This window comes from Mastacembelus armatus, chromosome 3 (assembly GCF_900324485.2).
Source record: "Mastacembelus armatus chromosome 3, fMasArm1.2, whole genome shotgun sequence".
NCBI lineage: Eukaryota > Metazoa > Chordata > Actinopteri > Synbranchiformes > Mastacembelidae > Mastacembelus > Mastacembelus armatus.
Window position 1 is genome coordinate 19,429,543 of NC_046635.1, and position 529,142 is coordinate 19,958,684.

Sequence of the window (529,142 nt, forward strand, 5' to 3'; positions counted from 1 at the left end):
ATTAAATCTAATGTTAATTTATAATCACTTTTTCTATAAGGTTTCAGTTGATCTCATATAATAAGGTATTGCCAAACACTTGGAGAGATAAATTATTAATCATTAATTGTTAAGGGAAATTCAGGAATACAATTGTATTAAAATTCATTTGTACAAATTATTACCTTTAGTGCAATGTTTTTCATAACAAGAATATAAAAACATAAACTGTCTTTGTGGTATGCATTTTTCTGATTGTGACTTAGTTGAACATTAGCACTGAACACACACACACACACACACACACACTGCACAGAATGATTCCCCCTGCCCCCCCCCGTGCTGTGATACTTACTATTTTTGTTAGCTAGACAGATGGAGTTTTAGTTAGAATATGGGGACAGAAGAATGTATTTATGAAATGTCGTCAGATAGCAGAACAGTACAGGGAAATACTGGTTGTATCAGTACTGAGTGTGGCAGTAGTTGCCATTTAGCATTCATTGAAACATTGGTTCAAGAGAGGAAATTCACAACTCCTTCAGGGCAGAGCCTGCAGAGGTTACTTCACAAAGGCTCCAGCTAAATGGCAAATCCAAATGTTGTAAGATAAGATAGACTTTAGCAATCCCCAAAAGGTAATTTTGGAAATGAGTCAGTGAAAAGAAATGAGAGTAGTAGTATTTAGCCACCCACATTCAATTCCATTTTATGTCAAGGATTTGTTCGCATAGGCCACTGTCCAGCATCGGACCATACCTGAAGGAATTTTTGGTAAAACGTTACGCACTAGAGGCAACAACAGCATCTCACCAGCAGATGTCGACATGGTCACAGTTAGACTGATATGTATAAAAGCTTATCCTTCACTGTATTACTCTAGAAGATGCACTGGTGTATATGCAAACATACAAACAGAACATTAGCTAGTTTGATATCTTATTCTTGCTGTTCTCAGTCTAAGGCACTTACTTTTCAAACAGAGGTGTACTTGGTATACTGAGTATATGTTAGCCCCAGTCTCTCCCAACCTATCACTAAAAAGGTTTCTTTGTCAAACACCATACTTGCAGCTCTGTGAAGCACAGCAATGCTTTGGGGTAAATGTCAGCATGCAAACAAGCAAAATGACAATGGTAACATGCAGATGTTTTGCAGGCATGTTTATTCTGTTTGTCTTATTTTATATTAATTAGCACAAAGTACTTTTATTAGTAATGTTCTGAGCTCTATTTTGTCCCTCATTTCTTTACTGTGGCCATATGCCTGAGGAAAACATAGTTGCTAATAAAACAGACCCCCCCCCCCCCACACACACACACACAATGACAGACTGAAACACCACTCTCCATCATTTAAACTAGAGGACCTTTATTAAATAATTCATGGTCAATTTCCATGAGGTCTTAGTTTGATGTTCCTCATCTGAAAAAAGAACTAGTAGACCATTCCTCTGGTTTAGTGTGCATATCAAGGCTGACCTGCATGGCAGGACAGGGGGAGCTGACTGTCTTCCCCAAAACAGGATTACGAATAGCAGGACTAATGTCAATCCACTTTCAATTCAATCACTTCAAAATATAACCAGGACCTCCAAATAATGTCCTTATTTAGTTTTATTCATTTTATATTTTATTCATTTTTCTCTCTTTTTTCCTTTGGGGGTGGGGGGAGTATCTCTCTGAAATAACTGAACTGAAAGCAAAGTGAAAACAGCCCTGGCCTAAGAGTGCTGAAACTACAAACAAAAACAAAAAAAAACCCCAACTGCTGATTCTCTGCACAAACTGCTCATTCTTCATTTCATATTTGAATTGACACCTGTGAAATATCCATATCACAGAAAAAAGCACACCTTTTTAAGAATATTGCCATTGTGGGGGGTTAAAAGATTCTACAATCTTACTTTCCCCAGCTCTTCACCTTGAAGCAAATGATTTCACTCTTGTTGAAGACAGGCTTCACAGAAAAATGACAGTCTCAATGAAAAAGTGCTTTGTACTGTTCACACAGGAATTCAAAAACTAGAGCAGTATATTCACTACGTGGATAGATTATTAATGTAAAGCTAAATCATGTGAAACAAAAACGGAGGGTAAACACACTGCATGTATTTGAATAATTTGTACAGTGAGAGGGCTTTACATGCCGGCAACACTGTTTTCTCCGACATGAGACAGTAGCAACTTTGGTAGTAAGTGCCCTGGTAGGGAAAAAAAAAAAAAAAAAAAAAATCTCTATAATGTCCTGCACAAATGCAGTGAAAGATCAGTCTGTTTAAACTTTAAACTGAGAGCTGGGGAGGAACGGTAACAACAGTTAGGAAATGTTTAGTAAGAGCATCCAAACCCATGAATATGTTGTGATTATGTATCAAAAGTTCAATATACAGTGAGTAAATAGATGACATTGTGGAAGCTTAGTTGCAAATGTATCTAGCTGGCACTTTCAGTCAAAAATATAAAGTCATACACTGGTGGTGAATGACAAAAATGGCAAAATGGTAAACAAATTTCTATCACAAAGTTAACTGATGGTTCTGCATCTGCAACTTTTTCTTTTTTTTTCTTTTCAAATAACTGATACATACACACAACATACGAATTTGACTGTCCGCCAGAGAGTCTTTGAGTTGGTTAGCATTGTAATCCCACAAAAAAGATGAAGCTCCAGACAAGCGTCAACAGTTTCAGTGTCTCCTATAAGCCACAGAGCTGAAATGTTTCTTTTCAAGTGTGCCTCCTTCTTGGTCTCCCATCAGAGTCCGTCAGTTCTGGCTCTTCTGGAAGGAGGCCAAACCTAGAAGAAAACCCCTCCCCCCTAGAGTCTCCCAAAAGACTTGACAACAACTCTGTAATCTTCTAATCCTTCAAAATAAAAAAAAAACAAACGTTCTCTGATCCTTCACTCCTCAAGGTGTAGTGTAGCTGCCTGTATCCTTCCCAAAATTGTAATACTCCTCCATGTCCTCCATGTTTGCTGTAGTGAGTTTAGTGAGGTTTTGGGAACCACCATTGTCCATATTGTCTGGTGGTGTAAAGCTGAAGTTCTGTCCTTCATATTCCCCCTGGTTTTCCATTTCTGGTAGAACTTCTGAAAAATACAGAAATTATAGAAATTATTCATTTCTAGAAGCCTCTTTCTTCTTTCCACTATGTAGGCTCACCATACTGAACACAACAACATTGCCTATTAGGGCTGTCCATAGATATGAGTTATTGTTCATTCCATTGTGACTGTGCTACAAAATGTTTGACATTTGGACACACTTTCCCATGAGAAAATGTGTCCAAACACTTGACTGGTAGTCTATGGTTACACTTGCTAAAAGTTACAGCCCCTGGAAATTTCTCTTCAGTTTTAAATATTTACAGTTTAAAACGCAAGAATCACAGCTAAAGTTGTGGGGAAAAAGGAGTTTAACCCTCAGAAACTCTGCTTCATCAGAACTGCATGGGATATTTAATGAAAGGTAACTGATGGTGTCCTGGCAACATAAGCAGGTCCTGTTAACTGTCTAAAATATCCAAAAATGATACTAAACTCTAATTTTAAAAGACAGCTGTGTGTTCATGTAGGAACCAATCAAATATAGCGAGGAGATAACTAAGCTTTCAGAGCCTGTCAAGACATACCTGCATCACTCATTATCTGCCAAATACACTTTTTATGAATATAAACATGACAAAATGGTGTATTATAAAACACTGCTTAAAAATTTGTATGACAATTAAACATTACAATTATTGTTATATACTAAAATTTGTGGGAATGCAAATATGGTGTTGACGGTGGCTTCAAACTTGTTGGACTGGGCCTGGGTCGGTGGTTTATGATCACAAATGTGAATTGTGGGTTGTTGAGAGAAAATGTGCAATATTGTGCAAAGGGCAAAAAAAAAAAAAAGGTTGGACAGGGCTACCTTTGCTAGTTAATAAATCAAATATATAAATATATATATATATATACATATACACACACACATATGTGTGTGTGTGTGCGTGCAGGCACCTTGTCCTTCTGGTGAAACGTCCATTCCATGCTTGACCTTCATGTGCCTGCTGAGGTTGCCCTTCAGGTTGAACTTACTGGTGCAGTAAGGACACTTGAAGGGCTTACTGCCAGCGTGGAGGTGCATGTGGCCCAGCAAGTTGTACATTCTGTTGAAAGACTTGCCACATACCTGAAAACAACAATGTACACAACAATCACATTTATGAGCACAGACATAAACGGAAAATGCATCAAACTACAAACTAGTTAGGTGGTACAGCAGTAGTAGTTAATGAAAACATCCTGCCTGATGAAAGTTTCTTTAAGCCTCTGGGATTTTCTTTAACTATAAGAAAATGATTTTCATCACAGGAAGAAAAAAAAAAAAAAAAAAAAAAAAAAAAAAAACACACACACTGAGCTGCTTCCCATCAGCACATTTTCTCACTTGTCCTCTTCAGATAATCCTGTTATATTAAATTGAGCTGCACTTAAAATGCGTCCTCACTCTCATTTCACACCAAAATTAATGAGAAAATCTTACATACACGGAGGACATGATCTTTTTTTTTTTTTTTTTTTTTTTAAATTCAAGTACTTGCCTTGCATTTGAATGGCTTGACAGGCAGATGGACAATCATGTGGGTCTTGAGGGTCTGTTTCTGGATGAAGCTCTTGAAGCAGACATGACACTGGAAGGGTCTGACGCTGTTGTGGATGAGCATATGCCTCTTCAGGTTGGCAGACAGGGTGAACTCCCGGGAACAGACGTCACACTTGTGTCCTTTCATCCCCTGAAGATTCCAAACAGAAGCAAAGGGTTAATCATTCAAATATAGCAACTTGTACTTTTCCTTGTCACACGGTTTACTAAAAGTGTGACAGAAATAAATTTATTTATTCACAGGTTTCAAGCTGTGACGGGGAGTTGCAGGAGATTTGAAGTGAGGGTGTGGAGGGAGAGACAGGCAAAATACTGTGTGAGATGAACGCAACAGGTATGTGCTGATGTTCTCAACATTATCAGGAGTTGCAGCAGCGACAGTGGCAAATAGTGTCAAAAATCTCACTTCTCTGAGTCATAGCTCAAATCTAAACACACAGACATGATAAATATAATTTTAGATTCAATATGACTCGCACATTGCAAGAATGTCATGTTAATCTAATGCAGCTTTTCAGCTGTTATCATGCCATGTAAATGCAATGTAAAAACAACATGCTATGATGTCAAAGAAACATTTTCCCTGGATGTCAGTGACGGTTGTTTAAATCGTTTTAACTTAATGATATTCCCATCCTTCCTGTGCTCATTTCTTTGGCCATATCAAAACCCATGGCAGCCATTTTATGCGTAGGAGATCACTACACTACAACAGCAAAGGTCGTTTTTACCCATCCTTATTTTGCTCACATGGTTTTCGTAACCACATGCCACAGGAAATGCATAATCGTGGAGAAGCAGGTCACAGGAGCAGACAATTCACAACATCTACAGCCTTGAGACTTGTTTTAATGAATGTGCTGCTGCACCATACACTCCACTCTGCAGTCAGTGTCAGCAGACAAACAAAAGTGTGGCTGGATAAGTCAATTCAGGGTTATTAAGAAGAACAAATATGTATTACAGGTCACTAGTGGGTTGAGATACAGTGTTTGTATAAGCAGACAAATCTGGCAGACTGTCAGTCCACCCACTGTCTGCACAACAAACGGACAACAAATGGACTGTGGTACTGTTGTCCACCAGGGGGAGCAGTGAACAGACGGCAGGCTCGACCACAGGCCACAAAAGAGAACATTCTCTCCATATATGGCATGTGCACCTCATTTCGATGATCAGTGTGTCCGGATTTTTGTTCCCCTGAAAATAATCAAATTCGGATAAACCCCTGGGAATTTTGTATTTTGTTATGGTGTGTGATTTTAATTAGAAACTAGATAAAAATCATCTGCTCTATCAACATCTATCTAGTAAAAGTCTGGTCAATTTCAAGAATTACCTCACTGAACAGTGCGTAAAATCTGAGGAAAAGATAGATAGCCCTATGGTTATGTTAAATGAAGTGCGTTCTCTCCTTACCTGTGAACAATTTATTGCATGTACTGTATGTAGAACAGGCAGGAGCACAGGGCAATCACAGACATAATTAGAACATGAAGGTGCCTCATATTGTGGACATACAGGATCAAATCCTTATAATGGAATCTAGCACTGAACAGATCTATTCTGATTCTTATTAATTAATACATAATTATATGGGTTTAGAAGAGTTTATTGCAGTTAGCAGGAAAACGAAGACTTTTCTTGGATCTTGTAACAGATCGTTGCTGGTGTGTTAACATCAACAAACCTTGTTCAAGCCAAGCTAGAAAATTCAATTTAGTTACAGGAGATGCATCTTGGAGCTTGCTCAGTTGAACAGTGAAATTATGATTAACTGTACTCAGGGAGACAGCATGAAAAAATTGGCAGAATTACTGATCCAGACCTGTTCGCACCAGGAAAATAACATGTAGTCAAGTCTGTCCTTATTACACTGATGATCCAGTAGCTTCTTTCATTTGACTTTATCATTTAGTCTATCTAACATTTTCTGCTTATACATGTTTGCTTTCTTACTTCACAAATCACAACGTTTAAGTAACAAAAACAAAAATCTGGGATAAAGACAGAAGTATGCAGGATATTTGTCTGCCGGACTAAGTGCTCTTACCTGTCTACTTCTCCTAGATGTCAGTGAGTAAAGGATAAAAGAGACAACAGAGGTGTGGCAGCCTCTCTTTGGTGATCCAATAGTGCCTCAATTTTAGGTGTCTGCTTTTTATCTCCATTAACATTTTCTTATACATATCAACAGATACTCCCTTAAAGAGTCTAGTGATCCCTACACATAATATTTAGAGTGTGTCTGTAACTAGAGCAGTCAAGATGTCTGAGACAGTACCTTATGAGTGAGTGAGTGCTGACGCAGGTGGTGGAGCTGCACAAACTCCAGACCGCACTGGGAGCAGGTGTAAGGCCTCGGGCTCTGGTGCTTCAGGAGGTGGTTCTGGAGCTGGCTACGGTAGGCAAATGACTTGTTGCACTCGGTGCACTGGAAGGTATGGGGCCCTTGATGGCTGGTCTGGTGGCGTTTGAGGTGGGCGTAGGTGGGGAACTCCATACCGCACTGCGAGCACACATGGCAGCGACCGCGTTCGTGCTTTACTTCATGCGCTCGTAGCTCGCTAGGATAGGCAAAGCCACGGCGGCAGAAGCGGCAGCTGTAGGGCTTGACGTCCGTGTGTTGCAGCATGTGTCGCTTCAGGTGGCTGGTTTGGGTAAAGCCTTTTTTGCACACTGTGCACTTATGGGGCCGCGTACCTTGATGGGTCAGCAGGTGAGTCTGGAGATGACTGGGCTGCTTGAAGAGCTTCCCGCAATGTGGACAGGCATGTGGTTTGATGCCATTGTGGCCTAGGATGTGTGTGACCAGGTTGTATTTCGAAGTGTACGATTTTTCACACATGCGGCACTTCCAGCGCTTCAAACCATCTCCCACATCTACGCAGTACGATTCATCGATCTGGATGTTGATATCTAGCCGGTCTACTCTGCGGCCACCATGCCGGCGAGGGGGTTGGGGGTGAGGAGGCTGCTGGTGCTGGCCTCCACCACTCCCGTCTGTCCACATCATGCTCTGGCTACCATCTTCATACTCGCCCCCCATGCCCATTTCCCCTGAATCATAACTGCCCACTTCACTGGTCTGGAAGTAGCTGCTGATGGCTTCCTCCTGCTGTGTGGGTTTCATCATGTTCCCCTGGTGTTCAACCTCTTCTTCATCCTCTCGGCCGCCTCGACCATGGCCCCCCATAGGTCGCTGGGCCTGCAGTCCTCTGTGGCCCTGCTCCCCTCCTCTGTGGATCTGGCTGGGAGGAGGGTGCACATGTGTGTTAGCTTGCTGCTGGCTGGTTGCTTCCCGCTCACACTCTGCACAGTTCTTGTTGGGCCCTCTGAGGGTAGCAGGATCTACTTGTACTAAACCACCTCTGGGAGCCATATTATTAAGCATGTGGACACAGGAGGACATTGCAGAGTTCACCACTTCCCCTTTAACGTGGGAAGAGGACACATCACTGCCTTGAAGACTGTGACGATCGGGGACGACCATTTTCCCGTCCGGATGTTGCGGTGGCCCGTGCTGCCACCTCCTCTGACTACAGCTGGGTTGCATCTGACCGTCTTCTCCCAAGTTGTCTCCCAGGTAATCACCGTTGGCTCCGATAAGCTGGTCTGCGTACTCGTAGTCGACACCGTCTACTGGGGGAGCAGGAGACTCTTTGGGTTCACCAGTGTAGAAGCCGTTAGGTGCAATGGTAGCTCCAAACACTTCATTCTGGGAGATGAGACCTAGCACGGCGGCCTGGGCCAAGGACAGCACAACTACTGGATCTGTCTGTGTGCCTATGTCCGAAAGCCTGGCCATTACCTTGGGCTCACATCTACCCAGGCGCCGGCTCGCCTCCTCCTGGAACACAAAGAGAGACACACATGCACAGACAATCAAGTGATCAGCAAGACAAGGAAGCACTTAAAGATCTAGTCAGCTAACCAAATTTGTTATGACTTGTTTGACTGCATTGTATCATGGTGAAAAATGTGACTTTTTTTCCCTCTGTCATCATCTAAAGTTTTGTTGTTTCAGACAATTTCTAAGGGCTGCTCATGCACAAAAGTGACTAGGAAAACAAACGCTTATGCCTCGTAACTTCAGTAAAAACAGTCCACATTTGTCATTACAAAAAAAACTTATTCTGCAAACAAGTGGTTTACAACAATTATTGTTTTGAAGGCAGAAATATCTTCATAATAACATGGAACCAGTTGAACTACAATCAAGGACAAAACGATGCTTATGACCCAATCAGTGTTGAGAGAGAGAAGAAATAACGCTGAAGTAACATATTTATATGTATAGATTTGGATTTATTACATCACATGGAGAGATACAGGTAAACAGGAGAATGTTTTCTCCTACCAAGCTAAACCTGTTACCAAATTGCTAGTTCTTGTATAAGAAGTAAACCTGAATCAGTCCAAAAGCAAACCTTTAGCTCCAGTGACAGACACAGGAACTATGAAAGACACCATCCGAAGCCAGCATGCTAACCATGTATGGCTTGTGTGTGTGTGTGTGTGTGTGTTTTAGGGGATTAGATGGCCTGCTGATCTATACACAAACGCACACACAAGTGCAAGAGGGGGTAAAAAAGAGAAAGACAAAATGGAGCAAGATTAAGAAAAAAAAAGGGTTGAAAAGCAGGAGCGACAAAAACAGAAGAGAGCAGAAAAAGAAGGGGGGGGGGCTGAGACAGACAAGAGAAGGAGGGAGGGAGGGAATCATGAGAGAGAGCTTAGAGCAGAGTCTAGTGGAGGGGAGGGGGAGAGAGGAAAAAAGAAAAAATGAAAGGTAAAGGAAGAGTGAAGGAGAGATAAGGAGGGAGGGGAGGGGAGACAGGAGAGAAAGAGGAAGGCTGAGGGAGACAGAGAGACAAAATGACACTGGAGAGGGAGCAAAGGAGGGGAGGGCTAAGTGAAAGAGTGAGAGGGTGAGTGTGAGGCAGCAGGCAAAAGAGAGCAAGAGGAAGAAAGAGAAAGAAAGATATGTAGAGACAGGGGGAGGGAGGGAGAGGCAGTGAGCAACCAGGAGACAGAAGGAGAAAGAAAATGACAAAATGAAAGCCAGACAGGATGAAAGATAAAAATTGAGAAGTGAATCAGAACAGCGAGAGGGAAAAACAAGGAGAGAAGAGTTGAAAAAAAGCTCAAAAGGAGATAATGAGTTGCTGCCAAAGAAAATTCTTAATTCAGGAGAAATAAGAAATCCACCAAAGGTAACTTTAAAAACAAAGACACCTCCCCCAAAAAAGAAAAAATATTATCAAAGCATCTCTGGTAGCAGCTTTTTTACCTGTCTGTCATCTTCAATGTGATCAACCCATGTTGCTCACACCACATCAGTAAACTACCTCTCAACATGCTATGAGAGAGAGCCAATACACTCACCACACTCCTCCTGCTGTGAGGCTTCAGGTGCTTTAAGGATCTCATTCTTCAGTGTGAGTGTTGAGTGAGAATAGTCTATGTTCGCCTCCTACATATACGTGAGGGATGAGGGAAGGCGGGGCTCACATTGCCCGCCCCCACCCACCCTTCTTCCCCCACAACCCCTCTTCTTCTTCTTCAACACAGTTTCCGTAGTGACTTTGGTCACGGCAGCTCAAACAGAGCAGAGACAAACAAACAAACAAATATTCTTCCAGTAAACAAGCACATGGCTGGTAGGTTTGAAAACAAACGCACAGCTCGTACCTCACAAAGCTCCTTGATAGCCTGGTGATAAATGGGCTAAGTCACAAAGTCACAAGGCACAAATGCACAAAAGCAACAAAAAGAAAATCAACATCGTATCGGTCTGAAATTACGGATCCACCAGGCTGCTTCACTCACCCGCATTTCCTCCGTCTCTGTCATTCTTTTGTCTTTGTTTCTGCCTATCTCTGTCTGCCTCTCTTCCTTCATCTGTTTATTCCTGCAGCTCCATCTACTGATGAGTACTTTTCTGTATTTCATCTATGTACCTCTATCTCTCTCTTTCAGAGGCCTTTGTATCTTTCACTCTCATTTATCAAGTAAGGTTTATGAGTAGTGAAAAGTGTAGGGAGATGCACAGACACAGATGCAAGTATGTGATAGGAGTGGGGAAGGAAGGGGGAGAGAAAGAAAGAGGGAGAGAAAGAAAAGGATGGAAGGTGACTGACAAGGAGATGAGCGAATGAAAGAGCGAGAGAAGATGGAGAGAGGAGGAGGAGGAGGGAGTGGAAAGAAAGAATACGAAGGAAAAGAGGGGAGGGGGTGGAAGAGAGAGTCAGAGGGGGATGGGGAGAGTGGAGCAGAATGCGGTAAAAGAATAGGAAGAAACGCAAAATAGATAAAGAAAAAGACAAAAGAAGAGTTAGGAGAGAAAATTAAGCTATTTCACTACTCAATGATCCATCAAACACACACACACAAACACAAACACACAAATTGGGCTGCTGATTGACACCTCAGGAAACGCTGAGGTTCAAGTGTGAAGAACTTGTATCTCTCTTCACGTCATTTCGCGGCCAGCGTACCGCCACTGAAATTAGGGATGCATGGAGAGACGTGATAGCTGTGGAGTCCACAAAGGTCATGCATATCCTGCCAACGATGAAACTGAGATGACACAAAAGCTGCAAATTGCCGAGCTGCGAACTATGGATGCAAATGGGAAATGAGTAAATGACTCCCAGAAATAAAAAAAAAGAAAAAAAAACTACATGCAAAACATAAACTCAATGCATCGGTGCAAATAAACTAGGATTAACATTCATACCACTTTCTTGAGTCATAAAATGTCTATAAAATGTCTTAAAATAGTAAAATATTTTCTTAACAATCCAAAACCTTCATTCATTTCATAGAAGACTAATGAAACTAGCAAATATTTACATTTTAGTAGCTGAGACCAGTAAACATATTTTTTCTTAAAAATTACAATAATTATTGATTATCACAATAGCTGTTAATTTATTTTCCAGCAATCAACCATTCAATTATTCGACTAATTGCTTTAGCTCTAAAATCACACTAACCAACGACTCTTTATTTTTGCTGTTATTTCCTAATACGATGGGAGTCAATAGACTGGATTGTAATAGTAGAAGTTGAATTATTGCATTATTAATGAATAAACAGGCCAAAGCATAGTATGTTGAAAGTGTTTGTTTCTCTGTAACATGTTGTACAGCAGTAATTCCTGTAACACTGCCCTCTGACCAGTCATGTCACAGAACACACTGTAGGTTCATTGGAGTTAAAGACAACAATATCTAATGGTTCACAAATAAAAACTAATCACTCGAGAAGCCATGGATCTTACTGAAAGAATCTACACAATTGCTGTAAGGGATAAAAAGTTAATCCTGAGAAAGTCTCATGTAAATGTAAAAATTACAGGCTTGATTCACCAAAGGACGATAAATTAGATTTGCTCATCTAAAACTTTATCTAATCAGTCGATCAACAGAACATGCAGCAATTTTAATAAGCGATTAATTACACTGTGCACATTTTAGAGATTTAGGTATAAACTTTACACAAATAGTAAATGTACTCTGTGGTTATGTTACGACGTGTCTCTTGTCAATCACAACCCAGTCAAATATAAAACAACACAACATGCTTCCACTGAATGCTCTGTGTATCAATTAAATCACTAGTGGCTGGGTTCAATTAGTTTCTCTTGTGTAGTTCCATTTCTCTTACACTAAACTGCTGCAGTGACTTTAACGTTTACTTCATGCCTATAAAAAGTTCCTTTTTACTTGGATCGTGATATTTGCCCATACACACATAAATATTTCATTTAACAGGAAACTAAATAGATGATTTTCTAATGCAAATACACAACATCCCAGGAGGTGTGACCTAGATCTCTTTCATTTTTAAAAGGAACAATTTGCAACAATTTTCCCTTAAAGTAATGACTTTAAAATCATTATGTCATTAGATTTATAATAGTGCTGAGAACAGGGTAATGCTTTCTGGCACCATGTCACGCAATCTGTGGGCCAAAGTGACCAAAAAAAAGACATTGTCGAAGGAGAAAAAGACAGAGTGACCCAAGCAAGTTTTGCATTTTTTCCATATGCCCGAAGTCATCTTACCAGGCAAAGAAATAAATTAATCTCATGCCAGAGAGTTTGGTCAGTGTTTGTCGTTAATACAAATCACTTATTTGGCGATTTCAAAATGATAATTACAGTACGAGACTAAAGGGGGAGGCAAGCAGCAAAAAAAAAAAATTAAAAATTCTCACAAAGAGAGCATTTGAATTTTAATTCAACCAACCCAAGCTTTAAATTTGAGCACAATTTTTACTTAAAATAGAAAGAAGACAAACTAGACAGTTAGAAAATTATACATACAGTAAACAGTTGACATGGATACAATGTTTACACTGTAGTTCAGCCAGATAAACCTCAGTGCAGCTAAACAGTACAACAAGCCTCTAAAAGACTTCAAATTCATTTCTAAGAAACAGTATCTGATACAAAAAAAAAAAAAAAAACATATTTCAGACATATTTTCAAACTTTGAATGCCAAAGAACAACCATTATTTCTATTTAGGGCACAGTTGACTAGCAATAAAATCAAACGGAAGCGAGAAGTGAACTGAGAAGTGAACCAAACTGGACCTATTTTGAGCACTTTTGTTGGTAGGTAAAACAGAAAAACAGCACAGCAAATCATTATGGCATGTAATTTGTGATTTGGTATCTATATTGAAATTCCTTTACATATTATACATATATTTCCATTCTTTAAACAATATCCTCAATTTTACTTTTTACAACTATATCTGACCAGATAAGGCAACAACCCTATGAGTATGTTATGTTATTCTAAACTCCTATTTTGTCAAGGTAGATAGATAAAACTACTACAATACCCACGAGTCACTGTTTCGATGTAGTAAAAAGCCAGCAGAGGTGTGAATCAGAGTGGAAGTGAATTTAAAACACTTTGCCATTGTACAACTGTACAACAAAGCATAGCTTCATATTTGTTTAAAAAGATAAATACATTTTTACAAAAGTAACCAGATATAAGTTGTAAACTGTAAAACCCGTTTTGATGACCTTTAGCTCCTGCTTGCCGTTATCAGTGCATATGACAGAAATGTAAGGCCAATGACTGGATGTATCTTGTACTGTACTGTAACACTTTGGGAGTCACAGTTAACATCTCGTGTTACGTTTCTATGTTGTACCTCTAACATTTTTATCAAAGAACCAGTTAACACACTTCTTTTATACTGACAATTAACTACATTTTTGTGGGGGAAAAGAGTGGGAGTATTACACCTGGAACCAGGGTGCGCAAAAAAAAAAAAACTTTTTATAACTCTGTAGTACTGGAAAATGTTTCAACCCATACCTAGTTCAAGTTGTATTTTACTTGCAGCAACACCTCAGTCAACTATTAATGTGTTCAGTTTCCAGCTTTGCAGATTATAAGGCCGTCCTGTCTGTGAACCTGAGAGGGGCGGCAGTCACCTGCTTAATCTAGTTTATTTGTTGTTGTTTTGCAACCGGGCATGTTCGCCACTTGTTGAAAGCAAACATAGGCCAACCACTATCTTAAGTAAGGACAAATGGCAAGCTTGGAGGCAGATTGTCACAAGAGGCAGGCAGTTATATTTGGGTTGATGTGAATAACAGAGGCCAGTAAATGGCACCATAGATGGATGGGTTAAATAAGAAACAAATACACAATGATGTGGAGAGAAGCTTTTTGTTTGAGATAAAGATGTAAATGTAGAAATAAAACTGCTTCTACCTCCAACGTGCTTGTGACAGAAAATTGTTTTTTGAAGTTAGTATTATAAATGTCATGGGGAGAGTGGTAAACAACAGGATAGAGAGAACATGGAGGAAGGAGAAAGAAAAGAGGGAAACAGCAGAGGACAAAATGGGGGCGTAATAGAGGAAGCAGAGAGAGAGAACAGATGATTGCATGGAATGAAAGAGGGATTGAAGGGGGAGGGAGGGGAGGAGATAAAGAGAACAGGGATGGGAGGGGGAGTGAGTGAGTGAGTGAGTGAGTGAGTGAGTGAGTGAGTGAAATAAAGGAGAGAGAGAAAATAGGAGGCAGCAGTGGGGGATGGGGAGAATGTAAAGGGAGACCAAGAGAAAGAGTGAGAGAGAGAGAGAGAAGAGAGAAAGAGAGAGATGTGGCAGGGAGCAACGTGAGAGCGAAAAGAGAGGGAGGGGCACTGTGCAACGTGAGAGAGGAAGAGAGAGAGTAGAGGGAGGGGTAAAGCGTGATGGAAACCGAGAGCAAGAGAGGAAAAAAGGGAGACACAAGGAGGGAGGGAGAATGAAAGAGAGAGAGAGGAGGAGAGAAGAACACAGAGGGGGGGAGGGGAAAAGAGCTGGAGAGAGAAAAACAGAAAGAGGTAGAGAAAAAAAAAATAGGGAGCAAGTGAGGGAGAAAGAGAGCACAAAACCTCTCACTCTATTTTGTGGTTTCACAAACATGGCTGCAGCAAAAGGAAGAGAAGAAAAGCAAGAATGGTACTGTTGCTTTTTTACAAGTTCTCTCTCTAACACTCACCAACCTGTCACATTATTACTGTACCAGCATCAGTTTAATCACCCATGATAATTATTGTAGGGCGAAAACAGCTTCATTCAGGTGGAGTGTGATGTGTCCACAGCCTGATAAAAGGCCCTGGCCTTGTATTCTTCTCAGCTACGAAGGTCCTGGACGGGACAGTACAGCTGATGTATCTGATTTACCTCATCACAGATAGATTGGCGTCAGTTTTTGGCAGCAGTTTCATAATGTGAAACAGTGTCCTCCATAACCCACTTCGTTAGATTCAGCGAGTTACACTGTGGTCTACATGTTTTTAAGCCTGTAGTAGTTTACATTACGGGCAAACCAGTATGATAAAGAGTAACAGAAGTTCCTGATTGCAGTGTGGATTTACAAACCACTATCAATGGATTACTCAGACCCATCTTGGAGTCTGTGCACCAGTTCTTTATCTACATTTATCAAAAACTGACAACTACATGAGGCAAAGAGATCTCAACTGGTAACGCTGGATAACTATGTGCAATATGTGCCCACATTTGAAATGTTGGTGATATTTATACAGAAAACATAAAAGTTGAATTACCTGACACATTTGTGCCTATCATTAGGACACAGGACGTGCAGGAGAACACAGAGGATAACCTCTAAGGGCCTAAATAATTTTTGAGGGTCTGGATCATTTGTTTGGACACTAAAGCACATAGGAGGAATAGACACTTTCTGTGAAGCTGTATTTTATTTATATGTCCCAATATAACCATTATGATATTGACTCAACATTGAAACCCCAAAAGTGTGGCTCTAATGTAATGAAGAGGATTTTACTTTTGTCATTTGTTCCAGTGACCCACTGGCTAGCCTCAATGCCAACAACTCACCAAACACCAAATCTTGCATTGCAGAGTTGCACTTGAACAAGAGCAATAATATGGCTGACATCCACAGCTGTTTGAAGAATAACCAGTTACCTATCAGGTTGTTTAAACAGATGGTTAACCATGCTGAGCTCAACATCTGTATCTCAGTGAAGCTGATGTTGTGACCTGCTAACAACAGTAATTTCACCAATATTCACATAATATAAACACTTTTTCACTTTGTCCAGTTCTTGCATACACCTGCAAAAAAGCCAACTCTATTTAAGGAGGTGTGGCAGTGTCTATCAGTCACAATATTGCTAGATAGTGGTTGGGGCTAAAGTGTATTCGTGCACTATTTCTCACAAGAGTAAATATTACTACTACTTTATGAGATACTCATACACTTTGACACACACACTATATATGTCTACAACAGTGGTTTCAAATGAGAACTAATAACAGAGCCCTGATAATAAAGATGAAGTTCATACACGGAGCAAAATTAAAGAAAAAAAAAAAAAACCTTTACCACAACCACATGCAAATGCTTTTACTCACAGAGGGGTCACTGAATGATGCGATTTTATGCTAAGGCCACTCATGTTAAGAAGCACTCTCCACCAACAACTTTTTGAGGGAATATATTTTGGAGCAATGACATTCATCCCTCCAGTAGGAGTTTCAGAAAAGAAACCAATACAGATCTTGTGTCTTGGGTGGTGAGGGACCCTAGCAAAGCTCTTGAAGTCGTTTTTGTTTCTTTTATTTATCAATTTGTCACACTATCTAACTATATAAATCCAACCATATTGACTGTAGGTGGCTTCATTCAGGTTCCAGAGGCTTTGTAATTGAAATCACAGCCCACTTCTCAGATTTTGTCATTTTCAAAACAAAAGCGGCAAATATTAAGATGTACAAAAGTTTTCCCTAAGTTTCAACAGACTAGGCCATCATAAACATGGTGTTAGTAAAGGCCATCAGTAGCTTCACTAGTATCTTAGACAGTGATGATCATCCACAATAAAAGGTTCTCTCCTTTTAAGGCACAAAAATACTGCACTATAAAGTGTCTACTTTATAAACAGGTTCAATAAACATCTGCAAAGGGCCTGTAAACCTGCCTGGGCTTTGGCCTTCACTGAGTATGAATATTAAATTATATGCAAATGAACAATGGAAATTGGAAACTGCTGGCTAATATATCCACAGTGGTTTAATAAGGTTAGTAATCTTACTGCTAACAGTTTCTACACTGTAACTGAGAACAGGGTTGTCTTATTTACAGTAGGCTAACCATTTGCACTCAGCCTACTACCAGGCTACTCCACGTACACTCCATTACTCCATTACTCCACGTAATGTTAAATAATAATGTAATGTTAATAACGTAATGTTAAATAATAAATAAATAAATAAATGGAGGAAAGAAGCTTCAGTGTCCAGTTTACATCCAAAGCACATTTGCTGTTAGCAGATAAAACTTGGTTTCAGGTTTTGCACTCCACTCCGCACTGACTGTACAAACTGTTGGCGTCACAGAGTTGGTGTCTGAACCTCAGACATCTGCCACCTTCAGCAGAGGAATGTGAAAACAGACTGTTGGTGACCATCTATGTACATACACCAGTCAGTGTAATGAAGGTCAGATATATATGGGGTATAAAAATAAGAAAAAAAACTCATTTTTGAGTGGAGGATAACTTTACTGGGCTGGGTACGTTAATATCTCTATTGAAGTGTTCTGGAGAGCTTAGTATGTTGTGGAACTTAGATGCGCACATTAATCAGCACTACAAAAAAAACTCTCTTTGGACACACACAGCCAATATCAAATTTGCATTCATTTCAAAATATCATGTACTTCAGTGACCCATCAACCTCTCACTCTTTTCTTCAAGTTCCCCTAGATTAAAAAAAAATATGAAGGCAGAAGCGTCAGCCTGAAGTGCTTGCTCATTAGTCAGACATGTCTGTTTTGTTATGAGGATCAATAAAGAGAAACAATAAATGCTGATGCCTTGCATTTAAGTTTTGATCTGAAAACATTAAACTAGCATCTATAAATATGCCACCACAACTTAATAGCAGGTGACAATGGCAGAGTTATGGCAGTACATTGGCAGCACTTTAGGAAAGTATACGCTATGACGTATTTATGCATTTATTTATCTGTTCATTTACAATAATACAATAAAATACCAAGGCATGGCGCTATCAAAAACAATCAGTTTGAGTGGAATTGACAAATGACACTAAAGTTTCAATAAACGTCAGCTCTGATGTTCTGTCAAATACTGCTGTGGGACTACAAATTTGTTCCAGTGCTTTGTATCTAAGTTTCAAACTACATCACTCCTTTCTCCTCCTCTCTCCCATCACTCTTTCCTCATGTTTCCATGGTTACACCCACTCCCATTTTTTTCCTCTCCATCTTTCCCCCTTTTTTTATCACTTCCTTATCTTTTCTCTTCCAGTATCATCCCTATCGCTCCTTCACTGCTCTGTTCATTTCCCCAACCAATTTCTCTCTTACAGATTAATGCCCATGTGTGAAATATTTAGTGCATTTGCAAAGTCTTCTAAGATGAGGCTAATCCAGTTTGTACTGTCCACTAACATACTAATTGTGTCCTCCTGTCACTGAGCACAATTACATAATGTTAAATTGACTAAAGAGCTTATTTACCAATTGGAGCCAATGAATATAAACACACTGCCCTTTCACAAACAACAATTCCCAGTGAAATAATGTGTTTGCTCTCAGCCTAGATTCTAAAGAATTTTACATATGGAAACATGTTTTGGGTTACAAGTTCAATGTAATGCAAATCCATTTGTGTACAGCTGAATCTTAGCATTGTGCGCACACAGTGTACAGTTGATTACACATGATTAGTCTAATAGTTGTATTGTTAGAAAACTACTCAGTAACAATTCAGAAAATTAGCAAATTGAGTCATTTTGCAAGATAAATGCCAAAAACACTTGATGGTCTCAGGTTCCCAAATGTAAACATTAGTAGACTTTGGTCTTACATGACATTAAAGTTATTATTTTGGGGTTTTGAACTGCTGGCTGGACACACCAGGTCGTTTTATGATGTCACCTTGTGCTCCATTATATTGTGAGGGTCATTCACTGTTTTATGACTAAATATCAATTGATTTTTCAGGAAAATATTAGACATAGGAATCAATAATGAAAGTAACTGTTATTTGCTGCTCTAATACAGCATGGCATAGCAAGCCGGACTGCGATCTTCTGTATCCACTGAGGCAAGTTGTAATGATAGTAATGGGGTAAATACGGTATGTGTTTAAAAAAAATACTGCAACGTTGGACATTAGGGTTAGTTGTCAATGATATCTTTTACAATAAACAATTTATCATTATTGTATTACATGTCAAAACGTAGTAGAAAAAAAAATGAAAGCAAAAAGTAGCATAAAGTCCTTCATTGTAGCAAGTAAATCATGACAAATAGCTGAATTTCTTCACTATTTTTGCCAGATTAATAAGACAAAATGTTAATTTTGAAAACAGTTGCTGATCATTCTTTTTTCAATTGATTAACAGCCTTATTGTTCCTGCTGAAGCAAATTTACCACCAACTTCCTGATCTAATTCTCAAGTAAAACTACTTTTCACCTTTTCACAGTCAAGGTGTAAATCAGACATCACTGAGAATGACTGAGCATCACGTGTCAATCAAACCAGCACTGCAAAATGGCTGTTGTGTTGCTGACTCCCTGGAGGATCACACCATCCATCCACATAAGCGCAGCAAAGTTAAACACACATTAGTAACTGTAAAGCTACTGAGATATCATGCTGCACAACGTCATGACAAACGCATCATCCCTGACGGGTGAGGACACAGGGACACAGTGTGAAAGGACAGAATGAGACAAAAAAGATAAGTGTGTGCATAGACATACACACAATGTTTGCACACAAAACCCACACACAGCTAAAATTACAGTCAAAGGGGCCATGAACTAGGCCACTGCTCTGCACTATGCTGGAAGATGGTAGGTACTGAGGCCAAGCTAACAGAGACTTGGAAAGACCTGAAGACTAACATTGAATATGGTTACACAGTGCAAACTCTGCACTACCATGTCAGCACAAACGATTATAGTGTGATCATGTCTCGGGATGCAATGAGAAACAAAAAGCCAAAAAAGAAGGACAAGATTAACAGAGAACTGGATATTAAAACATAATTCCAGCCATAAAATAATTAAACAGATTGCACAGTACAAGTTCTATTAAACTGCAGCAAAATAAATTCAACACTGCTAATCTTTTTCATGCAGTAAATTTGGCAGGATTTCGAAGGACTGACAGGCCTGAACCTACTCAGCAGACAACTAGTAACAACTTCACACAGCAAAAGCTGGCAAAGACAGCATTTAACCAGACCAGCAGCGAGACCAAAACTGACAGGCATGACTTGCACCTAATAAGCATTACATACAGGAGCTGTCTATTAAAAAACTTACGCATACACTCCATGAAGCACACATCACAATCATAAAAAATATTTTGGATTAAAAGGGTCAATTTATAGTGGTATTTTTAAGTCCTAAGTTGTTTATCAGCAGATATTTTGCCAGTTGTCTGGATTCTCACAGGAAAAAACAAAAAGAACACAACTTTGTTTCAAGCATACCAGGACAGGACAGAGTCTAAAGCCATGTTATTGGCCCTGGCACAGCATTGAAGATGACAATACTAACACATGTTGATGTCTAGCATGTATCCGTTCATTCTGTTGGCACGAACAAAACAAACTATGCATCAGTACAAAACACAAAGTACAGCAGATGATGACGTGAAAGTCACTATTTTAATAGTGATTGTAATAATGTGTTCAACATTATTACATTTTTACCCGATGATGATGCATGGGAAAAAGTTAAAGGGGTCATCAAGTTGTTAAGTTTCATCCTGGGGGCATGGGGGTTGGGGCCATTAAATCTACACTAAAATTGATGTCAGTCTATCCAGTAGTTGTGCAGGCATTTCACTCAAAACCAGAACCTCATGGGGGTGTAGAGAAAATGTTAGGGAGTCACCAAAAGTATTAAGATTTATCATCTGGGAACCATGAATAGCTGTACAAAACATCTGTATCTCTTAATGCTGTGGAGAGTTAAATATTTCACAGAACAAGAGAGAACTTTGGCTTAGATGAGAAGTCAATGTGTAGCATGGTTTCATAACAATCCATCCAACAGTTGTCAAGATCTTTAATTTAAAAGCAAAAAATGTCAAAGATGCTAGAGGATAATTCAGAACATCATCAAAGTCATAGGGATTCGTCCTCTGGGGACTATGAATGTCACATCCAACAACTCATCTAACAGTTATGAAGATATATCAACAAAAGTCACTGCCATCTCTAGAGTCTTGCAGCCAGTTAAGCAAAATAGATTTGCTGATATTAGTTACAGGTAAAATACAGGCAGTGTAATAATTTGTTGTTATTCTTGTAGTGTCATTAATAACTGAAACAAATGAGCCAGGAATTAAATTTAGATCACATTTTCCCCAGTCTCTAAAAACCAATAATTTCTATTTCTCACATCAATTTCTCACTAACAATGAAACTGTCTGGTGAGGTTGCTACAAGTGATAATAGTTGATCAATTATGTTTGGATCACAGCCATATTTACTCTCATACTTTTTAACAGTCAGACAATATTCTGATTGTCATTTTAATTATTATTAATGAAGCAATACACAGTAAACTGTCGATTGTGTTTAAATTTAGTATTATTCTTAATGATTCAACATTGACATTTTTTGCAAATAGCCTGAGTATTGTCATGCTCAAAAAAAAAAAAACAAAAACTGCCGTTACACTTTGGAGGTTGCACAACATGGCTGTAACCAATAGGCCCCACATTACATATTAGGTCTTTGTGCTTTGAGAAATATCAGGCTCTTTTTTTTCCCCCAACCCTGCCTGCAGCACAGCCGAGCGCTGCAATGTGCTGACACCATCAACAGCTATTCTAAACCGTTTACCAATAGCTTTATTCCCACATCCAAAACAAAACAAAAAAAAAGGATGGAGAAAAGAGAAAGTCTAATTGTTGATTATTTTCATATACAAGATATGTATCTAATTCTTTTTGTCTGGTAAGGTAACTGGTTCAGTTTTTGTAAGAATATTGTGGATGCCCTGATGTGCTGTCAGTTTGGCCCCACTGGAGCTCATTCAACCCAGTCACCCTGCTGCTCATGATCCATGGACGAATGCCTTATGATCCCCTGAGTAGCATACAGATTGTGTAGCAGCAGCAGCAGCAGCAGCACCGTAATAACATATTATTGATCCAAACTTGGGGAAATTCATTCATCACTGTGCAACTGAAGCTCGCCAAGAAATAAATAACTACACACTTAAACTTGGCGGCATAAATTCTGCAGACAAACTACAAGCCTGGATCGTTGAGAATTTGCCAGGGCCTTTTGTTGAACTTGACAAATTAGCAGTGCATGATTATTAAATCAAGTTAATCCAAACAGAGTAGTCCAGTCCAAATGCCAAAGCCCAATGCATGTTTTCAGTAAGCGCAGTACATGAAAAATCACAAGGCAGAGTGAATAAAGACTGACCATTAACACAAGGTTAACGCAGAAGACAACAAATACAGCATCCAGCTGACAGACAAGTTTGCAAAGCAATTTAAACTTTGGTGAGATGCCTTCAAGCAAAAACAGATAGGAGAAGTCAAAGACAAACAAGAAATCGCGAGGGCCCCAAAACTGCATTCATTGGAAGCAAAGCACTCCAATCAGCGATGTAGTCGTGACTGGTCACCCACTAGAGCTGCTTGACAATTTACAAAAATAGGAGAGCCAAAAGACGCAGGTGGAAGTGTGTGCTACAGTGGGAAAATACCATGTCAACATCACTTGACATACACTCAAGAAAAGAAGACCAATACGACAGGAGATGCTCAGTCTAAACACTGCAATGAAATAGGCTATTCTAACAAAAGGCTAAAGTAACAATACAAAAGTGTTAAATTTGGACCGGAATTGTTGATGCCCTGCAAATCAATGGCCACTGAGAAGATAAAGTCACTGTCATTTCACAAATATATCTGAAATAGGTCACATCCAAGAATGCAAACAGTAACATCTTATGCATGAATTTAGACCTGCATGGCTCTGATGCTGCAAGTAAGACAGTGATTTGCATATTTACATCTAAATAACCATCAATGAGAAACATCACAAGAGGAGGATGCGTTTTTAATTACTCCCTGTCACTGAAGTGCACTGACACTGAACTGCATGAGATCACAGCGAAAGGCCACAGCCTGCAGACTGGCATGCACAGTATGCAGCTGCCTTGCACATTACACGATTAGACACCGCAAGGCAGGTATTCGAAGGCTGCTATTATCCATTCTGGATTTGTATTTCATTACATAAAATGACACTGAGAGCAGTCAAAACATAGGCCACATATGCGAAGCCAGAGGAGCCATACGGGACCTTCGGGTCCCTTCACCGCAAGCGTTGAGATGCACTGCCCTCATTAGTGCAGTGGGGGGGGGGGGGGGGGACTGGGGCCAATCTGAGGGTCCGATGACAAGTCAACAAACTGGTGGTCGTCCGTCCTCCAGCAGCCCGGACTACAGGTTATTTGCTGCAGTGCATCCTGTGAGTGCGGTGCAAAAAATATCCCCTCTGTGCTGAGCTGGGACCAAAATGTGGCCTTGAGTCTAAATTACACACACCGGGAGCTGACTAGGACGATGGATACTTTTGTCTGCTCAAAATAAACCAATATAACCACCTAAAATAACTCGAGCCGTTCTGTTTAAAAAAAGAAAGACCACGACAAACTTAAGAGAGAAAACTTTGTTGAAGACGGGCCTGCGCAAGACACCGTGCCCTCCGGTGTCTCGGCATGGAGAGGTGGGTTTTCGTGCGTGTGGATTAGTGATGGCTACGATGTGGCCTGGTGTAGCCCCTACTCCTTCATGCGTCTGTTTCCCCATTCTCTCCATCCCCCCCTCTCCCTCTCTGTCTCTCTCTCGACGCCATCTGTTTGTGGCATGAGAGAATGTGGAAGTAAAAAAAGAAAAGACGACATTTTGACTGTACTTGCTGACCTACATCGACCATTTGTTGTCGCCGTAGCGTGAAAAAAAACCCCGCACCGAAAGGCACCGGTACAAAACACAGAGACAGTAAAAATTACCACACACGAGGCGCATACATTTTCGAGCCTGGTCAGGAGGAATTTGATAAGTTACGGTTGAAACACTCCTCCTCCTCCTCCTCCGCCGCCTCGCCGGCCCGGACAAGTCAACGCTCCAGCTGCAGCTATATCCCCGCTATTATCGCTATTAAAGGAAGAGAAGCGTAAAAACCAGCACTCACCTGATTCCAAAATCGGTTTATGGTGGCGACGTGATTGTGGTTAATTTTAATACGGGAAAAAAAAAAAAACAGTTGCAACGGTGAGTCCCCGTTGTGTGTGGCAGGAAGGAGGGAAGGGAAAGAGGGGCTGACGTGAATGAATAAACAACTGAGCTCCTCCTCAACGCCACAAGTAAAGGCGCAATGTGGCTGACTTAGTGCAAATCACCAGCAGCTTCTCAGCAGGCTTTTTATGTCGTCGTTTTCAGGTAATATGTGATGGTTTTCCCCAGCTGCTCGGTGCTTGAGCTACAAGATGTCGGGTTGTCATTATTTTAATTGTCTTTTTAGATAATTATATATATATATATATATATATATAATTCTATAACAACATTATTTTATATTAAACAATAACAATGTATTAGTTGTTTTTTTTTTAAACTCTAAAACATAATTTGTATATTAACAAAAAACACCAGGTGGCACTATGTGTGCATCCTATCAACAGGACTGAATTTGACATGATGGACCACCTCCTTAGAAATCCCTCAGACAGAGCTAAACAAACATATAAAGCTATATTTTTTTCTGAATAATACAGTATTTGGGTACTTTATTACTACAGATTCTTCTGCCTTGTTTGCAGAAGCCACACTGTATGACTGGTTTTCAAAGGGTTAGTTGCTGAGTGCAACTGGAACAGTCCATTCTCACTGATTTGAAGGATTCAAGCCTCCAGTTATATTTGTGTGTGTTTCATGTTGGATAATGACTCCTTTTGAAAGCAGATGTGATGTCACAAAATGGTGGACGTATACGCAAACTCAGATTTAGGGTGAACACAGTAGCTTTTCCTCCTTCAGCAGATAAACGTGAAAAGAGTCTGCAGGTAGCCATCAGTCTGCACAGTGCAGGCCAAACATCCAAGTGAACAAGAAGCAACATTTTTGTATATTGGTGGGAACCAACTTTTCTTTCCTCAGAAAAGGTTTTCATAATGTCACAGCATGAACAGTTTTTCCCACAGTGTAAAAACTACAAGTACACCTGCAGACTCACAAACGACTTGCTGTATTTAATTGATATACCCTTTTCAGTGAAAATCTCTCAACTATGCATTTTAAATACCATGAAAAGGTTAGACACCAATTATGTCCACACAAATATCATTTGTTAATTTGCTCTTTTAAGTAAAAATGTATCTGAATAGATGGGGAACAGGTGGAAAAGCAAGATTTCAGGAAAAAAAATCTCGCCTCATGCACCCTCAGTATACTCTAATGAGTTTATTCCATTAAAACTGTCTCTTAATGCTGATGTTTTAATTAATGTAGATTCAGACATTATGAATTCTGATTAAATGTTTCAATATTGTGCTGCTGTGATTCATTTCCTAAGGGACTTGTACAATTCTGACACTAGAGGGCACAAACACTCCACTGAGCCCCTGTGATTGAATATGTCTCTCAGTGTCCAAGTACCTAATGTCTCACATGATTAATCAGAAAGGTCAAGGTTGTTGAGCAAACCAGCAGTTCTGGATCCACTAGTGTATTGCATTGCTTGTTATCCATGTACATCCTGTGACTATTGCAAAATAATGTGGTGACTGGTGTAGGCTGGCGTCTGGTGCTTTTATGAAAGTATAAAAAAAAATATACATTTTTGGCATTTGTAACAGGCAACATAAAATCTAGGGCAGGAAACATCAAATATATATACATATATGATTTGTAAACTCTCATTGATTGCACAGTTTTTCATATTCAATAATATGGTTCCTTAGGCTAAAACACTTGCACATAAAGCTTTTCTTCTGCTTAAATCTTACTGTAGTGATTCCTATATAAGAAAGAAATCCAAGGTTGTTTTTCCAGCTCTGTGCTAAATTCTGTATTATGTGCAGACATAGCCTACTGAGATTGTAATATATTATGTGACCAGAAGGCTGTGCTAGTGGACTGGTTAAATGTGATTTTTAGGAGGTGTAAATACATAACATAAAAGTAATGGGTCCATAACTTAGATATATTCAGGATTTTGCCACTGTAGACATATGGCTAAAACTTCAAGTTTCTTAAGGGAGTATTTTTTCAGTGGGGCTGAAAAGTATAAAGGGTTGGGAGATTGATAAGTTACTTTTAAAACATAAACAGTAAAATCTCTGTCAAGGAACCGGTGCCTTTGTCACTTTGGCTAATCCACCAGATGAATTTAGAGAAACCAAATCTCAAATCTATGTAAAACCTGACATCTACTAGTGAACAGCTGACACTGACGTGTCCACCTACTATAAGTTGCTAACCTGTAGCACATCAGTTCAATTATTGAATTTTTTTTATTCTGCTATTAAGCAAAAAAAGCAAATGTCCTGTTAATTGTTTACTTTCAAACACATAATTTATTTAAAAATTACACTCTATCTACATAACCAGAGGCCTTGTGTTCCCTTGTGTAATGCTGTTTATTCCATTCAATGCTGTTTTCTGTATCCTCAAATGAGTTGCAGCTCTGACCCTAGAGGGCACAAGCACCCCACTGAACTTGTGCGACTGAGCATTGAAACGTGTTTTTTTAAGTGATTAATGCCTCATATGAATCAGATCCTTTAATGAATTTATTTTTTGTTAATGTGCAAGAACCACAACAGATATATCCTGTTCTAAAATGCCGACTTTGTGACAGTGAGGTTCTCTGCTGAAAACATTGCATTGGAGCTTTCCTCCCTTAAATGGACTTACTTTTTTGCCATGGATCGAAATAATCCTCAATAGATCAAGTTAGTTTGTTTCTTGACAATCACAAATAATGGCAGTTTTGTGATATATTACTGTGAAGACAGAAGATGTGCTTTTGGTATTTGTGTGTGCGTTCCTGTGCTGTCAGTCTGTACAGAAGGTCATGCTGCCCCCCTGATCATCCAGTGTTATTGACAGAATATGCTCCTAAACATAATGATGCTCATATGTCCTTCAGTATTTAGAGGCCTGTCGTTACAAATGCAGTGTGAATTTAAATGTTTGTGGATTGGTGGGCTCAAACATCAGGTTAAAACTGCATCAGCAAAGTGAGATGATTTTTTTTTATTGATTGTTATTTAAAAGATCTAAGGGTAAGAAACACTGAACAGAATGTCGGAATGAAACAGTAACAGAGTTTACAGCAGACAACGTGGGGTGTTAAGGAGGCTAACAGGGTTATAATTCGTATTTGTTGGACACTGGCCACCTGAAGCTTTCTGGTATCTTCTTTTTGCAAGTGAATGAATCTGTCTTTTGGTCATCTGTCAGCAGAAAAACTGCTGTTCCCATAATGGGTAGAATATGTGGCTGTAAGCAATAGACGCTTTGATTTAAATTAAAGCATATTCACTTTTTCCGTGCCAGCATATTAATATTCTGGTCTGGTACTGTTGGTTCATCATAATGCGCTACCATGATAATTTGACTGCCTGCTTTTCGCACTGCAGAAATCTGTGCAGTGGAGTCTTTGAAAACGGCTTTAAAATGTTGTTCCTGTGGGTGGTTGATTTAACAGCAAGGCCCATCTCCTCCTCGCCTACCTCCTCTCTGCCCTGCCTGTCTAGACTGTGATTACCATCTGCTTCATCACTTTGGACAGTCCACTATTTACTGTGCTCTCCCTCGCTCTCTCTCAAACACAAACAGCCTCAAACACAATAAAACATGATACTGAATTGGATTTTTGTCTGACTGATTTGCCATTAAACCCACTTTTCTTTTATGAAAATTAAATTTATCAATAACATCTAGCATTAGAAGCTAGTGATCGTCCTGTAAGTACAAGAATGCTCTGCCGAGTTCCTGAGTTTATGACTGCGTTTGTTTCTCAGGATGAGAAACATTTTGCTCTGTGATTAATGTGAAACAGACATTCGCTTAAAGGGAAAATACTTCAGAGAGATATGCCATGTGCTACTTGTTATAGCTCCGGTTAGCTGTGACCTGTTTTGTGATTAAGTATAATTTTCTTCTAAAACTACACATAATAGACCCAGTGATGATGTCATCTGCAAGTCAGTTGTTTAATGAGCTCCTGACAGTGAATGTAAGACAGACTGTGAAAGAGGATAACAGGTATCTCAGCAATTTTACTGCAGAATACTTGAAATATAATAAACATATATTCATTTTGGCCAAAATAATAACAAGGCAGGCCACTTGTCCCTTCATTATGTAAAACATCAGAGCCTTGATTCATGTCCAGCCTCAGTATAAAGCTCTAATATTTATCAGGTTTGGTTTGTTCTCATGCTAGAGACATGGGGCTGTCAGGCAGTTGGTTGGTCTGTCTAACACCTGGATCCACAGGTTCATGCTGAAATATCTCAGTAACTACTGGATGGACTGAATGAAAGTTTAAGTATCCTACTAGAATTTGTGATCTCCAGACTTTTCCTCTAGCGCCACCATGAGCTGTGATTCTGAATTACATGTCTAAACCACTATTGGATGGATTTCCTTAAATTGTATCATAAACAGTCTGGTGAACTGTAATCAACCTGGTGATGCCACCATTACCATGAGTTATTTTGAATTTGTCCAATACTCATTGAGCCTCACGGATCCTGCTCTCAGTCTTGTTCTATAATGATTTATGAAGAACATTTCATTTAGTTAAATTAAATCCAATAATTCTTATCCATTGTTTAGGTTTTAAGGTTCTTTGGTATCTCATGTAATGAAACAGTTGGATGCGGCTCTCCTGGGACACAATTCTTATCAAACACATTGTCATATTTAATTACACAAATATGAAAGGACATAAAAATGAAAGAGTCCAGTGTGCACAGTTTGTTACACCAGTGGATTTTGTCTTTGGACTGCCATATTTTTGTTAGTCATTCAAGGCAATGTAGTACTCTTTTGTTTTCTCATTCGTTTGACAGTGTGTTTTTATTAGGGTGTAACAGTATTACCTCAGTTGTCCTCTGACAACTCGCTCCAAGCTTTCAATGCTTTGCAGGGCGTGTTGGGGCAGCTGAAGTTCACATATTCAGCCTTAAATCACATCCCCTGAGAATGCACAAGCTGTTGCATAAGACCATCTTTCTAAGACACATCCTGCATTTAAAACACTGTGGGCATCTGTGTGTGTGGGATTAGATGAGAGTTTAAACTCATTTAACACCATAAGAGACATATCATTCTTGATATATTACAATCATTGCCTCACAAAATGCTTAAATACGGTACATCAGATTAACATATTTACTCTATAAACATATGCACATGCAGACTGGGAACTGTCATGAAGGTCTACTGACCAGCCAAACTGGTCTTTCATGATTTTTACCTTATTGTTCAAAAAGTTTTTCAACACTGTATGACTGTACAATCTGTCTGATGGCTACAGTACACTCCCACCTAGTCAGAAGATGAATAACACTTGATGAGAAATATAAGAACATTCTTTTGAATACTCCACTTGATTTGATTACTTGAGTGCATGAAATACTTTATTTTTGATTCTTTAGCCAACTTTCAAATGTAGTTACATCATTCACAATGTTAGATAAATCAAATGATCTGTATGCATTGCAAAACACAGCATGTCTCAGCTGTTGAAAACACAGAAGGGAGAAGCTTAAAGGATTTAAATACAGTTTCATTGCAACCAGAAATCCCTATTACCTTCTCATTTATTTAATTTCCAACTACTTAGTATGTTTAAGAGTACATCCACAAATACCACAAACCGCAGAGTTTAGGCAAATACACTAAATAACACTAAATTGTGTTACAGGGGAATATACACAAGCAGCATAATGTCACACAGCAAATGCATGACATACAAAATAGTGCTTGAACACACCCGGAGCATTGCTTTACAACACATAGTCCCATAAAAACTACATTATATGCTGTAGAAAAACTGATATTTCAGTACCTTTAACATCCTTTTACCATTTTGAACAGCTGGCTTGACACATGTCCTGCGGGTGTATTGAGACCAAAAGCTCATGATTCTCCCATCATGCATCACCATTTGGAGTATTAGTAGATTATGAAAGAGCACTGCTCATGTACAACAACACTGACTACATTGCTGGAGCACTTTGTTCAGACACTGAGCAAATTAAACAAGCAACAACCTAATCCTTATTTGGCTCCACTATCCTCAAAACTATTTCTGTTTGACTTGATGCAAAAACATCACTCTGATAGGTTGCCTCAATTTAGATCACCCTAATTTAACACTAATTGCATAAGAAATATAACTAATTAATAATATGATTAAAGTCAGAATCCTTTAGATTTGCGACCTGGTGACTGTGGCTGCAGCAAAGGGATTTAATATCCTGAGTGACAATGATATTGCCCTTCCACAATAAAAGCCACCCTGTGCATCGCCAAGAAAACCTTTAATGAAAGTAACAGTGAATCAGCGGCAGTTGGATGTTCTGTTTGCATGGCAGTAACATTATACAATTCTGCTGAAGTGCAAAGAGGCAGTGGGGCTAGCTATCAGATAAATTGGACATGCTGTGTCATTTAATGTGAACGACTCTCTTGAAGGCAATTTAAATCCTGCAGGGGAGTCTGTCAGTAACAATGTTCTAATTCAGAGAGATATTATTGAATATAAATAAATTACATGGAATTACTGTTGCCATAAAAATGATAAACATTGAAATTATTTTAAGTGATAATTTGAATCCAAATTATGTGCTGTACTGCTTCTTGACAGACCCACAGTTTGCTGTAGTGAATTTAGCATTTCCTTTTTTTGTGTGTTGGAAATGTGTTCATGCCTGTGGAGGATATCCACATTACATGGTGTATAAAATGGCAGTGACCCATCAAGTTTCCTTGAAAACTGAAACTGCACTTTGAGTCATTGTGGGCCTGAAACCAACACTTCATTGTTCTGCTGCTTTTTTTTCCCTTTAGAGTCTACTTACCATTTACTGTTGTTTCCAATCAGGCACAATGACTCACTGCACACTTGCCTCAGCAAAACTGCTAGAAAAAATAATAATCTTAATAATAGTTTTAAACTACTTTTATAATCATAATATAAATTATACACAATATATTGATATTTATACATTTTCCCTGAACAATCATTTACACTAAACATACTTTTTTATGGCATGAAAAGTAAAAATTAAACCTTAGTAAGACGTAAATATTTTTAAAATAAAAATACAGAATTAAAATACTGCTGTCAAAATATTGTCTGTTCCTGCATAATTATACTGATCACATAAAGCCAATTACTTGTAAATGATGATCCCTTAAATGTCAATAATCAGAGCAGAAAGACATCCATGAATGTCTTTTTTTCCCCTCCTTTCACTATAGGATATTCCCTCAGTCACAAAACATGTATGATATTAACTAATGCCACGGTGTGGACCACAGTCCAGTAAAGATTTGTTTTCTTTATTTTTTGTTCTTGTTCAAATAAAAAAATATAGAGATGTATAGAGTCTTTGCACTGTGCTTGGCTTTAGTAAAACCATAAAACAATGAATGCAGGTGCAACTATTCAGTTCATCATTAGCTTACAATGTCGTGTCGAGTTTCCTCCCAGTACAACACAATAAACACATAATTATACCACATAACTGTAGGCTGTGGACCAAGTAGTCTGATCACTAGAACCACAAAAGGCTATATTAAACTCTTTTCACATACTGTATGCAGTAGTACTCTCCAATAACTTTAATTAGACTTTGATGTGTAAAATCTGTGGCGTTTGGTGAAAGTGGTAACATGAGGATCATATTTTTCAACTGCAGCAAAACCCTGAAGATTTCGCGTTTATTGTTCAGCGTAACATTTGACTGTCTCTGTGAAAGGAGACCTGCGCCTAATGTAGATTTAAAAGGCTCGTTCTAAGATTAAGAAAATGCAACAGTTGATATTTTCCAGTGGTTACACACTAATGACAATATATTCCATTTGTGCTAATAGATCACTCTAAATAATACACATTGAACCTTTTATGTAAACAAGAAGAACAGCAGTTTACTACATAAAGCTGGTCTGTGTCCACTGCAACATATAGACTAGAATAGAAAGAGTGGTGGGATCTTGCAGTAAGCAACTGAAGTGTCACAGAGGCCACATTAACCACATGGCTATAAATATGAGATGGGGCTCTGGGCTGAATAAAGCTGTGCTTCGTTCTCAGGAGAGCTCAAGTGTCTGAAGGAAATTGCACACCATGTCAGTGGTATCATTCGCTTGCTAAAAGGGGAAAACAAGAATCTATGAAGATGCATTATTACATTTTGCACATTCTAATTTGGGTAATTGACTCCCTTCAACTGCTATTGTGCCATGCTTTAGTTTTTCACGTTTCAGTATATCTGAAATAAAGGTTTCATAGTGACGGGCACTTAAAATTGAACAGACCCATGATGGCTTTAACTACCAGTTCACATCAGCAAAAATGCACAACCATTATAAGTCATTAAAGCATGACATTGGCCACATATGTCACCATGGCACATTTCACACATGCTTTTATGTATCAATTAAACTCCATCAGTCAAAGGTTATCCAGTATCTAGTGGGTCAAAAGGGGAGGTTGGGATGATGCTTCAGCACATCTTCTTAGTAGTGAGTCACTTTAACACTGAAAGGCCAATTGTATTCATGAAAGAGAAGCCAAATGCCCCAGTGGCCTTGTTGGTCACATCTCTCTGACTTTATTGTGGGCAGTGATGGCTTATTACTCTTCTCTTCTCTCAAAGGTGTGTTAAGCCTCCCACTTCACTGCGATGTTGATGTCAGAAGTTGTCAGGTCAAAGATGGTTTAAATGTCAATTTGGCTAGATTTGTGAATTTAAAGGTGCTGAAAGGTAAATCCCCGCATCTAGTAAACACTGGGAAACTACAGTTTGTTCACAAATACATAATCTTTTGGGCCTTTCAATAAAAACCGTTTGCATTTTCCTGCACAAACTGGAAGGCTGGAACTTAAAAAGCAGGTTTACATTGCAGAAAATGACATGAGAATAAAATTAATTCGTGTCTCTTTCTTTGCCTTGGAAGCTTTGAAGAAATGAAAACACTTACAAACACAGCTGAATACTTAAGGCAGAAAAGATGAAAATTTTTACCTCTACTAGCTGTGTAAAATCATATGAGACTAGAATGTAGGTGATTGTGACATTCAGTGGTATAACCAAAAGGTCCCTGGAGTTTTTACAAAACAAGCAATTTCTTTAGAGTCGCTATTTCCAGTCTTTACGTTGCATTAATAAATATCTGTTTACTTTAGCAATGGATGAGAAAACACTCTCATAAACTCATGACTCCACAAATATCACACCAATCCCAAGAATTTAACTCAGCTAAATAAATTCTTTTAGTTCCTTGTTTTGGTCCACAACTCTAATGTTTAGTGGAACTGCTCTGAAAAACCCACTATACTACCTGTCTCACATCAAACATCAGACAGGTAGTAATCATGTCAAGCTGGTGAATATAGTTGGAGCATTGATAGTCGTTGTAACACAGCTGGCTTTAAACTAAACCAGAACTAAAAAGAGAGTAAACACTGGAGTTAAATTGGTCAAGTGAAGCATGTGAAAACTGAGGTGGAAAACATGTAAAATGGTTCATCCTTATCCAGAAACCATAAGGTACCAAGGGATTGACAAAAATCAGAGTTTTGGGAATAAGTACACTTTAATTCACAGAATGACGCCAAAGTACTGAATATGAGCAGTGTTTCTGGAACATGACTGTGTTTATTGTCAGTCTTTGTCATATATTGCATCATATCCTTTTTTTTCTCTCTGGGCTAACTAGATTCATGTGTGCTGGGATAAGCTTGGCTGAAATGGACAATGATGACTCTTCTACTTCTCAACAAGGTCAGAGCTCAATGATGTTAGAGTGTGTTTGTTGTCTACTCTCTCCTGGCTCTCCTTCTGTCTGTCTTTCTTTTCAGATGTGTCAGACCTTCAATGATTGATGTCTCCCCCTAGGACTTGACTCATCTTTCACCTGCAGCCTGCATCACAGCTGTTCAGTGAGCTCACCACAGGACCACATGTATGAACGCACAGCTCTGCACAACATAACGAAAGCTCCTCCGAGGACGTGTGGTTTTTGCAGTGCTAAGACTGATGTATCATATGCCTCTGTCTCTGCGTGAACCATCTCACAGCCATTATTTCTCTCCCCACTGAGTTATTTCCTCAGCGTGTTTGTTTCTTCTTCATAGATTGGGAGGAGATTTGGGAGTGACAGATCAGTCCAGATGCTAGCTGTGCCTCTTTTTTGCAACTTGCATCTTTGTATGAGAATCAATGCTGTTATTCAATATATGTCCCACCCTTTATTGCCATTCCCAGGAGCACACAAATAAAAGCCACTTTTCAGCTGCAGAGGCTGTAATTCCATGTTGTCAGAGCCCATTGTATTGCAGAAGCTGCATCTGTTCTAGTCTTGTATTGTCTATTGATGGTGTAGGAGCGGCAGACGCCTCGATGGGCACAATTATGCAGTTTCACAAACCAGCAAAACCGCATCTCCCGACATGTGGATCAGCGTTTTCTTGAATCTAAAGGTGAGGACAGGCTGAATAAATGTGTTTATTCTCCTCGGCAGTAGACCTCAAAGCTTTATGCTAACTCTCAGCTCTTCAGCGCCCACGGTAACATATTCATGCAAATAAGTTGAGCAGGTCATACATGCAGGATACCCTCAGCACTGAGTTATCCCTGGTATCGTTTCTGTTTGTTTGGCCTTGGTTTTTGGTTTAGGGCAGAGATTATGTGTGCAGAAAGTTTTAAGCCAAAATCCTTGTTTTAATCAGGCTGGCATGTGAATACTATTGACAGCAAGCGTTTAGTTCATGTACACAATAAGCAGAGCTCAGTGATTGTTTCACAAAGCTGCTGCTTTTAACTTGTTTTAGTTGTTAGAGACAAAGCTCCAATATTACTGTTTGGAGAGTTAAGACATAACAAAGTCATACTCTGTCTAGGATGTGATCTTTTCACTAAATTTCTACTCATTCTGGATCCACACATATTACCGTCCATCTCATCCAAACTCTTCTGAAAGGGAACATGCCAGTGTGCTGCTTCAACTCCAACTTCTTAAAACAGAGGGACTAAAAAACAGTGACTTATCCTGTTACTGCAACAAAACAACAATGTTCCAAAAGCACAAAACACATGTCTGGTTGTTATAGATAGATTTGCACAAAAGCAATTAAAGATGATTCACATCCCCCACAAGAGCTGATATAAAACAGGACATCAACATCCTTATTGTTTATTCCAGCTTTCCGTTTCTGTTTGGAAAAATTCAAGGTTCAGTGACTGCACAGTCAAGACAATTATGGCAGAATAAAGTTTCCTTGACAATAACATGAAACCTACAATCGAATCACAATTGCTTCTCTGGAACTAGACAAATAAACATCAACAAGGCATGTGAATTGAATTACTGTTCTACATCACTGGTCCTGAATCAATCACTTCCTAGAAAACTGACACCGCCCTCTAGTCCAGCTGGGAAATGTGCTCTGACGGCTTTGCTCGGTCCCTGGAGACAAATAAAAGAGAAAAATAAGAGAAAACACGCATTCACATTCCTGCTGCACATGCCATTTTAAATCCTTTGTCTATTTGTTGCATTAAGTGTTTGTGTTTTATACATATTTATATGATTACTAAATGAATTTGTACATTATTCAGTGAAGAGAAATAGCACTATGACTTACTTCTTATTTACAGTGGGTACGGAAAGTATTCAGACCCCTTTAAATGTTTCACTCTTTGTGTCATTGCAGCCATTTGCCAAAATCAAAAAAGTTCATTTTATTTCTCATTAATGTACACTCAGCACCCCATCTTGACAGAAAAAAACAGAAATGTAGAAATTTTTGCAAATTTATTAAAAAAGAAAAACTGAAATATCACATGGTCATAAGTATTCAGACCCTGTGCAGTGACACTCATATTTAACTCACATGCTGTCCATTTCTTCTGATCCTCCTTGAGATAGTTCTGCTCCTTCATTGGAGTCCAGCTGTGTTTAATTAAACTGATTGGACTTGATTAGGAAAGGCACACACCTGTCTATATAAGACCTTACAGCTCACAGTGCATGTCAGAGCAAATGAGAATCATGAGGTCGAAGGAACTGCCCAAGGAGCTCAGAGACAGAATTGTGGCAAGGCTCAGATCTGGCCAAGGTTACAAAAGAATTTCTGCAGCACTCAAGGTTCCTAAGAGCACAGTGCCCTCCATAATCCTCAAATGGAAAAAGTTTGGGACGACCAGAACTCTTCCTAGACCTGGCCGTCCAGCCAAACTGAGCAATCCTGGGAGAAGAGCCTTGGTGAGAGAGGTAAAGAAGAACCCAAAGATCACTGTGGCTGAGCTCCAGAGATGCAGTAGGGAGATGGGAGAAAGTTCCACAAAGTCAACTATCACTGCAGCCCTCCACCAGTTGGGGCTTTATGGCAGAGTGGCCCGACGGAAGCCTCTCCTCAGTGCAAGACACATGAAAGCCTGCATAGAGTTTGCCAAAAAACACATGAAGGACTCCCAGACCATGAGAAATAAGATTCTCTGGTCTGATGAGACCAAGATTGAACTTTTTGGCGTTAATTCTAAGCGGTATGTGTGGAGAAAACCAGGCACTGCTCATCACCTGCCCAATACAATCCCTACAGTGAAACATGGTGGTGGGAGCATCATGTTGTGGGGGTGTTTTTCAGCAGCAGGGACAGGACGACTGGTTGCAATTGAAGGAAAGATGAATGCGACCAAGTACAGAGATATCCTGGAAGAAAACCTCTTCCAGAGTGCTCAGGACCTCAGACTGGGCCGAAGGTTCACCTTTCAACAGGACAATGACCCTAAGCACACAGCTAAAATAACAAAGGAGTGGCTTCGGAACAACTCTGTGACTGTTCTTGACTGGCCCAGCCAGAGCCCTGACCTAAACCCAATTGAGCATCTCTGGAGAGACCTGAAAATGGCTGTTCACCAACGTTGACCATCCAACCTGACAGAACTGGAGAGGATCTGCAAGGAAGAATGGCAGAGGATCCCCAAATCCAGGTGTGAAACACTTGTTGCATCATTCCCAAGAAGACTCATAGCTGTACTAGCTCAAAAGGGTGCTTCTACTCAATACTGAGCACAGGGTCTGAATACTTATGACCATGTGATATTTCAGTTTTTCTTTTTTAATAAATTCGCAAAAATTTCTACATTTCTGTTTTTTTCTGTCAAGATGGGGTGCTGAGTGTACATTAATGAGAAATAAAATGAACTTTTTTGATTTTGGCAAATGGCTGCAATGACACAAAGAGTGAAAAATTTAAAGGGGTCTGAATACTTTCCGTACCCACTGTATATCATATTTTTCTTTGCCTGTTAAAAGGATTTGAGACATTATCATCCCTCTCCTAATGGGATAAGTGTGTTTGTGTGTGATTTTAACATGTTTTCTGATCAGGTGCTTTAGGAATGTGTTTTTTTAGGTTGTTGACTTGGAGGGGCGATTCTGACATGACTTACATTTTGCTGTGAGTTTTTCCCACCCTGAAGCAAATTAAAGTAATCATTATATAATGACAAATGCACCTTTAATTACATTCTTTCCACCAGCATACACATGTTCTGACAGTGGAATGGGGGAAAGAGCCAAATCAAAATAACTCACCATGATAAATGATCACAGAGGTATTAATCTATTACATCAAAACACACTTCAAGAAATTTTATTTCCAATACAAGCAATGCAAAAACAGAAAAGTACATAGCACTACTGTGTTATTGAGAAACGTACTGCGATTGTGGTGACAGATTAACCAAGGGTTGTTCTTATACATTCTAGGTCAATTTATTACTGGTGTTTGAAACCACATATGAGAAAGGCACCTTGCTTCCATTAACAAACTAGTTAAATAAACACTTTAAGCCACATCCAGCCCCCGTTAACTCTTTGATTCCAAAATAATATTTATTTTTTGTGTGTCAAAGTAGTACTTTGTCAGATGGCTGGGGAAGCCTATCCACTACACTAATAATCCCCTGTCACACCTCAAAGAGTTTTCTCTCCTGTTTTGTGTTGTGTTTAAAGGAAGAGTATGTGTGCCTATGCATTCCTGGATTGGCCCTTGTACAAAACACTGCTGAGATGCATCAGGGGCGTCTGACTCAGGCTCTTCTTGACATCACATTAGTTACAATTAGATGATCAGTGCTGGCTTCTTGGAAGTTTAATGTCTTTAGCATTTAAACGGCTAAGCTGACATTTGCCCACGACCCTGACAGATCATATACAGCCTGTCACAGCAGGGGCGCAATGAGGGTTTTATGGTGAATTTCCAGTTGACTGAAAGATAATTTTTATATGCTCTCTTAAAAAGGGAGAGTTGTTTAAAATATATTATACTATGTTAAAATTTGTTCCAAAGAGCCAACTTCATTCATACAGGAACTAATTTACACATTAATTAATATGTTTATTCAGCCATTCATTCATTTACAGACGTTGTAATTTGTTCCTTGGTGCAATCCTGCTGAACTGTGTAAGTTCAATAACAATATTTGCCTTCACTGAAGGAAAACCTTTGGTCAGATTTTCCCCATTTGCCTTATGTTCCCACTATGTCATCAGTCTTGTAGAAGACTGACTGCCAAGGTGATTAATTGGTTGGCTGCTTTGCAACCTGACTGTGACTGTATGACTGACTAACTGTCAGACCTACAGAATAAATAATTAACCAGTTATAGAATTAGTTGGCTCTTTTGCCAACTGCTCGCTAAGATGACCAACTGGCTGGTTTACTGCCTGACTGAATGACTGATTTGACTCTTGACTTATACATTAGCAACTCAGTTTGAGGATTACATTTTTCTTGTTGTCAATATGCCTCAGGAAAAGAGCATATTGGTCTGTAGCTCAATATTTGCTTACTTCACCAACCTTTCTGCGGGCATTGTTGGTTTCTACTGAACACATACTACTGTTAAAATAGTTCAAAATGGTTAACAATTCCCTAAAACAGCTGGGCACTGTAGTTTTTAGCAGACATTCCACAGTCGTAAATAATGCATTTAGCAGTGGATAAAATAAAAATTTGATATCCTGGTGATGACAGCTTATTTTGGGCTGACCCAAACTACAGTGCTGAGGTTCATTCACCTAGTGCAGTTTTTGAGGCCCTAAAGACAGACTATTCCAATATCACTGTTTGCCTCTCGATGGTTTGAAGTCAGGAGAACTTAAAAGTTAAATAAAGTTGATTTTATATACTTTTATTTAACCACGCCCACACATTCTCAGATTAGTTGAGTTTTTTTTATGTGTATGCAAGGTTATTGAGAAAAAAACATAACATTCAATTAAGTTTTTAAGGGCCTCACTAAAATATTATGATATGTAATCTAGCCAATTACAGGTTTCCTTTGTGCAAACCATAAAAAGGAACAAGAAGGAGCCATCGGTACATCTCTGGACAAAAGGAAATGAAATAGATAATATTATGGAAGAATAAGATGTGAAACTTAGATTACCATATAAGGTATGGGATATAACTCATTTTAGGAGCTATCACTTAGCAAAACTTGGGAGTTCTCAGTTGTGATAATCTGTCATACTGATAGGAGCAGATGAAAGGTCAGGAGGGGATAGATTATCTTGATCACATAAAGCTTTTACTTCAGTCATTGTTTGTATCTATGACTGACTAATTATCTCATTAGGTTACTCTAGTGATTTGTGTCTTTCATTGCCAGTGTCAACAAAACAAACTGTTCCAGATGATCTATCCTGTCTGTCACCGAGGGCGGTCGCAGTCAGAGACTGCTCCAAGAAAACTCCATATTTGTCCCTTTTCTACTTAGCTGCCTCGTGAAAGAAGTTTAAGTGATGGCTTAGGGCTGAGAGACATCCTGTTTCTCTCTTCCTGCCTTTCTATCTCTTTCGCTCTCACGCACACTCAATCATTAACAGAAGCATCTGTTTTGACTCTTGCCGTATCTGGAAGCCAGTAAATGTCAACTATTTGCTCAGAGTATTTGCAGAGAACAGGTTTAGTACCAGTTATATGCCAGGATTACCCTTCAGTGTTTGTGTACTGTTTCCTGAAAAAGTAGGATAAGGGCTGAAATTCAAGCTGCACCTGTCTCTCTCATTCTTTGTTATCCTAAGCTCTGGGAAGTTTTTGACCAGAGAGACTCTGTGAAACTGGAAGATCTTATTAAGAACAGAACGATTTGTGCCATCAAAGGGGAGACAAAACGTACGCACACACCAACGAGGAAAAAGTTCCTTCAAGACAAAGCCAGGCAATTAAAGCTGATGAGTTACAGCTGAGGAGACAAAGTGATAACCATTATCCTGACACTTCATTAAATCACTTGAAACACAACATGGGAAAAGGCCTCTCGGTCTCTGTATTGGATTGTATGGTGTTGATGCTAAGTGAAACAGGACAACAACCGCCTTCCGGTAATTGACCTGCATCTCCTTTGTTTTACTTAAAGTGAACAGGGCTCGGATGAAAAAGAACACGTTTGGGTGTAATACAGTAGAAATCTGTGTTGTTTCTGCAAACAGTGTCAGACAAAGCCAAAACAATAGCACCTAAAGGGGGAAGGTATTTTACCTGCTAGACTTCCCAGAATCCACTGCTTAGTATCAAGAGGTTGATAATTTAGCTCAGTGTGCTAGGCTTGTTTTTTTTGTGGGGTTTTTTTGTTAACAGGAGACAGTGCATGCAGTGCATCAGTCTAAATGTGCTGCGGTTAGATCAGCAGCTAATTAGCAAGCTTGATCCCATTGATTTTTTTTTTCTTTACAAAATTAGCTTATGTCAGACTGCCCCTTTCTCTGTGATTTTCAGTGCATATATGCAATGCAGTTCTCAGTTTCTGAAAAGAGCTGGTTTTTTGTTTGTGATCATGTTAGTGTCTCAGTGGGGAGAGAAGAAAGGCACAATCATGTACCTTTTTCTCGGCACAACCTTAGCGAGTCTTTCTTCAGCTGCTCGGGGTCAAGAACAGAAGTCCCTGTGTATCCAGAGAGAGGGAGGCCTGGCTGGCCACAGGGTTGCCAAGGCAACAGTGCAGGGTGGATGAGGGGGTCTGGGCTTAGGAGGATAGCTGGAGATGCCAGGGGACACCTTTGTGCAGAGACCCTATACTCCCTTCTGAGAGGAAAAATGAGTGATGATTTTTTTTTTCAAAACCAAACTAAATTAAACTATAAATAGTGCTGGTTAGGCAGTCTCTGAAATTGAAGCGTTCAATATCAGAAAATGTACCTCACAGGCAGGCACAGAGTATTTTCCAGCTTCTAGACTAGGGTGAATGGGTACTTTGATCTATTTCTCATGCCTGCTTTATTAGATACATGGTTTGCTATCCACTGAACACGCTTGAAATTATGCTGAAATAATTCAGAACATTAGGCTAGAATACAGTAGGCTAAATTCTGTATGAATTTACCTTGATACTTGCACTAAAATGCAAATCTTAACTTTGACTCATCCTTTCCGCAGAATCACCTTTTTTTATTCCACACCAGTGACAATATTGTTGTGAATGTGTGTGTTTCCAGTGAAACACACATTTACATGAAAGACTATCAAGGGAAACTAACCACCATTTCTTATTATGTCTGTTGTGAGTGAGTCCTCCTTGTGATGTACTTGCTCCATGGTCAGTGAAATTAAGACATTATACATTATACATACTATTTGATAGACAGGACAATTTCAGCAGTTTGTATGTATTCAATTGTGTTTTATTGTCAACTTCAAAAATGTTTCCTACCTAGTTATTTCAGCTGTACAGTCACTGCACCTCCAGCATTATAGATAATGTGTTCTGGGATGCAAAAGTCCAAATGTAAATGAGCCTAGTGAAAGAGAAGAACAGCATACAGTAAAAACATTTTACTGTATGAATATTAATATTACAGGGTCTGCTTAATAGCCAACATATTAATAAAAATATAATGGTTCATGCCTGAATTTCATTTAGTGGCTTCTGTCTCATGATATGTGATACAGCTAACAATGTATGGTGTGAACATGCTACCATTTTGATTCATTACAGCTTAGTCTGTCAATCTAATGTCAGCAGTCTTAATTACTGCTTTATTTCCAGAGCCTGGGAACGCTGCCTCCATGTTGACTTTAGAAGTGGCCTCTTCCGACAGGGCATGGTTTTGTTTTTGTAAGACCAGGACAATACAGCTTCACTGGAAATTGCACATAACAAGCTGGCCCGAATGGGCAAGATATGGCCATACTTTAACGTAAGCACCTTCAGAGTGCTGTTTAATCTATCATTATTTAGCAGACTGAACCTGAAATGCTATATATTTATTTGTAGATTAGTTGTTTGATTAATGTTCTGAAAACACTGCACTGCAATGTGTATTTGTACTTTAACGATAGACATTAAATTAACTGAGAAATTTATAGTATGTTAACAAAATTTCCAGCCTTTCACAGTGGTTCCTACAATACACACCAGTATTTGAATTGTAAGCAACATGTAGTCAGATTCATAACCATCTGTTTATCTAGGTCCATTAGCTTTTGTCACATTTCATTTGGTGAGTCAGGAGAATCTCTAATGACTCATTACAAATAAAAGGTCAAGCCTATCTAAAGCAGGTTAGAAAAGAAATTAAAATATGTGATTAAAATACCTATACAGTAGATTGTTGTTGAAATTCCTGCTGCATTATTGCTTCACCTTAACAAAACCTAAAACTCAAATGAAAAACCTGCAGTATTATAGTTCCAACCACAGTACCAGTCAAATATCTTGAAGTGAGTCGAAATGAGACGCTGTTCTCTGACAGCCCATCTCACAGACCGTTGTTGACAATGCAAAGTCAGCACTTCCTGTTTGAGAGATAAGAGAACAAAGTCATAAAAGGAGATGGACAATGTTTAACCAGTTACTGATCATGGCCAAAATCAGTTTTACCTTGAAACAGCAGTAAGAATCATTAAGTGAAGGTGTGTGTGACTTATCTCATCAAATAATATTGGCAGGAAAAAAATCAAGTAGCAGCACTTCTGAGAGCCGGCAAAAAACAGCTACTGTGCCAGGAATACTGTAAACAGAAAAGGATCATCAATCATTCTCCCTGTATTTTGGGGTATGATAACTGCATCAGTGTTGCATTAACCCATGTCACTGCTGAATCATCTTGCTTGTTATCTTCCCAACAAAGGCCTGCTGCTATTTCTGTTTTATCACACATAATGAGCTTGTCTTTGGTCTGATTTCTTTAAAAGCCTGGGCAAACCGTCGGTTTTAAAACAGCAAATGTTCGCTGTGAAATCATTCATTCAGCTCATGTTTGCATGCTTAAGCAGCCAAAATTAATCGATGTCCAACACAGAGTTCAAATTTGCTGACCTCTTGGCACTCTGAATTTTGTGTCGCTGACCAACAGCAGACTGTCTTAAGAGTACTGACCTTTGAGGGAATGGTGGGCTGAAGACCTCCAAATAAATAGTTATGTTGCACCATAATTTTTATCTAAGCTCCTCTGCTCCAGAAAAGAGCAATGGTCTGTTAGCTCAGAGAATCCTATTTTTCCTCGTAAATAACGTTTTATTGAAAGAAATGGTGTGTGGTGACAAGCAAAATGCCATGAAGAGAGGCAGAACAATACAGAGAAAATAGACAACCAATCAAAAGTCTGGACACATTTTCCCATTTTGTCCATTGAGAAGGGGTATAAATTGTGTCTGTACTGTAAAATTGTGACTGAATAGGGCTAGCTTATTGATCCAGGCTAGCATGTTAATGGTTTGCTTGACAACTACAACCTTTAAAGGTGCAATGCGTAAAATGTGAAAAATGTAGCGCCATCTAAAGGTGAGATCGCAGATCACAACCTTCTGAGCCCCTGTCACACCCAAACATTTCCAGGTGTGAGGGAGGCGACTGTCACCCGTAAAGCAAAATGTGATTCGCTACCTACAGCCAGTGTTTGGTTTGTCCATTTTGGACTCCTATAGAGACATGGAGGTGCAACATGGCTGTCACCATGAAAAGAAACCTGCTCCACATGTAGATTCAAAAGGATCATTCTCAGATTAAAATGCAATGGTTGGAATTTTTCAGTAATTACACACTAATGAAAATATATTTATGAATACTATATTCCATTTTTGCTAACAAATGTCTCTAAATATTACATATTGTTCCTTTAACAATATCTGTTTTTCAGATGGACCAGTAAATTTCACTTTGTTGTGTGGCTGAAGAGGCACAGTGTGGAATATAGCCACATCCTGAATGATATGCAACGTGATATAAGTTAGACAAAGCCTGGGGGGCCAAACATAGACATAACGTGAAAATTAATGAAGAGACCTGGGAGAATAGACTCCCCTTATCTTAGTGTTATTGCCACATGCACCCTTCCTATCTTGTTTTCTGCCTGTCTTGCTCCAGAATGGTATAGTCAGAGAGCAGAGGTACAAGGATGACCCTGAGCTGTCATTGTTTTCCTACTAACGTCCTTCCTTCTAACCCTCCTTGCTGTCTCTGTGTCTTTTTAAGGATGGCACACTGCACAGAGACAGGTGATTGCTGCTGTTATAGGGCAAAATGTGTGTGGGGTTTTTTTTCTCTTCCATTTAGGAAATGCGCTGTGTCGAAGCCAGCAGAAAGTGTTTGGAATCACTCACCTGAAATGTCAGTGACTTCCTAACAGAGTGTCCATCAGTGCTTTTTCAAACTGACAAGGGAGCCATTAACTAGCTCTGAGTGTGTGTTTCCTGTGGTGAAAAGGGGTGTGGTTGAGATTTTTTTTCAGATGTCCATCTGCAGAAAACAGTATAAAATTCATGCAATACAAAAAAGGATGGGAAAATCAACATCTGGAATACATCTGTAGATAAAAGCTTTAAGAGTGGATGTTTTAAGTGCAGATGCTTTTTTATGTTCTGCTCATATGCAACATAACCAACCACAGAGAGACACCACACATACACACACACACACAGGTGCAGGCACCATGTCGACATAGCATTGTATGCAGGATGAGCACAATCTTTAATCATCCTGTGCTCCGCTGCAGAGGGAGAATACACAGTGGTATGATGCAGACACAAACACAAACACACCGATATACACACATGCATACACACTTTGCTATAACCGTAGCCAACCCCCTGCAAACCTACCATTCCCTAGTCTATGATGTAATGCCATCAGACCCCTCCTCTGCCATCTCTCCCTTCTTCCGTCTCACACACGCTCCTCTCTCTCTCTCCTTCTCCTCATTCTATTGGTGGCTCCCGCCTGCATCTGCTGTATCAGCTCTGACTCCCTACACACACACACACACACATACATACACTTTCATGCACACACTCACACACATGCACTCACACACACACACACACTTCCACGTTCCTTCTCACACACTCTTACACATACACTACCAGGGGGATTCCTCCGCCACTGCAGCCTCGGCTCGTTCCACCTGGCTCCTGTCCTCCGCCGTTGGGGGGGAAAGCACGGTGAGTCCCTCCTTTCTCTTATGACAGCAGGCGATTGTGGCTCACAGTAACACAAAAGGATAAATGAACATGGTTTTTTGTTGGTTTTTTTTTCCAGAGAGTAGCGGTCAAATACCAGGAGGCATTGCTTTCACTGCAGTCTGGGAGGAAAGGCTTGCAGCTGAGTTTGTGCTTAGAGTAATAAAGTGAGGTTCTCAGTTACTATTGATACTGGTTATCTTGACATTGGGTGGCAGTAGATTGCATTCAGTCAGGGTCTTGGTTCATTGTGGACCTGTGTCCTAGTGAGGTGCTGGAAGTCGTTGGGATTGTGCACATGTGTGTGTGTGTGTGTTTTCAGTGAGATCAGAAATCTGTTTGTATGCATATGTGTGTGTATATGCAGCCACAATTAGCAAGCCTAAATATGCTCCAGGACCTTGTGTCTTATCTGGTTTACTCTTTGAAAAATGTCTGTCACTTTGCTTTGCGATAACATAGGGAAGAAAAAAAAGAGCTGAATCACATGAATGTAAAACCAAAGCTCCTTCTGAATTAAGCCCCTCTGATTGTTTAGTTTGCTCTGACTTCTGCCAGCTGGCCTGGAATAATAAATTGGCTACAATAAAGCCCTGACAGTCTCATTATGTACATATAGATTGTTCTTGTTGTGTCACTGGCAAAAGGGTGTGTGCATCTGGTGTGAAGTCGTGTGCATGTGACATTTGGACAGTTGCAACACTCTTTCTATCTTCTCCTTACCCAGTGTGTGCACTGGGCTCTTTCAATGCTCAATGACATTGAGTCTAATAGGAAAAGTAATTCTATTATTGCCACAGCTTTTGACTGCTAAATGACACATTAATGATAATGGAAATGGGTGAATGAAGTCACTGGTGCATTTTTTCTTCCTGAGCCAAGCCTGATCCAAATTGAATTCTAACATTGCACTGCAACCTAACCTTTTTTATCCACTGTGTTGAAATGTTAATATTTTATATATGGTTGATCTACTTCACATGTGGACACTCTCATAACTAATTCATCCAGATGTTTTTCCATTTCTATATCACATGGAATTGACAAAAAAACCAGACATGATTCACTTTTTTTCCATTTCACTATAAATGCCAAAAATTGGTTCATTTTTAAGTATTTCCATCCTGTTTAATTGATTAGAACATTAGTGGGATCCATAATTCAAATCTGGAAGAACTGTAATCCATCAAATGCCACTCGCATTTGGCAGCAAACCAAACAATATATTTTCCATGCTAGATAATCTCCATGCTGTTTTTTAACCAACAAATAAATTAGCTTTGCTATGCCTTTCAGCTCACTCATTAATATCACTGATTGCAGCTATAATCATATAGAAATAAGAAACCCATGAAGATATTTTGTAAGTTAGCAAGGCTTTTACAAAGTCTCCACAAATTTGTTTGTCACAAAAAAGTTTTTTTTTTTTTTAAATCAATCATTAGAACATGAAACAGCTCTTTCTCCAGTCTGCTAATAATGCTAAGATGCTGCATGAATGCATAAATGGCATACAAAAATTAGGACGGTTGTCCAACAAAAAAAAAACGTTCCCATTGACTGTTAAAGCATTAGTTGGGTCCTTAAAAGGTTAGTGTGTGGTCACACTGAGATAGCTTATTGATTTCATACTGTTTGAATCCCATTACAGCTGAGAACAGACACTGCGTCTCCCCACAGCCTCAAAGACCTTTAAAAGTAAGACCAAGAGCTAATATTGGACCCATATACTGCACTTTGTGAACTTGGTAGAGACTCTAAATGTTAATTTTCTGCCTAAAGCAGTTCTTTAGTTAGTAGATGCTTTTCTGGTCGCAAAGATTCTCTTGTCTCACCTGTTTTGACAATAAGTCTGTGAAGTGGGGCTTAGGTTCCCTGAAAGTGTCGTACCTGCCGTCAGTGTGTGCACTGACACTAAAGTGATAGTATTTGAACTCACTCAGAATAGTGAACAACAGGCAAAAGGTGAAAAAAATCAGACATCAGTTCAATCAATAGTGCACCGAGTATGCCAGATTTGTAACAAATATGGGTTTTGAAGATTACATAGAAAGGGATTCACATACCTCTCACTTCAGGTGTGTCACTGTTTCAATGATTCTGTGTGAATGTGTCTATGCGCTGGCTTCTACGTGACCAATATCAAGCTGCAGACCTATGACAGCTGCTGAAAAAGCAACGAAAAAAAGTAAAGAGCTGTGTGTCAGCAAATGGACACAGTTTAGATCACAAGGACACCTGGTGCTGTACGCTGAGACTAAACAATGAAGTGAAGGTAAAGAGCAACAGAAATATAGAGGATGATCCATGTTCATAAGAAATTCTAGTTTTTCTGTTTATACCTATGTTATTAATCCTAAAAATCTGAATTTTTAAAACCAGATTTCATTCTGTTTTCAAGTTTTCCACAGAGTGGAGCAGGTCCAAGTTTTGATTTCCTGGTCTTTAATTTCAGGAAATGGTCACAAAAACCCTAATGGATAAACTTGCCATTAGACCTCATAATGACAAAGGCAATTTCTTACATTTAATGGTATGCCCCTTTAACGCTATGCCACATTTAATGTCAGGATTAATAAAGTTACTTGCAGTGAAAATTTCATAAAAAATCAGAAACTCATTAATTCATTCTTTGTGCCTGGAGGCTTTCTTCCACAGCCCTCCCCCCTCTCACTGTGCAGCTGTGTAGGACCTTCACCTATGGCCTCCCACTGCAGCATCCCCAGCCTCCCAGCTTCAAAACCATAAAGAAAGAACCAGACAAAAAATCTATGTATTGTGCAAACACACACCAACATCTTTATTTAGACTGTGCTGTCCTCCACTGACGTCACTTCTCCCAAGCTCTTAGGGTAAACCCAAATCAAATTAAGGTGCATTAATCTCATAACATGCTATAGAAATCATATTAATGCCACATGTCAGCCCTTCCCTTCCTTTGTGTGCACAGGACCTGTCAGCCATCAGATATTGCTTCTTATTCATGATGGACGATAAAGAGGCAACCAAACAGTTCATCTGACCCCAATGAGTGCATATGGCTGGCGTAAAGGGTTTAAGGTTATTTCAAAATTTTTGTCTTTAAGTGTATTTTTTCCTATGACCTTACTGTTTGCTGTCATGGTAAGGCACAGGCTGCTTCCCCTCCACATTTTTAGATTGAAGTACAGTTTCTTTGGTGAAGTTGTACTGTTCCAAGCAAGCAACCCCAAAGAGAAATAAAGGATATTAAAATCATGACTGTTGACTGATAATTTCAGTCTCATTTAGTTTTCAGCTCCTATTATTTTTTATGATGAGCGGTATGGGCAAGTTTGGTTGGTTAACCTCTAAGTTTTACTTATATGCAGGAACCAAAAGAGAAATTCACTCTGAGATGATTATACATGACAGGAATTACAGTCAATAGATTCAGTGGATTTTGGACACAGTGTTTTGTGCTAATTAAGAATTCCCAGCATGATAATATGCTAAACTAAGATGGTAAATGACAACTCCTTAAAAATCTACATATTGACAGTACAGAGTATGTTAACATGCGAACATTATTATTATTTAATGCATAGAACTGCTGTGCCTAACTACTGCCCACAGAGCTGCTGGCATGGTTTTATGACTTTTGGTCATAAGTGTCTTCTTTTGTTGTTGTGATTACAAAAATGAGGGCCCTTCACCTTCAATGATTTGCATCACTAGATGCTACTAGGGGTAAGTGAGTAAACATAATTCTTTGTCATTTGCATGAGTTGACGCTTCAAACTGTTGTGTGGGAAACATATGGTGAGTGGTCAGAGCCAAGAGTGCATGCAGTTTGATTTAAAGGTATTAAAACAGCCAGTCAGTCCTATCCATGATATATGACCAACTTGTCAAAACAAACCAACTCAGGAACATTTATAGAGGAGGCAAATGGGAAACTTTCAGACTGGAGCGCAATATCAGTTGACGAGTCATGAATCATCAGTGTGAAAAGAGGCAGTGTCCTCTGTGTAGAGAGAGAGAGAGGGGTGACAGAGATGTGGGGACAGTTTTGGGACTGTCAGAGTGGGACAAGGTGAGGAGAGAGATGAGTCATAGTGTTGGAAGCTGTGCAGGAGCCACCTGCAGCAGGCTGCAGCCTGTGGAGCTCATTGGTCAGGGAAAACACACCTTTTTCTGAAGGAGTCATGAGTTTGACCTTGTTACATACTTGTTTTCAGTCCCACTAACAATGACCATACGTATCATATCACATAAAGATTTTTGTGCAATGGCCTGCTGTTAATGGCACACAGTGTGATTGTCACCATTCACTTTAGTGTCTACAGCCATGCTATAAGCTTTGTCTGTTATGCACAGTGATTGTGCATCATCATGCCAACACGCAAACAATGACAATGCTGATTTTTACGTGATGTTTATAATCCTGCCCAGTCAGCATGTAAACATTTGCTTGTTAGTACTAAACACTACTTACAACTGATAAACAAAAATACTGAGCGTATTTGGTGACGCTAGAGGAAAGGTCAGCAGGATCCATCATCTTGGGACTACAGGTATTTGTACAAAATTAAATGGGAATCGATGCAATAGTAATAGAGTTCAGTCAGAACCAAGGTAGTAAACTGACCAATTGACTGATAATCCGACCCATAAAACCACACTGATAACATAATTATCATGGCTATTTTTGAAAAACTGCGGTCTTCTTAATTTTTCTTTCCTATGTGGGTAATGCTGTGCAATACACAAAATATGGCCGATATGTTTTATTAACCTGTTTTTAAAAAATAAATAAATAATGTTGGAGACATAAGTGTTTGAGAGTGTTAGCGGATGGGTGGGTCAGTCCACTAAACATTTAGGTGAGCCCCCAAATGTGGTGTTGTGTGTTACTGAAAGAGTCTGTCCCGTGCTTAACCCCAATAAAAGCTCCATGGGTGGCCATGACCTTAATATGAATGGCTGTTGTATGCTCGCCGATGCGTTCGCGTGCCGCACCAGATTAAGAGATGATGTGTTCAAAGAAATGCAGCTTTTCAGAAACTGCTTTGTGTTTTTTTCTTCTAAGACAGAAATGATTTCCTTAATGTAAAAATGCTCCAAATAAACCTACTCTGCTCATTGCTTGTACTCATCAAAGTGTTTTAAAGTTATTTTTACTTCAGTCTGATAGTATCAACTTCTGATGAACACTTGGTACTTCATTCGATTCACCTTTTTTGAGTAAGAAGTAGATATTAATTTGCAGTTGTATTTTCGTGAACTCTTCCTGGAGAACCTATTCACTGTTTTGTTCTGTAGATTTTTTTGTCATAAATCATTGCAGAGTGAACAGAAAAACAATTCTGCCCATTTTTAGAGGAATTCTTACCGATGAGTGTCCCTGCTGTGGCATGCCTGACTTTTGCATGAGTTGGATGATTTTAATCTTCTCAGAAGTAATCCTTGATTGAATTGGAGGGATTACTGAGGGTTTGGCAGATAAAAGACAACAACTTTGATTTGGCTTCTGTCTTGCTGGAGAACATATAATAGGGAGGGGCATTTGTGCAGTCAAAGCAAAAGAAAGGCAGGGGCAGAAAGGGGCTAGGGGGTGTTATTGGCCTTTGCTTTATCTGTGGCACAGTCACGCGAAACCAGGCAGAGAGTGACAACATTTCTTTAATAAAGCGACAGGACTCTGTCAGACCAGGCTCTCGGGATGCACCCTCAAGCATTCTGCCCCTTCCTTGGTGACTTTTCATCACCTTTCTTGGTGTTAACAGTCAAAATATCTGACAAATTCTCACATTGCTGGATGTCACTGCAACTAATTACTAATGGTATCTTCTCCCCTCCAGGTGTGAAGCATTGTTTGGTGCTATATTGTTTTTGTTTCTCCTTGTCAAGAAATGATAATGATCCATTTTTTCAGTTGAAATCCTGAGCAGAGCAGAAGCGACAGTCACACTGCCTGTTGTTTTGACATAGCTCTTGACAGAAAACTAGACGACTGGAGTTCACGGTTCTTTTTTACTCTCTTCTAGGAGCTAAAAGAGATTACATGAGTGGCTGAGTCTGGCTGTGTTCAGGTCTTTGCCTTTGTACATAATCCCCTGTGATTCTCTTTGTGGTGGACGCTCTGAGTTGTCCTTCATTGTTTGAAGGCTGAAGGGGAGCCCTGGTGTAAGAGAGAAAGAAGAACACTGATACCCAAGACAAAAAGCAGGAAAACTTTCTCTAGGTGTCTCAGTGAAGAAGTCATAGTGGGATTTTGTATATGTGAATATGTTGGCAATTTTGTGAATATCCATAAGCCTGGATTTATGTCTTTTTTTGTTTTGTTTTGTTTGTAAATCTTTTGCATGGTTTATGAACACTTGTAAGCTACTTTAGTCTGTTTTTTCTGTTTTTTTTTTTTGAGGAGGGTGGTGTCATTTAACCCTTTGTTTCCCACAACAATTTCAGATGATTTTGAATCAGTTTTTGACTTTTTGATTTTTCCAAGTACTAGCCTTCTAAGAAATAGTTTGAAAAGTTTGAAGACATGCAGAATCGCTTGTCTTTGCAATAAATAAGAGTTTAAAATAAGACATTTCTGCACCACTAAATGGTTAGGCGCATCATTTCCACCTTTTGCAGGATTCATGAACAGACAGACACGAGGGAAGTAAGTGGACACACAATATAACTTATATGTAGCATTTTCCTGGTGTGGTTAACGATGAGTGGCCGATGTGCACTGCAGGCTCTTTATAACCAGTTTGTGGTTGCTGACAACAGCGTCAGCTGTGGGAGGAGCTAAAGTTGGAAGCTTGAAAGCAGCCAGGCTTCAGTTTGTAGTAAAGGAGGCTCGCCCTTATACGCACGGAGGATGGACTACGCGGACGCGTTAAAGGACTCTACAATGAACCAATATAAATATACTTTGCGGATTTAAATGTTATTTTGGGCCAATTTTTCGACTGTTGTTTTTTTTTTTCTCCAAGCCACTGTGAAGACCCGAGCTAGAACCCTGAGTGAGTTTTTTTTGTGCTGCGGCTCCTGCATGGTAAGGTCTTTTTGTGCGTCCTCGGTGTCGCTTTTCAGGTTAAACACCTTTAGAACCAGGAGAGATGAGGCAGCGAAAACGAAATCTGGCTTTAAGTCCAGCAACATTTATGTTTTTATTAGAGGAAGAGTACTTTAAGGACCTGCCATATGTATTTTTTATTTTTTAAAATATTCACCTGAGGGACTATATTCTAAGACGCGATCTTTTAAAGCGTCACGAAGGGGTTTGGAGAAATTGCTTGGTGCCTTGTCTTGCGAAAGGCGACACTAAACCAGACTTTGAATGTATTTGTGGTCCTGCTCACCTCAGAGCTGCTTTGTTATTGTTTCAGTGAGATTTCCCATGCGCATTGTTGCCTGTTTTCTCCTCATATTCTATGAATCTGAATTCAAACTAATTTCTTCGCGGCCATAGCGGCGATGTGCAGCTTGTGAAAGCAGTCCAGCTGGGGAGACAGCCTGATAGATTGGCCCCTCTGGTTTCTGTTTATCCATGTGGGTAAGCAGCTGCTATTTGCATGTAACCCAAAGAAACAACAACCCGAGAAACAGTTCTGTTGATGTGGCTCTGCCTTATTTTCACCAGACTAGAGGAAACATTGGCAACTTTGCTGCTGCTATGCTCTGATGAATCATACAGGTCTGTTACACACCACGTGGAGTCCTTTGGAAGTAATGCTGTCCAGTTTAACACTTGCTTAATAACACCTCGCTTGTTTCCTGTTGTTCTCTTGCAAATACCGGCTGCTGTTATCTCTGTTGTAAAATGTGTTGACATACCTCCCCTATCACTCTGCCTTTCCATGAAACCAACACAGTTAGACCCTGGATACAGCATCCTTTTTGACTTAAGAAGGGATAATAAAATTTGTGTTTTATCCTGAACTGATGGACCAAAAGTGGAGGTTCTGATGTGTGTGTGTGTGAGAGAGCCCAGATGTGTTTTTAGATGTAGATGATAAGTTTTGTTGGAATTGGACTGGACTTACTGGGTGTAAAAGGCTTTTCCCCTTCGGGCCTCTCTTGTTCCTCTCCTCCCTTTACCAGTGTGTGATACTGTATATCAGTAACACCGCTAACATGGATGGTCTTTGGCTCTTGCTCTGTAAACGAAGCTGTAGAAACTTTTTTTTTTTTTTTTTTTCAAGAAGCACTTGAAAATGCATCTTCCAGCTCCAGCCCTCCCTCTCTCTCTTTCTCTTTTTTTTTTTTTCTCTTTTTTTTCCCCTGAAGCACACAAACACATAAGCACGGACACACTCAGACCCCCACCCACACAATCTCACACACATTCAAACACTCAAAACAAACACACAGACTCCACCCTCTGCAACAACTTCAGAGGAATGGTCAGCATGTGGAGAGGTTGTGGTTAAGGGCTGGAAGGGAAGTGGAAACCAGGGAGAGGAGACACTACTGCTTTCAACTCCCAAAAGGCTTAGCGATATCCCAAATTGTGTCCAGAGGGACTGGAAGTGATCAGTGCAAGCTGATGGGAACTTGCGTGTCCAGAGTCCCTGTGCAGCCTTCCTTGTAATACTGAGATGTGGGAAAACAGTCATTTTGCTGGGTTGAAGCCAGATTGCACTCAGGGATGGTGCAACTGAGTTGTTTGTGCCTGTGAGTTTACATGATTGTCATCCATCCCAAATAGAAAGAGCAATGTCTGAAAATTCCTTGCAGGTTTGGTTTTACTGTGGTTTTTCTGCACCTTAAGCATTTGGCAGTGAAAGGTACACAGTCAATGCAGCCTAGAGTGTGAAAAGTCACACTTTACACATGGCTGATAAGGTTTAATGGTTTATTATTTGGTTTAGCATATCCTGACTGTCGCTCTGTTTGCTGCTGTGTCTGTGCATAGTTTTTTAGATGCGAGGCCATTCATATTCAGTGTGACCTGCAGGTCCAGTTGAAAGGCTGGTCAGGCCCTGCAGGGGTTTTGGCGTTGAGCACACAGAGTGCACTGAATGCAGGTGAGGTTCCTCTGAGGTCATGCTGATAAGTCTGAAATTCATTTCCCTAATTTGACTTTTCTAACTTCTCCTGTTGGTTCCCACTCTGGCATTGCTTTCATAAACAAATCTGCCTTTTACGATAAAAACAACTGTTCCACACGCATTTGACTCATTCACATCAGACTGCTGTCATGCCTGGTCATCACACAGACCTGAATATGTAGCTGTAGGTTATGACAGAGTGAAACCAGACCTGAAACTCATACACCGCATTTGTTCAGCTCTGTTAGTGAAATGCTGTTTAGCAAAACAGCAGTGTATGCTACACTGCCTGGCCAAAAAAAAAAAAAAAAAGAAGGTTCTGTTTGGATTTAAATCAACAAATACTTGAGAGAAGTGATTGGATAATTACTACAGTGATTAATATCTTTCAGCTAAGAACAATTCTCATAACCCCCAACAGCAGCTTTTCATTTCTTCAATCGGAAGATCAGACATGCCCAGTGGTTGTGGAAAATATGTCACTGTGTTTCAGAAGGGTCAAATTATTGACAAGCAACACAACTAAAGAGACTGGTAAAATTAGTGGGAGTGGGTTAAGAACTGTCCTACACATTATTAAAACCTGGAAGGACAATAGTGAACTGTCAACTTCATGGAACAAATGTGGTTGAAAAGAATTCTTGAGTCTGATCTTTTTCAACTACGGCTGAGACTTGGTGTAGGAGACATAATTGTTGGATCAGCATATCTGCTATAAAATTAGCTTTGTGCTATAATATACATGTATTAATTATAGTTTTCTAGTGCACACACCCATATTACAGCTGGTTAGTGACAGAGTCATGTGTAATTCTGGTTGGAAGCAGCCTGAAAAACCAGGCTGGATACCAGATGTTAAATCCTTCAGGTGTGCTGTAAATGCAGGTTTATTTCACTTTGCTGCCCGAGTCTTACAAGTGTTTTAAGATTGTTTTGAAGTGCCCTATGCAGTGACTTAGACGAGGACGTGCATGTATTTGGATAGAAATAGATTATGTAACAGATTTCTCTCCAGAGAGAAATTACTGTCGTCTCCATTTTCCTTCCCTTGTTTTGAAAGAAATGTAGAGGAAAAAGATAAACTGTGACTTTGTAATGGAAAGCAGACTCTCTGTGTGCCTGGAATGTTTTTTTTTTCTTGTGAATCTACTGATAGTCATATTTTATATTTGAGCTGGAATGATATGAGTACAGTTATTGTGTTTTTAGTTTGGCCCAAGATTATCAAAATTACCAAGCTGGAACATAATATTTACCTGTAAAAACAATGGACATGCAGTCTGACATGGGAAAGGAGGTGAATCGGGCACTTGGAAATTAAAAAGAAGGGTGCTGTTTTACTTAGAGTAAAATAGATAAGCAAACCGTTTACTGAACTGTGTCAGTACATACTGTACTCCATGTGAGCAGCTTCCACTTTGCTTTCCCACTTGCTGGATGTCAGAATCAAAACCAGATAAATGAAAAGAGCAGCTCAGATGCTGCATCTGCTTTTAATACTTTAATTTCAGTTCATTTTATGTGATGTGTCAAAACAAGCTACATGCATGTGTTGATTTTAACATTAATCACTACTGAAAACCCAGTACAGAAAACCCAAGGGACTGTATGAGACTTGTTAAAGTTAGAATGGGGGGTCAGAGAAGAGGGAAGGTTTTGTCATTTATCTTTTGGTCAAAGAGGGTATATTCAGACTTTGGGCTCCTGTTAATAAAAATGTGCTTTCTTCTAACTTTATAGAAGGATCCAGAGAAAATAAAGTAAATAAAGGATAGGGGCTTTTTTTTTTTTTTTTTTTTTTTTTTTAGTCCCGTAGAAAACTAGACATTTTCTTCTCTGTTGCAGTTCCACTAGAAATCAATTCATCATAATGTCAGCAGTCTTTCTACCCATTCCCAGTTATTCCCATACTTAACTGTTACAGCTGAATAAATTCATTATGACCCCTTTCCTTATCTGTCCCATGTATCAGAAATTATCAGCTGGATTGTTGCCAGGAGGAATCATGCTGTTGACTTATTACTTCCTTTATTGGTGGCGACTGCTTACAAAGACAGACAGAGCCCCTACCTGATAGCAAACAAAGCAGAGGTGCTTCAGCTGCTCAGCTTTTGAAGTCGACATGTTTGCTGAGAGTAAACAGCCACCTGCCTTGAAGCGGCAAACCTGACAAATGACTCCGACAAACTGTCATGTTTCCACTTGGGATGAGTAATGTGAACAGTTCTGTGGTCGAGGTTTGTGGTTACAGTCGTCGACGTTCCTACCTGAAAGCGTTGATGTGATTGCAGCGTGGGTCTGACAAGGTGAAGCAGGGACCAGAAACAGAATATCGTCATCTGATACGCTTTTTAAATCCCATTGCCTTGCTTGTCAAATCGTGTAAAGAAATGAGTCGTCACATGGGTTTAAATGCAGGGATTAATCCCTCCCAACTCTATGTTGAAGTCCTGAGATGAATGGCCTACCATAGATAGCTGAGTCTTCGGTTTTGATGGTGTAATTAGCAGATGAACTTGATGCTAACGCGGCGTGGTCCAAAACTCACAAAGGTCTCTATTGTGTGATTACATGACTGTAAATCTTCAACTGTCCTTTGTCACGCCACATAGTTTGTTCACAGTTTAGACTGACATCATCATCAACCCGGCAAATGAATGAGATGTTGTGTGTTGTGGTCTTTTGCAGCTTTGATAGCCACAGTACTCCCTGATCTAGTAAGAACAGAGAAATAAATGAAATGCCTCTTTTGCCTCACAGCTGATGTCTTTGGACAATCATTAAATGACATTCTGTGAACTTGTAGAGCCCTAAGCAAGTGGAAATTTTGATTCCTCTCTTTTTTTTTTTTTCTTCTTGCGATCCTCCAACCCAAGGCAAAATGTTTCGCTGTAATCATTACAATTTTCCAATTGGTCAGTGCACTTCATTAGTCTAAATGGGTCATCAGGTTAAAAGTGTTTTTCATGCCAGAAGCACATAACAAACAAAATGAGATTAGTGTAATCTATTTTCCAGTAGGCTAAATGGCAATCAAGATGCAATAAAGTGATTTCCTCATAAATGGGTTGCGCATCTCCAAAGGTTTCCATAGTTTCTGTAACAGGGCTGTGATCAAGTGTAAGTCAGTACTCCTCCTATCACACTATCCTCTGACGGACACATACAGCTCATTGTTGACACTTTGCAAGTTTTTCAAGAACCCATCTCCTACTGTTCCTCATCAGGTTTGAATTATTTGAGGCACGGGCAAGTCCTGTATCAGAGGGAATAAGCTGTCCCCAGCTCTCTTTTAAGCACTTATCTTCTTTACCAGTCCTGCTTCACTCATTCGTTTGAAATGATAATTGCTTCTTCCTGCATGGCAATGTTGAGCAGTATGTACACTAAGGTAAAAGGGAGTCTGAATATTCCTCAGAGCCTTTTTGAGCTTAAAATCACACAATGTGGTGTCACATCTCACTCGTTCCTCTTCATTTCAGCAAAGTGTTGCTGGAAAAGTGGATATGGCATGTTGAGATAGAAAGACATGTTACTAAACTTAAAGATACTACAGAGGGATGTAAAATCTGAGTTTATCACATTTTAATAATTGTCTTTGACTGTGTGACGCAGACATGGCAGGATCAAGGAAACGGTACATGTATTATAGTTAAACACAGATCTTTTTGGTAGCTTATGCAAAGTGCCATCGTGGTTCCTGATTAAGACATAAAAAGCAGGCTTGGTGCAAACAGGTGTGCGTGTGTGTGTGTGATAAGTTGATTATAAGCAGAATAAGAAATAGTCCGGTTCTTCTCGTGGCTCACCTAAACACGACTATCACACTTGAGTGATATCTATGTAAGCATAGCTTCATTAATACATTATACTTCCAGTCAGTAACATTTAGATTTTAGCAAACTGGCTTTAGTAATGGGTCTAAAGTTTTAATTAAGGGGCTCTGAAAGCTCATCAGTGAAATGTATTTACTATTAACCTGCGGGGTGCAGATACCCTTCAAAGCATTAACTGTCAAGCCAATTATACCAACTCTCTTAACTCTGGAAGGTTCATTTCTATTATCTGCACCTTATAAATCATAAGCCACATAAATGCCATTGTTGGACTATTAACTTCATCTACGCACAGTAATCATGTTATATCTCTGCATGTAAATGTAAAATGTTAGTGTTAAAGTGATTTTATAGGTCTGAAGCAAAATGTTTGCAGCAGCAGATAGATTCTGCACATTTTCAAATTTAGATTATTGCCTTTCCATCGCTGAGTGCTCTCTAGTTTCAGTGAGTACACTTTGTCTTTTACACTGCAAGGGATCTTTGATCCAAGTTCACTTTTACCCAATGGCAGCTAGAACTGTTGGTGTGTGAGCATTTTCAGAGGGATATGACCTGAATTTTGGGGCTTCCAGTTTTCTAGTGCTAGCAGCACTTTTCTTTAGAAAAATAGAAAAGTTATGTTTTCCCATTATTTTATTGTTTGAATAATTAATAATTATTGTGTATTTGAATACTCCAGGGACAAACCACAACAGGATGCATCGTCATCAATAGAAAGTTGACTCTGTCAATAATTAATAATACATGCAGGAAAAGTCAGTATCCTTATATGATCACTCTGGGATCACACATGTTAATAAATAATTCAGTGAAGTCTGTTGATATTGATTCTGAGAGACTTCATAATGTCAGATAAACTAAGGATAACACAAGCTATTGTGTGCATGAAGCAATAACCATAAGGATTAAGGAGTTTTCAGATTTCAGGATGTATGGACACTACAACTAAAAAGCATTCACAATTTAACAAAATGAAGTCATTTTAATAAAACTGTGTTAATATTCGGTAATTTGACATTTATATTTAGAGCAAATCACACAGCGAGTCTGAAATCTGTCAGTAGATTTTGGGATTCATGACTGGCAAAAAGACAAGCACGACAGAAAGCAGTGGATGTAATAATTAATAAATCTTGTTATTTCTCATCTTCACAACTCTGAACTGAACTGATGTGCTGTCTTGCAGCTTATATCGTCAGCCACTTGCCATCATTAAGGGAAACACATTTGCATAGAGGAAACGGAGAGGGATATGTTCAATCAATGGGGACTGATTAGATCTCTCTTTTTGTGCCATTTGTACAAATTTGTCTCTTTCAAAGCAAGTTTGCCTTTAGGCATTAGGATCCCAAATCTTCAGTGTGCAGCTGTTCTGTATTATAGACCTAAAAGTTGGAGCATGGATAAAGGTTTTCATTTTATCCCGGGTTAAAATCTCTCTGTTCTTTACTGACACAGCAGCCATGGTTGGCTTCAGAGCCAAGAAAATCATGTTACCTGCAGGGTAGAAATAATATTAAGACAATATAAGAGCTTTTTTTTTTTCTCTGTGGTTATATTATATGTTTATTTTTTTTCTCCCCAAATTGTAACTTAGTAGAAAAAGTGAAAATGGAAAGAAAGCTGCTTTTGCTCATTGTTGTTGATTGTTGAAGACCTATTGATTCCTCTACTTTTGATGACATTTCAAAAATCAAAATATTAAATGAGCAATTAGGTTCTTACATGTAGGAATTTCCTCCTGTTGTGGCAAAAACCGTTGGATGAGCAATAAAGAGAGTGCAGACAGACTTTTTCAGAATATATTTCTTGCAAGAAAGGAGCAAAACAGAATAGAACACAATCGATCAGAGTCTTCCCCAGTTGTTCCCCAGTTTCTCAGCTCCTATTAGGCTGAGGCCGCTACTTATACAGACATGCAAAGTAAATGCAAATAATCCTTCATATAATCAGATAATGAAGTCTGTACTTCCCTTTTGATCTACAAAGTGATTCCCTAATAAGTCTATATTCTAAAACTCTATGTTCTCATTCGACAGTTAACCAACATCCTGGACGTGCTCTCTTATACTTGTCCCTTCCTCACACCTAGTGTCCTAAAGAACCTTCTCCCAGATATTCCTCACTAACATCCTTGAGAACACTGTGTTCCTTAGTGTCAGACTATACTAGGTCAAGAAGAACATAAACATCAGATATGATTATGAAAACACATGAGCCTTGGTGAACTCTATGAATCAACCTGTAAATGAAACCCTGTGAAACCTGAAAAACCAAGAATACAGTAACAATAATCAATCATTGAAACTCATTTTTTCATTACACTCCTAAGAAGCAAAAACAAAACACAAATTAGATAGAAGGATATTTTTCCAGGGCCTGCTTTGTGTTCAGCCTGTTATGTGTTATGAGGGTGACCATATTATAAACTACTCAGATTCAGTGACATGATATATCCTGTCTCTGAAAGACTTGTGGCCTGTAAGCTGCTTTCCAGTCCTAAGAAAACAATGAGCCATTTTACACCAGTATAGTTTTAAAATCTTACAGATCTATTCACCTGTTGCTCACTGCCTTTCAGAACCATATTCAGTCTTTTTTCCAAATACAATAGACTTTTGGATTGACAACATTAAGCAGACACAGACGTGGGCTGCTTCTCTTGTCCAGTGTGAAATGGGTGTTAGATGTGCACGACCATGGATGCTGGGATGTATCGTCATTACTCCTCATCTTCATCTAAAATCTTCATTGCTCAGCTCCCTCTTCCAAACATGCTGATTCATGCATTGACGTTGTGCAAACTCACAAAGTCAATGTGATGATGCACTTACTATGAGCTCTTTCAGCTTAGGAAACCGTTGCTGCTGCCTCGACTGCTTCACGTGGGGCTTAGAGTTTATTTTTAACTTAGTCGTGACTTATTTAGGGAGTAGTCTGCTCAGCTTAAACCTTCTGTTTTAGTCCTCATGTCTCAGTCCCAAGTGGACTGGATATGAGGAAATGTGTGCTATTTATAACAAATGCATATATGGAGGATCCTTCTTATACATAATAACAGAGTTTTGAATTGACTGATTTTCACAAAACATGTGCACCCTATAGATTTTGTGCTTCATTTCAGCTGTTTTGCAAATCTGATGGCGGATATTTAGTGCGTTCTGCCTGAGAGAAGGGGACATGCTGGCTAGCTTAGTGCAGGGACTGAAGGTGTAAACGAACTGCTATAAGTCTGAGTTATAATAATAAACACAGCAAGGAGTCTCTGCCTTGACAGTCACCTACTGAGTCCAGCCTAATATAGAGGCTCTGTGAATCTTCCTAAATAGTAATCCACACTCAAGGGGGCATGTTGGTTTTTTTTTTTTTCCTGTTTTTTCTTAAGTTCAAGCATGGAAAAAAACGTTCTCATTAATCCAAGATGAGCAGTTATTTAACCATATGAAAGCAATAAAACCTGTTGGTGCTTCTTTTCTTGCTGTGGGAAACGGTTACTGATTGGACGCAGTCTCACAAAGTCACCCTTTAACCTAGTAAAAACTGAGATAATTTCAAATTTGATTGCACCCACACAATTATACCCAATTGCTTTTATAGTTCCCCTTCACTTTGGACTTAGATGTACTCATGATACTGTTAATGGATTGGACGGTGATCTAATCTAGCCTCATGTCAAGCTCCGTGATAGCGCTCTCATCACAGACTCCTGGCTGGCTGCTGATTATCTCTCTAAGTGCCTCAGTTCATGCCAAACACTAAATGAGAGACAAGTCACTTTGCAGAGATGAGTTATTGGGAGCTGATTGTCGAGCACAATGCATGATGGTTTACACAAAGCTAGCCAAAACGGTTAGCTTTTATGCTGCTCTCTATCCAGTGAACTCGCTATGACCTGGCAGAGTGCATCGTCCAGTGCGTCTGTCACATCCTTTCCCTCTCAACAGATGCAGGTATTAATAGGTAGCCTTGAGGGAGGTTCATGAGGTTAATGAATCTGTAGCCTTAAGCAATATGGCACCAGATTCACCCTCCATAGATACAAGGAGCAACAGACCCTCTCCTAGATGAGCAGATGGGTCCTATGGCACTGAGCATAGTGGGTTGCCTGTACTGTAGATGAATGTAGCTCTAATCCTATAAGTCCTATAATTGTTGTTTCTAATAAGATCACTTTCTGTGAGCAAGTACTTGCTGTCAAGTATGATTTAATACTAATATTAATATTTAATACATTTTTTCTTCAGATCCATGCTTCATTGTTCTTCCGAATAGATTAAGACAGTACATGATTAATATTACTAAGATGCATGTACTTGTGACATGGTATCCAACCAACAGGACAAGTACAGTATTTGTTGGTTTATTAGGGCCTTGCTAAGCTTGAACTGATCTGCCTTGTGTGTAGTATCTGTGCAGTAGCCTCACATATATGAATGGTTTAGACATCACATCCATGAGTCATCTTCTGTTTCAGATTCCCCAAATACCTTAAGCGGCCCTGTCTGCGGCAGCAGCTTCTCCACACTGACACAACTCATTTATAGCTGAGCAACCCACCTTATTTGTGTCACTGTCAGTTGTTGCTGTGAGGAGGTAAAGTGTTTATAGAAGGAGCTGCAAGACATCAATCCATCCATTTTCTGTACCTCTTATCCTGGCACATCCAGGGTGGTGGCGGAGCTGGAGCCAATCCCAGCTGGCACTGGGGGAGAAGCAGGGCACATCCTTGACAGATTACCAGTCTATCATATAGCTGACACTTAGAGACAGACACTCACATTCACACCTACGGACAATTTAGAGTCAGCAATTAATCGAACCACAACCCTCATGTTTTTGGACTGTGGGAGGAAGCTGGAATACCTGGGGAAAACCCACACAGGCACAGGGAGACCATGCAAAGTCCACACAGAAAGGTCCCAGGGTCAAATGGGATTCAAACCTGGAACTTTCTTTGTGTGAGGTGACAGTACTCATTGCACCATCCTGCCATTTTTTTTTTTTCATTTTAAAACCACATTTCTAAGGTGGAGGTGCCCCCTATAGTCTGTAGGTATGATTTGATCTCCTGTAATTCACACCTGGCACTGGTGGCTCCAGATCATAAGATCATAATAGAAGCGCTACAGATCAAATCAGTAAGAACCAAATATGTGTATGGCATTTATGCAGGGCTTTTACACGCTCTAAGTTATACATCACTTACTTGGACAACATAGCTGTTAATAGTGATCCCCAAAGCATTTTTTACATGCACCAAAGACTTTTTCAGCATTGAAAGGTCAGTGAGAGAGTGTTGACATATTCTTCATGTGTTACTACCCTATGGAATTAGCCAAAAAGTTTCCTTATTTATCAGCAGGCCAAGAAAACCTCCTAACAGCACCCCCTCTTTTCATTAAAATTTAAAAGGCCTCTGGAGTTACATAAGGATTTGCCCTGGGAACACAGAGACCTGGGGTGTGTGACACGGTAGTAGTTGTAGTCTCAGTTGACATAAGAGAGACCAGCAGAGGAGGAGGAGGAACAGAAAGATGTTCTACGATTAAAGGTGGAAGTTTCAGCCTCCAATGATTCAGCTACCTTCACTGTAGCAGCAGGAACCACAGCAAGCTGGTAGTGGAGTGAAAAGTGACACAGGCAGGATGGACTGAGACACAGTTGCGACAGTGAGACTAAGATGCAGACATAAAGGAAAAAAGGGTGGGCAATACATTATTTAATACAGCCCATCGTGCCCACTGCTTTATTCAGATTGCAGTGGCAAAGGTGAACCAGATGATCTTCCATCTACCTACAAAAACGCCTGTTCCTTCTTCATTTTACAAGGCAGAATAGCCCCCAGTCACACAGACAGGGTTGTAAATTTGTCTCCGTCCTGCTTTGTGTCGCAGTTTGTAGGTTGATCAGAAGTTTAAACTCCCCAGCAGTGCCCTGTCTCACCAGACAACCAGGGGCCATGCTTTTAACCCCAGCTAGTCTTGTACTGTTGTTGAATTTATTAGCTACCATAAATATTTGAATGAGGTCCTGTGGGAGTTGTTGCAGTGATGCAAGCTCCCAAACAGAGACGCCATGTGCTCTCTGGTGTTTACTCTGTTAACGTCACCACCTATGTGGGAGCTTGGGAAACATTCTGTACTGCCAGGCAATAAGAAGTAGTGAGCTGTGCAGCATCACAGGAATAAGCTGTGTTGTGTTTACGGAACACAAGAGTGGTCTGCACTCTTCTCAGCACTGGTAAAAACCATAACAATTGGTAAAACAGTTGGCAGTCCACTTGCCAGATAATTCACCTGTATCTGTCTCCACGATCAATCCATTAATCATTAGCAGTTTGTGAAATATAGTGTTTTAAAAATCAGACTGAACTAGGAATTTGAAGAACAGAGGAAATAAACATGTAGAAAGACTTTAAAACTGCAGAGCCACTTCCTGTCAGTGACTTCACTTCACTGTGGAAAAAATATTAGATCAGACTAAGCATGTTGGACATCCAACAATCAAAACGAAGTCTCTATTTTTTCTTTAATTGAAGGTTCATGAGTAAATAAGGTTTAATATTAGTGAAATGACTTGGTTACTCAAGTCTTCCCACAGCAGGTTTTACTGGTTTTATAGAAGATAATACACTTGCTTTATCTACATCATTGGGGTGAATTGTGTGTTGTTCACTGTAGGTAATGTTAGTAGAGCAGCTGGAAACACCTGCTCAGGTAAAGATGAACAAGCCCTTTTCAGCACTTATTGGGGCCAGTAAAATGCATCAAAGCAGGAGTTATTGCTCATACAGTTGATCAGTTTTGTATTGATTATGTTAGAAGTATTTTTAGTAGTAAGGCTTGTCCCTGACATTATCAGAGATCAGAGCAGCTACAGAGGTGCTCTCTGCTGTCTGAGACTCTGGTCCTAGCCTGAGTTAGTCGAGTCTCAGACAGACTTTGTGTTTAGTAATAATGATGCCCGGAAGCAGTTCAATTGAATTCAATTCAATTTATTTGTATACCACAGAATCACCAAAAAGTCATCTCAAGGCACATTACAAAGCTCTTAGGAGCACCCTCTTGCTGATAGTGGAGTGGAAAAACTCCCTTTAACAGAAGAAACCTCCAACAGAACCAGGCTCAGTTTGGGCGGCCATCTGCCTCGACCGGTTTGGGTGAGTGGATAGAGGAGAGAGAAAGGAACGGCAACAATAAACAACAATATATATAACAAACACTGTGCAGGTTGGTTGGGGCCTGTAACGGCACATCAGCAATATACAGCTCCAGGACCAGACATGACCTGCAGAAGGTACAGAGAGAGAGAGCACAAACATGCCAAAGAAAGATGGTGACAATGGTAAAAATGATACTGGTTTCACATCAGCATTTTAGAATTGTCAGTGTGTATATTTTAGCATGTTGATGTCAGCATTTATTAGGTGCTGCTGTGCCAAACTACAGCCTCACAGATTGCCTATAATCAGTACTTTTACATTGGCTCAGATCACTATGTGTAATAGGAAAAGGTTGTTTGTACTAACAAACCCAAAGATTAAAAAAAAGACACCCGACTGCAGTTCTTCTGACCTCTACAGAGCAGTCTAGCACCTTTCAGCTTTTATTTATTTATTTATTTATTTTTAAGGTCCTTTCAAAACATAACTGTCATAAAAGAGCTACCTTAAATCCACTGTAACGTTACACTACTGCTTCAGATATCTCCCTCTAGGTATTGGTGGAGACAGAAATAGGAGTATTGAGTGTAAGTTTCCAGTAAATAAATGAATGGTAATGTAGTTTCATATCAGTTAAACGTGTAAATAGGCAGCTGTTTGCCAACAAGCTTTCAATATCAACGTTAAAGGTCAGTGTTGTACTTACAGTTTTTTTTTTTTTTTTTTTTTTCCCAATGCTCACAAGTGGCCAAAAAATGTACTGTTCCGCATTTGGGAACAATACACAGTTTTCTAGTTTATTTTTATCATGATTTGTAAAAAAAAAAAAAAAAAGATAAACAGCTTATGTCTTGTGTTTGTTTTAGCGAAGCAGGATCAATCAAATGGCAGTACTGACTTTTTCTCTCTTGCTCTCCAAGGAAGATTCACCCCTATGAAATTAAAGAAATAAATGCACAGGCTATATCTATATACAGGCGCCTTATCTGTGCAGTCACACTGAAGCCAATAAAAGTCAGAGAGCAGATGTGTTCACTGTGCTTCTTTGAGGCAAATTACAGAGTTGTTTTGGGAGTCACTGTTCTTTCATTTATTTCCCCACATAGCCGCAAAATGCGAGCCAAGCTCCCATATTATCTTCTCCATGATCTCTTACCGATTGATGACAGCATAATTAAATACAGGGATTAAAAAAAAAAAAAAAAAATCCAACAGCCGTTTTATCTTGTAGAGAAACTTTGTGGGCTGCAGTGCAAACAGCAAACATTCACTTAGACTTAAAAGTTTGTAAAACCCTTCAAGCTACCACATGTTGTGTGTGTTCGTGTTAGCTGGCCGGTGGTCTACATGATTTGTTTAGCTCGGTTTTTCTTTGACAGTGTAGTAACGGAGTAAACAGTAGAAGCATAAATAACTGTTTTTTTGTCGGCTTAAGCTGAGGCCATGTGCTACAGGGAAGTATTAAAGTCTCTGGACAAGCAAGATGAGATGGGTCACTGAGATGACACCATTGTCAGAGCTGATAAATACATCAACTTTGGGGTTTTCGATCTGGTGTTTGCAGTAAAATCCACATCATCGTCCACCAGGATGAACAACAGCCAAATGTATAAGTTTAGCTTTTGTAGTTGTTGGTTTTATTGTCAGAAAGGAGATATGGATCTGTTATTTTTGCTTGTGTTTTATCTTTTTTATCTTGGATCAAACTTAAAGACACAGCTTCTCTCTCTCTCTCTGTCTCTCTCTCTCTCTCTCTCTCTCTCTCTCTCTCTCTCTCTATCTCTTTTCTCCACAGATTCAAAATGATTTTTACTAAGTGGTCACTGGTCAGAGCTTAGCGCTGATCCACTGAAGTACACTATGAATGGATGAAAACAAGCAGTCTTCAATGCAGAAAGGATTCCTCTTCTTTGTGATAAGAGCCCACTAACTGTGTGTAAGGACCACTGGGAGTACAAGAATCAAGTCAAGGACATGTTCAGTCCCCCTCCGCCTGTAGGAGGATGGGAGTGATAGAATAAAGCTCTGCAGAGTCAAGAGGAGCTAAGTGAATTCCAAGGTATCTTAAAACCAACTGTGTGAATTTGTGTATGTCTGTGTGAGAGGATCAGGCAAACATGTGGGCATCAGCTGCGACTGTCCACTCTCTCCTGGCTGCTGCACTGCTATTGGCAAGCTACCTCCAGTCAGTGACGACAACTGAGGATGATGTCACGCCGCGCATCAGCTTCCCGTACAGTAAGTTCAGATAATCACATGATACTTTTGCTTTATTCCTGCAAGCATTTCCATGCACAGAATAATGTGAGACTTTTCTGAATGATGATCAAAAAAAAAAAAAAAAAAACAATTTGGAATTTACTAACTGAAGCACTTCCTCGCTCTTTCTTACTGTTTTCTAATAATTGACCTTTTGATAATGTTCAGCTGTGCAGCAATTTATCTTGTGAATATAAACTTGTGTGTCTCCTTGAGAATCGACTGATTGAATGGAACACCTTTTTGACTTCATCACTGCATGTAATTACTCCAAACACACTGCAGTGCTCTTATAATAATAATCAACATAATTGTGGATTAAGTATTATAATGTTTTTTTTTTGTTTGTTTGTTTGTTTTTTTGCTATTTTTTCAGCTGTCAGCTTATTGGTAATTGATGCATTATGGCAGCTTATGACAAATAAGAAGTAAGGTTTCTGTTTGGATGTGGCACACAGGGGAAATTGGCTGCTTTTTAGGCAGGTTTAGTGACACTAAACACAATAATAATATGTTGATTCCTAAAATGAGTGTCCCGTTTTTGTCCTGTTCTTGTCTGTTTTTATAAAACGGCTGATACATCCAAATAGACTGATTGAGCACCAACCAAAGTATAGGCTTATGTTAATGTGAGGGTGTGTTGGCTCCTGTAAACACTACCTGTCTGAATCTGAAGTTCCTCCCTCTGAAAACAACAGTGTGGTGCTTGTTTTCCTCAATCCTCAGCCGACTCAGAGAGGCATCATGCTGTAATTCACGTGCACCATTTCGTCGTTCATATCCGAGAACAGCCTTTCACATACTTAATCATTTAAGTTGTTTCACAAAGAACTAAATGGATTAAATTGGACCAAGGCTGGCTCCAAGCAGCTGTGTGTTTTGCAAACCACTGATTCGGTTTTTTTGTTTTTTGTTTTGTTTTGTTTTGTTTTTTTTTTAATTTTCTCTTCTTTATGCCACTCAGCATTCATAAACTAAATCACATGTATTTTGACATAGGCGGTTGAGAGTGAGGAGCATAGGTAGTGCTGTCAAACAACATGCTGTTTGGCTGATAATGCAGTGCAAAATGTCTTATTTAAATGTCACTGACACTCAGTGTAGGCTGTTCATTAGGTGCACAGCTTCGCGTGAACAGGGTCTGCACCATAACTTGCGTGCTGAACATTTCGTATATAAATTAGCCTCGATTCAACCCAGAGCATTGTTACAAAGCTTGTAAAACAACTCACCCCTTTAAACCACCATTCTGGTTTGTATAGTCTGTAAGAAAAAGCAGGATCCAGTCTATTTTCTTGAGAGAGGACCCTTGCCTCAGCACAACCTTTTTCCTGGAAAAGCGTCCCTTTTCTTTTTGTCCTCCTTCCCTCTCCTGTCACTCTTTCCCTCTCTCTTAATGAGCAGGCTAATCTCACATGTATAGTGAGTGGAGGTTTTTGTGGCTGCTGCAGTGGCAGAGCATGTCTGTTTTTCATTATGGCTCTTGTGCAGAGAGGCAGCACAAAGGATCATGGGACTCGAAGCAGTAAAACATCAGTTAGGCATGTGGCATGTATCACTTAGCTATCAGAAAGTTCTAAGGCAGGATTTTATGTGTTATATGTGATGTCTTTCTCCAGAGATGTGTGGAAGAGATTGTTTTGTTAATGTTACATTCTGATTCTGGTCCTGTTTCTTTTTTGCAGGTTATTTTAATTTGAAATATTTCATACATTTCTGCTCTTATATAATTGTTAGTGACAGTGGGACATGGGACAGAACATTTTTAGGGTTAATACTTTTGCACAGGATGCGAGTAGAACAGCAAATCCAAATGCCCCTATAAGCCGAGTTACTGAACATGCTGTGTGTGCTCAGTGTACACAGTGTCCTTTCCCATTTACGTTTGGTTTATATTTGGTGAATATTGTGCGCTTTGTCTCATGCATGCTAATCCAGTGACCTTGGCAGAGTGTGGATCGCAGTGCAGAAACAGGGCAGGGGCAGGGGGAAGGGAGGGGTGGGTGTAGGGTGGTCAGAGCAAATACTGGTGAGGTTTTAGACATGCTCCGATGCCCACCTAAAACCCTGCAAGGACACGCCCACTGATCCTGAAAGAAAAAGTGGTCTGTGGCTTCCAGCAGAGGTGGCACTCACAAGTGCCTGCATATAACGCTATAAAAACTGCGACAATGGAGCATAATTACAGCACATCACGTCTGTCTGTTTCAGACGTTTTAATGGCTTCATCGCCTGCATGCTCCAGGGAATGTACAGAAAAGTTCAGTCTATCAGATTTCGATGAGGCGAATTTGATATGAAGAAAATGGCAAGCAGCGAGAAATAATAGTGTAGATGTTAATTAAGATGGACAGAGAGGAATGTGAGGTCAAGGAGTATTATTAGGTTTCTCTGATGCAGTGTCCAAAACATCACTTGTACCAGAGTTTTTCCAGTTTTATTGTTACTGTGACACAAAAACAGCATTTGGTGACTGACTGAATTTGACTGTTTATAGCATAGTGAAGCATTAATATGATGTCTGTGGTGTTGACTGTAAATGCCTATATATGGATCTTACATTAAGACAGAGAAATATTTATTTATCACTGTCCAGTGTCTATATTGCTGCCAAAAAGGTGTTTTGGGTTTTTTTTTTCTTTCCATAACATTCACCATTAACCAAGGTGTTAAATAAATGTTCTGCTTTTATAACGGGGTGCTTTATTTTCCTATATGAAATGACTGATATTCTGCGCACACAGTCATGCATAAATCTTTATTAATCAGGTTTTGCTGGTTTAACATAAAATGGTTCACTCACTGTCATTGTTGAAACTGTGTGTGTTTTAACCATAAATGTTTAGCATAAAGCCATCTGCAGCCTCCACTGTTTACACTGTATCTGTAATTGTAAAAGTTTACATGGTCACACACACACAGAAGGATTTTAGTATTCAAAAATCTCTTGATGGAAAATATAACAAGGCAGTGCTTTTGGCTAAACTGTTACGCCTCATTATCATTGCAGATTCCCTCATCCATGAAAACCAGATTGCTAGTTGCTATATTTTTTTTTTATGCGTTTGAGACAAAAGGTGTTGAAGGGGTAATGCTGGGCTGAAATCTGGCTAATTTTATGTTTCTTTATGTTGATTTTATGTTAGTGTTTTGGTGAGTGACTGCAGTGCCCATGTTTGAGCATGAACATATCTTAAAACCAGCTTCATAGTTAGACAATGTGTAGTGAATGATTTACATTTGATGAAAACACTCGAAATAAGTCACAATGTTCAGATACCAGACTTCCTAACACAAGATCACTTGCTAATCATTGCTATAGATGTGTTGTGTGCTAGTCTCCTTTATAAGATAAGGTGAAACTTTATTAGAACCGCAATGGGGGAAATCATCAGAGAAGGAATGGAAGGAAAACCAAGTCAGACAAGACTTTATATCTAAAGATTATTTCATTTTGAAAGTTTTGTGCGCATAGCACTACAAAAATACATTGCTCTGCTCATACAGTTCATATTTAAGGAAAGGTTTAGGTTTTGCATTTCAGTAGAGGCAGAACTGGAATAGTCAAAAGCAGCCATCTCATGTATCTTTCATTAAAAATCAGAAGTTTCCTGATTCAGTTCCAGTATGTTAATACACTCCACATGCCTCTTATTCCTACGTGGGTGTGTATGTGAAAAGAGAAACGGGTGTGTGTATTCCTGGCTGACAGTACAGTATATAGGATTCAGTTAAAGTGTCTCTTTAAAAGAAATACTCTAGAAATAAAAAAAAATTATCTGCTGACTTTTGGTTTTTTGGCATCCTTTTTTTTTTTTTTATATGCTATGTTTAGTAACAATAGGTGACAGTTTGCTGCTCGCAGGTGTAGCATTCATACACATAGTCACAGGACAGGAGGCTTTTTCCATATCAGTACAAATGACACCTGTTGACAGGCATAGTTGTTGATCTTTTTTGAACAGAATAACCATCCTGAGCCAAAATATGGAGGATAGTGCAGCAGACATGGAGATCCTGAGCACATGAGGCTCCTGATAAGAATGTTATTACAAGAAATAGATATGATAGTGAAACAGCAAGAGTAAAGGTTTGCCGCTGTTTAAATTGAGAGGTGTGTGTGTGTGTGTCTGAGTGGGCAGATGTAAGTAGAAAAAAAAAATGCCAATGGCAAGGTGCTCGACCACTTCTCATCAGTTACTTTGTGGCGGTAAAGTCGAGAGCAGTAGACCTGATGCAACTCCAGCCTGCTCTTCTCATCAAGGGCTTCTGCAGACAAGCCCAAGTCAAAATTGATGAGTGTACAAACTAAAAGATGGCAGCAGAGATGGTGTGCTTTGATGAGATTCTAGCTGCATTGGAAACCTTCTGCAAGTGAGTGCACTCCATCTGGATTTTCATGCTTTAAGTGCCAACACAAATTACTTTTTTTTTCCTCTCTCTCTTGGCTAAATATCTTGTCATTCATCAAGCCAATCTTTCTTAGAGTGTGTGGGTTTTTCAGTGTGTATGAGGACACCAACTACCACAATAAAGAAACATTTGAAGTAGTGAAGAGTTCATTAGTATATGAAATGGAAGAAATCCCATTAGAGTCATAAGTCCTTAGATTTCACTGCTGGTTGAATTTAAGACCTATGGTCACTAGTGGTAACTGCAAGTGTGGTTTAATTCTGCAGCAAATACTCAAGAAGAGAAAAGTAACTAGTGTATCTTCTGAGAAAATTACAGTTTTTCTCATTTTGTAGACATGTTTGATGAATGACCGCTTTCAATGCTAACTTTGAATGTTGTGTTGGAATTAGCAGTAACATAATACAACTTGGGTACAGCAGCATTACAATTATTGTGCAGGATCACATGCATCATTTCCAGTGAAATGTATAGATGCTTCAATGCAATTTGAATCTCATGTGGGAATGACAGACTCTCCCACTAATACCTAAAACACAGGAATACTTAGAGAATGTGAACACATTGACTGACTATTGCTGAAAAAATGATGGGGTGTTTTTTAAGGATAATATCTTTACTCCAGGTATTTATAATGTGTGATAACGGAGCTACACAAATTGTGAAAATAATAGTAGGTACAGTTAAATTTACCCTTTACATTGGATGTCAGATATACCATTTGAACCCTGAAATGATGTTTTTTTTTTTTCTTGGCTTTAGTTTCACTTGAGTTTCAAATGTCACCTGCACTTGAGCACAAAACAGTCAGCCAATGGCCTAATTCTGTCTATGTATCAGGTTCCAGTGGCAGCCACTGTCTCTCGAGGGTAGGAGTAAGATAGAGAGAAAGAAAGAGGCAGAGAGACAGAGGCTGAAGAGGCAACCCACACATGACAAATACAGGGATGTCTTTTTTTTTTTTTAATTTTGAATGAGGAAATTATACCATCTATCTGTTTCTCTCTCTCCCTCTATTTCAGCCCATGTTTTAATAACTCACTCAGAGTCCATGTAGTCTGTCTCGCTGAGCTAATATGCAGGATTTGGCAAGCTTTCAGCTGTGGTAGGCCATTGCGCTCCTTCGCTCTGCTGCTTTGAGTGTTGGGTGGGCGCGTGCCAATCCAGAGTGCATCAGGATGACACCTAAGAGCCACTAATTACAGAGCAGAACATCATGTCTGTGTCAGCCCCCCTGTTCTCTGCTTTTAAAAGGTATGCAGTGTTTTATGCACTCACTTCATCCTTGGTACGTGTGTGGGGGAGATATTGTTGTTTTATCAAAGGCTGAATTTTTCAGCATTTCAGAGCATTTACAGTAGACACAGCCATCCATTGATTTCCAACAAATATTTTAGACGTTTCATGGCTCGTTTTCTTCTTGCACTGCTGTATTGCTGCACATGTGGCACCATTAACACCTTTCAGCTGCATAATCTTCACACTTGGCAAACATTGGACTCGCACATGATCAGGTTTTGGTTATCATCTGCAAGGTGCAACTGTCTCTCAGTATGATGTATACACGCTCACAAACACACACATTTGAATCGACAAAAAAATGCAGCACGTATACACACACAGAATTGCTACAAACCCACACCATCGCCCCCAGTGATGCAAACACCATACTGTATCACCTTCTATGTTCAAACAGATTCAGCTTTTTATTTACAAGCCAGTAAAGTCAGATTTTCTATGTCCCACGCTTTCGCTGTCATTCTGTGCATGAAGTTTTTGCCTGGAGTTTATTATGATTTTGCAAACCTATTGAACCTATTCCTTTTAAAAACACAGTTAAAAGTCTGCCCCATCTTCACAGTGTGCAGACAAACAGTGTTTCTGTCCTGAACAGGGTGCTCTTGGTTGCCAGTAGTCACCAACAATGAAATAACCATCACTTTGCCGAAATATCGGGGTGAGCAGTGCTGTCGTGACCTTGAAGTCACTTCTGTCTGCTTCTGTCAGGAGCTCCAGTGCTGCTATCAAGCCCGTTGTCAAATCATGTCAAACAGAGAGCCTTGAAGCTGTGCACTGTTCTGTAGCTTCAGCTGGCATAGGGCAGAGGTATGTTTTTTGTGTGTGTGTGTGTGTGTGTGTGTGTGTGTGTGTCTTGCATGTAAGATAAGCACAGCTCAGTGTGAGATCATATCAGTTCCTCTCCTTCGGGTTTTCTCTACTCAGCTGCAAACAAACCCCTTTGTCCCTGTTGCACTCTTGCCTTGTGACTTGGCTCATGCAGCTTCAGTAAATCTGGGGCATGTTTACAGTCATGGCTTTCAGGAGTGTCTTGGCATCCATATAATATAATCAATCGCCCCACCTTCAGAGTATTATTAAGCCATAGAAGAAAAAAATAAAAAGGTTGATCCTGCTTTGTTTTCTCTGAAATATGATGCCTGCCGAAGTGCTGGCATGTATTTTATTTCTCTGTGACAGGCGTCTGCAAGCTGGCACCCTCTGATGATATCTTAGTTACCTCAGTGATGCGTAAACACCCGATGTGAGAAACAAGTGAATATTAATTGACGCCTCTGCTAGTTTGGAGGTCTGGCCCCACAAATGTTAACCAAAATGTGTGTTGTAATTTTTAAAGTCAAATGTGGAAAGATTTTGTAGATGGAAAAAAGATTTTATTATCTTGATGTTATTGTCTTGCTAAATTACAGCCATTCTTACGTTCATCTCAAAGTTTTTGCTTCTGTTACAGGAATAGTTCAAACTTTTTAAGAAATGTTGGGACTTTAGATGAGTCTACACAGGAGGCATAGCGTGAGCAACAGCTTCAGTCCTCTTTTAGTGTCTATGCATGATGTATTTTGCATAACTGTAAAAAATAAAATAAAAAATATTATGTCTGTCAGGAAGAAAAACAGCTAGTATTTGAGCCAATATATTTTGAAAATATTGCAATATTCAGAATGCAACATTTGCATTATTATTAAACATCTGTTGGCAGGAAGTATTGCGTACAATACATATGGAAAGTAATTACAACAATCAGTTCATTTAAAGCACACAGAGTTAGATATTTAAATGCTTTTAAGGGCACAGAAGATAAACATCCTCTCATGTTTTTCCATTTATTTCTGGAGGTTTGTATCTGTTCATTGTGTGTGCACAGAATTAGTGTGATTCTATCACTATAAAGCAAACATTTGTGTGATCACAGAGCAGATGTTCTCTGAAATCCTGAAATATGAGTTCCTGCCATCTTTTCCTCCACTGATTTAAAACAACCAAAATGAATATGAATAATAAATAATTGCTGCGAGGTTATCTGCCAGTAGAGAAGGAATATTCAATACTTGAATGTAGTTAGACCAACACTTGTAATGTTGGCCAATTTTAGCTTCGAAACTTTCATAATAAAAAATATGCTAAGCTTGACTTCCAGACTGAAATTCAGTGAACTTGTGTTACTAACTAATTCAGCATGTTAGCAACAACAATTGTGCTGCCATATTGACGATGGGTGTGATGTGATGAGCATTAGCAGAGGTTGAGGGCCTGGCTTGGTGACAGCAAGCTGATTAAACAGCCCGGTGATGAATGGACGCAGAGCCTGGTTGTGAAATGGCCTGCAGTTGCTGCTGCCGCTGCTGCTGCTTTCGGTGGATGGCTGGCATTCTGTGTCAAAACACACAGCTGATGTGCTGCATCAGAACGTACCAAAGAACAAACCTCTGTAGATGAAATACAGAGAGAAGGCCTTGAGTGTCTGTTTGAAATCACTGCAGCTTGACACAGCTCTGACATTTGTTACTGCTTGACCTTTTGCTCTTATCAAAAATCCATCTGAGAGTGCTTTGAAAAATAACATTTTTTTCCCCCCTCCGTCTGCATGTTTCTTCATAGGTCAAACATCTCAATTCAGTCTTCCTGGTTACCCAAACTCCCACTTAGTACCTCAACCTCTGCCCCCCACCCCTCCAGCCTCCTGCTGAGTAGCCCCGGCCTGCTCTCTAAGTAAAAGTTTCATGAGTTTGCTCTGCTCTCCTCGTTATTCTATTGTCTGTCTAAGAGGATGTCACTGTGATTTATGTCAGAGAGTTTTAATATGCTGAGGGAAGACGGTTTTTGGTTCCACTGAATGGCCGAAACCCATGGGAGCCGTGACAGTCGAGCTATGATATGTCCCGCTGTTGAGAGGAGAGATGGCACTCCTTTGTCAGCCAACTGCAGGGTCCACTGCGGCAGAGTATAGCTCTCTTTATGAGCATTTAGAGCACTTTAACAGGCTTAATTTACCTTGAAATAAATGTTTTTCTCCACATGGAAAAACAGGATATTTTTCCTGTCCTGAATGACATAAGGATGACAATTGGAAGTCTTTCCCTTTTTTTCCCATTTTGTGTCCCGTCCCCTGATTTTCCTGAGATGAGACAGTCTCTTCATTGACTCAGTGTTTCAAAGAGCTGTTGAGCTGCAAAGGGTCTAAGACTTGATTTTGGACAAGATGTGGCTTGTGCAGCTGGCTTTCACACCCTCAATGGGATGATGATCATCTGCCAAAACGCCTTAAAGTGTTTGATGAACCATTTGTTTGCCAAGATATTGAAAAGTTGAAGTTGTGGGTTGTAAACATTTATTGTATTGTACTGCCTGGATTTCTATGTTGGTCCAGCGCACCACCTGGAGTGTTGTAGATAAACACACTGCTGGTGACTTTACTCACTGTCAGAAGTGTCTAAATTTGAATTCAGTTTGCTGGTTGTACAGGGGGAAAAGGCTGTAAATGGTTTAACTGCAGTGAATATTAGTGTTTACGACCCCAGATACAAGCCAGTAATCTTATTTGGACAAGCAAATGGAGTCTGTGACCCCTAGCATTTTGGCTTGGGGAGCACGCTGAGTATGTAATATGTTTGGAATGAGAGATAAAGGATAAACATTTACAAAGATGGTCAAAAACTCTATAGGATAAGAATTTTATAAACAACAGAAGCACAAATATTTGATCACATATATCAATTTTCAATGTACTCTAGAAAATTGTTTGTCATTGTTAGATATCAAATGATCAGATACAGATAAGGTCAAAACACTTGGAAGTCCATATTATAAAAATGAAAAGTGACCAGTTTTCAAAACCTCACTTTCACAGTAGAAATCTGCAAACAGCTGCCTCTGTGGAGGACCCTGAGTTATTTGATGCTGGGAGGAAAGCTGTAATAAAAAGAGCAGTGTGTACAGTGTGAATCTGTACTTCATCAGAAGAACTATTTGAGTCTTCAGGGAAGGGAGCATTGTTGGGGAAAACGCAACACGTTTGACTTATGACCCACTGCTAAAGAGATCCATTAGAAGAAACTGGCAGGCAGCACAATGAAGGAGATTTAGGTTGATGTTGAATAGAAGAGGATTTTACCCATCTGCTCAATACTCAGCAGAGCCAAGGGAGAGCTGGCCTGCACGGCAAAAGTGCTCAGCAGTGAATGTACAGTATGATATGCTTTCATGGAGCTGCAGTAGATTCTGGCTGCCATGGTGGAATAAGGACAAACAGAGAGGACAGTCTCCTCCAGGAGAGACAGTTAAAGAAATGACATCATGCCCAATCAGTGTTTCGTATCAAATCCATTTGACTGAAGCTCCCCAGTGCATGCTGTCGTTGGACATCTGTCCATATGTTTCCTGCTTAGTTTGTGGGGATTTCTAAAATCTCCAATTTTCTAATGCTGTTAAAGAGTGTTTTCTCTTATTTAATATTTAATATTTGGGCACGATGAAGTGGATTTCATTTTGTGGTGGACAGAGGTGGTTTTGGGGTTTACAACAGCATCCATGTTCAACTCCAGAGGTGAAAGGAACCACAGAAGCATCAATAGACAAGTGGAAAATGGCTGCCAAACCTGCATCAGTGACCATGTCAAAAATCCATGAGGCACCAACTCAGTGGGTTCAGAGAATTTAAAAAGAGCTACACACACTACACACACAAACAGCTCTGAATACACAAATGCCTGTTTGAACTGTGTGGATAAATGGTTAAAAGTCAAGACAAACATTTCAGAATAATGAATGAATAGGTGATCACACATTAGATGTCTGCACATTGATATGTGGACTCATAGAAAACATAAGCTGAGGTTTCTGCTGAAGTGTCTATGAGTGACATATCAAACTCCAAATAGCTCCAGATCTGTGTGTATATGTAACAATAAAAAAAAATGTAGTTCATGTGGGTCATAAGTGTCTTCCAATGTAATGAAATGTATTACAAACACTGAGAATGTTTTTTTTTTGTTAGGATTGCCAGTTGAATAGCTTACAATGCACACTGCACACACATATATACATGTGATGTTTAATCACAATCTAATCATTTTACTAGGTGTCCTGTATCGACCAACAATAATGAAATGTTGTAAATCTTTAGAATGAGAGCACTTTGGCTCCCTTGAACCCTCCTCAGCACATATTTAAAACCCTTGTGCTGTGAAAGGAAATCATTAAGAACAACATCTTTACAACTCAGCAGTAATAAATGAATGTCGTGATTTGGGACTTTTTTTTTTATGCATGTGTGTGCTTTTGAGCATCAGGAAATGTTCTTTATCAGACTGTTCTGTCCTGCTACATAATGGTAATCGTCTGTGTGTGCTTCTTCCCGCTGTTTCCCCAGATGCAAAGGAGAGGTCAGCCAAGAGATTCTCTGTGGATGGAGTCTTCAATTACACCTCTCTGCTGCTCAGCCAGGAGGACGACATGCTGTACGTCGGAGCTAGGGAGGCACTGTTCGCCCTCAGCCTCTCGGACATAAGCAAAACCAAGTTGCAGAAGAATGTGAGTGTGGTGAGGGAATCCAAACCGCAGTGAACATCCGCTTAGATTTAGAGCTGTGCTTGTTGCAATTTGCATTTTGATACTACTTTAGAAAAGAGTTAATACTGCTTTTTACATGCAAAATTTTAACAGCTAACAGCTTTCTATATATTTTAATAGGATATTGTTGAATCAATATGGTTGCCTGAATTTCTCATGATTTCTTAAGTTTCTTTTTCATCTTCAGCTGACATGGGGCACTCCTGCTGGAAAGAGAGAGGAGTGCAGCTTCAAAGGGAAGAACCTTGAGGTGAGAGACATCTTCTAAATAATGAAAATACCTCAGAAAAATATTTCTATAATGCCAGAATCGAAAGCATGAAGTTTTCCGCAAAGGGTGTTTGTTTTTGCCTTGAAAACCTCCTCTGAATTGTGTCACTATTATTTGCAAGGAGATAAAATCAGCATAACCTTTCCAGTAGTTACAAATAGATCCATCAAGTGTGCAGGCTCACTGGGGAATTGCTCTGTTTTGTGCATCGCTTCTTTCTTATGTGTGTGTTACCTAGTTATCACACCAGCTGTTGTATCCCTGGGCGACAAGCCTCGGTAATCTACTGCAGTGTACATCTCCTGATCTTCATATTGCAAAAATCACAACAGGCAAATGTTTTGTAATGCTGGGTGGTTTTTCCAACAGTGTTTGAGAAAAGGAAACATCTTTCTTTTTGCTTTTGAACACTTGTTGAAGTATTTGTGTTTTTCACCCTTGACGAGTAACTTACTTAACCTATGAACATTTCAGGTACAGATATTAAGGATCTCTCAAGAAAAAAAATACACCCAGTTTTAAAATGTGGATTCACACATTTCGCACTTTCTCCATTTGCTCCTTATCCAGACTGATTGCTTCAATTACATCAAAATTCTTCTGCGGCTCAATAGCACTCATCTCTATGTATGTGGCACCTACGCGTTCAGTCCTATATGCGCCTACATTGTAAGTAATGATTTCTCAATCTATCCTTTTAAATCATTTCGTAGAAATGATTTTTTTTTTTTTTTTCCCCCTTTCATTTCATAAAAAAAGAAAAGGTCTTGATTGATATTTCTTTCAATTCCTTTCACCAGCTAAGGTTTGAATTTTTAATATATTTTGTGTGTGTTTTGTTTGTGGAATCAAGCTTTTTTTTTTTTATATCTACCCTGTCAGTGCTGGATCTGTTGTTATTCAAGCGTAACCAAATCCTTCTGAGGCTCTTTACCCAGACAAGTCAACAGGGGGTACACAAGCTGTGTGAGTTGTAGTAAGTGGGAAGCAGTAGATCCATTTATCTAGTGGAGGAGTACATCTGGAGTAATGGTAGCAGGCAGCAGGGAGACACTGATTTCATTGATGTGGGGCAATCAAGCTTGGTGACAGGTCAGCTCTTACAGCAGGACACTAAACTCTCCTCTTTGACGTCAGAAGCTAAGACAAACATTGAATGTCTCAGGCCCTGAACTGGGATTCCAAGCAAGTCTGAGCCCAGTTCGTAATGTTGACAGGGTCCATAACTGTGTATGCATGTATGTGTGTCACCCCTTGCATTCCTCCCAGCCAGACGTACTCTGAGATACATATTACTGTAAATAAATGTTTTATTTTTATAGCTTCTCAAAAACAATTGCTGAGTATTTTACAGGCAGTATATCAGGACACTGAAGCAGAAAAAGATATACTAAACAAATCAAAATGACGTGAATTAAAACTAGATCTGAGTAAAACAGGATCTTATAAGGATGAAGCATGGGAAGATTTCCCAGGCACATTAGTGTGCCGTTTAATTAGATTAGTAAATGGAAGGGTTATGTGTTAGATAAATCTCTTCTTTTTAACTCTAAACTTGCAATACAGTCCCTCAGCTGCAGTGCAGAGAGTTCACCAAGAAAACAATGTCTGGAAATTAAAAGTCTTAGACTAAGGTTTTAAACTTTTGATGATATCCACTTGTCTAGTTGTTAATTTTAATGGAATTTGTGGACATTACAAAAATGTATTGAAAAAGTTGAGAGAAAAGGTTTGAAGTTGCTGAGATCACTTTAGGTAACTCTGGACTCTAAGCAGGATTGCACTGGTCTGTGCCTGAGAAACATGTGCTGTTCGTGTCTGTCTCCAGAACACGTCAACATTTACACTGGAGAGAGACGAGGTGGGCGAGGTTATGATGGAAGATGGGCGCAGTCGCTGCCCCTTTAATCCAGAGTACAAATCCACTGCCATCATCGTCGGTATGTAGTCATATACAGCTTTTACTTCTGAAGGTGTTATTATGAGTGACTTCCTTCTGGAAAGAGATTCTGAAAACAGGATCTGATGCTGCTTTGATGTTGGCCATGTCTTTGATTCTGTAATGAATCATGATGTGCCTGCTAATGTTGTTTGTCTGCATCAGACCCGTCTGATAAATAGCCGGACACCAACAGACACTTTGTTTGTTTTCGACTTATTTAACAAGCCATTAGTAAATAATTGAGCTGGATATGAGTGAAGGTAATGATTATTCCAATCCCTCACTCAGACTGTTGTGGTGCCAACAGCTCATTCTCACTTGTTACTGACACCATCTCTAACATGCAAAAAAATACCCCAGCTCATAATGTATTTGTAATTCATTGTGTTAATAGAAAATCAAGTTCTTAGTTTAAAATCATACAATCCTTTGTTTTATTCCAGATGGTGAATTGTACACTGGGACTGTCAGTAACTTCCAAGGAAATGAACCAGTTATTTACAAGAGTTTGGGTCAGGGACCTGCACTGAAGACAGAAAACTCTTTAAAGTGGCTGCAAGGTAAACTTCCTTTTCCCCCCCATCAGATGATAGAACATTTTTTATTTTCTCTACACATCTTCCATTATGCAACTATCATCAGCAACACACCATGTTACAGTTGAGTCTTTCTCTTTTTCACAGATCCAGTCTTTGTCGGCTCAGCTTACATTGAGGAGAGTCAGCCAGTAGGCAATCCTGTGGGCGACGACGACAAGATTTACTTCTTCTTTAGCGAGGCGGGAAAAGAATTTGACTTCTTTGACAACACCATTGTGTCGAGGATTGCTCGCGTGTGTAAGGTAAGACACCTGTGGTTAGGGTGAGGTCATGACACAAGACTGCCATGCAGAAAGTAAGAGGCACAGCAGGGCTCAAGCTTCCTCCCCCTAATCCTGATACAATTACCTCCCATCAAGGCGGGACGCTCCCATGTCAAAGCATGTTTAGTGAAATTTAACTGACATACGCTTGTGTGTGTGTGGATGCAATGGAAATATGTCAGTGGTGCATATAAGCTATTTCTGTTTGACTGTACAAACATGTTTTCAACAGATTTGGTTTCCACTTGCCTGAATCATCCTCCCCTCCCTCCCTCCCTCCCTCCCTCTCTTTTCTCTGCAATGTCATCTCTCACTCGCCTTCCATCTCCCTCACAATGTCATCTGCACATGTCCATCCCTCCAGCTCTTTGCCTTTCTCCACCAGTGCTTTGAGCTTTGCAGACATTATTAGTATTCAAGGGTGCTTGGCAGCAATATGAAAAGCTTTTCCCACTCTACTACATAGCTTGTTTTTTGTTGTAGGTAAAGCATTACAAACTGTAGCAACCACAGAATGTACTCGGATCATTCAAACCTTCGACATTTGGTCAGTCGCCCTGAATGATCAGCCACAGACTTGATCCTTTTTCACCTGTCATCAAATCAATTAAATGACTATGATGCTACCTGATATACATGCATTCAGCATCCCTCCCTGACTGATGCTTCTTGTTCATGGAGGCAGTAATGTGAGTAATCGTGGGGACAGCATGTAATCTTAAGTGACAGCTTAATGACTTAGTCCTGCTCGGCTCTGGCACTCAATGCTGCGACACCTCTCACAGCCGGCAGAGCACCTCCTGGGTTCTATATATGGAAATCATTGACAGAAAGGCCCCAGACTGTGGCAACTTGCTGCAGATGAACTGTGCAATAGAGACAAAAGAATGGCTTTCTCTGCTCTATAAAAGCACCTTTATTTCACTGGAATGCACCAGCCCACTTTTTCCTGACTGGTGTCTTTTCAGATGCTGTTCTATATGCAGTACAGTAGTTCTGCATGTCGGTTCCTCTCCAGCATACTGGGTAAACAAATCAATGATGCATAAGAATTCACTTAACTGTATAATTTGTACTAAAAGATATGCTTTTTAGCAAAGTACTTCCTAAATTGTGTTATAAATGTTAATCTCTTTCCACAAAACCCTGCACGTGTTGGCCCCCATCAATTTGTTATGCACCAGCAACTGACGCTATAAAGATCTGGGGTTGGTTTCTTAAAGAGAGCCATTGGTTATGGTTTCAGTGCACAACAAATAATAGTCCAACTTTAGATGGATTTCTAAATTCATCTGTTGCCGAAAGATGTGTGGTTCTGGACTGTTGGTAAATAGGACACATTTGCTGTGAGTTCTGGATAAAGGAAGACCTCCAGGAAAGAACAGCCACATCAAACCCCTCGGCTTTGTTCACTCTAGCTGAAAATGTTTGCCCTCTGTGGAAATTCAGCATATACAAGGACATTTTACTGTGAAAATGTAATGTATGTAACAGTACAAAAAAAAAAAAACAGATGCAGTTGCAACACAGACAACTGTCGCTTCATTACTTTGACACTAAAGAAAACCTGGCGTGGTGATCCTCAATCTGAAATTATAAACAGCTTATGGACATTTGCGCACAATGAACAGAAAATCTATTCCAGTGTCCCATGTGTCACTCACACAGAACCTAAAAATGTGTATTTTGTGCATGTCCTCAGATCTGACTGAGTGAATACTCAGAAGTAGTTGCTGCTTCTGCAAAGTGCTAATCATGATGGTCAGAAAAGTGGCTAAACTACAACACCTTGTATTTGGAACAGCCATCCACATAGGTTTAAAACACTTTGTGAAACCTGTTCAGGAATTGCTGCAGGCTACCATAAAGCACATTCACATTTTTTATTTCTCATCTCCTCCTTCAGTGAGTAGAAAACACTGAACTCAGAGTAGTGTTAGGTAACACAGAGGTATGAAGGCTCCTCCCTTAGTGGGTTCAGTATCTATATGTGCTTTTGTAGACCGACAGAAAGCACACACTCCTTTTTCTCTCTTTGTGCGTAGCCAAGTCCAAGTGTGTTTAAATGTGGTTTGATGTTAATATTTGGTACTTTTTGTGTGTTGGGCGTGTTCATCTTGGCAGATATTTTGCTACTACTGTTACAGAGACCTTCTTTCTTGTAAGACAAGATAAATGTCTTCATTTGTCTTAATTTTTTTTCATGGTGTTCTAACTACTGTTTTACTTTCATTTGCTAAGTAATTCTGCTTTTCAGTTGTTTTTTTTTCTTCCCCCCTCTTTCTGATGTGTCCCTCTCCCTAGTTTCACTCCCTCTTTCTTTTGTTTATTCAGGTGTGCACAGTGCTGGATTGTGGAAAGCAGGCAGACTATGAGCAATGTGTGGCACCGTTTTCTTAACCTATTGTTCATCTACTTCTCAGGTGTACAAATGTAAGGAATCTGAAACGTGTAGTTCGGATGTAACGTAAGGTTGAGTGGTCTGTGCACAGCAACAGCGGTGGACAACTGAGCAGGAATTGAGGTCTCTCCATTATGTGGACAGGCGATTACCACAGCCTGGTAATTGGCTTGCAGGCTGTGCACCAGTCCCATGAGGTTTCACCTCACCGTTGAGCGAGTTGATTGTTTGTGTGTTAACAGTGCTAACAGGACAAAGCGGAGATAGTTATAGTCTTGCATTGTTTTGTCCCTTCAAGGGCGATTCACTCCTTGTGCTGCTATGTAGGAGCTGTTCTGGGTTTTGTAGGCTGATGGAACAGTTTTGTATCTGAAGAAGGATAACTGTCATGAGATTGGGCGAGACCGCTTGTTTTAATCTCCTACCACCTCCTCCAGCTTGCTTTGCTATATTCAGGAGGAGTCTCTTTGGGGGTATGTTTATGGGCTCTCTGATAATTGCTAGTGCTAGCAAGGTCGTCTGATAACTGTTTGTGAGTATTTTGTGACAGCTTAAAAGAAGAGTGAATGCCTCTTATGTGGGTTGGCGGAGAAGTGAGGCGAGAACCACTGATCTGATTTCAAAGCTGTAATTAATAACTAATTATTGTTTGTTTTCCATTTCACCATCTCCTCTCCTTCAAAGATCAAGTTATATTTTATGCTAAGAAATCTTTTATGTGGAGAGCTTTTTTTTTTTCTTTTTTTTTTTTTCATCTCCCACAATTTATTGTCAAAATATCCTGGGTAATTCATTATAAAATGCAGAACACATGTGCTGCAACACAGGAAGGTACTTTAAAAAGCTGGAATTCCACCAGATCATTGAAATGCTGGTTGTTTGTGATTATTTGTCCAGCTTATTTCCTAAAAAGGGTCATAACTATCATAGCAACCACTTTTAGCTTTCCTTATTTGACCTCAGCACTACCTTGTAAATCAAAAGGGAGGAATTGCATCTGTGATGCAACACCAAGGACTCTGGAGAACTGTAGGTCTTTCTAACAGCTTGTAAATTGCAGCATATTTAAAGTCCTCCGTACAATCGAAATTGTGCTTTATTGTTACTTCACTTGAATTTTTGACCTTCACAATGACACATGTGCGGAGTTTAATGTCATGAGACAGATTTCAGATATTGCGCTGAATAATTTTAGACCAGAAAGCTGTTTTTCATTCAGGAAATGTTAAAAAAAAAAACCCTGAATAGTCAAATATAAATTGGATGTAGTTTGGAAGGCAGTCGTGCTCCGGTATTCAACAAACAGAAGTGAGATGTGGAAACATGAAGTCTCCAGTGCACAATCAGGGAGAAGGGACTTTGTAGGAGGCATCTTGTTTACAACAGTTATATATAAATACTCACATAAAAAATAAATCCATTAATTAAATGAACTTTATGTGGAAAAATCCTGGCAATCTTAATATATACATATCCCAAAACATGTGTGGAGATGATACTTAAGTTGATATGTAACCCAGGTTCGAAAACAGTTGGTCAAACTTGCTGCTAGTCCACTCCATTGCTCCACATCTGTCTTCTGAGAGTCCTGGTTTGTTGTCCAGAGGCCATGACATCATCCCTTCCACCAAAACAGCAGACTCTTGTACTGAACAACACATTTCAACCAAGCTTTACTAAACATGTAATTTCTCCTGTTGCCAATCCCTTGCTTGTGAGACTGACTGCATCGGACTTCGCCCACTCTGCGCTCCGCATCTAATTTTATCAATAGACCACCAGTGTACATCACTGTCCCTAGACATAGATCTAGTTAGATTAAAAAAAAAAAAAACATAACTTTTCTAACATGTTGTTTGCAGGGTGATAAGGGAGGTGAGCGGGTGCTGCAGAAGAAATGGACCACCTTCCTCAAGGCTCAGCTCCTGTGTTCCCTCCCTGATGACGGCTTCCCCTTCAACATCATCCAGGACATGTTTGTCCTGAAGCCTGTGGCAGACAGCTGGGAGAGCACCGTCTTTTATGGCGTCTTCACCTCACAGTGGTAGGAGACAAACTGGCACTTTAATGAATCCGAATGACACCGTTACAGTTTGTGTTTATGCACAAACACACAGACACTACAATCTCACAGCTCTCACACACCACCTAGAGCCAGTTTTTATTTAATATCTACACTCAGACATGGCAAATTGCCTTTTCTTTCTTGGCTCCCCTGAATTTAGAGCAGCTGTAATGAGCTTAAACACTAGCACAAGCTCATGCTACCCCAATGTCTAATTAATGTATCAACAAAATAAAGATTTTAATATGGAATTCACTCAAGTGCCCACTCTACAACTCTTCTCCAGTGAGAGGATGCTGCTGCTCCAGTTTACTGAATAAAATGACAAAAATAGCCATGGACTGTGTGAAATATGGTAACATGCTGTTAAAAAAAAAAAATGTGTCCAAGTGCGTGACTAAAGCTTTCAGAGTAACAACACAAAGTGTAATAGGCTCTAGTGTTGTGTTACTGATCATTTTTACTGCAATAAAGTCACAAAATTTACACAGAATGAAACAAGAAAAATACTGTACATTTTTCCTTTTTGTTTTCCAGGTATAAAGGAGCATCAGGCAGCTCAGCAGTGTGTGCATTCACCATGGCCCAGGTGGAACGAGCCTTCGGCGGGCGCTACCGAGAGGTCAACAGAGAGACCCAACAGTGGTACACCTACAACCACCCTGTACCAGAACCACGTCCAGGGGCGGTGAGTGGCGGAGACAATGTCCTGTGACAAACCAATGCACTTCAGCTTCTTCTTCTTTTTAGTCTGTGTATCTTTTCGTTCAAATCATTCAAGTATGAGTCTTTATTGTTGACAGAAGCGCGCTACAGTCACAAATAAAACACACATTAAAATAAACTGTACAAAAAAGTACCATCCCAGATATGTTATCACATGCACACAGACTATGTTAGTCTCCTACAAAACACTGAGCTACACCCATAGAATCAATTATGGGCTTTTCAGCAAGTGAACTTGATGTAAAGCAGATGTTCTCCCTTTATTTTCATTGCCTGTTTAAAGATAGAATCCAAAGGTTCTTGCTGAAGCTTTGCTTAACTCTTTATAAGTCCCTGGAGAAAAACAAATGCCTAAAGACTGAAACCTAGTAGAGATTAGCTTAAAACCCATAGTTTAAATCTTCTGTATCAGCCAGGTCAGCAGTTTCAAGGTCTGCTGTTGTATTGTAGTAGAAATTAGCTTAAGGTCCATAATTAAAACTTCTCTATCAGCTGTTTCTAATACAAGGTCTAGCATTGTTTATAGCCATTGTATTCAGTCATTATTTGCAATGATACTTCACCCTAAACTTTGTTCTTCATAAACAAAACCAGAGTCCTGGACCTGCATACAGATTATTACTGCATTTCATCTTTTTATGTTTGAATTTACTGGACTAATTCAACAATCAATTCATTTTTCTCTTTTAATTCGCTCCCATGCAGTGTGTGACCAACCATGCCAGGCAAATGGGTATCGAGTCATCCTTGCACATGCCTGACAGAGTGCTCAACTTTGTCAAGGACCATTTTCTGATGGACAGCGTGATCCGCAGCTCCCCACTGCTGCTGAAACGCAGCGTGCGGTACACGCAGATCGCCGTGCACAAGATCGAGGGCATGGAGAGGGCTTATGATGTGCTGTTCATTGGAACAGGTACAGTTGTTTTACAACAACAAACAGTAATGCAAAGTTTTTCTGCAGGTATTTTCATATTTTTTTTAGGTGGAGATCTTTAAAGGGAATACAAATGTGAAGTAAGCTCCCGCTAATTTGTAAACAGAAAGTACATTTTTGTGTCTTTGATTTGCATTTTTAAAACAGCAGAAAATGCCTTTTTTTTTTTTTTTCCTGCCTTCAGTTTAAGTCACTTGCCCTCATCTTGTCTGTCTTCCAGATGACGGAAAGCTCCATAAGGCCATCAATGCCAATGATAAGATGCACATCATAGAGGAGATGATTCTGTTTCCTGAGCCTCAACCTGTGCAACACATTGAGCTCGATCCTCAGAGGGTAAATCACAACTCTGTTGTCACTTAACTAATGCAGAAACAAGTTAAAATACATTCAATACAACTTAATACACATCTCTAATAAAATTTTAGAAGACCTAGATTTACCAGAGCACCAGCTGGCTATAGACATTTTCTTTCTGCAGGGGCCATTCCATTGAGTTTTTGTCTAAGTTATAGCACCATCTGGAACTGACTTTATGATCCCCTCTGGCATTTTACCCAGAGCTAAATTTCATTACCCTTTCTCTCTTTATTGCACAAAGGCCTCTCACCAGGCCAAAGCAGCCAAAGTGCAATCTTATCTACGATTATGTAATTCTAATAAAGTCCAAGATACTTTCTGTGAGTATATTCTTAGCTCCATTTAGGGATGTGAAACTCTCAGGCATAATCCACATGATGTCTGTCTAATATACTGGCAGATAAGATTAAGCCTAAATATAGACAGCACTTTGGGAACATACATTGCGCTGTGCATTAATATTAATTCACATTCGTGGTGAAATGCATGCAGATGTGTTAAAAATACTGCAGAGTAAATCAAATTTGAAGCCCAAGCTTTTTACCAACGTTTTTGATCATGGTTGCCATGTGTTTTAGACCACAACAAAATTACTCAGCTGGCATCAAGTAAGAGAACAGCTGGCATTAGTCATTTGTTAAGGGTATACTTCTGTTTATTTTAAGTGATTGCTTTAGTATGGGTTCCCTTTTTGAAATTAACCTTTTGTATTCTAAGACAGTAACAAATGTATCTCACAGACTCTCACAAGGTGTTTCATGTTTGCAGGGTCTGTTGTTTGTGTCGTCCTATTCTGGGTTGGTGGAGGTACCTGTGGCCAACTGCTCCAACTACCTGAGCTGTGGAGAGTGTGTGTTGTCCAGAGACCCTTACTGCGCTTGGACCGGGCGGCTGTGTCGTGACGTCAGGATGGCTCCACCTGACAGGTGAGAGCTCACGTACAAATGACCTGAGTAACAAAGTTTTTTTTTTTTTGTTTCATCTGTGTTACCTCACAGTTAATAAAACCACTAAGCAAGTAAATTAAATATTAAAACCAGCCTTTCCAGACATACTTATTAACTAATAAGTCCAAAATTAGAAAAAAAAATACAAATAACTTACTTACTAAAAATACATAAAAAGGAGTTTAAGAGTTTGCATATATGCTACCAAAGGCTAACAATAATGTAATAATTAGTCCTAGTTTTGCAGGACAGTCCATACATGGAGCATATATGTCTATTATTTTATACATTTATACTTATATTCATATATACATACATGTGATTATATAAGCATAAGCACTGTACCTGTACAATGGGGAAAGAGGAAAATGTGTTAGGTTAAGAATTCTTATGTTACCTCAATGTTTTTCACTTTAATTATATATTTATATTGTGAGAAATTGTTTTTTTTCTGTGAACATGAATCCAAATAAGCACACAAAACAGCCTGCAGCGCTCATAGTCATGTGCTTAAAATGTGCTGCAATAACAGACAGAGTAAAATGAGTAAACCCATATAAGGTTCCTCTCATTACAGCTGCTATCCCTCACCCTGCTGTTTTCTTTTGTACGCTTTGTCTCAGCCACTGGCAGCAGGATGTGGAGGAGGCCGATACATCAGCGATTTGTAACAGGACGTTTCCCAGCACCAGATCTGCCAGACCAGCAAGTTCTCGTGAGTATGTTTTTTGTGTAGTGGTCTTTAATTAAAGTGTTGTTAGTCACCTTATCTACACCGCAACAACATGCACGTAGAGCTGTCAGAAGAAGCTTGCAGTATGATGGCAGGTAGCAGTGAGTTATGTGTTAAGGAATTTGGAGCAAGTTATTACTGTTGCTCATTCATGAAGTTATAGTTTAACATAACTATGTTCAATATAATTAACCACATGAACCAGTTACTTTTCTATGAAAACTTTAAAGCTTGTAGTTCAACATCGTGGGAAGTTTGCTTATTTGTTTTTTGGCCAAGAGTTAGAATAGATGAATAAAACAATACAACTCTTGTGTAATTTCCAAAATGTTAAACTATTCCTTTAAGTTAGCCATATTCTATATACAGTACAGTAATCCTTTTATGGTATCTTTCATTGTCTTGAAGCATTATTTTCCTATTTGTTTTTAGGTGGGTCCCATTGCCAGCTCATTACAATCCCAGCCAACACATTCAGAGTCCTTCCCTGTAAGCTGCGGTCCAACCTGGCACAGAGGAGGTGGCGTTACAGTGACAGCGCCAGCCAGTTCCTTTACCCTACTCGTGAAGGAAACTTGGTAGTGGTGGCTCAGGCTGACAAAATAGAGACATACGAGTGTTGGTCAGAGGAGGAGGGTTTTCGCCAGCTGTTGGCCAACTACTGTGTGAGGGCAGAGCCCCGCCAGGAGAGCACTACTTTGATCAGCCACTCACGCACACCACACATTCAGCAAGAGGAGACCATCATCCTGCCTGGCGAGTCTCGTTCTCAGCAGGTCCACACGAAGACCTACTGGAATGAACTAATTGTGGTGTGCGCTCTGCTGGCATTCTTCCTCGTGGTGTTCTCCTTGTTCTTCATCTACAGAAACCGTGACCATATGAAGTCCATGCTGAAACAGGGCGAGTGCCCTAACATGCAGCAGAAGAAACCAAGGATAGTGGGAAAGCCTGCGGAGAGCTTACCTCTCAATGGCAACACCATCCCTGTTTCCACCTCAGATCACAAGGGCTACCAGACGTTAAATGACAACTACATCTGCAGCACTCCCACCCACGAGTCCTCGCCAGAAAGCAAGAGTTTCTCGGAGTCCTCCGACAGGCGGCCACTTAACCTGAAGGAGAGCCATGTGGAATACTCCCCAACTTGCCCTCGGCCCAGGGTGAGGCTAGGTTCGGAGATCAAAGACTCTATTGTATGAGACCACAGTATACACTGAAAGATGCCACCCTGAATTTCCATCCAAGCTACAGGCCACCCGGCAAAGGAGAGGGAGACCCTGACATACATCACAGCACATCTTTTATTTTAGTCATCTTTGTTCTGTGATTAGTACAGAGGTCATTTCATTTAATCATTTCCACTCCAAAACTAGAGGTTGGTCTGGTTTGCTGCATGAGACAGGTAGAGGAAGCAGCATGACACTGAGTTCAACCAGGATCACCGCACCATGGCAGCTGCTAAGAATAGCTATAAAACTACGGTCTGTGTCATTCTCATGGCCACATATGTGAGAGGTTGTCGGGCTGGACAATATGGAAGAAGACGACATTCCTCATGTATCAGTGTTGATCACATTGTCTCTTAGATATGCAAGATTCAGCATTAAAAGGTTTGGTTCATATCCATCACATGATATAATAAAAACCAATAGATAATAAATTATAAAGTTTTGACATTGATGTGTTGCCCAGCCCTATTGTTTGAGAATGTGTAACCTTGCACATGCTCTACAGAAGATGGCTGCCACACTTCTGTTATTATGCACACTAAAACCAAGCTACACCTTCAGTCCATGGTGACCAAGAGTTCAGGTTTAGGAGAATATAATATTAATAACTCATCATGATCCACACACATCATGAAAGCCAGTCAGAAGCAGATTTGTTCTTTCTGCTAAATAAATGTCATGACTGTATGAGGATAGTAATGAAAGATGAGGTAGGTCAGGAGAAAACACCACACTTTGGTTGAGTAGAGCCCTCTTAAACCTGTTGGAACAGCAGTTAGCAGGACTACAACTTCATAAAAGATAATAAAAAAATGGGATCCAAGATCCATGCTCCAGAGCCTACATATTGACTTTTACCTCCTGAATGTATGCTGTTTAAGCAAGGTCTGTTTCATTCACACAAAACTATACAATGAACAATTTATAGAATAACCGAAAAATCGTGCCATATCTCTGCTCATTGGAGACATAGATATTGACCTGCGGGTACCATGATGAGTAGTAAAGTGACTACCCTGTTTTTGAGACTAATATGGAAGAGGGACCTGACTAAAGAAACAGAGCCAAGAAACAGGGGGATGTCCACACCTCCACTACGTTCAGGGCATCACCAAAATCATCATGTGCACTGTGCCAAAAAAAAAAAAAAAAACAACCTTGATTGTCTTATCTAAATGCAATAGTGCCATTCTGTTATTACCACTCCCATCTTCTAATGCTTTGCGTTAACATTGAACACTGTCCAAGGGCACATGGTGACGGAACCAGAGTTTGGTTTCACAAAAGTAAAATGGCACTAGTAGTAAATGTGAAGTGGAAATGGAATCTTTGATTTCAAGACTGTTAGCTTGTAAAAACATTGAGAAATGTGTTGGGAAAGAGAAGTGACTTTCATGTTGAATCTTAACTCTGGCAAAATGATATAGCTTGGAGATACTTTCCATGTTGTTGTCAGTTGAGAAAATATTCCAGTTTTTCTTCAGCTACCCTTGAAGGAGCTCTCTGGCTCCGGTGTGTTCACACTCAAAAACATCCAGCTACAACTAGTTTCAGATAGCTGAGTCTGACAAAAGATAATAATGCAAACCGAAATGTTGTAAGTATTAATAGACCCACTCAAAATGTCAAGAGAACAGCTAATAACAGTCACTGTAGTGGAGAGCTAATATTTTAGAGGTCTCTTGTCCAGACTGCAGCTGCACTGTGTTGTAAGGTAGAGTGCTAAATAAGCTCAGTGTAACAACCACCCCACCAGGTTACTGTTCACATGGCATTCACTAGTCCGTCAAATGTCAAGGCATCATTAATGTGAAAGCACAAGTAATCAGGGTGTTAAATACTTAAAGGTTTGCACATTTCAGTAAAATTGGAACCCGTTGTAAGAGATGCAACTACTGAGAGACAGAAGGTGTGGCTGCTAAGGAAAATGATTTTTGAAATTAAGTTTTTACAGGGACCAGTGCAGCCATTGCAAACACTCTTGCACCCACATTTCCTAGAGTTCTGAGACTTAAGCAGAATTTTCCAAAGATGTAAGAAGCTGATAGTGTTGTCTAAATCCGAACAAGACCCATTTACACAGCCATAAAGGAACAATATGGTAACATATGTCTTAGAATAAATCACCAATTTACTCTATTGATCAAGTAAGCCTACAGTATATGTATGTATATGTGTGTATATATATATATATATATATATATATATATATATATATATGTATATACACATACACACACACACACACACACACACACACACACACCAGTATCATGCAAAATATAATTTTGCTCTTTCAGACCCCGAGCAGATCACGAAATGCTATGTAACTGCTACAAGTCGACAAAGTAATTGCACAGCATACAGCGTAACGGCGGTCAGTGTTTCCTTTTCTCTTTAGTTTTTGTTGTGTGTATATACAGTATCTGTGCTTAATATTGTGTGTTTTTAAGGGACATTGTGCAAGATGTGTTGTATAGATAGTTTTGAATCTAGAGAGTGAATACTGCTGATATTATTTTCCTAGTGCTTTACTGCCTACTTCAGCATTTCAACAGTAATTGCACAAAGTACAGCACATTTCTCACCACACTTTTAGTTGTCAAGCATGTCAAAGCAGAAGTCGTTATTTTCATGTCCTGCAGAATAACACGAAGAGGTTTGTTTGAAACTAAAAATGTGGAATAATTTGGATGATGATATCTTAATAATATGGATGAAATGGTAAATATGAAGCTACAGCCTGCAGTCAGCTGCTCAGCATAACACAAAGGCGGGCTGACGCATAACCCTCCTGTGAAATGACGTTTTTTTTTTTTTGGTACACTTTTTGTATGAGCTAAAACAAAAATAAATAAATTTTCATTAACACTGGTAGGGGGATTTTGTTACTTTTAGATGAGCCGGAATCTTTCCCCATATTCCCAGCCTTTGTGCTAAGCCAAGTTAACTAGCTGGTGGTTACAGAAAATAAACTCATCCAACTCAAGAGCATGTATTTCCAAAAATGTCAAAATTTTAATATTGTTTACTTACTTATAAGCTGAAACAAAATTAACTAGAGCGTTGCATTCGCCAACAGATGTGTAACAAGAAGATAATAAAAGTCTTATATAGATCTGCTAAGGCTAAGAAATTGTAAGCTACAAAGTCTTGAGGGGCTAAAATGATGTGCTTTGATATGCTTGATGGATAACTTCACATTCTCAAAATGCCTTTAGACATCAAGTTGTTCTGCCTTTTAGCCATGTGCCACATTGTACCTACACTACTCAGCAGTGACCTCACCATCACAAATGTGGTGAAAGGCGTGATTGTAGCCCTCTGTGGGCACACTTAACTCCACAACACGGGTCAACGGTACATTTACAGATTCACCCAGGCCAACGTTAACATAGCTGCAAATACCAAGACTGGGAGCTGCTCAAAATCTTGCACCTTTCTGTTTTTGCTTATGTGTGCATAGGAAACACCTGAACACTTCGATATTTAACAATAATACTGCTTCTTAACCTCTTGCAGAAAGGTTTTGAACCTAATACTGTTAAAAAAAAAAAAAAAAAGGTACATATTGTGTTATAAAGTTGTGTGTATTTATTAATGACATGCTTTTCATTAAAAAGCAAATAATCCAACCATGAATGATGCTTCATTTTGAGTGGCTCCTCAGTATGAATGAACATACTGTACTGGACATGAATGTAGCCAACTGCATCTTATTTACAGCAGTCTATTTTCCTAAACCGGAGTAAGTAGACAGTCCATTGAAACATGTTTCCAGACTTTATTTAAACAGTCATACTACAAACAAATAGCACAATAATGTCATTAATCATTAGTTGACAAATATTAGACAAATGTGGTCTTGCCTGCATGATTTTTTTTTTTTAATTTGATGTGTACAAATAACATTGTGAACTGTATTTTTTGTATCATTGAGATTGTGACTGTTGTTTTTATTATATTGTACATAAAAAGCACTTTATTTTAATTTTTGAGATAAATGAATAAAATACGTTTTGTCACATGCATGTGTGAGTTCAGCCTTTGTAGCAATTTGTTGTTTACACTCAGCTGATGTTTGAGAGTAAGAATGTGAAATGACTAGTATTAAAATGAATACTTCATTATTTAATTGCAGGGAAAAGAGTATTGAAATCTAACTGAAGATTGCTGCACATCAGTTTGGGAAGAAAGCTTACTTTTTAAAACAAACATTCATTAATCTGCTCTGAAAATAGGATAAAATATACATGTAAGACATAAGAAATGTGAAAGGGTGAAGACCTTACTTTAGAATTTAGAATATTTTACTTACAAATTGTGCACAGGGGAACATTTGATTTTTCACAGGGGGCTCTGCATCTTTTTCAGGTGCAAAAGAAAATGAGGAGTTCAGGCCCCCAAAAAATGTGTTTGACATTGACTGTAATCAGTGATTAGTGTATATGACAAGGAGTCCAGAGTGTGCAGCCTGAATAAACACACTATTTTTACTGAGTAATCTAATCAATTCATTTATTGTTGTCTTTCAACACCAATCACGCAATTTAAGCAACCAATTTAATTTACATTGAAATTATGGTCCTCAAAAAAGTATTCATTAAATCATAACCTTTGACAGTTGGTTCAGTCTTAATTGGATTTGCAACATAAGAAATGCATTAAAAATTGTATTTATTTCCTAGTGTTTTTTATTTTCTGCTATCATCCAATTCACAATTGATTTGCTATTTGCTTAAATAGAACCACTTCTTACTATTTCTTCTCTTAAATTTAAAGACATGCAGGCAAACCTTAATTGACTATCGGATACTAGAGTCTCTTTCTTACCAGGCTAGATCCCCCAACAGCCATTCATAGTATATTTGATTTTCTGCTCACTGATCATGGATACACTCAGTGGGGCAGCATCATCTAACATCAGCTTTATAAATCAATAGCTATTTTTGGACACTGTGTGTAGCAACCACCAGATAGTGATTGATGTTTACTTGGTAGGGACAGAAAGATGACACAGTGCTACTCCGTTCGATCACAGTGGAACACAGGTAAAGTCTGGGTGTGGTTTTCTCCTCAGTTCATGTCATCAGTGTCATCCGTCTATGCCGTCATTAAGCCCAAAGTGATGAGAAGATCACAATACCCCCATGTTTGTTTACTCACTAAGGCCCCTGATGACCATGACCTGTGGTTTTCCCGTCAACGCAGCATTAAGAGTATCATAGGCATCAGCAAATATCTGTGCTGACCTGTAGTACTGTTTTAACTATATGTACAAATTTTGAGAACATTTAGACACGTTTATATGCTGAGTTGTTTTCTTATTCTTGCCTACATATCACTGATCTTCTGCAGCCTTCCAGCCTGTTTAGATGATTCACATTTTACAGCATTATAATAGAGATGGGCTTTTCTGACAGACTGAAAAATGCATAGTCTGTCATTGTTGAGTAATTACAGATGTTATGTGACCACTTAAAACACCCACTCCATCAGTGACTGCAGCCTTTGAATGTAAAGTTTGACCATTGCACCTCATCAACAACAAAACTGTATCTCACTGGTGTGAAAGCGCTGCACAGAATGTGAGCAATATGATTCGTATTCTAAGTTTTACATGCAGTAAAACACAACAGGCCATCATACTTGTTTTTCTAGGACAGAAATATGTTTGTGTGTACTTTGTCCAAGTGGTTAGGTTGATATCGACGTGAAAGGGAGGAAGGATTTGAAGTATGTAAAGTCCAAAGCCTTATCAGATACAAACTGCATTTATTTTGAAGGAAGTACCATTTGTTGCTTAAAATGGTGCATCCTATTAAAAATAATGAGCTGTGGTGGGTAGTCCATGCACTACATGGACCACATACCAATATAATGAATGCCTACAGCAACTAAGTAAGTTTATCTAGCCCTACTTTTTTAAAATCTTTTTCTGCTAAAAAAAAAATGCTACAAACTTTTGTTTGTTAAGTAGTAAGTTAAATAGATCAATTTCATCAGCAGTTCATTTAATGTTACTTTGTAAAATGAACAGTATGACAATTTCATTTACTTTCTATATTACTTTCATTCTTACATTGCAAATGTAACAATTAAAAGCATCGTTTCAAGTCTGTTTCTTTATGTATCTCAAAAGCTCCGAATTTAGCTCCATTCTTTTCTCACTTGACCTGGAGCTGCTTTGTTTCACTGGGTCTGACTGTGCTGTTGGTCAGAGGATTTAAAGTCTGAGGGCATTTGATGAGGTGCAGTGGATGCCACCAGCTCTCTGTTGCAACACTGCAATTTCACATGACTGAAGAGAAAGTCAGTAGTTGCAGAGTAAAGAATGCAACTTTCCCTGGACTGACATGTTGTAAGTAAGGCTCTTGATCAGAACCTTTCATCTCCTGATTTGAGGTGTTTTGGAACAGTTTAAAGAAAGATTAATTGTGACCATTGCAGCTACTGTCACTTTTAAGAAAAGCTTTGTATCAAACTCCCAGTGCTAGTGGATGCCAGTGGACTAATTTGCATATCATTAATTTCTTCTGCTGAAATATTTCAAACACTGCACAAAAAGTAAACAGCATGATTCTTTTTTTCTCTTTTCAGATGTGTTTACCAAAGCAACAATTTTCTTCAGAGTAATAATTTTCAGCTTGCAATATGTTTGATCTTGATTTCATCTCTGATTTGTGTACAAAAAGAAAACATGCATCACAGGAAAGCGCTTGTAAATAGTACTCTATTCTATTCCACACATATCTGGGGATGACTGATGAATGGAACCATTTGATTTTGCTGCCATGGAAATTTGGATTAAAGAGAGAAAAAATTTAAATTGAGCATGGATGATACCATCTCAGATGAAGGTGGAGTAGGGGAAGATAAAGTGAATTGGTCTCTTCCAGCTTCTGATTGGCTGAACACACCTGACCCAGGTAATCAACAATGTGTAGGACAGGAATAGCTGAAATACAAGAGGACAGTGGTCCTTGAGGTACATGGGTTTCCCACCACTGGGTTAAGAGAAAAAAGTGTGTGGATTCATGGAAATACAAGGAAGACAGAGGTCTGTAACAACAACATGTAGGGGTGATAATTTAGTGGAGACATAAATTAAATTGGAATGACTAAAATAGTCACTCTATCAATATGAAATAATTATGTACAAAGGCTACAGAAAAGGTTTGTTGACAGTGTGAAAATGTAATAATTTTAAAATAATCTTCAATCCATATAAGATCTACTCATTGTGTGGAGCAGACCATCGATTTAGAGTTTATATGTCAGTGTTTCCTGCAGGTGTTAATGTCACTTTGGATCAACAAGAATATGTTTAAAACACAAAACAGAAGTAATACTAATACACACAAACAGACATATAAATATGGATTTACACACAACTGCTTTGTGATTGGACCATAGATCAAAACCTACAAAACCAGGTCAAGTTAATCACATTAAATTAGGGGGACAATTATAGAAGCAAAGACAAATAATCCTAAAACATGGGGTTTAATTATGTCTTCTAAAGATCAGTTCTGCTTCATAAGAAATCACAGAATCCCCACTCTACCTTCAGACATTCACTGATAATCCTTTTTGAAAACTTGATCTCTTTACCTCCTTTTCACAATAGTAACCAGGAATTCTAACACTATTTTTTTTTTACCGTGTGCAACATCACTCTCACTCCTGACAGTTAACAACTTCCACAGAAGTAAAACCAAGATATAATGGAATAAAAAAAAACACAAAGCATGCAAGAAAAAGTTTGTTTGGGCGCTTGAAATTACAGTTCAATTCACTTAATGCAATAATTAGGAAGTGCATTTTTATAGACATGGCAGTATTCTGCTGCGCCTCAGACCCAAAACCAGCCCCAACATTTTGCAAGAAGTCCTGCTAACACAGGACAGTGCACGATGAATAAATCCTGTTCTGACTGATGTCCAATACCACCACTACTGAGACCAAGAATAATAGTCCATGTGTGTGAAAGCTCTGATGGTTGTATGAGCTGACTGTGATTGTGCAGAGGACTCTCATCCAGCATCTTTCTATAAAACAAAAGAAAAACAAGCCTGTCTATTCTCATTTTTTCTTTCTCACACTTTCTGCCCTTATCTGCCTTTTTCCCTTTTTCCGAATCCCACATCTCAATGTAATCTCTCTTTTTTTGTTTGATGCCCTGTGACAGATACCATTTACTTTCAACACCAGCCGCTCATCTGCTGTCACCAACCATTTGATGAAGAGCAAAGACGGTAATTTTCTATTCATTATTAACAAATCGCTACGCTGTGAAGTGTGCCTTTCATTTGCAGCAGTCTTGAAAACAATTACAGTCAGCCTGCATTTCAGTTGTGATTGCATTGCATATTTCTTGGCAACGCTTCGTTGATTATGAAATTGAAAAACAGATTTAGTTTTCACAGTCAATGAAAGGAACCGGCAGATCTTTTAAATAAGTCCAGACCCAACCACTCAGGTAACGTGCCACCTCATTTCTTTTTCCAAACTGGATGTTCACATAATCATTAATACCGGTGATGCTTTTAATGTGCCGGGTAATAACCCCAAACATCTTAAGTTAGAAGGCTGCAGCTTGTACCTGTGGAGAGCTTATAGTGAAATTGTGTTCATCGTGCCTCATTATTTACAGTATCATAACTATGACGATATCTGTCTGTGAATTAATACATTTTGTATCCACTGTAGCTGTGAAGCATTCAAAACATTTTATAGCATTCACCATTCATTGCTGCAGCAATCTAAGTTGTTGCAGAATGCTAGGAAGATTTTTGTTAACTGCTGGAAAAGGTTCTTGAGCACATCTGGCCTAAGTTGGTTTGTCTTTATCATGAAGTTGGCTAAATGTTTGAAGTGCAGGTGTATAAATAAAGGGTGACTTTGCTTTACTACAAAATCTGCCTACACCCATGATTGCAGAGGGTAATTTAGTCTAAATTTAACATATTGTATGTAAGGCCAAGCAGCTACACAGCATTATAGTCCAATATCCCCCCAATTTGAACTATGACACTGGGCTATTCAACATTGTAAACAGCTTAAATGAAGCACCCTCCTTTCTGCAACCACTCTGCATTTACCCAGCCCTTCCATATCTTAACAAATTCAGCAGAGGGAGCATAAAGAGATGAGGCTTCTCGTATGAATTTAATAAGATGCGCTGTCTTTTCTTTGCATTCTGTGTCTTATTACCAGTGAGCTCCTTTCTTGGTCTGTTTTTAAAAAAACATGCCAGAAGTCATTTTGTTGGGTCTTAAGTGAGATTTACCAAGAGCTGTAAGCAGAATATCACAGATGATAACAGATAAGGTCTGAATTTTCTTGAATTTAAGCAACACGCTGATTCTGGGTTTATTCCTCATCCTTATTCAGCTACACTTTTGCTGTGTGGGATGGAAAAAAGGCTAAACTGAAGACTTAATTATACGCCCTGTAATCTGAAAACTGAGGACACAAGCTCACTGGATTTCTGCCAGCAGACACGCATCTTATTGACTATAAATAGGCTGAACTGCAGCTTACTGGCTCAGAGAACACCATAAAATATCAGCAATATGCACTTTGTGCTTATGTTGGAGGACGGAGGTCATAATTCAAAGCTCCTGCAGTGCTTCAGCAGGGCATGTGTGTGTTTGCTTCACTTCAGCAGAATGATATGTTCATCCTAAGTCTTCAAAAGATCTTAAAATGTCAAATTGTCATATGTTTTTCTGAGAAGATGTTGCAAAGACAGCACATTCTATAATGTAATCAGTTCAACATCATTTCTCTGTTCAGACAAATCGAATGTTCACCAAAGAGCATTTGTAAAAATGCTGTGGTGCATGCTTCCACCTTGTGTTCAGTATGTTACAATAGCATTATTCAATCTGTTGGCCTGCTTGGTTTAATTACAGTAAATCCGGCAGACTGCTGTTACACAACACAGACAGAGCCGCAACAGAACACAACTGTATCTTCTCTGTAACCCCAAATTATGTGGGCAGGCTGATACAGCTTGTGTAATTGAAATTAGGACTATATAAGGATTATTTTTGTATTATAATAACAGGATGTATTCATGCAGTCAGTATTATTACATATGATTATAAATACTCCTACAATGCACACCTAGCCAGTTAATATAGAAAAAAGTTATAAAGAAAAATTGCCTGTAACATGTCAGTGATCTTGCCAGTTAACTGTTTGGCATGACATGTTCTTCCTGTGGAGGACACACAAAAGTTAAAAGACCACTTGTTGCATTCTCAGCTCTGAAAAGCTGGTTAATTTTGAATGGTGTCTCACAGCCAGCCTAACCTTGATACTGGCTTTCCTTCTTGTGCATTGCAGGAGTTTGTCACGAATTAGCGTATACTACACTGGGCCCATAATAGCCTCCTGTATTTTTCTGGGATGCACACCTTGCACTGCCACTATTTATAGAAGGAGGCCATGAGCCACAAGTATAGTACTGTACCTGCTTCACAAAATAAAACCACTGTTTATCCTGTAAAGTCATGTTGATAACATTATATTACAGAGAGACTGAGAGAACATGCAGTGACAATCCTTTTTAAATGATTATGAATACTTCTTCATTTGGCTGCTTAATTTGACTGGTGGTCAACATCTAGATTCTTAAAAGATACACTACCAGTCAAAAGTTTGGACACACTTTACCATTGAGTTGAATGAGAAAGCGTGTCCGATCTTTTGACTGGTACTGTATGTAACAAAACATATCTTTCTGTTAAGCTGGTTTCAATGACCTGGGTGAAATTACAGCAACCGGGAAAAGAGACCCTTTCATTGTGTAAATCTTCATCTGATAAAACTCCACTTTTTACTCAGTCCCCCACAAATAAATGAAAAGATATTTTTAGGGGGGAAAAAAAATGAAGCAATCGAAATGAGCTTTGAAACGCTACACACACCAGCATTTGGGGAGTTTATTCCATTCTTGCTGGCAGATCTTCTCAAGTGCTATCAGATTGAATGGGAAGTGTCTGAACTGCTATCTTCAGGTCTTTCAAAATCAGGACTTTACAGGATAAACAGTCATTTCTGATGCAGGCACAGTACACCACTCATCGTTCATGACCTCCTCCTATAAATACTGGTTGTGCAATCAAAACGTGCAACCCACGAAAAGACAACTGTGGTTACAATAAAACATATATAAACTCATGTCTTTCAGTCATCCACAATAATCTGTGGATTCACAACACAATCTGTGCATAAAAATTAAAGATGATTTGAATTTTTTTTTTAAAAATCAATTTTTTGTTTGCAGAAAACATATAGTCATATTCGCAATAGTAACTTAAGCATTTCTGTCTGGTAGAAAGACAAACTCTCCACATAAAATAGGAAATGAAAGGTATTAGTTTACTGATGACTAAACACTCCCTACACCATATAAAATTCTCAATACATTTTATGACAGTCGTGCCACTAAAAAGATATTTACAAAATGTAAATAATGAAAACATTTGGCTTTTAATTAAACACAGATCATGCAAACATCTTACACCAACATTTCTGAATAACTCAAGTAGGCATGAACTAAAAAGACACACTTTATTTGAAAGCAGGGGATATTTTTGTACAAAAATACACAACTGTTACATAGATGCTTTGTGTCAAGAATTGTTCATCTTTCTCCTGCTGTTTATACCACTGATGCTCCATTGCATGCAGCGCCAACATGGGACAACCACTTATTTGCTCAGACATAATTTGACCAAGTAAAATAACAAATCCAACAAGCAATGTCATTTGCCATAGGGAAGAATGTAGGATCCTAGATTCTTTAGTCTAGACAAAAGTGACAGATCCGCTCTTATAAATATCAGGAAGAATGCTGAACATGGGATGTTCTTGAAACACTGGGCTGAATTAAACTTCAACTCCATTCTTCACTTGGACTTGGTGCTCCCTTTCCCTGCTTCATCTGCTTTTTTCTGCTTCTGTTGCATTATCTCTGCATCCCTTTGGAAAGTGAGAATATAATAGTGAGGGCAGACCCAACTTTAACACATGGCATTAGAAAATCTTCACAGGTGAAGCTAGAAAACATTTTCAGACATTTTTAAGCAAAAAGTACTATAAGGGCATTTTTTGCAGCAAGGGTAAGGAGGCATATATTGTATAAGTGCATCATGAAAAGGTTTTGATGATTTGTTTGTGCCAAAAAAACTAGAATCAAGGAATTAAATAGTCCACAGAGCTCTACAGTTAAACTATGTAACAGAGCTGGAAAAATTCACTGCTCAAGCTGTCATGCATCCTGTTTCTTAAATCTTATGCAGACTGCTGGCCTACCTCTGCTTCCGTGCAGCAGCAGACAGTCCATCATCGCCCCTCTTCCCTTTACCCTGTTCATTCGCCTTTTTGGCATTTTTCTGGCGCGCAAGCTCACGTTGGTTTCCTCCTGCATGTTGAACAAAAAGAGAAAAAGTTTGGTTCAACAAATGGCAAGTTCCTGAACAATAAATACATCAGGCCTGCAAACTGCCTCCTTGGAAACACCTCTATCGCTATGCCTTCACAACACCCGTGACATTAACAGGTGACAGCTATAATATATATAACTGTAATGACATTTGGCTTGTATAAAGCACTACTACATTACAAGTAAAATGGTGCAAAACATAGGAGCAGCCGACGTGGCAGGGAGGCGCTGTCGAGCAGCAGCTTCATGTCCAGAACAACAGCTCAAAGGGCCTGTCGAACCACATTTAAAGAAATGAATACAATTGTCACTCAACAAATCGATATTCTCTATCCTACAAAGCAGCGCAGAAAGCCAAATAACCTTTAGATTATTCGCAGCCAGGACTGGACTGGACTGGGCTGGGTTGGACTGGGCAGGGCTACAAGCTGGACAACAAACGACCCACTCGCCCGTCGATGTTTACAAATTACGGCATCGTTTACCGCTGACCATGGCACAGCTAAAAGTACGTGACACATACTACAGCAAATCCCGTCCACTACACTTAAACCTACGAAGCAAGTCGATGGGTTTATTAACCGTGGCGATAAAAACCGCCATGAAATCCGAGGAATAACGCTAAGCTTCGTCTATTTCAGCAAATAGACGGATCCCAGATCGACGGTGGCCACGGCTAACAAGCGGTATAAACAACGAGCACGCGCGACATGCATTTGAGTAAGTTAAAGTACATGAATGCCTTACAGTCCAAATATATGTCGATACCCACTGGTCATTTTATTAATCGACGCTTCTCTCGCCCGGTTCCGGATAAGCTCAGCCGAAGGGCCGCTGGCTCCCTGCTCGTCGCTCCAGTAGCTGCTGTTGCTTCGGTGGTGCCAAATATGCGCGAGACTTCCGCACGAGAACCAGAACGTTCCAGGATCACATATCACACTGCGCATGCGCCAGTCGTCTGCAAATCTTAAATCCGAGCAATCAATTCAACTTTATTACAGACTTAAGGTCCAAATAAACAAAACAAACAGGGCAACACACAAAAATAAAAGACCATACATTATAGGATCGTGCATTAAAAATTAAAAAAATATAACAATACATATATAACAACAACTATGTACTCTTGCAAAACATTAGCTTATTATTATTGTTATTTATATATATATATATATATATATATATATATATATATATATATATATATATATATATATATATGTGTGTGTGTGTGTTTGTGTCATTTAAACAGGGCCTTATTCTCAGTGGTCTATCTGGTGACTAAACCCTTTCGTCTTGTTTCCATCACTGTCCTCCTCTCTCCCTCTCTGTGCTGTCAACCAAATAGCAAACTTAACACCTAATCACAGAATCAATATAGATTATTGATAAGCAATATGATGGCAGCATGATGGATGAGTGGTTAGCACTGTTGCCTCACAGCAAGAAGGTCCTGGGTTTGCAACCCAGCCTCTCTGTGTGGAGTTTGCATGTTCTCCCCGTGCTTCGGTGGGTTTCCTCCCACAGTCCAAAAACATGCATAGGTTAGGTTGATTGGTGACTCTAAATTGCTCATAGGTGTGTGTGTGCGTGTGTGTGTGTGTGGCCCTGTCCAGGGTGTACCCCTGCCTTCCACCTGAAAGAGAGCTGGGATAGGCTCCAGCAGATCCCTGTGACCCTGGTTAAGGAATAAGTGGGTATAGAAAATGGATGGATGGATAAGCAATAGGAATTGTGATCTATACCAATTCATAACATCATTCTAATGATTAGGTTGATATGAGTAATGAATTCATTTTCTCACCTGAATCTGGTTGTTTTCTTTGGGGTAAAAAAAAAAAACCTATGCCCATCTATGGAAGAACAGTTATTGAGGGTTTGTCCAATTCACTGGTTGTTAAATTCACTGTCCATAAAGTTGTCAATAAATTCTCTGTGTAACTGCATATCCAATATGTCTAATTGCATCATAAAACTGCCTGCAACCTAGTGGTCATTTCACAATTAGCCATGTGGAGCAATGTTACCCTTATGTCTATTATAAACAAACAACAGAGTTTTCTTCAATCACAGTTTACAGCTATGGTTAAATAACTCTGTAGTAGCTTGCTACAAAAAGGCCAGCAGGTGGCAGCCTATACTAAAGTAATTAAGGAAAGGAAGGCACATGGACTACTGGAGAATCTGGTATAGCATGTAAAATGTGTGTTTTATAAAAGTAAAAACACTGAAACAGATTCCATGTTAAATACTAAAATGAATAAGCTATAAACTGTGTTCTGTATATTGTGTAGAACAGACAGATTTTTGTATAACAATCCTACAGTAGCATTCAATAATCACAACATGATTCTTCTGACAATACTACTTTCTTACCCGCCTTTACAGAAAAGTGCAAAAGGGGATCTTTTTAGTAGTACCTGGAAATGTATTTCTGTTCTATAAAAACTAAAAAAAACACACACACAATGTTTTCCTTGTATATTTGGTGTGGTGTTTTTATTGACTGTCTGGTTGTTAAATTGGTTGGATGGCTGAGTCATGTCTGCTAAAACTGAACTTGTACCCAAACATTGAAACTATGAATAGAAGAAGAGAAGCTACTGTTCACAGCTGAACTTATATGTGCCAAATGTACCATCATGGCACAGTCAAGCAGCTGCATCAGGTGTATTTTCTAAGTCAGCATATACTTTAAATTTAATTTCAAGGGAAACCTATGATTGTCTGCAGCCACATGTAATTAAATAACACAACAACTTTGGTTTAAAATATAATATTAATTCTTTAACAAATGAACTAAAATAAACATTGAAAAAATAGTTGTTTTAAGGGGAGCTGGAAACATATATCCATGGTTGGCGTTTGGAGAGTTGATAGTAACTACATAGTGTGTATATTACATTTGGAAGAAAAACTCTAAAATGTGTTCAGAGCAGTGGGAGTGAAGTGTGGGAGGAGAATGTAGACAGGGCTGGACTTCTTGTTGTAGGACGAATACTGTATTTTAAGAACGTAATTACTGTTTCACTACAATGAACCATCAAACTACTGCTGCGATCGTCTAGCCAACAGTTTATTTGGGCGAAGAATAAGGTCTTCCTTGAATATAATTATATGCTGTATGTTTGTTCTGGTCTCTCTGCATCATTTCTTGATGGATCATCAGCTAGACATTTATTTTAACCAATAAGAGTAGAGCCTAGTTTTCTTTATGTTTGTCATAAAAGCCTTGAGTTCAGAATCCTGTCTGTGCCTCCTCAACCATAATGAGCAATCATTTAAAAATGTCCTCATGACATATACTCATACATAACTGCTTGAAATATTCACATTACGAGTGAATAGAAAGGTTTATTTCTGTCCTGAGTTTCACTTCAGAGTGTGTTTATATGTTTCATGCATTCGACATGACAAAAATCAGTTCAGCTCAAACTGCAGGCAGTAGGAAGCTACAGAAGTGAACACAAACAATCAAAAAAGTGTAGTGTAGTGTAGAATTTTGACCTGACGGTGGTGCTAGACAAAAAGTTAAGATATCAAAGTCGTTTTGGATTTATCCTCTAGGAACACTGAATGTGTGTACACAACACCATGGCAATCCACAAGTCTGGGCCCATAATTCAATCATCTGATGCTGCTATTTTAACAGATCAACAAATACATTTGGTTTTTAAGATTTGGTTTGTTTAAATTACACACATACAGCCCCTATTATGAAATACTCACTCTTCAAGTTTCTTTCTGGCTGTGTAGACTTTTTAGGACATCACAATCATACATCATATTGTCGACATCATAGATTTCTGTTGCTCAAGTAACTCAATGCTCAAGTAAGATTTAGTTTTATATTATATGAGTGAAGCAGTTTATGGATGGCTACTTGAAAATTGTGTCATTTTTGATATCCCAATACAGATCCCAATAAGAAACTGACGTTAGTTCATGTTAGCAAGAAGAAATAGAGAATCAAATGGGAAAAAAAGCCATGGCTTCTTCATTCCACTTGTGTGCTGGAGCATAGATGCTTTAACAGCATGTAGAAAAACATGTCGAACACTGTGGTCAGTTTATTGGGCTGCTGGCGACAGAGCTGTACAGGATGTCTGTTTCTAACTTGTTTTCCTCACATTTACTTTCAGTGACAACATGCTGCTTTAAACAAACTATTTTTGTCTCCCAGTGATATCATAACCCCTGGTAAATTTGACAATGTTTACTACTTCTGCTTTATGAAGACTTCAAATTGTGTCCTTGTGTGACTGCTGCTGCTCTACAGCTCGCCTTTTAAATAGAGATGATGGCAAGGAAAACTTTGTTTTTCATTCATTTCATGCTATATTTAACTGAGGGATTTTATACTAAGAGCAAGAGTCCATCCTACAGCACACATTCACACTTAGCCTACTACTGAGTGACACAGCCTTTCGCATGAGCACATGCAAGTAAATAGTTCTGTCTAGGGCATACAATATGTGTGTGTGCATGTGTAGCTATTAAGGATGTGCTGTGGGACAGTTATGCCAAAATACTGACTCAAAAGCAACATGAATTGCTTTTTTTAGTGGTTTTTTTTTTTGTGTGTTTTAGTGTGTTTGCTTGTAGACTACCATAGATTTTAAAATAGAATCAGCCCAAACAGGGGATAGATAGCTCATGAAATGATCTGGGGCATATATGATGTGATGTGTCGACAGCACAACTGCTATTAGTTTCCGCTAATGTCTGATTACCCTATCTTCATACATAAACCACACTGTGTAGAGTGGCCTTAGCTAACGCTGATTATGAAGTGGTGAAGCACTGATATGTGGCAATATAAACTTGGTGTGACAAGCTGGATGTATAGTGCATTCCTCTCTGTCTCATTTCACTGCTGTCATCCATCACACCGCCAGAGTCCTGCCTTCTGTTGTGAGTGATTGATGGATCTTGCTGATCCCGTCTTCTGCATTGCCCTAATGTCCCTTGTGTCCTGATTGTTAGAGCTAATTTCAACATGAGCCTATGAAATTAATTTTGCTCATGCTGTAATGTGAACTACATGTATAGCTGATTTTCCTCTCTCCTGAAAATCCTCCATTTTCTGACAAGATTTGGAAACACTTAACAACGTAGCACACATGGACCATTACTGTAATGCACACTGTGTGTTAGTGAATCTGTTATAATGGCTTGTTGTTGTAACTTTTAACATGCACTGCGTACAGCATTATATGAGGAATCTTTCTCTCTGGAGTTTGCATGTGTCTGCACGGGTTCTCTCCAGGTACTCCAGCTACCTTGCACAGTCAACGGGGGTTAGGCTAACTGGATATTCTAAATTGCCCATCGGTGTAAATGTGACTATGAGTGTTGGACTGTCTCTCTGTGTCAGCCCTATGATGGACTGGAGAGTCAATTCAATTCAATTCAGTTTTATTTGTATAGCGCCAAATTACAATACAAATCATCTCAAGGCACTTTACAAAAACAAAAAACCCAACAATTATGAGCAAGCACTTGGCGACAGTGGAGAGGAAAAACTCCCTTTAACAGAAGAAAAAACCTCCAGCAGAACCAGGCTCAGTTTGTGCGGCCATCTGCCTCGACCGGTTGGGGTGAGTGGATAGAGGAGAGAGAAAAGAACAACAACAATAAACAACAAATAGACACTGCAGGTTGGTGGGGCCAGTAACTGCACATCAGCAATATACAGCTCCAGGACCAGGGACACCTGCAGAAGGTACAGAGAGAGAGAGAGAGAGAGGGGAGAGAGCACAAACTAGGGGAGAGAGAGAGCACAAGGTTAGTGATATTCAATGGTGGAATATACATGTGAGGTGGGAGGAGAGGAAGAGAAGGGAGGGGAAGGGAAGGGAGGGGAGGGTTAGGGGTAGGGGAGCTCGGTGCACCGATGGTCCTCGGGCAGTCTAGGCCTATAGCAGCATAACTAAGGGATGGTTCGGGGTTACCTGAAGCCAGCCCTAACTATATGCTTTGTTAAAGAGGAAGGTTTTAAGTCTAACTTTAAAAGTACAGAGAGTGTCTGCCTCCTGAACCCAGACTGGGAGCTGGTTCCACAGGAGAGGAGATCTGTCCAGGGTGTACACCCCCTCTTGCCCAATGTCAGCTGGGATTGGCTCCAGCCCACCCACAACCCTGGAAGGATAAGCAGTAGATGATGAATGGATGGATGGTCACAGATGATCTTTAGAAGATGGAGTGTATCATTCCTTTGTTATTGTATTACATGAATAATAAACATAGTGCAGTTCTTTCAGATTGACCAATCTTTCAGATTATGGGCAAATGTTGAAATTTGCTGGTTTTCAAAATAAGAGTCTCTCAGTAAGCAAAATTTCTCACATCATTTTACCAGCACCTTTGTCCTTGTTGACATCTTGACTTGAAAATAAAGCTCAAAACAATATGAACACAGTTTCCATTGTATAAATTAAAATTAACGCATGACATTGTTGAGAGGAACAGCTCAGTAGGAGTTACTAATTGCACAGAGGAAGGTCTTTAATCTTGAAATACTTCAGTTTGTTCATGAAATATACATTTACATTCACATTTTTCTAACTTTAAGATAACAAAAGCTAGAAGTGGAATAAGACATTATTTACTTTATTTTCTTCTCCTAACTTGAGTATTCATTTTATTTGAACAATAACACTCGAGTGAGTCAGAGTCAAAAAAAAAATGTAGCATCCACCTGTTTCTTAAGCAGACAATAAAGGAGGAGGAGGAGGGGCTTACTCCTGTTTTGAGGTGATGGGGTCAGACAAAAGGGTCTGCTCCCATTTCTCTTCAGCATTTCTTCCTCTCTTTCTCTTTTTTGACTCAAAGCCATTTTGATAGACCCATTGTTTCACCATGTATTTGAGGTCTAGCTAACGTGCCAGAGTGTACTTCATCAAAAGTTATTTGGGGACCACAGGAGGCTCATACGTGTCACAGTAATTGCTGTAATGTAAATGTTGGACTGGTTGACCCTCATGCTATGGAAACTCAAAGCAAAACTTAAGCTAAATTAAGTTTAAGACAAGACCATGGACTTTCTGAAAGCACAGACAAAATAAACATAAGAATCATGGGTAATTTGATGAATAATCACATAATTGCGGGTTCCTGTGAGGGTAGATGTTACCTATTTCTTCTACTCTGTGAAGAACTGCTGTCACAAACACCTTGCCTATCATAGGAGCTGTGACAAAAGTGAACATTGTGAGATTAAAAAAAAAAAAAATTGATCTGGTGTTTCACAAACTGACTTCCCTCGTGTAACTTCAGGTTATACACAACTACATAGCAGTGTGCAGCTAAATGTGAAGACCTGTCCTCTGATGCAGTTTAATTGAATGTTCTTTCACTTGGCATGGAACAATAGCAGTCATCCAAGCTGAAAATGATGGCTTTATTTTCTGAATTTACACCAGATGTACGATCTGTCTTCCAATGTGTTTGTCTTGTTTGAATTCTGGTTATTATAACCTTTCAACAAGTCCACAAACTGACTTGATTATTGAGCTTGTGTTATATAGAAAACTGAATAGACAGAATAGACAAACATCTGATGAAAAAAAGAACACAGCTCGCAGATGATTTCAAAATTGCTGTGTAATTCTCATGTTTTCCGTATGCTTAGTAAAATGGGCTTACGTCAACACTGGTCTCATAATGATAATGAAATGAAATCATGACATTGTCCAGATGATGTGGATTTGAATGGTTGCCAAGGTAACAGACATTTCTCAGTTAGTGCATTATGTCCAGAGTATATGGATGACTAGATAACAGTGGATGGTGTGCTGGATCATACCAAGTACCTCTGACAAGGTTAGATGGTCCAACATCAAATTGAAATAGGATGTTTGCACCAGAGCGACAGTACACACATCCATCTTCTAAGTTGATGTATCATTAACTTTGAGAATATGAATCATATCTTCCTTTATTTTTGCAAAAATATTTGATTGATTTTATTTTTTTAAATGTCTTCATTTCTGTCTCTTCATCCTGCTGTGCATGAGCTCACTGCCATCTCCTGGCTGACTCATCTTAGTTGGTTCCAGCTACAGACGAGCTGACTGATGGCTCCACACTCTCTGCATGTAAAGTATAGAGAATTATTCCATCTCTGTGAAATTCAGAGGACATGCAGTGCAGACTCCGTGAAAACACTATGTGTGAGATGTTACTGATTCAGCTGAGCTCTTTGGTGGTGTCTCTCATGCTCACAACATTTTTTTTGTGGCCATTATACTGAGTATACACAGTACAATGCAAACTCTTATATGACAGAATGTAATTTAACAAAAGGAGTGACATGTGCTATCCATTCCAATTCACTGTGATATCATGCATGTCACATGAAGCATAGTTTTTTCTTTGTTTTGTTTTGTCAAACCATCATTTCAGATAGAAACAAGGAAATAGCCTACTTTCTGTCGCTGCTGAAGTGGGTGTAAATGTCAGATTGTCAGTTTCAGAAAGTTACAGAATATTTGAGATGAAAATTAACATTGTTTCTCAATTTAACAATGATATTGAATATTGTTACAACTTAATTTATAAAGAACCATTTAATCCAGTTTAGATTTATATTTTTTCACTCTTGGTTTGGTATACAGATGATCATCACAGATTTGTTTGGACAAGTGGACAGTTATGGGCATATAACGTTAAAGCATTTTCCCAGCTGTATTAACAAAAATGCAGTTAATGTAAAGGAGACTGTTTAAACATCCTACTGAACATTTCTACTGTTTCTCTATGCAATATATATATATATATATATATATATACACACATATATATAAATGTTCAATACAAACCAACCAGTGTTCCCAAAAGAGTGACACTAAAAGTAGCATCCCAGATGTGGGAGTCTCCTCCATGGCAACTTGCCTTTACCAGGCCTTAATTAGCTGAGTGGCAGGACACATGGGAACCCTTTACCCATCTCTAGACCAGGCTCCCAGGACCAGAGCAGAGGGGAGTGAGTACAACAGACATGTTCTGTACAGTAAAGCCCATTATTGTTGGTCTGAGGTGAAACAAATATCCACAGTGCCTTTTCCCTGAGAGGACACGTGGAGACAAATATTATGAAGGGTGTAATTAGACGCCACGTGCTTCTTTAGTCTTGCTGCTGCTCCCAGGACTCTATAACCTATAAAAGCCAGTGTAATGTGGATAATGATGAATACTTAACAGAATCTGTGTTGCGTGGGACTTGAGTGTCATGTCTTCATATTTTTAGCATGATTATTTCAGATGTACAAAGCAGATGCTAGACCTAACTAAACACATAAGCATATCCCTCATGTTCCTGTACCACTGACAAATGTGAGTCCAACATTCAATCATTTTTAGCTCTGTTTTAGTATTTGCCAACTCCTGAGGTAAATACCTGACTACTTCAGCTGCAAAATGCTCCACTATACTCAACATCTAGTTGCTAACTTTTCCTGTCAGCAGTTTAGTACTGAGCAGGTGGCATACAATGTGCTTATAAAGCTTTTTTATGATGATGTGAGCAGTGGGATTGAAACAAAACAGCAGATTTGTGTAATACAAAATGAACTTAAGCACTCCATAGCACTAAGTAAACCTGCAGTGCTGAGTGAGAGTTCTCTTTGGGGTCATTAATACTAGCAACCACTTTTATATTACATATAATCATTAGGTCCATTGTTAATACAAAAACATTAATTATAACAGCTTTGATTTATCTAATTCACTTTACACCTATTTGAATGTACTCCCGGCCACTTGCCAAAAAAATACACCAGTGTTTTAGGTTTCTGGGACAGTTTTCAATGTTTTTATCTTGCAGAAATCCACTGTGCTATTTTACTAGTGCATAAAAATGAGCACCAATGTGCATATTATTCCATTACAATTAACATTATGTCTGCTTTTATCATTATGAAGGTTGTTCTGTCAAGGTTGATTCAAAGGTAGACTAGTATATCAAATTTGCTCTGTCAAGCTGGTATTCTTATCTGCTGTTACCATTTACAGGCCACAGCTGAACTGGTGCCAATATAATATCATAACTCAGGTGCAAATCAAGTTGACCTTAACTGCCCAGACTGTTCCAGACTGTCTGTGGCAGAAAGCGGGTTTCTAGGCAGGATAATGCAGGCTCCATCCTGGCTCAGAAATCACTAAACCCTTTAAGTTCTTTATCCATCCGTCATCAAGCTGTGCCACATGTAGCCTTGTGCTGTTTGTTGAGGTAGCCTATATTTAAAATATAGTTTCTGTATGTTTTCAAGACTTCTTCCCTGTGTAGCCATCTTTCCTTCTCTGTCATGATCTTTTTTTTCACATTCAATCTTTCTTTACTTTCCTTCCATGTTACTCCTTTTTCGGAGCCCTAAATGCTGTGCAGCTGCAGCAGTACGAAGGCACCTGCCCTGAATAAGATGACGTCTGTGGCCTGAGTGAGTCATCGAGGCCCTTAAGAGCTCCCGTGGAAAGTATAGCCGGCTGAATGACTAAACCCTCCACCTCACCCCAACACCCCCTCACCCCTATAAAGGCAGGGATGAGCCATTTCCAATCATCCAGCTGAACAACGGGCACAAAATGAGCAGTATTAAACTCTGAAAGAAGACACTGTGAAAGTCTTTTATATGTTTCGACTCCTCTGACTTTCAAGTGTGATTACCAGGTTGTAGTAAATAATACGGCTCTTGACAAGGCGAAGACTTTAATCAAGCTTCAAAAGGAACAGCATCATGTGGTGGCTACACATGCGAACAAAAACAGATCCTACTGATCTGTGTTTTTCTTGTTCATGAAAGAACGAAAAGGTGTCATCCAGTCAGAAGGCTTTGCTCAGAGGTTTTACATGAGTCAGGAGTGTCGAAATATGAGCTGCTGAGCATGCGGTGGAAAAGTATCTAATAAGTGGATATAGTCATCTCTGCATTAATCAACACACGTACAATGACTGCTGATGTGGCTTTCCTGTGAAAAGGCTTAAATCAATTTCGATTCCTTCCACTGTTTTGTGGCCCTTCTACTCTTAACATCAGTGGCATTTGTAGACACACTAGTGTCATGGCTCCATTGATGCAAGTTACTTCTTCTAAACACATGTAACTCTGTATTTAAATGAGAATTAGTTGTGGCTCACACCCTGCCTAATTAAAGGCTAAAACAGCTCAAATCTAAAGAAGTATTTTTAAAGCTATAGCCTCAGCTTAATTTGGATTTTAGTGACATTAGATTCATCCTGGTGTGAAGGTCTGGGCACTACATTACCCTGCTCGGTCAAAGCATGGACACGAAGACACAACCCTTTAGTGGTCCCTTGATATAAATGCTTCAATAGTCTGGTGTCTGACTTTTATTGGAGTGCTCTGTCACTGTGGTTATGGAAAATCAGCGCCTGCTCCCAATCCTGTCTCAGTGGCAGGCGCCGTTCATTGCTGTCTATTGCATGTGCTGGCAGAGAGCTGATTATTTCTGAGCAGACTGATATTTTATTCTGAAATTGCCAATTATGGTGTAAAAAAACACTGACATTGAATTTCCTTCCGCCATTACTGAGATTTCGTGGTAAGCACAATGGGACAGTGGTGGGACAGTGTTCATAAACAATCAGAAAAATTAACAGGAGATTCAAAAAATAAATTCGAATAGGTATATACTTGTTGTGTCCTATTGCAATGTCTTTGTGAGTGGTTATCACTGACTATGTGGAGGCATAAAGAGGCTGCACAATACCGATGTTATGAGGATGTTTTCCAGATCTTGTTTGACTGCTGTCTCTTTTCATCCGTGGAATGATCAGTCACACCTGTACAGTCATTGTAAAAGTGGTGGCTGTACAGCTGTAAAGTGAAAGGCCTGTGATAAAACACCAAACACCTGGGTCTGCCTAATAATGCTGTGTGTGTGAGATGGAGTGGGGGGGGTATTTCCAAAGACCAATTTTGGTACTTTGTTAGAAAGTTTATATCCACTTTCACTTTGGAGACAGTGAAAACAAATGTGCAAAATCTCAAACGTGAACTTAATCCAAAGACTGTGCCGAATAAGACTGCTTCTCTGAAGCTACAATAGACTATTACCAGGTCCAGATGTTTTTCTATTATTTCAACATTGTGGAGGAAGGAAGCATTTAACTTCAGAGCTAAGTCTCTGCACCTTGTTTTCATTTTCACTAGGCTACCAGAGTAGCTATGAATCTGTTTGCAACTCCTTTTCATTGCTGTAGTCTTTGGCCTTGGGCACAAATTCAGGGGGGGCATGATACATATTTTGTAATGTCTAGTAGGTTAAAGTTTCGTGAATTTCCTTGGGAAAGATAATGTTGTTCAACTTTATATCTTTGGTGTTCTGTGGCCTGTAATGGATTACAGCACTCTGACTAGTCAGGCTTTAGTGAAAGATGGAGAGGTCTTGGGTCTGTCTGCCGCCAGCATGCTTTGCATGTAACATACAGACTTGAAATTCCTCCACTTCTGAAACACAGACGCCTTTCGAATGGTTTGATGCAATGATACCAGGATCTCAAACCAATTCAAATTACTCTCAGGCTTTACCCACTTAACCAAGTATTACATTTTAAAGAATTTGAATATATTGTAGGACAAATGCATTTGCTTAATATCCTGTCCTTCTTCATACAATGCCGAATGAAATGTGGGTGGGTGCATCAAATATCTTGACACATTTGATAACATCTCATCTTAGATGGCATTTTAGCAGTTCAGAAGTGCATATTTATCTGTCTTAAGTAGATGAAACTATCTGCATTTCAGCTCATTTGCAAAAATCACCAGTGCTTCCAAGAAACTGATCTCTATTACAACTCAACCAGCAAGTAGGTCTCTTAAAGTGTGTAAACCCCATTGTGCTATATTTCACCAATTTTTTTTTTTTTTTTTTTTTTTGGGTTGGTTGGTTTTGTTTGTTTTCTGCTAGTTTTTGATGTTGGTCTGTGAGTTATACAACTAAAAAACAACCATTTTGACTTATTCAAATAAAAAAAAAAGTACATCTAAATTTTCAGCCTGTGAAAGAATTCTATAAATATGCCGTTGTGTTTGATACTGGGCGAGGTGTTAGTCTCACACAAAAGTCGTTAACGTGTCTAACCTGATACTTTGTGTGTGCATGTGTAATATTACTGTGCATATCACACAGACTCTCTCATTTTCAGCCTTTGAGTCATTTGCACTGTTTTTGTGAAAATTTCACTGGATTTCACAGCTATGGAATGTGCAGTGCTTAAAAGCATGCTGTGGGCATGCTGTGTGTGCAAGCATGTGTTTTTGCATCTATTACTAAATGTAGATAAACATATGCCATGAGCGTTTACATCCAATATGTGTGTGAAAACTGCATTTCAAGCAGAAAAAGATGACTTTCTCTTAATGATATACAAATGGACGGAAAAAAATCCACATAGAAGGCATAAAAGCTGAAAGCCTTATGTTTTTAATTAGTACATTGTTCTTATATGCAATAACATGGTGGAAAGTGATGAGAACAGCATATGTGCTGTGGCTGGAGACAGTCTTGTATTGAGAACTGCTGATCAGGTTTGTTAAATTACACCTGTTGACCATACCAGTGCTTCAATAAATTCAATAAATTTTATGTCTTTGTTCATATTACATATATTTTACCTGGTATTGAACCTATTCAATGGAGGAGACATGCTAAAGATTTGAAACAAACTGTGGCTGCATTACACTAATCTTTTAAGCTTTGGACAACTAAAATGTAGTCTGTGTAAACGTTTTATGTTTGATGTCTTAAAGGTGAAATCCACCAATTACAAACATCAAGATTTAGGTCTTGATTATTTCTACAAATGTGAAAAAAGTTCTAAAAAGACATTATATTAAAGACATCTGAAAGACATTATCTTACTACATTTCAATAGTCCCCTCCTCATTTCTGATTGAGGCCCAAGCAGCGACATTAATTACTGTTAACATAATACACCTAAATCTCTGGTTGAACACTTGCATTTTTTTGCAGTTGCACTGTGGGTAGCTAGAGTTTACCAATAAAAGAAAACGTATTTAATTTGTCCATGAGTGAGTGCAATGCTAAATCAGTGGGGTACTCTTGCAAAATAGTGATATTCTATACATTCAGAATTTATTAATCCTTTTGTGTAACTTTTACATTTTTTCTGACTACCGACAATATCAAAAAACCAAAGTAAGCACTACTGCAGACAGCAAAGCACTCTGCAAACCCTGTTCCTCTGACCAGATCTATAAAGACAAATATGAATCTAAACAAGGACTCTGTAATCTTATAAAATTCTATGCATTGTGGATTTAAAACAGACACAAACTGCAGCTTTACGCTATTTGTGTGAATAAAGCAGCGTGTAAATCACTATTAAAACTGTTTGTTATTAATTGATATACCATAAAACATGTTTTCACTTCCCAGCTGGTAATAAAGTCACCTCAGTGTACTGGATAAAATTAGTTGTTCTGTGTGGACACAAATTCCATGGCTCTACAGTTCTTAAAACAATTCATAAAACTACGCAAAGGTATTTCATTGTCCTATTAGAATTTATAAAATACTAGAGTGCACAGGCTAATGCAGATAGGACGTTCTATGTTCTGCTTTTTCCTACAGTGCAATCTCACATTAGAGCCACATGTAGGCACATATACATTTTCATGGTTCATCATGTTGCCTGTGTGTGTCTGTGATTTAATATTATTATTTAGCCTATAGTATTAATGCTACAAACAAATTACAGTCCTTTTAACACTGACTGCTCTGCACGAAAGATGAGAAACATGAGAGACAAGCTGAGCAAAATCCGCTTCTTGCCAGTTGTAGGTGTCCTGGGAGTCACTGACCTCAGGTGTGAAATGTCACTCCCAGGGGCTTGGTGCACATTAGGACTTTCCCATACGGCAGATGGCAAACTACAGACAATGAGTGGATGAGACAGATGAGCTAGGTAAAGAAGAAGGAGGGGCTGAAATGGGTTAATTTCAAACTGTGTTGAAGAGTCAATCAGTGAGTCGAGGGAAGGACTGCTCTGCTGAATTTAAGTATTACACAGTATGTAGACATCTCAGAGGATGGATTTACAATCGAAAAGTGTGCAAATAAAAACATATATTTGGGACAGAGAATTACGTGGTGATCAGAAGAAAGAAGGTTTTTCCAAATCTCAGAATCATGGAAGCAAGCTGTGAGCTTCAGCACCACCTGTTTTCTGCTGAACACCAGCAAAGCCACACCCTCCTGTTATGTACCTTCAGGGAGTAGAGTAGCAATTTACCTAATTGGATAACTTATCAGGCTCACCTGCTTTGCCAAAGCCGACCATCAATCGTTGATTTTCTCACAATTATGTAAGCACTGCTGTGAGATACAGAAACCTGAACATGTCAGTTGCCTCTAACAGGTAACAACCTACCTCATCTCTGCAGGGACCTCAGTCTTGTTGGTATTATAGAGTATATAATATCTTCCATACTGTTTCCTTTCCTATTGTTTTCACATTTCTTCTTAGTTTGCGCTAATATCATCTGTATTATTATCGTGTAGGATCTGTGTCTGCCTTCTTCATGTTAAAGCTGCACAAACACTGAAAAATAAAAACCCTGCCAGGAGATATAATGGAGACTAAGCCACCACCTATATAAATGCAAATATTTACACGTGTTTTTTTTTGTTTTTGTTTTTGTTTTTTCAGCCATTAAAATAAACTCATATACATTATGGAGCATTCTTACATGTGCCTGACAAAGGCATGTTAAAGCAGAAATCCTTTTTGTTCCTATTACACCCCCCATTCAAAACAGGATTGTTGTGCCAATTTCTCACAATGTCATTTTGTGTATAAATGGTGTAATCATTAACTGGCACTGTGCATAACAACTTTATATCAGTTTGAATGTCATAAATGTGCAGGACTATAACGAAAGCACATTCCTGCTCTCCCAATTTCATTCACCTCTGTTGTTGTACCACTATGCTTTGTATTTCTGATGCGTGTGCTGTTCTTCATGCTGAATGGCACACTAGACGTCAGGTCTCTAATAACAGGACGCAGGGATCTGTGTAAAAAGAACATAGGGGTGGTATTATGCCAGCTTTTTAATATATTCTGTTTAGTTTAGTGTAAAGAAAGAAAACTCAAAGAAAGGACTAAAGAAGGACCAGGGTATAGTGGAATCTCTAAAAATTTGTTATTGTTAGTTCTGTGGAAACATTTGAATTTATTTATCACTCCCAGTGAGAAACCTGGAAAGTGCAAAGACCTGATTCTGACGTATTCAAATACAAACACAGTAAGACATGTCACCACATTGTGCTGGCTCTGTTTGGACAATGATTTTACCGGCAGCCAAATAGATCAGGCAAGATCTAACACGCTGATCAATATTTTGTAAAAAAAAAAAAAGTGCATGTTAAATGTGCCAACTATAACAAATGTGTCAGTATGTGTGTGTTTAATGATTACACACATAACTGGATGGTTATTTGCAAATTACAAGGCTAGGCAGGGGAAGGCTAAAGAGACTGTTCATAGCTTAAAGCCACAGCAGAAGAAATGTTGCTCTCTGCTAATATTGATGGTTGATGCTTTTTCACATGATAAATGAAATGATAAAAATGTAGTGTAGGACATCTGTCTGCCACAATTTATATGTAATTTCATGATGTTTTTATGCTATGGCACTCTTGCATGTGCTTCACAATAACGTGTGCCATCGCTCAGTAAAAGGTCATTTACGAACTTGTGCCACACTGTCTGTAAACCTTAGGAAAACGCTGGCTTCTAGAAAGAATAAACACAAACCGAAACCAAACAAAGAACATTTTTATCATCTTTGAAAATCTGTCCAGATTTACTTTATTTGTTGAGGGTCAACAGGCAGTGGACAGGCTGAAAACTCAGCTGCGTAAACCTGTTACCTGTTAGAACAACTGACATGTTCAGGTTAAGTAGCCTGGTGCATGAGTTGGAAGCTTCAGTCCACGGTGCTGCTGGCGGCGTGGCCCCGCCCCCCTCTGTGACGTGTCAGGGGGCGTGAGGAGCGGACGGAGGAAAGCAGCTTTAATTGCAGGGCAAAGAGAAAAGCCAGCGATGGCTTCTCTGAGGCAGGAGCACCACTATGGGCTCTCCTGTGGAAAAAACAACAAAAACAGCCCCAACAGGACGCTGTACCATGTCAAGCTCACGGACACGGCTATCAGGGCGCTGGAGGCTTACCAAAATCTCAAGGTACTTTTTTTTTTTCTTTTCTCCCCCCTCTGTGTTTGGAGCTAAAATTAATTCTTACACTTGTTTAAACCTGTCGCATGTGTTTCTTCTGTCCTAAATGGCTTCGCTGTTTTGTTTTTTTTTTTGTTGTTGTTGCTGTTGTTCCCGTTGTTTGTTTACCTTTTTCATTTGGGGGTAACGCTTAGTCAGTTTTGTGTGGTAGGAATAAATGCGTTGGGAGAAGTTAAAACAAGTTTTCAGCTGCAAGTAACTGCGTAAAGGAGTCTGCTACGTTGCTGCAAAGCGTGCCAGGACTGTCGGGAAAGAGTCCGTTTACTGAGAAACCTTCCTCGTGCCTTCTGCAATCTGCATACTTAACTAATTGTCAAGTAGGACAGTTTGTCTCATAATTAGCTCCGCTGGAAACCATTAACATCGCACAGGTATTAACGACTGTGTAACATTAACTTACATTGAAACAGATTACAGCATAATTGTCTTTGCTACAGGGCTCTGTGAGTGCGTGCGTCAACACACACCAACAATCGGTTTATTTTTTCTCTCTTGCACTTCAGGGATCCTTACCAGGTGAACCGTCCATTTGCTTCAAAGGAAACCAGGGGGTAAGTTTGTTTTTATTTATTTCATTTTTTTTTTTTCCTAGCAGGAAATAAACGCATCACCCTGACATTTCTGACAATCACGGTGTGCACGTACCGATTTCTTCCACTTCAAAGACTCGTTTGCTCATCACGCATTGTTGTTGACTCACATGTCCCACCGTGAACCTCAGCTCCAGTTTGACATCGCTAATCGTCTCCAGGAGGCATGCGGGTTACTGGGTCAGGCTGGGGGGGACTGTGGAAAGGCTTTGTTAGGTCAGTGAGCGGTGCTGGGGAAGGACGTGCGCACGCGCACACACACACGCTCAGATACAGCAGTGGGGAGAGGAGCTGTCATAAGTCAGGCGTCATTGAGGAGCCTTCAGTCACACAGTTTATCCGCGTGCACCAAGTTGTCTTTAATAATCCATGAGATCAATAGACAGATTCGTATGTTATGAGGTTTCTGTGATGTACAGTACCTAGCCTTGGACTGTGTGTGTGTGTGTGTGTTTAGGCTACAGTCAGGAACAGCTGTGTCCTTGGGGAACATTTTACTTTGGAGTCAATGCTAATTGCATGGGGTTTTTTGGACAGAGTTGCAACCCCCTTCCTGTCATAACAATATGAGCTGACTGGTAGTGAGTTTTGGAAGGGGGCACAGGCTGGATTAAATCCATTTGTGTGTAATATGTGTGTGAGTGTGGTGCTTCTACGTTACCTGAATTTGAGGGACTGGGGTAGAAAATTAGTTTTAACTAAAAGTGTATTGCATTTGGAAAGTTTGGACATTTTTATTTTTCCCTTGAGAGAGTAAAGGCAGTAAAATGCATTTTTACTTCCTGCCTGTCATTATTATTGTAATAATCTGGTGGGTGTGGCTTTCTAAGTAGTACAGGATGTTTTCAAACTGGCTCCTACAGGCAGGACTGTCTGTCTGAAAAGCTGTTCACGATCCTCGGGGTCAGGTGTGTGGGGGCTGGGAGGCAGTTGGTCGACTGCTGTTTTTATTTTCAGGCCCTGTGGATCCAGCAAGACACAGGGACACATTGACAGAAATATGTGTCGCGTTAAGTTAGAGGAAACACTGCAAATCCAGCTCACAAATTCACTGCTCCCACACTAAGCTGCGGGACTGAGTGTGAGCTGAGTAGTAGTTCACCATAAAACCTGGCTTAGGTCCATTTTGTCAAAGAAGCTACTGTAGCTGTAAAGTGTTATTATATAGGCATGCATGAATTTGTTTACCTTAAGAAAAGTAGTTGTTTGGCTTTGTCTCTTACCAAGACAAGATAGGAATGTCAGCTTGTAGAATCCACTTTGTATTTAACTTGTATGGTTTTTTTTGATCAGCAAGGAGGAGATTTAATGTAGCAGAGTTCTGTCTTAAATACTGTGCTGAAACATGAGGACTGGTCCTGCGTCTGAGGTTTTACACCCTGATCATTCACCTCTGGACACCACCTTTGTCACCGTGAAGGCTTAGGGTGCAGAGAATTTCACACCTTTCCCTGCATATGGCACCAGAGACCTAAAGTTATTCACCAAATGAATGTTTAGAGGTAATTACGGGAGCTGTAATGCTTTTGATTATAGCTTGAAGTATCATGACTTCAGTTTGCATTAGCTTTCCCTGTCTACCTGACTCAGACATCCGTGTGTGTTTTTGTGCAGCATATGAGTGTGTGTAGCACTGGCACACTTTTGCTGCAGTAATAGCTAGTCAGATGATATGAACTCTGGCCTGCTCATTTTCCGATCTTGTTCTCTGGTTGGAGTCGTACTGTGTGCGTGTGTATAATGAGAAAGAGAGAGTACACCTTGTTTGCTGAAGTGGTGTGTGTGAGTTATATATTGTGTACTATGCATATATGTGTTAAACATAGGTGTGGATCCTCCGTGTTATTCGGATGTTGGTGTGTTTATGCTGTGTCCTGTGTGGCCTAAAAGCATGATTTATTCATGTCCCACCTCCTTTTTCCTGTCCTGCCCCCTCTGCCTATTGTGCAGCAGTCTTTAGCCTGGCAGGACCAGACTGGATCCCCTGAGGATCGTCTGTGTGTGGTGTGTGTTTGGTTGTTCTGTGTTTGAGAGAGTAAATGAAATAAATTTTGGTAACTGCTTTTTTTTTTTTTGTAAGTATTTGTGTGTTTGTGTCTGAGTGCAGATATTTTCTCATGTGTGTGTTTTAGCTGCTTATGCACAGATCCCTGACTCCTTTGATTGTGTGGTGTCTGTTCTGATTTGAATAACAATGAGTGGGGGAATGCAGGCTGTTGTGTTGTAGCCCTAATTGGATCACCCCAAATGAATTGAGTTTTTCAGGCCAATGTGTAACAGTCTGTCCAGATGTGTTGTGGTCTGCCCCCAGGGTTTGTTTGTCCCCAACATGATAGAAACTTCCCTACTGTGGATCTAATGAAGTGGAAACTAACATGGAAAACACTGCAAACATCTTTCATCATGAGCATTTAGTTATTTAACCATGACCAAAGCTTGAATTTTTGACTTTTATCTGACCTTTGTTGTTATTTTTTCCAACATGGGAAACACTAACCCTCCATTGCTGTAGAAGCTGTAATAAAAAAGACAGAGATTATTTAAATGACCACAACATGAAGCACTGTAAGAATGCACACTTAATTTATCCATAAATCATCTGAAACAGCAAATTAAAAAGTACTTAACACAGGAATGAATTGTAGGGCAATTTACACTGTAAGCACATGGATACTGTACTTTCATATTACTAAAGTGTTTTTAAGATAAGATAAGAAAAACCTTTATTTGTCCCACAGTGTGGAAATTTACATCATCACAGCAGCAAGTAAGAGAGTGCAAGAGTATTTACAATAAAAACATATTCAAAATGAAATTTATATGAAGTGTAAATGGCTAATATTGCACTCTGGTATATTGTATATTTACAAGTTTTTACAGGATTTTTACAGTCTATAGCTGATAAGGTCAGCTGGGGGGCTACTAGGAGCAGTGCTGGTTGTACAGTCTGATAGCAGCAGGGAGGAAGGACCCCATTTCAGTAATCTGTTCTCCGTACTGTATATGTTGTTTATGTCACTTGTTCTAAATGCAGGTGTTTTCTTTCAGATAATGTTAATACACTTGGTGCACCAACCAGATTACATATTCGTTTAGCGAACATGTGAATGCAAGGCAAAGACAAGCAGCCCTCTGAGATCCAGCAGCAGCTCTGGGAAAATGTGTTCTCTGTCTGATTAAGCAGCTTGGAGATGTAGAGCACATCTTGACTCCCTGAGGTCTGTGTCCCATTTAATTTCCTCATGTGAAAATCCACACCATAAGCTAATGAGGCATAAAAGGGCACTTGTTTCCCTCTGCATGTCTGGAAACATAGTGTTCTGCAGAAGATTTCACCTAGCTTGGGTGGAGGTCGGGCACAGTGACCCACAATTTGTTGAAGTTGACAGTTTGGCCCTCAGGCACCTGCCAGAGACGTATAATTCTTGGCATTGGAAGAGGAAGCCTCAGGGGGATGCTTGCGGTGCAGCTTCTCTTCTCATAGTCCTCCCTCCTTCTTCATACCCAACCTCTACTTCCCCAGAACTGGAGCTTGCAGCTCTGGCAGCAGCTCTGTCCCTCTGTGAAATTACAAATGAAAAGGAATGGAAGGTGATTACAGGCTGGGGCTTGATTACATGCACTGCCTCCCACTCAAGGCAGCCACATTAATCACCCAGTGCCAGCATGTGGAACTCAGCTAGAGAGAAGACACTGCATAGCTCCAAGCATTGACTGATCGACTATAGGATCATAAACACACGGCTACATTAAACCTGCAAAATCCCTAGTTTCTCTGTGTGTATTTACTTCTGCATCTTTGCCACCCCCACTTGCGCTGTCATCCACCGGGACAGAGACAAAGACACACATTGTGTTTTGTATCGCTGTCCTCCATTGTGGAGGGGACTTGTCTTAAATGGCATGTGTCAACTTGTGGCCCTGGGAACGATTCAGTTCTTTTGTTTGTGATGAGATGATGAGAAATAGTGTTTACTGAAGTGTGGTGAGGATGAGGGTGGTGGCTGGCTGGCTGGCTGGCTGGCTGGCTGGCTGAGTGCAGTATGTATTTGTGTCTATCTACGTGTGTGTGTCTCTAAGCCAGTGGCGGAGATGTTTGGTTGATAACTAGACTTTGGCCTTTCTCCCTCCTCAGTCTTATGAGTGGCAGTAATGCTGATTACACCCTGGTGAGAGGAGCTGGAGCTGAGCCTCTTTTTTGCTCATGCTGGATTAGCACACACACATACACACACACACACACACACACACACACACACACACACACACACACACACACACACACACACACACACACACACACAGAGTTTGCTTTAGCACCCAGCCCAGAGTGCCTTGCCTCCTGCTGATAACAGACAGCGGTGGTGGTGACAGGTTTCACTCCCTCCTCCTCCTCCAGCACCTCCTCCCTCTCCTCCTATCAACCAGAAAGGGGAAGCAGTGCCATGGCATCCCACTCTGGAGCCGAGGAGGCCAGAACAAAAGACAGCCTGTTTTCAGAAGGCCATTACTCAGGCTGCAGAGGATGTGGAAACAATAGGCTGCATGAGATCTACACCCAGACCCCACATTCAACCAAAAGTTAGCAGGAAACATAAGCCCTGTGCACTGGCAGCGGTCTCTCACAGTTTTTGTTCAATCGACTTTATAGTTTGATAAAGCCAGGAAAATGAGGCTTTTCCGTCATGTAGTTTCAGCGTGTAGAGACATTTATGACGGTTGAGATGGAACTCATTAAGATAGTGTCACCACGTATCCTGAAAGTTTTGACTTTCATTATGTCAAAACCTTAACAGATAAATGTCAAGGTGGGTATCTGTATTATTTGGTTAAGTATATTGCAGGTGAAAGTTTTCAATCTAAAACAGGTCAGCTGTGTAGGCTTGTGACTATAGACCTAACTAATTATACAGATTTACTGTTTAGGACAACTTGCACTGTTGCCTTTTCCCACAAACTTGGTATGCATGCACCACTAATAATCACGTTTTAACCATGACAGGGAAATATTTTGATTAGTGAAAGTGTCATCTCAGCAAATCGAGAATGTCTGCAAAACTAAACAACCCAATTTACCATTTAACCAGTTAAGTGACTATTTATCAGTATTTCAACTCACGTTTTATTTGTTGTGATCATGTGTTCTGTAGGTAACCACACAGCTGTCATAAACCTAGTATTTAAAGAGCTCATGCAAAGTTAGAGTGAATTGACTCATTCCCTTAATTTGTGGCAAGATTAAGATGAAATGTGAGGATTACCTTCTTAGTATCCCGTTGTTTAATCATAAAGCAATAATAAATAATATAATATAATAATACTAAAGCAATTTCAGTCGTGTGTTGGACGTCATAAATGTTTTAGAAATACAGGTCTTGGACAGATACAACACTGCTGACAGACCAAAGTGGGTTATGCTGGTTTTACTACAGATATAGAAACAATTTTTCTTTGATCATAAAGACGGTTAGAAAATAAAGCTGTTTGACTGCTTTGTTGTTTTGATCCTGTCCCCCCTGGGTCAAACACTGGTAAAGAGGTAAAAGTTAAAAAAAAAAAAAAAATTCAGCACTTTCACGACAATAGAGGCATATACTGGCATGCAGTGTTCAGGTACGCAGTGATAGATTTATGTGTGAACACACAACCACACATATCGCAGCACATTCTAGTTTTTCTGGTTTTCTCGAAAAGGGACCATTTAGAAGAGTACCAAAGGATTTCAAGTAACATCTCGCTGAACCAGAAACTGCTGCTTCTGAATTTGCTTATATAAGCTGGTGGGGTGAAAAGTTGAAATGTCTTCATTTATTCAGCCAAATTTCTAACACGATTAGTACAGCAAGATCATGAGCAAAACGTGGAGGCCTGAGGGAATGGATGTGTGCTGATATGATGGTGTGAAATGGAGGGAGCGTCATTCTCACTTTGGTTCAGTCAGTAAAGAGAGAAAAAGTAACATTCATGTGAACACTGTACAAGAAAATAGTAGCCCAAACATAATTATGTTAGTATAGTATGTTTTATATATTTCATGTTTCACATAATTAGCCTGATGAAGTCTCTTCTCAGGATTGTATTTTATTCACTGAAAATGTTTCCTTTAGGTCTTTTAAGCCTGGGAGAAATCAAAACTTTATCATTGTCATTATTGTGCTGTCACACCAGCACTAAAAGCTGTGAAATGCTTCCCCATTTAGATTTGTCATTTGCATGGATTGTTATGTGCAGCACCAATATCTACACATTTAATAGATATTTTTTCTTCCCTCTGAATCTAATATCAAAAGGAGACTGCGAAGCAAGAAGTGTTCTAAGGTTTACAGATGACAGATTACAGATATAGAGCAATTTTTCTTAAATAAATTTCCTCAGAACAGACCCTTGCTCCGAAGCGTATTCACACTTTACACGTATTTAAACTAACTGCTTGTTTTGCTGCTACAGGTTTCTTTCCGCTTCATTCAAGAATCACAACACCATAAATAAACCCACAGATTCACTGAATATTTTACTTGAAAGGAAGACCATAAATATTTCATTATTTATGGTCACTTGAATTCTTTTAGTGCTAAGTCTTTTGTAAGAGCGCCTCTCTGGGTTTGAATTGCCGTGTGCCTCTCTGGAGAATGCACCAGGCTTTGGTGTGGGCCCCAGTGACTGGGAAAGAGAGTGCTTGTTGTAGTTTGCACAGCAGGGGTCTCGAAGTCTGCCTGTGGAGATCATATGAATCAACATCAATGGATGAATGCCAGCAAGAGCTCCTGCTTGGTTTGCCTGACTGGGCATTTGAAACAGCTGGAAACCTGTGATGGCACACAGCGGTCCAATGAGCACCGAGTCCATAAATTATTAATTGTTGTTACTGTGGAGGAAGATTGGAGGAAATGTCTCCTGTCTTACTGAACGGCACAGGCTTTGTATCAAAAGTACACGTTGCCTTAATAAACATTTAAAGACTTTCTGTACTTATTTAAGATGCTTAATTTTCACCTAGAAGTGCAATACATTTGCAGCTCTTCCAGGCATCCTCAAATAGAGGTGTGTGAACTCACAGGCTTTCCAGCACAAAAACTAATGCTGCTAAAAAAAAAAAGTAAAAAAATGTGTGTGCAGTGATTTAAATCCAGAGATGATTTCAAGTTTTGCTTGAAAAAGACCAGTGTAGTTTTTTATGACTTGGAGCTTTTACATATTGCTGATTGCTTCCCATGCTACTGTAAGTGCATGTGAAGTGGCATTTGTCCAGATTACCCAGCCGTACTTTATCTTTTCTGCTGTGCTAATACTGTACTGCCCAGGAAATGCTAATCTCTCTTGATGTGAAAGTTCACTGCAAGTGGAATTCAAAACAAGCTACAAGGTTCTCCACAATCTGTGTGAGTTGTTATCAATCTGAGCAGCCTTTGCCAGGTGGACATTGAACCTTTCATTTAGGAAATTCTGCTTTCTTATCTGTTGCTCTTCATGGGCATAGTTTTGTTTTGTTTTGTTTGTTTTTATTGTTAGTGGGGCTTAAAGCTGAACCTAAAACTTATTGTTCCTATAGGCAAAGTTTTTGTCACTTAATTTGTATTTTATTTTAAGATTTGAGGGGATATTTTTGCCTTTATTAGGGCATTCAGTACAGAGAATGTGAAAAGAGAGAGAACTAAGACAGGCCCTAAAGGCTCCTGATCCAGAGGTCGCATTGTGAATACTGCAGTGTTGCTTATGGCTACCAGGCACTCCAAGATAATAAATTTAATTTCTTCGCATAGATGTTCCATTTAAAAGGATATAAAAGTATAAATAAATAAATCTTTAAATTTTTTGTTGCTTTTTTTTTGTTTTTTTCACTGGTATGGATACTGTATATTAAAAGGCTTGGCTTTGTCTTGGCTTTTTCTGTAGTTTTCTATGGTCTTTGAGAAAACAGTGGAAAGAAGAAAGGAGGGGAGATTGCGGTGCTTGTTAACAACAAATTGGCATCCTGGACGTTACTGATACAGAGTGTCTTTGCAGCTCAGATATAGCACGATTAGTTGCGAGTCTGTATCCATATCGTCTGCCGAGGGAGTTCACGTGCCGCTGTTGTCAGCTGCTGCCACCATAGGACCCAGGTGTATGTTTCTATGCAGTTAGCTGATATACCTTCCCCAGGCTGCTATAACTTGCATTTGCTAAATAGTATAACACATAATAATTATAAGTTCTACACTCACATTATATGATTTTAAAGCAATTTTAAATGATTCCTTGATTATCAAAGTTCTTTTAATGTTAATTGATTTATTGGCAAATCATTTTACCACTAGTAGGCTTTCTATCATGTCAAAACACAGTTTCCAGAGAACAGAAAATGAGCTCTTGTTTTATACAGTAAAAACAAACTACTGTGCCAGCTGTTTCAAGTTTCAGAGTCAGAAGAGTGAGAGAGATATGTATACAATGATTTGGATTGACAAAGATGAGCAAGGAGTAACATTGGTATTTATATAAGTCTTTATTTGTATTACAGTAGTAATTGTTGAAATAAGAGGGGTTTAAACTTTATTACTGTTTAATTAAAGGACATGACTAAATGGTCATTAAAAAGAAATGTACCTGTGACAGGTAATCCTTTCACTGATCCCCTCCAGTGTGATCACATGTTTATTGACCTCCGCCTCCTCCAAACAATGAACCATCTAGCATTACGCTACAGGTTATATGCATGTGTCACCGAAGGTATACCCACATATGACATCATCCAGTACAAGACACATGAAACATAAGTTATCAAATAAACTCAGGAGAGCCACCTGCACAGCTACAATGAAGTTGGTCTTTATCTTTCCGTGTTATCAGAGCTCGTTCGTATATAGTTTGTATAAATTCCTGTGGTGAAAGCCTGCATGTGAAGACATGTGCAGCAGGCTGATAAGAGGGTAAAGCCTAACGTCTCTGTTGTATCTCAAGTGACTTTTAAAGACAGCACCGAGAAGTAATGGACCACCCTGATGAGTGTGGGAGTGTAGGACCTTTCACTGAAATGTTTAAGATCAAGTTCACCACTTTCAAAACTTTAAATTATGTCATTTTAGAGTCTCATCTTCAGTGTACACAACTTCAGAAGCAGAAATTGGACTTAACCATTAAATGATTGGGGCAGAGATTAGCCTGTGGACATGTAATTTATTTTTTAATGAAATTCCAGTTAGGCAAACCAACATACTTTTAAAATGGCCTTGACTGTGGGTTGATATGGATATTCAGTATTAATCCACAGATTAAAAAAAAAAAAAGAAGAAATGCTTAACACGTGGAAGTTGTATGGTTATTAAATGGTGTTTTGACTCTAACCTAATAGTCAACACTGAATCATGACATTCTAGTTGAAAACTATACTATACTACAGTAATTATCTGTGGGTCCACGATATAGGCAGCACATATAACACATAGTAATTACATATTTTGATAATGTAAAAATATTATCAAGAAAATCCACTGAATCAAGAAAAGCCAGTGGTGTGAGGATATTATAAATAATATAAGTAAATATATATAATTATCATTTTAGACCCTTGTTCTTCCTTACTTACTAGTGAAAAATTACATCTTGTGTTATATCTTTTTGTGATATATAATTATTGCTTAAACGTACTGTAAATTGTCAATTCATGGTGATACTTCCAGCCGTGGTAGCTTCTGTGGGCACCAGTGTCACATGCCCACATACTGTGGAAAAGTAAGAAATATTCGAGTAGGCATGAGGACGTGATTAACTGAGGTGACAAACGAGTAGACAAGAGCGGTGTGGGAGCACAGGGACACAACTGGAGAAAGGGGAGGAAACCCTCCATGAAAACATAACACTTCAAGTTGGCCCTCACCCCAAAATATATGGCACGGCTGTTTGCAGCATGAAGAATGGGATTTCTGTGAATCTGCTGACACTGAGATTTACCATTTTTCTTTTACTCTCACTCGTGTGCTAAAACTCCAGTAGTAAAAAAATTGCAGAATCCTGCTTTTATAAACATACAGTGGTCTCAGTGGTCAGATCAGTGTAGCTCCTGACTCTTTTCTGGTCCTCAGTTTTTCTGGTCTGTTATTCTTTGTCTCTGTGTGCGTCCGCGTGTGCGTTCGCCTGCCCTGGAGGTCGCAGCTTTGGTTCTGCTGCACTCCACTGAGTCTGCCGGGAGATGCCTCAGAGGAGCAGACTCTTAAAAACACTATTTACCCAAGGAGGTTTATTTAAAGTTACAGAGCAGTTACAAACTCTCACGCTAGATCGTCTCTGTGTATATTACTCTTGGTATTTATGGGATATTCTGTGTTTTTACCCTGTTATTTGATACATTTCCTGTTGATCTGATTAAACTTTCCAGTTGTGCCCATGAAGTCTTTGAATGTAATGGTTAAAACAAACATTTACCAAACACATCCATGTATAAACCCGGTTTGATAAACCTGAGCTTTCCTTGCATGCCATTCTCAGCCAGGCTGTAAGCTCTGCACATAAGGTATTTTATAATATCTTACGATTTCTCATCTATTAGACTGAGGTTTCTAAAATGTCTTGATCATATTTTGTCCTATAAGCTGCTTACATTGGTTAAACAACTTTACATGTGCTTTAGGCTTCACTACACATTTATTGTCAGTTCGCTGTTCATTCCACTAAACATTTTAGTTTTTTTGGCTCTAATAAACCGTTCAACCTCCAGAGGCTCCTAACTAACCGCTTTAAGGTGAACTATTCCTTTCAGACCTACTAACTACATTGGTCAGAGTGTGGTCTTTGCGGAGGGCTAAAAGTTGTGAAAAGAGAAACTTCAGTTTCTGATTTATGTTGATTGCAAAAACCTTGACTTTGGACAGCCCTGTGTTCTTGGCTACAATGCCTTTGGCATCAGTTCGTCTCTGAAATTTTGCTGAGTTGATGATTACTTTTCCCTACAATAAAATAACAGTTTTAAAAGCAATACACAAGAAAACCTGGGATTGAAATGAGTGCATATTAGCATGCATGCATTTAATGTTTGTTTGTTGTACCATGCAGCTTTTTCAGCTATTTGCCTAGATATTTGTTGGCGTTTGCATCTCTCTTTAGGGAATTCTAACTGTTCTCTGTTTTTCTCGTTTCCTTCCTAGTATATAAAGATCCCTGCTCCAACACCAGAGTCATCTTCTGCTCTGCGTGTCTTCTCCTTCTACTTGTCCAGTGACAGCAAAGACCAGCCTCAAGCCAGCTTTGACTGCATCCATCAATATTTTTCAAGGTATGGAGTTAATCATCTGAAACTAATTTTGCATATTGTCTGCCCTTGCTTTAAGAGTCTAAAAATGACTATTGCATGTATTTCTTGTGGCTCTACTCCTTCCTGATTCGAAATTCACTTTCCAACTCCAGAGAATAACTACCAAGAAATCTTTTATTCCACATAAATCAACAAAGACTGCTGGCAAATATTTACTGCCAAAACCAATTTACTGCCAAGTTTCCAGATCTGTCACAGCAATTCACGGTGCCAGTGTTTGATATGATGTGTCGCTTGTGGCACTTGTGACCCCAGATGTTAGGTTTTTGTGATCTTTGTAGGACAGAAGTCTTGGATCACAGTTTCGTAATTCCACATCTCCTTCTGTGCCCACATCTCTTAGGTCATCAGGACAGTTAGCTCACTGTTTGCTCTACACAGGATAGGGAATTGCAATTTCCTGTATATTTCTGTGCTGACCCTCTCATTACTGAGTTGTGTGATTACTTGTTTATGTAGTGGATATACTTGGAAAGTGAAGGTTATGCTCTGTTGCGACTTCCTGCTGCCAGGTGGCTAATTAACTGTGGTCTAAGCTCAGACCTATTCTGTTTCCACTCAGCTGCTGTTATTATAGGTACAGTTTTGCTTCCTCTGTCCTCACTTGTTTGCATATTTAGAGGATGAAGAGACATATTTAATATATATAAGTATATATTTATTAAGTACATATTTGTGTCCAAATAAAAAAATTGATCTGGGAAAAGGGTTCTTATTTTTTATATGATATAAAAAATAAATTTGGCTGCACAGTGAATCTTTGATTTATTGAAAACATAAATGAAACCCAGGTTCATATATTAAATGTTTGCCCAAGATGATTCTTGTTTTGCAAGTGTGCTGGCAGGAGTCAAGCTAATCTTGGTGATTTTCCACAGGCTCTGTCCTGCTTTGAACCAAGATACTTGGCTTGCTCACATGTAGTGAACTGCAGGGCTATATCTAGCCTGTGACATAACATATAGTAACCAGACACTGGGCTTACCCATATTCCACCACAAAGCCACTTTATGCTGCCTGGAATCCTTGTTGGTATGCTGCTGTGTTAACTTATAGGACTATGATGTCTGTACAGTAAACACTGTGAAAACAGTGTGGCCTGTGGTTGAATGACTTTGTTTTTGTTTTGCAGCGATGGCGTCGAGCAGCTGGAAGGTCAGGGTGTCATCCAGGACAAGATCACTGTGTGTGCCACTGACGACTCCTACCAAATGACCCGAGAGAGGATGTCTCAGGTGGAGAAGGACAGCTGGAGCCGCTCTGCTATTGAAATCAAACCTGGAGCCACACATCCAAGTAAGAATAGACAAGAGGCCTCCATGGATCAAAAACAGAAGATGATACATCTGCAAATTTTCATGTGGAAAGATCAAACAGCTTTAAGCTTGGAGAGGGTTCAGTAAATTGGATGTGGATGCACTGATGACATATAAAAATAAAAACAGAAATATAATAGCACTAATAAAAGTAGTAGAAATATTTGCCTTAGCTGAAAAAATATTGCTTTATTCATTGCTTTTCAAAGCTGAAAACCAGTTATTTTCCTGTTGTTATGTGTAATGAAACCAGATGTGCAGGCTGCTCTTCTCACACCTGGCTTTAAAAAGAGTGTTGGCAAAATGGATGCTTGGTATGGTCAACATCAATCTGTAAACCATCGTGTTGGAGGTGGAAGGCCAATCATGAGATTCAAAGCCAGGTTTTTACCACGTATGTTACCGCAAGACACAGTTTTAGAAAAAAACACAGCTTAAGAAATAAATATTAGCCAAATTGGGCTATAAACACTTTAGATTTTGTACCAGCGACTTAATTTGCTCCAGTGTGGTGCCATACGTTTAATTTCCTCATTGATGTTATTACATACCCCTCATAATAAAAAAGTTAACCAAAATTCACCACAAAACTGAAATGCATAGATCCACATTCAGACATTCAGTCTTGTCTTTGCTCTGTGTATCTGTGTCTCTGCGTGTTTCTTAGATCTTAATCAACAGTGAATTACCACATGAGAACTTGCAGTTACTTTCTCTTTTTTCTCTCTATCTCTCTTCTCCAACCTTTGACGTGGTTGTGCAATATTGTTTCTTGCTATGATTCCAGACCCCCTTCAGTCAGTGCTGGAGTCATGGGAAACTGAAACTCTGGGTGATTCAGACCATATACTTAAACATAGAACACGAATCTGAGGCTGCATACAGTCCACACCATAATTATTCCATAAAGCAGAGTATTTCTGGCATGATTGATGACTGGTAGTAGAGTAATTATAATGCACAGAGTTATTATCTCCTGGCAGGACATACCTTTGTGGTTGAAATGAAAACCTTTCTTTCCTGTACCTCTTCTGCATTCTGACCTTCAAAGCACAGATTAACCCGTAATGGGATTAGCACAGAGAGATAGCTTTCACTGCTCTAACATGCACCATCTGTCTGCAACAGGGATGTAATCAATGCTCAGTGGAGTGTTTACATCAGAACAAATAGCTGCAGGCCAGCATGCACATTTGATCTAGAGGTCTAGAGGCTATTACAAGGTATTTTGATTATCGGTTGTCAAGATAGAGAAAAATAGTAACCTGTAGAGCAAGTGCTAAGGTTGGCTTTAACTCTTTCCTGACACGCTGCTGCTTTGGTTATTCTCAAATATAAAAATCTGATTTGCTTTTTTTTTTTTTTTTAAATCAAGAAATATTTTAACTAGTTCCACTTGAAGAGTTTTCTTACATAGATTTGACAAATCAGTTCCAGCAAGTATAGGTCTCTCTAAATGTCATTGTGTTTTGAATGATATTGTATATACAGAATATAAGAGTTACACTATATGACTGTTACTGTAAATCCTGTTCTTTTTCTGATTGTTCAGGTAAGTGTGTGAAGTTCCACAAGAGGCCAGCTGTTCCAGCTGTGTCAGACAACAGCTTCTACAAGGCATCTACCAACAACCGGAGGAATGGTGTTATGCTTCCGCCAACCCAGAAGCCTCTAAAGGAGCGCATCATCCACCTGCTGGCTCTCAAACCCTACAGAAAGCCAGAACTGCTGCTGTGGCTGGAAAGAGAAAGAGCTAGTCCCAAGGACAAGGCTGAGTTAGGTTCCATACTGGAGGAGGTAAATAATCTGTGTGTATGCATTTGTGCACACATATATAAACATTTACATTGCATGCATATATTATATGTCATGCACAAATAGTTTTTGTAGTGTTTTGTTTTTTTTGTTTGTTTTTTTTAACTTCCATATCCTAAACACTGGTGTGCATGTCTGATAATGTGTGTGCGTGTGTGCGTGCGTGCGTGCGCGCTTGTGTGCTGAAGCACATTTGACCTGTATGTTTACTTACACATAGGTACATAGTCATTTACTTTCACACATTCATAAACACATTTCTTAGTGGTCAAGGCAATCAGGCCCAGTGACATATACAAATGTTAGATTTTTCCAGCCAGGCGATAACATGTTGTAAAATAATTAAAATAGAATAATTGTTTTCACTGTTCTCAGAGAGGATGCAATGGAAATTCTTAATACAATACTAAGACCAAGGATCTGAGAAGTAAATATCTATGTTCCAGCTTGTAATGTTATTATTTTATCCTGAAATAATTAGAGGTGCTTTAATTAAACTTCTAATTCAGAAACATGCACTTAGCATAACTTTCCTTTTTTTAGAGTAATGCCTCTAAAAAAGCTGAACGTGATGGTTGAGTGTTTGTACTGACAACATTTGTGCGTGTTATCTATTTGTCTGTGTGTGTTTAGCAGCCCTTGTGCTTATTGTTGTGTGTGTGTGCATGTGTGCATGCATGTATGTGGTATTCATGCTTATGTAATTAGGTCGATGTTGTAATTGTCTCTGCAGAGATTGTGTTTGCAGTAGGGCGGGACACGTTTTCAGGAGGCATGAGAAAGATAGATGTGCTCAGAGAAAGGCAGACTGACAAGATTAAAGAGTAGGTTCAAATCACTGTGAGAAGGAAAAGCCAGCCACTCTCAGATGAAAATAGAATCAGAGGAAAAAGATTGAATGTATGTATGTGCCACTTCCAGTGCCACCTAAACTCCTGTTAGGGACACTGTTACGGCCAGTATGATTTCTACAATTACAGATATAATTTTATCCAGATAAAACAAATGTGCATCGTTGTACATGAAGGATATTTAATATATTTTCAAAATTAAAATGTGTCTTTATTGTTTTCCCTTTGATTATTTATTGTTAAAATGTCAAGACCTTTAAAAGTTAAATAAGTATTCAGACACACCTGAAGGATTAAGTTGTGATAAGCAATAGTTTAACCTGACCTAGACTGCAATCAAAATAAAGCTACTAATAGACAAATGGATTGATTGTTTTCAGAGTAGATGCCCACTTTCTTTGTAATTGGCTTAAGCTGTGTTCTCTGTGGTTTGTTGTATTTCAGGTGGCAAAAGTAAATCCCAAAGACAACAGCTACCTGCTGAAAGATGACTTCTACAAGCATGTGCAGAGGGACTGGCCAGGCTACAGCGAGGAGGAGAGACAGCTGATCAGCAGGCTCCTGGCCAGGTGGGTCAGGGACATAATCTCAGTTTATTATACCACCTGTGTACATACAGGTGTCTCTTCACTTTTCAATATGTCAGTATTCTTTATTGGCTTGTAGTAACTCCCATAGTATATATTTTTTACTGTACAGTTGTTTCACACAGCTCTGGTCATACTGTACATTGTATTTTTTTTATTGCTTCTCGTCCACATCATCTTCTCTTATACGGGTGCTAATCAAAACTCAGCAGAACTTGTCAGTACCTGCTACTCAGACAATCTATTTTATTATCATGCTCCACTTTATTAGTTTGCCTCTGAAATTCACATAACTTTGCAGCCACTACAATAAAAGTGAAATATTTCTAAATTCAATCGCAGTAAAAACTTCGTCTCATTAAGAGTGACCATGTTTTTCGGTTTCTGTTCTGTTTAACAGGAAGTTGCAGCCTCAGATTAACAACCAATCGAGGACTGTTCCAGTAAATGCGTCGACTCTGAAGACCTCATTGGATACAACACTGCATCACAGTACAGTGAAAAATCCTGCAGTGGTAAATGGCCATATTGTTTTCCCTTAACCTCTGAACATGTGAGAAACGTGCTTCTATTTTATTTATTTTATTTATTCAGAATTCTTAAATATTTGGTGTCCGTACGTGCCTCCCAGTCTTTGCCCCTGTCTTTAATCTGTGTTTTGATGACTGCTGGTTTTTGCAACGTAGAAATGAAAGCAGCCAATGTGACAGATTGACAGTTTGGTGTCAGATTGATAGGTGACGTTATACCAGCAGATCCCTGTGAGCCTAAATAGGAATAAGCAGGTATAGATAATGGATGGAAGTGACGTTACAGGTTGTTTGCATGGCTTTGTATGAAAATGTATGAGGGTATTTAGAGATAAATGCTGATTTCTCTCTCTTTTGTTTTCCTTTCCCAGAAACGCCCTGTGCCTTTTGACTTACTGGAAAAATTAGCTGCAAAGAGACAAAGATTTGCAGACCAGAGGTTGCAACAGCAGATGACTGTAAACGGACTCTTAAACAATAAAGACGGACATGACAATGCAACTCCTACCCTTAATCCCAGCCTTCACACGACGACTGATTTTCAAAGGACAAATAATCATACTGGTACCCAAAATGACATACCAGGGGGCCACAGTGGTTTTCCTCTTATCCACAAACTGTCTAGCACCTCTGACACACCTGTTTCAGAGAGCGGGGAGCAAGAACCCAAAGTAAGTGACCATCCACCACAAGGTGACTCTGAATGTCATCAGCAGATGGCCAACAGCCAGCACAGAAAGAAGAAATCGAAAAAGCACAAAGACAAGGAGAGAGAGAGGTTAAAAGACAACCAGGGCAGAGAGTGGCAGGAGACGAGTCCTGATCTCAAGCAAAACCTGGACAAACTTGACAGTAAGGCTCCTTTTACATAGAATTTTCTTTTATTGATATGATCCAGTTCTCTTCCACTGATTGATCACTGTCCTTGTGTCACTGTTTGAAACCCAGACAGTGATACAGGAGTACTATTCATTTATGTCTATTTTTATGATGCAGTGGTCTTACATCCAGTACACTCTTTAATATGTGTCTTATTTGCTGCATCGCCACTGGTGCTTTTATACAGTATTACCTCATAGGCGTGTGTGTGTGTGTTTGCTCCCTTAAGCTCATTCTCTTGAGCCCTGTGTGTTATGTGGCTGATTGACTCAACAACAGCTCGATCAGGGCTTTGGGTCTGCAAGCTGAGAAGCTGAGATGTCTCCTGATACCCACAAGCGCTTAGCTAGTCTATACAGAGGCGGGAGGGAACACACACTGACACTGTGTCTTTTTTCAAAATAAAAACATATTGCGCAACATCCAGACAGCGATGAAGTGTTATGTAGATGACTCTGTTGCCCAAACTCAAGTTAATGTCATTTTCTTTATCTGCTGATTTTTTTTTTTTTTTTAAATTTTATTTATTAATGTATTTATTTTGCAGATCCTGACATCACAAATGCTGTGGCCTTAGAGGAGAAGCCTGATTATGTGCAGTGAGTGCAGTGATTTAAAATTAAATGCTTTATTTTTTTATTGTTCCATATTTTGTCCTTCATTAGTTTCATTTAAAGTAATTTAAGATATAGTGGCTGTTTTGTTGACAGACTCTTAAGATTAAACATGTACATCTATCAATCATAGCAATCCCATGTTTACCTGTTTGTTCTTTTTTATTTCCAGTCATTAAGAAAAATGTAATCTGCCTTATTTTGGTCTTGTTATGTTATCTTAGTCAGACATCACTTTTTTCTTATATTTATTGCTATTGTTTAAATAGAAAACCAGTTCTCCTGAACGATTAGATGAAGAATTGTACTCAGAGGCAATGGGGGTACACAGCAGTGTAATGTTGCAGCCTTATTCTGCCATCTTGTGTCTCAAAGAAGGAAATGTAAATGAAAAAAAAAGTATGACTTGAGGAAAGGGCTTTTAAAAAAATTATTTATGGAAGAAGCTACTCAAATCTTATTAAGATGAAGTGACTCTAAATCTATTGCTTACTGTTTGTCTCCTCATTCTCATAGGACATATGGCACCATAACAAGTTTGGAGCAACGTCAGAGGTACCAGGAGGATTTCTGCGCAGAGTATGATGAGTACAAAGACCTCCACTCCCGGATCGCCACCATAACTCACATGTTTGTCCAGCTAGGATCCAAGATCAAGAGTCTATCCCCTGGCACACAAAAATACAAGGTATGCACTGGGTAAAACTACAGGTCATCTGATTTGTTTTGGCCACGCACAAGCACACGCACATGTAAATGGAGCTGAAACATAATTGCAATTCAATGATTAGTATTTTTTTTTTATATTTTTATGCCATTTAGATAATGGAAGACCAAATACTAGAAAAGTACAACAAGTATCGAAAGGTGAGTCATACTGTTGCTGCCATTTAAATGATGAGAAAATGTTTCACTTACCTGAAATGTAATGAAACAATTGGGAATATTATTCATACACGAGGTGTCAAATATGTGCTGGAATACACAGAATGTCAAAAGAGGTATTTTCTATATACGCACCTGAAATTGTATTTGTTGTTACTGTGTTATATTTCTCATTAGCAGGTCACATGGCAGAGGACAAATTTTTTACTCGTCTGAGAATAAGGGAATATGAAAATTGAAGTGCTTTCTCTTCTCTCCACAGAAGTTTCCAGGCTACCGGGAAGAAAAAAAACGCTGCGAGTATCTCCATGAGAAACTGTCCTACATCAAACAGCTCATCATAGACTATGACGTTTCTCAGGCTTCTTCATAGCATCCGCTCTTTCCCCTGACATATTTCCGTCAGTTTGGTTTGTTTGTTTGTTTTTATATACAGTGGGTACGGAAAGTATTCAGACCCCTTTAAATTTTTCACTCTTTGTGTCATTGCAGCCATTTGCCAAAATCAAAAAAGTTCATTTTATTTCTCATTAATGTACACTCAGCACCCCATCTTGACAGAAAAAAACAGAAATGTAGAAATTTTTGCAAATTTATTAAAAAAGAAAAACTGAAATATCACATGGTCATAAGTATTCAGACCCTTTGCAGTGACACTCATTTTTAACTCACATGCTGTCCATTTCTTCTGATCCTCCTTGAGATGGTTCTGCTCCTTCATTGGAGTCCAGCTGTGTTTGATTAAACTGATTGGACTCGATTAGGAAAGGCACACACCTGTCTATATAAGACCTTACAGCTCACAGTGCATGTCAGAGCAAATGAGAATCATGAGGTCGAAGGAACTGCCCAAGGAGCTCAGAGACAGAATTGTGGCAAGGCACAGATCTGGCCAAGGTTACAAAAGAATTTCTGCAGCACTCAAGGTTCCTAAGAGCACAGTGGCCTCCATAATCCTCAAATGGAAAAAGTTTGAGACGACCAGAACTCTTCCTAGACCTGGCCGTCCAGCCAAACTGAACAATCGTAGGAGAAGAGCCTCGGTGGGAGAGGTAAAGAAGAACCCAAAGATCACTGTGGCTGAGCCCCAGAGATGCAGTAGGGAGATGGAAGAAAGTTCCACAGAGTCAACTATCACTGCAGCCCTCCACCAGTCGGGGCTTTATGGCAGAGTGGCTCGACGGAGACCTCTCCTCAGTGCAAGACACATGAAAGCCCGCACAGAGTTTGCCAAAAAACACATGAAGGACTCCCAGACTATGAGAAATAAGATTCTCTGGTCTGATGAGACCAACATTGAACTTTTTTCCGTTAATTGTAAGCGGTATGTGTGGAGAAAACCAGGCACTGCTCATCACCTGCCCAATACAATCCCTACAGTGAAACATGGTGGTGGGAGCATCATGTTGTGGGGGTGTTTTTCAGCTGCAGGGACAGGACGACTGGTTGCAATTGAAGGAAAGATGAATGCGGCCAAGTACAGAGATATCCTGGAAGAAAACCTCTGCTCAAGACCTCAGACTGGGCCGAAGGCTCATCTTTCAACAGGACAATGACCCTAAGGACACAGCTAAAATAACAAAGGAGTGGCTTCGGAACAACTCTGTGACCGTTCTTGACTGGCCCAGCCAGAGCCCTGACCTAAACCCAACTGAGCATCTCTGGAGAGACCTGAAAATGGCTGTCCACCAACGTTCACCATCCAACCTGACAGAACTGGAGAGGATCTGCAAGGAAGAATGGCAGAGGATCCCCAAATCCAGGTGTGAAAAACTTGTTGCATCATTCCCAAGAAGACTCATGGCTGTACTAGCTCAAAAGGGTGCTTCTACTCAATACTGAGCACAGGGTCTGAATACTTATGACCATGTGATATTTCAGTTTTTCTTTTTTAATAAATTTGCAAAAATTTCTACATTTCTGTTTTTTTTCTGTCAAGATGGGGTGCTGAGTGTACATTAATGAGAAATAAAATGAACTTTTTTGATTTTGGCAAATGGCTGCAATGACACAAAGAGTGAAAAATTTAAAGGGGTCTGAATACTTTCCGTACCCACTGTATATGAAAGTGCTTTTTGCATAATCAACATAGCTGACAGCGTAGGTGTCGAAGTGTTTTTGCTTGAGAGTGGGACTCTGATTCTGGTATTCCTAAGACTGTTTTAAGTTATCATTTATTTTAAACTTTGTACTTATATGTAAGGTCCAACGGAGGGACAATATTTATGGGGTTATGAGATTTTAAATTGAACATGATCTGTGCATATCACAATGTTCTTACAGACAGTTTCTCTAATAGTTTTTGCCAGGCTTGTTGAAGCCATGTTGGAAAATTGTTGAAACTAGCAACTATCACTTAAAACACACACTTTACTCCAGGCAAGTTTCCCATTCCCTTTTTATTATAAATTTAAAGATATCAATTTGCAGTGTAAAGTGTGTATGTCTAAATTCCATATCAGAGTTCCCTCATTTATGATGATGTTTTAAGGAGCACACTGCAAACATATTTAAATAAGTCACTTCATCTCAGATTCAGCCTTCACATGTTATTATGCAAATGGATTAGGATAATTCCACTTGTGCAAGGATTTCTGAAAATCAGCTCAATCCAACAAGTGAAAATACTGGAAAACATTGCAGTAGTCGGACATGGCTGGTGATGGTCCACATAAATCTGCTGCAGTACACTACAGTGAGATATATGCTGTCATCCAAATGCAGTATTGATTTACCACACATTTACCTTTAGAATAACTAGTAAAGGAACCAAACTGTTTAGCCTTAATGGCCATTGCAATAATTGTGTTACTGACATTGTTTTTACCATGTACAAAGTCTAGTTTAAAGTCTTTTAACCTGCCGAAAAGATGCATCGTTTTTTTTTCTTTTTGTTTCTTGTTTTGTTTAGAACTACTGATATATTTATTTTAAGTCATTATCCTCTGTCTTGTGTTGTCAGATCTTGTTAGATCAAACTTTTTGTATCCAGACAGCTGGGTGAGTGAGGTGGGAGTGGAACAACGTAGATAAAGGTTTGCCTAATGTAATACATTGCATGGCATAAGCCATGTCTGAAATTGTTCACTTATTCACTATAACTGTATCACACAGAATTGGGTAAGTTGCAAAGCATGAGTGTGTATTAAGTGTTTGGTCACATCGCAGTGCACTGCTGAATTATTTGTGTTAATTAGAATAAGGCATAATTAATTTGAGAATTGAGACAAAAGTAAGATTTTTAGTGTTATACAGTGAATAATTTCAGTCAGACTTAGTTGGTCTTCAGAGAAATGTTTTACAGTAAAAAGTGATACAAATTCATGGTAAAAAGTGTACAGTTACTACATTATAACCAGTTGTGATACTCGGGTATTTAAAACACTAGCCTGGAGGAATTTATATCTGTTAGTTTCCATTTAATAATCTGTGCCTTTCAAGGTGCAGCAGGCTAGTGTAATTTCCATACAGATTGGAATTGTTCATTGTGGTTGCAGTTTTTGTACTTGTTAGCAAAAACTCAATGATATAGGTAGAAGCCTTATGTTTAAACTTTTATAGGAGGAAACACTGCCAAATTCAGCACAGAGTCATTATCCACACACATCTATTATCTGCCTTACTACTATTAGCTGATACATTTACACCTGTATTAGCCATTTCACTGTACAAATATATGCCAACAGTGGCTTTCTCACATGTTTGAATATTACTTTTTTGAAGAAATATTTCATAATGTAACTTAAAGAAATTGTTCAGTGCAGTTTATTAGCTATGAAGACATAGCTTAATCATCAGTTGCATTTGTGATCTTTCTGGTACTCTGCTTTTTTTTCATTATGGAGGAATATAACTCAGTATTCCCACTGATATCTCATTTGACTCAGCTCTGACCACAATGAACAGTTTGAAGGGTGTCTTCAGTGGTTTCTGTTGTATTTGACACAAGAAGATCCATTCTTAAAATACCAATACTCCATTATCTACTGGTTGGTGAGTTGCAGTTATTGGGAGATTTCAAGGGGCGATAAGTCTGTACTCTTCTGTGGGTACCTGAGTTTTGATGGAGACCATAGTTTTCTGTGGGGTATTGAGTGAGACGGAGGAATCACTAGTCTCAAGGACAGAACTTTTCTTAAAAAGTCACTAAGTGGATTTTATTTGTGCAATTCCTAATCACAAATGACAATAAAAGGTTCATAAATTATTTTGCTTTTGGACTGGCGCTGAGAATTTGCAAGTCACCAGTGTGTACACAGTACTACATGTGTTTTTATGTACTACATATCTGCTGAAGGAAAGGACCCATCTGAGTCGGAGAGCAGGGTATGCATCACAAACTGCATTTCCAAATGTGTACTTTCTCTTTTGCTGTTGTGCAACATTCAAAAGAATAAAAACACGAAATACATTTTACTTTGAGATTTACTGTTATTTATTGTGAAATTAACATGCAGGTAATAACTTATTAATGCTTTATAGACGTGTTATAATCAATTTATTTGACTTATTTTGGGTTGCCAGGTTGTATAAAAAATCCTCTGGCAAATGTTTATCCTTCAGTAGGGTCTTTTACCTAGCCTATTTAATTATTAGAAATGCGTTTCTGTTAAAAAATCTGACCACAAGTTATTTTATTACCAAATAAACTTGACTTAAATCACATGAAAATTCTGAAACCCAACACAAGTTATTACCAAACATACATGGCCAGAGATTTGTCGTAATCTGGCAACGAGAAGTTATTAATAATGCCTTGGGTCTATAAAACTGTCCTAAATGTCCATTAGCAATAAAGCCATAATTTTAAGTAATAAATACTTTATCAAGGAAGTATACGTTACTTTTGGATAGTGGTAGGCTACCCAAAAAACTATTCTGTCTCGTTTGGATGGTCATCATCAGCCTGATGTATATAAATAACACCAGTGATAACACCCGTTTCACATAAATGATTCTACTAAATTTATATAGTTGTAACCAGAGAATAACCTTAAATTGTGTAGATTGACCGCTAACACTGGTCAAACTCTTACAATACAGAACTGATGGTACTGACACGGAGATACTTGCTTTTGTTAAACCTCTACAGGATATTGTCCCGTGCTGCGCGGATTTTCGCGGACCTGGCAACAGTGCGTTCTTGCAGACGCTGTTGTCTTGACGACCGTGAGACGCTTCACCGCTGCTAGCATAAAGTGTGGAAAGCTAAGCTAGGTAAGTCCGCTGGTCAGTGACATGACATTCACAGACATTTAAAAGTTTTATTTTTTATTCACACCTTAATAGAAGTGGTTGCGAGTTCCTTTTGTTGTTTCTAATGCAAAGTTTGTAGTCCTTAATGTGGATTTTGTAGTTCTTAATGTTGACAGATGATGTGAATAGATGCTGTAGCTAGTTTAACAGTAACGAACTCACCTTAAGATTAGCTAGCTAGCTTAAAAACTGCTCTGCTCAAAACCAATCTAGCGTTAGTTTATATGCCTACAACTTTTTTGTCATTTTCGTGTTTGGTTTTTTTTATGTCTACGTGTCCTGCAAAAGGAATGGAAGCAGCTGGCAGAGCAGAGAAATCCAGAAATAAAACACCTACACTAAGACTGTCCCGGGCAGCACAGGTACAGATCTATGACTGAAATGTTCAATGGTAAAGACTTGACAAACCATATAGCTGAACTGCTTCTGAAGTGTATAACTGCTGTTTGTGCGAGATTGTTTGTGCTGCCCAACATTAAAAATCCCCAAAAAACTTCACAGGTACACAAAGCCTTTGATCAGTATTCTGCTAATGACAATAAGCAGAGTGTGGAATAAAAAGATAAGTGGTTCCCAAAGAAACTGGTGATTTGTTATTGTTGACTTGTCCATCAGCTTCCTCAGTGCACCAACTGCTTGGCGTGCTCTGAAGACGGCAGCTACCTCAGTCTGGGTCACTCCCATGGCTTGTCTCTGTGGTCCGCATCTTCTCTCATCTGTGTAGCAGAGTGGCTGCAGGACAAATTGGAAATTACATCTATTCAGATGACCAGAATGACTGGGACAACCTATCTACTTGGCACTATTGATGATATGGGTGGGTTGAACACCTCTGATCAGTCACTATGCTTGCCCTAACTTTCTGTTGTGTTCATTATCTTTTCTGGTATAAACCTGCGTCTTCAGGGGCCTTACTTAAAGACATTTAGAGAATACTCTCAGAAAGCTCCTATTTAGCTCAAAAACAGAAGGAAGGAGTCCTAAATTAGAAGTGATTTAGGAACATTCTCAGCAAGGAAGAAATAAAAGCTTGCCAAGTTGCCAGTTGGCATGACTCAACCTCTGCAATTGGTTAGTTGATCAAAGTCTATTGGCTAAAAAAATGTATTCTTAATGGGGATTTTATGGACAGTGGAATCGATTATTACATTTAGTTATAATTAGTTATTGTATATTCTGTTGTATATAATGAACATCTCTGTGAGAAAAAGTGAGAATATTGCTTAATTTTCATTAATTAATGTTATTGCTGGCCAGTCTATTCAAGCTGTGGCTTTGGTTGGCATGCAGACAACAAGGAATCAGTAATGAAAACAGGTAAAAGAACCGGAAAACCCAACTACCAATTTTATTATTAGCTCAATTAGTTGAAGAGCATAAAACAATGCATTTTAAGCAGAAAATTTGGCCCAGGTATCGCACAAACCAAGAGACAGGTGTGGGAGAACATTGCTTTAATGTTTAATAATAAACATTATTCCTGCCCAGACTAATCTGTAGTGTTTCATTAACTCACTGTTATTCAGAGCTTGGAAAATATTACTTTTATCTCTGTCGTTTTGCCATTTTATCCTGTGTTTTAAAATCTCATAAAAGTCCTCCTCCCTATACAGTTTATCACCTCAGGAGCTTTTAGGTCTTAAATGCTTTAGAGTAACTTTTAGCTTTACTAGGATTTAGTCTTAATTGTAAGGGGAAAATTCTTACAAAACCTAAGAAGTTTTCTTAGAATTATGTTATTATGAAAAAGCCTTTGGACTAGGCCACTTTGTGAATTCAGCCCCTGGTTTTTATATGGTGACAAACAGAACGAGACTGATTTGTACACTTCGACTGCACTTGTATACTCTTCAAGTTGGGAATTATGATGCATTGAGCTGAAGATTAAAACCAGAAACCAACCAAGACAATTTCAGGTGTAGAAACATGTTTGTTAAAATGTATTGTGATGCTGACATCAGCTGCTCTCTTCTTCCACTGCAGGTGTTGCCAGAGTCTTTGCATATCACTGTGATAAGATTCACCTCCTCAGTGTTATTAACATCATGGTGCGTATTGTCACTCACCATCATATTTTTATCGACTGTTTGAAATATGCTGTCTCATTCTACTTTGTAAAATAATCACCCACAGACAAATACATATAAAGAAACAGATTTTAAAATGCTGTCAATATTAGGAAAATATCAACAAAAGGAGCATTTGCCTGACGTTTGAACTGTCTGAAGGGGGCCACTATGGAGCTGCATCAATCATGTGTAAGTAAGGACAGTTTTCAGCTATTCCATTTAATTTTATTATTTTTATATGAAATTTTAATTAAAGACTTCACATCATATTGAAATACTCAATCCCATCAGGCAGTGGTGCTGTTTGGCTCGAAGTCTATATCTTCCCCTTAGAAGCTTGGCTGAAAGAGCTGAAGGAGGCTGGGCCACAAGAGCAGGTATAGCTCTGTAATTTCATTCTTGGACTGGCTTAAATTGTTTGGGATAATATTAGGCATTTTATTAGCAGGAAATTGGATTGTCATCAACTACCACAATGTGAATTTTCTTTTTACACAACATGGCTTGGCCTAAGGAGGAGCTTGAAATGTGTTGCAGTCCAGACTGGCTTCCAGTCCCAGTCTTTTTGTTTTCTTCATCTCATTTAATGTAGTCTTTATGCACATATTTGGCATATTCATTTGTAAAAATGTCCTCCTCCGTTTGCTTTTCCTATTACTGTAGGTTTTTTGATTCACAGTTTTATAGTAGACTATGACATGTGTCGTTTAACTTGTTCCCAGACACTACTACATGTTATTTAATCATGAATTTCATGATTAAGTTATTTGAGAAAATTATTGGATGATTCGAATGAAGAAATATTGTCCTTTCTTTATCTCCAGGATTCAAAGTCCTCTGAACAAATGCATGTGAAATGGTCTCCACCATCTGTGACAATTAAGATCAGGCCGCCCAAAATTCCAGCAGGTATCATTTCATTAACACAAAAAATGTATTATGACTGTAGTATTATCTAACACATCATGGGTGTATCTCTCAACCTTGTTTCTGCTGTTGTGCCTGGTCAGCTCTGGATGGGCCATTTCTAGATGACACACCTTTTGACACATTGTCTCTGGATACTGCTAGCAGTCAAACTGAGGTGCAGCCTTTTAACACAGATGGAGGAAGAAATAAAGAAACAAATGAAAGGTGGGATAAAGTCTACACAGATAGAACCTGCATTCACAGCTAAATTGCTATATACTGTATAAGACCAGTTTAATGTGCATTCAGTTTTGCAAGATTTATATATATATATATATATATATATTTTTTTTTTTTTTTTTTTTTTTTTTTTGCTGATTCTGTTGTGTCCACCACTTCTGAAACAGATTTTCATCCATCCAGCTTCTTGCTTTGTAAAATGTTTGGCTATGGCCATGTCAGATTAGTCACACAGACTTTTATCTGTTTCAGATGTTGCACCCACCACTTTCTACTCCCTTGTTCTCATTTTCTTGTTGACAGCAAAACAAAGTCTCATCCAGGTTTGTGAAGGAGGAGGGTTTTGAAACTATTTTAATCTATGAATTTTCTATGATAAAACATAAGGTAAAACAGCTGGCTAGTAGTTTCAGAGCCCTTCTTACTGAAAATATCTTGCACTTCGCATAATTTACCATAAACACGGTCTATGTTTAAATGAATACCAGATTGTAGTTTGTAGTCACAGGCCATGCTCCTCTTTGATGTCAGCTTTAATGTCTCATGTCTTCTCAGCAGAACTGCCTGTTGCTGTCTGTGTTTGGTGGGGTGGCCGCCATAATCTCCATCAGTATTTTCTTAGAAAAACACAAATAAAAACACCAGGTATGGGTTATTTATTTGCCCAGAGACCAATTACATGGATGCCTACTCTTGTGTCATGTGTTTTGTTGTACTAGAGCTACATACATTTGTGGTTTTGACCTTTCTGTTTTTTGTAGCAAACGTGGACCCCAAGCCAGATGTGTGGTGGCCAACCTCAAAGAAAATCCTCTGCTCTGCCGTTACTAGATGTACACGTTATGTAGCTCTTGGGCTTGATGATGCTTTGGTGTGTGTCAGGGACAGGCAAACAGGTGAGAAAATCTAAACTTCATTATAATTCTTGATTATGTTGCATAAAATCATACAAAATTTTAATTAATCAAATAATATGTGCATTCTTGCGTATGCATGGAGTATAAGGAGAATTTATGGTATAGTATAGTACCCACTGGGCAGTAAAATGCAGAAACAAGGTTTGGGGTTTTACCCCAGGGCCCTTTCTGTGTGGAGTTTGCATGTTCTCCTATTGTCTGTGACAGTTTTCTCTGAGTACTCCAGATTCCTCTCACAGTCCAAAGACATGGAAGTGTGGTTAAATGCTGACTAAGTTTTCCACTGTTGCGTGCGTGATGTCAGCTGAGATAATGGATGGATGGATGGATGGATTTTAAATGGCATAATGTGAGGGACTATTCTGTAGCTTATGTCTCTATGTAATAAGATGCCATCAATTACAAGTTCACCATTTTTTTCTTTATCTCTTCATAGCAGCTACAATCAACAAAAAGAGCACATCTCATTCTTGCAAGTCGGTTACCCTTGCATTTTTGAAAACAGTGTTATGTCTGCATTTCTTAGTGCTTCTTTGATTAAATACCTTGATAGTGGTTTTTGACATAAGCAAGTTTACATCCTGTTTGATTCTCCTTCTATGTGTTTTTCTTGTCTTTCTGTCAGGGTTTCCATCCTCTGTTGTCTCAGTGTCTGCAACAGACAGTGCCTTTGTCAGGATGCAGTTTGTGGATTATTGGCCTGTGTTTACTGACTCCCAGACTTCTACTGCATCACAAGTCCATCTTTTGGTGGTGTGTAAAAGTGGAGCAATTCATAAAGTCATCACAGAAAGGGGGAGACAAACCAGCACGCTCCTCCTCACTGAAAGGTAACCTGAGTTTTACATGTTTCCATACTTACTGAATGGATTTATATTCTATCAAAAAAATATTTGTACACATTATTTCTTGTACCTGTCCAGGCCAAAAGACAGCAAAGACCTCCCAACTGTCACTGCACCAGTGCCTTTGCTGCAGAGCTTGGTAAGAACTCTAAAGTTGTTTTAAAAACAGTAACAGTATTTTAAATTTTGTTTTACTGGATCCTGCTTTTGTCGTTCTTCCCTCATCTAGTTGCTTGTGGTACAAAGGAATGGAAAAATGTTTGTCCAAGATGTCGTCAACAAAACCACTGTGTGCTTTTTGAGGCCTCCCAGCACTCATCTCATTGCTACACCCTGCAATCCTGTTTATGCTCTCAATGCCAAACAACAAACTCTTTTTATACGAGGTATGACCAAAATCAAATTTTTTCACTAAACCAAACTCAAGTTTTGTCAGTCTGATAAAAGGAATCAGTGTTATAGAGGTTCTAGAGGTGTATGTGAATTTAGTATAGCCATAGATTTACATGAAAAGGCTAAGGGTTTTCTTGTCTAACTCAGGTGATCAGGTCCCCATGGACAGTGTCTCTTCCAATCAAGACAACCAGAGTCAGCTTTTCAGGTTCCATTTTGGAAAGTCTGACTTGTTTATGCAGTATCATATTTCACTTCCAGACTCTCCTCAACACCAAAAAACACTGAGATTTGACACTATGGAGGAAATGTGCAATCTCTACCTTCAGCAAAGGTTTGTATTCTTTGTCTCCCATGATGAGTCAGATGATATATAGATTCCTGTCCCAAGGAAAGAGTAGAGTCACTTCACATTTCAAACTTAAAGTAGTGTCTTGTGTGTTTTCATGCGAAGAGCGCTGTCTGTGGATGAAAGGAACAATGCTATAAGACAGACATGGAAGAAACTACAGGAAACTGCAGAGATTTCACATAAGAGGCAGAGCAGCAGTGCAGACAACTGAAGAACTGCGACAAATCACTTTATGCGTTTGGGTGCATGTTCATTTTATGTAGTTTTATATCAAAAGTGGTTGCATTTAGAGCAGAACATTCTATATATTTTATTTTTTTAAGTATATGCATATGCTAAATAAGAATGTACATCCTTTGTGAAAAATAGTGTCTGACTCAGACACTGCGTGGAAAATAGTTCTGATGAAGGAATTTTTTGTTAGATGACGTGTGTTGTAATTCTTAGTGTACCTGTACACGCTGTATTTCTTCCATAATGAATTTATATCATTAATATAGCAATAAATGTAAAAAATTGACAGATTTCAGACACCAATACTAAAACATCTCATCATAAAATGACAGGAACAACATTTTTTCTTGTGTTAAAATAGGCTACATTTTTTTATGTGTGGTGCTGCAAGGCCATGTGTAACATCCAATTTAAAAGGATGAGTGTATCTTACTATGTCTTGCTATGACTCGGCTGATGTCATTGCCTTTGGGACCCTTAAATGTTTTATGTGTCATGTTTTTAATGTCAGCCATCCTCTCAGGGATCCCACTGCTACACATCAGTACAGAGACAGAATTGTCTTTGCATAAGAGATCTGCACACAAAATTGCAATGGATATTTGTTTGACTAAAATTGCAGCTATTGTATATGTATGAATTGCTTCATTTCTGCAATTTTACTTCCAAAAATATGTTTCCAAAAGCCATGGATTCACAAACACTCCAAATCAGAGTGAACACATTTAATCGAAGAAGACCACAAAAACTGCAATACACAAAACACATTCAAATTCCTTCATAATAGGAAATTTTGTTGTCAGTGTAATCCAAACAGTAACTTATAAAGCTCCCTTCATATAGGAAATGCAATCTATAATTACCAACTTATGGTTTTACTTGTTATGCCCCTAGTGTTTTAGCCCATTGCCAACAATTACAAATAGTAGGATTTCAGATAGTTAGACACTGAATTAATCTGAATACATTTTTGAATAATATTATAATGAATATTGGCAATAACCCTCTTCCCTCTCCCCATATGACCCTCTCAGTGCTGGACTGCTTTGCTGTGATTTTCACTACACAGCTTCAGTTACTCCTAGGGCTCACCTCTCTTTTCAGTGGCAAAGAATTTGCAGCATAAGTAAAAGAGCCAGTTATAACTGTGTTGTTATCCAGGTCAGACACTGTGGTGGCATGCCTCCTTAACCCTTTTTGGAAATGAATGGTGAAGAGGCCATAGATGATTGGGTCCAGGCAGGCGTTGACAAGCCCAAAGATGAACAGAATGTGGGCCAGTGAGTGGGGGACCTTCCCTGCCAGATCATCAGGGAAGAACCAGTACCACAGGCCCAGCAGGTAGTATGGAGTCCAGCAGATAATGAATGACAAAACAATCACAATACTCATCTTTAGAGTTCTCATCCGGGCTCTAGGTATATTATTCTTCGAACACCGCAAATGCACTTCATTCGTGGGCACTGGGAGCAGAACAGATGACAGAAACAAAACAAAGTACAAATTAGACAAGATTTCATAAAGCAAAATTATTTAATATGTGCAAAATGTAGCACTATTTTGCTGACAGTTTTTTTCTTGTGACTTCTATGAATAGCTGAAAAATATCTGCTTAATTTAAATGTTCAGCCAATTCCAAAACGTTTCTCACTGCACTGATAGTTTACTAGGTCAGTTGTTAAGGTGAACTGCTTCTAACATTTCTGTTAAATGCACTGAAAAAAACAGTCCCTATAAATATTTCAAAACCTACAATAAAACCTAACTACCTACATACCACCAAAGGCTCTGTGTGCGTTACTGAGCAAAAAAACATTAAATCATCTGATAAACACAAGCCGGTTTTTATCAGCGTGCTTCTACTAAAAAAAAGATCAAACATGCTATGCAGGTCAGTTAATTTAAGTACCAGTCACTTACAGTTGCCCTTTCTCAATCGTTTGGAGATCTCACAGAAGATCCTGGTGTAACAGGTGATCATGATGACCAGCGGCAGCAGGAACAAGCAAGAAAACGTGAACATGTTGTAAGCCGTTTCATGCCAGCGAGTGACAAAACTTCCATGAGTTGTACACTGAGTGAAGTCCTCAGGATGGACAATGGTCACATTATGAAAAAGAAATATCTGCAGAGGGAAATGAACAAGATTCTGATGAGTTTTGTCGAGTATATGAAACAACATCCATTGCTACTCCCATATGTTTGGTAGCTTTATTATCATTGTAGTTGACACCCCCCCAAAAAAAGACTCTCGCAGGTCATGAAAAGTACAAAGTCTGACAGAAAACATATTTTCCCTCTTACATGTAGGGCTGTTTGGTTGTGCAGATGATATGTAGTTTATCTGCCCACATTTTGAGATGAATGACCCTGAGGTTTGTGCTACTGCTGTTGCTTGAGATCTGCGGACAGGAATTAGGTCAGTAGTTCCCAGCCCCTGCAGCTTATATCTTCATATAATATATTCAGGTTGCATATAAACAGTTCAAATAAAAATGGTTCTTGGTAAAACTATCCAGGTAGATTTAGAGAACAAGGACTTCATGTTCAACCAATTTATTGTTCCTTTGTTCCTGTAAAGTGCCGACAGAATGCAAAAGTTCAACTCCTTCGTTAAACAAACACACTTGATCTTTACAGAAATCAGTGAAGTTCATTTGGCTGTCTTTCATATTTTGTTTATTATGAACACTTGGCGACCAAAGCCAACTATCATTGTATCTAATGATTATTTCTTTTTTTTAGAATTGATCTGTTTGTGAAATTTCTTGAAATGAATAAACGATAATAAAGCCACCTTATCCTTTAAGGTTCCAGACACATCTGGCTTCATTCCCCATTAATTATTCTTCTTTGGTCCTTGCCTGGATAACCAGTCACACTGGTTAGCACAGTTTTATGTTCTCAAAAAGCATGTTGGAGCACTACTTCCTAACATGGTCATGATATATATGTTAACAGCTTAACCTAAAGAATTGGATTAGGAATACAGAAAGCAGCACAGTTTCTCTGTAAAATGTCATAACTTTTTGCACAGGCCACTTAAGGACTTAAGTCCTGAGCTCTGGCTAATGTCATTGACCGTAATTACCTGTTCTTACCTGAGGGACTGACAGCAAAATACTCATTCCCCAGGCCACAGTCAGCATTACTCTGTTCCTCTTTCTGGCCTTATTGATAGCCAGAGGGTTGAGGATGGCAGATTGTCTATCCAAACTGATCACCACAGTGACAAACGCACAGGAGTACATAGCTTGCAACTTAAGAAACATCAATAGCCTGCAGGCCAAGTCCCCAGCGAGCCACTGAACTGTGATGTTCCACACAGCATCCACAGGCATCACGATGAAGGTCACCAGCAGATCAGCCACTGTCAGGTTAATTATCAAAACCATGACGTGGGATTTACGTTTCCCGTTCCTTTGCACCCCCCACAGCACAGCCAGGTTGCAAAAGGCAGATATACCACAGAGAATGAAGGTAATGATCACTCTGACTTTGGCTGCTATGGTGAATGTGGGCAGCTGTAGGGCCTCACCCCCTGCTGACCAGTTGGAAGACAATATGGTGCAGTTGTAGCTGGCATTAGGTTGGTGGTTAGCCATCAGGAAACACGCAGGCTCTGCAGAGTCAGACAGAGTAGTGCTCATTTTCTGAGGCTTGCAGAGAAGAAAACTTTCTATCCATACAACATGAAGAGCAGCACAGGTAAGAGTTAACAAGAATACGTAATACACACAGCCTATATTGAGGCCTTATTCCTCATTGCAATTCAGTGGGGTGGAAAGATAAAGCTAACAAAATGTGAGGAACATGAATTGAATGAACATGATTTTAATTCAGTACATTTTCTCCACTATTATAGATGATTGGTATAGTAGAGTCTCAGTTTCATGAGTTAGTACATACTGTACTTCCCACAATTGCACTGCACGATAGTGCTGAAAACAAACAATAGACTATCAAGGCGTTAATATTTCAGAGTGATTCCTAAAAACACTAGGACACATTTGTAGCATCATTTATATATCTTTTATGAATTACTGACACACACATACACACAAACTGTTTCTTTATCTAGCAAACTATTTCTTTGTCATATGTTGACATACAGCGAAACACCAGAGGTTGTTAAATAACTAGATGCAACTGAACATTTTTTGTTTACATCAATCCTAAAGATTATATTTAAGAGAGAAACACAAGTAATCTGTTAATCTGACCAACGTTTCATATATTCTGACCACTTCACCAATACGTGGACAATTTGGGTCAGACTAATGGACTTGTTATATAAAATACATTTCCTTGCCCTGCAGCCAGCTCATCCTCAAGTATCCTCATAATTTCAGACTCTTATAGCATATGTACACAGTTCTCTGTTTTGAATGATTTGAAAATTATTTTCATGTCCTCATCAGCGAAAGAAAACTCCAGTTTCCTCTCTACTGAACCTCGAATTAGAAAGGAGAATAAAACTTACCTTCATGTACGATTAAGTAGGCTGTGGGTATCAACCGGAGCGATCTTCGAGTCACTGTGTGTGTTTTTTTTGTTTGTTTGTTTGTTTGTTTTTTCTTTTTTTAGGTGGCCTGCTGAAAGTTTATCAGTGCAGGTTAACCCACGTCTACCACATCAGTCCAGCTCTTCCTCCAGTCGGTGCGTCCTGTGCGCTTTGCAGCCACTCAACCTTTATCCGCACATCAATCAGCGCCATGGGGGGTGGGGGGAGTCTCTGAGCTCAACTGCGTATTCATAGACAAGGCCGATTTGTTAGAAATGAAAAGAAACACGTGTTGAGAGACGGTGCCACCAAGTCAAGAAACGCCATTGCTTTTCTTCACTAATTAGAGTGATAACATAACATAACATAAAGGAAAAATGTTAATCAAAATAAAAATGAGCCGATGGATGCTAAAGGTGGTGTGGGTAAACCCCCTGGGAAAGAGAAACGCTCAAACTTTTAATTTTTATAATTTTTATTTATTTATGTGTTTATTTGGTGGTGGGGAGGAGAGGAGGGGAGGGGGGCGGGACTTAATGAACATTAATATGACAACTTTTCAAATGTATTCCCCTGGTTTGTCCTCTGAGCGCATCTACTCTCGCTATAAAATGCTTTTTCAGGGAAATGATAAATAGAATATGTCTGACTATTGGGCTCTGTTTCTATGGTAATGTATCAATGAAAGCAATGTCTCAACACAGGTCAAGGCAAGGAGGAGAGGTGACAGGTATTAATTAAACCACTCTTACAACTTATCAGAGCACAGTTATCAGCGTCATATAGAATTATTTTTCTTATTTTTCCTTCCAAATGTACTTAAAATATCAATAAAATAAATTTGACTGTTTGCTGTATGGAAGTATTTTTAATTATTTGAATTTCTAAATCTGTGCAAAAAACTAATTTTGCACAGAAAAATGCACACAATCTTTTATTCATATATCCCCTTAAATACCTTTTTTTTTTTTTTTTACATCAAATGCTACTTTTCAACAAGGGTATTTTTCACTTTTCAGAGCTAGATTGTGATTTCTGTTGGATGAGTAACTGGTTATGTGCTATAAGGCTGGATGCTTTGTGCTCAGTTTACCCTCTACACTTATCTGTTATGGCAAAGTGTTTACATAACACTATGAAAAATATATATCTACCTTGTGTTGCATAAATATATTTTGCTGCTTCCCTACCTTGTCACTCATACTATTTGGTCAACTCAACATTTTCTCATTTGAGTTAAGTTTTTACATTCTTCACTGAAATTTAAAGGGTTAAGGTTGAAATGCCACATTGAGTCATTTACAGTACAGTGAGTGCTGTCTTTGGTAATCAGCATAACAATTGTTTTTATTTTTGAAATATATTGACTGCTGGAGGTGTGAAAAGGTCACTCTAATTACTTGTACTTCCTTTGTGATGTCCTTGTCTAAGTGTGTTGTAGGATCTGTTTTGTTTGACTGAGATTAATTTCCCTGGTTCCAATTTAGAAAAGATAATTATGTGGTGTTCAACTTACAGCCAGGAAGGAAGGGAACATTCTGACCCAAAACACGTTGTTATTTGTCATCATGGCCCTTAGGCTTCATTCATCACAAGCCCTTGAAGGGAAGTCACACAACTCAGTACTCTAAATTCATACTCATTGGTGTATTTTAGCTTTAAAAAAAATAAAGCAAAGCCACTGAAATATTTCTTAATTAAAGTTAGATGAAAGAAAATCAAATACACATTTAGTGATGTTTTAAATGACCATTTCTCAAGAAGAAATTTGTTTTGATTTTAAAGTTCTCTAATACTATTAATTATAATGTGACAGCTAAATACACACACACATTTAGATTTCCAACCATCTGCTGACTAGTTACCGTCCTGTTCATGTTTTTGTGCTCACAAGTTATAGAGATTACAGTCTTTCATAATAATAGCATAGAGAGACAATATGATGAGAAAGGATTGTACTTTTTTTATATATATATATATGAGGTGGTGCACTAATTTTCATGTTACTTTAACTGAAGTGTGACATGAGTTATGCCCTCTCAGACTGAAACATTTTAGCCAATTATTGTGTCTGTGTGGGTACTACAGTATATTTGCAATTTGACCATCCCTGGTACCACTGCACAAGATTTTGGTGGTACTTCAGACTCAAATGGCCCAGTGTTGGCTGATCAGTCATGTAATGGTAGGCTTGTTGCTTACATATCTGCTACATATAGCTTGAGAGCTGCGTGACTATGTTGAGTATAATGTAGTTTACTTGAGTAATAGCTTTATTTCAGTTCTGGAAATGAGCACCATCATTTGTGAAACATAGATTTGCATACAAATAGACAGCGTACAGTGCACTTCAGACTTGTTCCAGAATAGATTTAAGTAAAATATCTACGCATAGATTCATAAATATTAATGTATTAATTCAATTCAAACTGTATTGTGAGCAACATGCAAGCATTACTGAAAGCAGCAGTGTATTAGGTGTGTTGGTAGATGGTGCTTTAGTTAAAAGTGTCAGCTGGGTACTCAGGTCAGAAATATCTGCTGTGTTTATCTTAAGGGTTGATTTTGCTGTGAAGCTTCAGGGGGTGAGCCAGGCTTCATGTATGCTTGAAAAACCATCACCACATGGTTAGTTCAAGCTTTCTCCAGCATACTATGTAGATCACATTACTTTATTACAGATGCACAGATAGTGTTACAATTTCATAAAAGTGTGAGGAAAGTATTGAGATCAATCTGCGTGTGTAAGAGGAAAGGTTTATTTCTGCCCTTTACACTGAATATGTATAAACTGTACGTTTCCATGTTCTTGTTATATGGATATAGACCCATATCCCAACCCAAATGATCTGTTTATACATTTAAAGCTGTCCCTTAAAAAGACGTGAAAAAGAAGTGAAATATCTCATAAACCCATAACGTTACCCATTTATTTACAATAGAGCTTAGAAAACACATCAAATGTTAAAATTGAGAAAGTGCATTGCAGACATGGTAAGTGACTTAGTGTTCCGTACGTGTAACTGCTATGAAGTGAAACAGAAATCAGCGGGTCACGAGTGAACACAGGAAGTAGCACGCAGCTAGCGCTAGGTACAGGCGAGCTAGCCAAACAACAGCTATGAAGATACGAGAAACTTAACCTCGGCGAATAAAAGTGTCTCAGTGCCATAGAGAGGTCGGTTAACGTTGATGTTTCAGGACTGTGGGACAAACCTCGAATGATACCAACATGGACAGAGCTGTCAGGTTTATTATTTTGTCGCTCGTTTTGACGGTATCTCAGGTGAGTTTATGTGCGGTTAACAGCTGAAACTAAGCCGACTGTGGGCTAGCAATGGACGGGCCCAGTAGCCTGTGTTAGCGTCGAACAGGCCGTTTTGCTGTGACTGATGTTAACTCTTTAAATTATATCCCGAAGTTATTGTAAATACACTGTGCTAATCTGTAAATCAGAGGACCGCGTTGTCCGGGATAAAACAAAAGACCGAGCTAACGCTAGCTCAGCTGCTAACGTTAGCGTGTTCCGAGCTGTGTGTGTTTGTACTCTGTCACCTAATGACAATAACCTAGATAAACATTTCCAAAACAGATTAAATTACACTCCACTTAACGCTATACCCATTTAAACCTAATTCACAGCTAGCGTTATATAGCGTTAACTCGAGATTTGGCAGACGGTGATTTCCCGTGACGTCACGTCACCAACAAACAAATATTTACAAATATTTTCCCAAAGATGATTATTGATTAATCACAGAGCCATGTTTACAGTTGTGTGTCTGTGGAGGTGGACAGGTTACAGTTCTTGGACGCATGTATTGATCTGCAAAGGAAATAACAGGGATTTTAAAGACTATCATTTAGTCTATGACAGGTCCTAACTATACATTATAACATATAGTGAAGTTAATGATGTTAAAACAATATAAACCTCCTAAAATGTAAACTGTTTTGTGAGCTTGACCCATGTTGAAATATGTTTGTCTGTTAGCTCTAGTCTGTAATCTGTTGCTCTTTGCTCCTTTAGTATTCTTCGTATCAGGTTCATTATCTTAATCTAAAAACCATTTGTGGAGTTAAGATTTTTTTCTTTATTGGAAAATAACTTCTGCCCCCCCCCCCCCTTCCTCCTAACAGATAAATTGCCAAGAAGCAATCTTGCATGTTTCAGATGGAAAGACAGAAAGAGACTACTGCATTGTCTACAACAGTTCCTGGACGCCCCTGCCAGAAAGCCTTGATACTGCTGTATGTTTTTTAGGCACCCTTGTATTGTAAATTGTTAGTATCAGGACATGGATGTAATCCTGACTTTTAATAAATTATTTGTTCCATTTAGTTTCTGTTCCGTTAACTTAAAAATATCACTCATTACCATTTTACAGTCAGTATGTACAACCAAGAAACTACTGGTAGTGTACCCCTCTGATAAATGTGGTGACAAGAAATGTTTGACATTAATTGTATAACTTTTCCCCTGCTATCCTCATTATTAAATCATTTATGCTTTTCCAGGTGTCTTATCCACTGGTGAATTTGGCCTCCACCATGCTGTGTAATGGCTCAGGGATCAGTCCAGATGTGGTAAAGGGAAAAGCGTTGGTAGTGATGAGAGGGGGCTGTGATTTCAGCCAGAAAGCTGTGATTGCTGAGAGCCTTGGAGCTACAACTTTGCTTGTTGCCAGCAACAAATCACTGGTGGGACATGTACATTCTTCTGTGTTTTCTTTATGGATCTATTTCTTGTGTTAAATTGTTAACTGACTGTCATGGAGGACAAATTATCTTTTTATTTGGGTATAATGATAGTGTCAGGATCAACTGGTACAGCAAGTAAGAGATACATGCAGAAGTGATTCATAAATAAGGAAGTGGCATACCAGTGGTTGGGGTTTTCCATCTAAATACAGAAGCCGTCGTTTCCTGTCTTCAGATTGATGTACTGTGGCTTCTTTAACATATTTGTTTCACAGTATATCCAGAAAAAAATGACAGAAACCTCACCCAAGTCAAGAGATTCTCTCATGTCTAACCAATTTCATTTATAAAAATGACTTCTGTGCTTTTTTGGCAGATCACCCCGACAGCCAATGACTCTTTTGCAAAGGTCCACATTCCTCTGGCTCTCATGAGGTACAGGGACATTGTGGAAATCCAGCAGGTCAGAAATTCTTTACTTTTGCTGGTGATTTTGCTGCCTGTCCTTTTATAACAGTCAGTATGATCAAAAAAAAAAAAATCAAACTGGAATCAAAGTCATTCACTAAATGTAAAATGTTTGTGAATGTCCTCAGGTATTTGGTGAAGGGATGCAGGTGAAGTTGTATGCTCCACCTCAGTTAAAGATTGATCCAAGCATTGCAGTCATCCTGTTGATTTCAGTTGTCACAGTTGCATTGGGAGGCTTCTGGAGTGGGGCATGTGAGAGGTGAGATATTGCAGTTACACATACAGAGGTATGAGTTTAAAACTCATCCGTACTTGCTGACCTATAAAAACAGCAAAGATGACAGAAAAACACACAAAGTGCTATTGTATCAGATTGCATTAAAACGTAGAGTTCATCCTTAGCAGAGTGGTTCTCATGGGAGCAGGTCTGGGACAACATAACATGCATTCCAGCTTGGGAGTTTTTTTACAAGAAGCAATTGAAGGAAATCGACTGATAACAGAGCTCAAAGATATAATGAAAGGATGTTTTCTGGACTTTAAGTTGCACTATTTTTTTACTCCTCTGGCTTGTCCTGCAACTTATACGGCGAAGCGACTTATATCTGTATATTTACTGTCATTTTTTCGAGCAGTCATTAGTGTTAGATGGTACTCTTGACTCATTTGAAGATAATATTGTACTGCTGAAAAAGCAAAAACATTTATGTTCACACTAAACTACAATTCCTAGTGTAATGAAAACTACATGGATGACAGTTTAACAGACCGATTGGCTGCTAATGAAAGATGTGAAAGGGTGTTCAGCAATGTCCAACAGCAAATTAAATAAGGTACTGCACATTCCCAGCATCTTATTTGTAGGACGAGAAACCATCTGTGAGTGGAGATAGTTATATAATATGTACTATATAACATACTGTTGTTTTGAGGGTAGCCATGTGATCATGTTATTTTTTTTTCTCCAAGCACCTCCGCTTGTAAATACAATAAGCCTAGAAGGCACCCAGAAACTCTTCAAATGTTTTTCTTTTTGTGGCAGGGAACGGTTGAATAGTTGCGCGGTAGGGCGAGGAGGGGGAGAAAGCAAAGCAGAGAGTGGAGAGCTTTCCTTGTACTCTCCTCTCAAGGTTGTTATCTTTGTCCTCCTGATGTGTGGGATGCTGGTCCTCATGTACTTCTTCTACAACATCCTTGGTGAGTGAGACAAAAGCTTTTTTGTATTCATAGGAACAATGTTATCTGGTGTTTACGTGTTGTGGTTTGCCTTTTTCCCCCAGTTTACGTCATTATTGCCATATTCTGCCTGGCATCTGCCTCTGCACTTTTCAGCTGTCTTGATGCAGTGATGGAAATAATTGGTTGTGGCACTGTGAGGTACATACATCACTATACAAAGATTATATAGACCAAGAAATACACTCATGTTCCACTGTTGTGACCTCACTTTTAAAGAAATTAACATAAATAAATAAATGAATTCTGGACAGATGTGTTTATACTGTTTGAACAGATCACCATAATATATGATATAATTTGTGCAAATGTTACTTTTGTGGTTTCTGTATAAATACAGACTTTTTCCCATATAAAAACAATTGTGGTCACAGTATAATGACATGAAGCTGAGTTATGTTGCGTATTATTTCCTGCTAACTTGTCTATCTGAGTAACATTCTGGCAGAGATGTTTCAACTGCTAAAGCCTTTATTAATTTTGGTGTGTCGCTGCATTCTTTTTTTCTAGCTTCTCGGTCCGAAATTGGAACTTCTCTGTGAGATCTCTCATACTGGCCGCTGTGTGTGTTACCATTGCTGTGATCTGGGGAGTCTACAGAAATGAAGACAGGTAGTCTGGGGGCACACACAACTGAAGTGTCTGTTTCATTCACAGAGAAAATTTACCATTTAAACCCTCACTTGGGTTGAATTAGGTGAATTCTATGGACCTTTGTAGTCTTGTGTTGAATATTACCTGAAGAAGGTGGAGAGTCAAGGCAGTCCTTTTGATACCTCACTTCAGTTTTACCATGTCTTTGTTTAAGATGCAGAGCAAATTTTTGTTCTGTGAGGCAAATCATATATAAATCATCTTTATTACCCCAGCATCATATTTGGTTAAATCTAAATGATGATCTCAGCATTATTGCAGCTTGAGTGTGTTCTTTCTAGACTTTGATGAGTTTCTTTAAATAATAGAGAATACTCTCAGCCTTCCTGTCACAAAAGCTTTAACACAACTTTTATCATTTTATTCCATGGTTTCATGGTCCTTGAAGAGCCTTAAAAATTTTAAAAGCTCTTGCATTTTCCAAAGATTCAACAGTAATATAAAATTGCTCATTTTACAGCCTTCTGTGTTTTTGGTTAGATTTTGTACAAGCTGCTGCACAGGTCTTTAAAAGCACTCAGTTTGATTTTTAAAATGCGTGAAGATGTGTTATTCAGATAGTTTTGTCTGAGCTTATGAATGTCAAAGTCAGACCAATATGAAGTCAACATTTGTTGTTGATGGTATTGGCAAGTAAATATATAAACATCTGTAAAGATACTGAATCCTGATGCGTTTTGGCTGAATGAATAACTTAATGTCAAAATGTTTTACAAATCTTCATTAGCAGAGTATTCATTACTCCTAGTATTCAACTTGATGCACCCTCTTTATGTGTTGTATCTGTAAGTATAACATGACTACTCTTCATGTTGAAACACATTCTAAGGTTAAAGAACTTTTTTTTGTCCTTTAGATGGATCTGGATCTTGCAGGACCTTCTTGGCATTGCTTTCTGCCTGAACTTCATAAAGACTATTTCACTGTCCAATTTCAAGGTACCTCATAATGTGATGCACTGTCCATTGTTCTGGATCCATTTGTTTTTGCATCAGCAGGAGAGACATCTGTTATATTTACTGTTACTGGCAATAGTGGGATTCTGACAAAGCAGTGTGGTATTTAAACATATTTTTTTGTGTTGAAGCTGTGATTTGTTTTTTTTCTATTATAGATCTGTGTGATTCTGCTCAGCCTTCTGCTTGTGTATGATGTCTTCTTCGTTTTCATCACTCCTTTCTTCACCAAGGTATGAGTGTAGTTATCCTTAGTGAACAAATGACCACATGATGCACTACATAGCTAATATAGAAATAGAAAGCTAATATTATTTAAAAAGAAATGTTTTCGCAGCTGTGGGATACATTATGGGTTTATGTTAATGTATAAAGAAAAACATGCAAGAGTTGAATTTCTCTGTCAACAGAACGGAGTTAGCATTATGGTGCAGGTTGCCCTGGGCCCAGATGCATCTGGAGAGAAGGTAAGTTCCACTGCATTGCTTTCTACCTTGAAGGAGAACTCCACCAAATTGTCTCTATTGGCATTTGTCAAAATATTTGTAAGATAGTCATTTATTCATTTTGAGGGAAATGACAGTGTTGCAACAGCATGTCACAAAATCACAGAAACAACATGGTATGCAGTAGATTTGTATATAAAGAATAATATATCCAAAAACTAAATGTTTTAACTATTAAATAGAAAACACGTTTAAAAATAAAATATAAAATAAACAGAAAAGTTCCTGTCCTGATACAGAGTTACACAGGGTGAAGATTGCAGGGAGCACTTTCTATAGTATTCTTTGTCACAGCAGAGCTGAGGAAAAGCATGAATAAAAGTGTTCCCTCTGCTGTTTGACCAGCACGGGGATGTAAGAATCCTCCTCTCTACAACTGAATCCAGAAGCCCCAGAAAAAATCCCCAGCACAGAGGTGTAGGTACTAGACATCCTAGTGCAAGTTCATCCTTTCATGGTTTTTTTTTGTTTTTTTTAAATGAGTTTCAACCTATGCATATGTTTTTATATTGCTTTATGAGGAAAAAAAAGTGTTTTACTGAATGTTTTACATTTTTGCACCACCTCAGGAATATATATTATTATATATAGAGTTTCATACTATCCCTGTTTTCCAAGCTTGTAGCTCGATCTTGAAATATGAAATGTGTTTATCAGGAGACAGAATACAGAAATGCTACACAATGAATAACTAAACTAGTGGAGATGAATAAGGGAGGTATGCTGGACTTTTTAATCAACAAGCTGAAATCTAAGCTTGGTGGAATTCCCCTTCAAGTTTCTACTGGCTTTATTAACAATCGTGGCTGATCTAGGAGACTGATTGATTAACTGTGCCCTGGGGTTGGGTGGGCTCTGTCGTAGACACAAGGTAACATGGTCGAGGTCCCCGCCGAACCCCAGGCTCCCTCTGAGAAAGTAAGCTTGATTTGTTACCCATCCACTCCATTTTAATAGCAGCATCCATATGTGGGTGGGAGGGCTGAGGGTGGTAGAGCTTTTGTTCTGACACAGATTCTCATGAACAGAATGCCACTTTTATCTCCTGCTTTTATGTGATTAAAAATATGACGAAAGAATGTATTGGGCATTTTTTATATAAACTGTTGCTAACAGGAGATAAAAAAATTAAAAATGCTCCTTGAGCTCAGAAAAACATAATGTTAAACACCTGCTAATTGTGTGATTTATCAGCTGATGGGAGCCGATAATATTGTAAAATTCTCTTTATCAAAAGTTTTGGCCTTTGAGGATTTTATTTATTTTCTGTTCAGGGAAATTTGTATTTATATTACATTTGAATAAAACATGGCCATTCCATAGGAAAGTCATTTCGTGATAACTGAGGCATCTTCCAGCAGCCAAACATACGGGTTCTCTGTTTACGCTGGGAAATTATATTGTGGTAGTACATACCTGTGCACTAACAACAGTATCTGCTTTTGTTAGCATTGCATGTTGGTGAACATTTTTGTTTATGTTTGCGGTGTAATTTTGGTAGATGGTCCCATAAAAAGGAGAGTTTGTGTTGGGCAACACCTGACCCATAGAGTTAGCACAATAACATTAGAGCCTTGTTAAAGTTGGTGCAAGAACCGTCAGTGGGGGTGATCTGTTTAATTTGTATATTTTTGTAATTTTGTCAAACTAGCAAAGGGAAGCTAATTTGTGGCTGAGATGGCAACCGGGTGGAGGTTATGAGATATAGCAAGAGATTTTGAAGCAGTATAAACCAAATCCATATGTAAACAAATAAATAATTAAAAATCTGCAGTTTACCACAGCTTTGAATGTGGTCAATAGTTCTGCTATCACACTTTGTAATTTTAAACATCCAAAATGTTTTATTTTCCCAGCTACCAGTGGTGATGCGTGTCCCACGGTTCTCAGCTTGGGCTCAGAACCTGTGTGGGATGCAGTTCTCCATTCTGGGTTATGGAGATATCATTGTTCCAGGTGAGGCTGTCACCTGTCACTGTCAGTAGTTATCTAAATGGTGCCTGGTAAATACCCTGAATGCAGACATTGACTGCTGGTTTCCAGTCAGTTCACTACAGTATGTCACCACATACAGTTCTATAGTGGTTGAAAAACACAAATTAATCACATAGTGTGTACAGTTCAGAACAACAAAGGCCTCTGCTTATAGAGTGCAGCATATTACAGTAGGTCATGTAATCATACTGATCTGTTCCTTGCTGCTAAAGAATTGGTAAACCTCTGGTATTGTGTGTTACATATGCACACACAATACACTAGCTGCACTCTTTTCATCTGACAAACTGTATCAATCAGTATCTGGAAACACTAGTCCAGATGTGCTAGCCACTCAGTTAGCCTTCCATTGAAATCAACACGGAAAGAGAAAAGTAATGTAGGGCCATGTCGGCATACAGAGAATAATTTGTGTAGGATGAGGTGTGTGTAAATAAAATTTCACACACCAGAAATGAAGATGCAACAAACAGTATTTGATGCTTTTATTTTGCTTTGAAAGTTCTCAGTGGACTGTCTTTAAAATAGCCAAATGCTGGCACTCTCTCTGAGCTGAGATAGAATAAAGGAAGACAACATTTGTAGTGCAATGTGATTCTCACCCTCTACATCCACACTGGCCCAACAGGTCTCCTGGTGGCCTACTGCAGCAGGTTTGATGTTTGGATCAACAGCTGCAAGAAGATCTACTTTGTCAGCTGCTGCATCGGTATGGTGAAGCCCAACAAGCAGTTTCGCATTCATATGTTGTAACTTTGCTTTACCACAAGTAAACAGGGCGTACTAAGATTAATTTGACATGTGGGGGAAAAGGCATAAAATGAATACAAAGCTAAATATTATTTTGTAGTTTACAGTCATAAGCACAAGTTTTGTGCTGTTATTGCTACTGTAAGAAGCAATACGGTATGTCATTATGTTTTTTATTGTTTTGGATATATTGGTGTTTAAGGTTTACTCCTCCAGTGCACATATATCTTAAACATTCCCAACACTGACTGGATTTTAATTTCTGTGTGTATCTGTAAGTGTTCCAACCTTTACAGTAAGTTTACCTTGTCTCTGTCCTTCTGTGTTTGTGCTCCTCTATTTCCCTGCAGCCTATCTGCTGGGAATGATAGTGACATTTGTAGTGATGCTGCTGACAGGGATGGGTCAGCCTGCTCTGCTCTACCTGGTGCCCTTCACCCTGATAACATCTGCTGTGGTGGCTGGATGCCGGAAAGAGATGAAGCAGTTCTGGGCAGGAACCACCTATGAGGTGAGAGAACCAGAGAGAATACAAAGTGATTTTTATTTATTTATTTATTTATTTTTAAACACAGAATTTGTATGTTAGTGATACTCAACAGCTCTGGCAGTACTTCTTTAGTGATTTAGAACAGGTTCCAGTGAATTTCTGAATAATTTCACTCCTGTTTTATCTGTGACGTTAGTTTTTTACCACTATTCCCAAGACTACACAGCGAGGCTTATTGCCAAGGCTTATGCTCACTGCTAAGCACTTGGAGGATACTGGAAATATTTACTAATACGAACTAGGCTTTCATGCTTTGCTGCAAAGCTGCTTGTGCATAATGACAAAGGAGCTGCTCGTTCAGTAAAAGATACATTTCCTGGCCAGCCCTTTGGGATTGTTGCATCATGTTTTGTCTCCAAAGTAAGTGCAGTCCTGATAACTTGCTTTTTGCTTGCAGGTTTTTTTTGTAGAGAAATTTGCTCCAGGTCTGCAGTTCTTTTTACAAAACTAAAAACTTTCCCTTTTGCAGTTGCAGCTGTATATGACACCTTGTGTCTTTCCCAGTTTTATCTCTCCATGAAACTGAAAGAGCTGTTCACATTAGACACCTCAAGGTCTTGGGGAAAAATAGTTGATTTTTTTCATAGTAATATCCTTTTTGAATCCTGCCTTCATTTTATATTGCTCAATTGTGTGCAGCTAGAGACACTGAGTAAACGGTACACAGGGATTTGTCCTGAAACCACTCCAGAGTTGTCTTAGCTGTTTGCTTCAGGTCACAGCTGTACTGAAAGATGAGACATCGCCACAGTCTCAGTCATGTGCACTCTGGAGCCGACTTTCTTCTAGGATGTCACTGCATTTGGCTGCTTTCATTTTTCCTTCACTTCTAACCAGTCTGTCTCTGCTACTGTGAAGCCCCCCTCAGCATGATGCTGCCACCCTGCTTCACTGTAGGGATGGTATTACACAGGTGAAGAACAGTGTTCACCAGACATATTGCTTGGAGTTTTCTTGCCCATGAGTCCTTTAAAGGCCTGATTGATGGAAAGCTGCTGAGATGTCCATCCTGACTGGTTCTCCCATCTTGGCACAGGATGTCTAAAACAGTGTTAGAGTGATCATCAGGTTCCTGGTCACCTCCATGGCCAAGGCCATTTGTGATTTCAATTTATTGGACGGCCAACTCTAGTAAGGGATCTGGTGGCTTCAAACTTCTACCATTTCACAGCTGTTGAGGCTGCTGTGGTCCTGGGAACACTTTAGAAATGGTTTTTACCCATGCTCTGAATTCATGTCTTGGTTCCCTTATGCACTCAATACTGTATATTAGCTTATTGAAGTTTGTAGTAGTTGCGGTGGTCTTATTATTATTTTGTATTCATGTTTTATTATTTTTTGTTGCCCCCTTATGGCAATAGATATCTTGCACACTGCATCTGTTGTTTGTGTGTGTGTACGTAGCAGTGTGTCTGGGTTCACATACCCAGTTGACATGAACTGCATATTTGATGTAAGATCTGAAATGTGTTTTGGAAAATGGTCATTATTATTGTAGAGATTTGTTTCATATGTGACATGTCAAAATACACAAAATACACTGTGTGTGTGTGTGAGAGACAGAGAGAGAGAATAAGAGAGAGACTTAAAGCAGAAAAAAAAGCAAAAATTCTGACCTGGCTTCATCTTCACCAGGTCTTGGACTCATCCAGGGAACCTTTGTTGCCAGGTGTGCCTCCTTCCAACACAGACCTCTCCCCTGCATCTCTTCTGCCATTTTACATTGTTGCTCAGCCTCTCCTGCAAGCTTCTTTTAATCCACTTTTTCTTTTGGCATTTTAACTCCTGATTCCAGGGTCGTCGTGATAAAATACAAAGAATTTGGAAGACCCAAGTTTGAACATTACAGTGCTTTGTATTAACAGATCACTTTGTGCCTCTAGTTAAGTCTGAAGAGCTTTGCAGCCACAGTGTTAAAGTCGTGGCCCTGGAATTTTTCTCATATCTTTATTTATGCAGTCTGTTTCATTAGTAGTTTGTTTTTTCATGCTTTTCCTCTGCTCAGTTGTTTTTTTTTTCCAGTCAGAGGGTATTAATACTTTACAACTCCATCCTTCATGCATTACCAACATGTTCATGTTGTTCTCTGCATGTTGTCGCTTGCAGTTAACCTGTGAAAGCTGTAGCATGGATTTTGGGACTTATCTCTGTGTTTTGGTATTTGTAGAATGGACTGCCTGTCTGCTGTTGTGTATGGAGTTTGCATTGCGCATTCCAATCTCATCATTATTTCTCTGTTGGTATTTACTGAACTAAATCTGTATATTGAAAAATTACTAATTTTTTTTTCTTTCCTTTTCTCTTTAGAGGGAAGAACTGACTGCTCCGTAGAAGGAGAAAGATGCTGATTTACAGTTTTGAGCACAGAGCTAACTGCTGGAACCTTTTTTTAATACATTTTAATATTACATTTACAAAGCAAGGGAACATTATATTGATCAACAGATTCTTAAAATTTCAATGGCTTATTCTGACTGCTGTCAATGATCAGGAGCTTAATAAATGAGTAAGAAAAACAGAAATGTTTTAAGTGCCTCAAAGGCTCTTTCAGTGCCTGAAGGATTTGTTAGGTTCCTGTTCAGAAATCTGTAAAGACAATTGCAAACAGGAGAATGAGGAAGCACTTTATACTATTTAGCTTGACAGTTGTTCATCAGGGGTGGGAGTTAAAATTTCTTGTAGCTACATTATGACACATTTTGATAACTGTTTTGGGGTTTGAGTGTAACTTGTTTATATGATGTGATTTCTTTCATTGCCTTATAATAAATTAACAACTTCGATATAATGATGTGTTCATTTTTTATTTTTATTTATTTTTTTAATAACTTGAAATTTCCTCATCCATCCAAAATATTCTAGTGGATAGAATGGCATGTCTTGAAGTCTATGATCACAGTAAAAACAAGTTTTGAAAGGAACCAGTTAATGTTTTCTTGGGCATTTTGTTTATTGTATTCCATACACAGTAAATAGTAGAAAACAGACAGGAAACAGGGACACAGCGGGTCACCCAATGGGCCTAAACCACTGATGTCACAAAAAGCCCCACCCTAACCACACACCTATTGGGCTGCTCAGTTGGTATTTCTATGGAACGTGTCAATTATAAAGGGGCTGATTGGAGGTAACATAATTTAATTGGTTTAGTGGTGAAACTTTACTGACTGGTTAATCAGGCAGTGAATAAATATTAAAGCATAAATCATCATGTTAAATTAATATGTTTGAGTTTATATTGTTAGTTTGAGAAAACAAGGAATCTGAAGTTGCCACCTGGGGGGCACAAAATCATGAGGGATGTTTTCCATGGTTGAAGTTTTATATGACAACCAAGTGATAGGCAGTTTAATATCATATGTATGTAATCATTAGATATAGTCCTTGGTTACCTTTTGTCCCGAGCACGACAGCAAATAATATGTTACTCATATTAGTACTATCATTTGATCCTGATTGCACTGTATTGCTTTATTGAATTGTCATTCTTTTTTCGACCTGAAGAAGGAACTGGGGCAGAGGCCTGGGAACTGCAGGGGACTGGCAGAGACCATAGATGATTACCTGGGAGAGGAGAAAAATGACTGCTGAAGAATTACAGATGGGTAAGTAAGTCAGGTTAGATATCTATGTCTCTAGCACACTAACCTGTTTGTTTAGCAATTCATGCACAAGGTTTAAATCGAAGTTCTTAAGAGAGGTGGTAATTCGTGACTGATTCTCGGTTGCTGCTTGAACAGCATACAAACCAGAAGAGATTGCACCAAACACCTTTGAATAATTTCAAGGTTGCTGAACTGCCACAAAAATAAGTGAGCAACTCTCAATTTTTTTTGAATAATTAAAGATGAGTTGATTTGGAGCCAGTAGTCAAGTAAGATGGGTTTGTGTTTACACAGTATGTGCTTAATATATATTCTATAAAATGTATGAAGTGAGAAATTCTGTTTGTAGAAAAGGGACCATGATAGAGACCTGGTGATTAAAGGCCTTTATTGTGATTGTATCAATATTGAAATTGCAAAGCAGGAAGAAATTTAGGTTAGATAAAATGTAGTGAGGATGATGACTTTTTGAAAAATGATCTAATCCATTTGAAGAACCAAGTAGTTTTGACAAAACAAAACTGAGATCAGCACCAAAGTGCAACTGTGAACTGTGAAAAATTTGCATGTATGAAAACACAGGTTTGTATACACACAGCTCACTACAGACACAACATAAGAAGGTAGTAAGATTTTAACAAATTATGCAAATAATTATTTTTGATCATTTTTGATTTGATTTAACATTTTTAGAAATGGTATTCAGAATTACTTATTTCTATTTGATTTTAATCTGAATATCAGCAATATAATGGAACACAGTGATTCTTGATTATTGACTTGTTGCCAAAGCATTTTAAAATTATGTTTAAAACGATAGAGTTCAAAATGTATTACCCTTAGATTAGTCAACTCCCCTGAATAAAATACTTCAATCTGTTCAGCTCTTGCCTGTTAACAGTGTCGATAAGATACACTGGATTGTAATTTGCTCACAGTAGATGACGATATAGCAATAGTGCCTTTATAACATTTGTTGACACACTTTTGATACAATGCACATACACTGTTCTTTGTTGCATTGCACTCTGCCCATACGTTACCAGATTTCTGAGTTCAAGTATATCTTTTCACTGAGACAAAAGGTTGTGAAACAATTCTGTCTGAACTCGTATATTTAGAGAAGGTTAAGGTAATTTAATAAAAGATATTCAGTGTATTTTTTTGTCAAAATGATATTTATCATGATATTGATATTGTCCTTGAGATATTACACTGACAAGAATGAGTCAGACTTGAGTTCCCAGTGAATCACTTCATCCTGGAGTCCAAGTGGACATTATGCCAAAAATTCTCTCAAGGTGTTCCTGGGATAATGTGGTCACAAGAACATACATGCCAGGAGAGGTTATGGACATGAAGATTGGACCTGTGCTCGGAAGGTGGAAGGAACACTTTGAGGATCTGCTTCCCCAGGGAGGAGGCAGGGTGAAGACTTAGGGGAAGTCTGACTCATGTCTTTACCAGAAGTCCGTGAGGTAGTTGAGAAGCTCCTTAGCGACAAAGCGCTGGGTATGGATCAGATTTCTCCTGAGAAACTATCCCTGCCCTTGCAGCATCTGATTGACTGAACACACCCGATCCAAGTAATCAGCAGTGAGTACAGCAGGGATAGTGGGAAAACAAGCAGGACAGTGGCCCTTGAGGACTTGAGTTTGACACCTGTGTCCTAGATGCTGTGGGGCTGTCTTGTCATACTTGACTTCAGTGTCACATGGAGGACAGGGACGGGCAGACGAGCTGGTGGTCTGATTTTTTTCAAAAGTAGGACAATTCTAGTTCAGGGGGAGCTGAGCTGGAAGGTAAAACTTTTAGTTTACTACTCAGTCTATGTTGTGATTGAATCTCGCTGGTGGCCATGACCTTTGGGTCGTGACTGAAAGAATGAAATCATATATACAGGCGAATGAAAGGCTAGGCTGTTGAATTCAGACATTTGGAGTAGTGCCAGTTGAGATGGTTCTGGTGTCTGACTAGCATGGAACATATGTGCTCTTCATTGGAGGTTTCAAAGATAAATGGCTGAAAATTGATGAATGGATGTACAAGGTAACTTGTCAAACTTCATCATACATAAAAACCCTTATGTATTCTGCTCACTGGCTTTGACTAAAATTGATCACAGTTGACAGTGTTGTTCTATTATCATTCATTGTTTCTTGCTTTAAACTAATCACAGCATCAGCCTCATTGGTTGGCAGGACTCCCTGACACTGCCCTTTGGTTTGGGAGGATCTTCTTGTGGGAATGTCAACTTGTTGTCTGGTGTGTAGTCATTCCTCTTCAAATCTGACAGACAACATGAAAAGTTCATTACAGATTAGTATTTTATAATATGAAGCTACAAATAAAGCTGCAAATACTAATATGATCCAATCTTTAATGTTGATAGATGGTAATCTGCTGATGCAGAGTAGCTTGTACACTTTGTGTACTTAAACACAACCGAGCAGTAATTTGTAACTAAACTTCTCTCACCAGGAAGTTTGAGTTTCCGACAGCAGGAGTTGCAGTGGTGTTTTGCACGGAAGTTTCTAATGGCATCGTCCCCCAGGTTGGCAGGTCCAAATATCATATCATAAGATCTGCAGCAGTCACAGATGTGATTCAGAGCAAAATTACTAGATATGTGTAGCTGCTAAAAATGAAACTGTACTCAATATTGAATTGAGGGAAGCTAAATAAATACACAAAAAAGGTGACTGACCTGTGTGAGAAATGGAGAAAGTGAACTTACCCCTTCTCACCGCTTTTTATGACTGATGGATCTGTCAGAGTCTCCCCCACACCTACAGAGGCACACATCAAACACACAAGCTTCACTACCAAAGATATTAAATAGGAAATCCATCTACAGGACTCTGCTAAGTGAACAGGTATTTAATGGAGAGAAAACACACTTTTCATGTGGGAAACAGATGAACTGCATCACCATGTGAACCTCACAGCAACAGCTATATACTGTATGACCTTGTCTGCATTTTAAAGGATTCAGTGTGTTGGTATGTGGGTCCCATCACGTGTGGAGAGATTTTACCCTGCAGGTCCAGCACCAGCAGCTCTCCACGGGTGTACTCGTACGTCCAGTGGCTGAAGGCCAGCATGGTTTCCTCCAGGAGGTTGGTGGGGACGATCTCATCTCCATTGTTGTTGTTGAACTTCCTGAACTCCCCAGTGATACACTCTTCTATAGCAAACCACTGTCCAGCAGAGTGACAGTAGAGCAGAAACACCTCCAGGAACCTGAGCAGGGGATGGTCCGTAGGAAAGGACATTTTAAAATATAAAACTTAATTACTTAACTTAATTTTTTACCAAAAGATTCCACTGTTGACTAAAGATTTGAGTAGACTGAGAGGTGTTTTCCTTCAGTTGGCTTTGTGGGTGGATGTGTAGAATAAAATAAAAATAACTCTACACTGATGCCTTCCTGCTTGTGCCAAACAACGAGCTAAACAAACTGTGATGTGACTGTGCATAGCATTGATAATCCCACAAGGAAATGGAAGATATGAAAATAAGGTATGAAAACATTTTATGATACTGTATGTGTGCGAGAATAACTTCTGTGTCTGTGTCCAGCAAACACTCTTGAATACACACTTACCTCGGTGAATAAGGAATTGTCTTTGGCCTGACTTGGTTGAAGGCAAATGTCAGCTTCTGAGCAGCTCTTTGTTGCTGAATTTCCTGCAGTGACACAGGGAAACAGCAGTAAAATAGATTTTATATAAAGTCTCACATCAGTGTAATGTCTACTGTTATAATGCAGTGTGACAGTGACAAAGACAGGGTGGTGTATTTCTGCTTCCTACCCTGAGACAAAGGTGCAGCACAGTGTCTTCCTTGTAGATGCTCTGCCAGGTTTGGACCACCTCAGGAAGGAAAGACTTAACTATATACAGGTGTCCTGGTTTCAGGATGTCATACTCTGACCAAGTGCAGAGCACCTTGAGGGCCCGTCTGAGTCCTCCACCCATCTCCTCCTTGCTGAGGAACTCTATTTTTGCACAGAGGCCCCGCTGGGCCCAGGAAGACATGCTGTTGTTGATAGTGTTGGGGGAGCTCTCCTCCAGACGGTACACTGTCACTGGCTCTCCTGAAGAAACACAACAGGAACAGTGCTTCATTACTTCATATCAAGTCTTGTGTTTTTCCTCATGTTTCTCTGCCTTTCTCTCCTTCAGAGCCTCAAAAGAGAAACAGTGAAATACATGTTTGTAAATGCACAATGAGCCAGACTTACCTCTAGGGGGCACAGGGGTGAAGGGGATACTCTGTGACAGTCTCATCAGGTTGTTACGTTCAACAGCTACAGGAGGAAAAGTACACACAAATAAGTTAAAATGACTTCAGCAGAGAAAGAACAAGATTGAAAGTATTTTGTAGAAATATTAATTGTTCTTTGTTTTTATAACAGATGCAAAACAAAAAAAAAAAGCCATAATCCCATTTTAATTTAGTTTACGGTCTCCTCCCTGGAGTCTATGTTTACGAGTCTCACCTGAGTACTGGTAGCTCTCCATGGGCTTGAAAGGGGAGCCAATAGCTACAGAGAAAACAAAGAAAACTGTTAAACATCTCGAAAAACTTTTTATTTCATAAAAATAAAAACGGTCATCACTGGACAAAAACTTAGGCACATGAGCTAATGTCATCTACCAGTAGATGTCACTGTACTTCACAACAAGAGAAACAACCCTTCTACAAAAAGATTCAACACTAAATTTTCCACGTTGTTGTTAATTTTCCACAAAGACCAAAACCAACAATGAAGTTCATGTACTCACCATAGTGTCTATGAATCTAGCTCAATCATCAGTTTATAGTTTGGAAATAGGACTGCAACTAATTATTTTCATTATCCATTACTCTCAGGCCAAAGTGACTTTTTCTAAATACTTTTGATACAACCAACAGTTCAAAAGCAAATGATATTTAATTTACAAAGATATAAAAGAAAAAAGCAACTAATGCTCACAGTGGACAGGTTAGAACCAGTGAATATTTGCATGATATTACAGCAAAAAAAAGCTTGAAAATTAAAAAGCTGAGCATGGCAATAAAAACCTGACAGATGGGTGTGTTGTTTGGTTGGTCAGTGTGTATTACTCACAGTCCTTTCTGGCTCCTAGGTGGCTGTGGCGTGGCATGTAGAGAGAAGCTTCAGCTGTAACCAAAGAAGAAGAACAGAGTAAGGTAAATTCATGAAACATACATGAAATATTACACAGCAGTGCTCATACTGCGATTTTCCACAGACTTAAGTTAAAGTGTTTTTCTGAAGTAAATCATGATACAGCATTTTTTACTTCAACTGCAAGATGATCATCAAATGATCCCTTTGCAATTACATTTTCTTACTACCCCACATATTTCATCAATTTCTATCAGCCTTGTTTTGTCTTGGATGAACCTAAAAACTGCACAGTATTCCACGATAAAGTACCGGGACATGTACATTGTCACTGTTTTCTAAAACACAATCATGTTGATAAAAGTCAATTTACCATTAAAAACTGAAAAACTGTATTTCACGTTTTGGTGATGCCCATTACAGTAGAGACTGTATCACACACGAGCATGCATTGTACAGAGAAAAGGTCACAGGTCATTTTGCTAAGTGTCCAGTGAAACTACATTTCTTACCATTTAATGGATTAGCTTGGGCTGATCTGACCTGAACTCTTTCCTGATAAAGAAACAAGGTGTTGTTAAACAATGACAGTAATCTATATTAAAGATATAAACTATTGTTTTTAATCTTTTTTAATCTCAGTGTTCATAAAAGTACAAACATAGATACACTTGTTACCAGTACTGCAGCCTTGGGATCATGTTTGAAGATGTTTTCAGCTGACACTCGGCTCCGGTCCTTCTTTTTTAGAGCTACAGAGACATAGTGAACGATCAACATGAGTTACCACAATTACTCAACTTTTACAACATAAAAAAGTCGACAGATAAATGTGGTAATTTCAGAGCTACAGTGCATTGAGATAACCACAAAGATTTCCTGTAGAGGATCTTTCTCTGTGAACTTACTGGAGTCAGGATGGAGAAAAGCTGGGTTTCTGTCAAGGTCAGTGAAGCCAGCATAAGAATTGACTGCTCTGATAAGACCGTAAACTTCAAGTGGAGCCTGTGGCCAAAAACAGACTAAGGTGTGAAAAGGTAACCATTACTCTGAAACACTGATGAATTCTAATCTGATCAGGCTAATTTATAGAGTTGCAACAAACAAAATTATAAAGGTAGTAAACATAACACACAGAGATTCATGTCAGACTTATTAAATGTGTAAGAAAACAAGTAGTGATGACTGATCATTCTCAATCAGGTGATGTCGTGTGAGAAAAACTTGCTGCTGTACTGCAGTTCACACACCTGGCTGAACTTAGTTTGCTAAACAACAACTGGACACATGTTTTATTTCATTCTTGCAGACTGCCAGAGATGGTCTGTAAGATCTGGATATCCATCATGCACAGGTGCAGAGTCAAGATCTCATACCAACAAAGTCACATGCAATGACTGTAAAAGGGGTGGAGAAAGCAAGCTTGCTTCCGGGTTTGAAGCCATATACGAAGTAGCCGCTGGCTGCAACAAGCCCTGGCTCCCATTGATTTACAAATCAGCGCCTATTACTAAGTCCCTATTGTTGCCACAGTAATCATTGTGGCTTTGTTGTCTTTGTTTGAACACACTTTTATATTCCTAATTTTTTTATGTTGATATTTGCTGACCAATCAGGTGCCTCCTTTCATCCATGCCGCCTTGTTCCAGCCCCATGTGGGGATGATAGACCGGTTGCTTTACCCATACACATATCAGATTACGGTCGGAGCTTTTGATACGTTCAACAAGCTCACTGCTGATTGGCTCAGTGGTTGCCATGGGAATGTTTTCTAGACACTAACTTATTGTCCAAATATGGTACTTCTGGCTCCAAAAAAGCAACATGGTGATGTCCATAACGGCCGTTACTCACAGTGTGACGTCACACTGTATAGGTCCAACCCCTCTACACAATGGTCGCTACTACTGCTGAAGCTGCACATAAAAAAATTAATATAAGCAAACAACAGTGTACTATCTTGAGGGCGTGTAGCTGAGTGTGTCTTGCTCTGCTGCTAACTCGACTGTCTTATGGCATTATTACACACGACGAGATGCTCTTGCCTAGACAGCGTTACATTGTCCAGTAGTGAGCTTCGCTCTGTGTCCCCCATTCTGCACTCGCTGCCTAGTCCGGGTCAGCCATGCAACCAACTGTTATGCTCACAGTTTGCAGCTCCTGCTTGGGCACCCTCAGCTCAGAGGATGGCCATGACAGGTGTGCAGCATGCCTTGGTATAAACCATGTGAGACAGGGACTGACAAATAGCGTCTGTACTAATTGTAGTTAAACGGGCAGCTAGACTGGTTAGACTTGAAGGCAGTGATGCTGAGGCTAATTTGTTCCCCTCAGGGTCGCCTGTGTTCAGTGCTCCTGCAAGGACTAAGCGCCATGGGTCGACAAAAGCTGATGTGTCATTGAAAAACCTAAGTATGATGAGCACTTGACCCTTAAGGCTGATACTCTGATTAATGAGTTTGCCCAGATAAAAGCTTTGCTTTTGAGCCTTCAGTCCACTGGCAAGACAGCTACTGCTGTGAGTTCTGCTGTGGTTGCTGCTGCTGAGCCTCTGCCACAAGTGTTTGAAGGCAATGAGTTTTCCTCTGTGCCTTCTGCTGCTTCTCATAGTGAGGAAGATGCGATGACCATCACTGCCTTTGGGAACTTTTTAACCTTTGTTTTCGTATGTTTCACACAGCAGATGTTCTTCAAGCTATGTCAGAAGGAGACAGCGTTCATGAGCATCCATTTTAAAGATACCCACTTTCAAGTGCCAGTGGCACTCCCTCACAGGCAGTTCCTCCATTTTGCCTTCAAGGGGCAGGCGTACCAGTTCCAAGTGCTACCATTCAGACTCCCCCTTGCTCCCAGAGGACATTCTTTCCCTAGTTTCTTGAGCAGGCATGAGGTTGGCTTACAGTCAGTTTCTCCAACTATTAGGCAAACTAAGAGCAGTTTTAACAGTCTGAGGATTTTCTCATTGTGCCCCCTCCATATTTGGCTCAACAGCTTCGGCCACAATCCAAGATGACATCAGGGAAGGTTGATAACTGTCTCAGCTTGGCGCGCCCACTCTCTGAATCCGTGGAGGCCAGGGTTACTTAGGCTGGGGTGTGGCCACATGGGCTCTGTTTCATCCCATCAGGAGATAGCAACCAGCGACCCCTACCTTTTAGGATGGGGCGCTGTGTGGAACCACAGAGCAGTCAGGAGTACCTGAAGCCCCCAGCAGAGGCTCCAACACATAAATGTGCTGGCGCTTCATGCAGTATATCTTGCCCTCAGGTATTTCCTCCCTTTCCTGGAGGGCAGACATGTTCTTGTCAGATCAGACAACATGTGCACAGTTTTTCATGTGAAGCACCAGGTTGAGTCTGTCTGAGAGAGTTGCAAAGATTCCTCTGGTGGTCTCAACCCCAACTTGCCAATCTCAGGGAAACACATCTACCTGGGATGCAGAACCAGGTTGCGGCTATACTGTCGCACAAGGTCGGCATCACCATGTGCATTTTCACACTATTACAGGGTCAGTGTAACTGCCTCCCACCCGGTTAGTGCAGCTGTCTTGTCTACATCTTTGGTCTGAAATTGAGGCACGCCAAGTGCAGATATGCTGGTATTAGTCATCCAGATCTTACCAACCATCTCTGGCGGTCAGCAAGAATGAAATACAAGCGTTATGAATGTAACTGCAGTTCTATTAATGACCATCAGATTTCTGTCACTCAAAATCTTTATGAGAAGATTCTACAGGAAAGTATTTTTGGGTTGGGTGACAATCTTATTTATCGTTCCCCTATATTACCCTTTTCACATATGACTTTGTTGGTATAAGGTCTCAGCATGTACGCAATGGATTTCCAGATCTTACATACCGTCTTTGGTATTCATCCAGAATTCAGAGAACTGCAGTTACATTTTTAACTTTTAGTACACAGTCTGCATCCTGTTGAAGTTTCCTTCAATTTTTCTGCTAACCATTTCCGCAGAGAAAGCCCTGTGGTTCAAAACACACCTGCAATCTGTACTGTGTGGTCAGGCATTCCTGTCTGCTGGAGGCAGAGATGCCTTTGAGTGTGGAGTGCTGTAGGTCCAAACTGTATTTATGTCCTAAAACCAAAACAAAAAACATATGGGGCTTTTCTAGCAGCACTACTCGACTTGGCTCGACTCAACTCAGTTTTTGGGGTTTTCCATTTGAGAATAGTAGCAGGTACTTTTTTTGTACCTCTACGGCCACCGTAGTTCCAAGCAAGCCAAGCCAATACTAAAATGTGACATCAACAGACTGCAGGCCATTGATTGGACAGGGAGTGACGTCACTGGAAGAGTCATGAGCAAGATGTCCAACTGCATCCAACACAAGAACCAAACCCGCCATTTTTAAAAACTGGCAACAGTAACCTTTTTTTCCATTTTTATTGTCTTTAGCGAGGCAAATGGCTAATACTACTTGCAAAACAACACCATGGTCCTATGAGGGAGGTGCAGACGATTCTGTGCTTGGTGGCGTCACAGCAGTTTTGGGCCGCCGGCCCTGCCCACAATTATAATGGAAAATGACCAAAACCGAGTCAAGTCAGGTAGAGTAGAGCCAAGTAGTGCTAAAACTGTGTAATGGAAAAGGGGGATTAGTGGCAGCCCACATTAGACAATTTAATGATCCCGTTACATTGTCAAAATTTAAATAAATAAAATAAGATTAAAAAATAATACACATTTTTCATAGTAATTAATTTTTACCCCATGTAACAATTTTCCACTGAGACAAAGAGGAAAAAATATAGGGCAATTTGATATTGATTACTCCCACTGTGAAATTGAGAACAGAACAACACAAAGAACAGAACAACATAAAGTGATCTAGTGACATTATCAAAACACCACAATGGTAAAACAATCACAGTTCAAAAACCTGATTCTTATGAAAATCTCCTCCTTTCACCTCCACCTGTCAAACTCTTCAAATCATTGAGCTGAAAACCTCGACCAGTGAAATCCTCAGAACCACCAGGGACACAGAATAAACAAATTAAAATAAATAAGTTAAGCCAAAAGGTGCAGACAGAGCAGAGAGGGAAAAGAAAAAGCACCAGCTACATGTCCACTGGAATCTTGATCTGGACATGGACAGACCCGAACACCTCACAGCCGCAGCCCTCAACTTCAGACTGAAACTCAAACCTCTCATGTCTGGTCCAGACTGCACCTCAGGGCAGGACACTGCAGGTCCCACTTCGATCCAGCCCATCCTCCTTTGTCTGCGGGGTCTCCTGGGTACTACAGCAGGGGCCTGACCACAGTGTGGCAGGTTGCCATTTCTATGGGTGTCACTCAGTGATGATACAGCTTCAGGTGCCAGTGGGATGCCAATGTCTGTTCTGTGTCTACTTAGAGAGTCAGATCTGCCCTCGTCATCGCAGAACGCCTCATTCACGTATCCCATCACCCCCTCTGTTTCCCCCCTACCTAACCTCTTTGTGTTTTCAGGCTCTACAGCACATGCAGGCAAGCAGGCAGATGGACAAGAGTCCACAGGCGAGACAATGACAACAGTAGGATACACACTAGCATTATTTTCATTCTCCTCTTTTATCTTCTCATGAAAGCCAGACTCTTTCTGACACTTACCCTCAAAGACACCAAACTCTACAGTGGTGCTGTCTGGCTCGGGGGGCTGCTGGTTAAGTCCAGTGAGGTTGAGCTCTGGGTGGCTGGAGCCACTGGTCTGGGAAGGGGTGCTGCTGATGTTGAACTGAGCCCCAGGGGAGGGCTCACTGGGTAGACTGGTGTCCAGCCCCACTCCTGCTCCAGGCCTGGGCCTAACTCTCTGGCTACTTTCCAACCCAGTCCCAGATAGAGAATCTTCTATGTTGGCTCCCTCCTGGGGGAAAGAGGAGCCGAAGAACGCCCCCACACTACGTTTGCCCATCACAGATGACTTGGAGTGGGGGCCAGTGTCTGCTGCCACAGGGGCGATGCTGGGAGCCACATTCTTAGAGAGGCTGAGCTCTCGGGTGATCTGATGGTGGACCTTGCTGTCCTCTGACACCCTCTGAGCACTGAGTGTCTTTAGAGTGTCCACAGTCAGAGCTGAGAGGTCCTGCAGATGGCCGATCTGGGAGTCCAGCGTGTGCAATGAGCGTTTTATAAAGTTGACCTTGTTCCCAACTTCCTTCAATTGCAAACACATGGTCTCCACCCTGGAAATGACAAACATTAGCTTCAGTTACTCACAGCTCAGTTGTTGTTACCTGCAAATGTAAATGCCAAGAAAAATCTAAATATATTATACAAAGAATTGATAAATAACAAATTTTTACCAGCACTAATTTGCTAGTCATTTTTGAACAGTTTAGATGCTTTCCCCTGTCACTCTTTGAAGGATAGTCCCACCTTTTGGAGGTCAGACGTATGCGCTCTTCACTCCCTGAGTGAAACTGATCATCCTTTTCATGAAAGTATATCTCAACACATTGTTCCTCAAAGTCATGGAGCTTCTTTTGATCTTCCTCACTTAGAAACAACTCTGAAAGATAGAAGATTCAATATGTCTCAACAGAAAGAGCCATTGTTTTATTCTGTACACATAGTCCACTTGTATGTTAGTGTTTGTAGCCTATGAATGGCATCATGAATCATCTGGCAAAGTGGCTCCTCTTTTCAGAAGTTTGTGTGTAACAGACAGTGACATTAATCATATCGTACTTGGTCCATAGGTATTCTCTTTCTTCCGCTTTCGACACATACAGAAGAGGGAGTAGATGTGGCAGAGGAGGATGAAGGGCGGTGGGAGAACAGGCTTTTCATGGTAGGCCATAATGAAATGGTAACGCTGGTACTTCCACACCAAATTAGAAATGGACATCACTTGCATAAACACATTGCTGAAAACAGAGATACAGAAGTAATACTTAAGATGTGATGCCAACAATATTTTCTTTAACATATAGACCTAAGCTGCACACACTGAGACTAATGAATGCCATCAGTTCTGTACAATGAAACGTGCACTCACTTGAAGAAGGCGATGAGAAGGTTGACCATTATTATATACTGTACAAAGACATAGACTGCTTGTAGGAAAGGAATCAGCCATACTGCTGGCCCACACAGGGGATGTATATGAGGGTCACTGTTATTGGCACACACTGTGAAGAGAAGGCTATTAGCATGCATGCACACCCGCAGGTGCAGAAATGTGCTAATAATATAAACACAAATCAAATTTTCATTGACAAACATTTTTTGACAAGTTTGCACTACTTAATTAACATCTAATATTGACCACTTCTTGCACAGTCACATGATAAATCTGTGATAAACCATCCCATCAGAATGCTAACTCATGTGGTGGTGCACAGCCAGGGTTTTTGTTTCAGTGACTGCTTCTGTGTGTGAAGCATTTGTTTTGTGAAAGGTCCAATAACAAGCTTTGATAAAACTGTCTTTACCTTCATAATCTTCCCAGTCATCCCCTTCATCCTTACCATCTATTTCATAGGCATACATTTCCCCATAAATCATCCAGTACGGTTGAAAGACCACATCTTTTGCCAGCGTCCAGCTGGGCTCTTCATGTGGGTACAGAATAGCTTTTCTGGGTACACCATAGCTCAGCAGGACTATAGCCATTATTACCACAATGTAAAACATGTTGGCCACCTGCAAGAGGTGTCAAAGACAAAGAATGAATTATATGACCGAGAGTCTAAGTTTGTTAACTTTGTTTTAAACACTTCAAAAGTCCATTGACTTCTTATGAAATGTACTAAAAGAAGGGAAAAAGAAATGAAGGCTGTTCTGTTCTTTGATTCAGTCTGTTTATGACAGTTTCAAAAAAATATTCTATTCCATGTGTTGTGCAAACACATTTTATAATGCCTGTATTAAAATTCCCTAGGACAGCAACTGGTGTTGGAAAAACTGTTATGCTCTGAGTATCTAGTTTCAATTAAAGAAGGAGTTCTATGTTTTAGAAAATTTGCTTATTTGCTTTCTTGCTCAGCTGGATAAGGAGATAGGAACTGAATAAGAAGACTGATACCACTCTGATATCTTTACAAGATAAAGATAAAGAGACATCCTTCCATGTGCTCAGCATAAAGACTTGGGGAAAATAACTACCCTGGTTCTGTCGAAACGTAAAAGTCTGAGCTCACACAATATAAAACCACAGCTTACTGGTCTCACACGTTTTTGTGAATTGAACACACAAGACGTAACTAATATTAATAAACAGGTAAAAAATTTGTTTATAGGTGCAGTTTTTTTTTGTTTGTTTGGTTTTTTTTTTTGAGATGTGGACAGGACCAGTTTCTGTATATTTCACAACACTATTCATGTGTTATCTTTATAATTAGTGTAACTGGCAAGAAAGTGAATGTACTTCTAACAAAATATCAAACCAAACATATAAAATCAATTAATTTCACAGCTTATTTTATCATCACTTCAGCCAGTATTCTACTAATGGAAGAGAATCGCTTAAGATATGTAACTGTTTACTAATATACATAACTAATGGGGCTAATGTAATATAGTGTAAAAAATAGTGATGATATAGAATAATGTAGTGTGTCTGTTATGCCCCCGGGTGTCGGCGGTGCAAAAAGGAGTGGTGAGGACCCAAATGCAGGACAAACAGGCAGGCTTTATTTCTCCCTGGATCGTCCAGGGCTCAGGCAAACACAAAAGGTACCTTCCGCCACTCGGCAGGCAGGCAGGCAGACAGGCAGGCAGGCAGACAGGCAGACAGGGAAACAGAAAACTCGCGAACACGAACAAATGTGACTAAAATAGGCATCAGTAGCGTTACTAACTAATGTTCCGGCAGGGAACAAAGGAAAACCAGGAGCATATATAGACAGAACTGAAGAACCAATTAAACACAGGTGAACACAATCTAACTGATGACCAAACGAAACACAAAGCTACCTCGAACTAACAGGAAAGGAACCCAGGAAACTGACCAAAATAAAATGCAAACAGGAAACTAGGACTCGGGGCCTAACAGTGTCACAATACCCGGCACAGTATGTTCACCTCTCTGCCATACTGTCACTGTCATAAAATATAAAGTAACTAGCAAACATACAATACAATATTGTTTATAAATATATGTGAGAGGTTTTGGCTTACTACAATTTTATTGTGGGTACATCCACAGAGACGTGTATTTGGAAAAACATGAAATAACACATACTGTGTACATTCAAAACATTGATGTCTGATTTCTGTACATAAGGGTGGTGTGACTTCTTGCACCATCCACATCTCTAGCAAAAATGATCCTGGAAAGCAGTGCACTGCTACACTGCTACATTACATCCACCACACAAAAGTGCAGTAGATGTAATTCTGGCCGCCAGTATCATAAAGAAAAGTTCCTCTAGTTAAAATGTCTACTAGTTTTGTAACAGATCAGTCCGAAAATTTTTCTCCACCCACTTCACCTTGCCTGTACTCTCCTCTTTCCCTCTTTTCCAACCTGCCCATTGCTCTGAGTGATTGACCCTAAACCCTGCACCTTCTTCACCTTTACTCCTTGCAAACTGTTTCACCTGCCTCCTTTTCATTCACACACATGTATTGTCTCGCTGTGGCTGACTTTTCATTCTTTCCACCTCTCCATGTTTTCCTCCACCCGCTCCCTGCTCTAACCACAGATCACAATGTCATCTGCAAACATCATGGTCCATGGAGATCTGTCAGCCTGTCAATCACCATGGCAAACAAAAAGGGGCTCAGAGCTGATCCTGCTCTCATACATAACCTGCACCACTCTAACATACTTCTCTGCCACTCCAGACTTCCTCATACAAAACCATAGCTCCTCCCTCAGCACCCCAAGTCCACAAAGAACACAATGCAGCTCCTTCTGCCCTTCTCTGTACTTCTCCATCAGCATTCCCAGAACAAATATTGCCTCTATAGTGCTCTCTCTTGGCATGAAACCATGCTACTGCTCACAAATGCTCACTTCCTTTCTTAGCCTAGCTTCCACATCTCTTTCCCATATCTTCATTCATCAGCTTTATGCCTTTCTAGTTACTACAAGTCTACACATCACCTTTTTTCTTAAAAAAGACACCAGTACACTTCTCCTTTCCTCAGGCATCCTCTCCCACTCCAAGATTATATTGAACAGCCTAATTAAAAACTCCACTGCCATTTCTCCTAGACACCTCAATACCTCCACTGGTATGCCATCAGGCTGCTTTCCCACCCTTCATCCTCTTCAAAGCCTTCCTCACTTCATCCTTACTAATCTTTTCTACTTCCTGTTTCACAATGTTCACCTCTTCCACCCTTCTCTTCACCCTTCTCCTGTCTGTACATTTCCAGCTCTATCTTTAATCACCAACTGGTACAAGTCCTTCTCTCCTTCCTTAGTGTTCAACCTTGTATACAGCTCATCATATGCCTTTTGTTTGGCCTGCGCCACCAACCTCTTTACCTTACATTGTATCCCCTTGTATTTCTGCCTATTTTCTACAGTTCTCTCACCATCCCACTCCTTCTTAGCTGTCTCTATACTTTCCTGTACTTCCTCATTCCACCACCAAGTCTCCTGCCATTACTTTGTAGTCTCTAATCTCTTTCAGGTTACAAAGTCTACATAGAATGCAGTCCACCTGTGTGCTCCTACCTCCGCTCTTATATGTCACCCTATGTTCCTCCTTCTTTTGGAAAAAAGGTATTCACCCCAGCAATTTCCATCCTTTTTGCAAAATCCACGACCATTTGTCCTTCCAGGTTCCTTTCCTGGACGCCAAACCTGCCAATCACCTCCTCATCGCCTCTATTTCCTTCATCCACATGCCCACAGAAGTCTGCTCCAATCACCACTCTCTCACCTCTGGGAATACTCAGCATCACTTCATCCAACTCTCTCCAGAATTGCTCTTTCTCTTTCTAACTCACAACCTACTTGTGGGGCACAGTCACTAACACAACCCTCTCCATTTATCCAGGCTTGGGACTCTCAATAGAAACGACGACTAGAACTAGAACTAGAAATACAACCAGAACTAGAACTAGTTGATGGATTCCTCTACTTAAAATGTGGTGATAGTTAAAGTGTGTGCAAAGAACTCACCATTTTAGCGATCATCATGACATACAACCCAGCTTGCTGGTTGACAGCCAGGATATCCAGGAGCCGCACATACCAGAAAATAATGTTGAGACAATAAACTGTCCTCCCTGGGATAAAGGCATCACCTCCAGCCAACCTCAGGCCAAAGCCAATGAAGAAGCTCACAATGGCCAGAAAGTCAGAAATATTGAAATAGTCACCAAACCACACCTTTATCTTCTGGCTTATTTTGCCTGCCTCAGACATGAACATCTGAAAAAAAAGATTTTAATAAAAGACATCAGAGAAAAACTGGTATGAAACAATAATGCCATATGAATTACTATTTAAAAATAGTAATGCTATTACTATTTTTAAATCAAACACCCTGGAAATATGCAGTTCTGTCCAACTTACCTCTCGAATTTTCTCAATGGCATAGGTGAAGATGTAGAGGATGACCACCGACTCTTGAGGTGAAGGCCATGCAGGCATTTTCACTAGGACCACATACGTGTACAGCATCAAGAAGCCCAGGTAGAAGAGCTAAAAGTAGGGGACACAAAACAGTAAGACAAACAATTGATTTTATAAAGCACTTTTTAATATCTAAGTAAATGATTCTCAAATATGTTGTAATTTTTCCAGATACATGGATTATAAGTATGGACAAGGTAGATATACTGAGTAGAAGATATTTGTTGACAATAATTGGTCTGTATTGACATAGAGCCTCTAAATTGAGATGGTTTCATAATGGGGCTTCCTCTTTTTAAAAGATTTCAAGACAAGGTCACTTGAAGCCCTTTCAATGCGCTGAACATTATAAGTCCAGAGAAAATAGTCATTTTCAATAAAGTCTCTGAGCCACAAGGTTAGTTTGAGAAGTGTATTGGAGATACTGCTAAGGACTTGACATTACGTTTTTTTATTTTTCCTGCTGAGCAGGTTGTCACAGCTAGCAACAATATCTGTTTATTTACAGGTAAATATTTACTGCCTGGGGCAGGCTTGAGACGTATTTGTTGAGTTTGTCTGAGCATGTTGGGGATGTGGGTGCAGGCAAAGAGGGAGGTGATTCTCTGACGCTGGAACACACTGTTGGGCCTTCTTGATGCCCAACTCAACAAAACTGTTACTGAGAGGGTGCCCACCTGAGCACTCTGTAGACCTACTTGCACTTTCACACCAAACAGAAGCGCCAAACGGGTTGTAAATTAATCAGTCAATCAACCTTCAATCAATCAAACTTTATTTATATAGCACCTTACATTAACTTAAGTTGACCTTAGGTTAAACTAACCGGTGATATTAGTGAGAAAAAGATAAGATAGAATGGTATTGTGTGCCTCCCGTTTTTCAAGGTACTATAACAACCTGTGTGGCTGAACAGTGATAACAATGACAGTCATTGTAACTACAAATAAACACGTCTAGAGCTGTCCTGCTGCCGCTGAGTATAACTAACCATACCAGAGGGCCTCAGCCAGCAGGATGGTTGCCATTATATCCATTCAATAGTTTTTCCTATAAAACCATTGCATGTGTGATTTATCATAGATTATGGTTAAATAGTGGTCTTGTCACATGCACACTCACACACATATGACACCAACAGCTGACACCTTAACAAGTGTTCAACTGTTGGAAAATAAGTCATTAACATTGTCATCTGACAGCAAAGTACATCACTGCAGCTCTGACATGGCTATACTGTGTACAGTAGCCATTTCAGTGATTGGATCATTGCCTCTCAGTCTTAAACATCCTGAAAAACAGTCTCTTGTTTATAAATAAACAAAAGCGCATGTGATAAAAGCTCAGTGATAATCCTGTGCATGAATAAAAATGTAACAGTAAAGTGTATTTATAAAACTATGTTTCTGCTAGCACTGCATCTATTTTTTAAAATCTCTGTTCCTTATTGGGTGTAAGTTATATTTAAGCACAAACAGAACAATGGATTCTGCCCATGGTCCAGAACAAATACTTCTTATGAGTAATCAAGTCATTTTTACTAAACGTATGTTGTGGATGTGTAAATGTATGATCCCTGAGCTTTCCCGTGATATGTGCCTATTGTGTGATCTATTCACTTTTTATACACCTAGTTTCTGTTTGGGTGTCCGATAAGACAGGCTTGTGAGAAGTGAGAGTCTTCAGAGGGTTAAACAATCTTGAAAGGATCTTAGTGACAAGCTACTGCTTCCTAATATAAACATCCACTGATTGTAGGGTTTTTTGCCAAAAATAATTTACATACTGTATTGAACCAGAACTTCGCAATGGGAGCACGGTAGAAGGCATACATCTTCCTTCCTAAAGTCAACTTCCTGGAATGAACGTGTGTCTCTATATCATTTTTTGCCTCTGTGTGGTCAGTAGATCTGGCCTCATTGAGCACATCCTGCAGAGAAATTAAAATGGCCCAAATTAGAAAGGACAGACAGAAGTATTGATCAGCAAACATTTGGTGTGCATGACTGCCTTTTGTCTCTGTTAAGAAAAGAGCGTGTTGACAGTGAGTTGAGCACTGCTTTAACATTAACATAAAGACATTTTTTAAAATCTTTTATCAACTCCTGTGATGGATTTATGCTGTTGGACTGTCAACTGTTGTATGGGTGGGGTGATAACACAAAAAATTAAGAAAATCAAAAGGCAAAAAGAAGGAAACAAAAGGAGAAAGACTTGTTTAATCTGACCATTTGGATATCTTCAGCTGTGTGCTGGAGGTTGTGTTCGCTGTCCTCCGTAGTCATCTGATGATCGTCCTGACTCTGAGGGATGTGAGCCATCTCAGCCTTGGATTTGTACTCCAATAGTAGGATGGCAGGAGGCACCAAGATACTCAGAATCACCTAGACACACAGACACACTCATATGGGTGGATGCTGCTAAATTTATCGAGTCTTTGAATTACACACACAAATGAATGCCAAGGATTTTAATGCATATTTACAAATCTGAACTGAAGAAACAACTATGGTATAAACAGCACATATAAAGTGTAATGTGCTCATTTTGCAGGTTTTCTGGTTACCTTTCCTCAAGCTGCTCATGATGACAACTAAATTGAAAGCCTGCTGATTCAGACACTGAATCTACTACGACTACTGATCAGCCAAAACAAGTAAGTAATGAGAGCTTAATCTGTGAATCTGTTTGGTTTCATAGTTATGTCAGGAACAACACACATTTACCTTCTAGAAAGTGATGTATAAGGAGTGAAAACTGTGGTCATGAGGACACATTTTTTAGACAAATCCAACAGCCTCTCAGTTAGCCGTCGCAGTTTGGTTTCAGGGGCAGTCGTGGCCTAATGGATAGGGAGTCGGACAATTGCAGGTTCGAGTCTCAGATCTGGTAGGAATTGTCGGTGGCACAGCGTGAATAGCCACCACTCCACCTCCATTCCTCCATGACTGAGGTGAGACCCTTGGGCAAGGCACCGGACCCCCGGGTGTGTGTGTGCACTTTGGAATTGGGTTCAAATGCAGAGCACAAATTGGGTCACCATACTTGGCCATATAAGTCACTTTCACTTGTCACTCAGATACTTGTTTGGTACATGTAATTTGGAGATTGAATATTTACTTGCTGCCTAATATACCCCACAAACTGACCAGTGCCACTGTTATTCACTTTACCTGTCAGTGGTCAAAATGGCTGATTTTATATATATATATATATATATATATATACATATATATATATATATAAAGCTATGTGTTGCCTAAAGATTAAAACCCCAGCAGCCACTGCAAACTGGAAGCAAAGCACAACACTGAGATTTGTCCAGCTTTGAATTTGGTACCAAAAATAAAATCTAGATGGAACATGAACCTTGTACCAGGAGTTCTTGCGCATGTTCAGCCGTCCCATCCACATGTCTGACAGCAACATCTGGGTGCATGTATGAGCCACAAAGGGCCGTAGGTGTGACGACACAGCCAACTTCAAACAGGTGGACTTGCTCCAGTTCTTCAGCTCATATGTCAACAGCTTCATGGCCATGGTCTCATCCTGCCTGAACGACTGCTCCAGCAGGTCCACTGCTAACGTCCCAAACTCACTGAAAACATCAGCAGAATAAGCAAAGATTTTACACTGACACCTAAAGGAACTTTGAGAGAATTATAGCTGTTTGACCTTGTAGTGAAACTTACTTGGAGTACTCCTTGAGTTCGTCTGATGTGTCGTCAACCACGTCGCTCTTTTTTGCCTCGTAGGCCATAGACCTGCAGAGTTTACATGCCACCAGTGCCTTGGCCATGTTCTCTTCGCCATGCTGCCAGAAGAAGAGAGACATTTTCTGCCTCTTCATCAGCACAGCCCACACCAGCAGCTCATTGAAAGGGTAGGGAAACCGCCGTGTCTTTGGGTCATCTATGTCCACAATCTCTTGTTTGCTTTTTTTATTCTGCTCCATGGAAGAGTCCTGGTAGGAGTAGAGTGGAGGAACGGTGTGAGACAGATTTTTCCTATATAAAGTAGATCATTAAGTAAGAAGAAGAACAATCTTCTCTCTAGAGGTTTTCATTTTTTCAGGCTAAAGGAAGCATTGATCTTTATATTGAACAGGGAGAATTCACCTTAGGTTTGTACGGCTGTGCAGTCTTGATGAAGTGGTTGTGCCGCGTCTTCTCTTTCTTGTCTGCCTGCATGCTGAAAGACTCATGACTTTTCCTCAGTGGAGAACCAGTAGCTCCTGTATGGTGCCCTGACCTCTGTGGAGAACATGAAGACATGGTCAGAGTTACTTGATCATCTTCCACAAAATTTTTATGTTGTCAAGCTATAGTTAATGGATTTAGTCATTAGTACAATGAAATAAATACATAAGTTAAATACATAAGGTTAAAATCCCAGTTGTTTTGAACATTATTATAAAGATCCCAGTTCAAACTCACCCTATTGTGGCCATGGAGATTGTTGTAAATTATTCGGAAGCGCTTCTTGGTGTAGTTGCACCTGTAAGTCCCACCCATCAGGTACTCAATAACCAGGCCAACGTCAATCAAAGTGATTTTGTAATTTGGAGGGAGATGACCCTTGAGGAAGTCATAGAAACAAAATGTTGATATTAGACTAAGCAGACCATCACCAAATGATGAAAACAATATGAAGTGTATGGACTCTACCTGTTTAACATCTCTAACCAGGTGGAGGAGAGTTGGGTTGTTTGAAAGTTTCTAAAACAAAAGACTTGACAAACTTAACAAGATGCAAAAATAAATTACTAGATTTTTATTCAGTGACAGCTGCATGATTCATAATGTTACCGTGTTGTAGAGCTCCTCCAGCCGGCTGATTGTTAGGAAACGATGCATGCTCACACCATTTTCTATGAGCAACTTGACAAAATCCACCCTGTCCATCACCAGTGCATCCAGCATCGCCTGCTCCAGAGAGCTCACCTATACACACAAGGGAAGATAAACATGCTGTTATAAACCAATTTTTATAGAAAATCACAATTTTGAAATCAGATATGAAGATAGAGATCAAAACAAACAAAAACTCTAGTATAAATAAATATTATCCATACTCTCATTCATGCAAGACCCATGTGACCCCAAGTTGTAAAATAAACAAAATCACTGGGAGCAGCTTATAAAGAAGGCTATAGTGGAGTTCATGTTACAGCTAAGACGAGCACTTCATGGCAGCCTGCCCGAGTCCATTCCCCTGGCTTTTCATACTAAAGACTGAGGCCCACAGAGACTCTGGGGTCATTATGGGAACACAGACGTACCAGAAGCTGCTGTCCGTAAACAAACACATGATCCTTGGCAATATCTACACGGTCCCAGGCCAGAGTCAGGACCAGCTGATCGAAGGCAGATGCGTTTGTGCCTGAAATGTACAGGTAGAGCCAAGTGTAAATTGACAAACAAATATTAACACCCAGGCAACTAATACTTATCATTGTGTCTACTATAATACTACAGGGAGGGCAGGCAGCCATGACAACAAGACTCCCAATCATGACTATACAACAGGCTGTTTTTTTAAATCTAATACTAGGCAATATATACTAATTTGGAAATAATTATTTGCATGTGGGAGTCTCTGTCATGTGACTCTCTGTGTCTCCTCCCTGCTTCAATCTGATTAGCTTCTGACAACTCTGGCAAGAAAAGAAACAAACCCCATAATAAATGAATAATGAATTTAACCTGAGACAAACATTGTGAATACTAAAAGAAGAAGACATCATTTAAAAGGCTTGAGAGGGTCCTTTTGAAGACGGGCTCATGTTTCATATAGATGAACTTAGACCGACAATTATTTTGTATTTCAGTCACAGTTCTTTTCTTTTGAGAGTATGACATTGTTTCTTCAGGCTGTCAATCAGCTGAAGTCACTTAAAAATTCAAGGTGTTTATCTAAATTAACTGGAATGTGGATGAACAGCCAGCTTTGGAGTGTACTTGTGTGGGCTGCCATAACCCTTGTTCGAGTGAAAATTGTGTTCCATACTTGTAATACCTGTCTTCAAACAAGAGTTGGTGAGAGTTTTATCTCATGGGTATATTTATTTTCACTCAAACTGCATTCATACAAAACAGACCCTTACAGCATAACAAAAACAAGGGATGGAGTGTTTAGGTAAATGTCCAACATATTCTTTCACAGACTGGACAGAGAAAGAGAGACAAGACTTAGAAACATGCACCTCAGTGACTGACAGTATTGGAATAGAGGCCCTGTGAACGTGAGCAACATGATCTCAGAAAGAGAAGGATACACAGGGGGAACTCTGCTCTCAAAGCATATCTATATCGCAATAAAAACATTATGTCTTGAAATCTTAAGCTTCCAAGTTGAAGGGGCCATCTACTACTCAGAGAGAACTCGACTGACCTTGGAGTAAAGCTCTCAAAATGGCTACGTCAATGTCCTGGTGCTCCTCAGAGCTGATGTGAAACACAGTGATCTGTTTTCCAAGAAACAGGATAGCATTTATTATGATGTTCCCAGACATTTTCCAGATATTTAAAGAGTTCAAGAAATGTGATATACCAATTGAAGTATATCAAAGGGATTCAAACGTGATTAAAAAAATTGATTGTGCATGAATGTACCAGCTCTTTACTCTTCATGCACTCCATCACAGTCTGAAAGAGATGGATGGCATCACTCTGGCTCAAGTTGAAGGTTTTCTTGATGGTTGCAATGATGTCAGTCTCCACTCCATCAGGAAGACCACTGTAGAAGAATTACAGTACAAGGTGGTTACAGTCACACTGCTCACATTCACACTGATACAAAATGCTTTATAGATTTTAGTCCAGTATATGCCCTGTCTAAAAGGAATTCAAGAACAAAACTGAACTCTTTATTGATTGTCTGGATAAAACCTACATACCCAATTTTTCTGCTTAGAACATTTTTAGCAGTATGTGCAGACTTCAATGGCTGATTAGGTCTGTCAAATAGTTTACTTTTAATTTCATTCTGTCACAAGTTCAACTAATTTATAGGATTGCTTTGTGTTTGACTGTGTGTATCTGTCCTACCCTCCCTCCTCAGTCTGCTTGTGGACGTAGGCCAGTATGTCGGCAGCACGACCCGTCCCCTCACACACCACCACTGGGACAGGAGGGCTCTCTTGAAGGTACTCCAGCACAGTCAGGATCACGTTGGGTCCCCCCTCAAAGATCAAGGCCATGACAGGAACACCCTGACCAATACCTACAAGAAAAAAAGATAACCTTGGGTTTATGTGACATTATTGCCTTTCAGCTCCAATCTCATTCTCTTACTGTAGAACCAGTGGTTCAGATGATAATGTCCAACTCTCTTATCTCCTTGGTCCCACCAGAGAAAGACATCCTGACAACATAACGATTACACCTTGGAGTTCAGATCTATCTGAAGGGTGTGCCCCAGTACATGTATATAAAGTTGGTATTAACAAGTGAGTTATGATAGACAGAGTATTTTGTGATGGTTGCTAATGAATCATTTAATATTTTTGCCTTAACATGCTGTTTGTTTTTTTTTTTGAGAAAGTCATGAACAGGTTCTAACGTCTCAAACCTGGCACAAATTGGCAAGGGAGAAATCCATCAAGATGATCAGTTTAAAGTAGCTACTGTAATTAAACTACGGTCTGAGTAATGTGAGAATCGTTAATGTTTATCTCCATGATGGAAAAGCTGTTAGGAGTTAGCGATGAAGACAAACAGATATTTATGGCTTTTGAAGATCCCCAACCTGTTTTTGTAGATTAAAGTGATCTTGAATCCAAGCAGTTTGAACTGTTGTGAACTGTTGAGAGAAAATGTATTTGCTGCTCTTCTTACGTGCATGTATTCTTTGGAGGTTGATGTGTTTCTCCAGGTCCCGTCGCAGTTGAACCTCAGCACCGTACTTGCCCACCGTCCCATCGTCCACCAGGAGAAAGTGGGAATGCAGGCTGTTGAGAACATTTAGTTTGCTGAGAGGGTTCAGCAGCGTCTGATATGGAGCAATAATCTGCAGTTTGGAAATCAGAAGACAGGAAAAAAGAGGATATGAAGACATGAAAGTAGAGAGGAAAAAGGAATTCCAAAATAAAATAGAGAGATTATCTGGTATTTCAATATTTGCAGTAAAAGGTCTAAATGCAGTTAAAATGAGAATGAAAGCTGTGTCTCACATCTCTGCCGATGAGATCCTTCCTGTTTTCAATGACTCCCCATGGTGCGATTCCAATAGTGCAAATTTTCTTTGATGATTTCGAATAGTGTTCTTTGAGAGCATCGCCCACATGCTTTGCCACACCTTTGGGAAGGATGCAAGAATGAATCAGTAAACTGTAAATTAACATTCACATTTTTTTCATTCTCAAAGTCCGAGTAGTAATTAAATCACAAAACTGACCCCTCAATTTGTATATTTGGTTTAAACCTATGACAAGTAAAAGTCTGCTGTAGTACAGATTGCATTAACCATGACTGAGAAAAGCACTGATTCAACCAGAGCATCTCAATTCAATTCAATTCAATTCAATTCAATTCAATTCAATTCAATTTTATTTGTATAGCGCCAAATCACAATACAAATCATCTCAAGGCACTTTACAAAAACTAAAACTAAAAACCCAACAATTCCCTTATGAGCAAGCACTTGGCGACAGTGGAGAGGAAAAAACTCCCTTTAACGGAAGAAAAAAACCTCCAGCAGAACCGGGCTCAGTTTGGGCGGCCATCTGCCTCGACCGGTTGGGGTGAGTGGATAGAGGAGAGAGAAAAGAACAGCAACAATAAACAACAATAAACAAGCATCTGTAACCATAACTTGTTGGACAAGTCCACAAGTACATTAGTTTTGGAGATGGTCGTGAAGTACAATCCTCAATTACAGCAGCAGTTATAAAATGCAGATGAAAAAAAATTTTGGCATTCTCCATCTAAGGGCAAAGAAATACACATATTTATGATTTTTTTTTTTGTGAGGTCAGGTGACATAAAATTTAATTTTAGCTAAATTGCTACACCTCAAAACTCAACAACAACAGCTATAGTATACACTGGCAGGTCTACTTCTGTTGCTGCCATTACTTTTCTTTCCTACAGAGGCTGCAGGCTGGCATGTACAGAACTGCTTTCACTGTGACTAGTCAGCTCAGTGACTGATAATGCTGCATCTTGCTAAAAATGATTCTGGTTTTGTAGTAGCAGTACAAGCCAGTGTCATAAGCTCTGTCAGTATGACCCACTGCTATAGAGTTTGTTGCAAAGAGTTAAAAACATTTTTTAAAATAAATTTACCACACATTCAGTCGGTGTCTGACTAAATACCTGTGTTGACGCCTCCAGTGAGGATCCAAGCCCCAGTGGTGACTGCAGCTTTAATGAGGCCCTTGCCCACCACCTGCTTGATATGAGGGTGCAGCTCAAAGTTCTGAACTCCTCCATGGACAGAGATCAGGATCTTAGGAAGCTCCATATGCCACTCCTTCAGCATCAGCTGTAGGATGCTTTCAGGCGGCGAGTCGTAGGACAAACGTACGTACTGCCAACGTTTGCACAGACATGAGAAAAAGTGTGTTCACATTGATGCACACAAACACACAAAAACAACAATTAAAGGTGTCTCACATATCTAATGAGCCACAGAATCTGAGTTATTGAAGATTTGAACATCGCACAAGAGACAGACCGACAGACTACACTAAACAAAACACTTGACTGTGTAATATCATCTGTCCACAGTCTAGTTATCAAGACACTGCCCTCCTACCTTGGCTCTGTATGAGTGAGACCCTCCCTGGAAGTTGACAACACCATAGGCATCAGTGGGGCTCGCCTCTGTGTGTTTTTCCACCGACCACTCCTCCAGCTCTGGCATGGGCAAGTTGGGGTTTTCATCCAGCTTCGTGTCTGAGTACTTTGTGGCCAAGCTGGCTGTGAAGCCAACATGCTGCCGCATCAGCCGTCCACAGCAGCACCTTGTGAACACAATCATTTTAATTGCTAGTGCAATAACATATTTATTGAGCTATTCAAATTAGAAAATATTAGTGTAAAAATATTAACAGCTAGAATTATTTTATTGTGGTTGTATGATTCAACCAACCAACCACTATGAGATCCCCAAATCTGAAGAAATTCCTTCAAGATGTTCCTGGCATATCACAAGAATATGATGAACAAAAGGTTATGACCTTGACCTTCGCCCAACAAAATGTAATCAGTTAATCTTTGGGTCTATGTGAACATTTGTGCCAAATTTGAAGAAATTCCCTTAAGACCTTCCTAGAAATCACCTTCACAACAATGGGAGAGACATGACATCACAGTGACCTTTGACCACCAAAATCAGGTTGACCCAGAAGTCATTCCGGTCCGATGTCCCAAACTCTTATTTCTGCTCTAAGCAGCGAGGAGGCCTTGTGGAGGAGCTATAACCACGAATAAACACAAGTGCATTCTTTGTGGGAGTCTGTTTCAGATTGAAATGCCCATTTTCAGAAATCAGTTTCTGACTGCACACTACACATTAAGGATTAGAGGAAAGGGTGTCTCATGTCTCTTAAAACATGTTTCCGGGCTCCTCTTTCTTTGCGTCTTTTCCTTGCATCGTACGTGGCTGGGACTAAGTCGCAGGGAGGAGACACGTGAGGGAAACCAGGATGCATTAAGTGGACTTGAGATTTACCCCATGGACAACATCACAAATAGCCACCATGATATGAGTCTGTCTTTATGAAACTGTTAGGGATGCTAACTCCGCATTTGCTTTATTTCTTAGCTCCTATAATTACCTCAGTGGAGACTCTGCTTCCTGACAGTTTTTTTAAAGAGGTTTTGCTGTTCAGTGAAATTACAGAAAGAGATTTCAACACTTATCATATACTGCAGAACATTTCCAGCCAGCAATAATTCTCTCAGGCTAATCCTATCAGGTAATAGAATGAGTCAAACAAAGACTGTACAATTACTTACCGGACTAGCTGCTGGCATATCTGGCATCCTGGAAGGCATCTAGAAGGGATTTCACATCAATGTAGTCAAAATCAGTCCAGATCACACAAATTTGAAGCTCTTAGTAGACAAATGTTTATGGACATTAAGGAAGGTTATCTGTAAGCTGGGCAGGCAGTGCAGTTAGACTGGCCTTTAACCAACAGAGAGAAGTATGAAACCTGCAAAGGGGACACTTTGATCAAAGTCACATGCAGGGATTTGGCCTATGTTCACTAGCATCTCTAAATTATCTACAAGCAGCAGCATATGCTGAAGTTACTGGGGAAAAAAGCAGCAAGTTGGTTAGGAGGAAAAAAATGGACGTAAAATATATCACAGGAAATCCTGTTCCCTGATTTAAAGGATTCTGAGAGCATGATTTGACAAAGTGTTTAGAATTCAGTTGCAGGGATGCACAACCACATTACACCTATTCTATCTTTTAAAGGTGCAATGTGTAAAACCTCACCTAGTGTTGAGATTGTAGCCAAATGCTCAAAGTTTCTTGAAAAAAGTCTTTTATAGAGTGGACATGACCTAAGACTGGGGCATTGTTTCACATTTCAGCACAATTGTGACCTGAAGCAAACAGCCAAGCCAACACTAGACTGGTTTCTGGACAAGTCCCTGACTGTCCTTGAGTGCCCCAGCAAAAAGTCCAGGCTTCAAACCCAGAAGAAAATCTGTGGAGACACTTAAAGATGATATTTTACAGACACTTCTTATCCAATTATACAGACTTTGAGAGGATCTGCAAAGGAAAACGGGATAAGCTACTCAAATCCAGCTGTGCAAAGCTTGTAGACAATTAATCAAGAATAATGGAACTTGTAATTGCTTTTGTAGATTAGAGATATAAGTTGTAGATTTTTAATTAAATTTTCAAAAACACTGAAAAACATGTTTTGACTAAGTAATTATGGATTAGTGAGCACAAGTGAAGGGAATAAATAAAGAATTATTTTATCCATTTAAAATAAAATCTACAACACAATAAAGTGCTGAAATGTGAAAGGCTCTGAATACTCTCTGAAACAACTGTATGCCTTCCCTGTGCTGTACACAGAAAGTACAAAATAGGGGAATGCAGTCAGTAAATACTGGTGACTCACAACAATCTGTGAAGTACAACGACAGCGTAGTGATGTGTAGTGTTTACTTGGTGTCTCTAGCAACAGTTGAGTGATATACAATGAAGGTCAAATTAAAAAGGGTTTTGAAACATGATTTCCAGCCCAGTAATAAAGCATTTTACATAAGCAAATTCCAAATGCTGATTCTATTAATTCTATGAAGATATCAACTTTTCTTAAGATGCCTCAAAAATTTTGATATCACTGATAAATCCTGTGTGCTACGCAGTAAAAAATTCTATTTTAATTTTTTTAAGCCAAAACACAAAAATATTCAGACACATAGTTGACATAGTTCAAAAAAACAACAAGGTAAAAAGACATGGAAAGAAACAGGGAAAACTTGAATTACATCCCTTGAGGGTGCAACTATTATCTGGAAAAACCTCAGATGTCTGATGTCACAAGCTTTCTCTCTGAGTTTACCTGCACAACAAGACAAGCTGGAATCAATAAAAACTATGTGGCTGCATTTGGAAGGGGGGATGTTTTTTTCTTTTTCTTTTTACTGTTTTGTAAAAACAACCCAAGACCAAGAAAAAGTCACTGCAGAAAGTCTGAAAGCAAAAATCAAGTTTAGTTTACAGAACTGCAGCAAAAACAGACCATGATGCAACAAACCCAGGATGTTCCTGGATATATTTTTGGGTTAAACTGCCCAAATCCAAGTGTGTAAAGCTTGTAACTGCAGTCAAAGGGATTTCCACAAAGCAAACTACTCCATAGTGAGGCTCCGGATAATTTGCAAATGAGAGACTTCTGTTTTTTATTTTATTAAAAACATGTTTTCACTTCCTTCATTCATGCATCATCTATACCCATGTATTCCTAATTAGGGTCACAAGGATCTGGTGGAACCTATGACAGCTCTCTTTGGGTGACAGGTCACCAGTCCATCACAGGGCCACTTTATCATTATGCAAATGGTAATTCATCAATTTACAGTTAAACCAATAACACAATTAAATGTGCAAAAAGTCACTGGGTGTGAACACAGACAGACTAAACACATACCTGTGGAGGTCTTTTGACACTGGACATATGTACACACATTCCCTCTTGGTGAAAGTGCTTTCTATCCACGATTTCTGGGACTGTGAAAAAAGATAAAAAACAGTTGTGAGCATTAGCAAACAACTCCTGCGCCTTACTGTGGAGATTATGGAACAATTTTCTCTTGCACGTACTACAAACATCCTAAACGGCAAAAGTTAAAAACATGAAATGTTCAGCTACAGGTGTCTTGTAGGATTATAAGCTGCGGTAAAACAACTGTATCGTATATCAAAATTATAATTTGTTCATCACCGCAGCCCCATTATACCTCAGAGGAGCCACCAGCACTGAGCAACATTTATCACTCTCAACACAAAAAGGAAATCTGCAAACATGTTTATGTGATTTACACCAATGTTTTCCAATTAGTTTTGCTGTGACGTAAATGACAGGCTCTTATCAAATAAACATACATACAATGGAGGATATTCCACCATGTATACACTGTGTACATAACAGTCAATGCAGCAGTTCGTTGGCACCCGTGTCACTCTGACGTTCACAGCACATCTTGGGTGAATTGGTTTGTTATTATTGTTGTACCACCTGAGAAGATCTTGATAAATTTGTCTATTTAGTGATACAAATATGTATCACAGAGATATTTTTTCTTATTTATCTTATCTTCTTCTTAACAGCCTCCCCACTCTAGTTGGTATATCACAACTATAGCAGCTGAATGTTTCTCTGCATAGAGACCAATGTACAGTATTTCTCATTTTAACAAAGATTCAAGTAAAAATGGAGTCTTTTAAAAAGGATGAATGAAATGTAAAAGTTTCATCTACAATAGGTCATCATTATTAAGCACTGGACACCCATGACCCTGTCATCGGGTCACTGTTCGTCCTTAGACAACATTTGGTCAGAACACCAAACAAGACCTGCAGTTTGGGAGAGGTTCTGGCCCAGTCATCTAGCAGATCCTTACTTCCCTAAAATCACAGAGGGTCACATACCATTCTCTTCACCATTGAGACTCAGGAAGAGCTGTGTCGTGGCTTTTATCCATCTATCTGCGGTGCTCTGTGTTAGCCTTGGAAGGAAAGCCCAGTGGACGTTGCAGAGATCCGCTTCGGCTGAGGTTCCAGCGGAAGGTTGCTTTTTCATAATTGTGCGACTCAAGACTGACGCTGCGTGACAAGCCGGCTGACTCAGCCTGCACACTGTCACATGGACGAGGCGGAGCCGCGGCCACATGTGCGCTTTGTTTTACTCCGGGCTCCAGGGCACAGTCCGTATGATCGCAGCATCACTGAATGAAACAATAATTTAGGCCGGAGAATTAACTTTATCCAGAGCCAACCCGACCAGCAGACCGTTAATATTGTTGATATAATGGGTACATTACATTTGACCATTATGTTCATCTGGGAGGACTATCAACCACAGCACATACATATTTAGAGAGCCAGATACACATAAATAACAAATCAGTTTTCCTTTTTGCACTCACTGCTATGATTGTAGCACTGTCTAATTTGATAAGATAAAATAAACTTTATTATTCCCTGAAGAGAAATTTAAATAATTTTGTAGCAAAATAAGTATCAAAAGTAGTCAGGAACAGTCTAGTTCATGTATATTATATAATAATATAATCGCTCCATGAAGACATACACACTGTGTAGCCTACAGCCTGTTGTGTCACCTTATAATATGATCACAGATAGGCAACTCATCTTCCTGCAGGGCCACTATATATATAGGCAGGCAGGACCCCAGGTGCAGGCTGTTTATATACTGTGTGTATGTGTGTGTGTGTGTGTCCTTGCTGTAGATGCTGGCTGTGTGGATCAGTGAGTCGATGTGTCGCTCACTCCTGGCGTACAGCTTGATGTCATCCATGTACAGGCAACTGATGGTTGCTCCATTTCCTAGTCAGCATCCGAAGCCAGTCTTAGTGATGATCTGGCTGAGGGGGTTCAGGCCTATGCAGAACAGCAGTGGGAACAGAGCATCTTCTTGGTAGATGCTCCACTTGATGGAGACTTGTGCAATCGGCTTGAGGTTGGCCACTAGGGTTGTTTTCCACAGTCCAATTGAGTTCCTTATGAAGGTTCTTAGAGTCCTATTGATGTATAGCTCCAAGCATTCTAGGATCCATGTGTGAGGCAATGAGTCTTACAGTCTCTAGTGACTGCTTTATCTACCAGTAGTTGATGTTTTGCTCCCCTGGTGTTCTTACCCATTCCTTTCTGGGCCCTGCTCATGTATTGAGCCATGTGATTACTCATCTTAGCCGCTATGATGCCTGACAGGAGCTTCCATGTTGTGCAGAGACAGGTTATCAGGCGGTAGTTGTGTGGGACTGCTCCCTTTTGGAGGTCCTTCAGGAGCAGGACTATCCTGACTTCAGTCAGCCATTTGGGGTGAGTCCCATCCATTAGCAGCTGGTTAATTAGAGCTGCCAGGTGCTCAGGGAGTGCAGTTAGCTTCTTTAGCCAGTAGGTGTGGATCATGTCAGGTCCCAGTGCTGTCCTGTTCTTCATGCTTGAGACCCTTTCTTGGATATCTGTCATTGTGATGATTTTTGGGTCCTGTTCAGGGAGGTTGCTGTGGTCTGCTCTCAGGTCCACCAGCCACTGGGCATTGGTGTTATGTGGGCTTCTCCCATATGTTTTTCCAGTATTGTTCAGTCTCCAGCCTTGGTGGGTCTGCTCCCATGTTACTACCCTGCCACTGAGAGCACATTTTGGATGGTTTGGTGGAGAACACCCTGTATCTTTGTAACAATAAAAACTATCAGCAATATTTTAGTGAACACACTTTCAATATAATAGCTTACATTGTTCTGTAAAAGTCATTAAGTTGCAAGGTATCAATATTTTACAAGATTTCCAAAATCATATATATATATTATATAAGACACAAAAAGTTGTGATATAAGTCTTTATTCATTTATAAAAAATTGTTTCCTGCAGTGGCTAAATCCCAGCAGAGCAGCAACTTTACAAATTTCATATTAAACTCTCTGCACCTTGGATATATCCAGTTCATATAGTAGGCTATGTACATAGATATTCATAAATGTGTACAAACTATTTAAAATTCATCCACAAATGTAGTAAAAAACAAAAGGTTAAGATGGCTAGCACAATGTGGTAAAACCAGCAAAACATGACAGTCTTCATGCACTAGCTTCCACTGAAACCCAGATATGATTCTTCCAGTTGACTGGGTGCACCTTTCTGCTCACTGGCTTTGACTAAAACAGATCAGGACAGTGTCGCTTTATCATCATTCATTGCTTTAAACTGATCACAGCATCAGCCTCATTGGTTGGCAGGACTCCTTGACCGTACCCCCTGAGTTAGGAGGGTCTTCTTGTGGGGATGTCAGCTTGTCTGGTGTGTAGTCATTCCTCTTCAAATCTGACAGACAACATGAAAAGTTCATTACAGATTAGCATTTTATAATATGAAATTACAAATAAAGCTGCAAATACTAATATGATCCAATTTTTAATGTTGATAGATGGTAATCTGCTACTGCAGAGTAGCTTGTACACTTTGTGTACTCAAACAGCTGAGCAGTAATTTGTAACTAAACTTCTCTCACCAGGAAGTTTGAGTTTCCGACAGCAGGAGTTGCAGTGGTGTTTTGCACGGAAGTTTCTAATGGCATCGTCCCCCAGGTTGGCAGGTCCAAATATCATATCATAAGATCTGCAGCAGTCACAGATGTGATTCAGAGCAAAATTACTAGATATGTGTAGCTGCTAAAAATGAAACTGTACTCAATATTGAATTGAGGGAAGCTAAATAAATACACAAAAAAGGTGACTGACCTGTGTGAGAAATGGAGAAAGTGAACTTACCCCTTCTCACCGCTTTTTATGACTGATGGATCTGTCAGAGTCTCCCCCACACCTACAGAGGCACACATCAAACACACAAGCTTCACTACCAAAGATATTAAATAGGAAATCCATCAAGAGGACAGGTTGCAACAAGTAGTTAATGGAGAAAACTTTAAACACACGTCACGTGGGGAAATGGATGACCTGCATCACCATGTGAACCTCACACCAACAGCTATATACTGTATGACCTTGTCTGCATTTTACAGTGTATTGGTATGTGGGTCCCATCACGTGTAGAGAGATTTTACCCTGCAGGTCCAGCACCAGCAGCTCTCCACGGGTGTACTCGTACGTCCAGTGGCTGAAGGCCAGCATGGTTTCCTCCAGGAGGTTGGTGGGGACGATCTCATCTCCATTGTTGTTGTTGAACTTCCTGAACTCCCCAGTGATATACTCTTCTATAGCAAACCACTGTCCAGCAGAGTGACAGTAGAGCAGAAACACCTCCAGAAACCTGAGCAGGGGATGGTCCGTAGGAAAGGACATTTTAAAATATAAAACTGCACAAATTTTTACCAACAAGTTTCCACTGTTGATTAAAGATTTGAGTAGACAAAGGTGTTTTCATCCAGTTGGCTTTGTGGGTGGATGTATACAATCAAATGAAAATGACTTAGTAGACGCCTTCCGGCTCGCTGTCTTTGTCCAGCAAACACTCTTGAATACACACTTACCGTGGTGAATAAGGAATTGTCTTTGGCCTGACTTGGTTGAAGGCAAATGTCAGCTTCTGAGCAGCTCTTTGTTGCTGAATTTCCTGAGTGACACAGAGAAACAGCAGTAAAATTGATTTTATATAAAGTCTCAGTGTAATTTCTAAAATAATAATAATAATAATAATCGGTAGGTGTTTGATTTAGTATGTGTGTATATGTGTAGTTTTTTTGTGTTTTTCTTTTATTGTTAAATGTGTGCTTTCTTTTATTATAATAATGCATTATGACCTTTGGGGTGATGCATTTCATTTCAAAGTGACTAATTTATTTTTTAAAAATCAATAATAATAAAAAAATTAAAATAGTTATTTTTTGCGTAATTAGTTAAGGCAAACTATAAAAGCTGTTAAAAATGTTATAAGCTAATATGCTCAGGTATTGTTCTATGTTGTTTGGGTTTTCTCTCAAACTCGACAAACGAAGAAGAAAAAGCGTAGAAGAAGAAGAGAGAGCTCAAGCGCGGGAACGTGATGAACACTAATGGCGCTGGTCCGGAACAGCAGAGGATAGTAACAAAGACTTTTAAAATGCTTAGTGCCGGTTTTTTTTTATCACTGTGAATTGCCGCTCCATGCTTCTGAGGGCCATTGTGACGTTTCTGTACGGGGACTAAGCGAATTCTGACTTGTTTTCCGAGGAGGCTGACGAGACCTGATCTAAGCTAAACCTAGCGCCTTGGGACTGTCTTGTTGATGGCCAACCGGGAGGAGAGACGGGAAGGCGGGAAGGAGTTTCAGCTGCTGCCCTGGGACTATAGCCAGGTAGAGACTTTGTGTTGCACGTCCTCGTATTCCTGGAACCGCTTGGACCACTGGATTCTACAAACGGGTAGGATTGGCTTTTAATTTTGCGCCAAGGTAAGAGTGTCAACAAAACCTAATAACGTTAGCAAGCTATAAAGTCTTCTTAAAACAGTGTGCACCCAAAGGTGCTAAAGGTTTAAGAGACTTTATTCATTCTCGGGGATTTTGAGTTGAATGCTTTGTTTGCATTTTTCTAATGTAAAGCTAAAATGCATTTGTTCATTATTTTATTTACTGTGCTCTCATCCACAGATAGGGAGTATGCATAAAGTCCCATCCCTTTTCCATCAGTTGTGCTTGTAAATCAGTGGCAAGTTGGGACGGGTCCCGAAACCCGGTATTAAACAAGCCCCGGGGCTAAATTGTGGAAGACCGCAATATCAATAAGGTCCAGCCCTAATGGGGTTGTGATCAGTATTGAAGTAGTCATGTTAAATGTGCACATTTAGCCCACATGGTCAAATATCCGTTTATGGTGTAATATATTTTCGCTATTCGCACAGAAAACGAATGTGTCGATCGTGAACGAAACGGCTGAGAGCCGGCTCTTTGACCTGAACGACTGGAGCCGCCCTCTCTCGCTATCTGTCTCTTCAAGCCGGACTGGAAAGATAAAACAAAGTTGACAAAATGAGTGACATCAGGAAACGCAGCAAAATCTGGACACATTTCAATTACATTGACCAAATTAACGCAGAATGTAGAGTCTGCAAGACTAAAATTTCATATAGAGCTCACTTGTAAATAGTTAAACGTTTGTTTTTGCACTTTCTAGTTTATTTTTTATCATTCTGTAGAGTGTATAAATAAAGGTGTATTTATATAAGAAACATTTCATATAGTGCATGTTTTTTTACATTAGTAATTCATATTGAGCATAATTTTACATTATTGTTGGTAATAAATTAATTTAAGCACCAAAAAATCTGAAGCGCTACTTGGGAGCTGAAAGAGAAGGCTCTTTTTAGTGAGCCTAGCCAAAAGAGCCAGAATTCCGATCACTAGTCTGCACTCTGACTTCCTGCTGTCTGTAAGCAAAGGGCAGAGAGGCAGGGCTGTTGTTGCAGCAGACACATCAACACGGATTCTAGCGGAAGGATTTCGGAGAGATCTAAGCATTATAAAGATGTTCCAAAATAAAGCAATTAATGTTATAAATTTCTTTCTTCCTCTAACAGTATCGATAAGAGAACCATTAAAATACCGGATCATTAAGCAGTATCGATAAGAGTAGTGCTTAACGATACCCATCCCTAGTGGCAAGTTCACATATCTGATCAGCTACAGTATTTCTGCTGTGGAAATGTTGACATTTTGTCTGGATAGAAGATTTCGCACACTTTAATCATGCAGTGTTTCAAAAATTCTCCCTCTGTAAATGGACCGGGTCTTCTGCTACTATGAAATTAGCAGCTTCACTTTGTGATTTGGCTTTTGTGAACACAGCCTGCTGTGACACCAGAGCCTTTTTAAATTCTTGTGACTTCTGTAGCTTCTGCTCTATGTCCAAGTTATTGTACATGTCCTGGTTTTTGTTTTTTGCCGTCTGACGTTATATTCCTTAATTACAGCCACATTAGCTCCACAAACAAGGCACACAGTTTAACCTCTGATGTCGACAAATAGGTACTCTGCCTCCCACCTGCGTTGAAAGTCCCTTTTTTAAAAGTCCAGTTCTCATTTGGCCAGTTTTGGGGGGGCTGGCTTAAATGTCACTGTAAAAACGCCTACTGTTAATCGTTGAATTGATCTGTTGATCACTGATCAGTGTGTAATTAAAGCTGCGTCGGAGGGGGCGGTGGGCAGGTCATTGGCAGGCCAGCTGTTACATTGTGGGATTTATAGTATGAGTGGCAGGAGTGCTATGTACCAGCAGGCCAATAATTGACATATGAAATTATATAGCGGGCTGTATGTTTTGAGTCTGACATGTCTACACTACACAATTTTATGCCAGATTTGCCCCCTCCAGTTACCGTGGGGGCGTGGCCTGATTCCAGGATTGTCGCAACAAATATTTGTCTAAAGATGTGTGTGATGTCAACACAGTTATTTTACTGCACCTGGTCGTGGTCAGAGCCACGATCGTAAATGTCAAAACATGTTTGATATTTATGATCCTGGTCAGGGAGACTCCAACAGAATGCCCACAATAGCCAGTGAGAGCAAGTATCCTGGAAAACGGCACCAACCAGATGTTGTGTATCTTTACACCTCACAAACATGATAGCAAATCAAAACAAAAGCGGCGCCAAAAGGAGCACTGATAATGAAGAAATTTTGCCAACAACACGTGTCTTTTTAATGTATTGTGCAACACGTAACGTTACCACAATAGGGCTGACAAGAAAAAAAAAAAGGCGTGTGTCACATAGTCTCTCTTGATCCTGTGAGTTTCTCTGAAATTATGTGTGGAATCACCAATATGAAATTGTTACGACAAACAGATGGTGTGTGGTCCCCCGGTCTTGTTGAATCCTCTAGTTGGTGAAGATTTTAAAATCATCTAGTGTGTCCCCAGCCTTACTGGGACGAATACTACAAGCTGCAGTTATATTTTAATGAGCAAGCAATATTTAGCTTTTTGGGAGAGTTAACAACTGAACATATTCTGTTGGAGACTGTTTATTTGACATCTGGAATTTTGAACATAAGTGCACTGCACTCTATAAAAAGCTGCAGAGAATAATTTAAACCACAGCAATATATCCTGTGTAGGGATGATTTCATCTTTGTCACATCGTTCATATGAAGACCAAAATATGCACTTATTGTACATACACAGGTGATATATTATATATTTTTTTTTATTTGGTGTAAATCTGAAATCCCAAAAAGGGGGTGGTAAGGATGGTGCAGTGGTTTGAGTTGATTCTCAAGCAAGAAAGTTCTACATTTGAACCCCGCTCAACAAAGGGCCTTTCTGCGTAAACCGATGTGGTTTTTGTCTGGGTAGTTACAACAGTTACTACTACTGGGTAGTTTTGTCCTGTGAAAATAATTTTTAATTCTGTGACATGATTGCTTTTGGTTCACCACAGTGACTTACTGGCATCAGTAATGCCACCATTATTACTGTCAGCTTGTCAACCATGTGTTATTCAGTCTGAAGTTGAGGGTTGCCAGATCACAGTTGAGTATCCCCTATATCCCAAATGTTCACTATCATTATAACAAACATTTTGCAGGACAAAACTCAGTATAGATCTTCCTGTTAAAACTGTGCATTGAAAAGGCAAGATTGTATGACGCAAAATCTGCACTAACTCCACAGAGCAATACTGGGATGAGGTTTTCAGTCTCAGGCAGTGTGTGTACTGCTAAGGCCAATGTGAAAGTGTTAAAAACGGTGGCGTATTTTTGCTTCCTACCCTGAGACAAAGGTGCAGCACAGTGTTCTCCTTGTAGATGCTCTGCCAGGTTTGGACCACCTCAGGAAGGAAAGACTTGACTATATACAGGTGTCCTGGTTTCAGGATGTCGTACTCTGACCAAGTGCAGTGCACCTTGAGGGCCCGTCTGAGTCCTCCACCCATCTCCTCCTTGCTGAGGAACTCTATTTTTGCACAGAGGCCTTGATGAGCCCAGGAAGACATGCTGTTGTTGATAGTGTTGGGGGAGCTCTCCTCCAGACGGTACACTGTCACTGGCTCTCCTGAAGAAACACAACAGGAACAGTGCTTCATTACTTCATATCAAGTCTTGTGTTTTTCCTCATGTTTCTCTGCCTATCTCTCCTTCAGAGCCTCAAAACAAAAAGACTAGACAGTTTTGTAACCAGTGTGCAAAATGCCACTGTAGAGCTACATTGTGTTATGTGGCAAATTAAGGCCCAGGTGACAATATTGGACCTATAGTATTTTTACTGATACCCTGGTTATTGCATTCACAAAGCACAAAAATCATCAGTAATGGTTTATATATAATCAACAAAACTTGGCAAAAAATATTAACAAATATAAACTCAGCCTGGTTACCAGTTAATCAATTTAAAAAGAATAAAAAAACTACTGGGGGTGGAAAATTTTTTTCGATGCATCATAGTTCACTTTAAAATGATTCAGAATTCATGCTGAAAAGTTAATCGATTTTTACATTTGACTGAATAAAGTCAGCCACAGACACATTTTAGCACTACAAGTGCATGCACTACAAGCACGTTTAGGTTTGTATGTTCACGTGTTTGAGCTATGTAAGAAAATGGTGGAACAGACAAAACCCATACGAGCACCGCCCACTTCATTTTGCATTTTGCAGTCTGCCATCTAATCAACTTGGCTTGGTGCATTATCTATCATTTGATTTTTCTTTTTTTTTTTTTTATTGTTACACGTTTACATAAGAGCTGTTTCTAAATTATATGTAGTTGTTTTGCCGTTTTGTTTGTTGTTGTTGTGTGACAGCAAGTTTTGTCTCAGGGTTTTTTTGCCCATAAGAAAAGTTTTTGTTTAGAGATAGGTCCTTATTTATTCATTTTTTATGAATAAGAGCAGCTGTTATTGTTGCAATAAGAGTCATGTCAAAGTGTGACAAGTTTGATACAAGGATGCTGTTACTGGCACTTTTTGAAAAGCAAAGTTGCACATGTAATTGTGAAGCAGACTGCCACCTTAATAAAGTAATAGTAAAAAAAAAGAATGAATTGATTCTCATTACTGATTCCTGCAGATGTTTTAGATGTAGCAAGTATTTCATATGGATAAAGTATGTATAGAAACATTTGTTTTTGAATCGAATCGAGGGCCTCGAAGTCAAATTGGGTCCCACCCCTGCACACCACTATAAATACTAGTGAAAATATAGTCAGATTTATCGACCATAAAACTAACTGACTAACTGACTAAATGATCACAAAACTATCAATAAGTATTTGAACATTTAAACACACTTAATGATCCAGACTACTAAGTGAAAAGTATGAAGCAAAGATGTGCACAATGCACGATGAGCCAGACTTACCTCTAGGGGGCACAGGGGTGAAGGGGATACTCTGCGACAGTCTCATCAGGTTGTTACGTTCAACAGCTACAGGAGGAAAAGTGCATGCAGAAATAAATACACAGTTGTAAAAGTACTTTGTAGGAATATTCATTGCTCTTTGTTTCTATAACAGATGCAAAACAATAAAACATGCCATAATCACTTTTTAAATTTGATTTTATTTTGCAGTCTCCTCCCTGGAGTCCATGTGTACGAGTCCATGTCTCACCTGAGTACTGGTAGCTCTCCATGGGCTTGAAAGGCGAGGCAATAGCTACAGAAAAAACAAAAAACAAAACAGTTGAGCATCTTGAAAAACTTTTTTTTGTATTTTTTGATGTCATTTAATAAACATAAATGGTCATCACTGGACAAAAATTTAGGCAAATTAACAGGAATGTCCTGAGCTAATGTCATCCACCAGCAGATGTCACTGTTCTTTACAACAGAAATAGACTTGATCACATTTGCTTCAACAGTTTTACTTCCTGGAAATAGTTTATGATTGGTAAAAACAGCACAGAATTCTGCTAACATAAATTTTCCCGTGTAATCTGGACATGACGTTTGTTATGACCAGTATAATTAAAAGTCTGAATGCTACATCTATAAACAAAAGATAATCTTTAAAACATCTAAATTAATTAATTTTCCTGGATAAGGGATATTATCTATAATAAAAATAAAATAGAGCACTATTATTAAAATGGGACTATTATTTTTGTCAAATCTTAGTTTTGACTTTTTTGACAAAAGACAATAAAATCCAACCACATAATTCTCCAGTTCCAATTCCAAAAATAGTAGAAAAATGACCTCTCATGTTTAGGAGATACCTATTACTGTAGTATTACGTCATTGCATTGAATGCAAAGAAAAGGTAATTTCCCAGTGAAACATTTCTTACCATTTAATGGATCTTCCCCGGATGTTCGCCTGACATAGAGGAAGACAAACAGAGACAACAGAAAGACATTAACAAAACATCAAAGATTACATTACATTACATGCATATAGCAACAGGTCTGCGCATGGACTTGTGTAATGCATTTGGATCACAGTGCCCTGGCTTTAAACAGATGAGAGAAACAAGCACCAGATCTCAACTTAAATCACTGACTTGTTTCTGTATGAATCTTTGTAAATTTAAATAGGTAGAGGGTCTGTCGCGTGTGTGTGTGTGTGTGTGTCTGTGTGTGTAACCTGTAGGAAGATACTTACAAGCTGCTGGCTTGGGCTGATCTGGCCTGAACTCTTTCCTAAGAAACAATGTGCTGTTAAACAATGACAGTAATCTACTAATAAAACTTTTAAAAAGACAAACTATTCTTTTTTTAAACTCTAAATTCATTAAAGTACAAACATAAATACACTTGTTACCGGTACTGCAGCCTTGGGATCCTCATGTACGTAGATGTTTTCAGCTGACACTCGGCTCCGGTCCTTCTTTGTCAGAGCTACAGAGAGACAGTAAATGATCAGCCACCATGTGTTACCATACTTACTCAACTTTTATAACATTAAAAAGTCAACAGTTAAAGCTACACTATGTAGTGTTAAAATAGTAATAATAGTGTTAATAATAAGACCTTAAAATAAATAATGTCTCTAGACATTATTACAGAGACAACAATGTCTCTGGGGTAGAACAACTCTTAACTGAACAAGTTCTATTGCTGCTGCAGCCTGAGCAGGCTTGCATTGGCTGCAACAGCACTATGTAACTTTTGCGCTCGGGTAGGATCACTCATCCCCACCATCTGCTTCCAGCGGAAGAGTGCGACACAGCATACGTCACATGTTTTACTGGTAGCCTGAGTGGAGTTTGCCAACAGCTAACTATAAGTCGAAACGATCTCACATGGAATTTCAAATCCAACGCCCTGGCAGAGCGAGCAAAGAACCCAAAGAGGGTTTTGTCAGAGGAAACAAAGAAAAGAGAGAGAGAGTAATCGGACACAAGCCTGAACACAAATCAAATAGTCAACAAATTAATGTGTATTGTGCTGCCCACGGGGAAGCTTATACAGCAGCAGTATTTATGACATTGGTAACAATTGCTTCTCAACCAGATGTGGGAAACCATGAGCAAAAGTTGCATAGTGTTGCTTTAAATGTGGTAATTTCAGAGCTACAGTGCATTGAGATAACCACAAAGATTTTCTGTAGAGGATCTTTCTCTGTGAACTTACTGGAGTCAGGATGGAGAAAAGCTGGGTTTCTGTCAAGGTCAGTGAAGCCAGCATAAGAATTGACTGCTCTGATAAGACCGTGACCTTCAAGTGGAACCTGTGGCTAAAAACAGACCAAGGTGTGAAAAGGTAACCATTATTCTGAAACACTGATGAATTCTAATCTGATCAGGCTTATCTTATAGAGTTGCAACAAGCAAGATTGTAAAGGTAGTAAACATAACATAGAGAGCTTCATGTCAGACTTATTAAATGTGTGAGAAAACAAGTAGTGATGACTGATTATTCTCAATCAGGTGTTGATGTGTGAGAAACAACTTTGCTGTGCTGCAGAAAGAAAGGTTCATGCTACCAGCTTTTCTAAGAGAAAATGAAAAACAGCAATACAAGTATACAACACACCTGCAATCTGGACCGTGTGGCCAGGCTTTGCTGTCTGCTGGAGGTATCTTTGGGTGTGGAGTACTGGAGGTCCAAATTGTCTTTATGTTCTGAAACTAACAAAAGAATATATATTGTCAGTTAATATGTTGGTGATTTAAATAATGCTGTTAAATTGAACAAATAAATATTCAAGTTAAAAAATATTTTTTAAAAAATCCTAATAATTAATTTTTACCTAATGCAACAATTTCCCCCCAAAACAGAAAATATAAACATTTGGATTATTTAAGTGTGGACCACTCCCACTGTGAAATTGAAGAAGTTGTTGTATTCAGAACAACATAAAAAAAAAAAAAAACATCTAGTGACATGATCAACACCACAATGGTAAAATAATCACAGTTCAAAAACCTGATTCTTATGAAAATCTCCTCCTTTCACCTCCACCTGTCAAACACATCCAGGCATTGGGCTGAAAACCTCGACCAGTGAAATCCTCAGAACCACCAGGGACACAGAATATACGAGTTAAGCCAAAAGGTGCAGACAGAGCAGAAAAGGAAAAGAAAAAGCACCATGTCCACTGGAATCTTGATCTGGACAATGACAGACCCGAGCACCTCGCAGACGCAGCCCTTAACTTCAGACTGAAACTCAAACCTCTCATGTCTGGACCTCTTGCTCTGCAACTCTGGTGAGGGGGGAGTTCTGGTCCAGACTGCACCTCAGGGCAGGACACTGCAGGTCCCACTTCAATCGAGCCCATCCTCCTTTGCCAGTGGGGTCTCCTGGGTACCATAGCAGGGGCCTGACCACAGTGTGACAGGCTACCATTTCCATGGGTGTCACTCAGTGGTGATTCAACTTCAGGAGCCAGTGAGACTTCAGTGTCTGTGCTGTGTCTACTTAGAGAGCCAGATCTGCCCTCGTCGTCACAGAACGCCTCATTCACGTATCCCATCACCCCCTCTGCCTCCCTCCTACCTAACCTCTTTGTGCTCTCAGGCTCTACAGTACATGCAGGCAAGCAGGCAGATGGACAAGAGTCCACAGGCGAGATGACAACAGTAGGATACACACAAGCACCATTTTTATTCTCTTTTATCTTCTCATGAAAGCCAGACTCTTTCTGACACTTACCCTCAAAGGCATCAACCTCTACCGTACTGCTGTCTGGCTCCGGGGGTTGCTGGTTAAGTCCAGTAAGGTTGAGCTCTGGGTGGCTGGAGCCACTGGTCTGGGAAGGGGTGCTGCTGATGTGGAACTGAGCCCCAGGGGAGCGCTCACTGGGTAGGTTGGTGTCCAGCCCCAGTCCTGTTCCAGGGCTGGGCCTAACTCTCTGGTTACTTTCCATCCCAGTCCCAGATAGAAAATCTTCTATGTTTGTTCCCACCTGGGGGAAAGAGTAGCTGCAGAAGGCCCCCACACTATGTTTGCGCATCACAGAAGACTTGGAGAGGGGGCCAGTGTCTGCCACAGGGACGATGCTGGAAGCCACATTCTTAGAGATGCTGAGCTCCCGTGTGATCTGATGGTGGACCTTGCTGTCCTCCGACACCCTCTGAGCACTGAGTGTCTTTAGAGTGTCTACAGTCAGAGCTGAGAGGTCCTGCAGATGGCCGATCTGGGAGTCCAGTGTGTGCAATGAGCGTTTTATGAAGTTGACCTTGTTCCCAACTTCCTTCAATTGGAAACACATGGTCTCCACCCTGGAAATGACAAACATTAGCACACTGCAAACTGCATATGTTAATTCTAAGAGAAATATAAAAATATTATATAAAAAAATGATAAGGAAGTAATTTTTACCAGCACTAATTTGTTAGTCATTTAAAAAAAAAATCTTTTATTGTACTTTTATTAAGTACAGATTATGCAGTATGTTACCATTTACTTTTCAAAACTCTTTACTTCAACTCAGCTGTTGTTACCTGCAAATGTAAATGCTAAGAAAAATCTTATACAAAGAATTGATAAATAACAAATTTTTACCAGCACTAATTTGCTAGTCATTTTTGAACAGTTTAGATGCTTTCCCCTGTCACTCTTTGAATGATAATCACAGTCCCACCTTTTGGAGGTCAGACGTATGCGCTCTTCACTCCCTGAGTGAAACTGATCATCCTTTTCATGAAAGTATATCTCAACACACTGTTCCTCAAAGTCATGGAGCTTCTTTTGATCTTCCTCACTTAGAAACAACTCTGAAAGATAGAAGATTCAATATGTCTCAACAGAAAGAGCCATTTTTTTATTCTGTACACATAGTCCACTTGTGTTAGTGTTTGTAGCCTATGAATGGCATCATGAATCATCTGGCAAAGTGGCTCCTCTTTTCAGCAATTTATGTGCACTGGTGTGAAAAGTGTTGGCCCCCTTCCTGATTTCTTTTTTTTTTTGCATGTTTGTCACACTTTAATGTTTCAGATCATCAAACAAATTTAAATATTAGTCAAAGATAACACAAGTAAACACATCATGCAGTTTTTAAAAAGACAATTTTTATTATTAAGGGAAAACAAAATCCAAAACTACATGGCCCTGTGTGAAAAAGTGTTTGCCCCCTAAACCTAGTAACTGGTTGGGCCACCCTTAGCAGCAACAACTGCAATCAAGCGTTTGCGATAACTTGCAATGAGTCTGTTACAGCACTGTGGAGAAATTTTGGCCCACTCATCTTTGCAGAATTGTTGTAATTCAGCCACACTCGAGGGTTTTTCGAGCATGAACCGCCTTTTTAAGGTCATGCCACAGCATCTCAATCGGATTCAGGACAGGACTTTGACTAGGTCACTCCAAAGTCTTCATTTTGTTTTTCTTCAGCCATTCAGAGGTGGACTTGTGTGTTTTGGATCATTGTGCTGCTGCAGAACTCAAGTTCACTTCAGCTTGAGGTCATGAACAGATGGCCGGACATTCTCCTTCAGGATTTTTTGGTAGACAGCAGAATTCATGGTTCCATTTATCACAGCAAGTCTTCCAGCTCCTCAAGCAGCAAAACAGCCCCAGACCATCACACTACCACCACCATATTTTACTGTTGGTATGATGTTCTTTTTCTGAAATGTGGTGTTACTTTTACGTCAGACATAATGGGACACAGACCTTCCAAAAAGTTGAACTTTTGTCTCGTCAGTCCACAGAGTATTTTCCCCAAAGTCTTGGGGATCATCAAGTTGTTTTCTGACAAAACTGCACCGATCATTTATGTTCTTTTTGCTCAGCAGCAGTTTTCGTCTTGGAACTCTGCCATGCAGACCATTTTTGCCCAGTCTCTTTCTTATGGTGGAGTCCTGAGGCAGGTGAGCCCTGCAGTTCTTTGGATGTTGTTGTGGGGTCTTTTGTGACCTCTTGGATGAGTCGTCGCTGCGCTCTTGGGGTAATTTTGGTCAGCCGGCCACTCCTGGGAAGGTTCTCCACTGTTCCATGTTTTCGCCATTTGTAGCTTTAGAAAGCTTTAGAATTAGCTTTATAACCTTTTCCAGACTGATAGATCTCAATTACTTTCTTTCTCATTTGTTTTTAAATTTCTTTGGATCTTGTTTGTCTAGCTTTTGAGGATCTTTTGGTCTACTTCACTTTGTCAGACAGGTCCTATTTAAGTGATTTCTTGATTGTGAACAGGTGTGGCAGTAATGAGGCCTGGGTGTGGCTAGAGGAATTGAATTCAGGTGTGATAAACCACAGTAATGTTTTAACCGGGGGGGGAAACACTTTTTCACACAGGCCATGTAGTTTTGGATTTTGTTTTCCCTTAATAATAAAAACCATTTAAAAACTGTGTGATGTATTTACTTGTGTTATCTTTGACTAATATTTAAATTTGTTTGATGATCTGAAACAAAGTGTGACAAACATGCAAAAAAATAAGAAATCGGAAAGGCGGCCAACACTTTTTCACACCACTGTATAACAGTGACCGTAATCATGTCGTACTTGGTCCATAGGTATTCTCTTTCTTCCGCTTTCGACACATACAGAAGAGGGAGTAGATGTGGCAGAGGAGGATGAAGGGCGGTGGGAGAACAGGCTTTTCATGGTAGGCCATAACGAAGTGGTAACGCTGGTACTTCCACACCAGATTAGAAATGGACATCACTTCCATATACACATTACTGAAAAACAGATATACAAAGTAACACTTAAGATACTGCTGAAACAGGCAGCATTATTTTATTTAGTTTAACACATAGCCTTAAGCTGGGACAGAATGAGATTAATGAGTGCCAACATTTTTCTGTACAGTCTAGAGCTGTATTTGCCACTGAAATGTGCACTTACTTGAAGAAGGCGATGAGAAGGTTGACCATTATTATATACTGTACAAAGAGGTAGACTGCTTGTAGGAAAGGAGTCAGCCACACTGCTGGCCCACACAGGGGCTGCACATATGGGTCACTGTTATTGGCACACACTGAAGAGGAGAAGACTATTGGTATATACATATTTGTGAGTATATAAACACACTCTCAAAACATCCAGATCTCATTCATTAGCAGGTTTTGTTTTTAACATCTACTATTCACCACTTCTAGCACAAGGTCATAATTACAGTTATAAACCAACATGGCCAAGCTTCAATAAAACTGTCTTTACCCTTATAATCTCCCCTACATCATCCTAATCCTTACCATCAATTTCATAGGCATACACTTCCCCATACATCATATAGTACGGCTGAAAGACGACATCTCTGGCCAACATCCAGCTGGGCTCCTCATTTGGGTACAGAATGGCTTTCCTGGGTACACCATAGCTCAGCAAGACTACAGCCATTATTACCACAATGTAAAACATGTTGGCCACCTGCAAGACATCACACATACTGAATGAAACATTATGATTCGTTTCAAATAAAAATTTTTGTAAAGGCATTTTGCAGTATCTGTATTGAAATCCCCCAGAACAGATACAGTGATGTTGAAACAGTCAGTTATGTTCTGATAATCTCGTTTTAATTAAAGAAGGAGTTCTATGTTTTAGGAAATAGCCTTATTTGCTTTCTTGCTCAGAACTGAAAAAGAAGACCGATACCACTCTGATATCCTTACAATAAATATGAAGCGACACGTAGCCCTATGTTAGCTCAGCCTAGCATAAAGACTTGAATACGGAAAGCCTGGTTCTGTCGAAAGCTAGAAATCCCAATTAGAAGCCTAAGCTCATTAATTGGACTTCTCAGAAAGTCAGAGGCTCAAGTAGAAGTCCCACACAGTATGCCCTCTAAAACCATAGCTTACTGGTCTTTTTTTTATTAAACAAATGAGATATTAGCTGATTTTCCTAGCTTTAGACAGAACCAGCAACTACATATTTCCCATTGTTTGTCTAAAAAAAAAAAAAAAGTAATCAGTTAATTTCACAGCCTATTTTATCATCACTTCAGCCAATATTTTACTGAAGGAAGATTTTATTAAGATATATTTTTAGTAAAATACAGACAGTACATGTGAAGGATTTAGTCTGAAACTGGTGGGGCTTTTCAGGATAAAATATTATGTCACCTGTTAAAAGCACACATGGTTAAATACTTTAAATGTTAATGTTAAAAATGCTTAAACAAAAATATATTTTCTCTCACAGTATACTCTTACACTACAAATAAAGATACAAAACAGATAGGCAAACAACCTCAGCTATCTGCCATACCATTTCAGCCTTATGTGTCAAAATATAAAATCACTATCAAACATTTTATTATTATTTCTAAATGTATATGAGAGGTTTTAACATATTATAATATAATATGGGTTGCATTTATAACAATGTGTATGTATAGATCATAAAATATTCCTTTCTCACTATGTATTCTCCTGCTAGGTTTCAGGGGAATGGACCATATATTGACTAGAGAAGAAAGCCTATGGATTTTTGTAACATTTTTGGATATATGGATATTTAATCTCAATTTTAACAATACTGAGAGATTAAAGCAATATAACTAAACAAAACTGAAGAAAAGACTTTTCAAGAGCTTCTGTAAATGTAATTCTACAAAAATGCATATTCGAACTGAGGAAAAAGATAGGACAGATCTCTTTCCTGTCATGGCCTAATGGCTAGGGAGTTGGACTTGTAACCTGAAAATTGCAGGTTCGAGTCTCAGAGTCTTGCTGACAGGAATTGTTGGTGGCACAGAGTGAATAGCCAGTGCCCTGTCCACCCTCAATACCACAACTGAGGTGAGACACCGGACCCCCAACTGCTCCCCGGGCGCCGCAACATTGGCTGCCCACTGCCCCGGGTGTGTTTGCACGGTGTGAGTGTGTGTTCACTGCTGTGTGTGTGCACTTGGGTGGGTTAAATGCAGAGCACAAATTCCAAGTATGGGTCACCATACTTGGAATTTGTAAAGTCACTTGGTAATGTAAAGTCACTTTCACTAATAGCTAGTGTTACCCCCCTTTGGCTGAAATAACTGCAGTGAGATGCTTCTTGTAGCCATCCACCAGTCTCTGACATCGGTCTGAGGAAAGTTTACCCCACTCCTCAAAGCAGAGGGGGTTTCTTGCATGTACAGCCCGTTTCAAGTCACCCCACAGCATCTCAAAGGGATTAATATCTGAGCTTTGACTCGGCCATTCCAGGACTCTCCGTTTCTTAGTTTTCAGCCAGTCCTTGGTTGATTTACTGGTATGTTTTGGGTCATTGTCGTGATGCATGGTCCAGTTCCGCTTCAGCTTTAATTTTCTGACAGATTGTCTCACATGTTCCTCAAGCATCCTCTGATACACAGTAGAATTCATGGTGGATTCTATGATGGTGAGCTGACCAAGTCCTGCTGCAGCAAAGCAGCCCCAAACCATGACACTTCCACCTCCATGCTTCACAGTTGGTATGAGGTTCTTTTCCTGAAATGCTGTCTTTGGTTTACGCCAAACATGTCCTCTGTTCTGGTGTCCAAATAATTCAATTTTGGACTCATCTGTCCAAAGAACATTATTCCAGAAGTCCTGGTCTTTGTCAACATTCTCTCTGACAAACTTCAGTCTGGTCTTGATGTTTCTCTTAGAGCAAAGGTTTCCTTCTTGCACACCTCCCATGCAAGTTAAACTTGTGCAGTCTCTTTCCGATTGTAGAGACATGCACTTTCAAATCAACAGTAGCCAGAGCCTGCTGTAGGCCCCGTGATGACATTGTAGGGTTTTTGGAGAACTCTTTTAGCATCTTGTGGTCTACTCTCGGGGTGAACTTGCTGGGACGACCAGACCTGGGCATGTTGGCAGTTGTTTTGAAACTACTACTATTTTTCGGACAGTGGAATGACTGATTTCAAAATATTTTGAGATCTTTTTAAACCCCTTACCAGACTCACGCTGCTACATTTTTTTTTTTCTGAAGGTCTCAGACAGCTCCTTTGCTCTCACCGTGCTGCTCACTCTCACTTCAACAGCCAGGAGCACACCAAACTAAATGTCTGAGATTTAGAAAGAGCAAGCCTCATTCAAAATGCCGAGTAACGATCTACTAATCATGTGCACCTGGTGTAATACACGTGTGTGTTTTGAGCCATTTTAAGTGGGAATAAATGTGAGGGTGTCCTAATTTTTGCCTCAGTTAGAATATGCATTTTTACGGAATTACATTTTACAGAAGATCCCCTCTTCAGTTTTAATTGCTGAGATATATTACTTTAATCTCTCTGTATTGTTAAAATTGAGATTAAATATCCATATATCTGAAAATGTTACAAAAATACACAGGCTTTCATAGGGTGTTCTAATTTTTTCACATGACTGTACATCTAATGGCTTTCTGTAATTACTTAATGTAAATGTGGAGCCTCCTTAAGAAAAACATGGATGGAAAATGACATCTGTACACAGTGTACAAAAACATCCACATCTAAATTTCTCCACATCAGGGTGGTGTGACTTCTTGGGAGTAGTTCTGTGCTTTTGATTATTATCTGAACAGACAACAGACATCTATTGCTGTTCAGGCACATTGTAGACTAAACAGGAAACTTGGACCCAGATTTGCTAAGCCTGCTGCATCTTGTTTCAGTCACACAAGAACAATATCTGATAGACTCTCAGGCGCCTAGAGGTAGAATTTGGTTTTCACGTCAGATGCAACCTCCACATCTTAAGCAAAAATGTTCCTGGAAAGCAGCCCCAGTCCCTTATTGACTAGTTGGTAAAACAGAAGATACTACAAGTGCATTGCATGCGATTCTGGCCTCAGTGTCATAAAGAAAAATTTCTGTGCAAAATGCCAATGGTGGTAGTTAACGTGTACAAAAAAACTTACCATTTTAGCAATCATCATGACATATGGCCCAGCTTTCTGGTTAACAGTCAGGATATCCAGGAGCCTCACATACCAGAAAATAATGTTGAGACAATAAACTGTCCTCCCAGTGATGAAGGTATGCCCTCCGGCCAACCTCAGGCCAAGGCCAATGAAGAAGCTCACAATGGCCAAAAAGTCAGAAACATTGAAATAGTCGTTGAACCACACCTTTATCTTCTGGCTTATTTTACCCGCTTCAGACATGAACATCTGAAAAAAAAGAAGATGAGTTAAAAAAATTAGACAATCAATCACAGGTCTTTGGGAAAATATGTGTATTGAACAGGACTGATACCAAACAGTAATGCCATTGTCTTGCTGCCATTTGAATACAGTAAATGTATTAGTGTTACCATTTTTACATTTTTTTCCCCCCGAAACACCCTGGAAATATTCAGTTCTGCTCAACTTACCTCTCTAATTTTCTCAATGGCATAGGTGAAGATGTAGAGGATGACCACCCACTCTTGAGGAGAAGGCCATTCAGGCATTCTCACCAAGACCACATATGCATACAACATCAAGAAGCCCAGGTAGAAGAGCTAACAGTGGGAAACACACAACATTAAGTCTCAAAAAACTCAAAAAAAACAAAAAACAAAACACTTTTCCTAAGAAAGTAAATGACTGAGTTATTTTGTCATTAATCCAACTGTGTGTGTCATTATTGGTATGTGGACAGGGTAGATATAATGAATAAGGACTTTTTGGATGTAGACAATAACTGGGCTATGATTGTTCTTTAGAGAGTCAAACAATGTAATTGGACAAGCTGCTGTTCCTTAGGTATAAACATCCACTCTTTGTAGATCCTTTTCCAAATAGCTGTAAATCTCTTCCTTTTCTATCCAGATAAACCACCAGAAAATAGATGACTGAATAGATGAGTAGTCAAGTGTATGTTGTTTTCTGTAATTTCCATACTGTGTTGAACCAGAACTTCACAATAGGGGCGTGATAGAAGGCATAAATCTTCCTTCCAAAAGGCAGATTCTTGGAGCGAACATCATTTTTTGCCTCTGTGTGGATGGTGGGTCTGGCCTCCTTGAAAACATCCTGCAGAGAGATTAAACAAGGCACAGATAATCAACAAATTGTTGAGTGAAAATGAGTAAGAGAGAAAGATTTAACAGTGAACACTTTACACAAAGTGGTGAAATGAGGCAAGCATTAGGCCTACAAATTTTCAGGTTGCATAAGATAGGTGGTAGTGCTGTGATATCATAAGCACATTAGCATGAGATTACAGAGGAGGCCTGACTGGTTTGGATATTGGTTGTTTACAAAGCTTAGTAGTTTGGATCGGTTACCTGAGGTGTTCTGTTTTTTGCAAACTAGTAACAAGTGGATTAGTCTGTGTTATTAGGTCTGGTTAATTGGTTTGATTAGGGAGTGTGTTGGAGATGCTACGATATCCAAGACACCAAGCCATCTTACTTTATACAAGAAAACAAGGGGCTTGAGTTGTCCTGCTGCCACTGAGTATATTTAACGATACCACTGCCGTCTTTCTCAATAGGTTGGCTCACATTCTGTAGTGGTGCCCACTACACTGGATGTGCTTTTTATCATAGCTCAGGGATGGAGAACAGTGCTGTTTGTTGTGGGGTCCTGAACATTTATGACGGCATAGACTGATGTCTATGTGGCCCACATGATAGGTGAAGCATCATTTAATCGAGATATGGTGCTACTGTAGAAAAGCTCGCCATGCTTTGGCACATTCAGTTGTGTATTGATAACCTACTGTATATTCTTAGCAGTAAACTAACAAGAACAGAGAGACTTGATTAATCTGACCATTTGGATATCTTCAGGTGTGTGCTGGACATTGTGTTCACTGTCCTCCCTGGTCATTTGATGATCATCCTGACTCTGAGGGATGTGAGCCATCTCAGCTGTGGATTTGTACTCCAATAGTAGGATGGCAGGGGGCACCAAGATACTTAGAATCACCTAGACACAAAGGCACACTCATACAGGTGGAAATATATCAAGAATCGTTTGAATTGCACACACTAAGGAATCCCAAAGGTGTTTGGGAATATACAAATTTTAACTGAAAATTGTAGTCAACTATGGCAAAAAGAAAATATACAATATAGTGTACTGCCCTCATTTAGTAGGTTTTCACTTTATGAAATATGTAATGCTTCAGTAGTGCTGATAATGACTAGTCAAGTGTCGCCCTGAAAATGGTCTCACAATAATGCAAAGACACTGCATGTGATGCTAAATCTCCACACAAATAAAGAATTATATAAAATGTTTATGTATTAAGATGTACATCACCTGAAATTTGGAAGCAAAACACAACACTGAGATTCCTCAAGTTTTTAGTTTGATGCCAAAAATAAAATCTAGATGGAACATGAACCTTGTACCAGGAGTTCTTGCGCATGTTCAGCCGTCCCATCCACATGTCTGACAGCAACATCTGGGTGCATGTATGAGCCACAAAGGGCCGTAAGCGTGACGACACAGCCAACTTCACACAGGTGGACTTGCTCCAGTTCTTCAGCTCATATGTCAACAGCTTCATGGCCATGGTCTCATCCTGCCTGAACGACTGCTCCAGCAGGTCCACTGCTAACGTCCCAAACTCACTGAAAACATCAGCAGAATAAGCAAAGCTTTTACATTGACACCTAAAGGAACTTTGAGAGATTTGCAGCTATTTGACAGGTATCAAAGCCAGAAAAATTTACTTGGAGTACATCTTCAGGTTTTCTGATGTGTCATCCACCACATTGCACTTTTTTGCCTCATAGCCCATAGACCTGCAGAGTTTACATGCCACCAATGCCTTGGCCATGTTCTCTTCGCCATGCTGCCAGAAGAAGAGAGACATTTTCTGCCTCTTCATCAGCACAGCCCACACCAGCAGCTCATTGAAAGGGTAGGGAAACCGCTGTATTTCTGGGTCATCTATGTCCACAATCTCTTGTTTGCTTTTTTTATTCTGCTCCATGGAAGAGTCCTGGTAGTAGAGGGGATGAACGGTGAGAGACAATGATAGAGACAGATTTTTTTCCCATTTACAGTGGATCATTAAATGCAGAGACAATTTCTTTTAACCTCTAGTGGTTTTTTCATTTTTAGGCATGTTGGTTGCTCCACTCAAAAGGAAATGTTTTTTTCATTGAGCAGGGTGAGTTCACCTTAGGTTTGTATGGCTGTGCAGTCTTGATGAAGTGGTTGTGTCGTGTCTTCTCCTTCTTGTCAGCTTCCATGCTGAAAGACTCATGACTTTTTCTCAAATGAGAACCATGACTTGTGGGTCGGCCAGATCTCTGTGCAGAACATGAAGATATGGTCCAATTTACTGGAATTTCTTCTACTGACTTATTTTATATTGTGACACTTTTGTTAAAGTTTCAGTGTGCAATATTTACAGTGATCTATAAGCAGAAATGGAAGTAAATAAATATGTTGTCAGTGTGTAATCATTGGAAAATACCAACCATTGCATTTTCTTAATCTTAGAATGAGCCTTTTAATTCTACATAAGGAGCAGGTCTCCCTTCATGGAGGCAGCCATGTTGTGCCACTATGTTTATACAGTAGCCCAGAAATGACAAACCAAACACTGACTATGTTTACATGGACAGAAATAATCAGACTATTGACTTTATTCCAAGTAAGACAATATTCCGATTAAGGTGTTTACATGAGTTGCTTTGAGAATATTCCTTTCATGTTCCCGTTTTACATGTTATAGAGCATAGACCGATTGACACACATCTGTTGGCCTACATCACGTTGTCTGACATTCTTCCCTTTATAATTTCACATTGGCATTGACTATCATCATACAGTTATTTATGGTACTATATACCGTTCTGGGTATTTCTTTTTTAATTTTATGGAGGCTTCAAGTGCAGTTAGTCTTATTTACTTCTATCTTACTCTGATTAATATCGGAGTTTTGTTGTCCATGTAAACGCACTCACTGACTTTAGGTGTGTCTCTAATTGTGTTTTGTTTCACAGGTAAAGGCCATTATTCCCTGTCTTGATCCTGGAAATGGGGGGGTGGGATGTGAGGGGTACTCAGAAGATTGCATTCTGCAATCTCTCCACTAGATGATGCAAAGACTCACTTTTTACACATTGCACATTTTTACACTTTTAAAGACTTAGGTCATTACTACAATGCATGAACTGTTGCTTTTCTTTACATCTTTATGGCCTGCCAGTGCATTGTACCACTTTTAATAGCTTGTTTTAAGGCACAGAAAACTTAACACAGTAAATGTTTTTTTGCACATTATTTGCACCTTAACAGTCAAACTCACCCTACTGTTGCCATGGAGATTGTTGTAAATTATTCGGAAGCGCTTCTTAGTGTAGTTGCACCTGTAAGTCCCACCCATCAGGTACTCAATAACCAGGCCCACATCAATCAAAGTGATTTTATAATTTGGAGGCAGATGTCTCTGGAAAAAAAAACACAGAAACAAAATGTTGAAATTACACTGAGTATGTTGAAATTACACTGAGTAGACAATCATCAAATGATCAAAATAATATGAAGTGTATGGACTTTACCTTTTTAACATCTCTAACCAGGTGGAGGAGAGTTGGGTTGTTTGAAAGTTTCTAAAACAAAAGACTTGACAAACTTAACAAGATGCAAAAATAAATTACTAGATTTTTATTCAGTGACAGCTGCATGATTCATAATGTTACCGTGTTGTAGAGCTCCTCCAGCCGGCTGATTGTTAGGAAACGATGCATGCTCACACCATTTTCTATGAGCAACTTGACAAAATCCACCCTGTCCATCACCAGTGCATCCAGCATCGCCTGCTCCAGAGAGCTCACCTATACACACAAGGGAAGATAAACATGCTGTTATAACCACATTTTTTATAGCCAATCACAATTTTTAAAACCAATACTATGACAGAGATGGCCAAAAATATAGCCCAAAAAAAGCCACACATACACACACATGCAATCAAAAAAATCTAATATAAATAAATATTATTGATACTTTCATTCATCCAAGAGCCAGGATTCCCTGAATTGGAAAATAAACAAAAGCACTGAGAGTAGCATATAAAGAAGGCTATAGTGGAGTTCATGTTACAGTTAAGATGAGCATTTCATGGCAGCCTGCCCAAGTCCGGTCCCCTGGCTCTTCAGACTGAGGCCCGCAGAGACTCTGGGGTCATTATGGGCAGAGCCAGGGTTTGGAACTAATGCAGAACTAAGCAAACATCCCTGGAAGCTGCAGCTCTCACTTAAAAACAGACAAACAAACACAGATGTACCAGGAGCTGCTGTCCATAAACAAACACATGATCCTTGGCAATATCTACACGGTCCCAGGCCAGAGTCAGGACCAGCTGATCGAAGGCAGATGCATTTGTGCCTGAAATGTACAGGTAGAGCCAAGTGTAAATTGACACAAACCTCCAATTTAATATTTAGACAATTTAATAAATTACATCATAATGGAAAGCGGAAAGATCTCTGACCAGCATTCACATTATTTAAAAGGCTTGAGAGGGTCCTTTTGAAGACAGACTCATGTTTCACATACAGTATATAAACTTCTTTTTATTCAAACTTAAACACAGATGCTATAGAGCCAAATAGAAACAAAGTAAGAAATGCTTAGGTAAATGTCCAACATATTCTCTCATATAGTGGACAGAGAAGGAGGGATGAGACTGACAGACATGCACCTCAGTGACTGACAGTATTGGAATAGAGGCCCTGTGAACGTGAGCAACATGATCTCAGAAAGAGAAGGATACACAGGGGGAACTCTGCTCTCAAAGCATATCTATATCACAATAAAAACATTATGTCTTGAAATCTTAATCTTCCAAGTTGAAGGGGCCATCTACTACTCAGAGAGAACTCATTGACTGACCTTGGAGTAAAGCTCTCAAAATGGCTACGTCAATGTCCTGGTGCTCCTCAGAGCTGATGTGAAACACAGTGATCTGTTTTCCAAGAAACAGGATAGCATTTATTATGATGTTCCCAGACATTTTCCAGATATTTAAAGAGTTCAAGAAATGTGATATACCAATTGAAGTATATCAAAGGGATTCAAACGTGATTAAAAAAATTGATTGTGCATGAATGTACCAGCTCTTTACTCTTCATGCACTCCATCACAGTCTGAAAGAGATGGATGGCATCACTCTGGCTCAAGTTGAAGGTTTTCTTGATGGTTGCAATGATGTCAGTCTCCACTCCATCAGGAAGACCACTGTAGAAGAATTACAGTACAAGGTGGTTACAGTCACACTGCTCACATTCACACTGATACAAAATGCTTTATAGATTTTAGTCCAGTATATGCCCTGTCTAAAAGGAATTCAAGAACAAAACTGAACTCTTTATTGATTGTCTGGATAAAACCTACATACCCAATTTTTCTGCTTAGAACATTTTTAGCAGTATGTGCAGACTTCAATGGCTGATTAGGTCTGTCAAATAGTTTACTTTTAATTTCATTCTGTCACAAGTTCAACTAATTTATAGGATTGCTTTGTGTTTGACTGTGTGTATCTGTCCTACCCTCCCTCCTCAGTCTGCTTGTGGACGTAGGCCAGTATGTCGGCAGCACGACCCGTCCCCTCACACACCACCACTGGGACAGGAGGGCTCTCTTGAAGGTACTCCAGCACAGTCAGGATCACGTTGGGTCCCCCCTCAAAGATCAGGGCCACAACAGGAACACCCTGACCAATACCTACAAGAAAAAAAATAACCTTAGGTTTATGTGACATTATTCCCTTTCCGCTCCAATCTCATTCTCTTAATCCCATGCATCCCATGGTATAATTTACATGTTCGTACCTTAAAGCAGGCATCACGAAGGCTGGAAAGGAAGTGGCGTTCCACAAACTTAGAGGAAATTTTTCTAGCCTGGAAAAACAGTCTACTAACATATAAAAAAGCTCTCCGTAAAGCCAGAACTGCATACTATTCATCACTAATAGAGGAAAATAAGAACAATCCCAGGTTTCTTTTCAGCACTGTAGCCAGGCTGACAAAAAGTCACAGCTCCGTTGAGCCCAGTGTTCCCTTAGCTCTCAGCAGTGATGAATTTATGAGTTTCTTTACAAATAAAATCACAACTATTAGAGATAAAATTCAGCAGATGCTTCCTATACCTGCAATAAATGAATCTTTTACTACAGTAGCTCTTGAATCATCTGTAGGACCTCAGTTATGTTTAGACTGCTTCTCTCCTATAGATCTCTCTGAATTTACATCAGTAGTTGCTTCATCGAAATCATCAACGTGTCTCTTGGACCCCATCCCGACTAGACTGCTTAAAGGCACCCTGCCATTAATGAACTCATCTTTATTGGACTTGGTAAATTTATCTCTAGTATCAGGCTACGTACCACAGGCCTTTAAGACTGCAGTAATCAAACCTTTACTCAAAAAGCCTAGTCTTGATCCAGGAGTCTTGGCTAATTATAGACCAATATCCAACCTGCCATTTATTTCTAAAATCCTAGAAAAAGCTGTTGCTAAGCAGCTATCAGACCACTTACACAGGAATGAACTATTTGAAGATTTCCAATCAGGATTTAGAGCACATCATAGTACAGAAACAGCACTGTTGAAAGTTACCAACGATCTTCTCTTAGCCTCAGATAATGGACTTGTTTCGATACTTGTCCTCCTAGACCTTAGTGCAGCATTCGACACCATTGACCACAACATCTTATTACAGAGACTGGAGCATGTGATTGGTATCAGAGGAACAGCGTTAAAGTGGTTCCAATCCTATTTATCGGACAGATTCCAGTTTGTTCATGTCCATGATGAACCTTCCACACGAACAAAAGTTAGTTATGGAGTTCCACAAGGTTCTGTGCTAGGACCGATTCTGTTCACCCTGTACATGCTTCCTTTAGGATATATCATTAGGAAGCACTCTATTAATTACCACTGCTATGCGGATGACACTCAGTTATATCTATCTATTAAACCTGTTAACACAAACCAGTTAACCAGACTTCAAGCCTGTCTAACTGACATAAAGGCCTGGATGACCAGTAACTTTTTACTTTTAAACTCGGAGAAAACAGAAGTCATTATATTTGGGCCTAAAAATCTCAGAAATAACTTTTCTAAAATTATAGCTACTCTAGATGGCATAGCCCTGGCCTCCAGCACTACTGTAAAAAACCTTGGAGTTATTTTTGACCAGGACATGTCCTTTAACTCACACATAAAACAAATTTCTAGAACTGCATTCTTTCACCTGCGCAACATTTCCAAAATTAGGAACATCCTGTCTCAAAATGATGCAGAAAAACTAGTCCATGCATTTGTTTCCTCAAGGCTAGATTACTGTAACTCATTACTATCTGGATGTCCTAATATCTTAATAAAAAGCCTCCAATTAATCCAGAATGCCGCAGCCAGAGTCCTGACAGGAACTAGCAAGAGAGATCATATTTCTCCTATATTGGCTCCCTGTAAAATACAGAATAGAATTTAAAATCCTTCTTCTCACATACAAATCCCTTCATAATCAAGCTCCTTCATACCTTAAAGACCTCATAGTACCATATTATCCCAATAGACCACTTCGCTCTCAGAGTGCAGGCCTACTTGTGGTTCCCAGAGTTCTCAAAAGCAGAATGGGAGGCAGAGCCTTTAGCTATCAAGCTCCTCTCCTGTGGAACCAGCTCTCAGCCTGGGTTCAGGAGGCAGACACTCTCTGTACTTTTAAGGCTAGACTTAAAACCTTCCTCTTTGACAAAGCATATAGTTAGGGCTGGCTTCAGGCAACCCTGAACCATCCCTTAGTTAGTTATGCTGCTATAGGCCTAGACTGCCCGAGGACCATCGGTGCACTGAGCTCCCCTACCCTACCCCACCCCCCCACCCCCCCTTCTCTCCCACCTCATGTATATTCCACCATTGAATGTTACTAACCTTGTGCTCTCTCTCTCCCCTAGTTTGTGCTCTCTCCCTCCCTCTCTCTCTCTCTCTCTCTGTACCTTCTGCAGGTGTCCCTGGTCCTGGAGCTGTTTATCGCTGTGCAGTTACTGGCCCCACCAACTTGCAGTGTCTATTTGTTGTTTATTGTTGCTGTTCTTTTCTCTCTGCTCTATCCACTCACCCCAACCGGTCGAGGCAGATGGCCGCCCAAACTGAGCCCGGTTCTGCTGGAGGTTTTTTTCTTCCGTTAAAGGGAGTTTTTTCCTCTCCACTGTCGCCAAGTGCTTGCTCATAAGGGAATTGTTGGGTTTTTAGTTTTAGTTTTTGTAAAGTGCCTTGAGATGATTTGTATTGTGATTTGGCGCTATACAAATAAAATTGAATTGAATTGAATTAATGTAGCACCACCCAAGTGGTTCAGATGATAATGTCCAACTCTCTTATCTCCTTGGTCCTACCAGAGAAAGACAACCTGACCCCATAATGATTACAGTTTGGGGTTCATATCTATTTGAAGGGTGTGTCCCAGTACATGTACATAAAGCTATTTTTGTGAACTACACAACACAACTCAATCTATCACATAGGACTTAACTGGGGAAATGTCTTCACAACATTCCTATTTAGGCTTTGTGGTGATTCAGTGATCATTTTAAATGGATTTAACATCACAGGTCAAAATTTTGACACCATCAGAATTTTCCTCAACTGTTTAGCATGGGCCAAATCATGAATTAATAATATATAATAATTAATTGTCCTTGACTGTAGTAAATGATGTGTGACCAGACAAGGTCAAACAAGTGAAGAGTTATGTTCCAGCCTGTGAGTGATACAGCCTTCATGTTCACCTCTGACTGCTGGTCAATTTTTAACATTTTAGAGAACTAAAAGTGACCATATTATGATGAATGCACATAGTTAGCAAGTAATGTTTGAACTTGGAGAAAGTAAGTTTAACTTGACGGGCCAAGGTTTGTTTAAAAGGGTGAGTGTAAGGACAAATATAAAAAAATAGATGTATATAGTGATTGTGTCAGGGAACCAAAAATGCGTAGCTCTACCTGACTTTACAATTTTTTAAAAATGTTTAAAAAGCAAAGTAGTAAAAAATATATATATATATAATTGAAGTACAGTCATGTTCATGTGGGAAACATATAAAGTATTTTGTTTCTGTATTATTTTGTTTTTTTGTATTATCTGTATATCACATAAATATAGCAGTAAAAGGGTGTCATAAATTTAATGTAAAAACAGTAAACAAGTGTGCAAATGTTTTTATAGATTTTGATAATTTAACAGTTACTGAGTAGGCGTTGGCAATAAGGGGACACAGATAACTGTGGCTTTTGCAGAAAAAATTTCACTGCAATACCTTCAAAGAAACATCCCCAACCTGTTTTGTCCTTGTTCCTCAGGAATCTAAGCAATGTGCATTGTTGTGTTGAGAGAAAATGTATTTGCTGCTCTTCTTACGTGCATGTATTCTTTGGAGGTTGATGTGTTTCTCCAAGTCCCGCCGCAGTTGAACCTCAGCACCGTACTTGCCCACCGTCCCATCGTCCACCAAGAGAAAGTGGGAATGCAGGTTGTTGAGAACATTTAGTTTGCTGAGAGGGTTCAGCAGCGTCTGATATGGAGCAATAATCTGCAGTATGGAAATCAGTAGACAGGAGAGAAAAAACAGAAAGACAGTAGAATGGAGAAAACAGAAAAATTACATCTGTATATAAACAAAACAATTCAAATTATGATTCAAAATAAGTCGGTGCTGTCATAAAAATGAAATAGGAGACAGCTAAAGAGAGTTATTTCAGAAGCTGCTGAAAAAGCACAAACATCTTTCAAGATAATCTAAAAATCACAAATGAAACAAAGAGTTGATGACAGATGTGTCTTACGTCTCTGCCAATGAGATCATTCCTGTTTTCAATGACTCCCCATGGTGCGATCCCAATAGTGCAAATTTTCTTTGATGACTTGGAAAAGTGTTCTTTGAGAGCATCGCCCACATGCTTTGCCACACCTTTGGACAGGATAAAAGATTAAAAAAGTAAAAATAAAAAAAATCAATCTTAGTGAAAAGTGAAAGTTCTACACTTTATTTCAAAGCTAAAATTCTGAGTAATTAAATCATAAACCTACCTCCCTAAACTCTATATTTGGTATAAAGCTATGACCAGTAAAGGTGAGCTATACCAATTAAACATGCATGAGAAAAGAAATAGTACATCCAGATATAATCATGTTGGCATGCTCCATCAACAGCGGCAAGACGCATATTAAGGTCTGTGTTTTTGTTTGAAGAAATGGTAATTTTGCATAAAAGTAGCCAAATAATTACACCTCAACATTCACAAAAACAAATATGTATTAACAGTGTACACTGGTAGGTCTACTTCTATTGCTACCATTGCTTTACTCTCCTATGGAGACTGCAGGCTGACCTGTATAGAACTGCTTTCACTGTGACTGCAAGCCAGTCGCATGAGTTAAATTCTAGTGTGTTCTTCTAAAGAAATAAGTCTAAAATACACATATATGCCATGGCTTCAACAAAGAATTTTTTTTATTTACTGTGTCTAGAATCTGCCTCTAAATTCAATAGTATTCCTGAAGCTACACATATCCAGTCAGTTATTTCTGTAGTTTTCCCACATGATGCTACAACTAAAATAATATTTGTCTGACTAAATACCTGTGTTGACCCCTCCAGTGAGGATCCAGGCCCCAGTGGTGACTGCAGCTTTAATGAGGCCCTTGCCCACCACCTGCTTGATACGAGGGTGCAGCTCAAAGTTCTGAACTCCTCCATGGACAGAGATCAGGATCTTAGGAAGCTCCATATGCCACTCCTTCAGCATCAGCTGCAGGATGCTTTCAGGCGGCGAGTCGTAGGACAAACGTACATACTGGCCACATTTGCACAGACATGAGAAAAAGCATGTTCACACTGATGCACACAAAACAAAAATAATTGTCTTGCATATCTAATGATCCACAGAATTTGAGTTATTGATGATTTTAATTACTGCACCAGTATGATGCTCAAGAAATCGACTTTTGTCATGATTATCTTTTGGATCAGTGAACAAAGTACCCAAATACCATGCAGCATAACAGTGTCCACAGTTTAGTTATCAAGACACTGCCCTCCTACCTTGGCTCTGTATGAGTGAGACCCTCCCTGGAAGTTGACAACACCATAGGCATCAGTGGGGCTCGCCTCTGTGTGTTTTTCCACCGACCACTCCTCCAGCTCTGGCATGGGCAGGTTGGGGTTTTCATCCAGCTTCGTGTCTGAGTACTTTGTGGTCAAACTGGCTCTGCAGCCAACATGCTGCCGCACCAGCCGTCCACAGCAGCAGCTTCAAGGTGAACACAATCATTTTAATTGCTAGCATAATAGCATACTTATTAAGGTCTACAAAGCAAAAAACATTCAAAACTATGACCAAACACTAGTTTTCAACACTAATGTAGAAGACAAAACATATACGATGCCATGCCCCATGATTAAGTCTATCAGCAAACCCTACAGCTGGATCTGCAGTTCAGTGAAAACAGTCAAATCTCAAAGGAACCAAAAATGAACCTAAATGAGATAATGTAGTCAAAGCAGCCTCAGACTATCTTGTATGAAACTTATGATGTTGCTAATTTTCTTTTCCGGAATATGCATTAGCTTTAGCTTGAATTTTTTATCATATTATATCATTCAACAACTAACAATAAAAATCTGACATACATCACCTTTATTTTTACCGTGGCAACAAAGTACCGTTGCTACAGTTAATGACCAACATTAGCCTTTTTTTTTTTTTTTTTTTTTTTTTTTGTTGTTTTAGTAGAAACTCTGCATCATGACAAAAGTTAATTGTTTCCTGCAGAGGTGTTGCTGTTCAGTAGAAAATATGGCCTGCAGCCTTTCTCTGGTGTAATATAACCAGTTAAGGATTTTCTCAGGTTAATCCTGTCAGGTGACAGAATATGTCAAACAAAGACCATGCAATTACTTACCGGACTAGCTGCTGGCAAATCTGACATCCTGGAAGGCATCTGGAAGGAAATTCACACCAATGTAGTCAATCATTTATTTGAATAAACCACTTAAATGTGAAGGACATTTGCAAAGATACACAGACATTTTAAAGCAGCAACACACACTCAAGTTAATGGGGGGGGGGGGACTAGCAAAAGAAAACACAGGAAAAAGAATCACCCAATATCACTGAATTTATAAGAAGAAAGGAAGGAAGATAACCTCATGAAAATGTAGCAGAAAAAAAAATTCACAAAATAATTGGACTTATGGTTCATATCAGCTGCTGTACTTTTAATTGTGCTGTTGCAGTACATCTGCATCTCATTCAAACAAAGTACACTATGAATATGTCTAGAACCTGACTGGAGTCCACCTGTGGCAAACAGTTAAAGACACACTGCTGTATATATACGGTCACACAATTAATACTATTTGTCAGAAACCAAACCATGAGGTCCAAGGATAGACCTCCAAAGTAAAGCTGTCGCAAGGTACAGATGAGAGCAACGGTTCATAATTGACTGTAGCCAAAAGCAGAAAGTTTCTTGAAGTCAGCTCCAGACTGCACATGACTGAGACTCAGTAACTGTTTCACCTTTCAGCACAGCAGTGACCTGAACAGCCAGGGCAAAGCTGGACTGGATTCAGGACAAGTCCCTGACCGTCCTTGAGTGGCCCAACAAAAAGTCCAGGCTCAAACCCCATGAAATATCTATGGAGACACTTAAAAATGGTACTTCACAGATACGTCCCATCTAATTTGACAGAATTTAAAAAGATCTGCCAGGAAGAATTGGATAAACTGCCCAAATCCAGGTGTGCAAAGCTTGTAGAGAATGACCCCAAAAGACTCAAAGCTTTAATTGCTGCCAATTATTAATTTAAGGGTTTTAAAAAGAAGGATTTCAGTTTTTATTTTTTTGAAATACATTTTTAAAGATTTTTAAAACATTGTCAATTTGTCATTGTGAGTTTTCATTTATACAATGGCAATTTCATCCATTTATGATTACATCTACAATGTAATTGTTAAAAGGTTAAGTTAATCATGTTTTCTTAAGATATCTCGAAATGTTCGAGTTTTCTGAAATGCTGTGTCATGATGTAAAAAGACAACAGCGCCTTACTGTAGCTTGTAGCTTTTATAGTTAAAAATGTTCACGTAGTTTACATAATTTACCACACAAAGATAATACACAGTAAAAGAAGAGTGAAAATTCAAAACACATCCCTTATGGCTGTAACGCCAAACCTTGGGTGTCTGGTGCAACCAGTTTTTCTTCAGCTTACTTGCCTGACAAGATAAAAACTTGCTCTGCAAAAAGCAAATTTAGTTATCAGGGCTGCAAATACTTTGTGGACACAAAGAATCGTGCAATAAACCCCACAGGGCTGACCAAGAGATTTCAAGAAAAACACCTTAGGATCCACTTTCCAAATCCAGGTGTGCAAAGCTTGTAGAAACCTGTCCAGGAATTGAAGCCTTTGTTGCTGCTAAAGGGTCTTCTACTGAATTCAGTTGTGACTTGTTTTTTCACAAGGCACACTACAAAACATCTAAGCACATACCTGTGAGGATCCTTTGACACTGGAAGTATGTACACACATTCCCTCTTGGTGAAAGTGCTTTCTATCCAGGATTTCTGGGACTGTGAACGAAGAGAAAACGGTTGTGAACCGTGAAAAGCAACTAAATATTTTTCATCTGATTTTATTACATTTGCATCCAATTAATTCCAGTTGAACTGTTCCCTAAGGATGTAAAAAAAAAAAACAATGCTCCTTTGTATACTTTGTAAAGACAGTCCTGACATTGTACGCACTGTAGCTTCAAAAGGACAAGAAAGCAAGTGAAAGAAAATGTAGCCGTACTATCCACATGGTTAATTACTTGGTTTAGTGATATCCACACAAAAGTGCCTTTGACAATGCCAATAATCATAGGCTTAGGTTGACAATACATTGATATATTCAGAGATCTGGCACAATGTTTACACTGTGGGATCTCCTCCTTTTAATATTTCCAACTTTATGTGTCTATTGTTGCAAACGAATAAACAGGACCTATACATGGTTAAGTACCTGTATTAGATTAACATCGTATTTTCATCCTCAGTTCAAATAAAATCTGTCCATTTTATTTACAAACTAATCTAATGGAGAGTAGACTCATTTTTTCGTGTTGCGACTGGTTGCATTGTTGGAACCCTCATATTAGATCATGTGAACATTAATGAATAAGTTCAATCTGCTGCCAGTTTGTACTTTTAATCTAATGCAGGATAACATCTTTATCAAGTCTCCTGCTGAATAACATCTAAACGCGTTAGTTTCCTGACGTTTTTCTTTTTAACTTCAGTCAGTGAACACGCTCAGAGTTGACTGAACTGACTGATCTGGTAACAAACAGAAGTTTCCGATCTAAGGATTAGTCAACTCAAAGTTCAAGGTTAAGTTCAGTGTTTGTTAAAACCGCTTTAATGGAAACACCCTGCCCCCAAAAAACCCGCGGACAGTCTCGACGATCCCGAGCGTGAGTCTGACGGGACTATAAAACCCCGAGGAGGGTCACATACCATTCTCTTCACCGTTGAGACTCAGGAAGAGCTGTGTCGTGGCTTTTATCCATCTATCTGCGGTGCTCTCTGTTAGCCTTGGAAGGAAAGCCCGGTGGACGTTGGAAAGATCCGCTTCGGCTGCAGCTCCAGCGGAAGGTTGCTTTTTCATAATTGTGCGACTCCAGACTGACGCTGCGTGACGAGCCGGCTGACTCAGCCTGCACACTGTCACATGGACGAGGCGGAGCCGCGGCCACATGTGCGCTTTGTTTTACTTCCTAGTAAACACAAACAGCCCCAGATAAAGATACGATTTCTGCTTTTCCTCGTTGACCCAGCCTGGGTGATTGTTAACCTGCTGACAGAAGTGACTGTGCTCCACTTTCTAATCGCCTGCTGAAGTTTAGAAACAGTAAGAAAAAGTTAAACATTTTTTGAAAAGTTAAACATTTTGTGCTTGGTGTTTCCAGCCCTAAAAAAATACACATTTTGTACTTTGACTCCACGTCATTAGGGCGTCTTTTCCAGTGTACATTTGGGAAAAGCTTACAGAACATCTGGACCACAGTCGGGTTCTTCATTAACACCTGTCTCGTATTTTTAAATCATTTTTATTCTTCCAAAATTGAGAAAACAATACCAGATAAAGGGATTCCTTATCTCTTTTTGGCACAATTTGTTCTTATTAACCTTGTTTATGAGGAAAAAATGAACCAGATTTTTTGTTCAGAATTGTGCTACACTTGAAATCCATCTTAGTTTTCTGTTTTTCTGTACAAATTTCATTTTTCTTTAAAAGCTAAGCGATACTTGACAATAAGGAATACCATGTCTTTTTGTCTACCATGTCTTTTTGTCTAAGTTCTGTATGTAACATATATTAGAAAAAAATGCATATTCTAGAAACAACATTGAAGAAACAAATTGATTACAACAATCATATAGGCTATACAGAAACTTTGCAGCAGTAGTAAACACAAAAACACTGCATGCATGTGTACAATTAGAATTTAATACTGTAACATGAACATGTTGGTTATTCTGTATGATCATTGTTGGTTATATTTGTTTATGTTTAATTATAAGATCACTTAAATAGTTTTTGAATAAATATAATAGATATATTAGCACACTTGTAATCTGAGTGTTTTATGATGTCCATATTCTCTCGAGGTGGAGAAACTACGTTTTACTCTAAATGTAAGTTTACAAGACACAGAAATAGTGTGAAATAGTGAAATAGTTTCCAGTGCAGAATATTTTTAACTGAACTGACCTCTTTGAGCATAAGGTTTTTTACGGATACCTCAAGGATTTTGTGTATTTCTGGGATTAAGGGTGAAAATACTTTTTGGAATAAAAGATAGTACTGTTGCAGTATTCCTATGGATCCAGTCACACTGTCCTTAGGTAGTTTGCAGAACGCTATCATGATGATCTAACACAAAATGGTTTAGTGCCTCACAAAAATGCAGTCTCCTATGAGTCCTATTTGTTCTCTCTGTTCAGACTTCTTAACTGTGGATTCTTTTCCAGAGAAGCAGGTCACTGCTTGTTCAGACATGCTCTTCTATCTACTGCAAGATTTAGTTCACTAAAATATCTGTGTTTAAGTTTCAAAAATAGCTAAATAATATAAAGTGCTTTCTCATTCTGTTGTTTGCAGTCACCTTTACAGATTTCAGAACAGGAACCCAACAAATCCTTCAGGCACTGAACAAGCCTTGAGGCATTAAAAACATTTCTGTTGTTCTTACACATTTATTAAGCTCCTGATCATTGACAGCAGTCAGAATAAGCTATTCAAATTTGAAGAATCTGTTGATCAATATAATGTTCACTTGCTTTGTAAATGTAATATTAAAATGTATTAAAAAAAGGTTCCAGCAGTTAGGTCTGTGCTCAACATTGTAAATCAGCATGTTTCTCCTTCTATGGAGCAGTCAGTTCTTCCCTCTAAAGAGAAAAGGAAAGAAAAAATCTTTAATTTACTGATTTAGTTCACTAAATATCAACAAGAGGGAAATAATGATACTCCTTACATAAGAGCAGACAGGCAGTCCATTCTACAAATACCAAAACACAGATAACATGTCCCAAAATCCATGCTACAGCTTTCACAGGTTAACTGCAAGCGACAACATGCAGAGAACAACATGAACATGTTGGTAATGCATGAAGGATGGAGTGGTAGAGGAATAATAGCATGAAAAAACAAACTACTAATGACACAAACTGCATAAATAAAGATATGAGGGGAATTCCAGGGCCACGACTTTCACACTTCGCAGTGTGAAAGTCACTTCGCGTGTGAAAGCACTTCGCAGCCACGGGAAGCTCTTCAGATTTATCAGATTATTTTCAGTCAACTAGAAGCACACAGTGATCTCTTAATACAAAACACTGTAATATCCAAACTTGGGCCTGTGTATTTTATCACAATGACCCTGTAATCAGAAGTTAAAATGCCAAAAGAAAAGAAAAGAAGCTTGCAGGAGAGGCTGAGGTACTGTACTGCAGTAAGCAACAATGTAAAATGGCAGAAGAGATGCAGGGGAGAGGTCTGTGTTGGAAGAAAGCACACCTGGCAACAAACTGGATGAGTCCAAGACCATGTGAAGACAAAGCCAGGTCAGAATTTTAGCTTTTTTTCTGCTTTAACTCTCTTATTCTGTCTCTGCCTGTCTCTCTTTCATCCACACACACACAACCACACACACGTAGAAATTTCTCTTAAGGATTTAGACCTTCTGACTTAATCTTGAACCACAGGGTGAGAACTGTAAGGAACATAAATGTATGAGCATTTATTTGGCTCATGTCAGCTTGCGTTTGAAACCTGCAGGGACGTGAAACACCAGGATCCAATGTAGTGTGCTCTTAACAAGCAGCGTGGCAATTACCATAACTTTGACACATTCATTGTAATGGATTGCCAAGACATTTCAAGTCACGGCAAGTTAATTTTCACACTGTAACTATTACAATGACGTGGCTAGAAGAAAGGAAACCAACATTTGAACCTTTTAAAAATGGATTGGAAAAATTGCATGAATGAATAATGGTATGTGGTCCATAAAGATTTTTGAGCTACTGTTTATTTAAATTCATGGTCCTAGCTATTCTAATATTTCTATGCTCCAATAATATTTAAAATTTTACTCAATTAACTAGTGGTCATCTTTTTTAAATACATGTTTTTGACATCTATTCCCCCTATTAAATGTGCTTTTTAAATACATTTGAAAAAAAAAGAATGACAAAATTTTTATGATATGCTACTGTCAGGCATTCTGGGTAAGTTTCTAAGATGGTATGACTAGAAGTCTTTGAATACTTTCAGAAGCCTCTGTACAATTTCCAGAGCTATTATACGCCAACTCTTTTAAAGCGTCAGGTATGTGGTGCGACCGACCTTCCTTCAATTTACCTGCATGACTAGACAAACTGGAAATGGTGCAAACTATGTTAGCAGGTGCAATTTCATTAGAAAACGTTTTTACTGTGTTTGAGGTTTACAAGGAAAAAGCAAGTGAAGTGTTTTTGTGATAGATGTCAATGGTGTTCACTTTCTACGCTGATGCTTGCTGGCAAGTCTGACAAGAAAAACTTGTTTTTCTCCCTTCACAAATATTATGCCTCTGTAAATGTTTAAACATTTATGCAACAAAACAAACATAAAATCACCATAGAAATAAAAAAAAATGTACAAAATATGATTGGATAATTGTTTAACCAATAAAAAATATCAAAAGAAAAGGAAAAGGCAAAGTTTTAGTTTGATAACATACTTTATGCTGTGCCTCCTTGAATTAGATTAAAGAAACGTATTAGTGACCAATTCAGAATCAATGCTGAGTATTTTCTGTTGACAGGGGTGCAGAACCAGACACATGAAATATAATTACAGACAGTATCTGAAAGATGACAATATAACAGTGAGTCTTGATGACAAGCCTCACTGTGTAGTTGCCTTTGAAACAGTTCGGCTTCATAACCTGGTAGTGAAAAACCTATATCATAGATAAAACAGGAGTGAAATTATTCAGAAATACACTGGAACCTATTTAAATGAAGTACTGAGGAAGTACTGTCACAGCTGTTGAGTACCACTAATATACCAAACTTGTATAAAAAAAAAAAATTAAAAAATCTCTTTGTATTCTCTATGGTTCTCTCACCTCATAGGTGGTTCCTGCCCAGAACTGCCTTCATCACCCAGCCACCACAGCAGATGTTATCAGAGTAACGAGGGGCACCAGGTAGAGCTGAGCAGGCTGTGACACAGCAGCATCACTACAAATGTCACTATCATTGCCAGCAGATATGCTGCAGGGAAAGAGGTAAACTAAAGCTTCTAAAGAAGCTTCTAAAGTAAAAGACCAGAGACACCTAGTGGTTAGCAAGAAGAATATCAGCAATTTCATTATGTGAGTGTATTAATCAAGTCAAAGAATGGATGTGCCAAAATTTTCTCCAGCTCAATACAGACAAGACAGAAGTGAAAGGTCAAAGGTCATTGCTCACCTTGACTCCATGTCATTGAAAGCTACAAATCAAGCCAGAAACCTTGGTGTAATCATTGACTCAGACCTGAATTTTAACAACCACATAAATTACCACCTATTACCACCTGAAAAACATTGCTAGAATAAAAGGTTTTCTGTCTAAACAAGATGCAGAAAAACTTATTTATCATTTATCATTTATCTTCAGTAGGTTAGATTATTGTAATGGCTTGTTTACAGGTCTTAGCAAAAAGTCAATCAGGCAGCTGCAGCTAATCCAGAATGCTGCTGCCAGAGTCCTTACAAACACCAGGAAACACCAGTTCTTAGATCACTATATTGGCTTCCTGTTGGCCAAAGGTTAGATTTTAAAATCTTATTGCTAGTTTATAAAGCACTAAATGGTTGTGGACCAAAATATATTCAAGATGTATTAGTTCCCTATCAGGTTTCCAGACCCCTCAGGTCATCTGGGACAGGTCTACTGTGTGTTCCCAGAACCAAACAAGGTGAAGCAGCATTCTTATGCTCCTCACTTGTGGAACAAACTTCCTGAACACCTGAGGTCTTCTCAAACTGTCAGCTCATTCAAATCAGGACTGAAAACACTGTTGTTTACTGCTGCCTTCAAATAATTGTTCATCCTTGTTTTCTTTATGTGCTTTTACATCTTATTTTAATTTACTTTATTTGATTTAAATTTATTTTATGTTCAATGTCTTTGTTTTTATATGCTCTTTTCCATACTTTTAATGTAATTACATGCCTTGTGAAGCACTTTGAATTGCGAAGTGTATGAATGGTGCTATTCAAATAAATTTGCCTTGCCTTGCCTTTGAATAAAAGCTATTTAAGGGCAGGTGCAATCAAAAATCTCAACACTACAATATAGTAGACTGTGTAAATCAATTAAGTGTAAAGGTGTATGGAGTTCAGAATTTGTGCAACAGAGAAAAGCCTGGTAGAAAACTAGTAAACACTGACTGTACTTACTGTATATTTGTTCTTAGAATATTAACAGTACTATGAAACGTCTGTTTATCGAGCAGGTGCTAGTATATGACATTAGAAGCTTGACAGCTTGCATGGTTTTTCTCGCAGAAAGCTCAACTGACCTCTCCACTGCTTTTGACTGCATCCTGTATCGTATCTCTAACTCTCTCAGTGTGCCCTGGACACTAATGCTTGTCCTCTTAAACCCAGTTATTTTAATGCTCTGTAGTGGCATTGGTCTCATTTATCTGACAAGAGTGTGCTGCAGATGCCGCATCACCAACTTTCATGCTTCTACAAGTTCTTGCAAAAACGCTCAATCTGCCTTCCTCTTTATTGTAAGTTGTACAAAGGGAGTCTTTTCTAAAATTTCATGTTTTCTAAGGCCTCAGATGCTGAACTCTGCTTTCTGCCCCAACTACTATCTGTTCTGGATTCATGTCCTATCTCGTTCATGCTGTTGCACAGCCAAAGGTTTGCCAAAGTATCTCGGTGTGCTTTCTCTAACATACTCAATCCATGCTTCAGCTGTGTATAACTGTGCTGCTTGAGCCTCTCAGTGCATATCTATTTGGACTGAAAATCAAATAATTGCATCTAACTTGTCCCTCTGTTGACACAGAGCTTTAAACTCTTCTGCAGTTTTCTTTTGTTAGTTGTCTGTCTTTCCTAACATGCTCAATTCTTAAAAATTTCAGCATCAACATCCATAACAACAACCTGTCTTCTTCTGGTGCCTGTTCAATCCTGTATATTTTAAATATACCAATTTAAACATAACATTTTCAAATTACATTTAATGAGACAACAACAGTTGAAGTGCTTCAGCTCCATTATTTAAGGCCTGCTATACTTTTTAAAGGCCACCAGATGGCACTCTATGCCCACTATATTTATACCTGCGGTAATACAGATCTCAAAGCAGGTAACGATGGGCGTGTCCGTGTGTAATGATCCAACAACAGAAAACACCCACGGAGATTATAGTTATTATCGCAGAGCACTTTATAATCTCGCAGTGGTTTGGTCGGCAGGCTAACACTTAGCCAGACTAGATGAGTGAGACAGGACGATGAAAGCACAAATAATTTATAGAATAACACATTACTTCATTCGCTTCTAATTATACACACACGACAAACTGCTTTGTCAGTTTTTTTGTACTCTGTTACGTATTGGATGTTGACATTTTTAAAACCGAAAAATATGGCTCAACTTTTAAATAAAAAATCATATTGAAGAGAAAAACAGACAAACCTAAAATGGATATTAATTCGGAATAAAAATCTGGTTCATTTTCCTCTTAATTCATGCATGAAAGGGTTAATAAGAACAAGATTAAAGAATCATTTTACCTGGTTTTTCCTTTTTCCTCATTTTTGGAATCGTTATAAAAATGATTCCAAGAACAATCTTGAACGGTTTATTAACTTTTTCTTACTGTTTCTAAACTTCAGCAGGCGATTAGAAAGTGGAGCACAGTCACTTCTGTCAGCAGGTTAACAATCACCCAGGCTGGGTCAACGAGGAAAAGCAGAAATCGTATCTTTATCTGGGGCTGTTTGTGTTTACTAGGAAGTAAAACAAAGCGCACATGTGGCCGCGGCTCCGCCTCGTCCATGTGACAGTGTGCAGGCTGAGTCAGCCGGCTCGTCACGCAGCGTCAGTCTGGAGTCGCACAATTATGAAAAAGCAACCTTCCGCTGGAGCTGCAGCCGAAGCGGATCTTTCCAACGTCCACCGGGCTTTCCTTCCAAGGCTAACAGAGAGCACCGCAGATAGATGGATAAAAGCCACGACACAGCTCTTCCTGAGTCTCAACGGTGAAGAGAATGGTATGTGACCCTCCTCGGGGTTTTATAGTCCCGTCAGACTCACGCTCGGGATCGTCGAGACTGACCCGGGGCTTTTGAGTGCCAGGTCCTCCGCGCATGCTGCCTGCTGTCTGTGAGATAACCCAGCCGAGATCCCGGCGGCGGTGTTCGCTGTGTTTGTGGACTGTCTGGCTCTTCAGCTGAAAGACATGCTCAGACGTGATAAGTAAAGTGCACGCAGTAACACAAGGTCTAGGAAGAAATGGCACGAAATCACGCACGGGCGTGACGTTAGCAGGCTAACTAGCTAGCGGGCTAGCGCTGAACGTTAGGCACCTAACGGAAGCTAACTAGCTAACAGCGGCTTCTTTACCATCAGACCCCAGAGAAAGGGCTTCTCTTAGTCCTCCAGATACCGAAGAGATAAAAGACTCAATTTCAGAGCAGCTGGCACTTGTTTAAGACCCGTTCTTGCCAGCTGTCTCAGATGTCACTGCCAGTAACAAGTAACAGTTAAGTGCCACCTTGCTTGGCTGCCAAGTGCTTCAAGATGAATGCGTTTTATTCCGGGAAAAAAAAAAAAAAAGAAATCATGCTGAAATATTGCGTCTCAGTCATTATCTCAGACCTGTGGTAGACCTTTGCACGCCGAAGCGTGACTCTTTGGTGAGAGTTAAATGTTTCAGGCCTGCTGCAGACATTGCTAAATTATTTGTAACTTGTAATTTCCAAGCAAGGCCTCCTTTTTTCACAAGAATTTCCTGCCCAGTCCCCTTTCATGCGGCAGACTGAGGAGCTCAGGCTGAATGGTAAGAAAGGAGGATGATGATGACAAATCTGTGAGTCAGATCTGACCACACAGTGTGTCTTATCATAAACACACGCAGTAGCCCTACTTGGATATTAATAATGGGATGATAGTTTGGATTAGAAGTCATTAGGAAGATAATATCTTAGTTTTATATTGATATTGGTTTGGGTGATGCCAATTCAACAAGAACTTGACAAATACATGTTTAGATGCCAGCTGCATACTGTTGTCACATATCAGTCCTGCTCTTTAATTTACCACAATGGGCTCATTCACTTTGGGATATTAGAGGGAGACATGCTATCTTATGCTGTAAACCATATCCAAATCTCTGACGGATTTATACTGTCATGTTGTCAACTTAAGTTTAGATGTGCTTACTGGCAATTGAATGCAGCTATCAGCATGGTCAAAGTAAGGAATAATTAATAATGTGGATATGATAGCTACAGGCAGATTTATGTAGCATTTATTTTAGTCTGTAAGATGAGAAAAAGAGCAGCCATCATTTCCCCCTCAGTGCAAAAACTGTCTTGGGAAACCACAGTGCTGGCCTGAGCTGGTCACACGTCTCAGCCTCACCCTGAACGAGGGATTCGCGCTGTTGTGCTGCTTGTCTGAGCAGTCTGATAGTAACTGCTTGATGTGAACCAATGCTGATTCATCAGAGAAGTCGGTGTGATTTGATTTGTATCACCAATTGGTAGCAGAGCTTTATTATTGCAAGTCACAGTCTCTTACGTAATGATGGATGGTTGAAGTGGTCATCAGCTTGGGCTTTAGGGCTCTGTGAGCTGGTAGAAAATGGTCTTGCATCACTTTGTTGTGCACTAGAATAGACTCTTGCATCGACTGCTTGTGTGTGTGTGACACACACACACACACACACGTGCGTGTGTACTATGTATGTGTGTAGCTGCTTGCAATGTTTCAGCCTGCAGCGTGACTGTAGCATGCTTCTCTGAGCTCTGCTATCTCACGCTCTAATCCATTTACACCACACACACAGGTCCATTTGAAGATAACTGATGATAAGTTTTTCCACTGGCCACAGAGACTATTTTCTAAAAAGTTGGTCAGTTTGTTAATTTTATGAATGAAGCTGTCCCCACACCCTCACTACTTGTGTGTGCTTTGAACCACCCAAAGGTCACTGGAGGGGATGTCTACTTGGTGTATATTGTACTGACACAATATATGTAAAGAGAGATATGTTTGAGCATGTTTCCGTTTTTATAGCAAATTATCTTTTTATTTAAACAAATATGTAAAAGCAGTAACTTGACACTGATACAGCTGCTGGAGTTTTTCCTTGGCCTGCTTTAACCTTGGTTATCATAGGCTCACATAACCATGAGTACTAGATGTTTCATGTTTTACTTCACCATAGCTTCAGCCTTACTATAGCCGCTAGTAGCCCATGCCGTGCAGTCTTTCAGTGTTCGTGAGCTATGCCCAGGGTACAAATGTGAGAGTTGGAGAGCTGTCACACTTTGGTCTCATGACTGTATGACTGCTTTACTTCTGTTGGAAGCGTTCCAGGTATCTTATCTGAAGGTTACAATGAACTCTTTCCCTCCATTTAACGTTCTTTTATTAGACCACGATCACAGAACAACCAAGATGGGGCAAGGACTGCAAATTGATAAGGCTTGTCTGGGTTACAGTGTCTCACAGTATGTGATAAATTGTTTTTTTTATGAAGTCTATTTTAATCCGTCCTTGACCCCATCACAAAGATGCATGCTAAGAAGTTTAGCATGGACATTTTACCTGTTGTAGCGTCTGAAGCTGTAAATTAGAGAAGTGGATAGGAACCACATGTATGAAAGGCAGGTTTGTTTATATAGCACATTTAAAGTACTTTACAATTGCAAAGAAGGATTCACAGCAATAAGACACTAAGATTCAGAATGAGATTAAAATCAATTAAGATAATGTAAATTTAGATAAACTTTATTTTTTAATAAAATACATCATAAGCTCATCAGGAATTTGGTGTTCCATCTGTGCAGGATCACAGCTAAAAGCATCACCACCCTTTTTGGGTTTGATGTTCAGTTCCTCTTGCTGAATGCTTCCTAAAGCTTAAAGCCCTGCTGCCTTTGCATTCTACAATGAAGTCATATCACTGATGTGTAAACTAGATGTAGTACTGTGAAATCTATTTTGATGGTAACTGGTAGCCAGTGTGACAATTTAAGAACAGGAGTGATGTGCTCATTTCTTATTTCTGGTTCTTGTTAAAATGTGTTATATTCTGAATGAGTTTAAATTGTTCATTGTTTTTTTTTTTTTTGGAAGGGCAGAGAAAAGACATTAGTCCACCCTATAAGAGAAGATTGCATCAATGAAGACAATAATGAATGATTCTTGTCTACGATTGGGATTAGTGGATTGTCATGCATGTCATGCACTAACAACAATATCCGTATGTCCAAAAACTGGAGAAAGTTATATTAGACAGATATTACCTGTAGATTAATCACAGAAACTAAGAACTGTGTGATCTTTCTTCTTTTTTTTTTTCAAGCCTGAAAAATACACCACAAATGCAGGCGCTTTGAGCTATGCAAGATTGATTTCATGTATTGTTGCATTTTTTGTGTGTGTGTGTCACTTAAAAATCCTAACTTGACTTAAAAGTCAGCTGTAACATCAAACAGCAAGAGAAAGGTGACCCTTAATGTTAGGTTAATTTCTGCTCCAAAAAAACATGGAGATGTTCTGCACTTCAACTGGCTGTATGAGTGCTATGCTCACCAGGGAAATAATGGCCAGTCTGGTGTTCGTAATGTGAAATTATTACAATTATTTTGAGAAAGGAAGTCAGGGGCTAGTTTTGTTTGAGGATTGCATAGCTTTTCAACAGTGGAAAACAAGACACAAGCATTTTTGATGTTCCTGTTGATACTGATGTTGATATCTGAAGAAGCATTGTCTAGTTATGTATTTCAGAGTTGTAAATGAGAGGCCTTTTGTTAAAAAAATCTGAAGATAATTGAATTGAATAGATTCCTTTACGGTTTTTGTCTCTTGGATTATCAATCTGTATTTATGAATGTTAAATCACCAGTTATGACAAGATAGTCAAAGTCTGTTGAGATAACAAAGTAATTCAGTTAAGTTGTCAACAAAGTTCGCAGAGGGCCTTTGAGGTCTGTAAATTGTTAACACTTAATTTTTAGTGCAATTGTCCAAATTAGACAGCTGAGCACACACCTTAAACTTTTTGTTCCTTTTTGCTTGAGTGTGTAAAATTACCATGAGTAATTCTTGTTGCATAAATTTGCAGCATAGTACTTTTGACTTTGTACAGCTTCAGTTTAGATGTGTTGATAGGACATGCCATTGGCAATTTCAAATATAATGTTTTAAAAAATATTGTAAAGTGAAATATGACAGTTTGTATAATAACACCTAATTTGATACCTGGTCTGGCAGAAGAATGACTTGAGTTGAGATTTGACTTATATCTCCTTCATAAGAAAACCTCTCTGTTACTGGAAACATGATGTTCTGTGACGTGGATTGTGGGATTGCAACTAACTATGAAAGTCCTGAAAATCACTTGAAAATCACAATGAATTTTGTTTTGTTTTTGTCTACAAAATGTCAGAAAATATTGAAAGATGTCCTTTACAGTTTTCTTAAACCCAATTTGACATATTCAGATGTTTTGTCATGCCAATTTCTTATCATTTAAGGTCCCTGCAGACACTAAAACAAGGAGCTAGAACCAGATTAATTTGTCATTTTTGTATGAAAAAGTTCTTAAGAGTTTAATTCCTTGTCAAAATTGCTGCTGAATAACTTCTGTTGATTATCTTACGAATCTACTAGTCATTCCAGCTCTAGTTGGTTGCTACGTGTTGTCTATATCTAGAGCCATTATTAGTACCTTTGGGGATTGCGTTCCCCTGTGATATGAGTTGGTGCAAAGACACAGAGCTCAGAGGACTTCAGGTATGGGAAAACTCATGACGGGAGCCTTGGATAATTGTACCGTGGAGAATGTCTTGCTGTAGTTCTATGTACATGCCTTATAGCAGGGATGGAATTGAAGTTGTTGTGAACTACAGTAATTTGAAAAGTAAATATCAAAACGATGACGCACTTGAACCCTGCAATTATTTGCTTTTAGGTTTTATTTATTGATCCAGCCAAAAGTTCTCACTCACTTTCTCACCAGGTTTTTTTTTAATTTCTAATGTTTCTTTTGTTATAGATGATTACTGAAGATATAAATATCACACAATACAATTATGTATTGATAGAATAGTGTATAAGCAAAGTATGTTTTTGACTAGGTTGGTGAGTTCAAACTTTTTACTGCACTTTTTTATAGTGGTAGTTCCCAAACTTTGTCTACCCCCTCACCCCCTTTTTTTTTTTTTTTTTTTAAGATAAGAAAATCTTACCCCTCCCACCTCCCTCACCAACACACATGTACAAAGCAAATTTTGATGAAAAAGGGACAAAAAAAAAAAGGACATTGTTTTGAGAACTACTCTTCTGTTTGGTGACTGTATCCAATAAACTGCTGACCCCTTAGCCTCCACTTTTTCTAATGGGTAACAGAATTGCCAAGCCAGATGTTATCTCACCACGTATTATTTCAGACAGAGCCAGGGGAATGATGGGTTCACCAGTTAGCCCTGTTACATAGCCGGGGGAAGGAAGAGCTCAGTTGGCAGGTTTCCAGGCTCACAGTGTGTGTTTGTTGCTGACAGTAGGAAGAAGAAAAGCAGAGTATTTGGTCACATTTACATTTGTCCATGTGAATACCTGTTTTTTCAGATGAACATGGCCGCACAAATATGTACAGTTATCCTTAAACAAGCTCACAGCATCCTTCATTGTCATACTGGAAAGCTGCTGGGTTTGCTGCTGGAACAGAGTAATCACAAAACCTTAAAAGAATAACGTCAGAGAGGAAGAGGGAGGGAGTGAGGAAGTTAGAAGTGAGAGTGTGTGTGTTTTTGGCAGGGACTCGAAAGTGCTCTAGTCTTTTGTTGCCTGACATTCTCAGGTGCCATGGCTACAGGTTATAAGAACGCAGCCCTGCTTTATCTGCCTCATTAACACTTTGTTGGATCGAGACGACACCAGTGTTTTTTTGCTGAAGCATCCCTCCATAGCACAGCACCGAGACCTTCCTCAGGGTGTGTCCACATCTGTCACTAGATCAAGAGTCAAGAGGCAGCACAGGCTGATAACATAACTCACAAATTTGAAGCAGGCTGTAAAGTAATTTTTATGAACAATATAGAGTAGACTTCATAAACACTGCGCAACATATGGAGCTGTGCCAGTAGTCACTGTACATGTTCTGAAGAGTCACTTCAGAGAGGTGCTATAGCTTGGAAAATAGAGGTGCAGCTCCTTTGGTAAGTCTGATGTGGTTAAAAAGTGAGCATTGACAGTAATACTGTTATTAGTGGGCACAACTTAGCAAACCTACCACATTAGCAGCTTTGTTTACATGGCTGTGCCACTCTGTCATTATTAGACATTAGTACACAGTGTGCACTATGTTCAAATCCTTATATATTAGTGTTGACTGTTTGGTTAGTGTACTGTACTAGAAAGTAATGGAACGTACCATTTTGTAGACATGGCCAATGTTCATCATACTGCCAACTTTGAAAGCTTTCCGATACCGAGTTCTGAATGAGCTAAAATGATTTTGTTTTTTTGAAAGGTCAGAGTAAAGACACTTGTCCACCCTACAATGAAGGCATGAATGAGTGAATTTGGTCTGGACAGGAAACCTGTCTAGCTAAAGTCTAGCTATTTGTTTGAGATAATAAGATGCTGATTTTAAGTATAAAAAAATATTCTGTAATTATGTATTGCCAAAAATACATGAAAGAAGACCAAAATACTTGTTTTTGGTCAACATGATCTTTTCCACATCCGAAATTATTTTGTTGCTTTTTTTTTTTTTCTCTCTGCACTTAAATCTTTATTTTTAGTGTTTTTCTCAAAATTTTCTGCACTCATTTTCATTTTTAACTGTCATTTCAACACAGCTTTCAAATACAAAAGCTTAAGAGAGTAGTTCAACCCGTTTAGATAGACGCTCGTTGACTTTGTTGCCGAGTTAAATAAGAAGTTCAATAACCTTTTGGTGGCTGCCAGTTTTATATGAAGCTGGAGCCTGGAGACAGTTAGCTGAGCTCAGCATTAAGAATGGAGATTGGGGGGGGGGGGGAATACCTAGTCTAGCTCTGTCAAAAGGTTTTAGAGCTTTTGAGGTTTGTTAGGTGGATTTTAAGATAAGATAAAACAATATGAACCTTTTTGCCCTGCAGTAGGGAAATTCCAAATGTTACAGCAGCATATAGAAGTTTTGATATCTTTCTGCAGAGCAGGGCTAGCCAGTTACCTGTTTCCAGGCTTTATGCTAAAATAAGCTTAATGCCTCGTGGCTCTAGCTTCATGTTAAAGGTGCAGTTATCTTCTGACCTGGTAAAAAGTAAATAATCATATTAATCCCTTTAAAGAAAGTACAGTGCTTTTCAAAAGATGTAACTTATTTAACTTCTGACCCTTTTGTTTTCACCTCTAAATAAGTGGTTTTGATAATTGAGGGTTTTTCCCCGCTATTGTATGTGGTTAACTAAAGGCTTTAAAGAAGGGCTCAGCCAAAAAAAAAAAAAAAGTCATATTTAAAGGAATTGTAATTTCCACTGTGGAGGTGATAATTTACACCTAGAAAAACATCACATGCATCAAATGATTACCCACATCACATTTTAATTTTTGAGGCCAAAAAAAAAAAGAAAGAAAAGAAAATGCAATGAAATACCCAAGCCTGGTAGTGGGACTTATAAGCTATCCTAAACATTATTTAAAAGTTAAATTGGGATATAAATTATATTAAGAAACCTTTGTGAAATTTTGGGAAGTGTTGTGTGTGATGTGTGAACAAATTAAATGTTAAAATATTTCCATATGGGAGAAGTGGTAATTGAGATTTGCCCTAGATATATGAACCCATGTTGCCGGCTTTACCGGCCAGTCTATGAAAACATGTTTTCTTTAACATTGTATGTCTACTCTCTTGAAAAGTAGCTTCAAAATATAGGTTGCCTACTGAAGTATACTGTAAATGTGGGGTCGGACTTTTTGGGAGAAGCTTTATGTGTACTGCATGAATCACAGTTGGTGGTGTCTCTGCAATAGACAAATAGGCGTATATCATTGTGGCCTCTGCACATCCAGTAATCTTTACCCTCTCCCCCTCCTCCCTCGTCTCTTTCTCCCCAGCCAAAGTATAATATCTAGTTTGTCTCAGACACATTCATCAGCCCCCTGAGTGGCTTCTTACAGATTAACAGGGGATGGAGTTTGGAGGCAGCAACCTCTTGCTGATCGCTCAGCTTTTAACTCAGTTCGGACTTGTGTGGTAACAGCATCATTGTAGACTTTGCTGAATGGCAAACTGTGTGGAGGATTTCAAAGTCACAGAGACTGAGAGAAGTCTAGTGATTTGAAGCTTATGATCTGGGGCGGCTGTGGTGAGTGTGGTTTGTCCAGGAGATGCATGAAGGAGCCTTGGTATGTTCCTGTACAAAGCCCTTAAACACAGAGATGAAGAGGAGGACATCCAGGTACACACTCAGAGGCTCAGTGTCACTGGTCAGGTAGTGTGTGACCTATTTGTTAAGGTGTTTCTGAAAAACCACCATTTGTTGTAGACCACATGGAACCTATGGATGAGACCTCTGTGTTTACATACATGCAAATATTAAATAGTGAAGATCATGTTCAGGTAGCTCTTGTCTTCTGGTAACCAACATTTCTATGCATGTGTGTTTTAATGCTGTTGTTGGAGTTTCATGAATAGTTGAACAGCTTTGGCTTAAAGCAGGTGACAGCGTTTGCGAGTTTCACTCTTTGTGCTGGGAGGGATTAATGTTGTTAATCTCTTGTGGGTCCTTCTGAGCTGTACTGGGGGAGCAGTGAGGAATGATGTTAATTGAAAATTCCAGTGACATAAACCCTTGCTTTGATAAAATTGTGAGATACATTGAGATAGTTATTGAAGTTTATAACTGTAACCTGTAGCTGATATATATCTTCTAATATTTTCATACAGTAAAATCCAAGATTAAAGGGCTTGTAAACTACCCATTTTGTGAGTTTAGAGTTTGAAGGGAAATTTATTCACATTTTCTTTCACTTTCTTTGACTGTGTCAGACTACAGTGAATATAATGCCAGCACTGTCTGTACAAACATCCAGTTACTGTACACAGGAGCATTGTTTTTAACATCCTCATGGAACAATTTGTTTTGCAACTAATTAGTTAAATGCAGACCATAAAACCAGAACAACAAGCGTGAGGAACATGAGTTGCTTTACTGTTCTGTTCACATCTGTTTTTCCTCTTCGTTCACAGTCCCAGAAATCCTGGATAGAAAGCACTTTCACCAAGAGGGAATGTGTGTACATACTTCCAGTATCCAAGGACCCCCACAGGTATGTGCTTAGATCTTCTGTAGTGGGCCTAGTGGTGAAATGGTGTAATTGTAAGGTGTGTGTTGAAGTAGCCTCAAATGCTAACCACTACTCTGCTAAAAGTAAATGAGTCTGGTTCCACACAGTCTTTAAGTTTATGTCTATCACTATAATTATAGCATTAAAGTGGGGGGTAGACCAGTATTTAACCTGTGTAACCTATTACAGTAGCTTTAGAAAATATTCAGACAACTTTAATTTCGTTTGTTGTGTTGTAGTTTATCTCTGAATCACCACTTATCATTTAACCACCAGTCTACACATTAATTTCTTCTTTTACAAATCTATTTAGACCATTAATTCTGTACTTTGTTGGCAGAAATTACAGCTTTGAGTCTTTGGCAATTTTCTACAAACTTAGATTTGGGCGGTTCTTCCCATTTTTCCTGTCAAATTGGTCTGTGTCTGTGAACTACCATCCTCAGGTCTCTCCACAGAGTTTTATACAGTAGTTATAATCTTTTCCTTGGTACAGTGTTATTGCGGTCTTATTGTTGCGGTCTGACTTCTTGGCTTAGTTTTTGTCCTGAAATGCAGTGTGTATTGTGGGACCTTATATATACAGGTTCTCAAAAATGTCCAGTTAATTCTGTTTGCCACGGGTGGACTCTAGTCACTTTCTAGACTCACAAGGATAATTAGAGTAAATAGGATGTGTCACAGAGTGTGAACATTTCTGTAAATGAGAATCAACTCTTTTACTATATCATGGGTTATTGTGTGTACATTGATGGGCAAAATTTCTTGTAAATTGTTACTGCAATTGGAAAATAGATTTGTGTGTGTTAATGTAAATATATCGGGATTTTTATGTAGCCCTCCTGAAATCATAAGCAGCACAAAGGCATTGTATCCAGCCCACTCATTCTTAATATACTCAGAGACAAAAAAAGAAAATTTTTCTTGTAAAATGATTGCTTTGATTGTACATATGCTATGTTTAGGCACCTTCTTTGTGTGTCTTTTCTTTTGCTACTTCCTTTGTTTTTTTCTTGTAAATTCACAGTGACATTGGCTGACTCATTTTCTGTTTTCTTTTACATCCATAATTTGCCTTTTTTTTTCCCCCGGCTAACTTCAGCATGTTCTGCTGCTTGTAGATAATTTAGAGATGTTAGTGAACATAGGCCAAATCCCTGCATATGACTTTGATCAAAGTGAGAGTCCCCTTGGCAGGTTTCATAATTCTCTCTGTTGGTTAAAGGCCAGTCTAACTGCACTGCCTGCACAGCTGACAGATAACCTTGCTTAATGTCCATAAACAACTTAGTCTACTAAGAGCTTCATTCTCACTTGACGAGATCAGACCATTAAAACTGTGTGTGTTTTTTTTGCAAATGCCCGTCATTTATGTGGTTTGGATTCATATTAATGACTGACTACACTGTGTGAAATTCCTTCCAGATGCCTTCCAGGATGTCAGATTTGCCAGCAGCTCGTCCGGTAAGTAATTGTATGGTTTTTGTTTGACTCATTCTGTCACCTGACAGGATTAGCCTGAGAGAATCCATGATAACTGGTTACACTACACTAGAAAAAGGCCTTTTTTTAGTGAATTTCCACTGAATAGCAACAACTCCAAAGGAAAAAAATTAACTTCCAGGATTTGTTTGTCAGAACGCAGTCTCCACTGAGGTAATTAAAAGGAGTTGACGATACAAAATAAAAGCCAAGGTTGGTCATCAGCTGTTCTGATAATACTCTGATGGCACATTATAATAAAGCAGACCTAGTCTTGAAAGTCAGAGCTTCATGTTGTTGGGATGAAAGTCGTGTGTGTTTAGTATTATGTTGTTTATGCTTCAGTGTTCCTTATTTGACAGTAGAAGCTGCTCAAGCTTTCTTATCTCACATGACACATTTTGCAGTTAACATTGACAATACTGAGATATTTATTATTTACCAATTCTTTTGAATAATGTCCACACAAAACAAAAGTGGGCTTCTTATTTGAAGTCAGCAGCACTGTTTTGTCAGTTATTCAATAGTTCCTAGCAGATGACGCTAACTAGCCAATTCTCATTTTATTATATTATGTTATACAAAAGCAATACACTAAACCACACATACATCAGCTAATCACTGAGTCTTTTTGAATAACTTAAACTATTGTTTAGTAATAGGTTTAAAGGTATTTTGTATTTTTTTTCTATCATAATTTCTCCTTTGTAGGATTGAATAACTATACTATTATACAAGTGATTAAAATGATTGTGTTCACCCTGAAGGTGCTGCTGTGGACGGCTGGTACGGCAGCATGTTGGCTTCACAGCCAGCTTGGCCACAAAGTACTCGGATATGAAGCTGGGTGAAAACCCCAACCTGCCCATGCCTGAGCTCGAGGAGTGGTCGGTGGAAAAACACACAGAGGCCAGCCCCACTGATGCCTATGGTGTTGTCAACTTCCAGGGAGGGTCTCACTCATACAGAGCCAAGGTAGGAGGGCAGTGTCTTGATAACTAGACTGTGGACAGATGATATCACACAAAAAATAAGCAAGTAAACTGGTGATAACTTTGATTCTGTGGCTCATTAGATATGTGAGACACAATTGTTGTTTTTGTGTGTTTGTGTGCATCAATGTGAACACACTTTTTCTCATGTCTGTGCAAACGTTGGCAGTATGTACGTTTGTCCTACGACTCACCGCCTGAAAGCATCCTGCAGCTGATGCTGAAGGAGTGGCATATGGAGCTTCCTAAGATCCTGATCTCTGTCCATGGAGGAGTTCAGAACTTTGAGCTGCACCCTCGTATAAAGCAGGTGCTGGGCAAGGGCCTCATCAAAGCTGCAGTCACCACTGGGGCCTGGATCCTCACTGGAGGTGTTAACACAGGTATTTAGTCAGACAGATATTATTTAAGTTAGAGTGGCCTGTGAACAGAAAAAAAAACTTGTATTGTTCACCATCTTCAGATTTATTTAAAGGTGGTATCAACTGTGTGTCCCCACAACGTCATGGGCTTTGCTTGTAGCTCTTTAACAAACATAGAATCTTGTAGATTCATAAGTCATTGATGAAGCTGTCTAGTTACTCTGAAAGCAGTTCTCTACATGTCATCCTGCATCACCTTTAGAAAAGGAAAGTAACCTTATCACTGCATACTGTTAATATCTAATTTAAATAACAACACAGGCAGAAATCTGTCTTTCTTTGCCTGTTGATGAAGCACACAAACATTCTGTATTGCTTCATTTCTAAACTGCTGCTGGAATTATTGCCTATAGGTGCACAGATTGGCTTAAGACTGCAGGTCTTAAAATGCTGATGTTGATCTACAGTAAAGGATAGACCATTGTATTGTTTTAGGTGCTCTACATCAATAATACTTTGCATCTTTGGTTAAACTAAAAACTGCAAGGGGACCCAGGAAGGAGTTCAAGCTTAGCTCTTTGGAAGAAAATGTAATTCAACAGTTCACAAATTAATAAAAAGTCTTCTTAGTGTAATGAAAACTATCCTGAAGAAGAAAAAAATGGTGCTGACATAACTGAACACATCCAAATTACTTTTACTTTAAGGTGCTGCTTCTTTACAAATATTAATTGAAGTATCTCCTAAGAAGACACTGTTTGTTGTGTGCACAAATGCACAACAAAGATCAGTGTGATCTGCTGATGTAGCAGGAGTGGTAATATCAGGTTCTAAGCATGTCATTTGACTGTGTGTCGTGGCCAAGGTGTGTCCGCAGCCACAGCACAACGTTTAGATGGTGTGGTCTGATCATAGTGTTTAAATCATTACTCATGGGGTCAATTATCCAGAGCAGTGATTACTCTTAATGCCTCTGGCACCCTGGCCAGTTGGGATGGTCTCCTGGCTCACAAATTACTGCTGAATCCATGAGATCCATTAGCTGAGGATTGTGGTTCGCAAATATCTCCTGGACGACTGTAATTGTTGTGGACTTGTCCGACAGGCAGCATTGTGGTCAAAGATGCTCTGATGTTTCACCATTTATATTCTGTTATGGTTAATGGGATCTAAGTATCTAGCACATTTTTGTTTGTTTTGTTTTTTTTTTATCCTTCCCAAAGGTGTGGCAAAGCATGTGGGCGATGCTCTCAAAGAACACTTTTCAAAGTCATCAAAGAAAATTTGCACTATTGGAATCGCACCATGGGGAGTCATTGAAAACAGGAACGATCTCATCGGCAGAGACGTAAGACACATCTCTCAACTCTGTTTCATTTGTGATTGTAGATTATCTCAAAAGATAGTTTGTGCTTTTTCAGCAACTTCTGAAATACTGTATTTTCCTGACTATGTCACACTGTTTATTACTCCTTTAGCTTGCAGTGTGATCTATACAGCGAAGCAACTTATATGTGTTTATTTATTTTGTCATTTTGTCAAGTAGTCACTAGTGTTCAGTGGCAATCTTGACGCAATTGAAGATAATACTATACTGCCAAAAGTAAAAACAGTTATGTTCACGCTAAACTACAACACCTCGTGTAACACAAGTTAAATGTCCCCCAAAAGAAACTGTGAAGGTAAAGTTTTTAGTTGTAAAATTTGGAGCGAGAGAGCAGAAGGACACGCTGCGCTGCTCACCCCCCCCGACGTTGGCACAGTTGTTTAACCTTACTTGACACAGATGGATGAATTTTGTAATGCACTTCTGCTTGTAATGCCTGGCCTACATTCTTCATAGGCTAATTTAGACAATAATTAGAAATGTGACTTATATACCAAAGCAACATATATGTTTTTTTATGTTCAACAAAGCTGTTTTTGCTCAAGGCAACTAATACTCTGGTGCGACTTATAGTCCAGAAAATATGTTAACCAAATGCGTTTGTGAAGATTCTTAGTTGTCCAGGTGAAGTTATCTAGAGCTGCAGTTATCTAGAGGGCGAGTCATGGGAACTGGACTTCTAGTTTTTAGGTCAAAACGATTCACTACTCATCTCCATACCAGCTTTCCATCAGACAGAAGTAATTTTCTTTTTCTCCTTACTTCCTGTTTTTCTTTCCTGTCTTCTTATTTCCAAACTGCAGATTATTGCTCCATATCAGACGCTGCTGAACCCTCTCAGCAAGCTAAATGTTCTCAACAACCTGCATTCCCACTTCCTCCTGGTGGACGATGGGATGGTGGGCAAGTACGGTGCTGAGGTTCAACTGCGACGGGACCTGGAGAAACACATCAACCTCCAAAGAATACATGCACGTAAGAAGAGCAGCAAATACATTTTCTCTCAACACAACAGTGCCCATTGCTTGGATTCCTGAGAAACAAGGAGTTATAGTGTATTGATTCTATTTGGGTTCCTGGAGTTGGACATTTCAAACTGGATTTGCAGAATTAGGCTTAAAATCAGGTGGTATGAGGCTACCTACATCAAACGTTTTTGCAGTCATTCCTCATACAAATCTATAGTTATCTTGTTTTCATTGTATTGTTCTTGTTTGCTGTTAACATTTGTGAAAGAAACTGCCTCATCATTGTGAGGTTTAATATTTCTGAAAACAGCTTGGGGAGTCTGTTTACCTGATCACAGACATAAACCATGATGTCTTCTTGGGTGTTTAAACTCAATATTATGCTTTAATAATGACTTGCTAATGATGTGCCTTCATCATAATATGGCCACTTTTAATTTTCCAAGATGACCAGGAAGTCTGTATCATAACTCTTCACTTGTCTGATTTTGACTGGGCAAACATAATTTACTATGGTCAAGGCTTAATTATTATATATTATTATAGATTAATAATATATGTACAAATTCAACTCTCTTAAAATACAATGCCCTTTCAAACAGCAGATTCATTCCTTTTTGCATTTTTTCCAAATAATACATTTTCATCACAGGGTAAACATTTGAAATAGTCAGATTACTATTACTATACTAAACAGTATTTCATCTAGTTACATTAAACTGACAAACCTTCTTGCTTGTTACCGGCTTTAAGGTGTTAGGGCTTGTTCATCCCTTTCTGGAAAAAAACAAACAGAGCCTTCTCCCCCTTTATGTGTTATCCTAAAGCAAAAGATAAGGAAAATAATTCATTAGCAACCATTACAAAATATTGTATATACAGAAAACCTTAGTATTTATTGTAACTTAGTTGTTAATAGCAAGCTCCAGCCCATGCTAGACAAAAATTCTGATGTCAGGTGCAACTAGGGTCTTTAAGACTTTACAATTTTGACCCATTTAAAAATGATCATACACAAGTATATACGAAATCTAAATAGGAATAGACATTTCACCAGTTAAGTCTTATGTGATAGATTTTGAGTTGTGTTGTGTTGTGTAGTTCACATAAACAGTTTTTCATGCATATCCTGAGACACACCCTTCAGATAGATCTGAAACCCAAACTGTAATCATTATGGGGTCAGGATGTCTTTCTCTGGCAGGAATAAGGAGATAAGAGAGTTGGACATTATCATCTGAACCACTTAGGCTGTGCTACATTAATAAAATAAGATTGGAGCTGAAAGGCAATAATGTCACATAAACCTAAGGTTATCTTTTTTTCTTGTAGGTATTGGTCAGGGTGTTCCTGTTGTGGCCCTGATCTTTGAGGGGGGACCCAACGTGATCCTGACTGTGCTGGAGTACCTTCAAGAGACCCCTCCTGTCCCAGTGGTGGTGTGTGAGGGGACGGGTCGTGCTGCCGACATATTGGCCTACGTCCACAAGCAGACTGAGGAGGGAGGGTAGGACAGATACACACAGTCAAACACAAAGCAATCCTATAAATTAGTTGAACTTGTGACAGAATGAAATTAAAAGTAAACTATTTGACAGACCTAATCAGCCAGTGTTGTTCTTGAATTCCTTTTAGACAGGGCACATACTGGACTAAAATCTATAAAGCATTTTGTATCAGTGTGAATGTGAGCAGTGTGACTGTAACCATCTTGTACTGTAATTCTTCTACAGTGGTCTTCCTGATGGAGTGGAGACTGACATCATTGCAACCATCAAGAAAACCTTCAACTTGAGCCAGAGTGATGCCATCCATCTCTTTCAGACTGTGATGAAGTGCATGAAGAGTAAAGAACTGGTACATTCATGCGCATTCAATTTTTTAATTACATATTTGAATGTCTTTGATGTACTTCAGTTGATGTATCACATTTCTTGAACTCTTTAAATATCTGGAAAATGTCTGGGAACATCATAATAAATGCTATCCTGTTTCTTGGAAAACAGATCACTGTGTTTCACATCAGCTCTGAGGAGCACCAGGACATTGACGTAGCCATTTTGAGAGCTTTACTCCAAGGTCAGTCGAGTTCTCTCTGAGTAGTAGATGGCCCCTTCAACTTGGAAGCTTAAGATTTCAAGGCGTTTTAATGTTTTTATTGTGATATAGATATGCTTTGAGAGCAGAGTTCCCCCTGTGTATCCTTCTCTTTTTGAGATCATGTTGCTCACGTTCACAGGGCCTCTATTCCAATACTGTCAGTCACTGAGGTGTATGTCTCTCAGTCAGTCAGTCTTTGTGTCTGTTATGCAGTAGGTTATTTGTCACATTAGGTTATATATTGTTAGATTGAATAATAAAGTTGCCTGTGTGTGTGGGGGGAGGGGTGGGGGGTTGGGTTACTGTCACATTCCAATTTCCTAATCACTATTGACATTCTTATTTGACATCCACCAAATCAATTCTGTGTACACTGAATATGATCATTTGAGTCAGACAAATCCTGGAGGACAATAAAGAATATTAATCTGTAATAGAGTGATCGACTGAACAGAGATTTACTCTGTAAACTAATCTCCTCTGTTGCTGTTTTAGTGTGTAATTATCTGTAATTACTGCACTGCCTTGCTCTCACAGCCCTCTCTAATCATGCTAGTTGGCTAATAGGAAATACATGGTTAATAAGATTTAGTTGCCTGGGAATTAATATTTGTTTGTGTGTGTTTACACTTGGCTCTACCTGTACATTTCAGGCACAAACGCATCTGCCTTCGATCAGCTGGTCCTGACTCTGGCCTGGGACCGTGTAGATATTGCCAAGAATCATGTGTTTGTTTACGGACAGCAGCTCCTGGTACGTCTTGTTTTTTTTTGTTTGTTTGTTTGTTTTGGTTTTTTTTTGTGTGTATGTTTATAAGTGAGAGCTGCAGCTTCCAGGGATGTTTGCTTAACTCTCCATTAGTTCCAAACCCTGGGTCTGCCCATAATGACCCCAGAGTCTCTGCGGGCCTCAGTCTGAATAGCCAGAGGACTGTACTTGGCCAGGCTGCCATGAAATGCTCATCTTAACTGTAACATGAACTCCACTAGAGCCTTCTTTATAGGCTACTCTCAGTGCTTTTGTTTATTTTCAAACTCAGGGAATCCTGGCTCTAACATGAATGAGAGTATGGATAATATTTATTTATACTAGAGTTTTTGTTTGTTTTGATCTCTATCTTCATATCTGTTTTCAAAATTGTGATTTTCTATAAAAATTGGTTTATAACAGCATGTTTATCTTCCCTTGTGTGTATAGGTGAGCTCTCTGGAGCAGGCGATGCTGGATGCACTGGTGATGGACAGGGTGGATTTTGTCAAGTTGCTCATAGAAAATGGTGTGAGCATGCATCGTTTCCTAACAATCAGCCGGCTGGAGGAGCTCTACAACACGGTAACATTATGAATCATGCAGCTGTCACTGAATAAAAATCTAGTTATTTATTTTTGCATCTTGTTAAGTTTGTCAAGTCTTTTGTTTTAGAAACTTTCAAACAACCCAACTCTCCTCCACCTGGTTAGAGATGTTAAACAGGTAGAGTCCATACACTTCATATTGTTTTCATCATTTGGTGATGGTCTGCTTAGTCTAATATCAACATTTTGTTTCTATGACTTCCTCCAGGGTCATCTCCCTCCAAATTGCAAAATCACTTTGATTGATGTGGGCCTGGTTATTGAGTACCTGATGGGTGGGACTTACAGGTGCAACTACACCAGGAAGCGCTTCCGAATAATTTACAACAATCTCCATGGCCACAATAGGGTGAGTTTGAACTGGGATCTTTATAATAATGTTCAAAACAACTTTTACTGTGTTAAAATTTGGAGTTTCTGTTTTAAACTTTAATGTTGTACAGTGCACTGGATTAAAACCTGGAAGGTCAATACCAAAAAAAAAAAAACGGCAACATTTCATATGTTGTACTAGTGATTTAAGTCTTTAATTATAATTTCACCATGTAATAAAAGGCAGTGGATGAAATTCCAGTAAATTGGACCACATGTTTATGTTCTGCACAGAGATCTGGCCGCCATACAACAGGTTCTGGTTCTCATTTGAGAAAAAGTCATGAGTCTTTCAGCATGCAGGCTGACAAGAAAGAGAAGACGCGGCACAACCACTTCATCAAGACTGCACAGCCGTACAAACCTAAGGTGAACTCTCCCTATTCAATGCTTCCTTTAGCCTGAAAAAATGAAAACCTTGAGAGAGAAAAAATGTTTCCGCATCTGTTGATCTACAGTAAATGGGAAAGATCTGTCTCCTTAACCCCCTTCTTTCTGGTTCTTCTTTCTACTCCTACCAGGACTCTTCCATGGAGCAGAAAAAAAAGAGCAAAGAAGAGATTGTGGACATCGACGATCCAGAGACACGGCGGTTTCCCTACCCTTTTAATGAGCTGCTGGTGTGGGCTGTGCTGATGAAGAGGCAGAAAATGTCTCTCTTCTTCTGGCAGCATGGCGAAGAGAACATGGCCAAGGCATTGGTGGCATGTAAACTCTGCAGGTCTATGGGCTATGAGGCAAAAAAGAGCGACGTGGTTGATGACACATCAGACGAACTCAAGGAGTACTCCAAGTAAGTTTCACTATGAGGTCAAACAGCTATAATTCTCTCAAATTTCCTTTGCAAATCTTTGCTCATTCTGCTGATGTTTTCAGTGAGTTTGGGACGTTAGCAGTGGACCTGCTGGAGCAGTCGTTCAGGCAGGATGAGACCATGGCCATGAAGCTGTTGACATATGAGCTGACGAACTGGAGCAACTCCACCTGTTTGAAGTTGGCTGTGTCGTCACACCTACGGCCCTTTGTGGCTCATACGTGCACCCAGATGTTGCTGTCAGACATGTGGATGGGGCGGCTGAACATGCGCAAGAACTCCTGGTACAAGGTTCATGTTCCATCTAGATTTTATTTTTGGTACCAAATTCAAAGCTGGACAAATCTCAGTGTTGTGCTTTGCGTCCAGTTTGCAGTGGCTGCTGGGGTTCAATTTTTAGGTGATGCACGTCTCAATAAACATTTTATACGATTCCATATCTGTGTGAAGTTTTGGCAACCGGTTCAGATGTAATGGGGTTTGAACAAAGGTCTATTACCGTATCTGATCCCAGTCTGAGTTTATGAACTTATTCAAGTGTCACTTAGTTGAACAATATCTGATGAGTGTTTATTTAGGAGTAGTCCTGGTACAAAGCCTGGTACAAGGTACAGCTGCTTTTGAGTCCTCCTTCTCTTCCTGTGTACAGCTCATCCTCATGATGTATGTATTGGTTATTGATTAACATGGCTGAGAATGGAAAAGGGAGTGCTAAGTTTGATGAGACTTTCTTTGCTAATGGGCTATGTGAGAGCGAGATTACACTGGGGTCTGACTCAAAAAGATTAATTGTTCAGCAGCATTTTCTGAATTCCAGATTATAGCTTTGTACCTGTACTAATAAAACATTACTATGCTTTCAGTTTCAATGTCTCAAGTAACAAACAATTTGTGATTGAAATTAACAGATAAGTTTGGATTTGTGCATTAAAACCCTTGGCGTTTATTACTGTATACAATTCAAAGGGCTCTCTTGCTAAATCTAGCAGCATCCACCCATATGAGTGTATCTGTGTGTCTAGGTGATTCTGAGTATCTTGGTGCCTCCTGCCATCCTACTATTGGAGTACAAATCCAAGGCTGAGATGGCTCACATCCCTCAGAGTCAGGACGATCATCAGATGACTACGGAGGACAGCGAACACAACCTCCAGCACACAGCTGAAGATATCCAAATGGTCAGATTAAACAAGTCTTTCGCCTTTTCTGTTCGGTCACCTTTTTTTTATTTTTTGTTTTTGTTTTTTGTTTTTTTAATCACCATATAAATTTGTCACTCGTGTCTAAAAGATGATTCAAGTTGCTCTAAATTGGCTGTTTCTTTACTTTGTTAAAAGATTAAAGAGGATGAAGGCAAACGTTCACATAAAATGTTAGCTGGCCATTACTTCTTTCTCATTTTCTCTCAACATTGTGGCCTCATGTTGTCTAATTTGGGCCTTTTTGACCTCTTTGCAGGACGTCTTCAAAGAGGCCAGATCCACCGACCACACAGAGGCAAAAAATGACATGGAGACACACATTCGTTCCAGGAAGCTGCCTTTAGGAAGGAAAATTTATGGCTTCTATCATGCTCCCATTGTCAAATTTTGGTCCAACACGGTATGGAAATTACAGTAGACAACACACGCACATGAACTTGTCTACCCGTCTATTTTCTGGTGGTTTATCTCAGTTGAAATCTGTGTAACAAAGCCTACAAAGAGTGGATGTTTACTGTATATCCAGAAGCAGTAGCTTGTCACTGAGGTCCTTTCAGATTGTTTAACTCTCTCTGTAGACTCTCCCTTTACATTACTCCCTCAGATATGCAGATATTCCCCTGATGTTACAGAATAAAACATCCAGAAAGTGACTGTCCATCAATACCGCAAACAGGAAACAGCAAACATGTATTATCAGACACCCAAACAGAAACTAGAGACAGAGACAGAGTAATAAGAAACTGTTTCAGTATAAGTGAACAGACAATATGACACAATATGCAGTTAGTCCCACAGCATCACTCACAGTAAAATTGAGGGGATCATACAACACTTCCAACATCTTCAACATTTAGTGAAGATGCCTTAATTACTTGAAAAGTCTTTGTTCTGAACCATGGGAGAGGTGGGGGGACTGAATTTCCTCATCTGAATCTGCTCTGCAGCTAGATGCAGTCACATACATGTAAATATAAACATGACTTTTAAACACTTATTGATGGACCACAAATTATTTAAAAAAGAGACGATACTGGCAGAACATTTTCTTAAATACATATCTATACTGTCATGCTTTTATACTATAGGATTATCACTCAATTTTTCTCATGTGTTCAGGTTTATTTATATACGGACGCCTGAAAACCTTCACTCTGAGTTTTATTTTCAAAGACAGGGCTGTTTTTCAGGCTGTGCAGGACTTGAGAGGTGCTGATCCAATCACTAAAACCACTAGCACAGTGGTTTTACTATAGCCTGCGCCCAAGCTTATCTACATCTCCATACAACACATCAATGCAGTAATGACTGATCTCTCAGATAGTCATGTTAATGGCTGATTTTCCAACAGTTCACACATAGCATGTCAAGGTTGAGCAATTTGTGAAATGGTTGACCTAGTCCATGTTGTACTAGGGACTGAAAGTGTGTGTGTGACTATGAATGCACAACTAACCTGCTTACATGGATATTTTCAAACTTTCCCACAGTCTTACTGTTGATATGTGCTATAAAGAGAAAAGGCCTATATTGTACAAGGTTCAGTTGGAAGTTCATGTACCATTTGTCAAGCATTCATATATGGTTGTTTCTAAACAGTGAAACACAAAAATACAAGGTCTTTCTGTAGGTCATTTTAAGTACACATTGGTTTCCACCACAAAGTAAAAACAAATAACAGAAGTTGCTTTACAATCTCTCACCTTATTTATGTAAATTGCATTTTGAAAATGTCAGCACACATGGGATGTCTTCCTGATTTAATCTCTACCCAAAGATCATATTTATCTACACTGAGAGTTTGGTCACAGTAACTCTAACCATAAGACCTTCTGGCTAATAACTTAAAAACCACAAGCATGAATATGTGAACGATGGCAGTCCATCCAATAGATGTTGGCATTACACTGAAAGCTATATACCAACCTCTTGGTGTTGTCAAGTCATATCATTAAAGTCATTAGAGTCTGTACAAAAATTTGTAGAAATCAGTTAGTAGATATTGAGATTTTTCCTTAGAAAAAGGAAAACTTTGGCCTCCTGATGGAACTGGAGGAAAAGAATCACCAAAGTAATTCGTATTCACACAAACTGAGTTTTGCATGAGCCAGAGTACACATACCGGACAAAAAAGCAAGGACGAGGCACAACCAAAAAGCAAAAGTGGACCAAATATCTCAGAAGCTGGGAACAGCAGTGTTTTCACTGCTAGAATAAGGAATAATCAGTTTTCTTCTCCTTCTTTTCTTTTTAGCTGCTCCCTTTAAGGGTCACCACAGCGAATCATCTGCCTCCATTTAACCCTATCCTCTGTATCCTCCACACCCACACCAACTATCCTCATGTCCTCCTTAATCCATAATAATCAGTTATCATCATCACCCAAGAAAGAAAACATGACTAAACTGAACTGAATTGAATGTGCATTTACAGGCACAGTCTTTATGAAATTCGTGTCAGATAACATCTTAGCTCCACAGTAGCCAACACTGCGGATTGATATCGGGTTAAAGCCTGTGGGGTGATTAAAATTGTTTAAATGTTTTTGATGCTGGCTAGTACAGCACCTTTGTTTTGAAGCTGCAGTAATTCATTTTTGCACAACACAAGTTTTGCAACATTAAATGACTTGTTGGTTAAAAACAGTAAGACTAAGTTTAATCCTGACACTCCTGCTTTTATGAAGCAGAGTTTATAAATTTCACTGGAAGCAAAAGATGAATTTTCTCTCTCTCGCACAGATCTCATCCACAGTTTTCTGCCAGCTCAGCTCAGATGGCTTAGAAGCCTCAGTGAAAATGTGCTCTGTACTCAAAAGTGTCAGGATGAGGTTCAGCCTGTTTAGAGGGCCTCAACTGGATTTGTCTGAAAGTCTTTTAGTGAGAGGAAGCCCCAATATTAAACTCAAAACAACAACTCAAAACAGACCAGTTATGTCTACATCTAAAATATCACTTATTTAGTCAGTCTACCTTGAATTACACTGTCTTTGTTGTGTCCCTACTTTTAGCTCTTCTACCTGGGCTTCTTGATGCTGTACACGTATGTGGTCCTAGTAAGAATGCCTGGATGGCCTTCTCCTCAAGAGTGGGTGGTCATCCTCTACATCTTCACCTATGCCATTGAGAAAGTTCGAGAGGTAAGTTGGACAGAACTGCATATTTCCAGGGTGTTTGATTTAAAAATAGTAATGCTATTACATGTGTTCATATGGCATTATTGTTTCATACCAGTTTTTCTCTGTAGTCCTTTTCTATAGACAAAGACCAGAGACCTTCAACTGATTAATCAATGATTTTTTTTAAAACTCTTTTTTTTCCCCTTTTTTTTTCAGATGTTCATGTCTGAGGCAGGCAAAATAAGCCAGAAGATAAAGGTGTGGTTTGGTGACTATTTCAATGTTTCTGACTTTCTGGCCATTGTGAGCTTCTTCACTGGCTTTGGCCTGAGGTTGGCTGGAGGTGATGCCTTTACGCCAGGGAGGATAGTTTATTGTCTCAACATTATTTTCTGGTACGTGAGGCTTCTGGATATCCTGGCTGTCAACCAGCAAGCTGGGCCATATGTCATGATGATCGCTAAAATGGTGAGTTCTTTGCTATTTGAATATATATTTCAACTGTCACAACATATAAGTATTTGGACAGCAACACAATTTTCATCATGTTTGTGCTGTCTGCCATTGCAATGAATTTAGAGTGAAAGAAAGATGTGATTTAAGTGTAGGCAGTTGTGACACCCTTTGTCACAAGTTTCAATTTTTCCAGAATAATCCCATACTGGGCCACAGTCAACAGTGTGTCTCTTTCTGCCCAGGCAGTTTGCCATTCTGTGTTGTCCATGGCAGCACTGTGACCTACTTCTTTCAGAACGGTGCGGTTACACCTTGCATTGTGGGACTGATGGGTCACTATTTCCAGTTCTGCCTTCAATTCTTCCTGCTTGATTTGCCAGTTATACTCTGGCAGTCTATACGGCCTGACACACACCCATTAATTGGGGGTGTGTTTTGAAACCGAGACTCAAATATTTGTTCAAAATACTGTGTGAACCATCCAGGAATTACCATTTTTACATAACCACACAGTTTTAGGAAATGAAGACAGCTGCAGTAAAGGCATAGCACAGCTCTGTATATAAACTGGAGTTGCAGTCTTGTAGACTTGGAGGCTGATTTTGAGCAGCTCCTCTAACAGCAGCATCTGGCCAGTTTATTGTAAGAGCACGCAGTCTTTTTTTAATTACAATGTCAAATTGCTGACTGACAACATGCGCTCGTAAACTTTGGGTTTGTAGGCAAATTTCAGGTACATGTTACATGTAATTAAAGACATGTTTGTCTGCACTGTGTGTTTTGTTCATTTTTAGCTATCAGAAACAGCATCTTGTGTATTTTATTTAGTCACAATCACTGGTTCCTAAATATAAGTAATTGTACTTGTACTGAAAAATCATTGCATCCCTACTGTGACCAGGAATTGTGACATGCTAAATTATCCTGAGTAGCCCCATTAGTTTTACACTGAATCCTACTTTGTTCCAGTGGTTCATCAACAAAAGAATTGAACTTATTGAACCTATGTTGAAATAAGACTTGAAATTAGTTGATTTTATTTAGTTTAGATTTTATTTATTCAGTTTGACATTTTGGGAGAAATGCTTTGTTCACAAAATTGGCTTATTTACCATGCTGTATAAAAAGTGAAGAGACTTTTTACATCTTTTTTTTTTTTTCATCAAAAGTAAATAAAGTGGTGCAGACCTCTCAGATCTGCAGAGTAGTGTGCACTAAGACTCATCCTCATGTAAATTACAGTGTCAGTACATGGTGAAGTGAGACAACAGTGCAATAAAAATTGAAGACAGTAATGATGACGTAGATCACATTTTTCATCAATTAACTAATAACAGCTAAAAGATAATGTTAAGAATGGACAAATGAATAGGGAGTAACGCTATCTTTGTAAAAGGTCTCAAAGTCACAAACGGTAGTTCTTGATCATGAAAAATGTCTTTAAGTAGTGATCATATGGTTTTCATGTCTTGCAGGTGGCCAACATGTTTTACATTGTGGTAATAATGGCTATAGTCCTGCTGAGCTATGGTGTACCCAGAAAAGCTATTCTGTACCCAAACGAGGAGCCCAGCTGGACGCTGGCAAAAGATGTGGTCTTTCAACCGTACTGGATGATGTATGGAGAAGTGTATGCCTATGAAATTGATGGTAAGGATGGCTGGGGTGATGATTCGAGTAAGGACAGTTTTATTAAAACGTGTCATTATCCCTTTCACAAAACAAATGCTTCACAAACAGAAGCAGCCTTTGAAAAGCACCTGGGTGTACTCAACAACCCAATTAAGCATACTGGCTGGATGGTTTATCCCTGAATATAATCTACTAGAAATGCTGATCATTGAATGTTAATTAGGTAATACAAGCTTATGAAAAGAAAGGGATTAAATGCTCAAGGCCCTACGAGGTTCAATTTTTTTTAACAGTTGCCTGAAATAAAATTCCTTGTTGAAGTGGGTAACACAAGTGTACTTCAATAAGCAGCAAATTTCATCATTCATTTATCTGTTAAAATAAAGGATGCTTTATGGGTAATGTGTTGGCCGTTGACAGTACTGGCATCAGTGCTGTTACGTAATTCTCTAATTGAACCACCACAAATAATAGACCCTAAAATGAGGATTTCATTTGAAACAGAATTAGTTTTTAGTGTAAATGTGCCTTTTTCATCATTTGGTCCATATTAGAATTGACCTTTTATTTGTGAGAATTGTTTATCTCTACTGTTGTACTCTTTTACTTCTCTTTTGTCATAGGAAGTTCTATATGCATATAAACGAGAACTGGATATGTTAAGTGTGTATATTATTGGAACATTTACAGTCTGTCTCAATACCCACAGGTGTGTGTGTCTCCTAATACTCTTCTACTCTTCACAGTGTGTGCCAATAACAGTGAGCCTAATGTACAGCACCTGTGTGGGCCAGCAGTGTGGCTGACTCCTTTCCTACAAGCAGTCTACCTCTTTGTACAGTATATACTAATGGTCAACCTTCTCATCGCCTTCTTCAAGTGAGTGCACATTTCAGTGGCAAATACAGCTCGAAGAAAAATTTGGGTACTCTTTGTGGCCCAGGTTAGGGTTATGTATTAAATCTAAAGAAAATGTTTCTGGGCACCATTCTAATTGTTTGTTTTGTATTTCTGTTTTCAGCAATGTGTATATGCAAGTGAAATCCATTTCTAATCTGGTGTGGAAGTACCAGCGTTACCACTTTGTTATGGCCTACCATGAAAAGCCTGTTCTCCCACCGCCCTTCATCCTCCTCTGCCACATCTACTCCCTCTTCTGTATGTGTCGAAAGCGGAAGAAAGAGAATACCTATGGACCAAGTACGACAAGATTAATGTCACTGTCTGTTACACACAAACTTCTGAAAAGAGGAGCCACTTTGCCAGATGATTCATGATGCCATTCATGATTGTACACTAACATACAAAGGACTGATGTACTGAATAAAACTATATTAGGCTCTGCTTTCTGCTGAGACATGCACTTTGACATCCTGAGACATGCACATCATTTTTCATTCTCCTTTTTCAGAGCTATTTCTCACTGAGGAAGATCAAAAGAAGCTCCATGACTTTGAGGAACAGTGTGTTGAGACATACTTTCATGAAAAGGATGATCAGTTTCACTCAGGGAGTGAGGAGCGCATACGTCTTACCTCAGAAAGGTAGGACAGTTATTGGAAAGCATTCATGCTATCATTATGAATTTAAAACATTTTCTCAATGACTAGAAATCAATGAAAGAAAAACTGGTGAAATACATCTGTACTCAAAGCAGCTAGCATCACTTATACACTTCCATGTTGATTATGCTGGAAGCATAATGTTTTATTTAGAGTAAGGCCTATCCCAAACATTTGCAGCACAGCCACTGTTTGCTGTTTGCTTTTCATCTCCAAGTCCTCAGATAGCAGATGTTAGCTAAACCAGACAGCCACCAGACAACAACTTACCACAGTGTTCAACAGTATGACTGCAGCAGTGAGCATAGAAAGCAATGCTGTCACTTGTTTATTCTTAGATGGAAAGGATTGTGCTTGTTTTATAATTTGTGCATCCGTTATGGAGAGTCAGGAAACACATGTAACTCCATCTCTTTATACAGTAGTATAGTATTAGTACAGCAAATTATTTTTCTGACCAATTCATGATATGTCCTCATCTTCTGAATTGTTGGTCAGTATATTTTTAAACATTTCAGTTAACGGCCAGCAATTCTTAGTCATTGAGATATCTAAGTTTTAGCAGGCAACAGCAACTGAGCTGTGAGTAACTGAAGCTAATGTTTGTCATTTCCAGGGTGGAGACCATGTGTTTGCAATTGAAGGAAGTCGGGAACAAGGTCAACTTTATAAAACGCTCATTGCACACGCTGGACTCCCAGATCGGCCATCTGCAGGACCTCTCAGCTCTGACTGTGGACACTCTAAAGACACTCAGTGCTCAGAGGGTGTCAGAGGACAGCAAGGTCCACCATCAGATCACCCGGGAGCTCAGCCTCTCTAAGAATGTGGCTCCCAGCATCGCCCCTGTGGCAGCAGACACTGGCCCCCACTCCAAGTCATCTGTCATGGGCAAACGTAGTGTGGGGGCGTTCTTCGGCTCCTCTTTCCCCCAGGCGGGAGCCAACATAGCAGATTCTCTATTTGGGACTGGGATGGAAAGTAGCCAGAGAGTTAGGCCCGGGCCTGGAGTAGGACTGGGGCTGGACCCCAACCTGAATGCAGCATTGAGTCCAGAGAGAAGGGCATTGTTTGCTCTCAGGCACCTTGCAGCAGAGGCTGGCCCATCTGGTAGTACTGGCTTCAGTGCCTTTGCCCAGAGTGTTCTAGCTGTTTCTCCCCAGGAGCTGTTTCTGCAAGACCACTCTCTTACCCAGAGTAAGCTGACCCGTCCACAAGAGCCGGGCCTTTCCGACTCACCATCCAGCCTGCCCAGTGAGCCCTCCGCTGGGGCTCAGTTCCACATCAGCAGCACCCCATCCCAGACCAGTGACTCCAGCCACCCAGAGCTCAACCTCACTGGACTTAACCAGCAGCCCCCCCAGCCAGACAGCACCACTGTAGAGTTTGGTGCCTTTGTGGGTAAGTGTCATAAATAGTCTGGCTTTCATGTGAAGATAAAAGAGACTAAAATGATCTTTGTTTGTATCCTACTGTTGTCATCTCGCTTGTGGACTCTGGTCCATCTGCCTGCTTGCCTGCATGTGCTGTAGAGCCTGAGAACAGAGGTTAGGTAGGGAGGAGACAGAGGGGGTGATGGGATACGTGAACAACGTTCTGCAACAACAAGGGCAGATTGGGCTCTCTGAATAGACACCGCACAGACACTGAAGTGCCACTGGCACCTGATGCTGAATCACCACTGAGTGACACCCATGGAAATGGTAGCCTGTCACACTGTGGTCAGACCCCTGCTGTAGTACCCAGGAGACCTAACAAAGGAGGATGGGCTGGATTGAAGTGGGACCTGCAGTGTCCTGCCCTGAGGTGCAGTCTGGACCAGAACTCCCGCCTGACCAGAGTTGCGGAGCAAGAGGTCCAGACATGAGAGGTTTGAGTTTCAGTCTGAAGTTAAGGGTTGCGGCTGCCAGGTGTTCGGGTCTGTCCATGTCCAGATCAAGATTCCAGTGGACATGTAGCTGGCGCTTTTTCTTTTCCCTCTCTGCTCTGTCTGCACCTTTTGGCTTAACTTATTTATTTTAACTTTTTTATTCTGTGTCCCTGGTGGTTCTGAGGATTTCACTGGTCGAGGTTTTCAGTTCAATGATTTGAAGAGTTTGACAGGTGGAGGTGAAAGGAGGAGATTTTCATAAGAATCAGGTTTTTGAACTGTGATTGTTTTACCATTGTGGTGTTTTGATCATGACACTAGATTCAGTTTCTGTTGTTCGGAATACTACACAGCAACTTCTTTAATTTCACAGTGGGAGTAGTCAGCACTCAAATATTTTATTTATTTAGTTTTTTGCATTTGTTTTGGTAGGGAATTGTTACACTATGCAAAATGCAATTACCAGGGGTAATTTGACATTGTACTGTAACAGGTTAATTTAAAATTTCTAATGTGGACTGACACTGTGTTTGTTTGTTTGTTTGTTTGTTTGTTTGTTTGTTTAAGGACATAAAGACAGTTTAGATCTCCAGCACTCCACACCCAAAGACATCTCCACCTCCAGCAGACAGCAAAGCCCGACCACACAGTCCAGATTGCAGGCGTGTGTTAAGGTCACCATCTTACAGTTCTCTCCATTGTCGAAATGCTTCACATCTACACGAACCACAGGGCAGAAACTTTTTAGGACACTTCAACAGGATGCAGACTGTGGACTAAAACATGTGTCCAGTTGTTGTTTAGCAAACTAAGTTCAGCCTGGTGTCTGAACTACAGTACAGCAGCAAGTTTTTCTCACACGACATCACCTGATTGAGAATGATCAGTCATCACTACTTGTTTTCTCACACATTTAATAAGTCTGACATGAATCTCTGTGTGTTATGTTTACTACCTTTATAATGTTGTTTGTTGCAACTCTATAAATTAGCCTGATCAGATTAGAATTCATCAGTGTTTCAGAGTAATGGTTACCTTTTCACACCTTAGTCTGTTTTTGGCCACAGGCTCCACTTGAAGTTCACGGTCTTATCAGAGCAGTCAATTCTTATGCTGGCTTCACTGACCTTGACAGAAACCCAGCTTTTCTCCGTCCTGACTCCAGTAAGTTCACAGAGAAAGATCCTCTACAGGAAATCTTTGTGGTTATCTCAATGCACTGTAGCCCTGAAATTACCACATTTATCTGTCGACGTTTTTATGTTATAAAAGTTGAGTAATTGAGGTAACTCATGTTGATCGTTCGCTGTGTCTCGGTAGCTCTGACAAAGAAGGACCGGAGCCGAGTGTCAGCTGAAAACATCTTCGTACATGAGGATCCCAAGACTGCAGTACCGGTAACAAGTGTATTTATGTTTGTACTTTGTTTGTACAGTTTAAAAAACAATACTTTTTGTCTTTTTAAAATTTTTAATGTAGATTACTGTCATTGTTTAACATCGTGTTTTTCTACCAGGAAAGAGTTCAGGTCAGATCAGCCCAAGCCAGCAGCCTGTAAGTGTCTTCCTACTGGTTAACATTCTCTCTCTCTCACTCACTCACTCACTCACTCACTCACACACACACACACACACACACACACACACACACACACACACACACACACACACACAGATATAGATGACAGACCCTCTACATGTTTAAATTGACAAAGACTGATTATAGAAACAAGTCAGTGATTTAAGTTGAGATCTGGTGCTTTTTTTTCTCTCACCTGTTTAAAGGGGCAGGGCACTGTGGTCTAAATCCATTACACAAGTTAATGTGCAGATTTGTGATCTAGATTGTTGCTTTATGTATGTAAGGTAATCTTTGATGTTTTGTTAATGTCTTTCTGTTGTCTTTGTCTTCCTCTCTGTCAGGCGAGCCCCTGGAGAAGATCCATTAAATGGTAAGAAATGTAGTTTTACTGGACACTTTTCTTGTTTTTTTGTTTTGTTTTTTTTTTTTATGTTTAATGGAGAATTGTGGCTTTTAGCAACATCACTGTATTTTAGAAATCACAATGGAAGACACATCCTGGTACTTACAGAAAATTGTGGAGTTTTTAGGAGGTTCATCCAAGAAAAGAAAAGTTTCATAGAAGTTGGGGGTAGTAAGAAAATGTAATTACTAAGTTATGTCAGTATTTTCAGACATTTCATTTGATGATCATCTTGTAGTTGAACTCTGTCATAATTTATTTTAGAAACACTTTAACTTAAGTCTGTGGAAAATCGCAGTATGACCTCTGCTGTGTAATATTTCATGTATGTTTCTGAATTTACCTTACTGTGCTTTTCTTCTTCTTTGGTTACAGTTGCAGTTTCTCTCTACATGCCACGCCACAGCCACCTAGGAGCCAGAAAGGACTGTGAGTAATACACACTGACCAACCAAACAACACACCCATCTGTCAGGTTTTTATTGCCATGAAAACCTTCATTCCTAATTATGCTCACCTTTTTAATTTTCAAGCTTTTCAAGCTACATTCTAAATATTCACTGGTTCTAACCTGTCCACTTTTTTTCTTTTATATCTTTGTAAATTAAATATCCTTTGCTTTTTAACTGTTGGTTGTATCAAAGATATTTATAGTCAGTTTGGCTTGGGAGTAATTGACAATGAAAATAATTAGTTGCAGTCCTATTTCCAAACTATAAACTGATGATCGAGCTAGATTCATAGACACTATGGTGAGTACATGAACTTCATTGTTGGTTTTGGTCTTTGTGGAAAATTAACAACAACGTGGAAAATTTAGTGTTGAATCTTTTAGTATTAGGGCTGTTTCTGTTGTTGTGAAGTACAGTGACATCTGCTGGTGGATGACATTAGCTTGGGACATTTATGTTAAATTAATTTTGTCCAGTAATGACCACATTTATGTTTATTAAATGACGTCAAGAAATAAAAAAAGATTTCAAGATGTTTAAGGTTTCTTTGTTTTCTTTGTAGCTATTGGCTCCCCTTTCAAGCCCATGGAGAGCTACCAGTACTCAGGTGAGGCATGCACTCGTACACATGGACACCAGGGAGGAGACTGTAAAATAAAATTAATTAAAATAAGTGATTGTGTCATTTTTACTCCTTTACATCTGTTATAGAAACAAAGAACAATGAACATTCCCACAAAATACTGTTACTACTGTTCACTCCTCTGCTGCAGTTTTTTTTTTTTTTTTTTAACTTGTGTATTTATTTGTGTGCCCTTTTCCTCCTGTAGCTGTTGAACGTAACAACCTGATGAGACTGTCACAGAGTATCCCCTTCACCCCAGTACCCCCTAGAGGTAAGTCTAGCTCATTGTGCATATACAGATGTGTCAGGTCTGGTGAAAACATTGCAAACACTTAAGAAGCAACAGTGGGCGGTTGAAGAATGGGGAAGTATGCTTTCAGAGATGCGGTTTCTATATTGTTTTGCCTCCCACACTTGTAGTTGTGGTAACACCAATGCTACTGATGAACAATGCATCTTGTGTGTGCTGTAATGGAAGGTGTTACCAGTACTAGGTCCTGGTATTGCTCTTCGTGCAGCTTTCAGGCCACTGCTTTGGTTAAGTCTTGAATTAATTAGGAGACAACTTGAAAAGTGAAACCATACTGCCTTACAAAGGCAAATTGTAGTGACTACAGGCACAGTGAAGTTGAGGGAAAGGGTTTGAAGGATCTTTAACAAACTGCAGCAGATGTAAGATCTAATTACATGACTTTATGCTTTTTTTTTTTTTTTTTTTTTTTTTATCCCTGTTATTGCCTGAGACGTTAAATAAATCTTAATAATTAGATGTTTTCTGGATGATCTGAAGGGTACAGGGATAACATAGATACTACACATAATTTGGAGCAGTGACCTATTTTTATTTTTAAATAAAAATTACAAATGTAATCGCATTTTGCCCTTGCTGTTCATTCTGTACACAGATGGATGCGGAAGTACACAAGAAAACGGTTATTTGGTTAAATTTTCTGATGACACCGTGCGACTCTCTCTTCTCAGTGGATCAAAGTCAGACCATGGGAATGTATTGACATAGTTTTACACAGTTGTGTTCAATTTGTCAGCTTTGTTTCCGTTTTATAGTTTAGGTTAGCTTGAAAGGAGCTCATAACTTGTATTCACACTCCACATTAAATTAATAAGCCTCATGTGTAACTGCAATATAGGCATTCTTGAATGCTGCTTGATGCTCTGTCAGAACAGAAGTACTTGTGATATTACTATACTGGCATGTGTAGTTTTAGGTTAAATTAGACTATGTAGACAACCATGACAGAGACCACAACTCTGCAGGGCACAACTTTGCATGTAACCAGACTGTATGTCTAGCTTTCATGAAACTTTGAAACCATTACTGTGTGCCAATTTTACCACTGACAGGTAGTTAAAAACTGACTTGTCCAGTGTAACAAATGGAACAACAAATGGCCAACTGGGGATCACAGGGACCTTTGTGTCTGTGTTTCTTCAGGAGAGCCAGTGACAGTGTACCGTCTGGAGGAGAGCTCCCCCAACACTATCAACAACAGCATGTCTTCCTGGGCCCAGCGGGGCCTCTGTGCCAAAATAGAGTTCCTCAGCAAGGAGGAGATGGGTGGAGGACTCAGACGGGCCCTCAAGGTGCTCTGCACTTGGTCAGAGTATGACATCCTGAAACCAGGACACCTGTATATAGTCAAGTCTTTCCTTCCTGAGGTGGTCCAAACCTGGCAGAGCATCTACAAGGAAGACACTGTGCTGCACCTTTGTCTCAGGGTAGGAAGCAGAAATACACCACCCTCTCTTTGTCACTGTCACACTGCATTATAACAGTAGACATTACACTGATGTGAGACTTTATATAAAATCTATTTTACTGCTGTTTCCCTGTGTCACTGCAGGAAATTCAGCAACAAAGAGCTGCTCAGAAGCTGACATTTGCCTTCAACCAAGTCAGGCCAAAGACAATTCCTTATTCACCGAGGTAAGTGTGTATTCAAGAGTGTTTGCTGGACACAGACACAGAAGTTATTCTCACACACATACAGTATCATAAAATGTTTTCATACCTTATTTTCATATCTTCCATTTCCTTGTGGGATTATCAATGCTATGCACAGTCACATCACAGTTTGTTTAGCTCGTTGTTTGGCACAAGCAGGAAGGCATCTGCGTAGAGTCATTTTCATTTTATTCTACACATCCACCCACAAACCCAAAAACACCTCTCAGTCTCCTCAAATCTTTAGTCAACAGTGAAAGCTTGTTGGTAAAAAATTATGCAGTTTTATATTTTAAAATGTCCTTTCCTACGGACCATACCCTGCTCAGGTTCCTGGAGGTGTTTCTGCTCTACTGTCACTCTGCTGGACAGTGGTTTGCTATAGAAGAGTGTATCACTGGGGAGTTCAGGAAGTTCAACAACAACAATGGAGATGAGATCGTCCCCACCAACCTCCTGGAGGAAACCATGCTGGCCTTCAGCCACTGGACGTACGAGTACACCCGTGGAGAGCTGCTGGTGCTGGACCTGCAGGGTAAAATCTCTCCACACGTGATGCGACCCACATACCAACTCACTGAATCCTTTAATATACAGTCAAGGTCATATATAGTTGTTGCTGTGAGGTTCACATGGTGATGCAGTTCATCTGTTTCCCACATGAAAAGTGTGTTTTCTCTCCATTAAATACCTGTTCACTTAGCAGAGTCCTGTAGATGGATTTCCTATTTAATATCTTTGGTAATGAAGCTTGTGTGTTTGATGTGTGCCTCTGTAGGTGTGGGGGAGATTCTGACAGATCCATCAGTCATAAAAAGTGGTGAGAAGGGGTAAGTTCACTTTTTCCATTTCTCACACAGGTCAGTCACCTTTTTTGTGTATTTATTTAGCTTCCCTCAATTCAATATTGAGTACAGTTTCATTTTTACCAGCTACACATATCTAGTAATTTTGCTCTGAATCACATCTGTGACTGCTGCAGATCTTATGATATGATATTTGGACCTGCCAACCTGGGGGATGATGCCATTAGAAACTTCCGTGCAAAACACCACTGCAACTCCTGCTGTCGGAAACTCAAACTTCCTGGTGAGAGAAGTTTAGTTACAAATTACTGCTCGGTTGTGTTTAAGTACACAAAGTGTACAAGCTACTCTGCAGTAGCAGATTACCATCTATCAGCATTAAAGATTGGATCATATTAGTGTTTGCAGCTTTATTTGTGGCTTAGTTTGTAGCTTCATATTATAAAATACTAATCTGTAATGAACTTTTCATGTTGTTTGTCAGATTTGAAGAGGAACGACTACACACCAGACAAGCTGATATTCCCACAAGAAGATCCTCCCAACCCAGGGGGCAGTGTGAAGGAGTCCCGCCAATCAATGAGGCTGATGCTGTGATCAATTTAAAGTAAGAAACAATAAATGATGATAAAGCGACACTGTCCTGATGTGTTTTAGTCAAAGCCAGTAAGCAGAAAGGTGCACCCAGTCAACTGGAAGAATCATATCTGGGTTTCAGTGGAAGGCAGTGCTTGAAGACCGTCATCTCCTGTTCGCACCAAAATGTGTCCAACACATTTCAACCGTTATTTTACATTTGTGGGGGAATTTGAAATAGTTAATAATACACATTTATGAATATACAGTATATGTACATAGCCTATTATATGAACTGGATATATCAGTATGTTCAGAGGGTTTATTATTTATTATGAAGTTTGATATGTTGCCTTGTTTTAATAAAAAAAAAAAGAACATCTGCATTGTACACTTGATACAGCAGCTTCAAAGGGGACGCTCTGCTGTGATGCAGTCACTGCAGCAACCACATCATTTTTTATAAATGGATAAAGACCTTTATCACAACCTTTTGTTTCTTAATTCCTTAAAAAAATGTACATGAATTTGGAAATCTTGTAAAGTATGGGCAGATTGCAATGCAACTTTTACACAACAATGTATGTAATTTTATTGAAAGTGTGTCCACCAAAATATTGCTGATAGTTTTTATTGTTACAAAGGTACTATTGCTATATCTTTGTCATCATCTGTTGTATGAACAAATTACAATCTAGTGTATCTTATAGATACTGTTATTGGGCATGAGCTGAACAGATTGAAAATATTTTATTCAGGAGTACTGACAAACTTAAGGGTATATTACTGTAAACCTTTTGTACTGGATATCATTTTAAGCAAATAAAATGTTAAAAAGCTTTGGCAACAAGTGGTTTGGCACAATCACTGTTACATTTTATGGTATTCAGATTAAAATGAAACGAAAGATGAAATGGAAATGGCTGTTGCTTATTAACAATAGCCTATCTAAGAATCACTTTTGTAAGATTTTAGATTCTTTTTAATTTGTTTTTTTTAGCTAAAATAATTCATCAGTTGATTGTCGGAATTTCAATTTTGTCATTTTAAAGGATTTGATGTTGAATATTGTTATAGATGATAGTAAAAATCCATGTTTTAAACTTTAATAAATCAGCTGTGCTTTAACATATATGTACAAAACAGTTACAATGATGCCTTTTTTAGCTCCTGATAAAATGTTGCTGTCAGTATTAAGGTGTGTGTCTATACTAGCCGTTGTTTTCATGCATGCAATTTTAGAAGGTTCTTTTTAATGCCAGTGCTGAGAAAATTTTCATTCAAAATTGTTGCCTGAGGCTTGAGTTTGCCATCAGCAGAGCAGTGACATTCTGCAGCCATGAAGGCTGGTAAATTCTTCAGTATACACGGAAGGAGAGGTGAGTCTGGTTTCTGAAAGGAAGCCTCGGATTCCTCGGCTGTCATTTGAATCCGCACACAGTAGCCTCCATTCATCTGCCTGTAACCCAGCTGATAAACTGCTCACCTATGCACCTGTGTGATATGTTTGTTGACCATAAGACACTGGGCTGATTATCTCACTTCTCTAAAAGTAGAAATGTAAGGGGTGTCAGTGAAAGGTCAGCAGCAGGGATGTAATGCACAATAAATCTTGTCACAGTGTCACTTGGGGAGGTTATGAGTTTAACCTGAGTTGCTCTGCTCTGCAATTTTTTTTTTTCTTTCACTGTAATTTGTTTTTATATTCACTTACATCAAATACCAAACAACAGCAGAGATATAAACTTCAACTCTACTTTATACTCAGACAATATTGTTGTTCAAATAATCACTTTAAATTTAATTATGAGCTATAACCTTGACAGACATATCTTCCCTCCTACTGGGAGTGGTTTTTGAAATAGAGAAGTATAGCCTGTCTCTACATTTTAACCAGGTCAGTTTCTCGCTGAAAGTTGCCTATACAGGCTTATGCAAAACCATGGCTGAAGTTACCATTGAATATTGGTAAGTCTTTCACTTTGCTCATCACTCTGTGCTGACTGGTCCAGCAGTTAATACAGAATGCATTATACTCGTGCATTCATGAATCTTGGTGGTTTAGACGAATAGGTCTAAGTGGGGGGAAAAAAAAAACATCAGTCCTGAGGCGACTGGTGGTAAATAAATAAATAAATATATACGTGTTTCACTTTGTAGCATTTCCTCTCTTTATGCATTTGACTTAACAGCTTTAACTTTAACTTCCCAGTTAAAGACACACTATGTTTCTGAAGAAGCTGAAGAACCAGGCAGAATTCAATTTGTATAGACTTACTATTTATTATAATTCATTATATTTATCTTGACTAAAAACTTTGACATACTCTCTACATGGAAATTAAATCAAATTCAAATAAATACCAATAAATGCATTAACTATTTCTAAAATTAATTGAGCCAATTAGTAGGTCTGTTAATAAATGTTCCTTCAAATTATTTTATTTTATAGCAAAGAATGAAGTTATGCATACCGCTACCAGGAACTGGCCGGTACCGTCAGGCAGGTCCCTGGTGTGCGGGTGACAGGGGTCAAAGGGAGACCAGGTAAGCTTTTTTTAATTTCCTTATCCATATAGTTATCTGTGGAGGCACATTTCTGTCGAGAAAAGAGAAAGACAAAATGACCAGAATGAGAAAAGTACTGCAAATACTCAAGGCAAATTAGAAATCACTGACTTTTACTTACTTTTAAAGACAGACTGAAGTTTGTCATGAAAAGCATAAAGCACTCTTATGTGAAATGCATGCAGTAGCCTACATCTGCAAAACACTAGATACTGCAAATTTCCCTGCATTCCTGCTTTTGTATGACAGCTACAGGTATTAACTCAGTAGAAATGAAAGAATTTCTACATAATATTACACTCGATATTGGTAAGGATCAATCTACAGTGTGAGCATATATTGATTTGTGTATATGGAATTAATTAAATTCATTCTTTCTCTCTGTCAGCCTCCCTCCCTATGCAGCTCTTATCATTACAGCACACTGGCACCTGTAGCTTACAACCATATTGCCTATTTTAGAAGTCAGCTCTTATTTGGACACTGTGTTTGAGTCAGAAATACCTTTTTGTAATCCTGTCATACACATCCTGTCTCATTTCTGTGTTATATCTCTCTATATCAGCCAACATTACAACCAACACTTGTTAAATATTCAGATGCATAATTTGTGATATTCAAAAAATATAAATTGCCACTGGGAGTCTGAAACTGCTTGATCGCACACTCACTCGTTGATTATCAGCAGGCTGTCGATTGTCCACAAGACGGAGCTGTTCAGTTGTTTTCCCACACACCAGCTGTTTCTTGTCTTTTTTTTTTTTTTTTTTTTTTTTTTAAACAAATTTGCTGTCTCATTTCACTCCGACAGACAGTTTCGAGGTGTCAGTAAATGGTCAGCTGATCTATTCCAAGCTTCAGACAGGATCATTTCCTGACACTAAACAGGTTAGTGTGGTTTTTTTTTGTCAACTATGGTTTTTTTTTTTTTAATGGACCTATTATTTACAGTGTGACATAAAAGGTAACTGATAATATCATTTTAACTGATTGCAGATTATTTGGTTATAAACGCAACTTTTTATGTTTTAGTGGTCTTCAACAACAAAGCCAACTACTTTCATATTATGATAATTAACTGTTCCAGTTCACTGGGTGCACATATCTGCTGAAATTAGTTGTGTGTCATGGAAACGTTTACTTCTCACATAACATTTCTTTCTTTTTTTTTTTTTTTTAATCTAGAGCACAAAGTGCTAAGCCAACACTTTCCATGAGACAAGTTGGTTGAATGTGATCTTAGCAGTGCATCACATTAGTTGTGACGAACCTGTGGTTTCGATGCCACAGCCACATGTGTGACATGAACCCAACATTTACAGTACTTGACTTTCTGTTTTGTTATTAGTTAGAGTGTCTTGTCATTTCATGCAGAACAATATACAGGAAGTACCAGGTTTTAGTCTCTTTGGCCATATTCATATTCATATTACTTCGCTGGGTGTGTATAAATTATGCTGCAGGAAAAGTCAAAACATCACAGAGTGAATACAGTTATTCATCCTGAGGGGAAATTCTAAACCAAATTTACTGGAAATCCATCCTGCAGTATTTTATACTCAAAACCACAAATGTCAGTCAATCTGATGCTGGTAGTGGAAGTGGAAAGTCCAGGAGTTTCTTAAGTCATTTAGACACATCCTCTTGCAACTTAGTCAAAGGTTGATGAGCTATTTTAATCTGGAATGAAGTGGTGCTGTAACCAACACTGCTCTCCTGCTTTTGCCTCTCAACGTGGCTAACAGTAAAGTCAGCAAATTATAAAAGTAGAAACAAACTGTTCTACATATAAAACAGTACTGATTGCTTTGTATTCTGTGTGACCAGGTGGTAGAAACTGTGAAGAAGATGGTTCATGGAGAAGAAACAGAGAACACTCCAATGAATCAGAAGAACCAATGTCATCTCCAGTAGAGGATGGAGGATAAAATAACAACTGAATTGAAGACTAAAATGAAATCAAACATTAAAATATTGCAAATTTTCATTGTCGGTTAATATCAAAGTATTCAAGTCTTAATATTTAGACCAGACTATATATAACTTTTACTTTGAATATAAAGATGACAAGATGATGAGAGCAACTTTTAGCTGCCAGGCACTGATCTGCACTTCTGTTTATGAATGTATACTCTTAAAAAGTGTTGTGTGTACATGATGGTAGTCTAGAAGCTTTTCAGCCAACTGGAGGCTGAAGTACTGCTCTCATCAAGTCTGTCTGGCATGTACTCATATATAAAATGTCTCAAAAACTGCAGGAATAGAGTAAATGTAAAATGGCCATAATTGAGCGGCTTTCTGCTCTGTCAACAAAACATCTTACTGCTTAATCCATACAAAAAGAACAATGTCAAGGCAAAAATTCTGCAGTTTTACCGCAGTTCACCACTGATCCAGGTAAAAAAAAAACAACACAAACCTTCCTGTAAAATGGTGAATTGTACTTTTTACACTTTTAGTACAGATTAAACTAATGAGCTCTTTTATTCTTATTTTTTCTTTATTCATACCTGCCAGACATGCTTTACTTTTCACGCATTCACATTGATCGTTACATGTGTGGGGTCGGTTTGCCCATCAGCGATGGACAAATATATCACATGCAAAAAATATATGTAGTCTGACGTTTGAACATATATGGAAGAAAAAACTGGAAAGGTTTAGCAGAAATGTGGTGAAATATGAATTATATTCTCTGCTGATTCACACAGTGCCGAGTTGTTCTGGTGGAGCAGGTTATGCACGCAAGTATTTAGTCAAATGTCTCTGTGCAGGTTATCAGTACTGGATGTGTGTCTGACAGACTGATATAATCATTCAGCTCCACAGAGGTCAGAAAAGCCAGTGAATCAGTCAGACTTCCTGAACTGTTCCCGCTCACTCTGTTTCCTACAGATAAAACAATCTGAAAAATCATGACAGGATGAAAATACATAGCTTCCTGTTTTAGTTATTTAATATAACGTTGATATCATAGTTTGATGTACTTCATGCCATAGATTTTGGTTGGATAACTCCCTCTGAAATGCAATGAAGTAGAACTGACTTGATTAAACGCAGTTACCTCCCTTGTCAAGTGTGAAGCATTTGTTTTTGTTTTTTTACATGAAATTTGATTATTTTCAAGGGTTATGACTAACATGCTGCATCTTCTCACATTTCCTCTGCCCTGACCTGTTGGTCCTTTGTCAGATTAATGAAACGCTAATGTGGCATAAGCTGCATGTCTGGCCCTAAAAAAAAATAATAATAAAAATAATGTGGCACCCAGACATACTGATCCCTGATAAGCAGCTGCTGTGTGTCCTGCATATCATCATTTTCAGCTGTGGATTAATATACAGTTGCTGCTCTGGTCGGCATTTCTGGCAGCACAACTGTGTTTGTGGGATGGACTCAAAATCAACCACCCTGCCACTGTTCATCATAAAAAAAATGACATCAGATGAGCTCTGAAGCACAGAGAATTAAGATACAGGGTCAATGCATTTTTCATGAGATTTGTTGACAAAAATATCAAATGGACAGACATTCGTTAAACTGAGGGCTGAAACAATGATATATGGTGGCTTTAAACCCATTACAGCAGTATCCAGGTAAGCTGTGTACCATATAATCTATATGAAAAACAGATAATGCTGATAACAAGAGATGTGCCTGCTGTTTGCGATGCTCTGCTGAGGTTCCGCTGTAAAGTAAAAACACCATCAACAGGAAACACAGATACCCACATCAGAGGCAATCATGATTCTCTGTATCACAAACAGTGTGAAAGGCACACAATGTGTTGTGACCATAATGGAGAAACACTAGTTTGTTTTTTTTTAAGTGCCATCTGTTGAACCACATTTATTAACCATTATTTCTTCTGTATGATCTAATATGCCGTTATACACTGCAATTTTGAAGAACAAAAAAATGTAAAATGAAAACATTCACTGTGCTATGCCAAAGGAAAAAAAAAACCCGTGAATACCTCTTTGACCAGGTCACCTGATGAACACCATGCATTGTATAGTAGTAATACTGCAGAAACAGAAAGTGGAACTACTGAATCCCAATCAACACGGCATTTTTTTTTTTTTATTATCAAACTGATCACATGTGACTCTTGTACTTTACTTAGCGATCTGCTTCAGCTTGCCAGTTGCAAGGAAACTGAAGCACCTCTCCTGCAGGAATTCTGGGGCTGCTCCACCCTGGGAAAGACTCACAGCAACAATTTCACCTGTGACTGTGACAAAACAGGGAAATATCTGGTTACTTAAGAAGAACTGTTTTCTTCAATTTTGCTTAAGAGGTAAACACAATGACATATTTTAACCACAATTAAATTGACAAAGCTCCCCATCTCCTGGTGTGTGCAGCCAGAGTTCTGGCTCTGTTCCTGATGGGATGGTGTCTGGGTCAGCATATGAACTGTGTGGCTTATTTACCCAGTCAATGCTCTGGACCTGAACTTGTTGCTGTGGATGCACATCCTAATGCAGTAAAGGGGACAAAGGCCTGCACTGCAGATGCCAAGTCCCAGCTAACAGGCAGTTGTCACGTAACAATTTATTCTTTCATTTAGTCTTCCACTGGTGTGTAAAATGAATATGCTTCTTGTCTGGTTAGCAGAGCATGGGTGCAACATGTGGAGATGTTACAAATAATGTCCAGAAGTGCTGCCATATTGACATCTGTCAGCCATGTGTGAATCACCTGCTGGTGGCTCATAGGCTCATAGCCCGCCCCCACATAAAACTGCATCAGTATTAAAAAAAAAAAAAACAAACAAACCTGAGAGGAAAAAAATTTGAACATGGTCTAGAGACAGAGGGTTGTGCTTGGAAACATATGGGTTATTTTAAGAATAACAGCAGAAATTATTGTAAAATTTGTTTGGGTTCCATCGCATATTGAAGTGGAGGGAAATGGTTAGCACTGTTGCTTCAGAGCAAGGTCCTAAAATTTAGACTTTCCTTTTTGACAAAGCTTTTAGTTAGGGCTGGCTCAGGTGACCTGGAAGCATCCCTTAACAGTTATGCTGCTATAGGCTATAGACTGGCCGAGGACTCTCCATCGGTGCTCTGAGGTGCCCTCCCTTACCATACCCTCCTCTAGAGGGAAAGAGTACATACCTCACATGTATATGTCACCATTGAATGTCACTAACTTTGTGCTCTCTCTCACTGTACCTTCTGCAGGTGTCACTGGTCCTGGAGCTGTATACTGCTGATGTGCAGTTACTGGCCCCACCAACTTGCAGTGTCTTTTTAGTATCGTCGTTCTTTTCTCTCTCCTCTCCTCTCTCATCCACTCACCCCAACCGGTCGAAGCAGATGGCTGCCCAAACTGAGCCTGGTTCTGCTGGAGGTTTCTTCCATTAAAGTGAGTTTTTCCTCTCCACTGCTGCCACGTGGTGCTCATAAGAGTTTTTTTTTTTTAATAAAGTCCCTTGAGATGATTCTATTGTGATTTGGTGCCATGCAAATAAATTGATGTCAGTTCATTTCAGTGAGAAAAAGCAGGCTCTATGGAACAGAGGGTGGAGGTACTGGTAAACATGCAGCTGGTAGGTGTGAATTCTGTAATGAGTATGTCATAGTGGGACATGCTATTCAATCATCAGTTTCAGCAAGAAACATTAGTACTTAAAGGGAAACTGGTAAAAGAGCGCAACACTATGTAACTTTTGCTCATGGTTCCCCACATCTGGTTGAGAAGCAGTTGTCTGTTACCAGTGTCGTAAGTACTGTTGCTGTATAAGCTTCCCCGTGGGCAGCGCAGTACACATCAATTCATTGACTAAGCTGAGAACGTAAGCCTGTCTGATATCGATCCATGTTCGGGCCCGTGTCCGATCACTCTCTCCTTCCTTCACTTTCTCTGACAAAACCCTCTTTGGTTTCTTTGCTCGCTCTGGCACAGCGTTGGATTTAAAAATCACATTAGATCATTTCATCTTGCTGTTGGAAAACTCCACCCAAGCTACGAGTAAAATGTGACATATGCCATAAAGCAGGTCGCACTCTTCTGCTTGAAGCACATGGGGGGGCTGAGTGATCCTACCTAAACGCAAAAGTTACTTTACTATGCTGTTACATAGCTCAGGCTGCAGCAGCAATAATTTTAGAGACATAAGATTGAAAAACTACATAGTGTTGCTTTAACTTAAACACATTTTACAACTTAATTCAGGGCATGTGGGATTTAGGGCATTATTTACATTGTTAGGGTAAACAACTGGATTTAATAAATAAAAAGTTAAAGAACCTGAATGAAAGGCATGTAAAAACTTCAAAATGACCAAATAATACTAATCAGCTGTTCCATACAAAACTAGAGGTTAAAAAAAAAAATTACGTGAGCGTGACTGGTTGCAATTTGTAGTTTTCTTTTAAACCTGATTTATATTTACAGAATTACTTGTCTAGCTTATGTTTTTAGGTTTACATTTACTGATTTGCTTTTGTCATATTGATGCAAGCCTCTTTACAGATATACTTGTGTGTATAAACCACCTGGTTACAGATCAGGCACTACATCAGAGGTATTGGCACAGGGTGTGCGTGTTTTGGTTATGATGGGTGTGTGTCTGTAGATCGTGCTGACTTTATTGTGTAAACATTTGTTACAGCAAGAAAAGCTAATATGATTTGACAGTATAAGTATTGTTTTTTTAAACTAAGGCCTTTTTTATTCCCTGAAATTAGAAGTGACACCATTTCTAACTCAGCAGCTACTTATGGAGACTATCAGAGCAGCACAGAGATATTACAGCTATATGTGAAGGGAAGGAGAAACATTCCTGCATATGCATAGACATTTAGAGGAAAAAGTTGTAATGGTGAAATCACAATGCTGAAAACACAACAGGCTTCAATACACTCAGTCACAAACTGATTGTTTCTCTTTTTATTACAAAAACAGTGACAAATAAATAAAAACAAAACAATGTAAAAATATAATGTTTAAAAGATCTGTCATGGGTAATCCAGAGCGATGGGTTGTTCTAATAGCAAGTTTAATGTCAGATTGGTCCCTGGTTTAATAGATTGAAAGAAGCAACATTTCACACATATAGCACCGTTGTGCAGCCAAGAAGGCTGCATTCAAACAGCTCTGTTGACCCAGTAAGTCACACATTTCACTTAAATGTAAGACAGACTTAAACAACAAAACAAATCAGCATTGGATTGGGGGCCACTACTTACAGGTTCATTTCATATAAATATAATATATTAATTTATACATTGTACACTAGAATGGCTCTATACCACATACACAACTCAGTTAAACACATGAATAAAAGGCAGCTGAAAACCAAAAGGTGTGGTGGATTTAAAACTTAAGCTTTCGTTTTAAGCTGCAAATTTGTCAATGCGATCTTTGAAAGCAGGGTGATTCTGTGCAGAAACCTGTAATTCAGCAAGTTATCTTGTCTAAGACATGCAAACTGATGTCACTTACTCCATAATTTATCAAGGCATTGGGATCATTTGTACAATCTTAAGGAGCAAGCGACAAAATGTCAGTATTAATGTGTGTGGGGCTGGTATGGGTATGTGCAAACATTCAGTTGACGACTTGAGATCACGACCCTGAAGTTACTACAATTGAAGCATGCTCTGCAGCATAAATGTTAAAATTCAAATGTCTACCTAATTGTGCGAAAGGAAATGAGAACATGGCTGAGGATCTGTTAAAAATGTAGAGGGCTGATTCTAACGCACCAGAAGGAAGGTGAGTCCAGCAAGACCCACTCCAGCAGCAGCAAACAGCGCTGTCTTCATGGATGAGTCGTGGCTGACCTCTCTGGCGCTGTGGGAGAACTTGCAGAACCCTTCCTACAGGAGGGAAGAAAAAAAAAAAAAATAGACAAGAAATAGTTAAGATATGACCATAAAACATTGTTTTAATAGCAAGACAATATTTATCTTTCACTTTCCACCTAATATTGTGGATTTTAGAAAATAAATAAGCACTACCAGTCAAAATTAATTACAACTAGCCTGAAATGCCTGACTTCCAACAGAGGATTAGCTGATAGAAATTACACTACATATTTTGGAAAATATGCCACAGGCACTGACAACCTTGTGTTTTTCTTGGAAAAACTTTGCATGCAGAGGGTGCAGCTGATATCATTAACTTTTGTCAGTACAGCAGCACTTCAAAGTGAAAAAGATCAATAATACTGACAAAGTGCCAACCTCTCTGTATAGAGATACTGTGCCAGTTTTAATAGATATTATCCTGAAACTGCTGATGAAATTACTCAAATTTAAATGACCATAAAACCTGGAGGGAGGGAGGGAGGGAGAGGGGGGGGAGAGAGAGAGAGAGAGAGAGAGAGAGAGAGAGAGAGAGAGAGAGAGAGAATCCTTCACTCCAGGAGCCCTGTTTTCTCCATCATGTTTTTAGACTGAAGCCATACATTCGACCAGTAAGTGCACCTGCTCTCAGCTCCAGGTGTCCTCGCTGCCTGACAGCTGCTTGTTTTTCTAGTCATACCAGACTAACTCTCAATATGTTTAATGCCAAATTCAACACACTGAAGCTTTGACTGTTACTACAAAGTCCATCTGGCTGAGCTGGTTACGTGTCTGTTGAAACCAGCTGCCAGCTGAATAAAAGAGGTGTGTGGGTGTGTGTGTGCGCGCGCGCGTGCATCCGTGCATGTGTCTCTGTTTGGAAGGGGGCCAGGGCAAGCCCATTCACAAAAGCAGACATTCAACTGCAGTTGTGTTCCTTTTGGTCAGGCTTTTGTGAGTTTCAACAATCCAGTCTGTCGTATCTTTAAGATTTTCCAGTAAATATGCCACACCAAGCACATTTAAAATGATCTTTGTCCTTTTGATTTCCAGGGGCCAGACAAGCCAATTCAATATTACCTGACAACACAGATCCTGTGTAACCCCTCACATAAAATATCTAAACCCCAGCATGTTTTGATCATAGGCCTGAACTGACACCATTGAGGTTTATCTTGTAGCACACATTCCTCAGAATCTGCCCTATTGCTACTCCACAATTCCTATAATCACTGCAGCCACATGAGAAGTCTGAATGCACGCCTTGTTGGCAAACTATAAAAGTAAAAAAAAAAAAAAAAAAAAAAAGGCTGCATCCAAACTAAGCCCTGGCTATATTTTGAGCCACGTTTCACACAATGATCTGCATATACACCCTCAAGCAGGAAGCAAACGTGATATCAAACTCGGTGGTTTCCAAACCCAGTAGCTTAAAAAAACTTTCACTTTTATGTTTTACTAGATTTCTTTTTCTTTACTGTAAACACAGCCTGGGCAAGATCAGATCAAAATACCTGTCTTATCTACAGTTTGTAATGACTCGATCAGATCAGATTCACCTGTATGATTTTGGGATTTGAAGCTATTATGACTTACCCATCCGTCATTCTCTTGCAGCCAGTCTTTCTTCTCCTCTCCCAGGTAATCAGCTATGGTCTCTGCCAGTCCCCTGCAGCTCTCAGGCCCCTGTCCCAATTCCTGCCCCTTTCCAGAGTCCAGCCCTGGCTTCATGCCCTTCTGCTCCATCAGCTGTCTGGACAGCACCCCAGTAAAGGTGAAAAGGGAAACAACCCTCCCCCAGTTCAAGTGTCCATCTGCCACCAGCTCCTCTATAACCTTCCTGAGGCTGGAGCAGGGGTCCGGCCCGCACTGCTTCAGGAAAGTCTGAGTGAGGGAGTGGAAGCGAGCCTGGTGCTGCCTCTCCATTTTCTGGGCCAGACATCTCATGGCAGCAGCTGACTCGCTGGGAGGTGGAGGGACTGACTGTGGGCTTGTGCAGCACAGGGACAGGTAATCCTCTGCCAGAGCCAGGGTCTCTTTCCACAGCCCACACGACATTTTCTACCAGGTAGAAAAAACAAAATACAATTCACTTAATAAAATATTAAGAATGCTTAAGAATCAAGTTACTGTACTGCATTAACAACAAAACAACAGGACAAGCCTGGAACAAAGGTAACCAAGGTCTGCAAATAAAAATAACTTGAATACATAATTTCTGCTATTTATTAAACACTGTATGTTTAAAAAGCTCCCTAAAGTACTGCTGCTGGCTCACTTACAGTTGAGTAACTAGTGCTAACCCAATCAGCACCACATAAAAGTCACACAAAAGGACCTATAAGCATTTACTATGACTATGAATAATAGTATCAGAAACAGGGAGCAATTTCAGGGTTTTTCATTGTAAGACACAACAGCAGGTTATTTATGAGTAGCTGCAGAGTTTTAGTGTCAAAATCAACAACTTGACGAGGTTTTTTTATCGTCGTTAATAGCTAAATTTAGCTAGCAACGTTAGCAGTAAGGTTAGCATTATGAAAGGCAATGACAGCTCCAGTTAGCGCCAGATGAAGAAGGCAAATTGCAGCTAATGGGACCGATTCAGACAACAAACACATCAACACAGCTCTGTAGTATGAAGCCAGCGGGTCCTTTAGCTGCTTACTGGCGGCTTTAGGTTAGCCGCTAATGTCAACTCATCTGTCACCGGAGTAATGGAGGACACAAAGGACCAACACTCGCAGGCTCCGCTAACCGAGCCAAAAACCCTGAGTAAACCGCTTACACAAACACATACCCGTGGCTAGGGTTTTCTATTCTCCAACCCCACGAGCGAATAAACCCGTAAAATTCATATTTCCGAAGCGTTAAAAGAACAAAAGCTTACCCTCCCAGTGATATCAGACTGCTCTCTGCGCGGACAGACGGCGGAAGGAGAACCTCGAAGCGATCATCGCTTCCCTTCAGCGGCTGCACCTTTATCTGTCCCCGCCTCCGTAAATCCTGACGAGCTAAAAAAAAAAACAAAAAACCCCAAAAAAGTCCCAATACCACACTTTCATCTTTCATCCCACCCACCTATTATTATTTTTGTAACTACTGTCACTGTTCGGGTTTGGAAAGAAAAAGTATTAGGCCTAGGTAGAAAGAAAATACAATACATGGTATTTGTGGGTTTATATGTTTGACAATTCATTTAGATCCACTGTACAGTTAAACTGCAAGCTCAGCCTATATTAGTACCAATATAAATCCTCAAATCCATTAGGAAATAATCAAATGAAAAATTACAGCTGAAACAGTTGGTCGATTCATGTAAATATTTGCTGGTTTGGTCAGCTTTCTGATATATATGATAATAATAATAATAAAGAGACCAGGCCATCTCAGGATTATGGACTATTTTCTGTGGAAGTATATCGAAGCCAAAAAGTTTTGAGAGGCAAAAAAAAAAAAAACAATTTCGGGAGCTACTCAGTTTATTATTATTTGAGAGCGATGCATGGGTTTGTAAGAGAAGACACTGTTTTGCCTGCGCAATAAAACACCACAGTCTGCGAGGGGTTAAAGTCAGAACTTTTGGCTTTTGATATACTTCCATAAGTGGTCAGGCGATTTCATGACAGGATATCACATGGCCTTTTTCACAGTTTCGTGGCATCTACCAACCAAAATATTAATAGACTGCTAAAGAAAAATAATCTGCAAATTAATTTATAAACAATATAACCATTAGTTGAAGCCCTGTTGCACAGATTGGGTAAACAAATATTGTGGTATGGATCTTTACCACTATCTCTTAAATATTACAGTAAACATATTTAACAGAGTCTAACACTTTTTGCTTATTTCTTTTTGTAGTAGTTTTGTATTGCTGCAGTCACAGCTCTCACTATTTTATAACTGTAGTTACTAGTTATTGTTTGGAATCGGACAGATCAAACAAAATACAGTATAATCATTCAACTTTATTGATCCTCAGTAGGTTCATAAGCTATCCTGCAGCAAGTAAAGCAATTGTAATTACATGCATATATGTGTTATATATATAATATATATGTTAATATTAGCGCCACCATTACCAGCTGCAACATGACCAATATATGACCCAATACTATAAAACACATTAATGTAAGATGTGCCACTGCGCAAGCTACTTTTACCCTTGGTACTTGACGTATATTTGGCTGCTAATACTTTTGTACTTTTACTAAAAAAAAGTAGAAAATGCAGACTTTTACTTGTAAATGAGTATTATTACATTTATACTTTTATTTAAGTAAAGGATCTCAATATTTATTACAGCTGTGTATATGAGTAAACATATAGAGATGGCTGTCTTCACAAACTAACAAACTAAATCTAGGTTTCACAGGTGTGACCATGTTTCACCACAGTTCTAAAAAAAAGATGTGATCAAGCCTACTCTCACTTTCACACAATTGACGCCAATTTGACACCACAATCTGTAAACTACTAAAATGATCCAGTCAATAGAAATAAGGAAGTGAAATTTTCTTTTTTTTTTTTGTAATTGAGACTCGTAGTGGTGATAGCAAATGGATCCTGAAGTTCTGTTGATATGTTTGGGTACTTTTATGTAATATCCCTGTGTGTTTGATTCTTCTGCCCCTTCTCTCCTTATCTCTTTCCCTGCTCTGTCTTTCTGTTTGTCTTTTTTTTTCCCTCGGGTTGTTTCCCTTGGGGAGTTTCCCTTTTTATATTCCAGAAAACCCTTAAGGTTAATGTTAGAATAAAATAAAATAAATAAAAACTAGAAAAGAAAGATGTGTCCACAAATCACTCATCTAGAAGCTTTTCCTCTACACTTATTTTTCTAGTTATATTTATTTTTTATTTACGCAAATATTGTGAAAGCCAAACTTGACAAAGCCACTGTACCTGAGGCAAATTCCTAGTATGTGAAAACATATTTCGCTATAAAGACGAGTCTGATTCTGAAATCCCCAGGTGACATATTGTGATGCTGCGATGAGATGCTGGGAAACACTCATTTGATTATTTGAAACTCTCAGAGAAGAGTTTCAGAGAAGCTCACACAAATATTCTTCAAATCTCAGCACGTGTTTCATCGCCATAACACTGAAGGGAACAAAGACGCTTTCAGTCACACACAACCTCCTGTATGTTTAGGAGCTGTAATGATATAAAAGAGTTCAACGAAATCAACGTTCAGGGGATTTTGATAATGTGTTTATCGACAATTGACCTTTGACTGCTGTTAAAAAACACAAAGTGATCTAATCAGTACTGCTTTAAGGACAAACAGTACTGTAAAATGCATGAACACAGAGTAGTCCTACACTTATGTGAATAAAATGACTTTAAAATATTTTACATCACAGAGAAACTGAATGTTATTTTGAAATAATCGCATCTGTATGTATAGCTGTTTCTTGATAATAGATATTTAGCATAAAATGAGCTGAATGTCTGAATTTCAGGGGATACTTATCTTTTATGAATCATATCTAACAGTTCATTTGTTTCGTAATACCATGAAATGAGATAGCACATATTTTAAACTTTCCAAAATTGTCTAATCCATTACAACAAACATCAAGTCTTTATTTATTTTGTCAAAGTACCATAGACAATGCAGAGTGAAAACATTTGAAGCCAGTAATGAAACTGCATTATCAAGAAATGACACACTTGATATTTACTATGATATTTATTAATTGTGTTTTTTTAGGGCTGAGTCTTGCTCTTCCTATAGGACTGTGCTCTGAGCTGCATTAGACTTTTCATAGGAAGGACAGAAAGAAGGCCTGTTATAGTTTGGATGCAGCACAATGCCACCTGGTGGCAGTTAGTGTGACTGAAGAACTGGCCTAGTAACTCAGCATAGTAAAAGTTTGGCTTTCTGGCTCAGCTCGTGTACTTTTACAGCAATAACCTATGTGGTTCAAACAACAAGGTGCTCCAGTAAGTTCAGATAATCACAAGTGCATAATGAAAGTATAATTAGGTCTTGGGATATTTACATGTTTCCTGTGCACAGAATGGGAAAAATGCAAATTTCAGCTAGTGACATTAAATCTAGGTCAACCTCAGTGCTGGGAGGCTGCAGTTGAATGGGGCACAATCAGTTAAAAGCCCTTGATGCCTTTAGTTTTTTTTCTGTAGCTCCACCTGCATGAGGGTTCCAGCAAGAATAAAAATAAAATAAATAAATAAAATAAAACAATAAATAAATACCTCAAACCATCTTCATTTTTCCTCACAAGAAATTCATCTAAGCTGTTGAGGTTGAAGTATCAAGAAATTAAAAAAATATATAAGATGACACCTACATTATTCTAGGCTGCTGTGGTTCTCTCAGCGTGAGAGTGAACCATCGGTGATATTGTCTGTGGAGCTGCATGACAGAGCGGACACATGCTGCGGATTTCTGCAAATAATATTATCTCTCTACACAACCATTTATCATCACATTATTAAAAACAATATAATATTACAACAATATTAGTCTACAGGATATCAATCAAGAAGAGTAGGAATCTATACTTGATTAACTGTTTATATGACTACTTACGCTATATTTATGATACAATGATATATTCACATTCAAAGGAGACATTTTAAGTTTTTATGCAGTGTTGATTTCAGGCTGTCACATAATGCTGGTGCTGTCTTTGCTGGATCCCACTTTAATAAGGGATCTAGGCCCAAATCTGCATGAGAGAAGAACAGTGTAAAAAATCAGCACAACCTAGCTCTAGAAAGATCCAGGTTATCGATATGATCAGAATATACACAGTACTCGAGTATACATTTCTAATTTTTTTATTTTTTACAAAAAAAGACTCAGCTGTTATAATGTGACTTTATGAAAAAGAAAGTCGTACGGCATTATGAATTTACATATAGTGTACATATATAATACATAAATGTTTTATATTTTGTATAACCGATTAGGAAGTCCTGCATGTTACATTGATTAATTTAGTGTGACATGTCACATGTCAGTCAAAACAAATATGACAGTTTTGTTATGCTGCATTGGAAAATTCATGCTTACTCGTAAGGTGTTGTCCCAGGAGGCTGTGCAAAGTGCAGTGCCATCAGGGGACACTCTGACCCTGCTGACGCGGTTCTCATGACCCAACAGGATGGAAACACGATTTCCCTTTAATACGTCCCACACATTGACAGTGTAGTCATTATAACCAGCAAACAGCAGGCGACCTGTGGGGCGTGTGAAAGAGGAAGTATATAAAAATGAGGAAGTCACACGTTTAATGCAAAAATTCAACTAAGAGCTCTTTACACACTGCTTACCACTGAGAGAGAAGTCCACAGAGGAAGCACCAAATATGATACTGTCCTTCTGGTAGACAGCTACTTCACGGTCAGCTCGCAGATCATAGAAACGGCACTGATGAACGCAAACAAACAGGACACGCAAAATTCTTCAACACAGGAGATGAGTGAGAATGGCTTTTTAACAACCTGGCGCAGGACATATGTTATTATAACATCTCAACACAGATAAGCAGGTCATTTGCTGCAACTCACTGTGGCGTCATCAGAAGCAGAAGCAAATGCATCTCCACTGGGGTAGTACCTGAAGACACATAGCCGAGGGTGGAATCAGATGTTCTGCTGCTCTAGTGAGTGATCGGTGTGGTTGATGGTTTATCATTCTGAATAAGAGTAATTTTGCTGCATGAGCAGCATCTCAGGTTGTGCTCTTCCTCTAATCAAAATGTTAAGTCTAATACAATAAAAGATGAAAACTTCACAACAAAAAGAGTTATTCTGAATTATGTTACCTATTGTGCAATTGAACATTTCTGCAATTAGGAACATTTTTGTTCCTAATTGTTTTGTGTGTCTTCTTTTATGAATATTTAGCGAGCTTAATGAACAATCATCCATAAAAGGCTGAAATATAAACATGTAGATTTTCAACCAAGAAATAAAGCATCACAGATGTGCTTGATATTGCTTTGAAATTGAGTAATTTTCTGAAATGGATCATTAGTTTAATCCAGAACTGCAATCCAAATTTTTCACAAACCTGGTCAAATAAAAAAGCTTTAAAATTTATTTTCGATCATTATAATTAAATGCACATTCGGTTATTCTGTGTTTGTTTTAAACCTTAGGGTCCAATAAAGTTAGACTATGGATTTACAGTGCTACCAATGATTTGCTTCTGTGCTAATCCTAAAGTCAGTGCGACTGTAGGACTTGTTCAAAATCTTTTCGTTTTAACGAGGAATAAAAGAAACAGTTTTTTTTTTTAATGGCAGAACTCTGACTCACTTCACACAGTTGATGTCGGACACGTGGCTCTCAAAAGACTGAATGTTCTGTCCAGAGCGCATGTCCCACACACTGGCTTTCTTATCGCAGCCCTGATAAAACACACACACACACACACACATACACACACACATATATGCAAGAGACAAGAAATGCAGTTGCTGGCACTGTTTCAACTCTGAATCTATAGAGAACCATGGTTTAAATTACAAACAGACAAAGACACACTAGCTCTGTCCTTCTCACCCCAGAGACAAACGTGTTTCCAGTCTCAGATGGGGCAAGGTCCAAGGACAAGACATCAGCTGTGTGACCATGGAAACTCTGAAGCAGCTGCCCGCTCTCCACATCCCACAGGGCACATGTTCCATCACCACTGGAGGTCAGGATCTAACACACACATACATACATATAGTACATACAAACATGCACAGTCACATAAACTCAACCAAAACAATCACAAATCATTTTTTAATATGGAAATGTATTTCATGACCCCCAAAAAAGGTGAACTTGGTCCCTTCCTGGAACTTGAACCCACAGTTTTTCATCCATGTGCTTCTTCTCAATTGTCCAATAAAGTCAAAAACTACCAATTAAGTAATCAAAAAAAAAAAAAAAAAAAAAAAAAAACAGCCCCATAATAGACATTATTGGCTTAATTGATGAATATTTAAAGAAAAACAAATAAGTGTCCTAAAACTAAATTCCAGTGTCCAAAGTGAACATTTTCACATCACCAGTGGCCTAAAAACACAGAAAAAAAAACAAAAAAAACGTACTCATGCAACAGCCACAACAAAAGCCAGTCATCAGCACCTCCCCACGCACACAGCAAAACTCTCACCATGTACAAGTACACAAAATGCCGAAATGACAGTTATTCCTCTGATGAAAACAGATTATGGGCACAGACATCAGAGATCCCTGCTGACTGGTGGATTAGAGAGCTCCTACTGGATGACCTCAGGCATGAAAACGTACCACATCCTGCTTGCACTGAGAGGTAGCTCCAGTCTAAACATGAATGCAATTATCAGTAAGCCACAGTTACTGACAACACACATGCACACGCACGCACGGAAAGCTTTGTAAGCCTTTGTATCAGTCTGATTTTGCCTACCAACACCTGCATGCAACATATCAAATAAATGCAGGGGCTTTCCACATCACATGAAAATTAAAGATGAAAATCTTTAAGCACAAAGCCTCACACCTCATAACTCACATCTGTGCAACAGCAAATCTTACATGTGAAAGTGGCTGAAAGCCAGTGCACTGCTTGAATGGTGCTCTTAGTTGGACACGCAACAACACAAGATTGTGTGTCATTGTAACTCTTCTGTTAGCAGACTTTAAGGTTGCCTGAAAATGTGGTGTCTTTTATGGGCTTGCATTATAATGAATAGTAAACGCTCTCTCTGAGCCCTCAGTGTGGTCCAGTGCTTTGTGCTTCCAGCTGGATCTTCATGGTATGAATGCTGTGAGTATGACAGTGTGCTCATATGTCTTTGTGTGGCAGTCATTGTATGTGAAAAGAGATGGGTGCTCCAGTCCTCCCCAGATAAAAGCCACTCAGTGTCTATTAATATACGCAGGAATGTGGACTATCTTGTCTCTTCTCTGCCCCCTTATCTGTGCTGCCATCCACCTCCCCTCCCCTCTTCCTCCCTATCCTCTTCTTACCTCCTGCCCTATTATGCTTCTGTCTTGTTGTGATCCAAAATGTAAGAGATTATTAAAGCCAAATATATGGGTCATTTCCGTTATATTATCCTTTTGATTTTGCCCTTGTGTGTCCTTTTTTCCCTGTTGAGGAGCTGCAGGCATAGCCAACGGACAGAAGCCTAATTTGTGTTTATTTCATTGCCTTCAACAGAGGTGCATCCACGCAAAAGAGAAAAGACTGTAACACTTAGTGATTTAATCGTATGATTTTATCATGAGTATCAAGAGTTGAGAGAGCAAGTGAAGCTATCTGAACAAGTGGCTTGTTGGTTTAGGGGTATGATTCTTTCTTTGGGTGCAGGAGGTCCCAGGTTCTAAATCCTGGCTGAGCCCTTCCTACCAAAACATGTGTTAACACTGACAGATTGGTGGGACTGTCTGTCCTTTACTCTGATATTGGTGGTTTAGTAGCTGAAGAAAATCTTACTGCACTGACTGAAGAGTGAAATATGTCAATGTGAATACTGAGTAGATTTCAAAATACTGAAAACTGGAAGCTGTTACTTAAAAATGTAATTTTACAGCAGCTGCTTCATCTGATGGTGGCCCCATGATGAACTGAACCTCTCTAAAATCATCAGACCCTACATGCACTGCTTTAAAATGTATTAAGAACCCATGTTTGCTTAGTTCAAAAGGAAGAATGCATTTAATATTATGTAAAAGATTTTAAAAATGTCATATACTGCAAATGTAGTTTTTCCACTTTCTCAGAGTGCATTAAACTGGTGCTCACCTGCATGTCAGAGTTGGTGAAGGTGCACCCTGATACATAGTTGGTGTGCATTGCAACTGACTTCTTCTTTGCAGCTAAGTTCTCGTTTTTGTCCAGTGACAGAGGGATCACTGAGCACTTGTTATCCAATCCGCTTTTGGAGAAGATAAAAACATCAGAAGTTCAATAATGTGCCTCATGCCAATGGGGAGACCTTGTAGTCATCATTCACTACCTGAGGTTAATTATTAGTGGATTCTTGTGCAGCGTTTAGGGCAGGGGTCACCAACCCTGGTACTCGAGGCCCGCTGTGCTGCTTCTTTTCCAGGTATCCCTGCCCTACGCACTGCTGTTTACCTGGATCAGGAGTGTTCAGCCAATCAGAGACTGGAAGAGCAGCGATAGCTGGAAAACCAGCAAGACAGTGGGCCTTGAGGACCAGGGTTGGTGACCCCTGGTTTAGGGGATGGAAGGACCCTAAGTGATCCAGGCTGACAGTCAGTACATTGAATTTAATACAGTCAGTACCACTGAGCAGTCAGCAAACATGCATATTCACATTTACTACATGCTTACAGTAATGCAGTGTTACATTTTAATCACAGAAGAAATTAACTCTAGGAAAGGAATACAATTTAAATAAAATAACTTTGTGGTAAAAAAAAAATATATATATATTAATATTTTATATCAACTAATGTCAAAGTTGATAGGTTTCCATTACTGAATAGAATAACGGTGAAAAAAGAAATAAAATTGCCTGTACTCACCCACATGCCACAGCACAACCTGAGGGAGCATAAGCACACGCCATAACCCATGTACACGGCAGGGCCACCCCATGTTCCTGGAACACACACATACACATGTAATGACAAATGATTGTATGCAAAAAAGAGAAAAAACAACTGTTTGTGATACTTCAGTAATGGTAAGAAAAAAGGCATAAGCTATTGGCATACCTATACTCAGAGAGAGTAGTAAAGCTGGATGTGGTGTGTATTACTAGGGATCACACACTCACTGTCACTGCAGGGAACAGAAACCTGATCTTATTTCCATGCAACCTCTTTCTCAGAGTCATCCACCCACTTAACACCAATACATATGGTGAGGAGAAAGTCAGCATCGGACTTTACAGTCTAGTTTCTAGTTCTTATTTCCTGTCCTTGTGATATTAGCACCTTGTGACCAAACAGATGGAGACGTGATATAAAGGTTAAAGAATTATGTTCATAATAAATTATCCAGTGTTGTGACGTCACATGATGCGTGATGTGTACTAAGCTATCCACTCCATAAGTGCTGTTATAAAAATAATCAATTTGTTTGTATATTTGATTTTTTAATCCACATCTAAAAATCGATGTTATTTTTCTTCAAAATATCTAGGCTTAAGGTAAAAATAATTAATTGAATTATTTAAATTAATTATTTAATTTATTCTCATTCATCACTAAGAGGATTTGGCACCACATAGACCTTCACTCACCTTATTAAGAGTGAATGCATCCCAGATAATCACTTTTCCATCCTACAGTACATTAGAGAAAGAAAATAAGCATCATTTAAAAAACCGAATAGAAAATGAACATAAGAAAACATAACACTACAAATAACACAGTGATACACATGCCGTTAGTATAGTGTATCACTTAGAGCTTAAAACTGTATACCTGTGAAGAGCTGACTAGACGGCGTTTGTCTTTGCACCAATCCATACACAGCACCTTGTTCCCATGACCCTTCAGCACCCGTCTGGTCTTTATGGAGAGAGCACCCACCGCATCAACCTTCTCAGCAACCTGGTGCACTGTGGTATCCCCCCCATGCATGCACGCACGCACGCACGCACGCACGCACGCACGTACACACACACACACACACACACACACACACATCAAAATTTGAAATCTTCATTTGCAGTATAACTAGTAACGAGAGCGGTATAATAAATGCAGTGTAGGTACAAGTCCAAGATAAGAAGGTACATTGTTTTATGGTAAAATGTGGTGGAGTAGAGGTAAAAGCATGAAAAGATGATTGAATGGGTTTCAAAACAACCAGAGAGAGTCACAAAAAGACCACGAGTCACAAAAAGACCACAAACACATGCAAAGCCACAACCTTCATGCTGATTTCACCATCACTTTTTAACTTGGTTGGCTTATTCTTATTTAAGAGTGGCTGGGAACTCCTACATGTGTGTGTGTCCATGGGAGGTCCACTACCTCACAATTTGTCTATGAGTGTAAACTAACATAATATGAACAGTAAAATGAAAGCAGTTATGATCTACAGTATGTATATGGTTTTGTAAGGATAAAGCAACTTAGTACATTTATTCAAGTACTGTACTTAAGTACAAGTTTGAGGTATCTGTACTTTACTTGAGTATTTCCATTTTCTGCTACTACTATTTTATAACTTTATTTACTAGTTATTTTCTGGACACAGATATTTAAATCAAAATGCAGTATGATTATAAAGTTTTCTTGATTCACAAGCTACCCAGTACTATATAAAGTATTTCAAATTAAAAGCATATAAGTCTAATTAACATTAGCATCACCTTTACCAGCTACAACATTAAACTGGTGAACACAATAATGCTTCAATAAATATGACCCCAGAAATATAAAATACATATGTTTTGGGTTTTTTTTTACAAGTAGAACTTTGAATGCAAACTTTAACAGAGTATCATTGCACAGTGGTATTTATACTGTTACTTAATTAAAAGATGTAAGTACTTGTTCCACTACTGTTTTCCTCTACACTGACCATCGCTGTGTGCTGAAACGATGCACCAACCATCCTCATGGCACCTGCCCAGTGTTAAATCATGTTTACAGTAAACAATAATGTGCCTCAGTAAAAACAGTGGCAGATCACGTGGGTAAATACACTGTCGCTAGTTACACTTACACTCCGTGTCGTTCAGCTTTCCTCGATCCTCTTCCAGCTTCTTCTTCAAACTCTCGCACTCCCTCTTCAGTGTCTGCAGAGTTTCCCCTCTCTGGAGCTCTTGACAAGCCATCTTTGACAGGAGGAGGGAGAACACAGAGGTAAGAAAAGAGCACGAAGGGACAGGAGCAGAAAACACTGGGAACTGTTGTGGGAATGGGTGGAGGGGGTTGTTGAGGTTTGTTGAGAGTGTCAGTGACGCAGCGGCATGGTCACACTGAGCTCCCACCAGCCCAGTCCTCCACCTCTGCTCCACATTCATCACTCACAGGCAAACACACAGCACTGCTGCAAACACACCTTCTGCATTTGCCTTTGCTCTACTTACTGTAGAGCATTGCCAAATTGTCAGCTTATTGTTTTATATCTCCAATCTGCCCCACTGACAACATTATTTCTTTTTCTAAAAGCAATCACACTCCGCATAGCCAGGGCTATAACGTTAAAGATCATTTCAACATCAGAGTGTGGTTGAATTCCTTGGTTAGTTCCATCAGTCTGATGGTTCAATATCAGGCATCGGGGTTGTTTAAATGATCAGTGCGGAATTACCTAATATAGTTCATGTTAGTTTTATAATCAGTGCATAAATATATTTTATGCTTTGCAATTAACAGCAGAATCAGAAGTCTGTCAGTGAAGGTAAACAGGCTCTTGAATGAACCAAAATTGGTAATGCAACATGGCTACCTCAATGAAAGGAGACCCGCTCACTGTGTAGCTTTAAATGAATCATTTTAAAATTAAGACAATGTTGTCATTGGTATTTTTTGGTGATTACACACTAATGACAACATATTTATAAATACTATTCTAATTCTGCTAAGAGATCACTCTAAATATTACACATTGAACCTTTATGACTACAAATCACCATGACTCCCACACACTTACACCCACAAACATTTCTTTCATTAGTAACATGTTGAGCGTATGCATTCAGCTGAGTAATATCAGGCATAATTAATTAGTATTGAACATTTAAATTAATATTTCTTTTGAATGGTGTTCTATGAGAGAGTGCATGTAACTATCAATTTCTCATAGAATATGCCTGCTAAAAGAGATCTTGCATGGTCCATAGATGTTCTATAGGGAAATGCTCAACATGCAGGTATCACGTATCAGTGGCGCCACCATGTGGCCAGTGACAAATGTCCAAATCTTTGAATGTCCCACAATCTCTTACTCACATATGCTTAAAGAAATATCCTTACACTACATTATCTAGCTTACATACTCTGCAAACTGCAGGGAAATCATGCAACAGCTATTTAGTGATGAGAAATTGATAGAAAGATGTTACGCACCACTTCCACACAGAAGGAGCAGTAGTTAATGGGCTCATTCTTAATGTAGATGTTCATTAAAGGGCTGGTGTTCCCACAGCTGTCACAGGGGCCAAAAGTGGCCGCTAAGAACGTCTGGTCACACATGGCTGCAGATGATCACCAACACGCCTGTGGGAAAAACACACACATGCACGCACGCATGGACGCACACACACGCAGATATTTCCAGATACACAGACTTAAAGAGGGATTCAATCAGCTGGACTACAGGTTGCAAAAAGGTTTGTCTTGACTGAGGCTATTTCAGCTTCTGTTTCATTTGGCCTGTGTGCATGTGTGTTTGAGAGAGAGACACCTAGGAGATAAGTAGCTGATAATCTACTCCAGCCTGATCCTTCTGTGGAGCACAGCTATTCTGGGAACTGCACACACTTCACAATATAAAGCAGTACATGAGAAACACTTTCCAAATTCAAATCACCACTAAATATAATAATTTACATCAATAATCAACATCTAATTTCTAATGCAGGTATTTGGTACTGTAACTTCAACTGTAACGTATTTCTAACTATCAGTTTTTCAATATAAACATAATAGTGTATCTTATGAGACAATTATACGCTAACAGATGTGTATAATTTTTTTTTTCTACTGCAATTTCTTAAAATGTTAAAAAACATCAGTCAGAAAACTGATTATTAAGAGGCTGAAGTTCAGTTATTAGTTCACACAGAAATGCTTCATAGCTGATCATTTCAATTTCCATTTGAGCTCCAGACTTAGTATTTTCAGATTTAGCCGTCAGTAAGAGATAAGTCCACTTGACCATAAGTGGACTTATCTCTTACTGACGGCTAAATCAGATCAAATAGTTTCTTACCAAGTTATCACAAGTCATATACTGTAAACATGTTGCATTCATACAGCAGACTGCACAACTTAATCCCATAAATGAAGACAAAATACACATCGTTAATGGGCTGAATAATATTTCCACATAAACACAATAAATCTGAACTATAAATGTTACCTCAATGATTTTTCTCTCTTTGTGCAGCAGGTATTTGTCCCTGGAGAACGACGTTGAGTTTTCCCACTGAGGATTGTTGGTGATGGACAGAGAGAGCACAGTAAGCTTCTTAGTGTTTAAGCCGCGACGCTCCTCTGCTTTTTACAACCATACCTTCCTACAACATTATAACAAGGTTTGTCCACAGTCTAAACCACTAATAATAACAATAAAAAAATCCAATCCAGTTCTTTCTTGTAACCACATTTTTTGTGTTTAGATGTAAATCCTTTAAATTCAGCTCTGACCACCTGCTGTTTTAAGGTTTTACACTGGTTCTAAAATAGCAGGAACTAGTTTCTTCTCTTTCTAGTTTTCAGCTAATACATGGTCTCTAAGTGTTTTTACGAGTTGAATGAAAGAATCTTAATTTCTTTAAAAAGCGTCTTGATGAGAATTAAATATTAGGAAAAAAAAAAAAAAACTCAGTGGTGAATTCTTTTATTTTACTTTTACAGATTTAACAATTTATTCCAAGTTTCTTAACAGTGAACACATTCACTAAAGCACAGCTACCAGAAACTACAAACAGTCCGGTTTGTCAAATGTACATGTGGGTTTCGAGGGGAAAACATTTTGGTACTGGCTTAAGTATGTTCACACCAGTGCCAGAGCACAGCCGGGGTGATGATACGTCTTCAGTTTTTAAAATGGCACAATCAATGCTAGTGCTGACAAGAACAATGGTATTTTATAATGTCTACATCATATCACACAACCAACTCTCTCCTTGATGCTGAATGAAGGAAAGATTTTTTTTTTTTTTTTCCTGTTTCAGAGAAGCCCAGGGGAACAAGACACTGCAGCTCCACTCAACAATATTGAAACAATGCCTTCCCCACTCTACGCTCTCGATACATCTTCAAGGACAGTCTGAGTCAAGAGATGGCTGGTGCTGCATCAACCAAATGTGCCAACGAATGTGTCTTCTTACCTGTGGCTTGAATTAGCTGATAGTTTTAATGAAAGAGCAGAAAAAAAAAAAAAAAAAAAAAAAAAAAAAAAAAAAAAATCAGTGATTAAGAATAGGAACCATCTAATCAAAACAGGGAATGTGGTAGAGGAAGCTTGCCAGAGGAAATCATATGGAAAAGAAGCTCTTAAATGTGAAGTATTTCTTCTTCTTCAGTCCATATCCATCTATTATTCCTTTGAAATGTTTAAAAAGTGCATTTGACAGCAACCCGCCGTGACCCCAAATGTAGCACAAAAAAAAAACAAAAAACAAATCTAATGAAAATAAAAATGATCACATGTAAGTACATATATTTACTTTACAATGGAAAAATACTGCACTGACAAAATAGAACAATGTCACAACGCTGATGTGTGTGTGTATGTCATTCAGATAAATAATTCAGATAAGGCCTTGTCCACAATGTGCAGCTAAAATCATGATACACTTTAACATTATTCAACATTCATATGGTTGATCAGTTGCTCAAATTACCATCTTTGTCTTCACACTAACCATACTTTAAACTACTCATTAATCCAGACAATACAAAAAAAAAAGAAAAAAAGAAAAGACAGGTTAATCACTGTGGTCCCAATGAGAAGATATGAATATCAAATTATTTTCAAATACAGCTGTAGGACAAAACAACTTCACATACTAATTTCTTTTTACTGCACTTACAATTTGTTGTCATCTGTAGCTTGTTCCTTAGTTCTGATTTATGGCATCACCTTGATAAAATATTTTGATCATGTGGCATGCACGTGTCATTCAACTTTCCATATGAAATAACTTGCAACCTTGAGTGGTTTGGTGCCTCACCAGAACCACTTTAAGAACAAACTTTCAAATAATAAAAATTTTAAAAAAAGGCGCCGAGTCCAGTTTTGGTGATTATTATATGATACATATGAAAAATATATATTATACCAATGTGAATTTAAGTGGATAAGGTCATTAGGCAAAATAAGGTTCATGTGAGGGTATGAGGCAATTTTGGTAAACTAACAATACTAATGGCACAGCAGGAAGTAAACCAAAAGTGTTAAAGAAGTGTTAAACGCGAGGCGGCAAGGACAATTTTAATGCAGACAAAGGACTTTTTGTAGCAACCTAATCAGATTCCCTGACATTCATCCCATAACTACACCAAGGTTTCTCTATAATTGCAAAAAAAAAAAAAAAAAAAAAAAAAATGTGTGTTAATTTCTGGTAACTGATAATTAAAGCCAAGCCCATGCAGTTTAGGTAGCAGTGCATGCTGTACAATTTATACCAAATATCACACTGAGCCTTTGAAAGCAGACCTGGCTGTCCTTCCTTGACCACTAAACAGAAGGGATAGCAGAGATAAATAAGAAACAAGAGAGGAACAAGGACACAAAGCAGCAGTTTGTGTTAATGAGTTGGAGAAATGATTGTAAAGCTGGATGGATTTGAGGAAAATAGTTCACAATCAATGTCAGAGAAACCATTTCTCACTCTATTCTGCTCAGTGATAACATGTGGTTACAATGTATATAATCTGAAGAAAAAGACTACACTGAAATAATGACACAATAATAATAAAATATTTTAAAAGCTCTTTACTAGAGCTGTGACCAGAGAAGAATGCACTGTGAGAGCAAAACCCCCTGTGATGCAGCAGTAAGTTGAGCTGGATGTATAGTGTCTGTGTGTGAGCGCCAGTGTTTCTTGTGGTGCTCGTCCCTGGTCACAGCTGTAAACAGCATTGGCTTGTAGCAGGTTAAACCCTTGGCAGAGTTTAAACCTTGTACCTTCCAAATCTCTCCTCAGTTAAAACCTGTGCTACGCTACATCTGCCAGAAATGCAGAACATTATGACAAAGCAACATCACTAAGTTGAGATGTGACCTAACATATAATCATCTGTGCCGGCACTCATCAAACTTTACTACATAATTTACCTGATATTGACATAAATAGCATACAACGGAAATAAAACTACAACTGTCTTTACAAAGCTGCTGGGAAATGATGGTCCCATCCTTCACATAAGATGCATTTTCTGCAAACAGAAAGCTTCTAATCTTAAAAAGGGAGGCTGAGGATGGAGGTAAATGCAATAAATAAAATATGTGATATATATTATTCATATTTATATATGTATAAATAATATAGTACAGATGATAAGTTCTATCTTGGCTTGACTGTGTGTAAAATGAAAACATACTGAACGAAGCCTGGATCACGGTTAACAACTGGGGGCGGAAAGAGCTAACATTAGCATGGCATCACTCAACTGGCTTCACACTAGGACTCAGAATTCACTTTACCTATGAAGTACAAACCCAACAAAGCAGGCTAGACTGCAGGCTGTCAGTTATTTTTGACAGGAGGTCTCAGCACCTGCTTTGGGCCTGCTCTCGCCTGGGTACGTACATTCTCACTGAAAAAAAGAGATGACGAAGAACTACCGTAAACACTAGTTGAAACACAGAGGGAGCTGGGCTAACCTGGGTTCATATGAGTCAGACAGACTGGAGGCACTGATCTGATCCTGTGGCTTCTCTAAGAGGCAGGCGTTTATACAGGCAGTGAATGGATGATGGCGTCTTACAGCCAGATTTAAACCAGCGGCGACGATTGTGGGTGCTGTGTTTACCTGTGCGTATTCGTAAGAGAAGGTACACCTAAATGTAACTGTGCATGTGTAGGTTCAGGATATGTAAGTTTTGTACAGATGCATCTTTAAAGTTCAGCATGTGGTGGAGTTTGTGTGTTTCATTTTGCATGTGTGCTCATGTCCAGGTCGACCAGGGGCATTTACGAGAACTGAATACCATGAGACTTTTCAATCAATTTTTTTTTTTGGCCTAACTGCTCTAATTATGTCAATACAAATACAAATTTTATGACACTCAAAATTTCTTTATTTATCTTGTGGTGCTTGTGTTGTATAGGGAAAGAGTATTTTTGGGCCAGTGGGTGTCATGCAACTTGCAATTCCAGTGACCACTAAACCATAACTGCTGCGAGGCTGAGAGCCGTCCTGTGAGGCCGTGGTTTAGACACGGGTGAGGAACCCCAAGTTGAGCGAACTGGGGATCTGGATGGTTTCTAGGGCGAGGGAGGAAGGGTTGAATGGGAAGGTGACCGGATATATCATCTTTGTGTCCATCAACAACTGGGGACTTTCGCAACGGTCTCGCAAGCGAGTCTGAAGGGGAAAAGAAAAGAGGACATAAGATAGTCAGACAGAAATAGCTAACATGCAGTTAAATGTCATTTGCACATTTCAAATCTGGAACAAAGTGAAGACCTAAAAATGGTTTCAGAATTCCCTCACCTGGAAATGACTTTTTAAATAATTTCTTTTAAGTTGTCCAAGTGCAGAAACTTCATATAGGTACATAAAAACGTGTGTCCAGAAAACAATGGTGTATTGATAAATCTGGAGGAATTTACCTGTATGGTTCGAATGAAAGCAACTGACACTCTCTCCTCAAACTCATTGACTGGAGTGTAGAGGTTCAGGACCTTCACAATCTGAAAGACACAGAATATAGAACAGTTAGTCCAACATTCATCACATTTTACCTACTGCAAATAACCTACAAAGTTTTCTCAGACTGAGACTGAGACCACATCATAGTCAGTGATGGTCCAGCACTGATTGGGATCATTTGAATGTGTTGTAATGAATGTCGGGATGGTTTACCTGAGCAGTGGTGAGAGCCTGGCACATGGAGCAGATGGCCTCGGCGTCCTCGTCAGTCTTCTTCTTCACCTGCAGCAGCTGAGCGGCCTGGATCAGAGGCTCCAGAGTCTCCTTGGCTCCACATGTCATCAGACCTTTGTCTCTGAGCCACTCCTCCAGCTGGCTCACATTGTACCTGTGCACCCAGAGAAACCATCAGTAAAGTGGTCATAGCTCAAACAGCAAAAAGTAAATAAAAAACACATAAAGTCAATCAACAAACATCTCTCTGAGCAGAAATGTGTCCTACCTGATCTGCATGCCTTTGCTCCATGAGCACATGTCCTTGCGTAGGAGCAGGTTGTTGAGGGTCACAGCTCCGATGATGTAGAACTGCTGCTTCACCACCTGCTTGATGAGTTCAGGGTCTGTGCCGTGCTGACACATGGTGGAGTGGAAGGCGCTGAGCTGCCGCAGGATGGAGTCCAGAGTGTATGTGCCCTCATCAGCAATACTGGATGTCCGCTTGCGGAGACCTGTTGGCTTCACCCCCGAAACGCCCTGGATGGTCTCGTGTTCCAACATGCCGGAGACTTCAGGGAACACACATACACACGAATAAGTATATGTATTGGGCACATGCACCACACACCAAAAGAAAAAAAAAAGAAACTGTAATGCAGGAGCTTTTGAGTGTAAAAAGCATACACACGCTCAGATATGTACACATACGCACACACCTATCATGGGCTGGAGGATGTTCTCCATGCATTTGATCAGCTGCTGGTAAATCTGGATGGCCAGGTCACTTATCACCTGTCTGTACTCTGCCAGGTCGAAGTTGGAAAGACAGTGTTCATTTTGCCTCTGTGTGTTGTGCTTCATGAAGGCCTGCGACACACAGATGCAGGGAGAGCTTGGGTTTAGCAACAGTTAATAGTTTTATATATATATATATATATACATACATATATACACAATCAAAATGAAAGCAAACAAACTTTAATCACCTCATCTCCGCTGTATTGTTTCAGACAGTGCAAGAAGCGGCAGGTGTTGGACAGCCAGAAAGATACGGTCTCAAAGTCATCCCCGCGTTTCTGACAGGAGGATTAAAAAAAAAAAAAAAAAACACAATATTGTCAGTAAATCTGTTGGTATTAGTAATAGTTGAACTCTTCCCAGACCTTCCCTAATTCAAACTACCCTGCAACTCTTACAAAAGCAGCACTCTAAGAGCTGTTTCACCCAAATTACAAAAATTGTATTTTCTTCTACTACTGGTAACATCTGGCCATTGATGAAGATGTGTTAACATCAATCCTAAAAACACTGACTGCAGCCAGAGATTGTAACACTCTTCACTCATTCACTTTATAGCACATTACTGACCAGTCACTATATACATTCAAGTAAAAAAACTACTGAACATGATATCATCCCAAACTGTTAACATCCTGTCTTAGCAGGATGTATATTACCCATCGACTTGGATTTTATGTAAGGATCACTGCCACACATGCGCATATAACATACCTTTAGGATCTTCTTAATACTGTTGATGGTCGAAGTGAGCAGAGTGCGGACCTTCTGGTCGTCATTCACATAGTCTGCATGTCTCAGACACATGAACAGGACGTAGGCTGGCAGACCTGGGATCAGATTCACAGCTACACCACGAGGCTTCAGCTCTGGAGACAGAGGAGAAAGGAGCTAGTGGACTAATGGACTGAGAAGACTGTTGGATGAGAGGTTTCTGCTACCACACAAAGCCCACCTTGGTTAATATGTTTTTTAGATTTCAGAAGGGAAAGTGATGAAAATCAACATTTTGAAATTATATGTTTTAATTTTACAGATTATTTCTCTCTTTTGTTACTCTGTATTGTATTGTATATTGTACTGTATTGTCTATATTGGGTCTGTGTTAGACAGAATAAGACAGGTAAAAATAAATAAATAGAAAATAAAATACACTTTTCACTTGCTGCTTTGTATTTATCATTAGTTCTCACCAAGGATGAGGTTCTTGACCAGTTTGAGCTCATCCTCCTTCTTGTACTCCAGCATTCCCTGGAAGTCCTTCTCCCTGCGGGGGATGTTGACGGGGTGGATCGGCTCATCCACCATCTGTCCTGGGGACGTCTGGCCCTCAGTTTGACCCGCTGCGAAGCACAAGATTCATGAGAGTTTGATAATAGACTGTAGCTCAAACAAACTACTCTTGTTTTCTCAACACGTTTCTCAGTGATGATTCGTTCCATACCTCCCATCTCTCCGATCCTTTTGGAGTAAACCTTCAGTTGCTTCTTGAGCTTGCGGATGGTTCGGTCCTGCTTCTCCAGCTGCTCCATTAGATCCTGAAACAGACAACAAGATGGAGTGATGAAGAGCAATGAAGAACAAAAAGAAAAAGCAAAGACAGAACAGTGAGGAGAACTGGCAAGCATCGCCTTAGACTGCTTCACACTGTAGAAGAACCACTCCAACACTGAAGCTTTGTTAACATACATTAAGAACAACTGAAACATGCCTGAAGTTTACTGAGCTCTGTCTTGGAAACTGAGAGTCAGAGAAGAAGGTAGAGGGGATTTTAAATCAAAGTGAAAGATGCTGTGCCGATTGTTTCATAGAAAGAAGGTGCAGGACTCGCTGGTTAGAAGACACTGCTGTAGAGCGTTAAGAGCGACATTTGATGCTGTTCATTCAGAACACACAATCGCGGTTAGTTCCTAGACACATGCAAACACACACACGCACACGTAATCTCTACATACAACCATCCGTCGTAAAATGCTGACTCGAGCCTCCCTGGATGCTGTGGGGTCATCTGCCATGAGTTCCTGTCAGGTGACACCATCCATACAAATGAGTGTTTGCATCTATTTGACTGGTTGTACAGTCAGTTTTCGCGACCCACATCACTTTAGTGTTCAATTTAGGTGCAAATGTGACATGTGGAACTTGAAACTTGTTTCATTATTTCAGTGTTCGTTTTCAACATTATAACTGTGTCTGAATCTGCGTTATACTGCACAGTGGATAAACACAATCCTGCCACATCTTCACTGTGGGAGATAGTCCCTAAGCTCTCCATATCAATGAGAAATGAATGAGTTAAGAGGGTCCTAGCTGATAATAAGCAATACATGTATTAGTCTCATTTTATACAAAAACATATACAGTAATGCATGTGGTGTGACAATGCAACAGGTATCACTGCATCTTTGCAATGTCCTTAGATTAAAATCCTTTCATTCAACATTCAACTGATTTCTACTTTCACACCTTGTTACTTTAATTCAATTATTATCTCTTGTATTAACTTTTTTATTTCTGTACCTCAATCCTGTTGTTACATTAACATGCTTAACTGTAAGGTTTGGGATTCTGCATGTTCATTTGTACATGTGAGGTCATCCTCAACCTGCATGTATCTGTGTGTATGTATGTGCGCGCTGCAGTGTACCAGGTTTTCGTTGGTGAGCCGAGTGATCTCGTGTTGCAGACTGGCTTCGATTCGAGCCTCTGGAGGCAGCTGGAGGTTCTGGGCCAAAAGCTGCTGCTGACGGTTGTTCTCTTCCTTGACATTCTGCAGCTCGCCACGTAACGCCTCCAACTCACTATCATAACCTCTCCGCTGAGTCTGCAGCTGGTGCTCCAGTAACCTAGGGGTGGGGGTAAGGAGGGAGATGAGCCCAGAGGGGGAAGAAGACGACAGTCGGAGGACCAGTGTGGAACAGACGAAAGGAAAAGGGGTTAGGACAGGAGACATAAGGATGGAGAAAAGGGAATGTGGCATGTGAAAGGATGTGAGGGACAACAGGAAGAACATGGATAGATGTAGATGAGGAGGAAGATTAAACATTAAAGGAGAGAAGGAACACATGCGTATGAACAGTGAGGGGAAGAAGGAACAAGGAATAACAATGGAAATGGTGGAAACAGTGGAAAAGGAGAGGAAAAGGCATATATCATGTCAGAAAACAATTCAGAAAAAATTGAGGTTTTCACCATGATGAGGTGAAGCGGAACACCAGCATGCTATGCAGACATTATCAGCAGCCCACAGCCCAGCCTCTCTGAAAACCTTCTATTCAGCTGATTCATTAAGCTTCACTTTCTTGAAAAGTTCAACTGAGCAACGTAACAGTGTGGTCAGACATCAGAGTTAACAGGGATTCAGTTTCTTGCTTCTCAAACTGTTCATGGATCCGATTAACACAGATTTTATAACTTGACACTCTCTGCCAAAACATAAATCAGCCATTATTTAACAGTCAATTAGACTTCCACCAACCAATACTACAATAGTAGCAAGAACATTGAAATGGTTGTCCAAAGTCTCGGACAAAATATAAAGTTCTTCTCTCGATGTGTAATATTAAGAGACAGATGTCATAGTTTAAGATGAAGAATTTAAGTACTAGATCGCAAGTTCAACACTGTTTGTGTTTCATCCTTAGAGTTAGTCTGAAACATCAGGAACACAGGTATTTTTTTTTTTTTACCATATTTGAAATACCTGTACATCAGTAAGTAAGCTACATAAAAGACATTTGCAAACACTTTTTGAAGCAAGAGGACATACATGATGCTACAACCATTAAGATGCGTTCTTTAACACTGCACAACCTTGTAATGTCCTTCACACTGCATGAAACATAAGTCTCAACACTCATGAGTGGCCCCAATTTACAACACTGGCCAGGTGTCCAGCTGGACAAATTAAACAGAAAGGTAGATGTTAGAGAAAACTCTGACCAGGTGGCTAAACTGTGACACAGAAAAGCTGTGAGTGAAGAAAAAAAACAGCAGTACAAATCATGCTCAGAATCAAACTTGTGTCTGAAACACAATAACACCTGATGGTCTCCTTTAAGCCCTGATTAACCAGCCACAGCTCTCCGTCCTCATTCAGCTTATGGAAGTCTGGAGCAGCAGATCTGACCGACACACAACACAAAGAAACATGAAAAACACAATAACAAAATAAAATGGGAGATGGTTGGGAGGGGCATGCAGGTCAGTATTAATAAAATGATGCCTGCTTTAATCTGAGCTGTTCGTGACTGATGCAGCTGACTCTTAATTGGGAAAATTGGGAAATAAGGGAGTGCAGTGATGCACAGAACAACTTTCTGGGAAGCTCTAGTGAGTTACAATGAAAAAACACATTGCTTTAACTGTCTTCTAAAAATGTTGTTGCATACATCTTTACATTAGCCTAAGTGTCTAAGCTACTGTAGTTACACTGTGTAATACATGTATTCATGTGTGCAGCGTTCTGATGAGATGAGCAGAACTGGAGGAGTGTAGATTTAATAAGTGGAACAAAAAGTGTGTGTTTTTTTTTTTTTTTTACTGTGTATCACCATATTCTTTATCAAAAGTGTGTTGTACATCTCTGCTTTAACAAACATGAAAATTAAAAGCATACATTTCATGCAGTACTCATGCCAAACCCATTCCATAAAGCTGAGACAGGAGGTCTCCTATGACAAATCTACAGCTGTTGCATAGTCAGTGTGTGAGGAAGTCATTTTGTGAATTCATGTCTTAATAAAGGTGAAACTAGAGCTGAAAGTTGTACCTTTTTATTTTCATGCTTTTATTGCACGGGATGGCTATTGTAACTACTGCACTGTATATATGGAGATTATCAGCATCTCAGAAAAAGACCAGAGCTGTCGAAACAACAGAAAACACCCTGTATCTTTCTTTGTGTGAAAACAGACTACCCTGAGTTGCCTTCTGTTTAAGAGATTCTGCTCTTGTTTATGCCCGAACTATAAAACTCATGCAGATCTACAAACCCTGGAAGTTTCCTTGAAAACCAAACACACAATCTCGACTGTAGTGAATAGTAGTAAACTCACAACCTTTTTTCTGTTAGATCTAAACTGTAGTCAGAAATGCTTTATCACTTGTCATGCTGTTAGGGCAGAAAATGCCACAGAATGCTACTCAAGCTTTCGCCAGCACTACAACGTGGAGTGAGCTGTTTAAGCTAACTTTTACGGTTCTGCTCAGCGACAGCGTGGCCATGCATGCTCTCTGTTCCATGATGCATAGGCCACGTCTCAACGGTTACCTCAGCCTACTCAGGAGATCATTGACTTCCAGCGGCTTACGCATGAACCTGGGAGATCTGCACAGGACAGAGAGGTGTTCACAAACGCACACACACTGATGCAAACACTCACACAGACATCATGTTTACAGTGTAACTAGAACATGAAAGAAAGTGAAGGCTGGAAAGACTGTGTATTCAATAGTGATGGAAATTAAAACATGGACATGTGGAGGGGCACTGGCTGTAGTACCGTACCTGTTGGTGTCTTTGAGGCCTATGTAAGCTTGCTTGAGTTCATCAGCATCTTTCAGTTTGGACACATCCTCAACAAACACAGATGGCTCAGTCATGGTCTCCTAGTAAAAAAGGTGGGAGGAAGTTAAAATGAGGAAAGAGATAAATGAGATAGAATAACACCACATTTACAGAGTGACCAGGCTGCAAAAATTAAATCATAAACCACATCATCACTGCGACCATGGGACTTTTCATACAGTTTAGTTGTGTATATCAGCACAGGATAGTGACAAGTCATCCAATAATGTCACAGCAACAATTGTGAGAGATGAGCATCAGCTGATCAGTAACATGACCGCAAGTGATCAAGACTTACATTTTTTGAGTTTGTCAAAGCGTCTGACCAACATACTGCACATGTGACAGCTGGGACAGACTGATATGAATACAAGGATGTCTTTCTTGCATGACATGGATGAAATGTAGATATAAAATCACTGCCATGTATTAATAAATAATTCACAGCGTCCACAGCCTGCCTTGTCAAATTTAACTTGCACAGAGCTTTTAGTTTGAGATTTTGCGGCCACATCCATCCTTGGGAGCCACCACAATGAATGGCTTACTTTGGTAAAGTGGCCACTAAGGAGAACTTACAGTGAGAAATGAGATGACCGAACTACAGCTTGTATGTAAAGCCTCTTAAAGTACAGTAAGAAGTACTGATCTTGTGTCAGAGCGACAAATCAACTCATTATGTTTGTATTTCACATTTAGCCATTTTTCAGCACTCTGTTCTGTTGTGGTTTCAGTGCAAGATGTTAAAGATTATTTTCATGATCTAATTACAGAGGTTCTTGTGTATATGCTTGACCCTCTGATGTAACTACTATCTTTATTTCATGCATGTAATGAGTGAAAAAGAGTCCAGAGAAAAGTGTTAAGTGGGCCCAACTCCAGGCTGTGAAACAAACTGACCCTAGTGGATCAGATCTCTTTCACACACAGCACATGAAAAAGTGTAATCTATGATACAATTTTTCAACTGTACCTTCTCATCCTGTGGGAATGCATGGGTGGAGGAGAGAAGGTGGAGACAGGAGTTAGACACACAGAGGGTACAGTGAAAACATTACCAACATACAGTGTGAACAATGATTTGAATCTACAACAAAACAAAAGCACTCAGTTCAAATGGCATTTATCTTGGAGAGAAGAATAGATGCAAAGCCAAGAGGGAGGTTTTAGAGGTTTCCTGACTGAAACATAAGAGTTATTTATTTGATATTAAAGTTTCATCAAAATGTAATAAATTCATCTTTAGCCCAAGTAAGACCTGAACTGAACCTGAGCTGAATTTTTTGGGATATCACACAAACATAGAATCAGACACGGGTGGAAACACACAAATGTAAGAAGGTAGATGCAGACTAGGAGGATATTTACCACCGACATCTAGCTTCACAGTTGCAGTATGAACCCTGACACATGACAGAGTTAGCCTCATGAAAGCACAATGGCACCATGTGACAAAAGAGCCTACAAGTTTAGTTTTATGAGGATGTGTAGGGCTGAATGCCAGGCCGCTTTCTGACCATAACCCTTTTGATCTGCTAAGAAAAAAATTGCTGTCCCTACCTTGTGATGCATGGCCTCCTTCTGGCTGACCAGCTGGGAGCGCAGGATCAACACCTCCTCCTTGCGGACTTCCAGCTCCTCACAGGATGCATTGAGCTGGTCCAGCAGCACCTTGTAAGCTGGGGAGCCGGGGGCCCCAGTGTTTGAAGCTGCGTCACCCAGTAAGCTTTGTCTCATTTCTGCCAGGTCATGTTTCAGCTTCTTGTTCTCTGACTCCAGTTCCTGACGCTGAGAAGTAAAAGTGTTCAACAACAAGAGACAAATGAGACCTTCAGAAGCTATGACATGATTACTGTGATAAAAAGATTTGTCTGCTTTGCATCAAATCCATTTTTTGGAGTCATTTGAGACCAGTGGAAGAAAAACATCTTAGTGTTGCTGCATTTCTACTTTACTCTCATCTGAAAGATTACCTTGAGGGACTCGTACTCCAGCTCTGCCCCACGAGCCTTTTTATACTCTGCATCATCCTGAAAAATGGAGCAATACATGATGATGTGTATTCTTATGTGTATTTTATGAATTACCTATTATTATATTGTTACTATGTTATGGAAAGCTTTTAATTAGCCACTATAATAGTATTACTGTATGTATACAATCCTTTACCAACATGCTGCAATGACATATATAATGTTAAGTGTTATATATTTAGTCTTATGACTACATGTTAGTACCCTGGCTCTAGCCCGCTGGAACTGCTCCTCTTTGTTTTCCAGTTCGTTGCGCAGTGACTGCTTTTCTTGTTCCAGTTCTGTGAGACGTTTCTGCAGCTTGAGGGTCAGAGAGGTGTCTATTCCTCGTGTAACATCCTGCACGACAGAGAAGTGGTAGAAGAGTAGTTGTCCCATGAAGAAAATTTAAATGCTGATATTTAAATTAAAGGCTATAATTATTATGATCAGTATAATGTGAAATTAATCAGACAACTGAATATATTTAATGTCAACTTCCTTACTTCGGCGGCTCGGGATCCTTCTTCCAATTCGGTGAATTCTGAGTTGTAGGTGTACTCTGATTCGTTGCTGCTGTGGGTGGAATCTGTTCTCCTGTGGCCAGGCTTGGAGACGATCTTCAGAAAAAAAAAAACAAGAAATTTATGTCTGACCTTAGGTTTTGCTCTTGTGCATGTAAGTTGAGCCAAAAATATTAATTCTACTGTGGATATACCAAAATGGATGAAATTCGGGCTATTAGGGTATTCAACATTTTATAAAGTTTAGTAAAAGCAAAATTATATCTAATTACGCTGAAAAATAAGGTTATCATCTTGTAAGTGAGGAGCTGTTGTGTGTGAATGTGCTTCTCACCGAGGAACGAGCAATGTCCTCCTTCAGGTCGTCGTATTTCTCCTCGAGGCGAAGGTGTTCTGTCAGGAGATTCTGGTAGCGAGACCGCTCCTCGTTCAGATCTGTCTCCAGCTGCTGAGTCTCCTCTACTATCGCACGGGCCATTTTCTCTGAAGGGACAAAACATAGAGAAGAAGCACTTTAACAAAAAGAAAGCTACTATAAGGTTTAGGAGACAAATGAAATGTTTCTGCACGACATGACATGCTGCAGTAAGTCAGTATGATTTACACGGTGATGTTTGCATACCTGTCATCTGCTGACTCTGTTCCTGAATCAATCTGTTCAAGTCGTCCTTCTCTTTCTTCAGCAAGCCATTCTGATCCTTCAGCTCTGAGACCATCTAAACACATACACATTATCCTTAAATCACATCCGGTGCAAAGCTGGTGAGTACCACATCGTTAAATGTGAATTGCTGTCTTAAATTCACAACACACATCTAAATGTGGCTATGTATCTAACACATTGCAGTAACCCTCATGTTTTAAAAGATATTCCCAGAAAAACCTTGGGGGGATGTTAAAGTACAATAAGGCCTGTTGTTACTGTAGATCTGAATCAGGACTAGCTATGACACTGATTTCTCTATGTGGCGTAGCACAAAAAAAAAGAAAATAAGTTGTCATTTAGTGATCACAGAGATTAGTTTGTAAAATTATTTCAGAAAGTTTCTTGGAAAAGCCCTCTACTGAGACTGTAGGCCTTACAGACCAAGATCAAAATATAAAAAAATTACAGTGAATTACAGTGGACAATGTTGAATAGTAGCTTTGTTTGTTTTTAATACAATCTCTGCTCTGTTTGACTGTCCTCAGATTTTCAGTCTCTGAGGTACAGATCATGTAAAGGGCAGACTAAACCAACACACTGAAACAAAACACAGTTCAGAGTCTAAGTCACTGGCACACTACTCTCTATCTCCTGTGCTCACCTGCCCCGGGGCAACTCTGCCCTCTGAGCCCACGTGCATGCTTCCCCCTGGTTCGCTCTGCCTCCTAAATTAGGGAAGACTGTTTTCCTCTGATGCCAATACCCATATTTTTGCAAATCTAATATCTGGTAAAATGCATTGTATTTCCAGGGAACAACTGGAGATTCTCATTATTAGAAGACTTTCTATTTACCATGTTTCAACTAATATCAGGACTTTTGACAATCACACTCTTACTAAAGACTACAGGAGGTACAGGAGAGAAGATGTTTAAGGAGAGTAGAGGAAATAAGTCACTTGCTTTCAACACCAGCTACAGCAAAAAGTACATTTTACTTGAAATCCTTGAAATACTAGTAAACTGGGATTGAATCTCAACTCTCCAACTAGGTCTGCTACGCACTGTGATGTAGATCCCCCCTTACTTTCTCCATTTCGTCTCTGTAGGTTTGTGCCCAGTCCTCGATGGTCTTCTTCTCCTGCTGTGTAGCACTCAGCTCCTTCCTCAGCCTCTCCAGTTCCTCCAGCAGTGATGACACCTGGTTTGTTTTGTTCTTGGCCTCCTCCTCAAACCCGCGCAGCCTGCCCAGCTCGCCACGCATCCGCTCACTCTCGGCAGCATAGGAACTCTCCAGAGTAACTAGCCTCTCGCTGACTGACCGATTTTCCTTGTTCTGGACGGATAGGATAGATGGTAAAACAGAAATATACAGAATTATAGACTGACAGACCAATAGAGTGATGGAGAGAAACGGAGAACAGGGTGGCTCGGTATCTCACCTGCTCGTCGACTTTCCTTTGGAGTTGCATGATTTTGTTCTCCATGCCTTTGTTGAGCTTCTTGAAGTGCTCCACTGAGCGAGCCTCAATCTTCAGTTTCTTCAGTTCACGCTTGGCCCTCATCCTGCGAATGCAGCACTGCAGGTAGACAATGGCTTGAAGGCAGCGCTTGTACCAGCACCGAGCCAACCAGCCGCGAATATGCTTCTGAATGATCACTGCCTTGTGCTCTCGCAGTAGCTACAGACAGACACAGATGGAGAGGGATTAGTAGATGTACTACTGGTGATCTCAAGCAGATTCTTTGGGCCAATTTACACATTTTGCAATATGATGAATTTTGATTTGTATTTTTTGCAGTGCTCTGTGTAATATTTCTTACCGCCTGGTACTGCTGTCGGGCCATGTAAGCTCTGAGGATTGTCTGCATGGCCAGGGCAGCAGCCTGCTTCTGCCTGTAGCGCTTCCTCGCCACATACATTCTCTGGTACTTCTGGATGATGGTAGCTGCCTGAGTGCGCCGCAGAAATTTGGCAAGGCTGAGAGAAGCGAAGAGGGTTAAAGTAATCAATTTCAAATTTTTAATGATTTCAACATGGAAATGTAATTTAAACATTATTTTAAAATTCTAGTGTTAAAGCTACTAGCACTGACATCGTCTTGACATTAAATAAATAAAATTGGTCAAAAAGGGTCAAACGTGTCTTGTTAATGTTTGGTTCAGTTAACTCACCAGCGAGCTTGGTATCCTCTGGTGAACCTCTGGATGGTGATGGCAGCGCTACGCTGACGCAGATACTTCTTCCGTGCCAGCCAGCAACGTATGGTTTTTTGGATGCGGATGCAGGCGGCACGCAACTTGTCTGCCCTCAGCTTCTCCAGATAAGCAACTTGGCCGGCCCTGAAGAAGATCTTTGTCTTACCAAACTGGTATTTATCCTGGTCCTAAAGAATGACAGGAACATAGGGTGAAACAGTAATTAGATGGGCAGTCTATTCATCTTGTGGCCACAAAGAGACACAAGAGCCAGAATAATAACATCACTAATTTATGGTTTGACTTTAAATGGGCTTTTCTTCATTGTCTTAGAGAAACCCAAAGAGTCTGACCTGCACTAATTTCTCCAGAACATTTCTGCAGGTCAGCTTCTTGTCTGGGAGCACGTCCTTCTGCTTCATCAACACTCTGTAACGACTGAAGAACTCTTGGTAGGTCCATCTGAGAAACAGACACAGACAATACGAAGACTGTCATGACCAATACATTTAACTCGTCACAGATTGTTGAGTCAAGTTAATTTTTGCAACTGCATGCACAGTTTTCTTCGCTGATGGGGTTTTATGTTTAGGATGTAAATTTGCCATCCTTGTATAGAGCCCATTCCTTACTGACAGACACACTTAGTTTAAATCTTTTTTTATGCATTTTCTCCTTATATGAAATTATTTTTTTAAAACAGCGTATATGAAACATATGGCAGTATGAACATATGAGTAGGATCTATCGGTACCTGGACGGGAAACCTGCTGCAGAGATGCGGATGGTTTCCAGGACACCACAGGCTCTGAGCTGCTGCACTGCACGCTTGGGATCAAATCTGCAACAACAAACAATCCCAGTCAATATGGCTGCAGAAAGACTGTGACAAGGTGACAGGGATAGTGCTTGATTCAATAGTAACAACAATTCAGGAAGGCACAAATTTTAGGAAGTTGTCACAAATGTAGTGATGCCTGTTTCAATGAACAACCAGGTGACTGGTGTCTTAAATCTAATATGAGGAAATCTAAAATGAGAAAAACATAAAAATACATGAAACAGAGAGAGACTCACGAGAAGGCCAACTTGAAGTCATTAGGTTTGATGCAGCGGACGTAGTGAGGAGTGGTTGCATTTAAAGTCTCCATCAGCATTTGCAGAGAGTTACGAAACTACAAGAGAGAGGACAATCATCACCCTTTTTATCTGCAGCATAACACAGTTTGTACTTATAAGCCTAATGAATTAAAACCATCTCTCATGAATGCCAAACTGCCAGCAGATACCTGTGACCCTAAACAGGAAAAAGCGGGTACAGATGATGGATGCATGAATAGACGTCAAACTATGGTCCATATTCATCATTAAAATACTTTATAATAATTCCTGAATTTCACTTTCAGGATTAAAAAAAGTTTATCTCATTGCATATCATCTCATTTAATCTTTGGAGTGGGTTAGGGACTAGTGGGGATAAAATTTTAAATCTATGCTGGATGTATGGGTATGGAAATGCATTTTAGCATTATCAACCTGGCAGCCAACAGTCTTCTTATGCTCCTTGCTGCTCGTTTCCCGGCTCTTGTCTGGTTTGATGCTGAGACGAGTCCGACCTCCGGTCCCAGGGACCTGACCTGTGGGGCTGGTAGCTTTTATCTCGTCTTGGAACAGCTCTACCAGCAGGTCAAACTGAGAACAGCACCAAGTACAATCAGAAAAAGAGTAGTCTGTGGCAGTATCAGATACAGAAAGAAATAATTATTAAAATTGAGTAATTAACGACAAAGCATTTACACTAAAACTATTCAGTTAAACTTCAAGGCAACTACTTTATGTGACGAGTAAAATGTACTTCATAACAGTCTCGTCTTATAGCCATGCATTTGGATTATTCCTATGTACTGCGTAGAGCATACAGGCTTACAAAGCAGGATGACACTAAAATTATGAGCTTTTTGCTGTAAGCTTTAATAATTCTTAGAAAGTCTTGGAAACCATTTACTTCTGAATTAATAAAATTCATCGTACAAGTCCAGTAATCAAGTCCAGACTGTTTCACATGAGAGACAAATCTCAACATTTTCACCCCAAAAAAAAAAAAAAAAAAAAAAAAAAAAAAGCTGTGAAGTTTGTTTGACAGTCAAAGCAGATGAGTAAGTATCTATCATTTGTTGGTTAGCATTTGTTAATTTCATTCATAATTGTTGTTACAGTGTTATAAAACGCCAATAGAAACAATGAAGAGGATATGACTTGTCATATATGACAGAATGCTGTTGTCATATATGGCTGCATGGCATTATTCTGCCATTATCTTCCATACAACTGAGGTTATATGAGGAGGATGCTGTGTTATGTGTGCAGCTTCAGGTCCTCCTGCTTTGCTCACATCGTTGCCATGCTGTTTCTCTCGCCAGCATCACTAAGCAGGAGAGCCACAGCCACAAAGGCTATACGTGCTGCTCGCCCTCAGCATCACATCTACATTAAATACCCTCCTTCCTTTGTCCCTTGTTTTAACATCCAATCCCCTTTGCCCCTCCCATAGTGCCTTTAGTGCTCTCCATGCAACACACACACACACTTTAGATCTCCTTGGTGCTGTTAGGGTGATAATAACTCAGTGCCAGAGAGAGAAGAAAGGAAGGAGCAAAGATAAAAGAGGAAAAAAAGAGAGCTAGAGGAGGTGGCCCAGTGGTGCAATGACGCCTCTGTTTACCTTCTGCTGGCAGGGAAGGGTTGTCATGATGAGGACACAACCAAACATTCATGGACAACATATGGAGACAAAGTGACAACAGAATTACAATGGCATTAAAAGGAAAGGTTAAAGGAACCAAATCCCAGAGTTCAAAATCATTATCATCCTCATCAAAAACCAGAATATACATCTATGATTCAAACCAAAAAAGAAATAAAAGCAGGCATGACTGATGAAGAAGATGTATAGTACAGTGAAAAGATGAACATGATGGGATGATAACTTTTGATCAGATCCAACTCAAAACCCTTTGGCATGCATTTCCATTGTCTCCCAAGCCTGCATAAGATGAAGAACAGTAGGCCTCTGGTTGAAAGGCAGCTACTGTTCACACACATGCTGTATGGTATTTTATCTGCTGTAATTCTGATCATGTTCCACGATCAAAGGTCATCATTAGAAATAACTGCATTAGGTATAACTTGAATGCACTGTACTGATGAAAAGTAGACATTGGCAATAATGTAAGAGTGGTACTAACAATATGTGGAGCCTGGAATTTGGAGTTTTATGATGGATGTAATGACTTGTAGAACATTTTTTTCTAAACTTTCCACAGTCTACAGTCACATTTTGTTTGCTACTGTGTTAAGTGATAATGCGATGAAAAGAGTTAAGGTGCTTAATGTTTATAAAATCAGGTAGTTATTCTCTAGATCCTGTGCATAATTGGGTAAGTACCAGATAAATAAATAAGATAGGTGAAGAACGTTAATTGCAAGCCTTTACATTAAATGTTCACTGATTTTATATACCATATATTAAAATGCATAGGGCCACAAATCATCTAGCTAGAAAACACACAAATACACACAACAATGAGGTAAGATTGGCAGAGGACTAAAAATAAACTTAATTAGACTAAATCTCATTAAGTTGTCTTGCCATTTAATCTTAGTTGTATCACTTATTTCCATGGCAACAGTCAGACTGTATATTTGAGTGTGTGTGTGTGTGTGTTAAGTGGTTGTGTTAGAAGTTAGTGCACAGAACTTTAACCCTTACCGAACTCTGCTTGTGTTAAAATCTACAAGAGAACAGTTCACTGTGAGCATTATGGACATACGCACTGCATTTTGAGTGTGTGCATGCATGTACGTGTGTGTGTGTGTGTGTAGCCAAAACAGCAATGAGGATTTAAAAGGCTTGGATGCCTTTTGATCCATCAGGTTTAACACAGATTCCGAAGCAACACTAAAACACCCACACATACACACACACGTGATTAATTCGGACTTAACGGCACGTGAGTAAATGTGCGTACGTATGTGTGTGTGTGTGGGGGTGTGTGTGTGTGTATAAAGAGATGAGAATCTGTTCATATAAAGTTAAGAGGCCATTTTCCAATTTGATAGCTCTGTTTACTTGGCAAAATTAGACAATCAAAACTGTGACATCCTTTATAAACATATTGATAGCATAAAATAAAATAGGTCATTGTATTGTTTAAAACCTAGTTGTGTAAAAACATATTTAAAGCCACAGTGTTTCAATTACCTATCTTTTGTGGGTTATGTTTAGCCAATGACCCAACTAGCTCTGTGCTAAATGCACAGCTTTGTCTTTTACCTGTAAACAAGTCTAAACCTCACTGACAATAACTCCCCCAAACAGAGCATTTGTGTTGAGTCAACATGATCTTCACCAGGGGAGGGCACTGCTTCCCCGAGCCTTCAGGTGGTAATTTTGGTCAGTAAAAAAAAAAAAAAAAAAAAGAGTCTATCTTTCACACAGGTTAGGTGCTGCAGCTTCAAGCTTCTCTTTAAGGAACACAGTGATGCTGTACAGCATTTCTATCTTCTGCCTCAGTATGATCTGCTTTGACTTAGACCATAATGTAGATGTTTGTCTGCACTTGTGCACCTCACCTTGCTGGCTTTCAGCACATTGATGTGTTCTTCATTTACAGTGTCCTTGTTCTTCTCCAGGAAACCTTCACACTGGTACTCGACCTGCTCAACAAGGAGACAGCACAGTGTGTATTACAACTGTGAGGACAGTTCACTGGGTCTTTTTCATTTCTAATGAAAAACTATAGTTTCTGCTTACTTAAACTCTGGTACTAAAACTGGCAACCTCATTTCAGTTATTTCCACATGAATGACAGGATGTTGCAATTTTTTACACATTGCTCAGAGGGACACAAACATATAAGGTCTGTATTCAGCAGACTGACCCTCAATACTTTAAGCCTAATCATGTTTAAACACTATGTTTTCTTTTCTTGGTTTCAAATCAAACTGAGGTGGTCAGTGACAGGTAAACAATGAAATCTACTGGGTAGCTCACACACAGCCCCAACTCTTGATGCAAGTTGAATACACCAAGATCCGTCATTTCAAATGGTTGATCTCTAATGGATCCTATGTTAATATCAGTGGACCTCTGGAGAAAGTCAACATTAGTTCTTGACCCATCTCTCTGTAACCTTATAATGAGAACTCTAAACATAGACATGAAAAATAATACTTCGTCATACAACACTTTATTATAGAATATGAAACCTATTACACTAAAGTGGATTACACCAGCGCGCACACACAGCCACTCTCAACACTTCATTAAAAAATACTGTTTGAAAAGTGATACCAATAAAGCCTCCAGCTATGCTAAAAAAGTCTCACAGCAGCTCTGCAGCAACTCCTGCAGCCAGTTTCTCCTTAATGTGTCTACAGAGCTAAAAACACTGTACACTCTAATCCTTCAAACCAACACCTGCAATGTCATTACTTTTTTAGCTGAATGAGGAATCATTTAATAATTCAAATTCCCAAAGAATAAATAAAATGACTCCCACACTATGATTAACATATGCAGGCATGAAACGGTCAGGCCCACCTTGTCAGCAAAATGTTGGATGATAAAGGCGCGGTTGGACATGCGTGGCTTCTCGAAGAGGGAGCAGGTCTTTAGATGAGTATTGTACAATTTCTGAGCCCAGGAATCATCCGAACCTTTAGGCATCTGGTATAAAGAGGGAAAAGACCCAGTGGAAGCAATGAAAAAAAAATATATAGACTCATCTGCTCATAAACACAGAAAGGGACCAATAAAAAAAAAAAAAAAAAACATCTGCACAACTCAATTGCATATTTTATGTCAGACTATATTTTATATTTCACTATGTCTGTTTTTTGGCACTCAGTATATACAGACATTTTCCTGATATGTCTTTGCCAACAAGTACTTTACTCTGCAATAATGTTAGCAATGCGTGGCCCACCTTAAATGTCAACATCTTGTAAAATGACGTAATAGTCGAGGACCACAGAGAGAATAGTTAGCAGTGTTAGTGCTTCTGGTCAAGCTATATAAAGTGTGTAGATGGTAGAGATATGAGCACTCTGCCCTTGACACTATAATCTGCTGTATTTTACCACAACAGCTCTGAAATGAAGCTTTTGCAAAAAATGAACCTAAATATAAAAAACAATGACCATATATGGAACCTCATTCAGTTGCACTGGAAACAAAAAAAAGAAAAATGCAGAGAAGCTTCTGTGTAACTGTTGAAACTGTGGTCATTGTATCTGGGTTTTCTTCCTGAACTCTGATGTGATATATATGTGTGGACTACTTTGTGGTGGGAGGCACGAAGAGGCTGACTGTCAATAAAAGTTATAGCAGAATGTGGGAATATATGGACACATTATTCTCACTGAGATGTTCAACACAACACACAAGCCTCTGCTCAATACACAGCACAGACTTACTTTACTTTTTGTGCTTATTTATATTTATAAGAAGGTTTTTATTCCACCACCAAGTATTCAGAGGTCATCAAGCTCATATGTAGCTTGTGTACCAATGCTTACTCTTGTTAAAGATTAGATTTAAAGAAGGGTTATGATGGAGAGCTTGGAAAAGGGTAGAAACCAAGCTGCCTGAAATAAAGGACACCTGCGACAAAGCAGTATCATATTCTGTCTGCTATGTTGGAAACGCCACTGTGTTTGTGAAATGTAATTTAGCGGACTAAATCAAAAATACCTTGCACTCCTCATCCAAGAGATCTAGGATTCCCATCTTGGCTTCTATGAGATTGATGCATGGCTGATTGTCGTAGAAATCAATCAGAGTCCAGGGGATCTGCTCTTTCATGTATTCTTCCTGCTCCAGCTTGAACACATGCTGTGTACACCCGGAGAGAAACATGGCAGAGGATTTAGCTCTACACTTGTATCATAAGAGTAAATTAACAATACTATAACTTCACGTTCTTCAATTCAATGTAGAAAAGAATGGACAAAACACATGCTACTCACCATATTGAACTGCTGCTGAAGTTTCTCATTGGCATAGTTGATACAGAATTGCTCAAAACTATTGATCTCAAATGTCTCAAACCTTGCAATAAAGGGCAAAGATGTTAACATGATGAATGTTAATAAACTTCTGCTTCATCAAATAACTAGTTAACAGAAGACATGCATCCTCAAATTCAAAATGAGATATTCAAGGGTTAAAAATTAAAGACGATATGTCGACTGCATCTTTCAAACTAATCCCAGACATGAATATGCAGACGTACCCGTAAATGTCGAGGACTCCGATGAAAGAGTGCTGTTTAATACTGGTGATCAGAGCCTTGTTGACGTGCTCTACGATCCAATTGAAGAGTTTGGCGTAAATGTGTTTGGACAGTGCGTCACGGGCGTTGGTGGCCTGCAGACGAGGAAGGGGCTTGATATATGTCTCTGTGGCTGTCTTCAGCTTCCTGTGGCACAGCCACTGAGCCATGTCCTGATATGTCACCCCCACCAGCTCACAGAACGCTGTCAGGTGGCGATTGTTGGGCTACAGCAAAAAGGACATATTTTAATCTTTAACAGGAGAGACACAAGGTGCCAGTTAACAAAAGGTGAATTTTCTCATTTGGAAACAAAACATATTTAACTTTTGAATGTTTATGTTTTTGGATTCAAGTGGTGTGAACAAGGTATTTTGCCACAGTTCTCAGAAGATATGTCTCAGTGAAATGAGTGAAAATATGTATATAGGTAAAACTGAGGTGTGGCTTGTATAGACATATTCAAATTCATTTTGTCCTGTCACATGGGGTGCATTGTAATGACAGTACTGACACTTCAGGAAATTGAAAAACTGGATGGATAACATTCATCACTGTGCTCATATCATGAGTCACAACAGGGCAATTGAGGTGAAATGAAGACAAACTTTTGTCACAACATGATAAAAAATGTGATTAGGGACAGGAGAACAGAAAACACAAGACATGGAATTGTGCTCAAATAAAAACAGAAACACTGACTGGAAAAGACTAACGTTCACATGACTACCAAAAATTGTAAATATTATGAAACCGGTCAGTATCAAATTGAAAATATTATCCTCACAGGAATGAGGCTGCTGTCTGCATCTCTATCCTTTATCTCCACATTTCCCAGATGAAGAATAGCAGCCAAAACCTGGAACAAACCCATCTGATAGGACTCATTGATTCCTGCAGAAAACAAACAGAAGTAGGTACTCTGGTTATTACCAAGACTATCACTAAGATAACATTATATGTGGTAACCTCAATCTTAACCCCCACAATACAATATCCAACTTTAATCTCTTTCAACATCTTAACATTATTCACACATTAAATACTGAAGTTTTTTGCTTGGCGCTTTGTTTTTATTTATAATATTCATCAGTTGAATATATCCAGAGGCCAGAGGAGTTCCCATTGACATGCATCTGACTCCTGTGTTTGAAACTCCTACATCCTTCGAACAGATATGATATGTGCATATGATTACATATGCGTCACTTACCTAGCAATGTGAAGGCATGGCGAGTGGTGCAAAGCTCCTTGGTGTCATCCACACCCTCGATAACAGGGCTGCGACCCTGCATGGTGTACAGGAAGTCGTTTGCACTACCTGAGTGGAGAGAGAGTGAGAAAATATGGAGGACATGAATTTTACAAAGTTTAACCTGGACTGAAATGTGCTATAAACAACACCCTTGTTTTTCTAATTGTAACCAGTGACCCAAAAACTGAGATATGCACTGAACCATGGGCTAACAGTACTGTTGCATCCCTAGCAGATCTGACAAATAAAATTCTCAAACCCAGAGTCTCTCTAAACGATGTGATTGCTGAAAACAGCCTGTTAGAACAATCTGTGTAAGAACGACATTGGCCCAACTTCTCTGCCATCAGTTTCTTCACATGCACTTCACACTGAGTTAAGGCATGGCCTGTTGCCTGGTAACAAGAGGCACTGACATGGCTCTGACAACTGCTCCATTTACTGAGCCAGGAAGTCAGCAAGAGAGGAAAAGACAGCAGCTGTGTGTGTGTGTGTGTGTGTGTGTGTGTGTGTGTGTGTGTGTGTGTGTGTGTGTGTGTGTGTGTGTGTGTGTGTAGGATGAGCAGGTGCAGGTCCACAGTGGGAGAGCTCTGTATGAGAGCGTGTTCAACCACAGAGTCACTGAGTTTAATATGTCTAAACAGATAAAAATATATTGTATGTGGCAGAGAACCTTTTTCCTATTCTGGTTCTGGTTCATCTTCAGCAACATTATTTCCAGTTGGTGTTAGAGGTTAAATATGGCTCTTACTGGGATACACAGATGAAGAAAAAATGGAAACTAAACTTTAAGTGTCTTTTGCTTGGCTGAGTGAATTAGTCATTGAGATGATGATGGCTGTTCAGTGTTCTGGCAGTTTAGCTGCTATGGAGAGCCACTAAAAAATAATACCAAAAATAAATAAATAAACACTGGACTTCAAACCAGAACATTTTGATATTCTAACTTGGCTTTAAGGCTTAGATATAAGTTATTAAGTATATCTTCACTGTTGTTTTTGAATAGATGTAATATACTTGCTAAGTGTGCTAGGTAAAACAATATCCATATATGCTGCAGCATAATTTCCCACTGTTGAAAAACATGATCATGTTTTCCTGAATTTCCCCTCAGGGACAAATAAAGTTCATCTTATCTTATAACTTGATGAGTTGTTCTGTCTGGTGTGTGTGTGCATATGTGCATCAGACTTACTGAGCCTCAGTGGTTTGAACTCAGGCAGATGCGCAGATGCACATAGCTGATAGAAGATGTGATAATTTCTCTCCTCGTCCGCCTGGAGAAGACATAAAGATCATATAATGTTAGAGAAATGCCACATGTACACCTACTTCATAAATCTTTATTCAAAGTTGATCTACACATATTCAGTCATAATCCCCTCTTTTTTAACCTACTGTACAATCACATAGAGAAAACCACCTACATCTGCATGAATGTATGCTGTATTTATATGTGCTTGTCAGTTATACATGTTATACATCCATGAGCTTCACTCGACCAGTGAGTGATTTAGTGGCTTGCTCAATGACATGTTAACAGATGTTACTGAGTCTGACATTTCCCCAAACATACAGAAAAATCAAACACAAGATGTAGCCCACCTGTGCAGGCATTCTACCCATGATAGAGTACCTGACAGATCATACTGTAAATACAGATAAATAATGGCTGGCAAATACAGTTGAGCTACAGAGTCAGTTTTAGTGACAATAAATAGCTATCATTTTGGCGGGATATCATTGCTATGCTTGTAATGCTAAAAACAAAATGTAAAGGCGCTTAACATTTGTTACCTGGGTTCCACATTTGTCTTACAACACCCAAATATAGAATGCAAAACAAACACACATGCTTCTACTGATATCTTTGTAGGGACACTCATTGACATAATGCATTCCCTGCCAAATCTCAATCTTTACCTTAACCCTAAACCTAAATCTAAAATGAAACTTAAAACCTAAATCTAAAACCTCATCTTAACCCTCAGAGGAGACTGATAAAGTGAGGATCGGCCAAATTTTCCTCACCACAATAGAATTAAACTCAAAGTGGTCCTCACAAAAACAGAAATACAAGTATATACACCTGTAAATGGGTGTTACTGCAGGCAAGCTTGTAAAAAATGTGACAAGGAAATTGATCACAATTTTTCCACCAGCTTCCTCATTCCTCAGCAGTGCTGTCTATTATGAGTATGTGTGCGTGCGCGCGTGCGTAACTCCGCATGTGTGGAGAAAAAAAAGTCCTTATTCTTCATCTAGACACTGCCCTACTGGCTGCACTGGTGAGCAAACACCTGTCGAATGTACAATAAAGTTCCATGTAAGATAAAGAGTAAGTAAACTTTATCTAAGACAGTAATTTCAAGACAGAAGTTATCAAGACAGGAGACAATAAACAAAATAGGATTGATGAAAAAGATGGTTTTTAAACAAACGCACTTAGTTGGTTTCTGGCACAAACACCTTAGATGTCAATGAAACAAACTAGAGTGATGATAACAAATCAAACATGCTACTCAACAGACCCCTTATAAAATTCTATTATGCCGTAAACATGCGGGATGTTAAGAGTGTAAATCAGAAACCCAGGAAATACGGCTGAAGGACACAACAATGCCACTGTGACTTTAGACTGCTTTGAAAAAACAAACAGCCCAATCTTACTTCATTTGGAATCTGGTGTGTTTTATGTCACGGCTCTTTAAGAGGTGAGTTCAGAATAAAACGTAGCTGTGTTAGATGTTTGACGTTCATTTATGTGTGATGCCTGTGGGTGGGTAACAGACTGCAATGAGTGAAGGGCTAAATGTTAGTGTGACACATTTGACAAAACCCCCTGAATGCGTAGGCACTACTGAAAACTTAAATCTGTGTTTGTGCACTCACCTGAAACACCACTCGTGATTTCTCCAGCAGATATGTTCTCATATTGGCGCCAATGATGCGGTAGCGGTTGTCAAAGCCGATCTCAATGTATTTCCCAAAACGACTGCTGTTGTCATTTCTGGTGGTCTTTGCATTTCCAATGGCCTGAGAGAGAAGAATAAGACAAAACACTTTTTGGTGATAGTAATTACATTTTGACAGGCCGATCATGTAGAAGTATGTTTTTATTCAAAAGCGATTTGGCTTAAAATAGTAGCCCCAATTGCTCATTAATGCTTATTTTGACTTTGTTATGAGCATCATGGTGAAACAGAAAAGAGGAGACGTTAAAGTACGTAACATTACAATGAAACTGATTTCAGTTCAGGGATTGTTCAACATTTTGGAAAATGCACTTTCTTCCAGCTTCATAGTAATAGTTAAATGAGAAAGTCACCCTCGTGAATGTATGATGAATATGGGGCTAAAGCTAAAATAACTGGTTAGTATAACGATGGAACACAAGGGGGAACTGGTAGTGTGGCTCTGCGCAAAGGTAAAAAACTAATCCTTAGCCAGAAATGTCGTCATTGCCAGGAAGTCACCGTTCTAAGCCAAGAAATAATCCAGCACATATAATTCCCATAAAACCACAATGTGTGATTACACTTTTTGTACAGATAAAGCCTGAAACAGGCTGCATTTTATTTGTGACTGGTCCACACTTGACAAAGTACTGCTTTGTTATAATGGATCCTTCCACATAAACCATTTGGATCAATTATATGTCGATTGACATTTCCTGCTGAGCTAATGAACTATACAACAAACGAATTAAAGAAATCATTTGCAGTCAGCTGCTTTCACTCAATATACAGGATTGATCAATGCCCTCTAAGTAGAAGGGTGGGGCTACATACAGAAACACATCCCAGCTATATAACCAGCTGGCTTGAACAGAGTTAAATCGTGTGCAAGCACAGGGTTCTTGCTGAGTTAAGACCAAACACACGGTCTTTTACTGCAGACAAGGAGTCTTTCAGCTGAGGTGGTATTCCAGTCTCTGTGTGCATCAGCCAAACACATACAAACATACACACACACACACACCCTCACACACACACACACACACACACACACACACACACACACACACACACACACACACACACACACACACACACACACACACACACACACACACACACACACACACACACACACACACAGGTTTTGTAATATCAAAAAGGCTGATGCAACCAGCTACTCTGCATCCAGGCTTAGAGGCTGAAGTGACATCATCACGACGAAAGAAAGCTTTCTATTCATCCTGTCAGCTCATCTCTGATTGGCTCGAGGAAAAGAGGGTGGCTGGGAGGAGGAGAATGATGTAAGCAGAGTGGCTGGAAAGGACAGGGTGGGGAATGGCAGCAGGAGGAGGGGGTGGAAAGGGGGTAATGGCATATGGGCCCAGGAGAGCTCTCTAACCCTTCCTGTCCTTATGACTTTACAGGAAGAAATACACAAAGACACACACAGACACACTAAAGAATAAGACCTGTGTTAGAGCAGAGAGCAGCCTGAGGCCAGAAACACAGAGTGTGGTGGAGAAAGTGAAGGAGAGGGACTAAGTAAATGCCAGTGGAAGAGAAAGTAAAGGGAAGGAGAGGAAAAACACATACACCATGACATTTAGCCAATATCATTCACAAAATAATTAACTCGGCCAAGGAGACAAGTGTCTATATACAGGTTGCCAAGAAAAGTCAGGCAAGACTTTGATGACAAATTCACAGCTCTGGAAAAGAGCTTTTTTTTTTTTTTTTTTTTTTTTAAAAAAACAGTCTAGGTGGATGGATTCAGTCTTTCACACCCACAACACATTCTTTTGTAATTGTTTGTACAAGTGTTTTGGAATTTATAAGGAGACAGGTTGTACAAAGTCGTATCGAGTAACTACACATATTTAGTGAGTAGAAAATTTTGCACTAAATCTTGACAGGGATTCTATATCAACAAATTAGAAGAAAATGCCCATAAAAAATAATCATCATTTTGTATTTAAAGCAACGTTCTGCACTGGTAAAGCAAACATTGAGTATAATTATGAGTCAGCTTCTCTTTAAGATAAAACTTGAATCAGAGGGATGCATCAGCATCCAATCCTCACCTCCATGATGGGGTTGGAAGCCAAGACTTTCTCCTCTATGTTGGCTTCACTGGCAGAGCCGCTGACCGTAGCAAAGTATCTCATGGCATATTTGGCTGATACTGTCTTTCCTGCTCCAGACTCGCCACTCACAATGATCGACTGGTTCCTCTCATCCCTGATGAGAATACAGATTTAAGAAGACTATGTTATTTGAGTATAAAACCAACCGAACTGAAGTCATACATTTGCTCTAACGTTAATTTTTGAGAGGTGCTTTATTTATTTATTTTTTTGTTTTGGAAAAATTCAAATGAGATAAGACTAAGAGTTAAAGGAAAAGGCGAAGGGTGATGATAATGTAAGCCCTACCTGCAAAGTTTAATAATTAAAATGTAATACAAACAATGGCAGTATCATGTTTGGGCAGACAGAAAGTGTCAGATGCTATGATCAACAAACATTTTTGGCACCATCAGACAGAGCAGGCGTTAACACACCTTTTAACCCTAGTCTTAATATCTCATGCGGTCTGCTCTCCTCAATTTTCACCAGAACAGAGAAGTGTGCTAATCTTAAGAATAAATTCTGAGCTGCTGGAAAGGAAGCTGGCTCTGTTGGCACCTTTATTATTTTGCCAACTGGCATGTTTCTACATAAAGCACCTAATAGTTGGATTACTCTCCCATTATACTGTTAGACATATGGATAAGGTTTTCTTTGTCTTCCTGTACAGCATTTGATTGGCTAAGGAATAAATGCGGTTGTGGAAAAAAAAAAAAAAACCTCAAACAGCTTCAAATAAAATTGCACTTGTAAAAGAATGGAGAGATCTGAATGCTGACATACCTTGCTATACTGTATTGTTAGCATACATGTGCATGTTAGTGTGCTGACAGAGGGGGATGACCTACTGATTGGCTCCTGCAGAGAATATCAGTTTTCCAATGTGTGTGCGTGTGTGTGTAGTTAAAAGAGTGAGAGACAGTGAGACCACCAGGAGGCTATTTCTGTCTCAGATTTGACCTACAAACCCAGAAGAGAGGGAGAGAACTGAGTAACAAGGAGACCAGGACGAGGGCTACTCAGTTAACACACACACACACACACGCGCACGCACACACCTAGCCATCTGTTTGTAAGCCTCCTCTGCCACTGCAAAGATATGTGGGTCCATGTCTCCCATATTCTGACCGCTGTAGGCATTGATGATGTCTGTTCCGTAGATCGGTAGCGTTTCATACGGGTTGATAGCCACCAGAACAATTCCTACGACACAGAGGTAAAGTAAGCACAACAATGCTTGTTCAATACACACAGCAGCAATACAGAAAATAAGTAGCCAACATTAGATTTAGCAGAAATGAAAACACAGGAGGAACTTTACTTAACCACACAAAGTAGATTGTGGCTGAAATAGACTGTATAAAATGCCTCTAAATTTTACATTTGCCACAAATATAAGCTTCAAAAATCTGTATCCCGTGGTAATCGGAGGATTCAAGATGGTTGGAGTGACTTCATACCGCAGTAAGTGTAGATGAGCTTGGAGTCAATGAAGCGGACTTTGAGGTTGTGCAGCACGGCTGGCTCATGGAGGTAGCTGAGCGCTGTGAGGTCATTCTCGCCCACCAGGATGTCTGGGTTTCGAAGGTAAGGCAGGTTCTTTGTCTTGGGGTCCAGTTTGTGTTCAATGTTCTGAGGGTGACCAGGAAAACAAAACAACACAATAGTCATTTAGTGCAAGTATTTTCTGTGATAGCATAAATACTACTGTGCTGATTTTATTTAAACAAAGTCAGATATCTTTACTGCATCTACAACTTCTGTTTCTTTAAAACTAAGTGAACTTGAGTACTGCAGGAAAATTCATTGAGAGATTTCGTCTGTCTCCTCTACCTGTTCGCAGCTGGCTAACAGTGAAGGCCATGTTATATCAACCAATCAATAAAAACTGTCTACGCCCACTAAGTGAAGCATTCTTACACTATTCCATGCAAATGCTCTTGGAAGAATAAGGTGACAGGTGAGTTGCCACGAGTCATCCAAGACTATATGCTGTTTTGTCTTTGTGAGGATGGGCATTATGGTAAACAATTATTGTTGTGGCTGCACAAAGATCACTGAGACATGGCATGTGATATTTAGTTACACAAACTTAATTCCTCAAATAAATAAATGAATGAATGAATGAATGAATGAATGAATGAATGAATGAAATCCAGGTACCCGCTTGGGTTGGCGTTTTAGGGATTAAACTATCAGCCCAATATACAAAACCAAAAAACAAAACCTCCCAGATGATAAATGCTACTGGTTATATATGATTTATATATGATGACATGAATATTACATCAGGGCGAAATGGCAAAGGGTTTTGCTACAAGCATGCATTCATAAACAGGAGTTCCTGTTAATGAACTGCATGCTGGTAGCGGTTTCTAATCTAAACAAGGGAATCAAATCCACTGACTCTGTATACATTTAAAATGTTCCTTTGGGCATCTCTGCACCAGGCCTCATTTATGGAGCATGCTAATGAAACCAATAACTGCTAATGAGACACAACATCTGGTTGTCAACAACATCAAGTGTCTTTGAGGCAGAGACAGCAACAAAAAGAGCCAAGATGAAAAAATGTGGAGAGGAAGAGACTGATACTGTCCCACCCCATTGTTTTATTTATCCTCACCGTTCCATCCTCCAGCACAAGCTGCAGGGAGGCATCGCCATTTTTGTAGTCCTTGGTGAGCTCAGCAGACTTCCACACCTCCTCTGCATCAGGGATCCACACCCGAGCACACTGAGAGACAGGGAGACAAAACAAAAAAGTTAGACAAAAGACATGATGAATGTCCTGAATTTCTCTTTGAGGATTAATAAAGTTTTTCTTATCTTATAGAAATGCAAACCAAACCCATTGTATTAATACTAGTTCAATTATCTAAGCACTTTTATTATCATTTATGTGACAGATCTCATTTATCATAATTATTTTTACCATTGGGCTCAGTGTGCCTCACCTCAGTTCAACTAAAAACCTTTTGAAAGGAGGATGCTGGGAGAGTTTTGTGCTTCCTTGCCTCTATTAGTTAAAACAATATGACCCTAGAGAAGACACAGCCTTCTGTGTTTCCACAGTCATGAGCACAAGGCTCATACTGGTCAGTAAAGCTGTGGGAACCAACTGCTGAACAAATCTTAGCTCACAATGACTGAAGAATGCAGTTGTAGTTATATGCGGTCATACCTGAAACTCATAAACATACACACACCACTACTGTTTCAGGCCTTTGTGGGCTTGTGACTGGAGGTAATCAGATGATTACATGCACACACACACACAAAAAAAAAAAAAGAAGAAGAAGAAAAAAAAAAAAAAAAGGATGATCGCTGCCAGTCACATGGCTGAGGAATCCAGCTCACAAATGTAGACGAACGCACGCACAGGCACATAACACAGTCTGAGGCCTTACTTCTAACAGCACATAAACGAGAAGCTTGTTTAATTGCACTAACATCCATTATATCTCTTTTGCTCATATACTGCACTGGTTTCGTACTTTAAGCTGCTATGTGTCTTGTGCTATTTCATTTTTTTACTTGATTTTTAGCTTATTTTGCATGCACTGTTTGTATTTTTATACTGTACTATTTAGTGTTTAGAGTTAATTAAGCAATATTGTAGCTCTGGAAAATGTTATATTTATTTTAATCTATATAGTGCCCATGTTGTTTTGTTAAAATATTACTCAGGCCATATAAAGATTAAAAACACATCTTTCACACCTACACCTCCACAAATCACTAAGGATTTAGACACAAACTTTTACATGTTATAATCTCAACATGAAAGGATTTTCATTTTTCTAGGCCTCACTTGTTTCAAATACTAGCACATACAAACCACATACAGGAAATTACTAATGCAGAAATCTTTTAAATGACATTTTCTTGTTGACTTGTGCAACTGAAGCACATGATGATGAGCATTGAGGTCTTTCTGGATGTGCGTAAAAGATGTCATGGCTTATTTTTGCTTCGTTACATAAGCTGCTGAGACCATTTATCAGAGACGAGAGAGAAAGAGGTCATTGTGGATGGCCACAGCCGGACAGAAACTGTTTAACTTGGTCTACTGCTTCACTACCGATCATTTGAATCATGACATCATGGTCACACTAAGCCTCACCAACCCTTTCCTCCCTTAGAGGGTCGTCTCTCAGAACAAGAAAAAGTACACAGACATTAAATGACTTTTTTAGATGTGTTGCAAAGCATTATTCAAGTGTTTTTCTTTAAAGCTCCACCAATATCAAGACCACATATTGCCCCATTTTTTTCCCCTTCCTCCACTACCTGTCTTTCCCCACACCACTGTAGGAATACCAAAATGCAAATAGTGTGTTTAGGTACTGGGCAGTGTGTGATTTAGGGTTGATATTGAGTGACATTTAAGAGTTTGTGTAATTCTGTGTAATTTAGATGAGAAAACAAAGAAAAAAAAATATGAATAATAAATAATACATTCCCTTAAAATACCTGAATGGATAAAAATCTACACAGTGAGTAAGTAAAGTTTATAATCTTTTTAAGATAGAATCTGATTCAAAGTGGAAGAGTGGGAATGTGTGGGAGGTCAATTTTTGAGGACATACAAGTATATACCCAATTTTAAAAATCTGATGGCAGCTTTAATTCTACAAAAACATTGAAATGCCTTATCATTTAAAGTGACATTCTGCAGACTGATAAACTGAAAAATAGCCAACATGGAATTATTATTTTTTTGTCAAATAATTTTGATAAGAAGCCATTACATTTAGTATTAGCCTAAACCACTGTGACTAAGGTACAATATGCACCAATATACCACAGTTAAAAGATAAACTCTTTGCTCTTTGACATTTTGAACATATCTTGGCCACTGATGTACTATAGGTCCCTACCCACACACATGCAGACGCCAGCATACACGATAAGCTAACACCTTCTGATAAATCAGCAGATATTGGCTCATTTATCAGACTCTGCTTTGCGCATGTGCTTCCAGGTACGCAGCCAAGGAAAGAAAAAGAAAAGCACAAAGTGAGACAGACTCAGTGTTGCGTTTTACATCACACTGTATCTGAACACGAGAGACCCTGAAGAACAACAAGCATGATGATTACAGATATATTTTTATTCCACTTATGGAATTTTCAATATGTACAATGTCACTGTAACAAGCTGTGGGGATTTATTTAAATCTTAAAGGAGACCTTGCAGTTTCTAGAAATGTCAGTCAGTCTGAACTTTGGGGAAATATCCAACTAATAAATATTCATGTTTGAATGTCTGATAGTAATATAAGAAATGCAGTCTAGGGAACAGTGTGTTTTATGGGGGCCAGGGAGGGTGCTGAACCCTACAGTGTTATCTTTCTCATTATTTATGCTACAGTTATAAAAAACACAGGCTACATACTTTAAGACAGATCTATGCCATGTTTTGAACTAGTGCCAGGATCTTTGTTTCAGGAATGGTTGATTCCACAGTCTCCATAGACTAGATTATAAAACAAAAGTGTTGCGCACAGGTGCATTATGGCAGAAAAGCTCTGTTTTTCAGAGTCGTCTCTTCTGTTCCTCTGTTTTTGGAGTTGGGATGAAACAGAGCAGGGTGAACATCTACAACTGGACATTAGGTGTTTAGTTTGTTTAAGTGAATAATTCATCATCTTGGAGATGAACCAGGTGGATGCGGTGATTCTGATGCGGCTGTTTTACTATTACACTGCCAACTCTGTTCATCTTTGGCTGCTGCAGTAACACCTGCTGGCAGACAAATCTCTTCCCAATTATCAAGAAACCCTGAGACACTTATATTGATATCATTTGAGAAAAATATAATTATCACTGAACACCAAAAAAAAAAAAAAAAAATCATGATATAAATTACATCTAACATAATTTTACACCAACGCAACAGCAAAATGGATGCATTATTTATCTACATGTATATTATCAGAAAATACTAGAAATTTATACTAGAATGTGGTTCTTTACGTAGATCAGTATTTTCTATACTTCAGTGTAAATGTGTGCAGATTTCATAGACAACTGGAACAAGCTGAGACAGAATATACAGTAACAACAGAAATAACATGGTGTTAATAACCTCAAAGCTACTATTGAGGTTAGTACTATAGCTACTAAGCTATTCACTCAAAGTAAATAAAATGAGCAAAACTCCATTTACGTTTCCAGTTATAGGCAAATATAACCCCTATATAGCTGCCTATCTTTGTCTCTCCCCATTCCACCATTTCCTTTCACCTTTTTGGTCCCTGCAGGAGACCATCCCAGCAGCCTGCCTCCTAGCAACGGCAAGAGAGAGAGAGGGAGTGAGAGAGAGATAGAGAGCAAGAGAGAGAGAGAGAGAGAGAGAGAGAGAGGGAGAGGGAGAGAGAGAGAGACAGAGACAGAGGGAGGAGAGGGAGAGAGACAGATGAAATGAAGGAGGAGTGGGGGAGGAGGACAGAGGCTAAAAATAGCCACAGCGAGTTTGGAGCAGCATCACGCCTCACAGAGACATTGCTGCTCTACAGAGCAAACTTCCTGATCCTGATAATTATCCTCTCACACTCTCACACACTCACACACACACACACGCGCGCGCACACGCACACACCATGTTCCCAGATGTTAAGCACAAGCAGGGCTGAAATATGCTGCTAATCAGCACAATTGTTGTCTGTTCATTTTTTATTCGCTCAAAACATAACAACACATGTACAGATGTGTGTATATATACTGTACTTGAGGACAGACAGACAGACAGCACAACTGCAGAGACAATGGTTCATATTTATACACTAACAAATTCCCCAGGGTTGAGAAGAGAGGAGAGCTGAAGGATGAAATGTCACCACACACACACATTCACATACTTCAAGGACATGATCCTCCACAATGAAACACAAGCTGAAAGAGAGGAGCATCTAAAAGCTGCAGAGAAATACAGTACGATGAGTCAGAGTGTAGCCACTCTCTGGCTTGCAGAGGTATGGATGGTGGTCAGGCTGCTATGTTCTAGACAACAGATGAAGAGAAGGGAAACATTCATTCATTCATTATCTATCCCAGCTCTCTTTGGGTAAAAGGCAGGGCTACACCCTAGACAGGTCGCCAGTCCATCACAGGACCACATAGAGAAAAATAACCTCACACACTCACACTCACTCCTATGGGCAATTTAGAGTCACCACTCAACCTGACATACATGTTTTTGGACTGTGGGAGGAAACCAGAGAAAACCTACACGGGGAGAACATTCAAACTGCGCACAGAAAGGCCCTCTGCTGGGTTTTGATGCAGGAACCTTCTTGCTATGAGGCAACAGTGCTAACCACTCATCCACCATGCTGCCCAGAAGGGAAACAAAAAAGGGGAAAATAGTATAAGAGAAACCGTGACATCGGAAATCAAAACTAAGGTGTCTCTGCAACACATTCTCCATACATGAGTCTTTCCACGCAAACAATCAAAGAGATTACTTTATATGCTTTCTGTGGGTTGAATTTGTGTTGCTATACACTTCTGAGTTCAAGAGGATACAGAGATAAATCTAAAACAACTAGTTTAAAGTGGGGACATGGCTTTGTTTGCCTGGCTTTTGTCCCAAACCTCAAAAGGTTCAGTTTAGCAGAAAAAAGGGAAAAGCAGCAAATTCTCACATTAGAAAAGATGCAGCCAGCAAGTATTTGGGTTTTTGCTTGAAAAATGAATAAAACAATTAATTGATTACCAAAGTTAGGCTCCAGCAGATCCCCGTGACCCTAAATAAGAATAAACAGGTATAGACAATGGATGGATGATTACCAAAATAACTGCAGATTAACTTCATGTTGGTCACTTTAACAGCAACTCTGCAACGCAAGTCTTTTATAAGATTCGCCCAACTTCCAAACTCCCCACACCCATCTAATAACACAGCCTTTCTGTGATAAATGTATAGTCTCCACACTGAGATAATCCTGATGACTTCACCATAACCTTATTGGATTCTTCTCAGACTTTAGATGACTCCTCCTAGGTCACAGAAGACATTATACATCTGTTTTTATAGGTTGAGTAGGATTACTCATGATGAGTAAACCAAGGGAGCAAAATCAGTGGAATGCCACTTTAATGTGGGCAGATCGTAAAGCAGAACTTTGTAATTAAAAAATCATTTTCATTCTTTTTTTTGACAATGATGAAGAAACTGTTATGTGTAATTGCATTTTAACTTAATTTTATTTATTTAATAATTGATAATCAAAAGTAGCAAGAGATAACAGCTGGCCTGTTTAGATGAGAAAAATTAAAACTACCAATGATGATCACCATCATTATGACATCCAGTCCAGAGCTGCAGTACACAGGTGTCAGGGAAGTTCACAGCAGAGAAAGGCTGCTCTAGAAAGTGCAAGGCTGGGCTGATACTAATCCTGGTTTAACAGAGGCAAAGGCTCAGGACCCGACGGAGCTAACACAGGGTTTAACACTGGCTAATCTTATTCCAGTCAACTACACCACGATTTCATTACCTTCATGTACGGCTACAGGTTATCCCTACTGCCTGTGCTGCTAACATAAAGACAAAATCTTCTATGTGTCAATTTCTTGCCCTGATCCACAGATGGCCAAATTGAACATGGAATAATATCGCCATCTAAAAAGGAGATACTTATGAAGACAAAAGGTATGGAAAATACAGTATGGAATTGAACGCCAGGATAAACTGATCCCACCTGAAATTGTGTGCCACAAAAGGGAGCTCAGAATGATTGTAATAATGTGAAAAAAGCCGGCTGAATATGCTGGTTGTATGTGTTTAAAATTAGCAAATTTTGGCACATGCCATGATGTCACTTCAGCTGTAAATCTAAATCCCTGCCAGGTCTTGATTGTGTGTGAGATAATTCCTGCTACTGAAGGACAAGGGAGGTCACACAGATCAGGGCACTGGGAAGAGTGTGTGTGTACAGCATATGTGCATGTTCATATGTATGTATGTATGTGTGCGTGTGTTAGGGGTGTAGGGCTATAAGTGCAGGGCAGGGCATCCATGAGAAGTGTTTACAAATCTGCACAAAGTCAATAGCAGATTAGAGAGACTTAACCCTGCTAATACTGAGGTCTGAGCTTTCACTCTTGGACTGATGTCCCTCTGTTCTGCTTCAACGTCTCTGAACCCACCCAGGATTTTCTCCTACTTCTCAAAATGTACTTAGACAGTAGACAGCCTCAATATGTATATGTTAATCAGATCATCTTTATGAAAATACCCTCTGATTTACCTTTATTTGTCATTTCATAAAATGAGTCACTCTGCATTAGTCAGCCATATTACACAGTCAAATGTTAAAAAAAAAAAAAAAATCTAATTTCTAACCTAATTTAAATGTCTTTTAACGGCCCACACACTGTCCATGTAGCTCAGCTCTCCACAAATAAAAACATACACCTCCTCTCTTCTGTTGTGAGGAAGTGATTAGTTTAGATGTTAATAACCTTATTCATTTAGCTGTATTGAGAGGAGGACAAATCATGTGAAAGTAAATCAAGTGGGGTAAAACCTTAAAATACTTTACAATACTGAGCAGCAGAGACAAGTATCTAGAGAACAGCAGTGGTTTGTGAAAAGTGTTTTGCTCACATATTCTCAGTAAAGTCGTCAGACTGCAGAAGCCCCGTCACATGATGCAACTCATGTGAGAATCTGCTGTTTTTCTGCTCAGCTGGGCAGACGCAGCATGACTCCAAGAGTTAGAGACCTCGGTGCTGGTGGAGACTTTGTTAGCAGGGGAACTCAATGGCCTCACAAAACTCAATGCTGCTCCCTGACTAGGCTCTCGGCACAAGTGGCGTGCCAATGTCCAATGACTGATCAGTGTCTCTTACTAAGGAGCTGTGATGGTGCACCTAATCATGTTAGTTTAGTAGCTGCTGACTCATGGAGTAGTGCAGTTCACATCTCTGTGTTATGTCAGTGTGGGAGAATGGGATTTCAGCACACACCTGAGCTCTTAACTTACATTTATACCAGACAACTGACCTAATGCTAATCAGACACAATGAGATCCACCACATTCACAGTGCTCTCTCCAATGCTGCCACACTACTACACCAACAATACTCCAGACATGCAGCAGATCTGAGGGGAAAGATTTAAATGGTCTGTTCATTTACAATACAAACAATATATTCATCATACTGCTTCTCCACTATAATCAACAAGGATGTAAGCTGCTACAATCCAAAAATCCAGCCCTGTGTCTACATTTACGCCACTGCTGACAGCTTTTGTTCTTATTCAAGTACCAAAGCTCCTCTCGGGTTTAAATCCGATTTGTTGCTATCACTTTGCTGATTTCACTGATACATCTATTTTCTACAAACACAAACCCAGAAGAAGGGTGTGTCTCTACTAGGGCTCCATATTCTCCGTGGGGGAGACACTAACCAAACTCAACACCAGATCTTAATGATCACTTATCAAAGAACCACACATAAGACTAAAAACCAAAAAGTAACAGATCCTTTGACAGGTAATGTTGTTTTTTATGCCATGTATGTACAAAATAAACTAAAGAAGGGATGAGGTGACACAACTAAGAACAGCAAAAAAGCAAAAACTTACTTTGACAAACATATACTCCAACTCCCGGTTCATCTTGTCTCTTTATCAAGCCTCTAGCTCATGTTGTGATTCTGTTGGTTTTCTGGGCGCCTCCAGTCACATATGCCACAAGACCAGACACTAGCTGATCAAGTACTGAGCTCCAGATCTCACTGGTGGATGAAACCTTCCCATTGTATCTACAGACACAAGCAGCGTTCACCGACGTTCCCCACAGTTCCTCGCCGTGTGACAGATGACTGGCCATCGCTGCTGTCTATCACACATCCGGGTTTCCCTCCTTAATCACATGAGTTTCGAAGCAGACTCTCAGGACTTCACCACAAACCACTGACAGGGCTCCAAATAACTGTCAGTCAGACACACAGAAGAGAACCTGACGCTTGTTTCTACACACACGATTTAACGTGTGTCAGTGTTTTAGAGGAGCTCAGTATCTTTACAACCAAACATTTACAGTAATTTTACATTTTGAAACTATTTGTTTCTGTTGGCATTGCTCAAATTTCCTTCTCCAGATGCTTCCTAAACTATGCCAGATCTGCAGGGAACTATAGTTCTCATGAGCATGGTGGGATCATTAGTGTGTCAGAGCTGGCTCATGCTGAGGATTGACAATCAACCAAACAAAAACAGACCAGTTATGATGATCTCCAATCAAAGCCCAAGCATCTTTATATGACTCTGCATTAGCTACATAGTACGTTTGCCATATAGGGAATCAGCAGAAGTAATACCTCTAGTTTTCATTTCGGTTTTAGGTTTATGAATCAACGTGGAGCCTAGTAATTCTAAAAATACAGCAGTGCTACAGCAAATCACTCCCTCAAAAGTAGTATGTATTTTAGAAACTCTAGACTGTGATTGGAAGAGCCTGTTCCACCTCTGAGTCATGCAATGGAGAATCGCCCCAATTTATTTTCCACTAAGAGATCCTCCTCCTCCGTTTCTGCTTCTTGTTACACAGCACTGACGCAGTTTAACCATCCCCTTACTATAGCTTTGATCCTAATTAGTTTGACTGGTTACACAGATCAACTCGAGTCTGATGAAAAAGCGCTCACCTCTGACTCACCTCTCTATACTGGCAGCCAGGTCACACAGGAGACAGGCTTAGAGGTCAGCTGAATCTGGTGCTGTGTGTGTATCTGTGTGTGCACGTGCATGTTAACTTGCTCAATGAGCTTCTATAAGGCTGACTCATACACATAAAGGACAGAGTGTTTTCTACCCCTCTGCTGGAAAAGTAAATCACAGACTTCTACAACAAACAGCACCATTCAAAGCAGAAACTAACTGAGTTTCCCAGCAGCCACACTGACTCGTACTTCTAAAGCTTATCCTATTCATTTGCAATTAAATGGAATAAGAGCCAAATTGGTAGCAGAGGATACAAACTTAGCAGCCTCAGCCAAAATCTACTGGAATTTTGTTGTTGGCAGGTTTTGTCTTCACACCCAGGTGCTATTTAAGCAGTCCCACTATATCTCAATGTATTTTCCCTAAAAGATAGTGAAAGAATGAATGAAGCTTTGGGGCTGCCACTGAAAGAGTTTTTGTTATCATAGAATCTCCCATTTATTTTCTTAAGTCAATTAATTGATTGGGTCTGCAAAGGCAACAATGCTAAACAGCTAACTGACTACCAAAACAGTTGCAGATTATTAACGAAGTTAATATTACTGATTAGTCTGCTAATTATTTTTACAATGAATGATTTGTTCGTGCCATTCTTAAGCTTGTTGGTCTGTTAAACATCTGAAAATAGAGAAAAACACTCATTACGAGCCCAGGGGGATGTATTTAAATTACATGCTTGACCCACGGACAGTTAAAACCCAAATTAATTCTGACAGAAGTTTGAACGAGTGCAGTTACCGCTGTCGCCTCACAGTATATTTCAGGTTCCTCCCACAGTCTAAAGACATGCAGGTTGCGGCTAGGTTAATTGGTCACTCTAAACTGCCTGTAGGTGTGAAAGTGTGTGTGAGTGTTTGTTTGCCCTGTGGTTTGTCCAGGGTGTACCCCACCTCTTGCCCAAGTTGGCTGGGATCGGCTCCAGCCTCAACCCTTCAAAGAATAAGTGGGACAGATATTTGATGAATGGATTGAACCAGAGCATTGTTGACATTTTTGTTTAAGAAAATGACTTATCTGTCAGCCTATTGGTTGTTTCAGCATTAAATGCAGAAGGACAAACTGTGCCTCTCTAAAACATCTGAGGACAGGGTCAGATACAGAACAGCACCCTGGGGGCTGTCAAGAACTCAGACAATTGATTTGAGTCCATTTGTTTGTGTTAGGGTTCAAATCTGTGTCATCTGGTTTAGACAGAAAAAGACCCCATGTCTGACCACATAGGTAAGCCGGTGTGAAACACTCAATACAACAGAAGCTTTAAATATAAAAAGGAATTTCAGCAACAGCAGTGTTAATCATCACACAAACTGTCACGTTTTTCTCACCAGCCCAACCAGTATTCAAGCTGAAAACACCAGCTGTCAAAGTAGGGGGGATGGGTGACTCATCTCCTTCGAACACACACACACACACACACACACACACACACAAGTCTTTGTTGTTTCTTTTTCATGTTCGCAAAGAAAAACTGTACAACAATAGCAGCAATAACACTTATGACCTTGTGCTGTGCATCCTTAGCAGATGTGTCATAGAGTCTTCACTGAGTACTGGGTCTGCACAGCTTCACTGAGGCGTCAGGGCCTCCACCAGCCTGAACATCCTGGACACGCTAAAGGGAGGATGCAGCGCCCATCGCAGCATCTCAGCGGTACCCGAACTAAAGGACTGGGCTCACATCCCCAATAACCGGATCAAACATCAGAGACAAGCCACAGCACTAATGATAACGACTAAAGAGACACCACGTAGGCGTACAGGCCTCAGCTAAAGCTAAATAGTATGTTTTAAAAGCGTAAAACCAGAGTCTCCATGATGGCTGGCACCGCCTTTGCATCATCCCAGCCCAGCCCAGCCCCCCCCTCACCCCCCAGCCTCCAGCGGGAGATGATGTGAAATATAAAGGCCCGGGGAGAAGACTGTAACTTGTTCCGGTCAACAAACAAGGCGACAAATGACGACGTTTAATAAACCTGCTTTAATTTAGCGTATGAGCATATGAAGCACCGAGAGTTAAAACACCGCGTGTTAACGCTGTCTTACTGTTTTTATTTAAACTCGCAGACGCATCGCACAGATCGTCACACCTGCATGTTTTGCGGTTTCAAACCCGTTTCATTCATTTTAAGCCAACACAACGAAGCCTGTTATCAGACACACGTTTCCAGCAGCGAAAAAAAAACCACAAGCTGTCCGCTGTGTCGCTGGAAGAAAAGCGTGAAAACCGAAGGCTACGTCGTTTATTTAGCTGCCAGCACACAGCGGTAAACATGTAAATACACACTGGTTTTTACCTTTGTATACAGCTCCGACGCTGCCATGGCGTTCACTCCCTTGCTGTGTCCTGTCTCCAATCTGGCCTAAAAGTCCAGCAGGTCTCCGCGCTGCTGCATGGGACCGACCGTGTTTCATGAAGCGCAGGACGAAGTCCTTCGTTGCTGCGGGGACTCAAGGTGAAGATGCGTCTGTCCGCGCCATGATAACCCGAAAAGCTTCACGCTGCTCCTGCTGCTGCTGCTGAGGATTCTGTGTCTCACTTTGCATTCTGGGTATGATGGATGAAAATGATTCAGCCAAACAGGGAGGGCTTCTGCCGCATGGAGAACTGCGCCCCCCGGTGGACAAGAGTCGACAACACACCAGCTATTTTTCTTTTTGTTCCAAACGCAAATAAGCTCGTACAAAACCCCCAAATGGATAGAAGACAAGTCATATTTGTTCTTTTACCACCGTGGCTTCAGTATGAGTCACAGAAAGTAAAATGCACATATTTGATGTCATGGAAAACATTGCTACAAGCTCCACCTTTTGGAGTGTCACCTAATTTGAATGTCCTGTGTCATATGATCAATTTTTATCTTCAACTGCTTATTTGTGGGTTTTTTTTTTTATAGGAACATGATAACAATATCCTCCAAATAGGAACGTGTGGAACTTTAATTTAATAGATACATGCTGCAATGAATTATTAATGGAAAACAAAACCTGAATGTGCACAATGCAGGGCCATCTTATACCATGATGCAATGCCTATATCCCAGCTAAAGGTGCCTTTTGAAAAGCTCATGTTTTTATAGACTCTCAAAGTGGTGTTGTTTCACCAGTCAACTTTGGTTTACTTCCTTGCTTTAGTTTTAAAATGATAAACTCTTACTTTTCACTGACTATCGTGTTGCATTGCATCTGAGTAGAGTTCAATTTTTGACAATTACATAATTTACACTACTTTTCATTTTTTCCCCCCATCTTCTTGCACCTGAATCACAATGAATATGTACTAAATATCACAGTCAATATAACACACGACTAGATACTTAAACATTTGTGCAAAACTATTTTATTTACAAATAAAATGGCACAAAGTGATAGCAGGGCAGCCATATACATGCACGATGGATGTAGTGCTAGCTCAGACTTACCACATCACAGATAAAACTTGATTCAGTCAGTAAAAACCTTGGATTAGCACTATACATGGCTGAGGACAATTAAGATAAAACTACTTATGAGTATAGAATATTCTCCCTAAATCCGAACATTTATTACCATCATTTGTTCCCAGTGACAAGAGCTGCTCCCTATATTTTAATTTTTTATTTATAATAAATTTATGCACATGGCATTCAGGGCACAAAAACTGATCCCTACTAATAGGAATTTTGCTTTCAGGTCCCACATACTCCTGTACCCCTGTTCTAGCATAATAATGCCTCATTAACGACAACAAGGAACTGCAAACTTTGACCCAAGGAGAGAACTGGATCATCATCTAAGGCTGACATGAATAACCTAACACAAACACAGGGTTATTCGATTGAAACTGAATTAACAATCATCTAACTCATGAAATAAGTTCCTAGGAAAGAAGCTCCCTTTCAGATGTCTTGAATGAACCATTTATTGTCACCCAGTGCTTTTAGGCTGCATCTGTTTAAATGTGTGTTCAGTGCATGTTAATGAATTAAAATGAAGCTCAGTGAGGTTTTGCCTGTGGGAGTCCTGCATTACACATGTGGTTCATTCTAACACACTGACCTTCACTGTGTGGTCCTTTAGCATGGCTTCCTCCTCATGTTTCACAATCAAGTGTTAACAAACTGAACTTGGCATCTTGATAACTGTAATCTGTCAATAACTCAAGCATATTGACAGCAGAATAAATCTGATGTCTGCCCATGTGCCAACTAAAAAGAAAATATACACATATGTACACACACACACACACACACTCACTCAAACTGAGGGATCTTGACCATACTAAAATGTCCTAACCATACATGATACAGCTTCTGTTGCTTGCCCCTCTCTTCAGCCAATGAACACTGTAATACCAGGCATCCATCAGTCGCACACAGGAGTCACAGTCTGCTTGTCACAAGCACCCTTGGATGTCCTGTCATCCAGTGTATGTTACTTTGAAGTAAAGAGAACAGAGAAAAGAGCATGGGAAAGTGAAAGGATAATGACTGAAAGACGGCCAGTTTGTAGGAAGTAGCGAGAAACAATCATATGGACAGGGGGCATTAGAGACAGACCCATGTGAGGCGAAAACAAAAATACAGAGGATTTAAGGGTATTAGCTAGGTGTGTGGGTTTTGATGAGTGGGTTCCAGGCTGTGGGGAGGGGGCAGAGGTTTGGGCACAGCTGGTATTGCGAGGAGCGGGAAAACATAAAAACATATGTTACAGCTCTGAGACTTGAGTGGTGAGGGTTAGGGCTGGGAGATGTTGCTGTGGCTGTCCAGGCTGCGTGGGCATCAACCTGCCAATTTGCTGGCCACCAGAGACGGTTTCCTCTGAGGCAGGTCTTGGGGGGTCGGGATGTGGTCCCCTGTGATCTCAGTCTTCTCTGGTGCAGCTGTTGGCAGCTGTTTATTCTTTATCTTCGCTTTGGCCATGTTGTAGTCGCCCGAATCAAAGTACTTTTGCTGCAAAGACACAAGAGTAAAATAAAATAAAGTAAAATAAGACCTGAACTAGCAACTTTAAATAATGCAATATTCCAATGTTTGCTGCTACTGCTACAAAAGCACTTACCTTAAGCTTATTTCTGAAGACTCAGATTAATTACATGGTAAACACATCCAACGCCTGTGGTGATTATGTTTTAAAGTAGCAGCACTATACCCATTTTTTATATGGTGATCCTCATTTTGTTTGTATCATGTATGCACACAAGAATGCACATACATACATGTCAGCAGACAGTCTTATAGACGAATTACGACAGCAAAGACTCAAAAACAAGCAAGCTAATAATCAAGCAGCTAATTTATGTCCAGTTTGTTATATCCAACTCTTCCCTTGCTCTTTAAATGCACATGATTGGTTTTGTAGGTTTGCTTTACCTGAAAAATGGTCTAATGCAAGTAAATCATGCGGTCAATGATTTTGATATTTCAGAACTTTAGTGTGAAGAAAAAAAGTTATTGTGGCTACTCGCAGTTGCAATTAATGGGTATTTTTACTTAATAAATGAACAATAAATGATCACAACTGTACTAATTTTCTGTTTATGTACTAATCATTGCACAGTAAAAATTGTATGGCTAAACTGTTATATGAGGTACCCCTATACAAAATCAACCCAGCTTTAAAGCAACATGACTGCAATAAATTCCACTGTCAGACATATTAAAAAGTCCAGGTTTTGTTGAAATATGTTAATAGGTGTTGATTCAACTTCATGATGAATTTGGAGAGTGAAGTTTGTGGTACTGTTGATTTGTTCTGTATTATACTGAGTTCTGTCTCAATAGATATTGCATGTTTTCACCAACAGAAGAAAATATTCTCTGGTAAAATAAGTTAAACTGTTTAGTCCATAATGACAGTGGGTATGAAGACTGTCCTGAAGTAAACCTGAATGTTGTGCAGACAAACACAAGAGATAACTTACCCCCTTCTGCAGGCGCTTACGAAGCAGATCAGAGCCTCCAGGTTTGTTTCCTAAATTTGGGTATCTGGCTTTCAGTTTAGCCTCCTCTGCCTTCTCAGGACTGACCATCTTATCCTGAACCTCCTGAAATCAAGTCGTATGAGAGACTGAGATGAGAGGGAGACTTCCGGCCTAAAGAAAACCACAAAGTGTACAAAAGAGAGCACATTCCCCTGCTGCCTCCAGGCACCCACTGAAATACCTGTCAGCTGATGGCCCTGCAGTACAGTAATAAAGTGACTGGCTCGCCTTATATACCTCACTGACATAAGTGTGCACTAAAAGCTACATTAGCTAACAGGATATTTTAACTAGCGAAAGAACCGTTGCAAAGGTATTTCACCTGTCTGGTTCAAAGGCACGTTGCTGCTCCTGCACAACAGCACTACAGTAAAAAGGAACGTCAGAGTCAGCACTGCAGAGCCAGCCCACGCTAACAATCAGCTGCATTAGGTAGCTACGGTATTATTAGCAGAACTGTGCTGGCTAAGTGCAGTTAAAGCTTAGGTTACTGTGACGAGTGTATAGATTTGTCGGCTTCAGCTAAGCTAACGTTAGCTAAGTTAGCTTTGTGAATGCCATGTCAGTTAGCTTACATTTGCTAGCATTCACAACAATCGCTAAAAAAAGGTGTTTTAGCAGAAACCGAAACAGCAGGCCAGCTAACCCGCATGTTGTTACAAGGTTTGACAAACTCCATTAACCAGTGTTTCCTAGCTGGCCTGGGTTGGTTGGTATGTCAACAAAAACGAGCTCGGGGCGAAGAAGCTAAGCTAACGCGCCGTTAGAGATGGCCAAACCACCGCTACCCGGCTAACGTTGCTAAAACACGGCGCACTTACCGTCTCGTCCCCCGGTGTCTCCTCCGCCGTCTGAGCTCCTTCTTGGTCCCGCGACATTTCTGAATGACCTGGATCTCCGACAACACACTGTTCAGCAGTGGGACAAGTGATCCACTTTCCCTACCCACACGACTGATGCTCCCGAGCGCGCACCCGCGCACTAGAAATACTACGTCACATGCGGAGACACCACGCGCGTTCACCTACGGGCACTCTACCGTGCACACGCACATAGTGCAGGGATCGGATTTATGTTGCGTAACACGCCGATCAGCTGTTTGACCCGTGTGCTGCAACACTAATCCAGCTTTTAGTCAAACAACCCTCCGATCTGTAAAGGATGGTTTGTATCGCTCTGATTAACGCGACGAGGTTCAGTCAATTTTTCGTAGTTTTCCATATAAACATTTTTTTCTACATTTGTGTGTTTTGTGGTAGAGACAGTTTGGTGTAGTAAAATACAACCCTAATTCCTTAAATTTGGGACGCTGGGTAAAATCTACATCAAAACAACGCAATGATTTGCACATCTCATAAAGCCATATTTTATTCACAATAGAACGTAGAAAACAGAGCAAATGTTTAAACTGAGAAAATATACCATTTAAAGAAAAAAATAGGGTAATTTGGAAACAAATTGGGACAGAGCCAACAAAAGGCTGGAAAAGCAAGGAAGAGCTGGAAGAACATCTTGCAACTAATTGGCATCAGGTCATTAACATGATTGGGTATAAAAAGAGTGTCTTAGAGAGTCAGAACTAAAGATGGGCAGAGGTTCATCAATCTGTGAAAAGCTACATCTACAAATTGTTGAACAATTTCAGAATAATGTTCCTCAGTGTAAAATTGCAAAGTTTTTAAATATATCATCATCTGTAGTACATAATATCATCAAAAGATTCAAAGAACCTGGGGAAATGTCTGTGCACGATAGACAAGGCTGAAACACAATACTGGGTGCTCATTATCTTTAAGCCCATCACTGCATGGGCTCAGGAATACTTCCAGAAATCTGTGAACACAGTTTGTCATGCCACCCAAAAATGCAAGTTAAAGCTCTATCATGCAAAGAAGAAGCCATATATTAACATGATCCAGAAACACCACCATTTTCTCTGGGACAAAGTTCATGTAAAATGGTTTGTGGCAAAGATAAATCAAACTTTTACATTCTTTTTAGCAACAATGGGTGCTGCATCAGACTAAAGAGGAGAGGGACCTTCCAGTTTATTATTAGTGCTCAGTTCAAAAGCCTGCATCTCTGATGGTATGGGGGTGCATCAGTGCCTATAGCATGGGCAGCTTGCACATCTGGAAAGGCACCATCAATGCTGATGAGCAGCATACGATCCCATTCAGATTGCATTTTTTTCAAGGAAGGCCTTGCATATTTCAGCAGGACAATGCTAAACCCTATACTGCATCTATGACATCAGCAAGACTTTGTAGTAGAAGAGCCTGTGTGCTAAACTGGCTTGCCTGCAATCCCGAACTTTCACTGATTGATAATATTTGGCATATCTTGAAAAGAAAAATATCCAGACTCAGGACTTCTGATTGTAAAATATGCCAATTATACAATAAACATGTCCTAATACAAAAAGACTGTGTTTATCATGTTTATCAAAAATAACAGCAGCGATGACTACTGTGCTCATCTGAATCTACCATTCAACAGACGTGTGGCCTTTCATCTCTATTTGTTTAGTTTTAAAGTTTTTTTTTTTTAATGAAATATTGTCTGTGGATAATTCATAATGTATAAACTCTCCATAATTACCCCCATCACAACTATAGACATTTTTTGCATTTCTTGGGACAATTGCTATGAAGGAAAGTGTTTTAGTAAATTTTATTATCCACTGCCAATATTTAGCCTTGTCTAAGCTTTATAACAGCTGGCATACATGAATATCTGTGATATTTGTAATTCCAATAATCCAACCAGAATGACTACAGTATAAAATTTGAAAAGTATAGTGTAGAAACTCTATCATGTTGTTACATTTGCCTGAATGTCAGCAAAGGATATTAAATGCCTGTGTCTATAATTGTGTTTTGACTAATAAACATTCAGTTGCCAGTTTATTAAGTACACCTAGCTAAAACTAAAATCAACTGTCACACTCATTCATTATTCCTAAACAGTGTAGTGGTGTAATAGCAAAAATGGGAAAAGGAAAAACACAGAGACAGAGCAATTTCAAGATTGCTTTAGAAGATATATAGATATATTTTTTTCAGATTTGAATATTAATGTCAAAAATACATACTATGATATACAGTTTGCACTACATCATCTTAGCATGACAGATGTCACAAGTAGTAACTGAAATATTAATTTAAATATTAAATAAACTGATGGTAAGTAAACGGAAAGTGAATGTGTAAACACTAAGGTTACTCTTTCTATTGCAACACTTCCAATAAAGTGGTTCTGTAACAGTACAAAAGTATTAGAATATTACTATTTTTCTGTTTCATTTCCAGTTATAATGAGAAAAAAATCCACAGTGCACTTGTGATGTTCAGCTGTGATGCTTTGAGTTCAATCGGGTTTGATTGCTTGTTCGACTTCTTTAGTGGTCCATGGGATGTGTTTTTCTTTTGGACGAGGGGGGTGGTGTTGAAGCACAGTCTGCCACCATGGTTCCTCTTCCGTATGCATTTCTTCTGCTCCAAGCTCAGGAATCACAGGGTCTAAGTTGAGTTCACCTTCAGCACAATCTAATCTTCAAGGATTTCAAATAAAAAATCTATTTTACCTTTAAAAGGACCTTGTATTGCATTTATTAAGAAATTACTAAAGAGTAATCATTGTGTCAAGTAAAAGTCCAATCAACATTTCGATTGGAGTACGTCACGTAAAGTAGCCTGAACTCTTCTAAACTGCTTTTGCAGACAGTCACTGGTCTCTACTCTCCTGCCAGACGCTGGAGGGGATACACACAACAGCATGAACAAGAAACCTGTCATATCTGGTAAGGCCTTCTGAGCCAGGAGAACAGGATCTGAAGAATACTCGATAAATATAAACTTTGACCCAACCTCTCTGTTTCAAAATCACTGCACAAGCAAGGTTTCATTTCTGACCAGTCTCCTAGGCTTGTAGCTCCCTCCCCTTTGTCAGTTCTGGGTGACAGAAGGGATGTAATGTAAGATTTTGGGCACAGGCAAGGTGAGTCCTGTTGGCAGCTGCTCTTTTTTCAAATACTAGCCATGGGCTAATGGGCTGACTAAGAATCTGTCACTGGCATTGAGGTGTGATTGAAGCTTCAGTAGTGGCCTGCCCAGTGGATAAGGGAGGGAGGGAGTCAGGTCTCAGCAGCGAGGAGAGAATGGTGGGTCAGTGGGGGAGTCTGTGAAAGACTGGAGCTCGTAGGCAGCACCGCTGTCCACCTCCATGGACTTTCTGGAAAACAGCAGACGGATGTCCCTATGGAGGTAGATCTTCCCAGACTTAGAGCTCTGGAACCTGGTTTGGATGAGGGAGGGAGACACAAAACAAAGGCAGGATGAATAAAAGGGGGAAAAAATTCACTTTTTCTTGACAAAGAAAAAATAAGCTATCTCACCTCAGATGAACGAGGTAGCGCAAGGTGCGTCCCTGGCCCAGGGTGAGGGGTTTCCTGCTGGTCTGATTGTTTGAGTCACGGCGGACAGGGACAGAGAAGGTCCTCTGGCGTAGGAAGGTCTGGTGTCCCGCTGGCATAGCTCGTAGGTCATACATCACAACAAACATCTTTACCACTGTCTTATTGGGGTTGAATAAGGTCTGAATGATAAAACCAGAGCACATGGGAGGATTTAGACAGGTTTCGAACTCTGTGACCTGAATTTATCAGACTGAAACAATCTTTACAGAGCCAACAGCAATTTTATATAAACATCATACTGCTCATTTCCTAATATAAATAAAATATATAAAGGAAAATACTTTCAAACCCATATGCATCACCACAAGAAATGAAAAAACAAAACATGCATTAGGATCTGTATCAAACATCAGTTTTTCTCTTTGACCATTAGAGGTCTCCCTTCCCTTTACGCTTCTTGGTGTAACTGGCTCTTTGTTCTCAGTCCACCATGATGCAGATATTTTACAGACACTAAAGAAGTTACAGCTTACCCACAGGTAGAAATATTTCAAAAGAATCTCAACATTTGCACATGAAAATGTGCTTACCACTTGAATGGTTCCTGATGGAGGTACACGGTAGCCCCTTTTCCCCAGGGACTCCAGGTTTATTACACCCTGCGGGAAAATACATGTTAAGCAGTCATACAACAATTATACACACACTGGACATCAGACAGACATAAGTACAGTTCCAGACACCGCTTTTGGCTCAGTCAGGCAGCCTGGAAAAAGAAGAGTAAATTACCGACTGAGTGAAAAGAAGTAATCTCACCATATATGGCGATGGAGCGTTGTCATCAGAGACACTGTAGAATGACACATCCACAGGTAAGGTCAGGTGACTGGGGCAGAAGGACCCGCTGGCTCCAACCTCTGCTGTGAAACCCTCCACTGACCCCAAAGGCTCCAGGCGGTAGTTCAGCACACACTCCTAAGGTAAAAGATCCAACTTTAAACATTCTTGTTTTAATTTGTCTCACCACCTGAAAGTTATGTTTTATCCAGTAAGTAAAGTCACTGGACTAATTTGCCAGCAGAATGTACAAGCTATTAGATAAAGGCCACTCCAGATTTTTCCACTTTTGAAAAGTGATGCGACCAAACTTTTCTTTGTCTTTTTAATTTAGAGATGCAAAATGACATGAGTAAAAGTGAGCATTTCAGGAAAACAATTATGTACAAACACAAAATCAGTTGGAGTGCTGGTGTGTTATACCTCAAAGTTTCCCAGTAGACTGAGATTGGCAGGTGGAGCACTGGCACTGAACAGCTGCTGTGACTCATCCGTGTACCCCTCTCTCTTTGGACACACCCTGAAGAGCGCACACACATGATCAACTTGTTTTGACTGAGCAATGTGTGAAAGGACATCTCAAAGTGCTTACATGACAACATTCCTGGGATGTTTGAATAGGACTGTGATTAGACTAAATGATCTCAGAGTGAATTTTATTTATGTGTAAACAAAGGCAGTATCAGTGACCTCTGAATGTTTTTAGCCCTGACAACCTGATTCACCAAAGAAGCATCCAGCAGAAAGTATTTTGTGTCCCTTTGGTCACACCTATAAATCTTTAGTCACATTGTTGTTTTTTAAAATCAAGCAAACTGATTAGACTAAAAAAAGAAAATCATGTATGACAGCATGTACCGTGACTGAAATGAACTTTTGACTCTGACGGCCAAATTCTTGAAACAGATGAGCAACCAGCTACTTCTGCTGTGTGTAGGCAGTATCATAAAGCCAGTTCAGTTCTGTCTGCCATTTTGAGCTGAATGTGTGATTCTAGATGCAGTCACAGTACAGCAGAGCTTCAGCAGGTGGCAGCGTGAGAGGACTAGTCAGCAGAATGGGAGTGACCTAAACGTTACCACTCAGAACAACACTCTCATTGTCTGATCTGTCAACACAGAATATTTCTATATCCCATGATTGATCCAAAGCTGGTTTGAATGTGGTAAACATTTTGTATAATATAATATTTGCAGTGACGTATTTGCTAATAGAAATAATTCATATTTAAAAATAGCCATCCATCCATCCATCATCTATACCCGCTTATTCCTAACCAGGGTCACAGGGATGTGCTGGAGCCTATCCCAACTCTCTTTGTGTGAAAGACAGGGTTACACCCCGGACAGGTCATATTTTAAAACAATTAAAACCAATCATTTATCTGCGCTTTCCTTGTTCAATTTACACAGTAACAACTGAAATGTCCCAAAATGAGAAAAACAAGTAGGTTTTAAAATTATGATGAATAGTATGAGTAACCTCATCCAGATGGTACTATAATCAACAGATAATGTAGGAGGTAACTGTAAAACAAAAACTCTTTGGCCTGTTATCCAAGCTGCAATAAACCTGTGAAACTGTCCTGACCTTATCATTGTGGACAAACTTAGTAGCAATTTGGTAACGACAGTAATAGAAATCACAGGTGAGACAATGCGTACCTTTTCCCAGAGGCCCAAGGCAAACCCTTGCAGCCAGCCAGAGAGGTGTCCAGGTCAAAATAGCCTGTTTGATTTTTCCTCTGAGGGACCTGAAGCACACACACAAGACATGATTAATCCAGAGCAATGATTGCACTATCCCACGATACAGCCTGGACAAAGTTTTTGACTATGTGGGAATGTCAAGTTGAACAATTTAAGATCACAGAGAAGACGTTTAAATTTTCTACGTTTTATCTATTACAAAAAAAAAAGTCTGAAAGCGTGAAAATATTAATTAAGATTCATCAAAATATGAACATATCACTGTACTTTGTACAATGTGGGCTATGACATATATGTCATGCTAGTGTGAATACATTTCAGTTTTTACATATGTGTGAGAGTCATCAGTAAACAGAAAACTGTGATGATCAGGAATATGTGGTAATCTGATGATCGGCGCAACAACTGTGGCTGATGATGAGGACCAGGTGAGTCATGTGCTTTACTTGCCTATGTGTGTTTTTGTGTGCACATTAACTATATTGCATTAATCAGTAGCCCAGCAGCAATAAAAAAAAAAAAAACACCTGCCAGTCTGTTAATAACAAACATTCACAGGCCTGTTTCTTAAACTGGTGAATACACTGTGACTAATGGTTCAAATAGCAAGAAGTAAATGGTAGTGACTGGGGTGTCATGACAAATACAACTGCATGGACATAATCATGATGACTAATCATGGCTAAGTCAGTAAGTGTTTTGTGTGTATGTGAAAGTGCACAAAAGCAGAAAGTGACAAAAGAGTTTCACTGTGAATGGGTCCAATCCAGTGTGTGCTTCTTACAGGGCTGGAGAGCAGAGGAAGGCCAGTGCAGGGGTGGAAAGCCTTCGTTGCTGTGGCATCTAATGAGTGTCGATTCTGTTTCTTCCAGGTGTTGCAGGGACGCAGAGGAGAGGGGCTTTGAGCGCGCTGGAACACAGACACAGAGAGAGATGAAGACCCAGTCTGCACACACACTGGAATGATCTGTATATATTAAACAGCTTCCCTATACACTACATGTCATTTGATGACCACCAATCCCACCTGTTACCAACAAACAACAGAGAAGTGTATACATATATATATATATATATATAACTTTAAAAACTGTGAATTGTTTACATTCACTATTTGTCAAATTAAAGGAACGATTTGACACTTTAGGAAATACACCTATAAATCTTCTTGCAGAGGATATGATGATGTTAGACTGATTTCATTTCTGTATGGTAACTATGAAGCTACAGCAGTGGCCGGTGGTTTGCTTAGCTTAGCATTAAGGAAAGGGAAGTGGAAAATAAAATATATTTACCAGCAGTTCTAAAACTAAATTACACATCCCGTATTGTGGTTTAATCTTTACAATAACCCATATTGTTAAAACTACTGTGCCAGACTGGGACAACTGTTGACTATTTAATTGGCTATCACACAAAAAGCATATGGACAACTGATGCTCATTAAAGTGAGATGTTCCTCACCAGTGCAGCAGAAGGAGGTGTCATGTTGGGACTGGTGGTGGAAGAGCATCCAGACTCCGAGGGTGTCTCATTCTCATCCTGGATGGCAGAGGCCTGGGTTTGCACACAGTTCTGAGTCTGGGACTGGGACTGGGGCTGAGGCTTGCTGTGGCTGTGGCTTATGTTACAGTTCATGGCTAGGCTGGCATCATTTAAGGTCCAGCTAAAACTCTGGGTATTCCTTAGGCTATTCTCATGGATGGGGGAAGAAGAAGGGATTTCATGGCTGGTGGGTGTCCTGACTCTGAGCTTTTCCTGTGGCTGTGTTCGTAAACGCTGACCAGCCTGGGTGTGGGACTGGCCTTTGAATGAGTGTTCTTCAAGTGTAAAATGAGCACCATTTTGGGCCCGGGGAGAATGGTATTCGGTCCCCAGATTGACTTGGGGTTTGTCTGTGCAAATAGGCGCATGTGTGTCAGCAGCACTGTGCGTGCTGCCTCTGTGAGGTTCGTGGCTGGGCATGTGGCCATTGGAGTAGCCGTTGGTGGCAGTGTGTGTTGCTTGTGGAATGTGTGTGGTGTGCATGTATGTGCGGACTGTGTGTGTGACTGTTGTTGTGTGTGTTTGGTGCAGAGGGCTGCCGCTTCTACTGTGCCTGGGGGACAGAGAGGGGACAGATAGTCTCTCTTGAATGAGTCTAGTGATGTCTTGTACTGCCTGGGCAATGAGGGAGCTGTCTCTTTCCCTCTCCCTGTCTCTCTCTTTTTCTCTGTCTCTCTCCCTCTCCCCATTCGTCTCTTCCTGCTTCTCTCTTGTCTCAGTCATTTTCAGCTTCCTGCAGGCTGCAGGTTTAGGGGAGGAGCTCTCCCGCTTGCTGAAAGAAGTGTCAGTCATAGGTGTGTTGAAGGGACTGGGCCACACACGTCCCCCAGACTCATACGGTGGTATCTCAGGCTCTTTGGTCTTACTGGCAGTTATATCATCATGGTTACTGCCCCACATGGCTTTAGGAGGGTTGTCGGAAGTAAAGAGACCGGGAGGGAGTGGTGGTGCTGTGGGGTCGCAGAAGTTGAGCCGCTGTGCGATGCGGGCAATGACTTCCTGTCTCTCCTGCAGCAGGGAGCCAATCAGAGGGTTTGTTTCAGATGCAGCAGGCCTTGGGGAGGGGCAACGGGGGGGTTCACCCAATGAAAAATTCTTAAAAGCTCTGAGAGGCTCAGTTATGGGCCCCTTTGACTTCTCACTGTTGTTGGTGCTAGACCCATAGTCCTCTACTTGTGAAGGGTCAGGTGAACCATTAAGGGCTGAGTATAGCCACTTGCCTGCTTTACATGTTGGAAGTGGTGATGGAGAGTGGGAGCGGGAGGGAGTGGGGGAGTGGGAGGATCTGTGGAACAGTGGAGAGCCCTGACATTGGGGGATGTTGACCTGTGGAAGCTCTCCATTCTGATACATGTGGTTTTCACCAGGCTCCTGGCTCTTCTTGCTGTAGGGAGGTGGCACAACAGTGTGTGGAAGGCTGTTAATGGGGATGTTGTTGATGGGAAGATTAGGAATGGGTAATCCATTGAGGAGAAGACCAGACATGGAGTTGGATGTCTTGCTGTACATGTTAGAGTTATGAAGCAGGTTGTCTTTGCTGGGATCCTGGCTTGTTTTGAAAGTGGGGAGGCCACCATGGCTGTTGAGATTTGGGTTTAGGCTGGAGGTCTTGCTGTAAAGTGGAGGCAGGCCAGTATGGATGCTGCAGGCTAAGGTGGGATAGGTGGGTTGTCGGGGGAGGGACTGGACACGAACCTGCAGTGCAACACTTTGGGACACGTTAGGGACGGGGAAGATGTGCTCCGAAGGTGGCTGGGAAAACTGCCACACCAACTCTTCATCAGCAGCACTGATCCTGTTTGACAGAGATTAAATAAACAGGGCAATAAACAACTCCTCATATCTTATACTATCTAGGAACTGTCAGAGCCAGTCAATTCAGAGATTCAGTTCTGCGTTCTGTAATTCAAAACAGCACACTTACACAAGATTTACACCTATCTATAAATTTGAAAATAACCTAACTATAGATCAAGTGTCCCACAGCTTTAATAATCTGGTCCAACAGCCTGAGTGAAAAGCCTTCAGCCCACCAGTGTCAAAGTCTTGACTGAGTGTTATGTCTGACCTGTACAGGATGTTTCTGGGGACGATGCCATGGGAGGCACTGAGCCAGGCGCTGAGCTGGGAGAAGAAGACGTAGGAGCGGACAGCCAACAGAAGCGTCTTCTCCTCAATGAAACGATCACCACTTCTATTAAAAACACAATTAACAGAAGCAGAAATGTGCCAGTGTGTCAGGTTAATGAGAGAAGAGTTCAGGGATGTGTGTTTTTGTCAGAGATGGTGTCTCCTGTTTTTCCACATGTAATACGAAAGTGGGCTAATTTCAGTCCAATTAACCCTTGGAGTACCAATTCAATTATCTGTGATTTTTTTCTTTTTCTTATTTTCTTATATATTTTTATGGAGTTCAAATATCTTATATGAGGGTAATGTTGTCAGTTGGAGTTCATCGTGTATCTTTTTCTAAGCTCAGGATAGATAAAATGAAAATGTAGTTTGAACAGACTCTAGGTATAATGTAAATGATCCTTCTCGCTGATCTGGTCTGGTATGTGTGCCTTACTGTCTTGGAACTGGCTGCAGGGTCCATCTCTCCAGCAGCAGAGCATCTTGTTTGATGACCGGGTCACTGATGGGGTCACTTGGAGGGCACTCGTCACCATAGCAACAGTCTGGCAGTAGCATGACCTCGATCATGATGGGGATGTTGTTCCTCCAAAGCAGGATCACCTCTGAACGGGTTCGCCTCGCCTGCCGACACTGGACACAAAGAAGGTAGAGTGTTAGTGTTCATTCTGTGGTGTTTTAATTTAAGAGCAACAGAGATGGAAGCTAAAGGAGCCTCAATACAAGAAAAGATTCTCTGGGATTTTATTTAAGATGAATTTCAGCAAAAAAACTAAAACCAGGTTTAAAGGGATTGGAATTTATTGTAACAGTATTGGACTTTACTGGCTCTAACAAATTTATATTACTGGGGACTGGATGCTGTGTTTCAGTTGTTTTGGTTAAATTAAAGAAAAATCTATTATTAGTAATAGCTCTAATAACGAACACCCAGCGTGCATCCCATTTGATAAGTGGGCCTGACTTAAGCAACATCCTTTAGTAAAAGAAAAGGCTGTTTTCTGTTTACAGAAAAAGCATGAGAGGCTGTGTACATAGATGTATCTGTACATGTTTGTTACCTGGGGCAGTTTGTCGCTGCATTCGTGCTTGTGAAGAGGCGGCATGGCCGACTGAGCTGGTGGACAGTGCAGCCCCTCGGTCCTGCCCTTCACTGAATATTCTGGTGTCCTTCCCTCTGTGATGAGCAAGGTCAGGAACACCAGGAACTCCTCGGCGTCATACTCAAAAAACTCCTCCGCTGCATCTACACAAAGCAGAGAAAAATCAGCGTATGCTTTAAAATGTCTACACATTTAAAAAGAATACAAGCCAGATGGAGTAAAGCAGCAGTTACATTGCTAATCTTTCTACCCTGTGACTGATATGCTGTCAGAAAGCAACCTGCATTGCCAGGATAATGCCCGAACGTCTTTGTTTAGGTTTTTACTTAAGTGGATATGGCTATTTAACTTTGGCTTGAAAGCTTGTTTGGAGAAGGGGTGTGGGGGAAGGTAGTGGATGACACAACTTTTCCAGTTTGGCTGCTTCAAAGGAATGTATTTAGAACTTCCATTTAAATTGGGCTGAGGGGCGAAGGCACACATTGTTTGCTCTCTCTTATACAATACGCACACACACAAGTATAGACAGTACTGGCTGTGACATCATTGACAGTCACTGCCATATGATTCACAAACAAAGACTGAACCAGATATACAAGGACAATACAGGACAGAAATATCTGACATAAAATGCATCACCTGACGCTCCGCCAATTTTGCCAGGGTGGGGGTTGATCAGGGCAGGCAGGACAGACAGAGGCTAAATCAACCTTTCACTGTTGAGGAACAGGCTATTCCCATCTGACGCTGTTCAAATTAACAGCTATACCAAAGCAGAAAGACTACTGATAACGAATACTCAGTCGATTGTCACATTTCAAATTATAGGCTCCTGCTGAGCCACTCTGTGCATTATTCGCAATAGCTGAATTTATAGTGCTACACACCAGGGGCATAAACGGGGCTGTTGTGTATTGAGTGACTGTCAAATGCTACTAAATAAAAGGTGAGGCTCATAATTCGTCACCTGCCGCAGTAAAATGAACTAAACCCTGTATTGTCTGCATTGCATTTGAAGCTCAGGTCTGAAGCAGGGTATTTTTAGTAGAATGTTACAGAGCCAGTCTTAGCTCTCTATCTCCTGCACTCCTCCAGAGAAAACTCCCAGAATCCCATAGGAAGTCAGCTGATACACAGCAGAGCTGAGAATCACAGCTTTTTTTCCCTTCACAGCACACAAGCAAACACACTGACGTACAGCCCGACCATTTCGAACCCTCCTCCTGCCCTCATTTAAATTGGAGTGATACCAATATCGGGGCATAATTATGTGGATATTACTTTTATGTTTGAAACTTTATGAGGATGTCAGGTGCTCCTAAGAACAGATGTACAATAACAAACACATACAGGACACACAGACACCCTGTCCTCTGACTAGAAAAGGGCTGGCTAAGACAGAACCCCTCTCAGCTGGCTCTGCAGAAGTGTGAGCAATGGGCTGCTGCTGTATATGTGTGTGTCACAGTCAGCCAGCCAGTCTTGCACATTCCTCCTAGGGAACTCCTCCTACATGCCTTTGAGCTGCTGCTGCACGTGGAGAGAGGCGCAGTCCAACACAAAACATGAGAAGGGAGGGAGGGGTTTCTGTGAGCCAGCACTAGGCTGAATAAGCACAGGCTGAAAGAGATGGAGAGGGAGGCTATATTCAGGGACAATCTCCTGTTCTTTATGGGCTGTGATCAGAAAGGCTTGAACAAAAGGGGGGAAAGACCAACAGTAACAGAGTGAGAGAGTGGACAGAGGGAGTAATATATGACAAAGGTCAAGATTCAAGGTTGCAGAGTCTATCATGACCATCTTTACATGATGGCTGGCTTGAATGTACCACAGAAACAGTAATGGACTGATGTTAGGATATAACGCCAGTCTGCACTATGAAAGGATGTTGCTGCTTTTTGAGGGGGGGAGGTCGGAGGAGGAGAGGAGAGGGGACCCCCCCCCCCAGACGTGACAGTGAGAAAGAGGTGAGGACCAAAAGACCGAAGATGAATGAATGAATGGGGCATGGCAAGAGGTGAAAGAGTGATTAAGGGAGCAGATGAAAAAAAAAAAAAAAAGCCTCTGAGTAGAGGTGTGCTATCCATACCTCACACACACACACACACACACACACACACACACACACACACACACACACACACACACACACACACACACACACACACACACACACACACACACACACACACACACACACACACACACACACACACACACACAGAGCCCCAATCGTGTGTGCACAGCGGGTGTCAGATTGCTGCCTTCTGGGAAACCCAAAAACACATGCATTTACAAACTCCCCTAAAGCACATGTGGGAAAAAAACCACATATACATAAATAAGCAGACACAATGATTAACAAACCCTCCATCACTGAAAACACTAAACCCACTATAAAACATACAAAACACACAAGACACACAGCAACACCCTAAGACGTGCAGTGCAGGACAAAGGACTAGTGATGGAGGCTTTGGTTAAGGGGCCCAGCCTGCGTACACATAGATGGGAGCTGTCATTCTTTTGAACGTCATGCTTGAATAAAACATTCCTATGAAGCTTACTCACACAGACACAGACACACACACACACACAACAGCACAAAGAAACTTAGCCTAAATGGAAGCTGGGAGGTGATCAAGATGCAGAACAACAAACAAAAAACAAAAAAGCAAAAACGAGGGAAAGGATGCACAGATTTGAAAGAGTAGTGCTACATAGACTATAACATACAGACGTATATTCAAAGACACAGTGTCCAAAACTGACATACAGCTTTGTCATGTTTTTGAACAACAAAAACTGTAGTATTTAGGAACAAAAGAGAGGAGCCTGAAATAGGATGCTAAAATCATTAGAGGCGAATTACCTCTCTCTATGTTTTTCATCCTGCCTGTGGAACAAATGGTTAACATCAGTTGGAAGTCTATGTAACAGTCCACGTCGCTTACCAAATCAACCCTTACAAGCTGGGTTCAATGTTCACTCTTGCCTTTTTCATCCCCTCCCCCTCCTTTCCCCTTTCCCTGCTCAACTATGACCAACTTGTTCCTGCCCCTCCATCTCCTTATAATGTAAAAATCTGTCTCCAATCAATGTATACATTTTGAATTAATGTGTCTGTGTAATCTTTTTCTCTGCTGGTCCCCCTGCATTTAGACAGAGAAGTACCATAGCAAGTATTAACTGCTGCTTGAGAAATGCAAACAAATAATTTCTCACTAAAGACATAATCAGGTTTAGGTTTAGAATTTAAATAAGAGGCTTTGCTGATTCATCCTTCAAATCCAAACCCAAGTATGTAACACCCAATGGAACACTGATCTTCCTCTTTTCCATGTGCGTGTGACCTCTCCTCTGTCTCTCAATAATTTGTGATGCGAATTATGTAACAGGCCAGATTTAGATTCAGGCATCTTATTATAAGACCTGTGACCGCCTGCCACCAAGTACAGCTGGAATCCCGCCTACGGATCTGCTAGTTCGGCCCGTATACACGCACACGCACACACACATATGCATACACGCGCGCACACACACACACCTCTCAGCTGTCTCTACATCCTCGGGCCAACAGATTTGTACAGAGTCATGTGGAATGGAAAAAGGCCCCCAGGACAAGAGTGTGCAGGTCAGCCTCAATAGCAAATACTGTTCAGAATAAACACAATGACACTGGTGCACACTGACACACACTTTGGCATGATTCATTATTACCTAAGGCCTGCACTGTGTCTCTAATTACACAAACCCAGATTCCTCTACATTTGTACTTTGCTATGACAACAACATGAACACATCATGCTGGTATCGGTTTTTAATTTTGATATGCAGTGGTGTGGTGTTTTAACAGCAAGACAGATGGGAAGGCAGACAGAAGAAGTAAGACAGAGAGACATAAAGTGAGAGACAGACACATACACACATTCAGATAAGCTGACCCATTAATAAGGGAAAAGTGGCCACACATAACCACTGCAGGGTTGGTCCTCTTTCTATGGCAAAAGCACACACAAACATTCACACCCATACACTGAGAGCTAATTTGAATGCTGTGTAAGTACTCGTATGGCAAAAAAAAACCCACTCCGGTCCACCACTGCTCAGCCAGTGCTTCACTCTATATGTTTTCCTCATCAGTGATGCGTCTCTGTTAGCGAACTGGAAACAAAATCCAGTGGCAGATGATAAAGAAATGAAGAGTCACAGATCAAAGTCTGAGTATGGACACAGAACTGATGGGTTCACCTGTAGCTGGGGCTGCTGGTTATCAAAGACAGAACTTCAGACAATATGAGATAATACACTGCAGGGTAGCAACCAGGAAGAGACAAGACATACTTCAGAGGGAGCGAAACAGAAGGTTTACACAGATACTGGAAGAGACAAATTGAGTAGTCTAAAGGGCAGATGGAAAAATTCACAGAATTAGTTCAAACAGCAATTCATATTCATGATGTTCTCAAACATCTGTCACGTGAATTTCAGGTAAACACACGAAACCTTGCGATAAAAGTAAATTAGGTGGTATTTGCTTCAGCCAAAAAAAAAAAAAAAAAAGTTTATGTTAAAACTTATCTTTTTAAATGCCAACACACACACCCACAGGAAAAACAATCTGCTAGGAAATGACAAGTTGTTACTGTTCTTGTCAGGCAGGTCATGAAAATGAAAACAGAACGTTTAGAAGTTAGCTTATTCGTGACCTACAAGGCAGATTGTGGTGGGTACATGATTTACAGAGTGTTTCAGAATGGCTAAAACTAAACAAACCTGGCTATGATGGTTTTTGTGACATTAAAAACAGTATAAACCTGCAAAAACACATCTTCTAAAATACTGATAAAATGGTTTTTAACATTTTGATTAAAAAAAACAATTGCTATAAACTCAGACTAAACAAGAGGGCAGACAGGAAGACATTGAGTCGGACGGAGATACAAAAAGATAAGATTGAAGAAAATGAGTTCACAGGAACAGTGCAGAGGGAGTTCAAATTCCTTTGACCAAATATAATATTTAACTTAAGTCAAATGTGTAAAACGTTAAATAGATTTTTTTTTTAAGGTTTTCAAGGATGAAAAGGATTTGTGTTTGCTTTGTTCCAGTTAAATGCCCAGACTGGTTGTGCAAGTAAATAAATAACCTGCTCCCCTGAGCTAGACACTAAAGCCCTAACTCCTCCACTGGAGCTGAGTCAATTTTCTCAAGATGAATAAATAATAAAACTAAGAGAACAAAGGTCTGTGTAACGGGACCAATCTTTCTTAAAGAAAAAACAATATGCAAGGACACTAAAGGAAAATGTACGATATTTAAGAGATTCTTAAAATCCTTTTTTTCATCTTTTTAACATCTTTTGAGGTCTTAAGCTGATAAAATTTAAGACATTTTAATCTTTTAGACCTGCAGAGTCTTGATAACCAGCGGCTGGAGAGGCTATGTGCTGAGGGCATTTTCAGGCTGCTTCTGTGCAGCAGTGGCCGCATTCTGCTGAGCTCGCTGAAATTTGGCAGCTTAACACACAGTGATATCTAGCTCCTTCTGAATGGACCCAAATGATGAAGGTTCAGCCTTTACGGCTACAAATTTCTCATTCTGATCAGGTAGAGGAGTGAGGTCCTTTTACAGAAAATAAGAGAAAGTACAGGGTTTTTTCTGCACTTGTACTTTAGTCTCCAGTCAGTGTTCCCATCATGCAGTGGTCAGTGGTCCAAGGAAGGACAACGGTTGAACCAGGGAACTGGGCACAGTGTCATGGACACCCAAGGCTCATAGAGGTAGGTAGGGTGCAAAAGCTAGCACACATCTGGTCTGATCCCAAAGAAGAGCTACTACAGCACAAACTGCTGAAAAACATAAGGCTGGCTATGATAGGTGGGTGTCAGAAGACTCACTGCATCAACCCTTTTGGTGTATGGGGTTGAATAGTCACCAGTGCGGACCAGTGGAAGAAGATGAATCATGTTGTCTTTTCACACGGCCAAGTGCAGTACATTAATTTACCTGGGGAACAGATGGCAACAAGAAGCGCCATGGGAAGAAGGCAAGCCGGCAAAGGCAGTGTGATGCTCGAGGCAATGTTCTTCTAGCAAATCTTGGGTGCTGGCATTCGTATGGAAGTTATTTTGATATGTACCCCTGCTGAAATATTGTAGAAGACATGGAAATGGTATTTCCTGATGTCTCTCTCAGTAGGATAATGCAGTCTGCCACAGTGCAAAAATTTGCTCAGCAATGGTTTGAGGACCATGACAGAGTTCAAAGTGTCACCTAAGTCTCCAAATTCCCCAGATCTCAATCCAATCAAGAATCTGCGAGATATGCTGGAAAAATCTATGGAGACCCACCCTCACATCTTACAGGACTTTAAGGACCTACTGTTAGCGTCTTGGTGTCACATACCAGAGGAAACCTTCAGACATCTTGCGAAGACCATGTCTTGACCAGTCTGTTTTGGCAGCACAAGGGACTCCAACCCAATATTAGGCAGATAGTTCAATGTTGCAGCTGCTCAGTATAATCGCAAAAAAATGTAATATTGTAATGAAATGACCTTGAATTATGCAGATGCACATAGGTCTGAACACATTTACTATATATTCACATCAGGGTGTCGCAATACTGCAATTACAAATTTCAATTCATTGCTCTATGCATTAGTTGCATCCTTACTACATGACAAGGATTCTGCAGTATATGAATCAGCAGAGAGATCAGTTGTATAACACAAATTACATTGAAATGTAATTTTCAACACTAGCTCTGTTGAGCATGTACTAAAAAGATAATATTCTATTTGTATGGGACTTGTTACATACACATACCGTCTGCCATAGTTTGAGCACCATCTAACACCAAAAATTCAATGAAAATGTCACTGCAAAGAAATATACAAAGCACTGCTGGTGCATTGCATCACACACACACACTGTTTTTACACAGCTATCTTGCTATAATGACTATACAGAGGCAGAATGGGAGATTACACTGACAGTTCTTCCATGCTAAATTTTCTTACTTCAGCTCTCATTGAGATAAATATAGACACAACTTGGTAGCTTTCATTTTCTGATGTTCGCTGTCTTCAAAGTGTAGGTCACACAATTAAGTATTTGATGACTTTGTGATGGCATCTGACAGCAGCGCTCATGTTAAAATGCCAGAGGCCTTATACTATGGAATGATAAAAATAGTTCCAAGGCTGTGACAAAAGCTCCTGCAGCCACAAGTTAGTCCCATAAATTGTGACACAAATGTCGCATTGTACTCCTTTGATCAGTGCACTATAGCTAGTGGGGCAGCTTAACTTTTTAAATGGAGAAGTACCACCCTCTTTGTAAAGTATAGCACAGACATAATGACGAGAGAGCTTCTTTAAAAATCCACCACTGCACTTGGATTTTGACATATGTGGCTATTCACATAGACTATGAAGGAAAAAGGGAGTAATCCATTCAAGTAATCCATTCAAATGTAATGGTAGCAAAGCAGGTGGCAGATTTGAAGTGTCAGCTGCTCTGGCAACTGCATTTCTACCACCATGGGAATTGTCTGCTATACTGTCTTTTCTGTTCCATGGCCAGTTCTGCAGTCTGCCCGACTATATTTGGAGACCACCTGGTTGGCAAGACCAAATGAACTGTATCTTATATACACATGATTGGTAACAGCTATTCAAGACCTGCTATACTTACGTAACACAGATCGAAGGATGTGTAACATTTAGCTAGTTACCAAAACATCACTATACCTTAAATGAAACACACACATTTCTGGTTAATGTTCAGTTTTCTGTAGAAATATAAAGGATGCCGGTATCACCCATGAAGAAATGGGTCAAATATGGATATTGTTCTTTCCTGCCATTTGACATAAGTCAACAGAGCCAGTGTGGTACCATGCATCAATATTTTTAATTTGAATCATAACGCCATGAACTGAAATCAGATCACGAGTTACCTTTAGATTCCTGTAACTTTAGTTTTTTTTTTTTTTTTTTACCATTTTCTATCATAGTGGGTGGTTGAATTGATCCAGTGCTTTCTCTGCCTATGTCCCAGATTTGACACCGATTATGTTTGTCTTTATAAAAACCACTGCTGCTGCTGCCTAGTCTTTACTACATGTTCTTTCAAAATGGTGTTGACAGAGAGAAAACACTAATCAGTATCATTTTTGACATCTAACCAAGGTTTTGTGCAGTCTATTTATGCAGTCAGCCGCCTCGTCATGGTGCTGACATGACTGTACAGCATATTGTGTATTCAGCGTCCCATGTTGAAAAATGTGAAGACAGGCAAGCGGTGCCTATTGTTTTGAGCAATCTGAGGCTAATTAAATATAGACTAAACATTTTTACTAAAAGGTGGACGGTCACAAGTTAAAGTTCATATACTTGATCAAACATCTGAGCTGTTTTCAGCAGCGGTAAATACTCTTAGACAGACTTTTTATATCTGGTCATATTGCTGGACTAATAGAGAACACCATCTGTCAATCACAAGCTGACCAGGGAAGAACGAGGAAAAAGGGGACAAGTGTTACCAAGGCAACAGAAACACTGTGTTAAACATTCCTGTCACGGTGATTGAAGTGTGTCTACACCAATATGTATTGTATGTGACAGTCAGGTGGAGTTTGACACGGTAATCCAAAGAACAAAAAAAAAAAGTTTTCCTTTTATTTTGTTCAAATGCCTTCTTCAGTGTGCAATTGTACCTGGTTCCTTTAAACGTTTCACCAGTGAGTGTAAATCAGCTTATCACCAACAGCTTCACCAAGAGCTTTGCTGTAATCAGAGACGCCATGAGATTTGAAGCAAAGTGTTCTTTGTCTTTACCTTAGGAAAGTGTTTAAAGATAATTTATGCTCCTGTTGTGCTGTGTTTGTGTTTGTGCGTGTTTGTATGCACGGAATATGCAGACACTGTAAGATTGTTTTGTGTTACTTACTGTTCTCTGGCTGTACTGCACACTGAGTCTGTGTTCATATTCCTCTTGTGTGTCCTTTCCGTGTAGGTGTGTACATATGTCTTGAATGTTTATGTCACTGAGTGTTTATTTTGTTCTCTCTGTGGCAAAGCAGGGCAGGACTGCCCGTAATAACAGGGTCAGCTGTGTTTTATAACAGGAATCCCACATCGCTGCCAGGTCACCTTTACAAGATTAAAAAAAAAAAAGAAAGAAAGAAACTGGAAATGGTGAAAAAGTCTACCGAAGAAATGGTAAGGACCACTAGCGTTGAAGTGACAAAAATAAAACTACTTCTTCTTTAAACGGCGCAATTTATTTGACTATTTAAATATCTCACCAATAAATTCTGGAGTATCAACCACTGCTTAGTACCAGAAAATGTGCTTTAGTCTAAGCCTTGCTCAGGACTATTTTAGTTTCTCTCCCACTTGATTTACTGAGGCGGGTTTTCAAGACTATGGGCTTGGGATCTAAGGCATTTGTGTGTATGTCTCTCGCCCCCACTCTGCAACACAAAGGGGCAGGTTCACAGCACACATAGCAACAAGCCCTGATTGGCTGAGGGACATCAGTACAGTTCCAGCTGAGGAGAATCCCTTCTTCTGTTTTGTGAACTCAGCTGCTATTATTCTCCCACAGCCCACAAACAAACACATTGGACCCAGGCTGACACACCACCTTGCCCTCTCCCTCACACCCATTATTGTCAGATATAAACAGAGCTGTTGTTTAGAAGCTAAGCAACTTGCATGCTAGTGAAATGACATGGTAAACAAGCTGTGAGCCAGTGGAAAAAATTCTATCATTAGGAGTAAGCACTTATCAGAAAAACTCATCTCAGCTGATATGGAAATACTTGCTTTAAGTGTTTATCTGACCTACGGCCTGGACTCACTAGCAGTCAGTGCAGTCAAACTCTACCCTGAAATACTCTAGGATTAAATTTGGCAGGTAGAATGGCACAGAAAAATGCTGAATTTTGAAACTACTTCTCCTACATGTTAAGTGGTCTGTTGGCACATGAACAAACAATGCTATTTTGTCATGAAATATGATCTGAAAGTCAAACATTAACATTTCTAAGTAAAAAAAAACAAAAAAACAACAAAAACAAAGAATCATGTTCTATCATGTCTAAATTCAAATGCCATTACTTTTTCTTGTAACTGTATAGCACTAAATGGCACCCATTTTAAATCAGCACTTATTGCAGTGAACTTTCGTTGAGTTCGTGTGACCAAATCTCCCTAAAAATCTCTTGCTATTCAGCTTTCTTTATAATATTAGGTGAGTATATGTATGATGTAAGCTACACCAACAATGGCAGCATATTAGTGTTAGGTAACCACAGTGGAAGGAGTGCCAGGACTGAAGTATTTCACAGTGTGCCAGGTGATTAGTAATTAGCACGCATTTCACCAGACAGGACTGGTGACTGGCGTAGCCTTGGAATATGATGGAAATCTCTCATCCTGCTACCTACCACAAAAAGTGTACATTCAAATCCAAAATCTGCTGTAATGTTCTATGTTAATAATGAGATACAGTGTGCTCTCTTCATCTTCAACAACCATAGCAACTGAAGTCCTTGAGTATGGTACTTAAACCCCCTACTATTCAGACAAGTGCCTCTGTGGCTAAAAGTAGAAGACTGGCTGCACTGGGCAGCTCCCGGGTATATGCAGACACATCAGGCTGAAATTTTTAAGCAAAGTGACGTTGACAAAATGTTCTGCAAAATTTCCTGAGCTTCAAAAAAATAAAATCATGAATAATCATATAAGGCTATGTGCCAAGTGATTAGAAATTAATCATGTACCACATCCCTACAGCATAAAAATTCATCACTGCTCTCTTCTCTAATCTCACCTCCATCTTCAGACACAGTGACCTAAGGTTTTCAGCTTACTTAGTATCGTAGCTGGGACCCTCTAAGCCCATGTTTTTCAGACAAGAAAGGTCCTTTGCAAATTCATTGTCTGTCTCTTGCCTGTTATGTAACATGAAGTGGAGTGAATACAGTTGTACTGGACAAGGCATCGTAGGTACTGCTAAGCCCCAGCAGGCCTAACCTATATACTAATGCTGCATTCAATTCACACTAGAGGTGGGACATTTCTGACCTCCTAAGTGAAAAAGGATAATAGAAGAGTCCTCGAAGTCAGAACTCAGACTGGAAATCTCGGACTAATCCGTGTACCTGGACTTCACCAAGAAGCAGAAGCACTGAAGGAAAAAAAACAGCACCATCCATAGAAACTGGTTTTAAACGGGGTTATATGAATAGAAGTCTAGATTCACTTTGGCAATATTAGCGAGTTATACTTGAAATCACTTTTGTATGCAAACAGTGACTAACCTGATGTAAAACAATACGCTTGACAGTCTTATTCCTTATCCAACATTCAGCTTCCTCCATTTTGTTGATGTATGCTCTGCAAATATTCATATGCTGCCTGTGATATCCATGATAACACTAGTTTCTTGCAGTCAGGCATGCTGATTGTTTACAATTAGCGTTGCGACTTGTGGGATGTGTTGAGCTTATAATGTAAACACAGCATTTAGGTACAAACTTTCATTTAGATTTAGCTTTTGCACAATGCAAATAGAATATCAGGATTTCTTCATGAGAATGAAAATGTAAGTCATTATCATTTATCCTCTAAAACAATGTTGTGGAAAAGTCATTTTTACTCTGCAGGACGTCAAACGGACAAATCCCTATCTTCTCTAAAAGCAACGTGTGACGCTAAACATTTACTGAAGCAGTTTTAATTTCAGGGAGTCCACTGCTGGTGGGTATAGGACACTAGGGCAGGAGGACAAAACAGCCTGTCCCTGAAACCAGAGCTATCATGCCCAACGTGAGTGCACGGTCCTTTGACCTCTTCTGTGCTGCTGATGCCAATTTGTAGAAAGGGGAGTCCAGACTGAGCAATCCGAGCAGCGCAGCCCGCACAGCTAGTTGATAAGTGTGTCAGCTGTGGCAGATTGAGGTGACTGGTGACTGGAATTACTGGAAAGGAACAAGACAGGCCAAAGTCTTGACATGGCTGGAAAAAACGTTTACCTTATTCCCATGTAAAGCTGTACTGGATAATAAATCTGTTGCGAAAGGCCAACAAACAGGTCTTTTTTTGTCAAGAAACTTTAAGACCTCAGACTTAAAAACACAATTCATTAACCACAGACCACATTAAACACAAAAACCTATGCTCTAAAAATCTGCGGAGTAAAGGGGAAATAACACGAACCCAGTTAACAGACTGACTGTCAGCTGGTTTGGTGTGAGGATGAAGCAACACCAGGGGTGATAGCAGAATTGCCTCACTCATTACTGAGGCCTGCTGTTGGCCTGATGGAGATGAGATGGCACAATAGGGAAAAGGAGAGGAGATAGTTGTGATGAGTCTCAAATTAACTTAACCTCACACTGTTCTAAATAAACAATGTGCTTAACGCCTCTGCAACAAGCCCCCAAAGTGCTTTCTGTTAACAGAGACTGGGAGTGTGTGTGTGTGTGTGTGTGTGTGTGTGTGTGTGTGTGTGTAACCATGATACCATTACTTCAAAAGAATGGTTCACATTAGGGATATTATCATGTCAGAACCTGGATTAAATTTCCTCTAATTAATTAATATAAGTGATAACTTGCACTATGAATACAAACCAAAAGAGTCATTGCCAAAGTCATAAGAATAAACATTTTTTAGATTCTATTTCAACATTTTGTTTCTGAATAATCTTGGATGGCTTTTTAGTACAAGACCACAACCAGCACATTATCATGGGCACACAGAAAGAGATACGAGGTGAGCGGCGGATGAACCTGATTAAAGTGCTGATGATGTAAGTCTGCAACCAAAGATGTGAGGTGTCTGGCAACAGACCTTAAAACCTAAAGAGGATTCTACCGTCCTACGCTGTCAGTCAATATTAACATTAAACAGCTGCATTGAAATCACCAGCATCTGGTACAGCTTTACTTCTTTATTTCTCTACTATTTAAAAAAAACAAACAAAAAAAAAGCACATTGTTGTGCTCAAACAGGTTGAGGGCTTGTAAGGTTTGATTTACAATGTCTGATACACAGAGAATTTGTCTTTTCCATCTAAAATGTCTCTAGGGAAACATACATTACATTTAGCTTTCAACAGAAACTGTCACAAAGGGCATAAAAGGCAAAACACCCAGAATTCAAACAAGAACAAAATCATCAGTTTCACTTGACATTTCACCAAGGACTATGTCAAATGCACATTTCTCAGACCTGACAAATTTGACACAAAAAAATAGAAGCAGTCTGTATCTGTTTTAGGTAACTGAACCAAAGGGTAATATTGAGAAAATAGTGCTAGTGTGTGTGAACTGGCCTTATATTGTATCTTCACTTTGATTTAAAGTTTTATGTAAAATGCACACCCAACAACAATATAACTGCATTTTTTTTTTTTTTTTAAATCGGGCATTCACTATAATGATAAAATTGCCCCACTATCACTTATATCATTCTTGTGTTTTAGATAGTAAGTCAGCCTCACTCTATTTCTATCAATATGCTTTTTGTCTAGTTATTATCAGCAAATAGCAGTGGTGGGGGTGTTAAGTGCTGAGGTGTTACAGTAGCTGAAGTCTATGTGATGTGACTCAGAGGAGAGAAGAGAAAATAAGAGAAGGTGAGCTGATGAGCTGAAAGGGGAGTAGGGGAGTAAAACAGGATATGTAAAAGAAGACCAGTGGAGCGAGAAGTGGGAAAGCTGATTTGCCACAAGGTCAGGAAGGGAGGGGGAGAGAGGGAGAGAGAGAGAGAGAGAGAGAGAGAGAAAAAACACTGCGTACACATGGCTTTCCACCCTTAAAGACATTACAGGATAACAATAATCACACATCTACTGATATACTCCTATATAAACATGTCTGAGATGAACAAGAAGCTGTCATTTTGGTTATTATGTTCCAAAAATAACAGACATTGTGGAAATATGACAAAGAAACAGGACATTTGTGCCAGGCATGAGTGTTTCTGAACAAAGCATGTGCCAGCCCTGCAGAACATACAGATTAACACAGATCTAGTTATGTCACATCATGGATTAATACTACAGTATAAGGAGGGATACACTATGAAGGACACCAGGAATTAATTGGTCAAGAAGTCAAGTCCCTCATCAAGTCCCTATACCACAAGTAATCCCAACATGTTGAGATCATCAGGCATGTTTAAGAAGAGACCCAAAAGTAAAGACAAACTTTTTTTTGCCAAAGACAGAAATACCCATGCAGAAACTAAAACACAGAGAAAAAGACATATAGACAGCGTCCTCAACAAAACACCACCCCTACCAAGAAAAAACACCAGGGCCAGATGGCTCTTCCTGTTCCTGCAGGGCTGGCTGTTGGTTGGCTAGGAGGAACCACAGGGGCAGGAGGATGTGACGAACACACAAGCAATGACATCACTGGCTCAGTGGCACCCTGGCAGCAGAAATATGACCCATGCTGCTACTTTCTGCTCCAGCCAGTCCAGCACTAAGTCTGAATGGGGTATTTTTGTGTGTCTATATAACTTGTTAACACTGACCCTTACTACAAAAATAGATATACTAAATATGTATATCACTTACAATTATGTCTGTACACGTGGATAACATTAACTATGACTTTAGTAGCCTTGAGCATTAAACATATACATGTATCCATGTAGGGTAACAGTGTACTTGCAGATGTGTCCTGCTGAAGGATTGTTATGATGAATAAAATGTTCCAAAATTATGTAATGTTATCATTGGACTGGGAGAACTGGGCGCCCAATCCCATGTAGCATGCAGGCAAGGCTACTCTACTTAGAGATAAACCTGTCACAACAGCACTGATTTAGGTTGATTAATCTAGGGTACAGGATAGCAACTCACAGAGGAATTCCTACCCACTAGTGGTATTCATTGTAAAAGGCAGCTGTGAATCTTGCTGTACAATGAGGAGTCCGATATCCATGTTCAGTGCAGCTGGCTCAGCAAACAGCCACAGTGTTTTATTGAAAAGGCAATACGTAGAAAGACTTATGTTGGCTTGAACTCAATTATACCAACTTTACTACCAAATTCCTAAATATTAATATCTTTAAGTGAGAAAAAAAACAACTTAAGTATTGGGCCTTTGACCTGCCCATTATAATACAAAATTAATTGAGCTTCTAATTTTCAATTCCGTTAAAAAACAATAACCAATGACAGGCAAGAGCATGTATTTTGCTAATCATAACAAGACAAAGTGTTAACAACTAACATAAGTTCTGGTGTAGATAAAAATACTGAGATGAGAGATGAAGTAAAATGTTAGCCAATCAAAAAAAAAAAGAGAGAAATAAATAAATAATCCAGATTCTAACTGTGATTAGTTAAACAGATGTGAGCACCTGTTGTGGCTGCCTCTTGCTAAAGTATGGAGAAAATCACCGCCAAGGAAGAGGCAAAGACAATATATGACTAGACAGGTGCTGCATGGGACAACATTGTGTGTCACTCTGTGTTATCTGGGTCTCTTGCCAGTGAGAGTGTATACTCTGATCCGTTGGCGTGTGTCTGGTACAACTCAGGGCAGCTGTAATCTGGCTGAGTGCACGACAGAAGGCAGGCAGCAGAGTCAGTTGTGTGTGTGGGTGTGTGTGTGTGTGTGTGTGTGTCAGTAAGAGTGAAGGGTTCATATTCAACTCCTCATTCAAGGACTAACATCCCCAAACAGGAAGCAAACACCACACCAAAAAACATCACAGCCAAGCTGGCTCTCTACAAGATGACTATGTCTGAGGTCATCTTTGTGTTGTTTAAAGTGTGTCTGAAAGAGGGAGAGAATGAGAGCTGTGGCTGAGGGCAATAAGGGAAAACCACTCATTCATACATTTACACTGTATGATCTCATATAACCATCACCATCATTTTTTAAGTGTAATGTCCTCTCAGTGATCTGGCTGAGGAGAGGACAATACTTCAGCAAAAACAGCCTATTTTAATAACATAAACAATACCAGTGTGGTTTGAATCAAACTTTGTTCTACATGTGGAGACAACACACTAAAACAAAATTATGTAAAACCCAGCTTAACCACACTTCAGCTGAAAAAGTTTGAAACCTGATACAACAAATTGTGTTTTTCCCAACTGGCGTAAACAGGCCCCAAGTTGTACATAGCAGCTCTTTATGGGACCTGTAAAAGCTGTCAGTTGAGCCACATGGCTCAACGGTACAGCGCTTATTAGGGCCAACAGCAATCTGTTGAGTTCTCTCTGCCGCACTCATTCTTTCCTCACACCACACACTCACCACCCTGACTCACAGCACAACTCACAGAAAACAAGGGGGTCAGATGACTCTGGTTAGGCCCCTGAGCAGAGCGTAAGTGATCCTCCTCTGCCTTTATTACAAAAGCATGGTTCATGAAGTGCCACACAGAGATAGTTGCTGGAAGTCTAAACTTCTTATAAGGAGCTGAGGTTTTTGAAGTCCTAGACTGATAATGTTTTCAATCTCTAGATACCAGCCAATACGGCTCATTTTTTTTGTTCGGTTTAAATTACACATCGGTGAATTGAACAAATTAGTGTCATTCATATAGTTTATGTGTTGGGTAACATGCTGCTAGACATCACTGTAACTAGACATGGCATGTAATGTAAATGTAGAAACATTCACACACAAACAGAATTATTACACATTGATTTTTTTTTTAAATGATGTTGCAGACACTATAACATTGTGACTATATAGCAGTAACTAATTTGGATTGGTTAAATCATCCTGATATCTGATCTATTTATATTAAGGTCCACAGCAACACAGACACTAATCCAATATGTTAAGATTTCAGCATTACATGTTCCCATAGTCCTCTGAAGGTGCTACATATGGAGTTAGGGCCAAGTTATGGCAGGGCCTGATGTTATCGCCTCATCACCCACCCAAAGCCTTGGCTTGACTTGACTTTTCACACCCATCTGATCACAGGGTCAGAGGCTGTCAAACTTGTCACAGGAGTGTTGGTGTTAGATGCACATGTCTGGACATGTTCTGCTCAAACATGACATAGCCTGGCTCTCCTAAGAACCCTCATCCCAGCATCATAACAGAGAAACTGTCTGATCTGTGTTTAACCTGACCTTGCTGTGGTCATGGCTACTAGTAAACAGCTTCTCTCACCACTGCAGTCCATTTCCCAGACAGCCTACATAGAGCAAGGCGCCTGGCCCATAAGCAACCTGGTCTCTCTGTCACATAAACAGCACAGTATGTTCCAAATAACAACAGCACCACAGTATCTGCCAGTCAAACAGGGAGCTGCCGCTGTGGAGCAGCTACCACTAGCACAAGCTTTCGTAATTAGAACATGAGAACCATCCTGACATGGTGACAATCCATGGAGGGCGAAGAACAGACGTACTGTAGTAATGTGCCTCAGGCCAACAGTTCAGTCTTTTTGACTCATTAAAGGCACACATACACAGAGAGTATTCTGTTGTCAATCATCCTAGTATCCCCCATTACTCCCACAAAAATACTACAGCACGCAACAGCAGTGTTGCTGTTTACAGTTGACCCAGCATGCTGTGCTGGATTATTAGGCTATAATTACATTGGACAGTGTCAGTCAGTGTGCCCTTTACTCTGGCCAGTCATATCCTGCAGATGTCTGGGTCAGTGATTCTATATAAAGGATCACAGAGGCAAGGCTAGGGTTAAAACTCTAGGCCCAAATAGGGCGCATGTTTACTGTATGTTATGGTGTCTCATTACTAGCAAACTGTGCTCCAAGGAAGCGAGCAGCCTTACTGCAGTTAAGATCTATGCAAACCCACAGACCATCCCTGCTGACTACAGCTAATCTCATCATGACTGAGAACAGTGGCCCTTCACTGCTTTTAAGTATGGTGCTATTGTGCTGCCGACAACAAAACAAGTCACCACTTCCCCTGGATCACAAACAGCCACATACAAATCAACCACAAAGAGAATCATTAATCTTAACAGTATGAAGCAGATCATGGTAATTGTGTCAGGGCAGAGATTAAGGTACTGACCTATCCTTTATACAAATTAATGCAATAATAACATTAGCATAATCACATTGAAACAAACAAGGGTGTCCCCTCTGTCCCTGTTTTACTTCTTCCTGCAGATACAGAGACATGTAAACAGGTTGCAGAGCATAAGGCAAGAGCCTTATTTCCACAACAGGGTGGGTGTCAAGAACATTATGCAGCAGCCCTGTGCAAGAGACTGCCAAAACAAGAGCTGCTGGAAAAAAAGGGAACAGTATTTGGTATGAGAGTGTCTTGCAAGTTAAATGTTGAGGCAAAATAGGGAAAGGAAACAGCTGACAGTTGTGTTAACATCCAGAGCTGGAGCAGCAAATGTTTATTGTAAGTACACGTCCTCATTTACTCAGGTCAGGTTTTGTTAATTCACATTACCAGTGACCAGGCTTGACCAGATGTTATATAATTCCCAGGCTTGGCCTGAAGAAAGGGTACAGGCAGTTCACTAAAACTGAAAACACAAAGCTTTCCCACACACTGACCATCAACTACAGCCCGGGGATGCACCTACCTCGCTCGGGCTTCATGTTGTCCAGTGTCATCAGGTTGCCTTCAGGGTCTTCTTGGTCTTTTTTTTTTTTTCTATCACACTCAGCCTTGGCAGCAACACAACAACGCCTGGACACCCAAACCCTCCGTGATTGAGCCCTGATATATTAGCTAAGCAGTAATATCAGCTGTGAAGCCTGTACGGTGGTGCCAGCTGCCCCCTATCCAACAACAAAGCATTGCTTTGTTAGCATGCTACTGTACGCGTCCATGAACTGTTCAACTGACTAACAAAGACAGCTGATAGCGTTAGGTAATGGGGTTGTCAATCGGCTTGCGAGCGAGGAGTCAATCCGACTACTAGTATTTTAACTGGCAAGCTGGCCCCTCTTACAGTCCGACTCAGATTCCACCAGCTGGACCACAGTTACGTCGCGATGCATTTCTGTGTCTCGTCTCCTATAAGGCTGGCTCCTACAACGACTCTCAGCCGGAATGGGGGCTTGTTAGCTAACGTTAGTCAGCTGAACTCAACCAAAGAACCGGATCGTTACTGTGTGGTCAAGCGTCTGCTTGTGACGACGACCTCCCAAAACACCCCAACCCCCAATGTACTCAGCTCAGGTAGCCGCAGCTTAGCTACTAACACGGATGCCGATGACGGATAGTCTCCGGTGTTTTTTTTTTTTTTTTTTTTTTACAAGAACAAATTCAGGGGCTATCTCACGACATGTTAGCCGTTGATTTCACACGGATATGATACACTTTCTAGCCATCCACAGTGGTCGAAACGTCACCGTCTATTTAACGATCGATTCGCCACCTGTGCGGACTTCCTTTGTGATCTTCACTAAAACTTTTCAAACCAACAACAAATAGTCCGACTCAGTTCCTGCAGCTCGCTGAGCCTTTTTTTCTGAGAATCGGTCGCTAAGGTGAGTTCGCCGCTGACAGCCTAGCTGACTGCAACTACAGGACGAGGTCGATATTAGTACTACTGAAGCGAAATGCAGATGAAAGGAGCAGCGAGTCCTAGTCGTGATGCTTGGAGTCTAGCTCCCCTCCTCGCTTTCCTCCCTGCTGCTTGTCAAAACAGATCAGCGCAGCGCCAGTCACGTGTCCCAACAACAGCCCCACTCGTCACTTCCCTCTCTGCCAGCCTCAGCTCTCGCGTGCACTCGCAGCCATAGCAACCGCCAAGTTAGAAGTGGTACCAAAACTTCAGAGAAGAATGAGCCATGTCTGCTGACAGCTCGTTTAAAGATAAACCCCTAGTTTTTGTGTTTTTCTCTACAGGTTTGTAAAATTAATGGGGACGAAGGCCAGAGTGGGGGGGGGAAGCAAACAAGATATGGGCTACTCTCTGTAAGCTGATTGGTCAGTGGGATTCCGTGCGCGTTCACGTGTGCACGTGAGGGTGCGTTTTTTTTCTGTCGTGAACATTTTGTTCTGGCCTTCTAGGAGCGCGTGAAGCCGAAGATCGTGTGTGTTTAAAGTAATGCTGTTGTATGTTGTGGGACTAAATCCTGTCTGGTTTATAAAGACACTGAGAAGCTCCTGACAAAGTCAACACTTAGAGACTATCACCTTAGATATTAACTTTGTGACTGCTAAATGACAGTAAGTTTTTCCACTGTGTACATTTACATACAAGTAAAATTCTGTGTTAGTTCTTTTAACGCTATTAAACAAAGGAGACGGACAATGAATTGTTTTTATTGTGTATTTTTAAACGATAGTGAAATATTAAACAGAGCCCACAGGTTGTCATTCCCAAAAATCAAAAACAAAAAAAAAAGTAAAGGATGGCAAAGCAGGGCAGCTCTGTGACTTGGTGCAAAACACAGAAAAGAGCAGAATTGCCCATAAGGATGAGTGTGAGTGTATGTGGTTGTTAGTCTTTGTGTGGCCCTGTGATGGACTGGTGACCTGTCCAGGGTGTACCCCTGCCTTTCACTCAAAGAGAGCAGGGATAGGCTCCAGCAGATGATGGATGGATGGATGGATGAATGGATGGCCCTAAATATACACCTTTGTCCATCTTTGGTCAGTCATCATAATGATGAGTTACATCATTACATCAGGCCCTATATTCAATATAAAGAAAGTACAAAACCAAAGGTAAAAGCAAACTTTACATGTGACAGTGAAGTATATACATAGATCTAGAAGGAATTGGTTTAAATGCAGAATGTGTTCCATTGTTTTTTTTTGGTACATATGAAAAAGGACAGAGGGAGGGATCTTTGCTTTTAATCTCTTCTCCACTGAAACCTCTTGGAACAAAAGCAAAAGCCAAAATGAGGACACTAGAATCTGCTTCACAAATCTGTCTGACAGCTGCAGTTGCACTTTGTGTTTTATTATTGTTTGGTGTACACAGACTGGACTTGTGTGTGTGTGTGTGTGTGTGTGTGTGTGTTTAAAGTCAATACTGTTCACCATATTAAAGGAATAAGTGCCTGATGACTATTTGCTGTAAAGCCTATTGAATTTTAAATTGACTGAGTTGTCCTTTGTTACTGATACAGAGGACAATTGACCCAGAAAATGCAGGGTCAAAAGTTCACAATATAAATGCAAATATCAACTATTTGAGTAGGCCTATGGCCTTTTTTTCTGACAAGGGAACAAAGTTACTGTGTAAGATTTACACTAAGATGATGTTTTAGGGGTAAAACCTGTTGTTTAACATTGTGGTTTCGACACACTGTGATGAGTCAGATATTATCAGCCAGTCTGGGATTCTGCACATGACAAAAGCAACTCAGTTACTTGTGTACCATCCAGGTTTTATATTAGTAGCAGCTGTGGACGTTGTGCTCTTCAGGATGATTGGCTGATTTCTGGTGGTAGCCAGGGATTAACCATGTGACAATCATTGTTTGGTTGTGAGTTACTGTCAAACTATTCATAAAAATTCTAACTGCATTCATGAATAGTTATCCAAAAAAGATGTCTATTCAAGTGTACTTATACTGAACAAAATTATACAGAAGCATATAAACATATATAGTACACTTTTAAGGGTACTATTATTAAATTAATATTAGAATACTTGGGAAACATACACATACACACATTTATGTTAAAAAATTTACTTTAGGTATACTGTTTTTGTAAGGGTAGGCCTACAGCAATACTGACAAGCAGGCCAACACTACATACCAATAATATATGTTAAATGGTTAAAGAGAATAAATAAAAATAATAATCAGTCATTTTCATTCCCATGTTAAAAGTGGCATATTGGTGTGGGCTTTGTGAAGATCAACCGCTTTGAGCTGCACTGCTGTTTAAATTGTATATTTTTCTGATTGTTGGGTCTACATCTGGTCAATCATAAACATAAGCCACCCTGTTTTTAGGGGTAGGTAATTTAAAAATAACTCAAATCAAAGTGTGTGACAGCTAACACTTTGGTGGTGATTTGCAATCAGCTGCAACACAGAAGCATAGTTAGTTTAATGATGATTGAGATAAACTGAATTCCTATGAGGCTCACTTGGATTTAATATTCAGTCACTGATTCAGTGTAAATGAACCAAACATCAGTTCAAGTCTTGATGCTGTTATTTCCGAGGTAGTGAGCCGGTGTCTTGTGTTTGTAGATTCTCCTGTCCAAAAGGATGATGCTAGTTTAATATAAATCATCTTTTTTATGTGACATGATATGAATTCGTCCTTGTGCGTTTGGAGAAACCCATGACATAGCCCCATCTAGTGACAGGATGCAAGTAATGCAACAAATTAAGTGTTGACCAAGTCCTTCATATATGTTTATTTTTTATGAAGTATTACTCTGGGTGTCCATACTTTACACATATTATGTTATTCTATTTCTATTTTGCATGTTTATCTACTGTGGAAAAAGGATACCTCCTGTATTGCTCTTCATGGTGTTTGCTCCTGTTATTAAAGTTTTTTTGAGGATAGTTTTTCCTGTCCAGAGGCTTTGTGGACAGAGTGTGTCACTACCCATATAACTAGGTATTTAATCACAAAATAAGCCTGAAGCCAAACTCTGAATTTCACCAATACATTTAACGTCTTCTACATACATGAAATAGTTTCTGCTAGGAAGATATTTTAATTGATCAGGTTTATTTGTGATTCTTTGTAAACAGAAGCTGAAATATGTTGTTGCTAAATTGATTATTCAAATGACTCCATTATAATGTTATTTCCATTATAAGTTATGATTGTGAATTTAAATCATTTGAAGGGGCAAATTGCATTAATTCTCTTCACTCTAAGTATATTCTGATTATTTTCAAACATCAAATCTTCAAAGGAAATGAAAGGGTTAAACATGCCATGATATTGAACATTTAACCCTGACAGTATATAGGACACAATCTAACGGATCTAGCTACTTGTCATGCAGGATCCCATCTAAGACAAACATATACGTCTACCCATTTTGTCCTCTCCTTCCTTATCTGATTTGATATTTTATTGATTCAATTTGCCTGTCTAAGCAAGAAAAAACAAAACACACATGGGGCGAACAAAATAACAATAATAACAAGAGCCAGGACGCCGAAGCTGGAAATATCAACCGTTTATTTTCTACTTTTTGTGACTACAGAAATGTTGAAACATCTGAACACTGAAAAAAGCTGGATGACATCATCACTTGCTTCTCATTTTTCTTTCTTTTTTTCATTTGCTTAGCAATCACAACAGATGATATTGCACGGCACTGAGAAAGCAGTAGCAAAACCTGGGAAACAGCAATGACAAATCAAGTCATGAGACATGGAGTTATACATTTGAGAGTAATCCCAACAGTATTTCCTCTCTGGCACGCACGCACGCGCACGCACGCACGCACGCACGCACGCACACACACACACACACACACACACGCACGTACTGAAAACTGTGTTGTGAGTCGAGAAGGAGGTCAGAGCACAAGACTGACGAGAACAATGAGATTTCATTTTGAAATGCAAGTGCAAGATGACCTACTATTGATATTTTTTCCTAAATGTCTATGACAACAAATATGCTTGTTTATCAAAACCCTTCAAGCATCTTTGTATATGAATAGCTGGAGGACACCCCTCTGTGGGTGAGAAACTAGTTCTCCAGCGTAAGAGATCCAGATGATTGTCTTAGGCGCCGCAGTATTGTTATGAGACTTGTAGCTAAGCTACCCATCATATGGGAACTCCTTATAGACAAAACAAATAACAGAAAATATGAAACTGGGGAAACCTAAGTCCACGCTGGACCATCCAATCCTACTTTGTTACAGGTCTGCATAAAGTAACCACCTTCACTTCACTGAATATCTTTTGCATTCTCTATTTTGTGACACAATGACTGCATTCCATGCTGATGTAATCTGTCATGGATGTTTTGATGATGACCTTCCATCTCTGGAGACTCTGAACTGTCTGAGCATGACAGAGAGGGCCAGTGCTAACAGTAATGCCTCTGACTAACAGAGGCAGTCAATTCACTGGGGTAAACAGTTGGCTGATGCACAAGTCAGCCCCACACATTCATACATAACAGATAACACCTTGAAAATATGCAGCAGAAACAGATTTAACAACGAACAAACACACAGTAAAGAAACACATGCAAATAAGCTCACACACACCCTTTTTTGGTATTTGACTTTTGAGTTTTACACAAACACACGCAAAAAGACGCATATGCACAAAAGAGATAAGCAACCCAGGTGATCGTCCCCATACACACTCACACACTTGGTAAGGTTCTTTGCAGTTTTATTAGACTTTGCTCATAGTCATGACACGAGTACGTACCAAAAGAACAGATACTAGATGGAGCGAGACAGCGGTGCCACGGCAATAAAAACAGACCCAGCTCCGTGGCACAGCCCCCGGCAGACCGGCTGCCCAACCTCCACTCCATCTTACTCTGTGTATGAGGCAGCAAAGTGATCGGGACTTGCAGCCCTCGTTTCAAATGCTTCAGATTGTACATTAAACAGGAGATTCCCCACATGGTAGAGTAAGCTTGTCTACATAGCCCTACGCCTTCTACATTCTATACCCGTGCGAATGGCAAATCAAAACTTAACAAGTCTATCTCACAAATGCCAGTGCTTTTCAACATTATACATATTTTTTTTCCAATTTTTTGTCTTGTTTTAAAAATCTTTGGATGTGCAGTAATACCCATAAAATAACAGATTTTAAGAAGTCAAAAGAATAGAAAACACACACATACACACACATACACACTGCTTTTTGCCAGCTGTTCAACAAAGTAGCTCCTGTATAACTTTGTCTCCATTGGCAAATCAACTGTCTGGGTTTCTGGCAGTGTTTAAAACACACACTGAAATGCCGGCTAGGATTTAGCTGAAGAAGAATACAAACTACTCCTTTGTTATATCTAGGTATGGGAAATAAGGCTGTAACATAAAACTGTCTTTTTTGTTTGTTTGTTTTTTTTTCTTCAAAAACCTACTATATACAAATCTAGAATTTCTACAAATGCATAAATTAAAGCAGTGGTTAACCGATACAAAAATGCAATTAAATTAAAATCACAACACAGAAGTAGAGAAAAGGGAAAATATGAACACAATATCACAGCAGTTGGTTTTACCCTGTAAAAGCAATAGTCTACCATCATAATATTGGAATAACCCAATGTCTGATAAAAATACGCTTCTCCCTCCATCCCTTAAGTTTCATACATCAACCCTGAAACTTGTCCTCCGTGACTTGAAACAGAGCACTTCTGCAAAAAAAAAAAAAAAGAACTTCAAAATAGATAATCATACACCTTTTTTGAAGTAACAATAACAATTACCACACGAGTGGAGTTCTGCCTTACTCACAGATAGACGTCTCTATGCAGAACTCAAAGGACTTATTACTATGAGGTATTCAGAGACATTGGTAAAGACATGCACGGCCAGAGTGCTGGACCTTCTTACACACTGCAGAGAGACAAGGAGGGCAAGGGGAAGGATGGATGGTGAGGTGCAGGGTGGCAGGGGAGAGGAGAAACAAAGACCTTTGGTTTAATCTGTGAAAAGTGGACAACAGAAATTCCTTTGGTATGTTTTCATTGCATGGTTGCGCTGGCAAAAGCACCACAGTGTGATTTAAAAACAAAAAAAGAAAGACTTTTCCTTTTTCTTCAGTAGTGGCCCTTCTACAGGCTGAGGTATTCACAGAGAGTCATAGGTGAGAGGTCAACAGCGGTTTAACACTTTGGTTCAAGCAAGGCACTCGTCCTGGGAGTTTTAGAAAGATTGCAACACGTCTGCTTCTACTTTCAGGAACATGTCTGCCTATAGTTGAGTCAACAATTCAGCCCATGGCTATGTCAGCTTGTCTGCTTATTGTCATGTGAATATGTCTGACCTATTTGTTGGATCAATTTCATCAACCTATAGATACACACTCAGAGGCAGGGCTCTGAATAAAAAAAAGCAAAAATGGGCTCTTTATCAGGGTACTGCATCAACTTTTCAGATTATTTTGAAATGATTTATAAACCAATGTAAAACTTCTATCCTTGTTGTCTTGTCACATTGTCACCTTTTACATTTTAAATGTCTTTTCTGGCAACAAATGTCAGAATGTGCATTTTTTTTGTGTAGCTAATAAGCAGAACAAAGACTGATTACACTGAAGTTTGCTGTACCCCACAGGCACCTGCATGGACGGTTGTGTGTATCTATGGCTGGATCAGCATAACTGCCTATAGCTACATCAGCATGACTATCTATGGAGCTGTAACCAGAGTGAAGATGAAGCAAGAGCACGCATAGCAGGGGGGCATGGGTTTGAGTGCAGGTGGGAGGCGATAGAAGAAAGGAATACAGGGAAGATGGGGGGAGGGGAGACACACAACATCGTTTAACACCACTCATAGAGGCCGTGCAATGAGAAAAAATCTTTGGTTATCTTTGGTATCATCAAAGTGATAGAAATCACGTATGGAACTTGAGTGAGGTAGCATCTTTGGTTCACACTATAAAACATCAGCAGGTCTTGACACATTTTTTTGTTTCTTGTCGTCATTTTTTGGTTTTTCTCTCAGAGATGAAGAAGCAGCTCGCTCTTGACTCGCCTTCAGAGCTTGTTCTGATGAATGTAGAGAATGTAGAGCTGCTAACCCTGGTCATGATGAGGACGATGGCAAGGGGCCAGCTAAATATATTTAATGCTATGCTTCCATAGGCCAGCCCTGTGTAGTGCTTTCCTCCTAGTGCTGAAATGCATAGCTTACCAGGAGAGTGGTGGCAGGAGTGAGGGAGGGAGGGATTGGCAACAAACAGGGATGGGGTGCTTTAGTATTCAGGTGAAGAGCTGACATTGCTGTGTAAGTGCCTGAAAGTTATTTGATCGTTGATATCATCCCCTCTACCCAGCATCTTTGATAAAGAGATAAAATGAAGCGCACAGAGACGACCGAGCAACACTGAATGCTTATTATTGGGGTGCTGACACAGTTTGTCCTAAATCAAACAAAAAGAACACATCAGAGGCTGTCTCCCTCACAGTGTCAAGACCACACATATAGCCAGCTTCTTATGTTTGTACCTTCTTAGAGAAAGCGTGCTACAGAATGAATTCGTTTTTTTTTTTTTCTTGCCGGCTGCATTTGAAAACATATAAAGTTAAACCTGTAGGCATTAGAGAAACAAACTTAAAGGAAGGGTTGTGTCTGTAGTAATTTGTCTTCACAAACAGCATTTACAGTAACATTCACTAGGCTGATTGTGAAGACAAAGCTGTAATATTTAGATTGATTCAAGAAGGCATCTATAAGGCAAATGTCAATAGTTAATTTTCAGGGTTATGTTGTATATTATTTGCAGGGAAGGTAAATTTTAATTTGACTCAAAATGCATGGATAATGAGCAGTGTCATTGTGTTCTTCATGACGCCCATATAACAGTCTGTGTTAGGAGGTAAGGAAGGACATGAGGTAAAAACACTCTTGGGATTATCAACAACAAAGTAAACTCTTTGGTCAAATTACTACTTAGTATGTTCTGAAGTGGTTTTATTTCTAAGATGCATAAGAGGCTTCTGGGTGTTGATAGCTTTGGTTTCTATTTTTTTTTTAAGTTATTCAACGCTTCAGCATGTTGGAAGAAAGCACTACCATGTGGGTTTTTGGTTTGGTTTGAGGGTTGGCATTTTGGTTTTGGGTTAGCAGTCTACGCATGTACCTGTCTGTCTGGAATGCTTAATAGAAGAACCGACAGCTGGACAGACAGAATAAACAGACAGACAGTCCACCATCACCACCACTGATCCAAAAAAGGTTGCACAACAAATCCAGTTGCTCCTGTAGGATGTGTTTTTTCTTTAAAGTTGATTGGTCAATCCCACTGGAGCCCCATGTTCTGGGTGTTTTTTCAAGGGTGTGGACAGCTGCAGGTCAGACTCCCAATAGGCTGATTAAACCTCCATTTAAGGACCCATCATTAAAACCAACCAATCAGATTAAAGATAGGGATGGTGAATGATAGATTGGTATTGGGTGGGGAGGTGAGAGGGTTGTAGTAAAGCTAGAGACCAGTGACAGTGAGTGTGTGTGTGAGGGGGGTAAAATTATAGTCTTTTTGCAGTTAGACATAAATGTGATGCTGAAACAAACATTTCAAAGCAGGTCAAACAAGAAGTCTTTGGTTTTGTTTTTTCATCTTTGGATACTATAAATATCAATATAGTACAGGTTTAAGGGCAAAATGTTGCTTCAAGGTCTTTTTAAGTTCTCTTTGTTTCTCTTAAGTTTTAAAGCTTTTCCACCGAGGTTGAGTCAGTCCATGAGTTAGTCAAATCAGTCCATCTTCAGGCTTTGGTGCAGGAGTTGGGGCCAGAATTGGCTGCGTGACCGGAGCCATCGTCCACCCACTTATCTAGGCTCCGGCGGCGTGCGTTCATAAAGAAGTTGCTGACTGTGGCCAACTCAAGGCCCAGCTGCTGGGCGATAGTGAGCTGCAGCTCTTTGGATGGACGCTTATTTTCCTTGAAGATGGCATGGAGTGTCCGCCGCTGAACATCTGTGAACACCAGCCGAGGTTTCTTGGTCACGTTCCCCCGCTCATTTCTGCCGTGGTCCTGTTCTTTACGCTTACATGCTGTGCAGAATTCAGGAAAGAGAAACACAAACAGTTTTTGTAAGTGAAAGAATAATATAACTATAATAAGACTCTTTTCTCCATCACATCTCAAACTGGTTTAGAAAAACTCCTGAATGAATCGACTCACTGCATAGACTGGTCTGTAATCATCCCTTTCTGTCACCTCCACATTCTAACTGGGACACATGTTAAAAGTTAAAACCATCATCTGAAAAATTCCCATTCATTTCGACCTACTCCGTATGTGCAGGAGGGTATTTTGATTGACACCTATTTAGGTACAAATTTGTGTTTAAAGCCGTGAGACTTTACCATCTATGGTTTATTGGTAGGTTCTATAAAGTGAGAAGCAAGAATGTCAAAATAGTAATTCCTCCAAAAACATACCACCATTGCTGATAACTGCATTGTTTTTATTTATCATTATGTCCATTAACAGTTGTACAACATCAAGAAGCAAATTGGGAACAGTAAAAAAAAACTGTATGTGTTATATCCAGAGGAAATTCATTGTTTTTATGTTACTCTGTTTCTTCAGACATATTTATCAAAGATCCCTATGATCAAATATAGTAAAAAGATTTGTCCATAAGACTATTTTGTTGGACACAACACAAGGCAGCATGGGAAATAATAGCACAATGAATCTCTCCCACATTTTGTCCGTGGGACCCGATTGAGCCCCAACCAGTGGTCCACTGTCCAGACCAGCCAGACAAGGAGACCTGTCAGCCGGGGGTGGGGACGACGACGACAGTGAGCGCTGTCCACGGTGCTGAAAGCAACTGTAGGCTACTCCTCAATAAAGAACTTCTCTTGAGAAAACGAGCGACTGATGATTTAATATCGGTAAGACAAACTTGGGAATCCGTCTGACAGCAAATCAAACCTCCCTTCAGCTGACCTTCTTGCTTATTTTATTTGATTTTTTTTAAATAAGCTCTAGTGCAGCAAAGACCAGGAGGGGGCAGACGCGCGCTGCTGGTAAAACGTGGACTCACTTGGGAAATTAATAAAAGCATATTATTATAAAAGCTATTCCTAAACCCGCACTGATTAATTCTGCAAAAGGCACCGGACGAATAAAAACATTTCATTATAGAAAACCTAAAAAACAGAAGGAAACCAATTAAAAAACCAATGAAATCCACGCAGCACAAAATATGGACAAAATTGCAAAAAGTTCAAAAGATTAATTCCAAGCGTATCACTGCATTGTATAAAATATTACATAAGGACACTGTATGTAGTCAGTGGTGTCTCTGAAGTGGCTTATCACTGTCTGTTGTGCTTCTTTAATTTTGATCAGTGAAATATCAGTAGCAATTATTTAAAAAACTACTAAACAGACTTAAAAAAAAACGCTGATTTTGGATTCCAGAGGCGCTCTCAGATTTGTGCTGGAGTACAGTGTCCTGTCCGCATGACCATAAAAAGGAGCATAATTGTGAGTATGAGCAGCCCGGTGTCTCCAGTGCTGGTAAATATTAACAGAGAGCCGGAGCCCCTGGTGTAAGGGCTGCTATAAATCAGTAGGAGTGAAGGCCACTCAGACAGCAGGAGCCACCAGCACACAGCGGACTGGCCCCGGTACAGGAGGCCCGGGCAGAGACTCAGCTTTCCCAGGACCGGGGAGGTGGGAAGGGTGGTGAGGTGGCGCGGGGGGGGGGGGGGGGGGGGCATAACAAGGGCCTTGTTATCAGGCTAATCGCACACACATACATACACACACAAACACCGCTGCTGCTCCCGGCTAATCATTACAAACACACAGATAACTCCACACACTCAAACAGACAGTGCATACACTGGGCCTGCTGATACTGTGTGACCATAGTTTCATAATCACACAGAGTACAAGAGAACAACAAACAGACCTCTGTGCTGAAAATGTTGAAAATATTCAACTGGACAACCCGAAACTCTACCTATTTAGCGAGAAAACGCATTCTGGTGTGAGCTGCTGTAAGTATATAAATAAATTTACGCTGTATTTAAAAAAAAAACAAACAAAAAAAAAACAAGATTATCTCTGCAATTACACCTCATTTGCAGAGTCTTACTGATCTCTTACTTCAGAATTAATTATCTCTCTCCTGTGCCAAATCACATCTACCTTCCAAACTTATTCCATTATTCAAGCAAATCCAGATAGGTAATTGAATACGTGGGAAAAAGAGAAAAGGCCTGAGATTAATTTCAGAAGCCTAAAATCAATAGGTATATCACATCTACTTCAGCACACGATCACATATCTAGTTCACCCAGGAACGAGCGGATCAATAAAACCGGCGCTCAGCCCTATTCCCTTCAAATTTATTTATTTATTTTTAACTGTAAACTTTTCTCCTCTTTCACCCCACCCTACAGTTTGGACGTCTTTAATGAAAAGTTTTATTATTGTGTTTTAAAATATCTGTTCAAGAGGAGCTTCTATATGCTGTTTTTAGTTGAAAAAAAGTTGAGATATAATAATGCGCTCAAGAAAATGTGAAAGAAAAAAATAATGAGCGCTAACGAAAAGAGCACCCCCCCTGTACAGCCTGTGTGAATAGCTCTTTATACGAAAAAATATCAAAAATGAATCGATTTTTGTTTTAATGAATCACATGATCAAATGATTGATCAAACACAAAGCCAGCTTTCAAACGTTAATCGACATATCTTTTGAAAGAGGCAGTGATACAGTCTCATCCTCATCAACACATAGACACACACACACACACACAACAGCAGATGGGAAAACTGAAAAAAACTAATCAATTGCGATTAGGCTACACTCACGTACGTGCACACGCGCGCGCGCACACACACACACACACACACACACACACACACACACACACACACACACACACACACACACACACACACGCACTTTCCACGACATGGCCACAGCCTCACTTTTCCAAAAGCCAAAAAGCCCATTTATCGGTCATTGTTTACACCCAGAAACGTTCAGCAAATCCATTGGGTGTCTGTAAACGCGCACGTGAGATTTGGGCCTCAATGCGCGCGCTAATTGACTCGTGCGTACCACAGGGACAAATTAATACAGAGGACTATCAGTTAATTAGAGAACCCTCAGTCAGTTTACGACCAAAACATAAAAACATGCTCTATGTTGTGCTCTATCTTTTCTATTTTACTCTGTTGGGAAATTAAGGCCCATAATTTTAACCAAAGCCATTTTCACCGACGATTCCAGCTTCACTTGACATTTAAATTTAGTTTATCACAGACTCTCTAGACGCACACACTCTTCTCCCCCTCTCTCTTTCTGTTTACACCAAGGGCAACACCAAAAAGCCTGATCAGTTGCATCTACACCAAAATAAACACATTCCTAACGATTTCTCGGCGAAGGATCAGCTTACGCACACAGTCCAGCGGTCGATATTTTGAGGTAAGACGACATGAGCACTTGTTTCACACAACCCCAAAATCAGTGTAGAAACAGAGAGGGGGTGCGGATTGATATCAGGGTATACATTCGGTGCGTTGGGATCAGCTGGATGGAACAGCGTTCCACGTATTGTTTAACATTGTTGAATTTCACTATCCAGAAGAACTCATCCAGGCATAAATTTGATAATAATATAAATATAAAAAAAAACAGGGTCATCAGTTCCTGGTTCCTATCATTAGACTTCTAACATCTAATTTCCTGAGACAAGTGGAGAAACGTTGCTGTGTTTTAGTATAAATAACTTATCAGCGTAGAGGGATCGTTTGTCCTGAATGTTTCTCTGATTATTATAGGGTCCATCAAGTAAAAGCCGTGTAATCAAAATGTGGTAAAAACTACACTATCACTTTTGGTTGCCAGTCCACTCGACCCATTGCTCAATAGAAAGCAGCATTCAGGGTCAATGATCCCCTATGCTGAATTAACGCCCTCGTTTAGGTGTTTTTTTCACATTCAGAAGATAAAAGCAAAAATGGGGCTTTACCGAGGCTTCGCTCACCTGCGAGCCTGAGCGCACTCATGCGTTGGAACTCAGGCTCCTGCAGCCATTTCCACATGCGGCGGAAGGTCTCTCTGCCGGACTTGAGCTTGGACCAGGGTTTAGGGTTTCTCAGCAGGTCGGACAGGGTCCCTTGCGACCTACACAGGACCCGCTGGGCAAAGATGGCCTGAGGGATGCTGTAGCGCTTCAGCTCCGTGGTGATCCTCTGCGCCACTTCTTTGGTATTCACCTCCTCCATCTGTCCCCCTGAAACACCACCCCCTCCACCGCCGCCCCCTTGCTGCCCGGGCCCGGAGGCCTGCTCCCGGCTGTTCCCCAGCCCCTGGCCGTGCCCTTGCGCGCTAAGGTGGGCGTGCGGGTGGTGGTGGAGGCCGTTGATTTGTACCATGCCTGCTGAGGAGCTCATGTGCTGCTCCGTATGTCTGCCGAGCATGGCCGGGTGGTGAGCCTCAAACCCGCTGGGGGTGAGCATCTTCTCACCAGGCATGGCGGCACCGGGATGAGCGTAAGGAGGAATGCCGGCCTGTGATGTGTGTATGCTGGCCAGACCCGAACCAGACAGTGGGGAGAGGCTCTGGCCCATGCAAGGATCCTTGTGATGATATGCGGGATACAGACTGTTCATAGGCGCCAGACTCCGGTCCTCTCTCATCAGCGTGAAGCTACCGCTGACATTTCCGGGAATCCTCTGGTGAGGATGAGGATGAGGATGATGGGGATGGTGGTGGTGATGATGGGGAGGAAACTTGTCGGACACGGTTGAGATGGGGGGTAAGGGCTGAAGAGGGGTTAGTGTGGTGTAAGTGCTGCTCGCACTCATGCCAGGGGGGGCTTCACACATGCTGATGGCTGGATGCAGGTGTCCGGGGTGACTGGGGTGATAGTCTCCGCTATCCAGCAGGGTCGCCATGCCCATCGCGCGGTGGCTCAGACCCCTGGCACTGGGACGCGAATGCGGACTGTGGCCACTCAGCAGCTCTCCGTGACCGGCCACGGACTCATGGCTCACTCCGTGCAGGTCGCCAATATTCTCCATCGACAGCTGTGCGTTCATGATCCCGGCAGCGCTGTGGACAAACCATCTATCTGACCTGCTGCAGTTAGCTGATGTCCAGAAGTCCTCACGTCCAGTAAAGTTCAATTTTCTTTTGTTGCTTTTTTCTTCTTGCAGCAACCTCCTTTGCAATCGCCTCTCCTCTGTCCTTATCTTCACCTATTTTCTTATCCACCCACCTATGATGCTGTTTTGCCGAACGGAAACTCCTTTTCCGAATTCCTGTTGATTTTTTTCTTGAGACTTTTTGTTTATATTTTACTGATTCTCTTTAGAATTCAAGCCCCCCCACCGCCAACCAGCTGTCCTTGCGCTCCGGTCGGGTGCCGCGCCATCTCTCTAGTTGTGTGTCTCCAGCCCCTGTTCCACCGCAGCACAGAACACTGTCCACACATGCGCATTGCTGGACACCCATCCCCTCCCATACTCTCTCTCTCTCTCCCTCTCCCAAAGAAACACGTGTGTGTGCGCGCACGCACACACACACACACACACACACACACACACACACACACACACACACACACACACACACACACACATCCCCATTTCTCTGACGTCAGCTACCTTATTAAGGGAGGGCGGTATCAAACCACCTGCTAAAGGCTGCTCTCCCCAATAGCCCATATTTAGCAGCCTGTAGACTTTAATGTAATGCTAAAAATGTAAATAGCCGGATCTCTTATGCGCTCTCACTGCATCGACCCCTGGAAATGGACTGGATGCAGCGTCTAATCTTTAATTGTCAGTTGTTATTGAGAAAAACGTTAAATTCATTAGTGCTATAATGAGGCTTTATCTTCAGTCCTCCTTAAATCATTAAGTGCAAATGAAGTAAACATCCGGGTTCATTTGGAGTTGATTTTTAACTAGTGAGGTCAGGGACTTAAAAATACTCTTAGTTCCTCTCAAGGAAAACCAAAATAGATAGCCTTAAAAAATTGCAACACTGCCTGACAATTAAATCTGTTATATCCTGTGTCTTCATACACATCACGCAGATCTATTCTGTAATTATCAGGCTACTTCAGCCGCAGCACCCCACCCCCACACCTCTGCCAAATCTGTGGCGGTTTAACCAAACGAAGAAGACTGTAGTACCTTCTCTTTTGATAGAAAAAGATGAGCAGATGTGTCTATTGTTCAACCATTAGGCTTAACGAACCAAGCCCAGCAGTATGTGTGTCTATGTGTGTGTATGTGTGTGTGTGTGGATGCGCGTACACGCCTGTTCTATTTGGATATGGACACATGCACATTTAATCCTAAAAAGTCTGAGAATGATTTAAGTAGAAACATTTGAGCCATGCACGCTGATGTTAAACCAATAAAAATGTTATTTATTCAAATTCAAATTTTATTTTAGGTGACAAAATTTTCTAAATGACCTATAGTCTAATGCGTGTTCATATAAACGCACTCAAATCGGTGTGAAATCCGAGGAGGAAATTATATGCTGACACCATTTCCCCATGTTGGTGTAGTGCGTTATCCTGTCGAACTCCCCAAACGTGCGTCCTGATAAAACCCGGTCCCTGCCTACATGCCAGAGGCCGTTTAGCCTAATAGAGCGGTAGGCAGGGCGTCCTCAGTCGGCCGAGGTGACAGCTTGCAGCGGTCAGTGTCCTGCTGGACTCCCTGCTGAATGGGGGGACATGTCAAAGGTGACGCTTCAAGACTCCCAAAGCCAACATCTGCGGGGGGACAGATTAACCTTTCAGACTTTTCCCTGTCCTGGACCTGCTAGGGGCCCCGCATCTGTCAGGGTGCCCACAATGGACCAATGGAGCGCTCGCTTGAACGAGTTAAATCAGAGGAAAGAAAAAAAAAAAAAGAAGTTAAACTGTCCCTGATGTGAAGTCAATGTCAACGGCGTGTGTGTGACGTGTGTCGAGACAAAAGGACATTAATGCCTCGAAGTGTGGCTGCCCAACTGTGTAGTCCTGTGGACACAACAGACTTTAGAAACAGGGAAACAAACACATAGCGCATATAATTACATATCAATCTGAAAATACGTTCCATACTGGCACACTACACTTTCATTCCAGCAAAACTGAATCAGATTTTTATCTTAAGCTATAAAATATATTTAATTGTTCCCTAAACTATAAAATCAAATAACTTTTATTTTTTACAGTAGAGGCCAATTTATTAGTTATTATTTTCATTTCTTTATTTATTTTTGCTGCTTATCCGCCCAGAGACAAACGAGTGGTAGAAAGACAGAAGAACATGAAAGGCCAAGGACTGGCCTTACATGGCAGCAAACCTCATCTACACATTCTCATACGGATCGATAGGCTCCTGCCATGTCTGCACGACCTGAGCTGCGTGTTTATGTGTGTTGGCTCTCTATAACCATTGTGCAGAGATAGGCCTGGCCTTAAGAGCCGGTGACATTTGCTTTGCAGAGAATATAAGGGACACGGTTTTCTGAGCACTTCTGAAAGAGGATACATTTCAAGCGGAATTCAATTCAATTAGCACAAAAGAAACAGAGGCAGGGACCCGCACGTATATCCACAGCCTCCATGCGCGGATGTGGATATGCACAATTTGGAAAAAATATAATATTTCTCTTTCATCATCCCTATAAAAAACAAAACAAAAAAAAACAGTGTGTGACAGAGCGAAGTGAAGCCAACCAACGAGCACCTGAAGGCACTGTGTCCATTAGGCTACAGTTTTCACACTGATTATTAATCAGGAGCATCATTCCTGTGAAGCCCACAGCAGCATATCCGAGCAGAAACAATGCCTCGCAGAGAGGACCGCGGATCAATATTTCTGCAGCTCTGCAAAGTGACACAGCGTAGTAAGCGTTATAGATGTTCAAAACGACTCTTACAGCTTATTTAGGAACAAGCCTTTGCTAAATGGCATCTGGTGAAACTAAACTTTTATAAATGAGGCTGTTTGAGTTTGGCCTATATGATAATTTATGGTGAAAGAACCCATGTGAGATTAGGGTGCACACATGACCAAAGTGGATTAGCCTTTTGAAAATAAATCACATTGCTCTTATTTTATCCTTTTGAGCCAATAAACTAATTTACTGGTTCACCTTGTAACTGTGGACTTCCATAGTCATTACCCTGCAAATCTACTGTAGGATATGATTTAGCCTCAAAGCCGTCCCCCCAAATTAAAAAAAATAACCTAATAGGAGCAAACGGTAAAAAATATCTTGGCAGAAATATAAATGTATTGCTATCGGCGCTATTTTCTAAAAATGTGCATTGCACTGTTGGTGACTAGCCTTTACAGCATATTTGAAGTATAGGCCTTGAAAACACATCACACCACGTCAATCAATACTGAATAAAATTATAATTCCTGGAGGAACGCAGGCTAAGGCCTTTGATTTGTGAGAGTAAGCACAGCTAAAAAACGTACGTTTTTAATATGTCTGTGGCACTGTACTCGTTATATAGGCCTACCACATATATTTATATAGCCTGTATTACAATTATTGGTTATTTGAGTAACCTGATTATTTTAATTAGCACCTGAGCTATTTCTAAAGGAAAATACACGTCTGTTTGTAGAAATGAAAAGGGTATCCAAAGCATACAGATGATGTTATTTAAATGTTTATTCTGAGGGCAAAGAGCCAGTAACATTGTTCTTTTTCCACAACCAGTTTAAGATCACATTAAGAGCTAATAAGGGATCATCTCCTTTTTAAGCGTCTGAGAGCATTTAAGAAGAACTGGTCTTAAATTTTAGCCTATTGATAAAACGACTTATTATTTTTTTCTTTCATTGATTCAGGAATTTACTTTTTATTTTTTCCCTAATTAATATAAATGCCATCATGGCTGAGCGGCAGATGCCGGACCTGCTGCCTTGCTCAGGGGTAAATCAACTGCCTCTTCCCTCGTGTTATTCCGCGTCACTTGCTCTGATTCGTGCACTCATGTGAAATTAATAAGGCATCACTTTACATTAAGGTGTCCATATGCCGCTCAATTACTCCCAGTAACTTTGGAGAGACTCCAATTATGACAACCAAACCGTGTTAACGATAGCCAGACCAGCCCCACAGTGATGCGCCAAATGCGCACTTCAAATCCAAATGACTTCTTCCTCAAAACAGAGCGTGGCTTTAGGAGCGTTTATAAACATTTCTGAAAAATTAAACAAGTTCTGCAAATTTCTGTGATTACTAAAAAAAAGTACTACTAAACTACTATATTTTTGGTATTTAAATTTCCCACCTGTCCTTGTTTTATATAAATGATCCTGGGCTACTTTAATAGTAACTTGCTTTTGGAAAATATTTTGGAAATCCACAAGGATATTTGGTTACTTGCAACAACTGATTATGGCAACTAACGAAAATACTATTTCCACACTATGTCCTCTAAAATATATGCATTTATTTTAATACAAACTATGTGTAAATATGTGTATGTAAATCATTATCTCTAGGTCAGGTAATGAGGAATTATTTATTCATGTATTTAGCATTGCACCAACTTAGAGTTCTCTATTTCCATTTCATTACAACATGGGGCTGATTGCTAATAAGACCTGGCAACATGTTTTCCGACCAAAAAACATCGTTTTTCCGTTTATTGTTGCCCTTAACAACTAAATTATTGCTCTTCTCCCATTAAAGAAACGCAAGTGTTTCAGATAAATGCATTTATATCGTTTTGTTTAACAAACCGGCACAATCTGAGACCACTCAGTTTATTGATTAACTATTATCAGGAAGACTTAACGTTTTTCCTCTTACTGTCAATGTAACTGTCAGTATATTAAACCCGGATTATTAGACATTTAGACAATACAACCTGACTCTGCAGGTACACAGAGCTACAGTAAGCAGAAAATCAATCGTGATTCGTTGCCACTTAAAATCATTATAACAATATTTAATGAGGTCGAATTTTTCGCCTGAATAAAACTACCCTCCTGAAGTAGTTTAGCCATAGCTGATGCCAACGTTGCAGATATTAGTAGGAATTACAGGTCGGAGTGTGTCGCAGCTGCTCTAAGTTTGTGTGCAGATGCATCCGGGTGCAGAGAAACAGTCTGATGCTGTGCGTCAGACTTGGACAACACTCTTTAGTCCACGTCTCTTCCCAACAGGGTGCCAGAGTGCAGAATGTCTGCATTTAAACTCCTCTTCTTCTGCGCCACACAAAACACATACACGCGCACGTGCGTGCACAAACACGCACGCACGCACACACACACACACACACACACACACACACCGTAGCCCCTGACTTTTACCGCACAGCCCTGTTCTGTCACGCATCTTTAAAACAACCTCTCAGCTCACTCCCATGCAGCAGCGCACAGAACGGCATGGACAATTTGCATCACCTCTTAATCTTCAACATACTAGTTGCAAAAAGCAAAGGATGTGCTTGCATTCACGCGTCTCCTCGGTGTGTATGTGCGTGTGTGTGTGTGTGTGTGTGTGTGTGAGTGTGTGCGTGTGTGTTTTCCCCGTCCCACCCTCTCCCTCGTCCTCCTCCTCCGGCTCCTCCGGCTCCTCCGGCTCCTCCGGCTTCCAGCTTTTCTCCAGAGCTTCCAGAGTCCAAAATCCTAACCGAGGTAAAGATCCTTAGCCGCTGCATGTGTCTCCGTTTCCAATCGCAAATTATCCGTCCCGCAAAAAGCATCTCTTTTCCTGCTCCGGTGCCGTGCTTCTCTCCGTGCTTTTCTCGATGCAGGCGCATTTGAATAGCTGGCCGGTGTTGTTATGGATCCGTGCGCACTGAAAGAGAATCAGTATGCAAATTGTTTCAGTATCAATCGAAAGGTTCGATCCGCCTGAGCCTAAGCCCCATTGGCACGAGAGGCTCCTTGGCTGCATAAATGTTTATAATAACCCCATATAATAACACACACACAGACATGAGAGGAAATACTGCACTATTATTAAGATGTAACTAAAATACTTTGTTGCAGAATAAAGAAAATGCAAATACGGATACGGATTGTGCCTCAATGACTGTAGGACTCAAACCTACTGAGTTCAAACATCTGTGTATTACCGAAATAAACCCACAACACAATCCCAGGGTAGAATATATAAGTGCCACTAAGCTATCTATAGGCTACAATTAATATTTAATTTTTAATCAACTTTTATTTTTTCTGTCATCACTGGAGGGTATGTGTCCATGAAAGTATAATGACCCCTGCGAATTTCAATCAAAACTGAAGGCTGAAATCATTTTAACATTAATCATTAATTCTAAGTGTTAATTGTCATCACAACTGAAGACTCATAAGATTTGAATAAAGTAGCTTACAGAAACAGGCTATTCAAACATGGTTCTCTCAGTTTGTCATATTCTAATAATCTTAGGTTAAAGGTAAAATTAGCAGGGGAGTGAAAAATATGAGAGCTGAAGAAAAGGAGAGGAGAAAAAGAAATGTGAAATGGTGAAATCTACAGACAGACAAATGCATACTAAGGTGATGACTGGACTGGATGAGATGAGAGTTTAGGTAATCAAGAGCAGGACAGGGAAGATGAGGGAAAACAGTGGAAGGGCAACAAGAGGTGAAAGAAAAGGCAAGGGCAGAGAGAAGGAGAGTATGGTCAGGAGGAGATAAAGCATAGAGTCCGTTATCCATCTGTCCCGGGATTAGAGTTTGACCAGCTGAGGGGGGTCAGGGGTGAAGGGTTAGTGACCCCTTGGCCCAAGGCCTCCGTGGTCAGTGCACTGGTAGAGACACACTGGGGACATGATTATAAGATAAATAAAAATGGTGGATGCTTTCCTCATAAGGTGCTTGGACAAGACAGACTGTGCAGCTCACAGAAAGACTGATGAATGTCATTCTTTAAAAAAAAAGAATCATAATGAACTCTACGTCCTCTATGTCCACATTAACCCAAAATGAGCAGAGGCCATTCCCTTCTTCTTTATCCATCCCTACACGATGGCTTGCTGCAGTGCAAAGTTCATAAAATGCTTTTAATCTAAAATGTGTCTAATGATAGAAGATGATATGGGATTTTTTTTCTTATGAACTTGGTTTGATATTTAATTTATTTATTATATAGAGTATATACTTATAGATTCGTATATAGAAATCAACCATTTTATCCTTATGGCCCAAGTTCGATTTTATACAGTAAGGTACTCTCTGGAAGTGCTCTCCTGGAAGTTTCTATGTTTAATTGGCAGAACTGTAGATAAAAACCTCTTAATCTGGTTTTTAAAATTGTCAGGCTTACATCACTAAAAAGTAATCAAATTTTATGACACCTAATTTTATAACAAATAGAGGAAAGTCCCATGTTTTTACATAGGAACTGGAGTAGTCTATATGAATCCACAAAGAAGATATCTCTATTTAAAATTAAATGATGCTTTGGACAGGAGTGTCCCTGTTGATCAGTAAGCTCCACTCAACCACTTACACAGTGTCATATTTAATAAGTTGGTTCCAGCTGTTAAAAGTGATGTGTGCAATGCAGTGTGTGCGCAGATTTAACAAGGCGCTCAGTGGTTAGGTCAAGGATTGCTGTCCTTTACTTGTGCCTGAAAATCTATATCTCAGAAAGAGGCAGGATGATATATTTTATGTCAACAAGAGACCGTCCTCTCCTCTGTGTGTTTGTGAGTTTGCTTTTGAGCGACTTAGCACTGAGCAACAAGTCTCTGCTAGAATGTGTGTGAAACTATGAGTGCTTGTGTATGTTTATATTGTATATAAAGTATAGTCTCACAAACTTTTCACACTCAGTAATGTGATTTCAACATCAGCCAATCCAAGCTACCTGACAATCCTATATTTAATCATTATATTTAAAAAAAATATTTAATGCCACGCAGTGGAGTTAATGTGGCTGCAGGTTATTCCTAAAACAACTGGATGATAGTGGAACTTATTTTCTGTTTGTTTACAGACAAGCTTACAACATAATTTAATATAATGTTATTAATACACCTTTAGGCATGAAATTGGAGACCAATATATCACATGTGCTAGCAATAGCTCTTATTGTATTAGTTTTCGCTCCTCCAGCTGTCCGCTGTGCCATTTTGCATTGCCTATTGGGCTCTTTGCCTGGGGGCAAGGTTTGTCAAGAATTGGTCATACACTATTAAAAGTGCCTCTGTGCATCACTTTAAGAGGTAGTTTATGAAGAAACATTGTAGGTTCAGGTTTTACCATGCAGGTGGATCATTAAAATATTACATTTCGTAGAAATTAAATGGACTGATCGCTAACAATTGTTTTTTGCAGTCAATTAGATAAATTTGTGCTGATGAGGACATGCACTTGGAAATCACAGTCAGTGCAGCTGAATGTCTGTGGATGAGTTTGTGTGTGTGTTGACAAACTATGGAAATAGATAAGTGTATATGGTTGTGTGTCTTAATCATGTGCAAAGCATTAGTATCTATTAATCTTAATCATGCTGGACATGATTAGTACAGTATACACAGGTTATGTTTACGTATTTTGTGTTTATGGGCTGTGGGGGGGCAGATGGAGGGATTAGTAGGCTGGAGTAAGGACAATGATAGCTGCATCTGAAAGAGGATTACACAGGTTCCCCTTGTCATTATGCACCTGCCATTATGGGATTATAGACTCCACTTCCACCTTCTCCATTCAATGCTGCAGTGCAGGGCAAAGCCTTCAAGATACCTCAGCACTCATACAGGCTCAAACCTCAAGAAGATGGGGAATTTGGGGGGGGGGGGGTCCTGTTGAGGTTAATAGGCAGAGTACTCAAACTGCATGTTCGAGCTGTGTGTTTTTACAGGTCTGGATCTCACTGTGTTAATTCAAGATAACACAACATGTATTCGTGGCATAAATGTCTTCCTATGGTGGGTCTGGTGATTCTAATAGTGATCTTACAGAGATGGATATGATGCCTAGAAAGCACAACAAAAACCCACAGTGTGGACGCAAACACCCACAAGTGCCTTAAACGCACCACAGATACACAAGCATTCATAGATATGCACATAAATGCAAAAACCATTCAAACACGCTCAATTACAGGCCTGTTACGCAACTAAAACCCTGTTAATGTATGCGTGAGGCACACATCGTAGATATAGTCACACATTTCATGAGAGACAAAGATAAATGGAACTGTGATTGCCCCTCGCACAGTCATACACACTCAGTAACAGTGAACACTGATTTGGCACAGTCTCTCATGATATCTATTGTTCATTAGTCATTGTTATCCCACTTTGATGTAGCTCTAATGGGCTTTAGATGTGTGGACCGGCTCCATAAAGACCCCTGTTTAGTAACGGCCACAGTTTAAATGCTCTTAATGTGCTGTCAAGGTGTTGGGAGGGGCCAGAAACTGTAAATCACAGAGAAAAGGGGGACAGAAGGGAGGAGGTGGGAAATTGGAGGTGAAGAAAGGAACGATTGGAGAGGAGAGGGGGAGGGAGGGGAGGAGGTTCAGGCATGAGGGAATGGAATCTGTGTGTGTGCATTCTGACAAGGCAGAGAGCCTCCCTCCGATACTGCAGATGTGTTTACACAGCACAGGCCCACATATTTGCCCATACAAGACCACGCACACACTAGTTAAGGTGCTCCTGTGTTGTGTGCATGCTTACACTGAGTTTAGCATTGAGGGATTAAGCTAACGTATGACTGTGTGTGTGTGTGTGTGTGTGTGTGTGAGAGAGAGATCTGTCTTGTTCCCAGTAGGGAAAGAGCAAACAGACAGAGGCAGCTATCAGCCTCTCCATTGTATTCATCTGATCACTAATCTTCAATGGTTAAATCATTATCCATCCGCCACCTTAGCAAAGGGCCAGGCAAAAACTACTGGGCTGACACACACACACTCACATATACAAGGGTTCATACAGAACATAAATGTACAGAAACTCTATGTGTGTTACAATATGTTTATGCGAACACTCACAATAATGCACACACAGGTCAAAAAGACACAAATACAAGTGTGCACGTTAAAATCCACACATGTACACACTGTAAATGTGTACAGATGTATAAATTCATACAACACACACTCAAAGGGCAAGAGTTGTTGCCATCTCTGAGTCTGAGGGGCCTCCATCACTCCCAGCAGGATACTCGGGCAAATCTAATTGCAGGTAAATGTACAGTGCTGCTCTCTGTGGCTCCTGTGTGGAGAAGATGGGAGGAGAGGCCCAGCGACATGGTTAGTATTGGTCGGGATGAATGATTGGCCCAGCCCTAACTACATTAGACTGTGGAGAAGTGGCTGGCTCCCTTTCTCTCCCCCATACACATTGCTGCTATACTCCCTCCCAGTTCTTCAGCTCCTTCAGCGATAGTCTGCAGGGTTTTGGTGGGGCCACTACGTGGGGCGCACAGTGTGAAACGTCCCTGCTGCAGAGACCTGCATATCAACCTCCAATGGAGAAGCCCATGGTTGATTGGAGCATATTAGCAGGCAGTTTGACTAGAGGTAGTCTAGGCCCAGCAGAGTGCTCTGCCATCTAAGATCTGATCAGAGGTTATTAGCAGTAAAGAGTCGCTGTGGATGAGGGGAGGAGAGACATCATTTACAGGGTCAGAGACTGGCCGCACAGACAGTGCATACGCACACACAGAAAACACACACGCGAGGCTACATGTGCACGCACTGGACAGTAAAGGGCGGCTCATTACTCAGTGAGAGCTCAGGTTTCCAGCGTAGACCTCTCCATTAGACCCCCAGTTAGGGAGAAATGAATGGCTGTAGCTCCTCCGCACTCATAAACCATCCAACCATCCACAGCAGGAGAAAATGAGATACAAGTAAAAGGAGGGAGGGGAACTTAGAGGTAGTGTGTGTGTGTGTGTGTGTGTGTGTGTGTGTGTGTTTTCAGGAGTGCTGAGGGGTCCTCAGGGTCTTTGAGATGGAAATGTCCAGCTGGCTGGCCGTCTGCTGCCTGACCCCTGAGCTCAAGGTCAAAAGCCAGGGCCCCCAACCAACCGGCCACTGACCAATACGCACATATACAGTTTACACACGCACACACATATAGTGGGTAGACACAATATCGAGCTTTCATGTGCATGTGTGTATTTTAGTGTGTTTCAGAGAGAGGGAGAGGGAGTATGCACTCTGCTGCGTGTGTGTAATTGATCATTTAATCTGGCTGACATCATAATCCCCGACGCGTGTTTAACTAACTGGGAGAGCAGTGAAGGAGCAGAAGGGCTGAGTAATTATCTAATCTGGATACATTAATAACCAAGCATCACTCAACGTTACCTCAGCTCCATTGGTCCCGAATCAATCAGTGCGCAGCCAAGTGTGTGTGAGAGAGAAAGAAAGGGTGTGCATATGTGTGTATTTATTCTTGTGTGTTAACATGCACGTTCGAGGAAGTTGCATCGATGCGTTGCACCTCAAAGCGTTGCATGTCGGCCATCACACAGCTCAACCTGCAGCAGGAACGAGCTAAAATGGAGACCGGTGCATGTGTGTATCGGCTTCTGTGCATCTGCAGTATTACATCTGTGTATGGATTAGTAGGAAAACCAAAATGCTCAAAAAATGAACCACAAATCAACAATATTGGAGGGGAAACGATCAATGAATTTAATCGGGAGATGAGAATACGAGAAAGACATGCAGTGTGCATCTAGGAACTGACATATTGTTTTGTTTCAATCTGAAGTGCACATTCAAAGCCAATTGCTCAAAGGGCGGAGATCCACACAAACAGCAATCAAATTAAATGGCTGCTGAAACAAAGAGAAGTGGACCCAAGCATGTGTCCTTGTGTTTGTGAGTGTGCGCGTGTGCGTGCATGAGGGTCCTAGGAAAATTATTGCTATTGATTTAAGGCGGAGAAACGTGGAAATGTTACCAGATGGGACATTTAGCTGTGAGTGGCTTCGGATGAGACGAGTCATCTTTGAAAGGCCAGGGCAGTGAGATTCAGCAAATGCACATCAAAACATCCAGACCTTCCCTCAGGATGAAGCCACAATTCACCATCAAAATCAGAGGTATATCAGTGCTTGTTCATGGAGATTTTACTATGTAAGTTTTATTAGATTCAATTTGATGAAATGTAACATAAAGCATATGCCTGGTAATCATAAGCAATTTTTCTCGTTGTCAACAAATCCCTTGAAAAAGCCTAAAAAACTGAAGCAATCCTACTAACAAGAATTGCCTGAATAGCTAAGGACTGATGTTACTTGTCTGTGCCATAGAGCTTCATTTTCAGCCAAAAATCATTAAACACATCAGTGAGACCCAACATTGCATAGGATGACATGTGCCTTCATCTCAATTTACACAGGCACTGTAGTTTATTTTGCTGATTGTCCTCCTGCAATAAATAGAGCAATAATTATTCATTAATTCCCAGATGAAAACAGTCGCTCCAGCTGCAGTTAATCATGTTTGTGTAATGCTCACAAAAAAAAACAAAAAAACTACACTGCCTAGCTGTTTTAACTTTGACAGAGTCTGTAGAAACCACTGGGATGAGGATAAGTGCATGAGTGAGAGGATCATAAAACCCGTTTTCATTATGTAACCTATGTGTGCTTTAGCTCTTAAAATATCCATTCACAATCAATACATTTATTTATGATTAGACTTATTTTAGGGCTATTTTTAATTAACACTTTCTGTTTATTGTATAGAATTAGAAACCATTTTACATATTACATGCGAATATACTTCTACTGTCACAAATTCAAACAGTTGAAAGGATTAATTTACATTGAAAATTATTCCCAGAATGTTCAAAAATGACATTCTGTAAAAGAGGTCTGCTGCATCGAGTTCTTTTCAGGTTTGGCAAAGCATTAAGACATGGGAGTGATGGGGAGTTCAACACCCTACAGAGGCATCCTGATGGTAGAAGCATAAGCTTTGCCTTTGTGACCTCTACAGGGTGAGGTGTTTTTAGAGCAGATTGTCCCTTTAACTGTCTGTTCTCAGTGACCACTGGCTGCTGTCGGTCTGTTCTGGTTCAGGTTGGGAGCCTCTCAGTAGAGCTGTTCAGATTACAGCAACAGCTCAATAGAGACAAACTCAGCATGCTTCAGGAGACACACACACACACACACACACACATTTGTTTTTGTTTCTTGTGGGGGCATTACATTGACTTACATGTATTTCCTAAAGATTCACCCTAACCTAAACCATGACCACTACTTGCCTAACCATAACCCAACTTTATCCCAGCCTTAAATGAAGTTGTCACTCCAACATTCAGTCATTTACATGCCCCACGCCCACGAGGAGGGCTGAGTCTCCACAAAATGAGTGCGTAAACAGGTTTGTGTCCCCACGATGTGAGTAAGACCATGTGCACATGCAAGGGACATTGGTAGCAAACTGTACATTAATTTCATTTAAGTGCACCTAAACACATCTGGAAGCATGTACACACATAGAAAGACACACACAAAGAAATCCTGGCAGTCTGGTATTCTTCAAGTTAATTTGACACAGAATCGATTTGATCCCTCGTCATCTCAATAATGATAGAAAAGATGCTAAATGCAATAGAATCTCTGAAATCTAATATTTTGGGGTCAAATCGTTTAATGAAGAGCAATCTGACTCTGGACTTTCACTGTTCAGACTGCACGCGATCTGTTAGGATGGTGATTTTTTTAAAGAGATGTTTTGCTGCTTTACTGTAAACTTAAAACTGTCTCGAGAAACTGTAACCAAAGTGTTCTAGATATTGCAGTAACAGTTTAGGCATACTATAAAGCTGACTGAGCTGTTACTTGAAGTGAATTAAAGCCAAAATCAGGTAATTTAAAATGAAAACAAAGGGGTTAGAGCAAAAATAAAAACCATCCATCATTTTAAAACTGACTGATACAGTTAAATCTGATTAAGGTTTTTTATGCTGTCAAGGACCTATTTACTTCAGTTATGTATAAGTACAACAGGAAAGTAGACATATGAACAAATTTAAATATGCTAAGTGAATAACACATTAATATAGAGTTAAATAAGGTAGGACAATCTCCTCCAAATTATTTATTTGCAATGTATTTAAGGGAAACATCATTTCATAAATAAGATCTGTATTAAAAATACTGAGTGCATGCAAAACAGGATGAGTAATAACCCTGGCGCGAACGTCTATTCCAGTTGAGGCTGATACTAACTGATTGTGTGTCTGAGCTGCAGCTTAGTGAAAAGAGGCCTTTGAGTTGTTTATTTTAGCAATTATGTGCAACAATCATACTTTAACCTTATATGTCAGTGTTTTGTGGTTATTTATGTGTATGTGCATTTGTATTTCTGTTAAATGTGTGCGTGTGATTACCCATGCTGTTATCAGCGGCAAGCCGCCATTCACTCCAGCTGAAATGAAAGGTTTTCCTCTGTCACAAAGCAGTTTCTTTGTTTCCATGGTGCTATGATTCTGTCAAAATCCCAGAGAAAACAGAGGGGGGAGAAAAAAAAATCAATGTCCCACATCACCAACAGCAGTCTCAGCCTAGCAGGCTGCCGCCATGCAAGTACACACGCCAGCACATGCATCCATAGACAGACAGTCAGAAACACAAAAACAAAAAAGTTGCCCTCATGCCCTAAATGATTTTTCCACTTAAGGAAGTGGACAAGAGTAGATCTGGGATATTTCTGATATTAGCAGGAGGATGGTTGAAAAGGTAATGCTCCTGCAGGTTAAAGTGTAGACGTTTTCTATCTCCATGTAATGCTCATATAACCAGTAGGTTCGGAACATACTGACTGCACTTACAGTAGCTGCCTGCAGTGAGTAAAAAAGAGCACAGGCTGTAATTCAGTCTCACGCTCACACATCTCCCAGCAGGTCTTTGTCATTAGAGAAAAAAAAAATACTCTGAAGAAAACCCAGTTACGGTGTAATGATACATGTTGAATATTGGTATACACTGTAGCTCTTTCAAGCCAATGCAAAGGGCAGAGGCAAAGGGTGAACAAACACTGACGTTAAAACAAGATAAATTAGTCTTTATTTGCTTGAAACTCTGGAGGTTAAAACGCTGTGCAGCAAAACATGACATTCGTAGGGTGAAAGTCACTGTTAAAACCTTTTAGGATTCATTCAAAGAGATTTATCATTTTGACTGAGCTAAACTCTAAAATACTTCAGAGGGCAGGAGGGACAAGCGAATAAAAGACAAACCTGTGTGTGTACAGGAATTGAGACTGAAACTCAAGACTCATGTGTACATGTGTATTTAGAGATTATATTGGACATCACAAGAATCTGTTATTTGTGCTAGGATGACATGCTACAGTTGCTCTTATATCTGCGCCAACATGTCACTTGCTGACCACAAAGGCAAAATGAGCACCTGCATAACCACGTCTTTCACCCCTGTTCACTGGGTTTGAATAAGTGTTATAAACATTCTTATATTTTCTTTTTTACCCAATTCAAACCAGTTTCTAAAAAAACGAAGGTGAAGCTGTCCTTGCTCAGCTCCGTGGTTATGTTGAAGGAAGATTTGAGGTCAAAGCCTTCAAAGAATTTGAAAAATAAGTGAAATGCCAGCTAATTTACAATTTTTCTATCTGATCTCAACCATTCAAGATCTATATGTTCATTCACAGCCACAAACACACTGGATCCAGGGTTAGTGCAAGTGTTTGCTGGGCCAAGGACGGAATTTGAGATTTTAACCTTACTTTAAAAGGTAAAAAAAAGTCATCTAAAAAAGATGACTGTTGTTGGGAGTCTTAAGGGGCCCAAAAACTGTCCTCCACTCTTGAAAAACATCCAGAAGAAAGGACCTTTTGAAGTGTGTGTGTGTGTGTGTCTCTCTCTCTGTCTCCCTTGCTACTGATGGCTAATGTGAGGCCATTAGTGTGTGTTTGTTTGTGTGTCCCTCTTAGAAATCCCTTTATGCTTTTAAGCTACTCCTCAAGAATCTTCAAGGTTGCAGATACACGCAATAGATGGTCTGGAGCATGGACAGTGTTTGTGCGTGTGTGTGTGTGTGTGTGTGTGTGTGTATGTGTGTGTACTCGAGTGTGTGTATGAGGCAGTATTTATATGTGTACTCATGAAAGGCCCCTTGCTGGTCTTCAAGGAAGCTCTCCGAAGTTGGAGACAGGCAGCCAGGACATCAAACCCAGTCATTAAAGAGGCTTTCACAGAAATAAAGAGGCAGGTGATGAAGATGATGATGAGGAGGAGTAATTAGGAGGAGGTGAGAGGGAATGGATTTGCTGCTTTTATCTTTTCAGCCCTTAAAAGCTAAAATGAAGTTGTAAGAGTTTGGAGCCAGAGTATAAGAGAAAAAAGGTAAAGAAGGCAAAAACAGTAGCAGTAGATATACAACATATGTTACACAACATGTACCAGAGAGCCAGACAAACAGACACTTTACAGATACTCAACACTGTCCAAATACAGGACCTGTCTCAGACAGTCAGATGTTGCTGTTCCTCCTATATTACATCACAGCTATAAATCTTGATTTCTCTCATTGATCACAAACAGGTTCTGCAAATACAATTTCAAATTTAAAAGCTAATGCACAAAAAGCTTAAAAAAATCAATTTTTATTCCACTAAAGCTGGCCCATATTGCAAGAAAGTAGACAAAAATCAAAGCCGATATATACATTTTCCTGTGAAATCAGTCCTTTCTGGCCCAGCGTAACAAAGTTCGAGAGAACATAAAGCGCCTACTTTTTTTTTTTGGAGAAACAGCAATGAGATGTAGTAGAAGTTTAGACCATTAGATTTATTACCCAGGGGCCACAAGGAGAAAACGCATGATGGAAAAGTGAGGCATCCCATCTAAAAGAGATTAGAGACGCACAAGCACTTCTCGGTGGGTGAGGTCATGCCCAAAAAACCATCATAGACACCAAACAACACAAAATAACACCCTCCCTCCTCTCCCACACACACACACACTTTTTCTTTCATGCCTCATGGCCACTTTGCATTGACTTACATTCATTTCCCGGAGACTGACCTTAATCATAACCAATACTTTCCTAAGCCTAATCTGACAGTAACCCTAAACCAAGTTTAAATTCAATGATTTACATGTTGGGGTCTGGTATCTGGTCCACATGAGTCCACACAACAAAACATGTAAACACACTTTGGTTCCCACAGCATAAGTAATACCAGGCACCGACACATGCACACATTTGTTTTTATTCCTTCTGGGGACTTTACATTGACATGTATTAATTTCCCGGAGACTTACCCTAACTTTAACTGTAAGCACTACTTGCCTAACTCTATTTAATGCTGACCCTGGAAGGAGGAGAAGGAGATCCTGGAAAGAGGGAGCTTGATGTTGATAGTAAGAAGCTGAAGAAATCCCACTCTTTGGTTCTGACATTTCTCCAAAGCCACTCCTTCACAACACATGAACCTGCACTGCCTGAATACTGAAGAATCTTTTTTTTTTTTCCACAAGAGAGACAAAGTGCTGAGAAGAAGATCACAGCAACTCTCATGGCACATTCAGATGTAACTTAGCTAATGGTAGGACTGGGCTAATATCGACACAGTAATTATGTTGGTAAACGTTACAGTATTCAGCAAAATAACAAATCCCCCTTCAAACAAAACAAATCCCATCTGTCCATCACAATTACGACCACCATGGCATCACTTTTCAGTCCAGTATACTCTCAGTTGTCACCATCATTGAAAAGCCAAATACAGGCTTCCATTTGTGAATGAAATCGACTGCGGGTATCTTCTCTGACATATAAAGAGATATAAAGACAGAGCAGAAACATGTCGGCCTGCAAAGGCTTGTGGGAAGTAGGTTGACAGGCAGGTCAACCATCCAGTGGCTTTGATGGGGTTGAGTAAAATTACTGGTTGTGCTTTATTCAGCCCTGCTGTGCCAAAAATGACAGATTTTTTTCTTTATGGTGTCAGTGCATAAAATTCAGCGATTTCCATGATGTTGACCAGCATCTTGTCCCTAGAGGAAGGCCATGTCTCCACAGTGTGAGTGTGTAAGCAGGTTTTAGTTTCCACAATGTGAGTAATACCAGACACACACGCACGCACAATAATAATATTAATGATAATTTAAAAACTAGTTAAAAAGGATGAACAGAAATCAAAGGTATCACATTTATGCTAACTTTAACTTCATTCTGAACACTGAAAAAAAAGCTTTTTTAACCAATATGAATGAGTAAAAGTCCTAAAAGCTATCTGATCTGACCCGCCACTTTGTAAACTCTCATTTTTCCCTTTATGTTTGCCAATATCCCTTCCCTCCTTTCAACCTTCAAAGCTCTATTGAGGCAGATGTTCTTGATGTTCTTCATCTCAATGGGACTACTCGCTTAAAGAAAGACACAAAGACACATTACAGATACATACATTAAAGAGATGTAGATATGAAATGTGCCTCAAGCAGTGTGTGTGTGTGTGTGTGTGTGTGTGTTGCAGAAATATAAAAAAGACTTTCATCATTATGTGGACTGCTATTCCTGCTGGGCACCTGAGAAGAGCGGCCCTTTTTCAAAAAGCTTTCATAACACGGAGCTAGTCTTTTGTACACGCTTTATTTCTTTCAATGTGAACAGAACCATTTAAGTTTATGTTCTGAGCTCGGCTGATGGGCCACACAGTCAATAATATCATCTCTGATCAATCTGCATTGTGCAAGGTGCTTTGTCTCAGGTGGCATAAGGCACTGAGTGTGTTAAATAACCTCTTCTCTCCCATGCGCATGCATTTGTGTGAGCATAAAGGAGAAGTAGTGATCAGGAGGTTAGTGGGATGTAGAATTGGCGAGGGAGGCAGTATTACGTTGGGTCACAAGGATTGTTGGGCAAAGGGATGAGTGGTCAGTGGTCAGTGATCAGAAAACGAGAGGAAGAATCAAAAAGAGCTGAGTGAGAGAGACCGGAATGAAAAGAGAGGGTTGAAAAATGTGCAGTTGAACAGTCGGAGGGGGGAAAGAGGAGAAAGGATGAAATAGATAATGAGGAAAGAAAGCAGAAGAGATGAAGATCGAGGAAAAGAGAGATGGCGAAAGAGAGAGAAGACAGTAGGGATGAGAGGGAGAAAGAGTCAGCATATTGATCGATCAGACCTGTCAGCAGCCAGACAGCCAGGGAGACGTCTGTCCTTGTGCTGCCACTCTCTGGCCTGCAGACACCTAACCCCCCAGCTCCTATAGGGGTGGTGGCGTCAGACCGGGGGACCATGTATGCGCCTGTGTGTGTGTGTATGTGTGTGTGCACTCGTGCATGTTTATGGCTGTAGTCTGTTAGTTTCTATTTGGTTTTTAGCGTGTGTCCACAGTGTGTGTATAGGTTGCCCTGCCCTGCCGTCTATCTGTCAGTGCCCTGTGTCTTCCAGGGCCTCAGGTGTGGAGTGTCCTGTCCTCTGTGGAATTAACTAGGTTCCAGTCAGGAAACTAATCTCACGCTCCCTGTCGCACACAGGCGCATCTGAGGAGTATGGATTTTATCAATACAAAGAGTGCCGTGCCGAGGCAATACCAGTGCTGTAGTTTTTTCTTGAAGAGCTGCTGTCAACCACCTTCAGAACACCCCCTCATTCCCATTTGGGATTTTGCCCTTATATAGAATTCCTTTCCTGGAGGAGAAGCATCATTTCCAGTCAATCTCCTCTGGCAGCAAAAGCATGTGGAGACAACTCGTGCAGCTGCAGCAGAGGTGGAAGAAGTATCCAACCTTTTACTCTACTAAAAGCTGCAATACCACAAAAAAGAAAAAAGAAAAAAACACTGTCATGTACTCAAAGTGGTAGCCTTAAATTAAAAATAAAGTCATATTAATATTATCAGCAAAATGAAAATAATCCACAGCGGCTGGATTGTTGTTGGTTTATGACTGTAAAATTTTTCTTTTTCGTGAGAACCAAACAAAAGCAGAACTATCTGCATGACGAGAGGAAAGTGAGAACATAGGTTTATGACTTTTTTTTAATAATTTGGTAAAGTGCAGTACAGTAACAGTGCCAGAATAAATGCACTTTGTCCATATGTTACCTACCGTATGCAAAAATGTATTTGTACCCTAAATGTCCTTCCTCTGGGTGGGATCTCCTACACCACATAAAAATCATCTACACTTCAGCAGCCATCACAGCATAAATGTAGACTCTCTTTGTCTTTCTTTCCCTCTGTCATTCTGTCTGTCCGTCCATTACAGCTGATCCTATTGTTCCTAACCCAGAGAAAGCTGTCAGTTGACCTGAGAGGTCAGATAATCAGAAGCTCCCCTCAGTGACCTGCACACTAACCTGCAGTTCAGGGGACGCTGTGATATAAGCTCATGCTCAGCCTAAAGCACAAATTCATGTAATGCTTGGATGCTGGGGTGTTGTGATAATTTTTTGAGATTCAACACAGCTGGACAATAAACAAAAAAACCAAAAAAGAAAAAAAAAAGAGAAGAAAAAACATATTGAACAAACAAAACCTGAATCTTGGCATTAGATTAATACAAAAACACCATGTGTCCACATCAATATCACTTTGGAGCACTCAACCATCTATAACTTAAGGGATAATGGATGTTTTAAATTTTATATATTCTCCATTTGACCTCCTCCCGAAGCTGAATACCTACAGCAATCTATAAAGTGAATATTTAGCCAAGCTGGAGTGTCAATATAGATTTTTCTCTGACACGGTACCAGTTGAAAGAACTGAGTTAAATTTAAACGATTCTTCATTATGTTTTAAAGATAAAGCATTAAAAATGCATTTTTCGAGTGCCTCTGGTAATATCTTCGCATTAACACTCATGTACCAGCATCAAAGTGAAAAGGCAACCGATGAGACGGGTAAACAATCACAAAAAACAGAAGAAACACCAGAAAATGGAGGAGAAAGAAAAGCATAAGGGAAAGAGAGTGACGGAGAGAAAGAAGAAACGAGCGTAGGAGAAGGTGAATCCGATTTCTCTGGGTAAATTGGACTCCCCTGCTTTCTCTAATTCATGTTTCAGAGCTACTGCATCGATGGGGAGATGGAGAGGGTGAAAAGAGAGAGAGCGGGAGAAGAAAGGAGGGAAAAGGGAAGACAAATCCATGCAGGGGAGAGCAGAGGGAGACTGCGGCCGCTCTCCCACAGGCAGACAGCAATCAATAAATCAATAGGAAACTGTGGTTGGCTGGAGAACGGCTGGGGCTGGGAGGATGGAGGATGGAAAAGGGAGAGACCTGAATCAAAGTAGCTCAAAGATGGATGGAGCGAGGAGAGGAAGGTAGAAGGGAAAGAGGAAGGGAAGGAGGGAGAGAGCAAGGGTTCAATAGAGAAAGGTGCAAGAAAAGGGGAGGAGCACGTGGAGGAAAGGTGGTTTTAAGCAGGAACTGCGAGAGGAAAAGGGGTGATGGTCCAGAGAGCTTTTGGGGTCCCCCTCCCTGCCCTGCCTGCAGCACATCCTGCATCAGTGGTGCAGTGATTGGGCTTGGCACTGTGAGGTGCCCCGCTGCGGTCTGCCCAATGAGCCCAGTGAAGCGCGGCTGTATCTGGAGCCAGGGGAAAGCCATAGGCCCCCTCTGCCTGCTGGGTGCAGCCTGGTTGACTGGCTGCTTGCCTGCCTGCTGGCTGCCTGGCTGGCTGGACATCGATCTCAGTGGGTTAGAGAGTACAGCTGGACGCACACTGAGAGCTGGGGCTAAATCTGGCTCAGGCTCAATCAACGTTTGCACCTGTCTTTTCCAAAGGGAATTAAAGGTAGTAGATAGAGAGAAAGAAAGAGTAATGGTGTGTGTGAGCATGTGTGTGTGTGTGTGTGTTTGTCTGGGTGTGTGTGTTAAGGTTAAGCAGAAGGTACAGTAGGAGTGGACAGTTTGTAAAGAACATGCTGGTTTTGTCATGAGTCAACAAGGTTTTACTGCAGCAGGTTGAGGTTAGGGTTTGATGGGTGTTTGTGATAGACAAAGTGTGTGGAGGTACATGTCTTATCTACAGTACTTATGGCAATGTGAATGAGAAACAGACACAGGGCTGCCAATTTGTTGAAGTGAAACAGCACAGATAGTAACATCAAATATTGTTTCTCTTGAATTTCTCCCCCACATTTCTGTAACTTATATAAAAAAATGACTTTAACACTTTAAGCTACTTAATGAATGCTTCCTCTTTCCTCCACTACATTACAGTCACAGTCAGGTGTGGTGATGAAGTGATGAAGTGAATTCTGACAAACACGTGTGTTTGCTTTCCTCCTGTTGGAAGTTACACTTTGATTCGTACATATTTAGCAAATAATATATATTAGTCAGATTTTAAGGGTGTTTTGTGCTACCTGTTTTCTCCTCTTATCAGTCTTAACTGCTAACCACGTAACTTCGCAAATTTTTAATTTAATAAGGGGAAGACTGAAACCAGAATTTTTAACACTGTGGTTCGGTTTGGTCCAAACCCCCACCTTCCAAAGAGATTATAGCTCAAGAACCACTCTGTTCACTTTTCTTAGTATTTTCAAATTTATAAAATTCACCACATGATTTGTTGACCTGATAAGTTAAAGTTTTATCACAGTTATCTAAATATTGCACTGGACACCAGCTCTATCCTGGTAGGTTTTTGTCTAGGGACATGGTCAGATTTCATTCTAGTCATTGTCTAAACACAATCAAATTTTCAATATTTGGTCCAAAAATAATCCTGGAATTAGCCTTAAATTCATTTGTGGTATATGTCTATCTGCCGAATGTGAACTCGTCATTACTCCCCTCCACTTCTCTGAGCGAGCCATGGCTGTGCAGCTCTTCAGCAATCCTTCCTGAGGGAGAGGAGCGTTTACTCACATCCCCATAGTTTTTCAGATTCATTAAATGTTTCCCTCTTTGTTTTTTTTTTTTTAAATTTCATGGTGGTTCAATGTGTGTGTGTGACAGGAAAATAATAAAAGGTGACTTTTAATAAATCTGCCAACTGATAAAATAACACACCAAACAGGAACTGAACAAATGAATCCCAGACACTCTTCAGACTCAATCAATTTCTGGTTTCTTATTATATTTAAAAACATCATATTGACAAAAACAACATCCATGTGTGAGGATGCCATGCAGGCTAAGTGCATTCATTTGGACTGACTGCATTTTACTCCCTGTATTTAGAAACAGATGGGCTGCAATCTAAGCATTAGGAAGGGCCAACTTAGACAATGTGATCTCTATTAGCTCACCCTGAACTCCTGAGATGTTTAAAGCTATTGTCAATAGTCATTGTGCAATTAAGCCGTTTGCATTGATAGCCTATTAGATTGCTTCCTGCAAAGTCTTTATAAACTGCAAGGTAGCCCTATGAACTGACTTATTGCACACGTATAACTAACAATCACTGTCCAGCAGCTTGTTAACTGTCTGTAACAAATAAGTTTTGCTCTGCAGTTTCCTTTGCGCTGTTTTAATTTTCTTTCCTCTTTGTCCTGTCATCTATTATATTTTCTGAGCCTTTCTGCTCCCCTGTCTCCTCAGTTTTTTCTAACTTTGACCTTTCCTCACTTACTGTCTCTTCCTGTCTTCTCCTGTCTTTTCTTTCCTCCTCTTCTTTCTGCTTCTGTCCTTACCTGCATTGCTTTTCTTTCCCCTCTCCTCTCCTCTCTGGGGTCCCATCCTAGAGAGGCTACTCCCACCCAGACACAGATGGCCCCCAGATCAGATTTATCAAGGCCAGTAGAGCCCTCTGCAAAAGGTCACTCTCTTAAAAGCTGACCGATCAATGGTCCAACTCCTAATACTAACAGGCATGCTTTTTTGTCCGTTCCCTTTTTTTCTTTCCCTGTGTTTGACCATGAGTGTGTGTGCATCCATTTAGGTGTGTATGCTTTTATCCATGCATGTACCTGTCTGTGTATGTGTTCATCTCTGTAAGGACAGACAGAGATGAGGGCCCTGGGTGTTACTAATCGAAGGGCCGTCCCTCAGACAGTCCTCTAATGACCTCTCCCACCTCTAATAGTGCAACCTTATTGAAACGCTACTAAATATTTCAGCAAGTCATTAGCTCATTACGCGTCATTATCTACAGCGTCTTCAGCCTGCCAGGATTAGCTGGAAGACTTTTAGCAACTTCTCTGTGGGAAATCAATAATCGGCAGACACTTTCAATCACCAGGATCATCGGTGTGTGCATATCAGGAATTCACACAATCATATATCTGTGTGTGTGCACAAAAACATTGGTCATACTGCATATGTGTTTCACTATGTGCGTCTGTACTTCTTTGGACATATGGTTAGTTATTTCTTTCTTGTGAGGTTTTCTTTTACCAGAGAAGGAAAGTACAAAATTATATTTACTGGGCTGATTTAGAGGCTAAGGCCAGTTCCAGTCTGGCCGGGAAACACTGTTTGAGCTGCCTTGTTAGCGCCTCACTCTCTGCAATAAGGCATAAACAAGCTTAAAAAATTATATTTATGTTTCCAGATACTCCTGTACTCAGTGCTCTGCCAAAATGCAGGATAACGAGTTCAAACTGAACTGCATTTTCAGCAATTTTTGCACTGACAATTCAGGATCTTGTGCTAAACCAGATCTATAAATGACTTAGAAGATGCACACGCCTACATGGGCGATCATACAGTATACTGTCAAACTGTCACGTTAGTTGCTTTGGGAATTTATGGTCACTGAAACATGCTGATTATATTGAAAAATAGGGAGCGGCCTTCAGTACTATGGTGCCATTGTCTAGACAGGTAATGAAGTAGTCTGCTGTCCTGCCAATAGTACATTTGCGTGACAGATTTGCAGATGATTACTGCTGTTTGATATGTTGTGAAAGAGTTAGTATTGTGAGACAGATTTAAAAAAAAAAAAAATAAAAAAATAAAAAGGTAAAAATATCCTGCCCTTTAGTCCGTATCATAGTTCAAGCTCAAAAAGCAAACAAACAAAAAAACACAGCATCCTAAATTTCCTATAACGTTATAGCATCCTACCTGCCGCCATTGTCTTTCAAACTCCACACCCTATTATCTAGGTCTCAAGCTCAACGTGAGAAAAAGAAATAAGCTCATTAATTTGAACTGACTACCAGTGAAATATGAAAGGTATTTATTTAATTCTTCAGCTTTAAATCATATTGGCCTTTGGCACCTGCAAGGTAGCAGTGACATGATTTAAATAAATGGAAAATAGATTTCTATATAATTTATTTGCACTGTTTATTTCACCCCCCCCCCCCCCAAGGGCGCAGTGAGCAAGCGGTTTACCAGAAGCCATCTCTTTGTTTTCAAGGGTCATGGGTTCAAGGTGGAGTACCTCGGCTCTAGTGTTAAGAAGGGTTTGTGTGTTGAACCTGAGCATGTCTGCTGCCTGGGAGGGAGAGCTGTTTAAGGCGACCATGAAACCTCTTTGACACACTTTAGGAGTCACTTAACAATGGGCAGGGTGTGCGTGGTTAAGTGTGTGACTAATTTCCTTTAACACAGTGTGAGATTGAGAGTCTTGGGGCCAGAGGGGGGCGGAGCTGCTACTTGTTAAGAAGGTCAGAGGTCAGCTGTTCTTGAATACACCCAGAAATCCTCAATTAATTACACAAACACACACATAGAAACACACGCCTGCATATGAAAGCATGTACAAATGCACAGACACAAGCATCCGAGGAGTCTATTATAAGCCAATACATTTTTTTTTTTTTGTTGTTTGGGGCGACGGTGCCGCATACCAAACAGAAATGGGTATAATTCTGTGAGGGCAGTGAATCGACAATCAGTCAACGACAAATGGGAAGCACAGCCTCTGTAAACATTCTTAACAGTTACGACCTAAACAGCAGCTTTTTGTGCTCTGGCTTTTGCCTTAAATGACGGATCTGCAGGCCCATCTATCACTCTCTCCTCACCCCCTCCTCCTGCTGCCCCGAGATAGAACAGGGGGATGTTTGAATCAGCTAAAAGTTTAAAAGCTTTATTATAAAGAGGAAATACAATTGCTTTCTCTTGTTGTTCATCTGTCTTTCCTTCTGTTGTTGTGATCTGTCCATTTGGACAGCAGCGCCATTACTCAGCAAAACACCCAATCTACTCATCGGAGAAATTAATAAGTGAGATATGATCTAATTTAAGTTAAGGTGGAGGACCAATTCAGGGGCGCTCACTGAGTGCACAATATGTAATCAGATTTCAGTTACCTCCCCTCCTGAAGTGTTTTCTTTGCACAACATGCTTCTACACTGTATCTATTATGAAAGAATTAGTTTACATTACAAAATTGCCTCAGTAATCACATTATACTCACTGGCACTGATGTTTTTCAATGCAGGAAAATGCAGAATGATTGATTGAGTTTGGCTAATGTTAAATAATGATTCCATGCACATTTCATATAAAAAATACGTAGGTAACAACCACTTAAAACAATATTACGAGCACTTATTACAAAGTTACGTTTCACTTGTTTTTGTAATTAATAATAAATATGATGGTGTTCTTTCTTCTCCCCCCTTGTATTCCTTTCAGTCCTAGGCCCATCCCAGCATCCACCCCAACAATATTTCACATCCTGATTTATTTTGGTCCTGGAGTCATGTGACCCTAAATATTGTAATTGACCCTGGGCGTATTGATCTCCCTGTGCCGGCCAGCACTGAGACTTCCTGCCTTCTAACGACCCTGTGAAACCCTCTGTGATATGTCATTATCAACATCATCATTATAAAAAATAAAACAACTGTGCTCCACATTTATTTACTTGTGCGTATATTTGTGTTTGTGTGTAACTTTATGTGAGCACTGTGTTGGCATTTTCCTCCCGATCATGTTTCCGCATTTGTATGCCTGCATCCAAATCAGCTGTTTGTTTTGTCTCTGTGCGTATCTTTGTTTATCTGCAAGTGTGACCATGGTCGTTAAGCCCAATGTGTGTGTGTGTGTGTGTGTGTGTGTGTGTGTGTCCCTAATGATGCTATTTTGCCAGAGGAAAGAAGAAACCCCTGTCACCATTGTAATGAGGGGTATTTATATTTGTTACCTGGCAGTAAACCACTCTCATCTCCTTTCCTCATGTCTCATTCCCACAAGACAGGTGTGTGGGCCTGTGTGTGTGTTCGTGTGCGTCAGCAGTGCCAGTTTGCATTTAACACAATATCTCGGAGCTAAAATACATAGTGGTGGCAGTGTATATGTGCCATATCGCGTACAAGAAGTGCACAGGATATTATGGACACGGCACAGAATGGTGTGAGTGTGTGCATGTGAGAAGGAGTGTGTTGAGGGTAGAAGAGACAAAGAGGGCAAATTGAAAGGAAATGATGAGAGATGAGTCTGTGTCGCACATTAGTGTTCTGCTTTTTTTTTACTATGACTGTCTGTTTCCATGGACCTTACTGCACATGTGTGTGAATGTGTGTGTGCTTGGTGTAGCCTTAGGCTGCAGTTTTTATCCTTATCTGGAAGTCCATGAACATGACACATCAAGGAGCACCTTTAGAAATTTCTACATCTTTTTACCAGAGGCCTTAAAAAGTGTGTCTGTGCGTGTGTGTCTGTTTGGATGTACTTTCCACCTACACACTCAGGGCAGTGCATATATGTACAAAATGTGTGTTAGGATGGTGGAGGTGGGAGGCAGGAGGGGACTGAGGTTGTATCCATGGTAACACCCCGCCGCCACCCCCACCGGGTCCTAAAAGACAAAGCCTCACTCACACACACTCACATGCACACAGAGCACTACAGGGCCAGCTGAGCCAGATCAATATTTCTCCCCATTTAAAGAACAGAATTCAGAGAATGGCTTTTCAGCGCCCAGACTGCAGCCGTGCTTTAGACCTTGGGTTTTTACACTAAACACCCAATCTGCAAAGTGGCAAGGTTTTTTTTGTACCAACCCAAAATAATTCCTGGGCTGAATTATTATTTTTTTTTTTCCATTTTTCTGTATTGATGGAGTCGTTGAGCCCTGCTAGGACCTCTGTCTAGCTCTCAATCTTTGTCTGACTCTCCCCTGTCTTTCTCTCGCTGTATTTTCCCTCCTTTCCTTTCACCCTCTCTCCTGCCCCTGTTTCCAAAGCACTTGTTCTCTCTAACTCTCTGAATGAGTGACAGGGTCAGAATGTATTCAGCATGCCCGCTCTTTGTCCCAACCCGTAGCTGACCACAGCTCAGGCCCTGGCAGGTCCCCTTCTGGTCCCCTGGGGCATCCGAGCCCATCTCTGTGGCTGAAGGGCTGGACTGGCCTTGGCCTAGTAGCCCTGCTGGCTGCCTGGAGACTGACAAGAGGGGGGCTGATGGACACAGGGGGAGGGGTGTTGGGACCTTGACTTTTGTCTGTGGGTGAAATGTATAAGGGCTCCCTCTAGCACTGCTGAGTTGTAACAACAAGCAGATAACCTAAAAATAACAGATCTTTATAGTGCACGCAACAACAAATACACAGACTCAATATGTTTTTTTTATGAGTGGCATTACTTACAGTCTATGTGTATTACATGTATTGCATACAACATGCAAGCTCATGAATACAGGTGCATAAACACTTAAATGTATGAGAGCACACGGTCAAACTCTAAAACACAAACAAATGCACAAACACACACAGAGAACTGCCTGAGGGTGATTGGTGCATCCTGTTTCTGAAGCAGCCATGGGAGGGATCGGAGGCCTCTCTGGTTCAATATCTTGACAGCTCGTGTGTGTGTGTGTGCGTATGTGTATGCATTGTGAGAGTCTGCATTTCATTAAACACATCCCATGCAGCGACCTGTCACTCTTCTCTCCCAAATAGAATAATTTATTGCTCCTTGATTTTGTTTGTTTCAGGTCCTCGCAGGTGTGAGTCTTTCTCTGTTTTGCCATTGCTGTTGAGACTGTGATCTAATTGAGGAAACTGATAATTGATTTCATCAGGCAACAAGGCTGCGGGCCACTCCGAGCAGACAGTGGGAGATTGAAGGGGACTTTACCTGAGTGGGTCCATTTTCTACATAATCCTCCACAATCATCCTCCCGTCATCACGGTGCTACTGGAGAGCCTGTGTGACACATTGAAGATTACTGTGCAATGCTCTCATTAGATGTTAACGCTCGATGACCTGTCAAGTGCTCTTGACAAAGCTCCAGCAGGCTGTGGTGGCACTAATGAGAGAACAGTGCACACGCGGAGGGAAGAGAAAGTCAATCCCACACTGAAGTGAAACACAACTATACTTAAAAAAAAAAAAGAAAAGGATGAGCATCACTTTTAATGTATCACTGCAGTTTGACACCTGAAAATATAAAGTCCTGATAACAGCCTGACAACACATATCAAAGCAGCACACGTTACTTTCCACTCTACAATCACGCACGTATTAAACCCAAACTACCCTTTTCAGGTTACTACTCTGTGCAAAGGGGCATACATTATTCTAACAAATACAATTTTAAGCAAATCACCTAAAGGGAGCCCTTGCTGATTTTCAGCCAGATGCCTATATTGCAATAGCAGGACGTTTAAATCAAAGAATACTCTGCATTATATTTGTAAAGAGTTGTTTGTAAACATGTCCGTGGACGATGTACTTTTCGTGACTTGGCAGACATCGTAAAAGACTGGAAAATCAAGTGCAACTTAAACTGTAATGATGACTAAAACATTTTTCAGTGACTAATAGCATCTCTAAGAAAGTGAATCCAGTGCTCATCCAATACAGCTTGTCTCTTGTCAAGCATAAGCTGGTGTTAAAGGTAACTACAAAGGACATTGGGAAGCGTGGAGCACAATGGATCCTGGGTATTGTAGGATTTTTCACATTGGGAGCTTTTGGGAATGGGACGCGCTTCTTAAAAGTTTTCTCCGGTAATGACATTTTGTTTTTTCCGGTTTGACCACATCAAGGGCCTTGTCATATTGACCATCTATGTTAGCGATGAATAATTCCTTTAATGTCATTCAACCTTCTGTCAAGTTTCTGAACTTAGAACACAAGTGCATGCAGTGGACAGTAAAACATGGGCAGTTTGACAGTCTATCAAACAAACTCTGTTATACCTACAGGCAACTTGGAGATTATGGTGAAATTTGACGTGTATCTGGGAGGGGAATGGAAACTCTGGAGGAAACAAAGACACAACATCTAAACCTAAAATGTATTCTGTGAGTAGCACTCAGCGCAATGTGGCTCAGAAAGTTTCTAGTTTTGTCCTACGTAAAGGTGAATGGCTGTGGTGAATAACAGCAAATGAATTTTAGTTCATTTCGCTGGTGGGAACTCCACATCTCCACACACCAAGCATGTTCGATGTTTGGACCATTCGTTGGTGTGTAATAAGTGAAAGGCAGAATTTAAACTGACCACACCTGCAAGCTTACAAAATCAAAAACATAATTCAACAGCCAAATGTTAAGCTACAGGGGACTGAGGTGTTTGTTGAAAGTAAGAGTTTCACTTTAACATTATACAATATAACATAACCATCAGTGCTGCAGGCTTGTTGCTGTTTTCTATATATTGCATCATTTTTTCTCAAACTTGGGAAAAAAATGCAACCAACCAACAATAACAATATTTTCAAATCAATTACTGAATTAGGGGGACATATAATCTGTAGTAGGATTCAGTCAATTTCCATTATTTTACAATGATCATGATCTTATTAAGCAGATCAGTTATTGTGATGTAACTGGTCCACTCATAGGGGGTTTTTGTATGTGTGATAAAGGATCTTGATTTGACTAGTCAAAAGCAGGCATTCTTGTTCAAAGAATTTGTTTCCTTTGGAATTCTGGGATAATTAGTTCACTACAGCATAATAAATATCCTGATTATTATAAATAGGGAAAATCAATGTGGAACATTACAACCAGAACTGCATACTATGTCTACACGTTTACAGGTTATATTATTTAATGTGCATAATATTGTTTTATTGTTTTCATGACTAACTGATCGGTGCACAAATGCAATCCACAAATCTCACTGAGTGCCAGCTTCTTTCATTTTGCTGTTGACCTGCCAGCGCTCTGTGTCTGAGCTATTTGTGGGTGTGCTTCTTCCATCAGCAGCGTCCAAGGCTTTTTGCTGAAGGGACGCGTCAAGATATACAGAGCAGGCAGACACAGCCATATTTCAGAGGCGAGAGGGAGACGTGTGCGCACTCACACTCCAATACACACACGGACATATATATCAGCACACACACACACACAGACTATGCTATGGAGAGAGGGAGGTGCTGGTGAAGTGGCGGGCTAAGGGAACGGAATGAGGTGGGGCCAGGGGTTGTGTGACAAGGGGACAGGGACACGCTGCTGGTTGTGTGTGTCTGGGGCAGTGATGTTTCTGAGTCTGTGTGCTTGGCGATGACACAAACACCTTGAGGTGTGGCAGACAGGCACCAGCTGCCTGTAAATAATGTGTGCTGGAAGAGGAAAGTCAAAACCTGGATATAACAGTTATTTATGTACTGTATTTATGACTTAACATTTGCCAAATAATCAAATGTTCCTGTACTGTAGATGGTTAAACATACATTTTTTTAACTCAAAACAACCCATAATGACACTTTTCAGAACTGTATTAAATTTTCAAATGCAGGCATACTTCATGCATCAGCCTTTTGAAAAATAGAGCCTACCTCCAGCAAATTTTATTCACTGAACATGATGCAACCAAGTTCACAATTCTCAGATAAGACTACTAAAAAAAAACAAGCCATGAATGCTCTGCAGGTTTTGGAGATGAGACAGGTTGAGGGTTGATGCATCCAGGGCATGATATAAAAAATTCTTTGCAGCTAAAGTTCCCAGGACTTCAGTGTGGCCTCCAACTTTGAAAATGGAACAAGTTTTATGACCTTGCCGACTCTGAGACCAGTCTGTGTACATGAGTTTGGTTGGAGAAAGACTTACTGAGAATGGTGCCAAAATAAGCCAGTGGCCTTTTTGACAGGGCTTCAGAGTTACCTTGGAAGAAGTGGTCAGGCCTTGAGGGTAATGTGCTAAAAGGGTGGCCACTTCTGAGTAGAGGTACACACAACAGCACTAGCTGTAGTTGAAAGGATGATGAGTGATGCTTCTGGATAAAGGATCTTAATGTCCATGTATATGAGATATAAGACTACAGGTGCAATTCACACCCAGTGTGCACACTGGAAAATCAAAAATATATATATTTCAAAATGACTCAAAGTCCTCAGGCTGCTTTCCAGGCAAGATATCTTATTCACAGCAATCACCTTGATTTGTCATATAGTACTTCTCTTTTCCTTTCAGCTGCTCCCTTCAGGGGTCGCCACAGCGAATCATCTGCCTCCATTTAACCCTATCCTCTGTATCCTCCTCACCCACAGCAACTATCCTCATGTCCTCCTTCACTACATCCAAGAACCTCCTCTTTGGTCTTCCTCTAGGCCTCCTTCCTGGCAGCTCTAACCTCAGCATCCTTTACCAATGTATTCACTGTCCCTCCTCTGAACATGTCCAAACCATCTCAATCTGGCTTCCCTGGCTTTTTCTCCAAAACATCTAACATGAGCTGTCCCTCTGATGTCCTCATTCCTGATCCTATCCATCCTCGTCACTCCCAGAGAGAACCTCAACATCTTTCTTCTGTGAACAGCCTATGCAGTTATTGCAGGTGACACTTCCACAAAACTCTGCATTTGTGCACATGCGTTGTCTTGCTTGACACAGCTGTAACTGAGAAAGATGTGATATTTCCACAGTCAGTTATGTCCTGTCCAAAGTCTCATCTAAGGATTCCAATATTGGAAATGAAAGTGTCAAGATTTAATGTAAATAAAGGGCCAGAATAGACCTTTAGAAAGACATTTTCTGAGACAAAGAGTCATTTCAGCAGGATCAAGTAGCTGAGTATCATTCTCAGTATCCCACTGCATTTGTGCACTGGCACTGCCCAAAAACAGGGTCCTTATTTTTTGTATTTTCTTTTATGGAATGGAACGCCATCAATCATACAAATTAGGATTAGACAGTGCACACTTTTGGGCAATCTTCTGCATTGATGTCGGCATTCATGAATGGCAGCAGTTGTGTAAAGCTAAAATCCTCCATACTTCTCAATTGCCCCCACCTGGCCAATTACTGCGCGAAGCAGCCCAGCTTGTTGGATTGTCAGTTTCATAAAGTAACAAAAAATGGTGGGTGAAACTCACTCCATTTCTGACCATCAAAGATTTTCACACATGTGGTGTGTTGGCGCTTTTTGCAATTTCCCACGTCTCACTCATATGTTCACCGCGGCTCATTAGTGTAATACATCTGTCAATCTTTTATTAAAAGCCTGTTTTACTGTGTCTCTACAGATGAATATAGATAATTTTACATGGCAAAGAGTAATGTGTGACCAGAAATCAACGCTGTCATTTATTGGCCTCTGTCTTGTCCCGCAGCAGGAAGCAGCAGCAGCAGCAGCAGCAGCAGGCAAAGCAATCATACTTTATTGTTTTATGGTTCTCAAATAAAAACATGAATCATCTGGCTTTCTAAAGTGCAATGTCTAATAATATCAGAGTGACTGTTTCTGCCTGCGTCTGCACTCTGAGGGAATCACTGTGTGCGTGTGTGTGTGTGTGAGAGAGAGAGAAAAAGAGAATGCCAGAAAGAGAAAGACAGAGAGATTGAGTATGGGAGTGAGTGAAGGCAAAGCAAGAGTAAAAGAAGTGTGAGAAAGACGCTTGTAGTGTATGTGTGTATTTCTGTCAGAGTGTGTGTTGGTACCCATCACTAAATGCTGGTTGATTAAAGTGCTTCTTTGTAAGCAGTGAGCAGGGAGGACGACTTCTACAGATACTGGAAGCATCACGCAAACTAGATTTACACACACAGAGACTCTCTGCAGATGAGGTGTCATTCCTTTTAATATATCATGCCTATACTTCTCGTTTTCTTTCCTTTATTCACTGTAAGTCACTCCAGGAAAAAGCATCAACTGCACGTCAGAAAAGTAAATGCTGTTTGTGTAATATGCATAAATATATTGTATACAATAAAAGGCCAGCGTGTCCATATGTGCATTTTTATTTTGAAGAACTGGACACTTTAGTGCATGAAAATCCAATTAGGATGTCTGTTTTCTGAGATGCGGAATCTACTATGTCTGGCACCAACATTCCACGTTAAAGGTTGTCTGGGTGAGATGTCTCCCTCTCACTTTAATGTTCATTGGCTAATGTTTTAGTTTGGCTGCTTTGTTTGCAACTTTGGATATCTGACACAGGTTTGAATATCTGGGTGCTCACTGGTTTCATTATATTAGTTTTTTGCATATATGCTACTTTCAGATTTTACAGTGGTTTGTTAACCCATATTTCTGTGAATGTTGGTTTTGTTTGTGAAACACTAAGTGTGTTTATTAAAGTTTATTAAATATATTTATAGTTTTATATTTATAAAATATATGCTTTTTATGTATTATTTCTGATAAGTGTCAAATGTGTGCTGGAGTATCTAAATAGTGTTGCTTAGGACAGTCATGCTGGAATAAAAATACTGTTTTGTCTGAAGATGTAGTCAGTCACATATTTCTGTATATTGAGTTGCAGCCATGTGATATGCTGTCTGAGAGGGCAGATTGTTTGTCTGCTGCAAATTGGCCACAGAGGGTAAAAAAGTCAGAAAAGAAAATGGGAATCTAGTCTGGATGTTAGTGAAAATCTCACAGATCAGTCACATTCCTGGACATAGAGTCCTGGTTAAGAGTTGTACAGACTTTAAGCAAATGATCACAGGTACAACTGTTATTAGGGCTGAGTGACATGGCCAGAAATATTGTTGATTGTTGATTACTGATATTTTTCATATCGATCAATTCAACAGTTCTTGATATATACGTATATGTAAAACTGATAATGAGCTTCCACATTTCTCTTGTATTTCGCATATAGCTGAGACGATGCTGTTTTAAACATTTCTCTCATGCAACTTTTCACAAAAACCTAGCCACAAGAAAAGGTGAGGGTGCCAAAAATAGCTTTACCTGTAAGATATTATAACACCTTCTGCAAAAATGTTAAAACTATATTTATTCTGTTGGTTGTTCCTCAGTTCAGGAAGATTCACCCACAGACCATCTCATCACCTACCTTTCTCTGATCTCAGCTCATTTCTCTTCCATCTCTCATTCATCAGCCCTCCTCTCTATTTCTCAGTGTATACCTCTCTCTCACCATCTCTCCTCTCCACTGCTGAAACAATCATCAATTACCCTTATCCCTCTATGTTATCCCTCTCTCAATCTGCCTCCATCTTCCTACCTCGTCCAGCAGAGTGCTTCCTCCTGGTTGGCTGTGGGCCACCCAACCCCGTCGCTGTCAGTCACCCTGCTCCTGTAGCTGAGCGGAGACTGACAGCTCCATGAGCAAATCAATAATACTCTTTAGCTGGTGTAATACTATACCTGAGGATATCCCTTAGTGCACCCTCAGCTTCCTGGTTTCACTAATCATGTCTTAAACTCTGATTTGCATATTTGTTGTAGTGAAGAAATGAGCATCAGTAGCTGTGTACTCTAGACAAACAAGCCAGTATGTGAATGACTGCAAATATGTGCATGCTCTCAGTCTCAGGTATCTGCTAAGTGCACAAACATGCAGAGAAACACGTAAATACACACACACACACACACACACCCACAAACACACACACACACACACACAGTGTCCTTTCCCAATTGTCATAAAGGCTAAGGTCATTTCAGTTGATGTATGAGCCAACTTGTATGACAACCTTCATATTACTCCAACCTCTTTCCTCCCAAGAAAATGAACAGGGAAAGCTGAAGGACTGAAGGAAATGACTGAAGATTGTGGTCTTGAAAAAAAAACAAACAAAACTGTTCACTTTGTGTGTCTGTGTGTCTAGGTGAGATGATGAAATATCCTCCAGCAAGAACGGTTTGAATAACAGATTCATGAGTTTGAATGTTAATGAGATGCCAACAAACTGCACAGGAATTTAGAATAATAGTATGAGACAATTTTCCATGAAAGCAACCATTTTATCTTGGATTAACAGTAGGAATACACAATTTTTAGTTTCTATCAGGAATATATGCTTGCATTTATCTGATAAGCAAGTGCAATCCCTTACTGATTGATTTAACATAGTGTTGTGGTGAAAGTGGAGTCTGGTTAAATTTTATTTTAACCCAAGCCCCTTCTTAGCCCTACTTTTGTATATTTCAAAAGCTGTGTTATTTACCTCCATAATTACGTCAGCTAGCACTGGTTTTCTTCCCTGCCTTCCTTGTTGATGCAATGCCGTACGTATTGTTACATCACCTGTACCAACTCTCAGCAACAACGTGATTTGATCCACCTGAATGCTGCTGCTTGTGCTAGTAGTGAACATGGCACAAAAAAGAAAAAGGATACTCGGTCAAACATTGCTCCTTATTGCAGATAGTGGTCATAAACACCACGGGACATGCATAAATTCACTCTGTTGCACTGCCACACAGTAAATGATTCAGTGAGTATTACATACAAACTTTATCTTCACCTATCTTCCTCCGCTTTTCTACATCTTTACTTTCTTTTAGAGAGGAACAAATGGTGCCGCTGTTTTGTAGAGAGAGTTGACAATACAGGAAGAACCTCTTCACTGTTCGCCTTTCTTTATGACTCTCCTTTCTCTTGAGTTAATCCACTTGCCCTCACTCAGCTCCTCCTGTGTGCAGGTCCCTCAGATACTATCTCTATCTGCTGTAATTATAGACACCCCCACCCCCTACACACATACACACCAAACATACTGCCCACTGGTGTAATTCATGCTGCCTAGGGGGTCATGGGAGATTATGAGTGGGATCGATCAATGTGATGGTTCACACACACAAATGCTCACACACACATGCACAGCCTCATCATCGATGAGGGCCTCCTTACCTCCCCTCTCCTACTGAGGGACATCCTGCAGTTAATGAGGACACACAAACACCGTCGACTGTATCGACCACCTTAGCTTAACAAGATACTTCATATATGGACCCGCTGGAAGACCATCAGCATGAAGACTCCCTGCTCCACACCTGCTCCACCACCGTAAAGTGTAGTTAAAGACACAATTAGCACACAATGAGACAGCATCCAGGTGAAGTCTTCAGTTTCTCCCACTGCTCCCAGTTGGGATCCTATTGGTGTTTTTCTTCCGTAATGAATGGATGCAGTATATATACAAATGAATATTTTTACATTTTAGCCTGCAAATTATTCACATACAAATTGACTTCTACTGTTACTGTAAAAACTCAACTGCTACTTACACACATTCATGCAGCATTAACACCTTCATCACTACTGCAGTAATCAAGTACAAAAAGTTATGCTATAAAACATAAATCTTTATCTTTCATTCCCGACCAAAATTAAATGTAGTAGTAGTTTATGAAGGTTTTAAATGAATAATTTCTGCAGCACTAAGCTCAGTCACAAAAAATCTATTTCCTGTGACTGGTTCACAATGTTTTGCCAAATTAATGCTTTTCATTTAAAGCATTTGCATTAGAAATACCTTAATGCTGCTCAGATCACAAAAAGTGAACACTGGAATACATGCTGCATTGTTCAGAGCAATTTCAAGCCAGATGAAGGGCCAGTTTGCCTGCTGCTGTAGGGGTGCTGGTTCAGTGAATAGGTACAAGAGACCTGCATGTATATGGTCATATAGGTGGAGTGAAGTGAAAAGACAATTCATTTGAGTGCCATCAAACATTCCATAGAGCACCACGATCTGGCTAATTAATTTGCCATAGAATATTAATAATTAGCAAAGTGTCAACAACCAAGTAAAGTTGTCTGCATGTACATCTGTCTTTATATTCTGAAGGTGTGCTTACCAGATGTGCCTATACATGTGCCTGTGAGAGTGTGACTTCACTGTTGGCATTAATATGTGTTTTCTCCCTCTGTGTGTGTGTGTGTGTGTGTGTGTGTGTGTGTGTGTGATGTATGGATCATGGAAGCTGACTGCTGGGGTTCAGTGCAGGTGTCAGGTTGCTGCAGAGAACATGAAAGACTCTCCGAGGGGGGCAGGGAACTGGTCAGCAGACTTGACCTACAGAATCAATGTCCTTATAAAAGAGCAAATGACAAGATCAGAAGAATGGGCAACATCAGGCAGGTAACAGAGGGCAGGTACAGTAGAAAGCACTGACAGAAAAAAAGAGCAAACAGTTATTTGATTCAATAATATAAAGGTATTTATGTACTTTGTAGAGCAAAAAAGTCTCATCTTGAAAAAGTAATGCATGCAATGTCCTTCGAAATGTCTCTCCTGATGAAATTTAACCTGGTTGTAATGTGCAGAAGTCATGTGGATTTATAGCCAGCATAACCCCAGTGGAAAAGCTGCTGCAAAGGCCTGCAAACACTTTACAGCTATAAATCTCTTTCAGGTAATTAATAGGGACCATGAGTGTTGAGCAAATTAGTCACTGTAAAGCAATATAATCTTTAAATCCATAGTCTCATTGCATCTCAAATTTAATAATTTGCAGTATTTCCATGAGGTACACCAAACAGACAATCATTTGTTGAATAAAGGAAGAAATTGACAGATTAAAAAAATAAATGAATAAAAAACCAAAACAGATAAATGCAACATGGATGAGACTAAAATTGCTAAGAAAAAAGATAGTTGGACAATTCCTATAGTTGGACAATAATATATTTCCATTACTAAGGAATATTGTTTCATACCATTAAACGCTTCATAACAGCTATTAAAATGATATTCGTGAGATATATGGTGAGATTTTTTTTTTTCTTAAAGGGAAATTTCACAGATTTTCAACTAGATTGCTGTTTTCCAAATGTAGGGTGTTTATATTGATGAATAATGTGAAACCTTATAAATCCTTATTACCTATGTGAAGAGCTCTTTATAAATGCTTCCAAAGACATCTGCAATTTTTGTCATTCAGACAATTTGGACAAGTAGAAATTAAAGTGGATCTATGACCTGGACACTTTATGATCAGTAGCATTGATAAAAAAAATCCTTCACGGCTTATCGATTACAGCTTGAATGTTGTCAAGTGGAAGTTGGTGTTAGATGACACTATAATGACAATGGGATGCATGGAATGCAATGCATTCTGGGTGTGTAGGATTTTGTTTGTCACCAGTCATAGAGCATTAAGAATTGTTTTTTGCCATTTGACCACAAAAAGAATCTAATCATATTATATGATCATTTACTTAGCAGTGAATTATTGCTCTAATAGATATGGAAAATAAAATGAAAATCAATGAATTGTAAATGAATGTAACAGGCTGCCATACTGTCCAGTTTGGCTTGAAACATATTTGTGTTACTGTGGACTGTATGAAAGACTTGTTGGATGTTCCTTTCATTTGTTCACAAATAAGCTGAAAAAGGAATTTTTGAAAGTTTCAACCTATTTCACAGGAGAAATAACCATCTACAGCAGTTGTTATGTCAGGCGTGAAGTTCATTTAGACCTAACTATCGTGACATTGGATCACAGTTAGTCACTACACAATGCACACAAAGGGCATCAGTTCAAGATGCTCAGATAAAGAGCCACAGATCCTGAGTGTGTTAAACTTCAGTGTGCTGTTCGGAGGTCCAGAAGACCACTCCTCCTGTATCGACATTGTGTGCCCTTTCAGAGAACCCTGCCACCTTAGCTTCCTATCACCAGACTAGACAGCTCTGCAGCAGCCAGTGGGGCTCCCCCATCACAAGAGCAGGGGCTTTCTCCACCTAATGGTCAGTAGCCACAGTTCCATTAACCTATAAATTGCGCAAATTGAAATTGTGAATAGAATGGTCAATGGAAACATGCCAATTTCGAAAAAAACTCCCATTTTTCAAAAAAAAAAAGTTTTTGAGCTTAGATGAGATGATATTGACAAGGGCATATTTCGCAAAACTGCAATGGAAACACTTTTCGCATTAAAAGAATCACATGCTCACAAAAAAATGGCGAAGAAGAAGAGGGCGGAAAAGGAAGTAGTAGACGACAACGAATGGAGGAAACATCACCATTTTAAAACTGCATTGTATCGACATTTGGAAAATAACGATAAAGTTTTGCACAAATCTGTAATGGCAACTCTCTGTTGCTCTTGATTAAACTGCGAAGTTTACTCACTGTAAAGTTTTGTTTTTAATTAGTTTTGCATGAAATTGTGTCATTTTTGTAAAACAGAGAACTTCTCAATTTAAACCAAATACAATAGGGTGACTATGAGGTAATTAGCTATGTTGTGATAGTGGCCCAGCAGTAATGGAGAGAGGAAACTGGCAAATGCAGGTGGCTCAGTGCTTTGTTCTAATGAAACCGCGTAGTTAAGCGAACACGGTAGTAATGAAGAGTGGTGATTAGTGAGCGAGGCCCTAACAAGGGTGTGTTTATTGAGAGGCACCAAGATGAAAGTGTTGCTGGGTGAGAGGAAAAGAAAAGCGAGACAGGGAGGGGGGGGGAGAGAGAACTTATAGGTTGAGTGATGCTGCCAGAGCCAATTCATTACGACTGCAGCTCTGTCAATCCCTGCTCATCTCCCGTAGCACGAGACCACTAATGGAATTAGTCCCTGTCACACACACACACACGCGCGCGCACACACACACACACACACACACACACACACACACACACACAGAAAGATGGACAGAGAAAGACAAATACACATGCACAAACACACACTGCATTAACACAGTGGGTCCTGCAGATATATCTCTGTGACAAAGCTCTCACACTTGCGGCCCATAAATCCTTGGAGGTCAGCACCATAGCCACACACATGCAGCACGCACACACACACAAACTTCACATTAGAAAAATAACCACAGTATAATAAAAGCATTGTACCACACAAGACAGAGCTAGTCTTGGCTATTATTACATTTGGATGTTTGCATTCAACTTGCCTTTTTGTTACCATAACCTGCTCCCTAGCTCACCTACAATCAGTCCACTCTGAAGTCAGAAGCTGAACTATCCTCCACCAAACAGCATGAAGGAGAATGAGGCTAATTTCATTTAAAAAGTCTTTCTGCTAAATAACTGATGAAACGTTCCGTATATCCAGTCCAGAATGAATCTGAACCTGTATTAGGTTTACAGTGGCATATGACAAGATGGTGCCTTTGACTGAGAGCTGGTTATCTGATTTGATCAAATAGAGGTCAACACCAGCCGGCCAGTCCTGTGGACAGAAGATCATTCCCTCCCTCCAAACCCTTATCTCCCATCCCTCCTGACCATCCCCCGCCTCATCTCCCTCCCTCCTGTCCACTCCTCAGTGGCCTCCTCCCCTCTTCCCTCCTGCATTGAGTGAGCAGTCATTAGATTACACCAACGGTCATGACCGTAAGGATTCTCCATCACTTTCCAGTAAACTCCATTCCCTGAGAGCTAACCAGACCAACAGGAGTCTATAGGGCTGGAACGTACATCCCAACCTGAATGTATGTTCCCAAGTGTTTCATACAGGGGCCTGCTTGCATTTGTAGGATCTGGACTGTCTAATGCCAATTTTCACTAATCACGCTGCTTCATAGGTCGTGCTTCTGTTCACCACACACATGGACATACACACGATTTGAGGCTACCGTGACAAAAACCCTGCAGATCTGCCGTAACAGGCAGATGCTACAACATATGCTCCATCACAGCAGGGTGTTTATGTTTTTATGGTCAGCTACCCCCCACGCCTGTAAGCCCAGCCTCTTGCGGAGGATCGGAGGGAGAATCAACGAGGACTGCAATTGGCTGATTTTGACTGGATGACCTCAGAGGTCAAGGGTGAGCAACCCCACAGGCCTGGTGAAAAGTCAATTCTCACCAGGTCAAAGGTCGGAAGTAAGGTGCACCCCCCCCCCCCCCCCCCCCCCCCCAGCACTACAGGAGTAGGAGCATCAGGGAGATGAGCTGTTTTTCAGTATGCTTGGATGCCACATGCACACACACACACACACACACACACACACACACACACACACACACACACACACACATCATAGAGATTGGAAGAGGTGAGTGTGAAGGGCTTGATTGGGAGTGAGTGAAGGTGATGGGAATCTGTGCTGCAGGGGAGGAGGTGGTGGTGAGGAGGATGGGCAGGGTGGTGGTTGCTCTGAATGCCTTTGACCTCTGCGCTGACCCCCTGCTGAACACTCTCTCCCTGCACTGACTGATAGACAGTAATGATTGTGTTTGTGTGAGTGCATGTACAGATCTTAGCCTCCGACTAATAGTGTTTTCATACAGCCTCAGGCTTAGCACAAACACAATGTAAACATAGCCATCTAGGTAAGAATCTATTCTATCTTTTCTGGTCAGCGTAGCCTCATTGAGGTCTCTCCAGATGCACATTCTCTGTATTCCAAACTACTGTAAATCATCAATATGCAGCTACCAGCTTAATCTACACAAAGGCTATAGAGAACACAGTTTTCTCTCTCTTTTCTATTTGCTTTGCTTTTCTGTCCCATTGTGTGTCCCTTTAAATTTATTTAGAAATTCTGATTTAGGGTAGGGAATCCAAGATCCCTAAACTGAGACAAAACCAGTAAAATCTAATGTAGTAGTAAGTCTCAAGGAGGCAGTCAAGGGCAACATCAGCCTAAACAAGCATTATCGTGCAGTAATATTAGGAAATTTTGCTTTGCAAAGTACTCTGACCTAACAGAGAGTATTGAGATTAGTATTCAGGTTTCCCAGAATGATGCAGGTGGCAGCTACAGATGTTTTCAGTTCTAGTCTATAAGTAATATCAAAGCATTACAAAAGCATATCTTTGAACCTTATGTTGTTGAGACATGAACCGTTTCAAAAACAGACATATATCTATTTAGGGGCAGTAGAGTGGCTGAGGGGTTAGCACTGTTGCCTCACAGCGAGAAGGTCCTGGGTTCACAACCCTGCCTTTCTGTCTGGAATTAGCATGTTCTCCCTATGCTTGCGTGGGCTTACTCCGGGTACTCCGGTTTCCTCCCACAGTCCAAAAACGTGTATGTTAAGTTGATTGGTGACTCTAAATTGCCCATAGGAGTGAGTGTGAGTGTGTGTGGTTGTTTGTCTCTGTGTGTCTATATGTGGCCCTGTGATGGACTGGCGACCTGTCCAGGGTGTACCCCTGCCTTCCACCTGAAAGAGAGCTGGAATGGGCTCCAGCAGATCCCCGTGACCCTGGTTAAGGAATAAGCGGGTATAGAAAATGGATGGATGGATATCTATTTAGCAAGCTATCTAACAATCCACACCCATCCACTGCCAAACAGCAGTTGTCCTCTGACCAGCACTCTGGAGACACTTTGTGGCAAGTAGGTTCTTTTTAAACCAACCACATGACATTGTTGATTGAATAATTAATGTGTGCCTTCCTGTAACTGGGAAACCCCACACTCACCACAAAAAAAGGACACAGTCAGTCTCCCACCCTATCTGCTGATTCATTTCCAACAAACACTGTCAAAGAACCCTGTAGACACCATCAAATTCACAACAAAAGTTAAACCCCTCAAAATTGGCATCTGTGGAGTCTATCTGTTCATCCATCCATCCAACATGGCTGACTGTCCACCCCCTCCCCCTGCCCTGGATTATTTCCTGCTCTGGCTGCTGCTGCTGTCTCTCCTCTCTTCTCATCTGATCAGTTCCACACACCCCTTTCCTCTCCACTTTTGGTTAGCCGTCTTTGACCTTTGTCCCCTTATGTGATCATGCTAACGTGGCACACACTCCCATGCACCCCGACAAACAGCCTGACATGCTCCTCGAAACACGCACATGAACACACACAAAACACACACACGTGTAAATATCATCTGAGCAACTGAATGTTCTTGACAGCGTGGAGAAAGACAGCTGGTTGGTAACACAGTGAGATGAGACTTTAACGTGTGTGACCAGGGACTCCTGCTGGCATCCGAACACTAACTACTAACAATGAAAGCACACAGAGCCAACATCACATTCACGTGTGCACAAAACATCAATGTGCAGTGTACCATGTGTCACTGATAAATACATATAGACTCCAATCAGTTTTACACACATGCACATACACACATACACACATACACACACACCATATGTACTTACACACTGCAGTCACAATAGTAATCCATGCCCTCAAATTTGCACAGTCCTCACAGACATGTACACACATAATGCATACATTCATTGCATGTGTACTTTTCTTGTGCTTCTTTTCTTGTGTATGCGACTGTGCTGTGTGTGTACGTGAGTGTGTGCGTACAGCCTTCACAGTGAAACACCGCACCAGAGAGAGATTGGAATCAATACTTTCTGCTCCGTCATTTGTCACATCTTTACAAGGCTGAAGCCATCTGAACACCAGTCTATTCTACTTTGGCGTCATTTATCAAATTGCTGCACCTTGCAACAACGCACACACGATTACACACAAACATACATATAGCCACGTACTATAAGATGCAGCCTAGATGCAGACCACATGCACACAGGCTCTTATTTAAGTAGTCACCTAAACCTTTGGGAAAAAATGAACATACATAACGTACATACATAACAAATGTATACCTGACTGCTGTTTGTCACCTGAACTTTAAATCAATCAGGAAAGACACAAATTAATATTAATGCAGAAACTTTATTTAATAGAGAATTGTGTGTTGACCCTGCCAATTAGAGAGATGTATTGGGGATAGAACCTTATAAATAGCAGCCAAATATGAAATCCCTCTGGGGAGCTTTAATGGGGCCTTGACACTGGTGGTGGTTGGGTGGTGGAGGGGCAAAGCTGCGAAGCAGAGAGAGACACCATAGGTACGGTGGTTCAAATGTTCTTCGGGAAAGCATGTACATAGAACCCAGCAAAATCACTGGAACAGTACAGAGGTGGGGCTATAGCACGGTGATGAGAGAAGGCAGGCTGGTTGAATTTGTGCTTTATCTGGCACTAATGGTGTGGAGGGCTACACTTTCCCTCTTTGTTACAGAAAGATCTTCCTTCTCTAAGCCCTGCCCACTGAGTTACTGTTGGTGTGCCTATCCAGCTTACGTTCTCGAGCACATATGCAATCTTAGGAAGTAAACTTGTTAGCTAGATGTCCTATCTTTGCAGCATAATTTAGAGCATTAAAAGGACACACAACCAATGTGGATTGCTCTTAATTATAGTCCCCTGCACTTCGTCCATATGTGGTAGGCCTGTCATGGTCTGGTCAGTGATGGGTTACTTGAAACCGCTTCTATATTTTATGCAGTTGATATTTCTTCGTGCTTTAAGCTCTTAAAATTATCATCCTCTTCATATATGTCTGCTTTCAAGATGATATTCAGAAAAATTGCTATGAAGGTGCATGAAGTTGCACTTCTCATTTTCCAAGCCCAGCCGTGACTGAGTGCATGGTGTGTGTGTGTAACAGGATCTTGGAAATTTTCAGCCAGATTGCTCCACTAACCAATTTTCCTGAACCCTGTGGTAACATTCCAAAAAGGCAGATATGACTTTATTCAATTCATCCACAAATGATAAAGCAATTTGGCCCTGACCACTTTCTACTGCCTTACACATAGACCAACCCAGACATATACACACATGCAGACTTACAACATATTGTAAGTGCAGTTAAACCAGACAGTTATACAGTAAGCGTCCTCTTGAGAGGCTCTTATTCAGCTTGGTTTTCCAGGAAGGTTTAAGCGCAATACTTAGACGTGGATGATACATCTAAAATATTGTATTATATTTTTCTTCTTTGTAACAGCTCATCTTTTCACAGCATTAAAGTTTTTCAATAAAAAGATATTTTATTTAATAATACATGGTCTTGTGCTATGACCCTGTTAGGTCAGAATTAGTTTATTCATATCTTCTCTGTCAACAGGAGGAAGCTTCCTTATGTCGGAGGTCTGCCATTTGCTGGTTGGACTGCTCACTTTTGTCATCGATGCATATTGGTTATTGGAGACAATTAGCAGTGTTTTGATCACGGTAAACTAGGATGAAACAAAAGAGAGGTGGCAGACATTGACAGAAGGGAGTGCTATTTAATACGATGCCCCAAAATCTCTTATAGGTGTTCAATAGGTGATACTGCAAGACCCCTTTAAAGTCCAATCAATAAAACAAAAAGACTATCCAGTGTGAAATCTGAATAGTTTGATTTTCTTTACCAACCAAAAAATTAACAAAAAGGCTGAGAAAATGAATCTTCATCTAAGGGTTATGAATTCCTCTAAACCTCAATATCACAAAGCCTGAAACAAGCTTGCTCATGTTGAAATTTCGTCAATACATGGCCTTTATAAGATGGCAATAATAGAAGATTTATTTATTTTATTTGATATTAAAGTATTATATTCAAATATGTGAGGCTACAGAACTTCATATTCCCCTGTATTGTTTTCCACACATCCTGTCTCCACTTCGATTGTGACACATCAGACAGAATGCAAGACAACCTACATCCTGGCTTGTTTCTATGAAACCAAGACTGAGCAGTGAAAGGAAAACATGGACAAACACAGACCCAAATGACACTCTGCCTGTGGAGTCTCACACAGTGCTACACCTACATGCTTCAGAGTAAGACATGATGACTGCGGTAGTCTGAGAAAAAAAAAATCTTCCTTCCCAAAGGCAATATTTAGAGGACCCCTTCTGATTTGCCCTCAGGCCTGCTGGTGGGCATCTCCTAATGAGGGCTTGGCCATTGACCATATCCTCTGCATACTGATTCTTATTGGTGACATGCTCTAATAGGATTCTGCAGTTTTGGAATCAATGGTCTATGGAGAAGTTTTAAGATAACTGATGTAAAGAAAGATGGTGGTCTGTACAGCTAATTATCACTAAATGAATGTATCTAAGGGGCCACATTTGTGTGAGTTCATAGATCAGTGTCATCGCAAGACATCAAGATTAATGTGCAGTGACCAGGACTTAAATGTAGTGATACTCTCATCTTAAACCATAACTTTCTATTTATTTTGATTCTGCACATTAAAAATTAGAAATTAATATTTTATTGCATACACAATTGCATACATAGTAAAAAATGCTTTTCTTAAAGAAAATTAATCAAATGATCAATCTTGCAAATGAAAATAAAATATGGCGCTCACTAACTCTACAAGACTAACTTTAACAAATACAAATAAAGAAGTTAAAGAAAGTACATCAACACCCACCACGCTCAGACAGACACTCTGTCTGAATTGTCTGTTTGGATCATTGACACACATGATGGAGGAGGGACTTGGTAGCAACCAAACAAGTTAAAGCGAAGGCAACACCTCAGACCACTGGGACTGGGGCTGAACATCCCACACCTCTTCTTTACCAGACCTGGAACAAGACAACAGGCTTTCTCCATTTACACCAATTGATTCTGTCACTAACATGTGTTTGAGTCTTGTTTGGCTAAAAGTCGAACTTTAGGACACGTCAAATCATTCAATTCATGTTCTCAGCCTCTGTGATCGAAAACTGTCCTTTTGTGTCTTCCTGAGAGAGACAACCGCAAGACTCAAGACACAACAGTATTAAACCAAAGTGGTGATTTTTAGAAGCCAAGGCCATGAATGGAAAACCAGACATAAACAGTCAAAGTTAAAAAAATGGCATAAATATATCAAAACCAAAAATATAAATATATCTGAATTAAAATTAAAATAGTGTAAACGGTCAACCTGTTGCTAGCACTACCCAATTAAAAATCACTGTTGCAACTGCACATTCTGTACCCCTGCCTCTGCCCAAAGACAGCTGGGATAGGCTCCAGCAAATCTCTGTGACCCTAAAGAAGAATAAGTGGGTATACATAATGGATAGATGGAAATAATTCAATCCCAGAAGATCGAACTAGAATTTATGCATATTTGTGCAACACTTTTAAATAGTAAAATTAAAAGCTACATTGTCCCAGCTCTTATGTTTCAAGAAGGTGGTGGTGGTGGTGGTCAGGCGTGACTCTGTAAAGTGGCATCATCTTTCCTTTGAAAGGACCGATAGTTAGAAGTCGTCTTTGAGAGTGATCGTTAAGGATAACCACTAACACCACAGCCAAAGAGACGAGACAATTACCTGCAATCACACCAGTCACTAGTGGAGTGGTATTTTATGCAAGTGTTTGTGTGTGTATGTGTGTGCATGCATGGAGGTTTGTTCACCCCCTTCACTAGGCGTCTAGATGGCCCCCGTTTGCCCAGCCAGTCATCTGTCACCATTACGGGACAAAGGCAGTAGCGTCTCAGGGCCATTACTGAGATTGCTGGAGATGATTTGGAGTGTCCTCCTCAGCACCGAGAAAATCATTTCCTCACAAAGAGGCTGCCCCTTGGCTCTGCGGGGGCCTGCCAGCCTACGGGACAAACTACACAGTCCTTCTTCTGCCTCGGTTGCCTCCAAGACTGATGGACATGCACAAGAGGGAGGATGAATCAGAAAACAGGCAGAAAAGAAAGCTGAAGAGAGGAACAGAGAGTGGAATAAGAGCAGAGCAAATAGGAAAGCAGAGAAAAGTATGAAAAATCTCTTAATGGAATATAAGGAAAGATGACAGAAAGACAGGCTGCTAGGCTGGAATGAGAGAAAAATAAGCCTGGAATGAAGTTGAATTAGGCAATCTCTAACACACTTCCCTGATTTGGTTCTCCAAACTCTATTCATTCTCATCTCTCCTTTTTCCTCACTCTATCTCTCATCTCTTTCTTCCTCTCTCGCTCAGTCGCACGCACACACACAAACTGCACGCCAGAAACGCAGCCTCATTTACAATCTCGCTGACCTTGGCTGGAATGAGGATGAGTGTTTAAAGACCAGTGTTGTGAAGTGAGCACAGGTTGCGGGTGTCTCTCTGTTTGTGTGTGTGGACAACTGGTCAGTGGCTAGAGTTTTTGCACTTACCCCCTTCTAACTCTGCAGCCCACCAAACCCACACACACACACACATACACACCTGACACACAGAGATCATGATGAATTGTCCTCTCTGGAGGCCCAGATTGTTTTTTAAGATTTAATTCAGTTTCTTCCTGTGCTTGGATGAGCAGCTGTGTGCATGTATGTGTGTGTGCGTGTGTGTATTGATGAGTGTGTTTGCAGCTTAGTGTAGGTGTGTCACAGTATGTGTTTGTGATAGAGGAAAGAGGGAGAAAGAGTGAACAACCAGGCGTTATGGATCTCAGGTCTAATGTACTCAAGCAGGTCAGAGGGAGGAGGCCTCCAGTTACCATGGAAATGACAAAACCGGATCAATACTCAAGGTTATGACCTCTAAACTGTGACCCCTCCCCAAAATTCATGTCTCCCCTTCCATTTCTCATAACACCATATCCATCAGCTTCACTCTTTTAGGAAATACGCAATTTGCTGCATTTGTACTCTTTTCTATATCTTAACTATATCATCAATGTACAGTCGCCGACCCAGTCCTAACCCTACACTCTAGTCAAAGCACAGTCTTCTCTCCTTTTCTCTTGCTCAGGTTTTTCTGTTTTCTTGTTTATCTTCCTTTGTTTTTCCCAAGTTTAGGTTAAACAATTTTGGGACAGGGGCACCTAGTTGAATCAATTAAGAAAAGAGCAGTAAAAGCTCTACTGGATCCTTCTTCTACAGCATACTGGAATAGCAAACTGAGCTTGGGATAATATCTTGAAGTAAAAGAAAAGCCTTAATGTTTTAGATTTCTGGACAAGGGCTTCAAAAATGGGTGCTATGGCCTGCTAGGGTGCCTATAGGATGAACTAAGGGTAGTCCAAGTTCTTCCTCAAATCTTAACTTGAAATGATGTAGAATTTACATTTAATATTCCACATTCAAATATTTCAGTAACAGTAAAAGTCTGCAGACATGCTAGAGACTCTGTGGAGCCATACTTACAATAAGTACAGCTTTGCTTTTAAAAATAACTTTAAGCCATGCTGTACTTTTAATTAATGGCAGGAAATGCAGAAAAGGACAGGGGATGTCTGAGGCACAATCTTACTTCGAGCTAAACGCTAATGCTAGGATTGCAACCTGCTCATAAGGACAATGCTAACATGATTTTTAGAAGGTGTTGTGTAAAATGAGACCGCACAGTGAAAACTACTTGGCTTGCAGCTTTTTGTTGATACAGAAAAACTCCTCTATGTGTTTCATGTCACATACATTACATCAGTGTTATGTGATTGGTTTGCACACAGGATCCAAAATTAGCACCCACCAGGGTGGGTGGGTTTTCTGTTTGTTGAATAAATCGCAGAAAACGTTTTACTTTTTTTTTTTTCTTGACTTACTCTGCTTCTATTTACAAGGAGTAAGCCAACTTTTAAAATGAAAACCCCCTGAGTAGAAGGAGGATGAAGCACATGCAAAAAGAACGTTCTGTGGCAAATACAGGTTTGGAGATACCCGAAAAATCTGGCTACAGCATAAAAGATAACACACATCGGTGATGTTGCAACACATTTTATGGTCAGTAAATAATTCTCTTTACAGTCACCTTGGCAAGTGAGTCAAAAAGTTAATTTTGGACCCTGATTATATACACATGCCTGCTGCACCTTGAATAAAGCTGAATAAGAAAAGAGTGTTATCTCAGTTTTAAGATTCATGGTATCTTCTGGTTGATAGCAGCACATTTGCTTTCATGAATATAATACTCATTACTTTGTTATCACTGATGTCCCTGAGACATAATTTTGGGTAAATGTCCACTGGTCAGTGAGTCTGGCAATGAATAACACAAGTGGGAAGACAAAAGAGAAGAAAAACTGATTAACTGTCAGAGACTTTTTGGCTTTGCAAAGTGTATTCGTCAATACACAGACAGCACTCCTTTCTGTCTGTGAGGGCAGGAAAAGTGGAAACTGTTGAACATCTTCCACTCTGCAAACTACAGACCAAAGCCTCCATTTGAAGTTGTCAATATCAATCTATCTTGGCCTTCTGTCAAACTGAATAAATGTATGGATTCTCTTCATCAGTGTTACACAATAAACTGACGCCATGTGGTACAAAAAAAGAAGACAAAGCAAAGAAGAAGAAAAACATGACTAATGACTATAAACTGCTTTATAACAGGTCCATCCCTAGTATGATCTTGTCCTGTGGTTTTGAAAGAGCTTACGACAAAAGACAAAAACAAAAATATTTATAACATAAATTATAAACATAATATGCATAGCGTTTATATTAAAAGGCATTTTGGAAAGGCCATATAGAAATAATTATTTACAATAGTTGTAGCAATAGTAATAGTATAACAGTGATTTTAAACATGAGCATGTGATTTCCCTTCTTCCATGAAATTTAATGTTCCCATACTTTCAATGAAGGAATAAACAGGTTCAATTTTTTTTTGCACTTACCATACGCGTATGTTAAAAAAGAAGAGAAGCCAGCCCTGGAAAGTAATGAGTGGAAGGCACTGGAGGTGGTGGGGGGCCTACTGAGTGACTTTAAACCCGTTAAACCCTCCACAGATTGCGCTAGTGTTTTGACAATGGCCAGTAAACTATCTAAATTGCAGTGTTTTAGTGCCTGCCTTTCTGTGCTGAGCTGGGTAGCGAGGCGTGAGGCTGTCAGCCTTGTCAAACGGCCTTTCTCTCTCTTTTCTCTCTCGCTGCACGACAGCTATCATCATCACCGGCCTTTCAGACACCAAACTTTGTCCCTTTATCTCCGATTGTGCCTCTCCCTCACTATTCCGCTAAAATTACCCTTTCATTTTGTTGTGCCATAAAATTACAGCCTGGTGAAGATTGGCAGTGTTTTTCTGCAGAGGGAGGGGGCCAAAATCAATGTTTTTGTTGTGACTGTGCGTGTGTGCGCATCTGTATGTGTATGGGCGTCTTCAGAATGTCAGACTGTAGTGATGTGTGATCGCTGTGCCATTGTTCCTGTCTGTGTGTGTGTGTTCATGTCTCAGAGCTATCACTGAGGATAATAGGACTCTTGGTAATGCCAGGCTACAGGGGCAAAGACCCCTGTTTTACTGGACACTTTTAGATTTTTTCAATCAGTAAGAGGAAAATAGCAAAGTAGTACTGGAGGTGAGGACCTGCGGTGGGGCCAAAGAGAAACGGGGACTGCGGTGGTTGATCTCCGTATGAAAGTAATCATATTCATACCAAATCTCAGCAGTGCAGACATGGACTCTCTCAGTGCTATATCAGAGCTGAGGTGCCACTTATTCTCTTGGCAAAAATGAAATAAAGCAGAGACACACATGCACCACTAACCTGTTTTTGCAGGCACACGGTAGCCAAATATCATTACCCATCAATTGTATCTATATAATAAGGGACCCAAACTCTTAAAATGAACTGAATATAAAATGTGGCTAAGTCACTGGCAGTCCTTCCTTAGGAATTGTTCCCACATACTGTATGGAGAGCAGAAAGAACGTATGGGGGCTGGTGTGGTGGATGGGGGCGTAGCATGTCCTATTCCAAAACTGCCAATTGTGTTTAAATTATTATTAATGGTAACCATAACATCAGCTGTTACCTCACTAATGATAGCTTAACTGTAGTTTATTTGACATAAGCTTGATCTCTCCCTAGTCTTAGATTATAGTTACCATGGACAAATGTGGAGACATGCCACTAAATCACAGCCTGGTGAAGATCAGCAGTGCATTCTTGCTTTGTGGAAAACAAAGACAATATGAGCATTTTGCTGAATATACTGACATGCCTGGTGATAGGATTGTGTCCATAAATGAAATGAGAATTGGGAAATAGCAAAAAATGTGAACTTAAATGTATAAAAGACTAACAGTAATTGCTTAGTATGTTCAGTCTTCCAACTCTATCAAAGGATGGGCCATCAGAAAGGATATTTTCAGATAGTCATTATGCTTGTTGCTGAAACACAGCGTTTCACTCTGAGCACATATATTTAAGCAAATCTGTTATGATTCTTTTATTTGCGAGAAATGCTCCCTGTGCTCTTATTTTTGCCTGACAGTGAACAGATACTGAATAGCGGTTTTCTTAGAGATTTTCTCACAGTAGAAAGTAAAGATAAGTTTTGTGAACATCAGCTCATTCCTAGACAGACCTCTTTTCTGTCTTTTGTTCCCATCATGAGTCTTTAGGAGGTAAAGCCAGTGTCTGCCGTTATCAGCATGAAACAGCCTGCTTCCTTGCGTAACTCTTTGTCTGGTCAATTAATAACTTGCATCAATATTAGCATGTTTGCGTAAGGGGCAGGAAAATAAGGGTCTACAATTCCAATGACGCCATTTCGTTATCTCTCGCCTAAGTTGACATTTTGCTCCACTGATACTCTGCCGCTTCCTTGTTGGCTGGAGAGTCAAAATAAATATGGAGTCCAGTTTGCACACAATCTGAGAGCTATCCATCTAATTGGGTAAACAATGTTTCCATTATAGATTTAGCTTTTGTTATGTATTTTCTGCCTGGATACATAAGACACATGAGCTGTTCTCCCTTCATGACTGTTATAAGTCCGACAAAGCTATAAATCTAAAGTTGTTAAAACTGTGGTGCAATGTAAAGACATACAGCAAGTCAGCATGCCCCATGGATAAAGCACTTATATGAACAGATTTGTTCTTAAGCAGTACACGAGTGATTTAAGAGAGCTTGTATATGATTAACACCTATGGGTGGTCCACATGAATACAGGATGCATTTCTCATTGCAATAGTTTAAAAATTTGGAGCTATATATTACTAACCTCAAATAAAATACACTGAATATAAATAATGTAAAATGCATCACAGCACTTTGACCACCTCCTAGTTTTAAGTCATGGACCACTTTGCTCTAGCTAGATGTTTCTTTGCTATCTTACATCAATTTGAAATAAAGAATTTCTGTCCTTAAAAGGGTTTGCTGAATTCAAGAAACACGCCTATAAATAAACCCCATAGAAATAGTGAGAGATTTAGGATAAGAATACAAAAATGAGGCATGGAGTCTAACCTAACTTATTGGTACAATGCTGACAAAATATAGCATTTTCTAATAATTTAGTTCAGTGATTACTTAAAAGGGCAGTACGGTGGATTGCTGGTTTCCACTGTTGCCTCACAGCAAGAAGGTTCCTGGTTCTAAAATCTCCAAGGGCCTTTCTGTGTGGAGTTTGCATGTTCTCTCTGTGCTTGCATGGGTTTTTTTCCAGGTACCCTGGTTTCCTCCCACATTCCAAAATCATGTATGTCAGGTTGATTGGTGACTCTAAATTGTCCATAGGAGTGAGTGGGAGTGTGTTTGGTTGCTGTGCCCCTGTGATGGACTGGTGACCTGTCCAGGGTGTACCCCTGCCTTTCGCCTGAAGAGAGCTTGGATAGGCTCCAGCTTATGCCACATTTCTATGATTACAGCATCTACAGTGTGGGCAAAGAGACTGCTAACAATGTGTTATATCGAGCCAGTCCACCTACAAATTCCTAACTCACAGCCAACACTTGAAATGAATAACTACATCAATAAGGCAGATTGAGATCTCAATACAGCAGTACATATACCCTATTACAAATCTTTTGATTTCTACTGGCATCCTCTTTTCAGTGAAAGGTTTCTGGATCCATACCAACTTCTTTTCTCCAATGTATAAGGAAGGACCGTGACCTTTATGGTTTTTGAATAGTGCAAGGCTACCAAGACCTCTACACCTGTGGTGCATGCTCTTTTTCGCAGCCTGGCTTCTTGGCATTGCAAAGTCCAGAAGTGTCTGATATTGTAACAAAAGAATGGCAAGAGAATGTGGAAGGCATTTACTTGTGGAGAGGTGAGGGAAGAGGCAGAGTGAGAGGCAAGCTGCAAGGTGCCATCAGTGCAGAGAAATGGGAGTGAAAAGGATGAAAACCTATAAATGAAAATCAATACGAGAAGGCAGGAAGGCATAAGAACTGGGGGGAAGGTAATAGAATAGACTAAAGATAAATAATGAGGACAGGAGGAAGGGGAAAGAAATGAGAGAGGAGAGCAGAAAGAAAGAGACAAAGAAAAATGATGGCAGAATACAATCAGAGGAATATATTTGTTATTGTGTGGCTGTCCTTCCCATCAATAGACTCAAGTTGGGAGACGGACGAATTTGCCCTCAGTAGCTTTGTTGAGTGAAAAGTACTCAAGTCTCCTCTATTCTTTTCTGTTTCTAAAGGATTCTCTGATCGAATGTGTTCCTGTGTAACACTGAACTTAAAGCTGCAACCACAAACTCCTCATTTAAACACATACGCATGACTTTGTCGATTGATTTAGCCAATTAGATTTTTTCACTCTTACATTAATGATTTATATGTTAGAACAAGGGTATATAAGATATGCAGGGTTGTAGGAAACAGCAATATACATTTAACAATTAAAACTGCTTTCAGGCATACCCCTCTGTTTTTTATAGAACAGGATACAAATGTGCAAACAATAAAACAAGAGAACATTTTATGTTAATTTACTCTCTTAATCTTGCAAGTCCAATATATGGTTGGAATCATTTGTTCATATGAACTACTATCCAAACATGCCTATTATCAAAAGTGATTATAAGTAATCCCAGGGTTTTTCAGACAGCCACACTCAAAGGCAGGATGGAAAACCTATCCCCTCAATTCCAATGTCAGAAAGGTGAGGTGTTCAAACCATAAACCACAATGTCCTTGATTCACATCCAACCACAGGGCCTTTGTTGCATGTAATTTCTCTAATTTCCTGTCAGACTATTTAAGTGAATAAGTAATCCGATGATCTGCATGTCAAACAGGAAACCGCTTAAGCTCAGTGCAAATTTGTCCCTATATAATACCACATACACCACAGAAATAATCATAATGCAGTAATTGTCTTCGGTATTTGTCAGCTAATTTGTTAACCTTACAAACAGTAGGATTGAACTATATAGGCAGTGATAAGAAATCCTTAAACTGAATGAAATGTGTCAGATCAGTATAGTGATGATTTACACCAGCATCTAATCTGAATTTTACCCTAAAGATGGGAGTTGCTTTTTATACTATGGCTTTAAACAGTAAATTACAGAACAACATCCATTTACTAAAAAAATGTTACCTTAGTACCCTTTATTTAGCAATAGGTAATATGCATGATATTATAATCTTCAGTGTTCAATATAGCTATCCGTTTTGGTTTCTGTCACAGAGAAGCACAATGTAACAGTCAGCGCTGCTGAGGACTTGTGAAACTACGCTGGTTGGTTAATCGTCCTAGATTATTATTGTGATCAGATCTTTAAACGACGATATTGTGTTCACTGGTTTCTCACTATGTTTTAATAATGTATCTGTTTTCAACACTTTATTATGTCAAACGGTCTGTTCAGTCTCTAAATGTATAACACCAGTGCTGGCATTTGTACAGTATATCAATTTTACAATCTATTCAAGCGTGTATCTGTTTGTATGAATGTTTGGTTGTGCAGAGTGCATTTCTGTAAAAGAAGCTATTTAATTGTATTTGGAAACAGAGATGATGGGTCCGAGCATCCCTGCTATTGATATGTTTCTGTGCCTGTGTGAATTCAGCATCCCATCACACCCTGAGATATTTCAACACAACCATCGATCAGCTTCAGCAACACCCAGATCAGATGATACCGGGCTGGGTTACAGGAAGCATGTGTGTGTGTGTAAGTCTGTGTTTTGGCCAAGGACAAAAACAGCTGCAAGAAATGAAGAGAGCATCACCTCATTCTACACACACAAGACTTGAAAAGAAAAGTACTGACAAATTAACACATAAATCATGAAAAAACTGATGAAGATGGTGATGATGGTGTGTTAGTGTGTATGGTTGTTAAGGGATTGAGGGAGGGAGGGACTGGGGGTCTTTTGCCAACCTTAAACCTCACCCTCAATCATGAATGAGAGCAGATACTCCACCGTCACACTATGCAGCTCTCTGGATGAAGGCCAAGCAGGAAAGGGAGGCTGGCAGCAATTATAGATACACACACACACCCTGATCGCACAGCAGCGAGAGCACAGAGCAGTGAGGCCAGTTCCATCTGTGATTCTTCAAAGAGTTTGGCTGATATTGATTTGGTGCCAAGGTTAGCAGCTCATTCAGGCAGAGTGGAGCTTTCAGGAGCAGCTGGAAGGAGCTGAGACCACAGCCAGAGACGGAGGCTGAGACCTTGAGCTGAAACACACAGCAGCAATCCTCTGTTGGGGCTAACAATATCTCCAAGCTCACCATCACAATCACAGTGCAGACAGAGACAAACAAACACACCAACACGTAGGGACAAACACACACACACACACACACACACACACACACACACACACGTATGCATACGCGCACTCTGCCTCTCACAGCCATGAACATGCCGCATTGAATGTAGAGTGGTAAAGAGGGCGTGAGAGAGGGACGAGGTGTTCTCTTGTGTGTGTTTGTTGTGGAGAGAGAGAGGATTAGTTTTTGAAAAAGTGATCGAGCCTCTTGAATTCAACTCTCGTCCCCGCCCAGAGGACCTCTGGGTTTACGCTGTGTATACTGTGTTGAGCAACATTTGTCCGTATGCTCATAAGCGTAAAGAGACCCGTTCCCTTTTGACCATCTATTCAGGAGACAGGAGAAACTGCCGTGCTAAAATATAAAATAAGCCTACCATCAAAACAGTCATCATGACCAGACAACGCTTTCAATGTGTCCCTGCAACAATGCCGGTAATGTTACAAAGTCTGTATCCGAAACAAACCACAGAAAACTTTCTCCAACTGAACCTGTAGAGTCCCAGTGTGCAGTGTCAAGAATTCGATTACTCCTCATCACATCAATGCATCTGAAAAAATGGTTGTAATTACAATATCAGTTATCAATACACATTTAAACGTGGCAAAAGTTGCCCATTATTATTACATATTAAATGTTGTTTTGACCTACCACTGGTTCCCACAGTGGGTATCTGGCTGTGCCACACTGCAGGTTGAAGGGCTGGAGATAAATCCTTCTAGCTGATTATCAAAAATGACTGTACTGCCATGCTCCTGTTAACTGCTGTCCAAAAGTCACTTTTTTTGTGGCTTTGCTATTCTTTCAAAACATTCACCAGCAAATTTATATTTTCAATCATAATAAATTGTCAAAAACATATTCATCCATTATCTATACCCACTTAGTCCTAATTAGAGTCACTGGAATCTGTTGGAGCCTATCCTAGCTCTCTTCGGGTTAAAGGCAGGGGTAAGACTGGCTCCAACCAGGTTCTCTGGGAGTACCCAGAGAAAACCCACGCAAGCACGGGGAGAACATGCAAACTCCACACAGAAAGGTCCCTGCCAGGACCTTCTTGCTGTAAGGCAACAGTGCTAACCACCAAGTCACCGTGCTGCCCTGTCAAAAACATATAATATTTCAGTAATATTTGGTGTAAATATAGAAGTTTAAGGACAAAGGATTCATTTACATTTCAAAAAGGGCATTTATGAACATTTTTGTTACTGACTATTAAAGTTATTATTTTACTGCATGCTATTCAAGTAATGGACAATATTAGTAGTATGATTATTAATATTATAACTGTAAAAGTTTTTTTTAAATATATTGTTGTAGACAAAGTGATATAGGCTACTTTTTATATTGTAATCACTGATAAAAAAAAAAAAACAAGCATTCAAGTACACCAGCTGTCATTCCAATAATATGTTTTTTTGTTAGTTCCTGAAAAGTTTACTTTTACAGATACAAGGTTTTTATGACAGCAGCAACAGACGTGCACATGCACACACACACCCACGCACATCACTGCCTCCGCCGCCATCATTCAGACTAATCCCCTCACAGACCCCTCGTGTTGCTCTTTGAACGGAGTACAAAGCATGTTCTGGGCTTAAAACAGCAGCACAAAGACACAAATAAAAAACCTGCTGAGACTTTTGACCTTTCGGCTGGGATTACAGTTTTCAAACAGCGGTCAAGGAATTCAGCTTTCACATCCACACAGCTTTTCAAACAGTCTCCCTGCTCCCTTCATCTCTGCTTGCTTGCCAACTTAATGGCCTTCATTTTTGTTAAATACCTCAACCATGCCAAAGTGAATGTGTTGTGTCTTTGTGTTTTTACTCTGGGTTTAGTGCTTTGGGTTGATGAGGTTGAATTGTACAATTAACAGTTGTCATTTTCTACTTCAGGGCTTTGAACACATAAAGCTGCTTGCTGAAATTATTTATATCCCACTTTGTTGCTGCGCTTATTGCTCTTTTGCCAGTTTACTAAATATATAAATATTTATAGAATAAAAAATAGCTACTTTTTAATGTATTGTAATGCAATGCATACACTGTGTGTTCCTAGCCTGTCTAATAATTTATACATATAGACAATAAAACACACCCAACACAACCAACACTAAAAAATTCAAGCCAACAAAACTGAATAATCTTTTAGCTCCCCTTTCATTTTATGGGTTTTTATAGTTTAACATATCCCTTAAAACCTCACGTCATGTTAAAAAGACTTTTCAGAGCTATTTCACCTCAGACTGGAACAATACCAAAGGACTTTAGGACATGTATCTTTGCCTGTTTAAGCAAGGTTTTACAGCTGTAGAAACAATGGTTTTTACATTTAAAGTGAAGCGTTTCCCTGTAGGTATTTGTCAAATCATTCATGGATAATTATCAGGGAAACAGCTTCAGGGTTTGTCTTTTGATTACATCACAGGCTAGAGCTCTGGTCTTCTGGTTTCCGGCTTTAGGAGACAGTTTTTCATGCGCACAAATATTGATTAAACTGTCGGGCATACAAGGAATAACATATGTGAATTCTGTTTCAGGCAGGATCTTTTGCTTTAACTGGTGTTCGCCTACAAGCGGTTTTCTGTGCACCCCTTCCTGTGGCTCAGAGAAAGTCAGTGTGCGTTTACACATAAACTAACAAACATCAAAAACACGCACACACTCAAACTACAGTATACGTTATATGTGCTACCCATTGATTGGCTGAGGTGACAGTGTAGTCTTAAATGGCACAAGAACAACTTCAAAACAAAACATGAACATGATAAAGAAATGCAGCAGTGAAGGGACAATCCCATGACAGTACAGAGTGTGGGCATGGGTGTGTGTGGGTATATAGCAGCACGAGTCATTGTCTGGTGAGTCTGCTCCAACCTAAGCTCTCCTTCTCTTTCCTGTTCCTACGCAGCCCATCCCCCCAACTCACATAAACACACACTATTTCTTCTCACTGCTGCCTGGCCGTTGACGCCTCTGTGAATCAATATGTGCAATTCTGGAGAAATACTGCATCACCATGGCAACCGGGCCTCCTGTCCTATGGAGAGCAGAGCTGCAAACCGTACAGTCTGGTTTCTGTCCCACACCTCTCCCCTCTGCCTTGCCATTTTATGAATTGTGTGTAATTGTTTGTGCCTGTCTCCTCTCCTCTAATTTATCTTCTTATGTTGGTCACAGTCCAGTTTTTTTAGTGGCTTAGTACTGCATATAAATTAAAGGATAACTTTACCAGAAATACTGTTAGGTGCTAGGTTTTTGAATGCTAATCAAGATCTTTAAAATGTTTCAAAACGTCAGCAGCTAATAATAGTCTGCTTGAATTAACGCCATGATCAACACAGGAAGCTCTTTTAGTGTAAGCTAGAAGAACACCAAACATATGGGACCCTTCAATCTTGCGGCAACTCCAAAGCCTTAGAGACACCAAATGTAAAATGTGGTGCAGAGGACAGTAGAGGCTGTCATTCTGCTGTCCAACACACTGGGGCCTCTGGTTCTCCAGATAAACTCAAAGGCTACAAGTGTATACTGAGGTCGGATTTAAATTTTAAAATTGTATGCCAACACGGTCTAAAGGTGATATTTTTATGTTATATGCATTGGCAGGTGTCTGCATGATCTGTTTGGAAAAGGAAGAGCGTAACAATTCATGTTACATCACAAGTAGGCTACAATATAGCATGATGGAGCCAATTTCAATGTGCACACCCAACATAGAAAGGCCCCAAGGTCAAAGGGGACTTGAACCCAGAACCTTACTGTGCGGTGACAGTGCAAAGCACTTTCCCACTGTGCCACCCAACAAAGCACTTTTAAGATTGCAGTGTCTGTGGCTGGCTATTCCTGTGTGTGTGTGTGTGTGTGTGTGTGTCTGAGACTAATAAAGCAGGCTAATAGGGGGAGGAGAATCTATATTTCTCCAGTGTCTACAGTCTCAAGGCAAGCTACCTGACAACCCGTTGGACACTAAAGACCAAAGACAGGAAGACCTGTCATGCCATGAAAGTGAATGCTGTCTGTCAGGAGAAAGTACTGATGTTTGGTTAGGGTGTATTACTTTGTTAAACTGGTAGGTTAGTGGTGTGTTTTATACCAATACAAGAACTAAACCTCTTGTTATTTGTCTTCTTCATCTTTTCTTCCCTTCTGGCACTTGTTTTTGCCATATCCCTCACCTACAGTGTAAGAAGTGCCCAAAGTAGGTGCTTGTGTGTGTGCGTCTCCCCAGTGTAGCTTCAAGGCTGAGGCCATCACGCACCAGAGATCTGATGGACACCAGCCATCAACAGCAGAATTGCTCATGACAGATATGAAGCTAAAAATAGACTCATCTCTCTCTCACACCATGCTTGTCTTTGTCCCTCTTATCCCTGTCTGCCTCTTATCTTAATTTTATTGCAAAGTGACCAAAAATAACTTCTATTTTAAAAGAAAAAAAAAAATGTTTTCACTGAAGTTTTAAAAATAAAACATTTTGACTGAAGCAGTCATACATATATGGTAAATACCTAAAAGAAACTCAATAATATTTTTTTCTAGATGCGCCCATAAAAGAATAATCTATATTTCTCATAAGTTTGTTGATTTTTTTTTAAGGATTATGTGACAAAAAAATTAAATGCAGTTTTCATTTTTACTGCCTGCTGTTTAAACCAGTTACCTGTAGCTGCTGCTGGCACGTAGCCTGAAGAAAACAGCTTTATGGGGAAAAAAAAAAAAAAAAAAAATCAATGGCAAATTCATGAAGGACATTCAATGACATTCACATTCAACACTAAAAGAAGGATTAAAACATTCAACAGTGGCTCTTTAGGTCTTAGGGGAGTGTGCACACAGCGGAGAAAATATCTGTGCAACAGTTCAACTAACTCAGTATAGATGTGTTAGGACTGTGTTACCTAAAACTGTTAACACGTTTATTCAAAACCTTTTAAAACATTTTAAGGTATCCAAACCAATGTCTTTTCAGCTGCTATAAGGTCTAGTAGGACTAAAAACCAGCTCACAACTCAAAGCACTCCTTATTGCTCTTGGTCCCTCTGGTCCTGTTACACTACAACCATGAACTATGGATGCCTGGTTGTGATAAACTGACTAATGAGTCCTGGCTTTACAGCAGCATTGCAGTGGCACAACATATATCAATAAAGTGACAGTTTATTGATATATGATGTATAACTGATGTTTTTCAAGGATGTGTTTACTTACAGCATGTCTGTCTAATTCAGCTTCTAGGTCAGATCATGATGCCAGTGCCAATATTGTACTGCACCTAACATGCGTAACTTAATGCACAGAATGTGCTGAGTTTATCTTCAGACTGACAGAACTGAACAAGGCCAGTGAAGGTCCTTTGGCCTGAATTGTAGTTACAGGGAGGTCCCTAACACCTGGCTGTTCAAAACATTAGCAGTAAAAAAAATTTTTTTATAACTTTTATTATGTGGCAGATGGGGCAGTAGGCCATGGATAGGGGTTGTATAACTGAGAGGCACCAGTATTCATTTGATTTGTCATATTATGTGTAAAATCTCAGTTAATGCATCTTTAAAAAACGTATAATTATATAATTTAATTACTCAAGAAATCCTAATACTTAAGATTGCATTACTGCAATTCTAATTTTCCTGGAAACACATTTGTTCTACTGTTGATGTACCAAACCTGTTGTTAGTCATGCCTCATCAGCCTCTGCTTCGACACATAGAAACTGGAATTACTCAGTGGTTCATCAAAACAAAATCAGTCTGGCACCGTGGAGAAAATCAATCACAGAATCATCAAGTACATTCATAGACCTTCACATTCAACTTTCTGAAAGCAGCATAGAGAGAAAAACAACCAAATATAGATGATTATCCAGCACTCTTTAAAGCATCAAACCTGCTACATAATGATCAATACATTGTCATATTTTTGTGGCTGTAATGCAGAATGCATAACATCTTGTAGCATTCACTTCAGAAAGTGCCCATCTCAGCATATGTTTCCTCATTAAAGAGCCTGAGACAGGAAATACAGTTGTGTAGAAAGGAGTGGAGCCTAATACATAGGGAAGAAACAAACACACAAACACACACACACGCAGCAAATCCAGCAACAACTTGTTTACAACAACTGAAGCTACAGGACTGGAACCCATACAGTGTCAAAATATATGAATTAAAAAAAAAAACATATTTACATTCTGTCATCATATCAAGATCATCACAGATGGTTAAAACATTTATGTTCACACTAAGCTGTTTATTAGACAAGTGAAAGTTTGCAGAAGTCAACTCTAGCAACACTTTAAGCTACTAATAAATACACACTTCATTGTGAAACTGACACTTCTTGCCATTATCTTCATCAGAGTCATTTTAAAACAATTCACATTTGCAGAAGATGAAAAAATATATTTTAAAAAATAATCCTGAAACCACATAACAATATCCCAAATTAACTTATATATGAATTCACCCTTGGCTGTAAATTGATGTATGCATAGAATTGGTTGTCTGAAATTTTCTTTCCTGTTTCTTTTATTTTTTATACTTTATAAACTTAAATGTTTATTGTAATCAATATTATCATTACTGTTGCTGGAGTTTTAATCTCAACTTGCCTATTTTACAACACTTTAAACTGAGTTTGAAATGCTACATACTCTCAAATGAAGTCCAAGACATAGCAATAAAATAGAGATATTCATAAATGATGCCAACTAATTTGTGCCTTTTCACAACAAGGAGGCAGTGAACTATTGCCAGACAATAAAACTATATGATTTCCAACTGTGTGTGCCTGCCTGAGTGGTGTAAGTCTGAGACTAATGAAGCAGGCTCACAGGAGGAGGGGTGGATCTATACCTCTCCAGTGTTCACACTGACAATCCCCAAGACCCTGAAGACCAAAGATACGAAGGCTTGTCACATTGTGAAACCAGACACTCTTTGTTCGCTATTTATTGTTTTGTTTATCTGATTGGTTTATGCTATATTTGTTATGGATAATAATGTAGGGCATTGTAAAATACAGGTTCTATTAAGAGTCAACAGGAATGATCCAGGAACAGTGTATTAGACCTGTTGAGTGAAGCTTAACATGAGTACAGCAACAATACTCCAGGTTATGTAGCATAACAGTGCAGCAAGTCTGGTAAACCCATCGCATACTTGTACATTTTACACATGCCCATCGCTCTGATTGCCTGGTTATGGAATGGAGAGCAAAGCTACTGTAAGTGAATTGGGTATCTTCAATCTTCCCCAATCACTTAGAGGCTGTGCATCAGTGCATGTCATCCATTATGTGGACCAGAACACGCTGCAGACAAATGGTGCATCAGCATTCTGCGGGCCTCACTGTGCTCACTGGTCACTGAGGCTAGTGGCCGAGGCTAGAGTCCCTCTGACCATCCAGAAGAGAGATGACCCTGCAATTATACCACAGCTGATATCAGACACCCAAATTGACCTCTGGCAGTGCTCGTAAGTCGAAGACTTTTATTTTGCTGAGCGTCAAAAAGGCCACACAGAAACTGTAATATCATCCCAGGAGAGGACAGATGGGGTCTTGTCGGGACAAGCCCAAGAATTCAGGGAAGCATGGAAAGAGGAAATGCAGAAAGATAGGGTTACAATGGTGGGGAAATGGGCAATGATCTCTGTGTTTGTGAGTGTGTGTGTGTGTGTGTGTGTGTGTGTGTGTGAGTGAACATGTCAGATCTGTGGCACGATGCTGAAACTTGGAGAGATGTTGCTAGGACAGGGTCAGTCTAGTAACCTTGGTAACATGTCACAATAGGACAGTTGAGCTTATTACTAAATGCTTGACCTGCACCTCAGGCCTCTCTAAGATTGAAGGAGCCATCTCTTGATGGTCTAGCCTAATCCGTAGATGGAGGGACTGTTTAATGGATTACTACACTTCTTCCCCTCTCTCGCTGTTGCTGTCTCTCACTCTTCACTTTCTACACCTCATATTGAATGATACTTGAATGGAGGCTATATACAGTGGGTACGGAAAGTATTCAGACCCCTTTAAATTTTTCACTCTTTGTGTCATTGCAGCCATTTGCCAAAATCAAAAAAGTTCATTTTATTTCTCATTAATGTACACTCAGCACCCCATCTTGACAGAAAAAAAGCAGAAATGTAGAAATTTTTGCAAATTTATTAAAAAAGAAAAACTGAAATATCACATGGTCATAAGTATTCAGACCCTTTGCAGTGAAACTCATATTTAACTCACATGCTGTCCATTTCTTCTGATCCTCCTTGAGATGGTTCTGCTCCTTCATTGGAGTCCAGCTGTGTTTAATTAAACTGATTGGACCTGATTAGGAAAGGCACACACCTGTCTATATAAGACCTTACAGCTCACAGTGCATGTCAGAGCAAATGAGAATCATGAGGTCAAAGGAACTGCCCAAGGAGCTCAGACACAGAATTGTGGCAAGGCACAGATCTGGCCAAGGTTACAAAAGAATTTCTGCAGCACTCAAGGTTCCTAAGAGCACAGTGGCCTCCATAATCCTCAAATGGAAAAAGTTTGGGACGACCAGAACTCTTGGACCTGGCCGTCCAGCCAAATTGAGCCATCGTGGGAGAAGAGCCTTGGTGAGAGAGGTAAAGAAGAACCCAAAGATCACTGTGGCTGAGCTCCAGAGATGCAGTAGGGAGATGGGAGAAAGTTCCACAAAGTCAACTATCACTGCAGCCCTCCACCAGTCGGGGCTTTATGGCAGAGTGGCCCGACGGAAGCCTCTCCTCAGTGCAAGACACATGAAAGCCTGCACAGAGTTTGCCAAAAGACACATGAAGGACTCCCAGACTATAAGAAATAAGATTCTCTGGTCTGATGAGACCAAGATTGAACTTTTTGGTGTTAATTCTAAGCGGTATGTGTGGAGAAAACCAGGCACTGCTCGTCACCTGTCCAATACAATCCCTACAGTGAAACATGGTGGTGGGAGCATCATGTTGTGGGGGTGTTTTTCAGCTGCAGGGACAGGACGACTGGTTGCAATTGAAGGAAAGATGAATGCGACCAAGTACAGAGATATCCTGGAAGAAAACCTCTTCCAGAGTGCTCAGGACCTCAGACTGGGCCGAAGGTTCACCTTTCAACAGGACAATGACCCTAAGCACACAGCTGAAATAACAAAGGAGTGGCTTCGGAACAACTCTGTGACCGTTCTTGACTGGCCCAGCCAGAGCCCTGACCTAAACCCAATTGAGCATCTCTGGAGAGACCTGAAAATGGCTGTCCACCAACGTTCACTATCCAACCTGACAGAACTGGAGAGGATCTGCAAGGAAGAATGGCAGAGGATCCCCAAATCCAGGTGTGAAAAACTTGTTGCATCATTTCCAAGAAGACTCATGGCTGTACTAGCTCAAAAGGATGCTTCTACTCAATACTGAGCACAGGGTCTGAATACTTATGACCATGTGATATTTCAGTTTTTCTTTTTTAATAAATTTGCAAAAATTTCTACATTTCTGCCTTTTTTCTGTCAAGATGGGGTGCTGAGTGTACATTAATGAGAAATAAAATGAACTTTTTTGATTTTGGCAAATGGCTGCAATGACACAAGGAGTGAAAAATTTAAAGGGGTCTGAATACTTTCCGTACCCACTGTATATATATATATATATATATATATATATATATGTATACATATAAAATTAAAATAGCCTCCACAATTACAGCAAACATCCAACATAGTTCCAAATCCAGGCTATTTTTATCATGTGTTGTGTGTTACTCATTGCTTTTTTCATAGATTTAAAAGTGTAATGAGCAAAATATTATATTGGACTTTTAAAAATAAAAAGTGTGGAAAAAAAACTTGCATAAAGAAATTCAGCAATGCCTGGCATCCTGTAGCACTAGAGAAAGATCTTCTTCAAAGAATGTATATGTGTTCATCACTGCGTGTGTGTGTGTGTGTGTGTGTGTGTGTGTGTCACCACAAGGTGATATTTGTGAAACTAGGTGACAACAGTGTCATCCAGAGGAACGTATAGAGTCACAGCTCCCCCTGTGTATTAACACAGTGCTACAAAAATAAACCTGGCACATGCAGCCTTGACTGGGCTACCTGCCCAGAACTCTGCTATATTTTTCTATCACCACATATGACAACCAATCAGATACAATGCCAGAGTATATAGGATTCACCCAAGAGGCCAAAGATTTCTACATGACACAGAGAATTGACCTCTTCCAAAGTATGATGGTCCCACACTCCTACTAAACTATTCAAGACACCAAACAAAAGCAGTTATGGGCTAAGCCATTGTATATTGGCAGCACACAGACAAACTGGAACCCAGTTAGATAGAAGCTCTACACACAGTCAGACAGAATACTCCCATGAGCAAATCAATTGACAGGACAAACATCAAGGAGTCCCCCTCTGTCTGCGCCTCTCGCTCCTCAGTATGTCAAAGCACACCCTCTTGACCTCCACACTCCAGATCCTCTCCTCACACCAGTGGTCACATCAAACATTCAGAGGCTACAGCTGCAATGACATGAGATGACACACATCCATGCACACACATATAGGACATACAGGGACTCAAACACATTAGGACTGGCCCAATAATGGCTAAAAGACTAGGTTTGAATGTGGGCACCCCTTTTTTCCCCTATAAACACTGGATGTTTCCTGTTGTCTTTTAAAGACAGCAAATTAGACTATATATCGCTTCTCACAACTGAATTAACAAAATTAATTAACACACAATTTTATATAAATTGTTAATCTTCTGTTTGCCATTGGTTTAATTAATCTTTGAGCAAAAACCTCAAGACAAGCCAATGCTTGTGCCTTTGTGCCACACTGCATGATAGTCCCAGTCATGTTGCATTATTGTGCTGTATGACAATGTAATCCTATAGCAGAGTAGCAGCACTCCCCCTATCTTCATTAGTGGGAGTTTAAATTCCTGCAGCCTTTCTGAGCACGCTCAACCGGGGGAACAGTATCCCACGGCACACTGGAGCAGACGGAGGTGGCGCCTTGGCAATTTCATTTTGTTTAAAAATACTCCCCAAATGTTGTTAGGGCTGCATTAAAGGATCCTGTGTTAAAACAGGCAGGAGGGGAGGATTGAATCAGCTCACCATGGGCTGGCACTCCTCACAGTTCCACTCTGCATTAAAGGCCTGTTGGGTTACACAGTCAGCAGGAGACAGTGCTACAGCAGCCCACGCTAACTGCATTAGTTCCTCTGTGTTGTTAGATATACAGCACCTGTGGATACAACTAGCTCCGCTGTCTGTAATTACAACAAAGCAATACACGCTGGCAGCAGTTGCCTGAGAGAGGTGAGGTCAAGAATGAGGAATCCCCCCTTGACAGTTAAAGGCTGTGATAAAATTAGGGTTTATCACTGTTGTGCAATTTTAAAAATTTAGGAAACGATCGTCACAGCAAAAAATGAAAGTGACAACAGGTCCAATGAAAACACAAACGCAAGGCACCCTCCGAAAAGAGAATGATTTTGCATGTGTTGGCCACAAACAAATGCTCGGTCCTCACTGTTTCTTCTCAGGTTTTGCCTTTTGGTAGTTGCTCTGTCTCCCAGCACAGTCTCAAGAGGACGGAGGAGCTATCAGGAGACCAGCTGGAAAGGGCTACACAAGGGCAACAACCCAGCACCAAAACCAGCATCTACTCCTTTGTGTAAGGAGGAATAGCAATAACATTGTGAGAGATCTACAAAGGCTGGCATGAGGGCCCAATACCCTCTGATATGTCTTGTGCTCACAGCCCAGCACCGTCCATTGGCCCTGGGATCCTCCTGGTGCAGGACAATGACCGGCCTGGTGTGGCCAGAGTGTGTAGGCAAATCCTGGGTGACAAAGTCATTGATGCTATCGACTGCCTCTCATTTTTCCCTGACTTAAATCCAATTGAACACGTATGGGACATTATGTCTCCTTGCATCTGATGCCACCCAGTACCACTACAGACTGTCAAAGACTGCCTCATCTAAGTCTGGGAAGATATACCTTTGGACATCGACAATTCTGAGACACATAATGAATTGCTGTAATGAAACTGATGCAACCTGGATGAGCTGTGATTTAAATTCTTCACTTTCATTTTTCAGTGTAATTTTGGATACAGGTTGATTGTTTTGGTTTTTATTGATTTTGCAGCATTGTTTGTAAAACCGTATTATTGCAGGATAAAACTGTATCTATGTCATTTATGATAGTATTTTCCTATCATATATGAAAATAAAATGACGTTTTCATTAAAAAAAAAAGAAGACAAATGATAGAAATGATTATCAGAATAATTGCTGATACAGTAAACCAAGGTAGCCAATCCTAGTCCTCAGGTGTTATTGCCCTGTTTATTTTCCAGATATCCACACCTTTCCATCTTTTGGCTGAACACACCTGATCCAGGTAATCAGTAGTGGGTAGGGCAGAGTTTGTTGGAAAACAAGCTGAACAATGGCTATAGAGGACAAGGGTTGGCCACCACTGCAGTAAACTTTCTTTCAACAGACTAGGGAAGTTAACAAAAAAGTAAAAGAACAGTAAACAAACGAAAAGTACATGTCTTCTTTGATTTCATAAAAGTGAGCTGTATGTTTAGATTTTTCTTGAAATCCTGTTTATCCAGGTGTGCCTTCATTTGTATAGCATGGTCGAAATCGGCACTGAGAAACTAGAGATTGTTTTAAAATCTTCACAGATAAATAAGGACACACAAAGGACAAATCTCAGCTCAGGGGTAAAACACATAACGCTCCTGGTGTTCCTCATTCATTCAAGGTTTAACAGGCCATTCTTCTTCCAAATGTAGAAATGTTGTATCTTTCATTGGAACACAAGTACACCCTGGAAAAATTCATCTGTATGTGGCGAAAACTAACTATTGATTTCCCTGCAGTCTGAATGGTGGGAATGTGCTCAGCCAGTACAGGCAAGTGCAAGTGGGATTTTCATCTGTCCTAGCCGCCGTCTATTTGTCTCTGTATTTTGTGTTTATTCAGGCTGTTTACTCCGTGTCCTGATTTGCATCTGTCTGGCTGGATGCCTTCCACTTCTTCATAGTGCACAACATCTAAAATGTACTTTTATAGAAATAAAAAGAAACTCTAGCCGCTATAGAGCCTGTATAAGTTTATGTACATTGATTTTTCTGTTTTTCAACTGTGAAGCATACATTGTTAAAGTTTCATCTGCTGCACTGCTGAAATATAGCATTATTTTATCTCACAGTCAAACCTCAACAAAAAGTAGTGGCATCAGTGTCATTCATTCAGCCATACAACTGAGGTTATTTTAGGGGTTTAGATGTTGACTAATCTGCCACTGCTGCGACTTCATTAGATCCATAGTATCAGAAACGTGTCCGTCTGCTCTCTCGTTCTTATTCCACCAAATAACACTCAACTACAGCTTTGTCTTCTGCATCAAACAAAAGAAACTAATTATTTAGCCTGTAACCCCCAGAAAAAGCACCATTTGCTTCATAAAAGATGTGAGCGAGAATTCTCCTTTTATAAGGTTTCAACAGGATTTTACCCTTATACTATCAATATATTAGTCAGTGAATACACGTTTTTCTATCCCTCACCACAGTACAAAGCCTCATTGCTGCAGGACTTGTGTACATCTGTCGTGATTGGCAAAGAAAAAAGAAAATACATTAGTGCCATTATTGAGAAAAGGTTTTTATCAATAAGACACAGCTCCAGCATCTAATAGAGAGAAGACGCCAGCAATTGCCAGCATCTTTTTCATGTTCCTGCACTCAAGAGGTCCTTCAGGACTCATTACAAAGGCTGAATCACTTTCAATGTCTGTGAATGCTGAGGGAAGGATTATTACGCCTTAACAAGAATATGTAAGTGTAAAGTGTAAGGGAAGAAAACCAGCAGAAGGGGAGATGGTCTCTGATGGATCTATGCAGAAATTCAGAAACACACATAAACACAGTTCAAGTATGTGGTCAGTGGTCTGTCTTTCTTTTTGTGCAGGCTCAGTGTCACATCAAGCTAACAGATGGACAATGACCCTCCCCTTATGGACTCCGATGGACTCCTGAAATCAAGATGGATCTCGGCTTCCTCACATTTGCACTCTGTGAAAACGCCCCAGGCATTCATCAAAATGACACACAAAGAAGCTGCGGTTTGTGTATTTCCAGCGTGGTCGAACAAAATGAGAGCTCCCTCCAACTTCAGGCGGTTAAGACTCAACCATGCGTACCTGTGCTTTATTAACAAGCAAGATTAGGTAACTCATTGATTTGTGCTTCAATCAAGATAATACACAAATAATGTGCATTTTGAGGATTCGCAAAGCAAAAGCGTTTTGATATTCTTACTGAAGGCAGGTTCTTCTGGTGCTCATTCACCTTCAGGGTAAACCATTCAGTTTAATCGGATAAGGCCATTTATCATGCTGGAGTTTTTTTTTTTCTTTTAAATCTGTTACACTTCATCTTCTTATGATTAAGAGGTTTTTAACAGATTTTTTCCCTCTTCCTTTGAGCCCCAGGTGGTGAAGGAAGCTGTTACAAACACAGATATTGCTACTCTGCATGTACTGGAGCATGTGTGTGAGTGTGGCTAGTATTGTGAAAAACGCTGAGTGCATTACAGCTGGGGCAAGCAAAAGAGAACAAAACCTGGCTGGTTCCGAATGAGTCCTTTTATGAGGCGATCGGTGCCCGGTGGGAAACCTTGAGAGCCCAAACTGTGTTTTAAGTGAGACTGCAACTGCTGAGGCCATTATCCTTTCACTCTTAAACCTTTCTCTCTGTGTCTGTATGTGTGTCTGTATATGTGTGCATACATGTGTGTCCATGCCTATGTGTGTGTGTCCTTCCACTGCCTTGAAAGCCCCCGGAGCCTCAGGGAGCTGTGAAAAATCAATACTCTTCGGCAGCTCTGCCTCTTTATTCATTTAATAACTCACTACCATTGCATTACTGTTCCACTGATCTCCCATCACAGAGCCCAGATTGACACCTTTGTGCTCTTTTATCACACTGGAGTTTGATGTAATCAGTTAAACCTGCACCTCACGCCTGACACATGCATCAAATGGACCTTGAGTATGAACATGGGTGCATCAACAACATCACAATATGAAAAAGAGAAGTCAAAGTTTATAGCCTAAGTGTGAGGCAGGAATCTGTGTGTGTCTGGCCTCGACTTGATTGTCTGACAGCAAGTAGCGCTGTAATCCTGGAAGTGGGCGTCAAATAGGAGTAACATACACAAATAACAGGAGCTATGTGAGAAAGTGAGGCTGGGAACAGAGGGACCACCTACTGTGCAAACTGAAAGACTCAAACATCAGCTCTGGGTGTATGAAGGTAAAGAAACGAGTCTTAATAATGTATAACAGACAAGGTGAGGCATGATGACAGCTTTTGCCAGGTGATTTGCGCTAGAGTCATGTTGTGGATATTTAAACCTTCAGTGTGTGACACAGGAAGGCTGTGTCTGTTTGCATATGTGTGTGTGTGTCTCTGTGTGTGCACATGTACAGTGATTGTGATGGTGGAGGTGGGGGTTGCTTCCCTGTGTGGGACTCAGAGCAGAGAGCAGGTGGGCTCGGGATGGAGCAGAGAATCTGTATTGATTGTTTTTGTGCCTCAGAGCTGTTTAGCTGTTGTCAAAGCCGCCTCTACCAGCTGAGAGGCAAATTGCAGCATTTACACCGGGAGGTGTTTTCTTTTCTTTCTTTTTAAAATGTATTTATTTATTTATTTTACAATAGGAGATGTATGTATATTCTACAGTGTCAGAGGATTTTCTCTTTACTTTATTCAGACCCTCAGCCAAACTGCCAAAACTAAAGAGATGCAGCTGAAAAGTAGGTCAAACTAGGGCAAAAGTTTGGTTTTCTCAGTAACTGTTTACACAAATCTTCATAACTGATCAAAGACTATTTTTCATTTGGGTGATGTGTGTTTTTATAAATAAAGGTAAACACAATACACTGTGCTTTTGAATCTCCTACTGTAAAATATATGTATCCAGAATACGTTTAGGCTAACTTCAGCCTACATGCTTAAGGAGGTTGCCAAGGGTAGTAATAAATTATTTGAGTGGCTGCTGCAGTGTTGTCATCTCAACCTAGTAATTATTAGAAATTAAAAATTCTGTATTAGACCTGCTCATTCTGCAAAGATTGCTTAGGGCTGTTTTAATAAAACAAAAATAAAGTCACTGTTTTCCATAAAAAATTATAATTACAGGAGAAAACACCAGCTTTGAAAATATTTATATTTAACTCATAAAATAAGAGATTGTGCAACTGGTCTTTAATTAGTTCCTATTAACAAATATTACAAACAAATATAAAAACAGGTACCAGGACTTAAGATTTTTGAGATAAGTTAAACTTATCTCATGCTGTCAGTGACACAACAATGAGATAAAAAGTACCTTAGTACTGATCCTGATATCTGTAAAAGTTTAATACAATGCATTTCTAACAGTGTCCTTAAGTGTGTGATCATCACTACTATTAATGTTCAAAGATGCAGTTTGCAGTGCCAAACTTCTGCCACATATAAAATTTCCATACAATCCTTAACATGCACTTGAGACAAAGTACAACTAGAGTGACCTGAAGTGAACATAATCTGATGAACAGTATTTCATGCCCAACATGTTTACAAGCCTAAACAGCATCAGCATCAAAGGCATAACATGAACTGGGGAAGAACACTTACTACTCCAGTTAGTAAAGTTAGGTGAGTACTACTTCAAAGGCTAGTAGTAGTTCATATATTGCCTTTAAAAACATCAAACCATCAGTCATGACTGTTGGTCTTTTCCAGAGTACTGACTAAAGCGGCTGTGTATTTATACAAAACTGTATCTGGTTTATTTTTGTATTATAGAAAGGAAATTGTGGGATACAAGGAAGCAATCATTCAAAAAAGTAAGAAACAAAGAAGATAACAGCTGTATAGGACAAAACACTCTGTTATGCAGCTGGAGGACATCCCTACTGTCAAACAGAAGCAAGACATAGAAAAACAGAAAAAATATGCCCAATGTTTTTACAGCCATAAAGTACTTATTTAAGACCAAAGAACTTTACAACACTTTATAATGTTTGTACCCGATAGGCTGAGTCATTGGTGCATATTGATAATTGTCTATTTTATGATGGCGCTTGACAGAATATACACACCACAGTGTGTTTGCTGATTCAATAACCAACAGGGAAAGTTAACATGAAAGGGGCTTTTGTTTGCAAAACAGACTTAAACAATTGATTTATAATCCAAGGAGCCTCAATGCCATGTCAGTCAATAATATAATACCATATATCTGGAGTATACTAAAGTGCTACATAAAAGCAGCCACAGAAACACTAGACAACAGGCTATTTAGCACTAAGTGGTGGTTGGAGAATTGTTGGCTCGAAAAAGGTGGCTGGTGATGAGAAAACGTTACAATCTCACAAATGTCTGGTTAAACTGCTAAGAAAGCTCACTCAGAAACATCCTACTCTTTTACATAGAGCTACCAATTGTTATTGACTGTCCAATGTCTGAGGATATACTAAATCACCTAGTGTACAGGACAGCAGCATCATGTAAGTAAAAAAAACTCACTATACAGCTCACTATACAGAATGAGGACTATTGTTTTGTGTTTTTTTGTCTTTTTACATTATTAACGATTATTCATCAGATCTGTTCTCTGCATGTCATTCTCGCATCTGTCATTTAAATATAAATATCAGTTTTTAAGTGAAATTAAAATAGGACTACGCAAATATACCAAAAAAAAAAAAAAGACATTGAGAGTAAGACAAGAGAGTTAGAGGGTGTGTTGTGTTGCTGCTTGGCTTGGTTCCATGCAGAGAAGCTGACATTAAATCATACATTGTGCTTGTGTATATATATATATATATATATATACATATATATATATATATATATATGTATATATACACACATATAATGTGTGTGTGTGTGTGTGTGTGTGTGCGTGTGTGTGTATGTATGTGTGTGTGTGCTTATTGATTGGCTTACACAGCTTTATAGCACTCTTGTAAATGTCATGTTTTTACTGGCTGCTGTTTGATATAAACCTGATTAAAGTATTTGCTTTCTAACACAGATTGCAAGGAGCAAATGGTTACAATCAAACAATTACTCAGCAATTAGGAACCAACTAAATGATTATATGGCTCTCTGTTCAAGCAAAGTTAAAAAAGTGTTTCCGCTGTTCTTAACCTTTCTCTGTCTTAGTAATTTACCGCTCTTAAAAAGGCTGGCAATTCAAGCCTTTATATATATATATATATATATATATATATAGTGTCTAATTCTGGATCTTACAATTCCATCTACATTGGAAATAATTTATGATCCTAATGTACAAACGCTGATATAGAATGCAACAGAAATAGTGCTACAAGCGTACTTGTCAACCCTTATGATTTCTCCCCTTATTTCTCCTGATTTATGACACATACTGTGCATCATAAGAGTATTGTTTCCACCTGGACAACAATACAGCTACACCTTCTTGGCATAAGAGTGAGGACAATTCATACCTCCTCCTCTGATGCCGAGTGAGAAATAAGATAAGATAAACTTTATTCATTCCCAAATGGAAATTCAAGTTACGTAGATGGAGACCAAAAGAAAGTAAAACATTTCTGAAGTCACTGAAAGTTTTGTAAATGGCTTGAGGAGGAGACAACTTAGCCTTCTTAAACACTGGCTCATTACAGCTGAAACTGCACTTATCTTTCTAAGAAATTCTAGGCTATTCATCACCTGTTTTATAAAAGGATGGCCGATTGTATTTTCAGGATTTTTTTTTTTCTTTCTTTATTTGTTCTCTGTTCTTTATGGGCCATTATGCAACAGCTTTACTGGTCTAGTTGATATTGAATTGGGTTATATATGGCCCATGAAATAAAATAAGTGACACCACTGAACAAATTAAAACTGATATTTTTATTTTTATGTCTGAGTTCTTGCTAAAGAAGGCAATTTATTTTGTATTCTCTGTTTTCAATGAGAATCCAAAAAGTTGAATTAAAGGTATTTTTCATTAAAAGGCCGCTGCAGTGTACTTATTGCTTTGATTTTCATTCTTTTAAAGTCTCTTTGAAAACTCAAAATTTTCTGAAGGGAGGATCCCCAAACCCCCAGGTTTTGTTCAGAAAACTTTCCTATTGTCTACGCAGGTCTTAATGCTACAAAAACACTTCCTGCATAGCAACTACTTTTACATTTACATGATTAGCACTTAAATTACATTACTTGCATGGTTTTCTTCCACTGCCAGAAGTTGCACTGGTTTTGCAGTGGTCTTGTTCTTGATTTTTTTTTTTATGTTCTACTTTCCACATCAAAGCAGTGTGCCTTCAGTCCTTATTCAATGATACAAAAAGTTTTATGTTGAAATTATGGTTGTTAACAGGGAAAACTAGAGAGTTGGCTGATGTGATGGAGAGAAGAAAGGTGAATATCTTGTGTGTTCAGGAGACCAGGTGGAAAGGTAGCAAGGCCTATAGATTAGGAGCAGGGTTCAAGCTGTTTTATCATGGTGTGGATGGAAAGAGGAATGGAGTAGGAGTTAACCTGAAGGAGCATTTTGCTAGGAATGTTCTGGAGGCGAAGAGAGTGTCAGATAGGGTGATGAGTCTGAAGCTGGAAGTTGAAGGTGTGATGTTGAATGTTGTCAGTGGTTATGCTCCACAGGAAGAATGTGAGTTAGAAGAGAAGGAGAAATTCTGGAGGGAGATGGTTGAGGTGATCCAGCGTATCCCTAGTGGTGAGAGAGTGGTGACTGGGGCTGACTTCAACGGATATGTTGGTGAGGGAAACAGAGGTGACGAGGAAGTGATGGGTAAGTTTGGTATGCAGAACAGGAATGCAGAAGGACAGATGGTGGTAGACTTCGCAAAAAGGATGGAAATGGCTGTAGTGAACACATTTTTCCAGAAAAGGGAGGAGCATAGGGTGACATATAAGAGTGGAGGCAGGGGCACACAAGTTGATTACATCTTGTGCAGACGTTTCAACCTGAAAGAGATCAGTGATTGCAAAGTAGTGGCTGGGGAGAGTGTAGCCAGACAGTATAGGATGGTGGTGTGTAGGATGACTCTGGTGGTGAGGAAGATGAAGAGGACAAGGGCAGAGCAGAGGACCAGGTGGTGGAAGTTGAAAAAGGAAGAGTGTTGTGTGGCTTTCAGGGAGGAGCTGAAACAAGCTCTGGGAGGTCAGGAGGTTCTGGACAGCTACAGCTAAAGTGATCAGGGAGACAGGTAGGAGGGTACTTGGTGTGTCATCTGGAAAGAGGAAAGCAGATAAGGAGACTTGGTGGTGGAATGAGGAAGTTCAGGAGTGTGTTAAGAGGAAAGGATTCGCTTTAGAAGAAGTGTTAGAAGAAGTGGGACACTGAGAGGACAGAAGAGAACAGACAGGAGTACAGGGAGATGCAGCATAAAGTGAAGGTAGAGGTGGCAAATGATAGGTTGGACTCTAAGGACGAAGGTGGATTTGTACAGGTTGGTGAGGCAGAGAGACAGAGATGGGAAGGATGTGCAGCAGGTTAGGGTGATTAAGGACAGGGATGGAAATGTGTTGACAGGTGCCACAAGTCTGATGGAAAGATGGAAGGAATACTTTGAAGAGTTGATGAATGAGGAAAATGTTAGAGAGCACAGAGTAGAAGAGGTGACTGTTGTGGAGCAGGAAGTAGCAAAGATCAGTAAGGATGAAGTGAGGAAGGCATTGAAGAGGATGAAGAGTGGAAAGGCAGTTAGTCCTGATGACATACCTGTGGAGGTATGGAAGTGTTTAGGAGAGGTGGCAGTAGAGTTTTTGACTGGGCTACTTAACAAGATTTTGGAGAGTGAAAGGATGCCTGAGGAATGGAGGAGAAGTGTACTGGTGCCCATCTTTAAGAACAAGTGAGAAGTGCAGAGTTGTGGAAACTACAGAGAAATAAAGCTGATGAGTCACACAATAAATTACACACAAGTACAAAGAAGGCCAGAAGGAGCTGCATTGTGTCTTTGTAGATTTGGAAAAAGTGTACGACAGGGTGCCGAGAGAGGAGCTGTGATTTTGTATGAGGAAGTGTGGAGTGGCAGAGAAGTATGTTCGAGTGGTGCAGGACATGTATGAGAGCTGTAAGACAGTGGTGAGGTGTGCTGTAGGGGTGACAGAGGAATTCAAGGTGGAGGTGGGACTGCACCAAGGATCAGCTTTGAGCCTCTTCTTGTTTGCTGTGGTGATGGACAGGCTGACAGATGAGGTTAGACAGGAATCTCGGTGGATCGTGATGTTTGCAGATAACATTGTCATCTGTAGTGAGAGCAGCAAGCAGGTGGAGGAAAATTTAGAGGTGGAGGTTTGCTCTGGAAAGAGAGGAATGAAGGTTAGCCGCAGTAAAACAGAGTACATGTGTGTAAACGAGAGGGACTCAAGTAGAACGCTGAGGTTACAGGGAGTAGAGGTGAAAAAGGTGGAGGATTTTAAGTGCATAGGTTCAACAGTCCAGAGCAACGGAAAGTGTGGAAAAGAAGTGAAGAGACGTGTGCCAGCAGGTTGGAACGGGTGGAAGAAAGTGTCAGGTGTGATGTGTGACAAAAGAGTGTCAGCAAGAATGAAAGGAAAGGTGTACAAGACAGCGGTGAGACCAGCAATGTTATATGGTTTAGAGACAGTGGCACTGAGAAAAAGAGGCAGAGCTGGAGGTAGCAGAGCTGAAGATGTTGAGGTTCTCTCTGGGAGTGACGAGGATGGATAGGATCAGGAATGAGGACATCAGAGGGACAGGTCATGTTAGATGTTTTGGAGAAAAAGCCAGGGAAGCAAGATTGAGATGGTTTGGACATGTTCAGAGGAGGGACAGTGAATACATTGGTAAAAGGATGCTGAGGTTAGAGCTGCCAGGAAGGAGGCCTAGAGGAAGACCAAAGAGGAGGTTCTTGGATGTAGTGAAGGAGGACATGAGGATAGTTGGTATGGGTGAGGAGGATACAGAGGATAGGGTTAAATGGAGGCAGATGATTCGCTGTGGCGACCCCTGAAGGGAGCAGCCAAAAGGAAAAGAAGATGTTGTTGAAGGACTTGTAGATACTACAGTGACCTATGCATAATTTGTTATTCTGAATATTTGTTGCACTCAAATAACTGATTATACTTTTATACAGGGTTATGAGAATAATTATTGCCACCTAATGGCTGCTGGAACTGATGCTTTGATGGCTGAGAATGGCCTCTGAATTGAACTTTAGTGGTGCATATTCTCGCACTGTTCAAAATCAGACACCTTCAAATATTTTGTCTTCAATGGATCTAAAATATAATGGTTTGTCTTGCTCTTCATATTCTCTGTTTCATTTCTGTTGAAATATTGGAATAATGTAATATATTACAACATAAGGACAATTATCTTGATTTCCACAATGAAGGTTACACTTACCTGTATAAATATGACTGTCAAATCCCCCATTTGATTTTAATGTCCATATGTTTACCATATATTTTCTTTTTGGACATGTTTGAGTGAGACTCTGCCCCCTCAGAAATGTTTGGTGCATGAAGCGGTTGGGTGACACTCACCAATACATTTCCACAGATACTTAAATGTGTGACTATAAAGTAGCCTTAGTACTGTGACGCTGCTGCAGCATCTTTTTATAACAAGACGATAATACTGAATGAAACTTTTGCACCTCAGTGCTGCATTCACCAAACGGGCCATTGCTGATAACTGTGGCTTTCAGTGTCAGCATGCGTGTCTCACTAGGGTCTGACGCAACTGTGGACTTACAGCTACACTTAGTGGCTGAACTGAACAACTGCAACAGCAACAAGAGAAAGACAGACGGTGAGACAGAGGAAACAAATATTTTGTTCTTTTCTGATGTCATTGATATAAACATGATTAAGAATCATAGCAAAAACAACAGGTTTCATACATTTATGTATTACTACCAAAAACCAGAGGTTCCTGTGTTCATTGTTTTCTGACAACTACAAAAAAACAAACTACATGTTTATGAGGAAGGGGAACTGGTAACTGATCAGTAGAACAGCAGATATTTTTCTTTCCCCTTAACAGCTGGTGTGTATTCAAGAGCAGGCAAATTTTTGTTTTGCTGCTCTGTCCTGTTTTGTTGCATTGGTGCATTGTACTGATTTCAACTGAAATGACACAAACAGTGAATGTGTACAAAGAAACAAAACAATGGTTGAGACCTCAGATGTCTCGCAAAACAATAATAGACCAAAAAATGCCTGAAAGTGACCATATGTGGTGCCCTAAGCTGAAAAGTGAGAAATTCTTAATGAAATACGTAAGTAGGTAACTAATATAGACTGACTCACATATAGGCTACATACTGTAAAGATTTTAAGAAATAATTTTTTGGTTGATTCCACACCAAAGGGCAGAAAACATTAAATGACAAAATTAGCAGGCGTGTTGCTGCTTGAGGTAGCCCGCTCTGGTTCTTATTTCTTCTGAAGTTGCATACTTTATTAAGCATAATGCACATTACAAAGTCTATTGTAATATGCACAGCATTTATCAAAAACTACTAGTGTGATTCTCATACACTATATTTGGACTTATTACAAAGTTCATGTGACACTGTCAGGTTCCCAGCGGTGACAGCTCGGGTCCCACTGCTGACCTGTTGCAGGTCTCACCCTTCTCTCTGCCTCTATCTCCCGCTCTTTCCTGTCTGCCTCTCTGTGATCTACTATAAATAAATGCAAAAATGCCTAAAAATCAAAAAATTATGAAATATCACACAATCATAAAGCAATATGATTCAAAATTTAGCACTGTTTGACTCTTACTCGCTCTGGTGATTATTCATTTTGCTGTGAACTTCTAATAGAAAACACTTAACTGTCTGATTAGTGCAGTCAGTGCAGTGGGAGTTTCGTCATATAGACTGCAGGGCACTTTCTGTTTGCTACAGACCACTTTGTGCTTGGCATGTTTGGTTATATGTGGTAAAATTAATCCTCAATTTTCAACATTGTAGTTGACATTTTTGAAGACAACCATATGAAATAAGGTTGGCTATCTCACTGTTCATGCTTTACATCATCTTTATATGATTGTTTGTTTGCCACATGACGTTAGCATTGTAAAGCTTTAGATAAATTCAGACACTAGCATACTCAAACAGTATTAGACTATAGAATTGTTATGAGGTTCATACTGAAATATGCATGTTTCTGTGGAGTTTGGCAACTGTTATACTGAGATATTAAGATTACTTTATTTAAATGTCATTAAAATTACAAAATTCTACAGAGATATAATAAAAAACAGGAATAGATACATGAATAAAATATTTCATTGGAAATGTTCATCTGATCATTTAATGAGCTGCAATTAAATGATAATATTTAACCACAAATGCTCAACATTCCCAACTTACCAAGAGTGTAAAAAGAAAACACATTTAGACTCTAATCTTAACGACATTTACAGTGAATGGCTATGTTAAACATTTTATCCTTGCGTCAGAGGCCATGACATAAAGTACTGTGTGTGATATCTTCTATATAGCATGCCTGACCCTGCCCTGGCTTTGAGTTTGCATCTGCCCATATGTTGAGGACTCCCTGGTTGGATTCTCGTTAGCTTGATGAATATGCATGGATGCCTGCATACATGATTAATTTCTTGAGCAAATGTCAGCGTATGGGATTAGAATGTAAATTAAACTGTACGCCAGCAAAGCATATAGCCATAGCTTATCTGATTAACTGCTCACTGCTCTTGCACAACATTCATTCACCTATAGTACCTGCTTCTTCATCTTCTTATTAAAAAATATGCAAAAATACCAAATCCAAACAACAAAAACAATGAATATGTTCTTTTAAAACATCAGTGATTTATGTGTGCTGTTAAACAACTGTTAGACAGTATATTGCTTTGAGTGTGGCTTGTCTTTTAAAAAAAACAGAGGTTTTAGACATTTGTAGTTTTGAACTCCTTCCATCCCTAGTCAGTGATCATCTAAGTAAATGCTTGTTAACATTTCATGGGGACATGAACCATAAAGCCTATCTAGGTATCTATCTTACAAATGTGAAACATAGGAGGGATGGTATTATAACATCTATTTAATTTTTATGCTTGCTTTAGAAGTGGTGGTCTTGCTGCAGTGGCATTTAATTGCCTTTCATTTTGTCTTTCCTTTCATGATTTAAAATACATTGGATTGGAACTGTCAACAGTTACATAACAAAAATTATTTTTAATAGTTATTTTTAGTTTTATCACCCAGCCCTAGATGCAAGATATATATTTTAACACAACACTTGTTTGCCCTTTCTCTTGAGCACCTTCTCTTAAACAATCTAAATTTTGCAGTTATTGTGTTGACTTTGGAATAGTTCAGATTGGCTGCCATATTTGTTTACAACGGCAGTGTGAGTCACTGATAAGTTTTTATTAGGTTTTAATTAGGGATGTGCATTTCAAGCTAAAATGCTACTCAATATTCACTGGAAACTATTTATCATACAATTTATCCAACTGCCATGACCATTTTTCTTGACAGGACGTGATGAATGAATGCCATCAAATTTAAAAAATCCTCCCTTTCAACAAAGCCAGTGGATAGCATGTCCTTTGCTATTATCTTTGTGATGAGGGCCATTGTTTGCTCTGCACGCTGAGCACAATACTTACATTTTCAGATGACAAAGCTCGCCACTGACTGTTGATGTAGGGACTGCACTTTCTGCTGGAGTTCTTACCTTCAAATGGCTGTGCATAGTGCAGTAGTTGTGCTATGATAGCTTAACCTGGCAGTTGGCACTACTTGTTTCCACAGTTTGTTTCTGGCTATGTTGTAAAATAATATACTGACTGTGTTATTTCCAGGCACCCATAAAAGAAAGAGAAAACAGCAGCTCTTTGCTTTTAAAGACAAAACCACTGTTCCGGGAAATACTTTTTTATTTAATGACTCTTAAATATATAAAAATCATTGCCCACCTCTAGTTTTAATAACAGTTGAGCTCTACGGCACAGACAAATAAGCTAAATCAAATTCTGGATTCAGATTTATTACAGTGAGTACACAAATTCATTTTTGGTATTAGTCTGTATGGGATTTGTGGAAACAACAAAAATATATAAAATCACTGGCTTTATCATTTAAGCTGACTATTATTTACTTTAAAGACTATAGATTTGACTGCAGGAGCACTGCATTGTTAGTGCCCACAAAGGGGACAGGCTGTCAGCTCAGTAGTGCAGAAATGCGTAGGCAAACAACCATTGTAATCAAGTATTCAGAACTGTGGGTGAGAAACAATGCTTGGTAATAAACTGTGATGGATGAGGTAAACAGCATGTTTAGATCAAAAAAAGATTCAGCATACCAGACCTGACAATGGTGGTTAAAGTGAAATGTGAGACACAGGGTGATCACTTCTGGATACCAGTCACTGTCATGTTGATTATTAGAGAAACTAAATCAAACATATTTTCTAATTTCATTTGTCAATATGCTATCTTTCTCTTTTGTTGTTGTGGATCTGCTTATTGTAAATTGCAGCAACATATATGAAAATACATAAAAGTCTATTAAATAAGCTATGTAGTTCAAATCAGCAAACAAGCAATTGCAGCATGACTAGCAAACTGCTCAATTATTTTATCATCCTGCTAATGAAAACAGTTAGAGCTTTGCTGTAATCCAGCACATCTCTGGGGAAAAAGTAGAGCAACATGCTAGCGTTGAAATTTTTTAACTGAGCTTTTAGGATGATGAAGGAATGGTCTGAAGAACACACCCAAATATTTTGTATGCTGAAACAATATGAGACCATGCAAAGAAAAACCTGTTACTGTGTAAAAAGTGAAACACCTTTCTCCTTGTACACCAGAGGGCACTATTGCCCTGTCTGCTCCACTCTGCCAACACTTCTCGGGGCGTTTTCCCAGGCCGAGTGGCTCACAGGGGCCAGTGGCTGGGTGCATATTACAGTTTAAGCTTTTACCTCTATACAGTGTTTTTCATCCTCTTTGGCACTTTTCTGCGGGTTCAGGGAGACAGCTCTGCTCATCTTAAACCAGACTGCTGGGTCTAATGGCACTATATTCATCATTATGTCTGTATATGTTACTATATGTGTGTAAATCCTGTGTTTTATAGTGAGGGTGGAAGTTAAGATGAGGATAATGTGGAGTAAAGGATGGTGATCTCACTTGATTTTGTTACCTGCAGTAATTTAAACTTATTGAATTGATTGTCTTATGATTTAAATTTTACATTGGTTATTTCACATATTCACATATTTGTTTACTTGATCAATTACTGTATGTATGATAGACGTGAAATCTATCAACATACATGATGATCTGTAAATTGTAATGATCTTGTACAATTTAGGTAAAAAAAACAATTAGTACCTAAAAATTGCAAAAACGTAAAAAGAAAGCTATTTAAAAAACTGTTTCCATGTACATACAGTTCTCAATATTTAATTTAATGTGGTTTTCTTATGCAAAAAAATCTTTTCGGGGCAGACCAATAAATTTTGTCTAGAACACAATCTCTCTCTCTGTTATTATATTTGGAAGTGTGCTGCACAGAGCATTTCTATCTTAGGGTGAGAACAAAATAGAAATCAATTTGGTTCTGGACCTCAAATAAGGGGCAATGTCTCTGCCTCTGTCTATTGACTTTATACTCAGCCTGATCATGCAGTGACACAGGAGATCCTTGCCTTTTGGGCTGAGATGTCTTTCCATATAAATCTGACAGAGCGCAGGCACCTGCTGAGTCCATATTTCTTCTCTTGTGGCACAGGGATTTGGAGAAAAAAAAAACACAGCTTTCTCCTCTTTATTTATTGTTTTCCAAACACAAAACAAAGGTATCTTGTAGTCATATAGGTTGAGTAAACATATGACTATATTTTTACTGTGTAAAAGAACTCATCCATATTTGAGAAACCTCTTACCCTCTCTGCTGCCATGCTCACTTTATATCTGACAAATGAAACCCACAGAGCACTGTCAAGGGACTACAGTTCTATCCATCCATTATCTATGGCTTGTCCTGGTACATCCAGGGACACAGGGGGTGCTGGAGCCATTCCCAGATGACATTGGACGAGAGGCGGGGTAAACAGTGGACAGATGGCCAGTCTATCACAGGACTACAATTCACTTCAGTTCTAAAAAGCTTTTAACTTATTATTTTAAGTTTTCTAGCCTGCCACAGTATATTGTTGCTGCAACGGGTAGCCATTTCAATTGAAAAATCTCTAAACATTGAGTGTAAACAACCTGTTCCACATGAGACAGGGACAGGGCTAGTGCCAAACTGGTAAACACACTGGAGCATCTAACATTGAGAGCCACATTCCTAAACCTGGCTTAATGGCACATTTACAGTAAAATATGATAAATGCATTTGCCATATTCCATGGTGTTTAGTTTTAGGCGTTGTATCACATTAATAATATTCATTCAATATATTTACTATTGCCTAGTGAAATGCTCACATTGCAGTAGGGCTGCACTGATTACTCAAATAAATCCACGAATTCATTGCCTCAAGTATTCGTTTAATTATTATTACTTGCGTTATCGGACCTGCCCCGCCTGGGGATCATTGTTTCACACGGACCGTAATCACTGTCGCACAACGCATTTCAAAGTCGGCGCTATGGCAGAGAGCGAAACCGTCCGTAGAAGGCAGAATATGTCCAAAGTTTGGGATCATTTCAAACTTAAATAAGATGACAACACGGCGCAATGTGTGTATTGTAAAGTAGAACTGACGAACCACAACAGTACTTCGTCAAAGCTTCAACATCGTCAAAGCTTCAACATCCGGTTGTGAACCAAACCATATCACCCAGCAGAGCGGACACAAGGTAATGTCATTTTAAGGTAACATGTCGTTTACACAATAGTATTATTGTTTAAGAATGCAAAAGTCAATTTTATCCGATTACTCGAGTAATCGATAAAATATACTCGACTCCAAAAATGATCGATAGGTGCAGCCCTACATTGCAGACATTACAACTCACTACTGGACAGTTTTTTGTTTTGCATTTCTTAATTTAAAATATTTACACATCAGACACTTTAACTGCATTGTGCTGCAAATTGCACTGTTCATTTAATCACCTGTGTCGTCAGTTTAGAGTTTAAAAAAAAAAAAAAAAAAAAATATATATATATATATTTGTCTTACCGTGGACGTTTGGAAGATTTTCCAGGATAATCCAATAAGTCGATATGTTCAGTCAGCTGTCACGCTTCTTCATCCTCCAGTTGTAGCGTTAATTTTTTTAAACATTAAACCGTAAATATTTGCGTTGACATGGTAAATATTAAACTTTGCGTTAAGAGCTGTCACATTAGCCGTAAACTCTTCGTCAACTAAGCTAATATCTAGCGTTACTCCAGCACGATGCAAACAAACTTGTCAAAGATAAACCCCGCCTATAGTCATATTCCAGGCTTTTAATTGGCCATTACACAGCGACACATGACGTTTATTACAAAATCTATATCTTTGTTTAACTTTTGTAATAGGTTGGGCGTGTGGTGGACACCTGCAGTGTCCAAACTACTGCAGAGTGGTGGGTTATTCGTTTGCACATCGTTTTGTACGAGGAAAAAAGTCTGTTTGCCTCATTCAAACATCAGTTGGTACTCTATTGTACTGTTTAATTAGACTGGGGCATCTAATCAGGGCTAGACTAGCACAAAATATTGACTCTGATATTTTTGTCCCCAGATGGTGCACCACAATCGGACATATACCACTGAAGCTTACTGATAAATGCTGTGGGACAAATGAACCAATGTACCCACTTGCTCTTCTTAACTGACATCCAGTATAGAAAACCAAAGGGCCAATGTCCATAAATTATGATGGGCCACCAGGAAAACAACCAGTGTGCGAGACAACCAGTCCACAACTGCATCTAATTTAACAGTACAAGTAGTTCATGTGAAATGTAGTGCATAGAGCAGGCTGTGCATTGGTGTGAATACGTAGCCAAAGAGGAGCTCAGCTTGTACACAGTTTCAAAATTTGGAAACTTTGTTCAAAATGAATTCTGCCAATTGTTTTTTGTTCTGTTTATATATAACCTATGTTATACTACCTAAATATGATAGAAACAATCAACTTTCCATTACGAGAGGTAAGTCACTGTGTGTGCATATATTTGTTATTTTATACTAATCCTTGTCAACTCCATGTAGTGTAGAAAGCTCAAGTTGTGGTGGTTACATTTCATAATGAATAATAATGAACCATGTGAAATTTCAGCGGACTTTCACGCACATATCATGTTAGTGTGCCGTGAAAGCTGGCGGCCCAAAAGGCACCAACACCAAATACTGGAAAACTCAGCCAAGCTCTCACTTTCACTCCTCTGCAGTGAAAGTCCCCCCCCCCACCACCAGAGTATTAACAGCAGATTGGTGTACAATTTAACCTCATGCTAGACAGTATTTAACACTGACTAGACATTTAATCTTCAAAGGTCATTACATCTATCTATCTATCTATCTATCTATCTATCTATCTATCTATCTATCTATCTATCTATCTATCTATCTATCTATCTATCTATCTATCTATCTATCTATCTATCTATCTCTTTAATGTATATATAAACACACATACGTCTTCAATGTGTGTGTGTGTACGACTACCTACTCAACCTGAGTCACATAGTCCCATAGTATTGTTCTATATACAAATCCATTCTTGCCTAGATTTGTTTGCTGCATATACTTCAGGCAAAATGCACTGTGATGGACTATTTACTGTATACCTTTAAGGCTTACCTCAGCCCTGTCATGAGTCAGTGTTGTTGGAAAGGGAATAGATGAGTCGCCCGAGGTTATTTGTGTTTGTGCGCGCGCGCTGGCATCTCCCTCACTTTAAAAGCCACAAGACCAATATACTGTACGTTGTCCTGGAAAACTCACTTCATATTGAGCGCCGATGGTTTTGTCCATCACACAAACACACATTTCCATACATTTACATTCTCTGACTCTAGTGATCCATCTGTTTATGTCTTTTTACTCAGTTGCAGGGGGAGGTTAACCTTTTCCTTGTTGTCACACAGCACCTAGCTTTTCACACATATGATTAACCATTGAACCTTGAGTTTGGTATTACTCAATATGACATGAATGTCAAGCATGTCTACACACACACACACACACACACACACACCATAATCTCTCCTTAGACTCATATTTGAAGTCCTCTACACATCAGAATAGTGCTATCCTAATCTTTGCTGCAGTGACACAACATCCCAGTGGAGATAATTAAGGTCATGAAAACAATTAAGGCTTCATCTAATCTTATCTGATCTAATCCAACATAATATGATAAAACATAATATAATAACAAATACACACAGCAAATCACTGCCAGAAACCTGATATTGTAATTTCTCTGCAAATGCAATAGAAATTACATTTAGACAGGACATGCCACTCTTTGGACACTTTCTGCCATATTTTTGGCCAAGTCAGGCTATAAGGTCTTTATACTTGTGTTTATTTCAATCCTGACACAATCTTAATGTAACTTCTAGAAGATGTTAATGTTAAAATTGGGCCACATGTCAGGGAAAAGAAGATTTCAATCCTTTTAGGCCTTTTAGGCTCATAAAAAGGAAGAAAGGTACAGTCTGCAAGTTAATGTGGTAGTCTGTTATAATATCAGCTACATGTAAGACACTGTATGTAGGCAAGCTACCTTCCTGTAATTGATTTTCTGCATTGTATGATGGGTTATTTCAGGATCAGATTTCCCTCCCATAATATGGTCCTCGTTAAAATATCATCTTGAAAGGTACATGTAGTTACCAAGGTACATGGCTAATAATTTGTAAATGGTCTGCATTTATATAGCACCTTTCCTGTTACCTAGAGGCCCTTTTTTTGTACACAAGCCCGATACATGCATACCCAAATTAAACTACCTGTTGAAACGTTATTTCATTGGCTACAACATATGTCAATCGTCATTGACAAACAATGCGACTGGCTGATTTTACTGTCATTAGAAGTTGTCCTATATCTCCCCACCCCCCGCCTGGCATGGGTGGGTTTTGCCTGTCAGTTGTGACTGCCGTTGGATTTTGTAGTGATTGAAGTTCTAAAACCTGACAGTAAGCTTGGTTGTGGGCTTATTTTTCTTCACAGTTGTCTGTTATCTATTTGTGGTAAATAAATAGCGAAAACAACCGGAGAACAAACGGAATTAAATCTTTTTAATGAGGACTGAAAACATTAAGCAACTGTTGTCACTGTGATAATACAATCCTAAATTGGTTTATGCCATTTCAACTGTGAGGTTTTCTGCTTTCAATTGATATATAGTTTGCTGACTTTATTCAAGTTAGGCCGACGATGTTTGGAAATACATTCAGAAATACAGATTCCGGCCCAAAGACGAGCCGTGGGGTTTTACAATAAACAGACAAAATGCTTTTTTTACATCTCACTTACGCATTTACACATATCGATGGCCAGACCACCAGATAAAACTTGGGGTCCAGTGTCTTGCTCAGGGACAATTTGCCTGTAACTGAGGGGACAACACATGCTACCTTCCGAGCCACAGTCATCCATCGCAATCCTGCCTTTTTCTGAATTTTTATTACACAGAGCTCCATATGTCCAAACACTACCATCTATTTTGTTGCAGTGCAATGATGATCTGATGAGCCATGTACTTTCTGATGTAACATTTAATCTACCTCATTTAGCACATTTAGTTCCATACTGGTATGCTGACTATAATTACATTTTAGGAGAAAAAAGAAATGAAAACAAACATTTACAATTTAAAAAAATTAAAAGAAGTAAAACAAATACTGTGACCCTGGTTAAGGAATAAGCGGGTATAGAAAATTGATGGATGGATGGAAAACACAAATAAAATAAGGAAACAAATAAATAATAATAAAAAATAAAGTTCTGGCATGGTTTGAATTACCCCAAATTAAAATAATAATAATAATAATAATGATTAAAACAATTCTTTAAATATCATGTAGCGGGTATTTTTTGATTTATGATCATTAAAACAGAATTTCCAACAGAGGTAAAACCAGTTTCATATTTAGAGCTTTCAGATGCATTGTTCCTCTTATTTTTTTACAGATCTTGCTGTGGACAGTGTTCATTAATAACAGTAACAGGGGTAGAAAAAGACAATCTGATATTCTCTAACAATGGCTCATATTTTCTGTATCAATATTTTGTTTGATTGGATCAAAATGTTTACATATCTGTCAATATAAGTGCAATATGAGAAAGCTGATGGAAAATTCAAACATAAAATAAATCTTAAAGGGACTCCCTGAAGCCCTGTACAGTGTCAGTGTGGCGCACTTGAGATGTCAGTTATAAAAATGTTATCAACACCTACACCATATTCTTTATATTGACTGCTGGTGAATGTGTTTTGCATTAACTGAAGTTTTATTTTCACTTGAATGTTCCTAGGCTAGTGTGAGCGTTTGTCTCTCTCTATGTGTCAGCGACGTGATGGACTGGCAATCTGTCCAGGGCAGTGGCAGCTGTGTTTAGCTCCAGCCCACTATGTGATCATGAAAGGAAAAGCTGTATATAATGAATGGATGGATGTTTCTTGGCTGAACACAGTTCCTTCTGTCTCAACTCAGCAATTCAGAGATTGTTCCTGTCACATTCAGCACTTTTTCAGTGTATCATTAACATGTGCAGTGCGGTGCTGATATTTCTGACTTGCACCAAGAGAGGTATTAGTGTTTATTAGTTAGGTGAGGTTGACTGCAGTGTGCATGCAGTACAGTCACTAGTCGAGTCAGATCAGTGTATAAAAGGTAAAAGTTGATGAGTGAACCAGTGTAATTCATGACAACCACACTGGATGTTTATTACACACAGTACATTTTAGTTGTGTGTATCGGGGTATGATCACCACCAAACTGTGGAAATTCAATTATTCCTCCAAGAAATCCAGTCAATAGGCTGTGCTCATTACACAGGGCAGTTCAATACAACAGCTTTAACCTAAGGTATAATAATTCAAAATGTACTTTATTTTTGGAAAATTGGGGATAAGAGAAAAACTGATGTTATCTATTGTCACTGTTTTCCAAACACTCCTGACATGGCTGTTAGCTGTATGCTGTATTTCCATGTAGTGGTGGAGGTGTAGATGATGGTTGACCTCTCAAGTGTTCCCTCATTGACACTCCTTTTGAGATTTGTTGTATGTGTGAACTTTCCATAAACTTTCACACATCGTTTTTATATTGACAGGTATGTAAACGTTTTGATCCAGTCAAACAGAACATTGATTCCACAAATATGAGCACATTGAGACTTTTTTTGATTAGAGAATATCCAATTCTGTTTTTCTACCCTTGTGAGATAGAAAAAAGTGTTGATACAAAATCAACATTATCATTCCCAACTGAAACTAATTCTGCTATGGATAATTCTCTCACTCTCATGGGAAGACCTAAATGGTGTGATCATTTTGATAATTTGATCACTTTCAAATTAGTCTAGTCATTTCACTATGCACAAAACTCAGACCAAATTCAAAGAAAACACAAAATATACACCCTTAAAATCCAAAGTATTTTATTTTAATTATACACAAGATGATGACAATATTGTTTATTTAAGACAGTACTGTGTGTGGTTCATGCTGTAGGTGAAGTTGCATTGTTTATGTGCCATGCGTGTCTAAAGGGAAACACTGGCTGTATAATGTACGTCAAAACATCCAAGCCTTGTTTTTTTATGCATACTGTAAGCCCACACATTTAAGACCCTGATGACGAATATCTTGGATTAGTGTGCGTCACTGCATAAGGAGGCACCACTGACAGATTTCCCGGTGACGCACTCATAAAAAAAAAAAACAACAAAAACCAGCAATTTTGTTATCCCCTGACTGGATGATGTAATGTCACTTAGAGTAATCTGAATTCTTCGTTTGGATTTTCCCTCCAGGCAGGACTTTTGATGAAGTATTCTCTGTCCTTGACTTTTGATGCACCTGCTACACAAACTGCCTTTGTTCATTGTGTAAGCTTTTTTTTTTTTTTTTTTCCAACGTCTCTTAAGATACATCTTGGCCTTTTCTTTTAACACATAACATAGGGGAATGCTCAGAAAAGTCTTTAAATGCTTTGTGAGTCTTGGCCTTTGAGGTTGTCTTGCTCTTCCTTTTTTACTCAGTCTTCTCTTTTTGTGTGTCTGCATATCTGAGAGGAGGCGATATGGCAGATGAGAGTTAAAGTCAAAGAAGGTGAGATAAAGCAAGACGAAGGTAGCATTGCCTGCTACTGTATGTGCTGCACCAAGCTGATTCTCAACTGTGATGGGAGACGACACCTTTCTGAAGCAGTAAAAGTCCCAATGAATCACCCCCCACCCCCTCCCCGCGCCCCACCCCCCGTTTCTGTGTATCTTACTTACGGTCTTTATCTTTCTCTTCCTCGCTTTGGGCTTGTCTGTGACTTTCTCTTTTTTTCTGTTTGTTTCCCCACTGTCACATGTACCTGTCTCAGAGCACTATCAGCGAAATAGAATGTGCCGGAGAGAAATGTAGTGCATTTGTCACTGTTTTCACATTTATACACTCTTTCTGCCACACGCTGTTTGATCTCTTGCTGTGTCTTCATACCCATTTCTGTTTTTCAGCCTGGTTTTGCCTTACTGCTGGGTCTCATCACTGCAGTTGAAGTGTAGTAGAACAAGATAGCACTTGATCAGATAAAAACATTAAAGAACTTATTCTCACCTCTCGGCCTTTTGCTGTTTGAAGAATGGCAAGTTTGCATCTTCCTCAGAAAAAAAATAGGTGTTATGTGTTCAGTAGATATTGAGAGTACATTTCACTGTGTAACAGATGGTGAGTCCGGTGGGCACACAGGAGTAATAGTATCACATCTTTATGACCAGATTTCAGCAAATAATATTCAAATGGGAAGTTTAAGCAAAGCTTGTGTTTGTGTGCTCACTCGCAAAGAGGAAAAACAGATCCAAAATAGAAGCTCCTGAAGCAAGCAGGATGAGCACTGCTGATAATCAGAGTTGACATGCTACTTCGTGTGTGCAGGGGCAATGGGAAAGCCGTACTTCAGGGTCTTGTTGTGTGAGTGTGTGTATGAACTTGTGTACATTTCTTTGTGTGGTTTTATGTAAGACTGTTTGAGGGAAAAGGGAAGCCTACACCAGGGGTGGATGGGAGGAAGAAGGACACTGATTGATGTAAGGAGATGTGCTCGTTGAGCATGAATAGGCTATGACAATCCCAAATTAAAGGCTTATATTTTCCCAGTGCTGTATCTGCAGTAGTAATGAGGGACTGTGTTTAAGACTACACTGTACTCCTCTGTTTTGACCTAAACAACAAACTCGATGGTCCCTTATATTGCTGGTGAACTCTGAGTTGCACAAACTTCACCTTTTTGGTTTATTGATGTGCTTTTGTAGGGCTATCCCTGATATTTGTATTGCACTTCCATAAAATTTGGGAAAGTATTGGTTGAACCCCAAAAATGTTAGATTCTACATTTCTTATAAAGCAACTTAATTCCATACCAAAGGGCATCTTCATATAGTTCATACCATAGAATTTCCACTACAGAGCCTTATTTTCCAACTATCCCTGTCCTACCTAAAGCTGATTACCTGAATCAGTTGTGTTCAGTCGGTCAGTCAATTTTTGCTACTTACGCGATTTTGATTTATAATAGCTAATTCACCCACAATCACAGTTCGAGGGATAGTCATTAGCATTCCCTGTAGCCTTTTATTTTCAGACTTACTCTCAAACATTACTTGTTGTATGAGGAGGAGAAATTGTCAAGGCCATCTGAGATTCTGAGTCTTCCTGCAATGGCTGTATATTTGGTTGCTTGGAAGTTTGCTGTTGACGCTTCCGTTTGAAGCTGTCCACTGCTGTGTCTTACTAAGAACAGGTGTTGATGAAGCCCTCTGCCTCTGGTAGAAGAGGCCACCCAGGAAAATCGAAGATCTCTGGCCTCTGGGCTTCAGCTAACACCTGTCCTCCCATTTCCCAGCAAGATGTTTTATTCATCAAATTAGCACCAAGAGAGTATGTATATTAATTGGCAGGCAGACAACCCACCTGTTTCTTAGTTGTCTCATTGGTGCCAATTAGCTGTGAGTTTGCGTTCTCATATCCAGTGTTTTGAGTGCATGGTAAAGTGGTATTATTAGAAATTTTTTGAGTCCTTTGCCATTGCTGTTGCTGTTAACTAACTTAAGCTAAAAAAAATGCCACACTCAGGCATAGTATTCATAAGTAAATTCTGTGGCTAAATTAGGATAATAAATTATGGTCTTATTGATTTACAAATATCTAGTAGATGTAGATAAAAAAACAATATCAGTAAGAATGTGAGCAAAGCAGGCAGCAAACAGAAAAATGTCCACCCAAATATCTGACATCTGACAGGTAACCAGGTAACTCTGCCATCCAATATTTAAAGCTTGTCGAAGCTGTTTGTCTACTTTTTGTTAATATTTAAAATTTTAACCTCTGTGTAAAACTGTATATTTGGATGTTTAAGATTACATGAAATTTAATTTCTGTTTAATAGGGTATTTCACTGGGGAATGCCACTGACAAATCCCTCCAAGGGCTTTTCTGCAACTCTCCTTCACATTTTATTTTGTTTTTATGAATGCAATGAATGCTAACATTTTGTATGTGTTAAGAATAAAAATCAAGGTTGGGACTAAGATGTCATGGGAAAAAGTATAAAAATGTTGATTTGTGTGGGTGGTTGTGTGCGAGAGATTATACAGTAGCTCCCATTATTACTTTGCAGATTGCAGATCCCTGTGTGGATTCTGTGTTTTGATTTCATTAAAATGCTTTTAGAGCATTTCTTCAAGCTAATTATGGATGTTCCTTTGGGTCTGTTGATCTGTCAGCAGATCAGGTGACTCCTTCACTGTCTCCTGACTCTGACTCTGTTTTGCCTCACAGTGAGTTTTAATTCTCCGGAGCCTGGCCAAACTGACTTGATGGCTTACAGTAATGGTTTGATGGTGTCATTGTTCATTCATTATTTATTCACTTATTCATTCCTAGTCTGCCGTTGCCATCTGCTCTAACTGCCCTGTCAATCCAGATCCTGCCACTCCATCTGCCCTGCTGTGACCTCTTGCCTTCCTTGATTTCCCCGCACCCACTTGCTCACCTGTTTCCCATTCCCTCATTGGCTATATGCACTGATCCACTCTAACTCAACACTTGTCTCGTGTGCCATACCATCCATAACTTTCCAGCCAATGTTCCTATTTTTGTATGTTTTTGCTCTGACCCTTGCTCTCTTTGTCTGCCTGCTGCCCATCTCTGCCCGCCCCACACCATTTCAGGAAGTTGTGAGGTGTTCAAACTGTTAAAAGATTTCTGTTGTGATGGTACATTCATGCTAGAATGGGTCTGGCCAACTCTGGTCTCGTACAGAGAGAATCATTAAATGCCAGCAGTTCATGTCCCTTGGGAACTATCAGTGAGCAGTCCCATTTCCTGTTGCACTTGGTTTGATCAGTTTCTTCTCAGGCCACTCAGTCTGTCACCTGTGGCATATGGTGCCAGGAGTGTGCAGGCCTTTCCTCACGGTGTTTGCTGATTTTCAGGCTCCAGTCCTCCTGATTTCCTGCTAAATTGTTATATCGTGTCTCTAAGTTGTGCTTTTGTTTCCATTGATTTGTGGGCCATGACTGAAACTCAGTATTAGTATGTGGCATTGAATCACCACTGTCTTCACCCTGTCCTCACCTAGCCTTGCTGAGGTGGTAAAGAGAGAAGTCAGGCAAGATCATCCAAAGGCTGGTGTCATCGTCCTTGGTGAGATCCCTGTGGAACATTCTGTTCATGATAAAAAAGTGGCGAGCCACTTGGTGACTATGACTTTGACATTTCCTTTCCCCCTGTATAGCCAAGTATCAGCAGTATTTACTGTAGAGATTTAGTGTGACAGTGTTAGTGGGGATAGTCAATGAATCTGGTACACACCACAAACCCAAATCTATAACAGTTCCATCATCAAATCCATCATCTAACTGATTAATAATATTTCTCTGGCTAGGGTATTTCTTTACTATTCCACCAACTGAAAGTATTGCTCACTCTTCAGCCAAATGCTTGAGTGCATTGTAGTCTGCACTGTCTGGCCTAGAATAAGTCATCAGGGGTCACTTTCTTGAGTCAGGACTTGCAATCATAGGGTTTGGGTTAGGTTGCTCATCTAGTGGCTGATGGGGAACATGATGATCGATCCTCTGAGAGCCTATTGATCAGCTGAGACAGTTATTGTCTCTTCCTACTCTGATCCACTGCATCTTCCTTATGCTCCCTCTCCTCCACTCCCTTAGGACTAAACTGATGGGAAGTCTTCTCTACTTTGCCCTTTCTTGAGACAGCTGTCTCTGCCTAAATGCAACTACAGCTGTTTTAGTATACCTAGGTGTCTGTATCACTGTGTTTGACTACCTGACTGACTACCTGTACTCTAATGCTCTGTTCTTTTCTCTCTCCTCTATCCACTCACCCCAACCGGTCGAGGCAGATGGCCGCCCAAACTGAGCCCGGTTCTGCTGGAGGTTTTTTTTTCCGTTAAAGGGAGTTTTTCCTCTCCGCTGTTGACAAGTGCTTGCTCATAAGGGATTTGCTGGGTTTTTAGTTTTTGTAAAGTGCCTTGAGATGATTTGTATTGTGATTTGGCGCTATAAAAATAAATTGAATTGAATTGAATTAATGCCACCAATAGATATTATACAGTAACATTTGCTCTAGTTCCTTTTTTCACTTTTAGTTTGATGGTTTAGATAACATGTGTGCCCATCTAATGGTGCACCCTAACAAACTGTTCATTATCCTGCAAACATAGTTTTCAGGATAATGAAATCATATGACTAAAATCCTAAAATAATCAATAAAACAAAACAGTGAAAATGAGATCAACAATGTCAAAAATCCTCTCCTGTCTTTATAAATTAAAGGGATAATGTATGCTAATGTATGCTACAATATAAATGACATACTATTGTTTAGATCTGCTTTTACCTGGAATTGCCACAAGGATACTGCACTCACAATTACTGGAGTCAACATTGGCCTGAATTTTTCAAAAGGCTTTTAAAATACATTTTCCTGTCCATTAGCGGTTGCCTCTATAATCACTGATCTTAAGGACACATAACAAGGTGTTATAGTTCCCACAAGAGCAATAGTAGGCTACTACATTAAAGATATCAATATTAAAACATAAATATTAACACTTACTAATCCCAGCTGAAGGTGATTTATTCTACTTCGTTGGAAGTAAAGATGAATAATGCAGTATTGATTTAAACATTTAAATAGGCCAAGTATTAAATAATATAGATGCAGATACAGACCATTATACCTGTAACTTTGCAACAAGATGAGCTGAAAAGGTTGAACTACTAAACAGACTCTTTCGGGGATTAACAACTGCATCTGGAACAAAAATCACACACAAGTATGTAGATCATTTAATTAAACAAAGTGTAATGTTCAGTATTGCTCACTTGAAATACAAAAAAAGTTTTGTTTGTTGTATGTGCATAGTAATAACCTTTTGAGATTGGAAAAGGAAATAGATCAGAAAATCTTTGTGACAAAATATTTTTCTGCTTGTAAGATTGTTTAAGTTAAAGTATGTAAATATGTATGTACTGTCTGTCTGTCTATCTATCTATACTGTCTTTTCCCCGTTTCCTCATTCCTACGCAAACTGAATTAACCTGGCAAATACAAGGTTGTAGCTACAGAATATTCAGTGTACAGCATCTGTTGAAACAGTTTGTTGAAAGTGCAAGTACAAATCAACATCTGCTCCTTATCCTATTTTTATTGTAGACAGTACAGAATAAATGTATGAAAAAGGATTTCGACAAAGGCTACCATTGTAATATATGAAGACGTATGTTTTTGTATGCACTTGCTGTGCTTTCCCCTAAAATACTTTTGGTAGACTCAGATATTGTTATGATATGAGATATTCATTAAGAGCATTTTTCAGTCATGAATTTATGCTTATTCTGGCACATAAAATATCATTTATACCATCATAATATATTACTCTACCTTGGATTACTTGATACATGTCATTTGTAAGATCTAAGGCTTTTCCAGTACTACTAGACACTGTAACTGATCTGCATTGAACAGCAATAAGTATAATTTATTGACCTTTCTTGATTGCCACTAGTTATTCATAATGGATACATTTCCATTATGTCAACTCCTGTCGTCTTTGAATATTCCAAGATTAGCATTGGAGGTGCATATTCCAAGATTAGCACCTCCAATGTACATTCATTTGGTTTTCATGAGGGAAAACTAAATGAAAGCCAGAGCCTGTGTATGTAATGCATGCATAATGAAATCCAGAGTGTTTTTCGACATGGAAGAATAAGGTTTAGTAAAAAGTGTGAAATAGGACTTTTTTTTTTTTCTCTGTGATCATCTGTGCTGCTTTGATTTGTTAATGTGAGGCTGAGTGCATGTCTGTTTGAGTTGGCAGTAATATTTGAATGTGTAAGAGGTAGGGAGAAACAGAGACCACTGTAGAGGGTATACAGTGTAGTTAAGATCTGGATGATAAATACCTCCTATATTTTATTGCATTGGAGCTGAGCCCTGGAACCTGCATGTGTAGAGTGGATGGCTGAGATTGATTCATTTTGACACTCTGAAACTAGGCAAACTTCCTCTCAGTGATGAGAATATTAATTATGCCCTTCCTTTGTTTTTTTTTTTTTTTAATGTGAAGCTCTTCCAGTTGTAGATGACAGAGGTGTAAGGGTTATTGTTAGGACAGAGAGCTGCTTTGAGCTATAATGCTATTGTTCTTTCTCTGTGTTCTCTGAGTGCTCACCCCTAAAGAGAAAGTCAGACCTCAGTCGAATTCACATTACTTCTATAATGCCACACAAATGAGCTACACAGTAGTTTGTAAATTGGTGTCTGTCCTTTAGTTAAAGAGCCATGAAGGAAGGTAGTAATGATGACATCACCTACTTTTGATCCAGTGAACTCTGACGAAATTGACGAAACTTGACAAGGAGCAAAAGATTTTCTTTGTATTTTATCTGCACTATTACCTAGGTAAACACTAAGTTGGCTCGAAGCTAATTCTAACTTCTAGCTTATTTCAAGTGACAGGATGCACTTGCCTCAGAAACATTACTGTGTCATTAATTAGCTCTAGCATGAGACATCATCTTCTCACATGAGTTTTTAATATGAGCTGACAGTAAGGCATCCAAAGATGCAAACATTTTAATTATGGCATCTTGTGGCAAATAATACAGCCACACTACTTAAAGTGACAGATTGATGGTCCACGCCTTCTGTTATCAAATAATTGCCTCCTGTGGCTTTGAAATGTGGCTGTAAAAGTTTTTAAGATACCAGTATATGCAAACTTAGTGATGACCTCCAAATGCAAAAACAAACCAAATTTTTTTCCTCTATCATAAACTGCTCAACTTAATTAATACCAACGTGAATGGAAAAAGACAGGTCCACAATAATATTAAGTAAAATATCTTAATTGTTAAGTCACATTTGAATTCTGTGAAATAATGAGAGATTTTTGCACTGCTTTATTAACGTGATTAATCAACAGAATAATCTGATTAATTAGTTTAGATTAATCAATAGTGAAAATGTTACTTGCAGCCTAATATCTTTTTGACATTTTAAGATTTGAGTTTTCCTTATGTTGTCGCTTGGTTAGTAATTGGTCATTGGTGTTATGTAACATTCATTACTCGTTGCCTCACAGTGCAATAATATTGTACACTCACATCTGTCCCTAAATCCCTTTTTAGGAGCTGGACTGTGATCATGCATTTTATTCTGTAAGACAACAAAGATAAACCAATATTTTAAAGAAAGGCTAACAGGCTGGTGAAGAAACCACACAACAGGCCAAGATCTTGTGTCTGTGTGTGTGCGCACATGTATGTGTGTGAGTCGGTGACAAGCTGTCGGGAGGGCCGATCAGAGGTGTCCCACAGAGGCCTGACTCTCTGAGGCATGACCAGGTGTCGCTGCACCGGGAGTCTGTCTGCACACTGTGCAGAATATTAACGAGCCTGACCACACACACACACGCACGCACGCACGCACGCACGCATATACATTTTTATCTTCACCAGCAGGAAAGGCACACACACACATACAGTACACACACACAGACACACACACACACACACAAGCATTGCACATATTCAAATACCAAGAGACACACGCTCAGTCATTATGCAAGCCTATACATATAATACAGAAATAATATAGAAACAAAGCCAAGATTTATATGTTTGTTTGTGTGTCAGAGATTAAGACAGAAATTCTCCCAATCCCCTACCCCACTTCTACACTGTGATAACAGAGTCAGAGGAAGATTTTTTTTTTTTCTCAGCTTTTGTTTTCTTCCTCTGATTGATGAAGGAGCAAACAAGAATATTTAGCTGTTGGTATCTGCTGACAGAAGCCTACCCTGAGACATTTACTCACAAACATAGAAAGCTCAGGCAAACAAACAGCAGCATGTTCATATATGCATGCATGTAAAGCTAGATGTGGACATGATAACACAGAGACAAATAGGTTTAGTTTGTGTTATGTCTTACAGTGTTTTCATCACAGAGAAGCAGCATGACTTCATTAGCGCCAGAAGCAGCTAGCCACAGATTACAGTAAGCCTTTGTGTGTTGGAGAGTGTTTGTGTGTGTGTGTGTGTATATAAGCCCTGTAGCATGCAAATGTTCACATGTACACTACAGTAGGCTGTGATGCTGTATGTGTGTGTTTGTAGATTTCAGTATAAATCCACAGTTTGTAGGGTGGAATTAATCAGATTCTCCCACTTGTAGAGGGATGGTAGGATTAGTGTGCCTGGATTATTTCCCCTTTAGATCCTCATGTAGCTATTTGGTATGTAGACATTGGTGCACTACATACGTGCCATACCACCAACTATGTGAGATAATTGTATTGATTAACGCACTCTGCCAATGTGCACTATTTGTAGCCAATGTGCACTATTTGTAGTCTTTAACAGGCACAGTAATGGGTAGGAATGTGTAGGAGTTGATATCTCAGATACTGCCAAACTCAATGACTACACTACACTAACCCAGCAATATTTTTGCATACAGTTAGGAGTATGCATGGAATTTGCTAAGGCTCACACAAATTTTATCCTCCAGGATAACTGAATATGTTATGCTGGCTATTCCAGCTCTTTAGTATTGGACCTTAAAGCTATGGGGATTTGCAAAAGTGAGATGAGAAAAGAATTGTCTAAATTGATGATGCAGTTACTCATTTGCATCAAACTTCATGCATCATATAATCCTTGGTTAGACTTACCCTGCCAGGCAAACACTCACTTGTGTTAAACTCCATCTCTACATATATTAAATGCAAATTCCGTGTTGCAAACTGTGGAGTCTACCAGCCCAAGCCGAGATACAAGGTTGACTCGGCTAAACCTAGAATTACAAATATCTTTGGCTATTTTAGCGCCAGCAACAAGTTCTGAACACAACACTCAACATATTACTTTTCATATTAGACAACCTTAAGCTGATACGGTGAACATGTTAATTAACAGTTGCTTATTTACACACCCACCAGTTAGCTGGTTGCTGTCACTGTTTGCTGTTGGGTGCTGAGTAGGAAGTGTACTGGAAGTTTTTTCTTAGTTTGTGTTTTCACTGAACAGCTGCCCGCTGTGGCTGAAAAACACATTTTTATGGAGATATCAGCAAACCAAAATATGGAGGTTGTGGGACAGATCAGCAAACTCAACAATGCGCTGAAACTCGCTATAAAGCCCTGGGAAACCAAAGACAAACCTAAGATTCAGGTGACAGTTCTCTTTAAGTACATCACTACAAAAAACAGCTTTCACATTACCACATTGTTTTCATGTTATTGTAAAAATAACAATTGTAGTTGCTTTAACTAACTTTCTCTGACTTGATGAAATTCTGCTCAGAGCTCTAGAGTAGGCTACTGTATATACTGTATGACTACAGGCTCTGTGGAGAAATGTACTCATTAGGTATAGATGCTCATTAAAGTCCAACTTTACACCAGAAGCCCTGAGCAGCAGCTAGCTGCTGCTAACTGTCAGTCACAGGTGTCGATCACTGCTCACGTGGCATCCCAGAGCAGTAGTTTACAACATGACTCCCAGTACACGTTTAGAGGCACTGAACTGACCAACTGAGACCATATTGACTCACAGAGGAAAAGGTATTCACTTGATATTTATATAGAAGGTCGAATGTTTTGTGAATTGGATTTGACTGGAGGCTGTTTTGTTTTTTTGTTTTTTTTTTGGAACAGCCAATCACAGCCTTCCTTTTTCACTATACTCCTTCTGTTTTAGCTATACTTTCTCTTGCATATTCTTCTCTCAAATACCCATCTATGACAGGATCATATATGTATGTGAGAGGCCTAGAATGTTTTATGGCCTATGTGGCCTCATTTGTTGGAGTCTTCCCTATTATGTTAGAAAAAACAAGCCCTTGTTATACACAATTGTGAATTTTCATTTGAAAAAGTGCTTATATCAACATCGAATGCCAGCACAAACTGTGTGATTATATGTACTGCACTAAACAAATAATTTAAAGTGTAGTTATTTATTAAGCTCTTCTCCTGCCATGCATAATTTTTACAGTTAATACCAGAGTGGGAAGAAGATTTGCTTTATCAAGGGAATATAAACCTTTATTTTCAGAGCTCACTCCAGGTGTGAGTGAAGAATTATCTGGATTTAACATCGTACATGGCATATAAACTGACACTTTCATTTTGCTTTTCCTGTAATGCAGAGTAAGTAAAGGGTATGTATGTTATTATTTCTATTTCAAACCAATCCTAACCTGTCAATTAGCTGCCTGACTTGTAAGCCTCATCATGTTTTATAGTGTTCCAAATCCCACAAGCTATAGGTTTAAAGCAAAATAATGAGTTCTGATAATGCCACCTGGTTCAGGCTTTAAGACAATCCTGTATTTTGAGTGAACCCAAAGCTGCAAATCCTTCACACAGCAGTCTTTTTCTCCGAGTCTCTAGATATTTGGAAGGACAGATTGATAGCCTTTGTGTCTTTGTGCTGAGGTATTATTGATAATTTACAAAGAATAGATCACTCCTCTTCACTCTGATTTAGGTGATATGTAAATGTGTATTTGCACTAGTATTTATTTTCCCCCCAAGCCTATGAAGATTATATACTACTATATGAAAATTCTATATTTTTCCATCATACATTTACTGTACTATATCTACATAACTGTGAAGTAGTAGTGCTGCACTCCTATAAATGATCCAGGTGCGTATCACTGCCTTCAGGCTGCCAACATCAGTTTAGGTACGTGAATGCAAAGCTTTTAGGGTTATAGCTGACTATGGTATAGCTTTTATAGCTGAAGTGCAAACAGCAGAGAGAAACTTTAAGTGTATATACAGGATTCTCCCCAAAGTCACACTGAAAGTCAGATACTGGGCCAAGGGTCAAACATCGATTTCCAGAGAAAGGCAACACTGGTTGTGGCCACAGGAGGATAGCAAACATCAATATTGGTGTTTTGTGTCTTTTTAAATAAATCTATCCATTTACTAGAGCAAATTTTTCATCAGGTTTTAAGAGCACCTGTTGTTTCAAAGTATTACCCAGTAGTAAAGAGATAAAATATGGAGCAAGTTCATTGTGAAGCGAGATAAACACTGTTTTTATGGCAAGCAGTTGTTTGGGATACTGGGCAACAAATAAAACATCATATGATAGCAGCATTTTATCGCAACTTATTCCATGATGAATAATGTCCTACTGTAAGTCTGAGCCTGACTGCAATCCATGTGGGTCTCTTTGTGAGAATTTTGCATGTTTTCCAAATTGATTGTCCAACAAGCCAAAGTGACCCAGGTAGTTTTCCCAAAGTGTCTGCTGGAGGTTAAAATGAGCAATTGTGTGAGATATATTTAACTGTTTGGAAATATATATTTCACAAAAAGAGAGAAAAAATAATCCAAACTTAAACTTTATCCACATGTTATAGTGAGAAACAACCTTCTATGCTCAAAATATACAGTGTATAAGGCCATGACTGGTACTCTAGCAGATATCCATCCATCCATTCATCATCATTTAGCTCTTATCCTGGAACATCCAGGGTCACAGTGGGGGCTGGAGCCAATCCCAACTGACAGGGGGTGAGAGGTTGGGTACATCCCGAACAAATCACCAGTCTATTACAGGGCTGACACAGAAAGACAGCCAAACACATACATTCATTCTTACAGGCAATTTAGAGTCCCCCTTTAGCCTAACCTCAAACTGCATGTCTTTAGACTGTGGGAGGAAACTGGAATACCCAGAGAAAACCCAGGCAGACACCGGTTTGATGACTATGTTTCTGTGAAGGCAAATTCCTCAGAGTCACGTTAGCTTGTCACTCAAGTGAGTCAGCAGAGACACCATGAATGAACATAGGCACATCAGTTCTTCATCATAGGATATGGCTACATGTGTTGTGTTCAAATGCAGTCGGTGTTACGCAAACTTCACAGTTCTAGTCAATTTTCTGTTTAATTTCTACTAAAAAACTAAAAAATCTATATAATGCCAGACATAACGCTAATAACCTGCAAACACAAAATGCTTGATTATTCATTAGAAATAAAGTAGCAATATTAGGTCATTTATCACTGCCATGTATTTGAGTAGTGCAAATGTCAAAAACACTTGTTGATATATTAATGTAGGTTGCGTGGCAATATGTGTATGTCTGTGCTTTGCAAATGAGGGCTATTCATCACTGTTTACATGCTTGCTGTCCCTGCCCCGTGACACTGTAGTTTCCAGGCGTCTGTGCGTATCTGAGTGTAATTACACCGCAGCTCATGTCTCTGGCATACACCCCGGGTGACGCTGTCGAGGATAGGATGTCAAGAGACATCACATCTCTCTTAATCTCTCCATCCAGTTGAGGACATGTAGGCCACAATAAGAATACGAAAATGCCACCTCTAACCAGGAACATGCCTTGAGGCACAGGGATGATGAGTTGACCCCAGAAGAGTCAGTTTGTCATCTCCCACACGCTTACAGTAATTTAGAAATTATTTGTTTTCAGCTATGACATTACGATCTTTGCATGATTGATTTTTGTGAGAGAAATTGGTTTTCTGTACTTGTTGTCAAAACAGACATAAAATATGGAGATCGTTGTTAACGTAAAGTGGTAGATGTGTAACCAGAATTTTCAGTCTGCATGCATCCTGCTGCTTCTTGGCCAACACAAAATAGCAGTGGTCTAAACTAAATGAGTATCTGATGAAAAAAGTCTTAACATCTAGCAAACCAGAGACCAGTGACTTCCTGGGGTCTTTGCTGGGTATGCAGATTTTGTTCTCTTGGGCAGAACCAGGCCACCACCACCCCCCCCCCCCGCAGTCTTCATACTAATCTAACCAGCTGCTATCTGTAGCGTTATATTTAAATCACAGATACTGTATGAGAACTCTATCATATATCTTGGCAAGAGAGAGTATCAGAAGTATCATGAAAACATTTTCAGCCACTTGGGGGCATATAAAACAAATTGTTGAAAAGTTGTAAATACAATGCTGACATGTTAACGCCTCTATAGCCCTGATATTTGATATTTTGAATATAAAAATGTATTAAAGGGGCTTTAAGGAGTTTAAACTATGTAGTTACAGTTAATAAAGTTTTGCCTACGTGGGCATTACACAAGTGCTTTATACGACCAAACATCTAACCCAGGTGCCTGGTAAGAAAGGGCTGCCATTAGAACAACAGATCCCATGTCAGGAATATATAATAGGGATTGTTTTCAGCATCTGAACAAGTGACAAATGTTTTTCTTTGTTTGGTATTTCTTGGTGTCTGTTTGAGTCTGGCAAGTAACTTTCTCACATTCTCCCAATTAAAAAAACACATATGTTAGTCTGCTGTATGCACTCACTGTGACTCCACGACAGGCTGAGAGGTGGCAGCATCATTACCTCTTTGTGACATTTCACAGACCTTGAGCTGAGAATTTGATTACTTTTTAATTATAATAGTCCTATATTTTCTTTGCTACTTTTACTGATGGAAAGCACATCAAATCAAGCACTTCGATCCTATGCAGCATCGACTTTAATAAAAAAAAAAAAGAGAAAAGCAGATGTTTCCAAGTAATGATAATATTACTCCTGAGAGTTTTCATTCACGAGAACAAATATGACAAGACAATCAATATTTGTTTTAATCTAATCTTGTAACATTTAGGAAACTGTATACACCCTCTGTCTTATCTGTCATCCTGCCTACCGCTTGCAACTTTAAACCAATAACAAATCATCCATTCATCCAACGCTTTGTCAGGGTGACAAATTATGGCAGGACTCCCCAGGTGGTAAGTCCTGGGGGTAGGTAACTGCAGTACACACACACACACACACACACATACATTTTTATTAACTAAATCTGTAGGAGTGAGACTTTTAACACCCCCCCTCACTACCCCTTTGTCCTCCATAGTGCTATTGTAGAAAGCTGCATGTGTAAAGTTGTGAAGCTATATCTCAATCTATGTGCAAATCTGTGAATGGATGCTGGCGTGTACCAAGATATGTGATTCTGTGCACTAATCTGTAACATCTGCACATTTTTGAGTACATATTAGAATCAATACACACGTACTCAGTCAGTCCCAATTGTCAAGTGGTGGAGAGGCTAAGACTGGTGACCCTGGACAGGTCGCCAATCAGTCACACGGCTCCCACACATAGAGACAGACAACTGGAACAGCCAGGAAACACAAGCAATCACAGTAAGAACAACAGTCTTCACAAAAAGTGCGGCAGCAATACTAACCACTACATCATCACACCACTGTGCTGCCCCACAGTGTAACATAAAGCTCTAGTGTTTAAAAGTTAATGTAAGCTAACAAGCAATGTTACAATAGTGGTCGTCCTGAAACAAATTAGAGTACCACACATGATGTACACCTTGATTGACTAAAATACAGATTTAACTCTCATCAGATACTAGCAAATTCTTTTGCCATGTCATCATCAAATATGCTACAATTCTCTAATAACGTGAAAACAATTTCCAATGATTTCATATATGCTTCTTATGGTTTCATCTATGCTGATGGCACCTAAAACCTTCTGACTATGCAATCCTGAGAACAGATGGTCTACTGCCATCTTTACTGTTAGTTTTTGGCTATTAATAGATATGCAGTTATACACTCATAATGTATGCAAACTCAGACATTGGTACATTGTCCTTATGTAAACTAGAATGATAGCTTTATCACAGGACTACATTGTGGCCTTGAAATCATTGTTAAAGTACTTGACATTTAAAGCCTGCATGGGGCGATTGGGAGCTACTATTAGTCTGGTGATGTCAAAGTAAAGGCAACATTTTACTGCAAACTGATTAAAGGTTCAGTGCAAAACGATCAGCAAAAACACACAATAATTCAATGTGTTATTCTTCTGATAAAAATTAATAATGAGAATGGCCATAAGGATGATAACATTGAGGAGCAATGGATGATGATGATGATGTGTATATTAAATGTGAATTAAAGGGGTAAACCTGTTTCTTTATGAGAATTATAGAAGCATTCTTTATTAAGACTTTGAAACTCTGAAATTGTTTGTCCCATTAAGTGAGCAGTCAATAACTGATACTATCGCATACCAACAATTACGTTGTGACAGTGACGATAATGGTGGTGACAGTCATGATGATGGCTTGCCATCACCATAGTTTTTGAGATGATCCACACTGATTGATAGCTAAGCTAACCTAATGTAGCCTCTTAACAGTAAATGGATTTTCCATAATGACATTCCACTGAACTCAGCCCAGGCAACAATACTCATTGACAGGCGTGTCTGAGTACACTCACACGGATGCCTCTCTGATCCACCCAGCCATGCTTTAGGAAACCATTTCTGTGGAGATGCTTCACGTCCTACTGTTTCCTTGGAAACAGCACTACCTGTCTGCACCGTCAAAACTGGCGGCCACTGATGCTCATTGACAGACTCCCAAACACATGGGACAGACAACTGTCCCTGGCGTTGGCTATGCTAAAAATTTTTGCCGTTGTAGTATTTGAAAGAATCTATCCGGACAGTCAAACAGTCTTTACAGGGGAGGTGCACTTCATCTCATCTGTCATCAAATCAAACTTTTCAGCTTGTACTCAGTGTCCAATGGTTGTTGTGTTAATGATGTTCTTCTGAGCACAGTAATGAGCAGCTTTATGCAACTCTATTGCAAAAGGTGCTAATTGTGTGGTATATAATAACTGTTTAAAAAGTCATACAAAAAAAGGAAAGTACATGTCATTGACCCCAGGAGAGAGATAGGGGAGGAATTTTGTTAATACTCTTAGTAAAGCGAACATGTCCGCAAGGTGTCATGAAATCATGAAATGAGGTTCTCAATTGCAAGACAGTATTTTTTTCAAAAAGACTTGGAATATACCCCCATAGAATTGCAACATGTTTCATGCTTAGTGCACTTCAGCTTGAATGATCACTAGAGATGTCACCTAAAAACCTAGGTAATTAGTGCAATTAGTGCTAGTCTATACGCTGTACTACAGTGCAAACACAAAAATGTACTAGCAATAATTATAATAATGATGTCATTGACTGTCTTTATTCTCAGTGTATAATTTCCTTGATTCAAACACTGTAATTTTTAAATTGAAGGATATTCAGAGTATTGATTTAGAAAAGTTATTTTAAGATATCATTTTCAAAAACATATCTTCATTTGTATTCATTTATTAATCATACATTTCATTCCCCATTAAAATTTGTGTTGGGTTGTTGGTGTTGCCATGATGAGGTAATAGTAACTCAACAAAATAAATGTTCTTACACTATGCAGACAAAAAAAAACTGCATATTAGTTTATTCTAATGGAACTTTTTGCCATCAGATTCTGTATACAGTCAGCTTATCTTGAACTCTGGGTTTCTGCACATATTTGTCTTCACTTTGACCTGGTAGCATATTCTGAGCTGCTTGACAAAGGATTACCTTGTTGACTCTAAACTTGAGTGAACAGTATCAATCCATCCATTATCTCTACAGCTTATCCTGTAGGGGATCACAATGGGATGGAGCAAATCTCAGCTGACATTGGGTGAGAGGCAGGGTACACTTTGGCAGATCGCTGGTCTATCGTTGGGCTGACACATGAAGACTGACAAACATTCACACCAACGGGCAATTTAAAGTAATACCTTAACCTAACCTGCATGTCTTTGGACTGGGGTACCCTAAGAAAACCAACATAGACACAGGAAGAACATGCAAACTCCACACTCACCTTTCCTCCTGACATGGCTATAACAGATGCTCGTCAGGTAAACATAATGTGAATTGAGAATGAGAGGTGATTTAATGAGCCAGAGCAGGTTACAGAAGGAGAAGGGACAATCATACTGAAATGAACAAGCTATATTACAATGCTGTGCTGTGATCAGCTAGATCTCGTCTTGTGCAAGCTTGCTTTTTTTCATCTCAAGCTGTTCATTTATATTCTACTTTCTGGAGCTGCTCAGTTTCAAGAACCTGATTACGGGCCTTGCTGATATCTGTATTTATAGTGATTTCCTTACAAAGAGAGAAGGAAATACACCGTGAAACGGTGTCATTTCCTGTTTTCATGCAAGTAGTCCATATAGATGTCAGGTTGTTTCACATCCATTGATCAAACAGCAGCCCAGCATTCGCAGAAGTGGCAATATCTGCTTATCACAGCATCCTGCCCGTCATTCAGAGGCTGTTAGTGAGCTGGAGATGCAGAGCTTATCTAACCTCCAAAAGACATGACAGGCAGCAGCCTGGGCCAAGGCCGACTACTGCAAATCTGTCAAGCCAGTAAAAGGTTCTGCACCAAATTAATTTCCATAATCATACCTCACCCTTACCTCTCAGCTCCTTTTCTACTTCTTGGAATGCTGTGGGCTTGGTTCCAACACACAGTCTTAAGTCTATTTAATATATTTTTTGCCATCACTGCAGAAATAAACAAAAGAATGTGGGTTAAACCTGCATCTTCAGTCTAGTGTTTTAGTGTCTCTCTCATCTGCTCTCATCTCCTTCACTCTACCTTTGTATGTCCAGTCTATCAGACAGTATCTGATTGGTGGATCAGAGAGTGAGGAGTTGTCTGTGTTCCTGTGCCATCCACTATGCAGAGTAGCATTTTCAACACTGCTCAGGTGGCATTTTACAATTTAATGAAATGTTAAAGGTTTTTCATTTCTGTCTAACACAAAAGAAAGGCTGAAAATTGTTCATGGTGATGATTTATGCATCTATTATCATCACAGATCCAAAGTGGTTGAACATTGCAACCACTTCAGAAAAAAAAGAAAGCTTTGTTGAACATTTCCAGTTATACCAACAAGGACATTCTGAGCCAGCCAACGTTTAATACTGTTCAAACAATCAGATACACAATGGAGCTGGTCTTTTTATTTCAGAAAAAACAACATGATTTATGGTATCAAAAACCTCTGTGTCATCCAGCAATATTAATAACATTGCACTCTTAGCATCAAGAGAAGCCGTAATGTCACTGTACTCTTACAAAAGTGTGGACGCGGTGCTCAGTGATCTAAACCAGACTGAAATTTATCTAAAAATCAGTCTTTTTTTTTTTTTTTCTTAGATAAGACTGCAAGTCCCCGTAAGTCTTCCTAAGTCAGAGGGTGCCAAAGCCATTTTTCTCAAGGGCCACTGTCCTGCTTGTTTTCCAATTAACCCTGCTCTACCCACTGCTGATTACAGGAGGTGGGCACCCCAGCCCTAAGTTCTTCAAAACATTTTAATCTATTTTGGGTCATTGTTCAGGATTTTGCAACTGCGACTTCAACAAAAAAGCTTTGTTAGACTGACTGTATGCCACATGGCAAGCATTAAACAGCAGACAGACAAAGGTAATAGACACAATAGACCTTAAGCAGCTCAGGAGTCAGACAATTCTCTCGGGAGCCATTGGACCAACGCAGATTAAAGAGTAGGTATTAGACTTATATGTGTTTGGGACCCAAAATATAATTCCAAATAGATGATAATGTGTAGGCCTACCTATGTTTGCTTTCTCTGCCAGGATAACATTTTAAAGCAACTTTAAGATTGGTGGTCTTTGGAAAGGTTAGGAAAACAGTCATATCCTGCTTAGATGAAATGAACTCACGAAACCTATTTTCAAAGTGCATGCTTTGTTGAGCTAATAAACCAGCCTCAACTTCTATGTAAGATGACTTGTGACAGAATAACAATAACCCACTATTTCTATTTTCCTTCTAAAAGAAGGAGAGCTGTAGGAGGTCTCCCTTGTGGTGCTGCATTAAACCAATTCCTTGTCAACCCTCCCTGCTGATTTGCATTGATGCAGTATGTGATCAGTGGCGTCCTCCCAAGCTCTCCCAGTGAGTATTTTGCTTGTTGTGTCCAATATGTTTAGTACAATGAATGCTGTAGCTTCTACACACTGCTAGCAGGGCTTTAGATTTTTTGCCTAAAATAGATGGCATCACAAGCAGAAGCCACATCCATGTCTTTTTCCAATATAGGTTACTGGTGGTATAGTGAGGGAGGGTGTAGAAAGAGCAGACGCACCAGAAAATAGAAGCAATGATCGTCAAACCATTACTTTATGTTTTCTGATTGGAAAATCCTTCCTGAAACAGAGAGGCAGTATGCTTACCCATCAGGGATTTAGAAGTAGCATTTAGGGGGCTGAGGAGGTGAGAAATGGGGAAAAGAGCAGGAAGAGAAAAGAGTAGTTAGTTTCCCAGGGAGCCATGTATAGACTATCAGGTTCTAAGGGGTGTGGTGTGACAGAAATTTTATTGCACTCATGTTTTTGTCTTCTGTAAACAGTGCTTCTTATCTGCCCTCACCTCCTTCTCTACATCTGGGAAAAAAAGGTCCTTTTTTGCATTTTTATGAGCCGCATTATACGGCAAAGAAAATCAATTTACCCTGAAGCTGTGAATCATGCTGCTTTGTCAATGTATTGTTTTAAATATATTTTTTCAGAACAACTGATACCAACTTATACTGTATCTCTCCTGTGTTTGTGAACCTCTTTAATTCTGTCTCTTCCTCTTTGCATTGTAATTTGTTTTGTTACCTATGAGTTCCTACTGCTCCAGTTGTTTTGTGTGTACATAAATGTTGATGCTATGGAGTAGGGGAAACAGGATGTGGGCGACTGTCAGGCCAGATTACACCCAACTGGTCTCATCACTCTGGCACCCAGACACCAAGGACTTCCGACATAATCTAAATAGTCATCCAGCCTAAGGATGAAGACTGTAGTCATCTTCAACATTATCATCATTTTTATGATAATCTTCCCACCTCGATGCTTTGGCCCCTTTAGGTGTCTTCAGCTGAATGTAATAACTCACGACAGAAAAAAGTAGGTTTTGCTGACTCAAAAGAGGTCTGCTAAAATTTAATATCACATTTATGTGATATTAAATTTCTGCGTGCTGTGGCTTTGGCAAGCTTTCCTTGTCTCATGTGAAACTACAAATATACAAAATAATAATACCAAACTGGCATTTTCATTGACGCTGGAGTTTCACATAAACACAGTCAACAAGAAAATGACAAGGTAACATGACTTTGTTTACTCAATATCATATATCTTTTATTTTGTTTTGATCATACTTCTATCAGATTTGGATTGCTATCACATTCTACATTACAGTGTGCATTACACTGTAATGGAAATCTGTAATGCAGTGGGGTGGTGAATGAGGACAATGGCAAGTGCTGATAATCACAGACACAAGTGTTCCATAATATGTTATTGCCTGGGTCTATTGTCATGCCATCATCAAGTAAAATTTATGTATAAGTGTGTAGAAAATACACTTTTGCGTCTTTAAGGATCTGCACTTATGCTATATGAATTTAAATTTAAACAAAATAAAACCCTACATTTCTGTACCTAAAAGCACAATCAGTAAACACATTGTCAAATGGGGGAGTTAGTTATCAACAGCATCCCCTGTGTCATTGGGAGCTCTTCCCTCTGCTGATCTACATATGGCTTGACACTGAGGACTAGAATATGTTGTAATGAAGCAACCCTGCCTTCCTCTTCCTGTGTCTACTCCATGAGTGGGCGTCAGGGAGGAGGTAAGTGATTCTCAGCATTAGAATCTCTGACTGTCTCCCTCCTGTTTCATGTGGGGAGCATCAAACCACAACAGGAAAAGAGTGATCTGAAAATCCTTTCATGGCAACATTTGTAAAAATTATCGCATTTTAGTTTAAGGTTTCCATTAGGAAGCAAACAGTCACATACATTAATATGCATGTGTAAATGCGTCCATGCAGGTGTGCACACGTATATGCACACCTGCATTTTATGCACAGACTGGGTGCCATTAGTAAAGGTTGGTAAATTTAACAGCACAATGACAAAAAATATATAAAATATATTTGGTATAAAAAATATGAGTGGTGTTTGGTATTTATTTCAATGAAGGGTTTAAGCAAAGGTGAGAAAACTTAGTACTTGCTATTAAGTGTTAAAGCCTCTTTAACTGCAGTTGGCTTTAATTCCATGTCTGTCCCTATCAGCAGGATGTGTTCCTTACTGTGACCTCCAATAAGTGATGTCATCGGACATCACGGATGCTGGTGGGAGGGCAGTCCTTTGGGGCCAGCACTTTCCAATCATTTGCAGTTAGAGACGAACTGGGAATGTCCTTCCCCTGGGCTTTGATTACCCAGCTCCCTGTACTTCCAGAACTTGTCAAGTCCATGAGCAATATACCTGACTAACACCTAAACAAACACTGTTATGTAAACCAACCACATGAATATCTTTGTTATCTTGCCACATAAACTCCACTACCCTGCTGCTTGCATAAACATATGCAAAAATTTTCTTGCTCACATGCATATTTGTGTCCCCTACTCACCACAAGCTTCCATTCTCATCCAACCCAAATTGACAAATTGTAATCCTCAGCAGTGAAGTGAAACAAAGCAACCCCCCTGCTGTCATCCATATTAACATACAACAGACACAATGTGATTTGCTCAACAGCAGTTCAACAACAAGAGGGGGTAATGGGCAGACAAATTGCCATTTTTGCTTAAATCTGTTGGTAGAAAATTGTAATTTGAGCTGAGCAGTGACAAATTACTGTGTTTGGGTAGTTGTGTTAGGTACCCTGTGATTTTCAGTTCGCAGCAGATCAGGGTGCAGATATATTACGATGTGTTACTTTAGTGGAAGGCTACTATCCATCATTCTTCTAAATGGCATCTGAGTTCAGTCAGAACAAATGCAATACACGATATATTGTTTGGTGCATTTACCATAACATCAACAAGTGTGGGATGGAAAATATTGTTTGGTTTATTTTACTTTCATAAGAGAATTTATTCCTTTGTTGTGTGGTCAATCATGCTGTAAGTTCAAAGCAGCCAAGAAAAGGGTTTTTCCTGTGAAGTGGCTGTGACAAGGAGAATAATTGCATCATGCCCAACATGCCATGCAGTTCAGTGAAAGAATGTGTGTATTAAAATTCACAAACTTAACTGGTCAGTGCTGGTCTCACAGAAAAGATACTCATTGATGCAGAAGAAGCATAAAAAAACAACGGAATAAGCAAAAGCACTGGATGTTTTATCATAGTGTCACAAAGACTCTGAATAAAAGGTTTGAATTGCTATTGGACTGTCTAGTAAAGGTTCAGAGGCAAATGAATAACGCTGCATTAACTCATATTTTAGGTCCAGTATAGGTCCGTTATTGTTTTATCAAATTGCCATTCATTTGTTTTTGGAGTATGATATCTGATGATGTGAAAAGGTACAGTATATGTTCTGTGTATTTAACCTGTGTCAGTTTTTTCTGAATATATTACACAGATCTAACAGTCACACATAGCTTTTTAAGAAATAATATAGGGACCTTATGTTTCCCATCGGAAAATAACCAACTGTGTTCTAATGATCCCTCCCAGTCTATTCTCTACTTCATTACCTCTGTCTTTGGCTAATGAGTCTCTTGAATAAATGAAACATCAGCTGTCTTCTTCCTTCACCGCGTTATGCTAGCCACTAATGCTCAGTAAGGAAAACTTAGTAATGTTGTTGATTGTGTTTAAATAAAAAAACATTTTTAAAAATATCACAAAGAAAAGTCTAGTGGTCTGTGTAGTACAGTATGTAGTACTTTTGCTGTGAATGGCATCATCTTTCAGTGTTTCTCAGGCATCTAAATGAATCTAGTAATGGGTCATTTATTTAAAAAAATGAGTCACATATTCAGGGTATTGCTCCTGAGAAACAGAAATCTCAGCCCTATAACAATACAGTTATAGGGATTGCAAGATATGGTTTTAATGTCATTTTTAACATGATATTGAAGTTGAACTTCTGCAGGCACAAGCACCTACAATCTTGATTAAATTATGCAACCAAAAAAATACAACTTTAATAAGAATAAGTAATGCCTATTTTTTAACATGTAATGTATACATAAAGGTTATCACACTAATGGGTTTAAATTTTTTAAAAAAGTCTAAGCTTGCTTATCATTCATATTCATGCTGCTATTGTAAAACTTTTATTTTATGTTAATCCATCCATCCATTCATTATCTATAACTGCTTAGTCCCATTTAGGGTCACAGGGATCTGCTGGAGCCTATCCCAGCTCTCTTTGGGCGAAAGGCAGGGGTACACCCTGGACAGGTCACCAGTCCATCACAGGGCCACATAGAGACAAACAACCACACATACTCATATTCACTCCTATGGACAATTTAGCCACTTTGCTGCCCCTTTATGTTATTACATTTGGTTAAAACAAACGTTTTAAAACGTTTAAAACAAACCAGTTGTTGTCATGTTCTTGGTGAGAATCAATCGGAAAAATATCTATAGGTGGAATTTGCTGAGCAACCAAATGACGTGGCTGTTCAGGCCTGATAAATGAGAACATCTGGGGAGTTGAACTGAATAATCTGGTTAAAAAGGCAAAAAATGATCGAATGCAAACCCTGGAAAAAAATAATGAGTGCCTATTGCAGTGAGATTTCATTTTTACATAGACTAGGTGAGTTTCTGAATATCACTGACATGCATGGTTCCCCTCATGTAAAGTCAATGAACATGAAAAGATGAAGAGAGCTCTTCAGTCAAAACCTGACTGGTTGGACAATCCATCAAACTTTTAGTAATGGGAGTTATGACTGGATTATCTGTTTATAGTGCCAGTTAATATATTGTAGGTTTGCTGTTATTCTTTCCCCATGACTTTAAGATAGCTGATCTGTATTGAGCAGGACCCTGCTGCATAAGAAAACACCCCAGAAGCTACAGGGTAGAGCTAGCAATACACTGGTCGACTTTGTTTCCCCAGACATTACCACATTTTTTACATTCCTGGCATTAACATATATCAATATTTAGTCTATCTGTTGTTTCAAATAATGCTTGCTAATTTCTTTAGGTAAGAACAAGTTTGATTGGGACCTCATGCATCAGTGGTTTTAATTACAATGCAAAAGAGAAAAAAAAAGGTTTTCAAATGATTACTCACAGTTTAAAGCATCCTTCTTGGTTTTACTCTTTCACAAAGCCTCCAACAGGCGTTGGTATGGAGCAAGAGCTAGCGTCATCAGGCGTGATCCTCCAACCTCAGCAGCATACAGCTGTTTTTTTTTCTTTCAGTGTTTGCAACTATACACAAGAGCTTTAAAACAAGGCCTGGAATTAGTATGTCTTAACAAGGGGTGGTTCCATGTTCATTGAACAGGCTAATTGCTCTTTCCTCTTGTGAGGAATGCCTTAAATCTCTTGTTTAATGGTCTTGTTTAATGTGTTGGCTCAATGGCAGAATGGTAGTCATATTTAGCCTAGTGTGAGTTGGAAAGGTTAAGATAAGGGTTAGGATGAAAACATTTCCTGTTGTTGGGTTTAATGTTGGAATAATTAGAAAACAAGTAGAAAAGCTAAGATTTTTTAGTCTTGTATTTTTTTTTTTTCGTGAATATAATCATTTTATAATTGTAACAAAGGGACAGCAGAGCAGAGCCACCTGAGCTGGCAGGTTTAGTTGCAAACAAACAGGAAGCTGAATATGCTGTTCATCTGTGATTCTCCAACAGGCGGTTCTAGTGCTAAAACACTGTAAATATGTGATGGTGAGTGTGTGTGTGTGTTTCTGAAGCTTATGGACGAAGCCCAGAGAAAAGCCATCTGTTATGATCTTACTTTCCAAAACCCTGTTGTTAACCTTCCCCCAGCCTCCCACTCCTTCTGTCTCTCAGAGACCTCTCAACTACTGCCTGTCTGTAAAAACGGATGGAAATCACATGCCCTCCAAATTGAAGCAACTAATGGAGGCTGACCTGATGTGGTTAATTTATCAATGTAGACTTTAGCTAAGAAAGCTGATGTTTGTCAAATCTTATTATGTACTATTTGGTTAGTATTTATGCAAATACAAAGACAACCCGATTTGTCACCAGTTCTACAAATGATCCACCGATTCCATGTTCAAGACTAAAACACTGGACTTGCTTCTGACCTAATCGTGTGACCTAGATGAGTGAGGCTCTTCAGATCGATTAGCTCTTAGTGAGGCAGGTTAACAAAAACTGGAGAAACCATTCAGTTGGGGAAGCAAGACAAGAGCAACACAATGTGCCCATAAATGATCATTCTAATAAGTCCTGAGTGGACTGAGGTTTTAAGTGCACGCAGTGCATATGGTAAAGTTGCCCTGTGGAGTTTTAAATAAGTAAATGTTATGATTGTATTCACTATTTCTCACAAAATCCACTGATTTAAAAAAAAATGTGTTGAATGCATTTTCTTCCTTGTAAAACATTTGTGTAACCTGTGATGCATTATGACCAAATGGGGATGCATATATCTGTATCTGTAGTGCCACTAGTGATCTAAACTTCCACTGTGTACCTTTAAGTTCAGCTTATCTTTAACACAGTGTTGATTTTATGTTCTTTTATAATAAATGTAGAAGTCAATATATATATAAGCACCTGTGGGGTCTTCACATAAACCTATGGAATTGCACTGTAGTATTTTTTTTAAAAGGTTATGTTTTAAACTACTTTAATATGGCTTTCTCTAAGAAATGTGCCCAAAAGGTCCTAAACCTGTGGGACTTTGAAATAAATGAATCTTTCTACATCTGTCAACCAGATGTGCAGTACAGTTTTAATAGAAACTCACACATTTTCCTCAATAATTTAATCACCCAAACCTCATTTGCTGCTCCAACAACGGTGGCAAACGAATATCTTTGTCTGAACTGTAAATAGGTGATTGAATGTGATAGTTAGTTTAGACACTGCACTGGTCCTTCTTGTAACTGAGTTGAATCATTCCCCCTGCTCCCAGACCCTTCTGTCCCAATAACAAGCTAACTCATACTTTGAGCTGCTGGGTTCTTATACGTCAGCTTATTTGTGCCTGTAATTATAAGCTGCAGTAAAACCCATTGGCCAGGAACTGTTCTGTAAACAACCGCAAAAAATGCTGTATTGTCACAGCGAAGTCAGTGAAGAGATTAATAACACAAGTACATACTGTGGAACTCCATGATAATTGCTCTCAGGAGGAATTTGACTTGGCGCACGCACGTGTGTGTAAGAGTGTGTGCGTGAGCCAGAGATGGGGAAACGCAGGCTATGAATACAGTTGGGGCAACCGCAAGTAAATCAAAGCAGCTAGGAACCAGCCAGGAGTTGGTACTATTATGCAACACAGCCTTCATCTACAGTAGTAGAATCCCTGTGCAGGTATGCTGCACCGTTCCTAGCTCTACATGTTTGGCTGTGACATACAATGATATATGAATATGTGTCTTTTTGTGCTGAATGTTTGTAGCACTGTGTGTGCTCACTGGACTTCTACACTTGACTGAGGACAGTTTTTGTCGTCAGGTCATTTTGGATTTGGATCCTGTTATAAGTACTGTAGACTAGGCATGTGGTACTGATGTTTAATGCTATAATTTTAGGTGCAGTAATTTTACCAGTAAAGGATTTTCATTGTGTGGATAGTACAGGTTAGAATAGTCTTACTGCTCCTGCTCTGTGAAAATCACTGTTGAACTATTGGAAGATGAAATCAGAAGAGAACGCATACAGCACAAACTGTTATTTTTGAGGAATGACTGTGACCTTTTAAAACTGAACAGATGTCTCAGTTTTAAACCTTGCGGTGCAGCTGCAGTCACATTCGATTATGTCGCGTCCACAGTAATGTGAATCATGACGCTGTTCATGTGTTTGAATACCTGTGAATTCACGCCACCTGAAGGTTTGACATTAACAGTCAAGTGGCAAAACAATGAATACAGAGTTTAAACAGAATTTATTGAGCCTGTATATACAGCTTGAGCAATAATATTTGTACTGTTTATACTAAGGCGCACACATTTTTATCCATACCAGTGCATGCCACTGGGGATGGCAATGTCCATCTACTGGTCAGTCAGACAATGGTACACCAGTGAAAGATCTCTGCAACTAGATTTAATAATTATGACCCACAAAGACTTCATCCTCATGAGTTCTTTGGTTTATGACCAAATATTTGCAATATGCATCACACTCCCATAAGCCTCAGCAAATTCTGCATTCTAACAATCAAAACTAACTACAGTGAGTCTACTCAGCAAGCATTTCAACTCCAATTTCATCATCTGTATCCTAAGGAATAGATTCACTTCTATTTTAATCAATCCAGTTGTCTGCACAGGTTTCATAACAGCTTGCATTTTACTTGCGCTTTCACTCATAAATGTGTGCTAAAATGTATTTTTATGTTATAAGTCTATTTTTGTACAAGAGTAACTATGGGGATAGTTTATTGCGCTCTCAGCGCTGCCAGTGGTGGATGAACTGCATGTCACTGTACCTGAACACCTCCTGTATAGAGACATACTCCAACCCGAAGCTGCTGCTGCTGATGCAGCAGTGTTAACTTGCTGCTCATGCTGTATGGTCTTTGTAGGCATTGTGTTAATATGGTGAGCATTTAATTCAAAGCACTGCTATGCAGCTTCAGCGACCCACTTGCATAGACTTGCAAGTCTTATTAATTTATATTTGTGAGGCAAAATAAGTAATAAATTGTATCCCATCATATTTTCATTTTAGTTGTGGTGTGAATGGATAATCTAGAGAGCTGGGGTCCTCTGGCAATACTACTGTAGGACAACATTTCTAAACATACAAACAAGGAAACCACAGCATTTGTAAGTCAAACCAACATGTTTTTGAAAAGCCAAGTTCTTCACCTGACATCAGACCAACTGAGCTTGTGTTTCATTTTCTAAAGATGTGCTTGAAGGCAAAAAGCTCCACAACAAGCAACAAGTGAAGATGTTAACAATTCAGGGCAGTCAGAGCACCCTCAGTGAAATATCTGCTGTGGTTTAGAGAATTTGCTCAGCCTTACATTATAAAAGCTGTGAAATCCTAAAAAAATAAAAACCGGGGACTGTTTAAAGAGAGTCAGCATTTTAACCTGATGGTTGTTGTTTTAGCTCAAATTCAGTGTGCTGAAGAACAGAGTCAAAACAATGAAAAGTGTCCTGATGTCCTAATACATCTTGGCTGCACTTACAAGCATGCACATTGGGAATAAATTCGAAAGAAAAGGTTATTTGGTTTACTTTTGTGTATATCTTACTGAGACGACTTTTAAACTGCAAAACTCCACATAAACAACCCTGCAACACAAACTAGAGTATATATTTTCATGAAAGGTGGAAAAGGAACTACATCTTTCCCAAGGCTAAAACAAGCCTGATTGATAGTAAGTGGCGAATTATACATTTGCCTTCAGTATTTTAAGTTGATGTAATTGGGATTCAAACCTGTAGTCCACTCGCTGACCCTGGAACCATGGAAAAGCTTACCAAGGCTGTTATGGATGACGTTCAAAAATACCACCGCTTTAGTATTTTGTAAATGTTTAACTACTATACGTTAGCTGTTTCATGAACACACATCTCTCTTTGTTTCCAACGTTCTCCATCATCCCCTCTGTCTCTCTCGTGCAGAGCTGTTGGAGGGATCACCTTTCTCAGCAGTAATACTGACTGATGCCACATCAGGCAACGACAGGCGCTACGGGGCCCTAGCACATTTTGTGGCGCTTTTATCTCTCAGCGTGCTTTATGCTGTTGTTATCTGGCGTCTGCAGCCTGCTGTGGGACTAAACAGTAAACAGGAAGTGCTGTGCTGACACAGTCATGCCGTTAAGACTGCGCTGTAGAGAGCCTTTGCAGCGCTCAGAGCTAATTTTAATGATAATCAGCTCTGCTCTCTTTCATTGTTGAAGCGTCAGGAATCAACACTTGAACTGTGTGTGAGCATCTGTGTGTAAGAGAGAAAATAAGAGCTAGCCTAGGGGTACTGTTGCTATATGAATACTGTTATGTAATTATCTGGGCATTGGTTACTTTATTGACGGTATTTTATTAATTGAACATCATTCTCTGTGAATTTGAGTTTGTATGTCATTTACAGTATATTTTTGTGCCTTGTTTTCCTCTAAGCTTCATTCTGCTATTATAGGGGCGAAGAAACTTTGGGTGGAATATTTCACTGAGAGATTTATGGTTATACACAGTGTATGGTAATACTGTGTGTGTTTGTGTGACTTTTTTGTGGGGTTGGGGCATTTTTTTGCCTTTATTGCAGCAGTTAGTCACATGGGGGTGGACAGTAAACTGGAAGAGCTCAGAAAAATCAGTAGCCAGACTGAAACCGCAAACATCGCTCACACAGCATACATATATACATGGTGCCCACCAGACCCCTTTGGCAGTATGCTAGAGAGTGAGATTTTGAAGTTGTGAGGACATTTTGTCCAGCCTTCATAACTTCAAAGGGCTGTTTAAGGGTTAGAATTGGGTTAGGTTTTTATATTTGATGGGTTACGTTAGAGCAACACCAGCAGGGGCCTTTCTGTGTGGAGTTTGCTTGTTTTCCTCGTGATTGCGTGGGTTTTCTCCAGGTACTCTGGTTTCCTCCCACAGTCCAAAAACATGATCGCAGGTTGATTGGTGACTCTAAATTGCCCATAGAGTGAATGTGAGTGTGTGAGGTTGTTTGTCTCTGTGTAGCCCTGTGCTGGACTGGTGACCTGTCCAGGGTGCACCCCTCCCTTTCACCAAAAGAGAGCTGAGATCCAGCAGATTCCTGTGACCCTAATTAGAAATAAGCAATAAGCAGGTATAGTTAATGGATGGTTAGAGCAACAAACAACAAATGTGTGTGTGTTGTAGTGACTCAGCTGCAAGTAAGAAGTGACGTGAGTTAAGGACAGGAGTGGAAATCAACAGGTTGTCACCTTTGGGCTACTGTATGTTTGCTTGGTAACTGTGTGTGTACATTGAAACAGAAACACACAGAGAGAGAGAGAGAGAGAGATAGAGAGATAGATGAGCAGCTTCTAGCTCCGGGTGAGGCTGAATCATTCAGCGGCACCAGAGGTGAGGCTCAGTCACCCTTGCTGGTCACAAGTTCTTAAATTTTATGTTCTCATACTGAGCCAAAGGGCCTATTCTCAAATTGAGTTGCAGGTCCTGATTTGTTAGGTCACATCAAGCCAAATCAAGTCACATATGGAGCCTTGCCATAAAGATAAATTTAGTTGATGTTGATTTGCTGATGCTGAGCATACACCCCCATATCAAGCAGTCATCACGTTTACTGGACTGGTAAATGTTAAAATGTAAAAAAAAAATGTTATTTCAATTCATGCGTTATTGTTTTGATTTGTATTGTGTGGTATTTTATAGGAATGTTTAGAAATTTTGGAAATTACATGCATTAGCATTCTTGTCTTTTGTCTTTGTTTTTAATACTAAACTCAATAGTAAGCTACAAACAGCAACCGTTTGCTTTAATTTAACACAAAGACTGGACATAGGGGAAAATAAGGACATCTGGACTTTTAGTTCTATGTCATCACTCAGCATGATATTAGACCCTAAATGCAATTAATGCTAAAAAGGATTTCATCACATTGTTTTCCATCAGACAGTTTTACATGGTGAAAATAGAGGGATAGTGAAAACATAGAACATCTGTATCAAATTTGTTTTGAAGTAAGCCAACTGTGCCCTTATCAAGTCATCCTGTTGCAGTGACAAGTATCTCACCTCAATTCCTCTTACCAACAATCACAAAACAAATGTGAGGCCACTATAGTCTGAAAAATCCTTTACAACTCTGCACTGATGGCTAATCACAGTTAGTGTAATTGAGACAGCAGTAGTCAGCAGTAATTGAGACAGTTTTGTTGTGAGGCCATGTGAGCAGCATGACAAATTATTGTGATCGTACCTTTGAATATTCCATTCAATAATTCTAGGGGTTTTCAGAAAAACAACCTAACCCTAATCCAACCTTGGACATACTATATTAATGAATCAGTAGGTAATGATCAATAAGTATCTGAATAACAATCACTTTCTTCATAAGTTGTTCCTGATTAAGTAGTTGTCTACTGCTATAAGCTGATTCATTTATTACTCATTGCTCAATCATTACTTTCTCTTTTTCAGCACCCCCAAGTAAAATGATGCATCATACTGAGTAGTTTCTACTCAGTACCATACACACAAACCCCAGCCCTGTAGTTATGATTACAATATATCTGCTACAGTGAACTGAGGTTAGTTGTAAATTCTTAAATGCAAACCATAAATGCACATAAAGAACTATATCGAGCTTCTTGGATGTAGAAACTAAGTTAAGCAAGTGTATGAGCAGGGCGAAACAAACACCCAGCTGACTTCTTTAGTTTGACAGTGTTAAAAGCATATGTTTTAGCCAGGTTTTGGTTGCTGCATGGCTGATGAACAAGATTTTTGTTGCTATCAATTTAGAAAAATAAAACCCAAACCTAACCACAATTATTGTTACATCAAGTCCCCTACCTTAATAATTAATCTCAGTTGTTTCAAATAAAACCAGAAATAAATTCTTAGTATACCTACTAAAATGAAGGGTTATAGCTTATGTCTTATGACTATGATGCTAAATGGGCAGTTATGTCAAAAACTTGTTCAGTCTACTCTCAATTCTAAATTTGCTGGGTTTTTTTTTTTGTTTGTTTTTTTATAATTGTATTTATTATAATTAAAAGGACTGATTATAAATCATTATAAATATACCACCTACCTGATAGTGTGTCGTTTTTGTGAGTTCAGGGGGTTAGCTGGTCCCTGTTGTGTGTAAAAGGTGTCTGGCAGAGAAGGGTTTTTATCTGCAATGCAGCAGCTGGTCGAATTGAGGAGAGGACTCTGACTGCCAGGGACTTAAACATCCTCTGATTGATTCGTAGCATCTCTTTCAACCTCTTGTGAACTCAAAGACCCATCTCTTTCTCAAACTTTAGACTGATATCCAAACTAGCTAATGCTATTTTGCAAAAACTCCACATTTGTTTCATAACCTGAAAATACTCCACACAAACACAACCCTCTTCATCTACTTTATCTTGACCTTGAGTCTCCAACACTTACTTTTATTAAGGCTCTATCCAAGATTTCCCTGCAGTTCCCCTTAGTATAGCTTTGCATCCTAAGTATTAGGCCTATCTTAATCTAGGGGTGTAACAGTGCACCATAAAATGATATTTTGTGATTAAAAAATGTGATGAAATGAAACATCAAAGTGAGAAATGAATCACATCATCAGATCTGTTTAAATTTGATGACCAGAATCTGTAAAATGTAATTTCTTTATGTTAACGTGAGAGGGCACAGTAGGCCAGATCTGCCCCGTTGCTGAGGATACTTACTGTATTTTAGCAGAAGAAATGGTGGAGGAGGTGGGAACCGAGGATGTGTCAAATTTTAAGTCAGTTGCGTGAGTGCACTGTGGTTTTCCAGCACAAAGGCAAGAAAATGGTGACACTCTGGACAGAACAATGACCAGACGCAAGCTCAGCCAATGGTCAATGGCATCCTTGATGGTTAACGCCACTAACATGGTAAATCACTGGCATCATAAGAGCAAATTACACTCACCACTACCTGTTCAGTCAGTCAAACACCAAACATTTGCACAACCACTTCTGGCATCAACTTAGTGTACAAAAGAGGCACAAAGCTTTGGCATTTTATTGCTATAGACATGAGGCTGTTTTCATTGGTTGGGGGCTTAAATATCACATTCCATCCAGCAAATCAGTAGTTTCTGCCATATGGGGTCTCACAAAACATTTACATTCTCTCAAGAAACAAGGGTTCTCATGGGGAATCCATCTGCTGCGTTATGCCAGAAGCAACAACAATAAGTTTCCTTCATAGTGCCATCTCAACAAATATAAACTGACTAAAATACTCACAGTGTTCACATAAACTGCACAATTTATATGCTGGACCGTATTCAAATCTTCATCCTATTTTCAAAATTAATCTGTTAAAATGCTCTGCAGAACTTTTTCTCCAGTAAATTTTAATTTCTGCTCCACATTGCTCAATAGGTTGGATTTCGTGAGACTTTCGCGACTTCCAGTGAATTCGAATGACTTTGATGAGCCCGTAACATTTAATAGTGTCACCAACAAAGTAACCTGAGCATTCAATTATCCAGCAGAGTATCTCAACATATTTTGGAGGGAGTGAAACAAAATTGTGTGCACATATTCAGAGTTCATTTAGATTGAATCCTACACTACTAAAATGTTTGCACATTTTGCAACATTTGATACAGGCATTCATGTTAAATTTTCAGTCCAATACTAATAACCAAATACCTTCAAGATTAACCCCTCAAGAGTCTCTTATAAAGCCATTGTGATCAAATCCCTTGGGTGGGTTGGGATGATGCAGAATTAAAACAAAGTCATGATGAGAATTGCTGTCAATTTATATTAAAAGTGCAGGCTTGCTAGTTTTTCTTAGATGTGTATAAACAAAGTAAAAATGGAAATGTTATTATTGAAATCTACTGAATCTACTAAATAATAACTTGCTGATAATTCACATAAATTGTCTTTATTTTGTAGGTGCCCAGCAACAATATTAAACTTTTTTTTTTCCAGTACACCATGTGCTAATAAGATGAAAATGTTAATTCATTTCTGTAATGCTGAATGCATTGTAATTTGATGCCAGCTGTGTTGACAGCTGTGTGATCTGAATATACTGCTTTAATGTGCTTTCTCTTCGGAACATAAATGAAAATATATTTTCCTTCAAGCTGATGATGATGTGATAGATTTAAATGCTGCATCAGCCCACAGAAACCCCTTCATGCTTCAATAGGAGCATTTTAACTATTGAAGGCCTATATAAAGGCCATCTGCCTGTCTCATTAGTGCCAACTTTCCTGGGTTTCTGCCTCCAGAGGATAAAGGTCTGTCATGAGAGATGGTACGATATTTGTGATACTTCTGGGTTAAAATGTGAGCTTCAACTCCTGTACTATGACCTTTCTGAAACACACAAATTTTGTATCTACAAAATGCAAACTGGGGCTCTACCTGAAGCGTCACTTCTGCAGATCAGAAAGAAATACACATGCACACACACATACAAATATGTATACATTGATAAAGTGAGCCAGATATAGTCTTATCTTGGCTCTGTTATGTAAAGACATGAGCTCAGTCAATGATTTTGTGGAGGAAAAAGATAATACAGGGGGCCATAATAATAACAGCCTCAGGAACTTGACCAACAGAGATGGGAACAGAAGATAAATATAGTTGGACTAGAAAGAAAGTAGATCTATGAAACACATTCAAATAACAGGTTACAAAATGCTTTACAGAAACAGGCCAAATGCACAAACATACAAATGAAAGCAAGTACTGTATATGTTTTGCTTTTCAAAACTCTGGGTTTGTATCCCTCCTCCAACTTTTATGTATGAACTTTGTCATCAACCGTCATTGGTTGTGACCGGCATGGTACGCACATCAACACAGTGCTGAGTCATGGTCTGGAGCGGCCGACCAGCATGGCTGGGCAGTGTGGTGAAAAGATTATCCTAACATTGACTTGTATAAATCAACAATAAAATGAAGAAATAAATAAAAAGTAATCGGCTCCTATTAATCATGTAATGAAGTCAGCTCATATGACCAATTTGTTTGTGACTTAAGAGCTAAATTATATGAGATTTTATTGCACATTTAGCAATACTGTCAGGGGCATTACTGTGTATTGTCATTTTGAAATTGATCCTAAAGGTGTTTTGAAAAAAGGATGAGAAACTAAAGCCTTTATCACATGGGAGAAAGTGTATGAGCTATTTCTTGATGACTGAAGCAGGCCAACAAAGTGCTGCTGGTGTGAAACGTGTTTTTTTTTTTTGTTTTTTTTTGTAGGTTCATGGAACATGGATGGAATAGGTTCAGCACATACATACAGGTCCAGATGGGGTCAAACGCAGTGGATGGAACGTTTTGGACAGGTAAGTTTGTCTGTAAATAAATCAGGGCCAATAATAACAATTGATATTTTGTTTGGTTGCAGAACATTCTCAGGGATTCATTCTTTTATTACACTGAGGCAATTTTAATTGTGTTGAGTCTAACTGAGTCATTAATTAAATGATGGGTATAGTTGTGTATCATCAGCATATGAAGAGAGCACAACATGATAAATACTCCCTACAGGCTGCACAAAACAATGCCAGCGCCATGAATTGATCCCTGACTTATACCTGG

The 529,142-nt window shown here is 39.7% G+C and overlaps 16 protein-coding genes and 2 long non-coding RNA genes across 38 annotated transcripts in view; 7 read left to right on the top strand and 11 right to left on the bottom strand.

Annotated features, from left to right (window-relative positions):
• Window positions 1–212, top strand: part of LOC113122229 (isocitrate dehydrogenase [NADP], mitochondrial-like) — a 5,852-nt gene extending 5,640 nt beyond the window's left edge. The window contains exon 11 of the mRNA XM_026293394.2: window positions 1–212. This exon is cut by the window's left edge and continues 258 nt beyond it. The gene's annotated coding sequence lies outside the window, so the exon portion shown is untranslated.
• Window positions 213–1,326: 1,114 nt separating this feature from the next.
• Window positions 1,327–10,080, bottom strand: znf710b (zinc finger protein 710b). 2 transcript variants are annotated; one of them, XM_026293488.1, is made up of 5 exons: window positions 10,025–10,080; window positions 6,921–8,486; window positions 4,575–4,766; window positions 3,991–4,162; window positions 1,327–3,072 (listed from the first exon to the last, which is right to left on the bottom strand). In XM_026293488.1, exons 1-5 carry the CDS (start codon window positions 10,067–10,069, stop codon window positions 2,891–2,893), a joined length of 2,157 nt encoding a protein of 718 aa, XP_026149273.1. In that variant the 5' UTR covers window positions 10,070–10,080; the 3' UTR covers window positions 1,327–2,890. The 2 variants fall into 2 exon arrangements, with proteins under 2 accessions (XP_026149273.1, XP_026149275.1); XM_026293490.1 differs by having other exon boundaries at window positions 9,930–10,066.
• Window positions 10,081–35,644: 25,564 nt separating this feature from the next.
• Window positions 35,645–43,316, bottom strand: LOC113122280 (uncharacterized). 2 transcript variants are annotated; one of them, XR_003294850.1, is made up of 4 exons: window positions 43,091–43,316; window positions 42,205–42,289; window positions 41,377–41,567; window positions 35,645–35,950 (listed from the first exon to the last, which is right to left on the bottom strand). It is a non-coding gene; the product is annotated as an uncharacterized LOC113122280 (long non-coding RNA). The 2 variants fall into 2 exon arrangements; XR_003294849.1 differs by lacking the exon at window positions 35,645–35,950 and having other exon boundaries at window positions 38,671–41,567.
• Window positions 43,317–45,706: 2,390 nt separating this feature from the next.
• On the top strand, window positions 45,707–96,004 carry sema4bb (sema domain, immunoglobulin domain (Ig), transmembrane domain (TM) and short cytoplasmic domain, (semaphorin) 4Bb). Of its 4 annotated transcripts, XM_026293154.1 has the most exons (16): window positions 45,707–45,932; window positions 46,030–46,117; window positions 67,758–68,200; window positions 79,302–79,462; window positions 79,689–79,751; window positions 80,343–80,441; window positions 81,601–81,712; window positions 82,158–82,274; window positions 82,398–82,555; window positions 86,840–87,021; window positions 87,580–87,730; window positions 88,474–88,684; window positions 88,926–89,041; window positions 89,834–89,991; window positions 90,636–90,727; window positions 91,178–96,004. In XM_026293154.1, exons 3-16 carry the CDS (start codon window positions 68,080–68,082, stop codon window positions 91,945–91,947), a joined length of 2,511 nt encoding a protein of 836 aa, XP_026148939.1. In that variant the 5' UTR covers window positions 45,707–45,932; window positions 46,030–46,117; window positions 67,758–68,079; the 3' UTR covers window positions 91,948–96,004. The 4 variants fall into 4 exon arrangements, with proteins under 4 accessions (XP_026148939.1, XP_026148937.1, XP_026148940.1 ...); XM_026293152.1 differs by lacking the exon at window positions 46,030–46,117; XM_026293155.1 differs by lacking the exons at window positions 45,707–45,932; window positions 46,030–46,117 and adding an exon at window positions 52,170–52,193.
• Window positions 96,005–103,544: 7,540 nt separating this feature from the next.
• serf2b (small EDRK-rich factor 2b) lies at window positions 103,545–105,356 on the bottom strand. The gene is made up of 3 exons (XM_026292972.1): window positions 105,210–105,356; window positions 104,308–104,416; window positions 103,545–103,974 (listed from the first exon to the last, which is right to left on the bottom strand). Exons 1-3 carry the CDS (start codon window positions 105,214–105,216, stop codon window positions 103,902–103,904), a joined length of 189 nt encoding a protein of 62 aa, XP_026148757.1. The 5' UTR covers window positions 105,217–105,356; the 3' UTR covers window positions 103,545–103,901.
• Window positions 105,357–121,499: 16,143 nt separating this feature from the next.
• LOC113122705 (RNA polymerase II elongation factor ELL2-like) lies at window positions 121,500–145,491 on the top strand. 2 transcript variants are annotated; one of them, XM_026294216.1, is made up of 13 exons: window positions 121,500–121,670; window positions 122,159–122,272; window positions 133,432–133,559; window positions 134,731–134,894; window positions 136,467–136,711; window positions 138,025–138,149; window positions 138,568–138,682; window positions 139,069–139,549; window positions 140,124–140,175; window positions 140,707–140,878; window positions 141,013–141,057; window positions 141,338–141,506; window positions 143,135–145,491. In XM_026294216.1, the coding sequence occupies exons 1-12, from the start codon at window positions 121,533–121,535 to the stop codon at window positions 141,446–141,448; spliced, it is 1,890 nt and encodes a 629-aa protein (XP_026150001.1). In that variant the 5' UTR covers window positions 121,500–121,532; the 3' UTR covers window positions 141,449–141,506; window positions 143,135–145,491. The 2 variants fall into 2 exon arrangements, with proteins under 2 accessions (XP_026150001.1, XP_026150002.1); XM_026294217.1 differs by having other exon boundaries at window positions 122,225–122,272.
• Window positions 145,492–146,159: 668 nt separating this feature from the next.
• On the top strand, window positions 146,160–152,996 carry wdr93 (WD repeat domain 93). 3 transcript variants are annotated; one of them, XM_026294299.2, is made up of 16 exons: window positions 146,160–146,292; window positions 146,620–146,693; window positions 146,947–147,148; window positions 148,315–148,379; window positions 148,511–148,589; window positions 148,692–148,777; window positions 149,225–149,309; window positions 149,411–149,534; window positions 149,802–149,872; window positions 150,105–150,194; window positions 150,311–150,445; window positions 151,092–151,296; window positions 151,390–151,450; window positions 151,541–151,697; window positions 151,852–152,038; window positions 152,159–152,996. In XM_026294299.2, the coding sequence occupies exons 2-16, from the start codon at window positions 146,622–146,624 to the stop codon at window positions 152,265–152,267; spliced, it is 1,728 nt and encodes a 575-aa protein (XP_026150084.1). In that variant the 5' UTR covers window positions 146,160–146,292; window positions 146,620–146,621; the 3' UTR covers window positions 152,268–152,996. The 3 variants fall into 3 exon arrangements, with proteins under 3 accessions (XP_026150084.1, XP_026150087.1, XP_026150086.1); XM_026294302.2 differs by having other exon boundaries at window positions 151,966–152,038; XM_026294301.2 differs by having other exon boundaries at window positions 150,108–150,194.
• LOC113122760 (putative gonadotropin-releasing hormone II receptor) lies at window positions 152,977–155,940 on the bottom strand. Its single transcript, XM_026294303.2, has 3 exons — window positions 155,392–155,940; window positions 154,211–154,415; window positions 152,977–153,753 (listed from the first exon to the last, which is right to left on the bottom strand). The coding sequence occupies exons 1-3, from the start codon at window positions 155,938–155,940 to the stop codon at window positions 153,362–153,364; spliced, it is 1,146 nt and encodes a 381-aa protein (XP_026150088.1). The 3' UTR covers window positions 152,977–153,361.
• A 3,908-nt stretch (window positions 155,941–159,848) lies between these two features.
• Window positions 159,849–171,401, top strand: sppl2a (signal peptide peptidase like 2A). Of its 3 annotated transcripts, XM_026293792.1 has the most exons (17): window positions 159,850–160,080; window positions 160,935–161,045; window positions 161,313–161,495; window positions 161,872–161,958; window positions 162,092–162,225; window positions 163,009–163,163; window positions 163,247–163,343; window positions 163,713–163,814; window positions 164,713–164,794; window positions 164,971–165,045; window positions 165,223–165,279; window positions 166,183–166,236; window positions 167,175–167,274; window positions 167,942–168,022; window positions 168,414–168,574; window positions 170,249–170,282; window positions 170,921–171,401. In XM_026293792.1, exons 1-17 carry the CDS (start codon window positions 160,027–160,029, stop codon window positions 170,959–170,961), a joined length of 1,608 nt encoding a protein of 535 aa, XP_026149577.1. In that variant the 5' UTR covers window positions 159,850–160,026; the 3' UTR covers window positions 170,962–171,401. The 3 variants fall into 3 exon arrangements, with proteins under 3 accessions (XP_026149579.1, XP_026149577.1, XP_026149578.1); XM_026293794.2 differs by lacking the exon at window positions 166,183–166,236 and having other exon boundaries at window positions 159,849–160,080; XM_026293793.1 differs by lacking the exon at window positions 170,249–170,282.
• A 2,919-nt stretch (window positions 171,402–174,320) lies between these two features.
• LOC113122150 (transient receptor potential cation channel subfamily M member 7-like) lies at window positions 174,321–239,798 on the bottom strand. Of its 5 annotated transcripts, none has more exons than XM_026293225.1 (39): window positions 238,861–239,788; window positions 237,854–237,933; window positions 236,260–236,298; window positions 235,400–235,607; window positions 234,938–235,151; window positions 234,141–234,265; window positions 233,716–233,887; window positions 229,846–230,020; window positions 229,411–229,534; window positions 229,190–229,262; window positions 228,582–228,682; window positions 227,995–228,129; window positions 227,854–227,904; window positions 227,601–227,741; window positions 226,465–226,596; window positions 226,012–226,283; window positions 225,681–225,909; window positions 225,104–225,259; window positions 224,228–224,359; window positions 223,717–223,845; window positions 223,262–223,513; window positions 219,640–219,814; window positions 219,290–219,422; window positions 218,945–219,123; window positions 217,080–217,212; window positions 216,149–216,717; window positions 215,027–215,121; window positions 214,625–214,721; window positions 213,813–213,889; window positions 213,654–213,691; window positions 213,340–213,368; window positions 212,662–212,706; window positions 212,412–212,477; window positions 210,824–211,107; window positions 175,826–175,908; window positions 175,256–175,461; window positions 174,956–175,007; window positions 174,697–174,803; window positions 174,358–174,507 (listed from the first exon to the last, which is right to left on the bottom strand). In XM_026293225.1, the coding sequence occupies exons 1-39, from the start codon at window positions 238,861–238,863 to the stop codon at window positions 174,392–174,394; spliced, it is 5,427 nt and encodes a 1,808-aa protein (XP_026149010.1). In that variant the 5' UTR covers window positions 238,864–239,788; the 3' UTR covers window positions 174,358–174,391. The 5 variants fall into 5 exon arrangements, with proteins under 5 accessions (XP_026149012.1, XP_026149010.1, XP_026149008.1 ...); XM_026293223.1 differs by having other exon boundaries at window positions 214,625–214,727; window positions 238,861–239,786; XM_026293224.1 differs by lacking the exons at window positions 174,358–174,507; window positions 174,697–174,803; window positions 174,956–175,007; window positions 175,256–175,461; window positions 175,826–175,908 and adding exons at window positions 204,947–205,442; window positions 205,630–205,736; window positions 205,889–205,940; window positions 206,182–206,387; window positions 206,608–206,690 and having other exon boundaries at window positions 214,625–214,727; window positions 238,861–239,776.
• A 6,053-nt stretch (window positions 239,799–245,851) lies between these two features.
• On the top strand, window positions 245,852–282,684 carry trpm7 (transient receptor potential cation channel, subfamily M, member 7). 3 transcript variants are annotated; one of them, XM_026293220.2, is made up of 40 exons: window positions 245,857–246,178; window positions 255,379–255,458; window positions 256,902–256,940; window positions 257,726–257,933; window positions 258,120–258,333; window positions 259,536–259,660; window positions 260,503–260,674; window positions 262,000–262,174; window positions 262,401–262,524; window positions 262,674–262,746; window positions 263,421–263,521; window positions 263,966–264,100; window positions 264,191–264,241; window positions 264,332–264,472; window positions 264,730–264,864; window positions 265,014–265,288; window positions 265,372–265,600; window positions 266,332–266,487; window positions 266,768–266,911; window positions 269,522–269,650; window positions 269,846–270,097; window positions 271,561–271,735; window positions 272,464–272,596; window positions 272,739–272,917; window positions 273,129–273,261; window positions 273,896–274,680; window positions 275,717–275,823; window positions 276,217–276,313; window positions 276,470–276,546; window positions 276,666–276,703; window positions 277,072–277,100; window positions 277,509–277,562; window positions 278,148–278,192; window positions 278,416–278,481; window positions 279,664–279,947; window positions 280,073–280,155; window positions 280,503–280,708; window positions 280,952–281,003; window positions 281,156–281,262; window positions 281,464–282,684. In XM_026293220.2, the coding sequence occupies exons 1-40, from the start codon at window positions 246,176–246,178 to the stop codon at window positions 281,574–281,576; spliced, it is 5,724 nt and encodes a 1,907-aa protein (XP_026149005.1). In that variant the 5' UTR covers window positions 245,857–246,175; the 3' UTR covers window positions 281,577–282,684. The 3 variants fall into 3 exon arrangements, with proteins under 3 accessions (XP_026149007.1, XP_026149005.1, XP_026149006.1); XM_026293221.2 differs by having other exon boundaries at window positions 265,017–265,288; XM_026293222.2 differs by lacking the exons at window positions 266,768–266,911; window positions 269,522–269,650; window positions 269,846–270,097; ... (17 more) ...; window positions 281,156–281,262; window positions 281,464–282,684 and having other exon boundaries at window positions 245,852–246,178; window positions 265,372–265,593; window positions 266,332–266,468.
• Window positions 282,685–283,369: 685 nt separating this feature from the next.
• Window positions 283,370–287,191, top strand: LOC113122388 (uncharacterized). Its single transcript, XR_003294856.1, has 4 exons — window positions 283,370–283,523; window positions 284,008–284,102; window positions 284,935–285,011; window positions 285,951–287,191. It is a non-coding gene; the product is annotated as an uncharacterized LOC113122388 (long non-coding RNA).
• Window positions 287,192–291,008: 3,817 nt separating this feature from the next.
• Window positions 291,009–294,932, bottom strand: bcl2l10 (BCL2 like 10). The gene is made up of 3 exons (XM_026294362.1): window positions 294,813–294,932; window positions 293,519–293,983; window positions 291,009–291,955 (listed from the first exon to the last, which is right to left on the bottom strand). The coding sequence occupies exons 2-3, from the start codon at window positions 293,978–293,980 to the stop codon at window positions 291,833–291,835; spliced, it is 585 nt and encodes a 194-aa protein (XP_026150147.1). The 5' UTR covers window positions 293,981–293,983; window positions 294,813–294,932; the 3' UTR covers window positions 291,009–291,832.
• Window positions 294,933–297,605: 2,673 nt separating this feature from the next.
• Window positions 297,606–304,498, bottom strand: gnb5b (guanine nucleotide binding protein (G protein), beta 5b). The gene is made up of 10 exons (XM_026293431.2): window positions 304,340–304,498; window positions 304,156–304,197; window positions 303,434–303,510; window positions 302,685–302,817; window positions 300,467–300,610; window positions 300,221–300,312; window positions 299,468–299,516; window positions 299,231–299,327; window positions 298,971–299,137; window positions 297,606–298,623 (listed from the first exon to the last, which is right to left on the bottom strand). The coding sequence occupies exons 1-10, from the start codon at window positions 304,496–304,498 to the stop codon at window positions 298,612–298,614; spliced, it is 972 nt and encodes a 323-aa protein (XP_026149216.1). The 3' UTR covers window positions 297,606–298,611.
• A 5,642-nt stretch (window positions 304,499–310,140) lies between these two features.
• myo5aa (myosin VAa) lies at window positions 310,141–352,329 on the bottom strand. 5 transcript variants are annotated; one of them, XM_026293427.1, is made up of 43 exons: window positions 352,096–352,329; window positions 340,686–340,796; window positions 339,520–339,691; window positions 339,118–339,262; window positions 338,015–338,171; window positions 335,866–336,009; window positions 334,169–334,250; window positions 332,932–333,039; window positions 332,506–332,612; window positions 331,680–331,945; window positions 331,414–331,495; window positions 331,139–331,279; window positions 329,987–330,112; window positions 329,017–329,100; window positions 327,107–327,109; window positions 325,921–326,076; window positions 325,462–325,559; window positions 325,139–325,225; window positions 324,738–324,846; window positions 324,361–324,572; window positions 324,010–324,166; window positions 323,628–323,867; window positions 323,273–323,521; window positions 322,163–322,256; window positions 321,875–322,023; window positions 321,523–321,636; window positions 321,242–321,376; window positions 320,978–321,034; window positions 320,565–320,792; window positions 318,945–319,045; window positions 318,708–318,764; window positions 317,479–317,559; window positions 316,083–316,281; window positions 315,391–315,456; window positions 314,880–314,973; window positions 314,629–314,778; window positions 314,150–314,304; window positions 313,624–313,713; window positions 313,354–313,504; window positions 312,924–313,206; window positions 312,635–312,809; window positions 312,382–312,462; window positions 310,141–312,133 (listed from the first exon to the last, which is right to left on the bottom strand). In XM_026293427.1, exons 1-43 carry the CDS (start codon window positions 352,120–352,122, stop codon window positions 311,981–311,983), a joined length of 5,676 nt encoding a protein of 1,891 aa, XP_026149212.1. In that variant the 5' UTR covers window positions 352,123–352,329; the 3' UTR covers window positions 310,141–311,980. The 5 variants fall into 5 exon arrangements, with proteins under 5 accessions (XP_026149212.1, XP_026149210.1, XP_026149211.1 ...); XM_026293425.1 differs by lacking the exon at window positions 352,096–352,329 and adding an exon at window positions 348,662–348,785; XM_026293426.1 differs by lacking the exons at window positions 327,107–327,109; window positions 352,096–352,329 and adding an exon at window positions 348,662–348,785.
• A 1,469-nt stretch (window positions 352,330–353,798) lies between these two features.
• arpp19a (cAMP-regulated phosphoprotein 19a) lies at window positions 353,799–356,748 on the bottom strand. Its single transcript, XM_026294304.1, has 3 exons — window positions 356,582–356,748; window positions 355,701–355,823; window positions 353,799–354,729 (listed from the first exon to the last, which is right to left on the bottom strand). Exons 1-3 carry the CDS (start codon window positions 356,636–356,638, stop codon window positions 354,559–354,561), a joined length of 351 nt encoding a protein of 116 aa, XP_026150089.1. The 5' UTR covers window positions 356,639–356,748; the 3' UTR covers window positions 353,799–354,558.
• A 2,031-nt stretch (window positions 356,749–358,779) lies between these two features.
• On the bottom strand, window positions 358,780–387,177 carry atosa (atos homolog A). The gene is made up of 12 exons (XM_026293628.2): window positions 386,087–387,177; window positions 367,463–367,647; window positions 366,838–367,034; window positions 366,337–366,462; window positions 364,188–366,063; window positions 363,508–363,633; window positions 362,679–362,767; window positions 361,438–361,534; window positions 360,994–361,152; window positions 360,768–360,836; window positions 360,157–360,356; window positions 358,780–360,056 (listed from the first exon to the last, which is right to left on the bottom strand). The coding sequence occupies exons 1-12, from the start codon at window positions 386,115–386,117 to the stop codon at window positions 359,903–359,905; spliced, it is 3,309 nt and encodes a 1,102-aa protein (XP_026149413.1). The 5' UTR covers window positions 386,118–387,177; the 3' UTR covers window positions 358,780–359,902.
• An 8,693-nt stretch (window positions 387,178–395,870) lies between these two features.
• On the bottom strand, window positions 395,871–401,188 carry onecut1 (one cut homeobox 1). The gene is made up of 2 exons (XM_026294016.1): window positions 400,132–401,188; window positions 395,871–396,160 (listed from the first exon to the last, which is right to left on the bottom strand). Exons 1-2 carry the CDS (start codon window positions 401,186–401,188, stop codon window positions 395,871–395,873), a joined length of 1,347 nt encoding a protein of 448 aa, XP_026149801.1.
• Window positions 401,189–529,142: the final 127,954 nt, after the last annotated feature.

Excerpts from the sequence above, each read along its gene's own strand:
- serf2b (XM_026292972.1), bottom strand. Across the intron at positions 103,975-104,307 it reads GCTGCTGCACGGAAGCAGAG|GGATGCAGAGATAATGCAAC; the intron begins GTAGGCCAGCAG and ends CACTTTCCAAAG.
- sema4bb (XM_026293154.1), top strand. The coding sequence starts at position 68,080 with ATGTGGGCATCAGCTGCGACTGTCCACTCTCTCCTGGCTGCTGCACTG. Across the intron at positions 82,556-86,839 it reads GGATTGCTCGCGTGTGTAAG|GGTGATAAGGGAGGTGAGCG; the intron begins GTAAGACACCTG and ends TGTTGTTTGCAG. Across the intron at positions 88,685-88,925 it reads TGTGCTGTTCATTGGAACAG|ATGACGGAAAGCTCCATAAG; the intron begins GTACAGTTGTTT and ends TCTGTCTTCCAG.
- wdr93 (XM_026294299.2), top strand. The coding sequence starts at position 146,622 with ATGGAAGCAGCTGGCAGAGCAGAGAAATCCAGAAATAAAACACCTACA. Across the intron at positions 148,778-149,224 it reads AGGCTGGGCCACAAGAGCAG|GATTCAAAGTCCTCTGAACA; the intron begins GTATAGCTCTGT and ends CTTTATCTCCAG. Across the intron at positions 151,698-151,851 it reads ACAAACTCTTTTTATACGAG|GTGATCAGGTCCCCATGGAC; the intron begins GTATGACCAAAA and ends TGTCTAACTCAG.
- znf710b (XM_026293488.1), bottom strand. The coding sequence starts at position 10,069 with ATGAGATCCTTAAAGCACCTGAAGCCTCACAGCAGGAGGAGTGTG. Across the intron at positions 8,487-10,024 it reads CTCACAGCAGGAGGAGTGTG|GAGGAGGCGAGCCGGCGCCT; the intron begins GTGAGTGTATTG and ends TTTGTGTTCCAG. Across the intron at positions 4,163-4,574 it reads TCAAGCCATTCAAATGCAAG|GTATGTGGCAAGTCTTTCAA; the intron begins GCAAGTACTTGA and ends TGTTGTTTTCAG.
- LOC113122705 (XM_026294216.1), top strand. The coding sequence starts at position 121,533 with ATGGCTTCTCTGAGGCAGGAGCACCACTATGGGCTCTCCTGTGGAAAA. Across the intron at positions 138,150-138,567 it reads ATCAGCAGGCTCCTGGCCAG|GAAGTTGCAGCCTCAGATTA; the intron begins GTGGGTCAGGGA and ends TCTGTTTAACAG. Across the intron at positions 141,058-141,337 it reads AGTACAACAAGTATCGAAAG|AAGTTTCCAGGCTACCGGGA; the intron begins GTGAGTCATACT and ends TTCTCTCCACAG.
- LOC113122760 (XM_026294303.2), bottom strand. The coding sequence starts at position 155,940 with ATGAGCACTACTCTGTCTGACTCTGCAGAGCCTGCGTGTTTCCTGATG. Across the intron at positions 154,416-155,391 it reads TTTTGCTGTCAGTCCCTCAG|ATATTTCTTTTTCATAATGT; the intron begins GTAAGAACAGGT and ends TTCCCTCTGCAG. Across the intron at positions 153,754-154,210 it reads ACGATTGAGAAAGGGCAACT|TGCCCACGAATGAAGTGCAT; the intron begins GTAAGTGACTGG and ends TTCTGCTCCCAG.
- LOC113122150 (XM_026293223.1), bottom strand. Across the intron at positions 223,846-224,227 it reads TGAAGTTCTGGTTCAACACA|CTCTTCTACCTGGGCTTCTT; the intron begins GTATGGAAATTA and ends TCCCACTGTTAG. Across the intron at positions 174,804-174,955 it reads ATAAAAAGCGGTGAGAAGGG|ATCTTATGATATGATATTTG; the intron begins GTAAGTTCACTT and ends TGACTGCTGCAG.
- atosa (XM_026293628.2), bottom strand. The coding sequence starts at position 386,117 with ATGACACTGGACAACATGAAGCCCGAGCGAG. Across the intron at positions 361,153-361,437 it reads GTCTACTGGGAAACTTTGAG|GAGTGTGTGCTGAACTACCG; the intron begins GTATAACACACC and ends CTTTTACCTTAG. Across the intron at positions 360,357-360,767 it reads CATCAGGAACCATTCAAGTG|ACCTTATTCAACCCCAATAA; the intron begins GTAAGCACATTT and ends TTTATCATTCAG.
- bcl2l10 (XM_026294362.1), bottom strand. The coding sequence starts at position 293,980 with ATGTCGTGTGGGCTGTGGAAAGAGACCCTGGCTCTGGCAGAGGATTAC. Across the intron at positions 291,956-293,518 it reads TGCAAGAGAATGACGGATGG|GAAGGGTTCTGCAAGTTCTC; the intron begins GTAAGTCATAAT and ends TCCCTCCTGTAG.
- arpp19a (XM_026294304.1), bottom strand. The coding sequence starts at position 356,638 with ATGTCGCGGGACCAAGAAGGAGCTCAGACGGCGGAGGAGACACCGGGG. Across the intron at positions 355,824-356,581 it reads AGACACCGGGGGACGAGACG|GAGGTTCAGGATAAGATGGT; the intron begins GTAAGTGCGCCG and ends ACTTGATTTCAG. Across the intron at positions 354,730-355,700 it reads GTAAGCGCCTGCAGAAGGGG|CAAAAGTACTTTGATTCGGG; the intron begins GTAAGTTATCTC and ends GTGTCTTTGCAG.
- myo5aa (XM_026293425.1), bottom strand. The coding sequence starts at position 348,694 with ATGAACCGGGAGTTGGAGTATATGTTTGTCAAA. Across the intron at positions 331,280-331,413 it reads TTCAGCAGCAGTTCAATATG|CATGTGTTCAAGCTGGAGCA; the intron begins GTGAGTAGCATG and ends GGGTGTACACAG. Across the intron at positions 324,167-324,360 it reads AGAGGATACCAAGCTCGCTG|CCTTGCCAAATTTCTGCGGC; the intron begins GTGAGTTAACTG and ends CGCTTCTCTCAG.
- gnb5b (XM_026293431.2), bottom strand. The coding sequence starts at position 304,498 with ATGCATGGGGGGGATACCACAGTGCACCAGGTTGCTGAGAAGGTTGAT. Across the intron at positions 300,611-302,684 it reads TCACCAACTCTGACATGCAG|ATCCTGACCTCCAGTGGTGA; the intron begins GTGAGCACCAGT and ends TGTGTGTGTTAG. Across the intron at positions 299,138-299,230 it reads TGTGGACTTCTCTCTCAGTG|GTCGCCTGCTGTTTGCTGGT; the intron begins GTAAGCAGTGTG and ends CACGCCCCACAG.
- trpm7 (XM_026293220.2), top strand. Across the intron at positions 264,865-265,013 it reads CACAGCCGTACAAACCTAAG|CAGGACTCTTCCATGGAGCA; the intron begins GTGAACTCTCCC and ends TTCTACTCCTAC. Across the intron at positions 272,597-272,738 it reads CTTCTCATCGCCTTCTTCAA|CAATGTGTATATGCAAGTGA; the intron begins GTGAGTGCACAT and ends TTCTGTTTTCAG.
- sppl2a (XM_026293792.1), top strand. The coding sequence starts at position 160,027 with ATGGACAGAGCTGTCAGGTTTATTATTTTGTCGCTCGTTTTGACGGTA. Across the intron at positions 165,280-166,182 it reads CAGATGCATCTGGAGAGAAG|ACACAAGGTAACATGGTCGA; the intron begins GTAAGTTCCACT and ends GCTCTGTCGTAG. Across the intron at positions 168,575-170,248 it reads GGGCAGGAACCACCTATGAG|GTCTTGGACTCATCCAGGGA; the intron begins GTGAGAGAACCA and ends CATCTTCACCAG.
- onecut1 (XM_026294016.1), bottom strand. The coding sequence starts at position 401,188 with ATGAACGCACAGCTGTCGATGGAGAATATTGGCGACCTGCACGGAGTG. Across the intron at positions 396,161-400,131 it reads GAGTGCGCTCAGGCTCGCAG|CATGTAAGCGTAAAGAACAG; the intron begins GTGAGCGAAGCC and ends AATTCTGCACAG.